General features: G+C 43.9%; 3 protein-coding genes and 1 long non-coding RNA gene across 19 annotated transcripts; 1 reads left to right on the forward strand and 3 right to left on the reverse strand.

Annotated features, from left to right (window-relative positions):
• Nucleotides 1-26,507: 26,507 nt before the first annotated feature.
• On the reverse strand, nt 26,508-275,154 carry CCDC88A (coiled-coil domain containing 88A). Of its 11 annotated transcripts, none has more exons than XM_014573125.3 (34): nt 275,010-275,151; nt 274,157-274,495; nt 273,957-274,057; nt 217,811-217,919; nt 175,734-175,803; nt 170,798-170,856; nt 168,216-168,299; nt 154,058-154,198; nt 146,044-146,213; nt 122,372-122,453; nt 114,795-114,953; nt 110,618-110,764; nt 109,927-110,071; nt 103,149-103,333; nt 97,080-97,217; nt 95,536-96,606; nt 93,410-93,537; nt 84,504-84,645; nt 77,336-77,512; nt 75,260-75,421; nt 68,612-68,889; nt 68,267-68,410; nt 66,689-66,875; nt 64,846-64,991; nt 64,459-64,551; nt 63,997-64,211; nt 45,223-45,306; nt 44,067-44,276; nt 43,670-43,741; nt 42,594-42,674; nt 41,230-41,525; nt 37,300-37,789; nt 28,689-28,788; nt 26,508-27,420 (listed from the first exon to the last, which is right to left on the reverse strand). In XM_014573125.3, exons 2-33 carry the CDS (start codon nt 274,217-274,219, stop codon nt 28,724-28,726), a joined length of 5,694 nt encoding a protein of 1,897 aa, XP_014428611.1. In that variant the 5' UTR covers nt 274,220-274,495; nt 275,010-275,151; the 3' UTR covers nt 26,508-27,420; nt 28,689-28,723. The 11 variants fall into 11 exon arrangements, with proteins under 11 accessions (XP_014428611.1, XP_014428610.1, XP_014428612.1 ...); XM_014573124.3 differs by having other exon boundaries at nt 26,508-28,117; XM_014573126.3 differs by having other exon boundaries at nt 26,508-28,117; nt 41,230-41,498; nt 44,073-44,276; nt 275,010-275,150.
• Nucleotides 275,155-296,997: 21,843 nt separating this feature from the next.
• LOC112545634 (uncharacterized) lies at nt 296,998-345,143 on the reverse strand. Of its 2 annotated transcripts, XR_012902989.1 has the most exons (8): nt 338,475-345,143; nt 337,454-337,525; nt 327,854-330,909; nt 324,172-326,324; nt 319,873-320,054; nt 311,409-311,496; nt 307,106-307,160; nt 296,998-298,033 (listed from the first exon to the last, which is right to left on the reverse strand). It is a non-coding gene; the product is annotated as an uncharacterized LOC112545634 (long non-coding RNA). The 2 variants fall into 2 exon arrangements; XR_012902988.1 differs by lacking the exon at nt 311,409-311,496 and having other exon boundaries at nt 296,999-298,033; nt 339,523-345,143.
• Nucleotides 345,144-348,118: 2,975 nt separating this feature from the next.
• Nucleotides 348,119-404,089, forward strand: CFAP36 (cilia and flagella associated protein 36). 2 transcript variants are annotated; one of them, XM_075925507.1, is made up of 10 exons: nt 348,119-348,445; nt 355,927-355,991; nt 357,159-357,260; nt 360,254-360,368; nt 364,209-364,296; nt 375,661-375,712; nt 380,398-380,530; nt 397,485-397,657; nt 398,330-398,482; nt 402,302-404,089. In XM_075925507.1, exons 1-10 carry the CDS (start codon nt 348,331-348,333, stop codon nt 402,386-402,388), a joined length of 1,083 nt encoding a protein of 360 aa, XP_075781622.1. In that variant the 5' UTR covers nt 348,119-348,330; the 3' UTR covers nt 402,389-404,089. The 2 variants fall into 2 exon arrangements, with proteins under 2 accessions (XP_075781622.1, XP_075781623.1); XM_075925508.1 differs by having other exon boundaries at nt 402,312-404,089.
• A 784-nt stretch (nt 404,090-404,873) lies between these two features.
• PPP4R3B (protein phosphatase 4 regulatory subunit 3B) lies at nt 404,874-471,582 on the reverse strand. 4 transcript variants are annotated; one of them, XM_006122137.4, is made up of 16 exons: nt 471,164-471,582; nt 470,010-470,065; nt 456,134-456,232; nt 453,835-454,458; nt 438,846-438,923; nt 437,805-437,921; nt 427,371-427,487; nt 426,057-426,206; nt 424,815-424,917; nt 422,116-422,157; nt 419,573-419,731; nt 418,060-418,229; nt 416,307-416,446; nt 414,670-414,854; nt 411,200-411,402; nt 404,874-407,544 (listed from the first exon to the last, which is right to left on the reverse strand). In XM_006122137.4, the coding sequence occupies exons 1-16, from the start codon at nt 471,303-471,305 to the stop codon at nt 407,449-407,451; spliced, it is 2,481 nt and encodes an 826-aa protein (XP_006122199.1). In that variant the 5' UTR covers nt 471,306-471,582; the 3' UTR covers nt 404,874-407,448. The 4 variants fall into 4 exon arrangements, with proteins under 4 accessions (XP_006122199.1, XP_006122201.1, XP_006122198.1 ...); XM_006122139.4 differs by having other exon boundaries at nt 426,075-426,206; nt 471,164-471,579; XM_006122136.4 differs by having other exon boundaries at nt 404,874-407,547; nt 471,164-471,579.
• Between the last annotated feature and the right edge of the window lie 11,562 nt (nt 471,583-483,144).

The following is a 483,144-nucleotide window of genomic DNA, read 5'->3' on the forward strand; positions in this document are numbered from 1 at the left end:
ACACAGAAGAGGTTTGTTACGTATGGAGTAATAGGTTGTAATACATGATGCTATTAATCTTGCAATCCGTTGGGAAGTGACTGGTTGTCCCTTGGATCGATCTGCTAACGATACTATTAGGCAGTCCAATTTCCTAAAGTGTTGCGTTCTTTCGATATAAAAAGCTAATGCCCTCCTCACATCGATCGTGTGCAACAGTGCGTCTTCTCTCAAAGCATGAGGCTTGGGATAGAAACAGGGAAGAACAACTGGCTTGTTGATGGAAATCCGAACAAACTTTTGGAACAAATGTTGGATGAGATCTCAACGTTACCGACTCCTTAGTAAACACCATGTAAGGAGGTGATGACATGAATGCAGCTATTTCGCTCACTGTGTGAGTTGATGTAATGGCAAGCAGAAAAAGCAATTTTGTGGTTAGAAGTTGTAATGGTATCGTAGCCAAAGATTCAAAGGGGTGTGTGTGTCAGAGAATCCAGAACAAAGTCTAAATTCCAAGAAGGTGGTGGTGGTCATCGTGGTGGGTTGAGGTTCGTAAGTCCCTTCAGAAACCTCTTTGTGATGGGAGGAGCAAATACAGAGAACCCATCCTGACCCCGATGAAAAACACCCTCTTCTGGTTCCAAGTGATCCTGATGGATGGGTAAGTTTTCTGACGGAGGCGATGAAAACAATTGTTGTGAATGGTCAGGTAAGTGTTGCACACTGGGTGATGGACAGATACATGAAGAACCCCCATAAGATAGGGTAGCGTGTCCAGGGTGGGGGCGATCATATTCATTCCTATTATAGTGCCCATAGTAATGGTCAGACTGTGCTGGTGAGGAGTATCTGGAAGATCTTGAACTGTGGATGTAGTAGATCCATCGTGGCGACCGCCTAGGTGATCTATGCCTTGGTGACCTCCTGGAGGAGCGAGAACACAATGGGGAGCGTCTTGTTTCTATATAGACCATGTCCCCATGGGAAGGTCTTCTAAGCACTTGGCAAGATGGAGAAAGGCTATAGTCCCAGTACCTTCGGTACCTGGGTGGAGAAGGAGATGGTCCTGGAGGGAAGGTAGGCAACGGGGAAAGCGCCCTGTAAGTTTGTTTTCCCGCAGCTTTGCAGGGCAGTGAAGCCTTGTCAATTTCATCTGCTGGTGGAGAGCTCAGTGCCAAACGTGGCTGCAGTGCCGCTGTATCTCCGCATGGGGGCGGCGTTGGCGGTGCCGAGGAAGAGCCCGGTGCCGGCAGATCAGACAATGCCAGCGGTGCTGCCTGGGAGACTTGCTGGCTCAGCACCGAGGGGTTTAAAATCACCACGACATAAGAACCTGGGGTCATCCAATTAAATTAAGCATTAAGTTAATTAAAAAAAAAAGTAAGTATTTCTTTACACAACACATTGCCAACCTATGGAACTCTTTGCCAGGGGATGCTGTGAGGACCAAAACTATAACTGGGTTAAAAAGAACTAGATAAAGTCCTGGAGAACAGGTCCATCAATGGCTATTAGCCAGGATAGGCAGGGATGAAACACCACCCTTTGAGTGTCCCCATCCTTGGTTTGTCAGAAGCTGGGACTGGATGACAGGGGGTGGATCACTTGATCATTGCTTGTTGCGTTTATTCCCTTTGCTTCAGAAGCACCTGGCATTGGCCACTGTTTGAAGACAATACTGAGGTAGGTGGACCATTAGTCTGACCCAGTATGACCATTCTGATGTAAAAATTCATTATAATAATAAAAGCGTTTAATACAAAAACTTAGTTGGAAAAACTAAAAGTAGGCCAAGGCTGTGCAACGCTACTTGTCCTGTTGTCCTCTTCTGAGACCATGGAGATGTGAAATTTATTATATTGAATGCAGGACTTTTGGAAAGTGATCATGAAAAGGTGTACCTTCATCCAATGACAAATTCAGCAACCAGGGCCTTACACCCTGAAGTCTTTCTAAGGTTTGTGAAATCAACAAGACATGACTCTATAACCATACATTTTGATGAAAATATTAAGTAGCTGTATCTCATAAAAATTAATTATTAGTTGGGCATGACTTGTTATAAAGAAAAACTGATGAAAGTTTAACTAGAAATACAAATGTAGAAGTTATAGACATATACTTGACTATCTTTTTCCAATTAGATAAATTTGTATTTTATTATCTGGTGAAAAATGCTTTATCTTTAGAATATCCAAGGCTTACCATGTTAATTTCATCTGATAAAGTTTTTTTGAAGCCTACCTGTCTGTACATAGTGTGTAGAATAGTGATACTCTCACAAGGGCTTGTGAACAACAAATGGCTCTTTAAGGGTACATCTACACTGCACGCTTAGTTCAAAATAAGCAATTTCAGAAGAAATATTCAGAAATAGCTTATTCTGAAATAGCATGTCTATACACAAAAAGCTCAATGAAATAGCACTTAGCTATTTTGAAATAGTGTCCACACTCATTGGACACAGAATCACATTTAAGGCCACCCAGAACCACTTCAGGCAGGGCACCAGTTAGCCTCAAGCAGCAGCTCCAGGAAGTATCTGAGACTTGTGCTCAAAGGGATTCTCCTGTACAGCCATTTCTCAGGTTCTTCACCTTCGCCTACCTCATGGACAGATGGCAAAGCCTTTACTCTGCTGTGGTTGCCCTTGCAGACATCTCAGCTTGCCAGGCATGGAGCCAGAGCTGCCTCTGGGCACTTGACGGCCTTATCTGTTGTGCTGCGGTTTCTTCAGGCTGCCCTCCTGGCCCTGCATAATGCAACCCCCCGCTGATTGAGGAGACCCTCTTCACCTGTCTGGGAGCATAGCTCTTCCAGCTGTGCCCCACCATGCTCAGCCGCTTCTGGCAGCTGGACACCAGCTGGTGATGGAGCATGGGGAAGTCCACCATCAGCACCCTCGTCATGCAGGTATGACACTCTTGGGCTAAAGTCCCAGGATGGGGGAGGGGAGTGAACTGCTGGGATGGGGAACCTGAGGGAAAGCGGTTGGTGGGGGTGGAGGAAGCCCCCTTTCCTGCACAGTTTTTCACTTCCGCCCTCACACAGTCCATCTGGGGGATGGGCTACGTAGGCGGTTGCTCCTGGTGTGAGTGGAGGAAAGGGGTGGGGTGGGCTTGAGGACCTCCCGAGGGCTCTGGCACTCCTAGAATATTCTGTCTGTCCCCTACAGGTGGTGCAGGGTCATCCACCTTGGTGACATGGGTGCCATCATTGCCAGCTTTACCGCCATGGGCTTCACCAACTGTGTGGGGGCTATTGACAGCACCCACATCCCCATCTGGGCTCCTGATCACCAGGCATCTGTCGATATCAACTGTCTATATTAGTCTTTGTCAACCACAAGAGGTACTTCTCCATGGACCTGCAGGCCACAAACATCTATGCTGGCTGGTCAGTGAAGGTGCATGGCACATGATGCCCACATCTTCTGCAACTCTAGCATCTTCCAGAAGCTGGAGGCTGGCACGTTCTTCCCCGACCGCACCATCAGGGTCAGGAACATGGACATACCATTCTGCATCATGGGGGATGTGGCCTACCCTCTCTTGCCCTGGCTCATGAAGCCCTACACTGGCCATCTTGACCCCAGCAAGGAACGCTTCAATTCCCGGCTTGGCAGGGCCTGCATGGTGGTGCAGGGCACCTTCAAGCGTGTCAAGGGGAGGTTCAGATGCCTTCTCACCCATCTGGATGTTGGGGACTGGAAAATCCCCCAAGTGGTGTCTGTGTATTGTGTATTCCACAATATCTGTGAGTGAAAGGGGGAGACGTTCCTCTCTGGGTGGAGGGCAGAGGCTGGCCAGGTCAGCAGAGTCTTTGAACAGATGTGCACAGCTGCCATCTGGCAGGCCTGTCAAGGGTGTGTGCGCATCTGGGAGGTCCTGAGGGAGAGTTTCTCACAAGGACCCCAGTAACACTGTCCCCGGGGCCTCCCTTACCCTTTCCTTTCCGCCCCTTCCCTGCAGAGACAATAAAACTGACATTGATTTTTTGACAACAATAAACTGTGTGGTTTTTATTGGGGTTAAAGTAACTGGGGGGTAGGGGAACTGGGGGAAGAACCTGGGAAAGGAGAGTCATGGGAGAGAAGAACCTTTGAGGGAAGGAGAAGCTCAGGGCTAGGCTTGGGATTGGTGCTTGGCTCAGTTGATTGCCCCTCCTTGTGTGTGGGGACCTTGGTGACCACGGGGAGGGAAGGGGCTAGGCTAGGGGGAGAACCAGGAGGTGGAGCTGGAACAGGGGCTGGCATAGGAGGTGGGGCTAGGGCAGGAGTGGCAGCAGGAGAAGGAGCTGGGTCTGTGCTGGCGAGGAGAGACTGGACGGGCACGCACATGGTGTGGCCCTGCTGCAGCAACTCCCTCCAGATCTCCCTCTACAATTGCATGTCCTCCCTCTGGCCCAGCATCTCAAGTGGGGCCTGGAGCACGGAGATGTGCTTCCACAGGAGTTCCTCCTGCATTGTCCGGCACCTGTGGGTCCCCCTGGTGTGGGTGGCTGCCCCGTGTGGCGTTGCCCGCCCTCTCGCAGCTGGTCCTGCTGTGGAGAAGAGAGACAGTCAACTCTAGAGACACTGTCCCTGAAGCCTTGCCCTCATCTGTGAGCTGAGACCAACAGTTCTCAGGTCAGATGAAGGTGATGTACTCAGAACAAGGCCATCTATGGCCTGGGCAGTGGGTCCTTTCCTACAGAGTCCCAGATGTCCCCGGGGGTGGGGAGCTTTACCACCCCCATGACCCAGGGACAACTAGGAATGGGAAGTTGCCGGCCACATCGGGATCCTGCAGGCAGGAGGGGGGCCATGGGCTGGCCTTGGTACCATGCACACACTGTCTCTGACAGTGGTGGCATCCTAAGAGGACTTGTGTCCCTGGCCATTGGAAGAGAGAGGGTCAGGGTTGGGGGGGGGGAGAAGGTGTGTGTGAGTGGCAGATTCTCTTGCACCTGGCAGCACTGTCACCAGCAGCGGGTGCTGCCTCAAGCATGCAGGCATGCCCATGTGCAGCACGCGTGCGTGTCCCACCTGGGTGTCAGAAGTGTGGCTGGCTTCCCCAAATCCAGTGGTATTATGAGGTGTTGCAAATAGGTCTATTGATGGGTGATCACATTTGGAAGAACTGAGCACCCATTCGTGATGCTGAGGGAAATGTCTGCTGAGAGCATCTGCTCTTACGTTGATGGCACGTGGTATATGAACTGCGGCCAGGTGGATGTTGTGACTGATGCAAAAGTTCCACAGATTTATCACCTGGACCCCCCCTTGCCTGTTGATATAGAAGACACACACAATGTTGCCTGTAAGAACACAGATATGTTTGTTGGCAATGGAAGGCAGGAAATGCCTGCAAGCATTGAGCACGGTGTGCAATTCCAACAGATTTATGTGTAGGGACATCACTTGAGTTGACCAGAGTTTCTGGGCAGCCTGGTCTTGGAGGTGAGCTCTCCAGCTGGAGAGTGAAGAGTCCGTTGTAATTGTGCATAAGGGGGAAATGTTGGAGAAACGGAATCCCCATGCAAAGATTGGCTGGTTTGGTCCACCAGAGGAGGGATGTCTTGACCTCATGTGGTACAGTAAGTGGGAGTGACATGGGCTACCTGAGTGGCTTGTACACCATGGCAAACCAAACCTGTAGTCAGCACATGTGGAGTTGGGCATGTGATACCATGAAGGTTGTAGCTGCAATGTGGCCAAGAAGTTGTAGGCAGTCCTTGGCTATAGTGCGTGTAGACAAATAAATGATTGCGGCCAGAGTTTGAACGGCAAGGAATCGGTTGTGAGGTAGATAGTTATATTCCTCGTGCCACTGTGGAATCCAGGCGGGACCCAATTAATTGTATGATCTGGGAAGGGTGAACATATGACTTTTCCCAGTTTATTCAAAGGCCCAAATTTTGAAGGCACTGTATGATTATTGCATTCATGCATGCTGACTCTGTCTGTGATGTGGCCTTGCAAAAGGCAGTCATCAAGATAAGGGAATATAATTATTGTGCATTATAATTAATGGCACATGACCATGGCAAGCACCTTAGAGAAAACTCGAGGGGCCATAAACAGGCCAAAAGGTGGGATTTGATATTGGTAGTGGTCCAGGCATACCATGAATCTTAGGAATCTCCTGTGAGCAGGATGAAAATAAGCATCCTGGAGGTCTAGGGCTGAAAATCAGTCGCCTGTGTTGCAATGCCAGGATGATGATAAAATGACTAGGCGAAAGTGTTGCATCTTGATGAATATGCTCAGATTGCACAAATCTAGAATTGGTCTCCAGCCTCCTGACTTCTTTTGAGTTAGAAAGTAACGGGAGTAGAAGCCTCTTCTCCTGTGCTGTTGTGAGACAGCTGTTGTCAGACTGGTTCTATGGACCCTAAGTCTGACAGGTGTGGCACCTCTTTTTGTAGAAGGGACTCGTGAGAGGAGTCCCTGAAAAGGGACAGGGTAGTAGGATGGGTAAGAGGCCTGTCAATCACCCATCTATCTGAGGTGATGGAGGCCCACTGGTGGTAAAATGGGTGGAGACAATTTTGGAAAATATGTGTGATTGTTATAGGCATTGAAAATTACAGGGTTTTTTCCAGGACCTTGACCAAGGCTTCAAATTTGCTTGTTGGCTGGTGGTGATGGAGGGGTTGAGCCTGACAACTATCCTTGTCTCTCCCGAGGGAAAGTGGCTGGGGAGAACACATCTGCGCATCACACTGTTGATGGCTGTGGTTCTAGCCACAGTATCCATGGTGTCAAGCACTGCATGCAGGGCACCATGGGAAATAACCTGCCCTCAGATACAATGGCTGTAAATTGAAGTCTCTTTGCCTCCAGAATATCATCCACAAAGTCCATGAGTTTGGAGTAATTGTGGAAATCATACTTAGCAAGCAGCACTGAGTAGAGATCCTAAATTGTAAAGTTGCGGAAGTGTAAGCCTTGTGACCAAAGAGATCAAGTCTCTTGCTATCCTTATCTGGTGGAGTGATGCAAAAACAATGTTGCTTCACCCACTGGTGAGCAGCTTCCACCACTAAGGACTTTGGTGTGGGATGAGTGAATAGAAACTCCGAGGTGTTAGTGGGTACGTAGTACTTCTTATCCATGCTCTTGCACGTTGGTGGAGTTGATGCAGGAGTTTGCCAAATTGTGTTGGCAGGATCCAAAATGGTGGGGTCGATGGGGAGGGCAATTTTGGATGATGGTGAAGCTTGTAATATAGAGGTGAGGTCGTGCTGAGTTTCAGAGATTTCCTCCATTGCAATTTTAAGCTCAGCTGCAATTCTTTTAAAGAGCTCATGAAAGTGAGCAAAGTCATCCGTGGCTGAAGGTGGAGGTGCCATTCTGGCCTCATCAGGTGAAGACAAGAAATTGGTAGGGGGATGAATCAGGAGGTGACTCTTCTGTTGCCTGAGGTACTTGAGGGTCTAGCTGTTACATGGATGAAGTTGTGCATGGTGCATAAAAACTAGTCTGTTTGTAGGGGCTAGGCTGCACACTGTGGTGTCTCCTGTACGAACCCCAGGGGCTCCAGTAAGGCTATTGTTCAGGATGTAGTACCAGAGGAGGCATCCAGTGGTGACCATACAATAGAGAAGTGGCCCATAGGTCATAACATGGCTTATAATTTCATATTGGAGGACAATGGTGCGGAGAGAAGGAGGCCTGCATGTCACCATCTTCTTCGCTGGAAAATTGTGATGGCATTGGGGACAGCATATGAGATGTCAGTGCTGGCAGTGCATGGGTGCTGAAGAGCAGTGACCGAGGAGCAGACCACCTCCTTGCCAGTGCCTCTGAGGCATGAGAGCCATTTGAGGATGAGAACCCATCATTAGGAAGACCCGGAGTCTTACGGGACTGCTTGTCAGGCGGCTCCCCGTTCCTTCCTTGTGCTATGCTTATAAACGCTGTTGGCAGCGGTGCCAGTGTGTGGCAATGCAGTTTTTCTGGTGCTGAGACCAAGCGCGCCAGCCCCACTGTTCTGGGGGTCGCGGTCACTGTGCCTGTGGTGGGTGCTGGCACCGCAGTCATATAGGGGCTTGGCACATCTTCACTGGTCCCACTGGAGGACAGTGTAGGAGGCAATGACCTTGAGGGGGAAGCTTCCTGCCCCAACTTTTACTGGGGCTAACAGGCACCTCTGTCTCAGGATCTCCCACAGAGTGGGTAGACTGAGCTTTCTCTGAAGGCTTCAGTGCCTTTTCAGAGCGTATAATCCGGAACTGCAGCTCCTGGTTCTTTCTGGCTCTGGCTGACAGGCTGCGGCAGTGGTCACATTTCTGAGGTGAGTGTGACTCGCCCCAGGCAGCATAAGCAGGAGCTATGTCTGTCCGAAGTGGGCATAGGCTTGTTACATTGTGGACACTTCTTAAAAGGTGTCATGCTGAGATAGCTGAAGGAGACAGCTGAAGGCTGTAATTAGCTCCACACTGTTAAGAGCTGAAAAGTGGGAATGTGTTCCCCACCTGGCTTCTCCCTATCCTTCTATCTTTTATCTTTGTTTTTTTTCTTTTCTCTCTCTCCCTACCCCCTCACGGTAATTAACATACTAAGGGGAAGGGGAGGGAGAGAATGGTAGAAGCAGAGCTGCTGCTTATGAAACCGTCCCAACGGACAAAAAGAAAAAAATTCTAAATCTTCTTTTGGGGTCTATTTTATCAGAAGGAATAAAGAGGGTAAATTCTAAGGTATAAATGGAAAGAAGCAAGAACTAGTTTAAGGGAATGTCTCTGAAGAGAGAGATAGCTGAGGAGCTCCATCTGCGACTGAGGGCTGAAAGAGAGGAACTGAGGGGGAGGGCCGCGCACAAGGCAGCTATCAAACGGCCAATGGTGTGAGCCGCTTCCTGTGCATGTGCGGCCCAACAGTAAACTGCTAGGGAAAAAGCTCTGAACTGCGGCTCCAGGGATGACCCATCACCAACAATGGAGCACCCAAGGGGACGTCACCCGAAGATTTTTTTTTTTATTTGACAACAATTATCAAAAAAGTAACTAACTAAGAGCAACAACAATAGCTGGCTAAAAACTACAAACCTACTACAAAGTATTGGAGAAACGCAGAATAAAGCAGAAAACTGTGGAGCTCCATCTCAGGCCAACAATGATTGAATCAGATAATAGTAGAATTGGAAGGAACCTCAAGAGATCATTAAGTCCAGCCCCTTGCCATTAAGGCAGGACCAAGCACCTAGCTCATCCCTGAAAGATGTCTAACCTGCTCTTAAATATCTTCGGAGATGGAGATTCCACAACCTCCCGATGCAATTTATTCTAGTGTTTAACCACCCTGACAGTTAGGACGTTTTTCCTAATGTCCAACCTAAACCTCCCTTGCTGCAGTTTAAGCCCATTGCTTCTTGTTCTATCTTCAGAGGGCAAGGAGAATAATTTTGCCCTTTCTCCTTGTGACACCCTTTTAGATACCTGAAAACTGGTGGTATGTCCCCTCTTAGTCTTCTCTTCTCCAAACTAAAGTCCAATTCCTTCAGCCTTCCCTCATAGCTCGTGTTTTCTTGACCTTTAATCATTTTTGTTGCTCTTCTCTGGACCTTCTCCAAATCTTTCTTGAAATGTGATGCCCAGAACTGGACACAATACTCCAACTGAGGCATAATCAGCGCAGAGTAGAGCAGAAGAATGACTTCTTGTGTCTTGCTAACAACACTCCGGTTAATGCATCCCAGAATCATTTTTGCTTTTTTTTTGCAACAGTGTCACACTGTTGACTCATATTTAGCTTGTGGTGCACTATGACCCATAGATCCCTTTCTGCAGTACTTCTTCCTAGACAGTCATTTCCCATTCTGTATATGTGAAACTGATTTTTCGTTCCTAAGTTTAGCACTTTTCATTTGTCCTTATTAAACTTCATTTTATTTACCTCAGACCATTTCTCCAGTTTATCCAGATCATTTTGAATTATGACCTTATCCTCCAAAGCAGTTGCAACCCCTCCCACTTCCATATCATCTGCAAACTTTCTATGCCATCATCTAAATCGTTATTGAAGATATTGAACAGAACTGGTCCCAAAGCAGACCTCTGCGAAACTCCACTTGTTATGCCCTTCCAGCAGGATTGTGAACCATTAATAACTACTTTCTGAGAACGGTTATCCAGTCAGTTATGCACCCACCTTATAGTAGCCCCATCTGAGTTGTGTTTGCCTAATTTATTGATAAAGTGGTCATGCGAGACTGTATCAAATGCCTTATGCCTTACTCAAGTATAACTATACCATGTCCACCGCTTCTCCCTTATCCACAAGACTTGTTATCCTATCAAAGAAAGCTATCAGATTGGTTTGATATGATTTGTTCTTTACAAATCCATGCTGGCAAACCCATCACCTTATTTTCTTCCAGATGTCTGCAGAAAAATTCCTTAATTATCTGCTCCATTATCTTTCCTGGCATAGAAGTTAAACTGATTGGTCTGTAGTTTCCTGGGTTATAGATGGACACTATATTAGCCCTTTTCCAGTCTTCTGGAATCTTTCCCAACTCCATGATTTTTCAATGATAGCTAAAAGCTGAGATACCTCCTCTATCAGCTCCTTGTATATTCTAGGATGCATTTCATCAGGCCCTGTTGACTTGAAGATATCTAACTTTTCAAAGTACAGTAGATTTCTGATAATCCGGCACCTTTGGGACCCAGGGGGTGCTCGATTATTGGCTATGCCAGAGTATCAGGAGGTACTCCGGCAGGGGGCTGTGACGGGCCTACCGGGACCCACACTGCGACCGGCGGGGTGGGGGGGATTGGTGGGGAATGGCGTAGTGAGGGGCAAGCCTTCTGCCATTTTGCAAGGAGGCGGGGGAAGCCCTGCACAGCCTCTGGCGACAGGCCAACTGGGGCTGCAAGTGGTGGCGGCGGACTTGGGGAAGCGGTAGAGCAGAGCAGCTGGGGTGCTGCCGGGTTGGTCCCACAGTGCCGCCTCTCGCCTGAGTGGTGCTGCGGGACCAACCCGGCAGCACCCCAGCTGCTCTGCTCTACCGCTTCCCCAAGTCCGCCGCCGGTTTGCCGCCTGCCTGCAAGCGGTGGTGGGGGACTTGGGAAAGTGGCAGGGCAGAGCAGCTGGGGTGCTGCTGGGTTGGTCCTGCAGTGCCGCACCTCACATCGCCCCCTCTCCTCCGCCACCACTTGCAGCCCCAGCTGGCCTGTAGCAGGCGACTGCGCAGGGCTTCCCCTGCCTCCCTGCAAAATGGTGGAGGGTTCACCCTGCGCTGTTCCCCGCCGGACGCAGTGCAGGTCCTGGCAGACCCATCACAGGGGTATAATCCCCTTTCCCTCTCCTCCCCTTCCCTTTCCTGGCCCGTGAGTGCGTGTGGGGCTCACAGGAGCTCCAATTGTCCAGCTGGCTGGAGCACTTCTGAGTTCCAGTTGGTGCCGGAATATCAGGGATGCCAGACCACTAGATGCCGGACAATTGAAGTTTTACTGTAATTTTTAACTTTTTCTTCTTTTAGTTCATCTTCTAAACCTACCCCGTTTTCACTAGCAATCAGTATGTTAGGCATATCTTCATCATCAAACTTCCTGGTGAAAACCAAAACAAAGAAGTCATTAAACACCTTTGCCATTTCCAATTTTCCTGTGAAACTTGTTTCTCCCTCTTCTAAGCAATAGGCCTACCCTATCCTTGGTCTTCCTCTGGTTTCTAATATATTTATAGAATGTCTTCTTGTTACCTTATATGTCTCTAGCTAGATTGAGCTTGTTATGTACCTTTGCCTTTTTAATCTTGCCCCTGCATACCTGTGTTGTTTGCTTATATTCATCTTTTATAATTAGACTTAGTTTCCACTTTTTATGAGACTCCTTTTTTATTTTTAGATCATGCAAGATCTCCTGGTTTTAAGCCAAGGTGGTCTTTTGCCATACTTTCTATCTTTCCTATGCATCAGAATGGTTTGCTTTTGGGCCCTTAATAATGTCCATTTGAAAAACTGTCCACTCTCTTCACTTGTTTTTCCTCTTAGGGTGTGCCTAGACTACATGGCTCTGTTGACGGAGCCATGTAAATTAGTGTATTTGGCATAATCAAAGAAGCAGGGATTTAAATAATCCCCACTTCATTAAAATACACATGGCCGCCATGCTGTGCCGACAATCAGCTGATCCGGCACAGCACGGCAACCTAGACGCGGATTTGTCGGCTGGGGAAGCCTTTGCCGACTGATCCTGTAAGCCTCGTTTCTCCATTTTTGAGAAAGTAACAGATTTTTTAGATAAAGGAAATGCAGTAGATCTAATCTACCTCAATTTCAGTAAGGCATTTGATACAGTACCACATGGAGAATTATTGGTTAAATTGGAAAAGATGGGGATCAATATGAAAATTGAGAGGTAGATAAGCAACTAGTTAAAGGTCATACTGAAAGGTGAACGGTCAGGTTGGAGGGAGGTTACCGAGGGTATGTATGTCTACACTACAGCGCTAATTCGAACTAACTTAGTTCGAATTAGTTAATTCAAACTAAGCTAATTCGAACTAACGCATCTAGAACTAAAAACTAGTTCGAATTAGCGTTTTGCTAATTCGAACTAGCACGTCCACATTAAGAAGACCCTTATCCGGGCTTAAGGATGGCCGGAAGCAGTGCCGGCAGGGCATCAGAGGAGGTCTTAGAGCGTGGAGATGCTGTCTCAGGCTAGCCGAGGGCTGTGCTTAAAGGGTCCCGACCCCCACCCCAGACAGACAGTTCTCAGGGGTGCCCCGCTTGCAAAGCAGTCCTGGCTTGGAGTGCCCTGAGTGCCCACACTGAGCACATAACAGCACATCACCATCAACCCGGCTGCACTTGCCGCAGGCTTCCACCCCCAGAAGCCCGCAGAGCCAGCCCAGTCCTCCCCATCGGGGGCTCGTGCCCCATTCCTCCCTCACCTCCTTCCACTTACCCTTCCCTAGCCCCTCTTCTTGATGTACAAAATAAAGATAACGTGTCTTCCAAAATGGAATCTGTCTTTATTGAACAAAACTGGGGGAGACTGGGAAAAGGAGGTGGGAGAGGGGAAGAGAGAGGCTGGGAGAGGGGAGGGCAACTAAAATGATCAGGTCCCATATGAAGAGAGGCTAAAGAGACTGGGACTTTTCAGCTTAGAAAAGAGGAGACGGAGTGGGGACAGGATAGAGGTCTCTAAAAGCAGGAGTTGGGTGGAGAGGGTGCATACAGAAAAGTTCTTCATTAGTTCCCATAAAGAAGGACTAGAGGACACCAAAGGAAAGGAATGGGTAGCAGGCCTCAAACTAGTAACAGAAAGTTGTTCTTCACAAAGCAAAGAGTCAACCTGTGGAACTCCTTGCTGCAGGAGGCTGTGAAGGCTAGAACTGGAACAGAGTTTAAAGGGAAGTGAGATCAAGTCATGGAGGTTGGGTCCATGGAGTGGTATTAGCCAGGGGGTAGAAGTGGTGTCCCTGACCAAGGTTTGTGGAAGGCTGGAGAGGGATGGCACGAGACAAATGGCTTGGTCAGTGTCTTCAGTCCATCCCCTCCAGGGTCCCTAGGGTTGGCCGCTGTCGGCAGACAGGCTACTGGGCTAGATGGACCTTTGGTCTGACCCAGGACTGCCATTGTACGCTCAGGGCTCAGGGTCGGGGGTCTCAGTGGACCCCCTTGATTCTCTTGCACACCTGCTCCTGGGTGGCCAGGCTGGCAGCTATCCTGCCCAAGCCGGCCACTTTCCTGTGCCTAGTGCGGAGATTGTGGACAAGGTCCATGATGTCCGCACTAGTCCAGGCGGGTGTCCGCCCCTTGTGGTCCTGGGCAAGCTCCCGGGAGCCGCCAGTCTGGTCCTGGGAAGAGAGGGAGGGCTGGGGGGGCATCGGGTGGGTGGCTCCATCCGTGCCAGGTGCAGGGTCTGCTGGCTGGGTGCTGGGAGGCTTGTACCTGGCACGGGCACCGTAGCCAGCCCGTGCCCCTTTAAGGGGTCCGGGGCTGGGAGGAGGGCAGTAGAGTTTCCCTGGTGTTGGCCAGAGTGGCCACCAGGGAAACCTGGGGAGGGCTAGCCTCCCACTAGTTCGAATTAAGGGGCTACACACCCCTTAATTCAAACTAGCTAGTTCGAACTAGGCTTAATCCTCGTGGAATGAGGATTACCTAGTTCGAACTAGCACTCCGTTAGTTTGAATTAAATTCGAACTAACGGAGCGCTAGTGTAGCGCCTATGAAAGTTAGTTCGAACTAACGTCCATTAGTTCGAACTAACTTTGTAGTGTAGACATACCCTGAGTTCCTCAGGGATCAGTTTTGGGACTGATCTTAATTAATCTTTTTATTACTGACCTCGGCACCAAAAGTGGGAGTGTCCTAATAAAGTTTGTGGATGACACCAAGTTGGGAGGTATTGCCAATTCAGAAAAGGATCGGGATATCATACAGGAAGATCTGGATGATCTTGTAAATTGGAGTGATAGCAATAGGATGAAATTTAATAGTGAGAAGTGTAAGGTTATGCATTTAGGGATTAACAACAATAATTTTAGCTATAAGCTGGGGACACATCAGTTGAAAGTAACGGAAGAGGAGAAGGACCTTGGAGTCCTGGTTGATCACAGGATGACTATGAGCTGCCAATTTTATATGGCCGTGAAAAAGACTAATACGGTCTTGGGATGCATTAGGCGAGGTATTTCCAGTAGGGATAAGGAGGTGTTAGTGCCATTATACAACGCATTGGTGAGACCTCATTTGGAATACTGTGTGCAGTTCTGGTCTCCCATGTTTAAGAAGGATGAATTCAAACTCGAACAGGTACAAAGAAGGGTCACTAGGATGATCCGAGGAATGGAAAACTTGTCTTATGAAAGGAGCTTGGCTTGTTTACCTTAACCAAGAAGAGACCAGGAAGGAGGTATAAATATGCCATGTGGTCGACTCCATCTTGGTCTCCAGATCTGCTCCTGACCCCAGAAGCTGCCTCGCAGGGATTCATGAGCCGGGAAGAACTGTAGACCCATCCTGGCATAGGATGTGCACCAAGGACTTTTAAGCTAGCAGCTATAACATCTCTGCTGCGAGCCTGAATCGAGAACTGGGAGATTTGATGCATGTAACGTATGATACTTTAGCAACCTTACTCTCATGCTTTTCTTTCTTGTAGTTATAAATCTTTATATTGTAGATTCTAAAGGATTGGCTCAGCGTAATTTGTGGGTAAGGTCCAGAGGGTAAATTGACCTGGGATCTGTGGCTGGTTTCTTGGAACCAGACAGAACTTGTTCGGGGAAGGTGAGATTGGATTCTAAGACCCCTCACCTGTGTATGAGGCCCAGGGCCATCTGGGGCACGGATATTGCTGGGGAGTCGGAGGGGTTTTGCTTGTGAGGCTTCAGGCAGATAGCTGAAGCACTCTGTGGGACTGGTTTGTGGCCTATTTGGGAAGGTCTCCGGTCTGGGGGCTATAGACAGCCCCTAATTTGAGCAATTCGCCCTGAGCGGATGCCCTCAGCTGTGCCCAGACCTGGCCTGGTCTGTCACAGAGGGTAAGCTGAATCCTAGGGGTGGGAACTGGCCTGCCTAACGCTTTGATCTGGCCCACCGACTGCATCTGGGCACCTTCTATTTATATCCTGCTGCCTGTGCCACCGAATTTCCTGTTTAAATGGCTCACTGCTTTTAGTTGCTGCACTACCCTGGCAGGAGCCGGGGCAGGGAGCCCTTGAAATAGATACAGCATTCCTGGACGTCTGCCAGGCAATGTGGTAGCAATGGGGCTGGGATCTGTAAGCCCTTTGCTGTGATTTTAATTCAAAGCCTCCAGCCCCAGGCAACTCTGGGGGGAGGCTAATGCCCAGCTTTACCCCTTCTGCTCCAAGCTCCACTCCTTCTAGGGGTAGAGCCAGCCCGTGATCATGTACTAAAATGCATTAAATAGCCCCCCGTGATAATTATTGCCCACCCCTGCTCTATGGTGATGAGTGGCAATATAAAACCTGAAGATAAATACAAGTTGAATATTGAATAGTGGGATGACAATTTGCAGATAATATAGCCATTGTTAGAGAAAATTATGAGGAATTCTAGAGAAAACAAATAAAACTAGGTGAATGTGTAGAATAGTGAACAGGTAAAATTCATTTAACAAATGCAAGTTTATACACGTTGAAAATAATCATCTGAACTATTTGTGTACATGGGTTCTAAATTAACTAGGGAGGAATCTCCATCATTGGAGATATTTCAGAGCAGCTTGGATAAATATTAATCAGGAATGATAGATGGTGCTTGATTCTGCCAGGAGTGCAAGCAACTGGATTTGATGACCTATGGAAGTCCCTTACAGTTCTAGTAATCACTGATTCTATACTAGAGTATTTCCAAATTGTATTTGGCCGAGGAACCATTTTCAACATTTCAGAATTTCAAGAAACCCCTAGGTTTGTCCCCCGCCCAAAAAAAGGTGGGGGGAGAGGGAAAATCCCCACCAATGCATGAAAATCACATTCCTTACCCAAGATCCCCCACCCCCTTCCTTGAGGCGTCATTCACTCTGTTCCCCTCCTTTCCATCACTTGCTATCCCCAGCCCTTATACACTCTCACTAGGTTAAAACAGTGATAGAAATGTAGCCGTGTTAGTCTGGGGTAGTTGAAGCAAAATGCAGGACAATGTAGCACTTTAAAGACTAACAAGATGGTTTATTAGATGATGAGCTTTCATGGGCCAGACCCACTTCCTCAGATCAAATAGTGGAAGAAAGTAGTCACAACCATATATACCAAAGGGTACAATTAAAAAAAAGAACAAATATGAAAAGGACAAATCACATTGCAGAACAGAAGGGGGATGCGGGGGGGTGGGAAGGGGGAGGAAGGAAGGTAAGTGTCTGTGAATTGCTGATATTAAAGGTAGGGAGAGTGGGATGTTTGTGAGTTAATGGTATTACAGGTGATAATTGGGGAAACTGTCTTGGTAATGGGTGAGAAAGTTCAAAGTCTTGTTAAGTCCTTGTTGGCAAGTGTCGAATTTTAACATGAATGACAGTTCAGAGGATTCCCTTTCAAGTGCAGATGTAAAAGGTCTTTGTAGCAGAATGCAGGTGGCTAAGTCATTTAGAGAGTGTCCTTTCTGGTTAAAGTGGCAAGAAACTGTTTTGTGATCACAAAGAGAAAACAGTTTCTTGCCACTTTAACCAGAAAGGACACTCTCTAAATGACTTAGCCACCTGCATTCTGCTACAAAGACCTTTTACATCTGCACTTGAAAGGGAATCCTCTGAACTGTCATTCATGTTAAAATTCGACACTTGCCAACAAGGACTTAACAAGACTTTGAACTTTCTCACCCATTACCAAGACAGTTTCCCCAATTATCACCTGTAATACCATTAACTCACAAACATCCCACTCTCCCTACCTTTAATATCAGCAATTCACAGACACTTACCTTCCTTCCTCCCCCTTCCCACCCCCCCGCATCCCCCTTCTGTTCTGCAATGTGATTTGTCCTTTTCATATTTGTTCTTTTTTTTAATTGTACCCTTTGGTATATATGGTTGTGACTACTTTCTTCCACTATTTGATCTGAGGAAGTGGGTCTGGCCCACGAAAGCTCATCATCTAATAAACCATCTTGTTAGTCTTTAAAGTGCTACATTGTCCTGCATTTAGGTTAAAACAGGAGGTGTGGGGTGGGAATGAGGGATTTGGGTGGGGAAGGGGTAAGAAGTACAAGCTCTGGGAGGGAATTTGGATGCAGAAGAGGATGTTGGCTTGGGGAGGGGGCTCCAGGCTCGGGAGTGTTGTGCTCAGGTGGAAAGTTGGGGTGCTGAGCAAGCCATGGGCTTGTGGATGTGAGGGTGCAGGAGTTTGGGCTGGATATGTGAGGGACTCAGGGCAAGAAGGTTGTGAGTATGATGGGCTCAGGACACAGATTTGGGATGTGTGGATGGTGCACAAGTATTGTGGCAGAAGACTGAGGATGTGGGGATGCAGGAATTTGGGGATGTAAGAGGCTCAGGACGGGGGGTTCCAGTGTATGATAGGCTCAGATTTGGGGTCAGGTGGTGCAGGAGTGTTAAGGTGCTGCAGTGAGATGGGGGTTTAGACCCAATTGGGGGCTTGTTGACCAGGCTTCATTTTTAAATAAAATATTATGTCAAACTCAAAAGGTTTTACCATTGTCTCTATTTATGAGAGGGGTGAGGAACCTGTTTTAAATCAAGGGTCACTGACCCACAGAAAAGTCAGTTGGGGCCACACAAGTAAGATGCAAAAAAACACAACAACCCTCCAAAAAACCCCAAGCCTCACTAATATGGTCCCAAATGTGCTGGTGGGGGCAGGGAACAGAGTGAAAGTGGGTGCTGGGGCTGGGGAAAGGGTGCTGCTGGGTGGAAGGATGCTGGCTCAGGTGGCAGGGTGCTGGGGCAGGCAGGTGGCAGGGTGCTGGGGTCAGAGACATGGTCCTGCTGGGCACTAGGGTGAGCTGGCAAGGTGCTGGGGCCAGGGCGGTGCTGAGTCCTGGGGTGTGAGGCAGGGTGCTTGGGCCAGGGCCAGGACTTGGGTAGGAGTTGGACCTCCCTGATCTGGTACCTCTGGACCTGCCTGGTCCCAGATGAGGGATTTTTGGACCAGGGGAGGTCATTTCAGGGCTCCTGGTTTTCCCCCTCCCCCATTAGGCTTCTTTGCACCTCTATCCCCTGCAACCGAACTGAGCTGCCCACCCCTGCTGGTTCCCTGCACCTCCTCCAGAACCATTCCCCACAATCCAAGGGAGTGCAGCACCAGTTCCCTGCAGCCCCTCACAGCCCAGCTGAGCTGCCCGTCCGTTCTGTATGCCCTCCCCCATCCACCTCAGCCCAGCTGAACCCTGCACTGGTTCCCTGCATGCTTCCCCCACAGCACAGCTGAGACCAGTTTCCCTGCACCTCCCCCAAGCCCCGCAAAACTGCTGAGCCCAGCTCTGATTCCCTGCCCCTCCCTCCCCTTGAGTCTAGCCCCAGTTCCTGGCACCTTCCTCCTCCTGCAGCCAAACTGAGCTCTGAGCTGTGTGCGCGCGCGCACACACACACACACACACACACACACACACACACACACACACACACACACACACACCCCCAAGCCCAACCCCGCTGTGCAACCCAGCAAACCATGCAGACATGCGGAGCCAGTGCCCATTCCCTGCCCCTGCCTCCCTCGGCTGTGTCTACACTGATGTGATCTTGCGCCAAAGCGACCGCTCTTGCACAAAAACTTGCTTCCTGTCTACACTGGCCTCATGTTCTTGCGCAAGTACGCTGACGTTCTCATGTATGAAATCAGAGCTTCTTGAGCAAGAACTATGATGTTCCCACTCCGGAATAAGCCCTTTTGCACAACTTTTCTTGCGCAAGAGGCCAGTGTGGAGAGGCAACATGAATTTCTTGCGCAAGAAAGCCGGATGGCTAAAATGGCCATCGATACTTTCTTGGGCAAGAGAGCATCCACACTGCCATAGATGCTCTTGTTCAAAAGCACAGCTTGCAAGTACTGAGTTCATGTGGCTTGTTTGGATGTGCCACTGTGGCACCCAAGTTATTAATAAATATTTTTAAACCTTTACCTTTTCTCTCTGCTGCCATGTCTCCTCCCCTTGTTCCAGCAGCTCCCCTGGTGTCTGCTGCCCCCCAACTCCTCATCCTCCTCTGTTGTCCTGACTCCTGCCCTTCTCACTGCCCTCAGCCCTCCTGCGACCTGCCCTCCTCCACCAGCCCTTCTCTTCTCCCCGTGCCCACTCCTCCAGTAGCCCCAACTCTGATCATGTGAGCTACCCCTCCTCATCCCCTCTTTTAACACCTCCCTGTACAAACCTGCCCTGTCTCTCTCCTCTGGTGCTGGTCCCTCCCCTGCAGGTGTCTGCCCTTCTGCTTCACCACCAGAATCCCCTGCCACTTGCACCTTCTCTTACTCCTGCACCCTCCTGGTGCCTCCCCCTTCCCTCACTGCCCCTACCTCCTTTGCCCTCTTTTTCCCTGATGCCCACCCCCTCACCACCCTCTGCCCCCAATTCCCTCATGTCCCTCTGTGCCCTCACACATGACTTGCTCCATCCTGGCCTTCCTCATGCCTACCCCTTCTTTCAAGCCTTCTCCCAGCACCTCCCTGTCCCCCTTCTAGCCCCCAATACCCTTACCCTCTCCCCTCCCAGTATCACCCTGTACCCCTCCCTCTGACACCTCTCCTCCTGCCTTTTTCCTCATTGTCTGCACTTGGCCCCTGGTAGAGTCTCTCCTCTGCCCTGTCCCTCTCTTCCCCCTCTCCCCATCCCCTCCGCACAAGCCCCTTCCTCTCCCAGCCCTTCCCCTTCTCCTACCTTCCCCCTTCCACTTTGTGGGGCTGAAGTCTGCACTCTGTCCCCGGACTCTGAACCCGCAACTCAGCTCCCAGAAGTTTTAAAATCCCGGGCCGTGACGTTACGTCACACCCAGGCGTCTCCCCGCCCATCGGTTTGAGCATGCTGCGCAGGGCAGCAGCAGCCAGCAAGGGGGAGCTCAGTGAAGGTTGCGCATGGCAGGGACGGGCCAGGGGGAGAGACGTTCTGGGGCAGGGGTGGGAGGACGTGCGGGGAGGGGGGAGGGAACGGAGCCCGCTTCAGCTCCAAATATTGGTGGAGCATGGGCACCATGAGCCCATACAACTCGCTGCCCATGCCTCTGCTGGCAAGCTGGCTCTCACTCTTTCAGAGGGGTGGGGGAGTGCCGGCTCCTCGCGGAACCCCTAGTTTTGCTTTGTAGAACCTCAGGGTTCCCCGGAGCACCAATTGGGAAACACTGCTATAATCAGTTAGTAAAAAAGACTTGAGCAACACTGAAGAGAGCTCAGTAGAAACTTCTACTCTATGCAACAATTTAAAAGCTTATATATATAAAAAACAAACAAACTTGTATGTGGAGTACTGTGTTCACTTCTGGTCATGCATTCTCAGAGAAAAGAGATCCAGAGAAACATACTGAAAATGACAAAAGGAATAGAGACACTTCTAAACAAAAATAAAAAAGACTGGGACTGTTTAGTTTAGAAAGAAGACAAAAAAGAGAGGAGAAATAGAGAAAGTACTAAATGCTAAATCTTGAATTTCTATTTACCCCTATGACAATGGAATGCTGAGTTATACTGAAAGGCAACATGTTTAAAAGTTATAAAATTAAACTTTAAAAACGCAATGCAGAATAAACTTGTGGGATTCACTATTACAGTACATTAATGAAACCAAGAGGTTAGTTGGATACCAAAAGGGAAACATTTGTATAGAAAATGAAAATATTTACAGGAACATTGTCTATTATTATAACGACTATAAACTATCATTCTTTAGGCTATAGTGAAACTTCCCTGGGACAGGTTTTTCATATTTGTCCATTACAGGGTTTTTTCCACTTACCTGTGAACTATATGATCCTTGCAACTATCAAAGACAGGATATTGGACAAGGAAGAGGTGAGGGTTACCTGACCTGATATGCCAATTCCTGTTTTCTTCTTCATCACATAAAAGTGCACAATCATATGTTTTCCACATGTACAATAAAACCTGTGCTATCAGAACTTAAGCATCTGGAAATCTGTAGAAACCTGCACATTTTTGACACTGCGAAAAGCAAAAGCAAAAGAGGAGGAAAAAAAAAGAAAGGAAAATGGCCCTTTAAGTGCTCCTCAGACGAGTGTGCAGCACATACTTGGGGGTGGGGCAAACGGTAGCCGGAAGCAAGCATCTCGGCTCCCGGCACCCCTGGCAGGCCAATCCCTCTGTGGCTCCTAGCACCCCTGACAGGCCAGCCCCTGCTGTAGCTCTCGCGCGCCCCCTCCCCCCCGGCAGGCCACCCCCTCCATCTCCGCCTTCCGCCCTCCTCCCCCCAGCTTCCACCCCCCTCACTAGGCTGCATCCTGCCCCCCTCCACGGCTCATGGCTCCCATGCCCCCCCCCATAAGCCCTGCATGGCTCCCCCTCCCCAGATAACCAGAATGTTTAGGTTACCAGCACACCCTAATCTCCAGGCATGCCAGATAACACAGTTTTTACTGTATATTGACAAATGTCTCAAAAGGTATATAGTTTGACCAGATGGAAATTACAAAAAATTACATAAAAAAATCATTCAGGAAGTTTTCCAACTATACATGAGTTTATACATTTTAGTTAAAGAAAAAGATCCAAATGCAACTCCTTATACTAGTAACTGAGGGGCAGCTGAGTTAGGCCTGGTCTACACTAAAGGGGAAGATCAAAACAAGATATGCAAATCTGGGTATGTTAATTATGTAGCTGGAGTTGGCATACTTTGTTTAAGTTTGTCCACTGTCCCTACAGCAGGAGGCTGATGGGAGCAAATGCTCCCATCAGCTTCCCTTAGTCCTTGCAGGAGCAGGAGTACTCGCTGCTAATGGGGGTGCCCTTTAATTTCGATTTAATGGGTGTTAATTAGACCTACTAAACAGAACTCCGGAAGATTGATTACGACAGCATCAATTTTCCACTCAGTGAAGGTATGGCCTTTGTATCTGCATTTTTACACTAAGTAGTGGTAGTGGATGGTTTCAGTTCAATACCTAAAGACCTCTGTCATCACAAACAAATACAGGACAACAAATCTTCAAAAGGGAAAGCACCCTTCTCTGAAAACTCCTTTAAAGTATTCTCATTTGAGCCCCCAAAATCATTGATCACTTTTGAAAAATTTAGGCTAGTGTTTTAATTTGACGTGTTAAGTGTTTTGAAACTAATGAGAATATTAATGAAGTTAATGAACATATATTACTTAAATTGCTGCAAATAAGGGTTTCGTTACTGTCTAGGTGTTTTTGAGGTGCAGAACTGTATTTGTGAAACTAATTTGGTAAGTTCTACAGCTCTTCATGTTCACAGCCTACATTTGCAAATTAAGCATATTCTCATCTTTTCCTCAAAAAGTCAAGCATCTGACACTTGTTCTCAACAACGGTAACAGCCAAGATAAATCAATTTAAAATACTGCATAGCTACAACTTTTTGCTAATTTGTGACAATTTTGTAGTTATGAATTTCAGTAAAATGTTACTAGTATTTTAGAATAAGTAGCAAAATACAGGTAAGAGCCACATTTCTTCTTAAATAAACAGCAATGTGAAACAATAAAACAAAGCAAACCAGAGGAACTCTGGTACATTAGTATGACTTCCTTTCTAAACAAAGATCCACTGGTCATATTAAGAGGTTATTCAATTTAAACACTTATAGATTCATCACTTTTTTTAACATCAGTTCCCTCCAACATCAGTTGACAGGGAAAAAAGTATGTTTACATATACAATGGGAGTATAAATACTCCGGGTTGGCATTTTAATAAAGTTCTTAAATGTATACAATGGCAAACATTAAAAAGGTACTTAACAGGTATGTAAAGGAAAACAGTTTTAAGGTATGAATTCTTGTAAAATGGAGTTTAAGTTCTGTGTCAAACCCAGACACATTCCTTTAAGATCATTACATTATTATCAATGTAATATTACACACACTGCAGCAGAGTCTATACTAAGAATTATACATGAGTTCCTTTATTGGAGTTGTATTCTGACTCAGAGAAAGCTTCAGAGAAATTATACACTTGGGGAATGTTATAGTAGCCTCTGCAGATGAGACCTCAGAAGAAAATTAAATGGAAATTATATGTTACCTGGTATTATATCATCTACTATAATCTTAAAATTGGGAGCAACAGATTTTCTACTTCCTATTCTAAACTGCTGTATTGTTGTTGCATTTCTATTAAATAGCATTTATGTTCCACTCCAGGGGTGCACTGTGCCCCTTTCAGGAATCAGATTTGTTTTGGGTACCCCAAGTTTCTCTTACTAAAAAAATACATTATTACAAAGTCAGACATAAAAATACAAAAGATCACAGCACACTATTACAGAAAAATTGCTTACTTTCTCATCTTTCCCATATAAATGTAAAATTTTAGTTTGTACTGACCTGGCTAGTGTTTTTTATGTAGACTGTTAGAAAATTAGGTTAATATCTAGTTGAGTTGATATACCCCTGGAAGACCTTTGCACACCCCTGGTTGAGAACCACTGGGTTTAAAGAATATAGAATTGTGAAGGACATTTGTGGTAAAAGAGTTTTTATAGCTGCATAGGAACACAGAGGATCTGCTCATGTCCTTCTGCCCTGGGACGCAATCTGCAAGAGGGAAGTACCAGTAAAGCAGTAACACGGGAACTTCAGCATTCTTTTTGTGATAAAATGAGCAGAGTCGGTACCTTGTAGGCCAGACTAAGGATCAGCTTCTGGAGCTGTGCTTATGTTGATAAGGTGGCTCAAAACCTGCTCCTCAGGGTATGGAAGGGCAGTGGTTATATTCCAACCCATATTTCAGGAACAGTACCTGAGTAGGAGCTGTAGCGCAGCCCCATGGCTTGCTGCAGTTTGAAGGATGCTTTGTTCCCAATTCCCTTCTTATTTTTTTTCCCACACAAAAAGTGCCGAGGTTTTGAGAAAAGTGAATTTCACCTTTAATACACTAACTTATGGCCTGGTGTCATAAAAGTGTATTAGGAGAGACAAAGTTGTAAAGAAACACATAAAGGGGTGCAAAAGGCAGCATGTGTAGGAGGGTCTGAAATGTAATCTTAGCCAAACTCGTGTGTGTAAAAGAGGCAAATAAATGCAAAGCCAAGAAAGATGCACATCTGAGGAAAAAGACACAGCCAATCAGGAACCGGGCAAACACATATGAAACTTATACATCAGAAGCACAAGATGGCCACAACAGCTGTGCATAATGTTCTTCATGGAACAGCAGTTAAACAAGCAATATGAAGCGTGTTGCTTATGCCAATATACAGGCAGTCCCTGAGTTACGCGGATCCGACTCATGTCGGATCCGCAGTTACGAACGGGGCCCGTCTCCCTGGTCTCCAGCAGACCAGGGAGAGGAAGCAAAGCGGCGGAACACGCGGGCAGCGGACACGTCTGGGCTGTCTGCTGCCCGCGTGCTCCGCCGCTTTGCTCCCCGTCCCCCTGGTCTGCAGACCAGGGAGACGGGGAGCAAAGCAGAGCAAAGCCGCAGAGCCCGAGGGCAGCAGGACAGCCACGGCACGTCTGGGCTGTCCCGCTGCCCCCGTGCTCCACGGCTTTGCTCCGGACGCCTGTGGCACAGCAGCTGGGGTGCTGCCGGTTGGTCCCGTAGCGCCGCTCTGGGCGCTACTGGACCAACCCGGCAGCACCCCAGCTGCTCTGCCCCAGGCGTCCTGATTCAGCCACTGCTGGTCAGTTTCAGCAGTGGCTGAATCAGGACGCCTGGGGCAGAGCAGCTTGGGTGCTGCTGGGTTGGTCCAATAGCGCCGAGGAGCGGCGGCGCTTCTGGACCAACCCAGCAGCACCCCAGCTGCTCTGCCCCAGGCGTCCCCAAGTCAGCCGCTGCTGAAACTGACCAGTGGCTGACTACAGGAAGCCCCTGCCCCGGGCTTCCTGGAATTAGCCGCTGATCAGTTTCAGCAGCAGCTGACTTGGGGATGCCTGGGGTTCTTAAGTTGAATCTGTATGTAAGTCAGAACTGGCGTCCAGATTCAGCCGCTGTTGAAACTGATCAGTTTCAGCAGCAGCTGAATCTGGACGCCAGTTCCGACTTACATACAGATTCAACTTAAGAACAAACCTACAGTCCCTATCTTGTACGTAACCCGGGGACTGCCTGTACTACGTTGACCTACAAGTGGCAGGTTTTTTTTCTGATGGATACTCTTTCTGATATATGTAGGCACATACTGTTCCGTTTTGATGGATACTCTTTCTGACATATGTAGGCACAGCCTTTGTACCATATAACTAGGATTTAACCATTAGCATGCAGGCTTGTTAAATCAAGATAGGAGTGCTTACTTCTACTATTGATGTTGCTAATAATTCAGAACCCAATGGCATGAGATGCTTGCCAGCATGACCACCTCCACTGTGTTTTGATCAGAACCTGACTTGATAGGCATATTTTTAGGTGGCTTATGAGTACCTGCTGGATCAGGCCCCACAGGTGAGATAAACATAGAAATGGCTGGTATATGAATCTGCCAGGGATTAGATGTGGTACATTTTAGCACCAGCAGAAATTTAGGCACCTAGAGGACTTTATTGATGGAGACTTTAGTACCTATGGACTTTAGACATTTATAGGTAATGGGGCTGCTGAGCAGGAATTTTGAGGATCTAGATTTTTGTCTTAGGTGTCTAAATTCATTGGTGGTTTAAGCCTTATGAGCATAATCCTGCCTCTATTAAAAATCAATGAGAGTTTGATGCCAAAAATAATGGATTTGGCCCTTTAAAAGAGAGTATTAAGTCAGTTATACAATAATCTTTCTGACATGCAGTTGGAAATATATTTGTGTGAAGAATGGCAATTCTATTCTGTGAAAGATTCAGAAATTGACAATATCAAAATTCACTGCAAAAGAAAATTTTAAAATAAGGTTGTTCTAAATAAAAGAGTTTCATTTTGACAAAACTGAAATATTGTTCTGATTTTGACTTTTTAATTTTATATGATGCTCCAAAAATTTCAAAATTAAGTTTTTAAAGGAAAAAAAGTTTTATTCTGATTGTACTGAAATAGGATGTTTACACACGGTCAAAAACACACACTTACCAATCCTCCCACCAATTTTTGGCAAAAACAACATGATTTTACAAAGTGTTTCAATTTTGAGGGAACTGAATTCTCTAAGGGAAAATGTTTCTGTCAAAGTTTTCCAACCAATTCTATTCTTTATAGATGGTAGCGAAAGCCTGAAAAATAAATGATTTCACCTTAAAACTATTTATAGCTGCTCTGCCAAAGAGGTTAAGGAATGCTGTGAACTTGATGTAAATACAGCCCTTAGTCCTGATTCTGTAAACATACACTTAACTTTACTCATACTTAACTTAAGGGAATAATTCCATTCGCATCAGTGGAACTAATCATGTAAAAATTATTCATGTCATTAGTGTTTGTAGGATTGAACCCAATGAGGTTACACAGTACAGTTAATTTGATTTTTCACGGACACATATTAATGCACTTATTGTGTTTCCCTGGGTTAAATAAATTTGCTTTTCTGTGCTCTTGCAAATGTCTTCAAGACAACAAATGCATACAAATATTTTAAAAGTACTAACAACATGTATCAATTTTAATGGAAAATTATAATTAACAAAACAGAATGTATTATTAATAAAAGATAATCTTAAGCGAATTGACCGTAAAATGCAGAAGACATTATTTACATTGTTGTTTGTCATAAAGAAATCTTCTAAGTCACAGTGCACATCAAAACACAAATTAAAAAAATAGTTAAAACACAAACATTTATTATAAGACAGTTTTATCCTGGGAACGTCATTTGTTGAAAAACTACATTGGGGTAGGAAGTCCAACTAAAATTATTCTTGTCAATTTCCTATCTTCTGAACATATCTATGCAGTATAACTTGTGCATCTGGAAAACAAAAGAATCTCTACATTGTGTGAATATTCCATTACTCCATCTTTATTATGGAGTTGTTCCAACATTTTCACATATGTAAATAGAATTTTCTTTTGCAGTATGCACCAAAATAATAATCAGCAGATTTTTCTTCTGAAGAGCAATATAAAGCAGATTATGCTAACCATATAAGGCAGTGAAGTGCCAGTAAGCTTGTGGGATTTTTGTATCTGTATATACAGTAAATTTCCACAAAATACTACAGCATTTATTTCAGATTTACAGAGCTAAATATAAACTGCTATATTTTTGCTAATTATTAGCAGAAGCTGTAAGCAAACAGTGGCTAAATTCATAAACAAAAATAAAAGTAGTAATATTATATTTCTGGAGTAATTCTTGAGATCTGAAATGGTTGGTCCTTAAGGAGAAGAGAACTGTCCTTTATTCAGTAGATCTTAACAGTGCAATGTGCAACAATTCCTAAAACCATCTAAAAAGTTTCGTCAGTAGACTCCCGTAGAGCTCCTTGATTCAAGGAAGGAAGGAAGGAAGGAAGATTTGTATTTCTTGCCTGATCTATTCACGAAGAATTGTAAAAGGTTCCCTTAATGTTTTTTTTATTATTACTACCGATTCCTAGAGTCGACTGTCTTGTTACTTCAGAAATAAAGGCTTCACACTGAGATACTGAAGGACACTTTTCTCTCTGTGTTCAGTTGAAAGGTAGAAAAAGAAGAAAGAGAACATAAGAAAAAGCTTAAAGTGTAGAAGAAATATAAAATTCAGAGTACAGTTACTAAAAGAACTTAAAAGCATACATCAAGAAATTTAGTGAGAACAAGAAAAAGACAGAATGCCAAAGATAAACTTTACATAAAGGCAGTTTCCCAGCAATATAGAATAGTTTATAAAACTAATTTTTTTTGCTTTGTAAAACTACTGTTTTGCATTTACCTGCCCCTTTTTAAATACTGTTTCATAAGCTCATTTCTGTGAAGCTCCCTCATCCTGGAAATCTTTATATATATATATATATATATATAGTATGTAATGCTACAAGAAAAAAGTGTTAAAATATTTCATGTTCCCTGCCCAGACAGGCAGAAAAACCTAACTACCACAGTCTGCTCTGGCTTTATTAATAAGCAAGATTGAAAGCCAGGTAAGCAAGCAATATTTACATCTGTTAATGCAATGTGCACTTATTCTTATATGTAATGCTGTTAGTTTGTCGTAAATGAAATTAATCTCATTTACATTTTGGGCAGGAAACTCACCACTTGGCCCACATCTCATGTAGTGGGTAATAGCATTAGGAGCTTTGTTGCTCCCTAGACCTGCTTTTTGAATTTCTGCTTTCTGGAATAGCTTCCACATCTGCAGGAGAAAAGCATTTAATGTTATTCAATTTGTTCAACAGGACAAGAAAAACCCTCACATTACATATAATACACTGTTACTGAAGAGTAAGTTATATCTGGCTCAAAGGTATAAAAACCTCTTTTGAGAGGGGAGGGTTGTTGAGGAAGAGAGAAGGAAAGAATTCACTAGAATAAAGATAAAGACATCTTAAAGGTCAATCTTTTATGAAAATTCATATTTGCCTTTTAAAAATAATCAAATATTACTTTTCAAAATGACAAAATTTTATATGCAGTATCTGAATTGAATGGGCTTATATGCTGGTATGTAATAGCAAAACAACACTGAAATCAACGGAAATGTGCCCATTTATACACCAGAGAAACTGGATCAACATTTTTTCTTGGTTTAAACCCAACCGCCAGTAACACATGTATAAGTATTTACTAAAATGGCTAAATTCAAGTTTGCAAACTGGAAAATAACCTTTGCATGCAACAGATGTAACATGCACAATACAGTATCTTAACTAAGCGTTCACTTAGAAAAGCAAAACTTCAAGCAAACCTTTCGTTGCAACCAAAAAATACACCCGTTCATGGCAGAACAATTTATTAAGTGTCTATAGTCCACTTTTGGCTGATGGCCAAATATGCTGAACTATTCAGAATCCAAATTTGATTTTTAGGCCTAGATTTTTCATTTCTAAGGCCAGCAAGGACCAGGAGCTACCAACGTATGGATCAAGAAATGAGTGCATTGAATTGGATGCACAAAGCCCTCTAATTGATCTAGGAGCAACACTGATGGGATCTGAAGGGAATCCCACAAAGCCTCTAGAGCTGAAAAAAGAATGAAAAGATTCAGCCATGATGTGTGAGTATGTGTCAGGCAATAGTCCAGAGGAATAAAAACTCTCTATACATGGTCAAATATTTATTTTCAAATATTAGAACTGATGACCAGCAGTTGAACATGGTTGATTTTTCAAGGCCATTCAAATATTCCCTACTACTGGGTCTGCTCCCACTCACATTGAAACCAATGGGGCTGGATCAGACCTAACAGAATACCAAGAACACAGAGCTACTTTTAAAATTGCTACTGTTATTAGCATATCAGAAATGTGAAAAGTATGGGGAATATAGTTATATTGGCCCAAGCTGAAAAAGATCATCCAGAACCCCAATGTCACTCCAGAACCCCAAAGATACAGTTTAATGGGACTGATTTTCATTAATACAAAACCTCTTAATATCAGTCTGGTAGTGTAAGGTTTTGGTAATGAAAATGAAAATAAGTAAAAATTGCATTCACTTGAAATTCCCTTTCTTCTGCCATTGTTATTATCCTTCTAGTTATGAAATTTAATTGGCATGTGTTGTTCCTCACAACAGATCATGAAACCTACTGCCCAATGCCCACTGCTCCTGATGTAGCCATTTGGCTCAATCAAACTCAGGTGAAATTGTAGTTGCTACTTTACACAAGGAGGAGGGCAGCAGGAACAATAGTAGGGAGTGAGAAGGAGTAGTAGTAGTAGTAAAAGAAGTAGAAGTAGAAGATCAAAGGGACACAGTAATACCAGGGTAGAAAATATTTTGGAAGGACAGAACAGGTAGCGCTGGTGGGGGAGTGGCACTATATGTGAAAGAAAGCATAGAGTCAAATGAAGTTAAAATCTTAAATGAATGAAACTGTTCCACAGAATTTTTATGGATAGTAATTCCATGCTCTAATAATTTCTCTCTCTATATATAAAAAAAATTTCCTGTGGGATGACAGAGTGATGTCTTCATGTCACTGGGTCCACAGGAACAAGTCCCATCCACTCCTAGCCTGGCCCTTCCCAGGGTCCATGTGGAGGGCTATGTGCCTATGGCCTAGCCCTTTCCTTCCCTCCCCTCCCCAGTGGATATGGTCGCCAGGTGTCCGTTATTGACCTGGACAGTCCGGTATTTTCGCCTCCTGTCCGGTAAAAAAAATTCAGAAAATACCAGACACCTAAAATGTACATCTAAAATGTTTTTTTTTAATAACAGAATTTTTTCCCCCGGTGGTCTTTTTTTTTTTTTTTTTTTGGTGGTGGTGGTGGTGGTGGGGGGGGGTGTTCGGTATTTTTGGTTAAACCATCTGGTAACCCTACCAGTGGATGGGGAGAGAGCCAGGCCCTGCGTGGTCTTGGCTTGGCCCCTCCCAACGGCTAGAAGGGGGGAAGCCAAGAGCCAGGTGCAGCTTGGGCCTGGCCCCTCTGGGTGGCTGGGTAGGAGAGAGCCAAGCCTGGTGCGGGTTAGGCCTGGCCCCTCTCGGTGGCTGGGGGAAAAACTGGTCCCAGTGTGGCTTGGGCCTGGCCTCTCCCAGTGGTCGAGGGAAGAGCTGGGCCCGGTGTGGCATTGGCTTGGCCCCTCCCAGCTGCGGGGGACAGGTCCCAAAAGCCAGGGCTGGCTGGGGCAGCTTCGGGTCTGAGCCCTCCCCAGTGGCCGGGGGCAAGAGTGGTAGGCCCTCCTCGGTGGCGGGGGAAGAGCCAAGGCCAGGTGATCTTGGCCCCAGACCCTCCCTGGCCACAAGGGGGAGTTGGCAAGTGTAGCGATCAGGGGATGTAGCCCCAACTATGTGTATAGCAGTAGGGATATATTACTGAACACCTGACCAGGATGGTGACTGACTGTAAAGTGCTAAGGGAGAGTTGAGTGGCTATAAAAATAAACACACTCAATAATAATGGGGGATTTCATCTATCTCCATCTTGACCGGGTACATGTCACTTCAGGACAGGGTGCACAGATAAAGTTTCCTAGTTGACTGCTTCTTGGAGCAGCTGGTTCTGGACCCCAACAAGAGGAGAGGCAATTCTTGATTTAGCCCTAAGCGGAGCACAGGATGTGGTCCCAGTGGTGACTATAGTTGGACGGCTTGGAAATAGTGACCATAATATGTAACATCTCTGTGATGGGAAAAAACACCACAGCAGTCCAAATGTAGCATTTAATTTCAGAAAAGGAAACTATACAAAAATGAGCAGGTTAGTTAAACAGAAATTAAAAGGTACAGTGCCAAAAGTGATATACCTGAAAGCTGCAAGGAAACTTTTCAAAGACACTGTAATAGAAGCTCAACTTTTAAAGGTATGTCCCATATTAAAAAAAATATAGTAAGAGAACCAAAAAAGTGCCACTGTGGCTTAACACCAAATAAAAAAAACAGTAAGAGATAAAAAGGCATAATTAAAAAAAAAAGTTAAATCCTAGTGAAAAAAATAGAAAGGAGCATAAAGCCTCTCTCAAATGAAGTGTAAAAATATAACTAGAAAGACCAAAAAGGAATTTGAAGAACAGCTAGCCAAAAATTCAAAAATAGCATTTTATAAAAGTATATCAGAAGCAGGAAGCCTGTTAAACAACCAGTGGGGCCACTGAACGACTGAAATGCTATCGGAGCACTCAAGGGCAATAAGATCATTGCAGAGAAACTAAATGAATTCTGAGTCTCAGTCTTCATAGCAGAGGACACAAGGGAGATTCCCAAACCTGAACCATTCTTTTTAGGTGAAAAAATCTGAGAAACTGTCCCAGATATTTAGGTGCCTTCGGAGGAGGTTTTGGAATAGATTGATAAACTAACAGTAATAAGTCACCAGGACTGGATGGCATTCACTCATGAGTTCTGAAGGAACTTAAATGTGAAATTACAGAACTACTACCTCGTTTGGAACCTATCCTTTGAATTTTTTATACCAAATGAGTAGAATATAGCTAACGTAATGCTAATTTTTAAAAAAGGGTTCTAGAGGTGATCTGGGCAATTACAGATCTTCAAGTCTAGCTGCAGTACTGGGCAAACTGGTTAAACAGAACTTCCAGACACATAGACGAACATAATTTGTGGGGGAAACATCAACATGGTTTCTGTAAAGAAAAATCATGCCTCACCAATCTACTAGAATTCTTTGAAGGGGTCAACAAGCATGTGGATAAGGGGGATGCAGTGACTATAGTATACTTAAATTTCCAAATAGCCTCTGACAAAGTCTGTCACAAAGGCTCTTAAACAAAGTAAGCTGAAATGGGATAAGAGGGAAGGTCCCGTCATAGATTGATAACTGGTTAAAAGATAGGAAACAAAGGGTGGGGATGAATGGTCAGTTTTCAGAATGGACAGAGCTAACTAGTTGTGTCTAGGAGAGGTCCGTACTGGGACCAATACTATTCAACATATTCATAAATTATCTGGAGAAAAAGGTAAACAGCAAGGTGGCAAAATTTGCAGATGATACAAAACTGCTCAAGATTGTGAGTGCATTTGTTCCAATAATTCCTCCTAAATGCTAAGAGCTAGGACTACCAAATTTGGGATGCAGCTTCCTCCTCTTATAAATTAAAGCAAGATAAGTGTTTGGTTGTGCCTGGACAATAGGATATGCCTAGAATCTAATTGTTTTCTACCTCTCAGAAAAGGAAGGGTCTGATAGCAGACAGAGTTATTTTCCGGAATGACCACAGAAGGACAGCAAGCATGGAGGTCAGTTATACTTCAGAGTGACCACAGGGGCATGGCTGCACCTGTAACAAAGTAGCTGGCTGGGGGAAGGGTTCATCATGCTGCCGGCCATGGATAAGTGGCTGCCTGCCCCAAACCCAAAGCCTAAATCACTCCTCACTGGCCCCAGTGAAGGACATCAGGGGGAATCCTGTCAACCGCAGCCCTGGTGCCATGCCTCTCCCCCACCTGGGAGCAGCCACCTGCCAGGCAGCGCAACCCAAGCTGACCTGGGGAAGCAGTCACTGGCTGGGGTCAGGCAGTGCAGCCATGGCTGGCCTTGGGACTGTCCTGACTCCCCGCACACCTCCCAACTCCCTGCTCTGATTTCTACATCCCCACCCTCTGCCCTGAGCTCCCCACACTTCCCTACCCCCTACCCTCATTCCTGCAATCCCCTCTCTTTCCCTGACTCCTTCATCCCCATCCCCTGTCCCAAGCCTCCCCATACCTCCCCAACTCCTGTCCAGACTCCTCAACTTCCTGCCATGAGCCCACCCCCACTTCCCAATCCTGACTCCTGAACCACAAGGACCCGAGTAATGCCAAGTAAATCCTCTAATTCTTAATAAATCCAATGTATTTTATTATAAACTATCAGTTTTTCCAAGTAATAGGTTTGCTGTCAGGTACCAACCTTCCCCCTCCCAAAAGTACTAATGCTTGTAGTTTGCTTTCTGAGTTCCTGCAGGACACTTCAAGTTTTTATAGATTTCCTATATAATTTTGCATGAGAAGAATTATGTTGACAGCATTTTTTATTGTATTTAGGCCAGAAACTATTTTTAAAGAAAATACAGCAAAGACATAGAATCATAGAACTGGAAGGGACCTCGAGAAGTCAATGAGTCCAGTCCTCTGCCCTCATGGCAGGACCCAGTACTATCTAGACCATCCCTGATAGATGTCTGTCTAACCTGCTCTTAAATATCTCCAGAGATGGAGATTCTACAACCTCCCTAGGCAATTTATTCCACCCTGACAGTTCATAAGTTTTTCCTAATGTCCAACCTCCGTTGCTTCTTGTCCTATCCTCAGAGGGTAACAATAATAATTTTTATCCCTCCTCCTTCTGACACCCTTTTAGATACCTGAAAACCGGTATCATGTCCCCCCTTAGTCTTCTCCTTTCCAAACTAAACAAGCCCAATTCTTTCAGTCTTCCTTCATAGGTCATGTTCTCTAGACCTTTAATCATTCTTGTTGCTCTTCTCTGGACCTTCTCCAATTTCTCCACATCTTTCTTGAAACGTGGTGCCCAGAACTGGACACAATTGAGGCCTAATCAGCGCAGAGTAAAGTGGACTTGCTCACAACACTCCTGTTAATGCATCCCAGAATCATTTTTGCTTTTTTTGCAACAGCGTCACACTGTTGACTCATATTTAGCTTGTGGTCCACTATGACCCCTAGATTTCTTTCTGCAGTACTCCTTCCTAGACAGTTGCTTCCCATTCTGTATGTGTGAGACTGATTGTTCCTTCCTAAGTGGAGTACTTTGCATTTGTCTTTATTAAATTTCATCCTGTTTACCTCAGACCATTTCTCCAGTGTGTCCAGATCATTTTGAATTATGACCCTATCCTCCAAAGCCGTTGCAACCCCTCCCACTTTCGTATTGTCTGAAAACTTAATAAGTGTACTCTCTATGCCAATATCTAAATCATTAATGAAGATATTGAACAGAACCGGTCCCAAAACAGACCCCACTTGTTATGCCCTTCCAGCAAGATTGTGAACCGTTAACAACTACTCTCTGAGAATGGTTATCCAGCCAGTTATACACCCACCTCTTATTGCAGCCCCATCTAAGTTGTATTGGCCTAGTTTATTGATAAGAATATCATGCAAGACCGTATCAAATTCCTTACTTAAGTCTAGATATACCACATCCACTGCTTCTCCCTTAATCACAAAACTCGTTATCCTATCAAAGAAAGCTAATTAATTAAGAAGCACATGGCTGGACATAACCAAAGGATAAGTGAGAGACTTATTAGCCCACAAATTGTGTAGGTGTATAAACATAGTAAAGGAGGATGGAAGAGGCATATATTGTTCCTTTTTGGGGCTTCCCTGAGACACTTAACATTCTCCATTTACTTCCTCCTCCCACCTATAAAGGCAGTTAATCATGCAGAGGAGACCTAGCAATGGATTCCTCCAAAGTTCATCAATGATGCTCCTGTATCAGCTGAAGATATTTCTAGACAGTGACCCAAAGGAATTACTGTTGTCTTCTTAAGGGTTTAGCTCTATAAGCACATGCAGTTTATAGATAAGTATGCTATAATTTTAAAGCTCAGTTTAAACTATTTTAAATTTAAATTGTTACCACACTTAAAATGGGATTTCAAGAAGTTGCAGATATGCTAGCATTTTAAATAGCTCTTTTTCAACATTTTCTGTTTAGCTAAATTATTCATAAAACATTCCTGAACTGGCAATTTATAATCAAATATTTAAATTACTCTATTTCAGATGCATTAATATTTAATATAGTCTCACTGTCAAATCATATAGGTTTCATTTTCTAACTAATCAATTTTCTATCTGAATAGGAAAAAAAAAATTTCCACCATAATTAGTAAAGATTTTTATTATTATTACACATTGTAAAAATTATCATAAAATTGTAGTGTTACTTGACTCCAAATAAAACAGCATTTTAAACAACTTCTGTATGTCAGACATGGGAAGACAAACCATAGAAAGAGAAGAGGTAGAGGAAGATCACATTTTCTATGCAGCTGCTACACTTAATTTGATTGCTATATTTAAACAAAAGATTACCATCATGAATATTAACAATGGTTTTATTTATTAAAGTTCAAATATTTTAATAAACATGAACTGTAGTTCATATTTATGGTGCGAACAACAGGCACTGAATTTTTTGGGCTACAACTTATTCCTTCAGCAAAATGACACACAAAACATAGCAGAAATAAATAGCATATATACTGAAGTTTCTGGGTTTTTTGTGAGTTCTGTATACGTGCAAGAGGAAAACCAAGCATTTGTGTGTGGGTGATGCATCTGAAAACAAAAGTACATTTGAGAAAAGTACCCTCCTGTTGATAAAAATTACCTGGTTCTTTGTGCCATGTTTGGCAATGCAGCATGCAATCGCTTTAACATGCATTGACTAATGTATAGAAAGGCAAAATATTTCTAAGAGGTGACATACAGATACAGAACATTAATTTGTATTATTAAGGCTTTTAGAGGCATGCAGAAAATACACAGTGCAGTTCATGTTTCATGCAAGCTTTGGTGTGATTACAATTTACGTTTATACGTAAGCTGTAATACACAGTTGATTTTCATATCATCATCAAGAGGAAAAGAAAACACCCCATAAACCTGCCAAGAAACTATTTTTTATTTTTAATGGAAAATTCCTTACCCAGTGACAAGAACATCTGTGTTATTTATATTTAATATGACATCTCTGTTATCATACACAACCATACTCATACCAAACAGATTGGTTATCTTCAGAAACTAGTAAAGGGGATTCAATCTTGCTAATATTTACACATGGAGAAGAAGCTGTAAATTCACTATTTAGACTTGACTGTGGGTTACTGTTATTAGACTTATCATGAGAAGAGGGTTCATGATCCTTCTGTAAAGATTTAACTGATGAGACAAATGTCTGATCGGTTACCTTCGATGCAGACTTTTGAGGTAATCCACTTATATTACTAACTAATTCAGTGTTAAGGCATAAAAATGGCTGACACACAGGGGCCACAGTAAATGACCCTATGCTATCATTAGTTGATATACCAACTTTATCACTGAACACATTAGTGCTTGAAGTTTGGTCAACAGAATTTGACTTTCCCATCCTAGGATTCTCAGACTTAAATCCCAAGTGATCTGGGTTAACTGTATTGCCTAAATCATTTTGTGGAACAAAATCTACATCATAAGGTGTATAATGAAAACAATTAGAGGACTGCTGGTATGCACAGTACTCACTAGATGCTGATGGAATGCTTCTATCAGCTGTAGATGGTGCTGGATCAACTGATACAGGCTGTCTACTGTCCTTAGATAAAAAATCATGAATGCTTGTCCTTCGAGTAGTTCCTTCTGCTGTAGAAATCACGCTGCTTGCACGAGGTAATGTAGCATAAGGGTTGCAATCTTTTGATTGTCGTTGTGATAGATTTGTTTGTACTTTTTCTTTAATTGACTTGACCTTTCCTTGAGTACCAGATGTCAATTTTACTGGAGAGCTAGTAAAGTAGATATCTTCTATTTTATAGGGACTGGGCCTTACAAGCTGTTCAGGTTTAGCTGACCTTCCATCTGAGAAGTCACCTGTGTTTTTCACACTTAATGACCTGACGATACCACTGCTGACAGATGACGGTTTCCTTAGCTTTTCTTTTCCTGCCAACTCAGCAGACTCAGATAAACTTTTCATTACTTCATCTAAAAGATTCTCTTGGCTTGCACACTTTATCTGTAAAAACATACCCAAACAGCTTATTGCATAGTTCTGATTTTATTTTTAAATGTGATATTTTAGTCATCTTTATTGCATAAAAGTAAAAACAATTACTATTTAAATATTAAATTTATTTGAATTGCTTGGGACTACTCATTAGTGGCAAACCTGCAAGTGATATTTTACCTCTTAAATATGAACTGTGTATAACTCTGAGTTATCATATAGATTTGCTATAAGGAAACATTTGTACTTTGGAAATGGGACATCTGTGAAAGGCTGCAACTATCTTGAGTTCATGAGATATTACTTCTCCTCTGACATCATGCAGCTCAATCAATCAACTTCACACTCACATCTTCTCTCCCAGCTGTCTTCACTTTCACTAACTAATTGATATTTTCCTTAACTATTTGGACATTATGTACCAGTGTTTTGAGCCTAGGACTACAGTGTGGAGTTCTGGATTTTGAACCAGGTGGGATCTGCCGGAAGAAATCCAAAATGCACAGTTGGAACAAAGTTCCATTTTCTGTTAAACCAGCTCCATCCATCTGAAATTCATAATCTATGTCTAATCATATTCCAAAATCTTGATCAAGGGGAATTTTCAATGAAGTTATGACCTCATTTTCTCATGAAAAAATAAAGAGGTGGTTTGGAAATAGCTTTTAAGCTTCAGGTAATCCCCCAGTTCAATAATCTCTATGATCCAGTGGTCTGAAACAATGGCTCACCAGTCTAGAGATCAAAAACTCCTTAAAGAATGGAAAAAAGGGGAAGAAAAACAAAGATTATGGCACTCAGACTAGTTCAGTGGTTATTAGAGAATCCTCAGATTTACTGACCAAACATGGCCCGCACCAGCAGGTCAGTTTACTAAGGTCTAGATCATTGTCTCCAAAGGCAGGGACAGAATGACTTCTCTAACTGAATAGGACTTTGCTGGTAGCCAGCTCTTGAAGAGCACTTCTGAAAGTGTCTGTTATGCAATCTAACTGAAAATTGCCCCTGGAAGACAGGATAACTCAAGCCTTACATCCTACTCAAGGACGTTGTGTTCTTTTTTTCCCAAAATTGCAGTATTCAGCAAAGTACTTAAACACACACAAATCCATTTATATCCAGCAAAATGCTTAAGGAAAGGTATAATGTGAAATGAGATAATCATGGTGAATGGGGATGCATCTAAACTTGTGCTTACTTACCTTGCTAAATCAAAGCTCAAGACTGTACCTGTCTTGGAGCTGAAGTCATCTGTGTCTTCAAAGGTGAGGAAGAAAACTAGTAGGAGTTTGGATAGGATTGTGTCTGAGATATCTCATAAACCTCCAAGGGAATGTTTGGAAATAGTCTGGTCTTTTTTAAACAACTCTAGAAATTCCTGTTTCTTAACTCAGGAATGAAAAATTTTATCGGTCCATAATTGCCACCATTCATAACATCAGGGAAGCTGAAGAACAAACCTTTATTCCAAACATGACCAATCATTTTGATTCAATGACATCTTCCCATTTCTGGCTTTCTCACTTGCAACAGAAATCACAAGTGAGAACATTATGGGACCAGTAAAATAAACCAAATCCCTCCTTGTGAATTGGTATGAATGAACCATGTTTCCTTGAGGCAAAAATACCAAAGGCCAGAATGGTTCCAGACCTTTTTAGCTAGCTTCAGAAACATTCATTAATTGGGAGCATTATTTTTCCTTTCTCTTGGACTTCCAGGGAGCCCCAAAATTTAAGTGGTAACTTCTTGGCTAAAAGGATATTGTAGGAACACATTTTTGATAGCTCAGAAACATGTTTAAACCACAGCCAGTGGCTGGAATACAGTTGTTATGCTTATTGCTGAAAGCAGCAGAAAGGAGGCTTTTCTGAAATCTTAGCACAGCTAACACACCAGGAGGAGAGGGTTAAAAATGAGTGATCTCAAGGAGTAAACAGGACCCTATGTCCTCCTGACGTGTTGTTTTTCTGAAGCAAGCCGTTTTACAAGAAGGAAAGATTGGAAATAGTTAACTATTGCTATACCAACTTGTTAACTGATGGAAAGTTTTCCCTACCTGACTGATGGACAATTGGCTACATGACAGGCTCGAAATCTCCACACTTAATTTAGCTTCTGTTCAGCAATTTTGTTGCTGAGCAAGCTATGTATTACTAAGAAGTTGGATATAAAATGAGGAAGAAATCTGAGCTCTATGGACAGTTGAATGCTTGGACACCTCTCAAGTTCCCTTTACAGATGGCCAGCTGGCCATTAGATGTTTGCAGTTATCCGCTTGAGACCGTCTCAAAATCTTGGATAAATATTAATCTGGGATTTCTTTGGGAGTTTTACTAACCTGATGCTGACATATATAAGTGCTTGAGACTTATATAAAGTAAAGTGGATCTTTAAGTGTAACCACTCTTGTATTGTCCTGTTTGTACCAGTTCGGACCAATCCTGTAAGTTTGGATGGCCTTACCTCCATTGACTTATTTCCTGAGACCACCTCACACAAAATTATCAAGAACTTTGGGGGTTGAAAGAACCTTGGGTATCAATATCAGGAGTCACAGACATTCATCCCACCAAAACTAGATCCTAGCATCAACTGGAGAAATTGAAGCAGGCAAGACAGCTTCTCTTAGATAATGAGGTAGAGGAAAGAAACCTCTGAAAAGCATCCCACCACTTTCTCCACTTCATAAGGAGCGCTTTGACAGCAGTTCTCACTGAAGACAATTACTGGGCAGTGAGAGAAAAATAAACTACTTTAGGGCATGACTGCACACAGGAGCTCTTAACTTTTCCTTCCTAGTGTGGTCATCAGTGAAGAAGCAGAAGCCACTTACAAATTGTTATGCTTGTATTTATTTCTTTTAGAATTATACCAGAAGTGGATGTTTTCCTTTACTGGGGATGCACAGCCAAAGTTAAGCACATGGACTGTCATCTGAGCAGCTGTACGAATGCTGTTTTTCCCCACTGAATCCGAATGCCCCTTAGCTCCTATTTAACATATAATTTCACATTACATTCTGTAGCTTTTCTGATCCCTTTTTTTCCCTAAAAAAACCCCTAAATTTTGGACCTGAAAATTAAGGGCTTTTCTATATGAACCTTTTACTTGCAGTATGAATTTTCCGCAAACTAGCTTACCACAGATTGTCTTTATCAACGCCACTGACATTCAGACTCACAAATAATTATTTCAAAGTACATCTACAAACTATTAATCCACGTCAGCAGAGTCCGCATGGACAAGTAGTCTGTGGCAAGCACTGCAGGGTAGACTGGCACTCACAGCTTGCCACAAACTAATTGCTTGTATACACAAACTATTATATAACAGTTTCTCTTTAAAAGGATTTAAAAGGGCCTTGCAAAGACATACATTGTAAACACAATATTAAATCTGTGAACAATATTGCACAGCCCTGAAGTTAAAATAACTTTTTAACTAACCTCTGTTGAGCTTATCTTGTTGCTTTCTGCTAAAAACTGCTGCAAAGAAACAACCTCACTTCCAGGAGAACCAGATTTGATCTTCTGCTTTCCTTGATTATCCCCTGTTTCTGGCATTTTTTGCTGGCTCATCGGACTCAACTTGGTGTGACTTTTCAGATACTGGATGGGACTGCTGCTGCTGCTAGACCAAGTCTCATGTTCATGAAGCAGACTAAATTCTCCACTGCTGTGACTCTGTGGCCTGCTTTGGTTGTTAACTCCACCTGCTTTTGGGGTAAGCAGTATTAAATGTTCTATAATAAAAATTATATGAAAATAATTATTTGAACAGACATTCTGAACAATATCTTGAGGATTATCAGATGTTTTTAAAAATGCTGAAAACTCCAATTGTCCTATGTTACTCAGATCAAATATTGCATTCTGAAATCATGTTGTCTTATCTGTTACAACCTTCACTTGAAATTTGTACATTTATTTCCATAGTACTCCTGTTAAACATTTTTCTTAACTAACAACTTATGCTACTGAGAACTATTTACAAACAATAACTAAGACACACTAGCGAATTGCTTGCACAACACAAGAAAAGAAAGTTCCAGCGACTGTCACTGGTGATATGAAGGAACTGAGCAGGTAGTGGGATGGCAGGGCCCTATACAACCTCCATAACGATGCCACTCCAAAGGGCTCCACAGCTTACCTGACAGGTACCATTAGGGGAAAAATCTTCTGACAAATGTGCATGTGGTGCACACACACACACACCTACTTGGAGCTCACATGAGAAATCACTCAAAGAGGTAGTATTTCTTTGCATAACACACAGTCGGCCTGTGGAATTCTTTGCCAGAGGATGAAGTGAAGGCAAAGACTGTACAAGGGTTCAAAAAAGAACACGATAATCCATACAGGATAAAGCCATCAATGGCTATTAGCCAGGATGGGCAGTGATAATGTCCTCAGCCTCTGTTTTTCAGAAGGTGGAAATGGGCACCAGGGAATGGATCACTTGATTTCTTCTTCCGTTCAGTCCCTCTGAAGCACCTGGCATTTGACTGTTGGATGACATCATACGGGGCTAGCTGGACCATTGCTCTGACCCAATATGGCCAGTCTTATGTATGTTCTATCTTAGATTTATTTTAAAAGTTTCATCTTCATATATTGTAACTGCTCCTATTTTAATAGTTACTGAATGCATTTGAAGGACTACTGTATTTATAATCTTCCCTAATTTGAAAAATGAAGTCAATAAAGTGTTAAAAGAAAAACATGACATGCTTTTTTTTTTTAAAACCAGAAAGACCATCTTACAAACCAAATCATAGAAATGAAGCACAAATTCACCTATGCCATACCTTTGACTTCATGAAGTGAAGCATTGTTATTGCTGTTGCTAGTGGATGTTCGGCCACTATCAAGGCTGGCTGGTCTGGAAGCTTAAAGAAAAACCAGGAGACAGAATGATTAACAAAATTTTAATCAGATGACACTGAATCTTTACATTCTATTCACAAAATGCTCTTGGCACAAAAATTGATGCACTATTTCACAGGGTAAGCATGCCCACTGTCAACAAAGTGTTGTTTCCTATAGATCAGAAAGCTAAGAGATTTCCAGGTAGTTCAAGAAGACAGTTCGGTAAAGGGCACTACAGGAACATTAAGATACTTGGGAAAGGAAAACAGAAATAGATTGCATATGTTTAGAATTGAAACAGATTTATTAGTGGAAAACTAGGATTTTATAGAACACACTGGCATGCAGAAACTTGTTTATGATTTGGTCACTTGACAAGGAACCCTGCAGCCAATAGAAATGCCACAATCAGGAGAAGTAAGAGTATCTCTATACTTAATGTTCTGTGATCCTTCCCAATACAAGGGAAATAATTTCACTGTTAATATTTTCCAGAATATTAAATAATATTTTATTTCAGTTTTGTTTATATTCACTTTAAAATGTTTTTAGTAAAACAATAGTTTCAGTTTTAGTTCTTGTGCTTCCATTTTAGCTTTTTCACTCTGGATTTTTACTTGATGAAGACTTATTTTATACTATGAAATATACAAAACTTTACTTTAAAAATCAAGAAATTAATCACTGAAATCTACAGAGTTCTTTTAATGCAAGTCAAAATTTTTCTTCTTTCACAATTAAACCCAAATCTATTTAAAATTGGGCAAAAAGAATTTGTATGCTGTTCAGGTACATTTCATAGATACCACCTACTAAAAATACATGACAGAGAGTGGAAATATTCTATAAAGAAAGAAAAAGCCCTATGTTTGAAGAAATGGTAAATTTATTCTCGTCTTATGCAAATTACAGAAAACGTTTACTTGCAATGCTGTAATTCACTGTGTGTGCAAACTTTGTTAGCATTCACATAATATATTCTTAATTTATTGTTTAATTAAAGTTTACAGCTTACCATGAACTCTTGATCCTGTACTAGAATCATCACTAATACCATGTGGACTTACATCTTCAAAGGATGTAGTATCTATATTTAAAAACATAAAACAAAAGATAAAATACAATTTCACTGAAAAAATGTAATTTAAACATTTCTCTTCTGTAAAATGTAATGAAATAATTATTTTAATTATAGTCCATCTTCGCTTATGTAGCCTTTCTGTAGGAAAAAACCTCTAAGTTAGGTATTTTACAGTTAAAGCTATTAAACCCATTCATTTACTTCTTAGTACTGTAATTCAATTATTCAGGTTGTTTGCAACAGAAAAATGTGAAATACGAAGGAGTAAAACCATATTTATATAAAATTGTTGTTACCAATATAATCACATGACAGTTCAAAAAGCTCCTACCTATACCTTTATTATTTAGCAATTGCTTGGATCTGATGCCTGAAGAAGAGTTGACAGTTGCAAAGTTGATAGCTGTAGTAGAGAAGGCCATAGCTCCCAATTCTTTTTTCCTTTTACCGGTAGGTATATCATCGGGGCCCTCCAGATGCTCAGAACTACCTGTCCATTGTCCTCCTGCTAGGACCATGGACTGCACCAGGTCATTCATGGCTGGGATGCAAATGAAAGCAAATGAATCAGCATGGTTCAATGTATTTTTTAAATTTGTATTTTGTATCATAAAAAATTCAACATTTGTCTAAGCATAAAGGGATATTGAATACTGGAAGCTACAAACACAAGATCATCAATGTTATGACATGCAAACAGCTCAATGAATGAACATTATTACAGGCCAAAAACTTCTTTCAGTTTAGATATGATTGTTTAATTGATTTTATTAAATACAAGTGCCATGCTTGTGCTGTAATGATATGTGTTAGAAGCTTTGATATGTTGTTTTGCAAAGACAAATGGAATGAATAAGGGTAAGACGGGCAGAGGTAATAACACAACATGAACATTGGCAATGGTTGGGGGTCCTTGTTCAGTGCAGGTTACTGCAGGAATACTATATTTTGCATTATAGTAGATAGAAGGATCTGAAAGAGATGGCATCCTATGATATATTCCTTTGCTTCACAACACTATAGAGGTACCCCCCCCTTTTTAAAGAGCATTTTAGTAAAAAGAAATGACACATTTGAAAAGAGTAACAGACCACTTTATATCCTTGCACTATTTTTTCTATTGATTCTTTCAACCAAAAATGTAAGCTAATCGTGATTTATAAAAATGCTTTCTAAAAGTGGAATTTAAAATTATTCAAATTTATAGTGTGCGCTGTATATTTACATACACATGCATGCACAATGTGTATATATAATAAATATGTATGCAAATATATAAAATGTAATTACAATAAGTTGAGAATACATATACATATATTATTCAGTGCCAAGGTTTTAAAAAAAATTCTTCCAGCTCCTTGTATTATAGCAGGACTTGCACATTGCAAAATAGTAAAAACCAGCGCAGTCCAGGGAAAGGTTAGTGAAAAATTAGTAATGAAAGCCAGTGTAGCCATTTAAAAGAAGCTGAACTGTCAAAATCTTACACATGGAGCGACGGTAGAAGGCCTTCATTTTGTCTTTTTCCTTCGGTCTGTTCCTCAAAAAGGGCAGTCTTTTCAGTGCAACCACTTTTATGTCATAGCATGAGGAAAAACGGAAACGGAAATGAAAGAAAAAAGGGAGAAGAACAGATGGAAGTTAAATGTTGAAACTAAGGATAGAAATGAATGTTCGAGTTTCAGCTATGTATGCTATCCTAAAAAAACTATTCTTCTCATGCTGCTGAGTGATAATGAAATATGAAAACTACACTATGAAATCTTCAATATACTCGGAAAAGCACTGAAGACAATGGTGAGGAATGTAATATACTCTGAAAGTTCAGAACAGCCAAGTTCATGAACAAACAAAAGGAACTTCTTTGCAGATATTTATATAAATAGGTAGACTTTTTTCTAAGAAAGCAGAAAATAGATTTATTTTCAAAAGGGCTTAAAATTTGGTCACTTTGTGACTATAATAAAACATCCACTTTTCCTCTTTCAAAAAGAATTTGAATCTTTATTGCCTACCTTTATGCGTCTTTTCTAATTTGCTTGTCTCTTGTACTTTTCAGTCAATTTAAATTATTGTAAGTTTTCATTCATTATATATTGTGCTTATAAATAATTAAGTAACTCTCTGTTTCTGTACATTTTCTTTCTATGGACCATCTGTTCAAGGGACTATGTGAATGGAGTGCAAAAAACTGAAATAATAATTTACAAGTTTGTTGCAAAGTTGCAGTGATTGCTCAGATTTCCTTGCTGTGATGGTATCCTACCAAATAGCTACTGAAAAAAAGGACCAAATAAAAGATTACCACCTCCCACCTGACCACCACAAAAAAGCAAACAAAATAAATTAAACAAAAATGGGGGTGTGGTTATGACACTTTGGGAGGAGTCAGAAAAATAATATAATCCATGTAACATCTGCAAAAAGAACATTAAAATTACATCAATTATTACATTTAGAAAAAAGTCACAAGTTATTCCCATCCATTGGCTGGAGTGAAGTGCAGTAGTAACTTGTTAATACTGGACATCTTAATGAAGCATCATATAAATGCGTCAGCAAATTGCCAAACATACAGGTTCCATATGCAAACAATGGAGGTGCAAAGGCATCATCTCTGACAGAAAGGAGCTCAGAAGTAATAGATTTCTCACAAATGCCAAGGCCCCTGCTTCCTTTGCTACCCACCATCCTGATCTGCAGGTTTTACTCTGCCTTATTTACCTCAATTTGATGAATCAATAGTATGCTATATAGCAATTTAATATGCATGCACATGGACCTTTCTGTATTCTAGACACTTCTGTTCCTTTGGTATATATCTGCACAAAAGGGGAAATATATTCTATAGTTTGTAATATTTTTTAGTTTGAAGAATAATGGTTCAGTAGAACAAAATCAAAATGTTTAATTTCTGGTATCTCTATTATGCAATACTTTGAATAATACTCTATTATAAGAACTATTTCATGTTAGAATTAATACAGCCATGCATATAATCAAGAAATGGTACCAGACCAAATAAATGCTAGCTAGCCATAATAATGGTGTCAAAATACAAAAATTACTAGCCTGTCAAAAAAATTCACTGATCCCAAGTAAACAGGCAAACAGAAGTTTGCAAGGCCAGATTAGCAAATGTTACAAATAGTATAACTTCAACTACTTAAATTGACATTGATAAATAATTTTTTATCTGTTAAAACATTCCTTTTATTAGAACATAAGAACATATTACTTTGTGTTAATAAAAGTCAAATAGTTTCTGGCCTCACACAAGAGTGCTAGTTGGAAGAGGATGTAAGGATCCCCTTCCACTCACATACAACAGTCATCAATAACACCGGAGGATGTCAAGAGGTAGAGATATCCTTTCCAAAGGAGGAATAGCAGACTGGAAATGATCACTGTTTTTTCTCCATCTTTTCAATTTAGTCAGCACAGAGGGAAGTGTACAGTGCACCACACTGAAATGTGATAGAGCTCCTGTTGCAGGCTGTGCACTCCATGAGACCTGGGAGGATGTATGTTTGATTGAGCTAGATTTCCTCCAGAGACTCCTGCTACAACATGGCTCCATCAATTTGCACTAAAATATTACTGTAAAAGCAAAAGCTATACATTCTACAACTTCCATGACACATGATTGAATCTGGCATAGTCTCCTATGTATAACTCGATATTTTTCAAGGACTAATCTGTGGACCAGTGCTGGTCCCTGGTATAAAAAAGGTTGAGAAACTGCAAAATGATCAACATGCAAAGTATATTAATAGGTTTAAAGTGTAATGGTATGTAGATCACAAAGCCCTAATGTAAGCCTACTGTTTATGCCTTTGGGTGGGGAAAAGTGGGGAGACATAAAGGGAATATTCACCAGTCAATATAAGTTTCTCTCACATAGGAGAAAAGTACACTTAATACATGTTAACCTTTAGATTGCTGATATACTGTTAGATACACAAATATAAAATAAGCTTTTCTAACCTTTCAGCTCAATAAACAGAGCTATTTTCAATAATCAGGAGGGAATGAGCTGAAAGCAATGTGAAAATGGACACTGATTAGCTACAAATAGTTGAGTGATCATAAAAGCTTCCATAAAGAATGCATACATGTTGTCCATCTTGCAATGTAAAAGGATACAGTTTTATTTTGCTGTCTGCCAAAAGAATTCATGCACCACTGTGAAGCTTATTTCTTCCTTTTCTGACAAATAAAGTATAAATACCATATGTACTTGAACATAAGCCCATTCGTTTACAGGCTAACCCCCCAAACTTAGAGAAAAAATGGTAAAAAGCCACTGACCCATTTATAAGCTGACTCCAGAATACAGACTTCCAGTCCCAGCTCATCAGCATCAGTGCAGCTGAGGGACATGCAGGCTGCAGGCACGAAGCCTCTCACTGTTCCCAGCCAATGGGAGCTGAGAAGCTATGTACCTGCAGCCACCATTAGGATTGCAGTGGCAGGCAGGCAGGGCAGAACCCCTTCATAAGCCAAACCCCCACTCTTCATAGTGGATTCTTCCCCCTCCCCCCAAAAAAGTCAGCTTAGAACGAGTATATACAGAAACTAGTTTTAGCACTAGTGATTGCGAAATGAGGAACACAATGTGACTCATAAGTACTTAATTACATTCACATCTTACACACTATTGTAATATTTAGGGCCCTATTGAATTCATGGCCATGAACAAAAAAACCCCCACATAATGGACTGTGAAATCTGGTCTTTCATGTGCTTCCATCCTATGCTGTATAATCACTCCTGAGTGCATTCTGCACCACAACATTAAATATTCAGCATGTAATATTTTAAAGTTCTGCAAAATTCTGCAAACTGTATTTGTCAAATAAAAGTGGAGGTTCCAGCATGGCATTGAGGAGTACAGACCACTGACTGCACAGAGGTGGGAGATCACTGTGCAGTTCCCCCCATTTGCAGGACATAGTCTCAGCGGGGAAGATTGGACTTCTCCCAGAAACATCCCAGGGCCCTGCCCCTCTGTACCAGGTGCACGTGGTATTGACAGGTAGGCCCAGTACACCAGGATCCAATTGTGGAGGGACTTAGTGTGAGGAGATCCAGGTGTGGGTTGATAGGGTTCTGTGTGGTGCAATCTGCGTGCAGGTTGCTCAGTTTGGGATCCAGTGCAAATGGAGGGATCAGGATGTACAAAAGTTTGTTGGGGAGTTCGGGTGCAACAGTAACTTTTCTGGGGGTGGGTTCCAGGTAAAGGTGATTGGATCTTAGCGGGCTGGGATCTGAGTGGGGGGAAGCGGGGAGATAGCGCTAAGCAGGAGATCTGAGTATGGGGGATTCAGTGGGAGGGTTGAGATGCTGGGTCAGTGGGGTGGGGATCCTAGTGCAGCTGGCTGAGGCTTGGTGGGGTGGGAATCAGGGTACCAGTAGTTTGTCAGGATGATCCAAATGCAAGAGCAACAAAGCTGGGGGGGGGGGGGAGGGAAGGTTCTGTATGTGGGGGGCTAAGGCTCTGTGGGAGGATCTAAGGATAAGGTGGTCGGATGGACAGGGATAGGATGGATGGGAGAGCTGCTTCCAATACAGTGATCTTTCCTCCTGCAGCTGAGGAGTGATGGGTAAAGGAAGTAGGGGAAGGGAAGTGAGGAGAATTTCTTTCAGATTGCAGAGAAATTTGAAGGCAGGTCTGACATTTCTGGATGCCGTGCAGGGGAAAAGGAAATCTCATCCCATCCAGCCCAGCTGGGACTAGCAGCTGAGCCTTGTGCAGGGTAGGAGCCACCTGCCAAGTCTTTCCTCCTGCCTTTCAGGGATTTCTCTCTCTGCAAGCTGTTCTGGGTAGCTTAAACGTAGTGCAGAGAAGGGTCACATGAGAGCTCTTGTGTCTTCCCTTTGCTTCCCAGTCAGAAAATTATTTTTCTGTGGGGAAGCAAAAAAATCGCAGTGGGACATGAGTTCTGCACATGCCCAGTGGCACAGAATTCCTGGTGCAGAAGGGAGTTGCAGGATGGTCCCAAGGTTATTTTAGGGAGCTTGAAGTATTGCTACCCTTACTTCTGTGCTACCTTCAGACATGAGTGGCCAGAGGGCAACAGCTATTGGTCACGTGCCGGGCTCTGAATGCAGCACTCTACAAGCAGCAGTTCAGAAGTAAGGATGGCAATACCATACTCTGCCAAACTTCTGTGCTGCTGCTGGTGATGGCTCTGCCTTCAGAGCTGGGATCCCAGCCAATAGCTGCCACTCTCTAGCTGCCCAGCTCTAAAGGCACCGGTGCTGCAAGGAGCAGCACAAAAGTAAGGGTAGCAGTACTGCAACACCTGTGACTCCTACCCCCACAACTCCTTTTTGGGTCAGGACTCCTACAATTATACCACCATGAAATTTCAGATTTAAATAGCTGAAATCATGAAAGAGGAGGTTACTCACCTATGCAGTAACTGACATTCTTCGAGATGAGTGTCCCTGTGGGTGCTCCACTCAGGTCAAGGTGCGTCCCAGAGCCTTTGATCAGAGATTTTCTCAGTGGCGTCCCCCCCCCCCCCCCGTGTGCTTTGCCTGTCTGATGAGTTGTCACAGCATGTGTATGGTCTGGCTTCCTCAGTTCCTTCTCTACAATGGACAGGTGCCATATCTGAAGTAGAGGTGAGGAGGGCGGGTAGTGGAGCATCCACGGGGACACTCATCTCAAAGAACATCAGTTACTGCATAGGTGAGTAACTTCCACTTCTCCTTTGAGAGATGTCCCTTTGGGTGCGCCATTCAGGTGACTGTAAACAGTATCCCTTAGGAAGATAGGGGCTTTGGATCAGGTTGGAAGGCTGTGGACAAAACAACTCTTCCCAAGCTAGTGTCAGCTGCAGTGTCCTATAAGAGGGCATAGTGTTGTGCAAACATGAGATTTGATGGCCATGTGTCTGCCTTGCATATGTTGCCAAGGGGAACACTATGTAGGAAGGCTGTAGACATGAGATGGAACGTGTAGAATGCACTCGGATGGAGTGGATTCAGGAGGCTGGACTTTTTGAGCTGGTAGCACAAATATATGCAGTCAGCTATCTATTTAAATAATCTCTGCTTGGAGATGGCATTTCCCTGAGATTGTGGCACAGTGGAGACAAAGAGCTTAGAAGTCGTTCTGAATGGTTTAGTTCCATTTAGATAGACTGATAGTGCCCTGCGCAAGTCTAATGTGTGCATGGCAGACTCGAAACCATTGGCGCGTGGTTTCAGGAAGAATCAAGGAGTTGATAGAGGAGGTATCTGAACCCTTAGTTATCATCTCTGAAAAATCATGGAAGTTGGGAGAGATGCCAGAAGACTGCAAAAGGGCACATATAGTGCCCATCTATAAAAAGGGAAATAAGAACAACCCAGGAAACTACAGACCAGTAAGTTTAATTTCTGTGCCTGGAAAGATAATGGAGCAAGTAATTAAGGAATTCATCTGCAAACATCTGAAAAATAATAAGGTGACAGGTAACAGCAAGCATGGATTTGTAAAGAACAAATCATGTCAAACCAATCTGATATCTTTCTTTGATAAGATAACAAATCTGTGGATAAGGTTATCTGTGGCTGGATAAGTGTTCTCAGAGAGTAATGGTTCACAATCATGCTGGGAAGGCATAACAAGTGGGGTTTCACAGGGGTCTGTTTTGGGATCAGTTCTGTTCAATATCTTCATCAACAATTTAGATACTGGAACAGAGAGTACTCTTATTAAGTTTGCACATGATACCAAACTAGGAGGGGTTGCAACTGCTTTGGAGGATAAGGTCATAATTCAAAATGATCTGGACAAACTGGAGAAATGGTCTGAGGTAAACAAGATGAAGTTTAATAAGGACAAATGCGAAGTATTCCACTTAGGAAGGAACAATCATTCTCACACATACAGAATTGGAAGTGACTGTCTACGAAGGAGTAGGCAGAAAGGAATCTAGGGGTCATAGTGGACCACAAGCTAAATATGAGTCAACAGTGTAATGCTGTTGCAAAAAAAGCCTACATGATTCAAAGATGCATTAACAGGAGTGCTGTGAACAAGACACGAGCAGTCACTCTTCTGTTCTGCTCTCTGCCCTGATTATGCATCAGTTGGAGTATTGTGTCCAGTTCTGGGCACCACGTTTCAAGAAAGATATGGAGAAATTGGAGAAAGTCCAGAGAAGAGCAACAAGAATGATTAAAGGTCTAGAGAACATGACCTATGAAGGAAGAGTGAAAGAACTAGGCTTGTTTAGTTTGGAAAGGAGAAGACAGGGGGGACATGATAATGGTTTTCAGGTATCTTAAAGGGTGCCAACTGTACAATACTCAGGCAGTCATTTTGCTGTGAGAATTATCTATCTATCTATATGGAGATACACGGAGAGGGGAAGGAAGAGGGAAAGAGAATGAAACAAATTCACATTACTGTGACTCTTTTGGATAATGTCAATTGCTAATCTGCCTCCTGAACCCCTAAGGTTTGAGTATCACAGGGAAGAGTGAGATCTTTTCTGAAAGCCTATGGCACACTGGTGATGGATAGAGCCCAGTAAATCCATGGATATCCACTTTATATCCTGGAGTATGTGCATTTGCGGGTGAGGAAGCAGATATCTACTGCTCATTTTTTTAGATGTGAATACAAATTTTGCATACAGATATCTGCTTTATCTGCATGGATGTAATGCGGATAGCCACAGCTCATTTTTGCAGATATGGATGCAAATGTGGATACAAATTTTCTATTTGTGCAGGGCTCTAGTGATTGATATGATTGTGAATGGTATATGTTACCTTCATATATGGAATTATGGATACTCATTGATATTGGGCTAGATAGGAGGAATGACACAATTATCTACATAAATTAAGCATGGTATAATATGAAACCATGGAAATCTCATTTATTTAAAATAATACGGGGGATGAGAAGCCCACAAGAAGGAAAAGACACCATGAGGTCATGATGCTTCTTGATAAAAGTTAAATGAATTTTGAAAGATATAAGCAAGGAGAGAACCTATCTTGCACATTTGTCACTAGACAGATAAAAGAGGACAGAGTTCTTCCAAACTGAAAAAAATATGTACTTCAACCAAGGGGGTGGGGAGCTTGAAGTCTCTGGAACTAAATATAGGTCAGAAATCTGTTTAGGCAAAGATCTTTCACCTAGGATTACAAGGGAAGCAAGCATCTTGTACTTTTGTGAAAGGTCGTGACTGGGAAAAGTCAGCTATGGCCAGGAAAAAGAATGACTAGTGAGAGAAACCAGGTTGAACAATGCCCTGTATCTGGCTAGATTAGGTTTCAGACTTTTAGCTGGATATTTTCACTTTTATTTACTTGTAGCACTTTCTAATTTTATTCCTTTTACTTATCACTTAATCTATGTCCTATTGTTAATACATTTGTTTAATTATAAACCAACTCAATGCTGGGTTTAAAAGGAAGGGTGTATTCACTCTACTTAATTTTATAAGCTGCTAATAAGTAGTTCTGTCTCTTTACAGGAGCAATGAAAATTATTTTTTGTCTCAGTTGTCCAGAAGAGGGCTGAACGTTTCAGGGGACTAGGAGTGTGTTGGGGTCTTGCTGGGTATAACTAAGGCTGGTTGAAGACAGAATGTGACTTATATTGCTGGCAGGCTGCTAGCACCAGTTTCCTACACTAGGGCTGCTGTTATATACAGATACTTAGGGTGTGACCTGCATGGTGGAAGGCTGCTTAGGAGCAGCTCAGGTAGGGAACTACAGCTCCAAAGCCCTATGAGGGAACTTGGGGGACAGGGAAGATGGTGACACAAGCCTTTATTGGTCTGGACTGCTACATGCATTCCATGACACACACTCCATCTTCTTTCTTACTGAGGAGGTAATTTTATTGTGATTGTTCCTAAAAGCACTTTGGTTTTCATCCAAACTGACAAAAAATAACTTTGATGTGTTTTATCCTGTGTTTATTCCATGAAAACGATATACCAACAAGTAAATAATCACAGTTAAGACAACAATTATTGGTACTTCATGATGATTCTTGGTCTCTAAGAAATCAATCTACACAAAGGGTTAGCTTGTGCCCCTCAGCAAACCTACAAAATGTGAGATTTAACTGCAAATGCTTATGGTGCTTAGCTCACTAAGGGTGTGTCTAGACTACATGCCTCCTTCGACGGAGGCATGTAGATTAGCCAGATCGGAAGAGGGAAATGAAGCCGCGATTAAAATAATCGCGGCTTCATTTAAATTTAAATGGCTGCCCCGATCTGCCGATCAGCTGTTTGTCGGCAGATCGGGGCAGTCTGGACGCGATGCGCCGACAAAGAAGCCTTTCTTCATCGGCACAGGTAAGCCTTGTGAAACCAGGTTTACCTGTGCCGATGAAGAAAGGCTTCTTTGTCGGCGCATCGCGTCCAGACTGCCCCGATCTGCCGACAAACAGCTGATCGGCAGATCGGGGCAGCCATTTAAATTTAAATGAAGCCGCGATTATTTTAATCGCGGCTTCATTTCCCTCTTCCGATCTGGCTAATCTACATGCCTCCGTCGAAGGAGGCATGTAGTCTAGACACACCCTAAAGTAGATATCAAATCTATCCTTTGGTAGAATTGGCTTTTCTTCTTGTAGGAATTACATGATTGTTGCTATGTGTGGCATATGTCTGAAGCATTGCCTAAAAATTCCTTGTAACTGGTATGTCCAATTGGAAGTGCAGTTCTTGGGCAGACACAAAGTAATGGCCAAAAGGCATCTTTAATGTAATGAATCTGTTTTGACATTAAACTAGTTGGGGTACTCAAAGGGCACCTTTTCTATTGCCTTTTGCACCCCCAACTAATAAGGAAGATTTAAGCCACAAAAACAAGAATATTACAGAGATTGCCATTATTATTAAATGCAATTGGAAAAAAATACTTTTCTGATGGAACAGCAGAAAACTGTCAAAAAGAGAATGGACTATGTCTATTTTAATCCACAGTCACCAAACTAGTCTAGTGCTTGGGTGAGGAACTCACAAATGTAGAACACTTTGAAGTTGATGTTGAACCTGAGAGAGACATAAGTCATGCTGTTTAGTAGAGGCAAATACTTTTAGGGAGTTTGCATCTGCCATAATACTTTATTCTCTAGCTGAGGAAGCACACTCATCAATGTTAAAGTTAGAAGTGAAAGGGTGGGGAATTGTCCTAGACACTGAATCCCCAAGTCCTGATGTCTCTGCACTTCAAGAGCTCCTCTTATGTGTTACTGTCTTGGTTCCCATGGAAAGGCTGTGTTGGTGCACAGTGGAGTCAAAGGTATGTCTAAACTACATGGCTCCGTTGATGGAGCCATGTAGATTTGTTGTTTTGGCAAAGGCAAATGAAGCCGCCATTTAAATGATCGCGGCTTCATTTATATTTACATGGCTGCTGCGCTGAGCCGACAAACAGCTGATCAGCTGTTTGTCCGCTCAGCGCGCTAGTCTGGATGCTCCCCCACCGACATCAAAGCCCTTTGTCGGCAGCCCCGGTAAACCTCGTCCCACGAGGAATAATGGGGCTGCCGACAAAGGGCTTTGATGTCGGCAGGGGAGCATCCAGACTAGCGCGCTGAGCCGACAAACAGCTGATCAGCTGTTTGTTGGCTCAGCGCGGCAGCCATGTAAATGTAAATGAAGCCGCGATCATTTAAATCGCGGCTTCATTTGCCTTTGCCTATGTGTCTAATCTACATGCCTCTGACGACAGAGGCATGTAGCCTAGACACAGCCAAAGAAGCAGAACTGCAGATAACATTTCAGGCACTGATGACCAAGACTATTAGCAAGCAGCCAGCGAACACCCAAGCAAGGTAATCTTCCAGTGAGAACTCCTGATATATGTCCAGTCCTGCTCATGTCATGGAGTCATAACCAAGAACAGAATTGTTGTATTCAAATTAGGTGTAGAAGATCAATGGCCATTAACTGAATTATCTCTGAAACCACAATAGCCATTTTATCAGTTCTTTGAACAGTTGAGCTGACCATGTCTTTACAATCATAACAATTAAATACAATGATTTTTAATAACTTAGCTTAATTACAACACTTTTTTCAAATACAGATTATATACAATTTTTCAATTAATTTTAACTACTGTATTATAGAGGAAATTTTTAAGAAGAAAAGGATACTCATTTTGTGCAGTAACAGATTCTTTGAGATGGTTGCCCCTATCAGTGATCCACCGTAGGATTCTGGGTTGCCTCTGCGCCTCTAGTTGGACAATTAAAATAGCAGTGCCGTTGGTTGGCTGCACACGTGGAGCAGCCAGCATGTGCTGGTATGTCTACTCAGCATGCATGGCTAACCGTCCCTTTGGTGCCTTCTCTGCCCCAGAAAGAGGAAACTACTCATCTTGGTCCAGTACTGATGGTTCTTTGAGATGTGTCCCTGTGGGTACTCCACTGTAGGTGTTGGGCTTGTCCTGGCACTGCAGATCGGAGATTCATCAGCAGTGGTCTGCTGGACCACGCATGCATGTCAGGCAGCTCGAGCTGTTTTGCACCGTTTCTTAGAGCACTCGGTCTGGATCCCGCCAGTTCCTGCAAATCGCCGAGTATCTGAAAAAACATAAAGGAGAAATTCTGAAGCGGGGAGGAGTGCAGTAGTGGAGCACCCACGGGGACACACCGAAGAACTGTCATTACTACACCAAGGTGAGTAACTTCCTCTTCTTCCTTGAGTCGTGTCCCCATGGGTGCTCCACTGTAGGTGACTTCATAGCAGTGACCCGAAATAAGGAAGGCAGAATTCAGAGTTAAGGTTTCGCAGCTGGGGATTGCACTGTGGAGGCAACTGTTGAGTCACTAATGAAATTGTTGGGGACAGAGTAATGTTTTGCAAAGGTGTAAATAGAGAAGCACGTGGCAGCTTGGCAGACGTCACCTAGACTGAGATTCCCTTTAGAAAGTGCTACCAGACTATTGTTTTCTTAAGTTTATCCCTTGAGAAAGACAGTAGAAGCTGCTATCGCTCTGGCAGAATGGGCTCTTGGCATCTCTGACAGCAACTTGTTCTGCAGTGAGTAGCAACGCACGATGCATGAACTGATGAGTTTGGATATGTGTTGTGCAGAAAGTTACTTGACTTTAGAGCGATCAGCCATCAAAAGCAACAGATGTTGAGACTTCCATGTTCTATCGATATAAAATGCCCGTGCCCTATGCACTTCTAATGTGTGAAGCCATGCGTCTTGGTAGGAGGAGTGTGGTTTGGGATAGAAAGTTGGGAGGATGATAGGCTTGTTGATGTGAAAATCCAAGTTTATTTTGGTAGGAATGCTCGTTGAGGGCAAGGTATAACCCTCCGACTTGTAAATACTGTACAGGGAGGTGTAGCAGAGAGAGCGGCAAGCTCCCCTACCGTGCGTGCAGATGTTATTACTAACAGGAAGACAACTTTGGTGGTTAATAGCGGTAGAGGGCAGGTTGCCAAGGGCTCAAAGAGAGGCCGTGTTAGGGCATCCAGGACTAGCTTTAAGTTCCATGGTTGAGGCAGCTCTCTATGTGGTGGGTAGAGATTAGCCACCCCTTTCATGAACCTCCTAGTTGGGTGAGCGAACAGTGAATAGTCCTCCACTGGCTGTTGGAAGGCAGGGATCACAGCAAGGTGAACCTTGAGAGATGACAGTGCTAGACCGGAATGTTTTAAATGCAGGATGTAGTTGAGAATGTGATGGATGGGGGCAGAGGATGGATCTAGACCATTGTCTGCGCACCAGGAACAAAACCTATACCACTTGTACAGGTAAGTGGCCCTACTGGCGGGTCTTCTACTGTGGAGCAGAACATGTTTGATCTCCTGGGAACAGATAATTTCCAGATCCTGGAACCAACTAGGAATCATGCTGTGAAAAGAAGGTGTTCGGGCTGAGGATGCACTAGGGTTCCCTGGTCCTTGGTCAAAAGGTTGACACATCTGGGTAGGTGATAGGGTGGGTGAGGAGACATGCGAAAGAGGTAAGGGAGCCACGTCTAACGTGGCCAAAAAGGGGAATACGAGGATTACTGTTGCGTTGTCCCTGATCATCTGCTCTAGGACTCTCGGTATCAGGGGAGTTGGAGCAAAGGCGTAGAAGCAGGTGAGCACTCCAGTTGAGGAGAATAGCATCTCCCAGGGCACTCCAGTAGTCGGTCCGATGACTACTCTGGAACAGTAATACCGGCATTTCACGTTTCAATGTGTGGCGAATAGGTCTATGGTTGGGAAGCCCCAGCGGCGGAAGATGTCTTGTAGCATCTGGTGGTGTAGTTCCCACTTGTGGTGCATGACAAAGTGCCTGCTGAGCACGTCGGCAGTGGTGTTGTCTTTGTCAGATAAGTACGCTGCTAGAATCGTTACATCGTGACGGATGCACTAGTTCCATAGGTGTATTTCCTCCGCACAGACAGAATGCGATCAAGCTCCTCATTGTCGGTTTATGTAGTAAACCATGGTCACGTTGTCGGTAAGCACCCTGATGGTGCTTGCATGCATTGAAAACTGCTCTCAATTCTAGGAAGTTGATATGGTGGGAGGTTTCTTGTATGGACCACCGGCTCTGAACACAATGGATGTTGAGGTGTACGCCCCAACCCACCAAAGATGCGTCGATCGTAATTTGCATCGTGGATTCAGGTCGGTGAAAAGGTATGCCAGCTAACATGTTGGTGGGGACAGTTCACCAACTCAAAGACTTCACCACTTTTGGTGGTACTGCAATTCTCCTGTGAACATCGTGTTTGCCAGGGAAGTAAATCAAGGCTATCCAGTACTGCAGGTGAAGCCTAGCATGTGCTATGACATATGTGGTAGCTGCCATGTTCCCCGAGTTGTAGACAGGTAAGTACGGCAATTGTGGGGCTTGGGGAGAAAACTTGTGTGAGCTCCTGGATAATCTGAAATCTGTTTAATGGCAGGTAAGCCCGGGCAGTAGACGAGTCAAGGCATGCACCAATGAATTCCAAAGATTGTTGGGGTGTCATCGACAATTTTGGGAAATGGATTATACGACCAAGAGCTTCGAAGAGACTTTTCTCATCGTGTTGGTAGACTGTAACGTGTCGTCGAAGGATGGACCCTTCATCAGACAGTTGTTAAGATAAGGGAATACAATGATCCTGCCTCAACGGAGGTGGGCCACTATGACCACAAGTGTCTTCGAAAAGACTCTGGGCACTGAAGACAGATCGAAGGGTAAAACCCTGTATTGGAAGTGCTTGACTCCGACTACGAATCTTAGGAAACGCCTGTGCACCGGATGGACTGTAACATGAAAACAGGCACCCTGCAGGTCGAGGGATGCAAACCAATCCACGGCTGTTGCGCACTGGAATAATAGATGCTTAGGTCACCATCTTGAATCTCTGTTTGCAAAGATGTCAGTTAGGACGGCAGAGGTCTAAGATTGGCTTCCACTCACCTGACTTTTTCTGAGTAAGAAAATCCCTTGCCCCTAAACTCTTCAGGTATTCGCTCTACTGCATCTATGGTGAGGAGGCGTAAGACCTCTTGCCTTAGAAGAGTCTTGTGAGAAGGGTCTCTGAAGAGGGATAGGGATGGTGGGGAAGGAGGAGGGAGCGAGGTGAAGGGAACTGAGTAGCTGGATGTTATTAGCTCGAGGACCCATCCATCAGTGGTATGGAGACCTATCATTATTGAAATGGTGTCAGACGGTGATGAAACAACCTGGATTCTTTGCACTAGTGACCAATGAGGGGAATGGTTTGCAGGCCCTTCACCAACACGTCAAACTTGCTGCTGGTTATTCTGTTGGTTAGACATCCTTGTGCTCTGAGGATGTCGTTTCTGCGGGCATTGTTTGGAACTCTGCTGGTCAAATGGTCTATGCTATGGTGCAGAGTAAGGGAAGGGCCTGTGCCTCTGGTAAGGAGTATATCGTTTGCATCTGTACGGTGGTGTGTACATGCCCAGTGTTCTTAATGTAGTTCTTCAGTCCCTGCTAGCGCGGAGGACTTCGTCGGTTTTCTCTGTGAATAGCTTTTGTCTATCGAAGGGTAGGTCTTCCACCTTCAGTTGTAATTTTCTGGAAACTCCTATGGACTGAAGCCAGGAGGCTCTGCACATTACTACTGAGGTTGCAGTGGATCATACAGCTGTGATGTCAAGTGCAATCTGCAGAGCTGTACGGGAAGCGGTATATCCTTCCTGTATGACAGAATCTGGCTATCTTGCTATCCGGGAGGTGCTCTATAAGAGCAGTTGGCTTCATATAATAATTGAAGTTATGATTTGCCAGGAGAGCTGCATAGTTGGCCATTCTCAAGGTCAGAGTAGCTGACGAATAAACTTTTCTGCCGAAAAGTTCCTTGTCGTTGGTAATGTTTTTATATTGTGGGGTATTGGCCCTCTGCTGCGCCACGTCAACCACAAGGGAGTTAGGTTGTGGAAGTATGAATAAAAGGTCCATTCCTTTTGAGGGGACAAAATATTTCTTATCTGCCCTCTTGTTGGTCATGGGGCAGAAGCCGGTGTTTGCCAAATGTTGTCCACCACTTCTAAAATAGCCTCAACAAGTGGCAAAGTGACATTGCATTTCTGAGAGGGTTGCAAATTTTTTAAAAGACAGTGCTGCTTTTCCTGAACTTCCGTGAGCTGGACTTTCTGACTCTCGGCAACCCACCTGAACAAGTCCTGAAATTGCCAGAGGTCATCGGTCGGTGATAAGTCTCCTGGAAATACTGCTTCACTGGGAGAAGATGATCTATCGAAGAAACCCTCTGTGGGTTGATCTTGGTTGAAGAGTTGATCCTCCTCAGGCTCAGAATGTTGAAGTGCCTGGGATGCTGTTTGAGTAGAAGTGGGAGGTCTCATGTTGGCAGGGGTAGGCGAATCAGTATGGCCACACCTAGAGCCTGATCAATAGCAGCAAGGTGACCAACAGTGGGAATGATACAGTGAGAAGGAGTGATGTGTAGGGCGATGGCGTTCATAATAGGTGTGACCATGGGGACGACTACAGTGACATCTGACAGGCAAAGAATGCCTGGAGGAATACATGCTCCTACGGTCGTCATGGTAGCGGGTGTAAACGGAGAGTGTGGGAAATCTAGGTGACCTAAATCTGTGTTTTGCCTGCACCGGAGATAGGGATGCATGCCAGTGTTGAAAGTAATAATGAGCTGAAAGAGAACTGCATGCTGATGAGGTATTTGATCACTGTACGATGCTATGGCAGGTCCGCAGGTGGAGCCAATGAAGGGGAAAGTGGCTTGGGAGAAAATGAGATATGATCCAGACTGGGGGAAGAGGTGATGACCCTGCTGACTTCTTGTGTGCCTTTGCCAGTGCCAAGGATTGTGCTAATGCTGACTGGGCTATAGGCTGCGCATAAAGCGTAGTTGGTGCTGGTGCCAGTTGCAGTGCCAAGGACAGTGCTGGTGTTTGCTGTGCTGGCGGTGCCGATCATGCTGACTGCACCAGCAGTGCCACTGTAGGTGCCGAATCTGGCCCCGATGCTGGTAGTGGTGCCGCGAATGATGCTGGTGCCAATGGTGTTGATTCTAGCGGTAGTCCTGGCCTTGGTGCCGATGTAGTTTCTCTTTCCCTGGGCGGCAAGTAAGAGCCATCCCTGAAGTACCCAGCTTATCTCAGATACTAACACGAGTTGGCGGCAGCAAGCGAGTTGGAGAAAGCCTTTTTTTCGCAACAATACGAGGCCCTGGCGAGACAGCCAAATGCTTGTCGGCTCTAAGAGAGTCGGATCTGGGTGGGTAGAGTTCAGTCTGTGGAGGCTGCACTATGCTTTGTTAAATAAAAGCCATTTAAGGCTCATCTCCCTGTCCCGTCTTGCTCGCACTGTCAACTTGGGGTAATGAGGGCATTTTTGCGGGATATGTCCCTCACGTAGGCACCTAATGCAGTGGTAGCACCCGTTTGAAGCAAGTATAGGTTCCCGGCAAGTGTCACAATTTTAAAAACCGGGTGATCCCTGCATGGTTCTTTCTTCAGTGATTGTCTCTTTTCTCTTTGGGTACATCTACACTAGCCCCCTAGTTTGAACTAGGGAGGCTAATGAGGGCGACCGAAATTGCAAATGAAGCACGGGATTTAAAAATCCTGCGCTTCATTAGCATGTTCCCGGGCGGTCGCCATTTTGGAAACTGACTAGCTTGGAATAACTGCCCGCGTCTACACGCGGCAGCGAAATGGGAGTTTGAAGTAAACCCCTTAACTCGAATTAGCTGTTAAACCTCATTCCACAAGGAGGAATGTCTAAATCAGTTGTGTTCATACTTTCAGGGAGCTGATTCCCTGTGATTGCACAGCATTTTTGTATAAAGCATTTAATTTAATTTAATTTGACAGGTAGTCATAAGAAATATTTTGTTCCATAATCCTGCCACCATAAATCAGAAATAACATGGGGAATTATGTATGGAATGATGTTGTTTTTATTACAAAAAAGATAAAAGCCTTCTTAGCAACTAGTCACTGCTTTGTTAAAGATCCTGGTCTTCTTAAACCAAGTTTGTTCTTCTTATTAATGGATATATGAAAGAATTAGAATAGTTAAGGTCCTCTCTTGCTATACACAAGCAACTTTTGTTAGCACCATATTTGAGGGGAGACTGATCCATGCAGTAAAGTCAAAATGAATGAAGGCAAGTAAAATAAAAAAAAATAAATCCAGTATTTATATATGCAAAGGAAGGGTCGTAATTTTTAAAATTTGCATCAAGTTTAAAACTGCTTCTTTTCAAAGGTCAAATAACCTTTTATAGTCAACTTCTTTTAAGCAACTAGGACTTTCAAGTACATTTTTTCAGTAGAACTGTCCCTAAATCAGTGTTTCTTAAACTTTTTAAGACTGAGGAAGACCAAACAATTTTTTTTAATGAGGAACACCAAGGATTTTTTTTGTTGAGGGGGAAAAAAAAGGTTGGGGGGCGGGGGAGGGAGTTATTGAGGGTCTTGGTGTCCCTCATAAAAAAAAATTGTTTGATGTTCCTCAGTCTTAAAAACATCCTTTAAAGGTGGCCATTTTGAATTCTGTTGTTCTCTGCAGCACACCTCCGACTGCCTTGCGGCACACTGGTGTGCCACGGAACACAGTTTAAGAAAAACTGCCCTGGATACATTGGTACCTTATCCAAAGACAGACTCCCAGATTCTCTCATACTCTAATTTTAATTCCCTTAAAGGTATGCGAAATAATACATAGTTTTAAAAATTTTATTATGTTTTCACAATAAGAGCCAAAATAAAAAACCAGCATGTGAAATTTTAATACTTTTAAATAGTAAAATATTCTCACCTGGGATGAAAATTTGGAATACCAAATCTTAACCTTATATATTCTGAAGTCACTTAGACATTAAACTTTAAAAAGGTAAGAATTATAATATAGGGGTACACTGATGCTTTGTGTGTCACTTCAATATTTCACTAGTAATAAATCAGCTAATTAATTTAACATGGACTGTAATGGCATCACACTAATTACCTGCTCGTGGAAATGGCACAACTTAAATTATTAATGAACAACAAAAGAAATAAATAAAGACTGAATAAAATACTGCCCCTCTAAGCTATGTGTATCCTAATAGCTATGATAAAGCGGCTTATTCAAGGTTAACAGTTCATGTCTGGAAAACATCAATTCCCCTTGCCTCAGAATTTATCAGTTATTTCTCTTTGTAGCTCTGCCTATCTCTAGGATCAGTAGAGATCTGTATCCTTCTAACAGCTTACATTGCTCCACCACTCTTTCTATTCTCTATTATTTTGTGGCCAAAGCCCATCAGCACAGGATTTAAGAGATACTGGAGGACCAATTCAGAGAGACATGATCTTTTTAGCAGCTAATGGTTGTTAGTATGGATACAATATGGAGAGGCATACTTGAGAAGGGTGGAAGTCTCATGGGAATGAGAGAAAACAAGCAAAACAGAAGAAAGTGAATTAGGGAGAGAGCACCATTGGCATCTAACATTCATCTGATGTTCTGGTAGGCTAAATGCTATTATTCTGATCCAATAAGCCTACCCAATTCTGGATCTCTGAGTACTGTAGATTTATTTTAACGTATTCAGTTAGATTTACTGAAATGGAAACATAGGGCACCTATACATACTTTTTAATCTGCCCTACTGACATCAATGGGAGTTTTGCCATTGACATAATGAAGCAGGTCTTGGGAGCTTTTAATATTAATTAAAGATTTCAAACTGACTTAGTTTTGAAGTTTTTGCAACAACTTGGAAATATATGTAAACAAACAATATTTCAAACTAAAGTCATTCTGTAACTACTCACTACTGCTCTTTTTGGTTCCAAGTGTCTGGCCATCTTCAAGAGAGTTTGAGCCGACTGAAGAACTATCTTGACTGTCATGATGTGGTAGCTGAAGAAATCCTTCACTGGATTCTGAACGGGTAGGTGTAAGAGTCAGAGACTTCAGACGCTCCCGGTTAACATCTTTCTTAGATTTTATTAATTTCCTCATTTTTAGAGTTATCCAATTGCCCCTCCTGTTATAAAATTAAATCAGTTATTGCATTTATAATTCATTACATTAATTCTTAGAAAATACATAATTAAAAAAACCTATTTGTATGCATATTTAACTAATATATGTCGGCATGTTCTGTTCTCATGGAAGTCACTGGAAATCTTACTGGAAATCTTACTATTGACTTCAGTAAAGACAGAACTGGGTGCTTAGCTTGTATAAATTTCTGGTTATATTCACTTCCACAAAATATATTCAAGAAGTACCTTCTAGGGGGGGATGGCTCATAAAATTTATACTGATCCATAATCTTCTCCTCTAATTTCTCCTTTTGTCGTCTCAATTCATTTAACTTGTCACTGTAAACAGAAGTCAATCAAAATTGATATTTTAGAAGTTTTGTGTGTGTGTGTGCATGCACACATTTATATAATATTACATATTTCTTTACATTCTTAGGTATCTGAAAACAGATGGTGACTGTGATTATTAGCAATTCATATATAATACAATTACTTTAGTTATGTTTGAAGAAAAATAAAAGAATACGGTGTGAGAGTACTATGTAATGTGGCAGCCAGTGGGTGTTTTTTTTCTCAGTTTGAAGTAATCATATTTTTGAACCGTGATTTCATAATTTTTGGTATACCTACATGTACTGTCTTTGTTCAACATGGAAAAGATCCTTGCTTTCCATATTCTGCTCCAGCAATGTTCTATTTTGCAGCATTAATGTCTGAATTTGATCTAGCAGATGTCTGTTTTCTTCTTCCAAATTTCCTTTAAGCTGGCTAAGCAACTGTTAAAAATTTACAAAACAGGACTGAATGTAATCAGCACATAGCCTGATTTATAGGCTTATAAAGAAGACATAAGCAAGCTACATAAAGATTTCAGTAGGTCAGGCAAAAGACACAGCAAGATCAAATAAATCACAACTGAAATGTTCTTTTTAACATTTTAATATTTTGTTAATTGGCTGAATTCACTTTAGCTAGCAGAAGAATCATTATTATAACAGAAATATCATATCAGCCAAGACATTATTTTTGTCCGAAACTCTTGACAGTATACATAAAAAATAAAAATAAGCAAAATTCCTTTTTTTAGATGAGTGGTAAGGTTTTTACATTGTTGTCGCAGAACATTGTGGCCCTACTGAAGGAACCTATTGCCAAGGAGACACACCGAGAAGCTGAAGAAGATTTAAAGTGCCTTCAGTGCATAGTTTTAATTGCTCTTTCTGCCGGATTTATAGGATTTAAAGTTTTTTTCAGTGCAGTTATGTAACAAAATACCTACATTTGTAAGCTATATTTTCATGATAAAGAGATTGCACTACCGTACTTGTATAAAGTAAATTGAAAAATAGGGATGTTAGATAGCGTGTAACTGAATAGTTGTGTTTCCAAATCAAATTTTAGCAGCCCCACTCCTGGGAAGCCCCTGCCATGCCACACTGCTGGCTCTCTATCAGAGGCAGCTTCAAGGGTGGCAGGCGGGAGCTGATCCACGAAGGGAACCGGTTTATAAATCAGTTCCCCATGCAGACCAACTCCCACCTGCGGCTCTGCGCTGCTGCCTGTGATACAGAGTCAGTAGCGTGTGGTGGCAGCAGCCCTGTTCACAGGGGGCCCGAGCTTGCAGGATTCACACACCTAACATCGCATGTACATGAGTAAGCACTCAAGGAACAAGGAGGTTTATTTTTCATGCTGTTACATGAGGGTTCAATTACACTAAATCAAACAGCCTTAGTAAGGCTATGGGTTTAGCAGCAGCATAAGTGTGCAGCAACAAAGGGCAGTGGAGCTAGCTTGATTAGATTCCACTTAGTGCTCTGGAGCAGCCTTTGTCCACGGGGAGCTAGGACTGCTCATGGACCGGGGCTGCTGCCACCCCATGCTGCTGCCTCTGTCTCAGAGGCAGCAGCATGGGGTGGCAGGCAGCCTGTCTGTGTGGGGAGCTGGTTTTTAAACTGGCTCCCCTCATGTGGATCGGCTCCCGCCTGCCACCCCAGGGCAGCAGTGTGAGGTAGCAGGGGTCTCCCCCAGGAGTGGTGCCAGGAGTGCACTAGTTGCCCACCATGCCCCCAGGAACTATCGAATAGTCATGTAACCGACAAGATTTCATGCAGTTACATGACTATTCTATTACACTATATCTAACATTCCTAGTAAGAAAGAATTGAGCATGTGGGGCTAGCAGCAGCATAAGTGCACAGGAACAAAGGGCACTGCAGCTAGCTTGATAGATACCACTGAGGAAAATTCTTCTACGACAGCGCTTTCAGCATTCACATACCTAACATGGCATGTACATGAGTAAGCACTCAAAGAACAAGGAGGTTTATTTTTCTTCTTAACAGTTATGTCAGAACTGTTCAATTGCCGACAAAAGCATTAATTAAAAGTCTAACACATTGCAGATTACTTGAATTTACAAAGCTACAGTAAATGAAGTGTTTACAGAAAAGATTAAAAAGTTTTATCTTACCTCACACTGATTATTCAGTTTTGTAGATGTAATATCCAGTTGTTGGTACTGTTCTTTCAGTTTGGAAAATTCAGCTTCTAACCGTGTTTGTTCTAGTTTGGAATTGTTCAATAAGCTTTTCAAATTCCTATGGTCAGTTTGAAGAACTTCATTTTCTCTCAAAAGCTGATTATATGTATGGTTTAGCCTATAATTAAAAGATGTCATGAAAATATTTATAAATAAAAAGAGAATACCTATTTTAACCAGAATTCTGTTTAAAGCATGTAACTTCCATAATTCCATACTGTTTGTAACATAGGTAACACAGACTTTGGAAGAATATATAAACTAACGCATAGCCTCTAGTCAACACTCTGTTTAGATCAAGATATTCTAAATCAAGATATTCTAGTTTATGAAAAATCAGTTCTCAGCGATAAGAAGAGTGATTGATTTCTGGGAAATAATAATATTATAGAATTCAAATTATGGGCAAGTAATTGTCTTTCAAAAATGAAATACCTTTCATATTTTAAGTCTATGATTGGGGAAAACACAAGGTTGCTTACAATTTCTATACAGTTAAAAAAGGAAAAGATTTAAATGAATTTTTTAGACAAAGTAAATTCTGGTCTTCAGTAAAATATAATAAAAAACAAAGCAGAGGTTTACAGTAGCACACTATATCCAATTTAACTGTGGAATTAGACCAAAAAAAGAAGAAACTGGCTTCACAAGAGACCAAGGCACTCCATAATTTGAGCAGAAGCCATGTGTAGGAGGTGGGATCTTTCACTCTTCAGAGGAATCTGACCTAAGCACAAAGAAGGCTCAAGACTGATGAGGAAAATTAAGCAGGGAAACATGTATATTTGTATTATTTTGGATGGTTCTGTACCTTTCTTGTAAAGAACAACTTTGTTAAAGAATTCCATAAAGTCTGCATGTCTATTTGCTTTTAACTATCACATGTCCCCGAAAAGATGAATTTTATAAATTCAGAGCACTTACAAAGTTGCAGCTCTAGAAAGAACATGCTTAAGTTACTGGGGAGTCTGGTTGGGTCAACACTAGTCTAGGGAGTCTATGACAACTGGATAGTGGATCCTCATTTCCACAAAGAGGTAAAAGGCAGATACCTGTAGTTTGTGCCCAGGAAGCATAGTGCTAAAACCTAATCAGCTCAAAGGAAATGTCAGGGTACCCAGACCCAGTCTGTACATCTCAGAACATAGCAAATTGATGTGTGTCCAGATGGGGGATATCTACAAAGGTGGTGCAACTACGTTTTGCAAGCTGGGGAGGAAATCAATAAAAATCTCCTATTTCACAGGGTTGGACTGCGATCTGGACTATAAGCTCATGCAGAAAAGACATACCATATGCAATAATATATTTTATATATGTAGGCATAAACTATATGCAATAATACAAAATATTACACAAGCAAATTAATTTAGTTATGGCTGTGGAAAATGCAAATTTGAATTTCTTGACTTTCATTATTAAAGTTTAGCCTTAATACTGTACAAATGTAGACATTGTCATTTAATAATATATTTAAATCTAAATAATGTATCAGATTTTTATCTTTACCTATCATTTTCATCACGAAGTTTTTTGTATTCTGCTGCTACAGTTTCATGTTTTTTGCTTTTCTGCAACATTTTATCTTGTTCTATTTTGAGCATTTTTTCCAAGTCCTCTAATTGCACTTTTTGTTTCAGCAACTGATTGTACCTGTAAACAAGATTAATATAAAGTCTTCGGTGATAGCCCCTAAAACTAATAGAAATAGCTCAGGATGTAATTTTAATTTTGAACAAGGAGAAATTTATTCAAGAAGTTAAGATCTAAATGATATATTAAAGAAACACTGACTTTGTTCAACATAGATTTTTAATTTTACTCACAAGATTTATCTTACATATTAATGATTACCTATCTTCTAGGTCCTTATGTTCCACCTCAAGATTTTTATGTGCAGACTTGAGGTTTCCATGTTTAGCAATTAAAGATTCATATTCAGAAGCTTGACGTTCATGAAGATGTTCCAATTTTTCATGATCTTTAACCAGTGATTCATACAATGACTTCAGATCCTCTCGCTCCTTGAGTATAGATTCATTTTCATTTTCCAAGGTAGACTGCTGGATCAGAAGTTGTGCATTCTGATTCATCAGAGAGGTACTTTGAGAATTAAGGGTAGAATTTTCAACCTGCAGTTGTAAACAATGTTATCAGAAATAAAGGAAAGTCCATTTTAATTTAGTATTATCAACAATGAAAGTGGTGATTAGCATACTATCATAACTATTAGAACAACAAAGGACTCTGAGGGCTCATCTAGACTACGCAGAACGGTCGAAAGAGGATATGCAAATTCCCGTGGAATTGCACTTTCAAAAGCAGACCTGCCTCTTTGTGCAAAAATGAGGTTTATGAGGCTTTTCAACAAGGGGAGAGAGGGATTCGCCAAAAAAGCCGCTTTATATACAAGTAGTTTAGATGTGGTTTTTTTGGGAGACCTTCCCCTTGGTCGAAAAGCCATATAAACCTCAAAAAATGATGTTTACATGGCTTTTTGACAAGGGGGGGGAGAGGCGCGTGCACCGAAAAAGCCGTGTCTAAACTACTTTCACCTTCGAAAGCTCCAAAGTGTTGATTAGCATACTATCATAATTATGATAGTATCTTCCAGCGATTTGAGTGTGAGGCCTACTCTGGTTCATTTGTGATGCAAATAGGTTGATCTGCGGGTTTCCCTATTTGCAGACTATCACCCTGACGATGGCGGGATGTATTTCCCACTCATGTTGTTCTGTGTCCACTGTAGTATTTTGACAACCTGGTAGGTAGGATGCAATGAGGATTTTGGTGTTGTGAATGCACCAGTTCCATATGTTGAGAATGTCTGTACATAAAGAGTGAAATTAGGCTCCTCCTTGCTGGTTGATATAAAATATGCATGCCATGTTGTTGGTGAAAATATAGATGGGTTTGTTCTGTATGAGAGGGAGGAAATGGTGGCATACACTGAGTACCACTCAAACTTTTATTCGGTTGATCTGCAGGTGGGATTCCACTTTCAATCATTTGTCCTCTATGGTGTGGCAATGTAGGTGAGTGCTCCAACTTATGAGTGATGCATTTGTGGTGATAAATAATGACAGAGGGTCTTGCTGAAAGGTGATGCCTATAAGAACGTTCTGCAGTTGAGTCCATTGGTCTAGGGATGCAAGAACCTTCGGTGGAAGTGTGACTCATTTGCCCAGATTGTGTTTAGCAGGGGTGTATACTGTGGTGAGCCACGTTATAGGCAATGCAAATATAGATTTGAGTACTTTGTTATGTAAGTGGTAGTTGCCATTTGACCTAGTTTCTGAAGGCAAGTCCTCACCATGGTTTGAGGGCAGTGGTAGATTGAGTGAGATAAGTGTTGTTAGTGTGGTGAATCAGTGGAATGGTAATATTGCTCTGACTTGTATGGAATCGAGAACAGCTCCAGTGAACTTAAGACATTACGTAGGTTCCAGGGTGGATTTCTGCTCATTGTTTTGGAGACCTAGTCGGTGAACGAGGCCTATAGTTGATTGCACCATGGTTGCCATTTTGCACTAGCTGATTCCCTTTAGTAGACAATTGCCTAAACAGAAGGAAATTACCACCTGCTGGCATCAGAAGTATACTGCCATTACTGCTAGCATTGTTGAGAAGATTCAACAAACACTAGATAGATAAATGGTAGAAGCCGATGTTAGCTGTGGTTGGATCCTACTGTGAATCTGAGGAAACATTTCTGGGCAGGATGAATTGTAGTATAGAAATATGCACAGTGGAGATTGAGGGCTGAAAACCAGTTCCCCCTGTCCTGCACTGGTATAACTGGGGCCAGAGTGACCATTATGAATCTATGGTTGCATATAAATCTGTTGAGTTTTCTGACATGAAAGACAGGTCTCCATCTCCCTCCTCCCTGCTTTTTTTCTGGGTCAGGAAGTGGTTGGAATAAAAACCCTTCTCTTGATATGGAGTTGGAACTGGCATCAGGGCACCAAGGTGAAGGAGGTGCTGTACCTCTTGTTGGAGTAGGTGAACATTAGAAGGTTCCCTGAAAAGGGACACAGAAGGTGGAAGGGTGGGTAAGGTGGAAAGAAATGTAATAGTGTAGCCGAATCTTATGATTTCTGATCCATTATTATGGTGGCAAAAGTATGATAAAATGAGTGTAAACAACGGCCAAATGTATAGGTAGTGCTGGTTCTGGGGAGAGGTCATTCAGGCCCTCAACCAAACGTTCAAAATTGTGGTTTAGAAGTAGACCTCTGAGATCACTGTTTTGATCTGAGTTGGCCAAAGTACCATTGGTTTTGGAAGTGGAAAAAGGAGTCTTAAGGACTCTGGTACAGATGATAGCACTGTTGCTAGTTAGATAGAGTGTAAATGTCTAGGGTGCTTAGAGATGCTCGAGAGTCCTTCATGGTGTTGTGGACTGTACCCTATCAAAGGGAATGTCCTCTACTTTGAGCTGAAGTTCTCTGGGGATCCTGAGGCCTATAGCTAGGATGCCTTGAGCATAACAGTGGCTGTGGCGGTAGTTCAAGCCGCTGTATCTGCAACATCCATAGCCGCCTGGAGAGCTGTTGCGGCTTTAGTTTGGCCCTCTTTGATAATGGACTGCAACTGAGGGCATTTTTGTTCTGGCAAGTCATTCATGAGTTCCTGTAGTTTTGAATAGTTGGGATAGTTGGATAATTAGCCAGAAGCACAAACTAACTGGCCTCTCAAAATTCCAGAGTAGAGGATGAATATATTTTTCAGCCGAAAAGATCTAAATGTTTGTGTCCATTGTCATGCAGTGTGGAAGGAAATTGCAGTTGTTTCTTGTGATGATTTATGGCATCTACAATGAGCGAAAATTCATTTGTGGGTATGAAAATAAAGTCCATGCCTTTGGCTGGCACAAAACATTTCCTATTGGTGGGTGGCACCAAAATAGGAGTTTGCCAGATTGTTTCCAATGATTTCATAATCACTGCATCTAAGGGAAGGGCTTTTTTTTTTGGTGGCAGAGGGCTGGAGAATTTGTAACAGCTTATGCTTTTCCCCTGGTACTTTCTGGAGGGCAATTTCTTAACTAGTGGTCACTCTTTTGAATAATTCCTAGAACAGCTTAAGGTCATCTTCCAGTGCATGTATCGGTATGACTGCCTTGTCTAGTGAGGAGAAAGAATTGTGGATGGGAAGATGTCCTCATTGTCTATGGCACAAGCCTCATTTTCCTCTTGTATGTCACTGTTTGGAGTGTTAGACGTTGTGTCTCTTGGGTCAGGTGGAGGTTATTTGATCGCCCATCATGCTGGTGTGGATAGGGCAATGTACTGGTGTCTCTACTTTGCTTAAGGATACCATGAGGCGACTGCATTCAGTAAGGGAGTGGTGGTTAGGACCAAGAATGCCGATGCACAGGGCAAGTGTGAAAGGCCTTAGACTTTTTCATCTCCTATGTAGGTCTCCTCTGTGTTAGAGAAGAATCCTGGGAGAAGAGGCTTCTGTGTCTGTCTGCTTCCACATCACTGTGGATGGAGGAAGGAGCAGGGGACAGAAGAGACTGATCAGATCTATGGCTTAGCAATTGGCCAGTGCCAAGGAGTGGAGATTGTGATATCAAAGAAACTGCAATGTCTCACTGGTGGAGGGCAGTGCACTATTCATCTTGGTCTGGGGAACCATGCAACAGAGGAGAGGCACAGGTACACATACCTCAAATGTGCAAATAGCTTGTTAGTTGTCCTGAAGAGCCTAGAAGGTGGCCAGACTGCTCCCCCCAGCTGGTGAGCACCCAGGTAAGTGCTGTACAAAGAACCTAGCGTCATCTGGAACTTTACTCAAGTTATCAAGATCATTTTGAACATGAGAAGGGATTTCTCACTTACTCCCCGTAATCTCACAAAGGTGCAGCTTCATGAGGAGGGGATTTCTCAAGAGTCTGCTCTGATCACTGCTCTAGGCTTTACTGTGGAGACAACCGGTGGAGCAGGCAAGTGTGGAGAGACAGACCCTCAGCTGCTGTCTCAAAACTTAGCCTCTTTCTGTACATAGTGACTGTCATTGAGCTGAAGTCCAGATAGACACAATTTCCATTAGGTTGCAGCCTAAGAAAGGGCTGCACAGGAGGCACAGGCTTCTCATCATGCCTGGAGATTCTGCAAGTTGGGGAAGGGGTGATAAGCATGGTACAGAGTATTGAGAGACACTCTGTGAAGATAAACCCCAGCAAACACTTCCTCATGGGAGAAGGCAAAGGAGAAGGAATTGAAACCCTGATTTTCACCTGATTTGTCCTTTAACAATAATAATCCATGCCTTGGAAAGGATTTATTTTCTTTTGCAGTTTTGGGAGGATTTTCCACAGTATATCATGAGAACTGTGATTCACTGTGTGAGGAAGGAGAGATGTTTTGGAGTCCTGCTTCTCTCCATCAGGTTCTGGGACCTACTTTAGGCATTCTGGAGAGAATCATAGTCCAAAAAGGTTCTCATTTTTATGGTCCTTTGTTGCCCCAGATCCACCCTTAATTATTTGGATGAAGTTCTCCTAGTCCTCAGAGCCTACTCTGTCTGACCTGTCTCATAGTTGGGTTTTTCTGTGTAATTGCAGCAACTTTGGGGAGGGGATTAGAGAGATCCCAACCTGTCTTACTCAGAGCTCTGTGGCTGGGCATTTTTTACCTTCTGCTGAACTTAAGAAACTTATAAATAGCATCTTTTGGAATTCTCCCAATGCTTGCACAATTACTTTGTAAGGCCTGAAAGCCTGGTGGAAAGATGTTGCAGTGGAGGCTCTGAATAGCTATAACCACTGTGCTACTCAGCAGCTCTTCTGCCATGCCTTAAAAGGGGCACTGAATCATGGAAGGGAGGCATTGCAGTAAAGAGTTCATGTGGCTGTTAGCACTCACACTGATCTTGAACCAGGAAGTGGTGAGAAGGTTTGAAAACAAATAAAAGGCTTTAACTGCCTTAAAAATGGCTAAAATACTTTTTTTAAAAAGCATGGGAATTAAGCAAATCACCACTTGACTCCTGCCATGGAGACAAAACACCTGGCAACAAGCAGAAGATATGGCTAGCATAGGCTATGCTGTAGCTATGAACCAAATCTGTGCACAGGAGGTTATTAGCCTATATCAGAATTCTGGAAGATGCTGGGCTGCAGAAAAAGAGAAGGGATACAGTAGAGATATTGGCCAGGTTTGAATATTTATGTTGTTTTAACCTCTTAATCCATAAATAGCAAGATGTCATCTTGTTTCAGGAAGAAAACAGGTCTATCACTTGATCAGATAAACGGCTTTTTTAGTTCTGAGTGCAGTGTTTACCAGAAAATCTATCTATACCAAGACTGGCCAGGCGAAACACACAGAAATTGCTGAGGTAGCTTCATAATTCCTGTGGTAGGAGAAGTCTAAATTCTTGTGTCCAAATGAGTTTATGGAAGAAATCCAATTCACTTGGAGTACCTTTTCCGATGCTGGATAAAGTCAAATCTATCATTGCAATGAAACTACATCATATTTCAACTGATGTATTGTTATAGTCCTTTTTTGGCCTCTTTTCTTAGCTTCTTCGATGTTGCTGCGAATAACCAGTCATATTTTAGGACATTCTGCAAGACCATATGGAAAAGGATACATGATTCCAATTTGGAACCAAATAGGAACCACTTTATGGTTATTTCAATTCCTTTTCCTTTCTGTTCCTATTCCTTTTCTTTCAGGGCATTTGGAGGAATACTAGAACCGCAGTGGCCTCTCTAAGAATGATAGCAATTTGTGCAAAATATCCTGTTAATTGAGAACTTTGTATGTATTTCCTAAAGCTGATTTTTTCTTGGAGCCCTAAAAAACACAAGATCTGTTTGTAAAATAAATTCATTTATTGGAGAAACTATATTTAAAATATAGCTAGCATGCAAGAGGTGGCAATTTACCCTTGATTTCCTTAAGATATCTTTGTAAATATTAATTTTGTTATTATAGCTCTCAGGACCAAAACACAGGGCTTTATTTTTTCTTCTAAACAAATTACACTGCAATTATCTGAATTAAATCGCCTATTAATTAGTCCACTTTTCTAAATTCTCATGGTCAAAATGTTCACAAACTTTCCTCCTTTAATATTATGTGCCACTTTACACTTCTTTACTTCTAACTCATTTAAGAAAATATTAGTTACCACATAATATTAATTCTCAGGGTGCTTTAAATGCATACATCACCACAAGTCAGACTTTAATAAGGTAAAACGGGGTGCAGAAAGAGACTGACAAAGTACACTAGTTCTTGAGCATAAATTCCAAGGTTTTTAACGTGATAAATGTAAGATGTAAATATCTTGCTTTAGCAATTTATTACTGATTCTTATTAGTGCAAACTACTAATAGTGGAAAGTACTTTGATTATCATATCTGTATCAACTGAAATTGTGATTGCTAATGCCAAATGGGGAATAGAAAAGCTCTGACTTAAAAAAAAAATCTACCTTTTTTTAAAATCATACAATAAAATCAAAAAACAAAAATATAACCTGAAGCTTGGCATTTTGAGTTTGTAATGTTGTATTTTGCTCCTGCAAAGAAACAGTCTGTCTCTGAAGTGATAGAATCTGAGCTTGCAGATTATCGTTCTGGGTCTCAAGTTGCTTTAGTTGAGTTTTCAGTGCTTGTTTCTCTGCCTGCAGTGTAGCATTCTTAAAAAAAAAGTTAAAGAAGAACAATCACACACATCTCAATAGGCCACTGATTATATTTTAGATTACTTTACCTAAAAAGATAATTATTTATTTTAAATACAAATAAGATGAAGTTATGTGTTCCCATTAAAATCACAAGAAAAGCAATTTTCATATAAAACTTCCACACTTTTATTAATTAATCTGTTTTTTGCTAAGGAATGGAGTGGACGCATTAACCTGAGATATTCATATAAGGATGGAAGGAGAGCACATTTTCAAAAATGGCCAGATACTAGATATTCAAATGGTGCTAATATAATTACTGCCTTCCACTCAAATCTCTGTTTGTATGCAACCCCCATGGATGTGTCATTGGTAGAGGCCTATCAAATTCGTCATCCGTTCTGGTCGATGTAATGGTCATATGATTTTTAAAATGGTAAACTTCATAATTTCAGTTACTGAAATTTGAAATTCCATGGCATTGTAATTGGTGGGATCCTGTTTCAAAAATAAAAAAATGAGGAGGGGTTGTAAGGTTATTGTAGCACGGGTTGCGATACTACTACCTTTACTCCTTTGATGCAGCTGGTGGTGGTGGTGCTGCATTCAGAGCAGGGCATCTGAAAAGCAGTAACTGTTGGCCAGGAGCTGAGCTCTGAAGGCAGCATATAAGTAAAGATGGCATGGTATGATATTGCCACCCTTATTTCTGTGCTGCTGCCTGCAAAACTGGGCCTTCATTCACTAGCCACTACTCTCCAGCTGCCCAGCTCTGAAGGCAGCGGAGCAGAAGTCAGCGTGGCGTGGCATGGTATGGTATTGCCATCCTTACTTCTGCACAGCTGTTGGTAGGGTGCTGGCTTCAGAGCTGGCCAACAGCTGCTACTTTCTGTCCACCCAGCTCTGAAGACAGTGCAGAAGTAAGATTGGCAATACCATAAATCACTCTAAAATAACCTTGTGACCCTCCTGAAATAAATTGGAGAGTCCAGCTGAAGGCAACAAAAATAATTAAAGGGTTGTGGCAACTGACTGATGGGAGGCTGAGGACTGAATGTATTTAGTCTGCAGAAGAGAGGAGTGGGGGGAAGGGGCCTTGAGAGCAGCCTTCAAATACCTTAAGGGGGTTCCAAAGAAGATGAGGCTAGGCTCTTAATAGTGGCAGATGGCAGAACAAGAAACAATGGTCTCAAGTTGCAGTCAGAGAGGTAGGATGGATATTAAGAAAAACTATTTAACAGGGAGGGTGGTGAATGAAGCACAGGAATGGGTTACCTAGGGAGGTGGCAGAATCTCCATTCTTAGCAGATTTTAAGATCTGACTTGACAAAGCCTTGGCTGGGATGATTTAGTTGGGGTAGGTCCTGCTTCAAGCAGGGGGCTAGACTTGATGACCTCAAGTCTTCCAACTCTAATCTTTTATGACTATGACCCCCCAATTTGAGAAACACTAATCTCCTTTATCAAATCTGAATAGTATAGGGTGAAAGCAAACAAAAGACCAGATTTCATGGGGGAAGATCAGATTTTATGGTTTGAGACACATTTTTCATGGCCATGAATTTAGTAGGGCCCTAGTAATTGGCAACAGAGATTGAATCTGGGATGTTTGGTTATAAAACTGTAAACCTTTAATATTTAAGCAAAAAGACCTAGGTTATATATTGCAAAGACTGTATAAAACACATAAACCACTAAAGGACACAGTCATATTGTGTAAGTATGGATTACATATTCACTCTGGCCATGAAAGTTCATCCTGAGTGTCAGGGGTCTATCCCAATCAAATCCCCACAGGGGCCATCACTAATAATGTGACACAAGCCTCTGCTGGCTGAGCTTGAAACACCATGTATGTTAACTCACATTTTTACTCTGGCCATCTCATTTTCACATTATATGAAATAACCAAATTAAACCACTTACATTCCTTTCTACTTCTATTAATCTATCTTTAACTTTCAATAGTTCTCTAGTAGTTTCCTGATTTTCCTTTTCCCATTTACTGACAGACTTGGTTTCTTCACCAGTTCTTGGAGGGGAATTCTGTACCATCCTTTCCTCCTCTTGTCTTTGTTTGAGAGCTTCATAGTTTTTTTTCACCTAAAATCAATGAAGACAATTACAAGCATTAAAAATATAACTCAAAACCAGGGCTGTCAAGCAATTTAAAAAATTAATTGTGATTAATCGCGCGAATAATCACACCATAAAACAATAATAAGAATACTAGCTATTTAAATATTTTTGGATGTTTTCTACATATTCTAATATATTGATTTCAATTACAACACAGAATACAAACTGTATAGTGCTCACTTTATATTTATTTTTTATTGCAAAACATTTACACTGAAAAAAAAAAAAACCAAAAAAAAACAAACAAACAAAAAAAAACATCAGTTCACCTCCCTGAAGTATTGTAGTGCAAATACATGAAAGCTGAACTTAAATTCTTCTATATAATCAATATATTTGTGATCTACTCAAAAGAGTCCTTTTTTAGCTCAGCCCCAGCTGTGGGTGGCACAGGGCTGGAGGGGGGTAGACTCTGCCATGAGCAGTACAGAGTTCGGGGGAGTCTCAGCCCCCAACTGCAGGTGGCATAGGGCTCAGGGTGGGGGTCAGCCCCCAAGCTCAGGGGAGGGGTCAGCCCATAGCCAGGGGAGAGGGACAGACCCCACCATAGGCAGTGCAGAGTTCGGGAGGGGGGGACTCAGCCCCAGAATCAAATGAGGGGGGAGGGTCGGTCCCAGCCCCAGGAGGCAAAGAGAGGGTGGCTTGGGTGAGCCCTGCTGGGGGCGGCGGGGGACAATTTGGACAAGCCCCCCCCGGCTGTTTTATTTTTAAAAATATGGTCACCTGGGAGGGGAGAGAGATGGGTGTCAGGGTCTTTACTTTTCTTGTTTACTTCTCTGCTGGAGCTGGAACCATGGCTTCAGGTTTTTTCCCTCCTTTCTGGCAGCTTTGTTTTTCTGTGCGCCCTCTGGTGGCGGTTTGCATTACTGTGCCTTACCAGAGATGGTCTCTGAAGCAGCTCATGCTGGTTTGCTGACCTCTGCGATTAACGCGAGTTAATTTTTTTAATGTGTTAATTCTGCCCTGCGTTAATTGCAGGCGTTAACACTCACTAATTGACAGCCCTACTCAAAACTCTTTTTTACTATGTATGAATGTAATCTGCACAGGATAAGAAACTCCATGAATATTTTTCATTCTTAAAATTGTCAATTTAACTTTGGGAGTTAACACAACGACACCTGATTTATTATATGTTTGATATATGCATCTTTTGTGCACGCAATTGTACTTCAAATTAATAATACGAGTATAAAAATCTAGATGGGCAATTTCATACATGACCGTCCCATTCCAGATGTTTAAAGTTGTATCACTAAATTATAGATTTCTTGGGAAGTGAAGATACTTTTTACTCTAAATCAAGCCCTGAGTTCATCAGTATTGTTCTCTTTTACTCACAATAAAGGCTCTGTGAGTTGGCCCATGATGCAGCTCTTAGCTACAACCTACCTTATCACTTATTTAAATTCTTATCTGGAAAACACAGTCCTAATAACTCTGCGAGTTCAAAAATTATGACCCAGGCCAAAAGAAACCATCAGATTGGCTTGAAAGGCATGCATTCTGTAAAAACATCAATATTCCCTTTTGGTTTGTTTTTGGAATTTCTTTTATAAAGTTTTAGGGCATGTCTACATAGCAGCGTTATTTCAAAATAACTAACATTATTTTGAAATAGCTATGTGAGTGTCTATACAGCAAACATATTATTTTGAATAATGGGCAATTATTTTGGAGTCTATAACCCTCATTCTATGAAGCATTATGCCTATTCCAAAATAGCTATTTCAGAATAGGGCATGTGTAGGCAGGGCAGCTGGAGATATTTCAAAATAATTGTCCTCCAGACCTTCCCACAGGTGCCCTGCTAGCCCCTCTGCCAAACTCATCAAAACTCTATAGTACCCCTTCCCCTGCAGGCTTTAAAGGCGCAGCCTCAAAGGAAAGGGCTTGTGGCACAAGGCAGACCCTGACAGCCCTGAGCCACACTGCAGCGGCCTGCACATCTGCCCATGAGCCACTCCCGTGCTCCATCTAAGCCCTCCACGGCTACAACCGAGCAGGTAGCCAGCTCCCAAGATCTTGCCAGGGACTGAAAGAGGCGCATGCCTTCCTGGTCTGGCGCAGAGATCCTGGACCTCACTGAGGTCTGAGGCAAAGAGGAAAACATCCAGAATCTCTGCACCACATATGCAGGAATGTGGATATCTATGGCCAGATAGATGAGAGCCTGGGCACCAGGGGCCACATGTGCTCTCAGGAACAGATGCACATGAAGATGAAAGTTCTCAGGCAGGCCCATGCCAAGGCCACAGAGCACAGCTCCCACTCTGGGGCAGCACCCCAGATCTACCCTATTATAATGAGCTCCACTGCATCCTAGGCGGTGGGACAATCCTTTAGCCCTCCCTCCCCCCATAGTGGACTCAGGGCTGGGAACACCCGTTGTCACTCTTCCGGGGGGCCAGAGATGGAGAGGAGGAGCCAGACAAGGCCAGCAGTGTAATGATGCCCAACAACCGGGAGGTCTTGCTCTCCCTGGAGCCAGTCACCCCTTGCCCTGGATGTCTCCCTGGCATCGTCTGATGCTGGGGAAGGTCAATCAAGTGAGTGCCATTAGTTTCCACAGAGACATATGGGAGGAGGTGGCAGTCAGCAAGGGACTGCTGTGTGCTCCTTGCCCAGCATTCTTGGCCTGGGGTTGCATCTGGAATGCAATCTGGGGCACACAGCTCCAGGTAGGGTTGCCAGATGGTTTAACCAAAAATACCAAACATCCTCCCCGACAAAAAAATTCTGTTGAGAAAACAAAGGGGAGACCAAAAAAAAAAAAAAAAAAAAGAGAACCCCGAGAGTTAAGCAAAAATAAAATAAAATAAAATAAAAAACCAACATGGCTTCTTTAAGAAATGCCTTTGAGGCTTTTTGCCAGCAGCCATCTGGTTTTCCTGCTCCGAGCCAGAAAACAGTTCCCCTGTGGAACCAGGTAAGCAGGGGGGCTGGTCCTGGTCCTGAGTGTGTGTAGGCTTGCCAGGTGTCCAGTATTTTTGCCTTCTGGCAGGGAAAAAAATTAGAAAATACCGGACATTTTAGGTGTCCAGTATTTTCTGAATTTATTTACTGGACAGGAGGCGAAAATACCGGACTGTCCAGGTCAATACCAGACACCTGGTAACCCTAGCCCCAGGAGGCAGCAATAGAGGACCCTTGTGCTCTGGCTGACAGGGTATCTGTAGAGGCCTGCCTTATTCCTGACAATGGGGTGGAGACACTCTCCTATCACAAGCCACCTCTAGAAGGAGGCTGGGGACATGCAACTACCTACCCACCCACCAACACTCAGGAGTGCTGTACATGGCATATGAACATGCCTGCACTCTCGGGACAATGTGGCAAGGTGGAGGAGCATCTGCCACTCACACACATCTCCTTCCAACATCCAGCCTTACTCTCCTCCAGTGGCCAGGGATAGGAAACTTCTCCCTGTGGGAACCACCACTGCTGGACCCAGTGTGTGCGCAGCACGGAGGGAAGCTCACCTACCCCCATGGCCACCCTCCTGCCCGCAGGCTCCTGGTCTGGCTGGCACCCTCCCATGCCTGTTTGTCCCCAGGATGTGTGGGTAGTGAGGCTCCCCCCTTTGACATCTATGCCCCTTGCAGGAAAGGGCCTGCTGTCTAGGCCTTAGGTGGCCTTGCTCAAAGCACATCACCTTTGTCTGACCTGAGGCCTTTCGGTCTTAGCTCAGAGATTAAGGCTAGGCTTCATACACAGTGTCTTCAGGAATGACTGCCCTTCTCTTTGCTCTCCACAGCAGTACCAGTTGCAAAAGGAGCAGTCGACACCTCCTGTGCTATTGTCTCAACACTATGTGATCTACGGGTGCCAGAAAGCCCACAGGGACCACCAGTGGGAGCACATCGCTGCCCTGGGAGCCCTGCAGCGCTCCATGGACTGGCAGGACCAGAGACTGGAGAAGGACCTGCATCATCAGCACCACAACTCATGGTGGAAGCTGCTGCAGCAGGGCCGATCCATCTGCGTGGCCTTCTATGCAGTTATTAACCATGTGGTGGTCGCTTCCATCCCTCCAGCTTCTCCCCCAACCCCTCACTGTGGCCTCCAAGGGCACCACACATGAGGCAGTGGCATAACCTGAAGCCTGCAGCATTGCCAGCCCCAGGCTTTCTCCACCTCCACCCCTCCCCACATACACCAGGAGAAACCCTGACTTGCCCCATCCCACATCAGAGCTTTGTGAAGGTGGGATTGAAAAGTCTCCCGCGGGGAGGGAGGAAGGGGGGGCTTCCACCACCCACACCACCACCATCTTCCCCCTTCTCTAGGGAACCCCACTCCAGCAGTTCAGTTTGCCACCCTCCTGGGACAATAGCATGAGAGCACCATACCTGCAAGACCATGGCCCCGATGGTCATCTCCCCATGCTGAACTGGTTCCCAATGGACCAACAGCTGTCCAGCGTAGTATAGTGAGCTTCCAGACAGCAATGGTGACCCACTTCTGGAGGGGGATGGTGGGTCTCATCTGGGTGTTGTCCTGATGCCCTGCCTAAAGTGCTTCTGGGTGGCCTTAAATGTGATTCGGTGTCCAATAAGTGTGGATGCTCTATTTCAAAATTGCTCATCACTATTTTGATGGGCATTTGCTGGGTAGATGAGCTATTTTGAAATAAGCTATTTCAAAATATAAATTATAAAATAGCTTATTTTGGAATAAGCATGCAGTGTAGACATTCCCTTAGAGAGCACCCTTTGTTCTCCCTTGTATGTAAATTTTTGAATTAAGAGAGACAAAATGCACCTAAAGAAAATAAGGAAGTCCTCTCCGCTTCTTTCTCCTGATAGATGTGAGACAAAGAGTCTCTGAACTTCTCACTACTTGCTCTTTCCCTTTCAGGTATTTTCTGAGTATTATTATCAGTTCCCTACTCTGGTTCCTACCACCTCTCCCTTGAGTATTCCTAGCCTTCTCCAAATATTATCCTTCATGTCTCCACTGGGAACTGTACAGGCAGTCCCCGGGTTATGTCAGTCCGACTTAAGTCGGACCCCTAATTACAAATGGGGGGGAGGGAGGCGCAGCTAGTGCGGGGTGCCTCCCCCACTGTCACCGCCTCTGGCGGCGCGGGGGGCGCTTCCCCCCAGCAGACCAGGGAGACGCGGAGCTAGCGCCCCTCCCCCCAGCAGACCAGGCTTTTCTCGCCGTGGAGGACGCAGGCGGCAGGACCGCGGCGTGTCTCGGCAGTCCCGCCGCCCGCGTCCTCCGTGGGGAGAAAAGCCGCTCCGCGTCTCCCTGGTCTGCTTGGGGGGGGGGGACGCAGCTAGTGCGCCCCCCCCCCCAGCAGACCAGGCTTTTCTCGCCGACGCCTGGGGTAGAGCAGCTGGGGGGCTGCCGGGTTGGACCAATCCGGCAGCACCCCAGCTGCTCTGCCCCAGGCGTCCCCAAGTCAGCAGCTGCTGAAACTGACAAGCGGCTGACTACAGGAAGCCCGAGGCAGAGCTGCTCTACCCCGGGCTTCCTGGAATCAGCCACAGATCAGTTTCAGCAGCGGCTGACTTGGGGACACCTGGGGCAGAGCAGCTGAGGTGCTGCCAGGTTGGTCTCCGCAGTGCCGAGGTGTGGCGCTGCGGGGACCTACCTGGCAGCGCCCCAGCTGCTCTGTCCCAGGCATCCAGATTCAGCCACTGTTGAAACTGATCAGCGGCTGATTCCAGGAAGCCCGGGGCAGAGCAGCTCTGCCTCGGGCTTCCTGTAGTCAGCCGCTGGTCAGTTTCAGCAGCTGCTGACTTGGGGACGCCTGGGGCAGAGCAGCTGGGGTGCTGCCGGGTTGGTCCCGCCACGCCAAGGGTCGGCGCTACCAGACCAACCCAGCAGCACTCTAGCTGCTCTGCCCCAGGCGTGTCCGATTCAGCCGCTGCTGGTCAGTTTCAACAGCGGCTGAATCTGGACGCCAGTTCCGACTTACATACAAATTCAATTTAAGAACAAACCTACGGTCCCTATCTTGTACATAACCCAGGGACTGCCTGTATTGTTTTTGACTTCCTTCTCTGGCACTTTCTCCAATAATGAATGAATATTGCTTCCAGTCCTCTTCTCTATTATCACCTACATTCACTATTTCAGCAGCAGTATGAAGAAAAATGCAAGCTAAAGATAGGAGGGATTTTCATGGTCATAGGATTTAAAAATGGTAAATTTAATAGAATCTGAAATTCCATGTTGTTGTAATTGTAGGAGTCTTGACCAAAAAAGGAGGTGTGGTGGGGTTGAACGGTTATTGTAATATGGGTTGCAGTGCTCAAAGTAACTGTCTTTAACCATCACTTTTCTTATGGGAACTGGTGATGTCTTGGACCTGACATTGGCTGCTGTCTTTAGACTGACTCTTACTGCTCTCCTTGCCTTGTTGGACTCTGCAGGATTCTGTACATGCAAAGAAGTACAAATCAAGCACCTGAGACATTGGAATGATCAATAAGTCAGGAAATGCATCCTCTTATTTCAATTGCAACAGTTATTCGCCCACAATTCTTCAATTGAAAGCTATTATACACAACACTGAATAGCAAATATTGCAAAAACTGTAGCTCCCGAGATAAATTCACAAGAATTAGCAATATAGAAGATAACACTGTTTTTATAGGTCTAAATTCAGTAAATATTTTGTTTTTCAACCACTGTTCCTCATGCACATCAAATCTTATAGAAAAATTCAAGACCAATTCTAATATTTTTACTCAACAAAGATTTGAATTCTTACATGAGTTTTTGAAAAACTTGTGCTCAGAAAATTATGTAGAAGCTTTCCTGTGTCTTTGAATGCATGCTTTTCAAGATTAAGTATTCTGAGAGAGAAGTGAATTATTTTGTCAAGTGTACTTAATTCTGTAAGAGTATAATGATAAACTGCAAATAAAATTGGAAAATAAGAACGACATTCAATAATTTTATAACCAGGAAAAAAACCTGTTGTGTCATTTTTCCTTACTGTTTTAAGTTCCTGGCGCAGCTGCTGGTTTAAATTTGTTGACTCTTCTAAACGAGCTTCCAAAGCCGCAATTTTTTCTTCTTTTATTTCTAGAGATTTCTTTAGTGTAGACTCTAATTTTGACTCCAAAAGCTTGTACCTACTGCTCAATGAAATTTAAAAAAAATATTTATTATCATCTCCTATTTAAAAAAATAAAAATAAAAAAATATTTGAGACGTTCTAAAAAAAATTACATATATATTTTAAAATTCAGGGTCAACATATAATGTTTTTGAAAAAAATGGTTACCAATCTTTTATAACTATTGTTCTTCAAGGTATTTTGAATGTTTATTCCAATGTAGGTGTGTGCGCGCACCTAGTAGTAAGACATTTTTCCCTACTGGTAACTGTCGGGTTGGCTGTGGCACCCTCTGGCGTTGCATACTCATAGTGCTGGTATAAAGGGCTCAGCCAACCCCGCACTCCATCAATTCCTTTTTTTCGGCTAACTCCAAGAAGAGGGGATAGAGAGAGGGTCTTGGAATGCATATTTACAACACATCTTGAAGAACAACAGTTCACTGTCCATTCCACAGTAAGTGACTCTGAAGTATTTGTATAGGAGATAGTCTTGGAGAGTTCATGGACATGTGGACTGAAAAACCATTCAGCCGAAGCTGGGATTGTTCTTGGCTTGTTAGTTGATGGTAAGGATCTGATTCTGTCACAAAAATCACAGATTACTTGACTTTAACTGACCTCTGCAACTTCTTTGGCTGACTTAGCCTGCCACAGCAGCAAAACTAGAGTATCTCTCAACCGCAACCCAGGAGCAGTGGCATGGCCAGAGTAGTAGTTGGATGTCAGCCCCATCCACAAAAGCAATTGACAGGACCAGGTAAGCCCCTGGGGCTACTGGAGCAGTGTCCTGGGGCTGTTGAAACAGTAGTGAGAGCTGGGTCAGCTCCCAGGCTGGAGAAGCAACTGCCAGGACTAGAGGAGCAGCAGCAGCAGCCCCCAGGACTTGAAGTTATCCCCACACCACAGGAGAAATAGCTGGGGCTGTGTCCATCCCCCAGGGCCAGAGCAGTGCCTCTTCCTTCTCCGCCCTAGGGCTGCATTAAGCCCCTGGTGCTGGTGGTAAGCCCTTACTGCAAGAACAGAAGCCAGGGCTGGGTTAGCCCCTAGGGGTGAAGCAGTGACAAAGCTGGAGCAGCAACTGGTGGTCTATCAGTTCCTACCAATGTTCCCTCTAATCTTTTCCATCCACAAGCAGAATATATTGTGTAGATGCATCAATGCATGTCCAAATGTGTACCACCAGTAGAAACAAAAAACCTAGCTGTGAGTGCTCTGCTGATCAGCAGGACAGCATTTGAATCTCTCCTGAGCAGCAGCACAAGAACACGGCTCACAGGGAACACTGGTCCCTGTCCAGGGCTACTTTTAGTAAAAGTAATGGACAGGTTGTAAAGCTTTCATGAAGTTTTGTTTATTACCAGAAGTCCATGACTCCTAACAAAAATATGTGATAAAATCATAACCTTAGTGATGGCATAGTGTGCTGAGAATGTGTTCATTAATGAACAAGTCGCCCCCTCTGCAGATGTTCTGAATAGCAATTTGCTCTAGAAATCAGCTCAGGAGGCCTGTGATCTTGTAGAATGAGAGGTCTGGTTAGCTACAGACAGAACACCTGCCTACTTGTATACATGCGAATGCATGAAGTGAGTCAGGACAAGATTCTCTGAGTTGAGATAGGAAGTCCCTTTATCTTCTCTACTCCCTCTATGAACAGCTAGGTTGATCTACAAAATTTAGAACATTACTGTCCTTCCAAAATCTAGAGAGCGTGGACACCGCTCCTCCCTATTCTCATGTGGTTTCGGGAAGAAAACTGGAAGGAACATTGTTTGACTGCAATGAAACTGAACAAAAACTGAGAGAAATGCAGGATGTGGATGCAACTGCACCTTATCCTTTAAGAAAATCGTGTACAGGGGCTCTGATATGGGTCTCTGAAAATTTTCTGGCTGAAATGACAACCCCTAAAATGGCCACTTTCCAGGAGAAGTGAGTTAATAAGCATGTCACCTGTGGCTCAAACAAATGATCTATCAGCTTTGATAAGACAAGGTTTACAGGTCAGAAAAGAATGGGCTCTCTAACCCAAGGATATAACTTTTTTAGATCTTTAAGGAAATGGATAACTATTTCATGAAGGAAGACATACTGCCTGTTGACGCGGGATGGAAGGCTGACATAGCTGCAAGGTGGACTTTGACAAGAGAAATAGCCAACCCTTGCTGTTTCAGATGCAACAGGTACTCCAATATCACTTGCAATGAAAAACTCAAGTGAAAAATTCCATGCTGGGAAGACGAAACAGAGAACTGCTTCCATCTTGCAAAGTAAATAGCCCTGGTGGAGGCTTCCAAGGAAGCTTGCTGTTCAGGATTCAGCCATAGAGCTTTCAGACCATTAGATTAAGAGAGCTAAGGTTTGGATGGAGCAACCAACCAACCGACTGGTCCTGGGAGATCGGTCTGGATATAAAGGAAGAAGAAGTAGGCCCCTCCAGCAGGGTAGTGACCTTGGGCTATGGCCTTGCAGAACAGAACTGATGGCATTTCCTATTGATTCATGTAACAAACAGATGTATCTGGTATTGGTAAATGTCCCTTGTGATGTCTGGTCAAGGGATTACTCATGGTAAACAGAAAAAGAGCTGCTCAGACAATCCGCCAATTCGTGCTGAGCTCCCAGGAAGTGAGAAGCCTCAAGGTGGATTCAATGAGCTAAGCAGAATTCCCCCAGATAAACTGCTTTCTGATACAGTGGGGAAGAATGTGCCCCACCCTGTCATACTATCCATGATAACCAATATGTCTTTGTTCACAGTGTGAGGCAGGAATGTCTGACAGGCTTGATAGATCACCTTGATCTCTGTGATGTTGGTAAGGAGAGTTCTTCTGGAGACTGGAGTCCCTTGACTCCTGAGGGGGCCTAAGAGTACTCCTCAATCCAGCAGCAACGCATATGAAACCAAGGACTAAGGATGTTAAAAAGTGATTTCTTTTGTAAACATGTAAGCACTGAAATTTTCCTGGCTGCTTCTGCCCCTTGTCACCCCTGCACTGCTGCTTCTGATACAGAGGCAGTAGCAGGGGATAGTGAGGAAGCAGGAGATTCTGCAGGAGCCATTGCTTGAGGGGAGTTGGCTTTTGGCCTGACCCACACTCCTGTTGCTAACAGAGGTGGCAGAGGGAAGGGGGAGGAAGAGAAGAAGAGGTGGCTCTGCAGGAGCTGGTACACATGCAGAGCTAACTTAAAAGCAGAGGTAGCAGACTTCCTGTGCATACAGGCTCCTGCCTGCCTGCTCCTCCACACCACTGCCTCTAATACAGTGGTCCCCAATGCGGTGCCCGCGGGCGCCATGGCACCCGCCGGGCCACTTATGTGCGCCCACGGAGCAATCTGGGCTGGCCCCGCCCCCATGCGTGCAGCAGGTGCCAGCCCCGGGCGCATGGCCGGCCCTGGGGTCGCCGCACGTGCCGGTGCCGGCCCTGGCCCCATCCCCGAGTGCGCCGTGCGTGCCGGCACTGGCCCCATCCCCGGGTGCGCTGTGCGTGCCGGTGCCTGGTGCGTGGCACCTAGGCAGCCCCTGCCCGGGGTCGCAGCACATGCCGGTGCCGGCCCCGGGCGTCCGGCGCATTCTTGGCCCCGCCCCAGTCACGTGGCCTGTGAGCGGCTCCGCCCCCGTATGCGCAGCGCGTGAGCGGCCCCACCCCCAGGCACCCAGCAGCCCCAAAACTTTGGGGACCACTGCTCTAATACAAAGGCAGCAGCATGGGGGTGGGGGCCCTTGCATGTAATTGTGAAGGTTAACCAGTGAGCCCAGGTTCATCTGTTAATTGTTTAAATGTATATACTAACACATCCCTACCAAGGGCACTAAAGGTTAGAGCTGTAAAAAGAATTATTACCACACAAACTGTGATAGTCCAGCCACCAATCCTAGGAAATGAGGACATGAGAAAGTATGTTGAGAACCAAGTCCAGATGATTATGGACAGGTGAGTATACAATAGTCAGGCATGGCTAAAGAGGTCTAAGGCACAGCCTCACACCTTGCAAGATGTATGCGGTGCATTAGTCTTAGACAGTTCCACAGTATTGTAACTGGGTCACTCTTGACAGACCTTCTGAGGACTGTGATTGCTCAAACAAATTTCCTGGGAGGAAGGCTCTGGCTTGAGTGGAACTGAGTACAGCTCCATCCTCTATACTAGGATGAGGGTAAACATTTGGATTTCAGAATTTGGAAATAATGCATGTAGAACCCCTTTCCTCTCAAGCTGCTTGTGAGAAGGGTCCCTGAAGATGGGAGAGGGGTGAAAAAGGAGGTAGAAACAAACTAGAGGGTGAATTCTACTTCCAACTTGCTTAGCACCCAAACGCCCAAGATGATACAGGCTTAGGCACTGTTATCAGTGGGACAGTTGGATCCAACATAATGGGTGCTTGAATGATGACCTTGAGCATCCCATCAAAAGGAGAGCTCTGAGCAACCTGAGTTCCTGGGAGCAGTAGGTGTTGACCCTAAGGCTATGTCTACACTTCAGGCTTTTGCCAGCAGAGAGTATGTTAATGAAGTGCTCGTTAGCATTTATCACACTGTCATTTGCATATCTCTGCCGATGCTTTATGCACAAGAGGTTTTTGCGCAAAAACAAGCAGTGTAGATGGGTTCATTTTGCGCAAAAAAACCCCTTTTGTGCAAGATCCCTTGTGCCTCCAAAAAGGAAGTATATGGGATCTTGTGTAAAAGGGGATTTTTGTGCAAAATGGACCTGTCTACACTGCTTGTTTTTTGCCCAAAAGCCTCTTGTGTAAAAAACATTGGCAGAGATATGCAAATGACAGTGCGACAAATGCTAATGAGCGCTTCATTAGCATACTCTCTGCCAGTAAAAGCCTGCAGTGTAGACGCAGCTTAAGAGAGAAGCTGGTGGAGTAGACCTATGCCTATCCCCCCTGCTCTCTCTCTCTCTCTTCTATGGGTCTTGACAGGTCAGTGGTGCAAAGTATCAAGCAAACTGTTGAGGCCTGTAATTTCTCCAGGAAGCCGCTGAGATATATAAACCCAAGGACTTCAGCATTGCCCTGGAATCCTTAAGTCTGTGGAGCTTAGTATTGGTTTGCTCTGAGAAAAGCAAATATTCTTCAAAGGGAGAGATCCTGAGGGGTTTGCTGGATTTCTTGAAGAAGACCAAAAGATTGTAACCAGAGGCGCCTGCACAACTGCATTCATGGCTGCCAGCACGGGGTCCGCAGCCTGCAAGCACACCTGCCTGGCTTCTTGAGAGAGCAGATTCTAAACCTGTGTATGGCATTTCACATATTGAAGTCATAATGACCCAGCAGCACTTCCTTGATGGCTATTTTAAGTTGCATCTCTCCAATAAATCAAATCTTTCTGACAAATAAGTCCAACTTTTTGGAGTCTTTTGGCTTAGGAGGTGCCCACAATTGCGCATGATCTCTTCAACTAGTGGATGATACTTCTAGGTATCTCCGAGGGGATACAAGTATAAGAATTTGTGATCTTGGACTCCTGCAGCGAGGCGGCCTACTCTATCTCTTGTTGTAACAAGCTCTTATGAGAAGGGTCCCTGAAGAGATGGGGAAGGCTGTTGAGGGGAGAAGGGAAGTGAAAAGAATGGAATATCCATCTCAAATAAGCTCCAGCACCCATCTGTCAGAAGTTATTCATTTCCATTCATTGCGAAGCTGGGCAAAACGGCTTCCAAGGGGACGAGAAGGGTTGTTCAACGTTAGATGGTTTTGGAGGGAATGATCTGTTGGCACCTTGACCAATCCATCAAACTGTCCTTCTAAAGTGTATGGCTGGGAAGAAATAGGTTGAGGGCCTGAAGATTGCCACTTGGAGAACCTAGACTTTCTTCTTTTGAGCTCATAAGAGCATTGGGTTAAATACTGTGATGGGGGAGTGGGCTGAATGAGGGCTGAGGACTATATTGTTTCTACTGCCCAGACATGTAAATTCCGAATGACCAAAGAATAGGCCTGGAGTCTTTCAGTGTGTGGAGAGAAGCAGCCTTCTTCTCTATAAAAATTTTGTATCTTCAAAGGGAAGGTCTTCCATGGTGGTTTGCAATCCTTTGGGGGAAGACCAAAAAGTGCAAGCAATAGGCTTGTCTTTTCATGATGGAGCACGTTTGTACTGCTTTCCCCAAGGCAGATACTCTTTTTCTCACCCGGTCAATACTGATGCTTCCTTGCCAGTGACCACTGGGTCCTTGGGCAGCTTGACATTCTATTTAGATGCTACTAGAAGACCTCTGGCTACTGGGTTTTGTAGGATACCGTTGGTATTGATGATATTGAACAAATCAGATACCTTTTTCGGCTTTCTCAGCACTCTGTGTGGAGACTCCTAGCTCTAATTTTGTGTGATTCTCATTTTTAGTTTCACTTCCCTTTTATGTGGACAATTGTGATGAGAATTCTCACATCCCGAACCTCAAACGAGGTTGAAAAGTCACTTCTATGAAAAGAAGTGTAAGTCTCAGCTCTCTATCTTTTCTGGATCATGGTTTCAACTGCTGGAACAAACCACACTTCTGGGGAATGTGGTTTTCTCCAAGGAAACAGACATATTGTGACTTATCAGTCTATCACCCAAATAGTTTCTTTGTTGCTGAGACACTTCTTGAAGCCTTGTGAATTAGGCATACCCTGTCCAGGAAGCCTTCAGATGAGACGGGGTGTTTAGGGTTGCATAAAAAAAGAAGTTTAAACATTATTTTAAAAAAAAGACTAAAGAAACGTGAAGGCAACTCTACAAAGTTGTTTTCCCTTCTACCTACCTACCTACCTACCTACCTATCTCTCCCTCCCTCCTTATAGATTTCTTATTTCCTAATGGGTTTGATTACTTATTTTATTACAGTACATTTATAGGTTCATAGTAAAGTAGTTTGGCTATAATACAAGGGACCTACAGGGACTTGTATGTTGAGCTAGGGTGAAGTTAACATACTATATCTAAAACCTTTCATTCAGCTAGCACAGTTGGCTTATATATATCTGGGACCTTTCACCTAGATAACAAAATCAATGTGCATATATATAGGACCTTTCACCTAGATAGATGGTGAAAAGATAAAGTGACCTTTAATAGCATAAGGAGCTTCCAAGGTGTATCTTCAAACTTAAGAGATTTACCCCAAGGAGAACAAAAATAACATGTGAGAAAGATCCAATGCCATTAATACATATAAAAGTCTCAGAGAGGTAACCATGTTAGTCTGCAACTTTAAAAATAAGTAGTCAAATATATAATGACAGTATCATGAGCTTTCGTGAGTAAAACCCACTTTTTCAGATTAGATGTTCTGTGAGTTTTGTCCATGAAAGCTCATGATACTATATATATTTGTTAGTCTCCAAGATGCCACAGAACTACTTGTTGTCATTAATATGTATATGTATGTGTCATCAATACATACAAACATACCATATATATCCAGCCTATCAAGTAGGCATAGCCTAATATTTTTGTGGGCAAGGAAAATAAGTTTGGACATAGGAGGGCACAAGCATCAAGCCATATAAAAAAGGGGGTGTGAAGGGCTAGTTAGGAGGTATAGTAGGGGGATAAGCTTATTTTCTAAGCTAGCTTCTCAGTCTCTAAACTTTGTCTTTCTAACAGTCTTTTAGTTTTAATTGTTAAATTTAAGTCAGTTAAGTAAACTAAGTTAGCTTTAATAGCTCTTAGCTTTAGCATCTTCTAAGTTCGACACGTCCCACTCAAGAATTGAGGAACCTGGACCTGAACTTGGCATGCCAGAGGTGAGGCTGGACCCAGGGCTGGCCCACAACATTTTGGCACCTGTGGCGGGGAGCTCAAATGACACCCTCGTACCCCTTGCTTGGGCCAAAACTTTGAAAGGTCTCAATTCTCTGGGTCCTAGTGGCGCCTCCCCCACAGTGTGGCACCTGAGGCAGCCGCTTCAGTTCGCCTCATGGTAAGGCCAGCCCTGGCTGGACCTTTCTCTCTTACCACCATGTTATCAAGGAAGGGTGTGAGTATATTAATAAAAGCTTTAAAGAATACAATACCATATGTATCTTTAGAATAATAATATATTTGTAACCCTGCTTTATTTTACTATTTGACTGCTATCTGATTATTATTCCATATATCTTAATTAAGTTTTAAACTATTTTTGTCAGTGTGAACATCCTGCAACACCTCTAAGGGCCCTTTGCAGTCGCAGTAGCATGACTATGGGATAAGATCCTTATTATTTTCCGCTTGATTGTCAAGCCTATGGAGATTGCCTATCTCCTAGAACTGGAAGGGGCCTTAAAAGGTCATTGAGTCCAGTCCCCTGCCTTCACAGCCGGAACAAGTACCATCCCTGACAAATTTTTGCCCCAAATCCCTACATGGCCTCCTCAAGGACTAAACTCACAACCCTGGGTTTAGCAGGCCAATGCTCAAACCACTGAGCTAACCCTCCCCTCCATACTATAACCCATACTATCAAAATTAATATTGTTAACCTCCTAAATCAGGCAACACTGCACAATGCTGGTTAGCCTCATGGCACAGCACAGGCAGGGGACAGTGCATGTGCAGCCCAAATAGACTTGTTACCAACATTCTCCAATCAGCCGCTCAGGGATGCAAACACACCTACAGGAGAGCACTCACGTGGACACTACTTTATTACCATATTATAATACACTCAAGTATTCTCCCACTTTGGCCTAACTCTATTAATATCTTTTAAAAAATAAGGAAAACTGTGGGAAGGACAACTGTTTTATTATTGCAAATAAAAAATAAACATTTGCCAAACTATACCAAACTGATTTAGGCACTCTCACCTGTCATCTGTGCTCTGTTCATCATGCAAGAGGCGTTCTTTATTTAAACCTATTTTTTCAAGTTCATGGGTAAGTTTTTCAAGATCATTATTCATTTGCTGGGCCTTCAGTTTTTCACTCACCAAATCCTTATGCAAAATAAATAAAAAATTAGTCAATTTAAAATGGCAAATTAATAAGTCTTGGATTGGAAACTGTCTACGCATTACATTTCTATGATTACATTGAAGCTTGTGCAACCTATTAATATTACTTCTTTTTTCCTCCCAACTGCAGACTGACCCTCTAAAATCTAAGACTCTTTGTTCTGGCAACATCTGTGGTATGATATTGTTAGAACAGAGAGCCCTGGCCAGAGCTGGCAGTGGGGAGCACATCCCCAGCAGGGCTGGAGGCAGTGGGGCTGGTGCTTGGGAACAGGGAACACAGTCCTGACCAGGCCAGAGACAGTAGCGCCGGTGGCTGGAGTGTAACCAAGGCTGGCGGACAGAGGCAGTGGGCTGGCACAGTGGGGAGTGCAGCCCAGGCAGGACTAGAGTCAGCATGACAACAGCAGGGAGAGCAGCCCTAGCTGGGACTAGGAACTGCCCAGTCACTGGGGCTGGCACCCAGGAGCAGGGCCAACAGCTGGAAGGGGAGCCTTGATCTCCGCTGGTACAGCCAATTCTGTGGTTCAGGAATGCTCAGATCCTGAGTATGCTGGACTAGGGAGGTCTCACGTACATTAACATCTGGTAAAATGAGAACTTAGATCTTAAATAACAAGTCTAATTTCATCTTAGATGTTTACTTTTTTTGCATGACTTCTCTTCTACATTTTATTTATTTAAAGCAAAAATATAGTTATCTGTGACTTCCAGAGACCTCTATGACATCAGCCTGTGATGGCTGGGAGCTGCAAGGTCCACTGCTGCCCTCATGGGAAGGGAGCTGTAGGGCACCCTGCCACCTCAGATGGCCCCTAGAGTTCCAAACTGCTACAGGCAGTGGGGGTACCTGGCAGCTTCTGGCCATGATGGGCAGTGGGGTCCCCAGAGCCATTGGTGCTAGGGTTCCCCCCCAAATTCTTGGCCACCATGAGATGTAGGGACCCTAGAGCTTTGGGCAATGAGGAACACCATAGCTCACAGCCAGAGATAGTGTGGGAACCCCTGAGGGGCCAGCCACCACAGTCCATGGGAGGCCCTGGCCCTGTGGGTGGCAGAACCCCACAACTCCATGCCTCTGTGGGTGGCAGGGGAACCCTTAATTTCTTGGTTGCTGCAGGCCCCTGGAGCTGTGGCCAGTGGGGAACCACGCAGCCCCCTGCTGCAGCAGGTTACAGAGGCCTGTGCAGCACCCAGCTGTGGGTGGAGGGGAACCCTGGATCTCCAACACCCTACCTGTGGTGGAGGTCCCTGGAGCTCCTAGCCACTGCCCAGCTGCAGGCAGTGTGGGAACTTGCATATCTCATCACAGACAGGTCACAGTTTCCATAAATTTTTCTTAATTGCTTGTGATCTGTCTATGGGTATGTCTAGACTACATGATTCTGCTGACAGAGGCTTTTAAAATAGGCTACCCAACATAGTCTATGAAGCGGGGATTTAAATATCCCCAGCTTAATTAAAATAAAAATGGCCGCCACGCTGTGCCAGCTGAGATGACCAGCGGTTTCATGAGGCATAAGGGAGCCGTCGACAAAAGCTTTCCCTGTCGTCTGATTCGCGTCTTGACTCATGCGCTGTGCTGATGATCAGCGGAGTCGGCACAGCGTGGCAGTCATTTTTATTTTAATGAAGCTGGAGATATTTAAATCCCCGCTTCATTGACTATGTCAGGTAGCCTATTTTAGGCAGAGGCATGTAGTCTAGACATACCCGATGACTTTTAACTGAAAATGTCCATGAGAAAATCTCAGCCTTAATGATAATTCTTAAAAGTTTAACTATAATACTTAATATGTAAATACTATAAATTTTAGCACACAACCAGGTAGGAGCATGATTTTTTCCAACAACCATTAGTAGACATATTCCTTGTATATTACAACAGTTCAAAATGTTATATTGTACAAACACAGGACAGAGTTATATTGACTTTATATCTGGTAGATAACAGATTAATGGAAATTAATTTCAAATTACCTCTCGTAATGTGACAAGTGTTTTTTTATCAATGGTAGCTCTTTTCACAAGTTCTTTATTTTCTTTTTCTAGCTCTTTTAGACGTACACAAGACTCTTTAAATATACCTATTTCTTTAAACAAAGATTTGTTTTCTTTTTCCAGATTACTAATTTTTATATTGTTATCTTCTAAAGTACTGTCTTTAATTTCTGCCTGTTGTCGAAGTCTCTTATTCTCTTTTTCTAGTTGTTTCTTATCCTTTTCCAACTGAGAAGTCTCTTGTTCCAACAGCTTATTTTCCTTCTCTAATTGCTCTAGGCGTTTACTAGAGATTTTTAACTCTTCCAGATTCTTTTGCAGAGTTTGGTTTTCAGATTCTAAATCTTGTAGTTCACTTTCCAGTTGCTGAATCTTTTTGTTACTATTCTCTAATGCTTTCTGTAGCCTTTGGTTTTCTATATCTAAACCTTGGTAGCTGACTTCTAAACGTTCTGTTTTCTTACAAGAAGCTTTCATAAGCTCCAAGCCTTTTTTAAGTTGCTCCTTTTCACTTTCCAATTCCTTATTTTCTAACTGTAATTGAGCCATTTTGATGCTTGTACACTTCAAAGATTCAACTGTTCTTCTTAATTCTAAATTTTCTTCATCAAGTTGTGAATTCTCTTTCTCCAAAGATTCTAATTGAAAAGTAAGATTTTTTAAGCCATCCAAAGTTTTTTTCAGCTTTCTATTTTCCACTTCCAGATCTGAGTTTTCTTGCTCTAAGGCTTCTATCTTCTCACAAGTAATTTTTAAATTGGTAATCTTTTTCTGTAATAATTCATTCTCCTTTTCAAGATGATGTAACTCATTCTCAAGCTCTTCTACTCTTTCTCCTTTCTCTTTATAATGTTCCAGTTCTTTTCTCACTTGCCTTCTCTCAAATTCAATCTTATTTAGCTTGCTGCTGGTCTCTTTGATAGATTCATGGAGGATTTTATTTTCTTTTTCAATGTCTTTCACTCTTGCTTCAGCACTTATTTGGGACCGTTGCCTTAGAGCAGCTATTGTTTGATTCAAATGTTCAGTCTCCTGTTCCAATATTTTAATCTAATTATTTGAAAAGAAATTATAAAAGTAGGTCAGTATCACACCAAAAAGAATTTATTTTTATACATAAACAGGCTACTGAAGTAGGACAGATGGAGATGGATTATATTATACATCACCTTCTTTAACATAAGGTAAAAAAAAAAAGGTTCTACTGTGGGTTGTCATTTAACCCAAGAATGGCTTCTTTTTCCAAAACAACATCTTGAGCAATAAAACACAGTAAAAACAGGTATATCAGCAAAAATCCAAACATTCAGTTAAACTATGGTGAAAGACTTTATGAAAGATTCTGAATGCAGTTTAACAAAAAAAATCTCATCCATTTATTTGAAATACTGATAGTTCATCTTTGATGTATCCAGAGACCATAATTGCAGCTCCACTGATTTTTGTTACTGTTTAAGCCAAGACAATTCTAATATTCCATTTAAAAAGTTACTAATCCTTTTTCTTGCAAAGATGTTACTTGCCTGTCTCTCTGAGTTTTCTCTAAGTGTCTCAATGGTCTTCTCAAGTTGTGCTTTTTCTTTCATCAGATCTTTGCTCATATTTTGACTATTCTGAAGACTTTGTTTCTCGTGGCTAATTTCATTTTCAAGTCTTTCCAACTGGGGAGAAAACATATTTAAAATGAATCCAAAGATAAGTATGAGCACAAGTAGTTATTCTTATTAAGGTGAAGTGAAAACATTATAATTAATATTTTTGTAATCCATATAAGTTGTTAGAAGATTTACCTGGCGTTGCTCTGGTCCTTCAGGGCAGGGGTTTGGAGATGTGGGGGGCTTAGGACAGGGGGCTGTGTGCTATATAAATAGCAGGCTAGCCAGTAAGGCATGGCTTAGGTGAGTAAAAACACCCAAAGGATGTACCTGGGTATATACACCTTAGCATATGCCCTTAATTTCTGAGTCATGTCTCCCCAGCTACACTGCTATTTTTAGCAGTGTAATGTCCCACAGCAGGAATCTTTACCAACAGTGGGGAATGATCTGGAAGGATGCAGTAATAACCTGGAAGGAGGCAGCAAAGGAAAGGCTCAGGCAGTTCCCTGTGCCTGGGCTACGTCTATACTACGATCCTCTTCTACAAGGGAAAATGCAAATGGAGTGCTCATTTGCATATGTCACACTCATTTGCATTTCCTCCTCGGATCCCTTTTGAACAAGAGGTTTTACACAAAGAAGTGCTGTGTAGATGGCTCCTTTTTGCGCAAAACCCCCCTTCTGCGCTAGAGCCATTCTTCCTCAAAAAATAAGGAAGAACAGCTCTTGCGCAAAAGGGGATTTTTGCACAAAAAGGAAATGTCTATACAGTGCTTTTCTGTGCAAAAACCCCCTTTTGCACGAAAGGGATCCAAGAAGGAAATGCAAATGAGAGCATGCCATATGCAGATAAGCACTCCATTTGCATTTCCTCTTGAGGAAGAGGATCGTAGTATAGATGTAGCCCTGCAGGAATCCTTCTCCATCATAAGGAAAGATCCTGGAAGAAAGAAGGTAGCAGGTGAAAGGCTCCACCAGCTCCCTGATGCTGGAGTCCTTCCCCACCACAGGGAAAAGCTTCAGCAGCGAGGAAATGTTCTTTTGGGGATAGGGGACCTTCCTCCTGCCTTCCTCTTTGCAGAATCTTTCCTCTTTGCAGTAAAAGGTTCTGGCATTGGGGACCAACTGAAGGCTCTCCTCACTGCTGGAGTCTTTCACTGAAAAATATTGCTACACACTACAATGGGGATGCAGCCTGTTTTTCACAATGGTGTGGTGTTATATATATATACACTACGGCTACGTCTACACTGGCCCCTTTTCCGGAAGGGGCATGTAAATTTCACGAGTCGTCGTAGGGAAATCCGCGGGGGATTTAAATATCCCCCGCGGCATTTAAATAAAAATGTCCGCCGCTTTTTTCCGGCTTTTAAAAAAGCCGGAAAAGAGCGTCTAGACTGGCCCCGATCCTCCGGAAAAAGTGCCCTTTTCCGGAGGCTCTTATTCTTACTTCAAAGTAGGAATAAGAGCCTCCGGAAAAGGGCACTTTTTCCGGAGGATCGGGGCCAGTCTAGACGCTCTTTTCCGCCTTTTTTAAAAGCCGGAAAAAAGCGGCGGACATTTTTATTTAAATGCCGCGGGGGATATTTAAATCCCCCGCGGATTTCCCTACGACGACTCGTGAAATTTACATGCCCCTTCCGGAAAAGGGGCCAGTGTAGACGTAGCCTACATGTCTTAACACTCTTGTGTAGTGTAGACATAGCCTCTGATTCCATTTCCCCTGATCATTTATCTCTATATCTGTGATGTGATGGTCTGGACAGGCCATTTATTCAATTATTTTAGCAAACTGAAGGAAAGATCTCCTTATCCTCTGCTTCTAGTAAAGTTTACCCCCTCTCAGTTTAGCATCATCCAATTTCCATCCGTACTTTTATCCACCAGAATCCTAAATATACATTTTAAGAACATTTTTTTGTTCATAAAATGGGTTATATTTTACTAGATGATAGATATTTGAAAAGTTTTCTTTAGGAAAAATTCTCTGACTAATCCTGCAAGGTATCCCACTGCTTCCTCACTCACACTTTTATTTATAAAAGTTGAATGTTGTACTATATTGCACTATATTCTATATATTTTTAAAGAACCAAGGACAAACATTTCTGGAAAAGGGGTACTGCATATACAGAGTTATTTTGCCAAATGGTGCTGCCTTCCACCTTCCTTATGAAATGTGTAATTGTTTAAATGTGGAAACAAATGAACAGATTTCCTAGTGCCCCATTCCTTTTGTTTGGAAGCACATGCATCCGCACAGCACAGGTTTTACCACAGGCAAAGTGAGAAATTTTTGTGGGAACACTTGTTAAACTTCAGCACATCATCTAATCAATATTTCTATTAACAGCTACAGACCACCATTATTCTCACATCAAGTGGTGAACCAGCTACCACATATAGGAAACTAAACTCAGTTTTTCTAGAGTCCATGCTTCCACTAATGACCAAAGATTACAATACCCCTCAGGTCTGCCTCAATGATATGAAGTAATAAAATAATTATGTAAAAAATATAATTCAGAGACGACACTTCCCTTATTCACGTACCACTAATGGCTAAACATACCAATCAACTAATATTACTTGCTTACAAATATAAATCTTTCTTTCCATTTGAAGCCTGGATGCTGATGACACATGGAACTGTCATAAATCTACACTGATATCTCCAAATATGAAGGGGAGGCCGATTTTTTTCTTCATGTATATGATACAGACTGAAAGAATTGATGCCAGTAATGGCGATGCTTACCGGGTAACCAGTTACCCCTTTACATCCCTAAAAGCAATCTCTTTATTCTGAAAGTTAAACTTACAAATACAGAATTATTTTGTTACATAACTGCACTTTAAAACAAAACAATGCGACTCAATCCTACTTCTTGCTAAGACAAAAGAGTCTGTTGACATTACAGGAGATAATGCTGCCCGCTTCTTATTTACAATGGCACCTGAAAGTGAGAATAGGTGTTTGTATGACACTTTTTGTAGCTAGTGTTGCAAGTTTTTTATGTGCCAGATATGCCAAACATTCTTATGCCCCTTTGTGCTTTGGTCACCATTACAGACAGCATGCTTCCATACTGAGGTCACTTTTAAAAAAGAATGTATCAAATTATTTGTGACTGAACTCTTTGTGGGAGAATTGTATATCTCCTGAACTGTCTTTTACCAGCATTCTGCCATATATTTCATGTTACAGCACAGGGATGGAGAACATAGGGCCAGGGGCTGAATTCAGCCCCCAGTTCCCCTTGATCCAGCCTGTGAGGATTGGTGCTCCCCAACGCTAAAGCCCCTGCATAGCTGGCTCTTCCTGGCAGAAGGGAGGTAGCAGCTCTCCTCGCTGCTGTTCTCCCTCCCCCTGGTTGGGGGAACAGCAGCACAGGAAAGTTAGCGCAGCGACCTGCAGGCTTTCCCCTGCCACTTGCATTGGCCAGAAATTTCTGCCAGTGGGAACAGCAGGGGATAGTGCTTGTAAGGTACAGGGGTAGCCAGGTAAGCGTTCCAATCTCCTGCCCGCTCCAACACCATCCCTCCTGCCCAGACCCTGCATCCTGCTCCCTACCCTCCTACCCATAGGCGTGCGCAGCACATTTCATTAGGGTGTACACCCAGGGAAATTTTTTTTAAGGTGAACATTTATTGAATATTCAATCATAAAGGACATTATTTGCATTCATCAAACAAACTAAAGAAACTAAAACTTAACTAATAAGCTTTACTTAAAAATACAAACCTAAAACCTTTACTTAAAAACTACAAACTTCTGCTTCACCCCCAGAATCCCCTGGCACCTGCCCCTTCCCTTACCCCTGTATCCTCCTGGTACCTCCCCCTTCCCTCACTGCCCCTGCCCCCTTTGCCCTCTTTTTCCATGATGCCCACCCCCTCACTACCCTCTGCCCCCGTTCCCCTCATGCCCCTGTGCCCTCGCACATGCCTTGCTCCATCCCCGCCTTCCTCATGCCCACCCCATCTTTCAAGCCTTTTCCCAGCACCTTCCCTGCCAGCCCCCAATGCCCTTCCCCTCTCCTCTCCCAGCATCACCCTGTCCCCCTCCCACTGACAACTCATTTCCTGCCCTTTTCCTCATTGTCTCCACTTGGACCCCTGGAATTTGTCTCTCTCCTCCATCCTGTCCCTTGATGCCTTCCCCTTTCTTCTCCTGACCTGTCCCCCTCCCCTCAGCACAAGCCCCGTTCTCTCTCACCCCTTCTCCCTAATGTTCCCCCTTCCCCTCCCCTCCCTTACCTTCGGCTTCTGCTTTCCAGTTTGCGGGGCTGTAGTCAGGCCCCAGAAGTCCCCACAGCCCAGCTGCTTCCAGGGCTCCAGACGACATGCTGGGCCTGGAGCTGGGCCGCGCAGTGCAATGCTGGGCCGCATGGTTTTAAAGTCCCATGCCGTGACGTCATGCCACGCCCGAGCGTTTCCCCTCTCACCTGTTGCGTGGTATTTGAGCACACTGTGCATGCACTCCCTTGGCCCCACAGTGTCTCATAGAGGGCCGGTGCACGGCACCAGGGAATTTAAAGTGCAGGGCTGCGGCACCCCGTCACAAATCCCCCTCCTCCTGCAGCAGCCGCCAGCCGGCCCTTTGAGACACTAGGATTTGCCTGGGCCTGTGCATGCCTATGCTCCTACCCAAGCCCTTCCCCCACCCTTCCTCCTTCAGTGACCTCCCCCACTTCTTCACTCTCCCTCCCAGATCCTGCATTCCCTCTCCCAGAATCTGCACCTCCACCCCCACCCCCCAGGCAGCTCCCTCCTACACAATCAATCCCTCATTTCTGACCCCTCCCCAGAGCCTAGAAGGCCACACAAAATCAAGTACCCTCAGGCCCCCAGAAGAGTTTAAACCCTGAGCCTCAGCATGCCCTTTCAGAGTTGGAGCATGAGTTCTAATTACAATGAGGACAGATATTTCAGGTACAGGTATTTTTCTTTAGATGGTGCTTGGTCCTACCATGAGAGCAGGGAACTGAACTGGATGACCTCTCAAGGTCTGTATTCTATGAATCTATGAAACTGGAAACTTTTAAAAACTACATTCTTTATATTGGTTCAGATTTATTGTTAAATTCTTCTGGATAACTATCTTAACATCTCTAAATATCTGGAGATACACTGTGTTTTAGGTGTATTTTCTAAAACTGGAAACCGAAGTTAATTTTGAAAAAGTATTAGTACAACAAAGAAAAAAAAGAAAACACAATAATTTATAAATACACACATCTGAAATCCAGGAAATTCTAAGTTAAGGTTAAATTCAAAACAAAACAGCTTCCAACAAATCCAATATTGTGAATATGGAAATGCCTAGCTAAAGTCCTAATTCTGCCCCTTTCTCCCCTACACAAACATACCTGTCACAATACAGTGCATACTGAGCTCAACCATTATTCAGCAAATAAGTTTGTACTGATGCTGAAAATAGAGCTGGCTGATATCTTTACTAAGTTCCTGAGCTGTGCAGAAACACGCACGATGAATATTCCAGACATTAGTGACTCACTAGTGAACAAGTCCAAAACTAAACCACCAAGTTCTCTCTAAATTAGTTCTATGCACTAGAACTAGATCACATCAAAGGCTCTTAATTAAAACATATTTCTAGGCCAACCTGTTCTTAAAATACAATGTGACAAAGATATGGCATTAACTTTTTAAAAATTATTGCAATGCCTAGCTTAAGTTATGCATTTGTAAAATTCACAACAGTCTCAGCAAAATTCCACTTTGGATATAGATCACACATGCAAAATACTAAATACAAAGGACTTTTTGAGAGACATTGTAGCAGAGAGGGCAAAATCAGATTCAGAATAGAAAGCCTGCTTTAGTTTAGTTATGGAAAGACAGCTCACACACACACATTTTTAACACGTGAGTAATGCATTTATCCCAAACTCATGCTGATAAAACCTGACATACCACATCTTTTATACTCTATTTTATCATATAATACATACATATATTGATGGCTACCTTTTTGCTAAGTCTTTGGTTTTCCTTTTCCATTTTCAGAATCTTTGAATTGCTGCCTTCTACAGAGCCCATTGCATTTTGTAGCTCTTCCACCGTCTTCAGCAAACTTTGGTTTTCCATTTCTAGCTTCAGCAATCTACTTGATGTCAATTCATTCACTTCATGGCCAAGTGACTTTCGTGGCACTGTACGATTTTTTTAAAAAAAATTGAGATTACTTATCATTAGCTGAAGATCTTTGAGGTGAGTCTTGCGTTTTCAGACTAGTGAGATAAAAAGACCTGCATCACAATCCTCCAATATCTTCTGGTGAGCACTGTTTGTTGGGGACCACTCATCTACCTCTTTCCCCCACCTAATTACAAAGTTGTGGATGAAGGAGGACTGAAAAATATGGTCACTAACCTTTCTGTAACACATGTTCTTTGAGATATGTTCCTCATGTTCATTCCATGCTAGGTGCAGGGGTGGCCCGTGACTATAGGCCATGTTGGCCGTTGCCTAGGGCGCTGCCTTCAACGGGGTGCCCAATGATGATGCCACTCCATTGACGGCCGTGCAGGTGGGGGTGCTGATCACTCATTCCACCTGGGGAACCAGATGCTGCAGCCTGCCTCGGGCTGCTCCTGGTTAGGTGTGCATGCAACACAGCTAGAGATTCTTCCTTCAGTGATATCCAGCAGGCTGGCTAGAGCACCCTCTGGTTCAACATGCTCATGCGATGGTATAAGTGCCCTGGCTAGTTCCACACCCTCATAGGGTATGTCTACACTAGCCCCCTAGTTCGAACTAGGGAGACTAACGAGGGCGATCGAAATTGCAAATGGAGCGCGGGATTTAAATATCCCGCGCTTAATTAGCATGTTCCTGGCCAGTCGCCATTTTGGAAATTGACTAGCCCGGAAGAACTGCCCATGTTTACACGCGGCAGAGAAGGGCGATTCCAAAATAAACCCCTTACTTTGAATTAACAGTTAAACCTCATGGTATAACTGCTTGTATCTTTGCCTTTGGGGCAAGGAGTTAGTTATAAAAAGAGGAAAGCAGGGTGATTAGGAATAATAATAATAAAAAAAAGCTTGGCATTCCAGTGATTGAAGGATTGTTAGATCATCATGAAAGCATTGTCGGGCACTCCATTTAGAAGTTGGGGTGAGGGGGTGAGGGAAGAGTAGGAATGAGTGTTGTGCTGCTGGGATTTGCATTTGGATTACTGTGTTAAACCTACAAATGTTCTTGAAAAAGGGGTGGACAAGGACTAATCCAAAGCTGACTGCAAAGAGTTACAAAGGGATTTCACAAAATTGGGTGATTGGGCAACACAAGGGCAGATGGAATTCAGTGTTGAAAAGTGCAAAGTAATGCACATGAAAAAATATAATCCTAACTATAGATACAAAATAGCTGTTACCAATCAAGAAAGATATCTTAGAATCATTGCGGATAGTTCCCTCAAAACATCTGTTCAATGTTCAGTGGCAATCTAAAAACTAAAAAGGTAACAGAATATTGGGAATCCTTTGGAAAAGAATAGCTAATAAGACAAAATACCATATTTCCTCTACATAAAGTTATATTGTATGCCCACATTACATTGTATGCTGATCTCATCAACCCATCTAAATAAAGATATATTTTATTTGGAAAAGGCAAAGAAAGGGCAACAGAAATTATTAGGGGTAAGGAACAAGCTTCTGAATGAGGAGAGCTTAACAAGAATAGGACTTTTCAGCTTGGAAAATAAATGACTAAAGGGTTGGGAGATGTGTTCGATGTCTGCAAAATCATGAACGGTGTGAAAAAAATTGAATAAGGAAATGTTATTTATTCCTTCAGTAACATAACACGAGAAGCTGACCCAATTCAATTTATAGGCAGCAGATTTAAAACAAAATAAATTATTTTTTCATAATCAACTTGTAGAACTCTTTGCCAGAGATGGTGGAAAAGCCCAAACTATAACAGGGTTCCAATAAGAACAAAATAAGTTCAAGGAGTATAGGTCCATCATTGGCTACTAGCCAGAATGGGCAGGGATGGTGTCGGTAGCTTCTGTTTGCCAGAAGATGCGAATGGACAACAGGGGACAGATAATAATGACTGCCTCTTCTGTTTATTCCTTCTGAAGCACCTGAGAGTGGCCACTGTTGGAAGACAGGATTCTGAGCTAGAAGGACCTTTAGTTTGAACCAGTATGGCCATTCTGATGTTCTTATATAGAGCTGAAGTGTATTTGTCCCCTGGCTGTAAACCCACTAGTCCCAACTCTCTTTCCAGAGCTGAGATAGAGCCCAGGAGGCCTGATAGGGTCTCTCTCTCTCCACAGAGTTAGTAACAAAGTAAGAATATACATTACAATTTTAAGGCCAACCAGTGCCCCTTAAGTGATTTTCCACAAGATGTCAGAATATGTAGTATTAGAGTTGAGCGGGTCTAATATTTATTTGTCATTCTTTTATATAGGAATTAGATACAGTGCTCCTGTCAGCTAACTGCTAAGTTGTCTTCCAAAAAAAGTAGAGTTTTCCAGTACCCTGGTAGCCCCTGGATAGAGATGATGCATGTGTGGGGTAGGGTGGAGGGGACTGGGGTCCCCCCACTTTGGTACTTGGCTTGGACTGAGCATGCTCAGTAACACTGCCTCCGCCCTCAGTTTGTCCCCCCGTGCTTTTACTCTCTTCTTCCCCATTACAGAATGCACAGTTTGGCCTTCCTACAAAACTCTGAAATGGCGCCCCTGCCCTTTGGCCAAAAGTTAGGGTTACAAAAGGTTAAAGCTATCCAATCAAAGGAAAAGGGTTGCTGTCAACTGGGCTCCCTAGTTTAAGTATTATAAAGAATAAAGCTGGGTGAGAAGGCGTGCCCATATTAGGACTGGGATTGCAAAGGTGAGGTATCCCATTCCTTGGATTAGGGTTAGTGTCAGTAGAGCTTCCCACCTAGGAATAGGATTACAAAGGGTATAACTCTTGGCCCTGGAGACTCCCAGGCCTATCTTTAGGGTTGGTGTAAGTAGGGCTTCCTGGGCTTAGAATTAAAGTGGGGGTTAATGGAATCCCCAGAGGCAGGTCAAGTTTTGTGTCAGCAGGGCTTCCTGGGTTAAATTTATCGTTACAAAAGGTATTGCTCCCTGGCCTATGGTTATTATCCAAAAGGGGAAGGCTCCCTGGTCTACAATTAGGGTTGAGATAAGTAGGGCTCCTGAGCCTAGATTTAAGGTTACAAAGGGTAGAGTTTATGGCACAGGATTAGTGTTACAAAGGATAGGCTTTCCAGATTAGGATAAGAGCTGGAGTCAGGTTCCGTTGTCCTGAGTTCATGTTACGAGGACAGGGCTCCTCCACCTAGAGTTAAGGCTGGGCTCAAATGGGCTCCCTAGTCTGGGTTTAGGTTTAGAAAGGGTAGAGCTCTCCAGTCTAGAATTAGGATTGGGTTTTTTAGAGCATCCCTGTGCGAGGGTTAGGATTGTAGTCAGTAGCGGTTTTGGGATTTAGGCTTAGGGTTCATCAGTAAAACCCTCAGTCCAGGGGTTAGAATTACAAAGGAGAGATCCTGCCAGCCTTCCACTTCTGTGTTGGACTAGATGACACCTGTGCTGGACAGGCACCCTTTCTGCTTTCTTAAATAAAGGAAGGTTGATTAACTATAATCTAAAACAAAAATAACCCTAACAGGGCAGAAGAAAAATAAGAAATGCATCTAAGACACTTCACACACACTGATGGACAGTTTGGGTCCATAGGTGAAGTTGGAGAGAGGTTCTGCACCCAAACCTGCAAATCCCCTCTGCCTGACTGGAGCTGTTGCTCCAAATACAGAAGTGAAACTATGCCTATGTTTGGGCCTCTCTCCTTTACCGCCTCAGAATCCTGTACTAAACGTGGGAGATGCCAGAGGCTCGCAGCACAGGGGCTTTAATTTTTCACATGGGAACCTGCAGAGGCCATTCAAAGTGGAACTATCATCATTACCAGATGTCTAGAGCCCCACAAATCCATGGATATCCTCTTTATATCCATGGGTATCTGCAGATGTAGATATCCATTTTGCAGATATGGATACAAATTTTGTATCTGCACAGGGCTCTACAGATATACACTTTTAGCCAGTTGATTCCAAAAGTAAGGTGACAAAATGGCACAGTCCCATATTTAAGCCCTTCTGTAGGTGTCAACTTTTTCTTAAAAACGGACAAATTGTTCTATATTTTTTGTCTCTTCCCTTAAGTACTGGTAGATCCAGTCCTAATGCTGTCTGGATCTCTGCTAGCCAGATGCCTGCCCACCATAGGTGAGTGTGACAATGGGGATGGGTGTGCAAAGGTGGCAGCAGGGTGAAGATACAAGGCTGGCCGCTCCCCTGCTGGTCCATCAGTGGAATCCCCGCTGCATGCCTGCTCTTGGCCAGCAGGGCCCCATCCCATTTCCGGCTGGCACTGCCAGCTGCAAGGGTTGGTGAGTATGGGCAGGTGCCAGTCAGTGGCCAGTTACAATATTACCTCTGTTGCTCATCCATCAATCCGTTACAAGCTCCCCTCTCACTGTCCTCATCCTGCTTTGCGTCTTCATCCCCTCCCAATTCCTCTAGGTACCCAACTCCCGCCAGGCTCATCCCATTTCCAGAGTAGTGCAGAGAACCAGCCCCTGATGGACGCACTCAGCTCACCAAACTCTTTCCTTCTCCCACTGCTTCTGGCTGGGCTGGCATCCTGGGAAAGTCCAAGACTTTTTGGCCCAGAATACTGGCTCAGGAACCAAGCCCTGCACATACAAAACTGGAACACAATGCTGGCACATGGAAGCCTCTTTGCCCTTCAGTTAAGCTCCAGGGTGATAAGGAAACATCATTTCCCATCTATTCATGCCCCCAAACTGGCAGGCTCCACAGGAACGCCCCTAGCAGGTGCTTAACATCTTCCTCACATACTCTCCATTCCCATACGAGGGGTCATCTGCACCTCCCATGCTTTATCTCCCTGCCTGGAGCCCACAGCAAGGCTTTGCCCTCCCACCCCCAGAACTTATTGGACGTGGCAGGGGAAAAGGAGCAAGATGGCCCCACTGCTTTGTTGTTCCAGTGTGTCACTCTGAGGGAGGAGATAGAATGGCTGTCTTGCTCCACTGCTTGTAAGTGAAGGAGTGTGGGGCAGTGGACCCCTGCTGCCAGCACCCACCCCACTAGTTCCCCAGTTCGCCTCAGTTAGGGGAAACAATGGGGGAAGGGCAGAATAAGGGTGGGGAGAGGCACAGAGGGCAGAGCAAGGGAAGAGAGAAGGCAGAGCAGGGTTGTCCAGGCCTTTTCCCAGGCTGGGGTGGGGAGTGTCACATGTCTGGTGGTCCCCTCAGGTTCCCCTTGACCAACTGCCTCTGCCAGGGGGCATGGGGCTGCTCTGTTCCCTAGACACCCTCCTCTGCTGAGCCTCCTCAATGGCCAGATTCACAGATGCCCATGAATCAGATTCCCTGGATCCTGATGTACAAAGCATCCTCAGGTCTTAACCCCTTCCTGCCTACCCTGTCGCCAGTGGACAGGAGGCGGTTGGGTTATATAGGTGGCCAGCAGCAGCCTGGAGATGATAGCTGCCTTCTAACACTGTGTGGAGAAGAAGGGACAATCTGGGGAGAAGAGATGAGTTCTGCAAGGACACAGGCAAAGTCATCCATTTACCCCACCTCCCCCGAGATTGGAAGAAGCTCTAGTCCTTTCCCCCCTGTACAATGCTGAAAGGTAGCTGCTGGTAGCATTCCGATATGAACCCTGGCATAAACCTGAGGAGGCAGCACATGACTCTGTGTCCTCCCCACCCCTGTGTTCTCTCAGGAAATGAAAAGCCTGGTACCAGGAAAGGTGGGTCCATCCTGAAGGCTCAGCCAGGCATGGAGGGCAGAAAGGGAAGGTTGGATTGATCAGCCCTGCCTCCATGTGAGAGAAATCTATGAGTGTGTGTGTTTGTGTCATCCTTCTCCGTGTGTTTATGTGGGGGGTATGTTTCACCCCTCCCTATAAGAAATCTACAGCCTTTTAGACAAAAAGATAAATAAAAAAATCTACACAATACTTCTTTTTAATAGGGACTCAGTCAGCTTGATATTAATTTGAATGTTTGTATTACATAGTTCTGATTGATTGCCATTGAACTTGCTTGAATACGAGTAATTTTGCCATGTCTCCCATATTCATCATAGGGAAATATGGGCACCCTATTTCAAAAAAGATGGGATTTTCTATATTAACTAGCCAACTACCCCATCATAAGACAGGATTTTCAGGTCTCTCTTCCACGTTGGTCTTCTCTCCTGAGCCTCCGGTCTCTCTCTCTCTCTCTCCTCACCCCCTTGCTACATGAGGAGCGCGGACCCCAAACAACCGCTTGCTCTCACACGGCGGCCCAGCTGAGCAGCACAGAAGTCAGCCGAACCCCATGGCAGGAGGCAACTGTGCTGCCTACAGGGAACAGCCAGCATTTCAGAGTCACAGACACTGGGCTACTATATATATGATGGCATATTATTCTTCAGCATGCCACAAAAATTAAATTAGGTCTTTCAGCTATTTTCATGATGTTTTCTTAATTAAACAAACTGGATCAGATTGTCAGCTGGTGTAAATCTGTATGGCTCTAGTAAAGATGATTTCACCTTTAGAAATAACTATGCATACAAACAGGCCACTTCAAACATCAGTATTTTCAAAATTAATTTCACAGTATTACGCTGATACTCTATTGGATTATGTTATTCCAAACTTCTATTTGAACTAGTGGCAAGTATTTATTTACCTTCAGAAAGCTCAGTAGTTCTATTCATCTGTTCAAGTTCCCAGCCAAGATGTAATGATTCATCCATGCTTTGTTTCTGAGCCATTTCTAAAGTCATATTTTCCTCCATAAGTTCCTCAATTTTCTTTCTGTCCATATCACGCTCCTTAAAAATTAACGTGAATCTTTAAAATACTGTGCCTTAAAATTTACAAAAATATTACATTCAATAGCCATAATTTTACAAAATACTAACAGGAGTTTGCTAAGGCCAATTTGGACTAATTACAATGGGCTTAAAGTGACTGGAAACAAATTATGGAAAATTCATCTTGCACAGAGGAACCCTCTCTCAGCATTAAGTTTGTGGAGAGGCCCCTACTCACTCCTGTGCAAGACCCCCTCACCACCAGCTCCAAAGTAAAGGGAAGGAGGGTGAATAGATCTATCCACTTAATTAAATATTGTGTAACTTTTAGGTAGGTTCTTCCCTTTTGGAATAGATATCTGTTTATGCAAAACTGAAGCTATTGAAGAAAACACCATCATGAGGTTGAGTCTGAAAATTGTAAGTTACTCGGTCCCTACTTAGTTCTTCCAATGAGATGAAGTCCTTCCATTAGTAAAACTTGCAAAAGAAAATTCTAAGCATACCAGTTTTATTTTTCTTAAAAACACAAGTATTAGTGTCATCTTCTGTTTTAATACTTGCCATTTCCATATCATGTAGTTTAGCTTTTAGTTGCAGATTCTCCTTTTCCAGTTCATGTAATTTGTCAGAACGGGCTCGGGTCCCTTCTAGTTGATCTTCCAACATTGTCTTTGTTTCCAACAGTACTTGATTGTCTTCTTTTAACTCCTTCAAGAATTAAACAGAAATCAAAGTTTTTTCATTCATACTAAAGTTGATTTCAGCATGTCTAGTTTTTAAATATTAATGTAAGAACAGAAAATGAATTTTAATGGTAAAAACAATAACTAATTTTATACTATTTTCATAAAAATACATTTACAACTACATGATAACACAACAAAATGTATGATTGCTAAAAATAAGATCTGAAATATTAAAATCCATACCATGATTATGATTCATGCAGACGAAAGTCTGTATGAAATTTGAAGTAACTGTACAGTAAACATTTACTATCCAACTATTATTAGTTTAGGGAAAAGAAATGTTCAGTAAAATGATATAGATAATTACACCGCCAATAACTGTGATTTGGCCTCAATTATCCCTGGATTTTGAAATTTGATCTGGGAATCTACAATCACAATCAGTGTCCTTGCTGCAGCAAACAGGAATTGCAGATTTGGTTTGGTTTTTTAACAATGTTGGCTCCCCTTGCACAGAGGAACAATACTAGTTTTATGCTACCAGGAGGAATACTGTTGCTGCCTTGTAGAACATGGAAAATTAAGCCACTCTGGCCTAAGTAATTATTTTCCTGTTAACTGAATTTAACATTCAAAATGCCATCAATATTTCATAATATTAGGCAAAAAGTACTTGTTGAACCACAAGCCACCTATTTGCTCAATAAAATGCCTTCCCCTTTTCTTTGAGACACATCAAATATATCCAAGTATGTGAGTGGAAGGGATTAGAGGTCAAAGCATTAAAGAATGCTTTCTAATAAACACAATTACATGTACAGATTGGACTTATCTGGTCCGGCATCCTTAGTACCCGACCAGTCCCCAACCAGGGAGTTTGCTGGACCAGGGGAGGTCAATTTTGGCCCCTCTGCTGATGGACTCCAAGCTCCCACTGGGTTTGTCAGCAGACCCAACCAGTCTCCCCTCCTGGCCACCAGACTCTGCTGCTGGCCCTGGTTGCAAAGTTCCCTATCCCCAGGCTCCCTGCCCTTGGACCTCCAGCCCTAGCCGCCTGGCTCTCTACCCCCAAACAGGCTCTATGTCCCCTACTGGGCTCCTTTGTCAGCCCCAGCCACCAGTCTAGCCCCAGTTCCTGCCATAGCTGGACTCTGCTGCCAGTTTGGCTCTGCTACTGGCTCCACTGCCGCTATTTCGAAATAGCTTCTGCCCAGGGCCATTCAAACTAATTACTCCCCAGTGCCTCTCCAGTACACCTTCGACTAATGTTGAGGCTTCTCTGTAGTGTAGACATGCTATTTCCAAATAAGCTATTTCTGAGTATTTCTTTTGGAATAGCTCATTTTGAAATAAGCATACAGTGTAGACACACCCTGAGACAGTTGCAGTACCTTGGACAGCTCAGCGTGGAGAGCATATTGCAGAGGAGCTGAAACCCAGGATTGGCTACTGAACACAGGGACATGGTTGGTAGGAAGAGTTGCAGAATAGTGGATGTGGGGACTTTGAGACAAAATCCGGAGGTGAGGACAAAGACTGTGTGAGCCCATGAGGAAGTGTCCCAGGGAGGGAGAATAGCAGTGAAATCTCAAGGATCATCACTTAACAGACAACTGCTATTTACAGGGACCCAGAGTAGTGAGTGGGCCTCGGCCTCCTCACCAACTCCCCCCAGTAGCTACAGGAGGGGAAGAAAGAAGCCTGATCCTAGGTCAGGGATGGAGAAACTTTTTAGAGTTAGGGGCTGCTGATTCACAGAAAAAATCAGTTGGGAGGGGGGACACAAGTGAGAAGCAAAAAACAAACACACACACAAACCCTCACTGCAGTGGCCCCCGACTGAGAAGGAGAAAGACACTCCCCACATTCCCCTTGAACATGAAAGCCTGGGGGGGGGGGGCCCAGGCAAGTAGATTTTATGTGGTCCACCCCCCTGGGGAAATGGCAGGTGGTGGGGCTAAAGTGCCAGGGAAGGCTCCCCATGCTGGGGGGAGCCCTGAGCTTTGGGGGCCAGAACCATGCAAGCCAGGGGCTGCATTCAGCCTCCAAGCCTTAGGTTTCCCACCCCTGTCCTAGGCAATCCTGGGGAAAGGAAATCAGGGACACCCATCCAGTCCCAGAACCAGGAAAAGAGTACGAGCATGCAGACACATGCTCATGGCTGAAGGCGGTGCTCACAAAAAGGATGAATCATTACAGAGATAATTCATATAAGGTATCATCAAAAAGGTTATGATTTACTGAATATGATTATTCTATTTGTGTGCATGTATCATTTTTGTATCTTAAGTTAAGAAATATCAACTAAGTGTCTATATTACAACTATGCTACTTTGGGTGACATCCACCGTTAACATTTCAGGTACTGAAACAGAAAAGCAGACAAGGTTGATGGCCCATCAGCCAGAACAATGGACTGAGAAAAGCCTTGGTCTTCCTGTGATTCTCCATACTTCTTGTGACTCATAGATGCTGCGATGTTGCACAGTCAGGTGATCTAGAAATCTAATACCAATCACTATCTTGGACTCCTGTACTTTTTCACTGCGGGGTTGGGAATCAAAGAAAGGATTCTTGCCTAATGAAAATTCTATATAAGAGAAGGAAAACAATCAGAGTCTTCAGTTTGCTTCAAAGTCAATAGATAGATTCTAAACTAAGTACTCCTAATTTTTTCAATAACTCCTCATGTCATTAATAATCTTTATCAATTGTCTTTAAAACTCCTTCTATTTTCTGTTAGTGTTTTTCAAGTTGAGTGACTAGACTTGATACAGTTTTCACAATAAGGCTGTCTCATGAGGTTATATAATGTCATTATAAAAGTTACAGTATTTTATATTGTACTTAATACAGATTAACACTGTTTGTTGTTTGACTGTTGCTTCATAATGAACGTAGGACATTAGTAAAATGTCAAACAACACCTAAGTCTTTTTCCCAATTTAGTGCTCAACTTAGCATCATTATTTAAATTATTCCTTCCAATATGCATTTGTTGAATCTGATTTGCCAATGTACATTTGTCTAGTTTTGTTAGGTTTCTCTAATGTTCTTTACAGACTTTTCTAATTTTGACTATCTTAAATGTTGCACCCTGTGCAAATGTTGTGATCTCGCCATTAACCTGCCATATCAAGCTTATCTAGACTACGCAGAATGGTCGAAATTCCTACAGAATTTGCATATCTTCTTCCGATTGTGCTTTTGAAAGTGAAAGTAATTAAGACACGGCTTTTTCGGTGAACTGCCCCCTTCGTTGAAAAGCCGCTTTTCCTCAAAAAAGGAGGTTTACATGATTTTTCGACAAAGGGTGGGCTTCGCTGAAAAAGCTGCATCTTAATTATGGAATTTGCATATCCCGCAGAATTTGCATATCTTCTTTTGACCATTCCCTGTAGTCTAGATGAGCCCTTCCAGACAAAGGTTCTGGCCTTAGTAAAGATAATTGGGCATCCCACTGTTTACCAAACTGAAAATGGATAACTTATTCTTAGTTTGGTTTCTTTTTGTCTTGTCAATTTCTAATTCATGACAAATTTGAAATTACTCTTCAATTTTATATCTGTCTTTTCCCATGTTCTGTGCATGATATACCCTTCTCAGCTTGTTTCACCATGCCAAACTCTTTTTCTCATTCTAATCACTCCTAAAAAATGTCTTCCCCCACGATGCCTACAAGATATGAATGAAAAATTAAACTTAAATTTCAAGCAAAGTCCCTCTTCTGTGTTTCCCACATCTTCTTTATGATTGCTTGTAGAATCTGATCCTGCAAATGGGTCTGTACAGATGGACCAATGCACTAACAGAGTTTTGCTGACTTCAAATGGAACTACATATGAATGGATGTTTGAATACGCATCTTGAAAATTAAAAATGATCATATAAAGTCGAACAAAATATCACAATGCAAGACCATCAAACTACTTTCATATCTTCTTTTTAATGTTGTCAAAATAAAAAAAAAGGGAGAAAGCAGTATGATCAGGCAAAACCTTTTTACTAAAAAACAAGTTCCATGAGATTAAGAATTGTTTTAAATATACCTCAACTCTAGCCTTGTAGAATACAATATCATGCAGCCTCTCTTTGTATCGGCTGACTTCACTTTCAAGCTTGTCAACACGGATTGCCTTCTCGCGGAGTGCATCTAGCTCATCACGATATACTCTGGCAGAGCGAGCATCTGAAATCAAATTCATGTTCTAGAAAATTTAAAAAAATAAGTTATATGACAGGTAATCTGTGGACTGATATATTGTTCCTTACTTCAATTTTTTCACAAACCTATATGAACTGCCTAGTTAGAATATGTAGACATAATATATATCTGCAAAACATACACATCCTATCTAACGCTAAAGCTCTTGAAAGGGGATTCAGTGCATTTCAACACATTTCTTCATTCTACTTGAAAGAACAAAGTTATTTCAATGTGATCAAATTTCTACAAAGAAGCATGCCCACGTGGCTCAGCTGGGCTGTGGGGGGAGGAGGAGGAAAGCTGGGAAGCCCAGCATGTGGTCAAGCTAGGCTGCCCAAAGGAGCCATGAAGCCCGGTTGGTTAGCAGGGTAGCGGGTAGAGCCAGCAACAGGAAAGCTAGAAATGACTTCTCCTGGTCTGGGGAGGAAGAGCAGGATTGACCTAAAGAACAGACTGCAGAAATGACTCCTGATGCTCCAGAGTGAACTTCTAAGCAGAAGACTTTAATCCCAATTTTGAGGAGAATGCAGTGGATTACCAGGATAAGGCAGTCTGAGCCTGACACAGAGATCCAGACAGAACAATTTTTCAAAACCTGTTACATTAGGGCTGGATTGTTGACAGCAGTGTAGATTCACCACCCCAGCCTCTTTTGCTGGGACCACAGGGATAGAGCATTCTTGAAGGTGTGGGGGGGCTGTGACTTGCATTTTGATACCTCATCTGAAGAGACTTCAGCAGGGGTACCATTTCAGATTTGGGGCAGAGCAACTTTAACTGTAACCTACTTAGGCACCTGAGAACTCTATTTTTTTTGCAGATAATTTAGAAATTAGCTGACAGAAGCACTGTATCTAATTCCTATATAAAGAAAAAAATGCATCTAATTAAAGCCACATTTTAAGTTAATATGTACATTTAGAACAATCAGGAAATAATACAGCAAGATATTGCCAATCCCAAGCCCTGAGATATTCATTTTGGAGCCTTGACACAAAAATAAAATACACAAGTTTGGAAGTTAGCGGCATGGATCTATAATGAACAATTTATGCCAGCCAAATTTTACAAATTATTCAGATTTGCTTGGGTTAATATTAACCAAATGATTAATAAAAATAGTTACAATAAACATAAAGGAGTATTTTGGAAAGAGGTTTCTAGTATGTTGCTATAAGAATTGGTGAAATTACACATCCCCACAGTGAAATTCAAAAACAGTATTCAAGTTGGTGAAACTGTGCCATACTCTCAGAAACTAAGTAAACAGGAAATATGAATACTTGCTGGCTGGAAAAGGAGATAGAGTAGACCATGGGCAGCAGGTATCATTGGCCAGGGGAGACTGTACGTCCAAAACCAACCTAGCATGGCCCTGCCACCTACAGCTCATCCTAGGCCTCTTTCTGCAGTTACTTCCCCCTTCCCACTCTTCCAGACTGGCTGGGGCAGGCTGCTGGGACTCATGGTGGCTGATGCTGGGGCTTCACCAGGGCTAAGGTTGCCTGGCACTCAGGGTGCTGGAACCATGCTGCCTGTTGTGCTCAGGGGGAAAGGAAGGTGCTGTGGTTCCTGCAAAGGAAGGAGGGAAGAAGGGGAGGGGCAGGAGTTGGGAGCTAGCCTCTCCCAGGGGCCATGACCCACCGGACATTGGGTATATGTAGGATGGCCTCTTGTGAATTCCCATGGCATTCTGGGTGAAATGTTGGAAGGTATATGAGCTGGTTCAAATGAAGGATGTAGATACGTTAGACAAAAATTTTGAATGTGATCTCAACATGATCTTGTCTTTAGTGAATACCATGTAAGGGGTCTTTGCTATCAGTGCCCCAGTTTTGCTCACCCATCTAGCTGATATAATGCTACCAAAAATGCAACCTTCACCGACATTTAAAGGAGAAAACAGATTGCTAAGGGTTCTAAAGGCAATTTGGTGAGGTATTATAGTACAAAGTTAAAGTCCCATGGGGTTTAGGTTATCAGACTTTCAGGTACATTTGTGTACCACTAACGAAGTGTCTAGTGATTGGGTGAGTGAAGACATTCCCTCCAGTTTGTGGTGAAAGGCTGTAATGGCTGCTGGGTACATTTCTGACCTTATGAATAAGTCTGATTCCTTGAGTTCCAATATGCAATCCAGTCACTTGTTTTTGCTGGCACCAGAGTGAGAATCTCTTACATTTTTAGAGGTACATATTGAGCATGATGGATCACCTGTCATTCAATAATCCATTTTTCACTCATTCTGATCAGACTAATTTGTCGTATTGGAACGACATCTTAGGGATTTCTCTGGATTTGGATAAAGTCCACTCTCTGTTCTAGGAAAGGAGATCCATCTGGAAGAGGAGAGCTCGGGAACATTCACTGCCAGGTGCAACAGGTAAGGGAGAAAAGTCTAACTGCCCATTTAAACAATCAGCCTTGTAGATCCATATCTTGTGAATTACTTATGAGATTAGAGGTATCAGTGGGAACATGAGCGATGTGTTCAACAAGGTGAGGAAGCCATTCCCTCTAGTGAATTAAATGCTAGTCCTGTTCTGGAACAAAGAAGTGGGCACTTGTGGCTTCTTAATGACACAATGGTCTACAGATTGATAGCCCCATTTTTGGAATAGCGATTAGAGGACCCTTTCATGTTTTTCCAATTTGTATTCCTTGGAGAAATGTCTGTTTAGTGTATCTGCCACTATATTCTGGCACTCTAGGAGCTAAGGTACTAAGATGGTTATGTTGTGCTGATGTACCCATTCCATGATTTTGTGGACTTGGCGCATAGTGAATGGGACGAGCTCTTCTTTGGCAATTGATACAGAATATGAATGATATGGTTGGTCAGTATGCAGACTGATTCATTCCATATGATCAGGAGGAAGCATCTCCATGCAATGTATGCCACTTTTAGCTCTTGGAGACTGATGTGAAGCTGAGTTTCCATCACTGACTACTTGACTTGTACATTGTGCTGGTTTAAGTGAGCACCCCAGTCTATCAAAGATGTTTCAGTCGAGATTATTAGTGATGATAGATTCTGTTGGAAAGGAATCCCTGTGCAGCCATTTTGTGGTTTCATCCACCACTGTAGTGATGAAATGACCTCTAGGGGTCTGCCACTCTGGAAATGTAAACTGTGCTTAGCCAACCCTGGAGGCAATGTGTATGCAGTCTCACATATCTTTATGACAAAAATCATAATCACTACATGACCTAATAATTGTAGGCAGTTTCTGGTGGATGTGTGTGTACAGCTGGTGACTGCTGAAGTGGATTATTATATCTGTACTAGCCTGTGTGAAATTGAGGTTGTCCCCGATTAAGTCCAGATATTGCACTGGGGTCAGTGTAGATATCTGAGCATTTATTCGCAACCCCAGCGTCTGCACACCAGTGTGACGGTGGGCTGCACCATGCTTACTACTTCTGCCTGAGTAGTACCTTTACAGACAATCATCTAGATATGGGAAGAGCATCATTCCTTTTCTTCATAGGTGGGCTGCCACTACTATAAGGGTTTTGGAACAAAATCAAGGGGGGGGGGTCAGTAGAAAGGCCAAAAGGTAGTACTGATAATGATTGAGTACCACCATGAATCTTAGAAATGCCTGTGAGGAGGCTATATGGTTAAATGAAAAAAAGCATCTTGGGAGTTTGAGAGGTAAAAACCAGTCCTTATCTAGCACTGGAACAACTGTGGCCAATATGATCATTTTGAATCTGTGATTCTGCATGAATTTATTGAGTTTCCCAAAGTCTAAAATAGGTTTCCATCCAATGCTTTTCTTTTTGGTGAAAAAATAAAGTAAAAAGTTTTCCCATTTTTGGAACTTGCTTCACAGCATGCAACTGTAAATGCATCACTTTCTGCTGTAAAAGGTGCTTCTGAGAAGGGTCCCTGAGGAGGGATGGAAAAGCAGGGAAGGGAGAGTAATGGGACAGTGAGTTTATCATTTCCAGTACCCATTGGCTTACTGTTATTGCTGCCCAAGCGTGGTAAAACAGGCACAGATGGTGGCCAAAAGGTGGGGCAAGAATATCTGTCAGCACCAGTCTTCCCTCTAAGCTGCGCAGCAGCACAGCTTCACAGGTGATTAATCAGCCCCGCCCAGTCAAAGGCTCAAGGCTCCTCAGCTTAGAGGGAAGCTGCCGCATAGCTTAGAGGGAACACAATGCTGTATTGACTGGGAGGTTGTTCAGTCCTCAACCAAGACTTCAAAACCGTTAGTTGGTGGAAGATGGCTGAAAAGATGTTGACTGACTTTGATGAGCCTTACAATTTTGTAAACATTGTTTATTTCTTTTGTAGTCAAATTGTTATTGTTATGGGTGGTGGAAAAAGGTTTCTTTGTCCTTTTGGTATGCTTGGTACTGGCATCTTTTGTTAAGAGTCACGTATGTGCCTAAGTTGTGCAGGGTGACCTTAGGATCCTTCACAAAATGAAGGACATTGTTTTTACTGAGAAGAGTTTCTCCCAATCGAAGGGGAGATCTTCTATCTTGAGTTGGAGCTCTTTGGAGATTCTGGCTAACTAGAGCCATGAAACCTTGCACATAAAGACTGCTGCGGCAGTAGTGTCCGCTATATTCGTCGAGGCCTGTAGGATTGTCCAGGCAATTAGTTATCACTCCTTCATATCAACGCTGAACTGAGAGTATGTCTCCTTCAATAAGGCATCGAGGAATTCCTAGAGATTATCATAACTGCTGTAGTTGTACTTGGCTAAAATAGCTGAATAATTGGCTACCTAGTATTGTAGTGCAGTTGATGAGTACAGTTTTCTGCTTAAAACCTCTAATTGTGTACGTTCTTTGTCTAGTGGGATGGAGTGGAATTGCGATTGTTTGCAGCAACACTTACTACCACTAAGAGAACTGAGTTGTGGATGAGAAATCAAAAAGTCTATTCCTTTAGCTGGGATGAAGTACTTCCTGCTGGCTCCTTTGCTGTTAAATAATATGATTGCATCGTTTTGTCAGACAGTCTCTGCTGGTTCCAATATCGTATCATTTATTCATAGTATAATTTTGAATGTAATGGACATCTGTAAAATTTGCAATTGCTTATGCTAGTTTTCCTGCATTTCCTTTAGTGGGAGGTCTTGACTGGGGTCTACTCTTTTAAAGAGTTCCTGAAAATGTTTCATGTTAGCATAAGTTTTGTTCAGACAATCATATACTGATGTCAGTTTTGGTCCCTGAGGAGGAGGCTTAATGGACTTTTCCATCAAAATCATCTTGAGACAGAGCTCTCAATCTTGCCTTCCCTTGGCTTTAAGTTTAATTTCTGAGGGATATGAATCTCTCCCAAACAACCAGAGGTGTTTGGCAATAAGTTTTAAAAGGGGGCCACTTCAGAAATGTTTGTAGACTTCAGGAGCACCTCATTAATTGAAAGGGCCACTTTTCCAGGGACAGAGGGCTGGAGATGTCAACCAGATTGTGGATGTACTCCTGGAGAACCTCTGCCTTGGTGCCCAAGGATGAGGCTAACCAATGCAACAGGTCTTTATAGGCAAGTAATGCTCCTCTGGCAGCAGTTCCAACTTAGGAAACTCTAGTGACTCTGCTAGAGGTCACTAATGAAAATGATCAGTCCTATGAAAGCTGGACCCCTCTCAACTTCGAAGATGACAAGTGAGACCTCTGGGACTGAAAGGCTTCCTAGTGGAGCCCGGACACGCACTGTTACGGGTAAGGTATTGGTGGCCAGAAGACACTCCACCAGGAGCCTACATCCCAGCCTTCAGATATCCATAAAGGCCTCCAGATTCTCTCAGGTTAAGTACCACAGAAGGATGAAGAGCCTGACTGTGGTAACATGAGGTGGAGGACTCCAGAGGGAACCAAATCATCTATAGCTCATTTTGAGATCAGGATTGGCACCCACGATGTAATCAGTGCCACTGGCATGATCAGTCCCAGGATGGATGCTAGTACCAGAATGCCTGTATACTTTGAAGTCAAGGCTGGAGATAACCTTCACAAGACAATCTGTGGCATCAACTGAATTGGTGAAGAGGAAGAGTCCAGTATGAAAGAACATTGTTACTGTCTTCAGTACCATGTCCACAACAGTCATCAATCAGGGCACTTCAAGATGCAGTGTCAAGGCTTTGGCTACAGGCTCCAACTATGGTTCCATCAAGGGTGCCAGACATACAAAATCCGGGACCAGTGGTGAGGAGGGGACTGAAAAGCAGAGGTTTGCCACAGCCTAGTACACTATGAACACTTGCATTGTCAGGGACTCAACGGATGCCCAAGAACTAGAACCGGAGTTGATGGCATGGAGTGTCTGTCCTTCCGACCTGATATCAAGGGTCAGAAGTCTCTACATCATCCTGCTGGACAGATCTGGCATCGAGCTGTTCTGTGCTCTTCTTATCAGAAGCATAAAAGTCACTTCAGAATCTGAAACATCCCCAGTTGGTCTTATGCAAACTCTTCCTTTTGCACTGATGAGCAATGATTTCTGTGCATCTCTGGATGTGACTGAGCTCCAGAAGGATCTCTCCAAGATCAAGGCTGATATGCAGCCTGAGGAAGGCCTTGGTACCCAAGGAAGGCCTCGGTACCAGGTCAGGCATCATGGCCTGCTCGTGCAGGTACTGCTTCAGGCAAAGGTCCTGCACAACCTGAGCACTCTTTTTGAATGAATGACAGAGTGCTCAGTTTCCTTCAGGTGGGCTTCACTAAGGCAAAGCAGGCTTTGCATGTAGGGATCACTGTTGGCTATTGTCCCATATGAAGGGCAATGCTTGAACCCTGGTGAGGGTAGCAGCTGGGTGTGGGCAATACTGCTAAATATAACACTATACTAACTCTAAACTAACTACTAATTATCAACTATGCACATAACAAGGCTAAAAAATATAAATTCACAAGGCTGTGGAATGGCACCCACAAAGCTCCAACTCCAGCTGATGAGCAATAAGAAGGAATTGGGGGGTCAGGGAGATCCTGCCTTATAGAACAATGGACAGGGTGAAAGCCATGCGGAACAAGCACTGCCCCTCTGTGGGTACTAGGCAAAAGTCTCTGACTCCAGTGCACAAGGCACGCACACACCTATTGGGAATACATGTCCGCATTTACTCAAGGAAGAATCTCTTTATGTACATTTGTCCATCTCTCTACTGATCACAATAGAAGGAGAAAAGCCCTTCCCTACAATGGTATCTATGAATTTCCTTAAATATAGTTCTACGTTTGGGCATATGGCAGAAAAACTGAGAAGTGTCCTTTCACAATTAAAAATGAACATTATTGGAGCTTTTCCAGAAGTTCATATTTACAGATGTGCTATTAATGCAACAAAACAAAAGGTGTATAATCTGAACAATGAAAATAATTACTGAGATGGTTAAAAATTCTTAAAAGTTATCTTAATTTTGTATAATAGATGTCCAAGTCACACACCTCCTGCTGCAGTCTCTTTAGCTCAGCCTCCATCTGTTCAAGTTCTTGTTTACAATCCAGCAGCTGTTCAGTTTTTTCCTCCCTTGGAAAAAAACAAAAAAAGGAATTAAAACAAGGTGATACTGCATTATTGAATCATTGTCTTATTTGCTAATAATTAAATTACTAATAGTAAGTGGGCAACAGAAACTACATCTTCATATTACTCAAACTTTTCTTTATTTAAGCCACAATTTCGAGGGAATGGGAATTGTGCATTGCAGATCACAAGCTACGGCAAATCAATGTACATGTTACAGAGAACACAATTTTGAATTATAATGTTAATATTTAGAAACTATTTAATTGGATAATATTTACAGAAAAAGAAACAGTAATGTTTCCTAATGGCCATTCTTCAAAGATACATTGCACATGTCCATTCCATCTTAGGTGGAAGCATATCTAATACGTTTTTTATTTTTTCCATCAGTGGCACCTATCAGGACAATACATGTATAAGGGGCACCACGGTCCCACAACTTCTTAGTTCCTTCTTGCTTGTAACTCTAAGAAAGAGATTGTACAAGAGCAACACAACTCAAAAAACAATAGTTACAGAAGATTAGTAATCTTTTTTATTTCTTCAAGTGCTTGCTCATGTAAATTCCATGCTAGCAGACTTGTAAGAAGTATTCCTGGGGGAGGCATGGATTCACAGGCATGCTGCTTGCAGTGCTGTCCTTCCAATACTGGCATCATCCTATGCTTACTGGCTGATGGCAAAAAGGGACGCAAAGTTACAGACTGAAGAACAGGTAAAACAAGACAGGACTATGCAGCACTTTAAAGACTAACAAGATGGTTTATTAGGTGATGAGCTTTCATGGGCCAGACCCACTTCCACAGATCAAATTGTGGAAGAAAATTGTCATGACCATATATACCAAAGGGATACAATCAAAAAAAGAACAAATCAAATTTCAGAATAGAGGGGAGATAATGGGGGAGGTTGGTGTCTGTGAGGTAATGATATTAGAGATAACTGGGGAAGCTATCTTTGTTGAGGCCCAGTCGTAAAGTATCAAATTTAAGCATGAATGACAGTTCAGAGGTTTCTCTTTGAAGTCTTGTGTTAAAATATCTTTGAAGCAGGATGCACGTAGTCAAGTCGTTGAGACAATGCCCTTTCATGCTTAAATTTGACAATTTGACTAGACCTCAACAAAGATGCTAATTACCTTATCCCTTACAAAGATAGCTTCCCCAATGATAAACTCTAATATCATTAGCTCACAGACATTAACCTCCTCCCCCCCATCCCTCCTCTGTTCTGAAATTTGATTTGTCCTTTCTATGTGTGTTCTCTTTTTTTGACCGTATATATTGTCATGCCAATTTTCTTCCACAATTTGATCTGAGGAAGTGGGTCTGGCCTACGAAAGCTCATCACCTAATAAACCATCTTGTTAGTCTTTAAAGTGCTGCATAGTCCTGTCTTTTGTTTCAGCTAGACCAGACTAACACAGCTACATCTCTGTTACTATTCTGAAGAACAGGTAGTGATTCTGCAAATGTTCTAGATTAGTACCTGCACTAGAAACCTCTCTGACAAGGCCTGCACTCTCAGGGTGATTCTACACTGCACCCGTAGCTTATTTCAAGTGTATTTTGAAATAGAGCATTATTCCAAAACGTCCCTTAATCCTTGTGGAACAAGGTTTACAGAGACATTAGAATAGTGAGCCCTTTATTTTGAAAGCTATTGTTTATAATATGTGGAATAGCTATTTCAGGATAACAGAGGTATCCCAAAATAGCGCCGCAGTGTAGAGGTACCCTAATGGAATGGGTGGTCACAATATCCAGGAGTGATACCTTTACCAGATCATAACACAGCTTAATGCAGAGAATAATCCAAGATGAAACCTGCTGAGATGATACCAGCAGACCTTTCATCCTTTCCGGCACTGCTATGAAGAGCTGCATTGACTTGCAGAAGCGTTTAGTTGTGTCAATGTAGAAGGCCAGGACCCATCTAACAGCCAGGGTTTCTCCTTGGTTTCTTGAGACATCAGAAAGAAGACCAGTAGAAAAATTTCCTGATTGTTATGGAACTTTGATACCACTTTCAGTAGGAAGGCCGGGTAAGGGCACAGCTGGACCTTATCCTTATTCTGATGCAGTGCTCTGACCTCAGACATCCTTCTAGCTGACATGACGGTTACCAAGAAGGTGACCTTCTGTGAGAGGAGCAATAAGAAACAGGTTGCAAGCCGCCCCAGGACCCGTACATTTTGATAGCACTGGGTTTAAATTTTAAAGGGGAAACAGGTTGTGGACTTGCGAGTAATGTCTCTAACCCCTTCAGAAACCTGACCACCATTTGATCTACTATTGACCCTAGGATGGGCGGTCAAGAAGGCTGCCAAATGAACCTTGCTGGATGAAAGAGCCAGGGTTAGAGCATATAATCCAAGATGGACTGTAAGGATCACCAAAAGAAAGGGCCCCATTCTGAGACCCAACAAGTGAAAAAATTAACCTTCCAGCAGGACTACCCTACTTGTCAAAGTGATTCTGGTACCCAGAAAGATTGTGTGGTGCAAGGTGAGGTTTTTGTTTATTTTAAACCCCGGAGCACTGAATAAACTGTGAGATTTGTATGAAGTGTTGCTGCCTGTAGTGATGGAGCCACTATTAGACAATCAGAAAGGGAAAAATCATTACTCCTTGTTTTCTGAGGCATGCAACTGCCACTGGTAGCACCTTTGAAAATACTCTTGACACTGCCGCTAGCCCAAATTGTAGCTCTCGAAACTGGTAGTGTTGAGCTCTTAAGTTAAAATGGAGAAATCTCCTGTGTGCAGGATGAACTGTGATGTGAAAATAAGCATCTTGTAGGTCGAGAGACGATAACCAATTTCCTACAATGCCAGGATTATTTTTCCTAGTGTGACCATTATGAAGTGTTGCTTTCTTAAGAATTTGTTTAGACAACATAAGTCTAAAATGGGACTCCATCCTCCTGTCTTTTCGGGGGTTAGAAAGTCACAGGAATAGAATCCCTTTCCACTGTGTTGAGTAGGTACCTGCTCTATGACGCCCACACTCAGGAGGTTGTGTATCTCCTGCTGCAGGAGCATCTCATGGGAAGGATCCCTGAAGAGGGACAGGGAAGGGAGGGAAAGATAGGAAAGGAATGGAGTAACCGTGTGAAAATTTTTCCAACACACATCCTTCCATTGTAATATGGGTCCAGGCTGAATAGCATGGAACCAAAACTATGGTAACTGTAATCCCACTGAACCCTCAACAATCTTCAAAATGACTGATGTGATGTGGATGGTCGAGATGTCATAAGTTGGTCTTGATTTTTCCTTCTGCCGATCTGTTTCTGTCTGATCTCTGGTCATAACCCTTTTGTTGCAGGGTATATGTTGAGGAGTGGGAATGTTGGGCACAGAAATGGCCCTGTTTCTTTTTGGGCTGTGGTGCATGCATATCTAGGGATTTAGGAGTTGCCCTGGAATCCTTTAGTGTGTACAGTGATGCCTCTGTACTAGTAGAGAAGAGTTTCTGTCCTTCAAAAGGTAAATCTTCTACTGCTGTTTGTACTTCTTTAGGAAACCCCAAGAGGTGAAGTCAAGATGCTTGACATATTACGATGGCAATTGCTAGTGATCTGGACACAATGTCTGCTGAGTTGAGGGAAGCTCGGAGAGATGTTTTTGCTGTTACTAAGCCCTGGTCTAAATTTGCCTTATATGTGTCTCTACGGTCTTCCGGTAGCTAGTCAATAAAGATTCTCATTTTTCAAACAGCTTGTATGTATATATTTCCTAACAGACTGGAGTAATCGGCAATGCAGAATTGTAGTGAGGCAGAAAAATATGCTTTTCTGCCAAAAATATCTAATCCCTTCCAATCTTATCATATGGAATCATCTTAAATTGAGTCTTCTTGCCACAATTATGCACCACTTCCACAAGCAATGAATTTGGAGACGGTTGGGAAAAATGAAATTTGGTCCCTTTAATGGGAATGTAATATTTGTGGTCTGCTCTTCTGGAAGATGGAATGGAGGGGGCCTTTGGAAGGTCCATAATTGCCTCATTCATTGGTAAAACTATCTTGAGGAAGTAGAAGCTTGTAGAATATCTGTTAGTTTATGTTGAATTTCAGACACTTCTATGAGTGAGGTATCTAGTGAGTCAGGTACTCATTTAAAAGATCATGAAAAGTTATCCCTGGTAGCTGGAGGTGGAGGCTTAATAGTCTCAAACAGTGAAGATGACGATAAATGGATTGGAGGCATTGTATCTTCTTCCTGAATGTCATCTGTATCCACAAGATCCTCTTGAGTTGTATCAGAATGGCCCTGACAGGGTATTTGCTATGCCTGTGGGAAAGCTGGCTGTGATCTTGACGGAGCCATCTCGGTGCTGTCACTTGTAGCACTCTATAGAGTGCCCATGGATCCCATCCCTGAGAAGCTGCTAGGAAGGGGACTGATGGAAACCAAGGCAATGGTTGTCAAATCTGTCCATGGGTTTGCGGTTGTTGAGGCTGATCTGTGGATTTGGGAGACAAGCGGTGAAGTGAAAATAAAATCTCTTCCTCATCATCCTCTTCCTCCCTTGAGAAGGGAGGTGCAGAAATGGGTGGTGTCGCCAATCTGATAGGTCGCTAAAGCATGCGAATGCTGTTGGTACCGAAGTGAGGAGTGGCCAGTACTGAAGCTATTGTTAGATTTTCATGAGCCATGAGTGGGCACAGTGTCATACATGTCAGTTCTAGGGTTGGTACAGGGCCCATCTCTGCACATGTCATCAGTAGCAGCCCAGTAAGAGTCTGCATTGCAGGTTGCATGGGTACCAATGCTGTGATGCTATATGTCACCCTCGATGATGGTTGAGGCTACAGCAAGGCATGACTGTTTAGAAGATGCAGTCCCTCTGTACTTGTCCATACTGGATATACCCAGCACCTGTGCCTCTGATGAGGATGCAGCTGTTGGTACCAAGGTGGACTTATGTGTCAGAGACACCCTTTTTGAAGTGCCTGGCAAGGTATGCTAAGGTATGGGAGACAGGCTGCAGTTGGAGATTTCTCAGGAGGTAGTGTTTGGGACTCTGGCTCCAAAGCAGGTGCCACAGACTTCTCTATAAGCAGGAGTTTTAGTTGGAGGTCCTGTGCCTTCAGAAATCTTGTAGACAGTTTTTTGCAGAGATGGCATTTCTGCAGTATATGATCCTCTCCCAGGCATCTAATGAATTGAGCATAGTCATCAAAGATAGGGACTGAAAGCCTACATATGTGAGGCATCTTTTGAAACTAGGGGAACCCAGCATGGCTGATGATCTGGTACAGAGGGTTAAGTAAGGGAAAAGAAAAAAAATATTTTGGGTAAAATAAAGTTGGGGGGAAAGTAAAACAATAATAGAGACAAGATAAACATTTCCTAATTTTCCTGAGGTACAAGTGAAGGGTGCTGCTGAGTTCTGACCTAAGCCTAGGACAATAGAGAAGGAACTGACGGATGGTTGACGACACGTTTGGCTGCACATTGGCTACATAGCAAGATGGCACCACGCATGCACGTTGGCACCTGGGGTACTGCTGCTGAAAATATCTGATAATAAGCACAGGGCGCCAAAACACCTACAGTGCAGCACCCACAAGGACACTCCTCAAAGAACAATCAGTTTCATACATACAGAATGAGAAATGATTGTCTAGGAAGGAGTGACGCAGAAAGGGATCTAGGTATTATAGGGGACCACAAGCTAAATATGAGTCCACAGTAAGACACTTAAACAAAAAACAAACAAACAAACAAACAAGCAACCACCATTGTGGGATGCACTAACAGGAGTGTTGTGAGCAAGACACGAAAAGTAATTTTCCCCTCTACTCTGTGCTGATTAGACCTCAACTGCAATATTGTATCCAGTTCAGGGCACCACCTTTCAGGAGCAATGTGGACCATTGAAGAAGGTCAGAGAAGAGCAACAAAAATGATTAAGTATCAGAGGGGTAGCCGTGTTAGTCTGAATCTGCAAAAGCGACGAGGAGTCCTGTGGCACCTTATAGACTAACTGAAGTGTAGGAGCATAAGCTTTCGTGGGCAAAGACCCACTTCGTCAGATGCATGACAATTTGATTAAGTATCTAGAAAACGTGACCTCTGAGGGAAGACTGAAAAAATTGGATTTGTTTAGTTTGGAAAAGAGAAGACCGAGAGGGAACATAACAACAGCTTTCAAGTACCAAAAAGGTTGTTACAGGGAGGAGGGAGAAAAATTATTTCCCTTAACCTCTGATGACAGAACAAGAAGCAACGGGCTTAAATTGCAGTAAGGGAGGTTAGGCTGGACATTAGGAAAAACTTCCTGTCAAGGTGATTAAGCACTGGAATAAATTGCTCAGGGAGGCTGTGGAATCTCCATCATGGGTGGAGATATTTAAGAGCAGGTTAGACAGACATCTGTCAGGGATGATCTAGATGGTACTTGGTCCAGGGGACTGGACTTGATGACCTCCAGAGGTCCCTTCCAGTTCTAGTATTCTATTATTATATGATGCTTAAGTCCTTCAAATACAGCCTAATCACAAATTTCAATAAGTCTAAGCTTTGTGGAAAACTTGTAATGTCGGCATTATTCCATCAAGATAATTCAGGAAAGAAAACAGACGTGCTAAATTTCTGTTTTTAAAGATGTCTGTTTTTAAAAGTATTTTAATTTAAACTAACATTTACTTGTGAATTTTCAAAAAATTCATCCCATACTCAAACAGCAAGTGAAATAAGTTGGTGAAGATATGTTTTACAGCGTATACAATAAAAAGATTGAATAATTGATTTACAAGGAAAACAACAGAATTTCAGTGCCAATACAATTAATTAGGGAAACTATCAAAGCCTCAATAATTAAATTCCTCTCAAAAATATAAAATGTTTCCGTTTGAAATATCATACAGTTAGATACATTATTAAAGAATGATCTTTGACTTTACTTGAGTAATAAAACAGAAAAGAAACATAGGAAGAGGGACTATTCTCAAATGTGAAACTAAGGGTTCCGCAAAAAAATTCTAGTCACTCCCTCGCCCCCCCGCAGAGCCCATAAGCAGCTCCCATTGGAACTTTTCCGGTGGGAGTGAGCCTCTGGTGGCGTGCGGCTCTGGCCACTCCATCACCCACTGCGGCAACCCCCTCCTCACCCCACAGGACGGCCCTTGTTTCATAGCACCTCCTCCTTCTGTGCAGGCAGTGGCTTATTACTGCGGCCACTGCTGCCGGGAAAGGGAAGGGTGGCCAGGTCTGAGACACTGAGTAGCCAATCCCGGACCTTGGCGTTTTAAAATTGCTGCCTGCGCCACACCAGGAGCCACATGGAACTAGGCTGGGGCTCTGCTCCCACCCCCAGGGCCTGCTCAGGCTCGCTGCTCCTCCCTCCCTCCCTCCAGGGCATGCTTGGGCTTGCTGCCCACCGTGTGCTGCCGCTCTCTCCCGCACCCCTCCCCACCTTGCTGAGAAAGCGTCAGCGTCTGGTCTGGCAGGGAAAGTCAGAGTTTCTACACCCATCCCTCACCCTGCCAGTGGGAAACCTGACCTGGTGCTGCAGCTGTGCTGGGATACCTGCTGCATGGGGGGGACTGAGCTCCCTCTCCCACCCCCTGCTGGGGGAATGACAGCATGCTGCCTGGAGGCTTTCCTGGCTGCAGCAGGGTGCCAAGCCAGGTAAGAGTCACCCTCATGCCCAGACCCTGCACCCAAATCCCCCATACTCACTCCCCTCCCCCCTCCAAGACCCTGCATTCCCAGATTGCTCTGACACCCTGCCCCAAGTCCCATCTTGTACCCTCCCTCCTGGCCAGACACTCTGCCCCAAGCTCTCTCCTGTACCCTCCCTCTTGGCCAGGACATTGCATATAATCTTCATGATGCATACACAAACATCATGAAGTATTTTCCAACCATAAGTGACAACAATACCTGGATTCGAAATCCATTAAGTATAACAGAAAAGCCAGTTGGTTTATCTATGCAAGATTATGAAAACCTAATCAAAATCGCTTCAAACAGCTAATTAATAAAAAAAATTAAAGAAGTTTCTCTGATTACATTTGGGGCGGCTTATGCCAAGAATATGCAGCTTCATCAAGATGTGCAATTAGTCAGTTACCCTTCGCCAGCACATAATTGTGCGAAACTGGGTTCTCGAATTAAAAAGCAACAAAAATGAAATACAGAAATTGACTCAATGCCATGCCAGATATGCAAATCCAACTTTCCAGTATTAAACCAAATATAAAAAGAATTTGCCAAGAAAAGAAGAAAAACCACTGTTTGCATTGAAAACTGCCAATATAATGCATATTAGTTTTTGAGCTTTATTTTTGTACACATTAAATGTGATTTTTGTTTTTAAATGTGCAATTACACTAAATGTTGATCTCATGACCTTGTTTAGCATTTGTTTATTATTATCCTTACTTATTTGTAGTCTCCTTTTTCAGCTCCATATATAAGACTGTTATTAGGGGTTCTGTGAAATTCTTTCGGGTTTAAAAGGATTCCATGTCCAAATAAAATTGGGAAACACTGTTTTAGAGAATTCTAAACACTTGAATGAAAATGTAACAAACATGAAAAGAAACATTTATTTAATGAGTACCAGGTGGATGGACCCCTACACACAGGCAGTCTCAATTAAGTCAATGGGTCTCCACATGCATTCTGGGGCCAAATCACGTGGAGTTCATTGCAATACCATGGATCACAGTAATTGGCATACAATACTGAACGTTATTAGTTTAGCTTACTATGACATTTCTATTAACATTTATGTTCCTTGCTTACATATCACATATTTTTAGATAGAAGTCTAGAAGCAGTTTGATTTCAATACACTGAATTAAGCATGCATGAATACAGTTTCTTGCAGCATCTTCAACACACTGAATTTTTCATGGAACTGTACTGTATAGGATATACGTATAAACAAATTATGATGTTACTAGAAACTTACACTGTCATCTATGACAACATATTTTTCAACTCATAATATGAATCTATTTGTATTTTCACAATTTTAAATGCAATGTGTAGTATAAAGTACCAAATGTTACTAACAGTTTAATAATTTAAAGAAGTCTATGATTTTAAATATACTCCTATGTCTAGGGGAAATTTATTTACAAATTAAAATTCAAATAAGGGCAAAACGTAAAATGTTAAGAGCATTTTCAGTGCTTCTAATTGCATGCTTCAACTTAAGACTAGAGAGGATTGTACTAAATTATACAGAACATGGCTATCTATTAACTGCCTGTCAAACTAATAACTGCAATTTTTCACTAATTTTCTTGGTGCAGCTGTTTATAGAATATACTGGGCGGGCTCATTTCAACAGACAAATAATAATACAGAGCTCAGAAAATGAGAGCCACATCTTTTGTTCTATGGTCCTCAGAAAGACTAAAATGTAGTGGAGGAGGGAGGGTTCTGAATCAATCAACCAGATAAAGCCAGTTTAGATCATTTGGTCAAGAGAGTTCTGTAAAAGCTTTACAGTGATCTCATAAATGTAATTTACACAGCTTTCAATTCTTAATCTTGTCTGATCCCTCTTTCCACTAAGTTTGGGTGCACTGTTTCTATACTATATGCAAGTTGCTTGATGTACATGTAATTGCTGTATCCCTAACCCTAGATTTTAACATCACACATTTTTTCTATGGCATTTCCATTTCTCCATTTATGTTTAGAAATGTGGACGGGACAGAAATATTTTCATAGAACAATTGTCTATTGGACATGAAGATTCTAGGTACTAGGACTAGGCAAAGGAAGAGGGAGAGCTTCTATATTTATAGGGCTATCAATAGGGAAGGGCGAGTACAATTTGACAATCATTCATTGGTGTGGAGTGAGGGCTAATCAGTGTAAACTTTCCTCAATACCTCCTTACATCCCCTTTTCATCAATCCCCAAAATATGCCCACTAATCCTTAACAGTCTTCTTTTAAATTAGTGTGCCTGCTACTGAACTCAGATTCCTTGCATTTAGGCTCATGTCTGTGATGGCAGAAGGGAAATTTTAGCATTCTCTGTGGGTTGCGATAGGAGGGTATGTCTACACAGCAAAGTTATTTTGAAACAACAGCCCTTATTTTGAAATAACTTTCCTAACGTCTACGCAACCAAACCACTATTTCGAAATAAATTCAAAATAGGGGAAGGCTTATTTTGAATTTGGTAAGCCTCATTCTACGAGGAATAACGCCAAATTCGAAATAGCTATTTCAAAATAAGTGCTGTGTAGACACATATCAAAATAGGGGGCCTCCAGCCTTCCAGGGTGCCCTGGTGGCTACTCCAGACTCAACCAAGAACACTCCTCACCCCCCTTCCCTCCGGAGCCCTCAAAGGGGTAGACTCTGGCCACAGTGTCTGTGCCAGCTCCAAGCCTGCCAGCCCAGAGCCAGCAGTCACTGCCCCTGACCCAGTGGACCCAAAACATGAGCCAGCAAGCCACTGGCAGCCAGCCCTCCACCACTCCCAGGAGCCTGCCATGGCCAGGAGAAGGCAAGCGCCTTCCTGGTCCAATATGGAGATCATGGACCTTATTCAGGGGGGGAGGGGAATGCTCCCAACAACCATGATCTCCACACTAGATGGAGGAATGTGACCATCTATAGCAGGATAGCTGCCAGCTTGGCCATCAAAAGCCACACGCGAACCCAGGAGCAGGTTTGCATGAAAATCAAGTTGGTCCGGTGAGACTCCCAACCTTGAGCCCTGAGCTTCCCCTCCCCCTTCTTCCCCTTGATTCCCCCTTCCAGCTCCCTCCTCCCAGGTTTCCCCCTCCCCTCTCCCAGCCTCTCTCCGCTCCTTTCCCCAGTCTCACCAGAGTTTCATTCCTCCCCCCCCCCCAGTTTTGTTAAATAAAGAGAGTTTGTGTTTATGAAAAAATATGTATTTTATTTTACAACACTAAGGGGGACTGAGGGGGGGGGGTAAGAGGAAGGATGTGAGAGAGGAATGAGACACATCCCAGTGGGGCAGACCAGGGAGGCTCTTAGTGCTCCTCAGGGTGGAAGTTCTCCCACAGGGCCTCCTGGATACTGACAGCCCCCGATGGACCTCCCGGATGGCAGCCTGCAGAAAGTGCAGCCCAGGGGCAGCTCCAGCTCCATGTTGCTGAGTGCAGTGGTGTCCCAAGTGAGGGCAACCAGAGCACACAAACACAAAATGCTTTGCTGTCCCTTATCGAGGTAGGCAAGCAAGCAGGGAAACCTGAGAATCAGCTGTCCAGGGGGGCAAGTATCGGAGGGGTAGCCGTGTTAGTCTGAATCTGCAAAAGTGGCAAGGAGTTCTGTGGCACCTTATAGACTAACAGAAGTGTTGGAGCATAAGCTATTGTGGGCAAAGACCCACTTCATGGTCTTGACATGCATCTGATGATGTGAGTCTTTGCCCATGAAAGCTTACGCTCCAACACTTCTGTTAGTCTATAATGTGCCACAAGACTCTTCGCTGCTTGTCCAAGAGGGGTCCCTTTAAGCACAGGCCTCAGATAGCCTGAGGGAGCAACCACACAAAATAACTCCTGGCCTGATGCCCTACTAGACCTGGTTCCGTCTGGCCTTAAATGCAATTCAGCGTCCACTCAGTGTGGATGCACTCTTTCAAAATAGCAAAACACTGTTTTGAAATGCATTTTGTGTGTACACGCGTTTTTCGCAATAACTTATTTCAAATTAACTATGAAAATAAGATACAGTATTTCGAAATAATGGTGTAGTGTAGACATACCCAGAGGGAATAGTTAAAATGAGGATTAGCGTTCAAGTGGTTTGTGGGCAAAGAATACCTCAACCTGTGAGGACATCAGGGAGAGGAGACACTATCAAACTATTTCCACCCATCCTTCCCCCATATAACTGAATAAAAGATAAATAGAAATACTGTGGACTATTATGTCCAACCTGAATGGCTCGCCTTTCTTTATGTCTCTCCACAATTAACAGAAAGTTGTTCTTTTAACCACAGGAGTTGGGTTGTGCTGGACATGAGAACCTCTGACAATAACACTGCCTACTAGCAAAATGGAAAATAATATTTTTTAAAGTCCTGGCCTGCCCATAGCACACAGCTCTCTGCTTCACCCTGCTGCTTTGCTACTGTTTCAATTCTTAGGGCAAACATATTCCTGCACAAGATTACATCTAAAAAAGACACATTTAAAGCAGGGTAAGGCATATATCATTAATAGGATAATAATGGAGGACAAGATGGATAGGGAATTATGCTAGTGTTTGCACTTGAAATAATGATACCAGTATACTTGTAAACGGGGAGGCATTGCTGAATTAGGGCTTGTCTTTATAGAGAAGTTAGAGTTTAACAAGCTAGAATGAGAATTTGCAGCACACCAGTTACTCAGCACTAACTCTCTATGTGGACACATTTACTGTGAATTAAAAGTACCTCAAGGCATTTTAGCAAAGTATACTTCTAAGCATACTAAGCTAAAGTACAGCTAGAAATTTGTCTAGTCAAAAATAATTTGTTAACTAATCAAACATTGATCAAATATGGTCAAATAATGACAAAAATGATCAAAAATTTTAAAAAAAACTAGTATTAGAACAGTAACAAAAAAAGTAAGATTTTATAATTTTCAATAGACTTTGTTAGAAATATGTTTATGCCTATTTACAAAAGACAAGTTACTTAAAATATTAAACACAATGAAATTAGGTCTAAAAATGAAATAATTATTACTATCTTTTTTAAAAATACCAGGTTCACATTTAAATGTGAACATTATTCAAGACTGGACAGTTACAAAACAAAAGAAAAAAGGAAAAAGGAAATTTCAAATTATTACTCTTCATGTGGCTTTCTTTTCATTAACTTATTTTTCTTTAGCAGCTTCAACTGCTGCATCTATCATCTTTGTCATACTCATCCTTTACCAGTATCAGATCATCTGAAGAAGTGCATTATGCCTACAAAAGTTTTGTTAGTCTCTAAGGTACCTTATCAGAATCTCCTTTTTCCTCTTTGTCTGATGTATACTCAGCAGACACTTCATCTGCCATTTTCTCCTCTAGTCTTAAATTGGGATGCATGGTCACCAGATTCCCTGTCTATTTTTGGGTTTTGAACTAACAATTTTGCAAACCAATTATTACTGTTCCACACAAGCAGTAGTACACAGAAGTGCTAAAAGAATTTGTACCACTTTGTAGCTAGGCTGCAATGAAAATATAACATTTCCCACAATGATAGAAGAGCAAGGGATTTCAAATCAAGTGCTCAGATTTCACACCACATTGTTTTATAGCTGAATGAACTGATTCTTCCTTTATATTTTGCTGTCTCTGTCATTTTTTGTTCAGTTGTTTATCCTTTAAAATGTATAACAGCCACTATGAAGCCACAGGCTTCATCTGAAACCTTTTGGTTCCTGAAATATGGCTCAAGAAGGTAGGTAGCACTGTGTGCAGGAGTGATCATTGGATTTTTCCATTATAGTCTGTTTTCTTCTTTTCTATAGCCATTCTAAGCAGACTGTGTCCGTTAATCTTACAAATATTTCTCTTCCAAGTTTTTGTTGTAGCCATGTTGGTCCCAGGATATGAGACACACAAGGTAGATGAGAACATATCTTTTATTGGATCAACTTCTGCTGATCAAAGAGAGACCAGCTTTTGAGCTATGCAGAATCTCTTCCATCAATGGAAAAGATCCAAAAGAATATTATCTCACCCAAATATGTTTTTAACATCAACAAGTTCCTAAACATCATATAATATAGGACTATCATTTTCCATATTCAGAATGAATTGAAATAAAAGATCTGGCAGTGAAAATGGAAATTTCTCACTTTGTGCAGTACCAACTGTACTTCGAGGTGCATGTCCCCATGGGCACTCCCCTGTTGGTGACACTGGTCGTCCCGGAACTGCAGATTGGAGCTTTTTCAGAAGTTGCCTGTTGGGCTTCGCATGCATGAAGAGTGTCCCGTGCTGTTTGTGCTTTGGTGCCTTGCACATACAGCCCAACCCTCTCACCTTCAGTTCCTCGTCTACACCTGAATAGCCAAGACTCTGAGTAAAGGGGAGGAAGGGAGATCGTGGAGCACCCACGGGAACATACGCCTCGAAAACAGTCGTTACTACACTGGGTATGTAACTTCCTTTTCTTCTTCAGGTGATGTCCCCATGGGTGCTCGACTGTTGGTGACTACAAAGCAACACTCCACATAGATGGTGGGAATCGGAGTCACTGCTTAGCAGTTGAAGATAGGACTGCTGTAGCCACCGCTGTATCCGCTGCCAGTTGAGGCATTATGGCCTGGCAAAGGTGTGGTCAGATGACCAAGTAGCTGCTTGATAAATGCCTTTAAGGGCCACATTGTTTAGGAAAGCCATAGAGGTTGCAGTAGCCCAGGTGGAGTGTTCCTTTGGTGGGGCTGTCAATAGCTTATTGTGGAGAGAATTGGCATCATAGTATGCATGATGATATCCATTTAGAGATATGTTGGACTGAAATTGGTGTGCCCTTCGAATGTTCTGCAATAGATATGAAAAGATGTGGAAACTTGTGGAAAGCCTGAGTCCTGTCTATATAAAAAGCTAGAGCCCGGCAAATGTCCAGGCTGTGGAGCATAGTGTCCCTAGGTGATACATGAGGTTTTGGGGAAAATGTTGGTAAGACTATAGGCTCATTGACATGGAATGATGTGCTGACCTTGGGTAAAAATGTTGGGTGTGGTCATAACAGCACTTTGTCCTTGGTAAAGACTGTATATGGTGGTCCAACCATTCAGGCGCCTATCTCGCTAACCATCCTTGCCAGGGTCATAGCTGTCAAGAACAACACTTTCATTAGAAGGAATGGGAGTGGGCAAGTTGCTATGGGCTTGAAAGAAGGTCTCATAAGGCATTCTAAAACGAAGTTCAAGTCCCAGGAAGGTGCTGGAGTTCTGTGTGAAGCACTGAGGTTCTGGAGACCCTTCAGGAGCCTCCTGGTTATGGAATGTGCAAAGGCCATTATTGCTGCCAAGTGCACTCTGACAGAGGAAATGGATATGCCACCAGTCTTCAGACGGCATATATTGTCAAGGACATAGTGTAGTAGTGCATTGTGAGGATCAACTTGGGTCTGTTGACACCAGAAAGAGAACCATTTCCACTTCTATAAGTAAGTAGATCTGGTGGATGGCATCCTGCTGTGTAGAAGAACGGTTCTCACTTGTTCTGAGCACAGGGATTCATATCCGTGGAACCAGACAGGAACCACACACACAGGTGAAGGGTATGAAGTTGGGGGTAAAGCAATTTTCCCCAGTTCTGGAAGAGGAGGTCATGACAGAGTGGAAGCAGATGAGACAGTGCGATAGACGGGATGGAGGTATGGGAACCAGGTCTGTCTGGACCAGGATGGGACTATAAGAATGACTCAAGCCCTATTGAATCAGAACTTGCACAGGATTCTGGGGATAGGTAGGAACACATAGTGTAGAGGATCGTTCCAGTGGATTAGAAGGGAGTCACCCAACGATCCGTAGCCCAGTCCCATCTGGGAACAGAAGAGGGGGTACTTGGCACTGCCTGGCAATAAATCTATTGATGGATAGCCCCATTGATGGAAGACAGAGACAAGAACTGCTGGATGCAATTCCCACTCATACTCAGTGGAAAAACTGTGACTCACAGCATCCACCTTGGCATCATTCACCTCGGGTAAATATGATGCGCTCAGGGTGACCCTGTGACAGATGCACCAGTTCCAAAGGTGGATGGCTTCTGTGTAAAGGGATTGGAAGTAGGCCCCTCCCTGCCTTTTCATATAAAACATGATCATTGTATTGTCCATGAATATACAAATGATGCAGTTGGTAATGATGGTGGCATAGTCTGCACGTGTTTCTCACAGCTCTGAGCTTGAGAAAATTGATATGTACCACAGTTTCGTGCGGCAACCATTTACCTTGAACAGTGTATTGGTGCAGGTGTGCACCCTGGCCCCGTAAGGAGGCATCCGTAGCGATCTGTACAGATGGTTTGAGTTGGTGGAAGGGGACTCCGGCTAAAAGGTTGTCAGGTAATGTCCACCATTTGAGGGAGTCCAGCAGGGGCTTGTGCATGGGATGATGAGATGGCTTGTAAACTGACGCGTGACATGCTTGTGCAGGGGATGATGAGGTGGCTTGTAAACTGACGCCAGCCACTATTGCAGGGCACAGAAATGAAGGTGTGCCTACTGAATGACGTAATTAGTGGTGGCCATGTGGCCCATCAATTGGAGACAGGTGAGTACTGTAGTGGAAGGACTCGTGGATAGTATGACTACAAGGTCCTGTAGTGCAGTGAATCAGTGATGTGGGAGATAAGCTCAGGCAGATAAGGAGTTGAGACAGGACCCAATGAACACTATGCCATGAGCAGGATCAAGAGCAGATTTATAAGGAGACCTAGAAGACTGAACAAGTATTTGGTTGTCAAGACCATACAAGTTGTTTCTGTGTGAAACCGGCCCTTTATAAGGCAATTGTCCAAGTAGGGAAAAATTACCTGCTGTCGAAGGTAAGCCATGACTATTGCAAGGACCTCTGAAAAGACCCGGGGAGGAGAGGAAAATAGGCCAAAGGGTAGGACTCTGTACTCTAAGTGATCCTCGCCCACAGTAAAGTGAAGGTAGCATCTGTGTGATGGGTATATGGCAATGTGAAAACATGTGCCTTGTAGGTCAAGGGCTGCAAACTAGTACCCCATGTCCAGTGCAGGGATGATTGAGGCCAGTATGACCATCTTGAATCATTGCTTCCACAGGAATTTGTTTAGTTTGCGACGATCCAGTATAGGTCTCCAGCCCCCTGTGTGCTTCTGAGTAAGGAAGTATTTGGAATAAAATCTCCTTCCCCGAAATGGGTTTGGAACCCTCTCTATTGCTCGTAGATGATCTCTTGTCTGAGAGGAATCTTATGCAAGCGATCCCTGAAGAGGGATAGTGTAGGGGAAAGTGTAGTAAAGGGTATGACATACCCTGTATGGATGATTTCTAGCTCCCACTGGTCTGATGTTATGGAGTCCCACTGGTGGAAAAAGAGGAAGTTACTAACTGTGTGCAGTAACCATGGTTCTTAAGAGATGTGTGTCCCCATGGGTGCTCCACTGTTGGTGACTTTGTAGCAGTGTTCAAGAACGCAAGGAAAGTGGGTCTCGGAGTCATGGTTTAATAGCTGCTGACAGAACTGCTGAGGCTACTGAGGTATCATTAGATAAATGCTTGAGAGACAGCGTAGCATTTCAAAAAGTATCATTGGAAGACCATGGGGCTACATGGCAGATGTCTTGTACGGGAACCCCTCAGAGGAAAGCTGTGGATGTCGTTACAGCTCTTGTGGAATGAGCCCTAGATGTTCCCCGAAGTGGCTTATTTTGGATGGCATAACACTTACTGATACACAAAATTATGAGTCTAGGGATGCTTTGAGATGAGAGTGGTTCACATTTGCAGCAGTCCGCTAAAGAAACTAGCAAGCGTTGAGACTTGCAGAAAGGCCAAGTTCTGTCTATGTAAAAAGCAAGTGCTCTACGCATGTCAAAAGAATGAAGAGTAGCCTCCTGTTGGATGCACATGGCTTAGGATAGAAGGATGGGAGGACGATTGGTTCATTGACATGAAAATCTGAACATACTTTGCGGATGAAGGAAGGGTGAGGTCATAATACAACACTGTCCTTATTAAAGGGGTAGTACATGGTGGCACCACCTTCAGGCCCATCAGCACACCAACTCTGCAGGTGCAAATAATGATGAGTAGAAAGAACAACATGATCATCATTATTGAGAATGGGGAGGTAGCTAATGGCTTGAAAAGGGGCTGGGTAAGTGTGTCCAGCCACATGTCTAGGTTCCACCCTGGTGGAGGTGGCCTGTGCAGTGGATTAAGGTTGCACAACCCTTTGATGAATCTCTTAGTGGTGGGGTGTGCGAACATTGAATAACTGTCTATCAAGTGGCAGAAGGCAGTGATTGCTGCCAGGTGGAGAATCAAGAGCTAAGAATGATTGCTTCAAGGAAAGGATATATTCTAGAATTTCATTTAAGGGCACTGCCACTCATGGTCTGGCGCAGTGTCTGCTTAACAAGTCTGCAGTGACATTGCTGATCCCGGGTAAGGAAGATGCAAGTAGGGTGATTTTGTTGTGGATGCACCAATTCCACAGTGCAATGCACTGCTTTGGCGCACAGGGAGTGGAAGTGGGCACTCCCCAGGTGATTTATGAAGTACTTCGTTATCATGTTTTAAGAATTCTGATGGTGGTATTGTGAATGTGCACACTGAAGTGTTTGTATGCATTGAAAACTGTTATTAACTCAAAGAGGTTTATATAAACGTTCCTTCTCATGCCATCCATTGTCCCTGTAGGCTCCCCATCCAATGATGGAGGCATCTGTGGTGATATGGATGGTCTCGATGGAATGGAATTCCTATTGGAAATTTGCATGGCTCAGTTTGCCACTCGAGAGAATTTATTATGTTGGTTGGAAGAGAGACTTGTTTGTGTATATAATGCTTTGAGGGGATACAGATGATTGCCAGACAATGCTGAAGGCACTGGAAATGCAGACGTGCATGGTGGACTACATATGTTGTGGCCCACAAGTGGAAGGCAGATAAGTATTGGTACTGCGGGGCTCATAGAGACCACCATGACAAGGTCTTAGATTGCTTGGAACCTTTTGATAGGCAGGTATGACTGTGCCATGGTGGAGTCCAATCAGGTGCCTAAAAATTCTGGGGCCTGTGTTGGCTTGAGCACAGATTTTTGGTCATTGATGATAAGTTCGAGTGATTTGAATGTTTTTCTCATGGTGAATATCATGCACAAAGTTTCTGCAGAAGATGGGCCCTTTATTAGGCAGCCGTCAAGGTAACAGAAGATTATAATCCCTTGTCGACACAAGTATGCTTCTACCACCACAAGCGTCTTCGACCACACCTTGGGCGTGAAGGAGAGACTGAAGGATAGCACATGATACTGGAAGTTCTGAACTGACTGAACCGAAGGAATCGCCTGTAAGTAGGATAGATAGCAATATGAAAATAAGCATCTTGTAGGTCAACGGCTCTGAACCAATCGTCTTTGTCTAGCACTGGGATAATCAATGTCAGGGCAATCATTTTGAATCACTGGTTTTGAAGGTATCGCTGAGTTTTTGGAGGTCGAGAATAGACCTCCAACCTCCAATCTCGTTAGGGATTGATAGAACCTTTGTTGTTGGTGAAAGTGCCATGGGAGCACATGGCCAGTGGGGGACTCAAGCAATCCCTTGCTGGCCCCATGCTTCCCACAGCATTTCAAAGCGGCAGCACCGCATGGAGCCCAGGGTCAGTGGGGGAATCCTCAGCTGATCCCGGACTCCACGCGGCACTGCCACTTTGAAATGCCACATGCAGTCTGGAGCTAGCTGGGGACTCCCTCCTCTCCCTCCCCCCGCCCCTTGCTGCCTCTTCCTGATAGAGGCAGTAAGGGTGGGGAAGCGACTAGTTGACTTGTAGTTCATATCCCTAGTTATTAATGTCTCACTACTTCTGGAATGCTCTCTAGATTATGAAGCATCTCTTGTAGTTTAGTCAACAAATAGCTATTAGTTCGGTTTAGAGATGTGAAAGTATAACAGTGTACACCAGGAGTGGGGAACCTTTTTTGGATCAGGATCCACTGACCCACAGAAAAATCAGTTGGGGGCCACACACAAGTGAGAAGGAAAAAAGAAAAAAAATGAATCCTCACTGATGTGGCCCCCGACTGAGAAGATGAAAGACACTCCCTACATTCCCTTAGGACACCAGAGCTTGGGGGGGCCCCAGGCTAGTAGATTTTGTATGCTCTAGCCCCACAGTAAGATGGCAGGGGGACTGGAATACCAACGCAGGTTCCCTAATGCTGTGGGGGAAGCCCAAGCCTGAGGGGCCAGATCCAGGCAAGCTGGGGGCTGCATTTAGCCTCGAGGCCTTAGATTCCCCACCCCTAGTGTCCACGGTTAACCAATGAGACTGGGCTCATCAGTTAACCTTCACAGTTACACACAGGCTTCTGGTCTGAATGTGGAGCTGGGTTAAAAGCCGGCTCCCTGGGAGCAGACTGCTGCCCCATGTGTGTTGCATAAAAAAGCCTCTGCCTGAGCTTACTTGATTTATACACGTGCATTTCTGAAACTACACTAAACTGTAAGGTCTAAGATTTTAAACTGCAACTCATTGTGATCTGTGTCAAACTTTGTTATCTTCATAACTCTCAGAAACTTATTGTAAACTGCAACTTTGTACTCTTTGTAACTCTTAGCTACCTTCCTTGTAACTTGCTCTAAGATGTATTCTCCCTGAGTGTGAATGTGAAACTGTTTGTGTTTGAAGAAGACTGGCAACAATGGAGCACATGGCGATGAGTCATCAAAAACTGCTGCTTTTGCTGGATAAAGGGAAGTCTGGGCATGCTCCCTGATGATGATGTGAATGAGTCACAGGAGCCATTCAGACACTATATAAAGAGAGGGAGCACATGCAAGATGCTCTCTTTCTTCCTCTGCTCCTGAGAAACTCCTCTCTACAGCCAGTGTCTCTCTTCCTGACCAGCTTCCCCAGCCATGATGAGCAGACAGACCGTCCAGTATCTACATGCCTTGGCTCCTTTTGCAACCCATATGCCTGTGTAAGTGTATGAGTGACTGAGGGCAGGAATGAATGTGTGTGAATGAATGAAGGTGTGTGTGCGCTCAAGAGCAGCCTGAGGCCAGCGGCAGAAGCTGGCACCTCAGGCGGAGCAATCGATTGATGCCCCCGCCTGCACGGCCGTCAATGGTGTGACGTAATCATCGGATGCCCCATTGAAGGTGGCGCCCTAGGTGACCGCTGAGTCGGCCTATACTCATGAGCCACCCCTGTGTGAGTGTGTGTGAGAGAGAGAGAGTGCACTCTATCTTGTTTAGTTTATACCTTTAGTGGCAGCTCTATCTTCTTTGGTTTAACCCTGTAGTGCAAATAGTGGAGTGATAATTCCTCAAGCAATAAAACCCATACTAGTGTAACCCTGGGTGGTCTCCAGTGGGAATATTTTTGGAGTAACAATGTGTAACTGCTGAAATTTTCAAACTATTTTCAAACTACGTAAGCGGTAGCCACCCTCCCCGACATGCTATAAGAATTCCAAGGCCCGGTAGGTGAAACAAGGTGTGGGGGTCTGGCGTAAGGGGGGAGATTCAGTTACAGGTGTAATAGGACTTCTATTTTGTAAGCAGGGGCCAGCAGGATTAAGGACCTTCCCCTAATTCACCCCAGGAGGCCACAAGCCTGCTTTTGTTGTGGCAGGGACAGAGGAGGGGGAGGAAAAATGTATAACTCAAAGAGGGGGAGGGGCTCAGCTCCAAAAGTTTGGAAACAGCTAAGGATACAGGGAGGGGGCAGCTCACAGTGTAGAAAGAGGAGTAGCTAGGGGTTGCATGTGGGCAAGGGGTAGCTCAGGGTGGAGGAGGGGGTAGCTAGGGGCTCTGTGCAGGCAGACAGGTAGCACAGAGTACAGGGAAAGGTTAGCTAGCATCTATGTGCAGATAGATGGATTGCTCAGGGGCAGGCAGGATTGCTCAGGGGCAGGCAGTGGGTTACTTGGGGCTTTGCAGGCAGGGGTAGCCAAGAGAGGAGAGGCAGGAGGTAGCCAGGGGCTGAGTGTAGCTCAGGGTACAGAGATGGGGTAGCTAGAGTCTGTGCAGGCACAGGGTAGGGTAACCTAGGGGGCAGGAAGGGAGTTGCTAGGGGCTGTGTGCAATCAGGAAGGTAGCCCAGGGGCACAGAAGGGGGTAGCTAGAAGCTCTGTGCAGCCAGAGGGGTACTTAAGGTTACAGTGATTAGTAACTAGGGACTGTGTGAAAGCAGGAGGATAGCCGGGGGAGGGGGTAATTAGAGGCTGATGTGTGGCCAACATGTAGCTTAGAGATTTTTTGTCAGGCTCCTGCCTCAGACTTGGTCAGGGGGGCAAGGAAAGAAAGGGCTGTGGAACTCTCCCCAGGATTGTACTGTGCTTGTTAGAGAGCCCCGCAACTCTGCCTATGGGCTTTGGAGGCTTTTCCCCCACAGGGATCAATGGGCATGCAGGATTCAACACTGCTGCTTCCAGTTTGATCCCTGTACTTGTGGCTTGGGTGGTGGGAAGGGATTGGGGCTTCATCGGGGTGCATGTGTGCTGGAGATTCAGGGGGCAGCGTGGATCAGAGCTTCAACCTGGGGGATGCAGAAAATTCAAGGGGGCATTGTGGATCAGGACTTCTGCCTGAGGGGGTAACGGGAATTCAGTGCAGGAGGGACCACTGAGAATCGAGATTTCAGCCCCACTGCAGGTCCTGGGGATTGGGGCTTCAGCCCTGAGACCTGAAAGGGCTGGCAGACCCCATCCCTTTGATAAACCTTGCTTTAAAGTGTGCATGAGGAGGCAGGTGACACACACACTCCTCACTCACTCTGATACACCCTTACCCCTCTATTACACACAGGTTGCCTCTCCTCCTGCTGGCATTGTGTCTTTCTGCCTGAAACACCACTTGCTGACCACCTCCTTCTGACATTCATCTACCAGCCACAAACAGGCTGCTGCTGCGGCTGTGCTGACGGTGACTGACCAGCAGGAGAAGCAGTGAAGCAGAAAATACGGGACAATTTCCCCCTTTTAAAAAAAAAGCGGGACACCTGCAAGAGGGCTTAAATATGTGACTATCCTATTAAAAACAAGACAGATGGTCACCTTAGACATAGGACATCAGAGGGGTTGCCACTACCATGCTGTAAATTCACACCCTAGCTTGCTATATACTAACTCAGGGGTGGGGCACCTTTTCTGGGTCAGAGGCCACTGACCCACACTGACCCACAATCAGGCCCAGGCTAGTAGATTTGATGTGCTCCAGCTCCATGGGGGAAACAGTGACAGGTGGAGATGGGGCGCCTGGAATGCCAGTGCAGGAGCCCCAATGCTAATGGAGAGTCTCAAGCCCTAGAGGTTGGATCCAGGCAAGCCTTAGGTTCCCCACCCCTGTACCAACTTCTCACGTAGCAAGCACTTACATTACCTAAAGATTACTTGTGAGAGTGAAATAGCTCAATGACACCAACTAAGCACCCTAGCTTTAACATAGGTCACTAAATTGCATGGTAACTAAGGATTGGTCAAGTATATCCCAAACCCTCAAGGAGTTCCATTGTATGTGAACCCTCAGGAAGTTCCATAGTATACTTTTATGAATGCTTCACACTCATTTTGAAATAGCACAATGGCAAAAACGAACCACAACATAGCCACTGTTCTGTTGATCTGTTCATAGTGAAAACATCAATGGAATTCTCAATACACAGTAAGAGAAAGAGCACATACATTAACACACATCTGAAACTGCAGCTGTTGCAGTAAAATTCTCACAGCAGTATTTAGAAATTCTAGAAATGTTCTTCTGTATATAATAGTAATAGCTCTGAAATATATTTAATACTACAGTTTCATATCTGAAACTGGACAACTGGCCTAGGGAACTGTATTGTGTGAGGTCAGCAATGCTGTAAGACCTACCAACCCAATTATTGCATTGCAATTCATTGCCAATCAATATATACTTACAACTCCTGCCTAAGTCTTCTTATCTTTGCTTTGGCATCTGCTAGTTCCACTGATAGGTGCTGTCTGCTTTCAGTGCGTTTCATGCCTGGAGATCCACAAGGTGATTGTGCTGCTGATGAATGAGGTAGAAAATGAAGACAGTCCCGTTCTTCAGAAAGTTCTATGATAGTCTAAGAAATAAAACACAACAACCACATAAGCACTTCAGTTATTTATATGTCAAAATGTATAGTAAGTCAAAGACTGAAATGATAGGAGAACTAAACTAATATGGTCTTATGGTAAAAGCACAAGTTGGAATCAGGAACATGAGGTTCAATGCCTGCTTCTGCCACAAATCTCCTTTATGACTTTTTGCAAGTCACATAACAATACTTTCAAAAACAGGAGCCTAAATTTGGACTGCTAGTATATATACAGGCAGTCCCCGGGTTACGTACAAGATAGGGACTGTAGGTTTGTTCTTAAGTTGAATCTGTATGTAAGTCGGAACTGGCGTCCAGATTCAGCTGCTGCTGAAACTGACTGCCAGTTCTGACTTACATACAGATTCAACTTAAGAACCCCAAGCGTCCCCAAGTCAGTTGCTGCTGAAACTGATCAGCAGCTGATTCCAGGAAGCCCGGGGCAGAGCAACTCTGCCTCAGGCTTCCTGTAGTCAGCGCTGGTCAGTTTCAGCAGCGGCTGACTTTGGGACGCCTGGGGCAGAGCAGCTGGGGTGCTGCTGGGTTGCTCCAGTAGCACCGCTCCTTGCTCCTCGGTGCTACTGGAGCAACCCAGCAGCACCCCAGCTGCTCTGCCCCAGGCGTCCTGATTCAGCCACTGCTGAAACTGACCAGCAGCGGCTGAATCAGAACCTAGGGCAGAGCAGCTGGGGTGCTGCTGGGTTGGTCCAGTAGTGCCCAGAGCGGCGCTGCAGGACCAATCGGCAGCGCCCCAGCTGCTCTGCCCCAGAGTCCAAAACAAAAGCCTGGTCTGCTGGGGGGGGGCACACTAGCTGCGCCCCCCCCCCCCCCCCAGACCAGCGACACAGGGAGCAGAGCCGCAGCGGCAGCAGGGTGCCGCGCTCTGAGGCTTTGCTCTGGCAAAGTCTCAGAGGCGCGGGACCCCACCGCGGCTGCGGCTTCGGTCCCGGTGGTCTGCTGGGGACGTTCCCCAGCAGACGACAGGCACCGGGACCAAAGCCGCAGCAGCGGCGGTTCCCCGCGCTTCTGAGGCTTTGCTCTGGCAAAGCCTCAGAAGCACGGGAACCCGCCCGGTGCCCCTGGTCTGCTGGAGACGGTCTCCAGCAGACCAGGGGCACCGGAGCAGCTTACGAACGGGGCTTTCTCGCCCCGGAGCTCGCAGGTAGCAATCTGCCACCTTGACCTCCAGGGCGAGAAAGCCCTGTTCGTAAGTGCGGATCCGCGTAAGTCGGGGACTGCCTGTATAGGTGCAAAAATGCTCATCACCTAGCAATTTCCATTGACTTTATTGAGAACAGCAAGGTTTTCAGCACTTTCGAAAATCAATTTATTAATTTGGGAGCTATGATACAGGGCCAGAAAGGGCTAAGTAACTTGCAAGCAAAATGATCCAAATTCAACTTTTAAGGACACGTCAGAGAAGTATGTAAATGCTAATTAAGTCTGTTCCTTTTAAATAGACTAGAGCTTTGACATATCTAGCTTTGAAATGCAAACCCATATTGCAAATACTTAGTATTAACTGCATGTGTTTACTTATGTCTTATTAGATGTAAACAGAAGGTTCCTGTCTATTATTATAGCTGTTGATTCAGAGATCAAAAGGGAATACTAACATTTAGAGGAAAAGAGTCAGAGTTAGTCTGTAACAGGAAAAACAAACAACAAATAGTCTAGTAGCACGTTAAAGACTAACAAAACATGTAGATGGTATCATGAGTATTAAACTTGGGTATAATAGTGTCATTGTCTATGTTTCTCTTTGAAATTTGTAGTAATCTGTCTATGACCTGCTTAATGGATAATTTCCCTACGCTAATTAATGGAACCAGTTACTTGTTTATACATAAAAAAATAGCAATTCTCCTTCAAAGCAACTATTCATCACCCAAGAAATGCCTGCTATCAAGAAACTATCATAGGCTGACAATAATCTCCAAAAAAATCTCTTGGGACTTGATCCTTTCACTTCAAATCTCCTTAAGTTTCAAAAGGGGAAGCTTGAGCCACATGATTGAGGTCTTCAGTTCCATTCTATATCACCCTAATACTGGACAATGGATGGGACCTATGGACTACTTTTGAAAGAACTCTTTGCATTCTCTAAAGCTCACCATCTCTACAATGAAACTGAACTTTTTGAGTGGTCTCCTCACCTCAAAAAAGATATTTTGGCCTTGGAAAGGGTTCAGAAAAGGGCAACTAAAATGATTAGGGGCTTGGAACGGGTCCCATATGAGGAGAGGTTAAAGCGACTGGGACTTTTCAGTTTAGAAAAGAGGAGACTGAGGGGGGATATGATAGAGGTCTATAAAATCATGAGTGGTGTGGAGAGGGCTGATAAAGAAAAGTTATTTATTAGTTCCCATAATAGAAGAACTAGAGGACACCAAATGAAATTAATGGGTAGCAGGTTTAAAACTAATAAAAGAAAGTTCTTCTTCACACATTGTGTAGTCAACCGGTGGAACTCCTTGCCAGAGGAGGCTGTGAAGGCTAGGACTATAAAAGAGTTTAAAGAGAAGCTGGATAAATTCATGGAGGTTAGGTCCATAAAAGGCTATTAGCCAGGGGATAAAATGGTGTCCTTGGCCTCTGTTTGTCAGAGGCTGGAGAGGGATGGCAGGAGACAAATCACTTGATCATTGTCTTCGGTCCACCCTCTCTGGGGCACCTGGTGCTGGCCACTGTCGGTAGACAGGATACTGGGCTAGATGGACCTTTGGTCTGACCCAGTACGGCCGTTCTTATGTTCTTATGTTATGTTCTAACTAAGAATTTTATTCATGTTTGTATATATAATGATCTTATAACTATCTTTCACAGTGGCATGTAAAAATCAAAGTACTTTGGTAGACGAACCAGAAGACAAAGGAGATGAATAGTCATTCTGATTCTGCACCAAAACCACGCCACTTCTACAATAAGATTCATGGGATTCTCAGCAACGACCCCACAACTACTTCCAAATGCAGCATGGGCACCTCAAAAGAGTCTGAGTCCCAGGCCACCTCAGGCACACCAAGAAATGCACTGTTGACATGGAAGAGGATGAGGAGAATGGGAGATAGTCAAATCAGGGATCCATTCTCCCCAAGAGCCAGGAGCTGTTTTAAACCCTGGAGCAGTCCAGCTGGTCGTAAGCCAGCATCATATCATGGCCAAGCAGGATGCTGAGGATGGCATCTCTGGTGGGTATGAGATTCTAGTCAAACTGTAAGAGTTACATACTCTTATATTTTGTTTAATATGAAGAAAAAGGGAGGAGCAGTGGATATCTGTTTCTTAGTATGCAGAGGGTGCCCTTCCATCCCCAAAACAGAGCCAGGAAACTTTCATGGAGGAACTCTGCTATTCTTTGCAAATGCTTTCTGGGGAGTGCTGCCTTATTTCTTCCAACACATTAGTACACTTTCCTACGCCACTCCAGTATTAATTTTGCTGACATCTTTGCCATACACAGCTTAAGGACCAGGTCTGTACCCAGATGCTTGCAACATCTGCTCCCTTGCCACCTCTCCCTTAGGAAATTGATAACACACACAGTCACCTAGAGGAGAGGATGGAATTTTCATTACAAGTGCTCATATGGAAAATAACAAAGCATGTGATCCCCCACCCATGGTAATTTCTGGGTCCCTCAACCACTGCTTCCCTAACATCCCTGTGGCTTGGGTGGCAAGCATTGGCTTAACCTTGGAATTTGCAATTCTGAGCAACTGCTACCAGTAGCGTTAAGGTGAGACAGGGTTCCTGCATTGTCTCATGGCCACACACACCCTGCTAGCACCATGGTCAAAGACCACAGTTTGGAGTCTTAATACTGGTCCTCCGTCTCCTAGCACCATTCATACTGCTAAGGGGAGCACCTTCTATGCTCCCAATGTGGGGTGCCCACAAGCTGCAGCACAAGGCCTCATTTCACAGATTAGAAGATGGATAAAACGTGATGACATTCAGGGTGTGTCTAGACTACAGGGTTTTGTCAACAAAAGTTGGCTTTTGTCGACAAAACTACACCTGCGTCTACACTGCCGCTGCGTTCTGTCGACAGTAAGTTGACAGAACGCGGCAGTTTTGTCGACAGCGGGAAACCTCAATTTACAAGGAATAACGCCTTTTTTCTAAAGTACTCTTTCGAAAAAAGGTGCTACTGCATGCAAACTATGCTTTTTCAAAGGAGAGAGTCTAGCATCTGTCGACAAAGCCTTTGTCAAGGAAGGCATGCTGTCTAGACGTAGCTTCAGTGTGATAATGAATGATTCTGGATCAGCTGATATGGACCTAAAAGCGTATATGATTTCACAGTCTGAAAAAAAGGACATGGAATGCAGGAGAGCATCCAAGGAACATGAGTGTGCCATCCAGGATGAGATGCTGAGGATTATGAAGGATCAAATCAGACATATTATGCAAACACTTCATATGCAAACACTTGGAAGGTAATAAAGTGATAGGGAATAGCCAGCATGGGTTTGTGAAGAACAAGTCATGCCAAACTAATCTGATAGCTTTCTTTGATAAGATAACGAGCCTTGTGGATAAGGGAGAAGCGGTGGATGTCATATACCTAGACTTTAGTAAGGCATTTGATACGGTCTCGCATGATATTCTTATTGATAAACTAGGCAAATATAACTTAGATAGGGCCACGATAAGGTGGGTGCAGAATTGGCTAGATAACCGTAGTCAGAGAGTTGTTGTTAACGGTTCTAAATCCTGCTGGAAAGGGATAACAAGTGGAGTTCCTCAAGGGTCTGTTTTGGGACCCGTACTGTTCAATATCTTCATCAATGATGTAGATATTGGGATAGAGAGTACGCTTATTAAGTTTGCAGATGATACCAAACTGGGTGGGGTTGCAACTTCTTTGGAGGATAGGGACATAATACAAAATGACCGTAGCAAGTTAGAGAAATGGTCAGAGGTAAACAGGATGAAGTTTAATAAAGAGAAATGCAAAGTGCTCCACTTAGGAAGGAACAATCAGTTCCATACATACAAGATGGGAAGCGACTGTCTAGGAAGGAGCATGGCGGAAAGGGATCTAGGGGTCATAGTGGACCACAAGTTGAATATGAGTCAACAGTGTGATGCTGTTGCAAAAAAAGCAAATATGATTCTAGGTTGTATCAACAGGTGTGTTGTAAGCAAAACTCGTGAAGTCATTCTGCCGCTCTACTCTGCACTAGTTAGGCCTCAGCTGGAGTACTGTGTCCAGTTCTGGGCGCCACATTTCAAAAAAGATGTGGAGAAATTGGAAAAGGTACAGAGAAGAGCGACAAGAATGATTAAAGGTTTAGAGAACATGACCTATGAAGCCAGGCTTCATGAACTGGGCTTGTTTAGTTTGGAAAAAAGAAGATTAAGGGGGGACATGATAGCGGTTTTCAAATATCTAAAAGGGTGTCACAAGGAGGAAGGAGAAAATTTGTTCCTCTTGGTTTCTGAGGACAGGACAAGGAGTAATGGGCTTAAAGTGCAGCAGGGGAGGTTTAGATTGGACATTAGGAAAAAATTCCTAACTGTCAGGGTGGTCAAATATTGGAATAAATTGCCAAAGGAGGTGGTGGAATCTCCCTCTCTGGAGATATTTAAGAACAGGTTAGATAGACATCTGTCAGGGATGGTGTAGACGGAGCTTGGTCCTGCCTTGAGGGCGGGGGGCTGGACTCGATGACCTCTCGAGGTTCCTTCCAGTCCTATTATTCTATGATTCTATGATATTGAGCCATCTGGTTGAGCATCAAGAAAAATTACTTGAGGCTAGATTCCCTCTGCAGTCCCTACAGGATGGTTGCAAACCTTACCCTATTCCCAATTCAAGTGTTTCAAGAATTTGTGGGGAGAAGGGCGGTGCAGTATCTCTTCTACTCAACACCAGTGGAGGATACTAAGATCAAAAGGGGATCATTCAAGTTCTTTGATAGGCAAGATTTTCTATACTTCCACAGACAAGCAGACTTTGTTTCTCCTCTCCCAATTTTATCATACTATTTACTCAAGATTAAACTATTTTCCTTATATTTAAGTTTATGTTTATGCAATAAAAGTCAATGGTTCAATAATGAAATATTCTTTATTTATTCTAAGAATTGGAATTTAGTGGAGGGGAAGGGGAGATACAGGGAAACTGATGCAACAAAGATTATATAATGGAAAGTCAAAACACAGATAAGTGGCACATATTACTGTGTCTCATTACTGAAACAGGTTTTCAAAGTCTCCCAGAGACAAAGAACTTCTTGCTGGACTCTTCTTAATTCCCTGGTATCAGGCTGCTCAAAATTAGCTGCCAGCCTATCTGTCTTCATACTCCACCCGTGCAGAAATGGCCCTCCCTTCCCTTCCCTGCACAGATATTATGAAGCCCACAACAGGCAGTGATAACAATGGGGATATTGCTTTCACTGAGGTATAATCAAGTAAGCAAACTGCACCGGCAACCTTTTAAATGTCCAAAGGCACATTCCACCACCATTCTGCATTTGTTTGGCCTACTGTTAAGGCACTCTTTACTGCTGTCCAGTGTATAGCTTCATGAGCCATAGAAACAAGAGGTAGGCTGGGTCTTCAAGGATCACTATTGCCATTTCAACATCATTAATGGTTATTTTGCAATCTAAAAAACAAGTCCCCTGATTGAAACTTTGTGAACAGATTTCTGTTCTTTAAAATACATTCATCTTTCCTCACCATCTTACGATGATGTTGGTTAAATTTTCCCTATGATCCAACAGCACTTGCAACACCTTTAAAAGGTATCCCTTTCCCTTTAGGTACCCTTTGGGTAGGTGATTAAGACAAAGATATGCATGTCATATACTGCACAACAACAGTTAGGGAACCCTATCATGGCAAAACTATTCACTATGTCCTGCACATTTCCCAGAATCACTACCCTTCTTAGCAGAAGTCAATTAATGACCCTGAAAACTTGGATCATAACTCCCACAGTAGATTTGACAACTCCAAACTGACTCCCCACTGAGCAGTAGCAGTCTCACAGCAGCAAATTCTTGTTAGGACTGCTGCAGGAGTTGGGCTCTAAACTTGTCGACGGTCACAGCTATCAGGAGACTCCTGGGAGCAGCTCAGCTGCAGGGCAGAACAAGGTGGGGGAAGGAGTAGCTGAACACACACTGCTGGCTGTAAATATGCACACTCTGCTAATTAGCTGGGCAGGCTGGAGAAAAACACTTGGCAGCCTGATCCAGTCCACAGGCCTGATTTTGCCTACCCCTGCTTTAATGTGTACCTTACCAAGGCACACAGGCAGTAAGTGAATGGGTCTCTAATTGGCACAAGTCTGTAGGCATCACATAGCTTAAACTCTGTAGACTGGGGTATACCCGGTCCCTGGCACTCTGTCCACAACAGGCCTCTTACACTAATGGGTACTAAAGACAATACTAAAACGATGATAACTATGTACCAGAAAAGCTAATCAAAGTGAAAGAAACCGCAATGGGTCCTATGAAAGCAAGAAGTGTTCCAACAACCATCGCTAAGGGAAAGAAGACGCTGAGAAGGCACAGGGCCAATGGTGTCCAGCATACTGGCACGTAAGCATGGGGCATCAGAGCTGACTTCATAGATTTCACAACAGGAAACATTTCTGAAGACTGTTCAAGTGGGCATGCACCCACCTAAGATGGAATTGACATAAGCAACCAGTTAAACAAGAAGTCTTACTTCAGGACATGCTGCCAACTGATAAAGTTCAAAGAATGTATATTACCTATTTTTTAAAAAAATTCAATTTTTTTAATTTTTAAAAAGATGCTTTCTTATATTTTTCATTTTTAAACAAGTAAGCACATACATACCTCAGAATGTTCGTCTCTTTCATCTATAAGTCTTTTTAGATGTAATGCCATATTTTTCAAGAGAGGCTCAATATACTCTTGCGACAGAATGCTGGCATCCATCCACTGCAGATCAAATACATTTTCCTGATTATGAGTTACCTACAAGAGAAAGAAATAATTGTGAAAACAACCTTTATGCAATATTTAATTATAATAATGGAAAAGAAACATAAGAGGAATAACTAAGAAAAACTCCTCTTAGCTCTTGTCTCCCAATTCAGTGTATCCAATGTTTAAATTAAAAATATGTTAAATTGTATTTGATGCATTAGTTTCTCTATCCACAATGAAAACCTAGAAAACAGATCGATTAAGCCTAAAAGCAACATATAAAATATTTAAGACTATTCTGACTCAAAACTATTTTTTGTCAAATTAGACGCATAAATACATTCGTATACAGAATTTGCACAAAGAACTTTTACTGAAATAAAAATTCTGCAATGTTAAGTAATTCTGAGAGCATGAGGTTTTTGCCATAGAAATTAACTACCATAAGAGTGCAATACAATTTAGCTACACACACCCACACACACCCCATCTCCTTTTATTGCTTCAATTTATAATAGTTTATGGATTTCTGAAAAGAATTGAATATAGACAAATGTCATATGCACAAATCACATCTTGTAGAAGTGGTACATTTGAATATTCAGAAGTGTGATGAGGTGTATTCTCTACACTAGCCCTGCGAGGGGCTAAATTAGTTCAGGTAATCCCAAATAGCCAATTAGAACAGAAATGAGGTAGACTGAGGCTATGTGGAGAGCCTTGAAAAAAAGAAACCCCACATCTGGAGGAACAGGCAGAACTTCTATAAAGTCTGGGAGCTGTTAGCAGAAGGGGGCTGCAGGAAAAAAAGCTGCAATCACTCCTTGAAAGAAGGTAGCCGTGATTAAGGCTAGAAGCAAGTAGCATATAGCTACTCTCAGATCAAGGAGGCTAGCAAAGCCAGAGAAGCCAGATAGGTAGGAAAGCCTATGGTAGGTAGGAAAGGCTATGGGAAAGGGACTGCAGGTCTGGAAAAGGAACAGACCTTGGCTGATGATTAGAGGATCCCTGAGCTGGAATACTGAATAGAGGACAGGCCTGGGTCCCCCACTAGCCACTGGAGAAGTGGCATCAGATGGATAGGAAATAGGAAGACTGCTGGAACCTTTTCATAAGAGTTTGGTACACTGGAAGTGAAAGACCACAGTGAAAGAACCATGCTACGAAGAGTCAGCAGCAACTCCTAGAGCAAGAGAATGGCTACAGCGTAAGAATGACAGAAATATAGAGTGCAACAGCAGAAAGGAGTGTCAGCCTCACAAAGCTAATCCCCAGAATTACCAGGAATGGGCACCATCCAGTGGTGGGGAAGAGCACACAGTCACAAGAAATCAAAGGTTTCTCGTCTCATGCAAAACATTTCATTTAAGAAACAATATCTTTCAGAACTCCATAAAAGAACCACATGAATAACTTATCTAACATCATCATTTTAAAATAAAAAAAAATCAAACACTATTAAAATCCACCAATATTTCATTTCAGCAAATTAAAAATGGAACATAAAAAATGATAAAATATCACCTTAGTAGCTTACGGCATTATAGATACTGCACAAAACCCACACACAAGAATGACTTTAAGATGATGTAATAACACCAATGCACTTTTCTTCCTGGCTGTGTTGAGTTTGAAGTTAAAGTATAGCCTTTTTTTTTTTTTGTATATGGCTAAGTGCCTCATTCATCAGGGGAGCATAGTTGAAATAGAAAATAATGATTATGGTATGTTTATTTGAAAAAAATGCTTGTAACTTAAAAAGGAATGGAAAATTTAAGAGTTCCAGGCTTATGAAACCCCAGACTCCCATGCTGTCAGTTCCTTCTTCCTGGTTTATCAGGCCTCTGTGCTAAGCTTAGCTAAAATCAGAAAGGTTGAGAGCAGCAACAAAAAAAACAGTTACTCACCTTCTTGTAACTATTGTTCTTTGAGATGTGTTGCTCATGTCCATTCCAATCAGTTATGTGCACGTGCAAATGCATGGTAGTCAGAAGATTTCCCCCTAGAATCTAGCCATAGGGTCAGCCAGGGTGACCTCTGGAGTTGCACCTTCATGGCACCAACATAGCACCCTGATGACTCCCCCTCTCCTCGGTTCTTTTTTGCTGACTACTCCAACAGAAGGGAAGTAGGGTGAGTAATGAAATGGACATAAACAACAAATCTTGAAGAACAGTTACCATTTTTTTCTTCGAGTGGTTGTTCATGTACATTCCAACCAGGTGATTCCCAAGCTAAAGCTAAGGAGGCAGGATCGGAGCCTTGCACTGATTGAAGCACTTTTATCCCAAAGGTGGCATTACCCATAGCGTAAGAAGTGATCATGTAGTGTGCTGTGAAAATGTGGATAGAGTACCATGTTGCTGCTCTGCAGATTTTTTGAGTGGGGATTTGAGCTTAGGCCCAACAGTGTGCCAAAAGCAGGGGAGAAGGTACACCTGGCTAAACTATAGCACTGTTTAATACAGAATACTAAGCAAGATGAGATACATTGAGATGATACAGCCTGTTCCTTAATTCTACCAGCTATCATTATGAACAGCTGGGATTAATTTCTGAATGGTTTAGTTGTAATGATATAACAGGCCAGAGACTCTGCACACATTGGGTGCGTCTAGACTGGCATGATTTTGTGCAAAAGCAGTTGCTTTTGCACAAAAACTTGCCAGCTAGCTACACTGGCCGCTTGAATTTGCGCAAGAACACTGACGTTCTAATGTAAAAACTTAGTGCTTCTTGCGCAAATACTCTGATGCTCCCACTCAGGGATAAGCCCTCTTGTGCAAGAATACTTGCGCAAGAGGGCCAGTGTAGACAGGCACCTTAATGTTTTGCGCAAGAAAGCCCGATGGCTAAAATGGCATCGGAGCTTTCTTGCGCAAAAGCGCGTCTATAATGGGCACGGATGCTTTTGCGCAAAAGCACTTTTTGCGCAAAAGCATCCGTGCCAATCTAGACGCTCTTTTGCGGAAATACTTTTAATGGAAAAGTTTTTCCGTTAAAAGTATTTCCGCAAAATCATGCCAGTCTAGACGCAGCCATTCAGTGTGTGTAGCCTCCTCTCACAGGAGCTAGAATGTGGCTTACAAAGAAAAACAGGAAGGAAGATGTCCTGCTTCATATGGCATTGTGAGACCACTTTCGGCAGAAAGGCTGGATGTGGTCAGAGTTGCACTTTGCACTTACAGAAAACTGTGGAAGGGGGTTTCAATGTCAGAGCCCTGACCTCGGATGCTCTCCTGGTGGAAGTTACAGCTACAAGGAATGCTACCGTAACGATAGATAAACAAGCATGTGGCAAGTGGCTTGAATGGTGGCCCTAGGAATTCAGACAGGGCTAGGTTAAGGTCCTAGGGAAGGACCAGTTTGAAGACCTAAGGATAAAGTCTATCGAGGCCCTTTAAAAAACACCTGACCAAAGGATTCATGGACACAGAACAGCCTTGTGCCTCACAGTGGAAAGCCAATATGGTAGCTAAGTTAACTCTTATAGAGATTGAAAGCTCTTGCTGTTTGAGGGGCCTACATCAAGGGCAAACTGTGTTGCATGGACCAGACTGAAAATCTCTTTTACTTGGTGAGGTAAGTGGCTCTTGTGGAGGATTTCCTACTGCCTAGGAGAACTTGTCTAACCTGGCCCAAGCAGAAGAGCTCCAAAAGGTTCAGCCATTGAGCTCCCACTTTATGAGGTGCAGAAACTCAAGGTTTGGGTGGTGTACATGGCCAGGGTCTTATGTGAGAAGGTCTGGGAAGAGTGGAAGTAGGATTGGGGTGTGTCACATTATTGGATTTTAATGTGAGTAGGCAGATCATTGTCACACCCATTAGAGTGTGTTAGCCCCAGATTCAGTACAACGTCCGTCATGTGAGGTGTCAAACGAAAACTTATGCTTTGCTGACTGTCTAGGCTATTCATGTACTTGTACAATCTGTGTGTGTAAAGTTATGAATACGGGCTTTGTATTTATGTTTTAAATGTTTTCTACTGGGAGGGGCGGTTGCTCAATGGTGCATGAACAATGGCTCTTAAGGGTTGCCAATTGATGCCTGAGGAGCATACAATGGCCCCTTGCCTAAGAAGCTCACACCTGCGGATGCCATGGCTCCATGCCTAAAAAGGGCAGAAACTGGTTTGTGGGTCACGTGATCAACCGATTTTGGGAAGCATAAACACCCAGAAGAATGGGTTTTCCCGCCACATGGGCAAAATTATAAAAGTATCATGAGGGTGCCTCCATCTTGTCTTCATTCCTGAGCTCTGCTCCAGAAGCACCATTGGTAAGGACAGAGGGCCCAAAAGGATTTAACAACACAGCTTACCATAGGATGTACACCAGAGACTTTTAAGCTGGCATTTGTTACATCTCTGCCAAGAGTCTGCACCGAGAACTTGGTGATTGATGTATGAGGTAATTACTCACCTCAGTGCAGTAATTATGGTTCTTCGAGATGTGTATCCCCATGTGTGCTCCACTACCCACCTTCCTCCCCGCTTCGGAGTTTCTCATTTATGTCTTTCAGATATTTGGTCATTAGGAGGAAATGTCAGGAGCCGGACCACATGATCTAAGAAATGGCACGAGGCGCCTAATGAGTATGAGCAGTCCAGCAGACCACTGCTGACAAATCTCCGATCTGCAGCACCGGGACAAGCCTAACACCCAGGGTGTGTCTAGACTACATGCCTCTGTCGACAGAGGCATGTAGATTAGCCAGATCGGCATTTGGATACAGAAGGATGGAAAGACAAAGACTGTGAGCCAGGTAATTTGCGTTTGGGGAATTTTCCTTTCTCTCCTATTCAGCTTGTAGCATCATTGAGGTGGATATTGGCATGTGTATGGTCTATGCTGGGATCGGGAACTAAATCATTAATCAAGAAGCCAATCTTGGAGAAGGACAAGGAAGAGATGATAGAGGATGTCGAAGAGATGTCGAAGAGATGATACAGGATGTCCTTGGCTTGAGGGAAAGGGGGTCAACTGTCTCACTGGGCTCCTTGGCAACGTAGGGGGAGGCCTAGCTCCATGCTCCCAGAAGGGGCACGGCCGTGGGCAGAAGGGGAGGAGCGGGGGCAGCCAGCCCTAATCATCACCAGAGCTGTGCTGCCCCTTCAGATCTCAACACCATCCAGATCATGCTGCTGAGGTGATGGAGATTGCTTATGTCAATCTCAAGGCTGACTTTTGGTGACTTCCCACTTTCCTTTCAGATTCCTTATGAGAAGGGTGAGCAGTCTGTTTCTTTTGATCCACAGCATTAGATGTAGAGGGATGTGAGGAAGATTCACATCTGTCCAGGGACTCACAGTATAAATCCTGGACATATCTGAGTAGTGCCTCCCTGAAAATAATCTTCAGCTTCACCGGTCTGTCCTTATGGGAATATGGCAAGAGTTGCTGACACAGATTAAACATTTTCTGGATGTAGCCCTCCCCAAGGAAGTAAATGCATTTAATAGTGCTTGTCTGGAATCAGAATTTCTTCCTTGTGAGTGAGGTGCTTCTTGAAACCCAGTGAACTGGTAGGGGGGGATCCCTGGCATGGAAAAAAGAGCAGGAAAATGAAGTCTGAGGAGAAGGTTTGGGTTTTTTAAAAAATTTTTGAGGGGGGAATAAAATAAAAGAGGATAAAGAACTACAACTATATAAAAGTGAAAAAAGCACAATCCAGACTGTGAGTAGCTTCATCTCTTCCCAGGAACAGCTGAGAAGAAAGTGAGGAGGATTAGCCCTCATGCTCTGGCTAGCCATGTAGCACAGCATAAAAAGAGACTGCACGTGCAGGCCTGATGAACGCTTCTCCGAAGTTCTCCAATCAATAGTCCAAAATGTAAAAACACTTGCCACGGAGCTCCCCCAGGGTCATAACTCAAACAATAAATGGAATTTGTTTACTTCAAAGTCTTCAAGTAAGTCTTTACTTGTAAGTCTTCAAGTATACAAAATGCTGTCAAAGAGGAGGGCAATAACTTGTTCTCCTTACCCAACGAGGACAGGACAAAAAGTAATCTCCCTTAATGGGTTGCAATTTAAGCCCATTAAAAGTGAGAAAACAGGAAACGCTTCTTAACTGTAAGGATAATTAAGCACTGGACAAATTGCCTATAGAATCTCCATCACTGGAGGATTTTTAGAACAACTTACTGTCTGAACCAAATCTCTCTCTTGAGAAGTCGAGCACTGGGGCCAAACTTACTGTCTGAACCAAATCTCTCTCTTGAGAAGTCGAGCACTGGGGCTGAAGCCACAAGAACCTCCTTGCTGCTAGCAGAGCAATTGAGGGGAAGGCATGTGGAGTCATATGCCCACCCTCTCCCCCCAGTTTTTCTCACGGCTTCCTGGCTTGGTCTCACATGCTGCTGGGCCCCATCCCTGCACAGCAGCTATTGGAGCTGGCAAGCTGGGAGCTTCAGTTGTGGGGAGAGGCAGCAGCAAACAGGGAGAGCTGATGCTTTTGCTGCTGTATCTTCCAGGACAGTTAAAACAGAAGCCCCTCTATGCAGCTCCCAGTTGTTTACCACTGTCTCTCCAATGTCTAGACTGCAGGCTTCTTTTGGAAGAAGCTGTTCCAGAAGAGATCTTCTGAAAAAACTTCTTCCGAAAGACAGCATCCACTCTGCCAAAGTGCATTGAAAAAGCGATCTGCGTCCATTCAGTGTGGACAATATCTCACATTTAAACTGTGATTACTATGGACAGAGTGGCCACCAGAGTGGCCACTCTTTCCTCTTCTTTCAAAAGAACTCCTTCTTCCCTGTCCACACATGCCTTCTTCCAAAAGAGCTCTTTCAGAAAAAGGCTTCTTCCTTGTAGAAAGAGGTTTACTAATGTCGGGGAAACCCCTCTGTTCTTTTGATTTTTTTTGGAAGAATGCAATTGCAGAATGGACATGAGTGAAGTTTTTCCAAAAAAACTCTGTAGTGTAGTCATAGCCATAGCTAACAACTGGGAGCTAGAGAGAGAACCTCAGAATAAGAGGTGAGGCATGACTTAAGCTGTTGAAATTGCAAAATCTTTATATTGTGCCCCCACTCTCAGCATACACCACTTATCTTTTGCAGAGGCCTACAGCCCCACCACCTCAGTCTGGCAGGCAGAGAATGGGGAGAGCATAGGGGACTCTCTGAGCCGAACTTTAATTGTAAAAGAGCCACATGTAGCTCACAAGCTGTAGTTTCGCCACCCTTGGGTTAAATAAATACCTGCCAGGAATGCTTCAGATAATTCTTACTCCTGCCTCAGATAATCTAGTCTAGTCCCCTCCACTATCAAGTTCCCATCCCATCCGAGATGGAAAAAAGAAGTTACTTACCTGGTGCAGTAACGATGGTTCTTTGAGAGGTGTGTCCCTGTGAGTGCTGCACTCAGGTCACGGTGCATCCTCACACCGCCGATTGGAGATTTTTAGTGAGCAGTGCCCTTCGAGCCACGCCTGCGCACTCAGCATCTCATGCCCCTGCCGTTCTACCTGAAGTCCCATAAGACTCCAAGCAGAGGAGAGGATGGGAGGGTAGTGGAGCACCCAAAGGGACACACATCTCGAATAACCATCTTTACCGCACCAGGTGAGTAACTTCTTCTTCAGTGACTGGTGTCCCTATGGGTGCTCCACTCAGGTGACTCAGTAGCAGTACCAGCCAGATGGTGGTGGGCATTGGAGTAATTTACATAGAGGAAGGATGGACCGCATCTGCTAGAGATGCGGAGGGTACTGGCCCCTTCTGCAGGGTGTAATGCTGTGTGAAAGTGTGATGGGAGGACCATGTTGCTGCTCTACAAATGTCCACTAATGGTACATTGTTTAGGAAGGCCGTTGTTGTGACCATCGCACATGCGGAGTGAGGCCTGATAGCCTGTGGTGGCTGCTTGCCATGAAGTTCATAAGCTGTATGGACGTAGCTGGCAATCCATTTGGATAGACGTGTGTGAAGACAGCTGATCCTGTATATGGTCCAGATCACACTACAAAGAGTCTATCTGATTTTCTGGTTCCCCTATTTCTCTCCAGGTAAAACGCAATCACCCGCGTTGCATCTAACATGTGCAATATGGCCTCCTTGGAGGAGGTATGAGGTTTAGGAAAATAAGCAGGTAAGTAAATAGGTTCATTTAAGTTGAAGTCGGATATGACTTTCAGAAGGAACTTGGAGTGGGGCCTGAGTATCACTTTATCCCTTTTAAAGGTGGTGAAAGGTGAGTCTGCCATGAGGGCTGAAATTTCACCTACCCATCTTGCTGATGTTATTGCCACTCTGAAAGTCACCTTCATAGATAGGTATTGTGGTGATGTAACGGCTAGTGGCTCAAAGGGTGGCCTGGTGAGTTGTTTGAAGATCAAGTTCAGGTCCCACAGTGTCACCAGGGGGTACAGGTTGGGTGTGTTTTCTGAAGGCCTGTGAGAAAACGCTTCACCATCGGATGCGCAAAGAGAAGTCATCCAGAGGTTTGTGGAATGCCGTGTCTACTGCCAGGCAGACCCAGATAGAGCTGATGGAGACACTTGCATTGCTGAGGTCCATGAGATACTCTAGCACGGTAGGTATAGGGTCGGTATTGGGATGTAAATTGCGTGTTATGCACCACTGTTGAAAGCGTGTCCATTTGTTTTGGTAGGTGCTTCTCGTGGAGCGCTGTCGACTGTTCAGTAGGATGGGTTAGACCCTGTCCAAACAGGTACGTTCTTCATTTGGGAACCATGGAGAAGCCATCCCATGAGTTTCGGAGTTTTGATGTTCAGATGGCATGTCCTGCTGTGGTGCTGCATCAAGAGGTTCAGCATAGTGGGGAGAAGAATGGGTTAATCTATTGACAAGTAGAATAGGTAAGGGAACCAAGAGTGTCTCAGACAGACGGGGGCTATTCAAATTACCATGGACTGGTCAGATCAGAGCTTGTTGATCACCCTGGCAAGAAGAGGGATTGGTGGAAAGGCATAGAGTAGGGGAGCTGTCCAGCGGATGGTGAAGGCATCCCCCTGACCTCTTGCCCAGTCCTGCATGGGAGCAGAATTTGTGGTATTTGCGATTGAGTGGTGTAGCAAAAAGGTCAGTAGTTGGGAAACTCTATTTGCAAAAAAAGGAAAGGAGCATATTGATGTTGATCTCCCACTCGTGTTGCTCTGAGAAGTGTCGGCTCAGTTTGTTGGCCCTCACGTTCTTCTGTCCCAGTATATATGTGGCGGTTGGAGTTATGTAGTTCCTGATACACCAGTTCCAGAATCTGATTGCTTCTGCACATAGTGAGTGTGATTGGGCATGCTCTTGTTGGTTGACACAGAACATAGAGGGTGTGTTGTCCATGAGTACACGAATGGTTCTGCCCTTTATCAGGGGAAAGAAATGGGTGCATGCATTGCGAATGGCCCTGAGCTCCAGGATGTTGATATGGAAGTGTCTTTCCCATTGGGACCATGTGCCCTGTATTGACCTTGCGTCACAATGAGCACCACAGCCCATAAGTGATGCGTCTGTCGTTACGTTTACTGACAGTTCTGGGCAATGGAAGGGTATACCAGCAAGTAGGTTGATTGGAGAAGTCCACTAATTAAGAGATTGCAGTACTGGCAAAGGAAGCATGAGGCGCTTCGCAAGGCTGTGTTTGGTTGGGATGTAGGTGGTTGTGAGCCAATGCTGTAGGCAGCGCATGTGTAGCCTCACAAATAGGACCATGAAGGTTGTGGCCGCCATGTGCCCCAATAACTGGAGACACGTCTGGACTGTGGAAAAGCAAGTATTTATTTGACCTCCCCCCCCCGCAATGAGGTCACAGATTGCTGATTGCCCAGAATCTTTGTGGTAGCAGGTAGGCTCTTGCTGTCACTGAGTCAAGGAGTGCCCTGATAAATTTTTTGTGGGCTCTATGGTGGACTTTTGTATATTGATTAGCAGGCCAAGTCGGGAAAAACATTCCCTGGTAGCAGTTGTCGTCGTTATGGCTTGTTGACAAGTGGAGCCCTTGATAAGACAATCATCGAGATAAGGGAAGATGATGACGTTTTGTCTTCTGAGGCAGGCTGTAACTACGGCTAGCATCTTTGAGAACACTAAAGGGGCTGTAGAAAGACCAAAGAGGAGGACCCTGTATTGATAGTTGTCTTGACCTATGACGAATCTGAGAAATCTCCTGTGGGCAGGGCGGATGGTTACATGAAAATATGCGTCTTGAAGGTTGAAGGCTGAGAACCAGTCCCTTTAGTCCAGTGCAGGTGTAATACTTGCCAGGGTCACCATCCTGAATTTTGTGTTGAGGAGTTTCCTGAGATCCAGGATTGGTCTCCATCCCCGTTTTACTAAGAAATAGTTGGGAGTAGAACCCTCTCCCTCGATATTCTGTGGGAACAGGTTCTATTGCCCATAGGGCGAGTAACTTTTGCACCTCTGCTTGTAATAGAGATTCGTGAAATGGGTCCCTGAAGAGGGACAGGGTAGGCGGTTGGGTAGGGGGCAGGGTTATGAAGGGGATTGTGTAACCTGATTTGAAAATTTCCAGGACGCACTGGTCTGTAGTGATGTGGGCCCATTCTCAGTAGAAGGGTCTCAGGCAGTGGTGGAAAGTGGCATTGGGATGCACTGGAACTGTGGGGTGGTCACTCAGACCCCCGACCAAGACTTCAAATTTGTTGTTTGTGTAAAGTCAATTAAGTGGTGAAAGACTGATTTTGCTGTGTCCTCATCCTGTTAGGGCATTGCTTAGGCCTGTTATCATATGGCCTTTGGTGCTGCCTGTAGTAGTTATAGTCCCTTGGCCTATGGTAGAGGGTATATTTGCATTTCTTATTAGGTGAGGTGTACATCCCCAGAGCGTGAAGTGTGGTAGTCCTTTACTGAGTGCAGGACCTTGTCTGTCTTTGATAGAAAACAGCTCTTCTCCCCTAAGGAGAGGTCCTCCACCTTTGATTGCAATTCTTTTGGGACCCTTGACAACTGCAGCCACGAGGCCCTACACATGATGATGCCTGTGGCAGTGGCTCTAGCCTCAGTGTCAGCAACATCCATAGCAGCCTGAAGGGCCATTTTTCCTATAGATGAACCCTCCTTAATGATGGACTGGAAGTGTGGTCTCTTAATGTCAGGAAGGTCCCGCAGCAGGTCCCGTAGTTTCGCATAGTTGACATGATTGTAGTTGGCCAGGAGAGCTGTATAATCTGATATCCTGAATTGGCGGGTGGCAGAAGAGTACACCCTGCAGCCAAAGGTATCTAGCCACTTATGCTCTTTGTCGCAGGGTGTAGACTTAAATTGTGGGTTAACCGAGTCTACAACCAGTGAGTTTGGCTTGGAATGTATGAAGACCAAGTCCATATCTTTTGCAGGGACAAAATACTGTCTATCCATCCAGCAGTTTTTGGGGGGAAGAGAGGCTGGGTTTTTCCAAAGCATGTCTGATGGTTCCAGAATAGCTTCATTGATGGGGAGTGCTATCTTTGAGGATGCCATATGTTGTAGTATTGTCAATAATTTGTATTGTTTGTCTTGCACCTCTTGGAGTGTAATGTCTTGTGATTGAGCTACCTGCGTAAATAATTCTTGAAATTGTTTTAGATCATCTGCCGGTGGAGAGGGAGATATCTGGAAGACTGCCTTGTCTAGTCTAGTGGATCTGGAGTCATGTGAGGAACTCTCCGAGTCCAAATGAGGTCAGTTATCGTGATCATTGGAACCCACTTGTGCTATTACTGAGGGTGGGTGAGATGGCGAGGAATGCGCAGATATCGTCAGGGAGCACACAGAAGTGTGTTGTTGTGAGGTAGGAGCTGTATCTGTGGAGTGGTAGGCATGGAAGGAACATGGCCAATACCCTTACCATCATTCCCAGGGGGCCCATTGAGGCTGGAACTGATGTGGAGGATACATCCACGGTTGGTTGGGCCACATGGGGTGATGTTGTAGGGAATAATCCTGATACGCAGGGCTCGCCGAACAGCGGCAAGTCTCGCTCGCCAGCCGCACTGTCTGGCGATCTGCACATGCGCAGATTGTTCTGCGCATGTGCAGATCACCCGAACCCAGCTCTTCCGGGTTGCAATCTACTCGCCCCGGGCGAATAGATTGCATTATTTGTCGAGCCTTGCTGAAATGAATGCCAGGAAGCCATTGATCCAGATGGAGATGAATGGCACGATGAAAAACTGCTCCTATGCCATCTGCTATAGTCAGTTCTTGGTGAGAGCAGCGAAGGAGAGTGGGGAACCCTTTCTGGCATTTGAGTGTGCCCCGGGTATAAGACACTACTGAGGAGTGTGGTGAGCAAGCTCCTGATTTGAACAGTGAGCCTGGCTGAGGAGATTTTTGTAAGTGCCACGTCTTGTGCAGCACTTTCTTATGCTGCGGTGCCAGAGTGCAGTCAAGTTCGGTCTGACCAGTTTGTTCAGGCACTGTAGAGGTGCTTGTGGTGGTGGCATATGCAGCTTCGTGGGTGCCGCTGCCTCAATAGCACCGAACAGTGTGGTGCACTTGGGTTCTGACTCAGCTTTCCTGGCTGGTGCAGAATTGTGTTTCTCCATGGTGCCGGTGACTGACGGTACTGGGGAATGAGAGGCTCTGGACAGCGCTGGTAATGAGCATGCCGGGGAAGCCTGTGGAGCTTCTGAGCCTTTGCAGGATGGTCAAGCAGCCCTGTCAGCTGGCTTCTGCTGTCCCTGTGTGTACTCAGATTTGTCCCATGCAGGTTGTAGGGACTTTTCCCAGAAGAGACTTTTGAGCCGCATTTCGTGGTCTTTTCTGGCTCTGGCTGTCATGTTCTGACAAGAAGGGCACTTGTGTGTTGCATGAGACTTTCCCAGGCATTTAACACAGGAGGCATGGCCATCAGACATAGGCATCGAGTCTCGGCATGAGTCACATCTTCTAAAGCAGAGAGAACCCAGCATATTGAAGAAAAAAGTCACCACCGCGGCGCTTGTTTTTTCTCTTTTTTTTTCCTATACTGAACGTTAAAACTAACTATAACTGACTAAACTATGAGGAAAAAGTACTCAACTAATTCTAATAATCTTGTTTTTGTGTCAGAAAGAAGAGCACTGCTCTGACTCCATCTTCAGCCAAGGACGACAGAAAAGGAACTGACGGGCATCGTACCACACGCGCACTCGAGAAACTGCAGAGGCATGAGACACTGGGCGTGCAGGCTGCTGCCAGCCCCACAGCTGCCCTGTGGCTTCCATTAGCTCACCAAAAATCTCCAATCAGCAGTGTGAGGACGCACTGAGACCTGAGTGGAGCATCCACAGGGACACCACTCACTGAAGAACTAATCAATTTGAAATGTTTTTATTCGAGTACAGGTTGGACTTCCCTGGTCCAGCACTCTGAGTTTGCCAGACTAGGGGAGGTCAATTCTACCCCACCCCCACCCCCACTCAATTCCCGGCCGCAGCTATCATCCCTCTTCAGCTGCTGTCCCATTGCCCGCTCCACTCATGGTGATATCTCTGGCCAGTGTCCTGGCCACTGGCCCCACTTGGGCTGCCAGCCCCACTGCTGCTAGACCTGTGGCTGTCCCACGGCTTCCCCCAGATTAGGTAGGCTGCCATTGGACCCATGGCTGCCCCCAGACCGGTTGGACTGCTGCCAGGATCACGCTGCTCCCCCATGGCTGCCACCAGACCCGGCCAGGCTGCCGCCAGCTCCACAACTGCCCTGTGGCTTCCGTTAGCTTCAGCTGGGCTGCTGCTATCCCCAGTGCTGTCCTGTAGCTGCCCCCAACAGCCCTGCTGCACTGTGGAAGGGCTCCTAGCCAGGTCCTCCTGTTGCCCCATTCCCAGCCAACAGGACTCTCTGGCCCAAGAACATCCATAATCACGATGGACCATGCATGTTGCCAGACCCAAGAGTTCTAGGTTTTAGAGGTTCAATCTGAACAATCTTTAATAAAAAATGTGATTCATTCTCATTCTTATAAAATAAAGCCTTCTCAATTAATGTTCTCTAAAGTAATCCTTTAATGCTAATGTCAAATAGATTTTCTCTGTTTTTTACTAAATAAAAATTGTTCTGTCCTTAGTATTCCAGAAAAGCAAAAATGAAAGTTACTTGGATATCTGATAGTACAAAAGTAAAAAATACCTCTTGAATGTGGGCAGCAACAGCTGCTCTTGTATCAAACTCTAAACTTTGGATTCTTTCAATGAATTCTTCTTTTTTCTGACACTAAAAGAAATACATTAACCACAATTATTTTCATATTTTCTTGGTATATTCTGAAAGTTGAAAGCTGATGATAATACTATACAGCTAGTTTAAAGATACGTAACAGAAATTATCAGCTGTCTATTACCCTTACTGGCTAGTACAGATTGCATATAATTACAGCAAAGTATTGTAGTTTGTGCTTCCCTTTTGATATTTGTGAACTGATAGAATATCGACTTCAGAAACAATTGATGGTTTCGGCTTCCTAAAACTGGGCTATTTTTTGCACACATTTCGTGATGATGTTTACTTCATAAATAATGCCTAACGGCCTTTTTTTACTACTCAAAATGCCAACAATATACAGAGCAAATCTCCGTGACCGGTTTACTCTGCTTCCCTAACTAAATTTTAGCCAATCAAAACAAATTTACTCAGAAAAGTATAACATGCTTTTCAAAAACATCCAATTTTCATGCATAAGCTGATCACTAATTTAATGAACTCCTGGAAACATTATGTTTAATCGCATTGGATTGTAGCAAGTTAATGATGTTATAGGCCCCATTTCTGCAAAAAAAAAGACATATACCATTTTAGCTTTCTACAGATAAGTAGTCCTCCTGAAGTTTAATGATTATTTTCAGATGAGAAGACATAGATCTTGTGATTGATGTTTTCAAATAATTTAATTTTCATTAGGTCAGTGTAGATTTAATTCAGTCTGAGGGAGATCAGCAAAATAGTGCAAGATTTATTTCACATAAATAGTCCAACTGACTATTTACATACAGGTCAGTGGGCACACAAGTCATTGCTAGATGAGGGCTACAGTGAGTAAATGTCATTCTACTGAACCCTCTCAAACTAAATTCATCTGCACTAGTCTTTTGGCATAATAAACATAAAAAAACACTACAGAGCACCATCATATAATCCATGTCTTCTAATCTGAAAATGACTATTTTAGTTTTACCTTTATTTTACCAGATAATTAACTTATACTAATTTAGTTCAGCTTTGCCCTTTAGAATTCAGTTCAAACTTACAAGCTCTGGCCTTTTATTTATGTCAATACAATTAATTATGATCCCAATTTAGCACATGAAGCAAAAAAAATTACAATCCTGATTTGTTGGTTACAGTGGCAAAAGAGAGGCCTGGTTATAGTCAGGGTGAAAAGACACCAAAACAAACATCAAGTGACTGTTATCCTATATAAATGTTTTATTCCATATCTATTTTATCTTAAATACACAACAGAATTTCACCTATATCTTATTTTGCTCATTACATTACAAGTCAGTATCTAGAATATCCACGACAGTTTGGTAAACCCAGACCTTGCCTGTATTTCTAATTAACACTTTAAAGGTCAGTTTAATTGCCCCTAAATAAATAATGGAACACTCTGCTTTCCTTATTCCCAGGGCTCGACAAATAATGCAATCTACTCGCCCACGGCGAGTAGATTACAACCCGGAAGAGCCAGGTTCAGGCAATCTGCGCATGCACAGATCGCCGGACAGCGCGGCTGGCGAGCAGGGCACGCCAGGGTTTGGTGAGCCCTGCTTATTTCCATAGGTGAACAATTACTCAAGTAAATAATTCCACTGAAGTCAAGTAGATAAATTTATGGAGAATAGGTCCATCAATAGCTGATGGTGTCCCTAGCCTCTATTTGCCAGAAGCTGGTAAAGGGTGACAGGGGACGGATCACTTGATATCCACTGAAGCACCTGGCATAAGCCACGGTTAGAAGACTGGGCTACATAGGCCTTTGGTCTGACCCTGTATAGCTGTTTATATGTTATGTTCTAATGGGATTACTTGTTCAAGTAAATATTTAACAATACGATTAAAGTGTTCATAATTTGTCCCTATGATTGTTAAAGATACACATCTCCTACAATTTGCATTTGAAATTTTGACTATAGGGAATGCATACAAGAGTTCAGGTATTTAGTCGGACTGAAATAAAATCAAAGGCACAAATAGGCAGCCTAAATGTAAATGTTTATTTTTAAAAGGCTATTTTATCATTTTTTTCCCTAAAGTAAAATAGTTCTTTAGTAGTTTTAATCACCCTCTTCAACCAATTTCATGAAACAGGGAAATACAATGTATTTTTATTTTAGAATGCCAAGAAAATTAAATAAAGCAAATTAACATTAACAAAACAATGAGAAATGCTAAAAATTAAGGTTACTCCAACAATATTAACTCATTCATGTTGTTTGTGTGTCATATTGAGCATTCCAAATTTTCTTATAAAATGTAAACCTTAATTAAGAAAAAGATAGCTTATTTATTTATACCACAAAATATACAGAATGTTCAATGTCACCACCTTAATATTCTTAAGGTGATCTTAAAAACTGTTGGAATTTTCTCAAACAAATTGGGGGGGGAGGGAGAGATGGAGGGGAGAGGATATATTTGCACCAGGGAATAACCATTAATTAAATATATTTAATATAATAAGCAAGCATGTAAAAATATACTTAAAAACTTACCTGAACTGCACAACCAAGTAAGAGCAAAAGTAGTTTTTTAATTTCTTCAGTGCCTGGTTCTAAAATAAAATAAAGCATTATAGGTGCAAGTAACTGTTTAGATATGGTTTCAAATATGATCTTTATGAAAAGCATTGTACATTTTATTTAGCACCATTATTTTTATACAACTCTTTGGCCTAGTTGAGAATTATCAAAAGGAAGATGGGGGAATGCATATCAAGCTTTCAGTTGTTCCCCTTTATATTTTAAAAAAGTAACTTTCAGCGCACACGCACACATACTTTATTACTCTGAAGTAGTTTCCAGAATAAGAGTAGGTTTCTTACTGTAACTAGAGGTCCTTTCAGATGTGTGGTCCCTACCTGGATTCAAAGATGTTTGTGCATGTCCACCATGTGCCAGAGCCAAAGCTATTTGCAGTAGTGTCTGTTATCCTCCATATGTGTTAGATACATGGTGTATCTGAGGCTGTGTGGATTGACACCAACATAGAATAGAGCCCCCAGCAAAGTGGATGGAAGGTGGATATCGGAAGACCAAATACGGACCATACATCTCAATAAGCTTTCAATAAAAATGAGTAACCTCCTCCTCATCAAGTGATGCTCCCTATATGGATTCCAGATGTGGGTGAGTTTCTAACAGCATTTAGCAGTGAGCTAGATGCAAAGGAAGTGGTCAGATTCCCTGTGGGACCCTTACTAAATGTGGGAGGTAACCAAGTGACAGATGTTTTAGAAAAAAACTGAAGTAGTCAATGCTTTTTGAGTCTGTCTTCACAGACAAGGTCAGCTCCCAGACTGCTGCACTAGGCAGCACAGTATTGGGAGGAGGTGGGAAGCCCTCAGTGGAGAGAGAACACTTTAAGAACTTGTGACGGCACGTTGGGGTCCCCCGTCTCCTGCACCCCGAAATGGCACAAACAGACTGCACCAGCCAGTAGAATTGAGGAAGTTTATTGCCTCTCCAGGATACAGCACAGCACAGATGTAGTCTGGTCACAGAGCTGGGCTAGGATGCCTCAGGCCCCCTTGAGTTGGGGGGAGACTGGGCCCCTAAACTCCAGCTCCTCTCCCTAGGCTGTCTCATCCATCCTCCCAGACAGCCACCAACCAACCAACTAACTTCCAGCCCTGCCCCCCAGCCAGGGCAGCATTCCACCTTCCTTTGTTCCTCTCCATGGGGGGTGTCTGGCCACTGGTTCAACAAGTTTGGCATTAGCTTGGCCTAGTGAGGTTTTCCCTGCTGGGTCTTGCTCCAGACAGCAGGGGTCACCACAGCCCAGCAAGTACCCCCACTACGTCACAGAACTATTTAGAAAATCTGGACATACACAAATCCATGGGGCCAGATCTAATGGACCCGAGGGTGCTAAGAGAGTTGGCTGACATGATTGTGCAGCAATTGGCCATTATCTTTGAAAACTCATGGCACTTGGGGGAGATCCCAGATGATCAGAAAAATGTAAATGTAGTGTCCATCTTTTAAAAAGAGAAGAAGGAGAATCCAGAGAACTGTGGACCAGTCAGCCTCACCTTAGTCCACAGAAAAATCATGGATGGTCTAGACAGTACTGGGTCCTGCCATGAGGGCAGGGGACTGGACTCGATGACCTCTCAAGGTCCCTTCCAGTCCTAGTATTCTATGATTCTATGGAGGGAATCCTCAAAAAATCCATTTTGAAGCACTTAGAAGAGGAAAAAAGTGATCAGGAATAGTCAACATGGATTCACAAAGGGCAAGTCCATGTCTAAACAATCTGATTGCCTACTATGACGAGGTAACTGGCTTTGTGGACATGGGGAAAGTGGTGGACATGATATACCTTGACTTAGCAAAGCTTCTGAAACAATCTCCCACAGTATTCTTGCCAGAAAGTTAAAGAAGTATTGATTGGATAAACACACCTTAAGGTGGATAGAAAGCTGGCTAGATTGTCAGGTTCAACAGGTAGTGATCCATGGCTCAATGTCTGGTTGGTGGTCAGTATCAAGCAGAATGCCCCAAGGGTCGGTTCTGGGGCCAGTTTTGTTCAACAACTTTATTACTGACCTGGATGAGGGGATGGAGTGCACTCTCAGCAAGTTCACAGATGACACTAAGCTAGGGGGAAAGGTAGATACACTAGAGGGTAGGGACAGGGTTCAGAGAGACCTAGACATATTGGAAGACTGGGCCAAAAGAAATCTGATAAGGTTGAACAATGACTTGGAGTTCTGGCCAAGACTTTGGAGGGGGTGCAATTTCAAGGCACTGTCTACTGTGAAAGACTCAGACCAGTGGGCAACCACAGTCTGATGGAAAGTAGATATGCCGGTCTCTGGGTGAACAGTTTTCTCCTCCCCGAGTAAACAGGGAAGAGGCTTCTGCTTCACTATCAGGAAGAACTTGGGGCCAATTAAGAATCTTCCAGAAGCAGCAGGCTAATGAGAACACCTGCAGCCCATTAAGGATCAGCTGGCACTAGATAAAAATCTCTCCTTCAGGGAAGATTGGAAAGCCAAGGACTAGGAGTGATCAGGTGTGCTGGGGAAGAGCAGAAAGATGTGGTCAGGTGCCAGAAGCAAGGTACTGAGAGGAGCTGCTTCATGAAGTGACTCAGGAAAAAGCTGCAGCTCTGGTGGTGATAGCAGTAGCTACTGCCATTAGGGTCTGCTGCAAAGCTCCAGCCATTGCCTGTGGGTCTCAGACTACTGGCAGATAGTGTTAGCCTCAAAGGCTCACTGTGGCCCTCTACACAGCCTCTTTTCTCTTTTCTAGAAGCAGAAGCCACACACATCATGGGCTAGTTTGTAGTTCTGGGGTAAAAACTCCCCTCTGGAGCTCTGATCTCCTTTCTCAGGGGCAGGTTTTTGTGATGTTGTGAAGAAGATTGGGGGGGAACCCGGGCCCGCCCACTACTCTGGGCTCCAGTCCAGGGACCCTAAGACAGCAGCAACAACAGGCAGGGCTACTGTCACTCCAAATCTTGCAGCTTTTTCCTGGGCCACTTCTCTAAACGATCCCTCCCAGTACTTTTCCTTTGGTACCTGCCAGTCAGATCTCAGCTCACACCCACACAGCTCCTCTGCACCACATTTTCTCCTTCAGTCCTTTGCTCTTTTCCTTCACCCTTCCTTTTAAAACAGCTCCACAGGCCTTAATTTGCTCCAGGTATCCAATTGTCCAGTACCTTCCAGCAAGCTATAATTGACCCCAGGTGTCTGCCCAATTATACTACACTTTAGCTTGGCCCTTTTTACTCAGGAAAGAGAAAACTGTTCACCCAAGCCCCAGCATGTCTTCCCTCCATTAGTTTGCGGCAGCCAGCTGGTCTGCATCTATCACAGGTCACTGTACTGGAACCTGGAACAGAGGGCAGGCATGGGTTCCCCCCAACCCTCCCTGCACAACTATGGAGGCCACCCTTGAAAGGGGAGTTTGGAGTAAAGAGGGGTTCTCCCCAAAATCTGTTTGATTGGCCTATGATGAGAATGGTTCTGTAGCCTGTGGCCCTTGCCTCTAATAAAAGGTGAGAGGCAACAAGGAGAACCATATAGCGCCACTGAGGCGAACACTTTCTTCCTAGAAGCACAGGACCCCGGAGACAAGGCCAGAGCTCTGCCATACTACACTAGGGATGATTTTTTTAGCTGGTAAGCCTTACCTATAATGGGTGAGGTTTAATGGGTTCCAGTTAATGAGTAGAGGCTAAAGCAGCTCCCCACCCATCCCGAGCAGGAGACTACTCCAACCCCATGGGGTCAATCACAGGCAGGGGTTGCTTCAGCCTGCCAGAGTAGCCCCTGTCCATGGTGGGCCCAGCCTCTCCAACACAGGAGGGGCTGCTTTAGCCAGCTGGCCAAAGTAGCAACTATCCATGCTGAGCCTACCATAGATACATGTTGGTTCGCTGCTTTTGGGAGATGACCGTAGAACCTGCAACGAAGCATATCCTTGCTCCTGGGGAAGCTTCACTGTGGGCTCTACAGTACAAATTTTATTTAAGCTTTATACTGCAGAGCCTGCAACGCATATAACTGTGCAATCACTAGGGCTACGTCTACATTGGCACCCCTTTCCGGAAAAGGGATGCTAATGAGACGAGTCGGAATTGCAAATCCGCGGGGGATTTAAATATCCCCCGCGGCATTTGCATTTACATGGCTGCCACTTTTTTCCGGCCGGAGAAAAGCGCCAGTCTAGACGCGATTCTCTGGAGAATAAGCCCTTTTCCGGAGGATTTCTTATTCCTACTTCCCGGAAAGGGGTGCCAATGTAGACGTAGCCTAGGATTTTTAGCAGTTACACGATCATATTTGTAAGTTTGACTTTTTATATCCCTACACTACATAGTTATTTTCTGGAGCTCTGCTACCCCAAATCTGTCAGCTAGAGCTCGGAGACTTGCATCCATGAGCTATGTGGACATATCCTAAGAGGCCTACGAGAAGATAGCAGAAACAGTCAAGATTAGAAAAACTCAAGTCACAAATGAGTGGCAGCATGGTACCCAGGAAAAACAAATATATCACAGAAATGGCAATATACAGATTTTCAGATAAGTGTGGAGAAGGAAAGTTCAGGGTCCAGGCTAATGTCAAGGTTATGAACAGTATATTTGGCAATGAGATAACAGATGGGTAGTGTTGTTTGAAATGGGTCCTCTTGATCAAGAGAAATAATTCCTCCAGTCATGCACTGAAACCATGCAAGAAAAAACGATTGAAAAGACAGGTATAGTTTAATATAAATCTCAATGTCAGTAGGTGTATCACAAGATTTTATTTATTTGTTTAATATTTTTGTTTTGCTCATGGTTGATCTCTAGATCCGAGCGTTCTGTAGCTAAGTATTTGTTAATTTTCATTAAGCCCTCTGGTGTGATTCACTCCTAAATGACTTAAATTTTTAGTTAGCTCATTGAAAATGTAACAAAATAAAATAAACTTACCAGAAAAAGGATTTTTGCCAATTATTAAAACATTTGGCAAAGACATCATGATCAATTGCTGCAAATTCTCCTGTGGAAATCAATAACATTAATATTTTAATTCATGTGTATTTAGCATTTGATGTTTGACTAGATTAATCACACTTAAACAGAAGTTAGTGAAGTAGGAGTAGCTTCTAAATAACATATCTACATTGCAATTCATTCACACATATTCTAGATTTAACTATTTGGGCTTTGTAAAAACCTTAAAGCTTAGCATCATTTCTATATAAGCTTTGCTCTTTCTCTGTTGGCTTCAGAATTCATATAACCGGGCAGTGAAGGATTATCCCAATATACTGAAATCTCTTAGGGTATGTCTACACTACAGCGCTAATTCGAACTAACTTAGTTCGAATTAGTTAATTCGAACTAAGCTAATTCGAACTAATGGATCCAAACTAAAAAACTAGTTCGAATTAGCATTTTGCTAATTCGAACTAGCATGTCCACATTAAGTGGACCCTGAACCGAGGTTAAGGATGGCCGGAAGCAGTGCCGGCAGGGCATCAGATGAGGACTTAAGAGAGTGGAGTTGCTGCCTCAGGCTAGCCGAGGGCTGTGCTTAAAGGGACGCGACCCCCACCCCAGACAGACAGTTCTCAGGGGTGCACTGCTTGCAAAGCAGTCCTGGCTTGGAGTGCCCTGAGTGCCCACACTGGGCACATCACAGCACTCGGCCATCAGACCGACTGCACTTGCCGCAGGCTGCCATCTGAGGAGAGGGGGTAATTGGGGGGCTGCAGGAGAACTTCCACCCCCAGAAGCCCGCAGAGCCAACCCAGTCCTCCCCATCGGGGGCTCGTACCCCATTCCTCCCTCACCTCCTTCCACTTACCCTTCCCTAGCCCCCCTTCTTGATGTACAAAATAAAGAAAATGTGTGGTCAAAAATAGAATCTCTCTTTATTGAACAAAACTCAGGGAGACTGGGAAAAGGAGGTGGGAGAGGGGAAGAGAGAGGGTGGCAGAGGGGAGGGCAACTAAAATGATCAGAGGTTTGGAACAGGTCCCATATGAAGAGAGGCTAAAGAGACTGGGACTTTTCAGTTTAGAAAAGAGGAGACTGAGGGGGGATAGGATAGAGGTCTATAAAAGCATGAGTGGTGTGGAGAGGGTGCATAAAGAAAAGTACTTCATTAGTTCCCATAATAGAAGGGCTAGAGGACACCAAAGGAAAGGAATGGGTAGCAGGCTTCAAACTAGTAACAGAAAGTTGTTCTTCACAAAGCAAAGAGTCAACCTGTGGAACTCCTTGCTGCAGGAGGCTGTGAAGGCTACAACTAGAACAGAGTTTAAAGAGAAGTGAGATAAAGTCATGGAGATTTTGTCCATGGAGTGGTATTAGCCAGGGGGTAGGAGTGGTATCCCTGCACAAAGTTTGTGGAATGCTAGAGAGGGATGGCACGAGACAAATGGCTTGGTCAGTGTCTTCGGTCCATCCCAACCAGGGTCCCTAGGGTTGGCCGCTGTCGGCAGACAGGCTACTGGGCTAGATGGACCTTTGGTCTGACCCAGGACGGTCATTCTAAGCTCAGGGCTCAGGGGTCTCAGTGGACCACCTTGATTTTCAGGCACACCTGCTCCTGGGTGGCCAGGCTGGCAGCTCTCCTGCCCTAGACGGCCGCTTTCCTGTGCCTAGTGCGGAGGTTGTGGACGAGGTCCACGATGTCCACACTAGACCAGGCGGGTGCCCGCCTCTTGCGGTCCCGGGCAAGCTCCCAGGAGCCGCCAGCCTGGTCCCGGGAAGAGGGGGAGGGCTGGGGGGCATCGGGTGGGTGGCTCGATCGGTGCCAGGTGCAGGGTCTGCTAGCTGGGTGCTGGCTGGCTTGCACCTGGCACGGGTATCGTAGCCAGCCCGTGCACCTTTAAGGAGTCCGGGGCCGGGAGGGGGGCATACGAGTTTCCCTGGTGGTGCCCAGAGTGGCCACCAGGGAAAGCTTGGGAGGGATAGCCTCCCACTAGTTCGAATTAAGGGGCTACACACCCCTTAATTCGAACTAGGAAGTTCGAACTAGGCTTAGTCCTCGTAAAATGAGGTTTACCTAGTTCGAACTAAGCACTCCGCTAGTTCGAATTAAGTTCGAACTAGCAGAGCGCTAGTGTAGCGCCTATGAAAGTTAATTCAAACTAACGTCTGTTAGTTCGAATTAACTTTGTAGTGTAGACATACCCTTAGTTACACAGAACCAGCATACAGATCTTAATAGGGATGTAAGCAACTAGTCGACTAGCCGATAAGCACAAGAGTTGTTATCCTGTCAAAGAATATCAGGTTTGACATGACTGGTTCTTTACAAATAATTGCTGTTACCTATCACCTTATTGTTCCACTTTCTACTAGATGTTGTGTCACTAATACGTTTTAGCAGAGATAGGTAGGATTTAAGTGAATCTACAGCAAAATAAATAGATATCCTTAAAATGGCAGGGAAGCAAACTACTATGAAATATCTACTTTTTTTTATTTCCAAGTACATTCTTGTGGAAGCTTACCTGGATTTGGATATGTGACAATTAAAGCTATTAATGGCCAGCCATCTGTGTAGCTGCACTGGTTTGAGTTTGAATGTAGAGTGGCAAAGTCACTTTTTGCACCAGGAGGTTTTAGCCCATTTTCAAGTAGGAGAAAGACTGTCTACACTACAGTGATTTGATCTGAGGAAGTGGGTCTGGCCCACAAAAGCTCATCTCCTAATAAACCATCTTGTTAGTCTTTAAAGTGCTACATAGTCCTGTTTTTTGTCTACACTACAGAGTGCTTCAGTAGAATTACAGTGGCAGTTGATGTCTGAAATCTGTAATCAAGGCAAAACCCTAGTCTAGACAGAAGCTAATTCTTTTGAGGAAAAGTGATTTCCTTTCTGTTCCCAGATGTTCATACCACAGCAGATGCCATCAAATGTGCAGCTTCCAAGTAATGTTTCTGTATTTCTCATTGTAGCGCAGATTCAGCAATACATACAATTCCAATACAACATGCTCACAATATGCAAAAACATTATAGTAATTATCTGCATTTAAGAGCAAATTTAAGAACTAAAATCAGAAATGCTCTGACACATAATACAGCAACTCTAAATATGTTTCTGTGGATGGAACCTGTTTGACAGGAGAATTTTAAGATTTCTTGCAAGTATTCTCAGCTATACATAAATATTTATGGGTAACACAGCTTTCAACATAGAATATAGGGATGTGCAAATTGATAGCTCGTTTGGGTAAGATTAAAGTAAAACTAACTATACCGGTGTTACAAATGCTTTAAGTGAGTTATACACAGCAGAGAAAAAAAGTGTAAACCTCTCTAAGTTCCTTCAATAAAGGACCAACCACTTGATAAAAAGTTCCCAGTGATAGTAACAACTATTACCTGTTGAAGAGAGACTACCGGGCTAAAAATTATGTATTTTAAAAGCAATATAAAAAGAACATCTTAAATAAGTAAATCCAAAAGCATTCTAAAAATACAAGGCTGGATCTTTTGGATACAGCTGAAGAGTACATAGTTTACATAATTGCAGATGGATGTAAATGTGGTATGATGCTCACCTTTGTACTCTTACAATACTGAACTGTCTCTGTGTCATGCTTTGACAGACCCTACAGCATACACTAGAGCAGCTGATGTGATAAGTTAACTAGCATTTTTGGAAACACAACCAACCATTTGCATGACTTCACTTTCTTGATTTTATAATCAACCAAACGGATTTTAACTAGTCTGCAGGTCTGTTGCATAGAGTACTACAATGTGACTGTAATACAACTATAAATAATTACTATACATCAATTCTCTGGACAGTTGTGGGACCCGGGTAATACGACCCCTCTAAGATCATTTAATTTGTTTTGGCCAAAAAAAAAGGTTGCCGGGCCCTGCAGTCAGACATCCTGGGGATGTGAACAGTCCTGAACAAGGGAGTTTGCCAGACCAGAGATGGTCATTCTGGCTCCTCTGCTGCCAGCCACTAGAGTTTCCCTGTAGACCACCAGCCTCTTAGCTGGGCTACCCCTTATGTCCCGCCTACCAAACTGCATTGTAGGCCCTGGCCAAGCTTACTGCCTTTTTCATGGGACCAGCTGGCAGAAGAGCTGGCCTGTCAATTCCCCAGCTGCAGGACTGGCTCCACTCCCAGTCAAAAGGGTACCACGCTATCAAGGGGCTATCAAGTATTACCCTAGCATGATCTGTCCATATTTTTATCAACACCCTGTATATGAGTGGTACCGGGGAAATACAAACAGTAACTTGACGTCCCTTGATCATGAACACATTCCCCCAGGAGTGTTTGCCTAGTCCCAATCTGAAGCAAAAATTGGGATATTTCTTGTTTACCATAGTTGCAAAAACTAGTTTCAAGTACCCCAGGTGTGGAATGTACTGTGCACGAATGTCTTGTTTATTTCCCGTTAATGGTCCAAAGGAAATTTTCTGCTGAGCTCTTCTATGGTCGTATTCAGACAGCCAGGTAAGGAAGAAGGTGATATCTGAACATTTTTTTTTTTTGAGACACAAATTCCAGAGCTTCATGATTTCTGTGTCTAGCAAGTGGGACCAAGCCCCCTCTTCCCCAAATCTGTTTACATAAAACATGCAGGCAATATTGTCAGTCATTATCCTAAGATTGGTTTTGCATGAAACAAAGAAATTGGAGGCAAGTATTCCATATTGCTGTCTCAGGACTGTTGCACAATTTGGCAACCAAAAGATTTATGGCGCTGAAACAGTTGAGTGGGATAAATGCTACTTCCTTCCTTGAATCGAGGTGTGCTCCCTATGAACTCAAGCTGTCGAGTAGGAGTGAGTGTAGATTGGTCTTCGTTTATTCATAGCCTAACAGTCTGGAAAAATTGGACAGTCGTATGTGTGGACTGGATTGCCTCATCAAGGTCGTAGCTTTGAGGAGACTCAGAGGGGTAGCCGGGTTAGTCTGTAACTTTAAAAACAACAAGTAGTCCAGTGACTGTGCTTTGCTGTTCCCAGTCAATGGAAGCAGTGCAGGCTGGGATACCACTTCCCACAGCTCTCACTGCCTGAGAATGGCAAACTGCATCAACTGAGAGCTGAAGCAGACATGCCTGCAAACGCTCAGGTAAACAAAGTGTCTGGCGACCTGCCAGGGACTAACCCTAGCAAAATGCAACTGGCTCGCAGGCCACAGGTTCCCCATCCCTGAGTTATACCAACCTAACCCCCCAGCGTAGACAGCTTGTAGAGGAAATTGCTAACACCTCTCTCAGAGGTGAATTAACTACACTAACAGGAGAAACTCCCCCATCAGCATAGTAGCATCTTCACTAAAGCTAAGTCACTGCAGTGCTGTACATTTAGTTAAGCTAGGAGTCACATCTGAAAATGGGAATGAGAACATATCAAAATGAACTGTCAAGAAAGATACATTCCTCTGGAATAATAAAGATCACAAATCCCAAAACAAACCACTGGAGACATGTGAGAACTGGAGTCAAACCACTCTCAACTGAGGGACTCTAAGAACGAACTTCCAGATATTAGATAAATCCAATGCACAGTTTGCATTACAAAGCGCCTTTTTTCGAAAGAGCACTTCCAAAAGAAGACGTTCTTCCTCATAAAACAAGGTTTTCCACTGTCAAAAAAAACTGCCATGTTCTTTCAATTTACTTTCAAAAGAAAGAGGCAGCAGTCTAGACGCAGGTAAAGTTTTTTCGAAAAAAGGCCACTTTTTTTAAAAAAAACCTGCAGTCTCGACACACCTCATATGAAAGGCTTTGTCTACATTACAAAGTTTTGGCATCAGAATCTGCCTTTTGGCAACAAAACAGTGAGAGCACACACACTTCAATGGAGCTTTTGTTCGGGGAAAAACACCCAATTCAGCAACAAAATCATCCATTCCTACAGGAGACTTACCTCCCACTTTACTGTCAACGAAGAGCTAATGGTGGCTCTGCTGCTTGTTTTATCAACAGAACGGGCTTCTGAGGGCATCCCACAATGCCTGCCCTGATGGCTCTGCTCAGCTTTGGGCTCCACTGGTCTGCAGGCATGTGCGCCTCCCCTTTAATAGCCCCCAGAAGTATTTAACAGCTGAACTACTCTCCTGTTCTGCCCTACACTTGGAACATATTAGCAGGCAGATTGCTGCTGCAGCAAGAGGGGGACAGGCTGCTGTGCTGCTTTGATAGTCCTCAGCTCAGAGAGTTATCAGAGCTACTCACGATGCTGCTCCCAGAAGCTGAAGAGACTGAATCCCAAGCTGCACAGGGGTCAACTCTGCCTTCTCATAACATGGCAATGTGGGATACCTACCTACAGTGCATTGCTCACACTGTTGATGATGGTGCCCCAATGTGGAAATGATCTGAACACTCTTTGGCAATTTTTGTTCTGTTAACCTCTGGGTGCTGGTATAAATTTTGTTGACAAAACTTGGTAATGTAGACATACCCAAAATGGTGCGTGTTCTCAGTAGCAGCGCTTGCATTGATGCAAAGAGTAGAACACCAGAGGTATCTATTCCAACATGCAACTCATCAACATCAGGTGCGGGATCTTTTGGGAAGAAATTGCAAAGCCTAATGGAGGTAAACAAATCACACGGGGTGACTGGAAAAAAGTTCGATCATGCAATTTTCTCCATCCCACAATATTATTTGCATCCCATGTTTTGTTCCTCTTTTCAAAAGCCCTTCAAACCCATGCATCTGCCATCTCTATAAGAAGCATGGATCCTGTGCTGCTCTCTAGTATTGCGTTATCCATTCAGAACACAACACACCAAGTCTGACAGTATTTTCAGAGCCAACAGAGGAGTTGTGAGAGAGATGACAATGCCTTCCAGAAAAACATACTGACTGAACATAGAGAGAAACAATTCCAAGTTGTTGATGACTTCACAGAGAGACTGCAGTCGGTGGTGCACCAATTCTGGGCCCAAGAAACAATCACTGAGTCGTAAGGGCTCAGGTTCACAGTGACAAGCAGTGACTGCAGAATTCTCGGCTGTACATAGAACTCTATGTGGAGCTCCCCTCAGCCTTCCAGTGCAGCAACCCCAAAATGGAAGGTGCACACATGGTTGAAAAGCAAGTGGTGATTGTTGTATGAAAGCTAACTGTGCTAGACTGATTCCTGATTGATCAGTAGCAATTCAGATTTGGGAAACCCACTGTGGCGTTGCTGTGATAGAAGTATGCAGGCCCCTTAATTGCATCCTGGTACAAAGGACTATGACTCTTGATAATGTTCAAAAAATTCTGAACAGTTTTGCATCAATGGGGCTCCCAAAGCAGGGTGGGACAACAGATGATATGCATATCCTTATTTTGGTCCCAGACCACCTTGCCACAGAATCCATCAACAGGAAGAGCTAATTTTCTGTGGTATCACAAACACTGGAGGATAACTGGAGACATTCTACTAACATCAATGCAGGCTCGCCAAGGAAGGTGAATGATGCATGCACAGGCCACTTCAGAAACACTTTTAAAAACACAGGCCACTTCAGAAACATGCAAGTAAGGACTTTCTTTCCAGACTGTCAGATTACAAACAGGAATGTTGAAATGCCAAGAGAGATTTTTGGAGATTTACTCTGCACCCCTTAAGAAATTAAGAATGACTATACACAGGAGCGGCCTGAGGCCGGCTGCGGCAGTTGGCACCCTAGGCGGAAGGTGCGATCAGCGCCCCTTCCTGCTCGGCCGTTAATGGCCGTGACGTAATCACGGGGTGTCCCATGATGTCATCATCAGACGCCCAGGCCGGCAGTGCCCTAGGCAACTGCCTAGTCTCATGAGCCGCTCCTGACCATACAGGATCAGAGCAAAGGTCCATCTAGCCCAGTATCCAGTCCTCCAACACTGGACAATGCCAGGTGCCAATAATCAGTAAATCATTTTATTTACAGAAAAGCTGCAGAGGTGGTCTGAGCTCTAGTTGAGTGGGCCATGAGGGGAGGGACTGGAACCCCATCCATCCCGGAGAACTCCCTAATGCAGGCTGTGATCCAGGAAGAGATCCTTTGTGCCGAGACCAGCTGGCCTTTCATCCGTTCTACTATAGTGACAAAGAGCTGAGGTGACCTGCAGAAGAGCTTTGTTCTTTCTAAATAAAAGGCTAGGGCCCTCCGAACATCTGAAGTATGTAACACCTGTTCCTTACCCAATGTGGGAGGCTTGGGGTAAAAAATTGATAGGAAAATGTCCTGTGACACATGAAATTTGGACACTATCTTTGGCAGAAAGGCAGGGTGGGGGGGCACAACCTGACTTTTCCTTGAAGAAAACCATATATGGGGAGTCTGCAGTGAGGGCTCTCAGTTTGGACACGTCTGACCGATGTGATGGCCAACAAGAGGGATACCCTACAGGACAGGTGTAGTAATGAACATATCACCAAAGGTTCAATTGAGGGTCCCATAAGTTTAGACAGGACCAGTTTGAGATCCCATTGGGGGACGGGTTGCCTGACATGCAGGTAAAGCCTATCCAGGCCCTTCAAGAATCAATGGTTAACAGATGGGATCCCAATGGGATCTCAAACTGGTCCTGTCTAAGCTTCCCCAACACCCAGATGGAAAGCGGTAATAGCCGCTAGGTGGACCTTGATCGAGAAGGAGGATAAACCCTGCAACCTGAGATTCAGAAGGTAGTCCAGGACCCAGGGTACTGAGGCGTCTATGGCCCAAAATCCCTTTTGAGTAGTCCAGATATGGAACCGCTTCCACTATGCTAAATAGGTAGCCCTGGTGGAGTCCTTCCTACTACCCAATAGTACTGCTTGCACCCGAGCTGAACACTGAACCTCAGCCACCGTTAGCCATGAAGCTTCCACCCCAGGAGATGCAGAGAGCGCAGGTCTGGGTGCCGAAGCCTGCCACCGTCCTGCGCAATCAGCTCTGGGGCCATAGGGAGAGCTATCAGCCTCTCACATGACAGACTCAGGAGGGTTGAGAGCCAATACTGTCTGGGCCATGCTGGGGCGATGAGAATCAATGACAACATGAATTCCCGCACCTGCAGGAGCAGCCTGTGGACTAGTGGAAATGGCAGGAAAACATAAAGCAGATCCATGGGTCTCCCCGAGAGCTCCATCCCGGTCCCAATGAGAGCAGAACCGTGGGCATTTCCTCTTCTGTTGTGTGGCAAACAGGTCCAGAAGGGGAAAGCCCCACTTGTGGAAAATCCAGAGGGCCTCGTCCCCCCTGAGAGATGACTCGTGACCAGAGAAGGATCTGCTCAGCCGATCCGCCAGATTGTTGTGGGAGCCCGGGAGATAGGAGGCTACCAGGCGGATATCTGCACGAATGCAGCGATCCCACAGGCGTAGGGCCTCCTGACACAGGTGACGTGAGCGGGCCCTGCCCTGCCTGTTGATATAGGAGACCGCCGACATATTGTTGGATAGGATAAGTACCGACTTGCCCCTGAGTCGATGGAGGAAGGCCGCACAAGCAAGACAAGCTGCCCATAGTTCCCTGACATTGATGTGCAGGGAGAGATCTTCTCTGGTCCACATAGAGGGAGGTGTAAGTTCATTAACCCTTTCAGGAAGCGTTTAGTCATCGGGTGAGTCATTATTGAAAAACCCTCAATTGAGTATGAATGCAGAAATGGCCGAGAGATGGCCAAGAGTCCCAAGTGGGAATGATATATATGGAATGCATAATCCAGGATACGATGAGTTGGAATAGACATTGCATCAAGTTCATTGGCCAAGCACCACGAGTGGAAGCAACGCCATTTATAAACATAAGTCTTCCATGTGGAGTCGCATCTGCTATAGAGTAGAACTTTTCACCTCTTATGAGCAAAGGGTTTCTGTACTACGGAAAAAGCTAGGAGCCACACCGTGAGGTGCAGTCGATCGATTTGGGATCGTGCCATAGACAGTCCCAGTTGTGTGAGCAAGTCGGGTCGTTTGGGTAAATGATATGGTGCTTGGCAAGACATCTGTAAGAGGAGAGGAAGCCATGTCTGTCTGGGCCAAAATGGGGCTATGAGTATCACCATGGCCCTGTCCTCGATTATCTTCTCTAATACTCTCAGGAGAAGCGGAACTGGAGGAAAGGCATAGAGGAGATGGTGAGTCCAGTTTATCAGAAATGCGTCTCCCAGGGATTTCGGCCCCAGACTGGCTCTGGAACAGTATTTTGGGCATTTCACATTGAGATGTGTTGCAAATAAGTCTATAGTGGGGTGTTCCCACAGCTGAAATATGGAGTGGGTCACGTCTGGGTTGTGTTCCCACTCATGTTGAGGAAAAAAAATATCTGCTCAAGGCATCTGCAATTGCATTATCCATGCCTGGGAGGTATGTGCCTACAATGGTGATTCCATGATTTATACACCAATTCCATAACTTCATGGCCTCTTTGCAAAGGGATCTGGATCGGGCTCCACCCTGTCGGTTGATGTAGTAAACAGTGGTAGTGTTGTCGGTAAAGACTTAAACTGTCTGGCAGCGAATCCTCGGAAGGAATACCTTACATGCATTGAATACTGCCCTGAGCTCCAGGAAATTGATATGTTGGAGAACTTCTTGTGTGTTCCATTGGCCTTGAGTGAATTCGCCCTCACAATGGGCTCCCCAGCCTAGGAGAGAAGCATCCAAAGTGACTTGAACAGTAGGGTGTGGATGGTGGAACGGGACTCCAGAGAGCATGTTGACTGGAGAAGTCTTCCATGTCAGGGATTGTTGCACCATTAATGGTAGCGCTACTAGTCTGTGTACATCGCAATTGCCCGGGGGATAGACGGATGCCAGCCAGTGTTGTAGGCACCTGAGATGTAGCCTGGCATGTTGTACCACATGTCATGGCAGCCACGTGCCTCAAGAGTTGCAGAAAGGTAAGTATTGGCACCTTTGGACTGATGGACAGTGTTTGCGTGAGGCACTGTATTCTGTGGAATCTTTCTGAAGGAAGAAAGGCCTTGGCCGTTATAGAATCTAATCGTACCCCAATGAACATGAGGGATCTTTGCGATATGAGTGAGGACTTCGGGATGCTCAGTACGAGGCCCAGATCCACAAATCTCTTGTGACTTCGGTGGCCTGAAGTGTGTGCTCGTCAATGCCTTGGCGATGAAGATACGCTGCAACCACTGAGAGCATCTTGGAGAAGACCCTGGGCGCGGACGATAGGCCAATCGGGAGGACCTTGTATTGAAAGTGCTGCATGCCTATGATGAACCTCAGGAAGCATCTGTGAGCTGGGTATATTGTCACGTGAAAATAAGTGTCTTGCAAATCGAGAGATGTGAACCAATCTCCCTTGTTGAATGCTGGGAAGATAGAAGTTAGAGTCACCATACTGATTTTTTGTTTTCTGAGCTACTGGTTGAGATTTTGAAGGTCCAGGATAGGTCTCCATCCTCCCGATTTTTTTCTCGGTGAGAAAATAACGGCAGTAGAATCCCTTGCCCTGGAACTATTTAGGCATTGCTTCTACCACCCCAATCTCTGAGTTGGAGAACTTCTTGCATTAAAAGTGTCTTGTGAGATGGGTACTTGAAAAGGGTGTTGGAGGGGGAGGTGGGAGGACTGGAGAGAAGGGGGATGGATGTATCCTGATGTTATTAATTCCTGGACCCAGCGATCCGTGGTGATGGCAAACCATCTGTGCTGTTAAGATCTCAGTCGGTGGTAAAACAACTTGTGTGATTCCAACAGATACATTAACGGAATGGTTTGCTGTCCCTCGATAGGACCATCAAACTTGCTGCCTGTTGTTCTGAGGATTGGAATTTCTTCCAGTTTGCGGTCTACGCTTTTCCTCTCATAGTCTACTGCGTTGTTGCTGTTGGTCGTGTTGTCTACATCTGGGCACCATATACGAGAAGGGCCTCTGCTTGAAATAAGGTGTGTAGAGTTTACGATGATAGGGAGGTGTGTACATCCCTAGCATTCTTAGGATAGCTCTAGACTCTTTTCCAGAGTGCAGCACTTGATCAGTTTTTTCCACAAAAAGACTGTCAAAAGGCAAGTCCGCGACCTTTGTTTGTAAGTCCTTAGGTACTGATGTCATCTGCAACCAGGAGGACCGCCTCATGACTACTGATGTTGACGCGGCACGTGCTGCCACATCAGCAATATCCAGGGAAATTTGCAAGGCTGTTGTTAAGGCCGTGTAGCCTTCCTGGACTACTGCTTTTACAAGCTGCCATTTGTCTTCCAGCAAGTGCTCTAATACTGCTACCATCTTCGAATAATTATTGAAGCTATGGTTGGAGAGGTGTGCAATATAATTCACCATTCTTAGTATAAGTGTGGCAGAGGAATAAACCTTCCATCTAAAAAGGTCTAATCATTTGGACTCCTTGTCAGCTGCAAAGTTTCTGTGCTGCGATGTCTTAGATTTTTGTTGCGCTGAATCAATGACTAAAGAATTTGGTTGTCGGTGCATGAACAAGAATTCCATCCCTTTCGGGGGGACGAAATATTTCTTGTCTGCCCTCTTATGTGTGGGCTGGGATGATGCAGGTATTTGCCAAGTATCGTCCGCAATCTCTAGGATTGCCTCATCAAAGGGTAGTGCCGTTTTGAATTTCTGAGACTGTTGGAGGTTCTTCAGGAGGCAATGCTGTTTCTGTTGAACCTCCGCCACATGTAGTTCCTGGGATTCCTCCACTCTTTTGAAAAGTTCATGAAACTGACAAATGTCGTCTACCAGGGAAGAATCTCCAAGGAAAACGGCATCATCCGTTGAGGAAGAAGATTGGTCCGTTGGAGATTGTACCTGGGGCTGTGCTTGTTCCGGTGCAGTTACTGGCACTGGTTCCAGTTGTCTCGGAGGAAGAAGAATATCTCCAGATGGTGTAGGCGGTCGAGTGGAAGCCTCCGGTGGCGTTGGTAGTCTGGAGCTGCTGTGAGAGTGACGTCGATCACATCATGGAGACCTAAAAGAAGAATGTTTGGAGGAATAGCGACGTCGGTAATGGTAGTCGTGATGATGGTAATATTGGTTGTGATAATAACGTCTAGGTGAATAACCTGGTGAATATCATCTTCTGGAGTCAGGACAGTACCTAGAGGAGAATGAGCGTGTAGGTGACCTCGGAAAATGAGATCGGCATCTGGCATATGATGAAGAACGGGAATGCCTGTGGTATTGCTGAGGTGACAGTGAGTATCCTGGAGAACGCCTGTGATGTTGTGAGATAGGCGTGGTGCGGGTTTCTTGCTGAAGCGGCACAGAAAATACGGAGGCTGCCGATAGCAGCTGGGGAGAGAAGACCACGGGTTCTGGGCTTGGAGAGAGGGTTATTATCCTCTTAGACTCGTGCTTAGCCTTTTCCCACACCAGTGACTGGCTTGCCCCGGATCAATGTCACTCAGTGCCGTGGCATGCCCTGTGACAGCGTCTGGAGCGAGTCTGGTCAATGACTCAATTGCGCTCTGACGAGACTTGCTTGGTGCCAACAGGGTAGTCAGCGCCGACGTCGGTGTCGATGATCCACTCAGCGATGGTGCCGAAGACGGTGCCGGGGACAATTGCTGTGAGCTCGGTGCCGCAACCGCCGAAGCCGATGCCTGCGCCCCTGGTGCGGGTGCCGATAGAGGTACGGATGACACTGAGGAAGTCACGGCGGTCGGTGCCAAAGACTTTTGTTTAGAGTGAGCCGGGGCCGATTCAGGTCTTAGAGGCACTGCCAGTGTCAATGCTAACACCGTATGAAGAGAGGGGCTTGGCTCCGAGACACCACAGTTTGACTTATGCTGTTCGGCATGCCGAGGTAACCTGATTCCTGAGGTACCTGGCTTATCACTCACGCTCTTAGATGTAGACGATGAGCGAAGAAGCAACTTTTTGCCCATTGCTAGGGCCGCAGATGTGGATGGTCTGGACAACTTAGCGTCACCAGGCTGGAGGGCTTTGCTGAAAAGGAGCAGTTTTAAGGAGCATCTTGCAGTCCCGCCTGGCTCGGGCAGTCAGCATTGTGCAGTATGGGCATTTTTGGGGTATATGAACCTCGCTCTAGCACTTAGTACACACAGAATGCCCATCAGACGCTGGCATTGCGTTGCGGCACTGTGCACACTTTTTGAAGCCAGAGGAAGCTGGCATGATGAACTGAAGAGAAAGTTTCAAATTTCAGAACAGAGAGGGGATGAGGGGAGGGAGGTAAATGTCTGTGAGCTAATAATATTAGAAGCGATAATTGGGGAAGCTATCTTTGTAATGGGTAAGATAATTAGCATCTTTGTTGAGACCTCGGCGTAAAGTGTCAAATTTATGCATGAATGAAAATTCAGAGGATTCTCTTTCAAGTCTGGCGTTAAAATGTCTTTGAAGCAGGATACAGGTAATCAAGTCATTGAGACAATGCCCTTTCTGGTTGAAATGGCAAGAAACTGATTTTTTTTTTGTGATCCTGTCTAATATCTTTTGTTATAATATCTTCTAATATCATTAGCTCACAGACATTTACCTCCCCCCCCCCTCTGTTCTGAAATTTCATTTGTCCTTTTCATATGTGTTTACTTTTTTTGATTGTATCCCTTTGGTATATATGGTCATGCCAATTTTCTTCCACAATTAAATCTGAGGAAGTGGATCTGGCCCACGAAAGCTCATCACCTAATAAACTATCTTGTTAGTCTTTAAAGTGCTACATAGTCCTGTTTTTTGTTTCAGCTAGACTCGACTAACACGGCTACATTTCTATTACTATTTTACAAAGTTAGGTTAACATAAGCTGCCTTGCATCCACTGGACTCAGAGTGCAGACCAGCCCTGCAGAAATTTCCCAAATCTGAAGGACTCTGGATAAGCTTTTCTCTCTCACCATCAGAAGCTAATCCAATAAAAGGTATTACTTAACCCACTTTGTCTCTCCAATGTTTTAACAGATTTCTTCATCCTCATTTCAATGGATGTTCTTAGATGTCATTAACATAAGCAGAATTTAAACATTTATACTGAGTTAAGAATATAGAAACTTTTCCTTTTCATGAATTAGGAAAATCAGACAAGCCAGAAGGATTCATAGAGCAAGAGAACATTTTTAAAGAGTGAATAATGTAAAGGAAAAAGTATCGTGATTATGCAGTTTTGCCTTGAACTGATAAAACAATCTTAAATTATCTAAGATGTTAAATAGGTTTTTGCTTTCTTTTTCAGTGATGAGGGTGTAAAGCATAATTAAAAGAGTGAACTTATGTGAATGACATCACAAAAACAGTTTCAAATGAATATGCAAATATTCTAATTATCATCAACTTCATGTTTGTAAGGCTAGTTATTCTTTCAACTACACAAAAAACAATTTTCAATGGGTGCAATTAATGGAGACCATTCTTTAGTGTGTACAACACTTTCAGAGTGTTGATACCAGGCATAACTTTTTTCTTTTCATACTTATAATATTATTCTAAGTTATTGTGCATCTGTCTCTCTCTGATTCACCAGTGTAGAACTAGAAACTAGAGCTATAGCAAAATACTAACTAATGCAATTGCAAAACCGGTTTATATTTCAGTGTTTACATTTTTCTTCCCCTAATAATGGTCATATCTCTACATTAAATTTCTCTTACACAAAAAAAGGGGTAACTAGAACATGACGCAAATTTTTAAATTCAAATTAATCAAGGTAATGACTGCAAAATCCAAGGAGTCTGTGGAAAGGGAGGATGCTCTTTACTAATAGCTTTCATTCACAGCAACATTTTTTTTTAAATCCCCCTTTCTGCACCTTCAGTATCTAAAAAAAATGGTGCAAGGGGATTCTGACATTAGCGCTCTGAGCTCAGATATCCTTCTAGCCAACATGATGGCCACCAGAAAGACCACCTTCCAGGAGAGGTGAAGTAAAAAATATGTTGCTGTGGACTCAGATGACAGGACCATTAGTCTGGTGAGAACCAAGTTGAGGTCCCAGGGATTAGCAGTTGTCACAGTCCCTTAAGGAAGTGGTCTATCAGAGAGTTAGTGAAAACAGACCTTCTCTGGGCCCCCCGAGTGGAAGGTAGAAATGGCCACCTGATGAACCCTGACTACGTGGCCACCGCCTGTCATTTCAGATTGAGCAGATAGTGTAACATAATGGGGATGGAATACAACTTGATAGGGTTCCCTACCCTTTAAAGAACCCAATGGTTTGATATGATCTGAGCCCAGGCACTGCAGAAATGGGATAAACTGTTCACAAGGAGTGGGAGCTAACCCGCAACGTCAACTGGTGCTCTGTCCTCAGGCGCATCTTCGTAAGATGGATTTTGGGCCCTGGGCTTGTTTGGAGGATCCTGCCTCCTGACCAGAGGAAGATCTAGAACACTTGCCCTTCACCTGCTAAAATCCTGAAATGAGCTTCCAGGTAAAGGACGCAAGGGGCTTGAAGGGATTCCTTTGGGAAGCAGGGATGTGGATGTGGATGCCTACGGACTTGAGAGTCGCTCAGGAGTCTGAATCTCTTTGCTTCACAAAAAGGCCCACACAGTCAGAGGAGAAGTCCTAGATTGGATTGAGCATCAATTTTTGATGGGGGGACATTATGAGAATTTGGTAAGTGGTCAAAGACTGCACCCTTCTATGATATTGCAGGTGTGGGGTCTGTGATGGAGGTTGAGTGCAGAAGGGAGCTCAGGGTAGGGGACTAGAGTACAGGAGGTGCAGGGTCTGGGAATGGATATGGGTGCAGGAGAGGATTCTGACCTGGGAGTGGTGTAGAAAGGGGTGCACAGTCTGGGAAAGAACTGTGACCAAGAATTGTGGGGGAGGGGAGGGAAGTTCAGAAGGTTTGCACTGTGACTGGTGCAGGAAGGAGGACGGAGGAAGTGGGGTGTTCGTGAGCCACCTAGGTAGCCTGCACCTGACAGCAGCCCAACAGACTTTTGGACAGATTCCCTGCCCGCCACACCCCCACATGCCACTCAAAGCAGCCAGCTACTAGAACCATGTTCGTTTCTGCACCACACACCCCAACGATGGAAGTTTTGTGTGCTGCCTGGGCCACAAGCATGGCCCAGGCAGGTCCCATTAGCTGGTTTCCTAAGCTGTTGCCATTATTGTCAGGTCCTAAGCTGAGATCATTTCACATGCCAGAGACGGATGGAGCCTGGCACAAATTTGCCTGTGCTAGGCTCAGCTCCAGAAGCCAGTCTTTGGGAACATACACCACTTAAGATAAGCACTGTTGCCAGCATAGCAAGAACAAGTATAAGATAAGGGTAAAGCGCAAGAACGCATAAACAATTCTGTTTACCCTAATGTACTGATCACGAAAACAGGACCAAAGGACAAGAAGATCCAGATCAGAACCAGATGGATAACTAACTGCTAAGCTCTACATCATCACTAATGAGTAAGCCCTGGAAATTTCCAAGCTGCCAAACAGGGCAGGAAAATTGTATTTAAGGCTGCCTCAGAGCCTAGTAAATCGGACCTCACTGATAGGCTTTGGATACCGGTGCCTCGGAAGCTGAGACAACCTCCCACTTCATCTGCAGCCTACCCGGGGTCCCAGGCTTGAAGGACAGGACATAAGATACGCCTCTTCTTTGTTATGTTCTTCCATTTATGGGGCACAGCTGTTAGCTGTCAAGAAATAAACTGTGTTTGACAGATACCTGTGTAGTGTCCTTTGTACTTTGGGAACCCAGTGTCGGACCTTAGACTTACTCTGGCTAGCTACAGCCACATAACCTAGAAACCTCAGCTGAGATTAGGACCCATCATACCGTGTATTGTACAAAGTGAGAGAGAGAGCTCTCTGAGCCAGAGATTAACCATCTAAATACAAGTCATAGAAGGGAAATCGAGTCATAGACAAATGAAATTATTTGTTCTAGATCACACAACCAGTCTGTGGCAGAACTGGAGACAGATAGAACTTACTCAGTGGTAGTTAAGAATAGGATTCTGGTCTCCTGGCTCTCATTTCTGGGCCCTAAATCCTGGCGGAGGGAGTCAGTGGGGGGTTTTCTCCCCCTCCAGTTCTGTGGGAGGCAAATCTGCCTCCCTGTGTCTAGGCATTATTCGTTGTGGGGAATAAGCAATGTCTGCATGAATCAGTGGCTTGGGTCTGTAGTCAGTGGTTGAACAAATAATAGACTTCATTAGTCCCTGAGTGAGGTAGTAAAGGTCTTTGGACTCAGATCTGTACTCAGGCTAAGCAACAAGCAGTTTGTTAGCCCAGGTCCTTGTTCAAGGCAGGGAAGTAAGGAATAGGCTTCTGGTCTAAGACTGGACATGCTTCTGTTTCTGGGATTTAAGCCCCGTGACGAGTGATTGAAGCTGTTGCCCTTGCATTACAGTGGCAGGACAGGGATGCAGGCCCACACACTGCATTGTGTCCCAGCCCAAGCCCCTAGCAATAGCAGAGCAGTGTGCCATTGGCCCAGCAGGGATCCTCACCAAAACACATTGACCTATTCTGTGACAGTGTTGCAACCAGATGAGGAGTCATCTACCCCAGGGCCACTTCCTAATTCCCTCACTGCGTGTATCTAGCTCAGTAAAGTAACTTCCTGGTTGTCAGGACAGAGAGCCTCGGTTAGGGCGTGCAGCTCCTTAGTGCTCACGTCTGTCAATGACCCTGGCCAGTCTTTTGCTTCCTTGGCATCTATCACAATTTCCCAGCTTGGAAGCCCATAAGAGGCACCTGGCTCTTTTGGCGTCTGGGCTCAGACCCACCTTTCTGTACTTCCTGTTCTTCAAGTGATTGCTAATGTCCATTCCATTTAGGCATGCATGTGTTGCATACACATTTGTCAGAATATTTTCTCCTAATGGTACCTGTTGGGTCGGCTGTGGAGCCTTCTGGAGTGGTGGCTGCTTGGTGGTGCATATATACCTCTGCAGACACTCCACCCCCTCAGCTTCTTTGCACTGCCTGTGATGGTTGTTAGAGCATCTCAGTCCTTACGTTCTGCAAACTTCTTTTCTAGTGGTCATTTTATTTCACTGTGTTGCACACAGTTCTGCCTAGCTAGGTAACTCATGTACGCATGATGCAGAAATAATTTCACAAATTGAAATTTGGCCAGGATATCATGAAAAATCTTGTTCTTGTAAAAAGTGACAGGAAATCTTCAACAATTGGGAAAGACCTCAGTTTACTTTTGACACAAAAGACAGTACTCAAATCAGTTCCACAGCACTGTGCTAACTCAAAGTGAAAAGTGACAAATATATAATTTACCAGTACCAATTCATGACTATTAAAAAACTGACAAGGTCCAACCCTTATTATTATCTTGCAACAACTGCAAGTAATTCTTTAATAATGACACCAGAAATACAAATCCAATTTGAATTGTGAAGTCTTGGTGAAATTGCGGTCACTAACAGCAGATAGAAAGTTTTACAATTGTTATGCTGAGAAGTACGGATGACTGCTTCAACCATGAACCTCTTCTTAAGAAAAAAAAATCATATATGAAAAGAAGGTTACTCACCTTGTGCAGTAACTGGAGTTCTTCAACATGATGTCCCCGTGGATGCTCCACACTTGGTCCTGGTGCCGTCCCGGTACCTGGATCAGAGATTTTGCAGCAGTCCCTGTCGGGCCGCACATGCGCAGCACAAATCAGCGTGCATTGTGCTAGTCGGCACCATACATGTGCGACCCGCACCCTCCAGTTCCTTCTCTACCCTGGAGGCCCCAGATTCGAAGCAGAAGGGAAGAGGGTGGGTCATGGAGCATCCACGGGGACACCATTTCAAAGAACTCCAGTTACTGCATAAGGTGAATAACCTTTGTTTCTTCTTCGAGAGGGCCCTGTGGATGCTCCACGCTTGGCGATTAACAAGCAGTTTCACCACTTGGTGGCTGGGGCTTTGGAATGTTATGGTAAGCAGATGAAGCTGAGCTCACTACAGTGCCGCCCGCATAGGAAAGTGCATAGTGCTTAACAAAAGTAAATTGCAACGCCCAAGTGGCTGCCCTGCAAATGTCCGTTAGTGGCACGGTGCATAGATACTCTGTGGAAGCACATACAGTCCTAGTAAAATGAACAGTGAAGCGTAATGGTGGCTGTAGGCCCTCGAGTATGTAAGCGGTTTTTATGCAGTCCATAATCCATTTCAACAACCTTTATTTCGATATGGGGTGTCCCTTCATACGATTGGTGAAGGCGAGGAATAGGCAAGGTGATTGTCTAAAAGGTCTAGTTCTTTCTAGCTCAAAGGACAATGCATGGCGAACATCGAGGGTGTGCATTGCAGACTCAAAGGAGTTTGTGTGAGGCTTTGGAAAGAACACAGGTAGGCTTACCGTTTTGTTTATATGAAATGATGACAGAACCTTTGGTACGTATTTTGGATGTGTATGAAAGGTAACCCTATCACTGTGGACTACTGTGAAGGGTGGTTCAGCCATGAGAGCTGCTATGTCACCAATGCAGCAGGTCGACGTGACTGCAACCAGGAATGCAACCTTCATGGAAAGGTGCAAAAGGGATCACAAGTTGAGGATAAATGACAAGGGTGTTGAGGTTGGGTCCTGCCCCTTCGATGTGCACTATGTTGAGAATCGCTTCCATTTGTAAGTGTAGGAGGTGCAGGTGGAGTCCTTACAACTGTGGGTGAGGATTGCTTGAATCTGTTTCAGAAAGGCTAGTTCTCTGTGGGATAGCCATGAAGGAGCAATGCTGTTAGATGTAGCTTGTGTAGATCTGGGTCAGTTTGCCGTGTCCACCCCAGAGTGATCAGATTGTGTTGGAGAGGGAGACTGATGGTGTGCAAATTGAGATCTCAAGCAGAAACAGATACCACAGTTGTTTGGGCCAGGTGGGGTCTATCAGGATGACTGTGGAGTTGTCCATCCTGATCTTCTGCACAACCCTGGCCAGAAGTGGTATGGGGGGGGGGAAAGGCATAAGCGAGGTCGTGAGCCCATTGGATGAGGAAGGCATCCCCAAGAAATCCTGTCTCTATGCCGACTCTCAAGCAGAACTGAGTGCATTTGGTATTGTGCAATGTTGCAAACGGATCTATTGATGGTCGGCCCCACCTGTGAAAAAGGGAGCATGCTATCAAGCGGTTGAGTACCCATTCATGATGATGTGGAAAATGCCTGCTGAAAGCATCGACCATCATGTTGGAGATGGCTGGTATGTGGATCGCGGAGAGGTGATATTGTGACTGATACAGAAATTCCACAGCTTTATGGCTTCCATGCAAAGGGAAGGAGATCTGGATCCTTCCTGTCTGTTGATATAGAAAACACAGGCAATGTTGTCTGTGAGGACATGGACATGTTTGTTGGCAATAGAAGGCAAGAAATGCCTGCAAGCATTATGTACATTGCACAATTCTAACAGATTTATGTGTAAGGATATCTCTGGAGTTGACCAGAGGCCTTGGGCAGTCTGATCTCGGAGATGAGCACCCCATCCAGTGACGGAGGCATCAGTTGTAATCATGCACAAGGGAGAAGGATGGAGGAAGGGGACGCCCATGCAAAGATTTTCTGATTTCGTCCACCAAAGGAGCGATGTTTTGTCAGTATCGTGAACGAGAGTGACATGGGGTGTTTCCGAGGTTTGTAAGCTATAGAAAACCATATCTGTAGGCAATGCATGTAAAGTCGAGCATGCAATACTATGAACATTGTGGCTGCCATGTGGCCAAGAAGTTGTAGGCAATCTCTCACTGTGGTGCGAGTGGCGAGGTAGACTGTTGTGGCCAGGGTCTGAATGGCGAGCAATCTTTCATGAGGCAAATAGGCTCAAGCAGCCCTAGAATCTAGGCATGCTCCAATGAACTATTTTGGGAAGGGTGAACGGAAGACTTCTCCCAATTTATGCGGACACCTAGATTTTGAAAGCACTGATGGTCCTCACTGTTTCACGTGCCGATTCTGTCTTGCCTATTCTGTCTGACAATGCCTTGAGAAGGCAGTCGTCGAGATAAGGGAAAATGATTATCCCAATAAAGTCAAAGTGCACTGTGACTATGGTGAGTACCTTGGAGAAAACCCAAGGGGCCATGGAGAGACCAAAGGATAGTACTCAGTATTGGTAGTGGTTGTGGCCTACCTCAAATCTCAGGAATTTTCTGTGAGCAGGATGGATTAGGATGTGAAAGTATGCATCCTGGAGGTCGAGGACTGAAATTGCCTCATTGCAATGCCGGGATAACGATGATAGAGCGCCCATGCAAAAGTGCTGCGTTTTGACGAATCTGTTCAGATTGCGCAGATCCAAAATTGGCCTCCAGTCTCCTGATTTCTTTTGAGTTAGAAAATAGTGGGAATAGAAGCCCCTGCCTCTGTGCTTGTATGGAACTGGCTCTATTGTGTTGGCCGGGTCTAAAATGGCAGGATTGATGGAGAGGGCAATTTTGTAGGATGGAGCAGCCTGGAGTATATCCATGAACTCAGACTGGGGTTGCGCCACCTTTTCTATGGTGATTTTGAGCTCAGCTGCAACTCTCTTAAAAAGGTCATTAAAGTGCTGGAAGTCATCTGTGGCTGACAGTGGCCGTGGCATGATCACCCTGGCTAAGCCTTGGTAGGGGGAGGGACTTTCAGGCACTCCAGATCTTAATAAGGCAGTGGGCAAGCGACCAAGGAGCTTGCGAACAGAACAACAGTGATGGATGGTGATAGGTCTCCTGTTGTTACCTGCACTGAGTGTGCCATGTTTGTCTTCCTCCCGGAAGAACGAACGGATTTCATCTGCACTAAGTGCAAGCTGGTCGCCATTTTGGAAGAAAAAATTAGAGGACTGGAGGCCCAAATATCGACCCTACGCTCGATCAGAGAGGATAAAGACTTGCTCGATAGAAGAGGAAGTTACTCACTTTGTGCAGTAACAATTGTTCTTTGAGGTGTGTCCCCGTGGGTGCTGCTCCACGTCTGGTGTCGGGCTGGTCCCGGCACTGCAAATCGGAGCTTGACAGAGCTGTGTGAGAGTGGCCGGACCGTGCGCGTGCAAGCCGGTTTCGCGCCTTTCATCTGCCGCGTGCAGTCCGGCGCCCGCCAGTTCGTCTGAAAGACAAGATTCCGAAGCAGGGAGGAGGACGGGTCGTGGAGCACCCACGGGGACATATCTCGAAGAACGATCGTTACTGCACAAAGTGAGTAACTTCCTCTTCTTCTTCGGGTAGTCCCCGTGGGTGCTCCACGTCTGGTGACTCCGAAGCAGTAATCTCAGTTAGACATGGGCTTCGGAATCGGGATTCTGAGTGGCAGGCAGCACTGCCAAGGCTACCGCTGAGTCAGAGGCGAAGTGCTGAACAATTGCATAATGCCTTGAAAAGGTGGAAGTAGAAGACCAAGTCGCCGCCCAGCAGATGTCCCGCAGAGGGACTCCTTTCACGAAAGCTGCAGACGTAGCAACTGCTCGTGTTGAGTGTGCCCTAGGCTGCGACATGAGCAGCTTCTTACAGATAGTATAGCAAGTCGTGATACAAGAGACAACCAGTTTAGAAATGCGCTCGGTGGATAAGAGCTTCCCCGAAGAAGGCCCTGATATCAAAATGAAGAGGCGATCCGTCTTACGTAGAGTACGGGTTCTCTCTATATAGAATGCCAAGGCTCTACGAACATCGAGCATATGCAGGAGAGCGTCACGCTGAGAGGTATGAGGTTTTGGATAGAAACGTGGCAGAATGATTGGTTCATTTATATAAAAATCTGTGCAGACTTAGGTAGAAAGGCTGGATGAGACCTCAGTATCACTGATTCCGCGTTGAAGACTGTATAGGGAGGTGTTGACATTAGTGCGGATAATTCGCTCACCCTACATGCTGATGTTATGGCAAGAAGAAAGAGTACCTTCATTGTAAGCATCGACACCGGTACCGTGGCCAACGGTTCAAACGGTGGTCTAGTTAGGACATCAAGCACCAGGTCAAGACTCCATGCAGGTGGAGGAGGCCTACGTGGTAGGTTGAGGTTAGCCAATCCTTTGAGAAATCTAGTCATCATGGGATGAGAAAACACCGACTTGCCTTCAACGGGGTAGTGAAAAGCAGCTATTGCCGCTACATGGACTTTAAGTGATGAAATGGAGAGTCCAGTTGACTGTAGCTGGAGGACATAGTCAGAGGGTCAGAGGGTCTAGAAGCTTAGGAGCGCACCACCGCACGAATCTAGACCACTTGGACAGGCAAGTTTTCCTGGTGAAATCCTTCCTGCTGTGCAAGAGAACACGCTTCACCTGGTCCGAACAAAGATTCTCGGGCTTGCTGAACCATGTACCATCCATGCAGTGAGGTGCAGAGTATCCAGCTTCGGGTGAAGAAGGGAGCCTTTCTGTTGTGTCAGCAAGTCCGGTAGGTAAGGTAATCGGCGCGGTGCTCGTACAGAGAGCTGCAGAAGAGTTGAGTGCCATGGCTGTCTGGGCCACGCTGGGGCTATGACTATCACTCGTGCCCTGTCCATCACAATCTTCTTGAGTACTCTGGGAATAAGTACAACAGGGGGGAATGCATACAAGAGTGATGTGCCCCAATGAAGGAGAAATGCATCTCCCAGAGAGTGAGCGGCCACTCCTGCTCTGGAACAGTAAGCTCTGCATTTCGCGTTGGCACGTGTAGCGAAGAGATCTATCACCGGAAAGCCCCACCGATGGAAGAGAGGTAAGAGGACATCCGTGCAGATAACCCACTCGTGGTCTTGAGGGAAATGCCTGCTCAGAGCATCCGCCGTGGTATTGTTCACACCCGGTAAGTATGACGCGATTATAGAAATGTTGTTTTGAATGCACCATTTCCAGAGGCGGATCGCTTCTGCACAAAGTGAACGGGATCGGGCACCTCCCTGTCTGTTCACATAGTACATCGCCACTACATTGTCTGTGAGAATTCTGGTGACAGTGCCTCTTATGTGTAACGAAGTGTTTGCAGGCACGAAACATGGCTCGTAGCTCGAGAAGATTGATATAGAGCATCATCTCCGTCGTGGACCAACAACCCTGAACTGTTTTTGCGCCCATGTGGGCACCCCAGCCGATGAGAGAAGCGTCTGTGGTTATCTCCACTGATGGTTGCGGTGCGTGGAAGGGGACTCCTAACAGCATGTTGTTGTGATTGGTCCACCATAATAGGGAGTCCTTGACATGTGCTGGAAGTACCACAGTCTTGCGGATGCTGTGCCTTGTAGGCTTGTACACCATGCTCAGCCAATGCTGCAGACACCTGAGGTGTAGCCTTGCGTGGCGCACTATGATTGTCGTCGAAGCCATATGACCCAGACGCTGGAGGTATACACGTACAGGGAGCGTTGGAGCTTGCAAGACTGTTTATCAGGTCTTGTATTAGTTGAAAACGCTCGACTGGCAGATGAACACTCTCTAACTGGGAGTCGAGACGCGCTCCTATGAAGTTTAGAATTTGTGTTGGTTGCGGACGTGATTTTTGAATGTTCACAATAAGGCCGAGGGAATCGAACAAATCCCGAGTTGCGACTACCATGTGATGTGCCTCTGACTGGGTGCGTCCCTTGATGAGGCAGTCATCGAGGTAGGGGAAGATAGAGACTCCTATCCTTCGTAGATAGGCAGCCTCTACCGCTAGTGTTTTGGAGAACACCCTTGGGGCTGAAATGAGACTGAAAGGCAGTACCCTGTATTGAAAATGGTCGTCGCCCACTACAAATCTCAGAAAACGCCTGTGCGCTATGTGTATTGTCACATGGAAATATGCGTCTTGCAAATATCTAGGACTGCGAACCAGTCTGCTTTGTTTAGTGCTGGCATGATCTTGGCCAGCGTGGTCATTTTGAAGCGCTGCTTTCGGATGAAACGATTTAGACCCCTCAGATCGAGAATGGGTCTCCACCCCCCTGATTTTTTGGGGACTAGGAAATACCTGGAGTAAAACCCTTTCCCCCAGAATTCGTCGGGTACTCTCTCTATGGCTCCGATCTCGAGCAGGTGAAAAACTTCTTCTCGAAGAGCGGCCCCATGAGAAGGGTCCCTGAGAAGGGATGGGGTGGGAGGAGGAGTAGTAGGGGGAATTGAAGCAAACGGGTTCGTTAGGCCTGATGACATGACCTCTAGGACCCATCTGACTGAGGTAATGGTGGCCCATTGATGAAGAAATGGCCTCAGGCAGTGGTGGAATAAGGTGGTGGCAGGCTTTAGTGTGTTGACCAGTGGAGATGTGTTCGAGTCCTCCGCACAGGAGTCAAACCCTGCTGCTTCTGGGAAGGCCGAGCTGAAGAGCGATTCTGCTGCTGACGTTTGCGTTGAGGGCGCTGTCTAAATCTAGGCTGGTCGGATCCACGTTGCTGTTGCTGCTTATAGGAGAAGTAATCATATCTCCTCTGGAAGGGGTAGTACCACCTGCGTTTGAAAGGTGGCGTGTACATCCCTAGAGATGGAAGGGTAGTACGAGAGTCCTTGCCCGAATGGAAAACCTCATCGGTAGTAGAAGCAAACAGCTTTTGACAGTCAAAGGGTAAATCTTCCACTTTGGACTGCAACTCCTTAGGGGCTCCCGCTGACAATAACTAGGAAGCCCTTCTCATTGCGATACCTGTTGCCATCGCTCGAGCGGCTGTGTCGGCAATGTCCACGGCGATCTGAAGTGATGTTCTACATGCAGTGAACCCTTCCTGGACAACGGCTTTAAGGAGAGACCTCTTATTGTCAGGGAGATGTTGCATAAGTTCCAGGAGCTTGGAGTAATTGTCAAAATTATGGTTTGACAAAAGAGCAGCATAATTGGCAACCCGCAGTAGCAAAGTTGAGGAGGAGTAAACTTTTCGACCAAAATAGTCCAATTTCTTTGTATCCCTATCCGGTAGGGAATTCTTAAATTGGAACATCTTGCTCTTATGGCGAACCGCATCCACTATCAGGGAATTCGGCTGCGGGTGATTGAAAAGAAAATCCAAAGCTTTGGATGAAACAAAATACTTTTTATCCATTTTCTTATTGGTGGGCGGTATTGATGTTGGCGTCTGCCAGATGTCCTGTGCTACCTCCAAGATAGCATCATCTATCGTGAGGGCAATCTTTCTTTGTTGTTTAGGGTGTAAATTCTTAAATAACTTATGCTGCTTAACCTGGGACTCAGTAAGTTGCACCTCCTGGGATTGCGCAACATGTTTAAACAGGTCTTGGAATTCTTTAAGATCGTCCGGAGGTGACGTCTCGCCCAGAGACATCGGTTCATCCCTAGAAGGCAACGGTGAACAGGTATTAGGAGACATGTCCGGGTCAGCTTCCAAGAGTTGCCCTTCCTCTAGGTCTGACATTTGTGATCGGTGCATAGGAGAACGAGAAGGTATCGTACATCGTAGCGGAGAATGTTTGGGAATCTCTGAAAGCATGGAGTGTGGGCTAATTGGCCGACAGGAACATGGAGACCTGCGATGAGATCGAGAGTGACTGCGATGAGATGATTCAACATAGTCCGGTCTATGACGATGTGTATAACGCCGGTCAGACCCTGCAGGGGACGAATGTCTAGAAGATCTAGCACTGCCGTACCTGACATAACAGGTGCTTTGTAGTGAACAAGTTGGTGAGCGTGAGCGTCTTGCAGGAGAAGGAGATCTAGAACATCTCTAGTGTGAACAGTTATGCTCTCTGTAATAATGGTGACGAGATGAGAGACTGCGGTGATAATAATCCCTGTGATCTCTTGTATGGTGCATAGAAGCACAAGGGTGAGGAGATGGTTCCCAATACGACCCTGGCGAGGTACGCAGGGAGATTCCCTGGGTATTTGATTTTGCTGCCGCTGGAGGCAGTGCAGAACCTGGAGACTGAAGGGTAAAGGCTCTGAAGGAAGCATCTGGGCAGGAGTATGCTGTTCCCCTGCCGGTGCTGAAGACAGCTCCCTGTGAGGGGCAGTGATTGCAGGCATTTCAGCACCAGGCACCGATAAGACTGGTGCCGCTGTAGCTGGCTCTTTAAGAAGCCCCGGTGCCGGCTGCGGCGCCGGGGGCTGTCGAGATTGAGAAATGCCGGCCGCCTTCTGTGTTGAAGGAGCATGGGTTACCCTCGAGCGAGAGGTACCCGGCTTGTCACCTGCGCTCACCCACGATAGCGGAGCAGCTGGCAGGGAATGAGCGGGAGAGGCTCTCTTCCTTTTTGGTGAAGGCATAGCCTCAGAAGGAGCCTTCCGCTTTTCAGCCATGGGGTCTGAGGCAGAGGATCCTGAGGCAGTGGAAGGCATGAGAGCCTTATTGAACAGGATCTCTTTTAAATGACGTTCCCGCTCTTTGCGGGCTCTGGTCGTTAGGCTGGCACACTGGGTGCACTTTTGGGGGATATGTGCCTCCCCAAGGCAGCGGATACAAGCCGAGTGCCCGTCCGACACCGGCATTGGCTCAGCACAACTAGCACACTTTTTAAAACCGGGGAGCCCGGCATTTTAAATTCTGAAGGGCTAAGCGTTCGCGCTGCCTAAGTGCCGCCGCTTTGTGTGCGTCCCCGGCTTTCTTGTACTTCTTATTACAACGCTTTGTCCTCTCTTTTTCTCTCTCTTTTCTTTTCTTTTTTTTTTTTTTTTTAAACCAGTGAAGTCAGTGGAAGTAACAACAGCAGCTAACAGAAAAAAACACTTAACACTACATAGAAGTAGAACTGCTTGTTCTCGGTTTTAGGTTTCTTCTCTCCTTTTCTCTCTCTCTTTTTTTTTTAAACGAGCCCGCAACCAGGGCTAAACGAGGAACGATTTTACTCTTTTTAACTTTTAAACTTATTAACTTTCTCCACGGACAACTAACTAAAGGGAAAAGGGAAAACTCTGCTTGAGGAGAAAGGGGGAACTCTGACTGTGACCCAAGGCGGATGAGAAGAACTGGCGAGCGCCGGACCACGCGCGGCAGATGAAAGGCGCGAAACCGGTTTGCACGTGCGCGGTCCGGCCACTCACACACAGCTCTGTCAAGCTCCAATTTGCGGCACCGGGACCAGCCCGACACCAGACGTGGAGCGCCCACGGGGACTACCCGAAGAAGAAGGCAGCGTTTAATCCTTCAAGCACGGCAGACGGAAGAGCCAGAGAGGGCAGTATGGGACCAGGAAGAGAACTGGCAGCATGTAACTTCTAGAAGGGGAAAAAGGCCAACATGGGAATCCCCCAATGCTATAGAGGTAAGTAATCACTTTCAGGCTCTCTCCACAGGCTCTGCAGTGCTGAATGCTTTGGAAGGGACCTCACAAGGAAGAAACCAGAAGGGAACACCATCTACTGGAAGGCATGGGATGTGTAGTTCTAGAGATGGGGGTTCCATGGTCACCACCCCCAAAAGAAAATGACGGATGTGGACGCATTGGAGAGGGTCCAGCGGAGGGCAACCAAAATGATTAGGGGGCTAGAGCATATGACTTATGAGGAGAGGCTGAGGGAGTTGGGTCTGTTTAGTCTGCAGAAGCGAAGAGTGAGGGGGGATTTGATAGCAGCCTTCAACATCCTGAAGGGAGGTTCCAAAGAGGATGGAGAGAGGCTGTTCTCAGTAGTGACAGATGGTAGAACAAGGAGCAATGGTCTCAAGCTGTGGTGGGGGAGGTCCAGGTTGGATATTAGGAAAAACTGTTTCACTAGGAGGGTAGTGAAGCACTGGAATGGGTTACCTAGGGAAGTAGTGGAGTCTCCATCCCTAGAGGTGTTTAAGTCTTGGCTTGACAAAGACCTGACCGGGTTGATTTAGTTGGGATTGGTCCTGACTAGAGCAGGGGGCTGGACTTGATGACCTTCTGAGGTCTCTTCCAGCTCTATGGTTCTATGATTCTATGGTGACAAAGAAGAGTTGGTGAGTGGTGAAGAATCAGGGGGTGACTCCTCCATTGCTTGGAGTGCCTGAAGTTCCAATTGTTGCATCGATGTGGATGTTTGAGGTGTAATAGAGTCAGCGTGTTTGTAAGGTCTTGGTTGCAGGCTGTGGTGTCTCCCGTATGAGCCCCAAGGACTCCAATAAGACCATTGTGCCAGATACGGTACGGGAAGAGGCATCCAGTGGTGTCCGTACCAAGAAGGAATTGCACTTGGATTGTATTTGGGCTTGTAATATTGCATCGGAGGGCTGCAGTGCTGAGAGAAGGAGTCTTGTACCTCTTCTTCATCATTGCTAGAGAATCGCGACTGCATCAGGGATAAAGCCCGTGATGTCATCAGTACCGGCGAAGCATCAGCGCCGAAGAGTGATGATTGAGGGGCAGATGTGATTGCCAAGTTAGCACTTCACATGTACAGCAACGGTGCTGCAAAGATCAGTGCTGGGTTTTGTAATGTGTGTCTGTACTTTTCCGATAGAGTATTCAGCACAGATGGGAGAGATCTCTGATATGTTGGTGGTACCAAGTACATGACCAGTGCCAATGTTCTGATCAGTGCCGATGAAGGAGACAGTACCGTCGGTGAGGTGGAAATGGTTGGTGTCAAAGAGCTCGGTAGCGGCATTGGTGCTGTAACTGTCAGTACCAATGATGCTGTCAGTACCAGTGGTGCCGGAGCTGGTACCAAAGCGGATGACAGTACCAAGGTCCGTGCCGGTGCAGTCTCAGGGTGATGACTGAGCCCTTTGCCATAGGTGTCACCAGCATGCGATGATGCCTGGACATCTGAGGTGCCCAGCGCATCATAACTGTTGATGCGAGGCCGCTGCACTGATGGTTTGGGAGGAGACCATTTTCTCGAGAAAGGCTGGTGATGGGGCATAGAGGAGCTCCTCTTTTTGGGGGCCCTCTTGCCCTGAGGGAAGGCTGGGAGTGAACGTACCTGCCAAGGCTGCCTTCCGAGATCCGAAGCCAGGTGTATCTTCTTTTCCATAACAATTAGTTTGAGGTAAAGGTCCCTGTCCCTATGAGTTCTGGCCTTGAGTTCAGCACAGTGGGGACAATCTTGAGAAGAATGATGTACTCCTAAACACATTGCAAATGTCCATCCAAGATAAGCATTGCGTCTCTGCAGGAGGCGCAGTGTTTGAAGCCCGAGAAGCCAGGCATGACCAAAAAAAAATGTATTTTTTTGTAACTACGACTAACTATCAAACTATTAACAACACTAACTAAAACTAAGAATTAATAGCTAATCAACGATGAAAAGTGTAAATGAGGCAGAGAACTGCAGAGCTCCATCTCAGGCTGAGGGCGGTTGAGAAGGAACTGGAGGGTGCAGGCTGCGCATGCGGGGTGCCGACTATCACTGTGTGCGCTGGTTTCTGCCGCACATACACAGCCCGACAGGGACTGCTGCAAAATCTCCGATCCAGGTGCCAGGACGGCACCAAGACCAAGCATGGAGCATCCACGGGAACCTCTCGAAGAACTTCAATTCACAAGGGTGCTCTCAATTAATATAACTGTCAGGATGAGTTAAACAGAAGCTCTTCCATTTAAGACTAAAGCACTGGTTCTAAAACTTTTTGTCCCATGGCCCACTCCATTGAATGCGAACCTTTCCGAGGACCACCGGTTGCTAATGGAAACTCGCCGTTAACTACATAATTATGCCTGAACTATTCTGCTAGTGCTGCAGATAGGGAGACCAGTTTAATTTAAATAATAAGAAAGAAAATGTTAATAAAAATTATTGAACAAAATTAAGTGCTTTAACTCTCATGTTAGTTAACCAAACTTCATTTTAAATAAAGTAAAATGTTAATTTATATCCAACATAAATAAATAAATAAGGACTGTGTTGAAACCTTTTATTTAGGGGAAGAAAATCTTTTTTGGATCAAGGGCCACTGATCCACAGAAAAAAAATCAATCATAGACCACACACAAGTGAGAAGCAAAAAAAACCCCACTCACACAGACAACCCCACCTTCCAAAAAAACCCAACCCTCACTGATGTGGCCCCCAACTGAGAAAGAGACACCTCATTCCCCTGGCACTCCAGCCCCATGTCCAAATTCCAGACGGGGGACTGAGGCTTCCCATAGACCAGATTAACTTTTCTGGGGTTGGTGGTTGCAGGCTCTGACGTGGGGCCAAAAATGAGGGGTTCAATGTGCGGGACAGGGCTGCCAGTGGGTGATATAGGGATGGGGTGCAGGATCTGGACAGGAGGTAAGGTGCAGAATGGGGTGGCAGTGTGCAGTATGGGTGTGAAGTAGGGAGCAGGAGCAGGCTGAGAGTAGGGAGTCTGGCTACGAGGGAGCAAGAAGAAAGGATATGCTGGATAAGTAAGTGACTGTGGTTTATGCAGTTCAGGGTATAGAAATGTGGAAGGTTAGCTTTGTTTCTGTATGATGGACATGGAACCAGGGAAGTTAAAAATCGTGTATTAGCATAACCGTGTAACTGCTGAAAATCTCAGTGATTATACGGTTACCTACACTGTGTGTTCTGCAATATAAAACTTAGTTTTATACTGCAGAACCCACAGCAAAGCCTCCCTTGGAGCAGGGCCGCCAATCCCTACCAGCCCAGGGAGGTAGCTTCACTGTGGCAGCAAAATCTCCTCTCAGAGAGCAGAGTGGACAGCCTTTGCCTACCCAGCTCCACTCCCAGGGAGGAGGCTTCGCTGAGTGTAATCGACACCATTAACCAATAACCATTCACTTATCGGTTAAGTGGTTAGTCCTTTACACTCAAATATCTCTAATTAGTATGGTGGAACGGCGTGTTAATACACACCAAGCTTTCACAGGAATCCTAGACCTCTACGAAACTTTCCTGGAGATACCTAGTAATCTTCTGCCAAAGGTTTCTTAGCAGAGCTGCTTTGTTCCTTCCCCCATTGTGGGAAACTTGCATATATCTTACATGGCATGCCTTATATAAAACATCACAGCCATAAATGAGTGATGAATATGGGCATTTCAGGTACAGCCCTGCCTTTCTGCAGATATTCACTTCATATCCATGGCCACTGGAGTGGCTACTCACACAGGGCTCTCTTTCCTCCTCCACTCAGCTGCCAGATGGAATGGGGCATGCGTTGGAGCAGGCCCATGCACTGACAGCAGGAAAGGGATACAAGAAGTTCGTAAATATCCCTGCAAGAGTGGCCAACCGCCAGCCCTGCCTAGTTCCCCTCCCCTGGTTTAGTGAGCACTGATCTGTGGCTCAGGGACACATGCTGTCTGCCCCACATGCTTTCTGTCCAACTGGCTAGTGAAGCTGAGAGTATACAAGGGGAAGGAAACTCCAGGAAAGGAGGATGGTTCCCAGCAAAGTACGGAGGGTTCCCAGCAAAGTACACATGGCTCCCAAGCTGCCATGCTCTGAGATGGGAGGGTCTGGCTCTGTGGGGTTGGGACTGATGCTATGGGGGGCAGCGCCCTGGCCACCAGTTGTTCCTAAGCAGCTGGGTCCCCCCCCCCCCACCATGGTGATTGGAAAGGGCAGGGCCCCAAGGCCACACCCCTTGTGACAGGGTCAGGTCAGAGGGATACAGAAAAGTATTTGAAGGAAGGTATTTTAGACTCAGACTAGGAAAATCTCTGCTCCCATAGTAACTGGCAGATGCTAATCTAGAAACAGAGTTAATCAAGACAGTTGAGCACTTGGGACTAATTAAGCAGGCTTGCAGAGTCAAGTGTGTTTCATAAAAGCCTCCGAACAAGCTATTACACATGGATTTTCTGGAAATACACTAAACTGTATGGTCCTGCCAACACATAACTTAGACTGACAAAAACCTCCTGCTGACTGCATTGCTGGGGGGAAGGCGGGGAGGGACAGTTGTCTTCTAAGTCACTTCATTATTGCTGATTTGTAAATAATTCTCTGAAGCAGTGTAATTATTTCAACTGCCTTGCTTTTTAAACACTGCAATTCCTTGCGATCTTAAACCTTGCAACTCTGTAATCTTTGTAAAACCTTGCAACTTTGTAACTCTCTGCAACTTTGCTTTATAAGTTTAGAAATGTACTGTAAGCTTGGTGATTAAGCCTTGCAACTTTGTAATCTCTGTAACTCTCAGCCACTTTGCTTGTAACTTGCTCTAAACTGCATTCTCCCCTGAGATATATGAGAGAGAGAGAGAGAGAGAGAGAGAGAGAGAGAGAGAGAGAGAGAGAGAGAGAGAGAGAGAGAGAGAGAGAGTGTGTGTGTGTGTGTGTGTGTGGACTATTGTGTGTTTGGGCCTAGAAAATGTAAGAGAACACATTGAGCTAGGTGATTAGTCATCAGACCACTTAAGGAGACTGCTGCTCTGCTGGATCAAGGGAAGTCTGGGCATGCTCTCTGGTGATAAATGTGGATGAGTCACAGGGGCTGTTCACAGGCAATAAAAGGAGAGAGCACGTGGCAGAAACTCTTTCTTCCTAAGAAGCAGCAGCAAGTTTCTTTCCTGACCAGCTCCCCAGCCATGATCAGCAGACAGACCCTCCCGAATCTACATGCCTTGGCTCCTTCTGCAACCCATATGCCTGTGTAAGTGTGAGTGCTTAAGGGGAGGAATATATGAGCGAGAGCGAGTGAGCGAGAGAGCGCGCGCGCAAGCACGCACATGAGCGCATGCTGGTTCCCCTTTAGTTTAAATCTTTAGTGGCAGCTCTGTCCTCTTTAGTTTAACCATATAGTGAAGTATTAATTCCTCAATCAATAAACCCATGCTAGTGTAACCCTGGGTGGTCTCCAGTGGGAATTTTTTGGGTAACAAAGTGAGCCTGGGCTGATTAGAACAGCTGGGACCAATTAAAGAAACCAGTTGAGACAGGTTATAAAAGGAGCTTCCTGGCAGTTAGTGGGCGTGCTAGTAGCTGAGAAGATAGAGGACAGGGCTGCCAGGAGTAGGAGAAAACAAGCACCAAGTGGACACCAGGACAAGGAACCTGGGAGAAGGAAGATGCTGGAGAAATAGCCCAGGGGGTTTTGTAGCTCTCTCATAGCAGGTGTTGAAGACTCTCATAGCCAGCTGCTATTACAGGGTATGTCTACACTGCCACTCTAGTTCGAACTAGGGTGGCTAATGTAGGCATTTGAAGTTGCAAATGAAGCCCGGGATTTAAATATCCCGGGCTTCATTTGCATCTTGCCAGGTGCCGCCATTTTTAAATCCCCCTTAGTGCGGACTCCGTGCCCGCGGTTACATGCGGCACAGAGTAGGTAGTTCAAATTAGGCTCTCTAATTCGAACTACCGTTACTTCTTGTGGAACGAGGTGTACCGGTAGTTCGAATTAGAGAGCCTAATTTGAACTACCTACTCCGTGCCGCGTGTAGCCATGGGCACGGAGTCCGCACTAAGGGGGATTTAAAAATGGCGGCACCTGGCAAGATGCAAATGAAGCCCGGGATATTTAAATCCCGGGCTTCATTTGCAACTTCGAATGCCTACATTAGCCACCCTAGTTCGAACTAGAGTGGCAGTGTAGACATACCCACAGGGCTTTGGGCTGGAACGCAGAATAGAGGGTGGGCCCAGGTTCCCCCCCCCCAGACACACACCCACTCCCCATTTTCACTCAGGGCTCATCTAGACTACACAGAACAGTCGAAACCTCATTTTTTTGAGGAAGAGCAGCTTTTCGACGGGGGGAGAGGAGGAGGTTCGTTAAAAAAAAGTCTAAACTACTTTCACTTTTGAAAGCTCCGATCGCGCTTTCGAAAACAGAAGAAGATATGCAAATTCACGTGTAGTCTAGATGAGCCCTCAGGGAAAAGATGGTGGAATTTATTCTCCCTCTATCTTATGCTGGCCAATGATGAGAGGAGCTCAACAAACAGCAAGCTAATGCTCCAGGTATAGTGCCTAAAACTGATGGCTGCTATGAGCCTTTGAGGCAAGCAAATCCGCTTGAAAGCTCAGGACCCACCAACTTCAAGTGGGAGCTTTATCACACCTCTGCTATGATTTAATGGAAGTTAATGCTGCTGCCACTACCAGGTGCCATTGCTCACAAGCTCCCAGTAGCAGCACACAATGCAAGTCTGTTCCTTTCCCTCATCCCACACTCCTTTTCAAGACTTTCATCATGATCCCACACTATCCCTTCCCACCAGTCCCTGCTCTAGTGCTGCCTTGCATCTTTCCTGCAAAACCCTGCCCCTCTCACTTATCTGTGCTTCCTTCCCTCTCCCTTCCAGATGATTTGCTGTGTGGATGCAAGTAAAATCAAGATTGAAGATTATGGATTGGCTAATGAGCTAAGCGTGGCAGATGCGGATTCACATTTTTGTATCCATGCAGGTATGACAGGGTGCCAGTGTACACAGCCTCCTTTCATTGTTAAATATCTCCTAGATGCTGTGCCTGAAATTGCATTTTCCTCAGACTTGAAGGGATTCAGTGTATGCATTGCTCTTCAGGAGGGCAGTGATCTCAGCTGCTTGCCTTGGCTGGGGGAAACCAGGAGATCTGTCCCATCAGGACAAGGTCAGGAGAAGCCCCAGAAAGCAAAGAGGCAAATGTCAGTGGCTTTGTAGCACACTGGGAAGCAACCCCACGGGGTCTTCTGTGACCACACACCATCATAACAGGGCTCTAATTACAGGGTGCTATCGGAGGTGTGTCACACATGTTTTATTCTTCAAGTACATGTAGTCCATTAGACTAGTAGATGACTTCCAAGTTGTTATCAAAGATGGTGGGTGTCAGAGGATGAACAGAAGAGGGATTGTAAGACAGGTTTCCCTACCACTGCATCATTTCTTCATCTCTTGACATAGTAGTGAGAGCACTGAAAACATGGACAGAAGATTATGTCGCAACTCTATAGATGTACAATAATGAAGTGTGCTACAGATGTTATTGAGACTATAGGAGTTCTAGTAGAGTGTTCTCTCAACTTTTCATATAACGTCCTGTTTATTGCAGCATAAGACAAAGATGTAACTGACTGACTCACAAAATAATTTAAGCTATTGACGATTCATTCATTTCATGTATGAAACTAACTGGGTAGAAATACTGAAAGGTTCTATTCTTTCCAGGTCAAAAGCCAAAATTCAATACAGTAAACTCACTTAAAGCCAATCCAGTTAAGGTTGTTTCATCTTGTGTCACTGTTCTATTTAGAGAACATGCTTATTTGAAACCAAACATTGTGCAACTTTAAAGTCCTCCTTCCTCTCCTCTGGGTGGAGAGCAAAGGAAGGGAGGGAGAGAGGGAAGAGTCTGGGTTGAAGGTGGGGATAATTCTGACTGGAGGCACTAGAATGGAGTGAAGTGACAGCCTATGGTGAAAGTAAGAGATGGGCTATAGCAGGGTGATTGAGGACAGCCATTGCATGAAGGTGGGGGTTAAATATGTGGGAAATGTAAAAAGGAGAGGGCAAGAACCAAGATGTGAAGGCTAGGGTAAGGCTTGAGGCTGGATTGTGGTAGCAAAGTTTGCATGTCTCTCTCAGTGGTCCTTTCTCCCAACAGTTTTCCTCCCCACACCTCACTCCAGTACCTTTACTACTGCACTTGAAGTTATGAAAAATAGTGAGGTAAAGGGTATATAATTAAAGGCTACATAATTAAAGTTTTTAAAATGTTTTGTAAACATTACAGTACCAAAGTAGAAAATCCAGCTTTCAAAAAATGTATTTATGAAATATAACTTTGGATGGAGGAGGTGGGGGAGGGGAGATGCAGGGGCAACTCCACTGACTGCTACATCCAGGTTAAATATGGCTCATAAAGGTGCCAAGTACGCACTTCTGTTCAAGCTCCCAACCAGGTCTTGAATATTTAACAATAAAGACAAATAACCACTGCCAAGACAAACCCAATTCAAGAGTATTCTGAGGAGATTGATGCTAGTCCAATTTGTTCTCTGCGGGCTGAGTGGAGGACTCAATTAAGCATGTGTCACAGGGTGGTCTTTCCTTCTCTCCCCTTAGGTGGTAGGAACCCATGTCCCAGGGCTGCCTGGGTCTACAGCCCGCCCCGCATGTTCCACCACAAGCTATAGTCTGGGCCTTACCCTCAGAGCTAGATGGCCACATGGCCAGAGATAGTCACGTAAAGTAGCTTGCCGGCCCTTTAAGCAGGGCGGGAGGGCCTGAGGCCAAGAGTCACTACTGAAGTCAATCGCTGTCCCATTACAGCAGAGCTGGGCGCCCCACTAGCCCCCGCCCATCTCTCTATACAAAGTTAATGACTGGCCCTTTAATGCAGGACCTGATGGCCCACTGGCCAGAGTCCCTATAAAAAGTCAGTGGCTGGCTCTTTAAAGCAGGGCTGAAGGGCCTGCAAAGGCAAGCCTGAGGTGGGCCATGCCCTGGTAGGGGGACCCGAGCCCCCTCTACTTCACCAGGTCCCAGCCCAGGGCCCTGTGAATGATAGGAAGGCCCACCACTCCCTCGGCAGGGAATCCACCCGAAACGCACTGAGGATCTCTGGGTGGGAGAGGCTACTCCTGCCCCTCTCTGGGCCACTTCCAACCTGTCCCAGCAGGCTGCCTTCCTAGATGCTCACAGGGTCTCCTAGCTCCTTGGGGCTACTTCTCCCTGGTATTCAGCGATGGGTATGTCCCCAATAGCACTAGGGCTTCTGCTGCCTTCCCCTCGGATGGCTGGCTGGCACTGGTCAGGAGCTCTCCTGTGCAGTCCTTCCTCTCCGGCAGTCAGCCCAGACTGAGCCTCTCCCCAGGCTTTTATAGCTGGGCTGCAGTCTGAGCATGCCCGGCAAGGCTGCAGGGGCAGGGCTCCTTTTGCCAGGGTAACCTGGCTAAACCCCGTGAATTCAGTGCGGGGCTGGCTCACCCGTCACAGCATGGCTTCAAATACTACATTTTGTTTCTGAATAAATACTTTCATCCCAGCCAAGAAGTACTGGGTTTACTATGGCAACAACGACACAGTCACACCGGGCCCATGCTTGGAAGGGGTTCATAACGACTACATGAAGGCCCACAAATTTACTTGGCACTGGGCCCGCAAAAGGTTAATTTGGCAGTGTGTGCTGTGTTCCCCAAGTGTACCCTTCAACCAGGCAGATGACTGGTCTCCCCAGGACCCCGAGAGGTTGGGGAGGAGGGAATATTCTGTGACTAACTGGAGCAGGCAGGCATTTGTGTGATCTGCTGCTCAGAGGCCAGCAAAGATATCTGCATTGGGTGCTGGAGAAAGATGTTGTACCTGGGTCCCATGTCGAGCCCAACCCCACAGAACTTCCACATGGAGAACTTTTCAGGCTTACGGGTGGGAGTGTTGTTGGCCCACAGCTTCACCAGAGCTCTGGGACTTGCTGATGTTCACTTATCTAGTCACAACTACAAGTCAAACCACACTAAATTCACAAACAAAAAAGGGAAATCAAAACAATCTCTAGAAGTGTTTTTTCAAGTTGGGAAAGTTCAACAAGCCAGACATTTCACCCTCTTCCACGCTCTGACTACATCGCATCAACCAAGCTTCCTAATCATCATTGCTAAGTCTAGTATTTCTTTAAAATCGTATGAAACCTATATTGTATATCATGTATATACTGTCTTTTGTCTGGTAAAAAATTCCCTTCTATTAAAGCAAAGCAAAGCAAAGCAAAGCTATGACTGCAGGAATTAGCTCATCACTGGGTGCATCAAACACTTTTCACTGAGAACCACATGATAAAAGAAACACAAACAAAAAAAATCAAACAACAACAAATTTAAGTACCGTATTTTCCGGCGTATAACACGACCTTTTACACTAAAAAACATCCCCCAAAAATGGGGGGGTCGTGTTATACGCCGCGCATACGTACCTGGTCCCTGACACGGTGCTTGGGGCTGGTCCCAGGCACGTGGCGCCCGGTGAGCGCCGGCGGGAGGGGGGGGGAGCGGGAGCACCGGCCCCGGGCGCGTAGCGCTTGGCGGGGGGAGCGCCAGCCCTGGGCACGCGGCGCTTGGCGGGGGAGCGCCAGCCCCGGGCGCGCGGCGCTTGGCCGGGGAGCGCCGGCCCTGGGCACGCGGCGTTTGGCGTGGGGAGCACCGGCCCCGGCGCGCAGCGCTTGGAGGGGGCACCAGCCCTAGGCGCGTGGCTATGGGGGGGCCGCCCCCGGGTGTGCAAGTGTCCCTGCCCCTCCCGGTGCCTGGCGGGAGAATGGCCACGCCCCCTGGCGCCCGGCAGGGGGATAGCCACGTTCTATAAGTGGGTGGGAGGATTGCATGGCCTAAAGGACAAGATGTGTGACTTTGGATCAAAAGATTGAGGGTTTGAGTCTATTTGCAGTTGTATTTACCTATCTTTGTCTGTGCTTCTGGATCCTGCTGTCCTTGGTCTGGAAAGGTTCTCTATAACAATATGGCTTTTCTGTAACCCTATTGGAAGCCCTGTAACTATTCAGTAGGTCTAAAGCAGTGGTCTCCAACCTTCTGTAAGTGGGTGGGTAGAAAAGACCCCATCATGTCTCCAACAAGAAGAAGGAAATTTGAAGCCAGTTTTAAGCTGAAAGTTGTAAAGTTTGCCAAGGAACATAATAACTGTGCTGCTGCAAGGCAATATGGAGTAACAGAAAAGATGGTCCGAGACTGGAAAGCAAATGAAGATGCATTAAAGAGTATGCCAAGTAGTAAGTGTGCATTCAGAAGAGGCACCCCACATTGGTCAGAACTTGAAAAGCACGTAGCAGACATGGTGCATGAGCATCGTCAAAATGGTTATGTAGTGACACGAAACAAAATACGTATGTTTGCACTTCAGTGGGGCAAATCTAACCCAGATCACAGCAAAGGATTTAAGGCCACTGTATCCTGGTGTACTAGATTCATGGAAAGGCATAATCTGGTACTGAGGCAAAAGACCAAAATTGCACAAAAATTACCTGCAGATCTCGACGGAAAAGTAAGTCTTTTCCATCGATATGTAATACAACAGTGCAAGAAACATGGCTATGCGTTAAGTCAGATCGGAAATATGGATGAAACTCCTATGAATTTTGATATGGTTGGAAATAAAACTGTTAATCCAAAAGGTGCAAAAATAGTGTTAATTAAAACAACAGGACATGAGAAGTCCAGTTTTACAGTGGTACTAGCATGTACAGCTGATGGCGCCAAACTAAGACCAATGATTATTTTTAAAAGAAAAACAATGCTGAAAATCAAGTTCCCTGTTGGAGTTTTTGTGCATGTGAATAAAAAAGGCTGGATGGATGAAGAAGGGGTAAAGCTATGGCTTGATAATGTATGGAGTAGGCGACCAGGTGGACTTCGTGAAGAACGTAGCCTACTGGTGTGGGATATGTTCAGGGCTCATTTAACTACCAGCACAAAGAAAAGGCTGGCAAGAATAAACACAGATGCGGCAGTTATTCCTGAAGGATTGACATCATTGGTACAGCCACTGGATGTGTGCCTAAACAAGTCATTTAAAGATCGCATTCGAGAACAGTGGAATGAGTGGATGGTTAGTGGCGAAAAGTCATTCACAAAAGGAGGAAACATGCGTGCGCCACAATTGGATGTTTTGTGTAACTTTGTCATAAAAGCCTGGAATGATATTGGTGCAGAAACAGTAATCAAGTCTTTCAAGAAGTGTGGCATATCAAATTCTTTGGATGGTATGGAGGACGACTTCTTGTGGCAAGATGAAGGGGAAGCCAAAGCTGAAGCCACACCATCCGAGTCGGAATTAGATCCATATGATGACTGTCTTACAAATGTACCACAAGATGTCATTGATGAACTTATGATGTCAGAGGATGAACATGATGAGGATTTTGAAGGATTTTAAGTACCTGCAAGTCAAAACCATTTTAATTAAAATGATTTAAATCAAATCTGATGTTATTAAATGGTGTTGCCTCAGAAGGGGGGGTAGTCTTATACGGCGAGTATAGGCCAAAACCTATGTTTTAACTGGAAAATTAGGGGGTCGTCTTATACGCCCAGTCGTCTTATACGCCGGAAAATACGGTAGTTCATATAACAGTGATAAAAATGTAATGAAATTTGTAATAAACCAGGGGCAATTTGCAGACTTTGATTTCATATGTCATATTTATGCCTCATTTCACAAAATGTATGTGTATTCAGAGACTACTGATCGACTTTAAATAATTTATAGGAGAGCAATTCAAAACACTGAATAATCTTCTATATGGGCAATCATTATTCAAATTTTAGTTGTTTTCATGTCCCCTTCTTTCTTTAAAATATACTCACCAGAACCAGGCTTACACTCAACAGTGGTAAATGTTGACCAAGAGATAAACTTGAAAAAATAACCTCGTACTTGTGATTTTAATTGCTCATTTGCTTTTCATCTCTGAAAATTTAGTGAGAATTTATTAAAACATCTACATAAAAGGCAGCTAGAGAAAAAAATTACTTACCTGATAATAAGATTTTATTTGTCTGACCAAAATAGACAAATTTTGAATCCTAAGTGAAGCATCATTGTTGACTTTCTTATTTACTCTCTGATTGGTTGATTTAGGGTTGCTGCAAGAAAAAAGGAAAATAAAATTACTAAAAGTATTACACGGAAACATTCATATTTTCGTGATCTTTCTCTAAACAAGTAGAAATATACAAATGACTGTCAAATCCAAAAAATCAGAAACATCCAGTACAATTACTAATTACTGTGAGTAATGGTACAAGTCCCAGACCAGTTAATATAGAGAGATGGAAGACAGAGGTTTGGATAAATGGGGTTCTACTATACATCAATTTACAATACTCTGCTGGAAAACTGTAGATATAAAGACCATAAGAACGTAAGAACATGAGAACGGCCATACTGGGTCAGACCAAAGGTCCATCTAGCCCAGTATCCTGTCTACCGACAGTGGCCAGCACCAGGTGCCCCAGAGAGGGTGGACCGAAGACAATGATCAAGCCATTTGTCTCCTGCCATCCCTCTCCAGCCTCTGACAAACAGAGGCCAAGGACACCATTTTATCCCCTGGCTAATAGCCTTTTATGGACCTAACCTCCATGAATTTATCCAGCTTCTCTTTAAACTCTTTTATAGTCCTAGCCTTCACAGCCTCCTCTGGCAAGGAGTTCCACAGGTTGACTACACAATGTGTGAAGAAGAACTTTCTTTTATTAGTTTTAAACCTGCTACCCACTAATTTCATTTGGTGTCCTCTAGTTCTTCTATTATGGGAACTAATGAAGAACTTTTCTTTATCAGCCCTCTCCACACCACTCATGATTTTACAGACCTCTATCATATCCCCCCTCAGTCTCCTCTTTTCTAAACTGAAAAGTCCCAGTCGCTTTAACCTCTACTCATATGGGACCCGTTCCAAGCCCCTAATCATTTTAGTTTCCTGTTTCTGAACCCTTTCCAAGGCCAAAATAGCTTTTTTGAGGTGAGGAGACCACATCTGTACACAGTATTCAAGATGTGGGCGTACCATAGTTTTATACAGGGGCAGTAAGACATTCTGAGTCTTATTTTCTATCCCTTTCCCAATAATTCCTAGCATCCTATTTGCCTTTTTGACCGCCACTGCATTCTGAGTGGAAGTTTTCAGAGAACTGTCCACGATAACTCCAAGATCTCTTTCCTGATTTGTCGTAGCCAAATTAGCCCCCATCATACTGTACGTATAGTTGGGGTTATTTTTCCCGATGTGCATTACTTTACACTTATCCACATTAAATTTCATTTGCCATTTTGTTGCCCAATTACTCAGTTTGGTGAGATCTTCTTGGAGTCCCTCACAGTCTGCTTCGGTCTTGACTATCCTAAACAGTTTGGTATCATCTGCAAACTTTACTACCTCACTGCTTACCCCTTTCTCCAGATCATTTATGAATAAGTTGAAAAGGATTGGTCCCAGGACTGACCCTTGGGGGACACCACTAGTTACCCATCTCCAATCTGAAAATTTACCATTTATCCCTACCCTTTGTTTCCTGTCTTTTAACCAGTTCTCAATCCAAGAAAGGACCTTCCCTCTTATCCCATGGCCATGTAATTTACACAAGAGCATTTGGTGAGGGACCCTGTCAAAGGCTTTCTGAAAATCCAAGTATACTATATCTACTGGATCCCCCTTGTCCGCATGTTTGTTAACCCCTTCAAAGAACTCTAACAGATTAGTAAGAGAGGATTTCCCTTTACAGAAACCATGTTGACTTTTGTCCAACAAATTATGTTCTTCTACATGCTTCACAATTTTATTCTTTACTATTGTTTCGACTAATTTGCCCGGTACTGAAGTTAGACTTACCGGTCTGTAATTGCCAGGATCGCCTCTAGAGCCCTTTTTAAATATTGGTGTCACGTTGGCTACCTTCCAGTCATAAGGTATGGAAGCCGATTTAAAGGATAGGTTACAAACCACAGATAATAGCTCAGCAATTTCCCATTTAAGTTCTTTTAGAACCCTTGGATGAACGCCATCCGGTCCCTGAGATTTGTTAACATTAAGTTTTTCTATTTGTTCCAAAACCTCCTCTAATGACACTTCAATCCGGGACAGTTCCTCAGATTCATCACCCACAAAGGACGGTGCAGATTCAGGAATCTCCCCAACGTCCTCAGCCGTGAAGACTGAAGCAAAAAATCATTTAGTTTCTCCGCAATGGCTTTATCGTCCTTGATTGCTCCTTTTATAGCTCGATCCTCTAGGGGACCCACAGGCTTTTTAGCAGGCTTCCTGCTTCTAATGTACTTAAAAAACATTTTATTTCTTTTTGAGTTTTTGGCTAGCTGTTCCTCAAAAAAATTTTTTTTTTGCTTTTCTTATTACATTTTTACACTTCATTTGACAGTGTTTATGTTCCTTTCTATTTATCTCACTAGGATTGGACTTCCACTTCTTAAAAGATGCCTTTTTGTCCCTTACTGCTTCTTTTACATGGTGGTTAAGCCACGGTGACTCTTTTTTAGGTCTCTTGCTATGTTTTTTAATTTGGGGTATACATTTAAGTTGGGCCTCTATTATGGTGTCTTTAAAAAGCTTCCATGCAGCTTTCAGGGATTTGGCTCTAGTCACTGTGCCTTTTTAATATCTGTTTAACTAACCTCCTAATTTTTGCGTAATTCCCCTTTTTGAAATTAAATGTCAGGGTGCTGGACTGCTGAGGTGTTCTTCCCACCACAGGAATGTTGAATGTTATTATATTATGGTCACTATTCCCAAGCGGTCCTGTAACGGTTATATCCTGGACCTGATCGTGCACTCCACTCAGGACTGAATTGAGAATTGCCCCTCCCCTTGTGGGTTCCTGCACTAGCTGCTCCAAGAAGCAGTCATTTAAGCCATTGAGAAATTTTATCTCCGCTTCTCTTCCTGAGGTGACATATATCCAGTCAATATGGGGGTAATTAAAATCCCCCATTATTATAGAGTTCTTTATTTTGGTAGCCTCTCCAATCTCCCTCAGCATTTCTATGTCAGTGTCGCTGTCTTGGTCAGGTGGTCGGTAATATATCCCTACTGCTAATTTCTTATTATTGGAGCATGGAATTTCTATCCATAGCGATTCTATGGAACATGTTGATTCACTTAATATTTTTATTTCATTTGATTCTACATTATCTTTCACATACAGTGCCACTCCGCCACCCACCCGGCCTGCTCTATCCTTTCTATATATTTTATATCCCGGTATGATTGTGTCCCACAGGTTTTCCTCATTCCACCAGGTTTCAGTGATGCCTATTATGCGTCTGGTTACACACACAGTTTTAATTAGACCTGTGATTATCTGCTAATCAAAGAAGCAGTTGACAGCCATTAATACTTGAATATCCCATTCTAATCCGTTTTTCCCATTGTTCCACTAAGATGTTTAAAATGTTGACTTCCGAATGAATTCTCACAGACAGAAAGAAAGAATGTAATGAATTACAAATTGTGGAATGGAAATAAAGAGATGCAAGGAGCCCCAGCACAAGGGTGGGCAAATTTTTTGGCCCAAGAACCACATCCGGGTATACAAACAGTATGGAGAGCCGGGAATGATCACAAAATTGAGGCTGAGATGTAGGAAGCGGTAAGGGCTCCGGCTGGAAGAGAATTTCTGGGGTGGGACCAGAAATTACTTCAGAGTATGGGAGAGGGCTCCAGGCTGGGGCAGGAGATTGGAGCACAAGAGGCAGGAAAGACCTCCGATGAGGGTATGCAGGTTCTCTGCTGGGGCTGGGGATGAAGGCTTAGGGGTATAGGAGGGTGCTCTAAGCAGGGACCAAGGATGGGGGGGGGGGGGGGAATTAGTGCTAGCGGAAGGGGCTAGGGTGTGGTGGAGAGGGCAGCTCATGAGTACAGGCTGCAGGTTGCACTTACCTCCACAAGTAGCTTCCACAAGCAGCGGCAGGTCTCCCTTCTGGTTGTCTCCTGTACGGAGGCATGACCAGGAGGCTCTGTGCCCCCATGCCACAGGTGCTGCCCCTGAAGCTCAGCCAATGGGAGCAGCTGGGGGCGGTTCTCGGTATGGGGGCAGAGCACAGAACCCTCTGGCTGCTCCCAGGAGCCGGAGGGGAGGACATACCACTGTTTCTAGGAACTCTAGGAGCTTTGGAGCAGAGCAAGCCCCAAAAACCTGCTTCCTAGTAGGAGGTCAAGGACTGGATTAAAATGGCTGACAAGCTGAATGCAGCCTGTGGGCAAACATTTGCCTGCCCCTGCCCTAACATATGCAATAGACTCAATCTATGAAAGTAACAAAGTGTGTGACCCTCTTCAAATGCTTCCAAAGATGTACAAACAAGGGAACCCAGTCAGACCTATCATATCTGACCAAGGCACTCTTACTGAAGGAATATCAGGCCTCACAGAAACCATACTCAAACCTCTCACCACAGAAAGAGCCAGATTCCTCCAAAATATAACTGATTTCCTCCAGAAACTCAACATTAACAACCTTCCTAAAAACACAAACATTCTCAAGTATGTCTCCTCAGAAGAGAAACACTAACATCCTTCACAATAATATTATCATTGCTAGAGATGCGAAGGACTTGTCGACTATCCGATAAGCAAATGCTTATCACTTCCTAGTCACTTCTTCCCTGTTGCTGCCTCTATCAGAAAGAGGCTGCAAAGGGAGAGAGAGAAGGGGGTACTTCAAAGCGGCAGTGTATGTGGAGCCTGGGGCCAGACCCTGGGCTCCATGCAGCGCTGCTGCTTTGAAACGCCGCATGAAGCCTGAGGCCAGCTTGGATGTCCCCAGGCTGCATGTGGCGTTTCAAAGCAGCAGTGCCACGTAGAGCCATCCCAGGCTCCATGCGGCTCTGCTGCTTTGAAATGCTTCAAGGAGCCTGATGCCAGTCTCCCCACGGCATTTCAAAGCGGCAGCACTGCAGAGAGTCCAGGGACAGCAGGGGACTCCCAATTTAACATCCCTAAGCATTGCCAACCTTAAATATAAGCAAAACAATGGACAACACCCAGATATCCATCCCAAAGACATTGCCAAACTCATCCCATTCCATCCTCAACTCTAGCAATTTCACATTCAGCAACAAAACAAACATTTTTCCAAACCATGGATACTAGGATGGATGCTCAACAATGCTAACTAGTTCTTCCACCCAGAGAAGCGAAAAAACAGATTGACAGAGCCAGACAAGTACCCAGATATCAGCTCTCTCAAGATAGGCCCAACAAAGAAAACAACAGGACCACCACATGTCATCACCTACAGCCTTCAATTTAAATCCCTCCAATGCATTGTCAACAATCTACAACCTATCCTGGAAAATGACCCCTCACTCTCACAAGGGGTCAGACAGGCCAATCACCACCTACAGACAACCCCCTAACCTCAAACAAATTCTTTCGAGAAACCACTCAGCACACCTCCATCATACTCGTCCACGAACCCACCTCTGCAATCAACTCCGGTTTCAACTCTGTCCACATATCTATACAAATGACATCATCACAGGATCTAACCACATAAACCACCACATCAGAGGGTCATATAACTGCACATCCACCAATGTGATCTATGGTATCAAGTGCCACCAATGTCCCTCTGACATGTATATTGGCCAAACTGGACAGTCTCTATGAGAAAGGATTAACGGACACAAATCAGATATTCAAAAAGATAACACACAGAAACCTGTCGGGGAACATTTTAACTTGCCTGGACACTCATTAATGGATCTCAGAGTTAACTGTATTACTGCAAGCCAATTTAAAAAACAGCTTGAAAGGGTGGCTGCAGAACTTATTTTAATTTATAAGTTTGATACTGCAACAGCGGTCTAAAGAAAGACTTTGCATGGATGGTCCCACTACATTCAACATTCTAATGACATAAAAAAACAAGCACAGAATACTTAAGAGCACTTAGTACTCACTTTATCAGCTTAATTTAGCATGAACACTCTAATTGACATTTCCCCCCCTTTTTTCCTTCTCTTCCCCCTCTCTCCATCCTCCTCTTTCTCTGCTAGTTATTTGAAAACTGGACTCCTTAACTCCCTTCATCTGAACAAGTGGGTTTTGCCCATGAAAGCTCATGATACCTTTTTGTTAGTCTCTAAGGTGCTGCAAGACTATGTTTTAAGTTTTTTCAGTTACAGACTAATATGGCTACCTCTTCTCAAACTTCTTGATGGTTCATCTTGAGAAAGAATTTATCAACAAATGTACCACACAAAAAAAAATCAAGAATATAACAGAGATATATCGATAATATTTTCATCCTATTTCTAGATGACCTAAAATCCTTCACAGATGTCCATCACAATTTCAACCACCATCACCCAACCATTAAACACTCTAGAACATTCTCACACTAACATCAGCTTCCTGGACACAATCATCTGCTTCATCAATGAAACCCTATAGACAACTATATGTAAGAACCCATGGACCACCATTCCTATCTTCCCAGATCCAGGAACCATCCCAAAAAACCCAGCACTAAGACACTACAAAATATGATTTAAAAAAAGCAGTCCAGGATATATACCTTAAACAGCTTCACCAAATAAGGCCACTCCACCAAAGTAGTAGATTCTATCATGGAATGGGTCACCCAAATCCTCCAAGAAAACTGACTTCAATACAGAAATAAAACCTCTGGAGACTGCACACTTTTAGTTGTCACCCACCACTTCGCTTTTTCATACTCCTGAGTTACACATCACAGTAACTTGTCAGTATACAAAGCCCATAAAAGGTATTCTCACCCCCACCTTGTCTCTCTAATATCAAGAGACCAACAGAGCTACAATAACACTGCCTATATCTTGACAGGAGCAGTCACAAGTGCAAAAGGGGGGACAAGAGCACTGGCATAAAATAGGATGCACAGAGTTCCTCACACAGGGTAAAGAGGAGCAAAAAACTGGGGAGACATGGAGCCCTACACTGAGGGAGAGAGAAGAATAAGGGCCATACTGAGCCCCTGGCATGCTGGTTGAGTGGAAATGTGAAGCACGTGGTACCCTTGATATGAAGATAATATGGGGGAACAAAAAGCCTTTGCCATGGGGGTAGAAGGGAGAGGGGAGAACACAAAATAATGGCATGGAACCACCACAAAGAAACACAGAGCCACAATATGTGGTGAAAGAAGAACTGGAAGAGGTGTTTGTGTGTATATGTTGGTAGGGGGACATAACGGGAGCACGTGGGGAGGAACCTGGGAGTATGAGAAGCCCTAAGCTGGTCTTCAGAAGCAACAAAGTATGTGTCTTCTGGTAGGAATTATTAATAAAACTAAATTATTGTAACTGTATTTTACAATTGTAATTGTAATTATTATATTATATTTTAATGTCACTACTGGTAGGTTTTCTTTTAATTTAACAAGTCTGCTATGTCAAAATACAAAATATTTAAAATTAAGGACTTTATTTTGCAAACACATAACTTAGCTTGCAGGAATAGTTCCACTGAGTTCACCAAGATTATCCATATGGTTATAAGTTAAGCATGTGCTTAACAGCAGGAGAGCCAGCAGCCTAGCCAGGACCAGGGTCAGCGGGGCTGGAGGAGCCCTATAGGAGTCCTGGGGCCAGGGACTGGAGAAGCCCAGCGGCTCATGACAGCGCAGAGCCAGCAGCTGGGGAATCCCAAGCACCTATGGCATTATGGGGCTAGCAGCCATAGAAGCGCAGGTGCCCATGGCAGTGCAGGGCTGGGGAAATTTGGCTGCACACAGCATCTCAAGCTTGGGCCATAGAATCCTCGCCGCCAAAGGCAGCCCAGAGCCTGCAGCAGCAGAGCAGGGAAGAGGGGGCCAGAAGCAGGGTGCCAGCTGGCTCGGGGCCCATGGAAGGGGATACCTCCCCTAGTCCAGCAAATTCTGTCAATGGTCCCAACTGTGCCAGACCAGGAGATCCAACCTGTAGTGGTCCCCGACAGAATTGCAAGTGGGCTTTGGATTAGGGGCTCCCCCTCGTCATCGTCCCCCCCGCAGCACTGGGAAGCCTGTGCTGGTGCTCCAGCCCCACTCCCACCCTCCTTTTTGTTCTCTGGGGCTTCTCACCACCTAGTCCTACTGGACTAGCTCCCTAGTCTCCCCCAGCCAAGGCACAGAGCTGAGAATCACAGCCCCCCTGAGAAGGAATGCAGACACTGAATCTCTTCAGGTCCAAGGAGAATGAAGTTTTGGGTCCAGCTTTCTGGGATACCACTCCGCAAACGAGATCAAAACCCCAAATGCTTTATTTAGATAAGCCACTTTTAACAATGAAAGGGGGAAATGTACACACTGATTGCTCCCCCGGGTAATAATTATTTACACTGGGTTTGGCTGAAAATAAAAGTGATTTTATTAAGTACAAGAGCAGGATTTAAGTGGTAATAGGTGAGAACAGGCAGAGCAAAGTAGATTACAAACTCAAAATGACCAAAAATGCTTAGCTACTTCCACACTAAAATTTCAGTACAAACTTATTACAAACATACCACAAACTCACCAAAAACTTTCTTTTCTGGCCAAGCCTTCTAAACCAGAGAAGTCACTTTTCCCAGGGGTCTCTGGTTTCCTTACTTGGGTGTGCCACACCAGCCAAGCCAAAGACAAAATACTCCTACTCTCCTATAGTTTTTAAAGATTCCCTTTTTGCATGGGAAGTCACCTGACCAGTTGGGGTGGACATGTGACTTCCCTAGACCAACAACTGCTAAGACTTAAAGACAAAAGAGATTGTTTAATAGTTAGTCATTATAAGACATTGAAGGTAACACCTGTGATGGCTTTCATTCACACATCTAAAAACCATAAAGCATTCCATATTCCATGTGTCTAATTTTACACACAAGAATGATACATACTCCAAAACAGATCCAGCAGATTATGACATGAAGACAGATAGGTTACATGAAACAATTTATCCAAAGTACTTTTGAGTTATGTGCATTCGTGTCCATAAGTCCATTTCATAAAGCACGGGGCAAGGGATCTGTCATACTCCCCTCCCCTTACACCCATTTTGTCATCATGGGTATTTGGCTGGTGGTCCTGGGAAAGGTCTGTGTTGAGCAGGGTGGGCTATGGTGGGCCGAAGTTTGAGAACCATTTCCTTATTCACATACATAAAAAATATAAGCCTAAAAGTAGGCTCGTAAATCCTATACTTAGCCATTTCACACTGGCATTTTAAAAAGTATCTAACCGATCAGAAACACAAGTCCAACTTTCTTCAAACTGCAAACCCTAGTGTAGTGTAGCCTCCCCCGCTTGCTGCCTCTGTTACAAAGGAAGCAAGGAGCTGGGAGGGGGGGAGAGTGTGTAGTCAACAGAATTAACCGATAAACCAGGCTTAGCAATTAATCATGTGTTCATCTACACATTGACGTCCCTACAGTTAACCAATTAACATTTTACATCCATTTTGCATTTCAAGCTGGATACAGTAATCACAAAAGTGACTAACTAGAAACAAGTGAATGGGTTTACTCTGAATGTGATTGGCAAGTATTAAGATTTGATAACCCCTTCCAGAGCCAAATTCATACAAAAATTTATGAGCCTCAAAAGATAGAATGCAAGCTCATTAAGGCTCAATCAAAATACAAGGGAAGCTTTGATGACAGAATAGAGGAAGAAACTATAGGATATAGCAAATATTATACGGATTCCTTAGAAAGAGGATATCTGCCCATCATTTGTAACTTGGATGAGTAAGTGCATTGGTTCATGAATGTGGAATTGAGAAACACATTAGGAAGAAATTTTGGGTGAGGTCTGAGCATCGCTTTTTGTCCCTGTAAAATATTGTGAAAGGAGTGTCAGCCATGAGTGCAGCAAGCTCACTAACTCTTCTCACTATGGTGATTGCTATGAGGAAAGCAACCTTCATTGAGAGATGTAAAAGCGAACAAATTGCCATTGGTTCAAACGGGCATCTCATCAACGTTATAAGGATAAGGTTCAAATCCCAAGAAGGCGGTGTTTACCTAAACGGAGGGAATACATTGTTGACTCCTTTCAAGAACTTTTTGTAGTCCAGTGAGCAAAGACTGTGTGTCCCTCTGTTTGGGTATGCTCACTTGAAATTGCCTCCCAGTGAACTTTAACTGAGGAGTTTCAAAGGTCCTCTTTGTTCAAGGACAGCAGATAACCTATCAACACCAAAGGAAAAATAATTCTATATGGACTCCCCCTGACGGTCGGAATTACAATCTGGATTTCTATATACAAAGATTCCGCAACAACGCACAGACTGACATTATTCGCAAACGACAACAAGCGACACACAATCTTAGCCGCGCTGAACACCATGCCATCCAGAGTCTCAAAAACAGCCTAGACATTATAATCAAACCAGCTGACAAAGGGGGTGCTGTGGTCATTATGAATAAGGCCGACTATAACCAGGAGGCAACCAGACAACTCTCGAATACCACATTTTACAAACCTCTCCCCTCTGATCCCACCTTGGAATACCAAAAGAAACTACACTGTCTCCTTAAAAGCCTCCTCACAGCTACTCGGGAACAAATCCACACAGAAACACCTTCTGACCCCCGACCAGAATTGTTCTGCTTCCCAAGATCCATAAACCTGGGCACCCCGGACGTCCCATCATCTCTGGTATTGGCATGATCACTACTGGTCTATCCAGCTATGTAGACTCTCTTCTCAAACCCTTCGCAACCAACACCCCCAGCTATCTCCGAGACACTACTGACTTCCTAAGGAAACTACAAAACATCGATAGCCTCCCCAATAACACCATCCTTGCCACCATGGATGTAGAAGCTCTATATACCAACATCCCACATGAAGACGGATTACAAGCAATTAGAAACACTATCCCAGAGGACACCACTGCCAACCTGATAGCAGACCTAGGTAACTTTGTTCTCACCCACAATTATTTCCAGTTTGAGAACAACTTATACCTCCAGATCAGCGGCACAGCCATGGGTACATGCATGGCCCCACAGTATGCTAACATCTTTATGGCTGACCTAGAACAACGTTTCCTCAACTCCCGTCCTCTTTCACCCCTTCTCTACCTACGGTACATCGATGACATCTTTATGATCTGGGCGCATGGCCAAGAAACACTGGAGATATTCCACAGAGATTTCAACAACCTACACCCCACCATTAACCTCAGCCTGGACCATTCTACACGAGAGATCCGCTTCCTGGACACCACCGTACAAATCAACAATGGAAAATTAGACACCACTCTCTACAGAAAACCCACCGACTCATACAGTTACCTACATGCTTCCAGCTCCCATCCAGAACACACCACACGATCCATCGTCTATAGCCAAGCTCTTCGATACAACCGCATCTGCTCTAATCCCACTGACAGAGACCAGAAGCTTCAGGATCTCTACCAAACATTTATAAAACCTCAACTACACACCCGGAGAAATAAAAAAGCAAATTGAAAGAGCCAGACGAATACCTAGAAACCATCTACTTCAAGACAGACCCAAGAAAACCAACAATAGAACACCACTTGTCATCACCTACAACCCCCAACTTAAACCTGTCCAACACATTATCAATAAACTACAGCCTATACTGGAACAGGATACCATACTCCAAGAGGCTCTGGGAGACAGACCCATAGTCTCCTATAGACAACCACCTAACCTCAAGATGATTCTTACCAACAACCACAGGACATACCACACGAATACCAACCCTGGTACCTTCCCTTGCAACAAACCCCGTTGCCAGCTTTGTCCACATATTCATTCTGCTGATACCATTATTGGACCTAACCAAGTGAGTTATAAGATGAAGGACACATATTCCTGCGCATCCAGAAATATAATTTATGCTATCGTGCCGAAAGTGTCCGTTTGCTATGTACATTGGACAAACATCTCAGACACTTCGCCAAAGGATTAATGCCCACAAAACAGATATCAGACAAGATCACAAAGAAAAAACAATTTCTTGCTATTTTAACCAGAAAGGACACTCTCTCAATGACTTGACTTCACCTGCATTCTGCTACAAAGACCTTTTACATCTGCACTTGAAAGGGAATCCTCTGAACTGTCATTCATGTTAAAATTCGACACTTTCCGGGAAGGAATGAACAAATACTCAAACTATCTTACCCATTACCAAGATAGCTTCCCCAATTATCACCTCTAATACCATTAGCTCACAGACATCCCACTCTCCCCACCTCTAATATCATCAATTCACAGACACTTACCTTCCTTCCTTCCCCCCCCGCACCTCCCTCCTGTTTTGAAATGTGATTTGTCCTTTTCATATGTGTTCATTTTTTTTAATTGTATCCTTTGGTATATATGGTTGTGACTATTTTCTTCCACTATTTGATCTGAGGAAGTGGGTCTGGCCCACGAAAGCTCATCATCTAATAAACCATCTTGTTAGTCTTTAAAGTGCTACATTGTCCTGCATTTTGCTTCAGCTACCCCAGACTAACACGGCTACATTTCTATCACTATTCAGCAGATAATCTAGCATCTTTGGTAGAGGCACTGAGCATGGTGACAGTGAATTGTTTGTGACCCACAGAACAAAACTTTGCCACTATTGAGCTTAAGTTTTTCTGGTGCTTGATTTGCAACTGTTCATGATTAACTACTGGACCTTTTTCAAATAGGTAGAATTGAATGTACCTAGCCCTGAAAGACTCAGGCTTTGAGATGAAACCTGTGGATGTCTGGGTGCAGGATTCGGCCTTTGTCCTATGATAGAAGGTTCAGAACTTGTGGAAAATTAAGCAGAGGTTTCTAGAATATGGATTTTGGGGTGTTTCTGGGATTGTGAATTTTTTTTTAGAAGAGCTAAGCTTTGAAGCATTATTCTGGTTTTATGTTCTCCATTATATTCTATTCTTGTGACTTCATGTTTAAAAGTTTGACAATGTGCCTAGAACCTGGAATAGGCATAGCTATACATTTTAAATCATAATAAGGAAACATGAAAATGTTTAATCGTTATACATTTTAAAAATGTAAACAACTAAATCAAGGAAAAGTGCAAGAAAGATTTCTATTTATAAAAAAACCCAAATAAATGACGTTACTCACCTCAATAGTAACTAACGTTCTTCAAGATAAGTGTCCCTATGGGTGCTCCACATTAGGTTAGTGCGCCGCTGTGCCTCAGAGAAGAGATCTGATAGCAGTGTCCATGGGGCCACACACGTGGCACCAGCCGCTACGTGCTGTTAGGCTGCAGGCATCATGCATCCATGAGCCCCCACCCCTCCCAGCTCCTCAGTTCCTTTTCTACCCCAAAACGATGCCTTGAGAAGGCCAAGATCCCAAAGTAGAGGGGAGGAAGAGAGGGTTGTGGAGCATGCATGGGGACACTCATCTTGAAGAACATCAGTTACTATCGAGGTGATTCCCTCCCCCTTCCTCTCCCCCCCCCTCCTTCTCTCAAAGAGGAGATTGAGAGAGAGGGGGGTCCACATGGGTGCTCCTCATTAGGTGACTACAAAGCTATTTCCCTTTTGGGAAGTAGGGTCTTTGGATCTGGCAGAAAAATGGTGGAACTAACCACCTTAGCTAGTTTCGGGTTGGAAAGAGGTCCCCGAGTAAGTGCGTAGTGCTTTGAAAATGTGTGGTTAGAGCAGTGTTTCCCAATTTTATTTGACCGAGGAACCCTTTTCAGCTTTTCAGAATTTTAAGGAACCCCTAGGCTTGTCAAGCCAAAAAAAAAAAAAAGGTAGGAGGTGGGGGAGGGACCCACCAATTCATGAAAATCATATTCCTTCCCCAAGACACACACATACCCCCCCATCTCCCTTCAGTGAGGCCTCATCTGCTCTGTTCCCCTCCTCTCCATCACTTGCTATCCCCAGCCCTTATACCTGTCTCAACCTAATGAGAGTGAGGTGTGGGGTGGGAATGCAGGATTTGGGTGTGGGAAGGGGTGAGAAGTACAAGCTCTGGGAGGGAATTTGGATGCAGGAGAAGGGGCTGTTGGCTCAGGGAGGGGGCTCTAGGCTGGGGAGTGTAGAGCTCAGGTGGAAGGTTGGGGTGCTGAGCAAGCCAGGGCTTGTGCATGTGAGGGTGCACGAGTTTGGGCTGGATATGTGAGGGACTCAGGGCTAGAAGTTTGAAAGTATGATGGGCTCAGGACACAGATTTGTGATGTGTGGATGGTGGAGGAATGTTGTGGCAGAAGACTGAGGATGTGGGGATGCAGGAGTTCGGGGATGTAAGAGGCTCAGGACGGGGGCTCCAGTGTATGATAGGCTCAGATTTGGGGTCATGTGGTGCAGGAGTTATGATGATGCAGTGAAATGGGGGTTTGGTCCCAATTGGGGGCTTGTTGGCCTGGCTTCATTTTTAAACAAAATATTATGTCAAACTCAAAAGGTTTTAGCATTGTCTTTATATATGAGAGGGGTGAGGAACCTGTTTTGAGTCAAAGGTCACTGACCCACAGAAAAGTCAGTTGGGGCCACACAAGTGAGATGCAAAAAAACAACAACAAAAAATCTCCTCCAAAAACCGCCAAGCCTCACTAATGTGGTCCCAAATGTGCTGGTGGGGGTAGGGAACAGAGTGTTAGTGGGTGCTGGGGCTGGAGAGAGGGTGCTGCTGGGTGGAAGGATGATGGCCTAGGTGGGAGGGTGCTGGGGCAAGGTGCTGTGACAGGCAGGTGGGAGGGTGCTGGGGTCAGGGACATGGTCCTGCTGGGCACTAGGGTGACTGCCAGGGTGCTGGGACAAGGAACAAGATGCTGCTGGGTGCTAGCATGGATAGCAGGGTGCTGGGGCTGGGGCTGGGGCTGGGGCCAGGGCCGGGGCGGTGCTGAGTCCTGGGGTGTGAAGCAAGGTGCTGGGGCCAGGGCGATGCTAGGGTGGATGGCAGGGCTGCAAAGGAGCGGGATAGGGATGGGATGCAGGATCTGGGAGGGAGGAAGGGGACAAGGTCTGGGTGGTAGGTAGGGTGCTGAAGCAGTCTGGATGTAGGGTGTCTGGCTACGAGGGATTGTGTGAGAAGGGGACTTGGGTAGGAGTTGGACCTCCCTGATCTGGCACCCTCTAGACCTGACTGGTCCCAGATGAGGAATTTTTGGACCAGGGGAGGTCATTTCAGAGCTCCTGGTTCCCCACCCCCCGCTAGGCTTCTTTGCACCTCTATCCCCTGCAACCGAACTAAGCTGCCCATCCCTGCTGGTTCCCTGCACTTCCCCCGAAACCATCCCTCACAATCCAAGGGAGTGCAGCACCAGTTCCCTGCAGCCCCTCACAGCCCAGCTGAGCTGCCCATCTGTTCTATATGCCCTCCCGTGTCCACCTCAGCCCAGCTGAGCCCTGCACTGGTTCCCTGCATGCTTCCCCCACAGCACAGCTGATCCCCATTTCCCTGCACCTTGCCCCAAACCATGTAGACATGCTGAGCCAGTGCTGATTCCCTGCCCCTCCCTCCCCTTGGCTGTGTCTACACTGGCAGGATCTTGCGCCAAAGCGGCTGGTCTTGCACAAAAATTTGCTGCCTGTCTACACTGGCCGTGTGTTCTTGCGCAAGTACGCTAACATTCTCATGTATGAAATCAGGGCTTCTTCCGCAAGAACTACGATGCTCCCACTCAGGACTAAGCCCCTTTGAGCAATTATTCTTGCACAAGAGGCCAGTGTAGATAGGCAACATGAAATTCATGAGCAAGAAAGCCCTATGGCTAAAATGGCCATCAGCACTTTCTTGGGCAAGAGTGTCCACACTGCCATAGATGCTCTTGTGCAAAAGCACAGCTCGTACATGGAAGAGTGGATGTGTTCTTGCACAAGAAACAACCAGTGTAGACATAGCCTAAGAGTTTCCTCACATGAGCAAAATGAATTTTGTGTTGTGCACCAGTATTGAGTTCATATGGCTTGTTTGGATGTGCCACCCAAGTTATTAATAAATATTTTTAAACCTCTACAAACCTGCCCTGCGTCTCTCTTCTGATGGTGGTCCCTCCACTGCAGGTGTCTGCCCTTCTGCTTCACCCCCAGAATCCCCTGGCACCTGCACGTTCGCTTACCCCTGCACCCTCCTGGTGCCTCCCCCTTCCCTCACTGCCCCTGCCCCCTTTGCTCCATTTTTCCCTGATGCCCACCCCTCACCACCCTCTGCCCCCATTCCCCTCATGCCCCTGTGCCCTCTCACATGACTTGCTCCATCCCAGCCTCTCTCATGCCCACCCCTTCTTTCAAGCCTTCTCCCAGCACCTCCCCTCACCCTTCTAGCCCCCAATGCCCTTCCCCTCTCCTCTCACAGCATCACCCTGTCCCCCTCCCACTGACACCTCCCCTCCTGCCCTTTTCCTCATTGTCTGCACTTGGCCCCCTGCTGTTTATTCCCCCCCCTCCTCTGCACAAGCACCTTCCTCTCCCAACCCTTCCCCTTTCCCTCTGCAAAAGCCCCTCCTCCTCCTCCCGCTCCCCCTTCCGTACCGTCTGCCTCCCACTTTGCGGGGCCAGAGTCTGTGCTCTATCCCCAGACTCTGAACCCGCAACTCAGCCATGCAACGCAGCGCCAGGAAGTTTAAAATTCCAGGCCGTGACGTTATGTCACGTCCGGGTGTCTCCCCACCCACTGTTTTGAGCGCGCTGCGCAGGACAGCAGCAGCCAGCCAGTGGGAGCTCAGTGAAGGCTGTGCACAGCGGGGACTGGTCCGGGAACGGGGGAGATGCTCTGGGGCCGGGCTGGGAGGACGCGCGCAGGGGGGTCGGGACCCGCTCCAGCTCCAAATACTGCTGGAGCGTGGGCACCACACAACTCGCTGCTCACGCTTCTGCTAGCTAGCCGGCTCTCTCTCGCTCTTTTTCAGAGGGGGCGGGGGAGCGCCGGCTCCTCGCGGAACCCCTCGTTGTGCTCCGCGGAACCCCAGGGTTCCGCGGAGCACCAATTGGGAAACACTGGGTTAGAGGACAATGTGGCAGCTGTGTAAATCTCTCTTATGAGTACTTTGCGAAAGAATGCTATTGAGGTAGCCATGGCTCTGGTTGAGTGTGCCCTTATGCCATCTGGAGGCGGCACGTCTGACTGTGCATAACAAAGATTGATGCAGTCCAAAATCCAGTGGGAAAGTCTCTGTGATGAGATGGCCTGGCCCTTATTGTGGTTTGCTATTAAGACAAGTTTGGGAGACGCCCAGAAATATTTAGTTCACTGCAGGTAAAAATAGAGTGCTCTGCGCAGGTCAAGGGTGTGCATTTTCATCTCAAAAGAGTTGGTGTGTGGTTTGGGGAAGAAGGTGTATTGTCTGACTGAGGTGGAAGGATGAGGGTACCTTGGGGAAGAATTTGGGATGCGTACACAAAGTTACATTGTCTTTAAAAAAGGTGGTATATGAGGGATCCGCCATTAGGGCAGCGATCTCTACCCATCTCGTCGAGGTAATGGCTACGAGGAAAACAGTTTTCCTTTGGTTCAAAAAAGACAGCTGAGTTAAAGCATTCAATTCTAAATGCAGGTCCCATGGTTGCACTGGTGGATTGATGTCTGGAAAAAGTGACTGAAGACCTTTTAAGAACCTCTTGGTGAGTGGATGAGCAAATATAGACGAGTCATCTATCTTAGAGTAGAAGGTAGTTCTAGCAGCAAGGTGAACTTTAATGGAGCTTATTGTGATTCCCACTTGTTTAAGGTGTAGAAGATAGTCAAGGAGGGTAAGTAAGGAGGATGCTGAAGGAGTCATCCAGTGGCGTACACACCACGTCAAGAATCTTTTCCATTTCTGAAGGAAAATCTTATGAGTGCTCTGCACCCTACTTTGTGGAAGGACCATTTGTACTTGCTGTGAACAAATTAACTCTAGGTCAGAGAACCATCCAGGAGTCATGACTTCAGGTGTAGCAAGTGGAGGTTCAGTTGGATGGCATGGGAACCTGGGTGAAGGAGGAGAGCCTCGATGTAATTTAGATGGATCGGTGTGGCACAAGACATTGCCACTAGAAAGGGGAACAATGGCTGGCATGGCCATGCTGGAGCTATAAGTATGAGATGGGCCTTGTTCCTCCTTGTCTTGTGAACTACTCAATTCAATAGGGATATAGAAGGAAATGTGTACAATAGGTGGGATGTCCAGGTGATGAGGAAGGCACCTCTCATTGATCCCTTGCCTATGCCCGCTCTGGAACTGAATAGGGGGCATTTCTTGTTGCATTGCGTGGCAAATAGATCTATGGTTGGGTGACCCCACAAGCAGAAGATGTCCACAAATACGTGCGGGTTCATTTGCCACTCGTGTTCACTCGGGAGGGCTCTGCTGAGTGCATCTGCCATTGTATTCAGGGCACCTGGAAGGTGCACTGCGAATTTAATTACGTTGTATTTCAGGCACCAGTTCCAATGTGCTATGGCCTCTGTGAAAAGTGCTGGAGATTGGGCTCCACCCTGATGATTTATGTAAAACATTGCTGTGACACTGTCTATGTACAGTCTGCACGGCTGTTGGCGATGAATGGGAGCAATCTGAAGCATGATATTCCTGACTGCATGCAGTTCCAGAACGTTGATGTGTAAATTCTTGTTGCTGCTGGACCACAGGCCCTGGCACGTATGATGTCGTAAGTGGGTGCCCCATCCTGTACAAGAGGCATCTGTTATGGAGACGGATGATTCTGGTAGGTAGAAGGGCACTCCAGAACAAAGGTTCCATGGGCTTAGCCACCAGCATAGGGATTCCTTTACTATCCTTGGGAGGGCTAGGGACTTGGATAGGGGATGGACATTGGGTTTGTAAACCTGTCCCAATCAGCTCTGTAAACATCTCATATGCAGACACACATTGTTGACTACGAAGTTGCATTCTGCCATGTGCTCCCACAGCCAATTGCATTCAAGTGCTGTTGTGAAGGGGGCTGGATCATAAGGTATTTACCAAGGCCACAATTTTTTGGAAACTGTCTGTAGGTAGGGATGCGGTGGCCATTGTCAAGGTGAGACATGCTCCTATAAACTGTATCTCTTATGTAGGAGACAGCGTCAATTTGGTTATATTCACCTGAAGGCCAAGGTGTCGGAATACATGTCTTGTGACTGACAGAGAATGGCAGGAATCATTGTGAGAGCATGACTTGAGGAGGCAGTCGTCCAGGTAAGGAAATATGATAACTCTTTGTTTTCTAAGATACGCTGTGACAATCACCAGAACCTTTGAAAAGACCCTCGGGGCCAGAGAATCCGAATGAAAGCACCTTGTTTTGATAGTGTTGATAATCTACAATGATAAGAAGAAAACGTCTGTGAACAAAGTGGATGGCAACGTGAAAGTATGTGTCTTGTAAGTGGAGGGACAAGAACCAACCATCCTGTTCCGATGCTGGTAATATAGTAGCAAGCATTACCATCTTGAATTTTTGTTTCTGAATGAATTTAGTGGGGGCTCGAAGGTCTATGATGGGTCTGCAACCCCCCCGACCTTTTTTGTCAAGAAGTAATGCGAATAGAACCCCTTGCCTCTAAATTGTGTGGGGACTGGTTTGATACCCTCTATGTGCAAAAGATGCTTTATCTCTTGTTGAAGAAGGATCTTGTGAGAGTGGCCCCTGAAAAGGAACTGGGAAAGGGAATGGGAAGGGGGCATGGACACAAAGGGAATAAGGTAGCTTTTTCCAGTTATCTGCAGGACCCATCTGTCAGAAGTTACATGTTGCCAGTTGTTAAAGAAGGGTAACAAATCGGTGATGGGGCAGATTTGTTTGCGTCGATGGTGTTGGAATAGATGAGAGGCTCTCCAGAACTTGACCTGATGATCAAATTTGCTTACTGGACTGTTCCAACTGTTGGGAGTTGGTAGAGAAAGGGTGGGGCCCATGGTTTCTGCCTCTGCCCTGTTGTTGTTGGCCTTGTCTATTGTAATGTTGTGCATACGGAAAGTGTTGCGGTCTCAGGTAGGGCTGATACCTACATAGCCTTTTTCTAGGTGCTTAGTTGTGGATCCCCAAAGACTGAAGTGTCGCTCTGGAATCTTTCATGGAGGGGAGATTTTTGTTGGTGTTAGCTGCAATCTTCTGACCGTTGAAAGGCAGATCTTCCATTGTAGATTGAATTCCTCCAGGAAATGGAGAGGACCTAAACCATGACACCCTTCTCATTACTACTGCTGTTGCTGTAGAACATGCAGCCATATTAGCAGTATCTAACGCTGCTTGTAATACTGATCTAGCAATCATGTGACCTTCCCCCTCCCACAACACCAGTGCTTTGTACTGTCGACTCAGGCTCGGGAATAACTGCAGCAAAATCATTGAGTTTGGTGTAATTTCTGTAGTCATATTTACTCAATAAAGCCACGTACAGTGAGCCCTCGCTACTTCGCGGTTCGACCATCGCGGATTCACGACTTCGCGGACTTTTTTCAAAGCCTCGGGGGAAGCCGGCGGGGGGGCATCCCAGGCGCGCCTGGGCTGCTCCCCCGCCGGAGCCCCTCCGCGGCTTTCAAAGCCTCGGGGGAAGCCGGCGGGGGGGCATCCCAGGCGCGCCTGGGCTGCTCCCCCGCCGGAGCCCCTCCGCGGCTTTCAAAGCCTCGGGGGAAGCCGGCGGGGGGGCATCCCAGGCGCACCTGGGCTGCTCCCCCGCCGGAGCCCCTCCGCGGCTTTCAAAGCCTACTTCGCGGATTTTCAGCTATCGCGGTCGGGTTTGGAACCTATCTACCGCGATAAACGAGGGTTCACTGTAGTTCAAAATGTGAAATTGTAAAGTAGAAGACTTATATATCTTGCACCCAAATGCATCAAGCCTTTTGCTATCACGGTCCGATGAAGTACATCAGTATTGTTGCTGCTTGGATTTTTGTTGCACAGCCTCCAGTATGAGGGAATTAGGTACTGGGTGAATACAGAACCCTTGGGTGGGACATAATATTTATATGTTTTCTTAGCTGTAGAAGAGACTGACACCGGAGTTAGCCACACCATCTTCGCAGGTTCCATTATTGCTGAATTAATTGGAAATGCTATTTTTGACAGTGGGTGAAAGATGTCAGTTAGCTCATGCTGATTTTCCATGACCTCCTGAAAAGGAATGTTTAATTCAGCAGATACATGTTTCAAAAGGTCTTGAAAATGTGCTGCATCATCTGAGGTTGTTGGAGCTGGGGCCAAAGACCTTCTCTCCACTGAGGAGAGGTGTGTCATTTTGGTCAGGAGAGGGTGCTGCCTCCTGTACGGGTGGATCCCCTTCTTGTATTTGTTTAGAGAGGGGATACTGCACTCTGCTGTATTTGTTTAGAGGGGGGATATTGCACCAGCCATGCTGGTGTTTCTGATAATATTGCCATTTTTCCCAGTAAAGCTATGGCTCAGGTGGCAGTACACAAGGATTGCCATAATATGAAGGCATATTCCCAAATATGGAAGAGTAAATAGTCTGATCTGTGTAAGGAGAATTCTCTGGTGAAAAGCCCCTAGAGAAATCATCGTCAGATTCGGATGAAAATCCTTCCTGAGGGAGTGATCTCTGTGATGTTAACACAGCGGGAGAGCACTCAGGGTCTGAAAATGGTAAGTGAAAAGTTGATGAGACTAATAAATCCCTGTGTTGGGTATAATGCCTAACTGGCATTGTCAGTGCCATAATGGGAGGCCTGGAAGCTATTTGAGGCGCTGAATCAAGTCTTGTGCCAAGGAACCTGGCACTGCATCAGGCGTCTCTGTGGTAGAGGCTGAGGTTCTAGTTAACATGGTCAGCACCGCACTCTCATGCTTCATTGGCAAGATTGTATCAGTGCAGGATGGTGCTGCAGCTAATGAGGCAGGCAACTTAAAGCCTGATGCCTCAGAGTGCGATTTAGCGTATGCCTTGATGTTTATAAGCACTAGGGGCTCCAGAGACACCTGCAGCATCATATGTGCTAAGGTGCAGTGCCGCTGCTGCCCTCAGCACTGGCCATGAGGAAGACAGCTGTTTCGGTGCTGAGGAGATTCGCTTTTTGATGGGCTTTTTGGTTCCACGCTGTTTATGTTTCTCGGGCTGTTGGCCTGGGTCAGAAGCTGGTCTGAGAGTTTTCAAGTAAAAATAACTTGAGGTGGAGGTCTATGTCTTTCCGCACCTGCTACTTTAACTTTGCACAATCAGGGAATTTTTGAGAGTTATGCTGCTCTCCAAGGCAGCAGGCACATTGTGAATGACCATCCAATATCAGGATAAGCTCTTTTCATCAGGGCTGTGTCTACATTGGCACCCTTTTCCAGGAAAGGGATGCTAATGAGACAAGTCGGAATTGCAAATGCCGTGGGGGATTTAAATATCCCCTGCGGCATTTGCATGAACATGGCTGCCGCTTTTTTCCGGCTCGGGGCTTTGCCGGAGAAAAGCGCCACTCTAGACGGGATTTTTCGGAAAATAAAGCCTTTTCTGGAAGATCCCTTATTCCTCTTAAAATCAGGAATAAGGGATCTTCCGGAAAAGGCTTTATTTTCCGAAAGATCCCGTCTAGACTGGCGCTTTTCTCCGGCAAAGCCCCGAGCCGGAAAAAAGCAGCAGCCATGTTCATGCAAATGCCGCAGGGGATATTTAAATCCCCCGCGGCATTTGCAATTCCGACTTGTCTCATTAGCATCCCTTTCCTGGAAAAGGGTGCCAATGTAGACACAGCCGAGGTGCAGCGTTTAAACCCCGGGGAGCCCAGCATGTCTGTGAAAGCAGTCAGGAACTGCAGGAAGGGGTTAACGGTGAGACAAACCCTTATACTAATCTAGGGTTTGTTTGTTTTTAAATTAACTACTACAATAAAATTTAATTGGTTTTTAAGACATATAATCTTGAAGATGTGAAGAAGCTAGGGAGCACTGCTGAGTCCGTCTGTAGCCAGAGATGGTAGAGAAGGAACTGAGAACCGAGGGGAAGGGAGGGCCTCACACATGCGCAATGCCTGCAGCCTAACAGCGTGTGGCCACCGGTGCACATGTACGCAACCCCAGGGACATTGCTATCAAATCTCCGCCTTGAGGCTCAGTGGCAGCGCACCAACCTAATGTGGAGCACACACAGGGCGTCTCTCAAAGCAGTAGTTATGAGTTATGTTTTCCATTCAAATACAAAGGATTTGGAAAACTTATGATCATTCTTTAAAATGTTTGTTCATGTTAGGATGTTTACTATTTTGTTTTAATCATAGCTAATTTTTATTATCTCCTTTCAAACAGTGCTTGTATGAAAGACAATCTGAATTATCAACAATTCTAAATTTCTTCTCAAAATTGAAAATTCTACTTACTAAGATATATTTGATCTGAAGTCTCTAAAATAACTACTACATTACTGAAAATTTGGGGGGAATCTTCTCTCAAAACTAAAGATGCACTGAAATAACTTTTGAAAACAAATATTTTTTTCTACATATGATTTCTGTCAACAATAGATGATGACTAGTTAATAAAGAATTCTGCATGAATAAACAAAAGATGCTAGTGGCTACCTCACTACTTACACTACAGATATTTTTCAAACCAAAGAATCCTACAACTCTGAATAGCTCCTTTTATAAAACAAAATATTGAAATGCTTCACTTGCAAATAGCCTGGCAAAATAGGGCAAATCTGTCTAGAAGTCAATAGGCAGCATAGTAGTAAAAAATTGCTTAAGGCTATTCTACATTTAGAAGCAACCTACTTATGACAAGTTACATTAATTTCAACGGAGATAAGAAACAGACAAGAGCATTTCCCACTATCACATTAGTTCAAAAATCACAGAAAATGGAATGCACTCAGTCATTCTAAAATTCTATCAGTACAATGAAGTACAGTTTGAGACCTCGTTTAATCAGGGATTATATACCTTTAATTATTCACTGACCAAAATCTATCAGAAATAGGAATCTGATAGCTTAATGGCTTCATATTAAACTCTAAATAGACTTCAAACCAGTTGTGTCCTCTCTTTCTTGCCATCTGTTAATTGACGGCCCTGACGGACTAAACCTTGCATGCTTTCCAGCCTACTTTTAAAGACAAGATTACAAAACATTGGTTTCAACATTCAATTTATTGTGACAAATACATTCAAATAAAATTAAGATATAAACTATCTTCACCGGCTTTCTAAGATCTGCAAAGAAAAAACTAATTGTTCTTATATCTAAATTTTAGAATTAAGATTCTGAATATTCACTTTTTCAGAGAATGTTGTTGGCTAAATATGTTTAATCAATAGCCTCTAATGAGAGTATTGTCTGTGCATCACTTAATTTTAAACTTCTGTATGTAAAATTTTGGATAGACTTCATACACCTGCTTCAAAATGTTTACTGTTTATAAATCACAGAAAATACAGAACATGTTTTACAGTGTATAGTAGTATAGTATAGTAATATACCCTCCAATTTACTGTAAAATTCACAGTAATGCAGATGTCTTCACTGGAGAACAGCAGTACCAATCAACTTTGATACTTTATTCTGAAAGTGACAGCATAAAAAATGATATATTAAAGCATTAAAATTAGTTATTGAAAGTACCTCTTCTTAAGGAACGATGAAATAACTTTAATCTTTCATTACTAACCATTTGACCAATCTATAAGTGCACTACAGCCTGAGCCTGCACAATGGGGTTTATTTGAAAGAGTTGCCCTGGTGGCCACCTATGAGTAACTAGGGATATTAGCAGCTAGTTGGTTAGCTGTTTAAATAATAAGTGATTGCTTAACGGTTAATGTTCCCAGTTAACCTCAAAACCACCTTGCCACGTGCTCTGTATTTTAAACTTGGTTCAGCTGTCTGGCTCAGTCCTAGTCCGCTGGTCCAAGTTTTAAATAAAGAACATGCAGGGAATCTACCTGCTGCCCCTGTCCATGGGGGACCCCAGGGAGCAGCCTCTGTCCTTTGGGCACCCAGGTAGTCCATGGACAAGGGCTGCTGCCACCCTGCGCTGCTGTCTCTGTATCAGAGAGAACACCACAGGGCAGCAGGTGACCTGTGCGGGGAGCTGATTTTTAAATTGGCTCCCCTCACAGACTGGCTCCTGCCTGTCACCCCACACTGCTGCCTCTGCTCCCAGGACAGGGGCATTTTAGTAACTGTGTAACCCCTAAGAACTGTTGTACTAAAATAAACATTTTCTAGCATCCTGAATGACTACATGCAGCCCCCAGGGGCTTTTGTTGCCACCACAGCATCTTTGATCGAGGGGTGAACAAAACAACAAAAGTTCCTTCTCAGGACCATCCTTACAGGCTGGGCCACATCCTCCTCTAAAGACACAAAAATTGGAGGAGAAGGCAGTCAGCAAGCTCCCCACCTTCCTGGAGACAGTGGCATCAGGATTCAGCCATGGTGTGTGGGTGGCACGTTCCAGCTTCAGGCTCTGGCTATATACTGGCATGCTCTATCTTGTGACCATGAGCCTTCAGGCTCTGGCGATGGGGCTTTGGACTATATCCATGGGCCCTGTCCCCCAGTAAGGGTATGTCTACACAGCAAAATTATTTCAAAAGAACAGCCATTATTTTGAAATAACTTTACTAGTGTCTACACAGCCAAACTACTATTTTGAAATTAATTCGAAATAACAGAGCGCTTATTTCAAATTTGGTAAACCTCATTCTACGAGGAATAACGCCAAATTCGAAATAGCTATTTCAAAATAAGTGCTGTGTAGATGCTTATATCAAAATATGGGGCCTCCAGCCTTCCCAGGGTGCCCTGGTGGCCACTCCAGCCTCAACCAAGAACACTCCTCTCCCATCTCACCTCCACGGAGCCCTTAAAGGGATTGACTCTGGCCACAGTGCCTGTGCCAGCTCCAAGCCTGCCAGCCCAGAGCCAGCAGTCACTGCCCCTGACCCAGTGGCCCCAAAAAATGAGCCAGCAAGCCACTGGCAGCCAAACCTCCACTGCTCCCCAGGAGCAGTCTCCCAGCTCCCAGGAGCCTGCCAGGCCCCGGAAAAGGTGGGCACCTTCCTGGTCCAGGGTGGAGATCATGGACCTTATTCAGGTTTGGGGGGGATGCCCCAATGTCCATGATCTATGCACTAGATGGAGGAATGGAGATGTCTATGGCTTGATAGCTGCCAGCATGGCCACCAAAGGCCACATGCAAACCCAGGAGCGGGTTTGCATGAAAATCAAGTTGGTCTAGTGAGATCCCCAACCCTGAGCTTCCCCTCCCCCTTCCAGCTCCCTCCTCCCAGGTTTCCCCCTCCCCTCTCCCACACGCTCTCTTCCCCTCTCCCGCCTCCTTTTCCCAGACTCACCAGAGTTTCATTCCCCTCCCCCAAGTTTTGTTAAATAAAGAGAGTTTGTTATTCATGAAAATAAGTGTATTTTATTTGACATCAGGAAGTGGGGTTGGGGAGGGGTAAGCGGAAGGAGGAATGAGGGAGGAATGAGGCACAAGCCCCCAGTGGGGCAGACCAGGGAGGCTCTTAGTGCTCCTCAGGGTAGAAGCTTTCCCGCGGGGGCCTCCTGGATACTGACAGCCCCCCTGATGGACCTCCCGTTTGGCAACCTGCAGAAAGTGCAGCCAGGCTCGCAGCAACGCGTCCACGAGAAGTACCAGAGTGCCCAGGGGCAACTTCGGTTCCATATTTCAGAGTGCTGAGATGTCCCGAGTGAGGGCAACCAGAGTACGCAGAGACAAAATGCTTTGCTGTCCCTCATTGAGATAGGCAAGCAAGCAGGGAAAGCTGATAACCAGCTGTCCGGGGGGGGGGGTCCCTTTAAGCACAGGCCTCAGATAGCCTCAGGCAGCAGTCACACAAAGTAACTCCTGACCTGATGCCCTGCTGGACCTGGTTCCAGCCAGCCTTAAATGCAATTCAGCATCCACTCAGTGTGGACGCGCTATTTGGAAATGCATTTTGTGTGTAGACGTGTTATTTCGAAATAACTGATTTCGAATTAACTATTTTGAAATAAGATATTTCGAAATAACGCTGTAGTGTAGACATACCCTAAGGTGGCAGTATCCACCTGCTGATATCCTCCGGTCCCCGCTGCCTCTTCCAGAGCTGGGCTTTGACAACACGGCAGTGGGCTTCAGCTCCTACCCCAGGCTCACCTCCCCCCACCATCCCTGCTTTCTTCTACAGCCCTAGACTTCAGATGTGCCACAGCAGAGTCCATCCTCCAGCTTTGGGTTTGGGCCCCAGTATCTAGCCTTGGGGCTTCTCTCTCAGGCCCTGGGCCCTACCCTCAATCATGTAGTGGCAGGTGCCGCCCCTAACTCCACTGCCTAGCCTGGTCCCCTATCAATTCCCCTCACTACTCCTTGGCCCCACTGCTGCCTTATCCCTCTCCATCTAGGGCATATTTTGTCCCCAGGTATGGCCAAGTCTTCTCTGAGAAATGGTATTTTTATGACTGTCTTAGTAGACTTAGTAACTAGCTGGAAGGCTATGAAAGTCATATTAACATACAAATATCACTTTTTACAGAAACAGATTGACTAGCTAACAAGTATTTTAAAAAGCAACCAAAAAAACAAAAGAAACAACTCCAAAAGGGAAAAGTGTGCAATGCATCTTTATTTGCGCTTCTATTCTGTTTAGGTTTAGTAAAGAAGAGAGACAATGGTACACTATTTTTATTCTTGAATGTACAGAAAACCCTACATAAATAAATTAGTATGATTTAGACATGTATACATGCATATTTATTTGTTATTTCAAAATATGATTAAGTAATTAAGGGGAAGTATCAGAGTACCACTAGCAAAAGTTGGTGGCTGCACTCTGAAGCTATCAAAAAATTTGTGAGAATCCCAACTTAAAAGATATTACACAGGTAACATATGCAAATCCTTACATGTTTCCACCTCCTTTTACACATCTACTGGCATAACCTGTGAACACTTTATTAACATCTTCACTGGCAGCAGGCACTGGACCCCTGCCTACGCTAGCAAAAAACACAATATGGAAATATACAAATAAGTCTCTGTAAAAGCCAGGTACTTGAGGGTTGTGCACCTTAATGCCTTGAAAAGCACAATCAGTTATGCAACTAGATAATGATTCAAGTTATGGGTCCACAAAGGGATTTAGAAGTTGCAACGTCTAACTTTTAGGCACCTAGAAAAATCACTGAAACAATACAGAAATCCACAAAGTCTGGTTTAAATGTCTATGCTCCCAATACAATTAATGGTAAAATAGGTACCTAAGGATGAGATCCACAAAAGCCAGAACGTTAGCAAATTCAGACAACTCACTGCCTAATGGGAGATGCTGACAAGAGAGATGTGTCAGTTAGAAACTTAAGTCTAATCTGCAGGGAACATCAGAACTGTCATATATCCCAATATCCTGTCTTACAACAGTGATCAATGCCAGATATCTCAGAGGAAAGAACAGAATAGGTAATCATAAACTTAGCCATCCTGTCACTCATTCCCAGCTTCTGGAAGCACCTAGCTCTGCTAGCAATCCACAACCAGGAACACTGCTACTGGAGTCTTGTTGTTTAAGCAGGTAAATCATTTCTGATGAGAATGAGTTAAGCACCTGCAACACTGTGCACAAAACAGCAAGAAATGGTATCCATCTTATAGACAAGTGCATTTTGGGACACTGACGACATGAGCCAATGACTACTCACTGAACGGATTTGATCCCAGCATGCACCAGCTACATAGCATCACATTCTCATTTGAGAGCCTTGTTGAAAGTTTCTGGGTTACATTAAAAGAGATTTAAAAAAACAGGGTATTGTCATGCTAGGATCTACTACGGACTGCTAACCCAGGCAGAAGAGGTGGATGAGGCTTTTTTTAAACTAACAAAATCATCCACAATACAGGATTTTGTGGTGATGGGGAACTTAAACTATCCAGACATACGTTGGGAAACCAACACAACATGGCACAGATTATTCAACAAGTTTTTGGACTGCACTGGAGACAATTTTTTATTGAGAAAGCCACAGGGGGAGGGGGAGGGAGCTGTTCTTGATTTGGTTTTAACAAATAGGGGGGAACTGGCTGAAAATTTGAAAGTGAAAGGCAGCTTGTGTGAAAATGATCATGAAATCACAGAATTCAGGGTACTAATGAATGGTAGAAGGGAGAACAAAATAAAAACAATGGATTTCAGAGCAGCAAATTTTAGTAAACAAAAGAGCTTTCAGGTAAGGGCTCATGGGAAGAAAGACTAAGAGGAAAAAAACTGAAGACAGTTGGTACATTTTCAAAAGGACATTATTAAGGGCCCAAAAGCAAACTAATACACTGCGTCGGAAAGACAGAAAGTATGGCAAGAGACCAGCTTGGCTTAACCAAGAGATCTTACCTTACCTAAAATCAAAAAGGAGTCATATAAAAAGTGAAAACTAGGTTAAATTATAAAGGATTAATATCAGCAAATAACAAAAGTATGCAGGGACAAGATTAGAAAAGCAAAGGCACAAAATGAGCTCAATCTATCTAGAAATATAAAGGGTAAAAAGAAAAGAAGACATTCTACAAATGTATTAGAAGCAAGAGGAAGATCAAGGACAGGGTAGGCCCACTACTTAGTGAAGAGGGAGAAACAATAAGATAGAGTTACTCACCCTGTGCAGTAACGTCTGTTCTTCGAGATGTGTGTCCCCGTGGGTGCTCCACTCGAGGTGCTGGGTCCGTCCCGGCGCCGCAAAACGGAGAAACTTCCACAGCAGTAGCCCTGCCAGCCCGCGCATGCGCTCCTGTTGCCTCGCGCCGTTCGCGCCATTACAGCTGAGCGCGGGCTGGCTCGTCATTTTCCTCCCAACCGGAAGTATCTGAAAGAGATAAACAGAAGCTCCGAAGCAGGGAGGAGGGTGGGTCGTGGAGCACCCACGGGGACACACATCTCGAAGAACAGATATTACTGCACAGGGTGAGTAACTTTCTCTTCTTCGTCGAGTAGTGTCCCCGAGGGTGCTCCACTCGAGGTGAGAACAGAGAAGTGGTCAAGCACTATCGGTGTGCTTCGGACTTATGATCTTTGTGCTGTGGCCAAGACTGCTTGCGCCACCGCTGAATCATTCCTCAATATTTACACAAGAGCATAATGCTTGGCAAAGGTGAGCGAGGATGACCAGGTTGCTGCACGGCATATGCCCTCTAAGGTATGCAGTAGATGCGGCCATGCCTCTGGTGGAATGAGCGCGAGGTCGTCCTGGTAAGGATGTGTGTTGTAGGGCATAACAACGTGAGATACAGGACGTGATCAAACTGGAAATACGTTGTGTGGAGAGCTGTTGACCTTTGGAGCGCTCCGCTGTAGCTATAAAAAGGTGCCGAGACTTTCTGAAGGCGCATGTTCTATGCAGGTAGAAGGCCAGTGCTGGTCTAACATCGAGGTATGTAAACCTGAGTCTTCTGGCGAGGAATGAGGTTTCGGATAGAACGTTGGCAGAATTATGGGCTCGTTTACATGGAAGGGAGAATTTATCTTCGGAAGGAAGGGAGGATGAACGCAAAGCAGAACCCCTTGTTCAGAAAATAAAGTGTATGGTGGATCGGCTGAAAGGGCTGCCAACTCACTAACCCGATGTGCTGACGTGATTGCCAGAAGGAATGACACTTTCATTGTGAGCATGAGCAGGTCGCAAGTTGCTAATGGTTCAAAGGGGGGGGACGAGTTAGTGTGTCCAGTACCAAAGATAAGTCCCACGGCTCCGGAGGGATTGTGAAGGTCGGATATAGGTTATCAAGTCCCTTTAGGAACCTTTTAACTAACGGGTGAGCAAATAGCGAATGACCATCGATGTGTGGGCGGAAGGCCGAGATTGCTGCCAAGTGCACTTTCAATGAAGCATTTGCTAAGCCCTCCATCTTCAGATGGAAGATGTAGTCCAAAGTATGCTGCACCGGTAAAGAAAGAGGGTCAAAGTCCCTTTCCAGACACCACGCTTGGAACCGGTGCCATTTGTAGGTGTAGGCCTTGCGAGTGCTATGGCGTCTGCTATTCATTAGTACGTTTCACTTCCTGAGAGCAAGTCATTTCCGGTGGCTGAAACCAGTTAGGAGCCATGCCGTAAGATGCATGCGATCGATGCTCGGATGCAGCATCGAACCGTGCCGTTGAGACAGTAAGTTGGGCATCAGTGGAAGTCGTTGTGGCTGAGCGACCGATATTCTGGACAATTGTGTCAGCCAAGTCTGTCGAGGCCAATAGGGTGCTATGAAAATCACTGTTTCACCCTCCGGCGCTATCTTCTCCAGTGCCCTCGGAATGAGAGGAAGAGGCGGAAACGCATAGAGAAGTTGGTGAGATCCCCAATTGAGCAGAAGAGCGTCCCCCAGGGAATTCTTGCCGGTACCCGCCCGTGAGCAGTAATGATGACACTTCTTGTTGTGACGAGTGGCAAAGAGGTCTATACTCGGGAACCCCCAGAGACAGAAGAGACCGTGATCCACCTCGTTGTGTAACTCCCACTCGTGCTGAGGAAGGAAGTGTCTGCTCGGGGCGTCGGCGATGATATTGTCTTTGCCTGGGAGGTACGATGCGGTAAGGATTATATTGTGGTGGATCGCCAAGTTCCACAGTCGTATCGCCTCTGCGCACAGGGATCGTGAACGGGCCCTGCCTTGTCTGTTGATATAGTACACCGTGCATATATTGTCGGTGAGGATGTGGACTGCACGACCTCGAATCCTCTGAAGGAAGTGCCTGCATGCATTGGATACAGCTCGGAGCTCGAGGAGATTTATGTGTAGAAGTGACTCCTGTGGCGACCAGAGTCCCTGAACTCGATGTTGTTGCAGATGTGCGCCCCAACCGATCAGAGAAGCATCCGTTGTGATCTGCACTGTGGGTCTTCATGCGTGGAAAGGGACCCCTGATAACAAATTTTGCAGGTTGTCCCACCATATTAGTGAAGTCCTGACATGTCCGGGAATGGACACTGTCTTGCTCACAGCGTGTACCCCCAGTGTGTAGACTTTGAACAGCCAATACTGGAGACTGCGTAGATGAAGTCTCACATGCGCCACCACATATGTGGTGGCAGCCATATATCCGAGCAGTTTCAGGTAAGTCAGTATGCTGGATCTGGGAGCAATTGAAACTGTATGTACCAAGTCCTGAATCATCTGGAATCTTGTTGCAGGCAAGTATACTCTCGCATTCAGTGCATCGAGTCTCGCGCCGATAAACTCCAAGTCCTGACTCGGTGCCAAGGACGATTTGCCGAAATTGATTATGAGGCCCAGAGCCTCGAATACGGCTGTGGTGGTGGTCACTGCCCACGTAGCCTCCTCGCGAGTCGGGGCCTTTAATAAGCAATCGTCGAGATACGGGAAAATCGCGATATTGAGGCGTCGGAGGTAGGCAGCTACCACCGCCAGGGTTTTGGAAAACACCCGTGGTGCTGCTGACAGACCAAAAAGTAACACTCGGTATTGGTAATGTTCCGCACCCACTACGAAACGAAGGAATCGCCTGTGGGCCGGGTGAATGGCTATGTGGAAATAGGCATCCTGTAAGTCGAGGGACGCAAACCAATCCCCTTTGTGGAGAGCCAGGATGATAGAAGCTAAAGTGACCATTTTGAATTTTTGTTTTCTCAGGGAGTGGTTGAGTCGACGCAGGTCCAGGATAGGCCTCCAACCCCCTGACTTCTTCTAGGTGAGGAAGTACGTGGAATAGAAACCTCTCCCCCGAAATTGAATGGATACCCTCTCCACGGCTCCTATAGTAAGTAGTCGGGACACCTCTTGCTGTAGAAGAGTCTTGTGAGAGGGGTCCCTGAAAGGGGACGGGGAGGGCGGGAAGTGGGGGGGAATGGAGTTGAAAGGGATGGCATATCCTGAAACAACTATGTCGTTAACCCATCGATCGGTGGAAATCAGAGACCAGCGACGTTGATAAGGCCTCAGCCGATGATGGAATAAGGCTACCTGATTGTGTGACGCTCCCGACAAAGGAGTTGCACGCAGTCCCTCGACTGACCCATCAAACTTGTTGCCGGCCCTGCTGCTGACCGGAAGTCTTGCCAGGTTGTTGTCTTCGCTTTTGCTGGCGTTGTCTTGGTCTCTGTTGTTCATATGGCTTGGGGCGGAATGTTGCGTAAAAGAAGGGTCTCTGTTTGTTGTAGGGCGTATACCTCTTACGTTTATACGGAGGCGTATACATGCCAAGCATTCTAAGAGTCGTACGGGAGTCCTTGCCCGAGGGGAACACCTGATCATTGGACTGGGCGAAAAGAGACTGACGATCGAAAGGTAAGTCTTCCACTTTGCTTAATAACTCCCTCGGGGCAGCTGCTTGGTGCAGCCACGACCCGCGATGCATAACTACCGCAGTAGCCGGGGCTCTAGCTGCTGCATCAGCCGTGTCTAGGGCAATCGGAAGCACTGTTCTGGCTATTGTGTAGCCCTCTTGTATTACCGCCCTCAAGATCTGGCGTTTTGAGTCTGGTAGGTGCTCTAGAAGAGGGACTAATTTGGAGTAGTTATCGAAGTCGTGATTGGCAAGAGGGGCCACGTAATTGCACATCCGGAGAACTGAAGTGGCAGAAGAATACACTTTTCTACCTAAAATGTCCAGGCGTTTAGCCTCTTTATCACTTGCCGTATTTTTATTTTGGGCCATCTTTGATCTTTGCTGGGCAGCGTCCATAACAAGGGAATTGGGCTGGGGATGCGTAAACAAAAAGTCCATCCCTTTTTGATTTATAAAGTATTTCTTGTCCGCCCTCTTGTTAGTCGGTAAAGAAGCGGCGGGAGTCTGCCATATATCATTTGCGATTTCCAGGATAGCCTCATCGAAGGGCAGAGCCAGTTTTGATTTTTGTGAGGACTGCAAGTTCTTCAGCAAGGGATGTTGCTTTTGCTGTACGTCCGTAATCTGGATACCCTGAGATTGTGCCACTCTGGCAAAGAGCTCCTGAAACTGTTTGTGATCTTCCGTGGGGGATAGTTCACCAGGAAAGACAGCATCGTCCGGATATGACTGGTTGCCCGGAGAGTCAGGGGTCTGTGGTTCCCTATTTGGAGTGTAGTTGTTTTCATACGCGTCCTGACTAGTAACTGGCATCGCGCCCTCCACAGGCACTGATGGAATTGCCGGTGAAGGCGCGCGAGGTGGAGACTCTGGGCGTGTGGTTTGCGGTGATCGTGATCGTGGATATCGCGTGTTATGAGGACACCGACGGTCATCATAATGACGGTCACATCTCCGACCGTGAGTCGGGGATCGTCTAGGAGTGTAGGCTCTAGACTCCTTGCATCGACGTGAATATCTCGAATGTCCCGAAGACCTTGGTGATATAGATCTGTCAGAAAAACGAGATGGTGAACGAGAATAATAGGAATATCATCGTTGATCGTGGTAGCGATAGTGATGGTAGGATGGTGATCGCTGCAGTGATCTAGGATATCGGTCTCTAGTGGAGACATAATGAGAAGCACAATGGTTTTCAGAGCAGATTGAAGCTGGTGACCAAGGTCCCGGAGAGAACCGTGCTCTTTCAGGCATGAGTGAAGGGGTCCACACGCACCTTGACTTGAAGGGCACCTCATTCAGCACCGAACAATCTGCAGGAAAAGACGGTGCCGTTTGAAGTGGTGTAGTCCCGGTCGCATGGCTGCCCTGGGGTTGAATCAGCGGTGCCGCGGAGTTAACAGCTGTGCCGGTGCCAGAGGAGGCTGCAGTGCAGAGTGCTGCACGGTGCCGCTGGCCGCCTGCGGTGCCTGAGTCAGCGCCGTTGCTTGCGGCACCACAGGGAGCAAGGTCTCATCAGCTGGAACCGTGGGCATGGATGCCGGAGGAATTGTCGTTGACTGCGCATGCGCAGTATAAGCCGGTGCCGGGGCCACCATTGCTGCTTGTGGCCCGACCGTTGGAGCCTTTGCCGGTGCCGAGTCTGCCCGCGGTCCCTTACAGGGAGCCCGCATCAGGTCTTTTGATCTGACCAAAGTCAGAGCTGAGGCACTGCGGCTCTTGCCCGGCTTTTCTGTCGCGTGCCTCAGCAAAGAGCCAGAGGTACCCGGTCTGTCCCGTACGTTCCTGGGCTGTGGCTCGGCATTGTGGAGGTCCTTCTCAGGTGAACGGGACAAGTGAACTCCCGAGGTAGCGGGAGAAAACGTGGTCGCATCGGACTGGAGGGCTTTATTGAATAAAATCACCCTCAGCCTCATTTCTCTATCGCACCGAGCGCAGGCTGTCAGTTTCATGCAGTGAGGGCACTTCATAGGGATGTGCCCGTCCCCTAAGCATTTAACGCAGCGCGAATGCCCATCTGAGTCTGGCATGGCCTCCTGGCACTGGGAACATTTCTTGAAACCAGGCATTTTGTCTTTTCTTTCCTTTTCTCTCTCTTTCTCTTTTTTTTTTTCAAAGGCTACTACAAAAAATAAACTAGGACGGAAACAAGGAACTTGAGACTAACTAACTACTACAAACTATTAACATTATCCTAACTATAAACTGCCAAGTGGCAAACAAATTTTCTCCTCAGGCCGGAGAGGGAGCACGTCCTAGGTCCGTCTGCAGCCACAGACAGTTGAAGGAAAAATGACGAGCCGGCCCGTGCTCAGCTGTAACGGCGCAAGGCAACAGGAGCGCATGCGCGGGCCGGCAGGGCTACTGCTGTGGAAGTTTCTCCGTTTTGCGGCGCCAGGACGGACCCAGCACCTCGAGTGGAGCACCCTCAGGGACACTACTCGATGAAGAACAGGAAACTTGGAAAAGACAGAGATGCTTAATGACTTCTTTGTTTCGGTTTTCACCAAGAAGATTGATGGTGACAGGATGCCTAACACTCAGGCAAAAAAAGGAAACATGATTCTGGGATGCATTAACAGGAATGTTGTGAGCAAAGCAGAAGTAGTAATTCTTCCGCTCTAGTCTGCACTCAGTTGGATTATTATGTCCAGTTCTGGGCACCACATTTCAAGAAAGAGGTGGAGAAATAAAAGACGGTCCAGACAAGAGCAACAAAAATTATTAAAGGGCTAGAACTGGACCTTTGAGGGAAGACCGAAAGAACTGGGCCTGTTTAGTTTAGAAAAGAGAAGACTGAGAGGGGACATCATAGCAGTTTTCAAGTATCTAAAAGGGTGTTACAATAAAGGGAGAAAAATTGTTCTCCTTGGCCTCTGATGATAGGACAAGAAACAACAGGCTTCAACTGCAGCAAGGGAAACTTAGGTTGGATATTAGAAAAAAAAAATTCCTAATTGTCAGGCTGGTTAAACACTGGAATAAATTGCCTAGCAAGGTTGTGGAATCTCCATCTTTGGAGATATTCAAAAGCAGGTTGGATAGACATCTATTAGGGAGGATCTAGATCAGAAGTGGGCAATAATTTTTGATGGGGGGGGCCACTCCAAGTTTTTGGAAAATGGTCAAGGGCCGCATCTTCCATGATATTAATGGAGGAGATGCGGGGTCTAGGATGGAGGTTGGGTGCAAAAGGGAGCTTGGGGTAAGGCATTGGGATACAGGAGGGAGACTGGAGTCTAGGAGGCAGTTTGAGTGAAGGAAGCAGTCATGACGTAGGCAGGGGACTGGAGTGCAGGGGTTTGGATTGTGAGCTAGGGTGGGAGGATATTGTCATCTGGGATCCAAGATTGGAGTGCCAGATCTGGGAGAGGGTATGGGTGTAAGAGGAAGACACAGGGTTTGAGAATGTTGAGTAAGGGGGCAGAGGGTTAGGGCCGGAAAGGGCTGGGGTGCCAGAAGCAGGATGTGGCCAGGAACTTACTTGCCAGCTGCCAAACTAGCCTGCCTGCCTACCAAGCCAAGGTTTGCAGAGCTTAAAACGTTTCCCAGCCAGCCTGTCTGCCTGCCTGGCCATGCGCTTCACTGAATAACTGAGCTGAGGAGAAAGGGCATGATTCTTCTTAGCTGCCTGTTATTCAAACAAGCAGCTCCCATTGGCTGGTTTCTGGCCAGAATCTGGTCAACAGTTTTGCGCTGGGGGTGGGGCAGCTCCTGAAACTTCCCCCTCTTTCTTCCCCCTCCCCCCCGCTTCCAATTTTAGAACAGAAATGGAGCCTTGCAGCTGCATTTCTGTACAGCATGTGGAGCTGCAGGGAAAGCAGGGGAACCTGCCAGGGGCTCCCTGCTGCCTCCGCAGGCCAGATCTGGTGGCTTGGTGGGTCGGATCCATCCCTTGGGCTGTATTTTGCCCAGGCCTGATCTAGATGGTGCTTGGTCCTGCCATGAGGGCAGCTTACTGGACTTGATGACCTCTGGAGGGTGCTTCTAGTTCTAGTATTCTATGATTTTATGAGAATGGTAGGTTCTCTAATTGGGACACACTACTTCAGACTATATGGGATTCTTCCCCACAGTCAGGACACGGACCTTGGACTTTGCAGAATTTGATGCCCAGAAATTTACCATATTAGATTCAAACCTACCTCATAGTGTAGTCATGGCCTAAGACTTTTTAGTTTTAGGAGTGACACTGGTATTCAAAATAAACTCAAGGATAACTGAAGGATAAATTAAAACCAAAACCTGAAAATCTAAATCTAAACTATTATAAAAGGAGATGTCATGCCATCTGCCACACAGAATGTATGAAAATACACTGGAAGACTTGAGGAGCATCTAAAAAATGCCAGAATGAGTGAGAAATGATGAGTTATGGGGACCCCCGCCCTGTGGCGGGAGAGAGCACAGCAGCAGGTGGCCCAGCAAGCTGGATCAGGCACAGTATGGCCAAGGCCCCTCCTCTCGGGGTGCCATTGACGAAGGCTCGGGGCAAGGCTTGGTGCCTCCCCAGCAATTAGCTGGCAGATACAGCAGGGAGCTGGCGACTGTGGTGGTACCATGCAGACCAGTGCCTGCTGGGATGAGCAGCTCACAAACCGGGACCCCATGCTGCTGCTCCTGTACCCTGGGTGGGGGCCTACCTAACAGGAGGAGGAGATGGGGGCAGTAGTGTGTGGCAGGGGGCAGTGCCTCGCAGTCCATCAAGCAGCGGTTGCCACTTCTCCGAAAAGCACATCAGGGCCGCGGACAAAGAGAAATGGGAGATGCTGCAAGTGATGGGGCTGGCGGTAGGTTCCTGCCTGCCATGCTCTGCCCATCCCTCCCTCAGCTCCCCACGCTAGTGCCACCCGGGTCCTCCCATGCCCTGCCCCTCTGTGCTGCCCACTCACCCACCCCGCCTCGCCATCACATCCTCCTGTCTCTGCTGCACCGCAGCCAAGAAGCGGGGCTCAGGTAGTACAAAATAAAAACTTCTTTTATCATTTTGGAATTCAATTCTATTTGAAAGTCCTTCTTTGTGACTCACATGAAATTAAATTCCTGCAAGCAATTTTTTTTTTTTACAGCTGAAATAGGAATGTTAGTGTGTAGTTGTTGACACAATTAACTGATAAGCCTTGGCTCATTGGTTAATTCTAATGACTACACGCACCATCCCCTAACCAGAGGCAGCGGTGGGGGGAGGAGCCGCCAGTACTCCCCCAAGAGCATGGGCTTCTATATCAGAGGCAGCAGCATGGGGGTGGGGAGAAGGATGCCAATACACACGAGGAGTTGGCTTTCTACACAAGCCGTCTCCCACAGAGCCGCTTGTCCCCTCTTGCTGCCTCCCACAGAGGCAGCAGTACAGGGGGGAAGGTAGGAGCAGGCAGGAGCCAGTGCTTGGGGGAGTCAGCTTAAAAACTAGCTCCCCATGAGCACAGCTCCCACAGAGCCACCTGCTCCTTGCACTCTAGGGGGGTGGAGGGGCAGACAGAGACAGTACTAAAGATGTTAAGAAGCGGGTAACTGAGTAATCGTAAACTCAATTCAATTTGTATTGAATACACAATATGTCAATAAGAGGCCTCACTGCATCTCTGCAGTTTAAATGTATTAGGTGCCAGGCGCACAGGCAACCCAGCAACTACTATATTTAAAAGGCAGAGCCACAACGGGGTAGATATGGGACCTGGTGCAAGCCGGGACTCAGCGGCCTCTGTCTCCCCTGCACCGGAGAAACAGGTGGGGAGGAAAGCCAACTTTTAAGCTGACTCCACCCAATACTAGCTCCTGCTTCCCCTCCCTTGCTGTCTCTGATATGCGCAAAATTCTGCATTCTAGATGTAGCCTAAAAACTTTTTCAGAAGATATCTTCCAAAAAAACTTCTTGCAAAAGAAGGCATCCACACAGAAAAGCGCATTGAAAAAGCGAAGAGCTTTTGCGAAAGAGAGCGTCCAGACTGACTGGACGCTCTCTCACATATAAGGCGACCCAGAACCACTTCAGGCAGGGCTTTAAGTCACCAGTTGCTACCAAGTGCTGGTACCAGAGTCTTGCAGAGACACACGCTTAAAGGAACTCTGCCACGCCCCCCCGAAACAGCCATTTCTCTGCTTTTGTTATGCACTTGCCTACCTCTTTGAGGGACAGCAGAGCTTTAGCAGTGCCTGCTGTGGTTGCCCTGTTCTTTTTTGGATGCCACAGCTTTTTGCTTTCAGCCATGGAACCAGAGATGCCCCTGGGCATGCGATGGCCCCACACGGCCATGCTGCAGTTTTTGCAGCACTTTGTGCCAGCTGCCTTCCTGGTCCTGCGTGACTAGGACCCCAAACTCAATCTGGGGACCCTCTCCATGGCTGCGGTTGCTCCACTCTGCCAACCACACCCCATTGTGGAGAGGTGTTTTTGGAGGCTGGACACCAGTTCGGACTGGTGGGACTAGCTGGTCATGGAGAGGTGGGACGACCAGCAGTGGCTCCAAAACTTCCACAGGAGGAAGGCCACCTTTTTGGAGCTATGTGCCTGGCTCACCCCTGTCCTCCAGAGATGTGACACCCACCTGTGGCCCACCATTCCCTTTGTGAAGCAAGTCACAATCACCCTCTGGAAGCTCGTCATCCCTGACAGCCACCGGGCAGTGGCCAACCAGTTTGGCGTAGGGAAATCCACCGTTGGGGCCCTCCTCATGGAGGTAAGGAGCTCTCGGGCTGCAGTCCCTGCAGAAGAGTGTGTAACATAAGGGGGACCCTTGGGAAAAAGGGACTTGGGACTGTGTGTGTGGGGGGGAGAAGACCCACCCCCGGGGGCTTGTGCCGTACCACCCTCACACAGCTCTGCTGCTGGGGGAGGGAAAGGGAAAGGAGGGCTGGCACCTCCCAAGGGCTCAGGCACCCCCCTCTCATTCTCTGTTTTGTGTGTTTCTTTGTTTCCTTCTGCAGGTTGTGAGGTGCATCAACTCCATCCTGCTGCAAAGAGTCATCCGTTTGGGAGACCTGGATGCGACCATGGCCGGATTTGCTGCCCTGGGATTCCTGAACTGTGGGGGAGCAACCCACATCCCGATCCGCGCACTGGACCATCAAGCAGGCCAATGCATCAATTGAAAGGGCTTCTTCTCCATGGTGCTGCAGGCCCTACTTGACCACCTGTGACACTACAGACATTTCTGTTGGGTGGTCGGGCAGGGCACATGATGACTGAGTGTTCAGGAACTCTAGCCTGTACAGGAAGCTGGAGGCGGGCACATTCTTCCCTCACTGTGACTTTGTGGTTGGGGACATGCAGATGACATTGTGCATCCTGGGGGATGTGGACTATGCCCTCATACCGTGGCTGATGAAGCCTCATACCAGCCACCTGGATCCCAGCAGGGACAATTCAATGCCCACCCGAACCATTCCCAGATCCAGATGGAGTACGCCTTTGACCACCTCAAGGCACATTTCTGGTGCCTCCTGACCTGCCTAGAGGTGGGGGAGCATAACATCATCGAGGTGGCGGCGGCCTGTTCTGTCCTCCACAACATTGTGGAGAAGAAGGGGGAGGCCTTTGTCCCAGGTGGGGGGCAGACACCGGCCACAGGGGGTAAGTCTTACAATAGCCGCGGAAAGGGGCTATCCGCCAGGCCCACCAGGCCCGGGTACACATCCAGGAAGCCCTGAGGTAGAGGTTCTCTCAAGGACCCCAGTAACTCTCCCCAGAGCCTCCTCCCTAAGGGCCTCTGCCTTGCAGCCCTATCCCTTCCCCACCACAACCCCTCCCTTTGCCCTTTATTTTCTTACATCAAAGCATACAATATGATTAGGGATTTAATAGTGTAGTTGACTAACCGATAAGCACAAGCTTGTAGGTTACAGCTATAGACCAGTGGTGCACAACCTTTTCCCTGGCGCGACCCCCCAGGAAAATTTTGGTTGAGAAAAAAAAACTGCGGCCCCTTTACATGCCACTCCGCTGGCCAGCCGCTCCCCCCGCCATGTGTATGCCGAGCCAGGAAAAAATGGTGGCCGGCGCTGCGACCCACCTGGAAGACAGCAGCGACCCACCACTGCTATAGACTACACACATTTCCCTCCCCATGCCAGTACATTTTTTAGAAGGCTGGCCAGCAACCTGGCTCACGCTGGGTCCAGGATCTACCCCCTGCTGAGGATCTGCATTTAAGTGTATTAGGAGCCATGTGAACAGGCAGTCAAGCTCAGTTCTAGCTTGTGCTGGGTCCAGGAGCTCAGATCCTCCCCTGGACAGGGGCTGCTGCTACCTCTGCATCAGAGACAAGTGCAGGGCAACAGGCAGCTAGTCCGCGAGGTGAGCTAGTTTTTAAACTGGCTTGCCTCACAGATACAGAGGCAGCAGTGCAGAGTGGCAGGGTTCTCCTCTGGAGTGGGGCCAGGCTGCACTGGCTGCCGTCCCCATCCCCAGAGAGTACAGAATAGTCAACTAGACAATAAGAACTCATAAGTTTAATCGACTATTCAATTAACTGATATTTAACATCCCTATTAGGCATTACCAGGGCTCGACAAAGTACTGAATCTACTCGCCAGTGGCGAATAGATTTCAGCCGAGCGCCCTGTTCAGTGGCGGGGCGCGCATGCGCAATGCGGGACTTGCGCATGTGCAGTGCGGGGCTGGCGAGCGGCTTTCGCCGCCATTCGTCAAGCCCTGGGCATTACTACAACTTTTGTGCCCTGTCTATTCTTAGAGTAAACTTTAATTTACAAGCACTGATTTTTTTTCCCCAATAGCTTTAAATACCATGTTAACTTCAGTTATCTGCACAACTATTTGTCCATTTTTATTATGTAGATTTATCTAATTTTACTTCTTAAAAATCCTACTCTTTAACTTCTTCATATAGGAGTAACATTCCAGCACTGGAAACTTTGATCAACAAAGCAGAAGCTCCAGCTACCGAAAATTCTCCATTAGCTGTCATCACAAGTATCGCTGATAGCATTCAAACTTTCCACAGCTGTTACAAAGAGATTTTGATATCCCCCACACACCCAAAAAGTTAATATGAATCATTAAATATATACACAATGTTAAAGCTGAGAAAAGGTAAATAGGAGAAGTTGGAAAGTAGCAAAAAAATAGGTGTCAAAATAAAATAACTCTTCAAACTTAATTATGGAGTCACTGCAGTAATTCCATAATAGCTAACAGACCAGATAAAATATAAACTTTACAAGGGTTAGAGTGACTGGTTAATAGTTTTTAATACTTGACACTAGAAAGATAAAATGTACTAGCCACCCATAATTTTTCTTTCACTGAAATGGACACCTAGCTCCCCATGATCCATAATGACTAGGTCAGCAGTTCCCAACTGCCAGTCCACAGACTGGTGGCAGGCTATAAACCCCTGCCTGCCGGGCCATGGCACACTGCCAGGCAACACCCCAGCAGCTAATGAGCCCCGCCTGCTGGGGTTGCCCACACAGCAGCAGGGTGAGTGGCCCAGTGGGCAACCACGCTTGCTGCGGCTGGAGCCACAGTGAGTCTGCCCTTATTGAGGAAGCCTCACCATGGCCTCCGCCCAGCTGGCGGGGCCGCATGATGGGCAGCTGTAGCACTCAACCAGATCCAAGCGCCATGTGGAGCCCAGCTGCCATGACAGCCGGGCTTCTGCTGAGCGCCATGACAGCTGATCTTCATGCAGCAGTTGGCCCCGGCCACACACACCCCTCCCGCCATGCAAGGAAGCGTTCTGCACTCAGCTGGCAGCTAGGAGGCAGCAGCAGGGCTAGGTGGGGGGGGGGGAGGGCAGGACAGGCACGGGGGCTCTGGACGCAGAGCTAGTGCTGGTGGGCTCTAGGTTTTGGTGGAAAAACCCCTACCTATGAAAACGTTTGCTTGACCAGAAAAAGTTGACAGCAGGGAGCGCAATTCAATTACTGCTAAATTACTGTCGAGAAAATGTATTTGTAAAGACCTGTTTTATATATGTCAGCTTACACTGTAAGAAAAAAAATTATTTATTTATTACACGATTTCTCGCGGAACCCCTGACAATGGTCTGCGGAACCCTGGTTGAGAAACACTGCCTTAAGTTAAGAGTAAAAGTACTTTTAACTATATTAAAACCTATTTCTTTATTTACAAGAAACTATGCTAGAGGATCACTTGAGAAAACTAGAGACAAAGTGTTCTAGCAACCATCACTGGCAGTAACAAGGAACTGGAAAGTTGGCAGGTTAGCAGGCCCCCATATGTGGCACCATGAAGGTGTGATTCCTAAAGGCTCAGCCAACCCAACAGGTACTGGTAGGAGAAAAACCTTCTGGCAACCGAGCACCTTGAACACGCAAATCTGTTTGGAAATGATATGAGCAAGCACTCAAGAAGCAGCTTACTGCACCTCTATCTGCAGATTCCAGCTATTTCAATGGCCAACTGGAACTTGCAGACTGACAACAATTATGTTGGCATGAATCAAGAGCCTTCTTAATTCTTGTCAATACACAGACTAAACATTTTAAGCCATGTTAACTAGCCATGTTTTACCTTAGGTTAAACATTTCTGTACTGTACTATTTTGGTATATACCATATCATAAATATATAGGAACAATCTTCCAAGGCCACCACAAAAGTATGCCATATATTTTTTGGTGATGGTCCTTGTTTAAAGGATAAACACAAATCAAACGGAGCAGAAAATTTCTCCCTACCTACAAGTGGGATTTTAGAATTTTTTCACACATCAGACCATGTACCACGAAGATGAGAAACAGGGAACCAAACACTAAAAAGGTCACAGTTCGAAATGCCTTACACCAAAAAAATTAATAAAAACGTAATTGTAAATAGAGTTCTAACAACTAGGTTCCCTAATACATATTGTGTCTATCCAAAGTACATATTCAATAAATATAAATTGTAAAACAACTATTTCTGCTGTTCCTCCATGACAAAAGTATAGCATATTTATAGTTACAAGTTTACTGAGTCACCAAATAGCTTTTAAAAGACTTGCCTTCCAAATCTTTTCCCTCTCCTCCCCCAAATCTGGCTTTCACATAAAAGAGGGAAAATCTCATGAGGAAAAGTGGATCAGTAAGGTCTGGGCTAAGTAGTAGCCTTTGACACTGCCTCCGCTAAGTGCTTTGACTAATTGTTCGCATAACAGAAGTAATGGAGGAGCTGTTTCAGTGCTTTCCCTCAAAACTGCTGAGCAGTGATAACCAAGGAGTCCCACTTGTGTTCACACCATGTCTCTCTCTTTACTAACTTGGAGCAACTCAAGGAAGAAGAGTAAAGTGTTAATTAGCAAAAGTTACAGTATTGTACAGATAATCTTTTTCACTAGCATACTGTAACACAGGGGCAGCGAACCTTTCTTGGGTTGGGGCCACTGACCCACAGAAAAAAAAAAGTCAGGGGCCACACATAAGTGAAAAGCAAAATCTGGCACTGACATGGTCCCTCAATTAAGAAGGAAAAACTTCTCCAGTCATCTGGAGCTCATGATACCATCTACATGTTTTGTTAGTCTTTAAGGTGCTGATAGACTATTTGTTGTTTTTTAAGTTTTTCCCATTACAGACTAACTCCGCTACCCCTCTGAAGCTTAAGAAGGAGAAAGACACTCTTGTTTCTCTTGCACACCAGAGCCTATGGGGGCCCAGGCTAGTGGATTTTGTGTGCTCCAGACCCATGGCGGGACAGCAAACTCCTCAATGCTGGGGCAGAGACCTGAGCCTCAGGGGCCGCATCCAGCCCCAGGGCCTGAGGTTCCTCACCCCAGCCTTAACAAATGCCTCTTTCCCCAATGAGTTGTTTGAGGGGGTTTGAAGAGCGAGGGGAGGAAGCAGTTCAATAAAAAGAAACCAGAGAATCAACAAAGTGGGATCTAATCTGGAAGGAGAAGAGAACAGATAGAAAGAGAAGACCCACGAAACAGAATAGGAGCAGAGGACATGTAAAGAGAAGGAGGAAGTTCAAACATAATACCAAATTGGAGATATGAGACAGAGAAAAAAATATAAAAACAAAATAATTCCTGTTTTAAAATTAATAGATTTGTTTGGCTATTAACTGGATTATATTGCAGAAAAAATTAAGAACAAAGCACCCTGCACTCCAACTAAAGCACAACCTGTGTGGTCTGAGACAATATATTACTACAGTCTTACTCCATTTTTTTTTAGCAGTAAAACAGATATAAGATACACACTTCACAGGCTGCTGAAATATGAGTTGATTAAAGCACATTAGAGAACTTATAGGGCAGCAACAGGGGTGCCCTAGGGCTATATTGACTCTATGCAACAGGAAGGATTTAGTAAGGGAAGTGATCAAACACTCCTCCATAGGACCCAAGAGGCAGGAGTACCAATGTGTAATGGAGAAGCAGGATAGGAAGGCTCCACAGAGAGCATTATCAGGGTTATGGAAGAACAAACCGAGATGCTCAATTATTTAATCAAGCTGCAGAAAGTGAGCAGTTCTGAGCTCGACCTCCCTTCCAGCACATATACAATTTTTTGTTCAGCAACCCCTCACAATGCCACGCATTCCTTTTCACTCTCTGAGAATCCTCTTTCTCCTGCACTCCACTCCTCTCATCACTCTGAGAATCCTCTTTCTCCTGCACTCCACTCCTCTCATAACTTTGACTGTGATAACTGGACTTACACAAAGTTATGAGATTTTACCCTTTCCATGACCCTCCCATGTTTGCTGGTGTGTTTCACTGTAATTTGTTTTGATCGATAAAGGCAATCTTTTTAAAACATAAAAGATTTTATTTTCTGATCCACCGACCATAGGTACAGGCTGTTCAAGCATTTTTTTGCACTGATATGTGTTACATGGGATGTTAAATGGGATGCAGCCGAGAAGCAACTGCAAGAGATGTAGATTTAAGTGTCCTGTTATCAAAGTGCTGTCTCAAAGCCTCCCTGATGTTAATAGCAGCCCTCTGGGCTTCTTTGATAGCCCTGGTTTCTGGCTGTTCAAACTGCAGCCAAGCACTGCGTCTCAGTGCTGGACCTCTGGGCAAACATTTCACCCTTAGGTTCAGAAAATTGTGCAAAATACAGCAGGTGACTTCGACCATGGAAATAATCTCGTCTATAAGATTGAGCCTGCCATAGAAACACTGGCATATTGAAGGGGAGATGTAAAAGACAAATTCCACTACTATGTGGCACTGACTCAGCCTGTTAAAATGGTTCTTACTGCTGTCCAGGTATTCTGTGTAAGGTTTCATGAGCCAGTGCTGGAAGAGGCAAGCTGGATCTCCCACAATCACTATGGGCATGTCCACTTCCCACACTGTAATCTTATGATATGGAAAAGTAGTCTCTACCTGGAGGTTTCTGTACAGGCTAGTGTTCTTGAACATGCATGCATCATACACCTTTCCAGACCATACCCCACTGGTGTCTGTGAAACACTCAGGGTCATCCATAAGTGTCTGCAGCACCATCAAGTATCCCCTCCTATTTATGTACTCTGTGGCAAGGTGGTTTGGCATTCAACTTGGAATGTGTGCACCAGTATTGCGCACACACCCCACAATTAGGAAAGCTCATCTCTACAAAGTCATCCAGTATGTCATGCACATTTCCTGGAGACATAGTTCTCCATAGAAGAATGTGATTTATTGCCCTTCACACTTGTAGTAATGCAACCCGAATAGCAAACTTCCCCACTCGAAACTGATTTGCAACACATTGACAGAAATCAGGAGTTACTAGCTTTCACTCAGCAATTGCCACACACTTCTCTACTAAGAAGGAAGCTCTCATTCTGATGTTTTTGTGCCGCAGTTCAGGGGCCCTCTCAGTACAGAGCCCCAGGAAAGTTGGTTTACACATCCTAAAGTTCTGGAGCCACCACTCTTCATCTTACACCTGCATGACGATGCAACCCCACCAATAAATGCTGGTTTCTCTAGCCCAAAAGCAATGGTCTACCATATTCTGTACAGCTGCTCTGAGTGCCAAAAGACAAGTTGCTATCCATCTCACACAGAATATCAGCCACCTGCAATTCGTCTTCTTCTATTAGTAACTTCAAGAGTATCTTTGGTACAGTGTATTATACCCTCAAGATACCAAACAGCACATAGGAGAGAAGTGGAGGATCCATACTTTCTCACTGCAGATATTGGTGTGGGCAGTAAAGATTAGCAGTTGAAAAAACAGCTCGAAAAGAAGCGGGGAAACTGCTGGGAGGACTGGGAAACAAAGCAGTGGCTGACAAGATGTTTTGCACAGTCCCCAGGTGCGCCACACTACATTTTGTGGTCCTACAACATCTAGCGACAGATGGTGTCACCAGGTGCCGTGGGATTCATACGACAGTGCACAGTGCTGTCAACTAGGGAGCTAAAAATGTGGACATGATCTGTTGACAAGAGGGAGCGAGTATCAACATGCCTTGCTGACTTTTGGCAACTTTTGCATGTCAATATTAGTTTGAATGAAAACTCTGTAGTGTAGACATACTCTTACACTACAAAAGAATCAGACGAATAGATATGTTAATCTGTAAGGCTATGTCTAAACCACATTCCTCTTCCGAAAGAGGAATGTAAATGAGGCCAATCAAAAATTCAAATGAAGCACGATTTACAAATCTCGTGCTTCATTGCATAATCGCATGAGAGCGCTTTTTCGAAAAAGGGCTTTTCGAAAGAAACCGCAGTCTATACAGGGTTCTTTAAAAAAAAAAAATCCTTTTTTGAAAGAACCCATACACCTCATTTTTCCCCCCCATCGGCCTCATTTACATTCCTCTTTTGGAAGAGGAATGTAGTTTAGATGTGTCCTAACTGAAAAGGCTTAAAAAACAGCGACAGCTTGCCATAAACTAAGTGTTTATACAGACACATACTTACATTGCATTTTTTTATAGTTTTCAATCAAGGTTTGGTAGCTAAATTCTCTCTCAATCTGTGGTATACCTTGGTAACAAGGACAGTATTACAAGCTACTCTGGGAAACTGATTTTTATCCTAGGTCTACGACAGGAGTGCTTTGCTAGTACAGATACTCTCAGTACACAATCCCAGCAAAGCGATTTTAGTGCAGAGTTTACATTAACAAAACTGCCATTTTGCAAGTACACTTTATTCCATTCCAACCCCGACTCCTACCCTGAAACAATAAACTACACTGGCAAAAGAACAATTGTATGCTTTTGTGTTTTGCCAGTATATCTCCACCTACACTACAAACTTTTGCCTGCACAGCCATATCAGTCAGGTATCACACTTCTTCACACCTTGACAGACACAATGGCAAAAGTGGCCAATGTAAACCTAGATTCTTTTATATCTAAAGAAATTCAGTTCTATTCCTTAGATAACCCTTTTGAAGCAGAGGAATGTTTGACTTCCACTCAACTTTCATTTCAACACTATATACCAAAGGTAGTTATTAGAACAAAGTTTGTGATTTTTATTCACGATGGAAAACTATTGATGAACCAACTGCAACTGTTGTTTATGAATAAATTGATTGCCTGACATCAAACTGTATTATGTCAGTAGTTGCTTCTCAACTTAGGAATGAAGATAGCACCTTATTATAAACCCAATTTTTTAAACTTTCCTTAATTACCCCCACAGAATTCCCAGTCTTCCTAAAGTTTTGCACAGGTATCAAAGAGTTTCACTTCCAAGTCTCAGATATATCTTAGAGCACAGGTGGTAAGCAGGAAAAGAGGACCAGGACATTAAGGACATATGCGGGGGAAGGAAAGACAGTTTACTGAACCCCCAAAATAGAGAGGTGATGGGGTGGGTCGTAGAAAGGACATGGAATAGGGACAAAGAAAAAAGGGACTGGAAGTTGGGGGGAGGGGGCACACAAGAATGGGTGAACAGATGGGTATGAACAGGAGAAAGAAAGAAAGATAGGGAAACACCAACTGTTGGAAAATTTCCATGTGGACAAGTCTCTTCATGTCCTCTATTCTCTTCATCCATCCACTATCTCAATATCTAACACAAGTACAGACCCTACCACCATACAACTTCTATGGACAGAAGCCATGCTGTAGACCATATAAATCATTAGGCATTTATAAAATTCTGTATATTATTAACAGGATCTTTTCCAACAATTATAATTAGAGTCCTATGAACACAGTAACAATGGAATTTGTTGTGGAACTCACTCCTTGTTGCACTACTGCGTTTCACAGTCTCAAATTTTAAAATTTAATTCTAACCCTTCTGGTAAAGAGTTAAAAATGTGGACAAATATAAAATAATGATACTTGTCTGTGTCTGTAACAATATGTCTGAGAGGTGTGAACCTGCCTCATTCATCTCAATTGAGGAAAGACTCTGCAGCTGCAAAATTTGACATTTTTCCAAGGTGTCTCAGAATTCAGCATTTTCCTTCTAAATTCACCATTTCACTGCAGAGGGTTGCCTAACATTTTGTTCTTTATCTCCATACCCTGGCAGGACTTGCCTGCAGCTGCCTTTTACTCACCAGCTTCCCTCACAAGGAGTTAAGTTGGATTAGGAGTACAGTACATGTTGTGCACTCATGGATCAGAGATGGAGAGGTGGTTATTGACTAGGCCACCTGCCCAGTATCATGGGAGTGGAGGGACTGGGGAGTGCAGCCAGCCAATAGAAAGGGCACAGTGAATAATCACTCACCCTCTAAAACAATCACTTTAAAAATATTGTTGAGAATTGTAATTAATATTACATAAATTAGTATTCTCAGACAGTTTGTGCATGGGCAACAGGAACGAGAATACAGTACAAGGAGGAAACATTGCCCTAATAATTAGATTCTGGTGGTACAGAATTTGGTCTTGTACATTAGAGTACACAAGATCTCAATAATAACATAGTTACTTTTTAATTTTTTTATATTTTTGCAAATGTTAGTGGGAAGTAATGTAAGTTACTACTGGTGATAGTGCCTGATAAAAGATAATACAGCAATGGGGAATTGGTTGGATTCCTTAATGCAGTGGTGCTCAAACTTTTTGGCCCATAGCCCACCCCATTCAACAGACCTTCCCAAGGACCACCAGCCAATCAACCACGATGACAAAATGGGTGTAGAATGGAGTGAGGGTATGGAGTCTGAGCAGGAGGTAAGGTGCAGGAAAGAGCTAGTCCCAAAGTTGCCGGACTAGAGAGGTTCAATCTGTGTTACTAAAGTTGAAAAAGTGGGTTTTACCCACAAAGCTCATGATATATTTGTTAGTCTGTAAAACTGCTGATTGTTTTAAAAAATAAAAATGTTCATTCTAAATGGTGAGGATAAATATGTTTGAGTTAGCCAACAGTTTTCAAGACTTAAATTCAGCTATTTGAAAGTAATACTTGTAATTTGACTGTGCTGTATGTTTTTCTGCCATCATTACCAAAAGACACTATCCTCAATCAATTACAAGAGACGTATATCCTAATAGTTTTTTTCAAATGGCACCATTACTATAAATACACATAAAGCATAACCAAAGGAACACTTCTGTAAAATCATAACATACGTGCAGGACACTGTTATATAACTCAAAACTCATGAACAGTGTAAATGTAATGATAGCCCCAATTCTTGCAAACATTAACTTTATTTAATGAGACTAAAGTATTTGTAAGATCCAGACCACTTATTACTATCAGATTTCCATAAAACCCAAAAGACAACCATGTAATATAGAAAGCACTCGATTAAAGCTAAAATAAAAAATAAGTTTTCCATAAGAGACTGGTTTTGACCGTCTTGTCACTTTCATACTTGAATACATATAAATGTAACAATTTATGCACTCATTACAATTATCTTTATTAAATCAATAGGTCTTATTTTGAAGTGACTGACCATGTGGGTTATTCCACTGATTGTTGATTAGGGTTAGCATTATGTAAATAGCTTTTTATGTTATACATTTCCTGATAATTAACATACATTTGTGTTTCTCCTTTTTCATAAAGTCCTGAATTCTTAACATTCAGTAAAATATCTGAATGATCTAATGGTGCTACTAAAATACTATGGGATTTGTTGCTATCTACTGCACACAAAAAATACTTTTCTTAAATACGGACAACTGTGAAAAATTATGAATTCTAGAATAATAGTTTGTATTGAAAAAACCTAGTAGTCACTATGCAGTCAAAGAAAATTTCCATTTGTATATGGTATTAAGTAATTTAATAATCTAAGTATATCTTGAGAAACTTTTCAATGTAACTTAAGCAGACAATTTTTTTCAATTAAAAATATAATTTGTCTATTTGTATTTATTTTAGTAAGTAGTTCTTTAAACATGTAAATATTTACATTACAAGCCTTCTATACATCACAACCATAACAGGTTTATGTAGCAAAAAATATTTCAAAGACTAAAAAACAGAAGATTAATAGTCAGGACCTTTATGATCTATGGACAAAAATACCTAAGAGCTAATGATGTGTTGTTTTTACATCAGATGTACATGCAGATGTGCAATAAGAGCACTCTAGATATATACACTATATATAAAAAAATTCCTCCAAGATGACAGAGTGACATCCTGCCCCCAGCTCCAGGCAGCTCCTCTGGTCCTTACATCATGCCCCCACCAGGGTGGGGGAGGAGGGGAGAGTCATCTCAGACCACCACCACCAGCTCCTGCCCCCACCTCCTGACCCCAGCCACCTTCCCCCGCAAATCAGCTTCTTCCTCTGCAGCTTGCAGACCCTCCCCACAGCCACACTACCATTGCCGCTGGCCAGACCAAACCTAGAATGCACACCCCCACCTTTCATGCTGACCGACCTCTTCCACCACAGCCCTACCAGCTGCAGCCCCTCCTCGCGTCATGCCACCATCGATGCTGGCTGCCTGAACCTGCCCCGGCAACCTTTCCTGCTAACTAGTCTCTTCCCCGCAGCCCTACTGGCTGCAGCCCCTCCTCGCACTACCCCCAACCCTCTTATTCACGCACCCCCAGCCAAGACCCTGCACCTCTAGACCATTCACTCTCTACCCTGCCAAGACCTCACTCCCCCAGCTCACTCTTGCCCCTTCCTCCTGGCCAGACACCTACCTCCAGCCTACTCCTGCCCCCTACCCTTGGCCAGGCACCCTCCCCCAGCCCTTTCCTGCACCCTCCCCCCTGGCCAGACACCTACACCCAGAAAGAGGGTGGTTTGTGAGCGTAACTCTCATGCTCTCAGGCCACAAAAGCCACCAGAAAGAGGGGGGCTGGCAAGCATAAAGAGCGGGGGGGACAGCTTTTTCCCCATAAACTGAAAAGATAATTAAAGGTACTTTAAGTACTTAGGTACTTATATAGTAACAGTTACTACAGAATCTGAGCACATCACAAAATTCAATCCATTTATCTTCACAGGTGAAGACAAATGGATTTTATTTTAAAGGTGGGGGAACTGAGGCACAGAAAGACAATGTGACTTAAATCATACAGGAAGTCTGCATGGGAACAGAAAATCAAATCAATACCTTCCAAGTCCAAGGCTTCCTTTGTAATCACTGAATCCTTCCTCCTATAGGGCTCATCTAGACTACGCGGAACAGTCGAAAGAGGATATGCAAATTTCACAGGAATTTGCATAATCTTCGATCGCGCTTTCGAAAGCAGAGCTTTCAAAAGTGAAAGTAGTTTAGACGCAGCTTTTTCAGCGACCCTCTCCGCCCCCAACCTTGTCGGAAAGCCGCGTAAACCTCATTTTTTGAGAAAGAGTGGCTTTTCAACAAAGGGAGAGAGGGGTTTGCCGAAAAAGCTGCGTCTAAAGTTCTTTCATTTTCAAAAGCTCTGCTTTTGAAAGTGTGATTGGAAGAAGATCTGTTCTGTGTAGTCTAGATGAGCCCTTAGAAAGTACAAGTTTGGAAGTTCTCTCTGAAATTCTCATATGGTACAGGTGGCCCCCGACTTGTGATGCGATCATTTCCTGGGGATGCATTGCAAGTCGGGGGCGTCATAACTCAAACCTGCATTTAAGATAGGCACCATGCGCGGTTGTAAATGCAGGCCCAGGATGTAAGTCGGGGTTTTTCTGTACTCGATCATCATCAAACTTACTTGATCGCTCTCCCCGTCTCTGCACCTGTAGTAGTTTACCACCATACAAGTCCTACACCAGGGGCAGGCAATAACCCTGGCAAACTGCTGCTATTTTAACACCTAGCACGCTGCCACCTCTATATTTACCTGCACCTCCACCGGTACAGGCTATTGCACCTCCCATTGGCAGCAGATTGCTGTTCTTGGACCATGGGAGCTGCGTGAAGCAGTGTCCTGATCCACACCACTTTCTGCAGCTCCCATAGGCCGGGAACGGCAATCCACAATCAAGAGATGCTATAGTCTCCCGTATCTGCAAAGATACAGGTAAATATAGCATCAGCAGCCCACCAGTGACTAATCCCAGGAAACCAGATATAGACCGCAGGCCAGTATTTGCCCACTCCCAACAAATATTGATTTTTTTTAAAAAAAATCAAAAAGCAACTATACTAAATATTAAAAACAACAGATTCCATTGGAAATATCCATTATAACAAGAGCAGAAGAAAAACTGTGATTGTGGTCAATGCTTACCATTAAATATATAAACCATGTCATAGCAAACAGATTAACCTACAGAGATCAATGAGTTTGTATAATGATCTGCAAGCTTAACAAAAATCCATTAGAGTGCACAGTGCCACCTGAGGACTTGGGATATAAAATCCCATTGAAAAAGTTAACCAGTTACACTTTTAACCAGTTAACCAGAATTCTGCAGTGTGGTAGTCATGGCAAGGCTGTAGCACTCCGCTGCCCATGGCGGGCAGGGTTGCTCCAGCCAAGCCAGGCCACTGATTAACCACTTACCTCATAAGCATCACCTGGTAAGAGTGATACTTATTGAGCAACCTGTTAACCCTTTACATCCCTACCAAGGACCAGATATCTCTGGAAGAATTAGTTTTGCTAGTTATACACTGCTGTGGGTAAAATGTTTACAGTATGTATTTTCCCCCCTAAAGCTTCTCTCTCTCTCTCTCTCTCTCCCCTTCCCCTCCCCCCCCCCCCCCCCCCGGAGAACTTCTGCCATATGGCATGGGTTCCCAATTTTTTCCCCCTGAAGCCCACTATATGGCTGCAAAAGGGGGGGCACACTATTAACACGTCTTAAGGAAAATTATTCATTTTAACTGCATACATATAAACCATAACACTGTAAATAAGCAATGTACATGTTTCCTTTTCATTTTAAGTTGAATCAGTGGACTGTCTCAAATAAAATACCAAAGACTTGGGAAAGTTCTCAAAATTTCACTTTTGATATTCTCAATATTTAACTATTAAGATTTTGGGCAAAGTAAGTGACAAATTTAAAATTTTTGTAAGGAATAAAAGTTCTTCTGACACCATATACATTCACATAGTTTTAACTTTTCTGACTTGGATAATTTCCAATTCAATTATGCAGTAAAAGCAGAGTTTTGATAAATTCATAGGTAAAAGAGACATTGTAAACTTCAATCACAAACATATGCAAGAATAAAAACTTCCTAGAATATAAACATTTTTATAAGGGTTCTTACTGATTTCTCTGTATTTTGAATTTCTCTGCAGAATCTATATTACAAAAATAAATTATAAACACTGGTTCTACTGAAATTAATGGCAAAAATGATGACGACTTCAGTAGGACAAAAATTTGGTTTCAAAGTTGTTCAGTACATCCCTCATCCATATTTACAATACTATACATAAAAAATTAACAGTATTTTTACTATGAGTGAAAACAGTATAAACAAAGTAGAAGAGTGTGCCTGGTCATGACTGGGCAATATTCTCAGATGAACAACTGTCACTCCTAACACATTGGTATATCTGTTCATATCTAGTTATTCCCATGTAGATAGCCAAGAAGAGGTTAAACATACACAGGAAGACTTTAAAATATTCAGGAGAGAAAACAGGGAGTTGCTTGAAATGAGGTTCTTTCCACCACTATCATCTTGCTTCTTATTCCTGAAGTACAGCAGAAATGTACATGTGAAAGATCTGGGCAGTATACTAGTAGGCAATGTCCCACAGTCACAACTGTGGTAGAAATCACAATACTTAATAAGGTGATGTATCCTACAGTTCTATTTTGACTGAAAATAGAACTTATTTTCTCCGATACATATTTTCTAAACTATGACTAGTTTATCCATCTAATTATTTCATTTATATCATATTATGTAGGTTTTATACAATTATACATACCTTTCAAGCAATCAAAATTAATTTATTATATCAAACAGAAACAGTGTCTGTATGGTTTGTGGCAATAAACAACACACTTAACTGTCAATTCTAGCTTCTAGTACTAATAAAAATGTAGCCATACTACAATTTAAAACCAAACTAAAGTTTTTCATAAACAAAACAAAGTCAAAAACAAGTCTGTCCTTCTGAGTATGTATACAATATATGATGGTGCTTCATACAATTCCCCCCCCCCAAAAAAAAATCATATGCTACATGAACTAAAACAGACATTAGAACCTCATCAAGGGGCCAATTATTACGCATCTGGTGTTTTTGTTGTTGTGCTCAATATGCAAGTCCATTGCTATTCAAGATTTTAAATTTACAGCTTTACTTTTAAACCATTTATGTAAAAATGAAACTATATTTACAGATATTTATAAACATATTGATATTACATTTCATGTTCCTATAGATACTGCACCACATTTTTGCAATTATGTCATTTTTCCCATAGTGTCTCAGACTTGCAAATTCTAGAGGCAGTATCGTGTAAGTAACAATAGAGCTGCAGATTTGAACAGTAAATTTTAAAAATATGTTTTCTATATCAGAAAAAAAAAAGATTCAAGCAGCAACAAATTAAACTAAATGTGGTAGAAGGTAAGGTTCTGCTCCAAAATGACCAAATGAATACTATTAGCCAAACCACAATTTTATGATCATATATCTTTACAAAAAGATGCCCAGAAGTCAAATACATGTTGAAGAAACAAGACTTCAACACAAAATAAAATACACAGTGACAAGAAAAAACAACATACCCACACACTTACATTTGGAGCATGACTTCGTTTAGGAATATGCCATCCACAAGCGCCACATATTCCTCCAGGTTGGTCCCATTTCCTCCGGCTAAGGGTCCAAATGTCTTAACCTAAAATATAATCATCACCATGACACTAACTCCACCTCAATCTCTGCAGTTAGAGATTTATCCTTTAAAAACATGCCATTTGGGAAAATTAATGCTTACCCAGGTGACAAGAGGGCTAGACATAAACTGCTCCAACAGGGGTGTGAATATTTCGTTCTCCATTTTATAAAAAAGGCTAAAATCAATGTGGCTCCTTGTTTAAAAAAAAAATAAAGATTTGCCTTCTTTGTAGCAACTCCCTAAAATGCTCCAAGGATTCAGCAGCAGCAAAAGATTCCCATTTTCCCAAGGCAATATAAAAATTGGCAACTGGGATTTATCCTCTTTACATATAAAAAGCAATTGAAAGTCCATCTAAATCCGTGTCAACCTTTTCATTGACGGATCTCTCCCTCTCTACATAGCGGGGAGGAAGCAAGGAGGGAGGCTTCTGGGATCCTACATCAGACCAAAAAAATAAAAAAATAAAACCCAAAGCCCTCCAGGCTACTCGTCACTCAGCGAGGAGGGGAAACCCCCGTTAAACTCTCCAGGCTAATCGGCCCCAGAGCAAGGAGGGGAGGAAATGGGGCAAACACCACGCAGCGACCCCCAGCTCAGCACTAGATGTGCCACCGCGGGGACAGGCACAGCCTCTGACACACACACACACACACCCCGTTACAGGCGCTCCAAGAATAGAGACCCGGCCCCCTCCCCACCAGCAAGGGGTGGCGTTTTCTAACCAGTTCCCCTTTTCAGCCCCGCTGCCAGCAACAGAACTGCGACAGCCTAGAGCAGGGACAGGACCCCTCCCCACACGCTCCCTGCCTCGCCCCGGGATCCCGCCCTTCCCCCCATCCGCTGCTCCCGCAGGCTCCCTCCTTTCCGTGGCTCCTGGTCCCCCAACTCCTCCCAGTCGCCGGCTCCTGTTGCCGCCCCCCGCGTCCGCTACTTGGTGCCCACGTCCTACCCCCAGACTCCTTAATCCCCTCCGCTCCCTTAGCTCCTCGGCCTCCCGCTGTCCCCGAGAACTAATTTCCTGTGCAGGGACCGCCCCCCTCCCGCTCCGGTCCCTTCTCCAAGTAACGGCCACCAAGCCCCCGGCGGCACCGTCACATCACACGCTCTAGAAACACTGCTCCAATGGAAGCAAGAGCGCACGGATCGCTACGCCCCTCTCCGCAAGAGCAAAGAGTAAGAGGAAAGAGTATCCCTCCGCCAGCCAGTCTTCCCTCCCCCAGCCGCCGCCTCTGGATGGTGGTGGAATTGAGGAGGGGGGATGGGAGGGCAACCGCTGCATGGCGCGCGCACTGCAGCTGCGGCAGCGGCCGCGCGCGTCGATGGCGGGGCGGGACTCGGGAGCTCTGAGAAGCTTCCTTAGAGCGAGAGTGGCTCTGCCCTTGTGCTCCCCGGCAGGCGGAGACTGATTCAGTTCGACTCCCTGTGGGGGAAAGCCCGGGGCGTGAGGGAAGAGTGGGGGGTGAAACCCCTCTGGTGCCGGGGAAAGCGGGGGGCCGTTTTCTACATCCCCACTGGAGCAGAAAGAGGGGCGCTGAATACTTCCCTTTCTGCGCCCTGCGGGCGGGGCGGTTCAGCCACACTCCTAACCACGGCGCTGTAGCGTGGTTGAGGGGTGGGTGGGGTTCTCTTTCAAAAAAAATGAAATTGGGACACACCCACATAGAAGAAAGCAGCCTGCTTCCAACTCGGAACAACGGGGGGAACGGGGAGGATCTTAAATGAGGGCAAGCAATGTGTTCACCTGCGCTGTTGTCCTTGTGGTGACCCCTCACTCTTGTGTATTGAACTCCCGTCTCAAACGTTGCATTAATATAGGGGAATTTATGTTAGTGTATTGTATTGACAGAGTAGTTCACGAAATCTCAAGACTAAATCCAATCACTCTCTGGTATGTGACAGAAGAGAAATTTTAGCTGCATATTATCCAGATAACTTTGTATCTTGTTTTGTGTGTGTGTGTGTGTATGTGTGTGTGCGCGCGCACGTCTAGACTGGCATGATTTTCCGCAATGCTTCTAACGGAAAAGTTATCCGTTAAAAGCATTTGCGGAAAAGAGCGTCTAGATTGGCATGGACGCTTTTCCGCAAAAGCACTTTTTGAAGTTTTGCGCAAAAGGACTTTTGCCCGAACAGGAGCAGCGTAGTATTTCCGTAAGAAGCACTGATTTCAGACAGTAGGAAGTCAGTGTTCTTGTGGAAATTCAAGCGGCCAGTGTAGACAGCTGGCAAGTTTTTCCGCAAAAGCACCTGCTTTTGCAGAAAAACTTGCCAGTCTAGACACAGCCTGTGTGTTTTGATTTAGTCTGCGATGTTTAAAAGTAATACAAGGCAGTCTGAGTATACTAAAGTACGTAAATTCCCCTACCTTAATGCAATGCCTGAGATGAGTGAGAGTTAAATATTTTTCTTGCTCTTCTTCCAGCCCATCCAGTGTGTGTGTGTGTATGAAGGTATCAGTATATATATTTTAGAGTGCATCTGTGTGTCTCTCTGAAAGTTAGTTCAAGAACTCCTAAATGGTAAGAGCTAGGGCCACCAAATGTGGTATGCAGCTTCCTGTTCACATAACTTTAAGCAGATGTAGCAATAATTTTTGACCCAGGGGCATTCCAAAATTTTGGAAAGTGGTTGAGAGCTGCACTCTTCCATGATATTAATGGAGATGTGGGGTGTGGGATGGAGGTTGGGTGCAGAAGAGAGCTTGGGGTGAGGGATTGGGGTGCAGGAAGGACAATGGAGTCTGGGAGGGAGTTTGGAGCAAGGAGGCAGTTGTGACCTAGAGCAAGGGACTGGAGTGCAGGGTTTTGGGATGTGACTTAGGGTAGGAGAGGATTATGATCTGGGGCAGGAGATTGGAGTGCCAGATCTGGGAGAAGGTTTGGGTACAAGAGGGGGGCAGAGGGTTTAGGTATGTTGATTGGGTCAGAGGGTTGGGGAAGGTTGGGATGCCAGAGGCAGGCCCTGGCCAGGACACTTATCAGCCTGCCTGCCTGCCTACCTGTAGAGCTAAGGCTTGCAAAGTTTAACATGTTTCTCTGCCCGCCTGCCTGCATGGCAATGTGCTTGTGTTAATAACTGAGCCAAGGAAAGGGGGCATAGTTCTTCTTGGCTGCTGCTATTCAAACAGACAGCTCCCATTGGCCAGTTTCTGGCCAGAAACTGGCCAATGGGATTGTGCTCGGGGCGGAGGCAGCTCCTGAAGCTTCCTTTCCTCCTCCTCCAATATTCTTGAAACAGAAATGGAACCTGGCAGCTACGTTTCTGAGCAGCCTGCAGGGCAAGCAGGGAAGTCTGCCTGGGGCTCCCAGTTGCTTCCTCGAGCCGGATCTGCTGGTTCGGCGGGCCGCATTTTGCCCAGCCCTGACTTAAAGCAAGGTCGGGGTTTGGTTGTGCCAAGAGAACTGCAAGCCCCAGGAAAAGGATTATTTTAATGGTCAGGGCTTCTGTTCCAAGAGGTACAATATGAGAATACCACTAAAGGAATGGCCAGCAGGGCTGGGGCTCTGCCATTTTGCCTCCCACCAGAAAAGGTAACAGAGGCCCCCTGCCTGGGAGACAGTCCTCTGCTGCCATCCACCCACGCTGGGAGAGTCCAGGGGGCAGGGACTCTCCCAGCGTCCCTCTGCCCCAGGTGAAGTCATGGGGAAAGAAGAGAGACCTCCAGAACTGGGGGGGAGAGGGCTGGGAGGAGCAGGTAAGCCCCTGCTGCCCTGGGAGGCACTGGGAAAGGGAGAGATCCCCCAGGCTGTGCCAGGGGAGAGGGAAAGAGCTCCCACTGGCCTCCAGGGACCCCACTGGCCCCCTGGGGAGGAAGCCAGCAAACACTCCCATCCCCTGCCCTGAATCCTGTGTCCCCCATCCCTTCCCTTAAGCCCCTCCTTACCCTTCAACTCACACTCACGCCTTTCCATGCCTCTGACATCCTTCCTGGAGCTCCCCACATCCCCAAGGCCCTGCCCTGACTCCTACATCCTCCATACTGCGACCCCACTGCCCTGAAGAACTCTGGCAATGCCGGATAAGTCCTTTAATGTATATATGTGCATATATATTATACACTTTAATTTTAAAAAATCAATTACCTAAAATAGTTTAAATTAAATGTTTGAAAATTTTCAAATAGGGAAACAGATAAACAGATTGTGTTTTTAACCCAAATGTCTGGATTCTGTATCTGTCCTAATTCTATAAGATTAAGAAGAAAATCTCCTTTAATGACCTCTTCTACACAAAACCAGAGGGGATCTCTTTGTGGAAGAGTAGAAAAATAAATTATGACTTGTAGGAATACGAGTTCTTAAATCAGATTTCAAATAAAAGAGGTTTACTGGTAAGTTATTAACTCAAAAAAAGTGTACATTTGGGTGGTTATGTTTTGATTTGCAATGGTGAGATTTCATCTCTCTGTAAATTATTCATGTGTATATATATATATATATACACTGCAAGGTCTTTTTTTCTCTCCATCCCTCCCCAAACCCAGATCTGTAGTGTAGGGAGGTTTCATTATTAGTTTTGCCATGAAATAGGAACAGGCAGAAAAAAAAAAGTTGTGAATCTTGGACCAGAGTCTGGTAATTCATGAGCAAAATAATAGCCACTAAACTACTAGCCCTTAAAGATGACTACAAAAGCATCTTTGTAAAAGCCTGAATAACTAACCAGTAAGCTCCCTGTGTCTGGCAACAGTATATAATACAGAATTGTGCACACATTACTATAGAACTTCTCTTGCTCATCACTTAAACTAATTAAGCAACAATAATCTTCCTATAAAGCATTTCCTGGGAGTTAAAGACTGGCTAGGAGGAATTGCTGATCCAGGGCTCAGCTACAGGTTAGTAACACCAGTTGGTCTTCAGTTCCTGGAAAATATTTTGTGCTGATATTAGGGATGTAATAGTGTAGTCGATTAACCGATCAGCAAAAGCTTATCGGTTAATGTTGTAGATTACATGCATTTCCCTTCCCTCCCTCTCTGCACCAATACATTTTTAGCAGGCTGGACAGCAGCCCAGTTGAGTCCTGTCTTATGCCGGGTCCAGGACTTACCCGCACTGCAGCTCTGCATTTAAAGTGTATTAGGAATCGGGCAAGCAGAAAGCCTGACTCAGTTCCAGCTCAGACCCTCGCTAGACAGGGACTGCTGCCACACAGTGCTGCTGCCTCTTTATCAGAGGCAGAAGCACTGGGTAACAGGCAGCTAGTCCGCGAGGGGAGCTGATTTTTAAATTGGCTCCCCTCACGACCAGCTCCCACCTGACACCCCACGCTACTGCCTCTGATACAGTGGCTGCTGGCCCCACCCCTGGGGACTATAAAATAGTCGACTAACCAATAAGAATTCATGAGGTTACTCATCTATTCAATAAACGAATACTTAACATCCCTAGCTGATATGTGTTACTATTATGAGATAAACGTGATAAAACAGTTGTAAAAAAAATGTTTGTTTGTTTTGTTTTTCCCGCTTGGGTGTTGTATGGAACCGAGTTAGGAAGACTCAGTGACATCAGGAAGACTCTCTTTACACGTTCTAGGTTATATGTGTTCTGTATACTGTTTTCACTACTGTTCTAGCCCTGTTGGTTGTTGGATATTAGAGAGACAAGGTGGGTGAGGTAATATATTTTATTGGACCAACATCTTTTGGTGAAAGAGACAAGCTTTTTAAGTATAGCCCTGTGCGGATACAAATTTGTATCTGCATCTGCATCTATATCCACAAAAAAGTTGCGGATATCCACATTGACATCCGCACATGCAGACACCCATGGATATAAAACAGATATCCAAAAATTTGCAGGGTTCTAGATACAAAATGTGTATCCACATCCATATCTACAAAAACGAACTGCAGATGTCGGCATGCACATCCATGGATGTGGATACTTGTGGATACAAAGCAGATATCTGCAGATTTTCAGGGATCTGCTTTTGAGCTACACAAACATGAAGAAAACCTCTGAGAACCTCAAAAGCGTCTCTCTTTCACCAACAGAAATTGGTCCAATAAAATAATTACCTCACCCATCTTGTGTCTCAGTGAATTTATGCTTTCCATTTTATAATTTCTTTAGGAAGTCCACTCTGTACTGGTGCATACACTTGGGCTTAGTCTACATTACAGGGTTTTTGCACAAGAAGCATTTTACAGAAGAGTTCTTGCGCAAAAGCGCATCCAGACCTGAAAGCACATCGCACAAGCAATGTGCTTTTGCGCAAGAGAGCAACCACACTGCATGGACACTCCTGTACAAGAAAGCTCTGATAGCTATTCACAGAATTGCCATCAGAGCACCTATGCTTTTGCTAATAGTTATTTCTTGCATAAAAATCCCTCCGGAGCATCCAGCCTTGCCTTTTTGTGCAACAGCTGTAGCGCAAAAAAGAGTTATTTCTGATGGGGAGAAGAATAACTCTACCAGCAAAAGCCCTCTGTTCTGCCAATTTATTTATGCTTGAGGTGTGGACACTCCTCTGGTTTTTGCACAAAAACCTTGTAGTGTAGATATAGCCTTGGATAAAAGTGGAGATGGTCAGAGACTCTCAACAAGTCTGTCTCCTCTGGGTTAGATGAAAATGGGTAAAAAACGAGGGTGATGTCATGAGAGGGGTCTACTACAGACCACTTACCCAGGCAGAAGAGGTGGATGAGGCTTTTTTTTAAAAACTAACAAAATCAACCAAAGGGCAGAAGTTGGTGGTGATGGGGGATTTCAACTATCCTGACATATGTTGGGAAACTAACATAGCAGGGCACAGATTATCCAATAAGTCCGTGGACTGCATTGGAGACGATTTTTTATTTCCGAAGCTTGAGAAATCTACTGGAGGTGGGGAAGCCATTCTTAATTTGATTTTAACAAATAGGGAGACACTGTTTGAAAATTTGAAAGTGGAAGGCAGCTTAGGTGAAAATGATCATGAAATCATAAAGTTCATAATTCCAAGGAATGGTAGATGGGAGAACAGCACAACAGAGACAATGGATTTTAGGAAGACAGATTTTAGTAAACTCAGAGAGCTAGTAGGTAAGGTCCCATGAGAATCAAGACTAAGAGGAAAAACAACTGAAGAGAGTTGGCAGTTTTTAAAAGGGACGTTAAGGGCCTACAAGCAAACTATTCTACTGTGTATGAAAGTTAGAAAGTAAGGCAGGAGATCACCTTGGATCAACCAGGAGATCTTATATGGTTTAAAAATCAAAAAGGAGTCATATTAACAGTGGAAACTAGGTCAAATTACAAAGGATGAATATAAGCAAACAACACAGGTGTGCAGGGGCAAGATTAGAAAGGCAAAGGCAGAAAACAAGCTCAATTTAGCTGGAGACATAAAGGATAACAAAATGTTCTACAAATATATTAGAAGCAAGAGGAAGACCAAGGCTAGGGTAGGTCCATTTTTCAGTGAAGAGGGAGACTCAATAACCAGAAACTTGGAAAAGGCAGAGGTGCTTACTGAGTTTTTTGTTTCAGTTTTCACCAAGAATTTTGATGGTGATGGGCTACCTAACAGAGGGTATGTCTACACTACAGCACTAATTCGAACTAACGCATCCAGACTAAAAAACTAGTTCGAATTAGCGTTTTGCTAATTCGAACTAGCATGTCCACATTAAGTGGACCCTGAACCGGGGTTAAGGATGGCCGGAAGCAGTGCCGGCAGGGCATCAGATGAGGACTTAGAGCGTGGAGCTGCTGCCTCAGGCTAGCCGAGGGCTGTGCTTAAAGGGACCCGACCCCCACCCTGGACAGACAGTTCTCAGGGGTGCCCCGCTTGCAAAGCAATCCTGGCTTGGAGTGCCCTGAGTGCCCACACTGGGCACATCACAGCACTCGGCCATCAGACAGGCTACACTTGCCGCAGGCTGCCATCTGGGAAGAGGAGGCAATTGGGGGGGCTGCAGGAGAGCTTCCACCCCCAGAAGCCCGCAGAGCCAGCCCAGTCCTCCCCATCGGGGGCTCGTACCCCATTCCTCCCTCACCTCCTTCCCTAGCCCCCCTTCCTGACGTACAAAATAAAGAAAACGTGTGGTCAAAAATAGAATCTCTCTTTATTGAACAAAACTTGGGGAGACTGGGAAAAGGAGGTGGGAGAGGGGAAGAGAGAGGGTGGGAAAGGGGAGGGCAACTACAATGATCAGGGGTTTGGAAGAGGTCCCATATGAAGAGAGGCTAAAGAGACTGGGACTTATCAGTTTAGAAAAGATGAGACTGAGGGGGCATTAGATAGAGGTCTATAAAAGCATGAGTGGGGTGGAGAGGGTGTATCAAGAAAAGTTCTTCATTAGTTCCCATAATAGAAGGACTAGAGGACACCAAAGGAAAGGAATGGGTAGCAGGCTTCAAACTAGTAACAGAAAGTTGTTCTTCACAAAGCAAAGAGTCAACCTGTGGAACTCCTTGCTGCAGGAGGCTGTGAAGGCTACAACTAGAACAGAGTTTAAAGAGAAGTGAGATAAAGTCATGGAGGCTGGGTCCATGGAGTGATATTAGCCAGGGGGTAGGAGTGGTGTCCCTGCCCAAAGTTTGTGGAAGGCTGGAGAGGGATGGCACGAGACAAATGGCTTGGTCACTGTCTTTGGTCCATCCCCTCCAGGTTCCCTAGGGTTGGCTGCTGTCGGCAGACAGGCTACTGGGCTAGATGGACCTTTGGTCTGACCCAGTATGGCCATTGTAAGCTCAGGGCTCAGGGTCGGGAGTCTCACTGGATTATCTTGATTTTCATGCACACCTGCTCCTGGGTGGCCAGGCTGGCAGCTCTCCTGCCCTAGACGGCCACTTTCCTGTGCCTAGTGCGGAGGTCGTGGACAAGGTCCACGATGTCCGCACTAGACCAGGCGGGTGCCCGCCTCTTGCGGTCCCGGGCAAGCTCCCGGGAGCTGCCAGCCTGGTCCCGGGAAGAGGGGGAGGGCTGGGGGGCATCGGGTGGCTGGCTCGAGCCATGTCAGGTGCAGGGTTTGCTAGCTGGGTGCTGGCAGGCTTGCACCTGGCACGGGCATCGTAGCCAGCCCGTGCCCCTTTAAGGGGTCCGGGGCCGGGAGGGGGGCAATAGAGTTTCCCTGGTGTTGGCCAGAGTGGCCACCAGGGAAAGCTGGGAAGGGCTAGCCTCCCACTAGTTCGAATTAAGGGGCTACACACCCTTTAATTCGAACTAGTAAGTTCGAACTAGGCTTAGTCCTCGTAGAATGAGGTTTACCTAGTTTGAATTAAGCACTCCGCTAGTTGACTGCAAAAATAGGGACAACTGGGGGCTGTTTTATTGCCAGTGTTGCTCATTGTGCATATGACTTCCCTCTGATAATGGATAAAGTAGCATGGTGTTAGGTATAATACACTGATGGCACCCATCCATGTATGTAGTTCTGTCTCAGCCAATCATGTCCACTCCATCTGGGCCCTTCTTCTTTGCTTCATCAAGATTGAAGAGTGATATAAAACAGTTAGTTGAAACTAAACCACTCTATGGTAACAGTCTTAATGGTGGGATGGGGAATTGTTTATGTGATAGACTTTGCCCCAGTGAGTCACTAAAAATACAAAAGGTGAAGAGTTTTTTTACCACATACTAAAATATGAAAATCTAATTTTTAGAAGTTTCAAGAGGATTTTGTTCACCTCTGAAACATTTAGAAGTGATGACTTTTCTCTTGGGGGCACAGAATCACATCACTGAAATTCATATTTTGCAACCTGCAAGCTAGATTGCAAGAATGCTTTTTATTTGGAGCTGTATGACTGAAGTTATTGTGTAACTGAGCTGTAGAATTACTCCATCTCTATGCCAGTAGGATTCAGTAGTATTTGAGTCTTGTGCTCACTGCCTGTTGAATGAATGCAATTCAAAGTCTTAGAATTTCAAGCCATGAAAATTATGGTTTATTTAGGAACTGTTTTCTGCTCTACATCCTGCTACATTAGACTTAATGGGGTTGGAACTGCTGTTCATCTCTGTATATGATGTAGGAATCACAGGACTTTGTCTAGGGTCAGTAGGATGCTTTTCTCACTGTTTGCCTAAGTATACTCTGGAATTCTTCTGGACAAGACTACAAACGTTATTTACTCTGCAGTTTTATACCTATATTTTTTGTATAAATAACTTCCACTTCATTATAGTCACCTCATTTCAAAGTTATATAACACAATTAGAAAGAAAGTGCAAAGATGGGTGATTAAAATGATTTCAGGTATAGCAATATTTCAATGTGAGGAGAAAATAGTAGGAACTGTTTAGAGAAAAGATGAAGAAGGGACATGTGAGGGATATATACAATAGTAAATAATATCAAGTTGAGTCAGATGGTCCTATTTACTCTCAAAACAAAAACAAGTAAAAAGGCATTAATGCAAGTAGAATGCATTTAAAACTGTTAGGAGTGTTGTTGTTTTTTAAATAACACAGCCGTTAGAACTTTCTGCCACACAACGTCACTGGGGCAAAAAGCTTAGATTCACAATTCACACTGGAGTGTTCATTTTTATAGATGAGTATATCCTCAGCTATATGAGATAAGGCAAAATAATTATGAGACACACAAGCCTTCCTACTTATATCTCTCAATTATTTTTAGCTTATCTACTGTTCCTCTTCACTTGGTACTACTCATGCATGGAACTCAGTCCCAGATAGCATGCAATGGGAAGGGGTTTTGTCTGTTTAGGGACAGGATAGAATTCTTCTACAATCCCTATATCTATCTATCTATCTGTCTGTCTGTCTGTCTGTCTGTCTGTCTATCTATCTATCTATCTAAAGGGAGTGTCTGTTTGGGTGTTTGTCTGCAAGTCCGTTTGTTCAAGAATTCCTCCTAAACAGTAAGAGCTAGGGCCACCATATTTGGTATTCAGCTTCTTCTTCTCCTAACTTACAACAAGGTCAGGGTTTGGTTGTGCCAGGAGAATTGGAAGACCCAAAAAGGATACTTTTCCACAACATGTAAAGGAAGGGGCTGCTGTTTGGAGGGACACAATATGGCTATGCCTAGACTGCAAGTTTCTTTCAGAAGAACAGGGACTGCAAACAGGGAGTTTTGAGAGGGAGTTTGAAGGGGAGTGGGAAGAGGGCGAGATACACTCGCCATTCTTTAAAATCTTTTAATAACATCTGAGGAATCTCTGAGAAGGAAGGCAGGTATGGATATTGATAGGTCTGCTGTTGTTACCTGCACAGCATGTGCCATCTTTGTCTTCCTCCCAGAAGATAGAAGGGATTTCATCTGCACTAAGTGCAAGCTGGTCGCCATTTTGGAAGAAAAACTTAGAGGACTTGAGGCCTAAGTATCATCCCTAGATTCCATCAGAGAAGATGAAGAATTCCTGAATAGAAGGCAGCATTTAATCCTGCCGGCACAGCAGGCTGAACAGCCAGTGAGGGTGGTACAGGACAAGGAAGAGAACTGGCAGCATGTAACCTCTAGAAGAAGAAGAAGGCCAACTCAGGTAACCCCCATTCCTTTAGAGGTAAGTAACTGCTTTCAGGCTTTCTCCACAGGCACTGCGGTGAGAATGCTTTTGCAGGGACCTCTCAGGGAAGAAAGGGAACACCATCTACTGAAAAGCATGGGATGCGTAGGCCTAAGGATGGGGGTTCCACGACCACCATCCCCAAAAGAAGAAGATGGGGTGGTAGTGGTCAGGGACTTACTCCTAAAAGGGACTTAGTCATCCATATGCCGTCCAGACCTGGAATCTTGAGAAGTGTGCTGCTTACCAGGAGCTCGCATTCAGAATGTGACTGAGAGTCTTCCAAAACTGATCAAACCTTCAGATCGGTACCCCTTCCTGCTTCTCCATGTGGGAACTAACAATATGGCCAAGAATGACCTCGAGCGGGTCACAGCAGATTAAGTAGCGCTGTGAAGAAGGATCAAGGAATTTGAAGCGCAAGTGGTGTTCTTGTCCATCCTCCCTGTTGATGGAAAAGGTCCAGGTAGGGATCGTCGAATTGAGGAAGTAAATGCGTAGTTGTGCAGGTGGTGTTGGAGAAAGGGCTTTGGTTTCTTAGACCATGGAACTCTGTTTCAGGCACAAGGATTGTTAGGAAGAGATGGGATCCACCTAACCAAGAGAGGAAAGAGCATCTTCATGGGCAGGCTTGCAAACCTAGTGAGGGCTTTAAACTAGGTTCGTTGGGGGACGGTGACCAAAGCCCTGAGGTAGGTGAGAAAGTCGAATGCTGGGAAGACACACAAGAAGGAACGAACAACAAAGGAGGACCCCTAATTTGAATGAAAAAATGCAGGACAATGTAGCACTTTAAAGACTAACAAGATGGTTTATTAGATGATGAGCTTTCGTGGGCCAGACCCACTTCCTCAGATCAAATAGTGGAAGAAAATAGTCACAACCATATTTACCAAAGGATACAATTTAAAAAAATGAACACATATGAAAAGGACAAATCACATTTCAGAACAGGAGGGGGATGCGGGGGGGGGGGGGGAGAAAGGAAGGTAAGTGTCTGTGAATTGATGATATTAGAGGTGGGGAGAGTGGGATGTTTGTGAGTTAATGGTATTAGAGGTGATAATTGGGGAAGCTATCTTGGTAATGGGTAAGATAGTTCGAGTGTTTGTTCATTCCTTTTTGGAGAGTGTCGAATTTTAACATGAATGACAGTTCAGAGGATTCCCTTTCAAGTGCAGATGTAAAAGGTCTTTGTAGCAGAATGCAGGTGGTTAAGTCATTGTGGGTATGTCTACACTACCCTCCTAGTTCGAACTAGGAGGGTAATGTAGGCATACCGCACTTGCAAATGAAGCCCGAGATCTGAATTTCCCGGGCTTCATTTGCATAAACTGGGCGCCGCCATTTTTAAATCCCTGCTCGTTCGAACCCCGTGCCGCGCGGCTACACGCGGCACGAACTAGGTAGTTCAGACTAGTCTTCCTAGTCCGAACTACCATTACTCCTCGTGGATTTTAAATGCCCTGTCTTGAAGTAGATGGCTTCTAGGTATTCGTCTGGCTCTTTCAATTTGCTTTTTTATTTCTCCGGGTGGGTAGTTGAGGTTTATAAATACTTGGTAGAGATCCTGAAGCTTCTGGTCTCTGTCAGTGGGATTAGAGCAGATGCGGTTGTATCGAAGGACTTGGCTATAGACAATGGATCGTGTGGTGTGTTCTGGATGGGAGCTGGAAGCATGTAGGTAACTGTATGAGTCGGTGGGTTTTCTGTAGAGAGTGGTGTCTAATTTTCCATTGTCGATTTGTACTGTGGTGTCCAGGAAGTGGATCTCTCGTGTAGAATGGTCTAGGCTGAGGTTGATGGTGGGGTGTAGGTTGTTGAAATCTCTGTGGAATATCTCCAGTGTTTCTTGGCCATGCGTCCAGATCATAAAGATGTCATCGATGCTTCAGGATCTCTACCAAGCATTTATAAACCTCAACTACCCACCCGGAGAAATAAAAAACAAATTGAAAGAGCCAGACGAATACCTAGAAACCATCTACTTCAAGACAGACCCAAGAAAACCAACAATAGAACACCACTTGTCATCACCTACAACCCCCAACTTAAACCTGTCCACCACATTAGCAATAAACTACAGCCTATACTGGAACAGGATACCATACTCCAAGAGGCTCTGGGAGACAGACCCATAGACTCTTATAGACAACCACCTAACCTCAAGATGATTCTTACCAACAACCACAGGACATACCACACTAATACCAACCCTGGTACCTTCCCTTGCAACAAACCCCGTTGCCAGCTTTGTCCACATATTCATTCTGCTGATACCATTATTGGACCTAACCAAGTGAGTTATAAGATCAAGAACACATATTCCTGCGCATCCAGAAATATAATCTATGCTATCATGTGCCAAAAGTGTCCGTTTGCTATGTACATTGGACAAACATCTCAGACACTTCGCCAAAGGATTAATGCCCACAAAACAGATATCAGACAAGATCACAAAGAAAAAACAGTTTCTTGCCATTTTAACCAGAAAGGACACTCTCTCAATGACTTAACCACCTGCATTCTGCTACAAAGACCTTTTACATCTGCACTTCAAAGGGAATCCTCTGAACTGTCATTCATGTTAAAATTCGACACTCTCCAAAAAGGAATGAACAAACACTCGAACTATCTTACCCATTACCAAGATAGCTTCCCCAATTATCACCTCTAATACCATTAACTCACAAACATCCCACTCTCCCCACCTCTAATATCATCAATTCACAGACACTTACCTTCCTTCCTTCCCCCCCCCCTCCACCCTGCATCCTCCTCCTGTTCTGAAATGTGATTTGTCCTTTTCATATGTGTTCATTTTTTTAAATTGTATCCTTTGGTATATATGGTTGTGACTATTTTCTTCCACTATTTGATCTGAGGAAGTGGGTCTGGCCCACGAAAGCTCATCATCTAATAAACCATCTTGTTAGTCTTTAAAGTGCTACATTGTCCTGCATTTTGCTTCAGCTACCCCAGACTAACACGGCTACATTTCTATCACTATTCTAATTTGAATGGAGAGAGTAGGGCGATCATCTGGTTATCTAAGGTGTTTCTACACAAATGCAAGAAGCCTAGGAAACAAACAGGATGAATTAGAAGTCCTGGCTGCGTCAAAGAACTATGATTTGAATGGAATAACGAAGACTTGGTGGGATGATTCGCGTGACTGGAGCACTGTCATGGAAGGGTATAAACTGTTCAGGAAGAACAGGCGAGGGAGAAAAGGAGGAGGAGTTGCACTGTGTGTAAGAGAGCAGTACGATTGCTCAGAGCTCCAGTATATAGAGGGAGAAAAGCCTGTTGAGAGTCTATGGGTTAAGTTTAGAGGTGGAAGCAACAGGGGTGATGTTGTTGTTGGTATCTGCTATAGACCACTAGATCAGGTGGATGAGGTAGACAAGGCTTTCTTCAGACAACTGAGAGAAACTGCCAGATCACAGGCCCTGGTTCTCATGGGGGACTTTAATCACGCTGAGTATATCTACACTGCCACCCTAGTTCGAACTAGGGTGGCTAATGTAGGCATTCGAACTTGCAAATGACGCCCGGGATTTAAATATCCTGGACTTTATTTGCATGTTCCTGGGCGCTGCCGATTTTAAATGCCCTGTAGTTCAAACTCCCTGCCTGCGGCTACACGTGTCACAGACTAGATAGTTTGAATTAAAGCTCCTAATTCGAACTACCATTACTCCTGATCTGGAAAATTCCCTGGTTCAGGACCAATGAGGTCCTGAGTGTGCTGGACCTAGGAGGTTCAACCTGTATACTAGGGATGTAAAAAGTTGTTTTAAAATGTAATTGTAACCACTGAATATCCTAGTGGTTACATGGTTACACATGCTGTGGGCTCTGCAGTATAAAGCTTCTGTACACATAAGCTTTATACTGCAGTGCCCATCTTTGCTCCAGGGAGGCTTTGCTGTGGGCTCTGCAGCTGGCTGCTGGGAGTCCCAGGGAGCCAGCGTGTAATCTGTGGCCGGGAAGGCTGGGTTGGCTGGACCCACCATGGACAGGGGTTGCTCAGGTTGGCCAGCTAGAGCAGCTCCTGCCTGCGGTGGGTCCTGTAGGGCTGGAGCTGTCCCCTGCCTGGGATGGGTGGGGGGCTGCTCCAGCCCCTACCTGTTAACCCATTAATGATGAGGCTTATGAGTTAACCAGTTAATCATTTACATCCCCACTGTATACTTAGCAGTAAAGATCCATTCTATTCAGAATTTCAATTACATTAGTTTCTACAGGTCTCCTACAGGATAGGATTTAGTTTATTTCCCCATCTTCTCCATAATTTTACTTGTAAAATAAACAACTTTGTTTAATTAAAATTAAAATTATATTAAAATTGCTTTAAGAATTATTTCGCTCTTCTGAAAATTCCAGAGACAAACCTTTTCAAGAGTGTTTTGTATGAAATGGTTCATTTAATAATCTGTCTATATGCAGAGGAAGGAAAAATCCTGATCTTTCAGGTTTATATATCTAAAACAGATCTGTTAGTGCTTAATACAGTATGTGACCTACTATTCCTGAAAGAACAGCTTTAGGGATTAACCTCCTTTTTATTTAAAATGTAGTGTTTGTGTCTAAATACATTTGTTGTAGAATTTCTGAGCCATAAGAACATTAGTAAGCTTGGGGCACATTTTAGGAAGCTTGTAGAGAGAGCATTATATAAACATAGGCAGCCATCATCTCAGTGGGACCCCAATCTGCCCTCTGACAAAAATGCATTCATTAGAATCAGCATCGACGCCTCAGAATAAAGTTCGGCCCTGATGCAGCTAGCCCCTAGGGAAAGGAGAACAGAGTGCCTTTACCAGTCTTTGTGTGCAAAGTTCCAATCCTTTTATTTTTCCCCAGGGCTGAATTGTGATCCAAAGTTACATACAGAGAGGATATGCTCTGTATGTGAACTGCCCATGCCCTGTAATAAGCCAGGTATAACCCACTTCTGTGTCATCCTCCTGAAAACAGTATAGAGGGCCGTTGGTAGCAGCAAATGAAAGTATAGACATTTGAGAAGTCTGCACAAGGAGCCTAGCTCTTCAGATAATACAGTTTAATCAGAGTCTGATCCGTCATTAAAAACATCACAGTTGCAAAGAAAAGGTTGAAAACATGTCCTGGGCATAACTAATGTGGTGATAAAGTGGGTTTTACCCATGAAAGCTTATGCACTAATAAATCTGTTGGTCTCTAAGGTGCCCCTGACTCCTTGTTGTTAGTATGGTGATTTTTGCTTGAGTATGCAGAGAGCCTGAAACAATAGCTCTGAGATGTGTGAACAGCTCCAGTCATAATTTTAATGTCAAAACCCACTTGTCTCTATCTCCCTGCCAGTATCACCCCGGAGAGGGAAGACAGTTGCTGGGAAAAGAAGATTGCATACCCACTCCACCCACACAAGCAGATACATACAGCTAATGGAAAAAGCACCTCTATGCTACCTCCACTGACTTTTGGAAGAGGGGCAAAGGAAACTCCTGTTGCTGCTCACCCTGCCACTCCTGTGCAGTAGATGGCCCACAATGCCACTGTCCTGACCTCCCTGGAAGAAGTGAAGGGAGTTTTCCATGACACTAGTACTTGAAGTGAGGGGCTGGGCTACAGGGATGTGGTCGTATTGTGGTGTGTCCAGGGCTCCAGATTTCTTAATCTGGCCCTAACTCTTCACAGGAAAGTATCCTGTGTAGAGACTATGCTGGTCCACTTTGGGTGGGATGAGGCAGAGAAAGATGGACATTGTCATCTCACAGGCCTTGCATAGATACCCAAGGAAAGTTACATTTTGCCATCCTAGTAGGGTCCTATGAACAACCAGAGGTAGTATACAAAAGGGTGAAGGCACTGGTGGTTCAGAGTTGTTATGCATATCCCTGAATTCCTGCAGGTGGGGCAAAACAACCATGACAACTAAATGTCAGCCAAATTCTACCAAATATTCCTAGAGATTTCTTCTCTGCAAGTCCCTCTGTTCTAAATTGGCAAAAGTACCATTGACTTAAAGGGGGAGTTCCATGAATAGAAACTGTATTTTTTTTTACCCTAGTATCAGAGGAGTTTCAGGAGAAAATGAAGAATGAGACAATGTAGTGGGGAGATTATTATGAGTGGACAAGAGGAGATGAAAGGTGCACTGAGGGGGAGCTTTCAGCCCTTAAATGTTGTTAATCACCATTGGCATCTGGCTGCAGATGTCAAGCTGTAACCAGCAGAGGGAGACCTGGGGACAGTGAGAGAAGAAGGGCAAGAAGCAGGGTAGACAGGATATGTCTATACAACAGGGGTAAAGTCAAATTAAGATATGCAACTTCAGCTATTTCAATTGCGTAGCTTAAGTCGAAATAGCTTAATTCAGCTTTTGGTGTTGTCTATACAACAGGAAGTCGAAGGAAGAACACTTTTCCTTTGATTTCCCCTTGCTCCTCATGAAATGAGAGTTACCATGAGTTAGAGTAAGAAGTCCTCCAGCTTGGAATTATTTTGGAATAAAGGCTTGTAATGTATACGCACATTTTGTTACAGTATTCTGAAATAATGCTGCTGTGTAGACACACCCACAGAGACACACATCTCACTCCATAACTTCTGCACAACTGTCTCCAAACAAATGCATTAAACTGTGATACAGAGTAGAATATTGATAAAATATACTTTTTGTTTCTAGCCATATCTTGCTAATTGGTACTCATCAAGCCATATGACTTTGATTTAGTCCATGTGGACACGAAATTCTTTAGCTTCTGAACTAAAATATAACCAAGTAAAACACACACTTCCAATACGCTTTAATATTGATTTTAAATAATTTTTATTATTTTATTTTGTAATGGTACACTCTACAATAAACTATGACAATATAAGAAATTTGGGAAGATGTAAAATGACATTTTAAAATTAATTCAGGGCAAAGCAGTGTCGTCTAGTCTAGTGGATATGATACAGGACGGGGCAAAAGACCAGGGTTTAAATTCTGGTTTTTTTCACTGAGTTTCTGTGTGACCTTTGGTAAGTTATTCTATCTCTGAGTTTTTCTGTCTATAAATAATGGGAATAATGAGGTTTATCTTCTTTTTTTGAAGTACTTTGAGACTGAAAGCAGTACATACATTCTAAGGATTACTAAGTATAATAATTATGTGTGTTGCCTAAACTGTAAAACCATCTGTGAAACTTTTACATCTAAGTTAGCATTTAACCTGAAAAGACATAAGTAAACTTGTTCCATTTTTTTTTCAATCAGACTGTTGTCACAAGTGTTTCAGTTTTCTTTGGCAGGAAACTATGTGATGTCATTGTAGAAAGTCTGCTGATCTGACCAGGAGTATATAGTCAGATTTTTCTTGTTAGTTATATTTAACTACAGATTATTTTTAAAGCCTGTTTAATATGTTTAGATTATTAAGAATATCAGCTATATTAATATGAAGGCAAATTATGCCTCACAAATAAGTTTTACTTGAACATACACTTTGGTCGTTTAATTCAAACTATCTAATATTGATTTAGTCCTGTCCTTTTTCTGAGTCTAGTTAGTTGAACTACAACACTGGTTGCTAATATTTATTTCATTAATATCCTTTTATTCGTTATTAATTCAGATAGAAAAAGAAAAGTAACAATCAAAATAATGCATTAATCACAGCAGTTTTCTAGGCCAATGGCTTTTGCACTATAGCCTACCCTACCTAGCGGAGTGAGGCACAAAAAAGGCACTCCATTGCATGTCTTCTGTCAAAGAATTCCCACCAATTGGATACCTTTTCTTGTAATGGGTCAGGCAGTTGAATTATTTTACTTTGTAGCTCTTCTGAGAAGAAGCAAAATGTTAAGTTCTTCTGGAGTCCACTGTCTTTGCTGACAAACCATCAGCGCTGTCTGGCTTCTTCATTGTTGTATCAGAAAGGCTAGTGGTAGTTGTCACCCAAAGTAAGCACAAGTGAAATACAGATGCCCATTCAATATTCTTAACTTTAGATATAAAAATAATACATGTATACAAATAGTATAATCATATTCAGCAAAAGATTAGTGATTAAAAGAGTCAGAATGAAGAGATGGAAATCTGAGATTCCTACATATTATATAAGGACTCAAGTGTGCTGTCCATAATAGCACTAAATAGGATAAATTATATTAAATCAGAAACAATTAGAAAAATATATATTAACGTGCTCATGATTAAAATGCACATTTTCTAATGCTTTAATTCTATATATATAATTTTCTTCTCTGCTTTGCCATATTTTCTGATATTCTTGTCTGCCTTTCCAGACATTACCTTATGGAGACTTTGTACCATAAAGCTTTTTTTTTTTTAACAAGTATTTTAGTGTTGGGTTGTTAGAGACTATAGTGACACTATATTATGTAAATGTTGTGTTGAAGTCACATTTTGTTTTTCTCTTGCTGTATTAATAATGCTTTATTGTTTATGCAACATTTAACAAAGAATTTCAAAAACAGGCAAAAAATCTTTTCCCCCCAGCAATGAAGAGGTCCTTGATTCCTGTAGTACTTAGGCTTTCAGGCTCATGCTTCTTTCCTTCTTTCATATTTTTTATTCAGATTCACCAGTGATGGAATAATTAATTTAGCAAAACTTACTGAATCATGATTTTCCATTCCCGCCGCTATATTAAAATATTTTCCCTTTGCAGAAGTTTTTTTTAGGCTTCAGCCCTGCACTCATATATCACTGTTTACTTTGTCTGGTTTTTCTTAACCACTGTCATTTCAGCAGCTGTTTTTCTGTATATTCCTTTCCACATGGTCTAAATGTTTTTCCATCTTGTCCATGTGGCTTTCTTTATTGCATGTTTGTGTAGAAAAAGAAAAAGTGATTTTTTTTATTTTAAGAAGATCGTGCTATAATGAAGACTGTTTTTTTTATTTTGCTGTGCAGTGCTTCCATAACTTTTCTAAAAGATTCATCATAACCTCAGGGAATAGCACAGCATGAAAATGGCTGAGAGCAAAAAGGCTGACTCTGGAATAATTTTAAAGTTCTCAACAGTTTTGGATTTATATTTAGATGCCTGCATTGTGAATCTATTCTACACCATTTCACATGCTACTGATTTTCTGTCTCATCTTATAAAACTTGCAAACAATCCTAAAATAAAAGGTTCTCTTTTTTTAATTATTCATCTGAGCCTGATTAGATTGCCTTTCTCCATGCACTTAGGTTCTGATTCCAGGCTGGTAATCTTGAATTCTTTGGCTGAGAAAGTATTTTTATTAATTGTACTAATTTTAAATACTGCACAGATATACATTTTAAAATATATTATAAAAAAAGTAAGTAAGGTCATGCTGGTAACAAATGTACAGCAATATTAACAAACAAACAAAAAGATTAAATCCTTTTTCACAGGGCTCTTCTGCAAAGGTTACAATGCTCAGTTCAAATAATACAATAACTATTTAGATTTTACTGTTCTGTGGATCACAAAAGGTACTAGACATAATCAATTGCTTATTGTATTAATATTCTTCATGGATTTTCATATAATAAATAGACCAGTTTAATCATCTACCTTAAAATGAGATGACATCAATAATTTTAAGTCTGGATCACTGTAGAGATCACTTCTGTACCAGATGTTTAGTGTCCTACCAAATTCATGGCTGTTGTGATGAATGGGAGGTGTACTACCCATTTCTGGACATCCCAGCCATTCATTTAACTAAATTGCTTGTAAGGGTTAAACCAGGGATTCCCAAACTTTTTGACACGGGGACCAGTAAATCCATTCATGAACTTTTGGAGGACCAGTAATGTTCATTTGCATATTTGCATATTCATTAATCAAATGATGAATATTCAAATAAGTTGTTTCTGTTCTTCCCAAAACCCCCAGTACCAGCTTTAGCAAAGCTTTTGATATGGTCACCCACAATATTCTTGCCAGCAAGTTAAGGAATATGGATTGGATAAATGGACTGTAAGACAGACAGAAAGCTGGTTAGACGAGGGTTTCCCAAACTTTTTACTTTAGTTGGAAACCTTTTTTTTCAGTACTGCTTTTTGCAGCCCAAAAATATAAAAACACAAAAAACAAACTGAGAAAATACCAGACATATAGCATGTCTGGTATTTTCTCATTAGGTAAGTTGTATTATTACTAGATGTATCAGTTTGTAGTTTCGAACTGCCTGGCTGGTAAATGTGCTCAAGCTGCATGAGTGTGTCTACCAGCCAGACAGTTCACAACTACTCGAGGGGTGTGTGTGTGTGGGGGGGGACAACAGAATTCCCGGGCCAGACTAACTCATGCTTTGTGCTTTGCGGAGGGGAGGGGGGAACGGTGGCAGCGCCCCAAGATCTACATATGGACGGGTCAGTCTCACTCCCCGCAGGCTGATTCATTCCTCCCCCCTGCTCCCCCTGCTGCGCCTCTGGCCAGCCTCACTTCCCCCAACCCCCTCCCGGGCAGCCAGGTCCCCCCTGCTTCTCCTCCCAATCTCCCTTGGCCAGCCCCGCTGCCCGCATCCAGCCCTCCTTCCGGTGGCCGTTTCTCCCCCCCCCCCCCCACACACATCTTCCCCGGCCAGCTCCCTGCCCCCACTCCTCACCCCAGAATCTCCTGGCACCTGTACCTTCCTGGTGCCTCTCCCTTCCCTTACTGCCCCTGTCCCCTTTGCCCTCTTTTCCCCTGATACCCACCCCCCTCAGCACTCTCTGCCCCATTCCCCTCCTGCCCCTCTGTGCCCTCACACATGACTTGCTCCATCCTGGCCTTCCTCATGCCTACCCCTTCTTTCAAGCCTTCTCCCTGCACCTCCTCCTCCAGCCCCCAATGCCCTTCCCCTCTCCTCTCCTAGCATCTCCCTGTCCCCTTCCCACTGACACCTCCTCTCCTGCCCTTTCCCTCGTGGTCTGCACTTGGCCCCCTGGCATTTGTCTCTCTCTCCTGCATCCTGTCCCTTGGCGCCTTCCCCTCCCCCCACCCAAGCCCCTTCTCCTTCCACCCCTCTCCCTCTGCCCAAGCCTGCTGCCGCTGCTGCCGCCTCCACCCAAGCCCATTCCCATTCCCTACCTTCTGCCTTCCACATTGCAGGGCCGGAGACCGCGCTCAGGTCCCGGGGGCCGAACCTGGAGCCAGTGTGGCCCCGCCATGTGGCTCCGAAGAGTTTTAAAATCCCAGGCCGTGACGTCATGTCATGCCCGGGCATCCCCCCCGTCCACGTGCAACGCCGCACATGGGCGGCAGCAGACGGTGAGGAGGAGCCGTGCACGGCGGGGATGCTCTGGGAGCGGGGTGGGAGGACACGCGGGGGGAGCCAGAGGAGAGACCCAGCTCCACATATTGGTGGAGCAGGGCCGCCGGCTCTGTAACTCTCCGGCACTTCCGGGTTCAGGGGCGCAGGGCCCTAATCGGCCTAAGGCCGGCTCTGCCGGCAGCCACCAGGCATGCTGAGGCCCGGTATTTTTTTCCCGCGGCCTGGTACTGGGCCGCAGCCCATAGTTTGGGAAATGTTGGGTTAAACCCAAAGACACTGAGCCCTTAAGAGGCTCCAAAAAGTGTTGGCAGGGAGCCAGGAGAACCAATGAAAACAGAGTGTGAGTTCTGAATTGAAGCAGGAGTTTCCAGTTCAATCCCAGCTTACCTGTTCAGTGGCCGGAATGTCACAGGATCCCTTGGTGCCCTCAGCTCCTCGTGGGCAACCAGGCGAGGCGGTGGCACCAGCCTCCTCACAGTTGGGGGATGTAGCGGACGACCAACCCTCGCACTTGAGAGGAAGGACAGTTGGCTCAAGCCTCCTCTTCCTCCTTGCCTGATGAGGCGATAGTGACTTCTCCTTCAGTGGTGTCCCTAGATGACATGAAGACCTCCTGAGGAGGGTAGCAAATGGCTTGGGCCTCCAACCAGAAGAGGTGCAGGAGACCTGGACTCATTGTTTGGTGTCCTGGGGCAGGTGGGTCCTGCCGTAAAAGCTTTACCCCTACATGAGGGGATAGCCAAAATTGCCAAGGCCTTGTAAGAAAGCTCCTCCTATATTCTGCCAATAGTAAAGAGCATGGAGAGGAAGTACTTTGTCCCCAAGGACCATCCATACTTATATACTCACCCACCTCCAAATTCCCTAGTGGTGGAATCTGTAAATGCCAGGGAGTGCCAAGGCCAGCCTACCCCTACCCCCAAGAATAAAGACTCCAAACAGTTGGACTTGTTTGGTAGAAAGCTTTATTCTCCGGCCAGTTTATAGCTCAGGCTTTGTTTGCCCACTACAAGGTGAACACATGGCAGGTATTGGCTAAGTTCGAGACCTCCCTTCCGGAGAGTCAATGCAAAGAATTCAAGGCCCTGATGGAAAAAGGCTCTTCTGTGGCCATGGTGGCACGGCAGGCAGCTTCATATACGCAGACTCAGTGGCTTGCTCCATAGCATCAGCCATCTCAATGCAATGAGCAGCTTGGCTCCTTCTTTCGGGCCTTTCTCTGGAGGCACAGAACTCCATTCAGGACCTTCCCTTTGACATGGGTGCCCTGTTTGTGGAACAGACAGAAAATAAGCTGTATGGACTTAAGGACTCTCATACCACTTTGAAGACCCTGGGTTTGTACGTCCCTGGGAAAGAGAGGAAGAAGTTTAAGCCTCATACCTCTCAATCAAAAGGCCACTATCCCCGACAGGATACAGCCCACTCTCACCTGAAGCCCTTCAGGAAAAAGCAGGGCCACCATCCTCAATCTGGCCAGCCACCGACTAGCCAGTTTAAGCCGCAGGCCAAGCACACCTTTTGAGGATCCACCCAAGGATGGCATATTGGACTCACTGGATTCTTCACTTCTGTTTTCCTCCAGACTCCGTCCTTTCTTCCAGGCCTAGAGGGACATTACCTTGGACTGCTGGGTCCTAGTCACCACCCAACATGAAGGAAACCCTTCAGTTTTCCTCTACAGCACCTTCCAAGTCACTTTTCAGGGACCTTTTACATGAGCATCTCCTTGAACAGGAGTTATCCCAGTTGCTCCAGGTGGGAGCAGTAGAGCAGGTATTGCCAGATTTTGAGAACAAGGGCTTCTACTACTGCTATTTCCTGATTCCCAAAGACAAAGGGGGTCTACGACCCATATTGGACTTGCATGGCCTCAACAAGTACCTGGTCGGTATCAAGTTTTACATGGTCTCCCTAGCCTCCATCATCCCCAACCTGGATCCCAGGTAGGAATGTAAATGACTAGGTGGTCAAGCAGTGACTCAACTAGTGCCCCCTCCCCTCATCCCCACCGCCTCTATCAGAGAAAGGCTTGCTCTTAAAAGCCAATTCCCCCCCCCCTTGCACCATCTCCGCAGAGGGGCAGGGAAGGCAGAGGCGCAGCAGGGAAACAGTGCAAATAGGGACTGAAGCGTTCCCCTCTTGTGTCCGTCCCAACTGCTGTGCCTCTCCCTTTGAAATGTACAAGAGCTGCCCACAGAGCTTTTGTACATTTCAAAGGGAGAGGTGCATCAGTCGTCCCCACTGTGCCTCGCCTCAAGACTTTTGTACATTTCATAGGGAGAGGCGCAGCAGTCAGGACCCCATGCAAGCAGGGACTGCTTCGGTTCCTCCTTATGTGGGTTCCCTGCTGTGCCTTTGTCTTTGAAATGTACAAGAGCTGCTGTCGGCTCTTGTACATTTCAAAGGCAAAGGCACAGCGGGACAGCAAGCACCCCCTTATCGACTAATCGAGTATTCCATTGACTACTCAAATAGTTGATTAATCGAAATTTAACATCCCTTATCCCACGGACTGGTATGCCGCCCTCAATGATATGTACTTCCATATCACAATCTTTGAGGGCCCCAAACACTTTCTGAGATTCACAGTGGGCGCGAACCACTACCGATTTGCTGTCCTGCCCTTCAACCTGTTAACAGCCTCCAGGGTTTTCACCAAGTGCATGTCTGTGGTAGCAGCGTACCTGAGGCACCAGGATGTGCAGGTGTACCCCTACTTTGATGACTGACTGGCTTGTCAAGGGTCCCTTGAAGTACAAGTTTCTTCTGGACACATGCCACCTCAGTTTCCAAATAAACTAAAAGAAGTAGTTGTTAGTGTCAACTCAAAGGATAGAATTCATTGGTGTTATCTTGGATCCACTCAGGCCAGGGCATCACTCTTTCAAGAGAGGTTTGAGGCCCTGACAACCCTTCTGCAAGAACTTGCACACACCCCCACAACCACGGTGAGGGTATGTCTGCACATTTTGGAGCCCATGGTGGCCTGTACAACTTGTATCGAGTACACAATTAGTTGATAAGGGGCTGCTGCGGCTCTGCAGTTTAAATATAGTAGGAGCAAGGCATGGACGCAGCCCAGCCCCTACTACATTTAAACTGCAGAGCTATAGCAGAGGTAGGTCTGGGACCCGACTCAGGCCAGATCTGGACTACTGTGGATCTGCCTTTTAAATGTAGTAAGAACCGCCCAGCACAGAGGCGTTGCTGCTCCTCTGCCTCCCACCACCACCATGGAGACTGTCTGGGGAGAGGGAAGGAAACTGGCTTTTAAACCAGATCCCCTCAGCACCAGCTCCTGCTCCCCCCTTGCTGCCTCTAATTTAGAGGGGGGGGCAGGAAATGTGAGTAGTCGACTCGACTACCTGATAAGCTTAGGCTTATTGGGTAGTTGACTAACTGACTACTCTTTTACATCCCTAATGTAGTGCCCCCTGACAGCCTCAGGATGAGACCTCTCCAGCTGTGGCTAGTGTCCTTGTATGCACCACCCTGACATTCACTGGAAAAAATGTTGACAATCTCGCATCACATCAGGCGGACCCTAAAGCAGCGGACCTTGGAAGAACACGTCATGTACAGAATCCTCTTCCACCAGTAATCACACTGAAGGGAGCTAGTAGTTGATGTTTCAGATTGTGGCTGGAGGGCCCACATAGGTACCCTTCAGACCAAAGGGGAGTGGTCTGTTGAAGAGAGGTTGCTCAAGGAGCTCAGAGCAATCAGAAACACTTGCGGGGTGTTTCCTCCTCACTTTGAAGGTAGGGAGGTACGTGTCCTCACCAACAATACTGCCACCATGCACTATATATCAACAGGTATGGTGAGCTCTTCACTCTGAGGTGGCTGCCTCTCTCCTCCATGAGTGGGGCTATCCCCTAGTGGACTTCTTCGCAATGAAATAGAACAAGAGATGCAGCAGATTCTGCTCCAGGTTTGGTCTCAAGTGGGGCTCCCTGCTGGATGCTTTTCTCTTTCAGTGCTCGGAGGGCCTCCTCTATTCCTTCCCTCTATTTCCCCTCATCGGCAGAAAGTCAAGAGGGACAAGGTGATGATGAGTCTCATCATGCTAACCTGGCCCCACGAGAACTGAATTTATGAGCCTCATGCTCTGTGTGCTGAGGCAGTTGCCCCTGCGATCAGACCTTTTGTCCCAGTACCACAGATGCCTCCTGCACCCAAACCTCAGGTCACTTCATTTTACTATATAGTTCTTGGCTGAACCCCCAAGAGCAGGCTTATTCGGGTGAGGTTCAGAAGGTCCTCCTTGAGAGCAGAAAACCCTCAATCTGGTCTCCTTATGTAGCCAAGTGGACACAGTTCTTTGCATGGGTGAAGCAATGTCAGGTCATCCCATCCAAAACGTCTCTTCAGGAAATCTTGGACTATCTGCTCCACCTGAAGCAACAAAGGCTAGCTCTAGCCACAATTAGAGTCCACCTAGCTGCATTTCATCTGCCCTTCAAAGGCTGCTCTGTTTTGTGGCACAGTATCACATCCTGGTTCCTGAAGGCCCTAGAATGACTCATACCACAAATCCAGGATCCTCTCCTGCAGTGGGACCAGAACCTGGTCTTGGCAGGGCTCATGGGACCACCATTCAAGCCTCTCGCCATGAGTCCCTTTTCACTGCTCTCTTTTAAGGTGGCCTCCTCTGTAGGGGCAATTACATTGGCTAGAAGAGTGTCTGGGCTCTGATATCAGAGCTGCCGTACACCCGGTTCTTCAAGGGAAAGGTCCAGCTTCAGCCTCAGCTGGCCTTCTTTCCCAAGGTGGTCTCTACCCTTCACTTGGATCAGGACATTTTTCTGCCGCTCTTTCACCCCAAACCTCATGCAAACAACATTTGTGACCTAAAAGGAATGGTGGGTTGCAGGTAGCCAGGCTGCATAGAGTACCAAAATTGGTAGGGACAGCTGTAGCAGGGTCCCCAAAGAGCTGTACTGGGACCATTATTTCTAAATAATCTAGAAAATGGGATAAACGGCGAGATGGCAAAATTGGCGTACAATATTTAATTACTCAAGACAGTAAAGTCCAAAGACTACAAAGAGTTACAAAGTAATGCATAATTCCAAGTATACATACAAAATGGTGTCTATTAAATTAGCTATTACCACTCAAGAAAGAGTTGTTGAAATCATCATAGAAAGTTCTCTGAAAGCATCTACTCAATGTGCAGTGGCAGTCAAAAAAGCTAACAATGTTAGGAAGCATTAGGAAAGGGAGAGATCATAAGGCTATTATGCAAATCCATGGTATGCCCATTTCTTGAATATTATGTGAAGTTCTGGTTGCCCAATCTGAAAGAAGATATATTAGAATTGGAAAGGGTACATAGACAGACAACAAGTGTAATTAGGGGTATTGAATAGATTCCAAATGAGGAGAGATTATAAAAATTGGGATTCTTCATCTTAGAAAGGGAATGACTAAGGGGGGTATGATAGAAGTCACAAGTGAGGTAAAGAAAGTGAACAGGGAAGTACTATTTACCTTTTCACACAATAAACCAAGAGTCACTCCAGGGGTGAAAGTAGAATGCTGGGTCTTACCAGTGCACTCTGCACTGGGCCTAGTGTCTTTAGTGTGTGGGGGGGTACTCTGGGCCCTCAAAAGGGGAGGGAGCCTGTGGCTGGGGGTAGACACTCCCCCAAACAGTCCTTCATGGCCAGAGACTGGGAACCCCACGGCTGCAGCAGTGGAAGCTGGGAGCCCCAGAGCTCTGGCGATGAGAGTGGCTGGGAGCCCCAGAGCCTTTTAAATTGTTGGACTCTGGGGCAGCTGCCCCTTTTGCTCTCACCACTGGCAGCCCTGTCATAGAGTCCAGCAGTGCTGCTGCAGCAACATTTTAATATTGCTGCCTCTTTTGCCCTTGGGGAAAAACGGCAGCAAAATGCTACTGTAACACTGCCACTGGATCCTACTGGCGACTAATGAGGGGGAATAAATAATTGGATGTGCAAATACTGGGACCAGCAAGCCAATTCTTACCACTGCTCCACACAGGCCCACTTTCACCCCTGGGTCACCCATTGAAACTAACAGGCAGCACATTTAAAACAAACATAAGGAAGTATACCACACAATGCATAATCAACCTGTGGAGATTGCTATCTGGAGACACTGTAAAGGCCAAAAGTGTAACTGAATTTAAAAAAGAATAAGGTAAATTCAGAAGACAGGTCCATCAACGGATATTAGCCAGGAAGTTAAGGAGAGAACTCCATGCTCTGGTAGTTCCTAAACCTCTGACTGACAGATGCTAGAACTGTTTGACAAAAATGGATCACACAATAATTACCGTAAAATCGCGAGTATAATGCGCACCTATGCATAATGCGCACCTATCTTTTAAACGTCAGAATCCTGGAATAAACTGAACTCTTATCTAGAATGCGCACCCCGACTTTGCTGTATTTTGTCTTGCCTTTTTGTATTGCTGGGTAATCACGCGTGAGCGCATGAGTATATAGTGCGTGGCATTTCCATGCTCTCTTTGGGGTGCCATGAGTTGTTGGCGATCTTACACGACCGCTGAAAAACTTAAAGTTGTTAGCTATGCTGAGGCTCATGGCAACAGAGCTGCCAGCCGTGAATTTGATGACATAGCAGAGTCTAACATTCGGCTTTGGAGACGGCAGAAAGAGTGCCTGCAAGTGCTGCCTCGGATAAAGATTGCTGAGCGAGGTAAAAGCGCTGCATATCCTGATTTGGAGGCCAAGCTGGTTGAATGGATTGCTGAGCATAGACAGCAAGGCGGTGGTGTTAGCATTGCGGAGGTTAGAATGAAGGCTTTGACCATTGCCAAAACGTGCTAATACAGCCGGGTTTAAAGCTTTGTATGGCTGGGGCAATCGGTTCATGAATCACCATAGCCTGTCTGTGTGATGCCGAACAACAATCGCACAGAAGCTACCCATGGACTCAGACACTAAGGGTATGTCTACACTACAAGGGTATGTCTACACTACGGCCGTTAGTTTGAATTAACTTTGATAGGCGCTACACTAGCGCGCCGCTAGTTCGAACTTAATTCGAACTAGCGGAGCGCTTAGTTTGAACTAGGTAAACCTCATTCTATGACGACTAAACCTAGTTCGAACTTACTAGTTCAAATTAAGGGGTGTGTAGCCCCTTAATTCGAACTAGTGGGAGGCTAGCCCTCCCCAGCTTTCCCTGGTGGCCACTCTGGCCAACACCAGGGAAACTCTATTGCCCCCCTCCCGGCCCCGGCCTCCTTAAAGGGGCACGGGCTGGCTACGATGCCCGTGCAAGGTGCAAGCCTGCCAGCACCCAGCTAGCAGACCCTGCACCTGGCACGGCTCGAGCCAGCCACCCGCTGCCCCCCAGCCCTTCCCCTTTTCCCGGGACCAGGCTGGCGGCTCCCGGGAGCTTGCCCAGGACCGCAAGAGGCGGGCACCCGCCTGGTCTAGTGCAGACATCGTGGACCTCGTCCAAAACCTCCGCACTAGGCACAGGAAAGTGGCTGTCTAGGGCAGAAGAGCTGCCAGCCTGGCCACCCAGGAGCAGGTGTGCATGAAAATCAAGGTGGTCCATGGAGACCCCCGACCCTGAGCCCTGAGCTTACAATGGCCGTAGTGGGTCAGACCAAAGGTCTATCTAGCCCAGTAGCCTGTCTGCTGACAGCGGCCAACCCTAGGGAACCTGGAGGGGATGGACCGAAGACAGTGACCAAGCCATTTGTCTCGTGCCATCCCTCTCCAGCCTTCCACAAACTTTGGGCAGGGACACCACTCCTACCCCCTGGCTAATAGCACTCCATGGACCCAACCTCCATGACTTTATCTCACTTCTCTTTAAACTCTGTTCTAGTTGTAGCCTTCACAGCCTCCTGCAGCAAGGAGTTCCACAGGTTGACTCTTTGCTTTGTGAAGAACAACTTTCTGTTACTAGTTTGAAGCCTGCTACCCATTCCTTTCCTTTGGTGTCCTCTAGTCCTTCTATTATGGGAACTAATGAAGAACTTTTCTTGATACACCCTCTCCACCCCACTCATGCTTTTATAGACCTCTATCCTATCCCCCCTCAGTCTCCTCTTTTCTAAACTGAAAAGTCCCAGTCTCTTTAGCCTCTCTTCATATGGGACCTCTTCCAAACCTCTGATCATTTTAGTTGCCCTCCCCTCTCCCACCCTCTCTCTTCCCCTCTCCCACCTTCTTTTCCCAGTCTCCCCAAGTTTTGTTCAATAAAGAGAGATTCTATTTTTGACCACACATTTTCTTTATTTTGTACATCAGGAAGGGGGCTTAGGGAAGGGTAAGTGGAAGGAGGTGAGGGAGGAATGGGGTACGAGCCCCCGATGGGGAGGACTGGGCTGGCTCTGCGGGCTTCTGGGGGTGGAAGCTCTCCTGCAGCCCTCCAATTGCCCCTTCTCCCCAGATGGCAGCCTGCAGCAAGTGCAGCCGGTCTGATGGCCGAGTGCTGTGATGTGCCCAGTGTGGGCACTCAGGGCACTCCAAGCCAGGACTGCTTTGCAAGCGGGGCACCCCTGAAAACTGTCTGTCCGGGGTGGGGATCGGGTCCCTTTAAGCACAGCCCTCGGCTAGCCTGAGACAGCAGCTCCATGCTCTAAGTCCTCATCTGATGCCCTGCCGGCACTGCTTCCGGCCATCCTTAACCCCGGTTCAGGGTCCACTTAATGTGGACATGCTAGTTCGAATTAGTCTGGATGCGTTAATTCAAACTAAGCTAATTCGAATTAACTAATTCGAACTAAGTTAATTCAAATTAGCGCTGTAGTGTAGACATACCCTAAGTTACTACAGTTCCAAAAGTTTATCATAAAACTACGCAAGCAGCACTGCTACGACCTTTCATTAATTGGTAACACAGATCAGACACCATTCAATTTCAATAATCCCTACAACAGAATGCTTGAAGTGAAACTTTCCAAGACCGTCTCCATTGCTACCACAGGCCATAAAAAGTCTAGGTTTACCGTAATGCTTGCTTGCATGGCCGACAGAACGAAGCTTCCTCCTTATATTGTGTTCAAGCGCAAGACAATGCCAAAGAATGTTATATTCCCAAACACCGTTCACGTGCGTGTTCACCCTAAAGGCTGGATTGACGAAGCTTTAATGCTTGTTTGGCTACTGTCGGTTTGGGCGAAGCGGCCGGGTGGACTTATGAGAAAGTGGTCTCTAAGGCCGTGTCCAGACTCAGGGGTTTTTTCGGGAAAAGTAGCCTTTTCCCGAAAAAACTTCCCCTGCGTCCAGACTCAAGCCGCGTTCTTTTGAAATTATTTCGAAAGAACGCGGCTTTTCTTTCGATGGCGGTAAACCTCGTTTCACGAGGAAGAACGCCTTCTTTCGAAAGTTCCTCTTTCGAAAGAAGGCGTTCTACAATGTAAAGAGGCCGTCTTCGAAAGAGAGCATCCAGACTCGCTGGGTGCTCTCTTTCGAAAAAGCGGATTTCTCTTTCGAAAGATCCGCCTGCAGTCTAGACGCGATCTTTCGAAAGAGGCTCTTTCGAAAGATGCTTTCGAAAGAGCCTCTTTCGAAAGAAGCCTGCAGTCTAGACATAGCCTAATAGTTTTGGATGCATTTCGGTGTCATCGTATGCCATCCATCAAGAAAAGGCTTCAGCAGGACAAAACAGACTTGGCAATTATTCCTGGTGGAATGACCAAAATGTTGCAGCTGCTTGACGTGACAGTTAACAAGCCAATGAAAGATGCACTACGCAGGAAATGGAACACCTGGTTGTTGGAAGGTGAACATACATTTACTGCTGGTGGATGTATGCGAACACTGACTCTGCAAGATGTTACCCAGTGGATAGCGGATGTCTGGCTTGAATTTGATCCCGCTATAATAGGGAAGGGGTTTCTGAAATGCAGCATCTCGAATGTTATGGATGGCAGTGAGGATGATGCCCTGTGGATGGAGCCGAACAATGATGAATTGGCTGAGGGCGAATTACCGGTATGCGAAGATGACAATGATTTCTATTACCTGAATGAAGATGTTGAGGGCTATACCCCGGGAGATATTGCTCGTCTATTCGAGGAAGATTCTAACAAAAGCGAATTCAAGGGCTTCGAAGATGAGTAGAAGATCAATTAACATATTTGCTTGTTTGCACTGCAGTGTTGATTTCATTTGTTTAACTTACCTTTTTGAAACTGTGTATATAGTTGCTTGTCGATGCTAATAAAAATCAACTTAACGTCTGGTGTCCAGTGATTAATTAACTGCCACGGAACCACCAAATGAAAACTTAAAAAAAATAAAATAACCTTCTATGGATAATGTGCACCCCGACTTTGATGCTAAAAAAAAAAAGGGAAAAAAGTATGTATCATACTCACGATTTTACAGTACTCTGTTCTGGTTCATTCCCTCTGAAGCATCTGGCACTGGCCACTGTCAAAAAACAGGACATTGGGCAAGGTGGAACATTGATATGACACAGTATAGCCATTTTTGTGTTCTTAGAAAGAAGGGTTTATGGTTGACCTGCAGCTGATGATACTATTTTAGCTGAGAATCTATTTATGTTCCAGTAACAGTTATTCTCTATCCCTCAATGGAATTCTATAAACAAAATCAATTAGAAAATGAGGATAGCTTGTGTTGAATTCTAGCATAGCCTAGTGATTATTTTGTCCCAAAACAAAGATGTGACCACTAATAATTAATAATTTAAGGTAATAGGATGTCAAATGATATGTGGACTGTCGTGTACTAGGAGAGGAGCTTTCATCATAGTGCAATGTATATGAAATAGACAATAAGAATCAGAAACATTAGACATCTGTCAGGATGGTGTAGACGGAGCTTGGTCCTGCCTTGAGGGCGGGGGGCTGGACTCGATGACCTCTTGAGGTCCCTTCCAGTCCTATTATTCTATGATTCTATGAAACAGGAATGGAAAAAGAACTTGAGATTGAATTATAACAGATTCTGAGGTATTCTGGTTAGGAAACCAACTTGTCCTTTCAGCTGATTTATTCAGTTGAATTTATCATGGTTCCTACAAAAACATGATTGATATATCTCAAACTCGTAAGACTATTTTATGTATCCCATGATAGATGCTGATCCTGTTTCTGCACCTACTAGAGAAGGAACTCTTTTATCCTCTTTAGCAGAGTGACAAGTTAGAAATGACTTGTCCTCATGTAATGATTCTGCTTTTGGTTATATCTTCCCTTTGTCTGGCTCTCATTCTTTGCAGCCTGTGTCAAAGATGATTGCAGTAAGTGGAAACAAGCAGCTGCCAGCCAAGTGTTAGAAGTGCTAGAGACTCCTTTGTAGTGGCATATGAGCTATGTTTAAAAACATCAGTTAGCCATTTAGGAGCAGATAATCTTCCATGTGAAGAACACAAAGTTTGTTTCATTAGCAAAATTTCTCTCCTGCATGCCACAGTTTGTGGTACCTTAGAAATAAATAACCCCGCAAATAGGTTGGTTTTGCCTTCTAAATGCTCTTGCAGCTAAAACAATAAAGATTTTAACAATAGAAATTCTTTCTTTCCTGGCAGTTTTTCCTTTTGCTCTTTTCCTGAGCTGATGTCATAGTGGGTTCATTGTCCTTATAATGAATGAAAATATTAAATATAACTAGATTTAAATAAACAAGGGAACACACCAGCTCCAGGTTAACAACAAACTCTTCTTTATTAAATTCTTCCTTAGAGAAACAGATTTTAAATGGCTTCTGCTATCCATGGTTTGCAAGATAAGACTTTTAGGGCTGACTATTCAAGTTTCCAAAGAATCAATGCAAATTGACATAATTCTAAAACATAGTAATTTTGGCTTTTTAAACTGTTTGTAACATTCTTAGTAAATTACTATTTTAGTTTTTATACCAAAGAAACATATATTGATACATGCACTATAAATCACTGATTTTGAAACTAGGAGTTTTAATCCCCGGGTCTGAAAGAAACTCCCTCTCAGGCCTTAAGTGAGAAGATTTAAACTCTCAATTTCCTAATCTGTCAACCAGAGATAGTTATATTAATATTATCTCACAGCGAATTATGATTATTATTTAGCATTTTACAGATGTTTAAACATGTAAATCCAAATACTTATTAATAAAATAATAATAAATCAAGAAATTGAACTGATCCTCAGCTATTAGCAGGTGCACACTAATGGTATTCAGTTTTACAAATAAACAGAAGTTCAAATAATTATCAGAGAGTTCCAATATTGAGATACTATAAACTGGAAGCTTTCTCCAAATTACCGAATAAATTGTCTTTAGGATTTAGACACCCCTTTCATTATCATTCTAGATCTGAATAACTTAAAAAGCCTAGTAATTAGTGGCAGGAAAATCAAACTATGGTATATAGTGACATCTGATTTTCCCCTTCATCAAATTGTAATCTGTCACTATTTTGCTCATGTAAATTTATTTAGTGGCAGCAAAAGGACAAAAAAGAGTAAGAAAATTACATTGAAAAAATCAAAGTACATACCAAACTTCTGAATTTTATAATAAAACTCCTTCTCTACTATTTTCTTATTCCAAACTGCAATCTAAAATCCTGATTTGAGTCATTATGTAACAAGGCTCAATCTGTAGAAAAAATCCTAATCTGAGTACAAATACAGCTCTGTACAAGGCTTAGTGTCTTTTACCTTTTGTTTGAGGTACTTTGGCTACATAATGGTTTGAACTATAACACTTTCTGAGATCTTATGGTAGACTTTTATGTCAATGCACAACAACGAAAAATCTAGATGAAATGATTACATTTACTATATTAATGGGTGAATAGTGACCCCATGAGGACAATATTTAAAAAAATATATTAATATAACTGTTTTAACCACACATTAAATCAAGTATTGTATGTTTATCACTTGTATAGTACCTATACGTAGGATCATTCAAATAAGCATGCTGCTCAGATTTAGGATCTTTCTACAGCCTTTGTTAGATAGTATTCTTAAGAATGAGCCTTTTTTTTTCCAAACAAGAATTGTCTACAGCCTATCAGTGCTGGCTGTATATACATACAGTGAAGTACATATACGTAAGACAGTTTTTGTAATCCAGGATACATCTAATCTATTATGGTAAGTCAACCCAAGCTATGTAATTCCAGCTACATAAATAATGTAGCTGGAGTCAACGTATCTTAAGTCAAATTGCCACAGAGTCTACACTGCATGGGACTGATGAGAGACTTACCTTACTCCTCTTGTCTGGGGTAGAGTAGAGCGGTCAACTGCAGACCCACTAAATCAACTGCCAATGTATCGATCTCAGAGTATTTATTTTGGCTGTAGTATAGACATAGGCTCATATTGAACCTTCAGTAACACTTGCCTGACTTCATTATTTTCCAATCATGCCCTCATTGATAACTAACCTACTTCCAATTTGGCCTGCAAAACATCTCTTATTGGTAATGATATGCGAAAGAGTCAGCTTTGACTTTCAGAGCCCAGGCCCTGCATCCGAGGCCTGTCACTCAGGAAAAAAAAATCTTGTTGGCTGCAACAGAGAAATTTGTATCTGGAAATCAGTGAGAAAATTAATATGGAAACCCACAATACCATTTTTAAGAGTCACTATCCAGAGTACATCAACATTTTAAGATGGGCACTATAGAGGGTATTTAGTCTTCTACATTTTCAGTTTTTATTTTTAAAAGAATCTGGAGATTTGTCAGTGTTTATTTTCCAAACATTAAAACTGGAATGAAATCAGGTTAAAATGTAAAAATGGAGGAAAAACTGGGGTATGGGAACATTCATAATATATATACATTATAGTATAATTGAAACTTTTTCTAATGTATAAAGGTATATTTTCTTTCTCTCAGAGCTATGGGTTTTCCAGAAATCCTGGTTTCCATACACTCGCATAATTTTCTTCAAAGTATCGTTATTCATGTTGCGCCTCCTCTTGCTATCTTGGAGGTAGTCCAATTTTGAAAATACGTGCTTTGCATCAGTAGACCCAGGGGTTTACTCACAGCTTGCTGTGCCTCTTTCCTGCAGTTGGGAAGTCTGTCTTGATAACTGTTCCAAAAAGTCAGCATATCGAGTTTCACACTGTCAGGGTTTGGCAAGTTTATATAAGAAGCAAATTCCCCTTACAGCTTTGAAATTTCATCTTTAGTGGCAAATGGTTAAAACATTCTGGTCATAATCTGCTGCAAAATTCATCTGGAGGAAGAGGTGCAACGCCTGGTGACATTCCAAAAAAATATTCAGCACCAAACACTTTGGGGCTCTTACAGGTCATGGTCATTTCCCATTTCCTGCTGAGCATTGTGTTGAAGAGTTTAAATGTTTTTCTCCCCTTGTGTTCAGTGTCAGAAGGATTTCCAGAAACAGCTGGGTTTTCTTGCCCCATGTTTCTTCTGCAGCTTTTATGCTCAGTTCAGTTAAGTTTTTGTTTTTCAGAGTCCAGTAGACCTCTATATGGGCAAACATGTTGGGAGTAGTTGGAAAAAAAAATCCAGTGTTTTCTGTGTGTCACAATGTAATTCTAAGTTTTCAACAACTAACATTATCTTGGTGCACAGAATCTGGTAATCCTTCTTGTTATTTATTAGTCTCTTTAGAAGTCTGCTTTATAACCAACAAACTCAGGATGATACAGGAGATGTATTAACATCTTCCACGTGTTATTTACCTGGCAGGCAGCAAATTACAAGCTCATCCACCAATGTGACACACAACAGGGAAAGGTAATCGACAGTCAGCTCTTCACTCATCTCACACTGTAAAACAAAACCTTCAAATTGTTTGCAATCTTGAAAATGGTCCCAAATCCAGTTATGCAAGTTTTCATGTCTTTCATTTCTTCTGTAGCACTAGCTGCTGACAGATGGGCAGATGAGCAGGACAAGTAATGCGTAGCAGCTCTGGTTTCTGATTGAGCTTAATCTCCTGTGCAAATTTAGCCATATAGAGAGCAGAATCTGTGTTAATTTTGGCCACATTTCTCGAGTTACATGTCAAACATGTCAGTTACTGCTGCGCCAACAAAACAGGTGACAGCAGAGAGGATTAATATCACATGAACACAAAACAATTCAAGTTTATTTGCTTTGAAATGAACAAAAACAAAAGGCCAAGAATTGGATGCTCCAAAGTATCAGGAGATTTGTCAAAAATCAGATTAGCCACCACATTTCCATCAATTTACTACATCAATTCAGATATTAAAGCATTATTTTCTTTCTGATACTTTTGAGTAAGGTTGTCTGCATTAGGAAGAGTTTTTGCTGCTGGATGGTATTATCATATAAAGTCACTAATGGGTCCTGCTGCAGTTAACTGTGGTTGTCTAGAGAAACAAAGAGAATGCACAGATTCATTGAGTCAATTATGCTATGTCCTCTCTTTCATTAAAGCCCTTGTGAAGTCTCCTGATATTGACTGTTTATCCCAAAGTTCATTTTTTTCTTTAAGCTTCTTATGTTGCTTACTTCCAACATTCTTCTGTCACAGTATAAGCACTCACCTCAATGCTGCAGTATTTGCAACGCAATGCATCCTCTTTACTCATCTTTACTTTTCTTGAAAATTTCTAAGCACCTATTTTCTGGTTGGTATTTACACATAGATTTGCATTTTCACCCCATATTTACCTTATAATGTTATCTTTACCTATGGAGGATTGATTATTTCAATTCAGTGCCCTACTAAATGGATACAAAGAAATAGGCTGGTAGTGCTTCCTTGTGAGCCAATCGTAGCACGATGCAAACAGTGTTTGATTTTTCCAGTCTCTTCTGTATGTGTGTTCTATGTTTTACACTGTGGAATTATTGCAGTCTCAGAGCTGTGGAACACAATAACCGCATAAAACAATTAGGCTGTGTCTAGACCGGCAAGTTTTTCCGCAAAAGCATCTGCTTTTGCGGAAAAACTTGCCAGCTGTCTACACTGGCCGCTCGATTTTATGAAAAAGCACTGGCGTTCTACTGTCCGAAATCAGTGCTTCTTGCGCAAATGCTTTGACATTCCCGTTAGGCCAAAAGCCCTTTTCCAGAAATGCTTTTGCGCAAAAGGGCCCATGTAGACAGCTGAAAACTGTTTTGTGCAAAAAAGCCCCAATGGCGAAAATGGTGATCGGGGCTTTCTTGCGCAAAACCGCATCTAGATTGGCACAGACACTTTTCCACAAAAAGTGCTTTTGCGGAAAAGCATCTGTGCCAATCTAGATGCTCTTTTCCACAAATGCTTTTAACGGAAAAACTTTTCCATTAAAAGCATTTGCGGAAAATCATGCCAGTCTAGACGTAGCCTTAGTGTTTAACAAAAATAAGTATCTGAAAAAATATTGAGTGGATTGATATAGGGGTATAAATCAGTAAAAACTGAACTCTGATAAAAAAAAACATGGTCACTAATTGGTGAAAATTGGTAAAAACTGAAAACATGGAATACTTAAGAGTATTTAAGGAATCTGCATTCATTGAGTATGTAGCATCATCCACCCCTGAAAATTAATAATGAAATGCTACTCAATTCAAATTTAAAAGATAATGATTTTGTTTTCTAAAATAAATGCTTCAACATTCTCAGCAGAACAAGCAAGAAAATATGACACTGAAGCTAAAAAAAGCAGAGAAAGAATGGAGCCAGCAATAAAGACTGATATCAAAACATTGCTGATGACATTAAAAGCAATAAGAATAAAAATAGATACCCAAATTTTCTCTATTAAGAAGGAAATAACTCACATGGAAGACAGAGTAATCAGCTTAGAAACAAGAGGGAGGCAATTCTCAGAATTAAAAATAGAACTGCAATAACATGAGATTACAAGGAAAAAGGGGAAGGTTATTACAACTGAAGCTTGATTATATAGAAGAGAGATAAAAGGAATAATCGTTGATTAAAGAGTATTCCAGGATATTCTGAAAATGTTTTATGTATAGAACTTCATAAGAAATTTGCTAAATTTAAAATCAATAGAAGCAGCTATTATAGACAGAGCTCTCAGAGCACTGTAGTACATCTCCCTCTTGGGACTGAAATCAGACCAAATACCATTTGATTGCAGTACTTTCGGGAGAAAGCTGTAGCAATTAAAAATCAACATAATTAGATGGGATCCAAAAATAAGGAAATAAAATTAATATTTGCCAAGATGTTAGCCATGTCATGAATTAAATGCACAGAAATCAGTGGGAAAACTAAGGCATTATGGAAAGCAGAGAAGGTGAGGAGTCTCTTTAAATCAACCTTCTCTGATGAAGAGCAGGTTTTATAACATTCAAGTTTTGAAGACAGAAAATAAACAAGGAAAGAAAAGCTGGGGGCGGGGAGGGGGAATTGTAAATTTGCTTGGAACAGAGGAATAGACAACTCAGAAGCTGACTTAACTGACCCTGCCAAGAATGGAACAGAAATAAATCAAAATGTTTAAAACACTGAACTATTAAAATCTTAAATGCAACAGGAGGAAAAAGATGGGGGGAGAAGACTTGGAACTAGTAGAATTAACAACTAGTCAAATATGTGTTTCTGCAAGGATCAGAAAACAGTTTCATAACAATTATGACGAGAAGGACTAGGGCTAATTAAAATAACCTCTTATGATAACATAACTATATAGGCATTAGGTACAGAGGTCTGAAGAAGAAACATATCCCATTCTATCTCCTCTTATTTATATTACTACAATGGTTTATTTTAACTTGAAAATTCATCCAGCAGAATACTTTATATCAATGTGACACTTTATATGCGGTGTTGTTCTACAAGTTGAACCTCTCTAGTGCGCCACCCTCACAACCTGACGTGATGAACTGATACACCCTATGTAAGCCTATGCCTACCCAAGACTTATCAAGCTGTCTTCATAACAAAGTATAGTGTTGTTACAGAATTTTATTGTATTGGCACAAGGAAATAAGTAGATAAAGCATAAAAATCATGCTTATGCTTAGCAGCACTATCAGCACTTCCATTGCTTGCTGGTCTCTTTAGGAGTAATTTAGAGCTAAGTAAAAACACAGAACACCGAGAGCCAGGACTGGCGGCTATAAACTAACTTTATGAAACTGTGGGAAACTTGGCCTCATCCACAATAAACAGACATCCAGCTAAGTGAAATCATGCCAGACCACAGATGTTGCCGGACCAGAGTGTCACATTAAGGATGGTTCAACCTGTAGTCTATTCGGTCCTAGAGTATTAGAGACAAGATGGGTGAGGTAAAAATATTTTATTGGACCCACTTCCATCAGAGAAAAAGACAAGCTTTTGAGCTGGCATGGTATTCTTTAGGTCTGGGAAATGTATTTAAGGCATCAAAGCTTCAACAAGAAGCAAGCTTTTTATGTCAAAGTTATATTGACAAAGTGTCAGTATAGATGTTTGGTTATGTTGCTGTAAAAGGCCTCGAAGAGGTGTCCTATAGTGCCCACCCTGACCTCTCTTATCAGCAATTTGAACTCCACTGCCCTCAACCCAGGTACAATGGCTTCTTCCCCTCTCTCTTTAAAGTTCTAGAATTTTTTTAAATTCTATTTCCTCCTTCTTCTGTGTGGACATCATGTCTTCCCAGCTAATCATGGCAGGTCCATGCAGCAAACACTCTCCCATTCGGAGCATATCTGAGTTGTTGGATCTGATGGCACTAGGGGGAGAGGAGGCCATGCAGTCCCATCTCCACTCTAGCCATAGGAACTTACATACCTGTGGTCAGATTTCACAGAATTCTAGAACTGGAAGGGACCTCGAGAGATCATCAAGTCCAGTCCCCTGCCCTCATGTCAGGACCAAGCAACATCTAGATCATCCCTGACAGATGTCTATCCAACCTGCTCTTAAATATCTTCAGTGATGAAGATTCCACAATCTCCCTTGGCAATTTATTCCAGCATTTAACCACCCTGACAGTTAGGACATTTTTCCTAATGTCCAACCTAAACCTCCCTTGCTGCAATTTAAGCCCATTTCTCATGGCATGTTGAATAAGGGCTACAAATGGGATACACATCAGTGTCTTGTGAAGATAAAGGAGCTGAGGCAGGTATGCTAGAAGGAAAGGGAGTCAAAAACTGTAAGTCTGGGGATGCACAGAAGACCTGCAGCTTAGGAGTTGGACACCATCCTCAGTGGCAATCCCCCTCCTCCACCAAGAGTCCCACTAGTGTTTTGGCAGGGCTGGAGACAGCAGACAGTAGACTCAGCCCCAAGGACAAAGTTGTGGATGAGAAGGTCAAGTTGAAGATGATGTGGTGCACACGGCAGGATTGTCAGATGGGACCGCAAGTCAGGACAACTTTTCCTCTCCCAAGGGTTTTAGTCAGTCCCAACATTCTATCTCAGGTATGCACGAAGCAGGACAGGAGAACCCTGTCAAGTGGTTTGTTTTAGTTGATGCTGCTTAGTTACCTAGTCCCTGAAAGATAATCAATCTTTACTTATCTCCTACACTTGGTGGAATTAATACGCAGGGGGAATTTAATCATGTGCTGAGTATAAATCATGGTCAGGAATCATCAAAATTTTCAAGCACGGAGACAAGTTAACAAAACATGCCAAAGTGCTGTATAGAAAGACACATTACTGGAGCGCGTTGTCAAAATGGTTCCTCAAAGCCTCCCTGATTAAACAGCTTCCTGTTGTGCCCCTCTACTAGTCCAGACATATGACTGTTCAAAATCAGCTGCCAGGTGATCCTTGACCACACTCCTCTCTGAGAATCAACCTGCTTTTCATCTGCCAAAGGCACATTCAATGATCATTTTGCACTTGCACAGCCTGTTGTTGAAACGTTCCTTTCTTCTTCCAGATTTTCCTTGTAAGGTTTCATTAGCCATGGGAGTAAGGTGTATGATGGATCTCCCAAGATCACTACAGGCATTTCAACATCACCCATTGCAGTTTTCTGGTCTAGAAAGAAAGCCCTTGCTTGCAGCTTTCTGTATAGGCCAATGTTCCTGAAGATGCATGTGTCATACACTTTCCCTGTCCATTCTGTAGTGATGTCAGCAAAATGGCCTCAGTGATCCACAAGTGCCTGCAATACCATGGAGATATACCCCTTTCTACTGATATACTCTGTCACAGGGGTGGCCAACCCGCGGCTCGTGAGCCACATGCAGCTCTTCCCCCCCTTAAAGTGCAGCTCGCGAAGCCTCCCCCATGACTTGCAAACCCTTCCCTGCGCCCCTAGAAACAGTCCCTGGTGCTCACGGGGGGAGGGGAGCTGTCCGGTGCAGTGATTCAAAATGGCATCGCCAAGATGGTGGCGGCTGACAGGAGCCTGATGTGGCCAAAAAGAGCCTTATCTTTTCTTTTAAAGGGGCAACATCCGTTCTTTTTTTTTTTTGCTCAACAATTCTGGGAGCTGGTGGGGAGCTCTTCCTTTTTTTCCCCCTCAACAAAAATTGCTCAAAAATAAATACTGGTGTGGCTCTTCACATTTTTTCCCGCTGCTGTTTCGGCTCTCTTCATTTAATGGGTTGGCCACCCCTGCTCCATCACAAGATGGCCTGTGACCAAAATTGGGGCATGCGGGTCATCTATTGCCCTAAAGCCCTGCATCATCCATCACCCATTGCTGCAAGGCCATCCATTATTTCACACCCATTCCAAAGACTCATGGTCTTTCAGAGCAGGATGAGATTAATCGCTCTGCACACGTGTGTTAACACAGCCCAAACAGTGGACTTCCCCATTCCAAAGTGATTTGTGACTGACTGATAGCAAGTCTGGAGTTGCTGTAACACACAGCAATTGCCACATGCTTCTCCACATCTGATTACAAAGAGCCACACTGAAAGATCAGCCCAATCTTTTTGGATAAGACAGTGAGTCACAAACAGGGTCATGTGCCTTGGCTGTTTCAGTGAAGTTCAGATATTACCACACCGTCAGCCTTCTCAAGACTGGTCAGTTTGTTAGTGCATTATAAGACTAAATCATTTAGAAAAGGTCAGGATATATGCCACAAAGACTGCCAACAGAGAAAAAGAGAGCTATGTGACAGGGCATAAAAATTCTGGTCAAGCGGTACTTGTAAAGTTCCTGTATGACTTGCCTGTTAGCTTACATAGAACATGCCAATAATATCCATGTCCACACACTTCATCCTCCCAGGGAAAAGAGGCCTGTAGTTTTACCTATCTGAGCAAAATAATGGCTGTAGCATCTCAAGAATCCTGGGAAAATCCAGTTTTAGTTTACAATATCTATTAAATATTCACTTCCTGTCCTATGCTGTTTTCAACTATTCAACAGCATTCTCTATATCAGTGTTTCTTAAACTGTATTCCGTGGCACACCGGTGTGCCATGAGACAGTCGGAGGTGTGCCGCAGAGAACAGAATTCAAAATGGCCACTCTTAAAGGGGCAGGCGACTTGTATTTATTTATTTATTTTTGCTCAACAAAATATCCTTGGTGTTCCCCATAAAAAAAATTATTGTTTGGTGTTCTTCAGTCTTAAAAAGTTTAAGAAACACTGCTCTACATAAACCACATAAATGGTAGCTGCATTTCAATAGTGAATGAAATGACTCCTCTACTGTATGCAGTTTCAATAAAGAACTTTGAGATTCTTTGCAAGGAATGATGTTATGTAAATGAGAGATATATTTTTCATTTTTACTGCAGCTGCAAGATTACAAAGCTTGGCAACAGGTTTGTAAAACACTTATTATATGTTTTTTAAAAAGACAATAAAAGTAATAGTGCACACTGTAAGGCAGAGCTCAGATCATGATCTGGTCTTTCTTAGTAGAAGCCCATCACAAAATAACACACAATCAAAAGATATTAGGCTAAGGCTATTGAAGTCAAAGGAATAAGAGAGATTGGGCTAAATCCATTGAAGCCAAGGGAATAACAAAGGATGAATTTATCCCATTATTTGTTTTGATTTTTACATTATTTGGGCTTCACTCTGCATGACACATTTGTAAATAGAAAGGTGTCTCAAAAGCTCTCTTTCTTTTGGGGTTAAATAAAAGCTACTAATACATCCTATGACACTAATTTAACCAAGAATAATTTGTAAGCATTCATAACAACAAGGTGCATTATCTAGATCAAGCTCTGCTTTCTAATACCACAGATTTCTAGTCCACAAAATGTTGGAATTATGTGTTGTGTTTCAATATCCTGTCTTTGCACTATTTCAGCTAAGACTGAGACATGTAGCAGTTTTCAGTATAAGGAATTGCACAATTTAAATTAAAAAAGTAAAATGAGCCTTTCTCCTGTATTCACAAGCAGAATTACTGAGTTATACAGGACCACTATTCAGAGCCAAACCCTTCCTTGAGGTCAGATCTCTCTACGGGTCTCTGCATGTAAGCTCTCCTTCACGTGTACATCTCCCTTCTCCACCAGGAGCTGGGACTTCATCTTCACTGGAGCTGTTCTGAATGGGAAGCATAGGGCACCAGAACAGCTATAGAGGCCACAGTGTGGATTACCCTGGCCTCCACAGATTCTGGACGGATCTGTGATGGGAGAAGGGGAACTGAATCACTGGATAAATTATATCTCTTGTTGAATATTCTTTTCCCCTGTCTCTCTGCTCTTTTCCAAGGAAAAACCTGCAGGACAAGCTGAACCTCAATTTCACTCAGTCAAAAAATCTTGGTGACATCAACTAGAGTTTAGTTTGAGTAAAGACTTTATATTTTAGCCCACAGTTAGCAAGAAATGTTTTAATAAGACCAACACAAAACATCAGACTTAAACATCATGCTTTAAGTATAAAATGTGTTGAGCATATTTGTGGATGGTTCTCAGGATTTTACATTTAAAGTTTGAATAATAAATAGATGATGAGTGTTACTGTTAGATGCACTAAGAGTGTGAACCAGCATAATATTTCCATGGGTTTCTGAGCAACGCTTCCTCAGAAACGTGTGGCTGTTACTTCCACATCAGGCTGATCAATACAGAGGAACACCTGATGCTATAAGCAAAATACACAAGCATAAAACACCCTACCTATAATATAATCAACAGCTACAGAAGAGCTGTACTGTTTATAAGGATTATTAATATCCTTGTGACTGGAGTAAAAAAAATCACAACTGCTCAGCTGAAAGCTGGCATTATGGATGACTCCTGGCCTGATATTTAAGACAGTTAAAACAAAATAAAAAAATTACCTGGGGAAAGGCAGGACTCCCATCCTTATCAGATCAACAAGAAGTGCAAGAGTAATCTTTTTCTTGTTACTGTTATGTTTGAAGGCCTCTTCTTTTCAATCATCATATTTTGGTGAACAGGTTGATCTGTCTGAGCTATATAATCCATATCCTCTTTTCCTCCACTGATTTCCAGAAAGATGCTGTCAGCCAGAGAAAAACTGTTAATTTTGGACTGTAGCTTTTTATTTCTCAAGTTGATTGACCTTCAGTCAACCCAGGAAAAACTCTAAGCTATAAAGCAGGCATGTCCAAAGTCCAGCCCGCGGGCCAATTGCGGCCCGTGTTCCGGTTTAATACGGCCCCCCAGGTAATTTGGCAATATCTATCTTTTATGGCCCCCAACGAATCCATATGTATTGAGATGAATACATTGTAAAATCTCAGTTAATGTCAGTTGGTCTAAATCAGTTATAAATATATTTGGACACAACATGTATACTTGGTGTTATGTTCCTGTTCATATTTTTTGAACTTAAAAGTTGACAGACAACCTTTATTACCAATAATATGTAATGTACTTTACAATGTTCCTGACATATATTTCAGCTTCCTGGATTTTTTTTTTCATCTGGCCTTCAGATATGAAAGGCAGAGTGATTTAACACCTGTTTAGATTTGTCATCCATGTGACGAAATGAAAAGTATGCCGTTTGCAATAAACTTTGCATAAAATAGTTAATTTGCATTTAATTTTAATGGTTCAAAGAATGTCAGGCAAAATGGTCGGCCCTCACGCATGTTCACTTCATCAAATCTGGCCCTCTTTGAAAAAAGTTTGGACACCCCTGCTATAAAGGATGGCAGGCTTTGGCAGCCTTTCAACATCATTCTCAGTACCATGCCTGCCACATGATGAAGGGGTTGCATACTCCTGGCTTGCTAGCAAAGGGATATTCCCCTATAGCTGCTGAGCCTAGGAAGGACAATATGATGAACAATAGTAGAAACTCCTTTTATCTGGTCTAAGGCTGATGAGTCAAACTTTGTTCTTAGATACAAGGGTGCAGCACCCATTAAACGGGCAATGCATTTATATAACCCAGAATGGATTTTGGTCTTGTGAGATATGCTGTTCTGAGATATATTTGTTCTTAGCAACTTTTAACTGCTTTTAAGGTGAATTTCAATAAGCTACTGGCTAAAAAGTATAAGGCAATAGTTCTGATTTTTAGTTATGAAATATGAGGTATAGTTTAAGTTTAAAGCAATTATTGGTAAAATGTTAATGTCAGAGTACTAGATATAAATGCTATATATATCTCCATAAGAACTAACTGGATTCACTGTTATATAGAAACCAAGTTTCTCTTGGGTTTTCCCTGCAAGTATGCAATTTGGTATGAGGGAATTGGAGAGTTGCAGATATTGTTAGCTGCATCCCCTCACCTCCAAAGAACTTGGGAGTGCAAAAGAAGGAAACCTCCTTCTGAACCAAAATAGGAGCTGTGCTGTCATTGGATGGGTCTTCACAATAATATAGTTAATGTTATCTCAAAAAGTATCTCTTAGGGTACAACCACATTTAAATGTACCCTCATGCTTGAGCTCAACTCAGATTTAATTTCCCTAGTGTCTACACCACAATCATGCTAACCCAGAGCTTGAACCTGGGGTCCTTCCCCCCCCAGGACTCTCCAGTGCTAGAGAGTCTAAGCATGAGTCAAGCAGGGACCCCAGTTCAAGCCCTACTGCTCTGCAGTGAAGACATAGCCCTCCTTGACTCATGTCCCAATAGTTTGCCAGAAGTATCCCACAATTCCATGGGACAATTTCCTTAGCCTTCTCTATCCCAACAATCTGCAAATCAGTCTATTGAAAACAGAAACTAGCCCTTCCCTTACCCCCGCCTCCAGTGAACTGGTCAATGTTAACCTCTTCTCTTGTGATCACTGAACTGCAAACACAATTTCAGAGAGGCCCCTTGGTTTGCAACAGAGCTCCAACCGATTAAACCTCTTGCAAAACAAGATGCTTCACAGTCACAGGAGCAAAGCCAAATGTTGACGAATCTCTCATAAAACTATGTATTTCAACTAATGCACCAGGAATGACCATCCATACCAGACAATAACTAAAAATCTGGCAACTCTGCAGATTTTCTGGACTGGTGATCAGTGCAGGGAACATATTAAGAAGCTGAAGAGCAAGTACTGTAAGATCAGTGACAAGAATCATACCATGAGTAACTCACTCACAATATGCCCATTTTATGATGACTTTGACTGGGTTCTGTGCACTATGCTTAGCATAGAGCCAACCAACCTATTCAGCTGGCATTATGCCCTTTTGGCATCTTATTCTGGCCTGGGGACTGATGGGAGCCAGCAGCAGTCTCTCAGAGCATGAAGTGACTCTTAATGAAACCCATCCCAGAGCAGGCAGTGGATCAGGATCAACAGCAGCTCCCCATTCCCTATACAGAAGAGCTGTTTGAACAACCCCGCCCCCTGCCAAGGAACAGCTGCTGCTGAGCCTGTAGAAAACCCAGTGGGGACAGAAGCTGCCCCAAAGCCCAGTAAGCATATGACTCAATTTTACGGTTTATTATTACAGTGACAGGAGGAATTTCTGCTGTAAGAAGCAATTCAAAAATGATAAGCCCCAACTACCAGTGTTTAGTCATTAAAAGACGGCTGTATCACTGCACCTTGGTTTCTCCCTACCACATGGAGTTCAAAATGGCAACTTAGAATGTCAAACATGCATAAACAGCTATAAAGGCTACTTTAACTGTTAAATCACACATTTGCTATGGCCCTTCATGTTTTCCTTTCAGTAATAAGAAATTTTCCACTCTATAAGCATTGCCATCCCCTACCAATTAAAAAGCTACGTTTTCCTCATAAGCACCTTCCTACAGGTAATATTCCCCCTCTTCCATCAGGCCATGCATGCCTGTAGCCATAGAGCTAACTTTATCATTTATTTTATTCATCAGTAATACAAGAAACCTGTATCCTACAGTGGTTCTCTAACTTTCCAAGCTACTGTATCCCTTTCAGGAGTATGATTTGTCCTGTATACCTCTAGTTTCATTTAACTTAAAAACTACTTCCTTACAAAATCAGATATAAAAATACAAAAAAGTGACAGCCACACTATTATTGAAAAATTGTTTACTTTCTCATTTTTACCATATAAAATAAATCAATTGGAATATAAATACTTAAATTTCACAGTGATATTTGAGCTTTTTTCAGCCGTGAGCCTTATCTGAAGCCTGAGTCCCATGCATTGGGGCTGAAGCCCAAGCCCAGCTGGCAATGTTAAAGCATGTAACTTAGCTTCACAGGCCCTCCTGTGTTATGGAGCCCTCAGCAGTTGCCTTGCTTGTCCCTGCTCTTGTGAGCCCTGCCCCAAGCCCTCCTAGGAGCTGCAAACCGAGAGTTGAGCAACACTCATCTATCTGAGTTAAGTATCTCCTGGATGACCTCTGTGTAAGCCATTGGCTACCACACTTAGCATAAGCCTTCAGGCCCATCAGGGGCAGATGACCATTTTGCAGGGCCCACGGCAGCACAATTTCGCAGGGCCCCCCTTTGCTACGGCGCATGCGCGGGGCTTCTTGAAGCGCGGGGCCCGGGGCGGCTGCCCCGCTCACCCTGCCCTATATCCGCCCCTGAGGCCCATGAACTTTGACACAGATAAGCAGCCCAACGGTCATCCATAAGTATTGGGGAATTGGGAATAGAGTGTTTAAGGGGGAAGTTTGTTCATAATGATGTGAGCCAACCACAGGAACATGAGCTTTGGGATATTTTAGGATGGAAATATCTGCAGATGTTTGACCACAAGAGTCCCATGGCCACAAACTGATATATATGTGTAACCCTTCTGCCGGGTAGGCCTGGCAGCAACCAGGGCCGGGTTTAATATCTTGGGGTTCATCTCACACAGAACTGGCTCAAGCCCCCACCCAGTAACCTGGGAAATTCACGCACCCCTGGGTGCCTCTGAGAGGCAATGCTTCCCCATTCACAAGCACAGAGTCTGAGTGTAGGAAAGAAACATTTAATGAAACAGAGAGAGAAGTCATACGGCATTAACTTGGGAAAATACCACAAACAGAGTTCATAACCCAAACATGAGCTAAGCCCCCCACCCTCAGCCAAGAATCACCTGAAGTCCCAAAGTCCGACACCCCAAAAGTCTCTGTCTCTGGTCAGTGCCACCAAGAGTCCAAAAGTTCACCCACAGGGTTTCACCTCCCAACCTGGGTAGAAATGGGGGTGGGGGTATAGATAGGGGGCACCTTACAAGTCACTCCGCCATGCTCCACCAGCTGTCTCGTTCCACGCCACCGGACGCTCCGCTGGTCGCCTGCCGCTGCTCCTACCAGCCGCATAGCACCGCTGGTCACCTGCCGCCGCTCCACACCCGCCGCTGCCATGCTGCTGGTCGCCACTCCTCGCCTGCCGCTGCTCCACTCCACGCCACTGATTGCTGCTCCTCGCTGGCTGCAATGGATCTGGCTCTCAGCCAAACCAGTGATTTCAGCTCTTAGTGATTTCAACTCTTTAGCCACCACCTGGACTGGCAAAGCATTCCAGCTTCCACTGGACTAGCAAAAAGACTCCTCATGGAGTCTGCTTTAGGTCTGTCCTTAAAACAAAGGGGGAAAGGGGCAAGTTGAGCCAGTCTTACAGCTCACACCTAGCAAGTGTGAAGTAGGCTAACTCAAGCCCTTTAACCCTTCTCCCCCAGCTCAGTTCACTCAACTCTGGAAGGGGAGAGGCTTGTTCCTCGGAGACTTCTTACAATGATGGTGGTGTCTCTCCTGCAAGCACTGGTGGCATGTTTTACAGTTCCCACATTAAGGGGTAGCATGATTTGTCACCCCCACAACAGCCCCAAATTATTTACAGTACACCACATTCCATTCCAACACTGATCCGCCATCAGCCCTGGCTGAATTGGATTTACATAGCCACACCTCATATTCTCTCCCCATCCTGACATGAGCTGTATTTACATATCCACAGTTAACAGTTAATTATCTTGCACAACTAAACAATTTGTAATGGCCCCAAGGCAGCTCTCTCCTTTTAGCTGGCTGATAGCAAGCAGCAGTTCAGCCCCTGCTTTCATATCATAAGTGAAGATCATTGGTCAACTAACCTAAAGGAGGAGGGCATCCCAACATTAATAGGATGAGGAAATATGGAGAAGGGAGAAACGTATACTGAATATGCATTAGACAATGTGGCATCCGAGTAACATATTATAAAAACTGTATGCTGCGTTCAGGGCCTGTTCCTCGAATGGCGCTCGGACCTTGGGGAATAAAGTCCCAAGTGTACTATCCATACAGGCACAGGGTATGTGCCTCTGAATATCTGAGCTGAAATCCTGGGAGTCTCACCTGCTTCCTTCAACAGTCCTGTGTCCTAACAGGGATGGGGCCAAGCTGTGGGCTCTGCAGTTCTCACCATTCAAAGGCCTTCAGTGTTTATTTTTTTTAATTACCAAATTTTAGAACAAAATGCTCGTTTTGAAACAAAGTTAAAACAAAACCTTCTTTGAGATAGTTGAAATTAATTGTTTTGACTTAAAAATCCGTTTTTTCCTGGGCTGAAACTATTTGTTGAATTCAACCCAAATTAACAAATAGTTTTGTAACCCTGAAAAATGCAGTTTTTGCAAATTTTCTATTTGCTGAAGAAAATTTTCCCAGCTCTACTCTTAAATCATGCTCCTTATCATACTTAGTCCTAAAAGGAAAAAAATAAGACAAAAGCACCGTCCTCAAGAATTTCCAACCAAAGGGCTTGCCCTCCAAACCTTTATTAATGAATAATTCCATTGACTGCAATATGATTGCCCCCACTAATAAAGGATATGAAGACAGGTAATAAAGGATCAAGCCCTAATATTTACTGAACTTTTAAATTCATTTGGCATGAAGTAGTTAATTTAATAATGCTGGATGGCTATGAAGGACATAAAAATGTGGCCTTTACAAAGTCTGCAAGGGAGCTAAAAACTATTTAGAAGTTTTAAAATCTATATCAAATTAATTTATATTCTGGCAGTTCCTACTATCCGCTAGATAGTGACCAAACCTATGAGAAGCAGCAGTCAGCTTTATGCAACAGAACTATCTAAGACAAGAAATGGTGGGAGAAGAAAGAAATATCAACAAGTATGAAATGTTTTCATATCAGTATGTTGTATATGTATGTCTGTGTTTAGAAGTTATTAAATAAATATATATATAAAATATACTTGATTGCCCCAGAACATTTCCATTATTAGTAGGCCAATTTTTGTAGGCACTGCAGAAGAAGAATGTCATACTTTCCACCAAAATGCAAAGTCAGATCTTCACATCAAAGCTCACATGGAGGACAGATTAATGAATTAGCCTGGAGTTTACTTTCCAAGATACTAATGATCCACCACAAAATAACCTGCAAAGAAAACCAAGTCACTAAAATAAAAACAAAGAAAAAAAGTTAATTGAAGTTTACCAGAATGAAAATATTTATAACACTGTTAGTTTACAATGTCCATAGTGATCACCGCTTTGATATTGCTGTGCTATTTTTAAAGGATTAAAGCTGCTCAAGATGGTTAAGACCAAAGCAGAATGTGAAGAGCTTCAAAAGGATCTCTCAAAACGAGGTGATTGGGCAACAAAATGGCACATGAATTTTAATACTGATAAATGCAATGTAATGCACATTGGAAAAACGAATCCCAGCTATACATACAAAATGATGATTCCAGGAAGCCTGGGGCAGAGCAACTCTGCCTCTGGCTTCCTGTAGTCAGCCGCTGGTCAGTTTCAGCAGCGGCTGACTTGGGGACGTCTGGGGCAGAGCAGCTGGGGTGCTTCCGGGTTGGTCCAGTAGCGCCGAGGAGCGGCGCTGCGGGACCAACCCGGCAGCGCCCCAGCTGCTCTACCACAGGCATCTGCGAGAAAAGCCTGGTCTGCTGGGGGGGGGGCCCACTAGCTGTGCCCCCCCCCCCCAGCAGACCAGGGAGACGCGGGTGGCGGGACCGCCCAGACGCGCCGCGGTCCCGCCGCCCGCGTCCTCCGCGGCTTTGCTCCATGTCTCCCTGGTCTGCTGGGGTCCGTCCCCCCCCCCAGCAGACCAGGGAGACATGGAGCCGCTTTTCTCGCCCCGGAGGACACAGGCAGCCGGAGGCCCCTCCCAGCAGACCAGGCCCCCCCCCAGCAGACCAGGGAGACATGGAGCAAAGCCGCGGAGGACGCGGGCGGCTGGACCGCAGCGCGTCTGGGCGGTCCCGCCGCCCGTGTCCTCCGTGGCTTTGCTCCGCGTCTCCCTAGTCTGCTGGGGGGCCCCCCAGCAGACCAGGGAGCCGCGGAGCCGCTTTTCTCGCCCCGGGGGATGCGGGCGGCGGGACCGCGGCGCGTCTGGGCGGTCCCGCCGCCCGCGTCCTGCGGGATGAGAAAAGCCCTGTTCGTAAGTACGGATCCGACATAAGTGAGATCCGCGTAACTCGGGGACTGCCTGTATATAAATACATGGTATGCCCACATCTTGACATACGGATGTGGTCGCCTCATCTCAAAAAAGATATATTGGCATTCGAAAAGTTTCAGAAAAGGGAAACAAAAATGATTAGGAGTTTGGAACTGATGCCATATGAAGAGAGATTAAAAAGACTGGGACTTTTCATCTTAGAAAAGAGGAGACTAAGGGAAGATATGATAGAGGACTCCAGATACAACAATATGGAGAAAGCGAATAAGGAAAAGTTATTTACTTGTTCCCATAACATAAGATCGACGGGTCAGCAAATGAAATTAATAGGTAGCAAGTTTAAAACAAACAAAAGGAAGTTTTCCTTCAAACAGCGCACAGTCAAACTGTGGAATTCCTTGTCAGAGGGTGCTGTGAAGACCAGGACTTTAACAAGGTTCAAAAAATAACTGGATAAATTCATAGAGGTTAGGTCCATCAATACTTACTAGCCAGAATGGGGTAGAAAGGGTGTCCCTAGCCTCTGTCAGTCGGGGCTGGAAGTGGATGACAGGAGAGGGATCACTTGATGGTTACCTGTTCTGTTCACTCCCTCTGGGGCATTTGGCATTGGCCATAGTTGGAAGACAGGATACTGGGCTAGATGGATCTTTGGTCTGACCCAGTATATCCATTTTTATGTTCTAATAAATATATTACAAATAAATGTAACAATTAGACACCAACAAACTTAACCATTTCTTCTTCAGCTCTCCAGCTTGCAAGTTTTACATCAGGATTACCACTCTACTTAATACACTGTACTCAGATGTATTTATAGTAGGAATGAATAAGTTTATTATTGACAAACAGAGATTCAAATGATAGTAAGGATATCGAAAACTTATGGTTATATATAAAACAAAATCATAATGTGCTTTCTAGAACTTAAACTTAACTCACCAGACATTTCTCTGTCTCCTACATGATAGCTTCCCCTAAGTTCTTTTCCCTGCATTTTCAACCAGGATAACTAAGACCTTTCTTTTCTAATATCTTGTCTAGCATCATGTCTTCCCAGCCTGAAGGATTGCCAGGGCATCTCTCTGCACTCCCATATACACTAGATCTTTGATCTTCCTGTTTATCTTACCGTTTACAGTTTACCTCTTCCTGTTAATTTTGTTTTGAAGTACCTACAAGTTCTTCATTAGCATTTGACTTAGTATGCTAATAGACTTATATTGTGACACACAATACATAATGCTTACCTGGGGAGATAATGGGAAGCGGGAGGTGTTTTTTGCCACATTGTCACACTGTTGACCAGTGTTCCCTCTAAGCTGGGCAGCCACACAGCTTCACAGGTGATTAATCAGCCCACCCAGGCAGAGGCTCTAGGCTCTGTGCATGGAGCTGACTGACTGGGGGCAATTGATTAATCACCTGTGAAGCTGTGCACAGCTTAGAGGGAACACTGCTGTTGACTTATATTTAGTTTATGTTCCACTATGAACCCCAGATCCTTTTCTGCAGTACTCCTTCCTAGATAGTCATTTCCCTTTAAATATGCATGATACTGATTGTTCCTCCCCAAGTGGAGTTATCTGCATTTGATTTTACCCCCCGATTCTGCCTTGTTTCCCCTTGATCCCTACTATTATAGCCCATGCTCCCCCCATTCCTGACCCATCTTGTAGGTCTTTTTCACTTACCTGTGAGTTTTGGTCATCTGCCCCTGTTGAACCTAGTTTAAAGCTCTCCTTATTAGGTTAGCTAGTATGTATCCAAATGCGCTCTTCCCCTTCCTCAATAGGTTTACCCCACCTCTGCTTATCAGTCCTTCTTCCTGGAACAGCATCCCATGGTCAAAGAAGCCTAAGCCCTCCTGTGGACATCATCTTCACAGCCAGGCATCCCCTCCAGGATGCATCTATCTCTGCCTGGACCCCTATCTTTGCCCAGAAGGATAGAAGAGAATACCACCTGCACACCAAACTCCCTCCCTCATACTTCCAGAGCCCTGGGAGTCACTTTCAATCTGTTCAAGGTCACACCTTGAAATATCATTAGTGACCACTGGATGAGTAGCATGGATAGTTGTCAGAGGGCTGGATGATCCTCAACAATCCCTTCGTAACGTCTCGGATATGGGTCCCTGGTAGGCAGAATACCTCCAAGGATGTCATGTCAGGGCGACAGATGGGTGGATCCATCCCCCTCAGAAGAGCCTCCAACCATCCCCGCCATACATTTCCTTGTCATAGTGGTGGTTAGAAACCTCCCAGCCTTACATAGCCTCCCAGCCTTACATAGGTACATAGCTTCTTCTCCTCCTCCTTCAGAAAGGGTGATTCCTTATCTCTTGTATTCAGGGCAGCATAATGGTTCTACAGAACCATGGTGGGTGGGATGTAGGGATGGAGCACTGCCTGTGGCCAGAAGTAACCAGCTGTCAATGTTCTCACTGAGGGCACGTCTAGACTACCCTCAGCTTCCGAAAGAAGATATGTAAATTCAGCACAAATGTGCATATCTTCTTCCGATCCCTTTTTTGGAAGAGGTTTATAAAAAACAATTTTAAAAAAGCAGCAGTGTAGATGGGTTTTTTTGTGCAAAACCCTCCCTTTTTCAAAAGAACCCTTACTCCTTAAAAAAAGAGATTTACAGGTTTCTTTCGAAAAAGGGGGGGTTGCGTGAAAACCCCCGTTTAGACTACTCCCCCCCAAAAAAAACCTCTTCTGAAAAAGGGATCAGAAGAAGATAAGCAAATTCACACCAAATTTGAATGTCTTCTTTCAGAAGCCAAGGGTAGTCTAGACATGCCCCGAGACAATTATCTCCTCCACCAGTAGCATACAAACAATTCTCTGAAGCTGGATAGTTTCCTCAGCCTTAGATGTCCCCACAGGAATACTCTCAAGGAATTCCTCATGGGCATAAATGCTCCTTGGCCTAACCTCTGCCCCATGTAGCTCTCCCACCTGCTTCCTGAGAGATTCCACCAGCAGGCACCTTTCACATTGGATTCTCTCTCCAGGTTGGATTTCGGTATGTGGGAAATGCGAGCCACGGTTTCTGCAAAATCACACCAGGATCTGGATAGAGGCATCCATGGTCAGGTCATGTCTGTTTGGCTACAGGCACAGGCAGAGGAGACAGGAGCAGTGTTAACTCTTCCTAACAATACAGGTTGTACTACGACTCCCTGTTATGGACTCTGTCTTACAAACTGCCTCTCAAACTCCCCTGTTAGTGTTCCCCTGGTGGCTTAGCTTCTGGCTTTTAAGACCTTCTCTCTTAGGTCAGCCCTACCCCTCTGTTAAGCACACAGGAGGAGGGTGATCACAAGCTGATTAAGACCGATCAAGAGAACAAAGGCTCAAACACTCCCAGACACACAAACCCAACTGATAAATGTAACTAAAATAACTGAAATTATCTGAAACAGAAGAAAATGCAAACAGTCAAGCAAATTTACTCCAAAGTTAGTACTCACACCTTGTTTGTTCAGTGGGAGGATCTCCTCTTCCTCTCAAACTCCTGTTCTCTGTTCCCAAGCTCCCTGAATCAGGGATGTTGCAATAGAATATTGTTGGTATAATATTAACCAGCTTTCTACATTGTTTTTAACATTGGCAAGGCTTCTTTATTGTCAAAGCTAATGCAGTCAACATACCCATAATGTTTATCATCTAACACAATCTGCTATATAACATCTTCAAATAATGCTGCCACTAAAGGCTGTAACTATTATACTGCTTTATGATAATGTTTATAAAGGGATATAGGATGCAAGTCAGTGAATATACTAGCATTGCACTACTTTAAACCTGGATTTATATCTCCAATAGGTCAACCATCAAAAGAAATTTGATGGTTTAGTCTTTGTGTTTATTTGTCCACATCATAACCAGGGAACATGTGTTTTAAAAGATTTGTTAAATGTACAAGATAATTAAGGTAATAAATCAAACATTACTAATGCTAGATGTGCTAAAACAATATAATAAAAAGTGGGGATATGTCTACACTTGCTCCCTAGTTCAAACTAAATTGCTAATGAAGCGGGGATTTCAATATCCCGCGCTTCATTAGCATGATCTCACCGGCGTGTTACTCCGCTCAAATTGCTGCTTAACACTGGGAATAGATTTTAGATTATTATAATTATAATTGAAGTAAATTATTATAATTAAAAGACACTTTCATAGAGGATACGAAGTCTTCAGAGCCCACTGGTATATGTTTATTTTTTGTTTAATATTTACCTATATATATGTGCAAATTAAATTTAATCTGCCAATACAGTGCTTAGTCCCAATCCTTCCTTCAGAGTATACGCAACTTCCAGAATTCACTGCATGAGAAGGAGCGCGAACAGGAACAGCTAATAGGAGAGTTTGGAGAGGGAGTTCTCCAGGTAAAAGAGGAGTAAAAACCGGACCCTTGTGGTAAGTGGCTGTCTGGAGTGTGTGTTTGTGTGTGTGGGAGTTATTTGCAGTGTGCTGAGCTTGTGTTTGTCTGTTTGGTTTGTTTGTTTGGTTTGTTTGTTTGAAGGAGCTTCTAAAAGGTTTGAAATCTAGAAGCCTCTGTTAATTGGCTGAGCCTCAGTCAGGGGGAGGGGCTAGTAGAGCTTCATAAGCCTGTGAGTCAGTGACCAGGAACAGCTAACAGGAGAGCTTGGAGAGGGAGTTTAGAGGGGGTAGAGAGCACTAGTGACTTCTGACCTTCTTTAAAACATAACTATTAGAATAATCTATATTCCAGAGGTTTAAAAAAAATCCCAGTTTAGACTTAAACTTATTCATTAGAAAAATGCAGACAGAAGCCCAGCAGCAGAGTGGGGGCTATCCTGTTTATTGTGTTGAGTGTAACATGTATGATTACCTGCCCTGTGGGCGGGTGGCATGTGTGTGCACCCGTTGCAAGGAGCTCCTGACCCTCAGAGATTGAGTTTGGGCTTTGGAGGCCAGGGTGGTTGAACTGGAGGAGCTAAGGAGGTAGAGAGCTATGTTGATGAGACTTTCCGGGACACTGTAGTACCGTCCCACCTCCAGTCTGAGAGCCCCAGTGCTCTTAAGGAGGATGAAAGTCTCAAGGGAACAGAGCATTCAATGGGAGCAGAGGGAAACCATCCCGTAGTTGGGACCCTCCTCCCAGAGGATGTTGCGGTATCCTCTCGCACTGAGGATACCTCTGAGGGGGAGGGAATGCCAGTTAGGAAGAGGCAGGTGTTAGTAGTGGGTGATTCGATCGTTAGAAACATAGATAGTTGGGTTTGTGATGACTGGGAGAACCATATGGTCACTTGCCTGTCTGGTGCGAAGGTTGCGGATCTCTCGAGGCATCTAGACAGACTTATGTGTAGTGCTGGGGAGGAGCCGGTGGTCGCGGTACATGTAGGTACTAATGACATAGGGAAGGGTAGGAGAGATGTCCTGGAGGCCAAATTTAGGCTGCTAGGAAAGAGACTGAAATCTAGGACCTCTATGGTGGCATTCTCGGAAACGCTTCCAGTTCCACGCGCAGGGCCAGGTAGGCAGCGGAGCTTCAGAGTCTCAATGCATGGATGAGACGATGGTGTAGGGAAGAGGGGTTTAGATTTATTAGGAACTGGGGACACTTTTGGGAGAGGGGGAGCCTATACAGGAAGGATGGGCTCCACCTAAACCAGGGTGGAACCAGACTGCTGGCACTAAACATTAAAAAGGCCGTAGAGCAGTTTTTAAACTAAGAGATGGGAGAAAGCCGATTGGTGCGGAGATGCACGTAAATCGGAGGGAGACTTCTCTTAGAGGAAAATCCATTGATAGAGATTCTCTAAGCTGTAATCAGAAAGAGAGGAGGGGAGAGGGCAAACCATGGGCCAGAGCAGACAAACAACCGCATACAAAGGAATCCAATGTATCAGTGAAGGGCAGACAAATAAGCACTGGCAAATTTTTAAAGTGCTTGTACACAAATGCTAGGAGTCTGACTAATAAGATGGGTGAACTAGAGTACCTCGTATTAAATGAGGAGATTGACATAATAGGCATCACTGAAACCTGGTGGAATGAGGAAAATCTGTGGGACACAATCATACCGGGATATAAAATATATCGAAAGGATAGAGCAGGCCGGGTGGGTGGCAGAGTGGCACTATATGTGAAAGATAATGTAGAATCAAATGAAATAAAAATATTAAATGAATCAACATGTTCAATAGAATCGCTATGGATAGAAATTCCATGCTCCAATAATAAGAAATTAGCAGTAGGGATATATTACCGACCACCTGACCAGGACAGCGATACTGACATTGAAATGCTAAGGGAGATTAGAGAGGCTACCAAAATAAAGAACTCTATAATAATGGGGGATTTTAATTACCCCCATATTGACTGGATACATGTCACCTCAGGAAGAGAAGCGGAGGTAAAATTTCTCAATGGCTTAAATGACTGCTTCTTGGAGCAGCTGGTGCAGGAACCCACAAGGGGAGGGGCAATTCTCGATTTAGTCCTGAGTGGAGCGCAGGATGAGGTCCAGGATATAACCTTTACAGGACTGCTTGGGAATAGTGACCATAATATAATAACATTTAACATTCCTGTGGTGGGAAGAACACCTCAGCAGTCCAGCACCCTGGCATTTAATTTCAGAAAGGGGAATTACACAAAAATAAGGAGGTTAGTTAAACAGAAATTAAAAGGCACAGTGGCTAGTGCCAAATCCCTGAAAGCTGCATGGAAACTTTTTAAAGACACCATAATAGAGGCCCAACTTAAATGTATACCCCAAATTAAAAAAACATAGCAAGAGAAAGAAAGACCATGTAAAAGAAGCAGTGAGGGACAAAAAGGCATCTTATAAGAAGTGGAAGTCCAATCCTAGTGAGATAAATAGAAAGGAACATAAACACTGTCAAATCAAGTGTAAACATGTAATAAGAAAAGCAAAAAAAAAAAAAATTTTGAGGAACAGCTAGCCAAAAACTCAAAAAGAAATAACAAAATGTTTAAGTACATTAGAAGCAGGATGCCTGCTAAAAAACCTGTGGGTCCCCTAGATAATCGAGCTATAAAAAGAGCAATCAAGGACGATAAAGCCATTGCGGAGAAACTAAATGATTTCTTTGCTTCAGTCTTCACGGCTGAGGACGTTGGGGAGATTCCCGAATCATCACCGTCCTTTGTAGGTGATGAATCTGAGGAACTGTCCCGGATTGAAGTGTCATTAGAGGAGGTTTTGGAACAAATAGAAAAGCTTAATGTTAACAAATCTCAGGGACGGATGGCATTCATCCAAGGGTTCTAAAAGAACTCAAATGGGAAATTGCTGAGCTATTATCTGTGGTTTGTAACCTATCCTTTAAATCGGCTTCCGTACCTAATGACTGGAAGGTAGCCAACGTGACACCAATATTTAAAAAGGGCTCTAGAGGCGATCCTGGCAATTACAGACCGGTAAGTCTAACTTCAGTACCGGGCAAATTAGTTGAAACAATAGTAAAGAATAAAATTGTGAAGCATGTAGAAGAACATAATTTGTTGGACAAAAGTCAACATGGTTTCTGTAAAGGGAAATCCTCTCTTACTAATCTGTTAGAGTTCTTTGAAGGGGTTAACAAACATGCGGACAAGGCGGTTCCAGTAGATATAGTATACTTGGATTTTCAGAAAGCCTTTGACAAGGTCCCTCACCAAAGGCTCTTGTGTAAAATACATGGCCATGGGATAAGAGGGAAGGTCCTTTCTTGGATTGAGAACTGGTTAAAAGACAGGAAACAAAGGGTAGGAATAAATGGTAAATTTTCAGAATGGAGAGGGGTAACTAGTGGTGTCCCCCAAGGGTCAGTCCTGGGACCAATCCTTTTCAACTTATTCATAAATGATGTGGAGAAAGGGGTAAGCAGTGAGGTAGTAAAGTTTGCAGGTGATACCAAACTGTTTAGGATAGTCAAGACAGAAGCAGACTGTGAGGGACTCCAAGAAGATCTCACCAAACTGAGTGATTGGGCAACAAAATGGCAAATGAAATTTAATGTGGATAAGTGTAAAGTAATGCACATCGGGAAAAATAACCCCAACTATACGTACATTATGATGGGGGCTAATTTGGTTACAACAAATCAGGAAAGAGATCTTGGAGTTATCGTGGACAGTTCTCTGAAAACTTCCACACAGTGTGCAGCAGCGGTCAAAAAGGCAAATAGGATGCTAGGAATTATTGGGAAAGGGATAGAAAATAAGACCCAGAATATCTTACTGCCCCTGTATAAAACTATGGTACGCCCACATCTTGAATACTGTGTACAGATGTGGTCTCCTCACCTCAAAAAAGCTATTTTGGCCTTGGAAAGGGTTCAGAAAAGGGCAACAAAAATGATTAGTTGCCCATATGAGGAGAGGTTAAAGCGACTGGGACTTTTCAGTTTAGAAAAGAGGAGACTGAGGGGGGATATGATAAAGGTATATAAAATCATGAGTGGTGTGGAGAGGGCCGATAAAGAAAAGTTATTTATTAGTTCCCTAAATAGAAGAACTAGAGGACACCAAATGAAATTAATGGGGAGCAGGTTTAAAACTAATAAAAGAAAGTTCTTCTTTACACAGCGTGTAGTCAACCTGTGGAACTCCTTGCCAGAGGAGTCTGTGAAGGCTAGGACTATAATAGAGTTTAAAGAGAAGCTAGATAATTTCATGGAGGTTAGGTCCATAAAAGGCTATTAGCCAGGGGATAAAATGGTGTCCTTGGCCTCTGTTTGTCAGAGGCTGGCAGGAGACAAATTGCTTGATCATTGTCTTCGGTCCACCCTCTCTGGGGCACCAGGTGCTGGCCATTGTCGGTAGACAGGATACTGGGCTAGATGGACCTTTGGTCTGACCCAGTACGGCCGTTCTTATGTCATAGAATCATAGAATACTAGGACTGGAAGGGACCTCGAGAGGTCCCCATGGCAGGACCGAATACTGTCTAGACCATCCCTGATTTATCTAACCTACTCTTAAATATCTCTAGAGATGGGGATTCCATAACCTCCCTGGGCAATTTATTCCAGTGTTTGACAACCCTGATAGGAACTATTTCCTAATGTCCAACCTAAACCTCCCTTGCTGCAGTTTAAGCCCATTGCTTCTTGTTCTATCCTCAGAGGCCAAGATGAACAAGTTTTCTCCCTCCTCTTTATGATACCCTTTTAGATACCTGAAAACAGCTATCATGTCCCCCCTTAGTCTTCTCTTTTCTAAACTAAACAAACCCAATTCTTTCAGCCTTCCTTCATAGGTCATGTTCTCTAGACCTTTAATCATTCTTGCTTTTCTCTGGACCCTCTCCAATTTCTCCACATCTTTTTTGAAATGCAGTGCCCAGAACTGGACACAATACTCCAACTGAGGCCTAACCAGCCCAGAGTAGAGCAGAAGAATGACTTCTCGTGTCTTGCTCACAACACACCTGTTAATGCATCCCAGAATCACGTTTGCTTTTTTTGCAACAGCATCACTCTGTTGACTCATATTCAACTTGTGGTCCACTATAACCCCTAGATCCCTTTCTGCCGTTCTCCTTCCTAGACAGACGCTTCCCATTCTGTATGTGTGAAACTGATTGTTCCTTCCTAAGTGGAGCACTTTACATTTGTCTTTATTAAACTTCATCCTGTTTATCTCAGACCATTTCTCCAATTTATCCAGATCATTTTGAATTATGACCTTATCCTCCAGAGCAGTCACAACCCCTCCCATCTTGGTATCATCTGCAAACTTAATAAGTGTACTTTCTATGCCAATATCTAAATCGTTGATGAAGATATTGAAGAGAGCCGGTCCCAAAACAGGTCACTGACCAAATATTGTGCCTAACTTTAAGAGAGGGTTGGAGCAGAGCTAAGATTATAATAATTAAATTTCATGCTTAAAGGGATAATTTGTTCTCTTGCGGGGATTATTTAGAAAAAAATTTTATTTTTAATACATAGAGATGAAATATCCTTTTAAACTAGCTTAATATTTTTTAAAAATCTCTAATTTTAATTTAAAAAAACTCTCTAGTATGATATGACATGAAACAAAATACTGGTCTTCCATAAATGATCCAGTAAAATGAATTACTTCACCCACCTTGTCTAGCATCCTGGGACCAACATGGCTACACTGCATTCCACATTTCAGTCATTTGTAACAATGACAGAGCTAAATGTTGAGAAATACACATATTACCACAACAGGCAGAAGATTTTTGAATGGCGTAGTTAACAATTATGCTCTTCAAAATCAGACCCCCTCTAATGAAGGCAACAAGCAGTAGTGGCTTCACAATATCAATAAAATAACTTGAAAATGTTTTAAATTAATTTATATTAACTAGAATCAATTTTAATGCTTTATACTGTGCCCTTTCTTCAGGTAAAAATACCATTATCAGCAGGAGAAATGCTTGAACAAGAAAAGCATAATCAAACCCTTAGGTAACTAAAATAGCTCTCCCTGGCACTGCTGGTTCTTCACTTCTGTAAGAGCCTCAATTAAAATAATGTGAAAATATCTTTTTTTTTAATTGATTTTCCTATTAAGTAAAACTAACAGCTATAGAATCAAGATTTGAAGAAAATGAATGTAAACATTGGAAATACTAAACTTTCAACACTGATGTAAGTTAGGAAAATGATTGAATGTACTTTGTTTCACAGTAGAAGTACAATAAATCCACACATACCTACTGTAAGTGTGTGTACCCAAGCAAATTAATTTTAATGTAAACATAAGTCCATTTTGATTTGAGTTGCTTTTCTAAATTTCTCATAGTTTTACGTGTACCACAAAATTACTAGGCAATAAAATGAGCTTTGGTCCAGTGTTCTCATTAAGGCTTGAAAAAATCAGAAAGCATTTAACATATGCTACAACATCTAATTAAAATACTCAAACATTATTATTATTATTATATTTGCTAAGTTCTCAGACAGCATTCAGCACAGCGCAAAGCATAGACCTTGGCAAGTAACGATTTATCTATCACACATCTTCCGCCCCTTTATTGTTATATAAACCAAAAAATTGACAGAAAAAGTCGGTGAACAATATATACTATAATTTATTAGAATGTTTTTAGAGTATTCTAAAGGTATTTTTATATTCTTACCTAACTGGCAGAAAACAATTCTGGCCACTTAAAACGTAATTGCTTGACAAGAAAGTATTCTTGTTTCTGTTTTCAGAGTATAGGCCCATTCTCTCAAATGAATTGAAATGTAGGCACTGTTGTGGTTCTTTAAAGACATTTCTGTGCATTCTGCTGGGACTAAAAAATCATGGCTGAGTTATTTTTATTCTTATTTTCAGTGCATCAGGCTCTAATTTCTGGTCTTATGTTTCATTTTGTCCTCATGTTAACAAAAAAGTCTATTGCTTCCCATCTAAGACCACAAGTTAAATGTTAATATATTATCAATACTATTTTAATTGAAAGTAGAACTTTTAGTGCCTAACTAATATTGTGGACGTCTTGCACCTTTCTTGAAGCCTAGATCTGATCATACAGAATACAACTTAGCTATTGAGTATTCATTGTCAGTGTGGTATTTCTTCAGAATATGTTGTTTCCGATCTCCCTTCAAGCTGATAGATAATACAACAATTGACTTATAGCCACGTTTCTCAAACTGTGGGTCCCGACCCTCCGGGGGGGAGGGGGGGAAGAGGTCACGAGCAACTTACTGGGGGGCTGTGAGCAACTTAGAGGGGGGTTGTGGTATCACAAAGTTTGAGTCCCGTGGTGTCCAACCAGTTCTGAAGCAGTGATGGCTACTAATATAGTGAACTATCCATGCTCAACCAGCCAAATTGCCACATGTGGCTAATGGCTAGCATGCTGGACACCACGGATCTAGTCCAATTCCCTGTATGACTGTGACTACAACCAGATGCTTCAGAGAGTGGCAGATACAGCTACTACATGCTGACAGCCGGGCGGGCAGAGGCCACAATTTAAAGATTGGCCTCCCCCAAGCAACTTGGGTCATGCCTCCCTAGGTACACCTCCCTTACACTCAGCAATCCTTCCCTGCAGCTCCCAACTGTTTACTGAATCTCTGTCTGCACTGCATTTTGCAGCCCACTGGCTCCAGGAGCTGCCACACAGTAAATGATGTGTAAGGAGGAATGCAGGATTAAACAGCCCAAATTCCTACCTGGTCTGCTGGGATACAGAGGGGATGGGCTCTGTCGTTCTTCTGCTGAGCCCTCCCACCCCCTGGATATTCAGCTCCTGTCCCTGGCAGCTGGGCTCAGGTCGGAAGCACATAGGGAAGGCCACTACTGTCTTCCCAGCTGGGTTGTCTCTTGGGCAGGACACATTACATAGAAACAGTAACCTGGAACGAACAGCCATCTTCAGATGGAATGAGAAGTGACTCCATCTTTTAAGCTGGCTCCCTCTGCATACCAATTCTTGTCTGCTGCCCCACATTGCTGCCTCTGTATCAGAGGCAGCAGCATAGGCAGCAGGCGGCTCTCTGGGAGTCAGTGAGTGCAGGGAGCTAGCTTCCCATACCAGCTCTCATCCCTCCACCTGCCCCGGCCCACCCCCCTCCCGCTGCTGCCTTTGTCCCTCGGCATACCAGCTCCCCACCTACCACCCAGTGCTGCTGACTCTGTATCAGGCATCTTCCTGGGAGCTGGTTCACACCGGGAGCCAGCTTTTAAGCTGGTTTCCCGTCCAGGAGCCTAGGCTCATTGGTTAACCATTTACATGGCTACACTTTCAAATCCCTAGATGCGACAGATTTTGGGGTCCCAATCCACAGTCTGAGAACTGCTGAAAAAGAGACTCCTGGTAGAGTATTTTACACTATTCAGGAACTAACAAATAGAGCCCTACGTGAATATGAAATTGATATCCGCATCTGAAAAAATGATCCGTGAATATCCACATCCACATATACAACGCAGATAGCTGCAAACTTACATGATTCTACATCCAAAATTTGTATCCGCATTTGTATCTCCTAAAATGAGCCACAGATATCTGCATCCACATCTGTGAATGCAGATAGCCACAGATATAAAGTGGATATCTGAAGATGCAAGGCTCTACCAATGCACTTCAGTATTTGTAGGGACACCCAAGCAATTTTTCAAATAGAGTAAGACTTATTAGTCAACTGGAACAAAGCACTGGAAGTCATTATGTTAGCATAAAGAGATAAATATTAAAGGATAGTCAATTCTGGTCAAGGCAGAGCAATTCACAAGCCAACTTGTAGTGGATTTCATTTTGTGTTCTCTCTCTCTCTCTCTCTCTCTCTGGCTCTTCAGTTACTTTCTATGGAGAGCAGCCAACCTCTTTCAGAAATCAATTATTATTCCTTCTTGGTCACCTCCTAGTCCTTTGCTCTCCAGGCAGAGACTGAATTCATAAGTGCTGAGAGGTGGGGAAACGATTCTCTCTCTGGCTTATTGAGTGCTAGCTGCATGGGCTAGTCCGTTTAATGCCTTATTCAGTCTGCTCAGACAGGTTGGTAACACTTACACCCCTATATTTTTGGTCTGTTCTGAAAGCAGAGTTAATCTTCTTTCCCCCACATGGTAGCAAAACAACATATAGGGAAACCGAGGCACACATAGTCTTAATAAAAATATTACAAAAATTCCCATTTAATTTCACTTGTCCATTCCAGACACCCTTTCCTGTGCTTCTAAACAACAAGATTTTTCACATTCTGATATTTACATATAATGTTAAAAAATATGACATAGCTTTCTCCAAGGGGCGGAGAAAAGGAGGAAATGGAGTCTGCAAGTTTTTCTTCAAATAAGACAGTCAGCCATTAAGGGCTATTAAGCAATTAACAGATCTGGTCCAGACAGAGCAGAAAGTAGGAAGAAGTCAATTTGCACCAACTTTTCTGCAGAAGTTGGGGTTTGGAGACACATAGAACAAAGGAAGCTGGTGGTCGGGGTGGGACAATCTAATGTGATTAATTCAGAATAAAGAAGACAAGGCTTAGGACAGGAGAAAGTAAAAGATTTAGCTGGGATGGAGGAGGAAGGGTCCCGTTTAATTGAGGGACCAAGGAAGACAAAAACTAGCGGACCTAAAGGAAGGAAAGAGACTCCATGATTTCAAAGAGAAGCCATGTGCTGTAGAGAAGACTCCTGTGCCAAAAACCCAGACTACCTCCAGAGTGATAGGGAAGCCAAGGCAGGAATTCTTACAAAGGCTATATGACTGTTTGCTTTTCACTATTATGTGTCCCTAAATAGTTAAACTGTTAACCCAGAGTTTCCACATGGTTGGAGTTGTATTAGAAGTAATGATTATTATTATGATTATGTCAAGGTTATGGAAGTTACAGAATCCATTACTTCCATTGACCTCTGTGACATATTCTTTCCTAGGAGTCAAGTATCAGAGGGGTAGCCGTGTTAGTCTGAATCTGCAAAAGCGACGAGGAGTCCTGTGGCACCTTATAGACTAACTGAAGTGTAGGAGCATAAGCTTTCGTGGGCAAAGACCCACTTCGTCAGATGCATGTAGTGGAAATTTCCAGAGGCAGGAATAAATATGCAGGCCATAAAATAAATAAATATCAGGCTGGAGATGACCAGGTGGATCCAATCAAGGAGGATGAGGCCCACTTCTAGCAGCTGATCTGGAGGTGTGAATTCCAAGAGAACAGAAGCTGCTTTTGTAGTTAGCAAGCCATTCACAGTCTTTGTTTAATCCAGAGTTGATTGTGTCAAACTTAAAGATGAACTGTAGCTCAGCAGTTTCTCTTTGAAGTCTGGTCCTGAAGTTTTTTTGCTGCAGGATGGCTACTTTTAGATCTGCAATTGTGTGTCCAGGAAGATTGAAGTGTTCCCCTACAGGTTTTTGTATGTTGCCATTCCTAATATCAGATTTGTGTCCATTGATTCTTTTACGTAGGGACTGTCCTGTTTGGCCGATGTATATAGCAGTGGGGCATTGTTGGCACATGATGGCATATATTACGTTGGTGGATGTGCAGGAGAATGTACCAGTGACCTCCTCGTCGCTTTTCCTAGGACTGCAGCTCTCAGCCCCTGAGCAGGTGAGGAAACCTTGAAGCTGCTTAGCTCCAGGGAGTATAACTTATGGGGGAACTTCTGTAACTGTACAGCCATGGTGGGCAGCAGGGGATCCTCCCATAGCTGACAGCAGGCAACCCTCTGAATGCCCAGCTGCCACGGGAGGGGAGGAGACCCTGGAGCAGCTCAGCCCCCATGGGCAGGGGCCTCTGGAGCTCCCACTCCCCACAGCAGCAGAGGATCTAAGATCCCCAGCAACAGTGGGTGCTGATCTCATCTCCCCATTTTGTCAGGGTCATTTTTGTGAAAGTCAGGAACATGTCACAGGCTTCCATTAAGATCCCAGGCTTCTGTTTATTGCCTGGGATCTGACCATGACTTGCACTAAAAATATCCATGGCTCTCAGGCTGGTCCCTCTCTGGCACATTGAGTGCAGAAGGAGAGGCTGCACAAAAGACTTTAAAAATACCCTGCCACTAAATGCTTCTGGTTAAAAACTCCCCACGGTCACAGATTCCCTGACCTTGGATGGTATGCTGCCACTACCCAAATACAAAAATCCCTTTGAGAACCCAGGAAGAAGTATTTGGGAATTTTTTCCTGTGGGGTATTCTCTCAAGCTCTTTAACTCTCCCACTGGAGAGAGCCTGAAAAACTAATTTCTTAATAGCTGACCTTTCAGTCTCACAAACATGCACATTCAAACCAAATGCCTTCTAAGACACAGGATTCAGATTATAGTCTTAAAAGGTTATTTTATTAACAAAATGAAGACGACATACTTGGTAAAGCATATTTGGTGTTACAGAGAAACTGAAAAAAAGCAAATTAAAAACAGAGAATTGCTTTCCTGGGATTTCCTTTAAAAGTCAACAGGGAGAAATGGGCTCAGAACAGAAGAGTTCAACAAACTCCAAAATAAATAAAATAACCTGAACATATCTGACTAAACAGTCCCTGGTCTAGGGATGTAAGCGACTAGTCGACTACCCGATAAGCCCTCCTGTACATTTTAAAAGGAGAGGCACAGCAGTAGAGACCCATGCGAGAGGGGACTGTTTTGCCTCTTCCTTTGAAGAGGATGGTTCTTGTACATTTCAAAGGCAGAGGCGCAGCAGGATAGTGAGCACCCTCCTTATCGACTAATCGAGTAGCTGATGGAAATTCCATTTGACTCCTCAATTAGCCGATTAATCAAAATTTAACATCCCTACCCTGTTCTATACACACCTCTGTTGTTCCAAAGTTTAGTCTTTCCCCCAGGCATAGATATCACTGGAAATTCCATGCCTTGTTCCTAGCTTAACTCATCTCCCTCAGCTCAGATCACACAAAGACTGCAGCAGGGAAGGTCCTACTTCAATTCAAAACTAACACTGTTTTCATTGGCTCTCCTGGCTCCCCTGTCCACAGTTTCTGGAGACTCTCAACTACTCACTGTCTCTGGGTTTAACTCTTACAGGCAATTTAGTTAACTGAATTGCTGGGATGTCGAGAAAAGGGTAGAACCCCGCCCATTCATGATGGATAGGCATGCTATTTAGATAGGTATGCTTAAGTTACTGAAAAGTGTGAGTGGTCAGCATCGTCCTGGGGACCTAGAGAAGCTGGGCAGCATCGACTCATTTATGTAAGGGGTAACAGACAAAGAGGCTGTATTCAGCTGTGCCAGAGAGGTTGTGAGTTACCTCACCCTCATTTGCCCTTAGTATGAGGAATTCTTATCTGTCTTTGCTGTGGAACCGCTCCCTGAATCCACCAGCTGCTGCCAATACAAGCACTGTCTTTCAGGCCTCAGTTTCTCAGACAGGTAGCAATAGATTAATGCCAACCTTCAAGGCCTCCAAGAGCATTCCACGCATTGTCTAGCCACCTATCCACTGATCACTCACAGAAATGCCTGGCCTGCTTTTCCCAAAGAAACAGTGCATGTCAGCTTCTAATATTCAACTCAGGGCCATAACTTTGCTTAACATCACAGCACTTAAGACATGTTTATTATCAAAAATATATTTTTTATCAAAGAACAGAGATTCAACAACAGAAAGAATATTAGAAACAAATGATTACAAACAAAACAAAATCACATCATGCTTTCTAGAGACTAAACTAAGTTTTCCTCTTGTCTAAAGAGGCTTTTCACCCTACATTCTTACCAGCGTTTTCAACAAATCCTCCTTGAAATCTCTCTTTCATGAAGTAAAATCTGCAGTCAATTCACATCATAATAAGGATGACGGTGTGTCTTCTTTGCCCCTAAATACACTTGTATAAGCCTTTGATCTGTCCACTGTGAACAATACAATATTTAATTTATATGTAAATAGTCAACTAGATAAACAATTCTTGTGCATCAAAAAACTTGTTTATCTTTGCTGGTGATCAGTCCCTAGACACAGGTCCTAACAACAGAAAGACTGCGTCTAGACTGGCAAGTTTTTCTGCAAAAGCAACTGCTTTTGCGGAAAAACTTGCCAGCTGTCTACACTGGCCGCTTGAATTCACGCAAGAACACTGATGATCTCATGTAAGATTGTCAGTGTTCTCGTGGAAATACTATGCTGCTCCCGTTTGGGCAAAAGCCCTCTTGTGCAAATGCTTTTGCGCAAGAGGGCCAGTGTAGACAACGTGGTATTGTTTTGCGCAAATTAGCCCCGATCGCAAAAATGGCGATCGGGGCTTTCTTGCGCAAAACTGCGTCTAGATTGGCACAGATGCTTTTCCGCAAAAAGTGCTTTTGCGGAAAAGCGTCCGTGCCAATCTAGATGCTCTTTTCCGCAAATGCTTTTAACGGAAAAACTTTTCCGTTAAAAGCATTTGCGGAAAATCATGCCATTCTAGACGTAGCCAAAGTGTATAGATATACACAACTCCTTACACAACATCTGTACATTTGTTTCACAGTTATATTGATGACCAGTGTAAAGCCAGCTTTTATGAGAGACCTTGCATGACATTCTTGGGGAGCTAGAATGTACACATCAGAGACTGGAGATCCTTGTAATCCTTATGTGGGCACCCTGTTTCTCTTGGCAGTTGGCACTATGAGGTTCTTGAGTCTCAGAGACTAAAGGAAGAAACAGTGCTACAGTGTACTCAGACCTAGAGTGGGACACAAACTGTGGATTGGTTAGAATTTAACAATGCACGCTTCACCAAGAATAGCGTGTAAATACATAGTAACATAAACATAATCAAGGAAAAGGTAGATGCAAGAGAGAAAGAGACCAAAAGATACAAAATGATGGCAGAAACAAAAGATATCACACAGTAAGGAGAGTTTCTTATCTGGGTATAGGTTCCCACTCATGAATAACTCTCTCTGTATTTCATCGACCAAGAGCATACCACCTACTTGCATACCATCCAAGGCTTGTATGTGCTGTATGGGTTCTAAGAGGTCTGCCTACCTACATAGAATGACTGTTTCTATTGAGAAGACAAAAATATCAGAAGGGCATTAGTTGGGTTGCAGGTGGATGTGGTTTAAGAGAACCTGGGGGGAACAGACTGAAACAAAGTGTCCTTTGATGGGTGTTGCTGACTGTTGCCAGGTAGTTGCGCAGCTACACAGAAGCAGTGAAGTGCTTCAGTGAAGATACTCCTATGCTGAAGGGAGAGCTCTCCAGTCTGTGTATTAATCCACCTCCTCAAGAGGCAGTAGCTATGTCTGTGGGAGAAGTATAGTGCTGTCTACATAGGGGGTTAAGGTCAGTATAACGAATGTCGCTCAGAGGTGTGGATTTTTCACAGCTCTGGGTGACATAGTTATACTACTATATGTCTGTAGCATAGATCTGGCATAGTAGATTCAATTTACTCAGCAAAGTCTTCCATTTCTGAAATGGTCTCATCTGGGACCAATTATTTAGTACACAACACCTGACTGCAGAATAGCAACATATATGCCTTGAACAAATCTTCTAATTTGTTAGTTTTTTCATCATTTGAAATGTAGGCAGCTACATTTGTCTCAGATTATATTGCCAAGGTTTAGTTATGTTAATCTCTGTGTAAGATCAATACAATGAAAATGATTCGAGTTGGACGGAACTTTGTTTCCAGGTTTAAATAAATTAATCTTTTCAATTTGTTATTTACTTGAGGGCTTTGATCAATATCCCCTAGATAGTGTACTGTAGTAATTGTTGGGTAGCTTGTTTATTCTGATCTTTCACATTGTGCTGTTGTAAAAAAGCCACTTATAATTAAAATTCATCAGAGTTTAGGCATCCTAATAAAGACAGAAGAATGTATCATCCTGTAGTTACGTTTTCCCAATACAACTACTTGCATGTACAAAAGCTTCAGGGGGTAGCCAAATTAGTCTATAACTGGAAAAACTTAAAAATAGTCTAGTAGCACCTTAAAGACTAACAAAACAGGTAGAAGCTGAAGAAGTGGGTTGTACCCACCAAAGCTCATTATACCATCTACATGTCCTGTTAGTCTTTAAGGTGCTGCTAGAATATTCGTGTTTTTTTAAGTACTTGCATGTTGTCAGTCACTCATGTAAATTCTAGAACAGCATGGGACAGTAGCAAAATACTGGAATCAGAGGTGATAATTTCTGTGAACCAGATTATCTCCATCTCGGTTTTTGTTATTTCTCACAAATGCTTAAAAAGGGTACAGCTCCAAAGTTATACTTGCTATTAAGCAATATAGAAAGTCTCTTAAAAGCCCTCTCATGGGTATCTTATGGACAGCTGATTGCTGCTACTCCGATACAGTGTTGCATAAATTTCTGGTTTCGTCCCCTTGGAGGCTAGTCTGATTTACCCCAAGAAGAGAGTCACACTTTCAGGCTGGGTCCAACTCAAGTTTATTGGTTGCAACCAAGGTACGGCTAAGGAACTCAATGTTCAAAGCAGAGCCGACCCTGAGCGTAGGCTAAGCATCCTTTTTATACTTTCTTTAACTTTCTTATCTAACTTGGCACGTCTTGATTTGTTACCTTAGCTTCGTGTTGCCGCGTTATTGGTTAGCATATTTCAACTCTATTCCATTCAGTAACAACCACCAGTACAGCTTACTTAAGCAATAGCAATTAGCAAATTTCCCTAACTCAAGTAATACCTGTACTCCAGTCCTTGAGAAATGGGTCTAAACAGCTAGTTCCCCTTTTTACTTCAGCTTCTAAAACATGCGCAATTAGCTAAATGATATGTGCTGTTTCAAGCTTAAGTAATGGAAGGGGGAAGAAGCACACATAGTCTTTACTATATTTTACTACAACAGCATTTAGAAAATGGGGATGGAAACAGATCTCAGAGGGCTGGGACGAGGTAAATAGCCTCAGAGTATTTGGAGCCTGTCTCCACAGCACTGGGAAGGGTTGCACCAGCCGGTAGTTACCGCACGGAGCTACCTCTTCCCAGAAATGCGCCACTACGGCTCACCTCTTCCCGGGGTATGGGGCTGTGGATGCTGCGCTATACCAGCGCGCTAGGGGGGTCGCCCAGCGTAACTATCGTGCTGCAGCAGCTCCAGGTTCAGGGGCTGTTCAATCCAGCTGCAAAAGAGCCTAGAGCAGGGGGAAATTCCTCCCCGGGCCCAGGAGGCGACAGCCAAGGGCAGGACGTCGCACGGCTGTTTGCAGCCCAGGAGCAGCAGCAGGACCCCGCAACGGGGCTCAAACGCTTCTCCATTCTCCAGGCCGCGAGCTGCCGCGCGCGCCCCCAGCGACAGCGCGAGGCCTCGCAGCCGAAGGCCAGAACGGCCCGGCCGCGGCCCCGCCCCCACGCGCCTCTCCCCCACCACCTGGCCCGTGCCCGGGTGACGCCGCTGCCGCGCGCTTCACACCTGCATCGCGGCAGGGAGAGAGACCGCGCGCGCGCGCGAGCGGACCGAATGCTCCGCGGGGGGCGCGCGCGCTCCCTGTGTGACGAGAGCTGCGCCAGCGAGCTAGTAGCGCCCCAACCGCCGCCGCCGCAGCCCGACCTCGATGGCGGCGGAGAGGGAGGCGGACGTGGAGTGGGTGGTGGACAGCATCGCCGGCTTCCTGCGCGGGCCCGCCTGGTCCACCCCCATCCTGGAGTTCATGGAGCAGAAGTGCGCGGGTGAGAAGCTGGGGCGGGAGCCTGTCCGCCTGCTCTCCCCCTCCCGCTGCTGCGCAGGGCGTTGCTAGGCCCGTGGAGAGACGCTCGGCGCCCGTTGCCAGGCCCTGAACCAGGCTCCTTCCGGTCAGCCTCGGCTTGAACCCCGGAGCGCGAGGGCAGGTGCAGCTACCGCCCCCTGCTCCCTCCAGACCTTAGCGCCTCTTCTGGCGTCAGCGCCGCCCCACCAGATTCTGGAGTGGAGGACCGGCCGGCCGGCCGGCCACAGCAGCGCCACCTCCCCCGCGCTCTGTCACCACTGTTGGGAGGGGAGAGAGAGACGTGTCCGTGGGCCCTCAGTCTGCTGGGGTCAGTGGCCGCTGGGGACGCACCGTCCTTCTCCGAGGGGCTGCTCAGAGAGCACTAAACCCCTGCTTCAGTGTTTCCCAATTTTATTTGGCCGAGGAACCCTTTTCAGAATTTTGAGGAACCCCATGGCTTGTCAAGCAAAAAAAAAAAAAAAAAAAAAAAAGGTAGGGCGCGGGGGAGGAGAGAGGGACCCACCAATTCATGAAAATCACATTCCTTCCCCAAGACACACATACCCCCCATCTCCCTTCTGTGAGGCCTCAGCTGCTCTGTTCCCCTCCTCTCCATCACTTGCTATCTCCAGCCCTTATACTTGTCTCAACCTAATGAGAGTGAGGTGTGGGGTGGGAATGAGGGATTTGGGTGTGGGAAGGGGTGAGAAGTACAAGCTCTGGGAGGGAATTTGGATGCAGGAGAAGGGGCTGTTGGCTCAGGGAGGGGGCTCTAGGCTGGGGAGTGTTGGGTTCAGGTGGAAAGTTGGGGTGCTGAGCAAGCCAGGGCTTGTGCATGTGAGGGTGCAGGAGTTTGGGCTGGATATGTGAGGGACTCAGGGCAATAAGGTTGTGAGTATGATGGGCTCTCAAGTTGTGGTGGGAGAGGTCCAGGTTGGATATTAGGAAAAACTATTTCACTAGGAGGGTGGTGAAGCACTGGAATGGGTTACCTAGGGAAGTAGTGGAGTCTCCATCCCTAGAGGTGTTTAAGTCTCGGCTTGACAAAGCCCTGGCCGGGTTGATATAATTGGAATTGGTCCTGCCTAGAGCAGGGGCCTGGACTTGATGACCTTCTGAGGTCTCTTCCAGTTCTATGGCTCAGGACACAGATTTGTGATGTGTGGATGGTGGAGGAATGTTGTGGCAGAAGACTGAGGATGTGGGGATGCAGGAGTTTGGGGATGTAAGAGGCTCAGGACGGGGATTCCAGTGTATGATAGGCTCAGATTTGGGGTCAGGTGGTGCAGGAGTGTTATGATGCTGCAGTGAAATGGGGATTTGGTCTCAATTGGGGGCTTGTTGGCCTGGCTTAATTTTTAAATAAAATATGTCAAACTCAAAAGGTTTTAGCATTGTCTTTAGATATGAGAGGGGTGAGGAACCTGTTTTGAGTCAAAGGTCACTGACCCACAGAAAAGTCAGTTGGGGCCACACAAGTGAGATGCAAAAAAACAAAAAAAAGCTCCTCCAAAACCCCCCCATGTCTCACTAATGTCCCAAATGTGCTGGTGAGGGTAGGGGACAGAGTGCTAGTGAGTGCTGGGGCTGGAGAGAGGGTGCTGCTGGGTGGAAGGATGCTGGCCCAGGTGGCAGGGTGCTGGGGTCACGTACATGGTCCTGCTGGGCACTAGGGTGACTGGCAGGATGCTGGGACAAGGAACAGGGTGCTGCTGGGTGCTAGCGTGGATGGCAGGGTGCTGGGGCTGGGGCCAGGGCCGGGGCGGTGCTGAGTCCTGGGGTGTGAGGCAAGGTGCTGGGGCCAGGGCGGTGTTAGGGTGGATGACAGGGCTGCAAAGGAGCGGGATTGGGATGGGGTGCAGGATCTGGGAGGGAGCTGGGGGGCAGAAGGGGACAAGGTCTGCGTGGTAGGTAGGGTGCTGAAGCAGGCTGGATGTAGGGTGTCTGGCTACAAGGGAGGGTGTGAGGAGGGGACTTGGGTAGGAGTTGGACCTCCCTGATCTGGCACCCTCTAGACCTGACTGGTCCCAGATGAGGATTTTTTGGACCAGGGGAGGTCATTTCAGGGCTCCTGGTTTCTCTCCCCCCCTCCCTTCCCAACTAGGCTTCTTTGCACCTCTATCCCCTGCAACTGAACTAAGCTGCCCACCCCTGCTGGTTCCCTGCACTTCCCCTGAAACCATCCCTCACAATCCAAGGGAGTGCAGCACCAGTTCCCTGCAGCCCCTCACAGCCAGCTGAGCTGCCTGTCTGTTCTGTATGCCCTCCCCCATCCACCTCAGCCCAGCTGAGCCCTGCACTGGTTCCCAGCATGCTTCCCCCACAGCACAGCTGAGACCAATTTCCCTGCACCTCCTCCAAGCCCCACAAAACTGCTGAGCCAAGAGCCGATTCCCTGTCCCTCCCTCCCCTTGAGTCTAGCCCCGGTTCCCAGCACTTCCCTCTGCCTGCAGTCAAACTGAGCTCTGAGCTCCACATACCCCCACCCCACCCTAACCCAGCTCCGCAGACCTCTCCACTCTGCAACCCAGCTGAGCTCAATTTCCCTGCACCTTCCCCCAAACCGTGTAGACATGCTGAGCCAGTGCTGATTTCCTGTCCTTGCCTTCCTCCCTCCCCTTGGCTGTGTCTACACTGGCACGATCTTGTGCCAAAGCGGCCGGTCTTGCGCAAAAATTTGCTGCCTGTCTACACTGGCCGTGTGTTCTTGCGCAAGTACACTAACGTTCACATGTATGAAATCAGGGCTTCTTCTGCAAGAACTACGATGCTCCCACTCAGGAATAAGCCCTTTTGAGCAACTATTCTTGCGCAAGAGGCCAGTGTAGATAGGCAACATGAATTTCTTGAGCAAGAAAGCCCTATGGCTAAAATGGCCATCGGCACTTTTTTGGGCAAGAGAGTGTCCAAACTGCCATAGGTGCTCTTGTGCAAAAGCACAGCTCATACATGGAAGAGTGGATGTGTTCTTGTACAAGAACACTTGCCCAAGATATTCTTACGCAAGAAACAACCAGTGTAGACATAGCCTAAGAGTTTCCTCACAAGCAAAATGAATTTTGTGTTGTGCACCAGTATTGAGTTCATATGGCTTGTTTGGATGTGCCACCCAAGTTATTAATAAATATTTTTAAACCTCTACCTTTTCCCTCTGCTGCCATGTCAGCTCCCCTGGTGCCTGCTGCCTCCCCACTCCTCACCCTCCTCTGCTGTCCTGACTCCTGCTCTTCTCACTGTTCTCAGCCCTCCTGCAACCTGCCTCCCTCCACCAGCCCTTCTCTCCTCCCTGTGCCCACTTCTCCAGTAGCCCCACTCTGATCATGTGAGCTACCCCTCCTCATCCCCTCTTCTAACGCCTCCCTCTACAAACCTGCCCTGCATCTCTCCTCTGATGGTGGTCCCTCCCCTGCAGGTACCCTTCTGCTTCACCCCCAGAATCGCTTGGCACCTGCACCTTCCCTTACCCCTGCACCCTCCTGGTGCCTCCCCCTTCGCTCCATTTTTCCCTGATGCCCACCCCTCAACACCCTCTGCCCCCATTCCCCTCATGCCCCTGTGCCCTCTCACATGACTTGCTCCATCCCAGCCTTCCTGATGCCCACCCCTTCTTTCAAGCCTTCTCCCAGCATCTCCCCTCACCCCTTTAGCCCCCAATGCCCTTACCCTCTCCTCTGCCAGCATCACCCTGTCCCCCCTCCTACTAACACCTCCCCTCCTGCCCGTTTCCTCATTGTCTGCGCTTGGCCCCCTGGCATTTGTCTCTCCTCCACCCCTGTCCCTTTGGTGCCTTCCCCTTCCCCTCCGCACAAGCACCTTCCTCTCCCAGCCCTTCCCCTTTCCCTCTGCACGAGCCCTTTCCCTCACCTCCCCTCTCTCTCCCCTTCTCCTTCCCCTCCCCCTCTCCCGTACCTTCTACCTTCTACTTTGTGGGGCCGGAGTCTGCGCTCTGTCCCCGGACTCCGAACCCGCAACTCAGCCATGCGGCACATCACAGCGCCCAGCAAGTTTAAAATCCCGCGCTGTGACGTTACGTGACGTCCGGGTGTCTCTCCACTCACTGGCAGCAGCAGCCAGCAAGGAAGAGCTCAAGGAAGGTTGGGCAGGGACGGGGACGGGGGAGAGACGCTCTGGGGCCGGGGTGGGAGGACACGCGCGGGGGGGTCGAGACCCGTTCCAGCTCCAAATATTGCTGGAGCGTGGGCACCACAAAACTCGCCGCCCACTCCTCTGCTGGCTAGCTGGCTCTCTCTCTCTCTTTTTCAGAGGGGGCGGGGGAGCGCTGGCTCCTCGCGGAACCCCTCGTTGTGCTCTGCAGAACCCCAGGGTTCCGCAGAGCACCAATTGGGAAACACTGCCCTACTTAAATCTGCGTCCAGGTAGCAACACTTCACTGAAATGTCTCTGCGAGTCTTAGTCCCTAGTGACTCAGCGCTGTGCTTCCAGCAGAGCATGGTATCTGATAAAGAGGGATTTTAAGGTTTGCATGGAAACATAAGTAGTGGAGTGTGGCGTTGTAAAGCTTAGAACTGCCTTGACATTTATGAAAAGAAGATACAGTAATAACTTGTTTAACACGTGCCCACTTAACATGTTTTCGCAATAGCATAATTTTTTGGGGGGGAACGTTTTTTGAATAACACTACTGTCCCTGAAATAACACAAAAATAATCAAGTGGCAGACTACTTCGCACGGCAGTATAAGTTGGTGAAAATAGTGGTAATACGCATGAGCGAATGAATACACGTGGTCACAGCACTTCTCCGCTCACTCGTGTTTATCTTTGTGTTTTAACAAACAGCGGCAACTTGTGTTGCTAGTTATCTTGTGTTGCTAGATAGGTAATGTTGACGTTGATGACCCAGCACCAACAAAAAATTGACTTTGCCACCACCACTACCTGAAATGCAACTCCCACCTTTTTCATTATTTTTATTGGGAAAATTGACCCCACATAGCACATTTTCACTTAGCACGAACATTTTCAGAAACGCATCTGTAGTGTTAAATGAGGAATTACTGTACATTTGCTTTGATAGTTGACACTTTTATTATTCATGTTAGAGTCATGAGTTGATGAAAGTAGTTTGTCAAAAGTTAAGCTTTAGAGGACTAAAAAAGGTTTTACTGCTTTTTGCAGGTTTTACATGGCTACAGATTCATTAAAAGTAATTTATATTTGGCTTGGAGGTGTGAGTTCTGCCTAAGACTCTCAGGTACTACTTGATCTGCCTCCTCTTCTGTTTAAAGATAGAGCTGATTAGGCTCTGTCTAGACTGTTCCCCACTCTGGCACTTTGAGTGCACAAGGAGGGGGGCCATTAAGACACCTTAAAAATACTTTGCCTCTATAGGCTTCTGCTTAAAAGCTCCATAGATCTCCTACCCATGGGAGGTAGTTGCCACCTTGTGAAACAAAAAAAAAATGCCTGTCTTCTTGAACCCAGGAAGAACGCACTTGAACTTCTTCCAGAGGGGTACCCCCAAGCTCTTTTACCATGAGACAGCTTGGAAAAAAAGAGTGGGGAAAAAAAACCCTGCAGTCTTAGGTAGCTGACCTCTCAGTCTTAGGCATGCATACATAGAACTTGTTACCTTCTAGGACACAGGAATAAAATCATCACCTTAAATAAAGGTGGTTTTATTAACAAAACAAAAACTTATACTTAAAGCATACTTGTTTGCTAGGTGTTACAGAGCAACTAAGAAAAGAATAGATCAGAGACACAAAGAAACATAGCTCTTTGGGCTGTAGCTTAAATGGTGAGTAGGGGAGGGAAGGCATGGATTCAAACAGAGAAGTTTAAGCAAAAAACCAAAACAAAGAAAATTACCCTGATCATGACTAAATACACATTTTTCCTTATTTACTCACTATTGCTTCGTGGTTCAGTCCACTTCCATGCCCCTGAATTTCTTGGAGGTATGGTAGTCCTGCCTCAGTTTAATTTATTCTGTCTCCCAACTCTTGGCTTAACTGACACACACAAAGAAAGCAGGCAGGATATCTATATACAATTCAGATTTCAGTGTTGTATCCCATTGGCTCTTCTGGCTTTCTGCTAACACCCCTGCTAGCTACCTGAATTTAACTCTTTAGTCACCGGGTGCTGGCCAGCACTCCTTCTATCCATCACAGGTTTGATAGTCCTTTATTGATTGATTTAAATAATCACTAGAGGTGAAATCACTGATCATTAGGTCAAAGTGCTTAGATCTTCTGTGGGTCAGTGTTTCTGTGGAAGGGACTGTCCAGCCTGCATTGGCAAATAGAATGTCCCACTGAGGGCTAAAATTACTGAGAGCTGGGTTGAACCTCAAGAGACCAACTCACAGAGGTTATAGTGGCAGATGGCAGCAACAGATGATGACAGAGCCTACAACAATCAAGCAGTGGCATGAATGTTGCACAACAAACAGCAGTCAGAGCAAGTGGCTGGAGGAATGAGTGATGTGGATTCTTCCTCACACCCACAAGGATGGGAGATGAACTCATGTTAAAAGCATCTGTAAGCCCTGACCAAAGATGATAATTATGAATGTCTTCACTGTGAGGGAGGAAGGTCAAGCTTCATGGGCCAGAACTGGGTTGCAGGGGAAGGAAGTGGCTTGGTTCATTGCTGCTCCCCCTTCCCCGTAGTGCAGGAAACTGCTTACCTGGAGGCTTTCTGCTCTGCTCCCATTGACTGGAATCACAATCACTGGAGATGTGGGGCATAGTGCTTGGGAGCAGTGGAAGGCACAGAGCCAGATATGCACCCCCCCATCCTCTTCATGCTTGGACTTTGCACTTCCACCCTCCTCACACACACTCCTGCTGAGATCCTGCACCTCTATCTGCTCCTGTACCCTGCCTTTCTCCCAGACCCCTCACTCCCACTCTGCTCCTGCATCCAACCTTGCACCCAAACCCCACCACCCTCAGCCTGCTCCTGCACCCATTTTGTCATCAGGGGTGATTGGCTGATGGTCTGCAGAAAGGTTTGCATTGTGCGGGATAGGTTGTGGGTCAAAAAGTTTGAGAACCACTGTTCTAGCTTGTAGTATTAACACTATGTAAGAAACAGAATAAGATTGTATTGCAAATCATGCCATGCATTTTCTTGATAACTGTGGAAACTGGGTATATTGAATTTACTCTTTCCAAATGTCATCTATCTGACTACAATAAATATTTATAATTTGTAGGTTTTTCTGAAGTTTAACATTGTAATATGTTTTTCTAGATGCTAGAAAACTGATATTCTACATATCATTTTGTCCCTAGACAACTTGGGGCCATAGTTGGGTATGTGACTTGAGGATAAATATATATTACCTTTTATAATAGGTAGATCTTACTTTTTAATTAGGGATGCATTTTATTGAGGTTCACTAACTGTCTAATATTTCAGTATTTCAAATGTTCTTTCTACTATTGACATTTACATTTTAAGAAAAGTGAAGTTTCCTTTATTTTAATTTCAGTTTTTGATGATGAAGAAGAAAGCAAGCTATCATATACAGAGATTCATCAGGAGTACAAAGCTCTGGTGAGTATTATTCACCAATTGCACTTAATCTTGTAAGAAACTTGTATTGTAATTTTAAAATAAATATTTTAGGCAATGTATTACAAATTCAACCAAATATCCTGCAATCCTGGCAAAACATCCAAGTGCAACAAAGAATCTGCTCCCTTTCTAGGGTTGTAACTATATGCTTGTAACTTTTACAAAAACTGAAAGTAGCCATTTACAAAATCTAATAACTTTGCATTTTAAAAAAACATTGTGGCAGATTAAAGGAGCGTGAGAACTATCATGGGTGTGGGAAACCGGAACATAGATCTGGATATATTAATCAGCAGTAGTTAATTTAGTCAGGTGGGCTAAGGGCCCACTTTGAGAGAGCTGCAATCAGGCCACTCTGGTTTGTTTACTTAACAGCTCTGCAGCCACGGAACTGCATGGTTCCCATTGGCTGCGGTTCACCATTTGCAGCCAACGGGAGCCTCAGGAAGCCTATTAGGAGCTTTCTCAAAGTGGGACGAACACAGTTTAGTCCAATCTCTTGTGTCTCACTGAGGCCGGTACCAGATGTGTCAGAGGAATATGTGAGAACTTAATAATAGACTAGGGATGTCAATGTGTAGATGACTATGTGGTTAACAAATAAGCCTGGTCTTATCGGTTAATCCTGTCAAATACACGCATTCCCTCCACCTTGCTGCTTCTGTATCAGAGGTAGCAAGGGAGAGAGGCTGGAGCCAGAGCTCCTCCCACTCCCATCTCCCCGCCACTGCTGCCTCTGATAGAGAAACATCAGTGTGGAGGGTGAGGAGGAGAAGGTGGGAACTGATAAGTTCTGGCTTGCCACATGTGCTGGCTCCACAGACTCCCACTGCTTCTGTAGGAAGCAGCAGGGAGAATGAGGAGCAGGCAGGAGCTGGTGCCGGGGTAGGGGGCTGGCTTAAAAGCTGGCTCCTCCCCAGCATTGGCCCCACAGTGCTGCCTTGCCTGTCTATCAGAGGCAGCAGCAAGGGGGAAGAGCCTCTGTCTACAAAAATATAAAGGAGACTGTCTGCAAAAATATAAAAATCACAACAGTAATGTATTGCAAATTAGTATAGTTTGTCAACTGAGTATAAAAGTTTGCTGACTTTTATGTCTGTGGGCTAGGATAAAAATTAGTAGAAGGTAAGATTAAATGTTTTGTAGGTTGAAAAACTACTAGAAAGTTATCTTAAGGAGATTGGAATTAATGAAGAGAAATTTCAAGAAGCATGTTCATCTCCTCTTGCAAAGTCACATACGTCACAGGTATGTTTTCCTTTATTTATAATATTATAGTCCATAGTACTGCCTGGAATTTAGTTGATAATCTGTTAATTTTCTATTTCCACTAATATCACATTTAAAGTATGAAATTTTGAAGTAGTTTTTGCACACAATTTTTCATTTTCTAAAATTCTATAATAAATTTACCCACCTGCATTTCTGGAATTAATTGTGACTAGCAAACTACTTCTGCAGTTTTAATGTAGATTTATAGTGTCATTTGAGGGCCATATATTTATATGTGGCATCAAAAACTTTTTATCAAAATGTGTTTCCTCTTGTAATAGATGGGAGGAGAGCTGGCCTCCTAAAGAGTTAAACTCAGGTAGTTAGGGTATTGTTGGCAGGGAGCCAGAAGAACTAAAGGGATACATGCTGACATTTTATATTGTAAATATATATCTGCAGACCGTCTGCTCTTTTGGAGAGTTAAGCTGGGAATTGAGAGACACAGAATGATTTAAACCTAGGCAGGACTATCATGCCTCGAAAGAATTTGGGGTATGGGCGTGGACTGAATCAGGAAGGGATCATGAGTAAATCAAGGGGAAAAAATGTCTGTCTAGTCGTGATCAGGGTACTTTTCTTTGTTTTGGGTTTTTTGGTCTAAACTTCTCTGTGTGAATCCATGTCTTCTCTCCGCCATTTGCTATTTTAAAGTTACTGCCCAAAGGACTATAGTTCTTTTTGTTCATTCCTAGTTGCTCTGTAACATCTAGCAACCAAGTATGCTTTATCAAGTATATCTTTCGTTTTGTTAATAAAAATCACTTTAAGGTGATGATTTGATTCTTTTTTTCTGGAAAGTAACAGTGGATTCTGTATTTGCCTGCCTGAGACTGGGCAATTAGCTACCAGAAACAGCAGCTTATTTTTCTGTTTTCTTTTTTTCAAGCTCTTTGGGGCAAAAGAGCTTAGGGTACCTCTGGGGGAGGAATTCAAGTGTTCTCCCCTATATTTTTAGGGTAAATCATTTGATGGTGGCAGCTTTTGTTTTTTTTCTCAGAGCCAGGCTATCTGAGACTGGGAGTTTTTAGAAGCAGAACCTGGAAGCAAAGGGATTTAAGGTCTTTGCGGGCCCCCACCTTATGCACTTGGAGTGCCAGAGTGGGGATCAGCCCTGACACCTGTGTTCTGTATTTTTTAATAAAATTAATTTTTAAATTGTATTAATTGCACAGTGCAAATGAATTAAAGTTAGCTATGTGATGGTTGATCAATCTCAACACCTCAAAATGAAGAAGGGGTACACAAATTGGAAGGCATTCAGAGAAGAGCAACCAAAAATTATAGGACAATGATGCGATTGTTTTTTTTCTCTTTTTGAATAAAGTTTAAAAAAAACCAAAAATTTCAGTTAGTGAAGTAATGGCTAAAGGGCTTGAAAGAGAGACAGAGCAGGTTTAAAGGCTGTGAACTCTTTAAGAAGGGAGAGGGCTTATTTAGAATGATATGGGATATTGAGACTAGAAATCCTTATTGCAAAGAGAAACTAACCAGGACAGTGTGATCTTGATCAATTTCCATAAATGTGTTTATAAAATAAGCTGGGAAGGGAAGATTGACTAGAGCTCCAGTTCTTCAAATCACTCAAGTGTCTACATAAATATAAAAACATATAGCTTTTAGACAAGTTTGGTATTGATAGCTAGCCAGCTTCTGCCGACAAGATTTTCCAATTAGAAAAAGAAAATCACTCTCACTGGTTTCTAATTATTTTGGACAGTTTCACATTATTTTACAGAGCTTCAAAATCAGATTCTGGGAAAGATCACCAAATTTTAGCACTCAGATTGAACTGTAGTATGGAGGAGTAAATGTTAGACATCTTATTCCTTTGTGCAGCTATGCAATAATGTGTTGGCTGTTGTCAGGACAAGGGCAGGGAATATGTTCAACATATTTCCTTTAAAAAAACAGATGAAGACCAAGATGGAAGTGGCTAGTGTTTATTTATGGCCTATCAGATTCTAGAGTCTTGTATACATTAGAAAAATTTAAGTGTTAGCCCTGTTGCAAGACTCTGCCATACCTTTTACCCACACATACAAGTTGCTACAAAGTCACATCACTACTGCATCGTGATTACAGTAATGGTGTGGCACTTAACCATGAATCTGTCTTGCCAGTATAATTTTAAAATCCTCCTACCTAGTTTTCAGAGATAGTAGTAATGACTTAAAGCTCTTCCACTAGCCAAGAAGGAATGAGCATATGGACTCTGAGTGTTGGGGGGGGGGGAATACTGAAGATGAAATCCTGACCCCACTAAAGTCACTGGGAATAAAACATGGAATCTAATTCCCGTACAATACAGAGCACTATCATAGTCCACTGGATAAACTAGCTTTTAATTTTTTTTCTTTGTCATTCTTAAATATTTGTCATGTCTGTAAGAGTTGGGTATAACTATTAAAATATTTATACATTTGACAGCATTACAGTCTCTCAAAACATAATGATGTTCAATTAAAAATATTAGGCTATGAAATTGCAATGAACTATACTGGGACTACCTTGGCATTTGTTTAGAGCTCCATTGGCTTCATTGGAATTCTGTGATAGTGTTGAAGTCCACCTGCAGTGGAGTTCATTGAAGGACTGGGCCCTCAATGTTGAATTAAGTCATTTAATATATTTTACTATACTGTACAGCTTGTAAACTGCATTTAGAAAACAGAAAATCATATATGACAGTGCTGAATTTTAAAGAGCATAAGACAAGAAAAGCTTTTTGTTTTCCATGTTTGTACTTGAATAGTTGCCTGTTTTTTTCCAGCGTTCTTGGCATTGTATCAACAATAGCTGTTTATTTCAGGAAATAACACACACAAATTCTAAATAGACACACTGTACAAATGTTGTCTTGTGGATAATACAGACTATTTAGTGTTTGGGCTATTTTGATTAAATGATCTTTTTTTTTTATTTCTGTAAGGCTTTTAATTAATTTTTAGATTTTTCCCCCCCAAAAGGCCATTTTGCAACCAGTATTGGCAGCAGAAGATTTTAGATTATTTAAAGAAATGATGGTACAGAAAAACATTGAAATGCAGTTGCAAGCCATTAGAATCATTCAAGAAAGAAATGGTAAGAAATGGTAAATGACATTTTCATTCTCAGTTCATCTTTTCAGCTGTTTTGTGGATAACTCTATGGTCTACCCAGAGGTGAAAATAAACTGGTGTGCCACTCCAGCTAGAAGGAGCTGGCCAGTTGGGATGCTCCGATGCAGGAAGAGGCACAATGGTCTCCTGAAGACTGCTGTGGTAAGCAGCAGGTAGCCAGGCAGGTTAAAGGGACTGGCTGGGGATTCCTCAGTCTGGAACTGCCCCAGCCCCAACCCCCTTTCATCTCTGGCTGCCATTTAGGGAGGGGAAGTGTCTCAGATTCCGTACCCCCCCCAAAATTTGTACCGGGACACTGCTTGCTGTTATTTCCCTTCCATCCCTCTTAGGATACAAGAGGAAAGCACTCAGCATCCATGCATGGATTCCTGTCCTCCTTGGCTAGGGTGAGGAGTAGGGATGTCATTGTGTAGCTGACTACATGATTAACTGATAAGCCTGGGCTTATCAGTTAAACTTGTCAACTACATGAATTTCCACTCTTTCCTCCCCCCTCCCCCATGCCTCTGTGTCAGAGGCAACAAGGGGTGGGGAGTGGGAGCTGGTGCCTGTGAGGAGCTGGCTTAAAAGCCAGCTCCCCACAAGCACCTGATCCACCTGTGTCTTCCACCCCCGTGCTGCTGCCTCTGATACAGAGGCAGGAGCGTGGGGGCAGGTAGGCTGGAGCCAATACGTGCGGGGAGCTGGCAAAGGATACAATAAAAAAAAATCCTTTGGTATATATGGTTGTGCCAATTTTCTTCCACTATTTGATCTGAGGAAGTGGGTCTGGCCCACGAAAGCTCATCACCTAATAAACCATCTTGTTAGTCTTTTAAGTGCTACGTAGTCCTGTTTTTTGTTTCAGCTACACCAGACTAACAAGGCTACATTTCTATCACTGTACTAATTTATGTGTGTTCTAGGTCCTTAGTATGGGAGATATTTATCCCATTCTGTATACTAGTTTTGAGGGCTATTTAGTAAGCTTGATCTGTACTTCAGTTACTAAACTATCATTTTCTGGTGCTGCATCTAAAACTGCAGGAGTTAAATATATGAGAGTTATGTTGTCACTGTTATTATCTATTGACTTTAACAACAATATAATTATACAGGCAGTCCCCGGGTTACGTACAAGATAGGGACTGTAGGTTTGTTCTTAAGTTGAATCTGTGTGTAAGTCGGAACTGGCGTCCAGATTCAGCCGCTGCTGAATCTGACTGCCAGTTCTGACTTACATACAGAATCAACTTAAGAACCCCAAGCGTCCCCAAGTCAGCTGCTGCTGAAACTGAGCAGCAGCTGATTCCAGGAAGCCCGGGGCAGAGCAACTCTGCCTCTGGCTTCCTGTAGTCAGTGCTGGTCAGTTTCAGCAGCAGCTGACTTGGGGACGCCTGGGGCAGAGCAGCTGGGGTGCTGCTGGGTTGCTTCAGTAGCGCCGCTCCTCGGCGCTACTGGACCAACCCAGCAGCACCCCATCTGCTCTGCCCCAGGCGTCCTGATTCAGCCGCTGCTGAAACTGACCAGCAGTGGCTGAATCAGGACGCCTGGGGCAGAGCAGCTGGGGTGCTGCCGGGTTGGTCCAGTAGCGCCCAGAGCGGCGCTGCGGGACCAACCGGCAGCGCCCCAGCTGCTCTGCCACAGGCATCTGGAGAAAAGCCTAGTCTGCTGGGGGGGAAGGGGCGTACTAGCTGCGCCGCCCCCCCGCCCCCCAGCAGACCAGGAAGACGCGGGCGGCGGACCAAGATGCACCGCGGTCCCACCGCCTGGGTCCTCCGCGGCTTTGCTCCCAGTCTCCCTGGTCTGCTGGAGACCAGCAGACCAGGGAGACGGGGAGCAAAGCCTCTGAGGACGCCAGCAGCGGGACAGCCGCGGGGCGTCTGGGCTGTCCCGCTGCCGGCTTCCCCCGAGGCTTTGCAAAGCCGCGGGGAAGCCGGCAGCGGAGCAGCCCAGGCGCACCTGGGCTGCCTCGCTGCCCGAGCCCCTCCGCGTCTTCTGCTCCGCGTCTTCCTGGTCTGCAGACCAGGGAGACGCGGAGAAAGCCCCGGAGTACACGGGCAGCAGGACCGCGAGGTCCCGCAGTCCGTGTCCTCCGGGGCGAGCCCCGTTTGTAACTGCGGATCCAACGTAAGTCGGATCCGCGTAAGTCGGGGACTGCCTGTATATATAAACTAATTTCAGTATAATATTGTCTGGAGACTTCAACTCTAGTATTTGATACAGTGAGTTTGAAACTTTCGTAGAGGTTTTGCAATTTTCCTCTTCCGTTTCAGTGTGTACAACAAAAGTGTGCATGTGTATAAATAAAGTATATAGTTTTTACAAGAAATAGTAAAATGGATATGACTGGGACATGGCTGAGCGGCCTAACTGTCAGAGCCAAGCCTAGAAATTAAAGCAGAGTCCAAGATGAGGACCATGGAACATTTGGAGGTATAGCCAATAGTTGAGCAGAGAGTCAGAGCCAGGGATTAGAAGCTGAATGCCCAAGCCAGTGGGGGCATTTGGAGACAGTTTGGATTGTCTATGTAAGCTGTTTCCTTTTTAAAACCAGCATAAAGGAGCCATGGTGGAACCCTGAATTGGGGATACATAGAAGGAAAAGTACCGATGGTATTCTGTGTGAATAACAGACTCAAACACATGGACATATATAATATACAAGAAATTCTATTAAAACATTAAGGTTGCAAAGTCAAGCACTTAAAAACAAGAAAACGCCAGAATTAAAGTTGCCTATGTAACCTTAATTTGACTCCCTTCTGAGTATGCATTATGACAGGAGAACTGACAGATTTGTTGGGTTCCCGGGGCAATGTGGGTGGGGGGACAGCTCTGTGCTCCCAGAAGGGGCAGGGCCTCAGGCAGAATGGGCAGGGCTGGGTAGCCAGCCTTCAGCACTGCCTGGAATATGCCACGTTGCATCCCCACCCTCAGTCAGCCCTCAGAGCCATCCGGAGTATGCCACGAGGCACGCTGGCAGTGCTTTAAAGGATCTAGGGCTCCAAGAGTTTTTGAATCCCCAGTCCCTGAGGCAATTGCATTATAATTGTATTTACATGATCATAAATTATTTTTTTCCACCGGACCCTTGCCTCATTTAGTGTAGAGTGTGGATAGTGCTCATTGAATAAATAGCTCTCAAATATTTCTTTTTATTGTCATTCAGTTGTGTGGCCAAATGCCTTATTTACTGCACATTATCCAAATTTTCTACTGAATGCAGAGTTCCTCATGGGTGGTTTTATACTACTCATCAACATAAAACTTGAGTACCTTTCAGGTGAGGGATAATTACCTAACCGTAATTGTGCTTCCCTCAGGATCTTTCTGATAAGATTCCCATTCATCCATCCATCTCCACTCTTCAAAATTTGGGGATTTTATCATTTTGTGGGTTTTTTTTTCCTTACTGTAATAGTTTTAGTCTGGGAGGAAAAAAATTACTTTGATTGGCTTTGCACTTGGGAGCATCAGAACTGGTTGGAATCGTTGTTGAGGCAGCAGCATTTATAGCCTGCAGGAAATGGTATAGAATAATAGAGAGTCTAGGTCATGGTCTACCAGCTATAGCTGCCCTGGGGGGAGGGAGGGGGACGGGATGACACGACAGTGCTTCAGAGCTTTGAGAATTCTGCCAATCTCATACTGGGGAAGTTGATATCCAAACTTTTAGAATCTTTTTTGAAACATATCTTCTGAAATGCAGAATTTAATGTTTAGTAATTTTCCCATATTTTTCTCTCTTTGGTTGAAGAATGCATGCAAAATGGAGTCCATTTTCTTTGAGCCACACATTCATTTTTGCTATTTTTTATAGGTGTGCTACCTGACTGTTTGACAGATGGTTCTGATGTGTTCACTGAAATTGAACAACAAGAAATGAAAATACTCCGAGAGGTTCTTAGGTAACGAGAAGTCGTCTCCTACTTAATATTTATGGAAGTAGATATACATGGATTTTCCTGAGACATTTTATTTGGGCATTTCCTTAATTTTCTATGTGGCATATATATTCTTCAACATGTGTCAGTGTGGATCTTGCTATAAGTGTGCATGTGCTATATGTTCAAGCTTGGAATCTTTTGCACCTCCATGTCCAATGGGGCTGTGTCTCCTTGTGCTCCCATGAGAAGACATAGAGGGCAAAGTGTCTTCAACCATCCCTTAATTCCAGCTTACTGCCATGGCAATAAGACAGAAACTGGAACACATCCAACTTGCCTCTGAATTTCAGAACGCTTCTCCAGTGAAGAAATTCTTTTTCACTTTGTTTTATTAATGTCTTCATTTGATTTTTGTTTCTCCTCAAAAAAAAAAAAAAAAAAAAAAGAGAAAGGAAAAAAAAGCAGATAGGACAGACAGAAGAGAGATTTCTCCCTCTGTACAGCTGGGTCGAGTCCTTTGTATCTGCTGCTGACAAAAATGGAATAAGAACCCACAGGAGTTAAGTTAAACCCACTTATCCTTTCTGCTATTAGTTAATACCCATCATAGATGAACACAGCAGCTGCCTATTCTGTCTTGGGGAAGCATTCATCCCTAGCAAATGAGACACTGCCCTACAGCTCTCATTTGCCAGGAACAGCGTTCTGCAGGCAATGGGAGCTGTGATCACTTGTACCTGTAGAGGCAGTCCATGGGCCGGTATTTGCCTACCACTTTCCTAAAGATAAGCACCCCAAGAAGCTGGACATTTTCAGCCTAACAGCCTACTTCTCAGCATTCCACCAATTTTACACTATGACCTATCATGTACTGTTGATGAAAAATAATTCCTGTTGTGGGAGAAGGTGATCCCCTTCCTATCATGATTCTCACAATATGGCAAGGAAAAGATAATAGACAGGATCAAAATGATAGTTAGAACTATGCTACCAGAGGCAATAGGTGAATCTGATACAGTCACTCATGGCATGCCAAAGCAGTCGTCGTGTACTGGGCGTTTTGGCTTAGGTGTTTGGGATACCAAGAGAAGTCTAAGCTAGAACCGAGGACTTGCCCTTTGAAGATATGGACTTGGTTAGGACAAGAACAAATTAAATGTGGTATTCCTCAGAGATTCCAAGGCAACACTGAGATGCTGTACATTTATACTCTAGCACTGTATTGTGAATATTGCTGCAGCCACCCCTGAAGCAAAGAATTCTATTGTTTTGTCACAGTTGCCAACCCAAGTATCCACCAAGAGAGCAACACTGATACTTGTGGAGTTGTCTGTTGTTTTCCTCCTCCATCTTGTATCAGCCTCCCTCTGAGACAGAAAGTTTTATGATATGGTTGAGACCACACAAAGACCACTCCAGAGCTGATATTGAGAAAACTACCTTACTGCTTACCACCAGGCATGGTTGGACAAGACAGATAATAAATGAATTTTGGACATCGTTACTCACAGTGCACCATTCAGTTGACTTCCTTGCTCCCTACCTGCATTCTTTCTTATCCCACTTCAGAGGGGCCTTTCTAATGAGTGTTTACAAACAGAAGTTACTTTGTTGTTAGAAGTGGTTGAATTTTGAAATTTCAGATTCCCAGGAAATATTGACTCTTTGAAATTTGGTTTGTCTAAATCGCATTTTTGAAGTGGATAATGCATTGTATCACAGTGTACTCCAGCTGAGACCTGAGTGCTGAGTAGAGTGATACTGTTATTTAGAGGATTATGGAACCTGAGGGTTAAAGATGTATCTAGGATCATAGAACCTGAGAATTAAAGATGTACCTTTCCTGCCAGCTATTAAAGGTTTTTCCACCACAGATCAAGTAGCATCCATAGACTTCCTTAATATACCAATATCCAAAATCTTAACAGCTGCGCGTGATGGGGTTTACAGGCCCTGCATTGGAAATTAAGGGGTTAATGCTGCTGGGAATGCTGCTGCTGCTATATAAAAGGGAGCAGACCAGCTCAGTCAGGGTTGACAACTGAGGAGGAAAGTTGCACCTTGCCAGCTCCAGCTGAGGAGCATCAGGAATCCTGGATTACAGAAGCCAGAGGTGCTGAGCTTTAGACTGATACTTAAGTGTTTTTCCCTTTATGCTGGGGTGGGCAATAATTTTTTGCCCGGGCCACTTCAGAAATTTTTGAAGTGGTCCCAGGCTGTACCAGAAGGGGTGGGATCAGCATACTTCCCTGCTTCCCCACCCACAGACTATGATTGGTCTGGAGATGGGAGGTGCCTTCTCCCCTCTTCCCCCCGAGGTTCTCCCTAAGCACTTGTGTCCCTGGTGGTGGACGGAGACTTTGCACGCTACCCCTTTTGCCCCCAGGCCAATCAGAACTTAGGGTGGGAGAGCATGCGAAATCTTCTCCCACTCTGCCAGGAGCCATGTGCTCCTGGCAGGGCAGAGGAAACTTCATGCACTTTTCCCCACTCCCAGGCCCTAATTGACCTGGGGGCGGGGGAACAGCAGGGTCTCCACGGGCCGAATCCAACCCGTGAAGGCCCTTTTGCCCACCCTGCTTTATGCCTTGATCCAAAAGCATGAGGAGGCATACCATGCATGTGCAGCTCGACTACAGACTGCTGCGAAAAGGATTTTGAGTTCCGGTGCATGTGCACCTACAGCATGATCCATACTTACTGCATCTCAAAAAAACAGTTTTGCAGAGTAAGTTCTTCATCGAGTAGTGTCCCTGAGGGTGCTCCACTCGAGGTGCTGGGCTCGTCCCGGCGCCGCAAACCGGAGGATTTTTCATTAGCAGTAGCCCCCTACCGGACTGCGCATGCGCGACGGCCCCTTCGCGCCTTTCATCTGAGCGCAGTCCGGTCTTGTCAGTTTCTCTCCAACCGTCCGCAGCCACAGACAGAGTTAGATTGGGCTCCCTTCCCTTCTCTGAGGAGAAAGGGAAAGTCTCTTAGTTAGTTAGTTTTCTTGTTTAGTCATAGATAGTTATCAGTTATAGTGTTAGTAGTTGTAGTCCCCCTCTTTTTTTCCCTGTTTATTAAAAAAAAACCAAAAAAAAAAAATCCTGTTTTTCTTCAGCAGTCAGTCAGTGTCTTCCTGACTGAAATTGACAAAAGAACTTATTAACAGAAAAAAGACTCAAGGATGCCAGGATCACCTGGCTTCAAGAAGTGTTTTCAGTGCCAGGAGGCTATCCCTGTCTCCGATGGACACTCACGGTGTGTCCGGTGTCTCGGGGACACTCATGTCCCAGCAAAGTGCAGCCATTGCGCAAAGCTGACAGCTCGCGCCAGAAGAGATCGGGAGCTGAGACTGAGGGTCCTTTTATTTAATAAGGCTCTCCAAGCTCCAGAAGACTCCGAGCCGCGCTCTGCTCCCAAAGATCAAGCTGGGCAAGAGATCTCCCGCAGGATCCATAATACGCCGGGCGGCAGTTCAGACAAACCGGGGAGCTCTGGCTGTGCGCCGAGACTCCCAGTGCACAAGTTGGGCAAGGGCCGTAGCTCCTCTGCCCCAACTGCAATCCGCCACAAAAGCTCCGCTCCGGTACCCGCAAAGGCTTTGCGAGCAGAGTTGGTGCCAGCAACGGCTTCAACGGCCATGGCGGAGCCGGCAAGAGAAGCCCCGGCACCGGGAGTTCCTGCGCATGCGTGCCTGCAACCAGCTGTGTCGGCACCCGCAGCGCCTCCTCTGAGTGCCGTTCCGTGTTCCTCAGTGCCGGGCACATCGGCCCCTGATGCGGCACCGCAGCAAGAGTCTCTGCCACCCCAGCCTCCAGCTTTCACGTCATCCCCAGCTGATCCAACAGCACCGAGCCCTTGCTCTGCCGATGATCAAGTGGTACAGGCTCCACTGCTGCCTGCTATTCTGCCACAGGCGCTTCCCTCAGCCTGCCTTCAATTCCTCGGTGCCAACTAAAGCGCAGCAAAAATCTGCAAGGGTCCGGACACCGTCCCTGACACCGGAATGTGTCACCTTCTCCCCTGGGCCGGATTCACCTACCTCATCCCATGCTGGTTACCATCGTCATGTTCATCGTTACACGGCCCCCAGGGAACTCTACTATAGGACACCTCGTCGTTTGCCGCCACGTCGATACTATCGGGACCACTACTCGTGGTCTCCTTCACGCTACTATAAGAGATCCCTTTCACCAAGGTCTCCAAGACGTATAGAGTGTCCTCGTCGATATGACACGATGAGAAGATACGGCTGTTCTCCCTGCCACAGCCGCCGGGTCAACCGATGTTATCACGAGTGCTCTTCTCATTCATCTCGCCACAGAAGGTATTCGCGATCTCGGTCACCGCAATTTTCTCCCCCTGAATCTCCACATGGTCCAGACGAGCCTACTCCTCATGTTGCTCCACCATCCTCGGCTGGGGATTTGGATTCGCATTATCAGGAGGATAGGCAGGATCACACTCCTCTTCAAGGACACCAGAGCCCTGATTCACCGGCGCAGCGTTCCTCTTCCTCGCCGGATGACGCAGGGACTTGTCTCCTACGGAGGACCACAAGCAGTTCCAGGAACTCTTCAAGAGGGTTGCGCAATCTCAAGACATCCAGACCACGGCTGTACAACAGAAACAGCATCGCCTGCTGAAGAACTTACAACCTTCCCAGAAGTCAAAGCTCGCTTTTCCCTTTGATGACGCTATACTGGAGGTTGCCAACGACATCTGGCAGACTCCGGCCACATCGCTACCAACTAATAAGCGGTCGGATAAGAAATACTTCATAACTCAGAAGGATATGGAGTTTCTGTTCACACATCCTCAGCCTAACTCCCTTGTTGTAGACGCTGCACAGCAGAGAATAAGAACGTCTCAAACCAAAAATTCCTCAAATGACAAGGAGGCTAAAAGGCTGGATATCTTGGGAAGGAAAGTATATTCCTCCTCCACGTCTGCTCTGAGGATGTGTAATTTTGTGGCACAATTGGCAAATCACGATTTCGACAACTATTCGAAACTTGTCCCTCTGTTTGAGCACTTGCCGGATTCCAAACGTCAGATTCTCAAGGCGGTGATACAAGAGGGCTATATGGTCGCCCGAACAGCCTTACAGATCGCCCTCGATATGGCTGATGCAGCTGCTAGATCCGCAGCTTCGGCCATAGTCATGCGTCGGGCTTTTTGGCTACACCAGGCCACTGTCCCAAAGGAGTTGCAGGCCAAGGTGTAGGATTTGCCCTTTGATTGCAAGTCACTATTTGCCCAGTCAACGGATCAGGTCTTCCATTCAGGCAAGCATACACGTACAACTTTGAGGACACTGGGGATGTACATGGCCCCCTACAAACGTAGGAAATACATACCCTACAATAGGCAGAGACCATTCTCGTATGCGACGCCTCAGACCAGACCATACGATCAACAGAGGCCAAGACAACGTCCCCAAAAGCGTCACCAACAACCGAACAAAGCGTCCGTCCAACAACAGGGCTGGCAGCAGGTTTGATGTGTTGATCGAGGGACTTCGGACCACCCCGTTAACAGAGACTCTAGGCATCACAAAAGGCGTATTCCATCATCGTCTCAGGCCTTATCACCATCGTTGGGCTCTCATATTCACCGACCAGTGGGTTTACGACATAATCACTTCAGGATATGTCATTCCCTTCACCTCTCTTCTCCCTCCCTCCCCCCCTTCCCCGTCCCTTTTCAGGGACCCCTCTCACCAGACTCTTCATCAAGAGGTGTCGCGCCTTCTCACATTAGGGGCAGTGGAAAGGGTGCCAGCACAAAAAGGGTGCTTTTTGGGGAGAGGATTCTATTCTTGCTACTTTCTCACCCAGAAAAAATCAGGGGGTTGGAGGCCTATCCTGGACCTACGTCGGCTCAACCGTCATCTGAGAAGGCAAAAATTCAAGATGGTTACGTTATCTTCGATCATCCCTGCTCTAGACAAAGGGGATTGGTTCGCGTTCCTCGATCTCCAGGACGCTTACTTCCATATAACAATCCACCCAGCCCACAGAAGATTCCTTCGGTTCATAGTGGGGTCCGACCACTATCAGTATCGTGTGCTACCTTTCGGACTATTACCGGCCCCACGGGTTTTCTCCAAGACCCTTGCGGTAGTGGCGGCCTACCTGTGGTGCCTAGATATTACAATCTTCCCGTACCTGGACGATTGCCTGCTAAAGGCTTCCACACTCGACGAGGCCACGAGGGCAGTGTCGGCAACTACCACTCTGTTTTCAGCCCTAGGACTCAATCAATGTCAAGAAATCCTTCTTGACACCTACTCGCGACCTGGAGTTTATCGGAGCAAGACTCGACTCCCTGACCACGAGGGCATACTTGCTGGTAAAAAGGTTTCAACTCATACAGGACCTGGTGAAGTTGGTATCAATTTCTCCCAAGTCCCGAATACTTACCCATCTACAGCTATTGGGGCACATGGCGGCCACCACGTATGTGGTTCCTCATGCCAGACTCCATATGCGCAGTCTTCAGCATTGGATGTTCACCGTGTACACGCCCCAGGTTCACAGTACGAACAGGTTGGTTTCTCTGCCCAGCTGGGTCCGGACTTCCTTGGCATGGTGGGACAGCCCCAACAATATGCTAACAGGGGTCCCCTTTCATGCCCACAAATCATCACTGCAAATCACCACAGATGCCTCTCTGCTCGGCTGGGGCGCTCACCTTCAGGAACACCGGACGCAGCGTCTCTGGACGCCCCAGGAATCGCTACATCATATAAATTTTCTCGAGCTGAGAGCAGTCTTCAATGCTTGCAAACACTTTCTGCCCATCATCCGAGGACGCTCCATACAGATTCTCACCGACAACATATGCACGGTGTATTACATCAACAAACAGGGGGGGTTGCGTTCCTGCTCTCTTTGCGCAGAGGCTGTGTGCCTGTGGAATTGGGCGATTCAACAAGGTATCACCATAACCGCAGCATACCTTCCTGGCAAGGACAATGTGATCGCCAATGCTCTGAGCAGGCATTTCCTCTCACAACACGAGTGGGAATTACACCCCGAGGTGCTCCGCGACCTCTTCCTGTTATAGGACTTCCCCAAGGTGGACTTGTTCGCCACTTGACACAACAGGAAATACCCTCAATATTGCTCACGAGCGGGCATAGGCACAGACTCTCTGGGGGATGCCTTCCTCCTGGACTGGGATCGGCACCAATTGCTATATGCCTTTCCTCCTCTTCCACTCATTCTGAGAGTTCTGGAAAAGATAGCACTAGGCGGCACAACAGTAATTATGATAGCCAGGTCTGTCTGGGCCAGAAAGGTGCTAACACAGCTGTCGAAGATGTCAGTTGCCAATCCACGACGACTACCGTAACTGTTCAATTTGCTATCTCAGCAACACGGCACAATTCTTCACCCAGCCATCGACCGCATGCACCTCACGGCATGGCTTCTAGCTGGCTCCAGGCTTCCGAACTCTCCTGTTCTCAAGAAGTGAGGCTCGTGTTGATCAACACGTAGGCGGCATACGACGCGTAAAGCCTATCTACAAAAATGGCGTCGTTTCGTGGTGCTTGGCAAAAGATCTTGACCCTCATTCGCTGTCTATACAACAAATCCTAGATTATGTGATACATCTAAAGACGATGGGAATGGCTATTTCTTCTCTAAGAATACATCTGGCGGCAATCTCAGCCTTCTGTCTTCCAATTGACGGCCATTCAATGTTCGCCCACCCTATCACCAAAAGGTTTCTGAAAGGATTAGGCAATCTGTATCCGGCCCATAGGATCCCACCGGAGCCTTGGGACTTGCCTCTAGTATTGGACACACTGACTCACTCCCCTTTTGAGCTGCTCGCAACATGTGATCTACGAATGCTTACGATGAAAACGGTGTTCCTACTTGCCATTACATCGGCGCGTCGAGTAAGTGAATTAGCAGCTCTTTCTGCCGATCCGCCGTATACGCAATTCTTCAGTCATGCGGCAGTATTGCGTGTTCAACCAGCGTTTTTGCCAAAAGTCAATTCTGCTTTCCACATAAATGAACCTATAACCCTGCCGACTTTCCACCCAAAGCCTCACTTCTCATTGGAAGACGCACATCTGCACACTCTAGATGTCAGGCGAGCACTGGCCTTTTTCCTGGACAGAACTCAAGTCTTTAGGACGTCTCAGCGGCTTTTCCTTTCTACAGCCGAGCGCTCCAAGGGAAAGCAACTTTCTGCGCAGCGTATTTCCCGCCTGGTCGTCGCTTGCATCACACAATGTTATGCCTTGCAAGTGGTCTTTGTGCTCATTCCACCCGGGGCATGGCGACATCCATTGCCTATCTTCACGGAGTACCGTTGCAGGACATATGCCGTGCGGCAACCTGGTCATCTACCCTCACATTTGCTAGACACTACGCCCTCGCGAACATACTTACCTCTGATTCAAGGGTAGCTCAGGCTGTCTTGTCTACAGCACGAAGACGATAGGCCCGAAGCACTCATGTAATGTTAGACCACTGCGGTGTACTCACCTCGAGTGGAGCACCCTCGGGGACATTAGTCGATGAAGAAAAGAGAGTTACTCACCTTGTGCAGTAACGTCTGTTCTTCGAGATGTGTGTCCCCGTGGGTGCTCCACGACCCACCCTCCTCCCTGCTTCGGAGCTTCTATTTATATATCTTTCAGATGCTTCCGGTTGGGAGGAAACTGACAAGACCGGACTGCGCTCAGATGAAAGGTGTGAAGGGGCCGTCGCGCATGTGCAGTCCGGTAGGGGGCTACTGCTAATGAAAAATCCTCCAGTTTGCGGCGCCGGGACGAGCCCAGCACCTCGAGTGGAGCACCCACGGGGACACACATCTCGAAGAACAGACGTTACTGCACAAGGTGAGTAACTCTCTTTACCTGTTCTTCATCGAGTGGTGTCCCCATGGGTGCTCCACTGTAGGTGTCAGGCTTGTCCCGGTGCTGCAGATCGGAGATTTGTCAGCAGTGGCCTGCCCAATCATGTGTGCTCACTAGGTGCCTCGTGCCATTCATGCTGTTTGTTAGAGCACACGGTCCTGCTCCTGCCAGTTCCTCCCAACCGTCCTTGGCTGCAGACAGAGGGATCTCTCTCTCTCCTCAGCTTCTGTGACAAAAACAATTCGCAGTTAATTCTTAGTTAGTTAGTTATAATATTAGTAGTTCATTGTTAGTTAGTAGTTAGTTGGTAGTAGTTATATAACCGTTTAAAAAAAAAAAAGGCAGTAGACACGTACTGTGCCTTCACACACACACACGCACACGCACACACACACAAAAAGAGACAAAGAAGAACTATTAGATAACACAACAATTGGATGGATAACCATGCTGGGATCGCCCAGTTTTAAAAAATGTGCCTGTCGGTAAGCCATTCCCGCCTCAGACGAATGTTTCTGCTGTATTAAGTGCTTGGGCGAAGGGCATATCCCACAAAAATGCCCCCACTGTTCAAAACTGACGGCGTGATCAAGAAGGGACAGGGAGATAAGGCTTGAAATGCTTTTATTTAAGAGGGTGCTGCAGCTCTCTCAAACTGATCCCTCCCCACCGGACTCGGACCCGGTTCAAAACCAAGAAACATTGGGCCAACTCATCAGGATCTCGCACTATGTCAAAAAGTAGGTCTTCTCCAACTCGCTTGCTGCCACCGACGCATATTAGTGTCGGAGATAAGCCTGAGACAGCTTCGGCTCACAACCCGTAGAAAGCAAAGCCAAGCTGCAGCACATCGGCACCAGGGCCCAGCTTACCACGAAAATTACTGACAACAGCACTGCCGCGACCCTCGGCGCAGGAGTCAGCACCAGAAATCACAGTTGACCTACAGTATCCAGCTAGGGAAAATATTCCCGGCTACTGTGCATGCACACAGCTAAACTGGAATGCACATGAGCAATCACTCGAAGAAACACAAATAACTAGTTGCGTCCGGGGGTAGGGGCGGGGAGCACAGGTATGTTTAGAGGCTAAGGGTTGAATCCTCCAGCTCTGACTAAGCCATTTTAGCAATACCAAATGGTGTGCCACTTTAATATTCCTCCCCATTCCCTTCCTATCTAATGCTCCTGAGCCAGGCCTCAGGGATGTTTTAACATGCAATAGTTAGTAATGGCTTCTTCCTTCATGAAGGGATTGCCAGAGTACAGGAGCACTTTTGATATGTCCTCTTCTTTCAGGCACTCTTTTAACACTGCCTCAGAACTTCTCAAACTTCATTGTACCATGACTCCCTTTTGATAAAAATAATTACTACATGACCGTGGGTGGGGAGATTGAAGATGAGTTTCCCTGAGCCCCATTACTCCATGCAGGAAAGTCAGAGCCCCACAGCCCAAGAACTTCAGTCCCAGGTGGGTGGTCTGTAACCTAAGCTCCACCACGCAGTGTATCCTTTGGGTTTTGGCCTCTGGCAGTGGGGCTTGGATTTAGATTTGGTGGGACTCAAAGTTCAATGCCAGCTCTGCAACCCCATTAAAATTGGGTTGTGACCCACTCTGTGATCCCGACTCTCAGTTTGAGAACAGATCGGAGATTTGTCAGCAGTGGTCCGCCGGACCGTGCATCCCAATGGTTAGGACAATTCTTATCTGCCTTGTCAGAGCAGCATTATGGCTCCTCAGCATTGACAGAATATCATACTCCTCTCTCTGTCCATGTTTGGATGAAAACTGCACCCTTAGATGAGTTCTGTTTTGCACCATGCTTTCCTCTTTCCCACAATTTATTGTAACTTCTGTGCAGAGGCTATTGCAGAGTTCCAGCTCAATTGACTTGGCATAGGAGAGCAGGTGTGGCTCCTTTAGATCATCCTTTCCCACTGGTCATGCAAAAGCAGCAAGCAGGTGGACCAACAAAAACCAGCACAAATTACTAGTCTAAGACTGTATTAATGCATGACATGCTGTGGAAGTTCCCTAACTTCTGCCCTTCAGAGGATGATGAATGGCATTCATGATCACGAGAGAGCAGTAGTGCTCAGAAGCAGATGGAGTCAAGAGACCGTGTATATTTTTTGAGAGGCCCCTTGTCTTTTGTGTGGATCTCGGATTATCTGTGACTAATAGGGGTGGAACCCTCCCCGCAACTTCCATAGGTAATACACTGGTGGAATCTACTACCCAAAGGAGCAATTCCCAGGAAACTCTCCTATGCAGATTAGTCACGCACAGAGGAGAATGGGGCCTATAATTTCTCAGGCTGTCCATCTGTCATAGTTCTCTATTTTTATTGGGAGTACCAAATTGAAGTCATCAAAGCTTATGGAGGCTTTGGTGGCTTATGACTGTTATCCTGAGATTGTCCCTTGAGTGTTTTAAGCAGCATTATATCAATATGAATTCCTGTAATATGCAGAACTCTTTGATATTTATTCTTTTTTTTTGTTTGTTTTACAGGAAGTCTAAAGAAGAGTATGAAATGGAGCAGGAAAGGAAAAGGTCTAAAGAGGTGAGTGCGTTTTTTATTTAGGAAGTCCTCAGATTTACAGAAATATTGCAAGTTGAAACCACTTTTCCCATAGGAAGCAATGGTATAAAGAGGGGGATTCGTTCCTGATCCAAGGCTTGATAAACTATTTTCATCACAATAACCCAGATTTTTGTACTAAATGAATTATAGATGACTAAGGTAGCAACCTCAATCTGATTATTTGATAAACAACATTCAGATCTTATTACTTTTAAAAAAATGAATCTTTAGTCAGAGAATGATTTAGTTACCTCTAATGAAGTCAGTTAAATGATTTGGTCATACTCCTACATAAGATGAACAGGTTGAACCTCTCTATTCTGGCGCCTCTCTATTCTGACCAGTGTTGAACCAGAGAATTTGCTGAACTACAGAAGGCTAACATTATCTAGCACCATTATCCAACATGTCCATTGCTTACTGTGCTCTTAGAAGACATTTAGGGGTAAATTAGAACTAAGTAACAGCACTAAACACTGAGAGCTAAGATTCATGGCTGTAAACAAACATTATGGGACTACTGGAAACTTGGCCAAACCCATGACAAGTGGACATCAGGCTAAGTAAAATTATGCTGGACCACAGATGTAGCTGGACTAGAGAGGTTCAACCTATATTTGTCCTTTTAATTAAAACCAATTATGGTAGAACCTCCGAGTTGCAAATTGACTGGTCAACCACACACCTCATTTGGAACTTGAAGTATGCAATAAGACAGTAGCAGACACAAACCTTCCTCCCCCTCCCAAAAAAGTACAGTATTATATTAAACAAACTATTAAACAATAAAGAGAAGGTTTTAAAAAAAGATTATGCATGGCAAAGAAGCTGTTCTTATGTTTTGTTATTTTTAAATTAAGATGGTTTAAAGCAGCATTAAGTCTGTGTTCAGTTGTAAATTTGTGAAAGAACAACCATGTTTTATTGAGAGTTATGAGCATCTCAGTTACCAACAGCCTACATTCCTAACGTGTTGAAAACTCTGAGGTTGTATTATAAACAAAAGTTTAAAAGAGGAATTTAAATTATGTAAAATAATTCTGAAAAATATTTTATGTTATTAAATACCCTGCTTTGCAATATTTAAATTTTCAGCGTCAAAAGTAGAGTAAGTACCGTATTTTCCGGCGTATAACACGACTTTTGATGTTAAACATCCCCCAAAAATCAGGGGTCGTCTTATACGCCGGGTATACAGCTTTGTGGCTTTGCAAAGCCTCGGGGGAAGCCGGCGGCGGGGCAGCCCAGGCGCGCCTGGGATGCCCCGCCGCCGGCTTCCCCCGAGGCTTTGCAAAGCCGCGGAGGGGCTCCGGCAGCAGGGCAGCCCAGGCGCGCCGGGGCTGTCCCGCTGCCGGGGCGTCCTCAGAGGCTTTTCTCCCGGTGTCCCTGGTCTGCTGGAGACGGTCCCCAGCAGACCAGGGACACCGGGAGCAAAGCCGGGAGGCGGAGGGGCGCTGGGGTATAAGACGAAACCCTATCTTTTAACTAAAAAATTAGGGGATCGTCTTATACGCTCAGTAGCCTTATACGCCGGAAAATACGGTATACTTCAGGTTTGCTTTTTGGTGCTGGAGGCAATTAAATCTGATTCTCATTGCTCACTTGGCACCAAACTTTTTAATGTTGTGCAGTAACTACTTCCAAAAATAGTGCAATTGAAATCAATAGGACTATTATATTAAGAGTAGTATATTACTTGGTGTGAGTAAAAATGGAACACATTTGGTGGTGAGAAAAGGGTGTAAACATATAGTAAAATAAAAGCTCAGTTATTCAGCCCTCAATCAGAGAGCTCAATTAACTGGAATTTCTGGTATCTCCTAATACAAATCTAGTAACAGGGACTAGTAAATTGCCCAACACATTAGGCATATGCATATTCTACACTCTACTTTTATGCAAAAGAGACAGAAGATAAATAAGCAAACTGATATTAGGGATTTATTCAAAAAAGCATCTTCCAAGATGTGTCAGAGTCATCTCAGATTAAGCTCTATCTCCTACTCCTTCTACATCTACAATTATAGGAAGAACCAGTTAAAACTGGTTATAAATGGCTCCTCTTCTCTTAGCTGAGTGCACATGAGAAGCTGAGGTGTGAAGCAGCTGTGGAGAATTGGGTGAATCATAGAATCCTGTGGCTGGAAGAAACCTCAGGAGGTCATCAAGTCCAGCCTCCTGCCCATAGCAGGACCAACCCAAACTAAATCCTCCATGCAAACAGGTAGCAGAAGGAAAAGCCTGTGGTAAGGAAGGTGCTGGGAAAAGCTGTGAGGAAGTTGCCCAGGGATTCATAGATGTCATATAGCTGATACTAGAGACATTATAATCAGCTGCCATCATAAGGTCCCTGGGTTGGAACCCAGTGGAGAGGGCAGTACTAGAAAAGAGACTTGCTTTGGTACAAGGATTTGTCCTACTCTGTGCCACATGGAGGGGCTGCAGAGATTATATAGCTCTTTTCCCCATGCTAGTCAATGATGAGAGTAGCTTAACAAACAGCAAACTGGTATCTAAAGTGAGGGCTGCTGTGAGCCTTTGAGGCAAGTAAACCAGCTAGATTCTTATTCCTTGCTGTATTCTTAACAGGTTATCCCTGTTATGCAAAATTTTTATTATGTAAGTCTTAAAAATATGGTACTCCAATTTGATTCTTCACTGTATGTATTTTTTTCTGGCTACTGCCTCAAATATGGGGGTGTTAACATTTAATTTTTAAGAAGATAGCTCATGGTGTAATTTTCAAAAGGGACTTGGTGACTTAGGAGGACAAGACCTATTGACTTTCAGTTGGGCACATGCTTCTAAATCACTGTGATGCTTTTGGAAATGTCAGTTCTTGTGATGACCTTATCCTATGTCTTTATTATTGTGTATTTTTTCTTATCCCTTCTTTTTATGCTTTTAACTTTGTGAGGGTGCAGGCTTTTTTTAATTCTAAGGTTGAGTAATTCCTGAATGAATCAGTTGACGAATAGTGTGACTACAAATAGTTCTGCCTGTCAAACTGTTCATATATTTTCAAATCCTACAAAAGATATAGTCATCTTCTCCTTGGAAGCATAGGGCTATCTTTTATCCTGAAGGAACTGTCTGGCTTTTCCTAAGCTTTCAGATACTTTGCTGACTTTTATATTTACTTTCCTAGGTTCGTAGGTCCTTGTTTATAAAGTCAGATGCACAATTATATGCCTGACAGTTTGAAAATTAGGGCCTGACACCTGAGCCCAGGCAGGGAGCAGAGGTGACGGGACCAGACGCTTCTTATGCTGGCCATTCTGAGTTGCTGCCCTGTGCAGTACAGCAACTGCCTAAAAGAGTGTGGCAGTGCTGGCCATCCTGGGCCTGGCTGTCAGGGACAGGAGCTGAGTAAGCCAGAGTCCCCTCTGCCCCCTGCACATATTTCTGGGCTTACTTGCATCCTGTCTCCAGCAGCTGGAAGTGGGTAGGGACTGCTACCACCACCAGGCTCTCTCTCAGGTAGTTACTGCGCTGTACAGAATGATAACCTGTAGCAGTCAGCTTGAGCCACGTGAGAAGCAGTTTCCTGTCCCTCCCTACCAAAGCCCAGCTGCCATGGCCAGCAGTTGAATGTGCTGGGAGGGGACATAGTGGGAGGACAGAGTCCCTCTTCTCACTCAGATAACTCCGATGGGAAAAGGAGAGAATGGCAGCTCTAGGCTGGGTGCAGGGCAAAGAAGACATATGGGGAAATCATACATCCCCCTCTTTATATTGTGCCCTCCAACTATGGAAGCCCAGGTCATTTATGGGAATTTGCAGCAAGAGGGAGAGTGTGGCCAGGTCTACATTGCAGGGAGTGCGGGGGGGGAGGGAGGAAAAGGTCAACTTAATGTATGCAATTACAGCTATATAAATAAAGTATCTAGAGTCGACATACCTTAAACTGAACTTGGCACCATCTCCACTGCGGGAGGTAGACAGGAGAAATCTCCTGTTGACTTCTCTCACTTCTTGTGACATCGAGGTGTACTGGTGCTGATGGGCGCACTCAACATTTGATTTATCAGATCTAGTGGATATCTGCTAAATCAAACCCTGGAAGATCAAGCGCCAGTCCTCCAGGAAGTGGAGACATGGCCTGTGGGGAAACAAGCCCAAATGTCTCAGAATGGAGAAGAAATTATTCCCAGAAAGAAGATAATTGGATAACAGATTTTCCATTCCATTAACTAAAGTTCTGCTATCGTGGTGTCTTTTCTACAGATTCGGTCACATGTCCCTATCTCCTGATTCATGTTCATATTTCTCTGATATACTGATGATAAATCTGCCGAAATCTGCCTACATAATCACGCATGATGTATGGCATCAAATCTCTTTATAGAGCATGGAAGCAAACACTAACCTACCTAAAATTCTAAATTTCAGTGGTTGTGGTTAGGAAGCATTTTTTGAACTAAACTCAAGTCTTTAAATTTATAGAGGTAAGTCAGAAGGAGAGTTCCCTGTTAGTAATAAGTAAAGCATTTTCTTCTTTTTTATCTCCATTGTATAGCAAATAGGCATGGTAACATTAATAACTCATCAAAAGGTTCATAACCATCTCTGACAATCCAGCCATTACTATTTTTTTCTAGTTTGATATTTTTAAGGCTTAAGGTACATTAAAAAATGTAACCAACTTTTTTTTTAATTTTAAGACGCATGATAAATTGAATTCGTCAGATATTACATACAGCTGTCATGGATATTCAAGAGAAGCAAAAGTTAAGGAATCCACTGAAGATACTGAGAGAATTGATGATTCTGAAGAAATTGCAAAATTAACATTAGGTAATGTTACTTGAAGTATTTTTGTAGTGTCTAGTATGTATTGTATTACAATTAGCTTGCTCATCTCTACGCATTATAGAGAAATAGGAGTCAATTTTTCAGCAAAGAATTTTGCCATTCAAATATCTGGGAAAAAGGAAGTAAAATGTAAAAGATTATAAAATACATTTATAACTTCTTATTTAATTAACCATTTACCTCTATTAGGTTTCTTACCGTTCTTTGGATCTGTGCTCCTTGCTTAACAAGCAAGAAATGATTGTAATTTTATGAGTTGTACTAGCCAAAATAGCTTTAAAATAGATACAAAATTGCAGAAAGCAAAAGATGGTTAGATGTTCGGAATGTCAAAAACTGACCACAACATGGAATATTACTAATTTGAAGAGATAATAAATCAGTTAATTCAAAGTCCTTATCATAATCTTGTTACAAAGGCAAACTTTTAACCTAGTTCTGTGCTAGTTTTGATGAGTGACTTTGCTATCAGTTTGGACTTATGGATCCTTAAAAACATAAACTTGATTGAAAATAAGAATCTCTGGAATTATGTAACTGCTCATGTCTGTTCATCCAAACAGTTCTAGAGTAGAATTTAGAAATTTAGGTTAATTACATAATTGTCAAAGACTGTTAATTCAGTTCAAAATTACCTTGCCTAGGTAATATTCATACCCAAGCTTTTCCACTTAAATCACAGAAAGCTATCACACATTAAAACCAAAATATAATATGCAGATTTATTATGAAGCTATGTAAATTTCAGTGGATGTTCACCAGTGATTGTAGGCTTTTAAGTCACTTTGACTAAAGGTTTATATTTTAGTAAAATCTGTAATTTACAAGCCAAATCAAAGTTGCTGCTGCTTTTTGTCTAAGAAGTTGTCAGTTGTCTTGATCATAACATATATGTGACTTCTAGGCTTAACACTATGGGTTCCTCATAGGTAGTTTTCCTTCGATATAGAAAAAGTTACTATTACAAATAGTAGTAGGCTTAGTTAGGCAAGGACTCCTTCTGCACATCGAGTTACAGCCCAGTCCTTGTTGTCAGTGTGTTTCAAGGTGTTTGAGCATTTGATCCTCCAACAAATTGCTCTGGATTTGGACAATGTCTTGTAAGTTGAGCAGGCAGGGTTTAGAAAAGGATGCAGCACCTGTGATTAAGTCCACCACCACCTTTTTAAAAGATAGTTTTCAGCAAAATCTAAAGATGGAAGCTATCTTCTTGGATTTGACTGCTGCCTATGATAGTTTGGTACAGAGGCCTTCTGTTTAAACTCTCGAATTGCTCCACATTGGGAGGTTAAAGTAATACAGATCTTTCTCCAAATGGGCAATTTAGAGTACACATGGACAACTGCTGTAGTTCCTGGAAGTGTTAGATCCATGGCTTCCTCAAGGCTTAGTTCTTTCACCAACTGTTCAATGTGTACTTCAGCAATCAGCCAGCTACACTCTTATGCAGATTTATCTATGCCAATGAAATCCGCTGCAACTACCAAGCTCAGTTCTTCTGGAACTTATGTAGTTCAGGGCAGACTATTGTAATCAATGGTGCCTGCAACTGAGCTTTTCTAAGACCATTTCAAGTTTATTCCATATGCAAGTCATGAGTTAAATGTTTTTCTCAGTGGCCAACACTTGCATGTGGTGGGGTGCCTGTCCCATACTACCCTACCGCTTTGTTATTGGAAAAAGGTATGCAAATTGCAGCCCTCCTTATGTGAGTCAACCTAGCCCTGATAAGTTTTTCTGGGATATCTCTGGTATCCTGAAAAACCCCTGTAGTCTAGACCAGTGTTTCTTAAACTTTGAGAGACCACGGAACACCAAACAATATTTTTTTATGTGGAACACCTATGAAAAGTTTCTTCAAAAAAAATTGTCAGACAAAAAAAGACAAAAACAAAGAAGAGGTTGTGGCACACCTGCAAGTTGTTCACAGAATACCACTGTTCTGTGGAACATAGTTTAAAAAACACTGGTCTGGCTATAGCCTGGATTTTGTGAAGGCTGTTCCTTACTCTGGTACTTTGAGCGCAGAATTGGGGGCCCACAAGACTTTAAAATATCCTGCCACTAAAGGCTTATGTTAAAAACTCCCCGAGGTGACCGATTCCCTTGCCTGGGATTGGTATCGCTGCCAGCACCTAAATGCAAAACCCCAGAGAAAAAGCATTTGGGAATTTCTTCCTGTGGTGTGCTCTCAAGCTCTTTGATGGTCCCTCTGGAGGAACTTGAAAAAAACTGTAATTTTTCTTAATAACTGGCTTAGCAGTCTTAAGATGTGCACACAAAACTGCCTGCCTTCTAGGACACAGGAACCAGGTGATTTTCATTAACAAAATAAAGAAACCAAACATACTTGGTAAAATGTTACTTGGTTGCTAAGTGTTGCAGAGCAACTAAAAAAAAGAGATTAAACACAGAATTGTTTCTCTGGGATTCAGTTTGGAAAGTTACAATATAAAGGTGGTAGTTATGCGGTCAGCACAGAGAAGTACAGCAAACTTAAAAATAATATAACCTGATGGTGTCTTATTAAACATTTCATGTTCTACTCACATACCTCTTGTTCCAAGATTTAGCCCTCGCCAAGGCATGGATGTTGCTGGATACTCCATGCTCTGATCCTTGGCTCAATTCATGTTTCCCAGGCTCTCCTATGGTCACACACAGACTGGCTCAGGAACATCACTGCTTCCAATTAAAAAACTCACACTGTTTTCAGTGGCTCTCCTAGATTCCTGCCGACTCTTTTTTGTACCTGCTTCCCTATCATTCCTGAGGCTCTAGGATTTAACCCTTACAGACAAATTAGTTAACAATGGCTGGCATGTCCAGAAAAGGGTTTTACCCCTCCTATTCATCATAGGCACCAAAGGGTTAATAGAGGTCTTAGGAATCTAAGAAACAACCGATCAGAGAGGGTTTACAAGGATCAACCAATCAGGGCCAGGCTGACCTATATAAGAAGGGCTGTAGAGCAGCTTCAGTCATCACTCCTTGGAGCTTGGAGAGAGAGGACTGGCTACCTTGCAGGCTAAAACTAGGAAGTACCCTGGACAGAGCAGTGCTGCAGGTAGAGACCCAATGAGCTAACAATAGCTCCTGGTGAGCTTCAGGATCTGCAGGCTGAGGTCCAGAGCACCGTTCCCTGTAAGCTGTTCATTTGTGTGTTCACTCGAGATTCAGATGCCAGCCATCTGATTAGCAGAGTGCCCACAACTAGGTTTTGTTTTTACTGGTGCTGCACATTCAAACATGCTTTGGTGCACATGATATATTCTGTACATAGATGGGAAAGACTGGAGGGAACATTGCTCGAGAAACAAGGATAAAGAGAGTGGGTGGGCTGCGGGGAAGGGGTTCAGGGAAATCTACTGAGGAGTTGGAGGATAGGCAACATGTGGCAGTCATCTACAGTAGATGGCAGGACCAACCCAGTGTAGTTGGCAGGCCTGGGTCCCCTGCTCTCACCACTAAGGCAGTGACCAGACATTGGTTTGCAGTTGCCACTGAGGGAACTGGCTGCACAGCTGACTGCAGGTCCCCTGGAACAGGAGAGCATGGAGTACAGCACAGCTGCGTCATGATGCTGCGGTCCTGGGAGTATTATGGGTCACTGGAGCAGAAGTAACAATGGCGAGATGCCACCAGAAAAGGGTCCACCAGCTAGCAGAGTTGATCCCTGGGACATCCAGCAGGGGATACCACAATGGAGAATTGCACCCCATCACACTGCAGCATAATCCAAACCCATTTTACCACAGTGTGACACTGAATATGTCATTAATGTATCATACTACAACCACTTGAGGAAGACAGCAGTCAAAATCAGCACTCAACAATCTGCTTAGACCATCAGCCATTGCCATACTATTCAATAGCACAGTACTGAGCTCCTGTTTAGGGTCACTCATTTCCTGTCAGGCTGATCAAAGTAGAGCTTAACAAAGCTGTTTATTTTGTTATTGGGACTTTACAGGCAACTCTTGTGCATACAGGCAACTCTTGTGCATACTACTGCCCCATATGCACGATGAAAAGGCCTCTGTCATGGGGTTGCTGGCTAAGACCTGTAAGAATAGCAACATAACCTTATACACAGTCTTCTTCAATCACTCATCATCAGCTTGCCTGTCTTTTAGATGCCCTTTATAGTGATTTATACCTTCAAAAGACATGATGGAATCTGCTTGTGCAATGAGTGGTCAGTGACAACAGTTGTTAATCACTGTGTAGCCGCTGACCAAACCATTTGTCCACCAGGTTTTGATCTGCCAAGACACCTCTGGTCATCTCTGAACTGGTTTCAAAAAGGACAGGGCAACTGTGTGGCCAGTCTTTTTAAACCGGGGTTTTCTAATGACCTGCAATGAGCTGTGGTCTATTTCAAGACTGTCATATATGATTGTTGCGTGCCCTCTGATTTATTTCAATGGCAGGCTTCTGGGTTTCCACCTGGATGATGATGATGATGGCACTATTAAATGGTTGGGCACATTACTCATATACCAATGATGAGTAGGATTAGTGTAATTAGTTTCTCCCACCTCAGTGTTTTTCATTACATCTTGATTTAATATACACCTTCTAGATAAATAAGACTAAACTTGTTATTGAAACAGAAATACGTATCACACATTTTAATCATTCAGAGGATTTTAACTAAGGTTTGTATTTTCTCAGAAGTATTTATCTAAACAAACCCAAGTCACCATTTGGGAAACCAACATATGTATAAAAGTTATTTTTCTTCTTGTCAGTTGGTCAGGCATAAAAGTAGGTTTTCCAGTTCAGCATCACAGTTGCAGTGACTGCTTTCTCAAAATATATGGAGAGCAACTGAGGTGATTCACTCAAGTTTTTATGTCAGCAGTATTCTTATTCTCTTGCCAGATTTTTCAGTATTCCTTGTAGTCAGGACTCTCAAAGACAGAATTAATAGGTTTAGTGACAGGATTTAGTTATTAGGCTGAGTATGCTCTGGCTGGTCACTCCAGTTTAGAGTCTCTTTTGTCCAGATGTTTGTTTCATGGAGCAATGTGTTGATCAACGCAGAACCTTTTATACATTTTTCTGCTATATGGCATGGCCTTATTTCTTTACTTGACATAGCTGATGTGAGCCAATGAGAGAGTGACTTATGCTTCTGGTGAAGATTTAAAATGTCTGACCAGATTTCAAATTCTGTCCCTAACAATCATCCATTGAGAAAACAAGGCATCTCCTTTATGGTGGCTTGCAACTTTTTTGGGAAATTCCAGTATCTTTATACAACACATCTGCTCTACCAGTTTGAGAAACATTGGGCCATTCATTGCTAATTACACAGCATTTCTATATAGTAGGAAAATATCCCTTTTAAAGGAAATAGCCATAAATATTGATACTTGCTCAGAGAACACCCAGAAATAGCTGAGAGTTTTCCAAAGAGAATCATTCTGCATTTGGTTCAAGATCAGTTAGTTCACGGTCTCTTTAATTTTACTCTTTAAGCAGGAATATGATTTATGGCAGCATAATATATTTCCTAGAGGATTCCTGTGTAGAGTTGCAGTTTGTACAACTTACATAATGAAAAATCGCTGGATCATTTAAAAAAGGATTGCTTTTAAAGGTTATGATGTATGGGTTGCCTGATCAAGCCAGTGCCATTTGTTATAGAATCTTAACAATTGTGTTGTTTGTATTACAACTGCTGCAACAGGCTGAAGAAACTGGTGAACTTTCACATGGGAGGAAAATTACCTGCCATATAAGAACAGTTACTTACCTGTAACTGTTGTTCTTCGAGATGTGTTGCTCATGTCCATTCGAAGTAGGTGTGCACACCGCGTGCACCGCATCTTCTGGAGCGTTTTCCCTAGCGGTACCCGTAGCGCCGGCAGGGCGCCCCCTGGAGTGGTGCCGCCATGGCAGGGCATAAGTACCGCTGCCGGCGCTGCCCCACCTCAGTTCCTTCTTGCCGGACACTCCGACGAAGGGGAGGTAGGGTGGGAGTTGAATGGACATGAGCAACACATCTCGAAGAACAACAGTTACAGGTAAGTAACCGTTCTTTTCTTCTTCGAGTGGTTGCTCATGTCCATTCGAAGTAGGTGACTTATCAAGCTTACCCCACGGAGGAGGGGTCGGAGCAGTCAGACTACCAGAGTCATGAAAAAAGGTGAACAAATAAACGGATTTATTCGAACAATCCAACACAGATAAGGCACGTATTAACAACAATGACAGAAGAACATATTTACATTACAGATTCGAGGAATGCAGAGCATCCTCCCTGGTCTGCTGTGCTAGCGCATAGTGCGCCGTAAACGTGTGGAGGGAAGACCATGTGGCCGCCCTGCAAATTTCCGTGATTGGTACCTGAGCACCAAAAGCTACCGAGGACGCCTGCGCCCTGGTAGAGTGTGCCTTTACCCTGGGTGGGGTTTTACCAGCCAGTTGATAACATACTGTGATACATTGCACAACCCAGTTTGATAGCCTTTGTGTCGATACAGGCGACCCTTTCAACCTGTCCCCAAATGCAACAAACAATTGTTGGAATTTGCGAAACGGCTTGGTTCTCTCCATGTAGAATGCCAGCGCTCGCTTAGCATCCAGGGAGTGAAGCACCCGCTCCTTAGGGGAGGCGTGAGGTTTTGGGAAAAAAACCGGGAGATAAATCTCCTGGGACAGGTGGAACGGTGACACCACCTTTGGGAGGAAAGCTGGATGAGGCTGGAGCCTTACATTGCTATGTGAAAAAACAAGGTAGGGTGGGTCGACAGTTACGAAACCCTTAGTTCCGAAACCCTTCGATCCGATGTAATGGCCACGATGAAAGCAACCTTCAACGAGAGGTGCTTCAGGGAACACGTGGCCAGTGGTTCAGAGGGGGGTAACATAAGCCTGTGGAGGACCACATTGAGGTCCCAGGCGGAAAGCGGGGCCCTCACTGAGGGATACAACTTTTCTAAACCAGTAAGAAACCTTTTAACCACCAGGTTAGAAAAGAGGGAAACTCCTGCCGTACCAGCATGGAAGGCGGAGAGAGATGCCACATGGACTTTGATAGAAGAAAAGGAAAGGCCACTGGACCGAAGCTGGAAAAGATAGTCAAGGATAGCTGGAATAGGAGCCGAGGGCAGGTGTACTCCTCTCCGGGATGCCCAAGATGAGAAGCGCCGCCACTTGGCAGCGTATGACCGTCTAGTAGAGGGTTTCCTGCTACTGAGGAGCACCATCTGAACCTCCTGGGAACATTCCCTTTCAGGTTGGTTCAACCACGGATAAACCAGGCCGTTGGGTGGAGAGACCTGAGATCCGGGTGAACCAAGGCTGAGTTAGCAGGTCCCGGAATGGAGGGAGTGCTATTGGGTCTTGGGTAAGCATGTCCACTAAGATAGGGAACCAGAATTGCCTGGGCCACCTGGGGGCTATGAGTGTGATCGTGGACCGAAATGTCCTCGCTCTGGTCAACACCCTGGAAATTAGAGGAAATGGGGGAAAAGCATAGAGAATGCCCTCTGGCCACACAGCCATCAGGGCATCCCCCAGGGAATATTTCCCCAGTCCCAGCAGGGAACTGTAGTTCCGGCACTTGACATTGTATGCCGAGGCGAACAGGTCGAGGTGGGGATAACCCCACCTGCGGAAAACCTGATGCAGAACAGAGTCTTTGAGCGACCACTCGTGGGCTCCAAAGGATCTGCTCAGCGTGTCTGCTAGCAGATTCTTGCACCCCAGGAGGTATTCCGCCTGTGGCGTGATATTGTGCCAGAGTTGCAGGGCCTCTTTGCAGAGGGGAGGTGACCGTGCCCCCCCCCCCCCCCCCGCTTGTTGAGATAAAAGACCGCTGCTGTGTTGTCCATACGAACCAGGATCGAGCGGTGAGAGAGTCTTGGCAGGAAGGTTTCGCAGGCTCTTCTCACTGCTCGCAATTCCCGGACGTTTATGTGCAGGGTTCGTTCAGAGGGGGACCATAGGCCTTGAGTTCTGTGCCGCCCAGGTGTGCTCCCCAGCCCAGGTTGGATGCATTGGTGACCAGCGTGGGGGAGGGGCTCTGAAAGGGACCCCACTGCGTACCACCGTTTCCTGGGTCCACCATAGGAGGGAGTCCAGAATTTCTGGGGGCACTGTGATTGAGTCCCAAAGATCCCTGGATTGGCTGAAGGCCTTCGCCAATCACGTCTGCAGGGGGTGTCATTCTGGCGTGGTGCACATGTACGTGCACGCTGCCATATGGCCCAGGAGCCTGGAGCAGACCGGAGGGGTCGTGATCGGGGACCGGGCTAACCCTGAAATCAGCTCCACTATGGAGAGGAACCTGCTCTTGGGCAAGAACGCTCTTGCGTTGAGAAGGGCTCCCACGAATTCTAGATGCTAGGAGGGAGTCAGAGACTACTTTTCATCATTTATCATGAGCCCTAGTTTTAGAAAGAGGGTTTTTGAGAGTGCCACGTGAGCTTCTACCCGCTCGTACGAGCGACCTCGGATCAGCCAATCGTCGAGGTACGGGAACACGTGTACCCCTTGTTTGCGGAGAAACACGGCAACCATCGCCATACATTTTGTGAACACCCTTGGTGCCGTACATAAACCAAAGGGGAGCACCGTAAACTGAAAATGGTGTTGGCCCACCATAAACCTGAGAAACCTCCTGTGGCTGGGCCTGATCGCCATGTGGAAGTACGCATCCTTGAGGTCAAGAGTCGCGTACCAGTCTCCTAACTGTAGCACTGGGATGACCGAGGCCAAGGTCACCATTCTGAACCTGGGTTTTATGACCGCCTTGTTTAAATTTCAGAGGTCCAAGATGGGATGGACTCCTCCCTTGGGTTTGGGGGCAACAAAATAACTGGAGTAGAATCCCCTTCCCCGCAGATGCGGGGGAACCTCCTCTATTGCCCCTTTTTCGAGGAGCGCGGACACCTCCTGGCACAGGATGTGTTCGTGAGGGGTGTCCCTCACTAAAGACGTAGAAGGGGGTTTTGAAGGCGGTGGGCCCAGGAATGGGATAGTATAGCCTCCATTTACTATGTTCAGAACCCAGGCATCCGATGTAATTAGAGCCCATGCATGGGCAAAGAGGGATAGCCTGGCCCCAAATGGGGGGGCCAGGACGAGAGACTAGTTCGGGACTCTCGAAAAGGGTATCAAAATTGAGGCTTGCCATGATGGGAAGGACCGTGGGGACCTCCCCGCTGGTTATCCGTTCTGGGGCGACGACGTTGACCCCTAGCCCCCTGGGGATGCGCAACCGCCCCGGAACCTCCGCCCAGGAGCGGCGCCTCCAATAATCCCCACGGGGGACCTGGGGCTGCGCTCTCCCCTGCTGCCTATAGGGCAGCTGCCAGTGCTGCAGGGCAGGCGTGTGGATGCCCAAAGACTTTAACATGGACGTTATGTCCTTTACGGTATGGCGCCTAGAGTTGGTGTGCTCCGAGAACAGAGTTTTGCCTTCAAAAGGCAAGTCCTGGATCGTATGTTGCATATCCAGAGGAATTCCTGAGACATGCAGCCATGCCCCGCGACGCATAACTACACCAGTCGCCATAGTGCGGGCTGCCGAATCAACGGTGTCCAATGATGCCTGGAGAGCGGTTCATGCAATGACTTTGCCCTCAGAGGCAATGGCCGCGAACTCCTGACGGTCCTCCGCTGGGAGTCTGTCTCTGAACTTTTCGAAGGCCTGCCAGGTATTAAAAGCATACCGACTTAGAATCGCCTGCTGTAGCGATGCGGAGTTGTAGTGCCCCTGTGGCGTAAACCTTATGGCCCATCAAATCAAGCCGCTTAGGCTCTCTTGCCTTGGGAGAAGGGCCAGGCTGAGGGAGCTTTTCCTTTGGGCCGCGGCCTGCACGACCAAGGACCCTGGGATGGGCTGTGAATACAGGTATTCATGCCCCGAGTGCGGGACGTAATAATGCCTCTCGACCCCTTTTAAGGTAGGGGTCAAGGTCGCCAGCGTTTGCCACAGGGCATTAGGAATTTTGGACACCATTTTATTGAGCGGTAAGGCCAACCGCGTAGGCGCGTCCTCCGTGAGGATGTCCACCATTGGATCTGTCCCCTCAATGACAGGTTCCACCGGAACGGCCAGGTTCGAAGCCATGCGCCGAAGCATATCTTGGTGCGTACGGGCATCCATGGAAGGCAGACTTGGTGCCGGGTCCGCTAGCGCCTTGTCTGGAGACGACGACGACGATTCTTGGATTGGCACAGGAGCGGTTGGCGCCAACTGCGGCACTGGTTGGGCAACTTGTGTCCCCGATGGGTCCGCCGCCGGTGCCGATGCCTGTACCGCTGGATCGGGTTGCGGCGCCCAAAGCGGGAAGGCAGGGGCCCGGGACAGGGATGCCGATGGTTGGGAACGGTGACCTGAAGCCTCCGACCCCAAAGAGGGGGGCAGCTGTCCTTGCCACTGATGGTAGGCCCAAGGGGTCCAAAAAGGCCACTGCGAATGCGGGAGCCAGGTTTGCTGAGTGTGGTCCCGCCGATGTCTGGACCTGGACCTGGGGGCCGAGGATGCTCCCGAAGACCCCAACCGGATGGAGGCTGCTTCGGAATCCGACGAGTAATCGGACTCCAGCCAGGGTGGCGTCGAGGAAGAATGCGGGGCAAACTTAGCCATTGATTCAGGCTTGCCCGCATGAGTACGGTTGGGCCGGGCGATCTGCGGCACCAGGGGACCCATGCCTGGTGCCGGAAGACTTGTTGCTGGTTGCGGCACCGGGGGACCCAGACCTGGTGCTGAGAAAGCTGTCGAACCCAGTTGTGGCACCGGATGCGAGGCAGCCAGCTGCGGCACAGGGGTGCTCAGGCCCGGTGCCGGTTGAGTCGTCGCCGGCAGATGCGGCACGGGGGTGCTCAGGCCCGGTGCCGGTTGAGTCGTCGCCGGTAGATGCGGCACCGGGGTGCCCAGGCCCGGTGCCGGTTGAGGAGTCGCCAGCAGTTGTGGCACCGGGGTGCCCAGGCCCGGTGTTGGTTGAGTCGTGGCCGGCAGATGAGGCACCAAGGTGCCCACGCCCGGCGCCAGAAGAGACAGTACTGACATGCATGGTACCGGGGCACCCAGACCCGGTACTGGCAGCGGCGCTGTATGAACCACTGATGGCCATTGTGTCGATGCCGGTGCCGATGAAGGCACGGAGACGGATGCTGGCTCTAGGATGCCCGCCATGGAGGGGAGAGATGCCTGAGTGGACGCCACACGGCTGCGGGGATACGGCACCAGTACCACCAGGCAGGGGGCTGGCAAGGAGCTCAGCTGCACCGAAGTTCGAGCATGGCTCTAAGCTAGCTGAGACTAACGACTCGGCATCGAAAAGGGTGCCGTAGTGGCGATAAGTACTGACCCCACATGGGGTGGTCCCGACGCATAAGTTGCCTTAGCATGCTGACCTGGGCCATGCGGGGGCGAAGTCGTCGCTAGCTCAGCCTTCGGCGAGGGCGACCTCGACCCTTCTGTCTCAACCGACGACGGAGGAGAGGTCGTGAGGCTGATAAGATCCTACGCTGCTTCAAACGTGTCCGGCGTGGATGGACGGTGCAAGGGTAGGCCTCCTCACCGCCGGTGGTGCACCGCAGGGGATGTGTGCACCGGTGAGCCTGCGCCGCGGTGCCCAATCGAAGTTGACTTCTTTGAAGGGGACCTCCCGCGGGACTTCTTCACCCTCTTGGATGGAGGAGAGTGAGACTGGTGCTGAGTCCTGGACTCGGACGCATGGTGCTGATGGGAGGCCTCCCACGTGGAAGCCGGTGCGCTGCGCACCGTAGGTTGCTCCGGCGGCACCGGTTGAAGTGCTGTCTCCATGAGGAGAAGCTTCAGGCGGGAAACTCTTTCTTTTCTCATTTGGGGCTTAAAGGACTTACAGATCTTACAGGCAATTTCCAGATGAGCCTCACCCAAGCACTTAAGGCAACTGTCGTGTGGGTCGCCGCTGGGCATAAACTTCCCGCAGTCAGCGCACGGCTTGAAGCCTTGAGGCCCTGGTATTCCTTACCCCCAAGGGGGAAGGAACAAAACAAAGAACCTAACTACAAGAACTATTTACAGACAAATGTGAGAACGGGAACCATTAACTAACTAAGGGTATGTCTACACTACAATATTAGTTCAAACTAACGGACGTTAGTTCGAACTAACATTCATAGCCGCTACACTAGCGCTCCGCTAGTTCGAATTTGAATTGAACTAGCGGAGCGCTTAGTTCGAACTAGGAAAACCTCATTTTACGAGGATTAAGCCTAGTTCGAACTTACTAGTTCGAATTAAGAGCTGTGTAGACCCTTAATTCAAACTAGTGGGAGGCTAGCCCTCCTCAGGTTTCCCTGGTGGCCACTTTGGCCAACATCAGGGAAACTCTATGCCCCCCTCCCGGCCCCGGACCCCTTAAAGGGGCATGGGCTGGCTACGGTGCCCGTGCCAGGTGCAAGCCTGCCAGCACCCAGCCAGCAGACCCTGCACCTGGCACGGCACAGAGCCACACACCCAATGTCCCCCAGCCACCTCCTCTTCCCGGGACCAGGCTGGCGGCTCCCAGGAGCTTGCCCTGGACCGCAAGAGGCGGGCACCTTCCTGGGCTAGTGCGGACATCATGGACCTCGTCCACGATCTCCGCACTAGGCACAGGAAAGTGGCCGTCTAGGGCAGGAGAGCTGCCAGCCTGGCCACCCAGGAGCAGGTGTGCATGAAAATCAAGGGGGTCCACTGAGACCCCCGACCCTGAGCCCTGAGCTTACAATGGCCGTCCTGGGTCAGACCAAAGGTCCATCTAGCCCAGTAGCCTGTCTGCCGACAGCGGCCAACCCTAGGGACCCTGGAGGGGATGGACCGAAGACAGTGACCAAGCCATTTGTCTCGTGCCATCCCTCTCCAGCCTTCCACAACCTTTGGGCAGGGACACCACTCCTACCCCCTGGCTAAGACTACTCCATTGACCCAACCTCCATGACTTGATCTCACTTCCCTTTTTAAACTCTGTTCTAGTTGTAGCCTTCACAGCCTCCTGCAGCAAGGAGTTCCATAGGTTAACTATTTGCTTTGTGAACAACAACTTTCTCTTACTAGTTTGAAGCCTGCTACCCATTCCTTTCCTTTGGTGTCCTCTAGTCCTTCTTTATGGGAACTCATGAAGAACTTTTCTGAATGCACCCTCTCCACCCAACCCCTGCTTTTAGAGAGCTCTATCCTGTCCCCGCTCCATCTCCTCTTTTCTAAGCTGAACAGTCCCAGTCTCTGTAGCCTCTCTTCATCTGGGACCTGTTCCCAACCCCTGATCATGTTAGTTGCCCTTCCCTCTCCCAGCCTTTCTCTTCCCCTCTCCCACCTCCTTTTCCCAGTCTCCCCCAGTTTTGTTCAATAAAGACAGAGTCAATGTTGGAAGAAACGTTATCTTTATTTTGTACATCAATAAGAAGGGGGGCTAGGGAAGGGTAAGTGGAAGGAGGTGAGGGAGGAATGGGGTACGAGCCCCCGATGGGGAGGACTGGGCTGGCTCTGCGGGCTTCTGGGGGTGGAAGCTCTCCTGCAGCCCCCCAATTGCCCCCTCTCCCCAGATGGCAGCCTGCGGCAAGTGCAGCCGGGCTGATGGCCGAGTGGTGTGATGTGCCCAGTGTGGGTACTCCGGGCAATCCAAGCCAGGACTGCTTTGCAAGCGGGGCACCCTTAGAACTGTCTGTCCGGGGTGGGGGTCGGGACCCTTTAAGCGCAGCCCTCGGCTAGCCTGAGACAGCATCTCCACGCTCTAAGTCCTCCTCTGATGCCCTGCCGGCACTGCTTCCGGCCATCCTTAAGCCCTGTTCAGGGTCCACTCAATGTGGACTTGCTAGTTCGAATTAGCAAAACGCTAATTCGAACTAGTTTTTAGTTCTAGACGCGTTAGTTCGAATTAGCTTAGTTCGATTTAACTAATTCGAACTGTTAGTTCGAATTAACGTTGTAGTGTAGACGTACCCTAAGAGAGATAGAGACGCTCCAACGACCGTCACGGCGGTAAGAAGGAACTGAGGTGGGGCAGCGCCCGCAGGGGTACTTATGCCCTGCCATGGCGGTGCCACTCCAGGGGGGCGACCTGCCAGCGCTATGGGTACCGCTAGGGAAAACGCTCTGGAAGACGCGGTGCACACGGTGCGCACACCTACTTCGAATGGACATGAGCAACCACTCGAAGAAGAACCTAAAAAGCTTCAGCTATCAGTATTATAAGGACCTGAGATCTAGGTCTCAGAAAGTAAGGTGGTATTTGGGGTTTGGAACAGGTTTTGGGTTCCAGTGAGGAATATGAGAGCTACGTCTAACTGGCATGATTTTCCGGAAATGCTTTTAACGGAAAAGTTTTCCGTTAAAAGCATTTTCGGAACAGAGCGTCTAGATTGGCACGGACGATTTTCCGCAAAAGCACTTTTTGTGGAAAAGTGTTCGTGGCCAATCTAGACGCGCTTTTCCGCAAAAAAGCCCCGATCGCCATTTTCACGATCGGGGCTTTTTTGCGGAAAACAAATCTCAGCTGTCTACACTGGCCCTTTTACGCAAAAGTTTTGCACAAAAGGGACTTTTGCCCGAATGGGAGCAGCATAGTATTTCTGCAAAAAGCACTGATTTCGTATAGTAGGAAGTCAGTGCTTTTGCGGAAATTCAAGTGGCCAGTGTAGACAGCTGGCAAGTTTTTCCGGAAAAGTGGCTGATTTTCCGGAAAAACTGGCCAGTCTAGACACAGCCATTCTGTCTACTGCCTGGGCAAGAAAGTACAATGCTGAACAGCTTGGATCATAATGGAGAACACATTTGAGAGACTTTGTCTACTTTGAATTCATGGGTTTGTTGTAGCATTCCCTAGAGAATGAGCACATTTGTTGTGAATTCTCTCTTCCAGGAATCAGAGATAAACTTAGTCCCTGCAGCTTTATCTTGCAAGTGTAAATTCAGAAGTTGGATGGACATTGATGACCCTCCTATGGCTGCCATAAGCTCATTGCTAACAATGATTGGGATGGACCAAAATACTATTTATTTGAACCGTAGTTACAGTATTGCTTTGATAGTCTGAGGTGTATATATATGTATTTTCCAAAGATGGATTCTGTATGATTTCCTTGCTGCTGGTATCCATACTTTTGATGAAGTCTGGTAGTGAATTCTTATAGTTCAAAGCCGTTTACTCCTAAGACAGTTCTAACAGGGAAAAAAAATCTCTTCCTACCTTCCAACTGTTTTTTTTTTTCCTTAATCGGTGTTCACCGTATAGGTACTCCTTGGCTTTTATTGTGTGTCTCATTTGTTCCTAGCATATCCTTTCCTTTCCTTTGTCTGTTCAGCAATTCTTCCTGAAGCTAATAACCCTGTCCAAACACAATCCCATTTCCTGTTCTTGTAACAGAAATAGGGTGCTTCTAGACTGTCAAGATTTTGTGCAAAAGCAGTCGCTTTGCGCAAAAACTCGCCAGCTGTCTACACTGGCCGCTTGAATTTGCGCAAGAGCACTGACTTTGTAATGTACAAAATCAGTGCTTCTTGCGCAAATATTTTCCCGCTCCCGCTCAGGGATGGGCCAGTGTAGATAGGCACCTTAATTGTTTGTGCAAGAAAGACCGATGGCTAAAATGGCCATCGGAGCTTTTTTGCGCAAAAGCGCATCTAGATTGGCACGGATGCTTTTGCGCAAAAGCATCCTTGCCAATCTAGATGCTCTTTTGCGGAAATACTTTTAACAGAAAAGTTTTTCCGTTAAGTATTTCTGCAAAATCATGCCAGTCTAGACGCAACCATAGTGTTTAGATATTAGGATGAATATAGTGTTTCAGCAAAATACATTATTAAGGAAGCTGTTTTTGTAATGTACTATATATTTCAGAAAGTTCATTCAAGAACTTCTTCCAAATAGTAAGGGGAAGTCTATGTAGCAGGGCTAAAGCCGAAATAAGCTACGCAACTTCAGCTTCGTCAATTGCGTAGCTTAAGTCGAAATAGCTTAATTCAGCTTTTGGTGCTGTCTACATAACAGGAAATCCGAAGAAGAGCACTCTTCCTCCAACTCCCTGTACTTCTTGTAAAAAGAGGGTTAAAGGAATCGAAGAAAGAAGTCCTCTAGCTCGACATTTTGATATGTCAAAATGACTGCTTGTAATGTAGATGTGTGGACTATGGTATTTCGGAATAACTATTCCGAAATAACACTGCGGTGTAGATGTACCCTATGACCTAGGATCACCAAATTTGGTATAGAGCTTCCTCTTATAACTTAAAGCAATGTAAAGGGTTTGATTGTGCCTGGAAAATGGGATATGAAATCCCATTTAATTAGTTAAACATAACGTTTAACCTGTTAACTGATTTTAATAGGGGATTCTGCAGCCTGGCTGGGCCATTGGTTAACCAGTGATATCCCTAGCCTGGAATGGGATTGCTTCAAATAAAACCATACAGAAAAGAGACAAGTTCACTAAGCAGGTGAAAGGGGCTGGCTGGGGGGGTCCCTCCTGATCTGGGACTGCCCCAAACCGTCCACACACACCCCTGGTGCCGGAGGGAAGATGGGCTGAAGCTGTCTGCTACTACTCCAGATTTGTATGGGAACATTGCTGGCTGTTCCCTTTAATCAGGGAGGAAGGGAAAAGTGCAGTTTGCAGCATTCCTTACTCTGGCTGGGGAGTGTAAAGGGCAGATGAGCTGTGCATTTTCCCCCTTGCTCCCTGTTTTTGAAAAATACAATCCTTTAAATAGAGCATGTACATTTTCCTTTTATTAAACCCCCCCCCCCCAACAACCAACTCTGAGTTAAGGATCTGAGCAACTCCAGGCAAATGTGCTAGTTAAACCATAACAAAGAAATCTTATTTCACAAAAGTTGTTTTAACTATGTTTTTATGCATTGATTCAGTATTAAGTTTTATGTTCTTACATTTTTCAGTTTGTATATATAATGTTTCTAATTTGTTTCTATGTACAACTGCTGTCTAGAAGAAACAAAGAAATATATTAGGGAAGATTTAAGTCCAGTGCACCATCTACTAAGAGTGACAAAATCTCCTCTGCAGCCTTCTGAATCTACAAAAGTGAAAGAAGAAATTAAGAAAAAGACAACTGGAAATTGTTCAGAGAATGCAACAAGAGAAGCTGGGCCTGAGGGGCTTGTAAGTAACAGGCTTATTCCATTTAATTTGAATAAGATACACAATTTGAGCTATGCAAATTGTGTATCTTATTTTGATATTTCAAAATAGCTAATTTTGAAATTTGGCACTGTTTATACAGCACTTAATTCGAAATAAATTGCTATTCTGCAATGTCCCTTATTCCTCATGTAATGAGGTTTACAAGGACATCAGAATAGCGAGCCTGTTATGTTTCAAAATATATATATCCCGAAATAGAACTGCAGTGTAGACACAGCCTAAGTTATTTGAATAGCTATTATATAATATATATTTTCATGTTATGGTAACATTTTACCAGATAGAATTGTTTTATGTAAAGTACCATTATGCAAGTAATTTTTCAGTGTATTCAGTGATCTAATTTGCAGAAAACTACAATTCAGCATAAACTAGACCTTGATCTTAGCCTTGGAATAAAATTCATTTAGGCGTTTGCTATTCTTTTGACAATTTCTTAGCATCTCTGTCTATCATGTAATATGGACGACTGAGTTAAGCACCTTAACTCAAGTTAATTAGTTTTGTTAGACCAGTCATTCTAGAACCAGGTATGTATTAGGTGAATTCCCTATACCTTCATTTATAAATACGTAACTGGTATACTCTGAAATGAGTTTTCTAGTAAAATTGCCTTTTAAATAATTCCAGAATTTATCAGAGCTTGAACTGCACCACCTCAGACAACGAGAAGGCTATTTAAAACAGAAGCGAGATAAACTGATGGCTATGAAGAAGGACTCAAGAAATAATCTGCCAACACCAAATATAGATCAGAAAGAAGAGCAATTATCTTCTAAAGAGGTGAAGGATGAATACTTTAATCAGCATGACTAATCTTGTTTAGAAAAATCAGACTGCTTCAATGACGATATGGATATTGCAGCTAAATATTGAAACAGGACATGAACAAGCAAAAAGTGGTAAAATGTAATGACAGAACATATTCCATTGCATGTTGTTCGATGTGCAGAAATTAGTTCTGCAATCTAAAACCAGTAAAGATAAGAAGCAGAAAGCTTAATGATTACGTGAGCATTGAATACTTTTTCTGCAAAGGTAAATCTTCATAATAAATCCATGCTCTGAGTTCTTTTACGTAGTTAAATTGTTTCATTGACAGTTTACTCCCATGTGCTAGAGAGATGTGACTGTGCATATTGGTTCCCTCAAGCGTTAGCTATATTTGTGCTACCACTCAGAAAAACAACGTTCATGATCAGCATCTCCAGCTTGTATTTTCTGAGAAGTGCTGTTTTACAGAAGGTTAAGTTTGATTAGTTCCATTTTTTTGAGACTTTGTGAAATGTTTTAATCCACTGTAACCTCAATTACTGGTGGAAGAGGCAGCAGTATTAAGGCAAGGAGGTTGGAAGTTTGGGTACTACCATCTTTTTGCCATGAATGAAAAATCTAGGCTTTTGTGTTGAAAGCAATCTCCTGAGAGTTAGAACCATGAAAAAGCAAAGTGATTTTATTGTAACTGGCCTATTATTCTTTGATTCTAATATTTCCTATCATTAAGACAGTTAGGCTACGTCTACACTGGCCCCTTTTCCGAAAGGGGCATGTTAATTTCAGAGATCATAATAGGGAAATCCGCGGGGGGATTTAAATATCCCCCGCGGCATTTAAATAAAAATGTCCGCTGCTTTTTTCCGGCTTTTAGAAAAGCCGGAAAAGAGCGTCCTTTTCCGGAGGATCTTATTCCCCAGCTACATGGGGCCAAATAGTAGCAAAACTTCTTCTACAATAAGAATAGGAAGATACACAAATTGCACTAGTATTTGCATATCTTCTTCCAGAAAAAACCAACAGTGTAGCCATAACCTAAGAGTACAAACATTTCCTTTGTGATTAATAAAATTTAAAATATTGATAAAATAATTTGATGCTCCAGCTGTCTCCACTGAAGAAGGGGGAAATGAGGACTGTGAATTTGTAAGGGAACTGAAGAGAATGCTGGAATAGGTTGGTTTTCCACCCCATTTGCTGCTTTGTCCAAGTAGAGAATAATTTACACCTTCATTTCTGTATTAAGGATTTTAAATTAGACCTCCGGTTTCCTTCTTAGGGCATCTGATCCGTAAGTATTCTGCATCAGTGAGTTCCATGAAATTTTTAAAAAATTACTTAGTTTGATAGAAAGATGTACACTACCAGCATCAGCTGTACACTACTTCTGATAAAGTTAATTATCAATTATTATTAGCTGAGGTCAATACCTGCTGTGTGGTAAAAGCACATTTAGGGAATGTCTACACCTACAGCTAATCTGAGCTCACTCTAGCTCAAGGGGCTTGGAATAAGGGGCTGATGAATTGCCATGTAAATGTTTGGACTCACACTGCAGCCCAAGGTGAGAGACCCTCCCACCTCAGTGTCAAGAGCCTTGGCTCCAGACTAAACCTGACCATCTACATGACAGATAAATAGTTCTTTGGCTCAAGCCCTGAAAGCCTGAGTCAGGTGACATAGGCCACCTATGGCTTTTTAATTGCACTCTAGACATATTTATAGGTACTAATACATTGCATTAGCTTTTGTCTTGTGTAGTGACAATTAATGGCTATTTTCAGCCACAAAACTAATCTAAAAGGCTTGTGTGTGTTCTGGTGCAGCAGTTCCTATATTTCTAAGCCCTATACTTCATTTTGACTTATCATATATTAGAAGTTGCCTTGCGAGAAAAAGATCTGTTTTGTTCTTGAATGCACACAAATGGAGTTTAATGGTGCAAGAATGGCTGAAACAAGGAAATTGTTGCGGTGTGATTCAGCAGAGACTTAAGGATAAAGTTGAGAAAATTCTTAGATGACAGAGATGTTAACCTGAGACCAATGATTCCTGATGACAAAACAGCAAACCTCCCTTGCATGTAAACATCAATGCTGGCTGTGATACATAATAGAAAGTTAGCTAACAAACAGTTCAAGAAACAAGATGGGAGAATTCAGTACTTTCAGTACAGCTGCTTGATTAGCCATACTGTTGGGAATTCAAGAATCCATAACCACATTTGTTCCTAAGCTAAGACAATAGTATTGGTCAGTGTACACTGTATTCCAAAGTCTGTTAACAGACCACTCGAAAGCCGTCTGCCCCATTTGTCTCCCTAACCTTTTTGAAACACAATGCCTGGAGAACAGAAAGCATTTTTCCTGTAATTGGAACTGGTGACAGAATCCTTTTTTATAAAGTACCCCCAGTACCTACAGTTTTCAGACATGCAAAAATTTTTTCTATCATTGCAACAGATTTGTTTAAACAACTTAATTGTAGCCAGGTAAGTGATGAAATTTTTGGGTGTAAAAAGTACAAAATAATAAAGCACTGTAAAACTTAACAAAAATTAAGTTTTCTTCAAATTTCGGTTGATGTGCCCCCCAGACCTTTCTCAAGTACCCCTAAAGATACTCGTACCACTTGGTTGAGAAACACTGATCTAGTTGACCCCAGCCTCCAAAACAACAGGAAGCACTTTGTCTATATAATTCTTTGAGACAATTCAAAGACAATTGCCTTGCAGTACAATCTAATTGAGGACTAATACAGTACTCCAGGCAATCATGACAAGTTTAAAATCTGATTTAACTGACTGTAAAAGATAGTCATTATAAACACCTTAATGCAGATCAAAGTAAATAGAACTTTCTACATTTTAAAAAATTAATGGCAGTTTTATTATACTTGAATTAACTTGTCACCCAGCTCAGCTCCTCTAAACAGTTAAGGAGCAGCATGACTTACTTCAAAGGAAGCCTGTTTCCTCCAGAGGAATTACTAAATTATAGGGGGGAGGGCAGAGTTAGACTTACAGGCAAAAAGAATTCTCCTGCCCAAATAGCTTTTATATTTCTGATGGAGAATAATGGGTTCGAGGGACCACACTATGGCAAGATCAAAGCCACAGATCTCCAACAGTGATTTATACTAAATACTTCAGAGGAAAGAAAAACACTTGGAATGTTTGTGTTTTATGCAGAAAGAGGGATTGCTTTTTTTCAGAGCTTATGATAGAATATTATCCATATAATTGCTTTAAAGAAGAACTGTGGAATTATGCACACAGCTGTGTGGCAGAAAGCCCTACTAACTAGCTCCTTAAGATATTACAAACATGTGTTAGCCTTCAAGGTTCCCCCCCACCCTAATCTCATATTTGAAGCCATCACATAATGCATCATGATGACATCCCTACTAGTTACATTTAGTCTGTATACTGGGATACCTTCAGCATAACTGGTTATAAAATTGACTCGAGGGAAGTGCAAAATATCTTACAAATATAATTATTTCAGTACCATTTATTTTCTAGTCTAGTAGTATGATGAGATCTGCAGATGGGGTCAATGTGGTCCCCAGTTGAAAATTACAGGGGACCCGTAAGCCATTGTTATCATCCATCTTGAGCTTTAGGAAGCGGCCAAAATTGCAATTTTTGCCAGTTATTTCTATTTCATTAATATTTAACTTTCAGCTCTAGTGAAAAACCAACCAACCTGTTGCTTATGGCCTGAATTGACCTATGAAAGTTCAGTAGATTTTTAGTAGTGAAGTCATAATTTTCTATGCAGCTAGAGAGGTTATGCTGTAATGTAGTAATTTTAATTTTGTTTTTAGGAAATGTCAGAAGAGGAAAAGCAAAGACTGCTAAAGAGGAGAATGCTTGCAGCAAAACTTAAAGAAGAAGTTATTAATAAGCGTTAAGAATCTCAATGTAAGAATACTTGGACAAGAACTGAATTTATTTTAGAATAAATTATTTAATCATAAACTGCTGGCTTTCAAATACAGTATCTTGTTTTTCTAAAAAACAACTCAATTCTTCATATACATATTTAAAACTAAATTGCATCCACAGTAGAAACTTGATTTCTCACCTTTATCCAGTGGGCCAAGATTTTCTAAAGTGCTGACTTTTCTGGGATCTATTGGGTACTTAGCACTTTAGAAGATTAGGCTACCTACTTAGGCAGCATCTCAATAATTATGATGTATCTTATCAGAGAACACCTAGGAACTCTAGCCATGAATCAGATCGCCCCTGTGCAATAAGGATGTAAGGTCCTGCCTTTAGACATCTATTTTTGTAAAGCTTTGCCATAGCCACTTATTTAAAATTATACCTTGACAATTTTCTATAAAACAGAACAAACATCTCTACAGGTTGATGGATTCTTTACCCCCCTCGCAACACATTATGAACATTTCTAGAATGTGGGAAACACCATCTAAAGAAATCTTACACCTCTTGGTTAGGGAACTGAAATACAAAACTTGGTTTGTCTTCCTTTTATTAGTCTGTGATTAAAAGGAAATTAATGAAAAGGGAAATGCCATCTTGAGAGTTGTTTGAGACACAGGAAATGCAGATAAAGCTTCTGGAATCATGAAACTGGGGTGGCTTAAAATCACAGATTTTTTTTTAAATTTTAGTTAAATTGGATTTGTTTTTAAAATAACCAATAAAACACCAAATTTCTTATTTAAGAGTAACAGATAACATCTCATCACAAACATGCTATACACACATTTAATGTCTCATAAGAGTGAATTAATTGCTCTAGTCTGTCCAGCCTAACTACCAGTTCTTGCTTCTTGAAAGTTCTGGCCTTTCAATTTCTGTTTCTCAGCAGACTAAAAAGTAACATGGAGCAAAGACAGATACTCACTGGATAGGATTGTTTTTGTTCTGTGCTTATGTGTTGGACAACTTTGGCCAAGCATGGCAGAGGAATTGGAGTATGTCTTCAGACATTGTCTTAAGACAGAGACAATATATAGGAAATAACGAAAGCAGAATAGAAAGCAACAGTAGAGTGGACTGGAAAGAAAAAGGGAAGATATTCAGCACACACAGCGCTTTCTATATCCTCCCACACCTTTGCCATAGAAAAACTGTCATGGCTTCCGGGCGTGAAAGACATCTTTTCTGGGAATATTTTGAAGAAATGTGTTACCTGGATAAAGGAAAACATGTCAAGTGTAAGCAGTGCAAGATGAGGATTCAGGGCCTAGTTGCAAGAATGAACCATCATAAGGGAAACTGCTTATAGGGAGAAAATGATGTGGATATGACTATGTGGATCAACTTTGCAGTGCATTATTCTTTGAGACACTATGCCTTTTAGTATAAAAGTACGATTTGACAAGTAAATTTACAAGCTGTTTGCTATGTTGGATGTTGCTAGAAAAAAATGGTTTAGCTAATCCTTATGGCTTGTTTAATTAACTAGGTTTAGAATCTGTCATCCAAGTACAGGATGAATGTCTCCAGTCCAGTCCAGACCTGAGCAGTGCCAAAACAGAATTTGCTGAACCACAGGAGATCAATATTGTCTAGAAGCATTACCAACACTTCTGCTGCTTACTGGGCTCTTAGAAGACATTAAGGAGTAAAAATTAGACTTAAACAAAAGTACAAAAACACAGAGCCAGGACTGGTGGCTGCAAAACTATTGAGACTGTGGGAAACTTAGTTTCTATTTGGCGAACTAAAATCATGCTTGACCATGGATGTTGCCAGACCAGACAGTGCCAAACTAAACAGGTTCAACCTGTTTACAGCACAGAAAGCTGCAGTAAGAGAAATCTCAAGTCACCAGTTGCCACTATCATTTTATATTACATAATACATGCTCCTTATTTTGGACTTCATGGCCACAGACCACAATGGTAATGCCATAAGTCTATTTCTGATTTACTTCAGCATAACAGCTTTTCCAAGGGAACCCATTCTATAATTGTTTTATTAAAAAACGTAAGTGCCAGTAAGTTCAATGGGTTGTCAGTTTTAGCTTTTTTGGAAACTTTATTTCCAATCTTTTTTTTTTAATTTAAATTGTGATTTAAATCAATCTACCCTGCATGAAACACATTTCATAGTAACTATATATTCCATTGTTTTTATAAGCTTTTTTGGACCAATTTAATGGTAATAGCCTGTAGCAAACTACAACTTTTAAAAGTAAATATTTGTCTCAGTTAAGTACAGTGTGAAAACACAATCTAGTCCAAGAACTCAAAATTCCAATAAATTTTTGCAGTTTTGTTCACTAGACTACTATACTGTCTGGCCATAAATACTGCTTAGAACATTTCTCAGCAAAGAGGCTGTAAAATGTAAGGATTCATCACTAACAGTGCTTGATTGCAACCATAACTGAGGAAAAAACCACCCAATCAATCAACATTTCATGTAACTTTTTATTAAAATAGTATTTATAACAACTGATACATGTTGGCAGATGTATTTTTTTTAAATCTGTAGTGGAGGGGCCCCAGGCATTAGAATGTGTCTGTCCCCTAGCTGAATGCAGACAGAATATAATTCTTCATAGATAAATGAACTTTGCCTGAGGCAGGTGACCCTGGATATTAGCCAGTTTGAGTGGGAGCTCCATATGTCACCCTCCAAAGGGGATTTAAAAAGTTTGATAAAAATGTTCAAACCTTAAGATGACATCAAATGTCTGTTCATAAAGTTTTATTCTTCTAGCGTAACTATAAAAAATTCACAACATTCATATATTTGCTATAGAAAAAAGGCTCATGAGCTGATCTGAATCTATCCTTAAAGCTCTTGGCAATTCTTCAAAAGGGAAAAGAGAAAAAAGAAAAACAAACTTTTTAATCAAAAACTTTGTTTAGGATATTTTTGTTAGGAAAATACTTGGGTTGAGGTCAGGTGTTTTCAAGCCTCTGAAGGGAAAAGGCACACTGCATCACTTGGGAGCCTTCTTAGTGGTAGTTGTGTAGTAGGAAATTGTCTTTTTAAGCAGAGAAAGACACGATTTGTCAGGGGGAAAAAATGGAGATCTGGAGAGCAAGCATATGGTAAACGATATTCCAATCGCACTTGAACCAGCTTCCTTAGTCACTGCCTTTTAGTTGGAGGCTATCTTACCAAATGGGTAAGAGGAAAGGCCTCATTCTTGGTTGCCTGGAGCCCACAAGGGGTAACAATAATTCCCCCAGGTCCACCTGCATTAATTTTCAAATCAGAATGCTTTGTGTCTAGCTTACTGGTTGGTAAGAACTCCTGCATTCTGCTTGGTATTTGATCTAGTGGTATGTAATAACTGTTTTAAAACTGCATGAATAGTTTGTCTTAGTAAAGAATACTTTAAAATGGGCCACATTCAAAATTATGAGTTAACTTACCATGTACAACAAACCAAACAAAAGCAATAATTATGGAATTACAGGGTCACATTTTAATTCCTGAATGTTACAGTTCAGCATTAATATCACCACATGTATACAAATGGTGTAAAACAAGTACAGTGGCATTTTTAATACAAAATAAACTTCTGCTTTATGGAAAAAAACTATACTTCATATCTACACAGACAAGTCCATATTTTCCAAACAATAGCTAAAATTAAAATTAACTACAAAATCTCAAACAGGTAAACCTGTTTCAGTTTAAACTATTTCAGGAGAAATGGACCCATAACACATATTACAAGAGTGATCATCTATGTGATGGATTGCAGCTGGTTTCATAGTTTAACGTCTGACACATTAATTGTAGATTGGTTTTTTCCTCACTTCAGCATGATCTCAGATCATATATGGGCAATTAACATTAAAATATTTACAGTTCACTTGCTGCTCTTTGAAAATAAAACCTCTTAAACTGTTTACCATCAATTTCTTTTTTTTCTTTTTTTGCAATTAGTTTACTTACACGGAATGTGCTTTTACTCTTAAAAAAGCAGCTTTCATATTACACACAGGTTCAGGTGCTGCATACTGATTCTGCCTCAAATATAGAATGATGTATTGTTAGAAATTATTCCATCTTGGTCCAAAATGACTTCTGGGTGTTAAATGCCATAAACTCAGCCCTATTCAAAACCTTCGTTAGTGTTTCTTATACCACCTCTATTACAGAATTTAAACCTGCAAATGTGAAAATGCACCTGATGCTCAAGGAAGAGGGAGCTTCATTAATAAAACAAAGTATTCAATTCAACACCGTTTATCACCTGAATCACTGCTAGCTATAGTTGTATGTAGTTTAAAGTATTAGGTTACTGATGCTAGCAGTTTCTGGAGATATTTGTGGAAACTACCGATCCTTGGCATAGGTATTGCTGGATATTCAGTTTAAAAAACAAATCTTTTTTTCCACCTTCAAATCTTCTCTCACCTCTTCCAAATGTGAACTGAAAAGTCCACTTTTCCAACTCAACATGCATTGTTTTTCTGGTGCTCCTCACTTCATCTGTCAGACACTATTAAATTTGAAGCTAATGGTCCCAAAATCTGAATTTATTTTTATGGGAATACAATTATTTTCCCTTCATTTTTAAAAAGAGGCAATTGCTAAAATAACAAAATGGACAGCACCATTACAAAATTAAAATTACTGGGTTTGCAACTGAAGCTTTAATTTTTTTCTAGGTCTGTTACACACTAGAGAAACCCTGCAATATTAAAAATTGTTTGCAATACCTTCCTCCCTCCCCTTACCCTCCCAAAACCTGAGACTTTTCTTGCTGAGACACTGTCATCCAGGTTCTGATTACTAACCCTCCCCCCTCCCCTTCTGACTGAATGGCAGACTCCTTATTTTACTAGAAAGAGATTAAGTTCCTTGGAAGCTTGATGTTTGCAGAACTAAATCTTTCTGAGTTTCTTTTGCTACTCCTTGTATTATCTTATATATTCAAGGGAGAAAGCTTTCTGATTCAGACGCTTTAGCTCTTTGAACAGTTGCAGCATTTAAGACCTCACAATTTAAGTTTATTTCAATGTTTTTATGAACCAAGACGAGGTCTTTTCCTTGGGGATGTCTCCTCCTCTTCCTCTTCCTCTTCATCATCTGGATAATCGACTAGGCCAACTAGACTTCCCTGCTGATTTTAAAGAAAGAAAACCTCACATTTAAAAATTCCTGTCCCAGAAATGCACAGTTGTAGTGAACATACCAGATTCCCCTTGATCAGCTCTTAAGGACATACATGTACAGCTTCAGAAGACTACAGTATTAGGATGGCATGCAGTAGGTTTACAGACTTCCAACTAGAATTATGAAAAAAATCTTACAGAGTGTCTGGGCATACCTAACAGAATGTCTAACAGTAATTTGTTGAGGACGATTGTCAACCAAGTACTTGGAACCAGGCTGACCTATAATGTAAATCTTCTAACATATATGGATAGAAACAAGGAAATTACTGGTATTAAAAACAGCTTTCCACTGGCTGAAAATTTGACCAAAGTTACTAGGGGTGTTAAATATCGACTGACTAATCGAATAGTCGATGCATTTTGCATTGACTATTCGATTAGTCGATAGGGTGCCTCTGCCTTTGAAGTGTAGCAACAGCTCTAGGGCTGTTGCTACACTTCAAAGGCAAAAGCACCACACGGAGTCCGGCGTCAGCGGAGGAGTCCCCAGCTCATCCTGGGTGCCACGTGGTACTGCTGCTTTCAAACGCCACATGCAGCCTGGAGATATCCCAGCTGGCCCAGGACCAAAGCAGCACTGCTGCTTTGAAGTAGCCCCTCCTCTTCTCTCCCCTTGCTGCCTCTTTTTGATAGGGGCAGCAAGAGGGGGGAAGGGGGAAGCGACTAGTTGACTAGCCTGTTGACTATCCGATAAGCATTTGCTTATCAAATAGCTGAGCAGTCAACTAGTCCTTCACATCCCTAACAGACACATGAAACGGTCTGAAACTATATACAAATCTTTAACCCTGTTATTCAGTATTATCTTTTATGGGTGTCAAGAGTGCGGAGGATCCCCATCGGACTCCTCAATCCAATTTATACTTCTCCTTTTCTAAAATTCATATAAGCAGTGATCCATCTTCTAAGGCCAACAGTTCTCAAACTGTGGGGCAGAACCCAAAAATGAGTTGTGACCCCATTTTAATGAGGTTACCAGGGCTGTTAGACTCCAGCAGACAGACTATCAAGGGTCATGCAGGCACTCAGATCTGCAGCAGAGACATGTGCCTCTTCCCAAGCCTCCTCCTCCCCTCCTTCCACTGCTGCAGCCCTGGGGCAGCCTATATCTCAAGCCCCTCATTCCCAGCGCCACCCGAATCCTGTGTCCATCCCTGATCCCCCTTCGACAAACCAAACCTCTTGTTCTCACCCCTTCCACACATCACTTCCATATTGGTACATATAACATTCATTATGTACCTTGCTTGGGACCAAAATCCAAAATCCAATTAGGAGTCAGGTTACAGGCCCCTGGCCTGAAGCACTTGGGCTTTGGCTCCCACACTGGGGGTACAGAATGGCTCAGGCTTCAAGCACTTCCCCTCCACCTCCCGAGTCATGTAGATATTTTTATTGTCCAAAGAAAGTCACAATGCAATGAAGTTTGAGAACCACTGGTCTAGGCTGAGGGTATAAAATTCCCACTTCAGAAAAAAGAGGAGTGTAACTCCTGAATATGATCCTAATATTCACAGCAAGAGTTTGGGGATAAGGGAGTGACTTGACCAGAAAATAACCACTGGTCTCACTGTAATATGAGTTTTCAACTAAGCACCAACCAGTCCTGTGTGTGACTGCTAAAAGACATTAGCATGAATTAGCCAAAAAGGAGTTTAAAGAACAGCTAGCCAAAAAACTCAAAAAGTAAGAGCAAAATGTTTAAGCACATCAGAAGCAGGAAATCTGCTAAACACCCAGTGGGGCCACTTGATGACTAAGATGCTAAAGGAACACTCAAACGATAAGGTCATTGCTGAGAAACTAAATTAAACCCAACCTTTGCTTTGGCCTTTCTTTTTAGGTGACAAATCAGGAATTGTCCCAGACTGAGGTGTCATGGAAGTTTTGGAACAAACTGATAAACTAACACTAACAAGTCACTGGGACCAAATGGCATTCACCCAAGAGTTCTGAAAAAAAAACTCATATGAAATTGCAGAATCATTAACCATGGTTTGTAACCTATCATTTAACTCAGCTTCTGTACCAAATGACAAAGATAGTTAACGGGACGCCAATATTTATAAAAGGGCTCTAGAGATAATTATGGCAATTACAGACCAGTAAGTCTAACGTCAGTGCAGGGCAAATTAATTGAAACTATAGTTATGAACAGAATTGTCAGATACATAGAAGAAGATAATTTGTTGGGGGAAAAGTCAACATGGTTTCTATAAGAGGAAATCATGCCCTACTAATCTACTCGAGTTCTTTGAGGGGGTCAACAAGCATGTGGACAAGGGGGATCCAGTGGATAGTGTGCTTAGATTTCCAGAAAGCCTTTGACAAGGTCCCTCACCAAAGGCTTTTAAGTAAAGTGAGTTGTCATGGTGTAAGAGGGAAGGTCCTCTCACAGATTGATATCTGATTAAAAACAGGAAACAATGGGTAGGAATAAATGTTTAATTTTTAGAATGGAGAGAGGTAACTAGTGGTGTTCCCCTCCTCCCCCAGCTTCCATATTGGGACCAATCCTATTTAACTTATTTATAAATGATGTGATATGGAGAAAGGGGTAAACAGTGAGGTGGCAAAATTTGCAGATGATACTAAACTGCTCAAGATAGTCTCCTTTGGTCTGAACTATGAAAGGGTCCCATATGAAGAGAGATTAAAAAGACTGGGACTTTTCAACTTAGAAGAGAGGAGACTAAGAGGAGATACATAGAAATCTATAAAGTCATGACCGGTGTGGAAAAACTGAATAAGGAAAAGTTATTTACTTGTTCTCATAAGAACTTGGGGTCACCAAATAAAAAATTAATAGGCAGAAGGTTTAAATGGATTTTAAACAAATAAAAGAAAGTTTGACTGTGCACTGTGTGAAGAAAATCTGTAGAACTCCTTGCCAGAAGATGTTGTGAAGACCACTACTTTAATAGGGTCCAAAAAAGAACTAGATAAATTCATGGAGGTTAGGTATATCAATTGCTATTAGCCAGGATGGGTAGGAATGGTGTCCCTAGCCTCTGTTTGTCAGAGGCTAGAAATGGATGACAGGAGAGGGATCACTTGATTATCTGTTCTGTTATCTGGCATTGGCCACTGTCAGAGGACAGGATAATGGGCTAGATGGACCTTTGGTCTGATGCAGTATGCTGATACGTTCTTATGAATTCCTTAACTGTGGTTCCACTGACAGACAGTTCAGAGGAAACAATCTGTCTCAATAATGCCTCATCATAGAAATCATTAGGGAAAATGTTTCCGTTGAGACACAGGAAATCTGATGACCTCAATAACTTCAAACTCATGCCATAACATCATGTATGTTTGGGAATTTCATGTCAGCCAGAAATGTATGAATAGTGGCTAGTTGGTAACATCTCCAAAAGTTTGGAATTTCTAAAAAAGTGTTTTACACTCCCCCAAAATTAGTAAAATGTGACTGGGCTTGAAGTATTTTATCCTTGACTGGTCGCTCAAACACAGTGTCTTCAGTCTGGTTTCTACGGTCATACAACGCAGGATTGGTTTCATTAACATGAGTTAGACAAATGAAAACTCACTCTTGGAGCACAGGAAAGTCTGTTCTTACAAATGCAAGCTTCTCACCTTAGCAGCTGTTACTGTTGTAGTCAAGTTTGTGTTCTTTGAAGAGGAACCATTAGAACTTGCTGGTGATGTCTGAGCTGCTACAGATTTACTGTTTGTACTATTTGCTCCATTAGCTGCACTAGCAGAATGTGAAAAAGTGAATTTGAATCCACCAGCTGAAGTCCGTTTTGGGAGATTCTCTTTGTCTTCACTTTCTTTAGCTGAAAGACAAAATATTATAATATACATCAGGTACACAGGTTTTTCACAAAACTACACCACCTTTGGAAAAAAAGTCACCTTACAATAATGTTTCACACCCACACTGCACACAGAGATAAGAACAATTTAAAAAACTGAACAGCTGCAGAAAGGCATATTCCAAACAAGGGGAAATGGAATCATTCCCCTAAATATGGAACCATATTAAGTAGGGTAAACAAAGATGCATCTGGCCAATCAGGAGCATTTGCTAAGAATATAGAAATGAGTAATTCATCATGCAAAAATGAAACTTCCAATCAACAGCAACTTTTGGAGAAAATTAACCAAGTCCTCAATTGGAGGAGGTTTTAGTTGTAATCTTGTTCTCAAAAGCATATTAACATTTTATTTACTGACTAGAATATAGAATTATTTTTGCTTATAACTCAGAATAAAGCAAATGATTAGTCACCACCAACAAAACACTCCATATACAAGAGGTTACGTGCACGGTAACTGGAGCTCTCAAAGTATTTTGGCCCTACTGAGTGCTCTACTTTAGATCTAATCCCGATTCAAGAACACATCCACCAAAGACTGCATCTGCCCTGGAAGCATGGTCACTGGAACAGTGCTAAGAAAAAGTATGCAAGGACTACCAGGTAGCAAGTTTACAAGATGTCTGAAATGGGTATGCTTTTAGGCAGGATAATAGAAGTGGACTGGGCACTGTAGTTGGGGCTAATGTGTACACTCAAAAAGTGTAACATGCCAAAATGCACCTCAAGACCCATTTTGATAATTTTTGGATGGAAACAGGGGCTCCTTTCATCCTATATGTGAAAGACAAAAAGATTCTGAAAGGTCTAGTTCTTTCGAGTTAGAAATGAGAGTTCTCTCAAGTCTCTAGCTGTTCTCTTCAGCTGTTTGTTGCTGTGGCAAACAGGATGAAAGGGCTTCCAATTTCCTCATGAAAGAATATAGTCATGGATCGTGTTCTGCGTCTGGGAGCACTAAAGCTTGGTGATATTGCCTGCCCTTTCAGCTCACTCCTCCAGAGGTTTGTCAACAGCATTCCTGGCTCATGTTCCAACCTAAGAAATATTCAGAGCAGTGACGTGGTCCTCTGTATTGTATGAACTATGCAAAAGTCTCACAGTATACGAGCTTCCTAGCAATGAGGAGGAGCGTGAACTCGTTTGTGTATATAAAACATTGCTGTGATGTTGTTCATTATACCTGAAACACATTTCTCCATCAAGTGGTGCTGGTAGGTCTGGCATGCAAGGCACTCTGCTCTCAACTCTCTGACATTGATTTCCACATCAATGTCCATCTGAGAGCACAAACCTTGTGTCCTGAGGTCTCAGATGTGCATCCCATCCAAAAGCTGGAAATTGTCACTAACCACAGGGATGACTGAAATCTCATGAAGGGGACTCCAGTACAAACTACCTGTAAGTCGAACCACCAAAGGATAGAATCAAACAACAGGTGAGGCAGAGTGACAACTCTGTTCAAATTGTCCCAAACCAGACAACACACCACGGCTAGCCACGCCTGGTATGGCAGGAGTCTGAGCCAAGCATGTTGCACTGCATAGGTACAAGTGTTGGTATGTTTCAGGAGCTTCAATCTATTCCTTGGTGTGGTGGTAGGGAACTGCCTGAGACCTATAATATCATCACTCAGGGCCTGGAATCACACTTCTGGGAGATATGCCCTGTCCAGTGTAGAGTCCAGCATTGCTCTTATAAATTAGATCCACTGAAGTGGGAATAGGCTTGCTGAAATCGACGTGCCTCCACTTGAGCCTTGGAGTGGCTCTTGATCATCACACAATTGGTAAACTCTTGAGGTAATGCTGACATACTGAACTGGAAGACTGTGAAAAGGAAGTGGTTGTTCACTATAAACATGTGATATCTTCTGTGGGATGGAGTAATCGCTATGTTAAAGTAGCCTTCAAAATGAGGGCAGCATACTAGTCCCCTGGATCCAAGAGAGAGATGATGGGCGGGGCATGCAGGGAGCCTGTCTGAGGCTCCCTGCAGAATCCAGGGGTCAGATCTGGCAGCTTGGCAGGCCACATAGGGTCTGTGGGCCGTATTTTGCTCAGCCCTGCTATACAGCCTCCTTTTCCCACTCAAGGTGGACCAATGATCCACAAAAACAAAACCCTCCGCCTTACATCACTCACCTACCCAGTGAGGCACACTTCCAGAATTTTCTGCATTCTGTCTTCCTTTCAGGAAAGGCCTCAAGAGAAGACTGCTTTGACATTCTTCTTCAGCATGCTTCTGAGTGCCCTGGCGTCATCTACTATCCGCAAGATCTCTCAACACAGAATGGATGAATAAACGTGATTGCTCATCTGATGAAAATGAATTGTTCAGTTCTTGCTCATCTAGAGGGTCGTGGAATACAATGGCTGCTCCTCTTGAGTAAGGTTTCCCTCTATAGAACTGGTCTCCCTATGGAACTCAAAGATTCTAGAAAGCCCATTCTTGTGGGACATAAGGGAAGGGAAAAAAATCCCAAGAATTCTCCTTCCAGGGAAGAAGTCAGATCAGTCATTGGTTCCTGGAGTCTATTTCTAGGGAATACAATCTTGGGGGAGGGAACCAAATAAAAAGATAGTGGACTCTTGGGCAGAGATCTTAAAGCATCTGAGAAAGGGATATATCCCTGGTTTTAAGGGGGGGGGTGTTAATAGTGTCTGTACTGGTGTTCCATTGGGACTAGCAAACATGTCTGCATCTGCAAGTTTGGCAGCAGCATGTCAGTACTGGCTGGAGATTCCTCTTGATACCTGTAAGTAGAGGGGATTCAGATTCTTCCAATATTTGAAAATCTTCTTGCAAAAGGAACCTAGTTAGCACTGTTGAAGCAGGGCACTCAGTGGCTGGTGGCAAAAAAATAAAAACTGGACAAGAAGCGCAAAAGTGTACAGCACAGGTGGTAAATTAATAATAAAAAATGAAAAAAGATTAGAACAAACAAGCAAGCTGGCTACAAATTTGAAGCTAATGTACACAGCTATACTCTGTCTCTAGACATACAAGTAGCTCTATCCCATATGCCCTAGGTTTGGAGCATGAAGTCACGCCTGGTGGTGCAGGACTTGTTACTAAAAATCCCTGAACAAAAATACACTGATACATGCATACCTAAAGTGGAAAACTTATAGGGACACCTATTCAAAGAAGCAGGATATTTATCTAAAGTCACGACATAGGATAAAAAAGGTTTATACTGAAGAACAGAAATAATTTATCAATTACCTTTTTTAGTTTCCATAAACTTTTCATAACTATCTGGAAAGTCATCCTCTTGTTTTGATTTCTCTATTGGAGGAACAACAGCTTCACCTTCTTCCTCTTCATCTTCGTTGAACCACATTTCTTCATCCTCCTCTAAGGCTCTTGCATCTCTGCGAAATCTGTTGCTACGCAATATGGAAGGGACGCTGTAGGAAACCATCACAAATGATTCAAGCTTTATCGCTTGTTTATAAACCAACAATCTAACAAGGAAACATGAATGACTAACACAACATAGATAAAAAGTATAGAAGCAACCTGAAAAAATGTAACTTTGGAGTAAAATACTCAAAGACTATACTAGTTCATTCTGGAAACAATTTCTTGATGTCTTAAAATGAATTTAGCGTGTTGATTACAGCAGTTTAGATCAGGCTAGTTATTTAAACTGTATAGTCTATACGGACACAAAAATCAAAAGTTCCCAAAAAGCCAACTCGGAATGACAAACTCAATAGTAAAGATTTCATGGATGATTGTACTCTTCAGCCTACCCAGGGTTCTAGTAAACTTTAATTTTGGGGTAGATGTGGGGTTAAGTTTAAATGTCAAATATGTCATGGAGATATTAACATACAAATGCATCTTGTAGTGTGCCCCATCAACAAACAGTGAGTTAGTCTGTACCAATACAGCTGTACTGTGCTCATATAGCTGTTCCATGCTGACCAGAGAGAGTTCTCATCAACATGGCTCTGTGCAAACTATCACTTATGCTCGCAAAATGTGTGTCACTTGAGGTGTGTTTTTTCCCCCCCACACCTGAGTGACATAAGTTTTGCTGACATAAATAATAGGGCAGATGTGGCCTTCATCTAATTTCTCTGACAGTTCATTTAAAAAAAATTCTCAGAGAAATATTGCTTCCACCCTCAGCCACCAATTTACTATTCAAGTTGATGAGATCTACCAGTCAGATTGTGTAATCATTTAATGTAGAAACAAGAGAACATGAAAAAGTAATTGCATGCACAATTAAGTACTCTTGCAAATCCTTTAGAAAGAATGTCCAGAAATGCTATAATATTTTATTATACAGTAAAGTCTCAATTATCCAACCTTCGTTTATCTGACATTCCATGTTATTCGATGTGCCACCGGACACGTCATGGCAAGGGGCTCCAGGGACGCTAGACAATGGCCTTGCTTTCCCTTTCCCTTGGCTGGGTGGGAGCTCTGGTTGGCAGGTCTGCAGCTCCCTCTTGTGTCTGAAGAATTTGCAGTCAGCAAAGTAGCTTTTTTTTCCCCGTTTTTCCTGTTTCTGGGGAAAGTGGCAAGCACCTTGCCCTGCGTTACATCATCTCCAGGGGACATGGAGTGGTGCATGGCGAGGTCTGTGCCGCAAGAAAGAGCCCTGGATCTTACTCCCATTTGGGGAGAAAAATAAGGGCTGGTCAAGGCAGCAGATTCAGGAAGTTTAGAACTGGACCTCGCAAGGTATTACAAAGTTCAAATTTATAAAATTAATTACTGTATTAAAAGAATTTTCCGTATTATCCAACATTTCCTTTATCCGACCATCCTCTGGTCCCATTTAGGTAAGATAATCGAGACTCTACTGTATTGAAAAAGTTGAAGATGTGTGAATAAAACAGTACCTGTTCAATTTCTGGTTTTGTCTGTCTTTTTCTTGTTCATATTTAGTCTTCAGCCCCTTGAATGTCTGAACATATTCTATAGATTCAAGTGCCTTATAAAAGTTTTCAACTATATGCGCAGTAAGTGACTTGATATCTTCCTGCATAAGCACAGAACAATATTTAAATTTCTAAGGTAATAGTAAAGGAGAGAAGATCAGAGGTTTTTCAGTAAAATCTATCAGCATTAAAAATTACTCTACTTGTTTTTCCAAAATGAAAAAAATTCATTGCAAATGACAAGAAAATTTCTTGTTTTGTCTTCATGGAAATAAATAAATAAATAAATAAATCTTTAGAATTAATTCTGCTGATCAATGTAAACGGAAAAAGATGCTTGAATTTATCTGTTCCTTATTCTCACTTGCTGTACTTTTTATCTGTGAAATCAACATGATTTTCTGTTGAGATAATTGTATTGTCTTATATACGGGTTTACTTCTTCATGGAAGTAAAGTGAAAAAATAAGAGCAAATAAATATTTAACGTTCATATAAGAATCAGAGTTTTAAGATCCACTTTATATGGACTAACTAGTAAGATAGCCAATGTGGAACAGTTATCTCTAAATCATTCTCTAATGCAGTTTCCCCCAAATGGTGTTCCGGGGAAACCTGGGGTTCCGCGAAGTGAAAATAAGGGTTCCGCGAGAAAATTCCATTACAATAACATTTTGTTATTAAAATAATAATAAATATTAAGCATATATGAATTTTATTGAAACTAGTTATCATTTGTGTTGATCTCATGACCTTGCTTAGCATTTGTTTATTATTATCCTTACTTATTTGTGGTCTACTTTTTCAGCTCCATATACAAGACTGCTATTAGGGTTCCACAAAATTCTTTTGAGTTTAAAAGGGTTCTGTGGCCAAATAAAATTGGGAAACACTGCTCTAACGAACCCCAATTTATAGACCTAATCATTTCTTTTTGTACTAAAATGGGCAAAGGGGAAGACTCAAAAAAGTCTGTGTTTGAATGAACTGAAAACAATACGTTTTCTGTTCTTGTGGGAAAGAACAACAGCTACAGGTAGAAAACTGTCTTCTCCTCATGAAGAACCCAAAAATTCACCCGACCCCAACCCTATGTATCAAGGCACCCGCACTAAACAAAAAGGTTGTCCCTTTTCTCTTTCTTCCCCAACCAGCACAAATGGTTTGACATTGCTGCTGTTTTCTCATGCTTTTCCCTACAAGGGCACTGGGTAGAAGTAGCAGGCTTAAACTGAACATTGCTTTCAGCAATACATACATTGGTAAGTTTACACAGATATGACATGCTGATTTCAAGAGAAGAATATTAACTAGTTCAACCAGTTAACTGTGGAGGGCTGAGGTCCCACAGGCAGGGGCTTGCTCCAGCCTGCCCCACTTGGATTGGGGGGAGGGGCTTAACCAGTTACCAGGTAAGCATGCAGTTAAGACTAATGCTTACCAGGTAACTAGCTAACCTTTTACACATCCCTAGTTCCCATATCACAACTATTTGGCCAGACATGTTCGCTACAGTTATAGAAAAAGGACAATCAAGCAAGATTCAAGGCAAAACTCATGACTTTTATACTTGAATATTATGACAGTAGAAATAACTAAGGATTAGCTATCTTATTTAGCGTGAACATTTTTAAATTCTGCATTTTGTTTTCAATACAGGAGGAGATGTTACATCTCTAAAAGTTTGTATTTTAATAAAACTTGCTTAAACTTACCACTCTGATGAATTCAAACAGTTCAATTACAGCTGAGTTCAGCAGATTGTATCTAGTTCCATTGTCCAAAAGAGCATTTATAACTGGCTCAAACAGGTTTCCTTTGGTGATATAACGGTTATAAAATTCATCCTTCAGGCCAATAATCCTCCTCATAAAGCGAAGAGCACCTACAGTTTATAGCAGATTTAGAAATTTTTGATAATCATTGGTACTATTGCCATTCTGCTCAGACTACATTTCTCGCTCACATTTCGTGTTACGCAAAAAACCAACAATTTTGGTTCTACAATTTTCTTGTTAATATGAAGTAGCAATAAGTATTAGCTCTATGGCAGCGGTGTCGAACTCATTTAACAAAGAGAGCTGAAACAGCGGTGGAAAAAATGCGAAGAGCCGCACCAGAATTGTCATGCAAAAAAACCCAACTAAACAAAAAAACACCCTTTTAAGGAGCAAGCAAGCTTAGGCTTTTTGGCCATATCAGACTCCCGTTGACAGCCGCCATCTTGGGCACCATTTTGAATCGCTGACCCGGTGAGCACAGGGGAGCCGGAGGCGAAGCAGAGGTGGGCCGGGGGCCGTTTTTGGGGGGCGCGCGTAGGAGCAGCTTCTCAAGCCGCAGGTTGGCCACGGCTGCTCCAGGGTTGCCAGATACTTTCACAAAAAATCCCGAACATGGCAGGAAAAAAAAAATTGGTTGAGCAAAAAACAAACAAAAAACCCCACCAGAGGGCCTGGGTGCACCTTTAAATATCCCTGCGCTCCTTGCATACTTTCTGTCCGAAAGAAACAGAAAATACCAGACATTTTATATGTCCGGTATTTTCTGTTTTTTTTTTTTAATCGGACAAGGGTCAAGAATAACGTACTGTCCGGGCAAAAACCAGACACCTGTCATCAGATTATAGATTTTATTGGTTCATTTGTGTACTCTCTCTGTTGCCTAGCTCTGAGAGGCAAGCACAAAACATGTTAAGTCATTTCCTACCAACAGCAGTGGATTTGGCGGTATTATAATGATAATTCAGTTTAGGAAGAATAGATACCTAATCAGTTTAGTCTTACTCCCCGAGTTCAAAATGATCCAGTACCAACTCTAGAAGAATTACCAAACTCTCCTTCCATTTCACATATTGGAATATTGGCAGGGAATATTAGGAGTTTTTACCATCCTCTGGTACTAAGTAGTACCATTTGGGATTATACTATAAAACTGATTTCTTGCTTTTGCTGCAGGATTAGAAGACTATATGGTCTCTTAAGCCTTCTACCTATGTGTTTCTATTAATTTGAAAGTTGTGTCATGCTTTGGACCTAAGTTACATGACAATATAAACTTCAATAAAGAATAGAATTCTTGGTTGGTTTATTGGATTTAAAAAATTAAGATATTTATTAATCCAAGCCATCGCATGTACATTTAATAGATTTGGAGTATGAAGTATTATTTCAGTGCTACATACATGCAATCTTTAAAAGAAAGTAAACTACAATTCAATTTACTACTCACACAATGCCAAAAATGTGTGTTTTGAATTCATCAAGACCAACACTCTTCTTAGCAAATCTTTGTTCATAATATAATTCTTGATGTGGTATGTATGGTGTTCCACGCAAAAGGTGAGCAGCTCCAAAATTAATGCAAGCAGCTGTGCTGTTTGGTAATTATCTACAAGGAAAACAAAATGTACTAAATCAGGCATATAAAAAAAACCCTAAACTTTTCAATGTATTCATATCTTACAACAAAGTAGTTGCATTTACAACTGTTAAATCAGATTAGCAGATTGATAAATCTCTTTTCAGACTAGATACCTAAGTTATGCTTCCTCTCTGTCAGTAGTTGAAAACTAAAAAGCTACTTGATATCTTTGGTTCAGGAGAACAGACATTATGAATAGGCATTTGAAGGTATACATCAATGGGAAATATTTAAAAACTGAAATTATAAACAGCCTAAACCCAAAATGAACTTTATGAGGAGAGAGAAGCAAGAGGGCTATGAAGGTATCAAGGGGATTTAACTTCTGTAAGAAAACTTAGTGGGACTTCTAAGCAGCACCTCAGATGAAGAAATCATTTTAAGTTGGTAACTGGAGCTTTCTAGAAAAATGTTAGCACAGTCACATCTAATTAATATCCAGCCACTTCCAAGTCTAACTGGGGTAGGGAAAGAAGGGTTTCCAGGGCAGATTTAGTCATGCTGAGCTAGATTAACATCCCTCAAAGACACCAGAAAAAGGAGGTCAAAATATGGGATTTAATGCAGAGGAGAAAGGGGTGTCTCTTGAGACAAAGTGGTTTTCAAGATGTTGGAATTAGACACTTGCAGATCAGATTTACTCTTAATGACTTCTTCTATCTTCAAAGACTGTCCACTTATATCTCCAATTTTTAATTCTAGATGTCTGACTAGTAGCTCCAAGATAAGTGTCTATTTAGTATTATTTAAGTAGCTTCATGAGGTCAAAGTGTCATTTTATTGATAAAACTGAAGCACTACAGACACCTGTGCACTGTGTCAAATCACAAAGAAAATCCATTGTGTGTCTTGTCTAGCTTTTTCACTGATAGCCAATCTCTTGACTGATAGTGGGGCTATTCCCATATTCAGCATAGTTTGCTGGCAAGGACAGCTTAATTAACAGCGTTTGCCAGAGAAGAATGACAGTCAGAAGTTTAGTCTGATTTAGTGAGATAGTAGGATCTCTAAATTTTTCCAAGTTAAGTCTAAAACTGTGAAGTTTGACGAAGATATCACAAAACTGGATGACTGGGCAACAAGAAGGTCACTGAAATTCAATATTAATAAATTCAAGGTAATGCACACTGGAAAAAATAAACCCAATAATCTCAATATATAAAATAATGGGTTCTAAATTAGCTGTTACCATTGACTCTTTCTTCATCAGGGCTAATTCTTGAAAACATTTGCTCAATGTGCAGTGATAATTGAAAACGCTAACTATGTTAGGAACTATTTGGAAAAGGGACTGATAATAAAGAACAATATAATGATACTATATAAACATATGCTTCTCCTACACTTTGAATGCTGCGTGCAGTTCTGGTTGCCCCACTTCAAAATAAATAAATCAGAGTTAGAAAAGATACAGAGAAAAGCAACAATCATGATTAGACGTATGGAACATCTTCCATATGAGAGATCAGAAATGAAATGACCTACTTGGGGATATAACAGATGTCTACAAAATCATGAACGGTTTAGAGAAAGTGCAGAAGCGTTAGTCATTTCTTCATGTAACATAAAAACTAGGGGTAGCCTATGAAATTATAAGGCAGCAGATTTAAAATGAACATGGGGAAGATCTTCACAGAATTCACAGTCAGTCTCTGTGGAACTTCCTGCGAGAGGACATGGAAAAGGCCAAACATATAAAGAAGAAGTTCAAAAAATAATTAGATAAGTACAGAGACTAGGTCCATCAATGGCTCATAGCCAAGATGGTAAGGAACCCCATTTTCTAGATCTCACTAAACCTATGACTGTGAGAAGCTGGGATTGGGCAACAGGAGACAGAGCACTCAATAATTGCCCTTTCTGTTCAGTGGCCAGTGCCAGATGCTTCAATTAGAAGACAAGATTCTGGGCTAGATGGACCACTGGGCTAACTCAGTACTGATCATTCTTATGTTCTAGATGTAGCAGTGACGTTTTCCTAAGGTCAATACAAATAAAAAAATGCAACAAGAAAGAATCCAATTCATAAATTTCAGACATGTGTCTTCCTTAATACAAGTGTCACCCAACAATCATCTGAGCTTCCAGCAGCACCTTTTTCTTTATAGAAGAGAATTCTCTAATAAATAAAATTCTGTAACGTGGCCTGAAAACAAAGTCAAATGAAAGTGAAGTTTCTTTGCATCTCTGATGGCTAGGACGAAGTAGACCCTGTAATTAAAACTGATAAAAGGGATTTAAAACAAATTTAAGTTTGCAAAAAACCCTTAATTTTACATCTTTTCCTAACATATAATGAACAAACCCATACTGACAAAATCAATTAAAAATATAAAAAGACCACCACTTACCAGGACAAACAGTATTACTCTTGTTGGACCCGACGACTGCATCTGATATACAAACAAGTGTGAATGCAGATTTTCAAAATACTGTAAAGTGCCTATTTAATAATGTAGATAATCAATTACATTTCTAACTTCTATCAGTTGATGGCACAATTTCAAGTGTTATTGTTATAAGTATTTTTGTATAACTTAAAAATATATATGCCAGACAAGATTTCTGTTGTTTTCTAATTACAAAGCTTTAGCTTAACTTAGTGCTTGTTATATTTAACTGAACATTTAAGAATAGTGTTAATTTTTAGTCAAAGCATCTATCTACATTGATATTTCCACAATAAAAAGTTGTAATTCAGAAACACTTCATATAAGAATATTTATAAAATACACAGAATATATAAATAATGAGGAATGTGTGAGCGGGATACTTGGCAAATACTAAAAAGGGAATTAATCAGACCATAGATATTTTAAGTGAGATAATGGACAATCTCAAAACATTTGAAAAGTAACTATTATTCAGATTCCCCTTCTATTAAAATGGGGATCATAAGAATTACATCTCACAGAGGTCTTATGAAGATACATTTATCTTTGTGAAGTAGTTCAGAGACAAAAAGTGCTGAGTATTATTATGGTTATTTTATATAGCCTGGAGAATTCAAATAGTGATTGAAATGTAGCCGTGTTAGTCTGGTGTAGCTGAAACAAAATACAGGACTATGTAGCACTTTAAAAACTAACAAGATGGTTTATTAGAAGTGGGTCTGGCCTACGAAAGCTCATCTAATAAACCATTTTGTTAGTCTTTAAAGTGCTACATAGTACTGTATTTGGAGAATTCAAATACTTCAATTTTTTTTAACAACTGAAAAAGGACCAAAAAAGGAGCTCCAAATCAACATTATTTACAAATAACATTTTAAATGATTACTTCCAGCATTTCTATACCACTGGAAATTTCAAACTGAACACTATTCTCTGAACTTGATACCCTGCAAATAACCAAACCCTGAGATCATGTGTTCCTGGTAAGTGACAAAGCAATTTGTAAAAGCTCTGAAACACTTACGAAGTTGAACACATTTGCTGCTGTACATCAATATTTCTAAAAGTTACTAAGAAAAACAATTTGCTGCTATCAACTACTGAAGTTACGTACTGCAGTTTTACATCAGTAGCCAACCAGTGTACCAAATACAGAAAAGTTTTAGAAAACTGGAAGTTAACATGAACATGTTGTTTGAACAGGAATTATATAAACAAAGGCTAAAGTATTAGTAAAGGTTGACAAGAATAAAGCTAATAAATCTGTAATGCTTCAACTGTTCTATTTATTTTGCTATCACCTAGTAAGCACAGTCCAGGCTCCTAAAGTTCCCAAGCACAAAGGCATAAAGTGTATCACCAACACTCATAACAGTAACTCAAAAACTTTTGGAGGAATTCCTGGACTAATAAAATTCTGGTATGTCAATTTATGCTTATTTTTATCTAAGAGGCAACAATAGCTTCCAGAAAGAACACTCTGCTCTCACACTACAGATCAGTGATATCATTTGTCTAGATCAGCAGTGCTCAAACTTTGAGTCAAGACCCAAAGTAGGCTACAATTCCATTTTAATGGAGTCGATTTGCTGAATCTAAATTTGCTGAACCTAAATTTCCTTTAAGCTGAGTGGTTGTGCAGCAAACTATCAAGGGCCACACAGGCACTCAGAGCTGTGGTGGGGAGATGCACCTCTCCCAAAGTCCAAGAGTTGTTGTGGGGAAAAGAGGACTGAGAGGCTATGTCTAGACTACATGCCTCTGTCGTCAGAGGCATGTAGATTAGACACATAAGCAAAGGCAAATGAAGCCGCGATTTAAATGATCCCGGCTTCATTTACATTTACATGGCTGCCGCGCTGAGCCGACAAACAGCTGATCGGCTGTTTGTCCTCTCAGCGCGCTAGTCTGGATGCTCCCCTGCCAACATCAAAGCCCTTTGTCGGCAGCCCCGTTATTCCTCGTGGGACGAGGTTTACCGGGGCTGCCGACAAAGGGCTTTGATGTCGGCAGGGGAGCGTCCAGACTAGCGCGCTGAGCGGACAAACAGCCGATCAGCTGTTTGTCGGCTCAGCGCGGCAGCCATGTAAATGTAAATGAAGCCGCGATCATTTAAATCGCGGCTTCATTTGCCTTTGCCAAAACAACAAATCTACATGGCTCTGTCGACGGAGCCATGTAGTTTAGACATACCCAGAGAGTCCTCTTCCCCCTGCCGCATCCTGGGAACAGCCTGCACCCCACAACCCCAACTAGAGTCTTTATCACCCCCCTGTACCTCAACTTCCTGCCGAAGCCCTGAGTCCCCTCCCACACTCTGAATCCCTTAGCTCCATCCCACCACAAATCACCTCCATACTGGTGTACATAAAAAATTAATTCCACACATGTATGAGAAAAAAATAGAAGGAACATTGCCTGGGCTGGGCTTTAAAACTCAATTTACAGGCACCCTGTGCCTGGGGCTGAAGCCCTTGTGTTTCAGCTTCGGCCCCCGCACTGGAGGCTCAGACTGGCTCAGGCTTCAGTTGCCACTCCTGGGGTTACTTAGTAATTTTTATTGTTCAAAGGGGGTGATGATGCAATGAAATTTGAGAACCTTAGATAACCCTTTGATAAGCATGGCAAGAAAGTTAATCCAAAATTTTAATACGTACCTTTTTCACATTTGTCTTCTGAAGTATTAGCCAAGAGTGGTGCAGTGAGAACATGCATACAATGGTTGTAGAAGAAATTGAGAAATTCACTTTTCTCTGTTTTCTGAAAAATATATTTACTTATTAACTGGTGAGGAATTACATCACTTATGTAAAATGCAGCACAGGCAAGACACAAGCTGCCTCCCATAGTCTTGAAAGTTCCTTTGGTATGGATTTTCAACACAGCAAAAGTGTACAGCAGAGTGGGATGGTTTAGGATGAGCTCAGCCTTACTTAACTTGTGATTAAATGGAAAAGGGCAACACAGTTCTTTTAACAAGCCCTTTTCCTAAAAAGGGAAAAGTAGCAACAGTAATTTTGCATATATTGCCTGAAGCTTTTATTTTTATTTATATATATAAAAAAAATAAACAGAGAGGAACTATCATCCTCATCAGATCTCTGCAATACATAAAACATTTAAGGATTGCTGTATGTTCATAATGTTGCTAGATTTTAATTTAAATACTTCTTTTGGTGACTTCAATTCCAAATCAACTAATAAGAGACACATCATACTTTATGTATGATTTTTTTCGTAAAGAATTTATACTAACAGCTATTCACCATAACATAGCAAAGTACAATCCGATTCAAACCCCAGAAACCTAAACTTTGTTGACCAATTTAATTCAAAGGCAATGTTTGGATTCAATGTAATAGAGGTTAAATGGAATTATCAGGAAACTGGGCAAAGTTTTAAAGCACATTTCAAGGATTCCTGTATTTTTGTTCATTTGGGACCGTCCGTATAAACAGAATTACACATACGACCAAGATTTCTATCAGGATAGAGTATATTCTGTAGTATGGGAATGGCTCCAACAAGCTGAGTCTGCATTATACTATAGGAAATAAACATTGACTTGGCTTCATGAAGATACACTGGGCTCTTTCTTCAATGTGGCTCACCCAGCCAATAGGAACTAAAACTAGTCTAAAAACCCACGTGTTTGTGGAGAAGACTGCCAATTTTAAGAACTTCTTAGATAATGCTGTGTTTCTATCATTAGACACAGTAATCATTGATCAGTGCCTTTCATTATCAATAATTTTATAGAAATTTTCCAATTGACGAAAAACATCAGGCAAAACAGGATAATGCCAAAATGCTTTTCCTTCCCACTATCCTCCACTCAAAGACAGTCACAAAGAGTAAAAAGCCTTTTAAAAAGTGCATAGACAGTAAAGTTTCATTACCCCTTTGCATTTTCTTACATTAGCTGTGGCCAACATATTCTCTGGATCAATCAGAGTACGTAAGAGCCCCATTAATTGAACAGCCCCACCAAGTTCAGGGTCAGTATCGCAGATCATTTGCTCAATAACTACATTGATGAGGAGAATATCCTGCAACAAAGCAAATTGATTACATATAAGTTTTCAGTAATACAACTACTACTAGCTTTTTAAAAATACAAATTGATTGTATTTGGTCTCTAGCTGCTGCCATTGAAAACTCACATGTGAAAAACAATGAAGTCAATGCAAAAACCTGAGTTTAAATATTAAAACAGTAAATTGAATTTGAAAAAAATAAAATTACCTGAAAATGCAGAAAATTGAATGTCTTTAAAAATCAAGTGCAATTTTCTCTGTGTCAGTGTCACTCGAAGAAAGCATCTTAATAATGCATTTCTATACTTTAACCTATTTATATTACTTTTAAATTTAACATTAACTCTTGAGTTTCTATTGCTTATTTGGTGGATAATTATAACATCCCTCTAATGTTTTATATTCTATATAACTACAGTAGGCTTCCGATAATCCAGAACCTTTGGGACCTAGGTGGTGCCGGATTTTATGGTGGTACCATAAATTGATTTTATTAATATATATATATATATATATATATATATATATATATATATATATATATATATATATATATATACACACACACACACACACACACACACACACACAATATACTGTATATAAAGTGTTTTTAACCCTTTTTATTGTAGCAAAAGCACTGTCCAGTGTCACACAATGCCAGTGGCAGACTTACTCAGTCCCATTTTATTTCGCTCGGTTCAGATGCTACCGCTGCTGCCTTGTGACTCGTTTTTTGCCAAAGCTCACTCACTAGGCTCTTGCCATTTTGATGCTGGACTATCGTGAGTGCCATACAACTGGATGCCAGACTAACTGGAATTTTACTGTACATCCTCTCAACTTTAACTCCCATCTTAATATTGCTTTGTTTAAACTTTGTGATATCTAGTACCCTGAATTTTACATGGCCGTTGATAGGAACCCATTTTATAATGAGCAAAATACAGATTTTGTGCACTCAGCAAATTCCACCACCTTAATCAGAATGCTGTTGCCGGTTTTCTTTCTATATTTCTTGTACTTTCACTAAAAAGCTGTAACATTTAAGAAAATATATTGCCTGAACAGATATCAAGACTGCAGAAACAATGGAGCATTGTCTTTTCAAGTATGATCAGCATACATGCAAACTTCAGCATTTAAAATTAGATAAACTCTAATATTCTTACTTACATCATCACTCTGTTGAGCTTCTTGCATTACAAATTCTCGGACCATGGATGGACTAAATTCTACTAGATAAGAAAATATATCTGTAGCAGCTGATCTAACTTGCAAGTCATCCATACCCTAATAAAAGTAAAATCCAATTATTACAGATGAACCATTTGAGGTATAGTAGCATAGGACAATGGTAAAACTATGATATGATTGCAAGATCATATTTATACAGTAAGCAAGTCCAGCAATCCAATATAAAATAGGAAGAAAACATTCTACATTATCCAGAAAGAATGTAAATATCTGAGAGATTCTGATGGCCAGAATTTCAGCAAGTAGTAGTTAAAGTCCCATATCATTAATTAATATCTAGATGCTAATATTTCATATTCATTATCACAGCTGAATTAATTTAGTATGAAAGGACTAGTATAAAGATATATAAGCTTAGCACAATCATGTAACAGCATGAATAGATTTCTTCAGAATTTTTCCTCTTTGTGACAACAGGTTTTGGACCCAAATCCAAAAAAATTCAGTGGACCTAGAAATATTTCTATTGCTCTACAGGGGTGGAGTGATTTAAATGACAGCGATTTAAATAATTGATTTAAGTCACTAAGAAAAAAAATCACTGATTTAGATCGAGCTTCCCACTGATTTTTCATATAGATTTTAAACAATGGTACAAATCTGATCAATAAACATGTCAATTTACAACTCAGGTACAGCCTTTTTACAACATCTAAGAAGGTATGCTTTCTGTAACTATTTAAAATGAATGAATAAAAATCAATTTAGGAAATAATACATAATACTTCATTGCCTGTGTCAAGCCAGAAATGCAGCAGCAATACATTAGGAATGGTAAGAACTAAATCACACAACCAAATACAATAGCTTTTTTTTTTTTTAAACTAAAACTTAAATGTTACATAAATGTTTCACATTTACAATTGCAGCAGTCTGAGTTGCCAGCTGATGACTGCCCTTAAACTCGTTTTTCTTTAGTTTTCAAATTTTATTAACTCTAACAGACAAGTCCTCACAACACTAAATATACAATGTCCTTAAAACTTCTACAACTATCTCTAATCTTCCCACTGTCATTTTGATACACAGATTAAAACAAATACAAGTTTCCTGCTTTTTTCAAACTCCCAGTATGAATACTACTAAAAGAGGAAATATTCTCTCTGTGCCTGCATAGGAAGCTACTGTTGTGAAAAGTTGACTTAGCAGCTGAAGTAACTCTCGTTTCAAGATACCTGACCAATGATTCCCACCAATTCTGGGGAGTTGCTTTGTTTAAAACATCATCGGTAAACATGTACTGATTATATGGGTTCACTCCAGCCGTGAAATGTATGACAACTGGAATAAACGAGGAGTGATTTTGAGATGCTTGGCAGCAGCAGCATATTCAGAAGTTAGGCATCTTAACTTTATATCTAGGGATTAAGAAGATTCATAAGAAAATGAAGTGGAGTTAGTGTTTGATCCATTTGCTTCTTTATTGCCTGTAGTTTAATTTTCTGGCAAGGTATTTCTTTAGTTAATGTCTTTTGAAGTGCCTTCCAAATTTTGACAGCATCAGCAATTTCTCTGAAGTTTAAGGCTATAGATAATAGGTTTCAGTATACTGAACATATCCTCAGCATTTCTCTTGAATCCAATGTTAGATACTTTGGATGAGATACTTCCATCTATTTCATCATGGTTTTCTTCACAAAGTCTTATAAGAATAAGCCAATTCTTAATAATTTGTTCAAAACAACATGCCACAAAATTCTATTAATCATTTTGAGGGAGAATTAGTTTAAATCCTCCTGCTCTCTTCAGTGAAGCTGAAGCAAAATGGTTATGGAAGTATTTTGGTGACTTCAACATTTTCTTTTATTCTTGAGAAGATGTACTTAAGTCTTTGGTTAAAAGATGATTAAATGGGCTGTAAGTTAAAGAGCATCCTTCTGTTTCTTCTTTTAAATATCTTCTCATTTTTGCTGTGTTTGCAGCATTGTCTTTTAAATATCCGACTGTGCAGGCATTTCCTGATGTATCTACTGTTTCTGAAAAATACACAACCCCATCTTCTGTTGTCACACAGGCATATGTTACTAGATCAGTGTTCAGTGCTCCATCCAGCAAAACTTAAAATGGAAAATTTTCTCTCAGTATCTCTTGCACACTGTTCATAAGTTTCTTTTCATCATGCACTCTATCTAGCAAGCTTCCACTAATGCCTGCTCCACCAGCTGGAGTGTAGCCTGGTCATTAGGTCTCATCCGTGTCAAAGAAGGTGTTTATTGTTAATGCAAAAAGCAGAATTTGTGCCATAAACCAACCAAGCAATCTTTTAATCTATGGTATCTTCTTAGTATTTGCTGGTCTTTACTCCAAACCCATCCATGGTGGTGGTTTTTCTGGATGACAAATTGGTTGTTTGCTACTGATACTTTATTATCTGAAATACGTTTAGCTGCTGCAGCACTGCTGCTAAAAGTACCAACGGATGACTCTGAAGTTGTTGCAGATAAACAGTTTAAGTCTCTTATGCTTATATGGGATCCTGAAACAAAATTCAAAAATGATTTTGAATAGTAGTTCTTCTAATTTCTTCTCACTCTATTATTCAGTTAATTATTTACATTTTTTCAGAAAGGATGCAGATCTGATTCCAAGTTACCAAAAAAACTAAGAGTGACTGTGCTTAGAGTGCATTTAATTTTGAAATAAGACTGATTGAACTCACTCACATTTATATTTTTTGAAAAAAATTTATAGGATGGGGCTCCCCTTGGAAAATTGAGTTATGCTGAAGTAATTTATAGCATAGACTTATGTCATTACTGTTATGGTCTGTAGTCATGATGTTCCAAAATAAGGGGCATTAATTATGTAATGTAAAATAAGACAATACTCAGTGGCAACTGGCAACTCTAGATTTCTCTTACTGCAGCTTTCTATACTGTATACTTGGGTGATAGATAACTAGTTAACTAATTAAACAAGCAATAAGGATTAGCTATGCTAAAGTTTTTTTTCCTAGAAAAAAAAAACGTAGCAAACATCTTGAGAATTTAATTGTTACATCGAACTTACACTAAAAGGTAAAAGGCATAGAGAGTCTTGAAGAATGATGCATTGCAAAGTCAATTAGTTAAGTAACCAACCAGTTAATCCACATGGTTTTTCAGATATATCCACATCTTCATCCACATCATTTTCTCCCAATATGCAGTTTTCCTTAGGATGTTTCATTCTTGCAAGTAGGCCCTGCATCATCTTCTTGCACTGCTTATACTTGATAGTTTTCCTTTCTTTACCCACACTATTTTCTTCAAAATATTCCCAGTTAGGTTCTCTTTTACACCCAGAAGCCATGACAGATTTTCTGTTGCAAAAGTGTGGGGAAATATAGGAAGCTGTGCACATGCCACTGAATAGTGTCTTCCCTTTTTCTTTCAGTCCACTCCACTGTTCCTTTCTATGTTCCCTCTGTGCTATCCTATAGGATGTGTCTCTGTCTAAGACAATCTCTTAACTAACTCCTCTGCCGTGAATTGCTCAGGTCCACTACTACATAAACACAGAACAAAAACAAATCCTATTTCTCCTGTGACCTTTGCACATGTTACTTTTTGTCTGCTGAGGAACAGAAAATGAAAGCTCAAAACTTTCAAGCAACAAGAGCTGGTAGTGAGGCTGGACAGACTAGAGCCATTAATTCATATTTATGAGACAGAGTAAGTATAGCATGTTTATGATGAGATAACTAACTTATTTTAACTGATAAATTTAGTACTTTATTGACAATTTAAAAAAAATAATCAAAATATACTATTTAAATTGATTTTTATCCACCCTGTAATCTACAAAGGTATTTTACAGCCTTGAAAGGTTATGAGATTTTAGAACTTCAATATTGTGTTAGTCTGTTGTTCATATTTACACTTCATTTGTGATATGTTTACAGCAGCTAATGTGTACTGATCTTCTAGAGTGAGAGATTAACACTCTAGAGCAGTGTTTCCCAATTTTATTTGGCCACAGAACCCTTTTAAACTCGGAAGGAAAAAAAAAAAAGCGCTGCCGGATCTGAGCGCAACAACACCTCTCCTCCCCCTCCCCCAAAGACAGTCTGGTATATGGAGATGAAAAAGTAGACCACAAATAAGTAAGGATAATAATAATGAACAAATGCTAAATAAGGTCATGAGATCAACATTTAGTTTAATTGCACATATTTAAAAACAAAAATCATATTTAATATGTATAAAAAATAAAACTAAAAAACTAATATGAATTATATTGGCAGTTTTCAATGTGAAGAGTGTTTTTTCTTCTTTTCTTGGCAAATTCTTTTTATATTTTGTTTAGTACTAAAAAGTTGGCTTTGCATATCTGGTGCTGCGTTCAGTTGATTTCTGTATTTTGTTTTTATTGCTGCATAATTCGAGAACCCAGTTTCAGACAAGTATGTGCTGGTGAATATTAACAACTGACGAACTGCACGTCTTGATAAAGCTGAATATTCTTGACATAAGCTGCCCCAAAATGTAATCAGATGTAAACTTCTTTAAATTTTTGTATTAATTGGCCATCTGAAGTGATTTTGATTAGATTTTCATAACCTGCCAGAGAAAAACTGACTGGCTTTCCTGTTATACTTAATGGATTTCAAATCCAGTTATTGTTGTCATTTATACACAATCATGAAGTATTTTCCAACCATAAATCACAAGATGATCTGCAATGTCCTGGCCAGGAAGAAGAGTGCAAGAGAAAGATTGGGGCAGAGTTGTCTGGCCAGGAGGGAGGGTACAAGATGGGACTTGGGGCAGGGTGTCAGAGCAAGCTGGGAATACGGGCTCTTGGTGGGGAGGAAGTGGGGGGGAGGGGAGGAAGGGGGATATGGGTGCAGGGTCTGGGCATGAGGGGGGATGCTTACCTGGCTTGGCACCCTGATGCAGCAGGGAAAGCCTCCAGGCAGCATGCTCTTGTTCCTGGGAGAGCGAAGATGCTCAGTCTCCCCCCGCCCCGGCTATGCAATGGGGAACCCAGCACAGCTGCAGCACCAGGTCATGCTTCCTGCTGGCGGGCGGGGGGGGGGGGGGGGGGGGGGGGAAGGAAGAGACAAGAGTAGAAACCCCAAACTTCCCCACCAGATCAAACTCTGCCACTTCCACAGCAGGCTGGGGAGGGGCACAGGGGAGAAAGAGCAGCAGCACATGGGGGAAGCAGAGACTGAGCGCGCCCCAGGTGCTGGTGGAGGGGTCAGCAGAGCCCAAGCCATGCAGGCAGGGTTCCACGCAGGCAGCAGTTTTAAAACGCCGCAGTCCGAGAACAGCTCCTTGGCTATGCCCACTCCTCCCCCTCCCAGCAGCAGTGGCTGCTGTAAAAGCTACCACCTACATACGAAGAAGATGCGGTTGCAAGGTACCGGAACAGGGCAGTCCTGTGGGGTGAGGCAGTCCTGTGGGGTGGTGGAGCGGCCTCAGTCACACGCCCCCAGAAGCCCGTCCTCACTGGCAAAGCCCCAATGGGAGCTGCCTACGGGTTCTACAAAGAGCGGGGGAGCAGAATTTTTTCACAGAACCCCAGGGTTCCACAGAGCACCATTTGGGAAACACTGCTCTAGAGCATAAGGATGCCTCTCAGGAGGGTGGGAGGAAGGTCTCCAGTTATTAAGAAAAGGCAGGTGTTAGTAATGGAGGATTCAATCACTAGAAACAGACAGCTGGATATGTGATGACTGGGAGAACCATATGGCGACTTGCAAGCCTGGTGCAAAGGTTGCAGATCTCTCTAGACATCTAGATAGACTTATGTGTAGTGCTGGGGAGCAGCTGGTGATTGAAATACATGTAGGTACTAATAATATAAGAAATGATAGGAGAGAGATCTTGGAGGCCAAATTTAAGCTTCTAGGAAAAAGATTGAAATCTACCATCTCAATGGTGGCGTTCTCTGAAATACTTTCAGTTCCACGCATAGAGCTAAGTAGACAGGCAGAACTACAGGGTCTCAATGCATGGATGAGATGATGATGTAGGGGCTTAAATTTATTATGAACTGGGGAAACTTTGAGAAAGGGGGAGCCTATACAGGAAGGATGGGCTCCACTTAAAACAAAATGGAACCAGACTGCTGGCACTTAAAATAAAAAACCTTGTACAGCACTTTTTAAACTAAGGGCTGGGGGAAAGCCAACCAGTGCGAAGAAGCACATAGATCAGACAGAGACTTGACTTAGAGAATCTTCATTTATAGACCCCCCCACCCCCCCAAATCCTAGTACAGAGGAGAGAATGGAAGACGGGTTATGGGTCAGATCTGATGAGAAACAGTCAAATGAAAAAGAGTCCCATTCAATCACATCACGTAATAGCAGATAGCTAGATAGTGACAAGTTTTTAAAGTGCCTGTATACAAACATAAGTTTAAATAATAAAAATGGGTGCACTAGACAGCCTCGTATTAAACAAGGATATTGATATAATAGGCCTCACAGAAACTTGGTGAAATGAGGATAATTAATGGGACATAGTAATAATACCAGGGTACAAAATATATCGGGAGAACAGAACACGTCGAGCGAGTTGGGGAGTGGCACTATACATGAAAGAAAATGTTGAATCAAATGAAGTAAAAATCTTAAATGAACTAAACTGTTCCATAAAATCTTTATGGATAGTAATTCCATATACTAATAATATGAATATAGCAGTAAGGATATACTTTCGCCCACATGACCAGGAGAGTGATAGTGACTATGAATTAGGTAAGGGAGATTAGAGAGGCTATACAAATTTTTAAAAAACTCAATAATAATGGGAGATTTCAATTATCCCTATATTGACTGGATACGCATCACCTCAGGATGGGATGCAGGGATAACATTTCTTGACACCTTAAATAACTGCATTTTGGAACAGTTGATTTTGGAACTCACAAGAAGAGAGGCAATTCTTTATTTAGTCCTAAGTGCAATACAGGATCTGGTCAAAGATAAAATTTAACATCCCTATGGTGGGAAAAATACCACAGCAGCCCAACACTGTGGCATTTCATTTCAGAAAGGGGAAACTAAAATCTCTGAAAGCTGCATGGAAACTTTTCAAAGACACCAGAATAGAGGACCAACTTAAATTAAAACCCCCAAATTAAAATCCAAGAAAGCACTACTGTAGCTTAACTATCAAGTAAAAGAAGCAGAGAGAGATACAGAGGCATCATTTAAAAAGTGGAAGTTAAATCCTAGTGAGGAAAATAGAAAGTAGTATAAATTCTGTAAAATGAAATGTAAAAAAAGAATTAGAAAGGCCAAAAAGGAGATGGAAGTACAGCTAGCCCAAAATTTAAAAAGTAATAGCAAAACTTTTTTGAAGTACATCAGAAGTAGGAAGCCTGCTATACAATCAGTGGGGCCACTGGACAATTGAGATGGTAAAGGAGCATTCAAGGACGATAAGGTCTTTGCGGAGAAACTAAATAAATTCTTTGCATCAGTTGTCAAGGCTAAGGATGTGAGGAAGATTACCAAACCGGAGCCATTCTTTTAGGTGACAAATCTGAGAAACTGTCCCAGACTGAGGTGTTGTTAGAGATGGTTTTGAAACAAACTGATAAACTAAACAGTAACAAGTCACCAGGACCAGATGGCATTCATTCAAGAGTTCTGCTGAAAGAACTCAAATGTGAAATTGTGCAACTATTAAATATGATTTTGTAACCTATTCTTTAAAATATTTTCTTTATCAGATGATTGGAAGCTAGCTAATATGACACTAATCTTAAAAAAGAGCTCCAGAGGTGATCCTGGTAACCACAGACAGATACGTCTGACATTAGTATTGGGCAAATTAGCTGAAACTTTAGTAAAGAATAGAATTGTCAGACACAAATAAACATAATTTGTTGTGGGAAAAGTCAACATACATTCGGTAAAGGGAAATCATGCCTTACTAGAGTTCTTTGAAGGTGTCAACAAGTATGTGGACAAGGGGGGGGGGGGTTTCAGCGGTTATACTAAGATTTCCAGAAAGCCTTTGACAAGATCCCTCACCAAAGGCTCTTTAAAGTAAGTTGTCATGGGACAAGAGGGAAGATCGTCTCATAAAAAACTAATGTAATTTAGCATCCCTAATCAAGAGATCAAAAACTAATAATAACTGGTTAAAAGATAGGAAACAAAGGGCAGAAATAAATGGTCAGTTCTCAGAGTAGAGAGAAGTAACAAGTGGTGTCGCGCAGGGGTCCATACTGGGACCAATCCTGTTCAACATATTCATAAACATCTAGAAAAGGGGTAAACAGCAAAGTGGCAAAATTTGCAGATTATACTGAACTGCTCAAGATAGTTACGACTGAAGAGCTTCAAAAGGATCTCTAAAAGCTAGGAGACTGGGCAACAAAATGCCAAATTAATTATAATTATTATCATGTATAAAATAACGGGGATTAAATTAGTTACCACCACTCAGGAGAGAGATCTTGGAGTCACTGAATAGTTCTCTTGAAAACATCCACTCAATGTGTAACAACAACATCAAAAAAGCAAATCAGCAGTCAAAAAAGCAAACAACGTTATGAATCATTAAAAAAGGGATGGAGCATAAGACAGAATATCTTATTGCCTCTGTATAAATCCACGGTACACACATCATGAATACTGTGTACAGATGTGGTCACCTCATCTCAAAAAAGATATACTGGCATTGGGAAAAGTTCAGGAAAGAGCAAAAAAGGCATTAGAGATTTGGAACAGCTGCCATATGAAGACATTAAAAAAAGACTGGGAGTTTTCAGCTTAGAAAAGAGGAAAGAAAACAAGGAGGGCTTATGAGAGAGGTCTATAAAATTATGACTGGTATGGAGAAAGTTAATAAGGATAATTTACTTACTTGTTCCCATAACATAAGGGCTAAGGGTCACCAAATGAAGTTAATAGGTAGCAGGTTTAAAACAAACAAAAGTAGTATTACTTCATGCAACACATAGTCAATCCTTGTCAGAGTATGTTGTGAAGGCCAGGCCTTTAACAGGATTCGAAAGAGAGCTAGATAACTTCATGGAGGATAGATCCATAATAGCTATTAGCCAGGACGGGTAGGAATGGTGCCCTAGCCTCTGTTTGTCAGAAACTGGGAATGGGTGACGGGTGGGATCACCTGTTCTGTTGATTTCCTCTGGGGGCACGCAGTATTGACCACTGTTGGAAGACTGGATATTGGGCTAGACAGACCTTTGATCTGACCCACTATGGCCATTCTTATGTTCTAAAGTTGGGAAGCAGAATTTTTAGGTAGTTTAAAGCACTGCTTTTTTTAGTTATCATGGTAACTGCTAAATCAGAATTGAAATGAAGGAAAAACAAAACAGGAAAATACTTATGCTCTAACATACCAATCTGTAATGTTTAAAATTGCTTCATACCAGTGGAAAGATGGGATTCCCAGCTTTCAAAAAGTTTATAAATCATTTGTTTCTAGTCACAAAACTGTCATTGATCCCTTACCTATTGTATCACTTGTTCAGGATTGAGAATCCCAGAGTTGAGTCAAGAGTAGGGATGTAATAGTGTAGTCGATTAACTGATTACCAAAAGCTTATAGGTTAATGCTATAGACAGCACACATCCCCCCCATGCCCCGAAACAGTAACTTTTTTAGCAGGCTGGCCAGCAGTCTGTCTCAGTCCTGGCTTGCACTGGGTCCGGGACCTACCCCCAGCACTGGCTTTGCATTTGAAGTGTATTAAGAGGTAGGTAGGCAGGCAGGCCGGCCAACTAGGTTCTGGCTCATACTGGATCCAAGAGCTCAGACCCCTCTCCCCCGGACCTGGACAGGAGCTGCTGTATCAAAAGCAGCAGCATGGGGTGTCAAGCAGCAGGTCCATGAGGGGAGCTGGTTTTTAAACTAGCTCCCCTTGCAGACCAGCTCCTGCCTGGCGCTTGTGCTGCTGCCTCTGACACAGAGACAGCAGCGCAGAGTGGCAGAGGGATCATCGTGAGTGGGAATGGATTGCATTGGCTGAGAGTCCCACCCCCAGGGACTACAGAATAGTGGAGTAACCGATAAGAATTCATGAGTTTACTTGGCTATTCAATTTACCTATATTTAACATCCCTAGTCAAAAGATCAAAAACTAATGTAATTTTTATTTCTGCACTCATTATCAAAACTGGGGCAGTCACCACTTACCTCTCTCCCACTTAAGTCCAAATATATTTTTCTAAATTATGTCGAACATTTTCCAAAAAAACCCCCACTGATTTTGAGTGCTCAATTAGAGACACCTTGATTTTCAGAAGTGCAAAGCACTAACTGAAGTGCAAGAGGCTGCATGTACTCAATAGGACTGAAAAAAAATCAGCCTATGTGGTCACAACATGATATCAGAATTCAGCATCCCCCTTTATTTGGCTGCAGGTGATTCACTTACCATTATAATTTCAAGAGCAGGAAGAATTCCCAACTTCGCCAGAGTTTTGAAAAATGCATCTCTGTTCTGAGGTTGTAATGTCTGAGAAAATGCGCAAAACTCCTTAAAAAAGTTAACCTATAAAATTTGAAAAATATTAACAAAACATTTGTGTAATTAAATTCATAGCATATCAAAGACAATTAGTTAAATGGACAAAAACACTCGAGCAACCTGTTATACTTTTTTCGGTAATAATGGTAAAAGGCAGCAAGGAATCATTTGACTTGTCCAACTTGAATCTCAAATTTTGTTATATGGCAAATACAGAAGAAAAGCCATCCTGAAAAAATGGAAGTGAGCATCTAGTTATTTTACTGAATTGAGCATATGAAGGATTAAAATGGTTGTATTTAAACAGATATGTCCAGTCAACATTAACTATTTTTGTTTCTCCTATGAGTAGGTTCTTGTCTCTAATATCATAGTTTGTGTTAGTGAAAAATGAACAGTTTCAGGGAGAAATGCTGGCTATGCAATATGGTGTAGAGAATCAGGGTGGCAGCTATAAATACAAAACTAACGGACTTCAGAGGTCATCTTTCCTTTAGTTAAAGCAAGTCCAAGACTTCTCAGTACAAGTCAGCCGGCAGTCCCAGTGGCCTGTAAACCATTTAAATTTGTTCATAGTGACTTTTCAATCATTTCAGAACTTCAAGACAATAGGCCTTTGACACACTGATACAGACAGAATTGTGGAACTCAGCAATGCTGTGCAGGACAATTTTACAACTATTAATAGTGAAGAAAATTTTGAAGTGTCTACATTATACTGTCGTAGCAATAAACTGATATTATCACCAGTAAAATAAAGAAATGACAATTTACTCATTACTAGAGATTTTGAGGAGTCACACAAGAATTTGTTGCTTCAGCATGGTTTTCCTAACGTTTTAGGAATACCTTTTTGAAGTCATGAAGAAGTAACTGAAGGAAGGGCTTACAGTGTTAGTTTAATACTTAAATCTCTGAAGTTTCAAACATGCAAATTAAAGGACTCACCAATTCACGTCTTTTGTCATCATCTGTAGCTTCATCTGTTAATTGTGCAAAAACTTCAGACAGAAACTTCTCATCTTCCTGCATAACACATTATATAACAATTTCTATTACATCATAATAGCCAAAAAGAGAAAGACATTCTCTTACACAATGCCCAATAAAAAATTTAATAGTTATATACAGGCATAAAATATAATTCTCTATTTGTGTGTGCTTTAGAACGTAGCATAAGAGCTTTGGAGGTCTTGCTAGCTAAATATAGGTCATATTCTTGAACATCATCATAAACAAGGAAATCCAAACATGAAGATTTGAAAGTGTATGGTTCAATGGATTTTATTTCTGTGAGCATTATTTTCTGTGAAAGGCCTTACATAAACTTATATTTTGGGTTAAATTTTGCCCTCAGATAGATACATTTATAAAACTCCTACTGATTTAAGATAGGACAAAATTTAGATCTAAAGTTTTAGATTAACAATATACCTTCATTTACACTACAGTAAAAAAATCTCAAGTTCTAACGCTAAACTTTTTAAATCCTATTGTTCTGTAGAAGAAACTTATCTGGAAAATTCAAAACCATCTCTTAACATGTTACTACAGAAAACAGTTACCAAGCTTGCTTCTTCAGGTGTCATACTTACATAAATACCATTTCCCTGATTCTACTCTCTCTCAGTTCTCTAATTATCCCATTCCATCTCCATGTACTCAGTTATACAGATATAATTGTGTTCATACTAATAGGCTACATCTACACTGGCCACAATTTCCGGAAAAGCCATGCAAATCAGGTAAGTCAGGATAGGGAAATCCGCGGGGGATTTAAATATCCCCCGCGGATTTAAATAAACATGTCCGCCGCTTTTTTTCCGGCTTGGGGAAAAGCCGGAAAAAAAGCGTCTAGACTGGCGCGATCCTCCGGAATAAAGCCCTTTTCCGGAGGATCTCTTATTCCTTCAAAGTAGGAATAAGAGATCCTCCGGAAAAGGGCTTTATTCCGGAGGATCGCGCCAGTCTAGACGCTTTTTTTCCGGCTTTTCCCCAAGCCGGAAAAAAAGCGGCGGACATGTTTATTTAAATCCGCGGGGGATATTTAAATCCCCCGCGGATTTCCCTATCCTGACTTACCTGATTTGCATGGCTTTTCCGGAAATTGTGGCCAGTGTAGACGTAGCCATAGAGTTTTGCTAGTTTAGTTATATATGCAAAACCTTCCTAGTGTTGACAAATCCTGAATCAGTTTGTATGAGCTGGACCCTCTAATGCCTTTCCCACATGTCCGACTTCCAGGTAGGTAAACTACAGAAATTGGAAATACAGGTTTCCTTCTGTTTAAGTTCAATTACCTCAACCCCCAAGGAAGCTCTAGATCTAAGTAACCTTTCCTAATTTTCATTTACTTCTCCAATTTGGTCTGCTTTTTTCTCCTAAGATAGTGAACAGACAAACAAAAAATAACTAACTAGAAACAAACACTCTAGGATTATGCCATGGCTTGATCCCCAAGAAGCAGAGCATGGGCAGCTTGTGAAGAGAGGGCTGGGGGAGGCAAGCCCCCAATCCCTCTGCTTCTACTCAGGCCTCCAGCCTCCCTAGCCCTGTAGTACGGGGAAGGCAGACAGCAGTTGGCTCCCAGCCTCCCCAGACCTAGTGCACAGGGAAGGCAGGCAGTGGGCAGCCCCCCCAGCCTCAGCACTGCAGTGGGGGAGGGAGGGCAGTATGCAGCTCCCAGCCTCCCTGGCTCTGGAGCACGGGGAAGGCGGGCACTTGGAAGCAGCAACACTCCACCCCCAGAATGCCTATAGTAGGTGTTCTGGGGTGGGGTGCAGGCAGGGACAGGCTGGCGGTTTGGGAAGGCTGTGCCTTCCCCCGCCTAGCATACCAGTCACCCATGGAGCAAAGAACAGCAGCATGAACAGCAGGAATATGAACAATTAACTGGCTAACCAGTAAGCCTCATCTTTAACAGGTGAGGCTTACTAGTTCCAGTTAACCAATGGGGGCTGGAGCAGCTTCCCAATGCTATAGACAATTCCTGTCTGCAGCAGGTCCAGCCTGGGTGCACTGCAGGCAGGGGCATCCCAGCCAGATAGAGCAGCCCCTGTCTATGGCCGGCCCAGCAGTGGCACTCCGATCCGGGCCCTGTTAACTGCTCAAGTCTCCCTCCCTCCAGCTGGAGTAACCCCCCCATGATGTCCGCTTTTAATTGGTTAACCATTACATGTAACCAGTTAACCAATTGAATAGGATTTTACATCCCTAAATTGAACAGTACCATCCCTAGACTGTTTGGCTATTCCCCTCTCTCCCTCTACACCAGGGTTTCCCAACCTATGGGTCAGGACCCAAATATGGGTCATCATTACATTTCAAAAGGGTCACCAAGTGTCTCCCTAGGTGGCTCTGCCCTCTCTCTTCCCCCGCATTTTTGAATTGCCTTGGGTCACCAAGTCTTCCTAAATTGTCAAAATGGGTCCCCAACCGGAAAAGTTTGGGAACCGCTGCTCTACACACTGATCTCTGTATTTTTAGGTATAGAAAACAAGTCCTGAAGAATCATGATACTGCTGTGTAACTCTGGTGCCTTCAGTTTAAAAGTACTTCACAAGTTTTTAAATATACAGTGAAACAAAAGACAGAACTATGTAGCACTTTAAAGACTAACAAGATGGTTTATTAGGTGATGAGCTGGGTCTGGCCCACGAAAGCTCATCACCTAATAAACCATCTTGTTAGTCTTTGAAGTGCTACATAGTTGTCTTTTGTTTCAGCTACACCAGACTAACACAGCTGCATCTCTATCACTATTAAATATACAGTGACAACATTAGAGCTTTTACAATGTACACCAATTTAACTATGCAAAAGCACTTTACTATGTACCAAGCTGTAAAAACCAGCATCATAAGAAGAAACAGGCCTGAGAATGAGGGGAGCGTGGGGTGCGGTGGGCTGGAGAGAGGAATTTTGCTGGGGCCTAGTGACTGAAAAGAGCCCAGGGTTCCTGGCTGCTGCTAGTGCAGCAGCTAGGCCCTTGATATTGCTGCCGGACCTTTAGGGCTCTCTGAGCATGAGGGGGACACGAGCACGGAGAACTGGCTGTCCCAGCCCTGCCCCTTCTGTCTGAGACCCCACTCTTCTGGAACAGACAGACACTATCCCCATACCTTTCCCAGGAGCCCATGAAGGCTGTTGACATCCCTGCCAAGAAATATCTATCCATTATAAAATATTCACTTTTATGTAACTATGCTATCAATTTTATAGCTTACAGGTTGGACATCGCTTATCCAGCACCCTGGGGACCAGGGAATTTGCCACACTAGAGATGGTTCTCTGCCATAGCCCCCAACTCTGCCAGCTGAGGGTGGGGAAACAAGTGGAGGGACTCCTTCCAACCCCTGCTAGGTTGCCTGCTGTGTTGCTGACCCTGCTGCTGCTGCTCCAGCAGCCTGCGCTCCACAGGCTCCAGTCCCACCCCCACAGCAGCCTGTATGCTCTGGCCCCACTTTGCGGGTTGACCAGGGCTCCAGCCTTATGCTGCTGGAGGCTGCCACCAGTCTAGGCCTTGGTCCTATCTTGAGCTGTTGCCAGCCTGATCCTGAGCTGCCAGGGGCTGCCCCAAGCTCCTGCCCCATTCCGCTTCCTTACATTTCTCCTGTACTGCCCTCCTGCCACTAGGCTTCTGGGGTTCTCGGATACAGGAACATCAGTGGTCCAGGTTGCCGGACCAGAGAATTCTGGTTTTGGCAGGTGCAACCTGTACCAGTAAATAAGCTTTCAGATCAGTAGATAAGGCAATTACCCTTTTAAGATAAAGATTATTTAAAAAAAATTCTCTAATGAGAAGAATTAAATATTCTAAACCATATTCTGAAGAAATTTGATTTAAAATGTATTATAAAAACAGTACAAAAGGTGTCAAATTCCATATAGCACATGGACACTGCCTAAGGCCATCTCTACACTATGGGTGCTAGAGCAGCATCGCTACAGCACCATAGCTATGCTGTTATAACCCCACTACGTGGATGCAGACTCCAGCTATGATGTGGGTTTTTCCATTATTGTAGAAATGCTAGGATGAGAGAAGCATCCTATGCTGTGGGTTATGTTAGCACAGCTATGGTGCTATTTTTTTATACCTCGGGATGACAGTTACAGTGCTCAAAATTTTAAGTGTAGGCTTGCTTGATGCCAGCCTGTTTTTTGGAAACCAAGGAAGGCACCTGAAAAAAAAAAGTTTAAGTATTTTCCAAATCTAACAGGCACGCATGGGCCAAATTCAGAAGCAAAATGTACCTACTTCTTGCCTTTTCAAAATTAGAAAGGGTTGGCTGGTATAGCTATTCTGGCAAGCCTCCTCCTACTGGAGACATAACTTATACCACAGAGAGGTTTAAAAAAAAAAAAAAAAAAAAAACTGGAATTGCTTATATCGGTTATCCAGATGAAATCTTATACCAGCAAAATTACTCTGATGGTATGACAGCCTGTGCATTAGGGCACAGTACAGCTATGTTAGGAGTGCCATTTTTGGCACTTATAACAAAAAGAACTATGCCAGCAAACCGAAGAGTAAAATAAGCCTTAGAACTCTGAAATTATGCATCATTAGTGATTGTGCAAGTCATCTCTGATGTAACTCAATAAGGATCCAGTTACACCTTCTAACACCTTTCTCCAGTCCATCCACAGGACAAGTGTCTAACTCAGAAGAGTCTGACCCTGTGTGCTTAAGAGACTTAAAAGTCTAAACAAGGTACAACTCATTGACAAAACTAATAATATAAGTTTAACCAAACCAATCCTGTCCTGTTATACTTGATCCACTCATTTCTGAATTTGGTCTGTTGTTCCCTTTTATTAGACCCAAATTATTGCTGCAAAGCTACTGGCTTACTCTAATTCTAAGTTATCCATCAATGTTCACAAGATCATTTGATAACACTAAATTAATTCTGAAATTGCACCACAAAATGAATATATGTAACTGGTGCATGATACTTGCACTGTAGCAAAGCAATATCTGGTATCTGTTGGTATTTCTAGAATTAGCAAACTTCTCCGCAAAGTGAATAAATAATTCAAAAGATAATTTCAATAAATACCTTTGCCATTTTTAGTTTAAATTTACTACGCTAACCAGAAGTTTGTGAGGAAAGCAACTGGAGCTGCTTCTATGATTAGCTTTACAAGTTAACTCCTAAATTTTTAATCCTATTACCTTTCATTAAAGTCACACTTTAAGTGAATGAGGGTGTCAGAGACGGAGCAGCTGGGTCAACTTTTTTTTTTTTTTAAATAAGTTTTCAAAAGAACAGTCAGAATAACAACAACAAAAAAAGAATTGATTAGTCCTCCCCACTATTAGGAAAGGCCTGGCTTGTCTCCTAAAGAAATGGACCATCTTATCACAAACAGGGACATTTGCAGCTGCAACTATTCAGAGTAAGTGTTCTGTCACGCAAAGCCGAGGGAGCATTGGAGTTGGGGATAATGCTCTAGCATACCTTAACTCTACATCAGGGATGGGCAATAATTTTTGAAGGGGGGCCACTTCACCAACTTTCATACTGGTCATGGGCCGGTTCCAGCCCCCTGGAAAGGGCAGGGCCTCAGGGCAGAAGGGACAGTTCCTGTCTAGGTGCCATGCGATCCTAGTGGGGGGAGAAACTTTGCATGCTCCCACACCCCCAGGGCCAATCTGGCTTTGGGGATGGCAAAGTGTATGAATTCTCTCACCCTCCAGCCCTGCCAGAGGCGTGCAGCACCTACAGGGAACTGCCAGCCATTCTGAACAGCTGGCAGCTCCCTCTAGGTCCACACGCTCCCTCGTCCTCAGGCCAATTGGATCCTGGGGAAGGACAGTACACAAAGTCATTTGCTGTTCAAAATGACTGGTGGCTCCCTCTAGGCACTGTGCATCCCTGGCAGGGGAGAGAACTGCCAGCTGCTTTAACCAGTGAATGACTTTGTGCACTACCCTGCTCCTGGGTCTCAACTGACCTTGGGGAAGAGGCACGACAGGGTGGCCACAGGCTGGATCAAATGGCTTGGTGGCCCGGATCTAGCCCGTGGGCTGTATCTTGCCCACCACTGCTCTATATACTAGTCACATCCTTCTCAAGGTCCCCAAGATACTGTGGCTACATCCATTGCCAATTGACACCACTTCTCATACTGATCTCTACTTCTGCATAGTTCTTAAAGCCTACAAAAGGACAGAGGAGTTACAATGCAGAACACCTAGCCCAGACTGGCATGGTCCTTGGCTCCAGTAGGGGTCAGGAGCTTACTATGCCAACTGGCATTTTTAATATTTATTTATCTATATCTACAAGTGGTAAGAACAGGGATTTATGAAAGAACAATTTAAAAAATAGATTTGGCAGCCATTGCTGCAGCCAGCATAATACAATACACATAGGACCCTAGTTAAAATATACTGAACATAGTTAAGCAGTAACAAACCATAGCTGAGGTTAATAGAAGGCTTTTGCTATGCTCACTTTGTCAGGTAGTGTAGCTGTTAACAGGCATGGATATCTCCCAACAGTTACCCCTGAACTATCTAACGCAATAGCATCTTAAAGATAGCAGGAGACTCCCCTATTCAACACTCAACACCTACAAACTTAGGATGTACCACATAAAAGGCTGTTTTACCTAGAAGTCCTGGATCAGGTGTTCCTATTGCAGTCAGTATAAACACTCAAGAAGGTTTATTAAAATGTCTTATATTGTTTTGCTATTAATGTGTTTTCCTCAAAGCATGCCATTTGCTGTTATCATCATTATTTGTACTGCATTAACACACCAATATGCATATTTTATGATTGGGAAGTGACTAGTTGACTATCCGATAAGCATTTGCTTATCAGATAGTCAACTAGTAACTTGATTAGTCGCTCTCCCCCCTTGCTGCCTCTATCAGAGTGAGGCAGTGGGGGAGGGAGGGGAAAGGGGGAGCGCGCCATGAGCTGGCTTAAAAGCCAGTTCTCCTCTAGCACCGTCTCCATAAGGAGAAGGGTTGGGGGCACAGTGGGGAACTGGCAGCACTTCCACATTTGAAATATAGCAAGAACCAGGGCTCTTGCTACATTTCAAAGTGCCCTTACAGACTAATCGAATAGTCAGTGCAAATTACACTGACTATTTGATTAGCTGATTAATCTAAATTTAGCATCCTTACTATATAACCACACCTTTCCTATTGGGATAATACATTTTAGATTTCCCCTCCTATGTGAATAGACTGCTTTAATTTACATATACCTTCTGTAGCAGCAGCTACTTCACCCTCATGATATGGAATACATGGCCTATGGAAAGTAGCTTTAAAAATTTAAAAAAAAAAACAAACGACAGTATCCCCCACTTGCACCAGTAGCCAGGATTTGAGATGTATACAACTATAGCTCCCATCTAATTTTACTTTAAAATAAAATCAAATAATTTAGACTGCAAAATTTTCATTACAATGGTGGTGAACAATGAACAAGTGACAGAGACATCATGGTCTCAAGCACTCTTCAGGGGCCAGAAAAAAGAGGAGTTAATTGTTATAGGGATCAGAATTCTCTGTTAAAAGGAAATCAGAGTTTCACAAATATGCTGACGAAAACTAAAATGGAAAAACAGCACCCGGAAAGAGAATGGCGGGGGTAGGGGAAGGAATAAAAACAAACCAAAAAATCCCAACCTGAAGCATCAATGTTCTGAGAGGGGGTTCCAAAAAATAAAGGACTTTAATTTCATTATCATCTGCAGTAAGATCCTATACACGTAAAAATAAATGAAGGATAAAGGTGCCTCAAACCCAAGTTTTTTATTAATTTTGTTTACTAGCTGGATGAGGGAGTTGAGTTTCTTTATGCTATTAAACCAATTAACTAATGTCAAATTTACTCAAGTATGAGAAACTCATAATCCACAACCTAAAGCAAGCAATTTACTTCATATATATATACTTTTTCTTCTGCTGCACATTCTAGGAACACTAGTTTCCAACTGGAATTTCACTACTTGAATTTCACTACTTCCCCTATGCTTTCCCTCCTTTCTGCTCTGTTAAAAACATAAGAATGGACATACTGGGTCAGATCAAATGTCCATCTAGCCCAGTATCCTGTCTGCCAACAATGGCCAATGCCAGATGCCGCAGAGGGAGTGAACAGAACAGGTAATCAAGTGATCGCACCAGTCATCCATTTCCAGCATCTGACACAAAGAGACTAGGGACACCATTCCTACCCATCCTAATAGCCATTGATGGACCTCCATGAATTTATCTATATCTTTTTTGAATCCCGTTCAAGTCCTGGTCTTCACAACATCCTCTGACAAGGAGTTCAACACATTGACTGCATGTTGTGTGAAGAAATACTTCCTTGTATTTGTTTTAAACATGTTACCTATTAATTACATTTGGTGACCTCTAGTTCTTATAAGAACAAATAAATAAAATATTCCTTTTAACTTTCTCCACCCCAGTCATGATTTTATAGACCTCTATCATATCCTCTTAAGTCTCCTCTTTTCTAAGCTGAAAACTCCCAGCCTTTTTAATCTCTCTTCACCCATTCCAAATCTCTAATCCTTTTTGTTGCCCTTTTCTGAACCTTTTCCAATGCCAATATATCTTTTTTGAGATGAGGCCACCACATCTGTTCGCAGTATGTGAGCATATCATCGATTTAATAATACCAATAAGATGTTCTCTGTTTTATGCTCTATCCCTTTTTTAATGATTCCTAACATTGTGTTTCCTTTTTTGACTGCAGTTGCACATTGAGTGGATGTTTTCAGAGAACTATCCACAATGACTCCAAGATCTCTCTCGAGTAGTTATAGCTAAATTAGTCCCCATTGTATTGTATGTATAGCCAGGATTATTTTTCCCATTATGCATTACTTTGCACTTATCAGCATTAATATTCATCTGCCATTTTGTTGCCCAATCACCTAGTTTTGGGAGAGCATTTTGAAGCTATTCAGACTGTTTTCATCTTAACTCTCTTCAGCAATTTAGTATCATCTGCAATTTTTACCACTTAGTTGTTTACCCCTTTCTCCAGATCATTTATAAATAGATTAAATAGGATTGGTCCCAGTACGCATCCTTCGAGGACACCTCTAGTTACCTGTTTCTGGGATTTTTATAGATCCCACACCTTCATTTGTATACCATCTGACTCCCTTTACCTTTTGTGTCTGCTGGAGACTACCCACATCTAGAAATTATCAGTTTACCCACTGAGAAATTTATTTCTGCACAATAGGGTTAAGCAGACACAGAATAAAACCAATTAGGTACCTGACAGCTTTACTCTGATGTTAGTGTAATGCAGCAATAATTTTATGTGAAGCATGAATGGCTTTTCATCAAAGCACTCCCACATACTTCCTGGGTGTATTCCAATCTATTTTTCTAGTAATTCTAGCTAGTAAATCTCTAATAAATGTTTTTAAGCTTTACCCTACAATGGTTTTGTTTTTATTATTAAATACCACCATGGAGCAGTGACATCAAGAAACATCTACAACATTAAGGTGGTTGTAGTTGAGCAGCGGTTCTCAATCAGAGGTATGCAAAGGTCTTTGGGGAAGAGGGTAAAGAGTATAACAATTCACTGAGATATGTCTAGTTTTATAACAGGCTACATTAAAAACCACTAGAGAAGTCAGCATGAACTAAAATTTCATATAGACAACTTGTTCGAGCTGTTGAATAAACAGCAACTCTTCACTTAACTTGTCCCGGTTAAGAACATATAAATATGTTATACTGGATTAGACCAAAGGTCCAACTAGCCCAGTATTCTGTCTGCCGACAGTGGCCACTGCCAGATGCCCCAGAGGGAGGGAACACAACAGGTAGTCCTCATATGATACCTCTCCTGTCACCCATTTCCAGACAAACGGAGGCTAGGGACACCATTCCTACCGATCCTGGCTAATAGCCATTGATGGACCTAACCTCCACAAATCTATCTAGCTCTTTTTTCAACCCTGTCAAGATCCTAGTCTTCACCACATCCTCAGACAAGGAGTTCCACACGTTGACTGTGCTGTGTGAATCAAAATTTTTTAAAAAACCAGCAGCCTATTCATTTAATTTGGTAACCCCTAGTTCTTATTTTGTGGGAATAAGTAAAAATATTTTCCTTATTCACTTGATCCACACCAGTCATGATTTTATAGACCTCTAGCATATCCCCCTTGATTCTCTTCTTCTCTAAGATGAAATGCCCAGTCTTTTTTATCTCTCTTCATATGAGACCCGTTCCAAACCCCTAATCATTGTTGTTGCCCTTTTCTGAACCTTTTCCTATGCCAATATATCGTTTTCAGATGAGTTGACCACATCTGTACGCAGTATTCAAGATGTGGTTGTACCATGGTTTTATATAGAGGCAATAAGATATTTTCTGTCTTATTCTCTATGCTTTTTTAATAAAAAAAACATTGTTTGCTTTTTTAACTGTGTCTGCACCCTAAGTGGATGTTTTCAGAGAACTATCCACAATGACTTCAAGATCTCTCTCTTGAGTAGTTGTAGCTAAATTAGTCCCCAGTATACAGTATGTATTGTTGGGATTATTTTTTCAATGTACATTATTTTACATTTATTAACATTAAATTTCATTTGCCATTTTGTTGCCCAATCACTTGGATTGGTGAGATTTTTTGAAGCTCTTAACACTGCTTTGGTCTTAACTATCTTGAGCAGTTTGGCATCATCTGCAAATTTTACCACCTTACTGTTTAACCCTTTCTCTAAATTGTTTATAAATAAGTTGAATAGGATTGGTCCCAGGACTGACCCGTGAGGGACCCCACTAGATACCTCTCTCCACTCTGAAAACTTACCATTTATACCTACCCTTTGGTTCTGTCTTTTAATCAGTTATCAATCCACGAGAGGACCTTTCCTCTTATGCCATGACAACTCACTTTACTTAAGAGACTTTGGTGAGGGACCTTGTCAAAGGCTTTCTGAAAACCTAAGTATACTATTTTCACTAGATCCCCCTTGCCCACATGTTCTTGCCCAAATAACTCTTAATAGATTAGTAAGGCATGATTTCCCTTTACAGAAACCATGGTGACTTTTCCCCAACAAGTTATCTTCATCTAGGTGTCTGACAATTTTATTCTTTACTATAGTTCTTTACTTCAACTAATTTGCCCGGTACTGACGTTAGACTTACTGGTTTGCAATTAACAGGATCACCTCTAGAGCCCTTTTTAAATTGGCAATACTGGCATCATGTTAGCTATCTTCCAGTCATTAGGTACAAAAGATGATTTAAAGGATAGGTTACAAACCACATTTAATATTTTCACAATTTCACATTAGAGTTCCTTCAGAACTCTTGAGTGAATGCCATCTGGTCCTGATGATTTGTTACTGTTAAGTTTACCAATTTGTTCCAAAACTTCCTCTAATTATACCCCAATCTGGGACAATACCTCAGGGTATGTCTACACTACCCCCCTAGTTCGAACTGGGAGGGGGGGGGGTAATGTAGTCATACGGAGTTGCAAATGAAGCCCGGGATTTGAATTTCCCGGGCTTCATTTGCATAAAGCCAGCCGGCGCCATTTTTAAATGCCGGCTAGGTCAGACCCCGTGCCGCGCGGCTACACGCGGCACGGACTAGCTAGTTCGGATTAGGCTTCCTATCCGAACTAGCTGTGGAACGAGGCGTACAGCTAGTTCAGATTAGGAAGCCTAATCCGAACTAGCTAGTCCGTGCCGCATGTAGCTGCGCGGCATGGGGTCCGACCTAGCCGGCATTTAAAAATGGCGCCAGCAGGCTTTATGCAAATGAAGCCCGGGAAATTCAAATCCTGGGCTTCATTTGCAACTCCGTATGACGACATTACCCCCCCCAGTTCGAACTAGGGGGGTAGTGTAGACATACCCTCAGATCTGTCAACTAAAAAGAATGGCTAAGGTTTAGGAATTTCCCTAATATTTTCAACCGTGAAGACTAAAGCAAAGAATTCATTTAGCTTCTCCACAACTTTACCATCGAGTGCTCCATTAGCATCTTTATCGTCCAAGGGCCCCACTGGTTGTTTAGCAGGCTTCCTGCTTCTGATGTACTGAAACATTTTACTATTACTTTTCAAGTTTTTGACTAGCTGATCTTTAAACTCCTTTTTGGCTTTTCTTACTACATTTTTACACTTAGACACTTATGCTCCTTTCTATTTTCCTAACTAGGATGTTACTTCCACTTTATAAAACATGTCTTTTTATCTCTCACTGCTTCTTTTACTTGGTTGTTAAGCCACATACTTTTTCGGTTCTCTTATTGTGTTTAACAGTAAGAGTAAGGCTGTTTTATTGTTATGTTGCCTATTAGATTGCTTTTTATAAAGTTGTGAAATACTCCCTTATAATGCCGTTTGGCCTCATGCTTTGTCCACTATTTACAGGATTTTATGGAAAAGCAGCTCGTCCTCAAGGGGGTTTGGAACCAGGTTTGGCCAGAAGTCCCCACCCTCTCCATCAGCTCCCCTAAGTTCCCTGTGAAGTACTATATGTTGCTGGGCAGCTGCCAGCAACAGTTTCTTCCCCTCTTCTCACTGCCTTAATGCTTGCCCTCGGTCTTGGAGCTGCTCCCATAAGCCTCCTGCTTGATCTGTGGAGGTTGGGGAGGGGGAAGGGAGGTGTGCCAATGTCAGGATGTCTCCGCCCCCCCCCAATCAAGCCCCACATTCTGTACCACATCTCCACAAAGCAAGTCTATCGTGTTTCCTACCTCCTTCTGTCTTGCAGAGCGAGAGGTAAGTCAACAACGTATTAACCCTCAAGGGCTCAATCAATCAGTAGTAAGATGCTGGGAAATATTTTCTCCTCTGATTACACAAGTCCATGGCCTCAACCAAGATCCACAATCATCATTGCTGTATACAGTAGGGATATTAAATTTTGAGTAACTGACTAATTGAACAGTCGATGAAATTTGCCTCGACTATTCAATTAGTTGATACGGTGCCTCCGCCTTTGAAGTGTAGCAACAACCCTAGGACTGTTGCTACAATTCAAAGGTGAAAGTGGTGCAGGGAGCACGGGGCCAACAGGGCACTCCCCTGCTGGTCCCAAGCTCCCCATGGAGTTTCAAAGCAGCAGCCACCGCGTAGAACCCAGGGTCAGCTGGGGACCCCCTCCGCTGACCCAAAACTCCATGTGGTGCTGTCGCTTTATAGTATCCCTTTTTCTCCCCCCTTCCCTGCTGCCTCTGATAGAGGCAACGGAGGAGAGGGGAGGAAGCGACTAGTTGACTAGCCTATTGACTAGTCGTTCACAGCCCTAGTGTGCAGTATTAAAACTGTTACCCTCCCTATGTACATTAATTCTTCAAGGGAAAATTAAATTAGCTTAACATTATTTTGCTTAAAGTAACATTTTTCAGGAACAGAACTACAACTTTAAGCAAGAAATTACTATACTATATACTGAAATGTAAGTACAATATTTATATTTCAGTCATTTTATAATTATATTGTAAAAATGATAAATGTAAGCAATATTTCAGAATAGTATAGTGTGACATTTTTGTATTTTCGTTTCCAATTTTGTAAGCAAGTAATTTTTAATTGAGGTGCGACATGAAGATATACAAGGTAAGTCACTCTTGAAAAGGGTACAGTAGTCTGGAAAGGTTGAGAGCCACTGCTATAGAGCACTTATTTGCTGCCACAAATAAACAGCATTAATGCAGATAATATGGACAGAAACTTTCTTGCTATACCTACTACAAATAGAGGATTAAATAATTCCCTGTGAAAATTTGACTCCCTGAAGTATTATTCATAAATATAAAGATCGAGAATTATATTACAGAAATACCATAACAACTGTCATATATCTAATCTATCTGAAAACGTCCATGCAGTGTGCAGCAGCAGTCAAAAAAGCAAATAGGATGCTAGGAATTATTAAAAAAGGGATAGAAAATAAGACGAAGAATATCTTACTTCCCCTATATAAAACTATAGTACACCCACATCACGAATAAAGCGTACAGATGATGTCTCCTCACCTCATAAAAAGATATTTTGGCATTAGAAAAGGTTCAGAAAAGAGCAACTAAAATGATTAGGGGTTTGGAATGGGTCCCATATGAGGAGAGGCTAAAGCGACTGGGACTTTTCAGTTTAGAAAAGAGGAGACTGAGGGGGGATATGATAGAGGTATATAAAATCCTGAGTGGTGTGGAGAGGGTGAATAAAGCAAAGTTAATTTACTTGTTCCCATAATATAAGAACTAGAGGATACCAATTTACTTGTTCCCATAATATAAGAACTAGAGGATATCAAATTATATTAATGGGTAGCAGGTTTAAAACTAATAAAAAAAGGTCGTCTTCGCACAGCGAGTAGTCAACCTGTGGAACTCCTTGCCAGAGGAGGCTGTGAAGGCTAGGACTATAACACAGTTTAAAAAAAAAAAAAAGAGCTAGATAAATTCATTGAGGTTAGGTCCATAAAAGGCTATTAGCAGGGAGTAGAGGAATGGTGTCCCTGGCCTCTGTTTGTCAAAGACTGAAGGATGGCACAAGACAATCGCTTGATCCTTGTCTTCAGTCCATTCCCTCTAGGGCACCTGACATTGACCACTGTCGGCAGACAGGATACTGGAGTAGATGGACCTTTGGTCTGACCCAGTATGGCCACTCTTATGTTCTTAGTCATCACTTTCACAGCATCACTTTTGTTATTTATAATCAGTTTTTGAAATGACAAATTTGAGATGGTTGTAATGCACTTTAAATTCAATTTCTCTCTCGAAAGTATAAAATCAACCTCTGTTTGAAATATGCGGAAGCACCAATGATATGGTACAAACAGAATGAAAAATGTACATGATTAAATAAACAGTTAAACATGTACAATTAACCTCAAAATCACAATTATAAGTCTCAATTTAACATTCAACCCCACATCCTTTGATTCACTTACCTGCAACATACTGACAATCTCAACTTTATTGAAGAAAATAAAGGAAGTGAGGGTAGAAAGAAAATTCTCTTCAAAAACCGATGGCGTTGGCAAGATGATATCCTGAATGTATTGTACCCTGTAAGTCTGATGAATCTTTTGCCTAAGTTCAGAGTCTGTTATAGGTATAACTTCTTTAAATTTTGCTGTTTTGGTCAAAAACTCCCTGTGCCTTTTTGGCTGAGCCAAAGCAGGGTCATACTCGAGGCATCCCACAACATCCATAATACACTCATCAGAAAACATTACCTCAAACAGAGTTGCTTTATTGAGGAATAAAATTCCTCTAATAATTTCATACAAATGATGTAAGCCTTCAGTGTTCTCTAGATTCTCGCAAACCTGGAAAAGTTGCAATAGTTTTTTAATGTAGCCTTCATTTTCCAAGGCCAGTGCTAACTTTTCTCTACGGATGGGTGAGGAGAGAACAGAGGTAACTAGGTCAGCAATCTCTTCAAGTTTGTTGAGTTCACAAGTAGGAAGATCAATCAAATGACTGGTTTCAGGCATTTCTTCAAAGCGTTCTTCTTCTGATTCATCAATAAGGTCCTGTGTGACTTCCACTGATGGATCTTTACCTTGGACCTAAAAATGGAATATAAACAATTAGTCTTCTCCTAAAATATATGTACATACAGAAAAAAATTCAAGTTGATAATTTAAATAACACGTGTGTGCGCGCGCGCGCACACACACACACACACACACACACACACACACACACACACACACAGTAAAACTCATAGGGTACGTCTATACTTGCTCCCTATCTCGAGATAGGGATGCAAATGTAGCGGACCGGAATCGCTAATGAAGTGGGGATTTAAATATCCCGCGCTTCATTAGCATAATCTTGCCCACGTGCTATTCTGATCGCCAGCTGATTCGAACCAGAAAGTGCGCTCCGGGCCACGTTAGTTCGGCTCAAACCCCTTGGTTTGAACTAACGTTGTTACTCATTTACGTTACTGATGAGTAACGTTAGTTCAAACCAAGGGGTTTGAGCCGAACTAACGTGGCCCGGAGCGCACTTCCTGGTTCGAATCAGCTGGCGATCGGAATAGCGCGCGGGCAAGATTATGCTAAAGAAGCGCGGGATATTTAAATCCCCACTTCATTAGCGATTCCGGTTGGCTACATTTGCATCTCTATCTCGAGATAGGGAGCAAGAGTAGACGTACCCCTAGTTACAAACACCTCAGGAATGGTGACTGTTTGTAACTCTAATGTTTGTAATACGGAACAAAATGCTATGGATTTTTATTTCACAAGTTTAATACTGAACATATGGTATAAATAACTTGCTGGTATGGCATTAAAAATCCTAAATCCTTAACTGTCTCTTTATATCTAAAGAGCACATTTAAAAAAATAAAGTTCATAATTTAAGATTACCATAACACCAGGATATTCCCCATGAGCCTGATCCGGAAAGAGAAGTTAGAAACACAGAATATAAATTAACAAGGTACTACACAGAAAACATCTCTGGTTAAGGATCAGTGTTTAATCCTCTGATCTGTGTTATAAAGAGAGTTACACAAAAGCTAAGGAATCTATACTGAACTGATCAAAAAATTAAACACTGTTGGCTCATTATTTGTTACTGTGTCATTTACTCGAGAATCAAAAAGCAGTCCCCCAAAAGAAATTAATGGTTCCTAAATTTAAGTAAAACTCCAAGGTAATAAACAGCAAGTTGGTATATAGCGAATTTAAGCCATGTCTAATCACATGGAGAGTAAACCACTGAAGACCACAGTTAAATGACAAATAGAATAATGGAGAAATATTCAAAGATGCCAGCTTGAAACCTAAAATTCAAACTAGATTTCAAATACTTCTAATGGGGAAGTTGAGTATTTCAGTCTTAGATTTCAAACTATCTCCTCTGGGAAATATAACTGAAATGGCAGATGACAACAGCCCCAATCACTGAAGAAAAATACTGAAAAGTGACAAGTATAGAATATTTTGTTTAGATTGTGTGGTCTTTAAAAAAATATCTATACTTTCAGTCAAACTGAAGCTGCCTTTCTGGGAATTAGGTGGAACTGAAAAAGTAACTACTGAACCACTGAGCAGTTACAAGCTCGAGTGTCAATAGCAAAGAATTAGAACTGCCGAATCAGTCAGCTGATCCCTAAGAATACAAACATGCATATTCTTAATTTATACTTTGTTTTAAAACTATTGCACACAAAACCACCAGGACACATCAAAATTTGAAAATATTTAGAATTTTAAAATGTAACTGTACCTGGCAGATTTTTTCCCAAATTTCATCGCAGCCAGCTTTTTCTTGAAAACTCAGTGCTAAATCATAATTCTCTGCTTCTGACCAAACAATCAAGGTGTCCTATTTAATAATAAATATGTTATTTTCATAAAAAGTTAAGATACCAATACAAAACAGACTGAATGCTATGTAAGTAATATATCCAAAGATGCCATTACTACAACTGGTGTTAAAACTGTCAAGACAGAATGACGTATCACCTGGGACCGTATGCTGGTAGGGCCGGTGCTGCTGTGGTAGGGGGCTGGGAGCACTGGCAGCGGGGCAGTTGTTTGCCAGGGAGAAGCTGAGAGCCCCAGTGGCGGGACCAGGCAGGGCTGGTCGCATGTGGGGAGCTGGCTGGGAGGCCAGGCCAGGAGCAGAAGTGACCTTTCCTAGTCCGGCAAAATACCTCCTTCAGGACCACTCAGGTACCAAGGGAGCCAGACCAGGGAGGTCCAACCTGTACTTCTAAAATCCCAAGGTACATTGTGGCAAAAATCTGTTCAATTCACTAGCAGCAGATAAGATGTTCTGTGCCAATTAATTTGTTTTAAATGATAAACATGCTTCAGTAAGTTTTGTACAATGTATCCAGCACATTTAAACTGGTTTAATTTAGCTAATTTTAAACTAAGATTTTTTTTGCATTTTATTTGCATTCAAATACTGTTTGACATAAAACTCAAATAAAAAAATAATGTAGTAATTTAGAAATGCATTATACACCATTTTCTAACATAAAAATGTTCTCTTACAAAAATTAACACTCTGAATCTATTAAAATGTATAATAGCTTAAATATATGTATACTGGTAGCCTTTTTCTTCCTGGTTTGCAAAAAGAAAAATTCAGCACAAAGGTTATACCTAGACATAATTCAACATGTTTTCATGGTTACCATGCAGAATCAACCTTTCCTTAGGAAAATAACTAAAATGTACAAAAGCAAAGTTTGATTCAAACCAATGACTTAAGCAATTAAAATTGTTTTGATTTAAAAAAAGCAATTTATCCTGGAAAAAGAGGAAAACCTTTTAGAACTATCAGTTCAGAAATCACACAATATATTTTAACAAACTGTTCATTAAGTTTAGTATAAAATGACATTGGAATTACATGTTTGAATTCAGGATTTGTCTATACAAACACCAAGTTCATGGTAATCTGCAGTGTAAATCTTCCTCACACTAGCCAGCTATGCCATGCCATGGTTGCCCATGTAGAACCTGCTAAAAGTTCCCTAGCATACTGGCAGGTTAAAGTGCACTAGGTAATTTACAGTACAGACAGGCTAGTTCAAAGTAAATTTACACCCCAGCTTACTGTGCTGTTGAGTATTCATACAGATAAGGCTTAAAATACCACTTGATTGTTTTTCTTTGCTATTACTCATCCTGCCAGCAAACAGTGAATCCAGAGGACTAGAAAGACCCTTTGAAGTTATTGGATGGATTCATGGAAAAATAACCCTAGCAAAGTTTCTTGATACAATGAAGACAATCTTTGAAGGGGGCCCAAGCCCAGCCACAGTTAGATCAAGCTCAACTCTACTGATGTCCGTTAACAACAAAATGCTACTATACTTTATCCGGCCTAGTTTTGCTTGCTTTGGGAGGGATGCTGTGGTGATAAATATTTAATGAAGTGGACACACAGATTATACATAGAAAGAAACTACTTCAAAGAAACTTGAAGTCCAGAAAAAGAGAAACAGGCCTTCTAACTGAAGGCAAACTTCAGAAACTACGAGTAGTCCTATAACACTTTAGAGACTAATGAAAATATATAGGATCATGAGCTTTCATGGGTAAAGCCCACTTCATGAGATGAGTTTGAGTGGAAATAACAGAATCCAAGACATATAACAGCAAAAGCAATTCCAGTCAATTGTAGGACCTGTGTTAATAAAGCTAATTAAGTGGGCTAGATGTGAAACTGTAACCCCTTCCCAGCTCTTGCCCCTTCTTCCCCCCCTTCCCCCTCCACCGCCATCAAGCAATTTCCAAAAGCCTACTTGTGAGTCATTCCAAAGTAAAGAGGAGCCATCAATCACCACAAGGCAGTGCTGAGTGGATCAACATTATCTTTGGTACACTATTCTCACAGAACTCAAGTAGATGCTTGCCTACAGTATATATTACTTCACTAGACTTTATTGCCTTGAGATAGAGCTTCCATGTTTGGGAAAGTTTACCAATTATAGTTCAGACCAATATAGTTAAACCAATATATTTATAAATGGTATAACCCACTGTGTATATACTCTTATTCTGAAAGCTTTTTCCTGTTCAGTTTACACTGCTTCCAAAATGACATTAGCTGAACTCAAAAATATATCCACAGAGGGAATTACACCACTATAATTTTGGAAGTTTAAATTTACACTAGGGACGTTAAATATTGGTTAACTGAATAGTTGAGTAACCTCATGGATTCTTATCGGTTACTCGACTATTCTATAGTCCCCAAGGGCGGGGCCAGCAGCATGTGCGCTCTGGCCCCACTCCCAAGGAGCCCCATGCCACTCCACACTGCAGCCTCTGGCAGGCAGGCAGAAAGCAGGTAGAAAGCAGCGTGTGGTGCCAGGCAGCAGCTGATCTGCGAGGGGAGCTGTTTTTTAAACTGGCTCTACTTGCCAATCGAGCCTGTTGTCTCACGCTGCTGCTTCTGATACAGTTCTGGTGCACACCAGAACTGAGCCGGGTTGCCTGCCTCCTAATACACTTTAAATGCAGAGCCACAGTAGGGATAGTCCTGGACCCAACATGAGCAAGGACTGAGCCAGGCTGCTGACCAGCCTGCTAAAACATTTACTGGCAAGGAGGGGAGGGGGAAAGAGGGGAAATGCATGTAGTTTATAGCTTTAACCTATAAGCTTTTGCTTATCAGTTAATCGACCACACTAATACATACCTATTTGATCTTATCTTCTACTCAGTGAATAGCATAGTTGCTGTTAGGCAGAAATTTTCCCCATCACTCTAAATCCACTTCACTTACTGGCAGTCACTAGGCAATGGGTGGGCAATAATTTTTGAGGGGGACCCACTCCCAAGAATTTGGTAAATGATCAGGGGACATACTTTTTTACATCAATGGTGCAAGCATAGGGGTCTAGGATGGAGCTTGGGTACAGAAGGGAGCTCTGGGTAGGGGACATCGTTTCCTCTTTTCTGCACAGCGGACCAGTGAATCTCTGACCATGTCAGCCATGCACAAGGGAATGAAGGGCCACCCACAAAATAAGATGAGCTGCACAGATGCGACTCCATTAATTAGATGAATCCTGGACTTTGGAGGACGATGTGGAATGAGACAGAACTTTCCATAGTTATTGCCTCTCTAAAGCTCTAACTGTACTGTCACCATGGCAGGCAGGTAGAAAGCAGGCAAAAGACATTCGTGGCTCTCCCAGCTCCAACTGTGACTGCACAGCAGGGAGAGAAGGGAGAGCAGATTAAAGGCTCTCCACAGCCCAACTGGAGATGTAACATCTTTTCCTACTAGTACTGGTCCCAGCCCTGCTGAATTTGGCTGGCAGCTGAGCTAAGTAACTGCAGGATTCTAGATCACTCAGGTGCAGTTCCTTACCTGAGAAATACCAGCCATTCACGCTCTACATAAGAATGACCATACTGGGTCAGATCAAAGGTCCATCTAGCCCAGTAGCCTGTCTTTCATCAGTGGCCAACGTCAGATGATGCAGAGGCAGTGATCAGAACAGGTAATCGTCAAGCAATCCGGGTATGTCTACACTACCCTCCTAGTTCGAACTAGGAGGGTAACGTAGGCATACCGCACTTGCAAATGAAGCCCAGGATTTGAATTTCCCGGGCTTCATTTGCATAAGCGGGGAGCCGCCATTTTTAAAACCCCGTTGGTTCGAACCCCGTGCAGCGCGGCTTCACGGGGCACGAACTAGGTAGTTCGAACTAGGCTTCCTAGTTCGAACTACCGTTACTCCTCATTTCACGACTTCCTTTTATTTGTTTTAAACCTGCTACCTGCTGATTTCATTTAGTGAACCCTACTTCTTATGTTATGGGAACAAATAAATAAATTATCCTTATTAACCTTATCCACACCAGTCATGATGTTACAGACCTCTATCATATTTGCCCTTAGTCTTCTCTTTTCTAAGCTGAAAACTCCCAGTCTTTTTAATCTTTCTTCACCTGTTCCAAACCCCTAATCCTTTTTGTTGACCTTTTCTAATGCCAATATATCTTTCTTGAGATGAGGCGACCACATATGTACACAGAATTCAGGATGCAGGCATATAATCAATTTATATAGAGGCAATAAGATGTTTTCTGTCTTATTCTCTATCCCTTCTTTAAATGATTCTTAACATTGTTTTCTTTTTTGACTGTCGCTGCAGACTGTGTGGATGTTTTCAGAAAATTATCCACAATGACTCCAAGACCTCTCTCGAGTAGTTGTAGCCAAATTAGTCCCCATCATACTGTATGTATACCTGGGATTATTTTTTTCAGTACACATTATTTAAATTTATCAACATTCAATTTCACTTGCCATTTAGTTGACCAATCACTTAGTTTTGGGATATCTTTTTAAAGCTCTTTGCAGTCTTCTTTAGTCATAACTATCTCGAGCAGTACACCCAGTCTTCAGTGAAGACTGAAGCAAAGAATGCATTTAGCTTTTCCGCAATGACTTTATCATCTTTGAGTGCTGCTTTAGCATCTCAATCGTCTAACAGTCCCACTGGTTGTTCAGAACTTTTTTTGTTCTCTTACTGCATTTTTTAATTTGCAGTATACATTTAAGTTGGTCCTCTATTATGATGTCTTTGAAAAGTTTCCATGCAGCTTTCAGGGATTTTACTTTTGTCGCTGTACTTTAATTTCTGTTTAACCTCCTCTTTTTTGTTTAGTTCCCTGTTCTGAAATGAAATGCCACAGTGTTGGGCTGCTGAGGTGTTTTTCCCATCACAGGGATGTTAAATCATATTATTTTATGGTTACTGTTTCCAAGTAGTCCAGTTAGATTTACCCCTTGAACCAGATCCTGCACTCCATTTGATCTAAATCAAAAATTGCCTCTCCCCTTGTGGGTTCCAGAACCAGCTGCTCTAAGAAGTAATCATTTAAGGCAGTGTTCTCCAATCTTTTCAACCACAAGATCACTTTTTCAATTTAAGTGCAATGTAAGATCTACCTCAAACCCAAATACACTTACCCTACTTCCCCCCCCCCCCCTTCACTGAGATCCCACCCCTGCTTCACCCCTTCTGAGTCCTCATCCTACTCACTCCATCTCCATCTCCCTGAATCTCATTCACTTTCACCAGGCTGGGGTAGGGGTGCAGGCTCTGGTCTTGGGCCAAGGGGTTCAGAGTGTGGGAGGGGATACCATAAAGGTAGGGAGAGGGGGTGGGTTCTGGAGTGGCCTAGGAGATAGGGTATTTGCCTAGGGAGCATAGGGTTGGGGGCTTGAGCCCACCCACCCTTGGAGCAGCAGGACTGCCAATACAGGCTTCCCCAGGGATGGAGCTGCTCCCCTGCATTAGGAAAGCAAGATTAGGGACCCTCTGAAGGTAGGGAGATGGGCTGGGTTCTAGAGTGGCTTAGGGGACAGAACATTTGCCTGGGGATCATAGGATAGTGGGCTTGAGTCCTGTCCCCCCTCAGCAGCTCATGTCCTACCCACCCTGGGAGTGACCAGACAGCCAACACAGGACAAGGGACCCTCTGAAGGTAGGGAGGTGGGATGGGTTCTGGAGCGGCCATGGGGATAGGGAATCAGCAATTGGAGCACAGGATGGTAGACTCAAGTGCTACTCCCCTACTAGCTTGACCTGTTCTGTTCTTCTGATATATTTTGCACCCTGGTAGGACTATTCCATTGACTGCTCCCTTTCCACCAAGTTTCTGTGATGCCTATTATATCAATATCCTCGTTTAATACGAAGCAGTCTAGTGCACCCATTTTATTATTTAGATGTTTAGCGTTTGTGTATAAGCAGTTCAAAAATGTGTCATTATTTATCTAGCTGACATTTCCTCTAGTTCGGAGTGGGCAAGATACCTCTCGCGGGCCGTATCCGACTTTCCAAGCCACCAGATCCAACCTGCAGACCACTCTGCCGTGACCCTCAGGCACACAGCTGCCGTTGTTTTAAGTGCAGGGCTGCTCCACGTGGCTCTGTCCTCTGGAGGGAGGGAGAGGCTGCGTGTGATCTCCCTTCCTCCAGCCCAATCCTCAGATTCTATTGGCCAGAAATAACAAACCAATAGGAGCTGAGAGATTGGCTTAAGGGATGTGGGTAGTGCAAGCTTCTCCCCGCTCCCAGAGGTGAGAGCCACATGGGGGAGAGTGGGGGAGGGAGAGAACAGCCTGCATTTTCAAGCAGTCTCAGGCTGCAGCAGGCAGATAGCCCAGCCTGCCTCGAGGTTCTGCAGGCCAGGAGATGTTTCAGCAAGTGCCTCCCAGCCAGAGCCTGCCGTGCCCCCCCACTACCTTCCTCAGGTCACCATCCAAACCCTCTGCACCCTCCTGCCCCATGTCACAGCTCCTTTCAAGACCCTGTACCCCCTACTGCACCCCTCCAAGCCAGAATCCTCTGCTGCACCTATACTTCCTTCCTGACCCTACATCCCAATCCTCTGACCCAAGTCACAACCCCCTCCTTCACCCAAATGCCCCCCTTAGACCTCACACCATGTCCTGCACCCCAGTCCCTTGCCCTGTGTGCTCTTCTGCACCCAACCTCCATCCTAGACCCCGCACCTTCTCCACAGAAACATATAACCTTCTGCCTCTCTCTCTAATGATATGTCTGTACTACAAATTAAGGTATAATTGTAGCACAGGTAGACATATCAATGCCAACTCAGATAACAACAGTAGTGAATGTGTGGCAGCATAGGGTATAGCATGACTAGCTACTGAAGCAGAAGCCTGACATGGACTGTTGGTAGGTACTCAAGTATCAACCCAATGCCACGGTCCGTGTCTTCATTGCAATTATTACCTGCACGAGTGAGATTAAATTTAGCAGTATGTTACCCCCACTATAGTTACACCAGCATCTGTGGTGTTGATATATCTAAGTTTGCATTAAGACACATGCTGCAGAAAAGTTATCTTCAAATTACAGTAAGCAAACATATACCTTTTAATTGAAGGTGTAAGTTAAAAAGGCCCAATGCTTGTTTTGCTGAAACAACATGGCTGTGTCTACACTGGCATGAATTTCTGGAAATGCTTAAAATGGAATACTATTCCATTTTCAGTTTTTCCGGAAAAGGAGCGTCTACATTGGCAGGCTGCTTTTCCGGAAAGGCCCTTTTTCCGGAAAAGCGTCTGTGGCCAATGTAGACGCGCTTTTCCAGAAAAGAGCCCCGATCGCCATTTTTGCGATCGGGGTTTTTTTCCGGAAAAGACTACTGGGCTGTCTACACTGGCCCTTTTCTGGAACAGTGTTCCGGAGTAAGGACTTATGCCCGAGCGGGAGCAGAATAGTTTTTCCGGAATAGCGGCTGATTTTGTACAGTAGAGCATCGTTGCTCTTCCGGAAATTCAAGGGCCAGTGTAGACAGCTCGCAGCTTATTCCGGAAAGGCGGCTGATTTTCCGGAATAAGTGGACCAGTGTAGACACAGCCCATATGTAAAACATGGTTTTAAAATAAAATTTAAAGAATTCTTCCATGTAAAGTTTAGAGGAAATATTACAATTAAAGATATTTTCTCTTTACAAAAAGTAATTTAGATCATGTGAAATATGCAGACTGACTGGAATCAAACTATGTCAGCATCAACAGTGTAGAATTTTCTACTCTATGCACTATGTGATTAACCTTGATTTGGGACACATCTTTCATACAGAATTTAATTGAGTAATCTGCACGTAAATTACTAATATCAAGTTAGCTCTAATGAAAGCAGCCACATTGTGAAATAAAACTTGAGTTGCTAAAACAAGGAGTTCTGTGGCACCTTAGAAACTAAGATATATTAGGGCATAAGCCAGGGGTGGGGAAACTTTTTTGGGTTGGGGGCCGCTGACCCACAGAAAAAAAAAATCAGTCGGGGGCCACACACAAATGAGAAAAAAACAACAAAAAACCCATCTCACTGATGTGGCTCCTAAGAAGTAGAAAGACACTCCCAACATTCCCCTCACACACAAGAGGCGGAGTGGGGCCAGGCTAGTAGACTGTGTGCTCCTGCCCCACAGTGTGGTAACAGGGGGGCTGGAACACCAGTGTGGGCTCCCCAGTGCTGGGTGGTGAACCCCAAGCCAGGTTGGCCAGATCAAGGCAAGCCAAGGTTGGATGCAGCCTCTAGGTACCCACCCCGGAATAAGCTTTTGTGGGTAAAATTCACTTCATCAGATGAAGAGGTCTGAAGTAAGTTTTACCCACAAAAACTTATGCCCTAATAAATCTTTTAGTCTCTAAGGTGCCACAGGACTCCTTGTTTTTGCAGATACAGACTAACACAGCTACTCCTCTGACATTTTAATTAATGTGTTTTACTAGCACAGTATTCATATGTGGCACTTCGAATCTAAAGCAGGGGTAGGCAATAATTTTTGATGGGGAACCACTCCAAGAATTTGGTAAGTGGTCTAGGGTCGCACTCTTCCATGATATTAATGGATTTAATGCGGGGTCTGAGATGGAGATTGGGTGCAGGGTTTGGGAAGGAGTTTGGGTGAAGGAGATGGTCATGACCTGGGGCACTGGACTGGAGTGTAAGGGTTTGGGTTGTGACCTAGGACAGGAAAGGGCAGTGACCTAGGGTGCAGGGGTTTGGGAGGTGAGAAGGGTATATGGGTGCAGGAGCAGAGCAGAGGGCTTGGGGGGGGGGAGGGTGTGTGTGTGTGTGTGTGTGTGTGTGTGTGTGTGTGTGTGTGTGTGTGTGTGTGTGTGTGTAAAAGTAAGGGGGGGAAGAGTGCCCAGGAGACTTACCTGGGTGACTTCCAGCCAGCAGCCCAGCATGTTTCTGGGGCAGCCTGCCTGCCTACCCTGCCCCCACACAGGCTGCAGGGCCACATGCATGTGTAAACAACTACTAGTCAGAGGGGAGGGAGCTTGGTGCTGCCTGTTATTCAAACAGGAAGATTCCACTGGCCGGTTTCTAGCCAGAAGCCAGCTAATAGGATTGTGCTGGGGGCAGGGGCAGCACCAAAAGCCTTTCCCGGCTCTCAGTTTTGAAAGAAAAACAGCCCAGCAGCCACTTTTCTGAGTGGCATGCAGGTGGGGCAGGGCAAGAGGGAACCTGCCTGGGCCTCCCCGCTACATCCATGAACCAGATCCTGTGGCTTGGTTGGACAGAACCATCCCGTGGGTTGTATTTTGCCCAGGCCTGCTATAAGAGATCATAATGGGAAAAAAAGGCTACCAGAATAATCCAAAAGTGATTTTTTATATATTTTTTTTAAACACACACTTACACAAAAGCATGGTTTTAATCTGAAATCATTTCAAAATGCTGTCTAAAATGACACACATTAGCTAAGTTCCCAAAATCACTTAATTTGCAGTTTAATATTTTGACCCTCATGTCAATGTACTGAAAAATAATAAGTATGCACTAAATTCCCAAAAGGAGAATCAATTCTTTCCAACTCGGAAATAAAACAGATACATTACTGTAGCTAACGCGTCTGCATATCTTCATAGAAATAAGTGAACTATGATAAAGTACAAGTTTATCAAATAGTACACACTCTACTCCACACTGTTCACGCTGGCAAGAAGTTACAGAAATTCTCTCATCCTCAAAAGAAGGTTTTGAAGAAATTTAGCAGATTTACTTAAAACTTCTAGGCTGTGTCAGCCGCTTTTCCAGAAAAACTTGCCAGCTATCTACACTGGCCGCTTGAATTTCCAAAAAAGCACTGACTTCCTACTGTAAGAAATCAGTGCTTCTTGTGGAAATACTATTCTGCTCCCATTCAGGCACAAGTTCCTTTTGTGCAAAGCTTTTCCGCAAAAGGGCCAGTGTAGACAGCTCAGATTTGTTTTCCGCAAAAAAGCCCCAATCGCGAAAATGGCAATCGGGGCTTTTTTGCGGAAAAGCACGTCTAGCTTGGCACGGACGCTTTTCCGCAAAAAGTGCTTTTGCGGAAAAGCGTCAGGGCCAATCTAGACGCTCTGTTCCAAAAATGCTTTTAACGGAAAACTTTACTGTTAAAAGCATTTCCGGAAAATCATGCCAATCTAGACGCAGGCCTAGTGTTTATCTCAGTTCTACTGGATTACAACAAAACCCCCAAAGCTCATTATTAACAGCCAATATTTCCCTGTTTTTCCTTTATCCAAAAATTCTTCTCAAACATATTTATTAGGTATGTTATTAGAGTGAGTTCCCACTGATTTTCTGTGTGAGCCTAGGCAAATCACTTATTCTCTCTGTAACCTAAGTTCCTCATCTGCAGAAAGGAGAAAAATAGTATATCCCTATCTCACAAGAGGCATTGTCAGATAAATATATTTAAGGCTGAATTTTTTTGATGTTGCAGTAATGGGAGCCAGATATGAAAACTAAAATATACAGATACTAGAAGACCTACCAGGTGCTGCTCAGGTCAAAATACAAATAAGCTTTGTTTTTCTTCATTTAAAATCATTGTCTGAGTTCCCAGACCCGGCACGAGCTGGAACTGAGCAGGGCTGCCTGCCCACTCGCCTAGCTCCTAACATACTTTAAACGCAGAGCTGCAGCAGGGGTAGGTCCAGAATCCAGTGCAAGCCAGGACTGAGCAGGACTGCTGGCCAGCCTGCTAAAAAATTTACTGGAAAGAGGTGGGGGGGGAGGAATGCATGTAGTTGTGACGTAGTGGGGGTACCTGGCTGGTTTCTATGCTGCTGGCTCTGGGGTAACCCCCACTGGCTGCCGTGGGTACCACGGCCCAGACGGACAGGCCATGAGTCATTATGCAAAGAAGGTCTCAACCTGTCTGACAAGCCACCCCCCCATGGAGAGGGACAAAGGAAGGTGGAATGCTGCCCTGGCTGGGGGGGCAGGGCTGGAAGAGTGTTGGTTAGTTGCTGTCTGGGAGCATGGAGGAGACAGCCTAGGGAAAGGGGCTGGAGTTTAGGGGCCCAGTCCCCCCCATCTCAAGGGGGCCTGAGGCATCCTAGCCCAGCTCTGTGACCAGATTACATCTGTGCTGTGCTGTATCCTGGAGAGGCAATAAACTTCCTCTATTCCACCGGCTGGTGCAGTCTGTTTGTGCCATTTCGGAGTGCAGGAGACAGGGGAACCCCAATGCGCTGTCACAGTGGTCTATAGCATTAACCTATAAACTTTTGCTTAATTGACGATACCATTACATCCCTATGAAGAAGATATTATTTCACAGAACTGAAACACACAAATAGAAAATTTTGTTCCATCCAATGTTGGAGGGTAACCACCTAACGTACAAAACCACTGACAGACTGAAAGATGTATAGCAGGTTATTACGCAAAATGTAAATTGTACCATCTCATGGCTTTTCTAAAAGCCTGGCAAAGATCAGCACCTATTGGTAAGTCACCTGGCTGAAGTTAAATTTGGATAAAAAATTGGTACACTAGAAGGGAAAAGGAAAGCTCCTCCATAATCTTATTGTTGAAGGCACCTGTGCTCAATAGTGATTTATAGTATGAGGACACTTCCTGTCCTCTTGAAGGCTAAGATCAAGTGTACCCTTAAATAGCTAGTGGAAAAAACCCCACCCAATTCCACTGGTGACTGGCCAAAAATTTTGCCTGATCCTATTGATCTGGCTACGGGGAGCCATGTTTCTGTAACATCTACACTTGACTATTGCAACCCTCAATATTTAACAGGGATGTAAAAATATGTTTACATGGGGAGTGTGTAGAGTTTGTTCTGTGGGAGCCAATATGCACAAACACTGGCTCCCATGGAGCCACCGGCATCCCCCCTGTACCCCCTGTTGCTACCTCTATAACAGTGTTTCTCAACCTTTTTTATAAAGTACCCCTTTTTAAAAAAAATAAGTACCCCCCCCTTTTTTTAAAATTGTAAGTAGCCTCAGTACCTACAGTTTTCAGACACATTTTTTCTCCTACCATTGCATCACAGTTGTTTAAACAACTTAATCATAGTAGGGCAGGCAATGAAATTTTTTGGTGTAAAAAGTACAAATATAATAAAGCGCTATAAAACTTAACACAAAAATTCAGTTTTCTCCAAATTTCAGTTGTGTTCATGTACCCCTAAAGGTACTCGTACCGCTGGTTGAGAAACACTCCTCTATAACACTGTTGGCCAAAAGGAATCTGGCTATGGAGCAAACTTCCAGAGAAGATTAAATGAACACAGAATCTGACCATCTTTAGACAGCATTGTGAAGTCTTCATCTTCCAAAACCTTATCCATTATTAGAGCCCTGCAAATATCCACATCTCCAGATGTGCATGCGGCTATCCGCAGATCATTTTTGCAGATGTGGATATTAAGTTTGTATCCGTGCAAGCCTCCATCCATCATAGCAAGAATAATCATCATGAACTCCTCTCAGCAATCCAAAAAGTCCTGCTCCTAAAAACAAAACAAAAAACCAAGCAAAACAGACAAACCCTCACCTCATCTTAAGAAAAAAATTATTCACGAAAGAATGAACAGAACCAGAGTCCATGAAGTCCACTAGGAACTTTCCTATTGATTGTATATGGAATAATAAGAGACAGCAATATGAAATCTTAAAGAGAATTCAAAACAAGTCAACGCACCTGTTCAGAAACAATCTGCATTCAATATTGCATTTAGAAGGAATTCTCTGTGCATGCTCTCTACTGAACAAAATCCTGCCCAATCCTACCTTGATTTTCAAAACTCTCTCTCTACTCCATTGGAGCAACTAAACCAATACCAAGTAGGTAGAAACTTGTGACCACGGGAGATGTAGAATCTTCATGAGACCTGGAGCCAAGACTATAGAACTCACTGCCAGATCAAATAATGTTGATCAATACTCTTACGGAATTCAGAACTAACTGAAAACCTGTTTATTCAAGTTCTCTTGCAATAGTACTCCATAATCACATATTTTTATATTAATTAGAAAACCTCAGGCTGTCTTTTGTGCCAAGGGTAGGAAGTATTACTGATGAGAATTACTAAAAAAATATGGTAATACGTACTAATATGATAACTTGGATAAAAAATGTAGAGTATCTAGTGCAGAGGAAAAAGGGAGTGGATGGAAAAAGAAATGTTGCAGAAAACCAATGAGGACAACATAAGAAAAGAATGTTACAGGAAAAAAAAAGGACAGTAATAGAAGGAAAAGGATAGGTAATAAAAGCAAAAGAGACACAGTACATCACTATTTTTAATGGATTACTAGAAGGTCAACAAAATGGTAAACACAGTGCCAAACTGTTTTATTCTTTTGATTTACAGAAGTCATGTCCTAAAGATGTGGTGGTTTCAATTGCATTTAATGCTGGTTAGTCAGCTCAGTTGGTTTAGGCTAGCAGGTGGGCTTGAATAATAATAAAAAAGCCACACTTTAGAGATGGATTCCTTGATGTCATTTTCAGAAAAAGAACTAAAGAAATAATCAGCATGCAGAAACACTACTGGTGAAGGTTTTATTTTCTTGTTTAAAATAGTTGCATAAGTCAATATTGGGTTGTGAAAATAATACGGAATTATATGTATACTCCATATTTAAGTATACTTCCATTCATGGCACCTTTCATCAAACATATTATTGCTATAATTTAAGATAAGTACAATTTTTCAGTATGCACAAAAAAGAAACATGAGCAAATCTGTACCATCACCTTTTTCTGTAAATTGGCACTAATTTTGTGCCAAATTCAGTGTCAAATAATATGACAAAAGAAGCTGATACTTACCTGCTGTTTTTGATATGCAGTGTTTGGATTTATCTTTGATTCCAACAATAGAGAACCTGAAAAGGTGATAAGGAGTTACTTTTAGGAAGTTTAATTAAACAGACATCTCCATGGCTGTTATAACTGGCCATGTGCCCATAAACACATTAAATTCTAATTAATCCACATCATCTAGCAAGTCTAAGAAAAATATTTGCATTTTAATGGAAATCCCTACACCTTCTGAAGAAGTCCACCACAGACAAATTTAAAACAAAATTTCATTTAAACTCAATGGTCTGGGTATTGCTATTTTTCTGCTATATTATACAATTATGAGGAACGTTTTATAAATCAATACTAACAATAAATTATAACTAGCAGTTTAAGAAAAAAATTTACTTGCATTTTTTTTGCATTTTTTGCTCATATCTCCTTGAGATGCCCTTCAGAAGTGAATGATCTAGACCCTATAAACCCAAAGACTTTATTTTGTGTAAGTAACATATGTATCCTGGCAACAGTTCTGGAGTAATCTATACCAGGCCTCAGAGTCATAAGGTTTATTTAGCACATTAGCACCTGTCGGCTGACAAAGTTGCCACTTTTTTTCCTTATTTTTTCCCCCCAATGGAAACTTAAACACGCAATTTAAAAAACCCACCAGCAAGACTTTCACTTTTCCAAAACAGAGAATTTACAAAAACAAATTCCCGGCACGACCAGAAAACCACTTTCGGGGAAGGCTAAGTGAGGGCTGGCAGACTCAGTCACGGGTGATAACGTTAAGGAAGCATTTGGAGTCACTTCAGTGCAGACCACACTCGGCTTCACCGAGTGAAGGAGGAAAGTTTGGAGGCAGGAGGAAAAAGCCCCCTAGAGACGCTGCCTCTCAGGGAACGGGGCAGACTCCCTCACACAAGCCCAGAGCGTATCAGTGTCTGGGGCTTTGGCCGGGCCAGGCAAGGCCAGACCAGCAGACTGGTGGGGTCCGTGTTTGCAGGGCGCTGCGCGCGGGGAGATGTCACATTCTCTCCCCTCCCCCAGTCCCCTTGTCCCAGCACCCGGCCCAAGGCAGTGACCGGCCAGGCTGGAAGAGCACCACGGGGGCCAAGCCGCGGGCCCCCTTCCCGGCAGGGCCTAGGCCTCCCCGCAGCTCCTGGCTCCGCTCTCACCGTCCGACTCGGCCCGCACTAGAAGCGACATCCCCTTGAGTCGCTCCACGTAGGTGGAGGAGACGTGTCCGGTGCCCCTGTCGTCCCATTGCCGGTCCTCATTGAGGGTATAGACCTTCACCCGCCGCCGGGTGTCCGACATGGTGCAGCCCGCCGGGGGCCTCCGCGCTGGCTCACCGCCTCCACGGGCTCGGGCAGTCGCTCACGCGCAGCGCGGGGTTTTTAACACGCCGCTTTTCATGGCTCCCTGCAAGCGAGAGGGGAAAGTTGAGCCCCCAGCTCGGTCCCTCTCACTCCGCGCCGCCGCCTCAGCAGCTACCACAGCGCGGCCGCCATCTTGTAACCCGACTCTCCTGCCTTTCTCTTCCTTTCAGCAGCGCGTGCCACGGGCTCCACTAGCAGGGGCTACGGCGGCCGAGAGCCCACGCGCGCTGCTGCAAGGACGGAGGGGGCGGGCTTGTGTGTCCCCGCCCTGAGGCCGCCTCCCGCCGGCTTACACACTATGGCACCCTCCCCCTGTGACCTCAGCGCCCCTCTCCCACCTCCTGCCCAGGGTCCTTAGAAGCGGAGCACGCTCTGGCTGGAAGTGGTTTCCAACACATGGGGTTTGCAGTCTGGTTCAGTGGCTCTCAGCACCCATGAGCACGCTGCAATCACAATCCTGCTACTGCCCAGCAGCCACTGAGCCCACCATTATCCACTCCAGGGCCCACGGGACACCCCATAAGCATGGACCCCGCTAGAACCTAACAACAGCCCCTGAAACACCCCAACTGTAAGTGACAACAAAGACAGGAGGCATGATCTCTGGGAGTCTTTAGTCATAAATCCACACACAGGTGGCAGGCACTTTGTGCTTGAATGAGACAGAAGTGCATTTTGCCAGCAGCAACTGTGACTGATCAGACTTGTTTTTTATTCCCTCCAATCACTCCAAATGAGAGGGCTACAAAAAGAAAAAGCCCCAAACTTAGGCTCTCTTGCACTCTTCTGACTGGATTGACACATCCGGTGGGATCACAACTCCATGGCCAAAATAGGATATATATAAAGGCAATAAATTTCACCACCTGGAATGTCTGCACCCTTACCGACGCTTATCCCAGCAAATGCCTAGAAACTACTTCCTTAACTGCCAGACAACTGGCAAGATTCAACACTGACATTGCAGCTCTTAGTTAGACCTGTCAGGCCACTGAAGGCCAATTAAAAGGATGGTAATGGCTACACTTTCTTTTAGAAAGAAAAGTCAGCCAAGGAGAGAGACATTCATGGAATTGTCTTTGTAATCAAAAGCAAGATTGCCAGTCAGCTTTTGGAACTTCATATAGGGATCAATGAATGCTTCCTGACTCTGGCTCAAGCTCAGCAACAAGCAATATGCCACAGTCATCAATGCATAGACTCAATGAGGAAGAAAAGAAGGAGCAGTTTTAATGAACTCTTGATGAAGTCCTCACAACCACACCTAAAGCAGACAAGCTCATCCTCCTGGGATAAGTCTGCCAGGACTCCCAACTCTGAAGCACATAATAGGCAAAGAGGAGGTGGGAAATATAAATCCCAATGATATTCCCCTCCTCAGGAAATGTGTGGAGTACAACCTGCTCATCACAAATACCATCTTTAGGCAGAATATCCTATTTAAGAACACCTGGAAATCTCTTTGGTCCAAGCATTGGCACCTTCTCGACTGTGTTATAGTCAGAGCTCAAAACCATGCTAGTGTCTATATAACAAGAGCCATAAGAGGTACAGATCACACTGTTGGGGCAGACCATTGATTAGTAAACTCAACCATGTATCTGTAGCTCACTCCACCACACTGCAAACACCCAAAAGCTAAACAAAACTGGTAAGTCAAACCACTTCAAGACCAACCCAGATGTGAGATGTTCCAGCAACACCTGCCTGAGAAACTCCTATTTACCTTATAACATCACCAGTATAATTCACAGTGCATATGCTGAAACTACAGGATAATCCACGCATCAGCACTAAGACTGGTTTGATGAAAACAAGAAGGAAATCCTGACACAGGCTGTCAAACGTCTCTGTGATTAATTTGAGTTGGGCCTCTACCTGAGACTTGGAGCAACTCCTAATCAGCCAGTTGTTGAGGTACAGAAACACCTGTAGCTGATGCCTGTGTAGAAATGCAGGGACCACAAGCATGCACTCGGTGAAGCTGTGAGGTGCAGCTAACAGGCCAGTCAGGAGGACTGAAAACTGGTAATGGATACCATTTACCACAAACCTGAGGTAGTTCTGGGGGGCTGAATGATTGCAATATGGAGATATGTATCCATCAAGTTCAGGGTGGCTTATCAGTCTGCTATATCCAGAGAGAGGACATTGGAGGCCAAAGAGACCATGCAGAATTTGAGTTTACTTACAAACTTGTTGAGTTCTTCTCACAGGTCTTCGGTATTAGAAAGTACTGGGAATAAAAAACCCTGCCCCCATGTTCCAGTGGAACTGCCTCCACAGACCATATTGCTAAGAGCAACTGCACCACCTGGGTAAGGAGTTCTTTGTGAAAAAGGTCCCTGGATAGGGCCAGGGAAGGAGGGTGGGAGGGAAAATAATTGGATAGTGTATTCCCCTCTCTACTATGTGGAGCACCTTGCAATCCAAGGTGATATGGGACCATACCTCATAGAAAGAGGATAGTTTGGAGGAGAAGGTAAGGCAAGGCGGATCCAGTTGGTGAGCTTGTATGCCATCCTTGACCGTACCTTCAAAAGGTCTATTTAGGGCCAGGTGGTTTAGAATGGCCAGAGGATGGGTGTGGCCTCTTTCTGCCACTCCTGTTCCTTCTCTGGGGAGCTGTCCTGTCAGCGCTGTTGGTAACACCATGGTAGAGGTTGAGGTCTGAATTGCCTCCGTTGCGTGTGCAGGACTACATAGCCTCTTATCTGTTTTTTTCCCCTGAAAACAGAGTTACACCCTCAAAGAGAAGGTGCTATTTGGTCTGCTGGACTTCATGGGGAAGAGCAGAGACATGGAGCCAGGAGCCCCCCTCATGGCTCTACTTGTAGCCATGACTCTAGTGGCATCAGCACCACCCAGAGTGGTCTGTAGGGAAGTGCAGATTAGCTTCCCTTTCTCAACCTAAGCAAAAAATTCAACTAGTCAGTCTGACGGGAGCAGCTCTGTAAACTTGGTCATTGCCACAGAGGAGTTGTACAACAACCTGTTGGTTGGACATATGTAGCAGCAGGCATGTGAAATAAAATAGTCCTCCAAACAGTCCCCCATTTTTTAGGGAGCTCCCCTGAAAACCTTGTCATTCATGCTGATTACCTGGGTCCACAATAAGGGAATGAGGAAGCATGTAAAAGTATAAATGTTCACACCCCTCGGAGAACATAATATAATACCACTCATTATTCTGGGCACTGGATGGCAGGGAAGCTGGCATTTGTCTCGGGTGATAGGAAGTGTGAAATGAGAAGGACCTGAGAGGGCAAGAACATTCACCGTGGGATCAACCTCCTCACTCATCTCTTCAGCCTTGATGCCCAGACTCTGAGCTGCTTCCCCACAGCAATTGCTGCAATGCCCATTTGTCCTCAAGTGCAGGTTTATGGCTATGCCAGCCAATGCCTCATGGGGAAGGAGTAAGCTACTAAAAACAGAGCTTGTTCTCTGCTGGCAGCTCCTGATGAGTCTCATGACTCTGAGGTCTCAGACTAGCCCTGGCACCAGTGACACACTAGTCAGTGCTAGGGGTGTAGATGTAGAGATCAGTGCCAGCATAGGCATCAGCTATCCTTTCAGTACTGTGGGAAGGACTGGTATCAACTCACTGCCTGAAGTGGTGGAGGCAAAGCTGACACCTGTGCTATTGTTGGTGCTGCTGATCCTGTGGAAAGTGCTGAAGGTGCCGGTGTCGAGGTCACTGTTGGTACCAAATGTTAATACCACCAAGATCATGGACAGTGCCAGCATGGTAGGAGGGAACTGTTTTTATCAGTAGCTTCTGGAGTCAGGTCTTAGGTGCCTCCTCCATTGTTAAAGGGCACCTGATCACGATGAGGAGAAAGATGACAACTACAGAGGACATATTTGGTGAGATCTTATAAGCCTGCTTTGGACAATGAATAGATTGTTTGAAGGGCCACCATTATCAAAACATGCCAAAAAACAAAGAGGGCCAGCAACAGGCTTGGGGGGGTCTCAGTAGGACAAGGAATGTGAACTGCATCAGGATCTAAAGGGTCTTCTCAGGCAGCAAATCTAAATGGTACAGATCCTGGTAAACCCACTGGTCAAAAAATCCTGGAATCAGCCTATACACTCCCTGGAGAATTCCACAGTTGCTGCTCCACCCAACCCAAACCACATCCTTATTCCTACCACTCATCTCCTCATCAAGCAAAGCTACAGCTACAAATCACAGTTTAGTGTCTGTAACCATAACTGAACTACCTTTTTGTTGAAACAAATGGACATTAATGTGTACTTATTTTTCAATAAAATTTAAAACATTTCATCCTATTATGTTAAGTTTGTATAATATTGTATGCTTGCGTTTATTTGCACTTTGATTTCGAGCACTGAATTTTTGTACTCAAAGTTGTATTTTTGGATAATCAAAGTACCTTTATTAGTTCACAACAAATGTTATGGAACACAATGTGCAAGCAAAGAAATCAAACAGTATTTATAAATGCACATGAAGCACCACAGAATTCAGAACAATCAGGAAAGCACCCAGCCCTATTTAGAAATGTACAACAAAGAACCACCTAATTCATAGTGGTAGGTAAAGCCTCAGGCCCAGCAGTATTTCTAATTTGCAGGCAGCACAAATGAATGGATATCAGGCCACACCCAAAATGTACATTACTTGGTGATAGAAGACATACACCAAGAGAGAATATTACTGTAGATGACTTTGAAAAACAACCTTAAACACACAGCTCCATATTGGTCTCTTAAATCTGGCTTTTCAAAATTTAGAGAGATGGCTGCATCTCTGTCCTCAGTCTAATGCCAGTTTTCTCCCGTTTTGTGTCTCAGAAATTATACAGGTGACAAAAGGCAGCTATAATTATTGGCTATCACTGGGAAAAAATATCCCAATCTAGAAAGTAAACTCTGCCAGTGTCCCTTCAACCAACCAAAAGCATGTACAGCTGTCATTCTGCACTCAGGATCACAACTGGCACTTCCAAATCACCAGTCACTAGTCAGGAAACAGCTTGCAGCTTCCTAAACAGTCGTGTGTTCTTAAACATGAGAACATCATGCACCTTCTCTGACTGGGGATGTGAAGGAGTAGTCGACTATCCGCTAAGCAAATACTTATCAGAAAGTTGACAGACTAGTTGACGAGTCACTTCTCCCCTGCCCTTGCTGCCTCTATCAGAAAGAGGCTGTAAGGGGATGGAGGAGAGGAGGGAGTACATCAAAGTGGCAACACCATTTGGAGTCAGACTCCAAGCTCTATACGATGCTGCCACTTTAAAATGCCACGTGCAGCTCGGGGCCAGCTGGGGTACCCCTAGGCTGCACATAGCGTTTCAAAGCAGCAGCACCATGTGGAGCCCAGGCTCTGTGCAGCGCTGCCATTTTGAAATACTGCAGGGAGACTGGTGTCATGCTCCCCACAGCGTTTCAAAGCAGCAGTTCCGCATGGAGCCCAGGGTCAGTGGGGCAGTCCCCAACTGACCTGGGCTCTATACAGCACTTTTGCCTTTGAAGTGTAGCAACAGCCCTAGGGTTGATGCTACATTTCAAAGGCAGAGGCACCCTATCGACTAATCGAATAGTCAATGCAAAATGCATTGACTATTTGATTAGTCAATTAGTCAATATTTAACATCCCTGTTTCTGACCAGTCACTCTGATATTGGTGAACTACCTACTGTGATCCACCGCTGGTTGCAGAACAATAGAAAAATAGCACTTTCTGTTGATGTACTCTGTGGGCAAGTGACATCTGTTGCCCACAGCACTTGGTGAACCACAGCGCTACAAATCCATCCACTATTTCCTGCATCATGTCAAAAACCAGTCCCATGCCACAGGAGACAATTAATAGCCCTATACATTTGCATGGCTAGGGGCCCCACTGTGGATTTTCCAGTTACAAAATGATTTCCCATTGACCATTAGTCATCTGGTATTGCAGGCTGCCAGAGTGCAATTACCACTCGCTTCTCCACTGTCAATGCAGCTCTCATTCTGGTGCTGGAGGGCCAGCAAGAGAGTGGCACACAGATTCAGGAATGTAGCCTTTTCACATACAAAAATTCTGCAGCCACTGTTCACTGTTCCAACCTCACACTGTGACACAATCCCACCAGTCAGTGCTTGTTTCTCAGCCCCATAAACATCCCACTGCTCTGCAAATGCTCTGACCACCAACAGCATCCTGGATATTTTTTCTCCATTGTGTCCCTCAACAAATTGTGCTCACAGATATCCATGACATGTCTCTCTCATTGTGATGTCCCGTACTGCAGTACTTCCTGAAAGTCTGCATACTCACTCAGAAGAATCATATGTCCTGTATTTGCAACATTAATGAGAAGAGTATGGAGCTCTCTGGGCTTTGTGTTTGAGTCAGATGGCAGAGAACAAAAAGTGTCATGAAGGACTGTGGTATTTTTAAATAAGAATGCAGAAGTTGCATGCTGGTAACTTGACCCCCAGCTCTCAGAAATCCTTGGGCAAGTTGTTACCATCTCATAAAACGTGTCCCCAAATGCATCGTGCTGGATAGTGGTGTGTGGCACACCAAGTTCATCATACTTTACATTAACACAAGCACTGTTGGTGAGCAGACATATCACCAGTGCAAGTAGCCAAGTATTCACATGCCCAAGCGATATACAAACTATGATAGCTAAATGCCAATGTACCTTGAGTTAACTGAAGTATACCGTATAGACATGGCTGCAGTCTCTAGCAGCCAGATGATGTTTTGTCAAAAAAATTCAGTTTTCCCTAGAGTTAAAGTCATGTCATCTGCAAAGAAAGCTCTTCATGTCCTGCTGCTCTTGCATAATAAGGGCCCCCACTTTGGATCAATTCAGAAAAAACAGATTTCCTCCCTCAGATCTGGCCCTGAAAGCATCCAAATTGTCCACTGCTAATTGTCCACTGCTAAGTAGCAGAGTCGTTGTAACATTTTCCATTGCAAACAAGCCTATTCCAAGAAGGATCAGAGTCCCCTCAACACTATCCATTGGGGATCTCTTGGGCAGAAAGGGTGGCAGCCATCACAGTGGAAGTCTAAGTAAGCTGCCACTTGGCCATCAATCGACACTAACAAACACAGCTGGATTGACCTTAGCTTCTCCACAGAAACATCCTTTGGCAAGAAGGCACTCCAAGTAGTGTTCCCAAAATAGATCAATGCTTTTAATTTTAGGGAAGGGAGGATGGGACATTATGATTGTTCTGCTTATTGCTCTCTTAAGTTGTTTTACTGTTTGCTATGTACCAAATGAATCAGGCTCAGGAAAGAGACAGAATCTAAAATGGAAAACATGTTACTTGATTTCATTTGTGAGACTAATGTCTCCTCTATTCTGACTCACATGAGAAGTTCTTTGTATATCTTCATGATAGCACAAAAAGAGCTCAATTTAGCTAGAGACATAAAGGGTAACAAAAGAACACTGTACAAATATATTGGAAGCAAGAGGAAGACCAAGGACAGGGTGGGCCCATTTCTTAATGTATAGGGAAAAATAGTAGGAAATGTGGAAATAGCAAAGGTGCTTAATGACTTTGTGTTCATTTTCACCAAGGATGGTCGCAACTGAAAGCTTAATATAGCACTACTACAGGGTCAGGTCAGATAGCTATAGAAGAGCACTCAAAGGGATATAAGTTAGCCCTAGATTCCCCGAGTAAATTGTCCCGGGCTGGCCTTGAACTAGAAAGAACTTTCCAGAAAAGTCTGGACAATCAGGCCTGTTAGAATACCTGGAGATAATTAGAAGCCTTTTAGAGCTAATCAGGGAATCAGGCTAATCAGTCCACCTGGGGCTAATCAAGAACCAGTTGAGACTGGGTCCTGGGGCACGTGGGGAGGAAGGAAGGAGCCAAGGTTCTGAGAGTGAGAGGAGTCTGGGTGAGAGCTAGGAGTTGCAAATCAGGTAGAGTGTATTGGAGGAGCAAGATAAGTTGCTCAGGTACCAGAGGAAAAATACTAGGAGGAATTATTTGGGGAAGTGGCCCAGGGAAGTAGTTGCCAGATGGGGAGTAGAACAAACCCCATCTGTTGCTTCTGCCTTAAGCTTCCTGGGCCAGAACTAAAAGGAGTGGGTAGACCCAGGTTCTCCCCAACCTTCCCCATACAACTACAGTCTGTTCCTTGATAAGGAGATCAGGACTACAGAGGGACTAGCCTGTAATGAGTATGGCTCAGTAGGCTGTGAACCCTGCCTCTAGTAAAGAGAAAGAGGTCATCCGATGGGACACAGTGAACCTCTGAAGCTGAATACTATCCTCCAGAAATGCAGGACCCACAGGCACAGCCGGAGTTCTGCTACAATAGTAAATGACAGTGAAAATTGGGTAGGTTCAGAAGTTAAAATAGGAAAAGAAAAAATTAAAAATTACTTTAGATGTCTTCAATCCACAAGGCCTAATGAAATGCATCCTAGGATATGCAAGGAGTTTATTGAGAATGTATCTGAGTTATTAGCCATCATCTTTGGAAAGTCATGGAAGACAGAAGAGATTCCAGAAGAATTCGGAAAGGGCAAATACAGTGCCCATCTGTAAAAAAGAAAATAAGAACAACCCAGGAAACTACAGACCAACCAACTTAACTTCTGTGCCAAGAAAGATAATGGACAAATAATTAAGAAATCCATCTGCAAACATCTGGAAGATATTAAGGTGATAACAGCCAGCATGGATTTGTCAAGAACAAATTTTATCAAACCAACCTGAGTTGCAAGTGCTTTGGAGGATGGGATCATAATTCAAAATGAGGACAAACTGGAGAAATGGTCTGAAGTAAATAGGATGAAGTTCAATAAGGACAAATGCAAAGTACTGCACCTAGGAAAGAACAGTCAGTTTCATACATACAAAATGAGAAGTGATTGTCTAGAAAGGAGTACTGCAGAAAACGATCTGGGAGTCATAGTGGATCATAAACTAAACATGAATCAACAGTGACACACTGTTGTTCAAAAACACTAAGAAACATTCTGGGATACATTAACAGGGCTATTGTGAGTAAGACATGAGAAGTCATTCTTCTCCTCTACTCTGCACTGATGAGGCCTCAGCTTAAGTATTGTGTAATTCTGGGCACCACATTTCAGGAAAGATGTGGAAAGAGTGGAGAAGGTCCAGAGAAGAGAGAAAAATGATTAAAGGTCTAGAAAACATGACCTATGAAGGAAAACTGAAAGAATTGAGTTTGGTTTAGAAAACAGAAGACGACTGAGAGGGGACATGACAGCAGCTTTTAAAAGGGTGTTACAAGAAGATGAGTGGTCCTGTGGGTGCTACACTGTAGGTGTCGGTGTGCCCCTGCACTGTCATTTGGAGATTTTTAGAGTAGAGTCCTTGCGGGCTGCCAGGGTCTCAACATTACAAGTGTGGCCTGTCTTCATAGTTCCTTCCCTACAATGGAGACCACATGAAACACCAAAGTAAAGAAGAGGGTGGATAGTGAAGCACCTATAGGGCCACTCATCTCAAAGAACATCAGTTACTACACTGGTGAGTAACCTCCTCCTTTTCTCCTTCGAGAGATGTCTTTGTGGATGATCTACTGTATGTGACTCTAAAGGAGTATGCGTTAAAGAGGTAGGATTTTAGATCTGGTACAAAGGCTATGGAAAGTACTGCTTGGGTTTTCCCTATTTCAGACAGCAGTCTCTGAGTGAGAGTGTAGTGTTGTGCAAAAGTGTTCAGAGGGCCATGTGGCAGCTTTAAAATATCTTTAAGAGGGATTTTATGAAAGCATACTATAGACGTAAATACCACTCTCTCACGGAGTGTATGTTAACAGTGGCATTAAGATTTCTTTGCTGGTAACATAATTGGATTCAATCCGATATACAATGTGAAAGCCTCTGAAGGATTTTGTTCTATTGAGATAAAAATAAGAGTGCCTCATGCATGTCAAGTGTGTGCATGTGGATATGAAGTTGTTAGCACATGGTTTTGGGAAGGAAAGTGGATGGGTACATTGCTATGGAAAGAGGAATGAATTTTGTGGAGAATGTTGGGGTATGTGCAGAGAGTGACTTTGTCCTTAAAAAAAAAAAAAGTGTATGGTGGATTTGCCACAAGCGCTCCAAGTTCTCTTATTTGCCTGGCTGACTTAATGCTACTAAAATGCTGTTATTGATAAATGTAAGAGGGAACAAGTGTGTCGTTGGTTCAAAAGGCTGGTGAGTTAGGCAGTTGAGAACCAAGTATACATCTCAAGGTTAAGTGGGTGGTTTAATATTTGGGTAAAGGGCTTGTGTATCCTTAAGGAATCTCTGTCACAGGGTGACTGAGTGGTGTCAACGATTTTTGAAGAGAAATACGACAAGAGAAAGAGAAACAGTGTCCACTGCGTCAAGAAGGCCCTGGAGTGTGGTTCAGGACATTGTGTGGCCCTCTGTGATAACCACTCCGAGTTGTTGTCTCTTTGCCTCAGGGATCTCTCTAATAAAACCACTGAACTTGGAGTAATTTATGTGGTCATATTTGCTGAGTAGGGCTGCATAGTTGGCTGCTCTAAATTGTAGTATGGATGAGGCATAAATTTTGCAGCTGAAGAGACCCAGCCTTTTACTGTTGCAATCAAAGGGAATTGAGCAGAAGTGCTGCTGTTTATATTTTTGGTGAGCGGTTTACACTACCACCGAATTTGAAACAGGATGTGTAAGCAGGAAATCTGAGCCCCAGGGTGGAACGCAATTTTTTTGATCTGCTCTTTTGCGGGTAGGTGGTATAGTGGGTTGGATTTGCCAGATAGTTTTGGCAGGGTCCATCACAACAGGGTTAATGGGAAGAGCAATCTTGGAAGTTGTTGCAGTGAGCTTGTGTTAATTCTCTGTAATCTCTTCCTGAGTAATGAGCTCTGCTGTTACTCTTTTAAAACATGTAAAGTCATCCTCTGCGAAGGGAGGGGGTGGCATGATGTCTTTGTCTGAAGACTACAAATTGGTGTTCTCTGGTGAGGTGTCTGATGCCATTGGTTCTGTTTGTGGGGCATCTGGTTCCAGTGGTTACTGAGTGGTGGGTTTGGGTTGGGGACTTGCTCTGCACTGCATTGGATTGGTGTCTGATATAGGAATTCCTGTAGTGAGCTCTCCAAGGGCTTCAATATTGCCCCGGCCAGGATAAAGCATGGGTGGTCCCATCCCTGGGAGGTTGTACCATGGGTGGAAGTCCCTAGCATAAAATGACCTTGATCAAGTTGTTGCCAAGGCAGTGGGAGTATCAATGGGAGGAGAGTGTTTTGAGAAGACTTCCTCCACGTTCTCTTCATCCTCAATCAGAAATGGAACTGGAGATAAGCAGTGCTATGGTACTGACATTCCTGGGGAGACCTCAGTATCGAGAAGCAGAGACTTGAGCATCGGTGATACAAGGAGATCGCTGGTGGGAGAACCGTGATACCAGTGTAGACTGTATCTGGGTGTGCTGCACCACAGTTGATGGCTATGTGGCCAGCTTGTCCGGTGCTGCCAAAGATGGCAGAGCAAGTGGTATTGAGGTGATGGTCAGTACTGAGTCAGGCAATGGTGCAGGCAACTTTAAGCCGCTTCCCTTGTATCAGAGTGGTAGCAGTCATTGTGCCTGAGATGCCCCGAGTGTCATGGGTGTTGAGGCCTGGTGAAGATGACACGGTTAGCACCAATCTGCTCAGAGACCGTCTTGCAGGAAGGGGACCTCTCTGAGGTGACGAAGCCGAGCACTTTTTTGCCACCTTTTTTCTTTGGAGGATGGATGTATGGAGTGGCTCATGAGGGGTTTGGGCCCTGGATCTGAGATGG

Source organism: Pelodiscus sinensis, chromosome 3, assembly GCF_049634645.1.
Source record: "Pelodiscus sinensis isolate JC-2024 chromosome 3, ASM4963464v1, whole genome shotgun sequence".
Classification (NCBI taxonomy): Eukaryota; Metazoa; Chordata; order Testudines; family Trionychidae; genus Pelodiscus; species Pelodiscus sinensis.

Excerpts from the sequence above, each read along its gene's own strand:
- CCDC88A (XM_014573116.3), bottom strand. The coding sequence starts at position 274,219 with ATGGAGAACGAAATATTCACACCCCTGTTGGAGCAGTTTATGTCTAGC. Across the intron at positions 110,072-110,617 it reads AACTACATGATATGGAAATG|GAGCGTGATATGGACAGAAA; the intron begins GCAAGTATTAAA and ends TTAATTTTTAAG. Across the intron at positions 103,334-109,926 it reads AACTACTGAGCTTTCTGAAG|TGCCACGAAAGTCACTTGGC; the intron begins GTAAATAAATAC and ends AAAATCGTACAG.
- CFAP36 (XM_075925507.1), top strand. The coding sequence starts at position 348,331 with ATGGCGGCGGAGAGGGAGGCGGACGTGGAGTGGGTGGTGGACAGCATC. Across the intron at positions 364,297-375,660 it reads ATACTCCGAGAGGTTCTTAG|GAAGTCTAAAGAAGAGTATG; the intron begins GTAACGAGAAGT and ends TTTGTTTTACAG. Across the intron at positions 397,658-398,329 it reads AAGCTGGGCCTGAGGGGCTT|AATTTATCAGAGCTTGAACT; the intron begins GTAAGTAACAGG and ends AAATAATTCCAG.
- PPP4R3B (XM_006122136.4), bottom strand. The coding sequence starts at position 471,305 with ATGTCGGACACCCGGCGGCGGGTGAAGGTCTATACCCTCAATGAGGAC. Across the intron at positions 422,158-424,814 it reads AGAAGACAAATGTGAAAAAG|ATGCAGTCGTCGGGTCCAAC; the intron begins GTACGTATTAAA and ends TTTGTATATCAG. Across the intron at positions 411,403-414,669 it reads GTTTATGGAAACTAAAAAAG|CTAAAGAAAGTGAAGACAAA; the intron begins GTAATTGATAAA and ends TTTGTCTTTCAG.